This window comes from Hesperophylax consimilis, chromosome 4 (genome assembly GCF_061612785.1).
Source record: "Hesperophylax consimilis isolate HC1 chromosome 4, BYU_Hcon_1.0, whole genome shotgun sequence".
Classification (NCBI taxonomy): domain Eukaryota; kingdom Metazoa; phylum Arthropoda; class Insecta; order Trichoptera; family Limnephilidae; genus Hesperophylax; species Hesperophylax consimilis.
This window is the reverse complement of record NC_142839.1, coordinates 12,719,376-13,296,091: the sequence shown is the minus strand read 5'-3', so window position 1 is coordinate 13,296,091 and position 576,716 is coordinate 12,719,376. Positions and strand designations below refer to the sequence as shown.

The 576,716-nt window shown below is 33.9% G+C and overlaps 1 protein-coding gene across 1 annotated transcript; it reads left to right on the top strand.

Annotated features, from left to right (window-relative positions):
• Positions 1–213,262: 213,262 nt before the first annotated feature.
• On the top strand, positions 213,263–575,818 carry LOC149424218 (LIM domain transcription factor LMO4). Its single transcript, XM_089631226.1, has 5 exons — positions 213,263–213,649; positions 278,663–279,134; positions 388,130–388,318; positions 391,582–391,831; positions 573,143–575,818. Exons 2-4 carry the CDS (start codon positions 278,746–278,748, stop codon positions 391,724–391,726), a joined length of 723 nt encoding a protein of 240 aa, XP_089487352.1. The 5' UTR covers positions 213,263–213,649; positions 278,663–278,745; the 3' UTR covers positions 391,727–391,831; positions 573,143–575,818.
• Positions 575,819–576,716: the final 898 nt, after the last annotated feature.

Here is a 576,716-nt window from a genome sequence, read left to right as displayed (position 1 = left end):
TTTTTTTGTATTACCGGTACTCACAATCTATGTAAACTGTCAAAGTGTATAAACTAAGAATATAATAGAAATAAATATACATCAAAATAATATAAAATTCATTAAAATATGTACAAAAGAGATAATTTTATCACATTGTTGTCTAGAATCTTATCAATGCATTTTCCGGGTATTCAAATAAATAATTATTAAATCTTTCTCGTTCTAGTCGACTTGCAGTTTACTGTTCATGTTTATGGCTTAACGGCTCGCGGTGTTCTTTGGAGATGTTTTCATGATCTGGCCAAAGTGGACTGCTTGTGGCGATGTTCCTCACGTTCCCCGCAATCTCCGCCATCAGCCATGGATGTTTGAACCCTGAAGACTGTCCGTGACTGCGGCTTTTCTTGAACTTTACAATCCGCGACACGTCAGTTAGAGACCGTAATAATTTGATCCGCTGATGTCTAACATTATAACATATTGTACATTTTGTACAAATTGTACCTACCCGAGTTTTTTAAATAATTTTTTTGTCACATTTTACAGCACGTATTATCCTAATGTATGCAATTGTATTTGCATCTCATTACATTTTTTGTACTTATTTGTTTATTTTATCAGTTTATATACGTGTAGTAAAGCCAAAATAAAGCTAATTATGGATATCGTCCTCCTGACTTTACCTTTAATAAGATTACATAATAAAAATAATATAAAAGCAACAAAAAAAATACGAAAAGTAAGCAATACAATTATTTTGTTGTGCTTATTCTGGTGTAATTGAAGATGTCATATGACGACAAAGTATCATGGTATAGTAATGTAAGACATAATATAACATTAAGTTACAAAATATATTTTACTTTTGAAGATAATATCTATACATTTGTTATGCCGAAACGTTAATTATATGAAATTCCATTGATAGAAAAAAATCGCAAAGTAAGCTCCGAAAATTATTTAAAACACGATTTGTTCTGTTATATAAGATGTTATAGGCATGAAAATTCTCAGTGTATCTTTGAATACAACCAAAGCATTTATCGAGAGATTTTGCTTTATTTCTTATAATATTATTATTATTTATTTATTTTAATATCAACGGTATTAAATATACCATATACAGTAAATTATAAACAGAAATATATCAGAAAATATACAATTAACAGAAACTCTAGATGGATATAAAAAGTTAGAGATACAAGTACATGCAAAAATTATAGGTAGACTAGGTTAGATAAGTATTGATTGAAATATGTGATAGTATAGATACATGATAAAATATATTACAATAGCTAAAATGTATGCATTTATTTTCAAGTTTTGGTTGAAAGTAGGTACGTGCCAATCAAGCTGTTGGTTCACCTTATTGACCCAAGTTTCCTCATTGCCCCAGGCAGTTCATTTTATTTACATATTTATTTGACTTTTTACGTAAGTATGAGTAGACTTATATTTTATTGGTCATGATTGAAAAGATATGATATTAAAGCCTTTTTGTACCTAGCTTCTGTGCAGTTAAACAGATCCGCTACATCTGCGTACCTATTACTAATTTCATGTAATCTAGGTACAAACGAGTGTTTGAAATGTTCAGTCTTAGAATTGTTACAATTAAAGAGGGTTTTAGAACGAGTAGCTCTTGTAGGTATATGAAATTCAATGAGGTTAATTAAATCAAGGCTGTATACACTACCATTTACAATTTTGAACATAAATATTAAATCGGATGTAATTCTTTGATTTGAGAGTTTTAATAAATTTAATTTTTTATACTGAGTAATTATAGTTTATACTTTCAATGGGAATACCGAGTTTAAAGTTAATGTGTCTTAGGAATTTGTGTTGAATTTTTTCTATTGAATCTGAATGTAATTTATAATGTGGGGACCAGATCTAGGAGTTATATTCGACTTTACTTCGAACTAAAGATGTATACAAAATTTTCAAGGTTGAAATATTTCTGAAGCCTCTGGAGTTTCGAAGAAATTTTTTATGAGTCCCAACTGCTTCCACTCATCGGGAGCCAGTGAGACTATGGCGTCCCCAATTGGGGTATGTTGTGAGGCCGAAGGTAGTGGGGAGAGGGAGGAGATGGGGAAGAGGAAGGTGGGGAAGTACTGTGCTGTTCATATGTGGTCACCAAACACGGCTAAAGCCATTTCAAGTAACGTTTATATTCTGAATGGTAGTCTTAATAATTTATATGTAATTTACTTGCGCACGCCGGGATTTAAATCAGCGACATCCAGCTTGCTAGTCGAGAGCTTTACCCCTAGACCACGGAGGCGTCTGCAAATATTAAATATATTAATTTACGTTTACGATTAATACGATTAAAGGCTATAAAAATCTATGAGTTTATCTCACCTCATAATATTATAAGCCTAGTATTCACGTACGGACATGTCCGGCCGAGCATGACGTCACAGGAGCATTTCTGTACTTCTTGAGGATGGATCTGTCCGGCAGACTTGTATATTTCATACAGAAATGCTTGTCGCTCGACCTATGTCGAAAAGCATTAGGTATGTAGGCTAGAAATGGTCCGAAATAAACTTGTAAACGCCATAGAACTACAACTAAAGTCGCTACTGCGTACGAATATCTCTTCAAAACTTGTTCCACTATTAGAACGCGATAAGCGGTGCGCGTAGACCGGATTCGGATTCAGTTGGAGGTAAAAAGGGGAACCTTTTTTTTGCTTCATGTCTCATCTAAATATAATATATCAATGGTAAACGCATTAATTACACACTTTCATCAATCGGTTTTAGTAAATGTTTGGATTAACTAGTTAGGGCTTTTCAGAGTTTTCATGTTCCCGCGTGAATGAATTGTTATGTAAAATCCGTTTTTTCTTAAAAAGTGAAAGGTGATAGTGGTTTTATTAGATATATACGAGATATGCCTATATTCAAGGGTCGAGACGCGATATCGTTAAAGAAATTATGTTACCTACTCATTTATTTCGGCGTGTACGTAATAAGCATATTGCACTGCTTTCTCACAACATGCAATGCTTGCAGTACTTTCTGTTTCAGTAATATTTTATTACACAATATACAAAGTCTTTAGACCACACAGTGCAAAGTATTAACGTAACCCACTCAACGAGAGCAGTGGCGGCTCGTAAATTGTACCACGACAGAAAAATACCATTTTATTGTAGCTGAAATAGATTTTTTTTTCTCTGGAGATTTTCATAATTCTTTCAGTTAGGTAGAACTGAAAAATCATATAAAAACTCAAAACTTTCAACATTCAACTACAACAATCAATGAAGTCTTATTTTTCAAGCTTCGCAATTTAGCTCACTTAAAAGTCACGAGCCGCCACTGAGAGAGAATATTTGAGGGGGACCGAGAGCGTGAATGTAGTTTACGCCCTCGTCTCGTCTCGGCTTTAGTTCAATATCGCTCTTCTGTTACTGAGTCAATTTCAAGTGGTGGATACTTTCAATATTACCCTGGTAAATGACCACCATTCAGAATCGAAACGTAGCCTTGCGTGAAACGGCTTTCGCCGTGTTTTCAGATCAGAATTGAATATCCAGGAAATTTCAAACCTTCCTATTCCCATCTTCTTCCCCTCTCTAATCCCTTCAACCTGATGGCATATCCCTACACTGGGAATGTCATTGTTCAACTGGCTCCGAGCAGTTATAGCAAAAATATACAGGGTGTATCGGCACGTACCCGACAAACTTTAACCAGCTTTTCCTTAGCACATTTGGAGTAAAAAATGTTATGGGCACTTTGCTGTCCGGTAACATTTTTTTTCAATTAAAAACAAAAAATGATAAAAAAATCCACACTCCGTCACTGTCATTGGCATTGTTTCTCGTGTTCAACAGCTGTTATTAGCAAGTGTGTCAAAAAGTGTGTTCGCTCTTTCATACACACTAAATAATAATAGCTAAAAATGAGACGAATGGTGCCATGCCATTTCGTTGTGATCGTAAAAGCGCGCTAATGTAGGTACGTACGTATATTATTCAACGAAACTCGAATAAAATATTGCCAGGTGGGTTTTCAAACTTTGACAAAGGATAAAACAGTGGTGACATGTGGTGAAAATATGAATAGTAAATTTTTTATTAAAAAAAATGTTACCGGACAGCAAAGTGACCATAACATTTTTTACTCAAAATGTGCTAAGGAATAGCTGGTTAAAGTTTGTCGGGTACGTGCTGATACATCCCGTATACGAGTACGAAAGCAAGGAGGTAGGCTCTCTCAGCTCTACAGGATACTTAGCAACTTACTGTCGTGGGCGAGACATCTTTCCGAGTTTATAGAGCAGGCAGAACAATTAATTATTCAAAACTTTTGTACGATATACCTGTACTTACCTATTGATATGTATAAAACTTTTAGTCAGGAGAGAACCATCCGTTAAATGCTAACCGTTTTTATCATTTTGAAAATACAGTGAACATTGTACTGTATTTATCGAGCAGAAAGAGATTTACAACATTCTCGCACATGACATCTTGGAAAGCCGTTAATATAATTATTTATCTAAGACGTGCGTGCTGACTAATATACTAATATTTCCATGTAGGTACACATTTTAAAAGTAAACAGGCAGATTAGTGGTACGGGTCGCAATGCACTAATGTGCAACGGAGATGGCTCGGGTGTACGTGCAACTGCTTTGAAGGGATTAATGCATCTGCAGTCCCCGGTCTCCAACAAATACCTCAGGCCAACAGATTTCTCGGTAAATCCAGAGCGGGAGATCATCTTCTCTGCTTTAATAGTTCTTTCAAAGAATCATGAAATATCTTGGGATGCGACGATCGTTTAGTATTGTAGTTTATCGAGTTTTCTGATCTTGATAAAATATCAATATAACATTCTGGTATGCTAGTATCTGTGTTGATGGTTCCATGATAAATCAACACATCAACAATTCAACACATATTTAAAAAATGATAGAAAGTCATTAGAAACGATGAAAAAAAATTTAAACCTAACCGAATCTACTTAACCCAGTTAAAAAAGTTTTTGTTTCATCACTTTCCATGACTTTATATAACTTTTTAAAGATGTGATGAATTATCATTTTGATGATTTATCCGGTCACCTGTGTTGATATATGCATATTTTGTAACTCGATTGATGGTCTTGTTTAAACTGAATCTGATATCTTAGATGATCTGGTTTGAAAATCATTATGTTTATTACTTAATATTGAGTATAATGAGTGCCGCTGATAGCTCCATTGAAACTATATTTTTTAATATGAAAACCACACAAGAGTCCCAACTGCACCCAAACATCTGGAGCCAGTGAGACTATGGTATCCCCACATTTTTTTTTTTTTTTTTTATTTTTTTATTAAGGAGAAAAAACAGATACAGATATCAATTGACAAAAATATATACGAAACATCAACTAGAGAATTCACCTGCATCCAAACTATTTCTCACGAATTAACTTAAACAGCAGAAAACATTTACAAATATTTTCACTTATAAATAGGGGAAAAATATATACATAAGAATATTATTTTACAAATAGAGATATGAAAGAAATGCGCAATATCCTTTTAAAAATTTACAAATTATTTTTGAAAAAATTTAGAGGGTAAAACAAAAAAAATATATACATATAAATAGATAAACAATGTTAAACAGAAAGTAAAAAATATATAAATATATTTAAACGAAGTATGTCTAAGTTGTTTACTTTGAACTTTGTAGGAAAACAGTCTTTATTTTCTTACTAAAAGTAGTGCGTGTATCAAAAAATAAGTCAGAGTCCTTGAGGTTTTGATTCTGATTAAGTGATTCGCACATTCTTCTGATTGGATCTCTGACACCAGCATTTGTACGCGTCCTGCTAATGTGGAATAAGTCGTTAAGCCTTGTTACTCTGGGTGGTACTTTGAAGTTTATCAATTTCAGTAAGTCGGGACAGTCAATAACGTTGTTACAGATTTTATACAGAGTCATGAGATCAAGGTATGTTCGCCGGTTAGATAGAGTGGAGACGTTATAACTCGAGAGCATATTTATGTACCCACGTTTGGATGCGCTCATTGGGTATGTTGTGAGGTTTAAGGTAGTGGGGAGGGGAATGAGATGGAGAAGAGGATGGTGGGAAGTACCTGGTTATTCAGATCTAGTCACCAAACACGGCCAAAGCCATTTTAAGTAAGTTTCAATTCTGAATGGTGGTCTCCCACCAGGGCGATACTGAGAGTATCTTCCACACTTTACACTTAAATGTGTAAATTGTGAAATATCACAAAAATTTACTTGCTCATGGCGGTATTTGAATCCACGACCTCTGGTTTGATAGTCGAGAGCCTTGCCACTCGACCACGGATGCCATAAAATAATATAATAATTAAGAAAACTAAAAGTGCCTTCCATACAAATTTAAATGAAAACAAATGTTCCATTTAGCCCAATAGCCCAGCGCTCTATCACACTTATCCCCGCCAGACATCGTACATCTTCATCCCATCCAAATTCCGTAAACATAGTTTTGTATTGGAAATTTAAGACTTGATTAGGAAAATATCACGAAACGCACCCACAAGGGAGTGTTATTATTTATTCTATGGCTATAACCTATTCCCATTTATGATGAACTGCGCATGTAACAGAAAGAGATGTTACAATTTTTCCGTCGTAGATAGTCGTAGATACCTACTCGTATTGTAGTATTGCCCAGATGAGAAATCACGTTTGATATGATAAATGATAAAGCAAATTTTCTGGTTGCAGCAGACTCATTTTCAGCGCTCCTGTGTGTTTACTCTTTTTAAGTGGTTTTTCTTGCAAAGAGATTGCTGAAAAGTATTCAAAATAGATGTTATATACTGTGCTTACCTTCCTATTTCGAAATGTGCGTAGTTATCATCGTTTAGCCATAATTTACAATTGTTAATATGTTTTAAACCGATTAAAAATTGAATAGTGAAGCACACGAACAAATATATTCCCATTGCAGCCAGATTGCATATACGGCCTCTTAAGTGTCAAGTGCCATTAGTTCGAAAAATTTATGGGACCTCTTCAACCAGGTCATCATTCCATCGATAAACAGATAAGCTATCCTTTTTTTTTAAATATTTATGCTTTTGTTTCAGATAAATCACGAATTACATATTCAGATGATGATTTGTATATATAACAAATATTTAAGCGTCTAAGGAAGGGGTACACAATCGGTGGATTGCTAGACGATAGATTCAAAGAGTTCATGTCCATTTCAGCGTGGTTCGTTCATACATGATATGTTTCGGTCATTTGGCTAAATTGCTTTGTCTGGGATAGTTTGTGGAGCGGGTGGGCGAAGAGGTAAGTGTACGAGTACATGACTCGGAAGTTAATGGAAGCGGTGTCTCCAAACGCCCAAGAGAGACATGGCATGATCGGTTACATCGGGTGCTTGAGCCAGGAGCCGTGTGTGAATGAGAGTGAAGAAAGGTGTGAGTGGTGTAGTGGTCTTTCCCACTGCGTGAGGATTACAAAGATTCTAGATGAGTCTAGAAGAGCCAAGGAGAAGCCATAAAATGCATAATCCGGAGCGTGCCAAGAAGAACCAAGAAGAGGCGAAAAAATACAAGAGTGAGAAGACCCAAAAAGTGGCGAGCAGATGCAACAAGCGTCAAGGTGGACCAATAAGAGCCAAGGAGGGCAAGAAAATGCAAAAAGAGCCGAGGCGAATCAAAATGAGCCAAGAAGAGTCAAAAAGAGCCAAGACGAGCAAAAAAAAACAAGCAGAGACAAGAAGATCCAAGAAGAACGATAAGATGCAAGAAGAGCCACGACAAGCAAAGTCGATCCGAGAAGAGTCAAAAAGAGAGAAGAACAGCCAATAAGAACCCAGAAGAAACAAAAAGAACCAGGAAAAATCATGAATAAACCCAGGCAAGAAGAAGAAAGATATAAAGAAAAAATAAAATCAAATTCATAATTTCTGCCCCTACTAAATTCCAATATTTGCTCATTAGGTTGCCATGTATAGCGGCCGATTGAACTCCAACCTCCATCCCATCCTCAGAGTATGTGTTCCAAGTCCTAACAAAAGAGTGCCTTCTGGGATAGGAGTGCTCCTGTTGGTATAACCGTATCGTATCATATCGTATCTCACCTAAAACATTAATTCGGTGAATAATTTAATGTTTGCAGAACCATCAAATGAAAGGCTTTTCTTTTGCAACAAATTTCTTACAAATTCTTCAAAGTAAGAAAGGTAGGTACTCAATGTCAATATGAATGTTTAAACGACAGTTGTGGTTCCATTTTCACAAAATTTAATGATTCCCATTAGTTTAATGTACGCTGATTGAGCTTTCAATACACAATATTGACTTCAATTTGTTGTAGTTGGAGTGGTTACAACATACCAGAATGCCTCCACGGCGCGCGGCGGCTCCGAATATCTGGAATTCCTCGCGTGAATAAACCAGCGGAGTTCGATCCAACTTCGTCAATTCTCCGCCGTATATTCTCACGATATACCTGACCATTGTTAATTGGCCTGGTATTATTGGAGTAATTTTCAGGTAAAGCGGGTAATGTTTCAGGGGTAGATGGTAAATGCAAGGTGCGGAATGTTCCTTGGCGAATCTGTCTACATACTTACATTATAGCAGTTGAATTCCTACGCGATGGGGAATTTCTCCCGAATTGTGCTCAGATTCGGTTCGGTTTTGGGCCTTATTATGCGGAATCATTGCACAAGTATGTTCTGTGTTCTGATCGTTGCGCTTAATTTTACAGTTAAGGCATTATTAGCGTCGTTACTGTTCCCCATTTAAGTTACGGCCGTCTACGTTGATTTTATATATTGCGAAATGTCGATGGTAAGGGAAACATAAAATACCATAGAAGGTATGGTTTAAATTCATATAGGTATTACTAGTTTTCCGGCTTCGCCTTTAATTTGGATTCTTATATTGGTACCTACATTAATTTCACATTCCATTCTACTTCACCGTTAAACTTTTAAATTCTATAATAATACTTGATGTTATTTTTTTATAGATACATTCATATTTGAAAACTCCACAGGTTAACTCCATTAATTAATAACGATGCTAACTGAAAATAGTTTTTATTTATTTTTTGCAATAACTTGAAGAGTAAAACCTCAGATTGTAATATTTAATTATTGAAGACAATATTGTTTTTGTATATAATAAACTATTTTCAATTATTGAAAAATAGTTAAATATATAGTTGAAAAAAAATGTACCTATTAGTATTACTATAGTGTCACAGTTTTACAAAAAATGGCTTCCTAAAAAAAGTATGAAGGTATTATAAAAATAGAAACATTAATTTATCTGCATTTATCCTAAAGTTTTCACCGCAGTCTATAGCCAACAAAATCATATTAAAACATATTAATTTGGGTTGTCTGTGATGTGAAACATTACTAAGTGACGAACTCAAGTTTGCAAAATTGGAACTGATGATTGTGTGAATTCCGACAAGCTATAAAGTAGATACCTACCTATAATCAGAAAATCGTTTAATTTTTATTTAATTAATAATTCTATATTTAAAATACGTATATATTTTGTTTAAATTTTTTACAGATGTTTTTCTAAGTTTACTAACGGTGTTCATTCGAAAGGTATATTTCTGATATCTCTCTAATTAGTCAACAAAAAATGTAATTTTTTTAAAAAGAAAATATAATATAAATTCTACAATAATTATGAATTGTATCAACAATATCAAGACTGGGTTATTTAAATACTCGCTTGTAACTAGATTGCATACAGTGGGCAGTACTTTCTCAGAAATAGTACATCAAGTTTTCAATATTCTTTTTAACAATGTGTTCCATTTTATAATTTCTTTAAATTTTTTACTTCTACTAATTTACTATACGTATCACATGTTTGCAAAAGCCCGTATGGGCGTGTAATATAAATAAATAATGTCATTTATTTTCAAAAACAATGTGATCCTGAGGCAAATATTTTATAATTACTTTCAACTTCACAAATCCTACAATTATAATTTCCCGTGACTTTTCACTGGTCTGCGATAGTACCATTATAATATCTAACGTTTAACTATTTGTGTCGTTGTATATTATACATTACATATTACGTACATATCTAAATATAACCTTGCATTTTTTGTAAAGATTCTCAAATTAAATATCGTAGGGGAAAGAAGAAATGTGATAATCACTCCAGCATCTATTAATACCGAAGTCCCCGAGATCTGAATTCTGAATATGCATCAAAGAGAATCTCTGTTCTAAAATAAATATTCATGGAGGAATTTGAGAAATTTCAGATAAATGAACGGAACGCTTTACCGAAGTTGAGGCAAGCCCTCTTTTAACCTTAGCGCTTCCAAAGGGCACATCGCTTCCGGTTCGGGATAGGGAAACAGCATTCTTGCTGAAACTTTGTATTTTTAGATACAAAGAATAATGTACATTGTGCATTATGCAGTTATTTTTTTTTACACAGTGGTCGTATACAACATATGTAATATGCATTACTTTTTATCAGCCTTTAAATACTACCCATATGTTATAGGTAGGTAGGGTAGATTGGGGACGATTGAAATAATTTTACTTTAACTGTGTGTAGTGGAGCATCTTTTGTATTTAAATGAAGGACGATAACACTAGATGAATTATAATCTATCTAGTTCCCAAATAAAATTTATTGTGTGGCGACAACTCGAACAGGTAAGTTTCAATAACCACATAAAGAAGATGGGAAAGTCTGGTTCAATTGACCCCATAGTGTGGACAATTGAAACAATATTTTGGGTTAATTGAAACATTCAAACTATCTTTAGAATAATTGGAGTAATTTGAATCAGTGTTAAGCTTTTCATTACTATAACAACACTCAAATTATGAATAGTGATTAAACATACCAATACTGAAAAAGTCAGAACTAGACTTCGGTAATCTAGGTAATTATCGACCCTTTACCTTTCATTTCAACGAACTACTTCGTATTCTGTCAGACATAACTCTTGCCGTAGAGTCAGGAAAGTTAGCACTCATTCCTAGATACGAGTGCAGCGTTTGACACGATTGATCACGACTTCCTCATTAAGAGATTAGAGGAAACATTTGGTTTGCATTTCGATATCAAAAATTGGCTGGCATCCTATCTATCCAATCGCTTACAAGCCGTGAAGGTTAAAAAAACTGTCTAACTTCACAATACTTTCGTCTGGGGTACCTCAGGGATCCGCTTTATGTCCGCTTCTCTTCTTCCTTTTTAAAAATAATGTCGCCAAAATAATCGAGTCATTTTGTCTCTTGTCTCTCAGCTACGCTGACGATCAGCAAGTTATTTTTTACTGCGCTCCAAACGAAATCAATAGTATCAAAATCCGTATAACTGAATGTTTAGAAGCAATAACTCGTTGGATATCCTCAAAAGACTGAGTTTCTCTGGGCAACCACAAACAAACGTCAACATTTCATAGACGATTCACCTATTTCTATTTCCGGCAGCGATATCATCCCAAAAACAACAGTCAATCTTCTCGGTGTCAATTTAGAATTTAGAAACAGACTTTAAAAGTTTAAAAGTCAAATAAAAAGGACTGTAAGCACCGGTTTTTTTTACATAAGACAACTCAAGTCTGTCCAAAAAAACCTTCCTACAGAGGCAACAAAACTACTTAATAACTCTTACGTAGTCTCACATCTCTATTACTGCAACGCCATTTATGCCAGCCTTCCAAAATATTTTTTTTTTTTTTTTTTCTTTTATTTATTGAAACATATAAACAAGATTTACAATTTTATAACGATATAAACACAAATATTTCAATCACTCTCCTAATAAAGCAGCTGCTTGTGTTTAGGAGAGGACAACAAAAATATTTTAACATTTGTTTAAATTAAACAAAAAATATTAGTAATAAAACAAAAAATAACAATAAAAGTATAAACTGACAAACATCAATCAGTATTTAATGCAGCAGCGTGGCTCATAACCGGGTTCTCTAAATATTCAACCATTTCAGAACACCTTCGAACCTTCACTGGCACAAGCGCCCTGAAAAAATCTAGTACAAATTGTGCTGGATGGTGTTTAACCCTAGAATGCTAAACATCGCCTGAGAGGCGAAGCAATTTTTTTTTGGAGTGATATCTCCTGATCGCTCACTCGTATCAAAGCATGCGCTCGCGCCAACTCAGTTGAGTGTTGTACGAGCTAGCGCACAGACGTTTTTTGGATTTGCTCGGCTGCGTTGTTGAGATACAGACACGTGTGGCGCCTGTGAGGCGAAGTTTAGCATTAAAGGTAATTTTTTTGTACATATATGTTTGTGGTTTTTTTTTTGATTTTTTGCTAAAAATTAAAGTTTGAGTATAATTTTTATAGTTTTATGAAATGGCAACGTCTGAAGCGCAGCTACTTAAATGGCTGGAGGAAATATCGGTAGATGGAAGTGAAGAGGACGACGATTTAGGAGCGGATTTTGATTCAGATGACAGTGTGGATGACCCCAATTACGTCACTGAGTTAGACGATGACTTGCAGAATATTCATGTATCAAATCAAATTCATGTCGATGTACAATCCACACCGACTCATGTTCAGGAAGCTTTAGCCACGGCGCAAAATAGGGAGCAGCCGGCTTGTGAGAATCGGATAATTACGCCATCGGCATCGATTATGAGGGGAAAGAACAAATATATTTGGTCCTCAGAACCTTCTTCGTCACAACAAAAATCGAACAGAACTCCTTCGAGAAACATAGTCCATATTGTGCCAGGCCCAAAAGAAGGCGCCAAGGGCATTGTTGATCCCATGAAATGTTTTGAACTGTTTTTTACTTCGGAGTTGATGGACGAAGTACTTTTGCGGACTAATGAATATATTATACAAACAGCTACCAAGTATAAAATTCAGAATACTACTACATCACAGGTCAGAATAGAAGAGCTTCGTGCGCTTCTTGGCATATTTATCTTGAGCGGAGCGTTGAAAAATAATCACTTGACAACAAATGAGCTGTTTGATCCTACGATTTGTGGATCCCAAAATTTAGCTGCAATGAGCTGTGAACGGTTTGAGTTCCTTGTAAAGTGTCTGCGTTTCGATGATCGTAACACTCGAGACGACAGAAAAAAAACTGATAAGTTTGCGCCTATCCGAAATATTTGGGAAATTTTTATCAAGCAATGTAGAGATCTGTATAAACCAAGCTCATACGTGACAATAGATGAACAACTTTTGGCATTCAGGGGACGATGTCCATTCCGTATGTATATTCCTAATAAGCCGGCCAAATACGGAATAAAGATTGTTTTAGTGTGCGATGTTAGATCAAAATATATGTTTGATGCCTCACCGTATTTGGGAAAAAAACCTCGGTACAGCTATAAACGAACCATTAGGCTCTTACTATTGTAAGCTGCTTACAAAGACTATACATGGCACAAATCGTAATTTAACTGCCGATAACTGGTTTACTTCTATACCGCTAGCTGAGCAATTGCTTCGACCACCATACAACCTTACTCTTATTGGAACAATTCGAAATAATAAGCAAGAAATTCCACCAGAGTTCAAACATAATTCATCACGCCCTGTTGGGACATCTCTTTTTGGATTCCACGAAAAGCTCACTCTTGTTAGCTACAAGCCAAAACCTCAAAAGACCGTTCTTTTGCTCTCTACGATGCACGACAAGCCTTCTGTTGACTCCGTTTCCGGTAAGCCGACAATAATTCATTCTTATAACGAAACAAAAGGTGCTGTGGATACTTTTGACCAGATGTGTGGTCACTCAAGCTGTAGCCGTAAAACTAGGCGTTGGCCACTTTGCATGTTCTATGGAATGTTGAATATGGCTCTACTCAATAGCTTTGTAATTTATGTATCCAATTGCGAAGCTTTGAAAATAAAGCCAATGTCAAGAAGAGAATTTCTCAAGATATTAAGCAAGAACCTATGCAGCGACTGGTGCGCCATCCGTTTGGAAGAAAGGCCACGTATGCAGAAAAGAGTCCGTTCTGCAATTCATGACGTGGTTGGTCATAATACTGACACTGATTCAGATGAACCATGCATAAAAAAGGGAAAAAGATCAATGTGTGACTTCTGCCCCCCGAAATTGAGGCGTATGAGTATTTATTTCTGCGCAAAATGCAAGTTAACATACTGCTTAGAACACCGGTCTCCAAACTGTTGCAAATGCGACAAAAAAAAGTAGGTGGAAAAAACCGAAACTTTATTTTGGTCTCAATGAATATTTTTAAGTTGTAAGCTGTGAAATATATTTTTATAGACTTAGTACATCTCAGGTCTATAAGACCCAGAAGTTTTTTTTTATTTCCAATTGTGAATTTTTTTGATTTTTTTTTTTTTGTAAAAGATCTCTGTATACCACGAAACAAAATATATGATCTTAAAATAAGCTTTTAATATATTTAATGTATTTAAAAAATGAATTGTGTTATTTTTTTTTGTTACCCAATATGTAATAAAAGTGTTTTTGTTTTTGTTTTAATATGTTGTATTTTTTTTAAGTAAAATATGTTTTTTTTTTATAAAAGTCGCCTCACAGGCGAAGTTTAGCATTAATGGGCTAAAAAATATGTTTAGTATTCTAGGGTTAAATCCATCAATGAAATGGCTCTACCACACATCTCTGAACTATGCGTCCAGGAAAACACTGGTCTGAGGCAGTCAACTCTTAGATCAGCAACATCATCGCCGTTTTTGTGCAAAATCACCTCAAGGGCGCTGTACAAATATATAATATATTTCTATAATGATCCATGTTATTACTAACTTTATATGCAGATAATAAATAGTGCCGTACTGGTGGGTCACTTGAGAACCTTTGTGTAGAGAATGGCAAATATAAAATTCAACTCATTCAGTTAAACTCTTAAAACTTACTATATTTTACATCTTTATAAAACTAACTGAATCAAGGCACAACAATAATAATTAGTGAGATTCACATTCATGACAAGTATATTGTAATTCTTGGTTCATGAGCCTAAAGCTTACATATAATTTAGTGTACCCAAATTTCACCTGGCGTGCTAGAATTATATTCTTCACCACATACTAAACAATTACCATTATTATCAGATCTCAAAGAGTTATTCATAATTATTTCTATTGTTTTAGTCTTCTTTTCCTTCTTCTTTTGTCGTGCTAGAATTTTTATTCTTTCTTTTTTATTGGTTTCTGTTCTTATATTTTCCTTTTCCGGAGTATTTGTGAATAGGTGAACTTCCTCTTCTCTTAAAATCTCACAGTTTTTTGCCTGGAAATGGTCGCAAGCTTTTTGGCATAATTTTTTACTTGCCAAGCACAATTTGTAATATTAATATCGGGCATAAAAACGACAGGTAATTCATATACATAATCTTGTAACAATGATTTTAATGGGTCGGTCATGTTTATGTCAAAGGATCAGAAGCTGTAGGTAAAGGCAGTACATTATTCGTTAAACTCACCAAACTTCTCGACCAATGCATAGTAAATGTTATTGGTCTAATACTTAAATTTGGTTATGTAGTCATTGAACCTCTCTGAGTAGACGGAACAACTGTTTCAGATTCTTCAGCAAAAAATGGCTGCTAAATTACCGAGCTTGTCAATGTAGATGGAACAGATGCTTTAAGTCGGCTAGAGATCTTTTGAGGACAGTCCCAACAGATCTGACGGAGTTTTGAGTATTGAGTCATACTCTTAGGTATCATAGATATCTACATTCGAGTAAATTGAGATCTGTCTAACGTCCCCAGTCTACCCTATTTACATATATTTTTTAAATCCAATACTGAATTACATCATATTTTTTTTACCTATCTACAGTCAATTATGTTTTTACTCGATTTTGATATAACACGGTCAACAAAGCGTATGTTAATATTGTTCAATATTAGAATCAATACAATATTAATGGAAATTTTATGATTAATAAATTTGCGTTTCTATAACTAATACCCACGCACTGGCCTTGTCTATATGGGATTTTTTTTTGTTATGCACATATTTAACATTGGTAAATTTATTAATGTACGTTTTATGTTTTTCTCTTTTAAATATAGAAATGCATACATACATAAAAAACTAAATACTGAAAACAAAAGAAAAAAGTATTTTTACATACAGGGTGTTAAGGGACGAACTTGACTTACTTTAACCAGTGATTCCTAAAATTATTTGGAATAAAAATTTAAGTGAAATTTTAGTCTAGGTAGACATTTTCGATGTTTGTTCTTCAAAAACAATTCTAAAAAATATCTTTCACATGGCGCCACTGGTTACTCAGCTTAGTAATCGCCCAACTCCTCACATTGACCATAGCAGTCCAATACCTAATGATATTCTGTGTGTGTGTGTTTAAGTTTGTTATACGAGTAGTTAAGCGCATTTGAAGTGAAATGACACTAAACTGCGCTATATAAATTCCATGTTATTATTATTATTATTATATGTTTTTAGTGAAGTAACTAACAACTTCGTCTCATAAGTCCCCTAAAAACTTATATTATTTATTTTTTTTTAAATACAATTTTCTCTTATTCTTTTTTTTTCTTTCTGCTTAAATGGAGATGGCTTTTATAATTTATAAATAATAATAAATTTCAAATTTCAAATTAAAAAAATAATAATAATAGTGTAGGAAGAAAAAATATGTGTTTTAATTTTTTGACAATCTAGACACACATAAAATCTTTATCCAATTTCATTTACAGTATGTATCTATTATATTGTAACATTTTTACACGGTTTTCTGTGGAATATATCACCCATGTTAAAAAGGATTTAAGTGTATGTACCTACTCGTAATCGTATATATTTTATTGAGACTTAATTGAATTACCAAGAAGAAAAGATACAGGAAGGTTTGGAAGTTCCTACCTGTTCTGATTTTTTTACACTAACCCCACACAAGAAGTTCTGGGAAGGAAAAAGGTGAACGGTGGGTAGGAATCTAGGGATCAGTGTATCCAGGAGTGGCGGACGAATGATCTATGCCTCCCTGCTTTCGCCAGGTTATCCAATAAATGGTCCCGGGTTTCGAACTGTGGGATCTGAGCAGTTTCATTATCAAATTTACAAAAAATTGTTTATTATAAAACAAGTTCTGCTGTATAATTATAATTACGCGTGACAGCTGTTTCGCCCTCTAAAGGCATTATCAAACTGTTTAATAATGCCTTCAGAGGGCGATATTTTTCTTCACATAAAAATGATTTACAAAAAAAAAGATAATTTTCAAACAAAGCATGAAGTAAAACAAAAAGCTTTTGGATATTCAATGACATCGTGGGTATTTCGGAATGTCGGGATGTTTGTGCAATCCCGTACAAATCAATTAAGCATAATATATACAATAATATATTAACAGGCTCAGCCTAGTGAGGTGGATTATACAAAAAAAATGTATGTTAATTTATTGGTTAATAAATAATTAAAAAAAATAAATAATAATAATTAATCTTTATATATACAATAATAAAGAAATATACAATAATAAGAACAACAAAAAAAGACGTTAAGCGTTAGACGGGGCCGAAAACTTTCTTCAGTGATCCTGGCGGGATTCCACAATAAGGACATTTTTGAATTTGAAATATGTACAAAGGGAATTGTTTGGTTTAGATTACGAATAAGACAGAATCAGAAGCCATCGTTTCAATAATGACGCTGTTTAACTGTACAGAGAAGGCAGTCGTTTGAAGTAAATTGTGCAACGGTAAGTGGCGTATCTACTGAATCCAGTATCCACATTCCAACGGTGATAGTCATTATCGTGGAGATACGCGGCTTGTGGCAATATCTGGACTCGCGATCTGCTTATTATAAATTAACGCCATCTCTGCGGGGAACAGGGGTTGGTAGCTTGTGCCGGTGTTCGAAGTATATTATAATAGTCGTGTGTCTTGTCCCGAACAATAATGAAGTCTGCACGTAGTCTAACAAAAAATAACGCCCACGGGAAGAATTCTCTAATGAGACAGTTCTCTGAGGCGCGCTTCAACTCTCCAGGGAATAAATATTCCGCCGTTGGATGAAGGGCCTTGTTTTTATTACCGAAACGTCGGATGCCCTTAAATCTGATGCTCCTTACATGTGAAAATGAAACAGTAACAAATCGCACACACACATAAAAAAGTTAATTTTCGCTTGAAAAACGATGAAAACGCAATCGAAGATTTTGACATTTTTAATGAGTGTCTTATACTGGGTGTCTTTGACTGTTTGTTGGCAGTGGATTAACTAATGCACGTCTCATAATCACTGTAGCAAGTGAGTAACAGATTTAGTCATTTGCTCCTCGGGATATTTTTGTGAGCACATTCATGTTTTATTCCTGTCGCGTTATTCAATTTAGCTCCAGGAATTAACTGCGTCGGAAACTGTATTTAGTGGGCCATTAATTAGGATTTAAATTAGTTACTAGGGACTACTCGAAATAAGCGCAATGAAACTTATTTAAATTGCCAAGGAATTTTTGGTTTATTAACAAATGATAATAAATAAATTATCGTTGTTGACAGCAGTATATTTAGTAGCCAGGTTACCAGTACTTCGTAGCATTACTTTTCCTTTTCCCCTTATTCTCACTCCTCCCACTTCAGCCTCGTCATTCCCTGAATGTGGATAACATAGTTCCACTGGCTCTGGGTAGGAGTCTCTCTTAAAAAATAATGTGAAAATTGACGTTAAGTCAACTACTATAATACAAACTCATAAGCTTGTAATTATTAATAAAGAGGAGGGACCTTCTCAGACTCGGAAAATATCAGTTATTACGTAACCCGGAAATGATTGTTAACATCTATGCACGATCAGATTAAAAAAAAACTGTCTTTTTATTGATCCCTGGTAGAGTTTATAAAGATTTAGTATGTCTTATAATAATAATATTAACTAGACGCACGGAAATGATTTATGTAAAATGTAGGTGAAACTTCACTATCTTTTAGAATACATATTTGCTTAAAGCCAAACCATTACTCATATTCTTTGGCTCGATCACAGAGTCACGATGAAAGGAAAAGTGAATTGGGCCACTCACTTTGGCTGAAGCAGCGCTGCTTACCCTTCCGACGCGACGCCAGTACGTGCCACGTGACGGAATGTATACAGCCGCCGATGTGAAACACGCACCCGGGGGTGGAATTTCCCCCTACATCCCCCATTAGTAAATTCTCCCATTCGCGTTAAAAATACACGCAGACAATCGGTTAAGCTCTCAGATTTACCCCGCGACTCGCGTTACTTGAATTTATAATGACCGTTTTGACAGGCGCTATTTGTGATTTGGGCTTACTTGGGCCTACAAAAAGTTAGAACGTGATATTCGCTGACATATGTTCAATTGGAGATCAAATGCGTGCCTCGCCAAGACTTGCAGCTTGCTGCATTCTGACGATCAGAACATATCATCTAATAGTCATGAACCATCAGGGAGCGGATCTAAAGTTACTATTAAAAACCATATATTTCGTTGTGTAATATTTTATCCTTTTTTCAGAAATGTTGTTTTGTACCGAGGATTAGTACTTGAAATGGACTGAATTTTTAACGAGAATAAAAGTTCAAGCGATCGAGTTTATTTGTCACTAAGAGTGCGGAAAGGAAACCTTTACATGTTGACTATGGTTGTTTCTTTTGGAGTTCTGTTGGTTTCTGGAAGATTCTGTGAGCGTAGATGTTAACGTTAGAGACTTCCACAACACTAAATTTATTTGCAATCACCATACGACAATAATATATATAAAACTTTTAGATGATAATTTGTACTATTTTACGGAATTTCCACGAGATTAATTGTTATGAGAAACGAAATAATCGTAAAGACTACTACGACGAAAATTCGAACATGAAACAAAATGACGCCGGCCTTGATTTTCTTTTTTCAAATCTTCTTTCCGCCAAGGTAAGGGTTTTAGAAACGGAACAAAAAACAAGGGAATAGGCGATTTGAGTAGGAACTGCGATTTGGAGTAATCATAAAACTGTTTCAATATCAAACAGATGTTTACCTGCTAGCGAGTAGTGGCAGCAGTACAAGAAGTGAATTAGAGAAATCATTAAATAAATATCTCTAATTATAATAATTATAATCACAGCAGACCGCAGAATTCCTCAAAGCAATAAATCCAATCAATTTATTATCTCGAAGGCAACGTCTTTAACATTTACAAAACTTTTTGCATTAAACAAAATATTTGTAAATAGTTTGGTGATATCTTTAAGTTACACACAATAAATAATAAAATCACCAATATTCAATCAATGCGATAAATTTAAATGTTGATTAAAAATTCAGGAAACTTGTAGCCCTGGATTTGGACACCGATCTCTGTATGTTTTACCTGGAGATTTTTGCTCCCATATCATCGGAGGGACGGTAGTATGAATTCACAATTGGTCTGGTTTTGCATCGTAGCTTTTTGCAGAAAGCTCTAGGAATCGAGTACTAGAAAGGCTCAGAGCTACGTTCTGAAATAAAATATAAATCCGCCGAACAATGGGCAGTTTGCGGACTGTAAAAACTTTCTGGACGAGAAATTGTGGAGTAAAATACGATGTATTTTGTTGGTAAGATTGTTTTATTAGGCGCTCCTTGTTGTATCGCTATGCATTGGGGTGCAAACATACAATATGAATGCATTTCGAATGACTGCTAAAGTTTTTTTTTATTATTGGAGAGAAAAATATAACAGGAAGATAAACAAATTCCGAAAAAACAAAACCTTGGAATTAAAAAGTTTTACCTATGATTTTTTTGCATCGTCTAATTTAAAATCAAATCAGAAAATAGTAATTAATGCTATTGTTGTATTAATAAATATAATTTTATATTTTTGCAATGGTTTTTTATTACCAAAATATGGCCATCCAGTCCTGACTTGTCAGCCAAATTGAATACAGTACTGTCTTGAAAAATTAAATTGGTCATAAAACAAAAGAAAGCTCACTTAATTGCCGTCGACTTTCAGAAAACTCGGCCAACATATTAATTCTACGACGTAAATTTTAAATTGAATTATTGCTTACACGTTATTATTATGTCTCGACATTGCGGCGGATCGTAAAGCATTCATCGTGTATACTTGTACACGGTACGTGGATACTAGTAGTACAAGCTGAAAGCTTTTAATTTAGCTTTAAGTCAAATAAAAAAATCGTTTGCTATGGGTTTAATGTCAGCTGTATAATTATTTTTAAAATGTGTCGAAGTTGCCTTAAAAATAGGAAAAAATCGTAATACTCAGATCGATTGTTTTTGGGTTCTCTATGTGATGTCGATTTGCAAGTTTATCGCTTGTACTACGAGTTTCCAGACACCTTTTGCTGTCGTATTAACGAGAAAGATGTCTGAAAATGTATGATTTGTGTTTTTTTTTATTTGCCATAATTTCCAATAAAATATCATTTTAACGCATAATATTAGTAATAAATTTGAAGTAAAATATACGTAGTTAGTATGGTAGTAGGTGCTTGAATATTTGTGAACATAAATTTGTCATATACCAAGAATGTGACTTTAAATACACCTTCCTATTTAAAAGTTCTTGCATTCTCATCCATCGGAAAAGAAGAAATAAGAACATAAGTTGAGGGAACTATTTCTGTTTTGGGGCAGATAGCGCGGGGACAGGGCTTAAACACATAATAAATGGGAGTCGAGGATTTTTTGCTCTGACGGTTAGATTTTCAAATGTGTTTAGAATCTTTGTTGTTTCTTTATAGACATATTTAAAAAAAATGCAAGAAAAAATGACAAAGCTTAAAACTGGAAGGTTAAAACAGAGTTTCGGTGCTTATGTTGATATTTTAGAATAATGCAATTCTCCTTGATGAAAGCATGCTCGACATATATCGGATACTCTCAGTATCGCCCTTGTGAGAGACCAACGTTAAGAATAGAAACATTATTTAAAATAGGGTTAGCCGTGTTTGGTGTCAAGATCTGAACAGCCAGGTACTTCCCAACCTTCCTCTCCCCATGTCCTTCCCTTCCCCATTATCTACAGCTTCACAACGTAAACCTGATTGGGGATGCCATGTTCTCAATGGCGTCTGACGGTTGGGAGCAGATGGAAGATCTTATTCGGATAAAAAATACAGATAACATTTTAAAATAGCTAAGGACGTGTTGTTTCAGAGAATTTGAAATTTTTTTCAAGTTTCAAATTAATTTTCAAGTTCTGTTATTATATCAAAATGGGCCAGTTACTTCACAGAATTGAAATAATAATAAAACTTTCACAGTCCTTGAAAATTAGCTGTGAAATTTGATGAATCGTTCAAATTCTCTGAAACAACCCGTCCCAAGAGAACAATTTTATTTTTCATAATTTTTTACTGTCCAATGTAAACTATGTCTTAAATAATTAAAATATTTACTTAAATTATTAAATTTAAAAAAATTCAAGGGACAATATACTAGGTTACGCACATGTTTGTCCTTGGTAACCGGACGAAACAGAACAATGACGAAGACTTTTGAAAAGTAAATAAAAAAAATACTAGGTTAACTAAGTTAGGTTAGAATATTTTTTCATCACTTCTCATGACACTACATCACATTTTAAAAGTGTTCTGTTTTAGTCATGGAACACTTCTTCTCTATGCAACTCAAATATCTTATTTCTGAAAGGTTTTTCAAGATACTCCAGGAAATGGTTGTAAGCTCGTAAAATGCACATGAAAGCAAGATTAAGTAGGAACGAATAAACTAGGGGTGAATAACTGCCCTCACCTCATTTCGGCGTTATCTTTTAGCGTCCTAACGGGCTCGAGGAAAAGATAAAGGCGGTATCTCACGGGGCAGATTAGGAATGCTTCACACCGCGTCTGTCACCTCACCGCGAGACTCTCATCCCCAATCCACGGTCATGGGCGAACCAGCAATTCCAATATATCCCGGAATATTTTGAATCTTGATCTTTTAACCGGTTATTTTGATGTTTAACTCGCTTTAAACTAATCACTTTTTTGTAGGTACTCACTTAATGAGGGGTTTCAATCAACGCTTTTTATTTAAATTTACACAACTGAAAAACAACCATGTACGTATCGTAAACTACTGTTTGTCAGTTATGTAAAATTTAAAACATGTTTATTACAATTTATACTGAGATATTTAGGTACCTTCAAACTTCTAAGAGCGGTTACTCATCGCTAAATTGAACGCCCGCGTTCGTGTATTTTCTGTATTTTGCTTTAAAGTTCAAGCATTTAAAAATAAATAGAAGATGGTTTGAAAGCGAGATATGTAAATTTGTTAGAGGGAGCGCGCTAATATAAAAAAACGATAAGAAATTCTTCACGACCCGTTTAGAATAGGCCGAAATCTCTCGATTTGTATCTTTAAATGCCTAAGTTGCATTTAAAGATACGCTGTTTATTTCTTCACACATACATTAAGTTAAAAAACAGAACAAAATATGTTTTTAATAATATAATTTTAATCATATAATTCACATTTCGGCCCTACAAATGTACAGATATTATCTTAAAAAACAACATGCAATTTTTAGGCACTTAAAAATTTAACAGCTGTTGCTAACTATGGTTGGTGCGGTAAAGCCGGTCTTGAGCCTGGTTTAAGACCATTTTAACCAAACAAACGCCATGGTAATGATAAAATCAATTTTCACTGACCTTACGCGCCGCGTAATATTTACACCACGTTTTTAGTAAGGCTAAATGTGTTCAAGGGAAATATGTCATAAATCGGTATTTACCGACTTCTAGTCGGAATGTATCTTATTGTAATAGAATCATTCTTAAATTGATCATCAGTAGAAATTTTTTCGATAAGTACAAATAGGTATTACCATGGGACCTACAAATGAGCTTGGTTGATATCAATTTAGGTGAATTTGTGACCAACTCGTAGCATTTTAATAAATATATATTTTAAACTTTCCCCCCTTGAGTCCACCCCTGTATTATTCAAACCACTACCGTTTCATCGACAGAAATAACTGAGCCGCTGTCTGACTGTCGTCTGAGCCCTTGCTCCTTACGCGCTTAATTGATCGCCAAAATCTTTCGCCAAACCGTTAATTATCTGCCATCCCAAATCCCTGATGCGGAATGTGTTAATGCGCACGCAAGACGTACGGCTGCATTAAGGTTCAAATACAGTTCATGCATTTGATTTGAGAACCAATTTACTTATGTATATGATTTACTGATGAAACGCAAAGCTATAAAATGCCAATATAATATCGATTTTTTTAGCAAACATTCAAGAATTGCTAACACTACATAACACAACATAGTCTTTATTGATATGATTGCCTTTCGAATGGGTTCATTAAATTATTTTGCTCCGAAACATTATCGTGTAAAAAAAACAAAGAATTTCAGAATCTCTCTTATTTCTTATGTATGATTTTAGAACTTGACTACAACTGCAAATTGTAAACTTATAATAGCCACAGAGAGCAGAATCTTTATTGATTTTTTTTATAGTTACATTCACATTTTTTTGCGTACTTTTTGAAAATTATTTACATATAAACTATTTACTGAAAAATTTACTTTTAAATTTACAAAAAAATTGATATCATGCAGAGAAAATGAAAAATATAGTCACGGAAGAAGCATATGTTTAGTAAATTAATAATCTTGAAAAATTATATTTCATTTTAATTTATTATCGTGTAGAGTAAATAAAACAAGATCGTTTGGTCTATAATGTAAATAATTGTCACCTAAAGCAATATGAGTTATAGTCGGATGAATAAATCATTCCAGTCGCTCTCATTGGGGTGGGCGAGCTGGGAGCTGAGACTGGGTCCATAGCCTACACGCCACCCCACGCACCACTACTAACCACCTCAGGTAGACTGTAGACTGCCAACTTAAAAGGAATATTTTATGAATCTCTTCTTCTCCCTGCATTTCCTGCGCCCCTGTCCCGCGGAGTCACTAAACGTCATATTCCGCAAAATTCCCCTCCCGACTAATAAATATCGCATTCGGGACTAAGTTGTCTTATACGCTCGCCTTTTTAGAGGAACCGCTTACTCGACGTGAGTGTGGATTGTACAAGCACAAGGCCTCCGATGTCATTGGGTTTTAATAACGTGAAGTTATAATTAAACGTTCTTTCGTCGGAAAGCGGCGCCTCCGGAGGAAGGGGTTGATATGGAAGACTTTATTATAATACACCTCGAAAAGCTGATTTTATACGGAAAGCTCAAATTATTGCAGTTTTGCCCACATACTATTTGAAGAGAGAACATGAATATTAATTATACAGCAGATTCGCATATTAATTATTTTTAGTGATGTTGCGCATTATACGCTCCAGTTTAATTGCAGATTGAATATTTCAGATCAAAGAAAACTTTTAAAATTGAAGTCATTTCGCACACACGCAAATATCCTGCCTTAAGGCGATGCACTACGTCGTGTAATATTTTAAATTGAGCCGCTATCAATAACAACCCTTACTTAGATGGCGATAAGGTTAAAATTCCCGCTTAACAAATCCGCATGTTTTGATTTATTCAAGAAAAAAACATGGCCAAAAAGTGCCTTTTATTTTATTTTGTGGATGTTCAGGGATTAATATTCAATTTTTTTCGATCATTTTATAAATAACTTAATTTGCCACATTATACAATAAAATCATAACCGAAAATGGGTTCGTAAGTAGGAGATTTTGAACATTAAAGCAGTTTTCATGGGCCTTTACATTATTTTCTTCTGGGCTTATAAAAAGATTTATCTAAAAAATACTCGATCATTTCAAAGGCCAAGATGTATTCGTGTTATTTATTATTTTGCATTACTACGTATGGCATCGCCTTAAGTCCAAATATGTCAAATTGAAATTTTAGATGTTGCAGTTTTCTCTATCTATATGGATATAGTATTTAATGTGTACAAGGTGGCGAAAAATTCATCACCCTATAGGAAAATGCTCTCAAATGGCGTCTTATATCATCACGAATTTGACATTTGTGAATTAAACAGAATTTATGTTGACGAACCGTGGACCGCTATATTCCTCAAGAAGGCGGAATAGTAATTGCGTTATATGCACTTTATTTTTATATCTGCCTTAAGAATTCGAGTGAGGAACTTTTGCGCCATCTCGTATGAATGAATCAACGTTTTTTTCAGAATGTGTATTATAATTTGAACATCGGGGTATTATGACTATTTTGAAGAATTCTAACAAACACAAAATTCGTCTAAAAATACTTAAGTGTGATTATTGTAGCAAGTATTTTGGTTTTAGTTTTGACATTATCGCTGAATCTAAACCATATTTTATGGCAGCGTCCTTGTGATTTGTTAGTATATAATAGAAAACCAAATTCCCGTCTCAATATTGACGTTTAACGCTATATTTATTAGAGTTTCAAAAGAAAATCCACCAACTGAACATCCTGTAATAAACCACATTTACGTTAATGTCCCACTATTTGAATACGAGTGCAACAAGTAGATGAGTAGGTTTCCAAGCCACGGCAGAGCAGTTCAGCATACCATTCCCACTCAGTTCCGGAATGGTCTAACAAATAATAAAAGATGAAACACAAAGGAGAGCGTATCCAAATATTTACATTAAATCTTCCGGTTTATTTGGCTAAATAAAACAAGAACTTTACAGATGGCTCCTCTTCTTTGTCGTTCCGTTTGATGGATGATGGATTCGAAGATGTTACAAATAGATTAGACAGGAAACGGTGGCAGTTAGCTTTTTTTATCTTTGATTATCCACGTTTTTATCAAGAAAAACTCTATTGGTAAATTAATCAGATTTTTGTTTATCGTAGTTGAAAAGTAGTAAAACAAAAATCTATTGTTTAAAGCATTTTGGAAAATCGTAAGAATAAATAATAATACTATATTATTAGAAATATTTAAATAATAGCTACATTACATGTAGCGTATTCTCCTTTACAAGCATTAATTTTACCCTTTCTGCATATATTTTTTTACTAGTTTCTCATATTCCTCAAGGTTCGATCTAGAAATTATTTACACGATACAAAGCATACCGTGGGTATGTATTTAATTGAAAATATTCAGTGAAATGAAAAGTTTTAATTTCGGCAAAAGGAAAAGATCGGGAAAAGTTCATCCATTTAAACTCCTTAAAGAGTAATACTAGGTAATAGTTCCGTGAATGTAATTTAGCCTAGAAATACATCAGTCTAACCCACAAACTGATTCGCAATTATTTCATAAAGTCTTAAACGTTTATTCGAGTCTTATTTTACTGGTTTTATTTCTGCTGGCGCACAGTGCACCGTCCAGAAAAAGCCAGCTTGACAAAAATATTTTATTGTCTTTTATGCGATATCAAATGATAATTTATGGAGTGTCAAAATTTAAAAAAAAATTCACGCCAGTTTTTTTAATGACATTTTAAAATTTTTATTTAATCACAATTTTAAAATCTTGCGCCAAAAAATATCAAATTACATAAAGTCATATATGAAATAACATGCAAACGCACTAATTTACTTCAGTTGTAACGATATTGAACTGAAATATTCAAGAATAATTTATCTTTATTTCACTTACACATAAATGGTATTATTGGCACATCATTTGGAACTACTTAAAACATAAAACAGAGATAATAAGAGAATTTCAAATACTTAAGAAATTAAATTGCACTTTGTTTATGAAAATTGAAAAAAGTTGTACTCGAGTACATTCGGGTGCAATTTACGGTATATGAACTATAGTTAACAATAACATATTATTTCATTTGAACACAAAATTCAGCTGGGATCTACTGAAATAAATATAGTAAATGTCTATTTTATTCAGAAAGTTTTATAAATAATCACGATAAATACCACCGTCTCTTAAAAAATTTAATATTTTAATAACTAATTAAATTTTAGTAACAAAATTATTCTTAAATAGTAGATAACCGTTGTAATAATATCCATAACAAAATGTTAATCCACAGCACTGCACACGAAACATATGTTGTCGATTGACGATCGAACTAAAATGTAGTCCGAAATAGGAATATCTCATTACCTCTACTTTGATGACTCGCCGTTCCTCCTGGTTATTATTTAATACTTTAAAAAACTATCCAACTATCCTACATCTTAACGTGTTCGAATAATCGATTTGTTAAAGTCGTGTATGACTTTTGTCCAGCTGGCTTGTTCTACACTGTGTTCTGTGTTGCGGTTTCATTTCGGACAAGCGTCAATCTCGCCGAACAAAGACGCTTTTTCCGAGCCGAATGCGCCGGTCCGTTTGGGCCAAGTTGAGCCTGTGCGGCCCGGGCAAGAGGCACCCGATTGGCCGTGCGACCAAAGTGGTCCTGTGCTTTACAAACTGCCGCTTTTATTGTTTTATCTCGCGGTGTTGTGTAAACTAGCCTTTATTTGAAGTGTGATATGTTGGCTGAAGGTAAATATTTAGAGAGTTTGATTGTGCATTAAAGTGATCATTTTGTTTTTAATATTTTAAGCTGGTAAATGATTATTGATAGTTCTTACTGACGTCATAACGTAGAGACAAACAATTAGAGGCGCTATTGCATATTATTATCTTGTCGGAACATGTTCCACATACAAGTGAGTAGCGGTGAGCGGGGACCGGCTACAGTAGTCTCCAGTCCTTCACAGTTGTAGCGTGTGAGGAAAATTAGAGGTCAGAAATTAGAACAACTAAATATAATACATCAATGCGACAGAATAACAGAAGAGTATGTATGAGACGATGTATCAATGTGAATGAAGTTTGGAGTGTGAACAAAAACAAAATTTTACATAACTTATAAACAATCACTGAACCTTCATTAATAATTGTTTATCAGTTATGTAAAATTTGAAAACTTGTTTATTAGTAAGGCCCTAGATTATATAAAAATTAAAATTTAATAAAATATAGAAAATTATAAATGAATTTCCCAGCACGGGATATCCCAGTGGGGAAAACATTATAAAATTTAAAAATAAAATAATGTGTGGATATAATTTTCTTAGCTACAAGAAAAATCGAAATACTTTTGAAAAGTGATATTATAAAGTCATTAAATGTGATTAAAAAATTAAAACCCATCCAATTTTTTTTTCATCACTTTTCATGATTTTATGTCACCTTTTAAAAGTGTTCTGATTTGTCCACCGTTCGGATTTATTCGGTTACCGATTTTTGAATGCCTTTGCCTCTAAAGCGAGACGACCACTTGGAATCTACTGCAGCTTTTATAGGGTGTTGTCGCTTTCATCGACTCTCGATTGCATCCCAGCTGACGCGTTAAAATTGTAACAAAGGCCTTTTTCCTCCTCTTAGATCTTATTTAAATATCTCCCTCTGCGACAGGTATAGTTAACTGTTTGGTCGCGACCGTAATAACCAATTAAACAAAAACTTCAAAGAAACAAACACTATTTATTTATTCATTTTCGGGAAATCGACAGATTAGATTTAATCAGTTTGTACATAAGTATTATATAGTAAAATAAAACCAATTATGGATTTCTTCCTTGTGACTTTAACTGAGACAGCATAATATGGAATAAGTTATTTAAATTTGTGAGAAAGGAATATGAATTAAAAAATTTATACAAAACAAAAGATTACATAAAAAGAAAAATTTACAAAACAATACATTTATAGCCACGGAGAGAGGTTGTAGACATAAATCAAATCATAATAGAGATAGGTATAAACAATAGAGACATAAACATTATTCACAAACCATCAGAGAAATATTATTTTATGGAACTCTTGTATTTAGTAAGTTCGCAACTGAAAATATCAATGTTGGATAATACGCTATTGTAATTATTACATAGTCTGTTCAGGCAGGAATTCTGCTTAAAGTTCGTTTTTCTTTGATCAACCCTGAACAAGACACGAGAGCGTGTTGAACGCGCAGATACATTGAATGAAATCTTGTTTGTTTTATTATAAAGAACAAGACCACTTACTAAATAATGATTCGGCATGAATCAGACTCGGAAGCTTTGAAGAATTAATACCATCGTCGGTGTGGCTAAAAATGTAATTAGTGGAAGTTTTATTAAGGTTCAGACTTATTGGGCCAATATGCATATAATGCAATTTGTTGGAGCTGTACTTATTTGTTCATAAGATACATATTTAAGCGCGTTGGAGTATGCCCATTGAAATTTAACTGCCACACTTTAATTATGTCTGTATTGTTTTTCTTCAAAATAATTGATATGTCGATTTCAGATTTAGTCAGCCTCCGTGGTCTAGGGGAAAGGCTCTCAAATACAGATAATGGATGTTTCCGCTGTTTGCGTCAATTTAGAAAGGTGTGTAACCCCTGTCATAGCATGCGAGAATTGGTTAATGGCAATTTTAATTACATGCCTTTATATCGGAATAATATCTCTCGCGTGGTGCTCGCTACCGGCTTTGCAGTATGCAGTACTGTGCAGGGAGATCTGCGACCTGCAGGAAGATTGAGGTCTACTTAAGGTATTATACTCGGCGTCTACTGCAGTTCTACAGCGGGTCTGCAGCCAGGTGGAGCTGGCAGTGTGCGAGGTAGCGCTCGAAGGATAATTAGGAGAAAATGAGAAAACCCTGCCGCGGCAGAGATATTTTGTTTATCTCTCGGGTGCCAATTAAAAGGGCAGGACTACCGCGACCAGTTCGCACATCATTACCGGGGAAATCTATGTTGGCGCAGGGTGGGACCAGGTAAATTAGTTATAGTTGTACACTTTATTATTACCTATGCGTAAGCTTAATATGTATGATACAATATACTTAACTTGTTCTGCAATGTGTCACGTGATTTTCAATAAAAACGTAAAGAAAATCGTTAAAGGCTCAAATTCAAGACACCCACAGAAAATTCATATAAACGTATGCATATATTTCATGTTCCCTAAAATAATGAAAGATTTAATTTTTTTTCTTCTTTTACTTTATTTGTAAAAATCTATTTGAATACAGTTTTTTACATGCTTTTCGACTACCACACTAGATAAAAATTCCACAAAATAAATTAAATTACTACACACTAAATTATAATATAATTTTGGTTTCATGGTAGCCACCTACTACAATTGATTACAAATACCGACTGCAATTGATTTTTATTGAAAGACGTGAAAAGGAAATTAAAAGAAAAAAAAGTTTTTATATTTTTTATGATAATGCAATTTTTTTATTAATACATACACAAATAAATATAACAATTATTAATGAAAAATTCATCATCGTGTAGAATTTTTTACATTAACCCCACAATCATCATATTTGGGGATGGTGTGCGAAGGATCCTTTTAAGGAAATGAAAGAGAAGAAGTTCTGTGATGAAAAAAAGGTATGAGGGGTGGGTAGGAATCTAGGGATTAGTGTGTCCAGGAGTGACGGATGAATAATCTATCCCTACCGCTGCAACGCAAGGCGATGGGTCAAGAGAGACCAGTGTGAGAGGTCAAAGGGTCTCTCTAAACCAGCCTCTCCCGATCCGGCACACTACACATCTGGTGGGCAGGGGTATCCTGAACAAACCTCACTCGATGAACCCGGGCACCCCTGCTAATTCACCAAACGTAGCGAAAAACTTGGTGTGACCTATGGCAGAGGTGTTGGTTTTCGAATAAATGGTTCCCGGGGCGGCGGTACTCAAACCCGCCTCCCAAATTGAGAATAGATACATTGAAAATTTTGTGAGAATAGAAGAAAACGTACCGACGAGTCACGAGGCTGACCGAATGAAACTTGCTAAGCAAGAGTCGGTTTTACCCATAGTGTAAGATTGTTATTAGAGGCGCTATTACCTCGAAACGTATAAGCGATGCGAGTAGACCGGATTCGGTAATTTTAGTTAGAGCGTTAGAAGCGTTGGAGGTCAAAAAGTGGAACCTCTTTTTTCGTTTCATGTCTCATCACAAAGTAAAGATGTTTCACAAAATAAAATCCACAAAAAAAATTTCGCCCAATACGACCCCTGCAACGCGCCCTTTGCATTATTGTAAACAGTCGCGCTAGTTACGTCCCGTGACTCCCCCTCCCCCCACTCTACCCACACCCGTCCCCCTCCTCAACAGCCACCGGTAGCCAATCTCATATTGTGTCCCGGCGGACTTTAATTGGTTCACGTGCATACCTTTTTGCATTTTGGAGAGGCCAAAATGAGCAACAAGAAACGGTGACGCTTGATTCGGTCCAAGACGATAATCCGGCCGCGTGAGAAACGGGCATAATAGCCGGTAAATGAATGCCGATTGTGAATCGGCCTTATTAAACTAATTAAGTATCGTTCTCGAAATTTTTCTGTTTTTCTGAAATGAAATCGAGCGGGCTATAAAAATTCTCTGATATACCAGACGTTGCAAATATTATCGATGCTGGCAGAAATTTTGCTAAAAATGTTTTAATTTTTATTTGCATACACACCGTGATGTGAAGCTTTGCCACCTGATTTCGCCAGAATTTCAAAACTATTTTCAAAATTTATACAAAAAATGATAATTTGTTAAATTATTTGACAGTTACATGGATATTTCGAAGATTCATAGCTCATGATAGGAAATAACTATTTGATCATGAAATAGTGCCGATTTAGTAATATCGGACAGATATAGCCATGCAAATTTTTTTGAATAATGATTAATGATTAGCTATGGTTCAAATATTGTTACAATATACTGTCAAATTACCCATCTGGTAACACATCTTATACTCATTTATTCTTTAATTTTGAAATATTTTGTGTTTGTATGTAGAATTACTTTATGTTTGTGATACTGAACCGGAGTTCGAACAATTAAATACAATCATTTAGTTTTTTAAAGGAATAACCTCTCTTTTATATTTTTAAGGTTATACCGTCATACCATTAATTATTAATTATTAAGTAATTTATTGGACAATTTGTATAGCGCCGCTTTTGTGAGATATCACCTCAAGGGCGCTTTACAGTTGATGCGGTTTTACAAAAAATATAAATATTACAAACATAAAGTGAAGTTAAGTTGAGTAAAATGGAGAACAGGAACAGGTGATACGAAGGAGGAGACTCTGCAGCAAGAATCCTAGGTGGTTAAGAAACTAAAACAGCTGCAGCAGCGAGAGAGTCCACCAACAGTGCCATCACAAGGTTCGTCATCCGTCCAGGTATGTATCTGCTGCTAATAAAGCGCTGACATAATATCCTTACATAGATTCCAGACCTTGACAGCACCGCTGTGACGTTTGACGTAGTAAATTATTGAAGAAGATAATAATACTAATATATACATCTAAATGAAACATAAAACAGACAGAAAAAATGATTTATCCGAGACACTATCTAGGTTACAAACAAATTCTTTAGAATATTGTAACCATTCAAAAACATTTTTGATAATATTGTTAATTCTGAATTTGAAATAAGAAGTGGACGAAAATTACAATAACATAATTAGGTCCCAATGATTAGAGTCGGTACCCCGGTAAGACAGGGATCCTGGGTATGATTTCCAGTTCACCTTTTCATTTTTATGTGTCTTGTTTTATTTCTTGTTTTGTTTAAATTTATTAGTATTAAGCTCTTCGTATTAACTTTCCATCACATTGATGGAAAAAAAGTGTAAAAAAAATTAAATAAAATAATTTCTTTTGTAATTAATTATTTCATAACAACATATAATATATTAAATTTATGACGCCGTTCTCACAATATTTGGTGGTGTAATGGTCTCCGAAGTTGCCTTCAAGCGGTTTATCGGGTTCGATTCTCGGCCGTGGCAATTTCTTAAAACTTAAATTAACTATTTTAACTTTAATTTTTTTTAAATTTTATATCCAATATCGTGGGGTTACTGCCAAAAGTTGGTAACTAAATTTTCCGTATTTTGAATTAGCGATGATTTTCATGTTTATGTATTAAAATATATGACTGTGACAAATTTGGATCCCCTTTATGTCGTTAAGTAGGTATTAGCTACTGCTTTTTTATAAAACTTTGTAACTTCATTTTATTATAATCAATAGACAAAAAAATATTGTAAAAACACTTGAAAAATAAGCATGTTTATTTAAAAATAAAATTCTAATGAGTTTTTAAAAATTAACACTGACATTATTATCCCGACTTTATAATGAAGATCAAACTTTAAAATTATATTTACTACAAAACAATACATGTTTTTGTAATTTACCAACTTTTGGCAACATATACAAGAAGTTATAGGTGAAGAACATTTGTGTAACCTCTTCCTGACCACCGGTGTAAACTTAATTATGTTAGTACCTTCAAAAGTAACCTTTAACATCACAACATAACACCCAGACCTGACATTGTCAAAATATACAATGGCAAACATAATATTTATACTACATATTTTTAGTTTATTTTTGGACGGCACGGTCACCAAACTTGCGCTTCGCAGAGCACTATGCTACAAAGGTTGTCGATTACTGAGTTCGCTCCCTAGAGTCATGTGGGGTAAACGTACGCGATGGGAAAGTGTACGCGGCGATGTTTGCGACAAATTCGTGCACGATTCACTTGCGTTTATTTCTCAATTCTGTAGTGCTTTAGGTCCAGTCTTAATCCGGTCGTATGTACAGCGAACCCTCTATAGAAAATAACAAATTACAAAAAAATATTTTTTATCATGGTTTTCTTATTTATTTCACCCCTGTTACCGACGGGTGCTATTGTGGAACCAATTGTTTCAGAACGGTGTGATCCTTGACATTTTTTTGTAAAATAGTGTTAGTTTCACCACATATCCATTTATCTGTTTTTTTAAGTTCATTTTATTGTTGTTTTATGGAGTAAGTGTGCGGAGGTAAGAGTTCACAATTTAGTGAGTGCGTACATTTCCCACTATACTTGATATGAGTTTAAAAATTTGCCTACGTATTTCACTACGTGTTTAATTCTAACGTGAAATATGCCGCAAAAGAAAGCAGAAACTTTCCGGAAAGGTCATTTTGCACCCAAGAGTAGGTTTAAAGCTGAGGGCGAACACTTACACTACGGTATGCGTATGCTTACGCTGCCTATGGGTCAAGTGTACGCAAGCATGTGAACTTTTTGACTTATGATCCTTATGGGGTTTTTTATTAACTCGAGATACTTTAACATTCAATCACATTGTAAATTAAAAATAAATAAATTTGATATTTAATCATAACATAATATTTCTTGTGGCAATTACACAAAAAAAACAATAATAATTATCGACTTAATCTATTAACTGTTTTACTAAATGCAACGAATATTTATGCTTAAATATAGAAGGTAATGGAGAATTGGTGAAAGCCAATAAATAGCCAGGCTGTTTTCCACTTTGCCACCGGACGACTCATTGTAAAGGAATAAATTAAACCTGAGAGGCATACATAATCTGTAGCATTAATTCGCTACTCAGCGCGGCTAGAGCGCTTTTCTATTAAAAGGATACCACTATATTGCCCTTTAGTAGGGCAGCACAACCAGTGGTACGCGAACGCAAAAAAAATAATGCGTCAGCTTTCTACTTTTAAACGTTACACAATATTTTCGAAAGCCTTTTGGAAAATTGTTTACAATCCTTCTCCAAAGGTGTCAAAAAATTTCATTAATTTTATTTATGAAGTTTGCTATTTTATCTATTGAGAGTACAAATATAAGCCGAGCGTTCAATAAAATTTGTTTATTTTTTAATATGGCACCTTACAAGATATTCACAGTCACTGTCAGTACTATGTACCACGTAGGTACCTACCACAAGTATGTTGATAACCGGTTGAGTGACGTAGTAAAGCGAATTAAGGACGAGATTTGCCATGAAAAATAAACTATAAACGAAGTGCTGGCGGACGATAAACCTCACGTTTAAGAAATAAACGATTTTTAGAAGGGGATGAGAGTTAATTGATTATTTTTAAATAGGCGTCAACCGTTCATTTAAATAGAGTTTATATTCGATTTTTTTCAGGGTGTAAGTTTTAAAAAAAGTTCACGACGTATGGACTACAGATATACAATGCGAGTCTTACACATAGAGACAGAGTTATAGAGCGGTGGCTATTAATGCATCATTTAGCATTCCGCCAAATGGAGCGGGCAAATATGGGACTACGCCACCGAGGATAGACAGAGAGAGAGAAAGAGAGAGACGTTTTTATTTGTTTCTGTTGAAAATCTCTAAGTGGTTCACTAAGTGCTCCGCGAGTGACTGCCACGAGGGTAAACAGGGAAGTAAACAAGTGGATCTGGTGGGGGCACTGGGTTGGGGAGGGGAATGAGGTGGGATTAGCTTTCGTGCCACGAGAGAAAACTGATTGAAAGATTAGAGGAAGCCAATGGACTTGGACAGTTGTTCAAACTGAAAGCAGCAAATTTTAAGTAAACCACAAATCATTCAACTTGTTCAACTACTTACTACCGAATATATAATTATAATATTTATTTAATTCTTGGAGATAAATACTGCATATTATGCAATATTACATATTATGTTGGTGAAATAGAAAAATGAAAACACATTATTTTTTATCATTAATTTTGTTCATAAATAATTTCAGTCACTTTACGAAATTCCTCAATAACTTAGGCCCGGTATATAAGTTGATTTTAAGGTCGGCTTTGTTGTAATGTTGAGCTTAGCGCGGCTCGGAATATAATCAGTAAATAGGTCGTAAGCCTAGATATCAGAAATATTATACGTATTGTCAATGATTTTAATATAGTAGTGTGTTTTTTTTCTTAAACCAAACTACTATCTATGTGAGAAGTATATCTATGCCATGTAATGTCATCGCGAGATCGCGGATTTCTCAAATGTTTTAAGCGGGTTTAATTTACGAGTTGATTTTTTGATAAATTTCCCCACTTCAATCAGCGTTTTGCGGTATGCGAGGATACTAATTTTATATAGTATTTGGTTTGCTGATTTGATATTATAATAATTTGTGTTTATTTTAATATCTTACTAGACTATTTGTCTATTTTAGATTCATTATCAATTAATAACAACAACATCCTTCATCGCTCGATGAAAACAATTGACCCATAAGCAGACGCGGCCCGTGACTGTAATTACCAGCAGTGCATTTCACTTTTAAAATGTACCTAGTCTGTAATTTAGGTCTAGCAAATTAAGAATGGGAACACCTACTGCAATTCATTCTATCTTCTAAGTTATATTTGTAAAATAACTGATTAAATAATACAAAATTATCTTGAAAATAAAGGACACTCATTCATCGTTTAAAATATAGCGAAACCGTTTGATTTCACCGCGAACGAGTTCCAATGTGTTAATGTTGTTGCGTTAACATTGAACATTAGTATTTCTAAGCGAATCCATTCCAAACGCATTGGATTACGCATGATCAAAGTGATGCAAAATTCACTCGCCGTCAAAGCACTTCGATAATGCACGGATGGGTTATGTATCTGCACTGCTCTAACACGTAATTTGACGTTAAGAGTGTAAACTGTCTCGCTCATGTCACCGTTTCGGCTACTTCGGGCTGTCTCGATACCGCCCGATGCTGTTTTAGTAGTATGGTAAAAGTTGGTTTTGTGCATATCGGGGTATGCACGACCGTTTGCTTTTGCGCGGGATTTTTTAACTAGAAGATAGCTCAAATAATGACCTGACGGGAATTACGAATTTCTTACATCGATCACTGGGGCACAGATGTCGTTGTAATTTGTTATGTGGAGATTGAAGACAAGCAGTGCAATGCACAAATGCACGTACCAAGGAACCGCCTCTGCCCATAAGAGCTACTCGTTCTAAAACCCTGTTTAATTGTGACAATTCCAAGACTGAGTATTTCAAACATTCGCTTGTACCTAGATTACATGAAGTTAGTTATAGGTACGCAGATGTAGCAGATCTGTTTAACTGCACAAAAGCAAGGTACAAAAAGGCTATAACTATCATATCTTTTAAATAATTATTAATTAAACCTAAGTCTATTCGAACTTGTTTATAATATTTTGTATGTACTCGTATCTCCTTCTAAAACATGTCTTAATTTTACATTTTCTGTCGTCATTTTATGATCATATTTCACAGTTAATTGTTATTCTGTGCCATGTAATTATTTTGCATGGTATATTTATTACGAAAACTATTATGTGGTTTATCGAGGATTGAGCGGCTAATTTACCTCGCTTAAATTTGAGCGAGGAATGTCACACTTAGCAAGGATACGGACCATCTGATATTCCGGGCCTTATTGGTCTTAATCATGGAACCAAGAATAACAAAAGAAGTGCCTTGTGGGCGTGTTTCGTGATCCAAATATTTGCCTGATCGAGGCTTATATTTCCATTTCAAAACTGTGTTTTCAAAAAATTCAAAGGGATCTACGATGTCAGGCGAGTGTAAGTGACACAGAGCGCTGGATTATTGGGTAAATGAAACATTTGTTTCCATTTATATTTGTCTGGAAGGCACTTTCAGTATTATCTTTTATTATTTGGTCTCAGTAGATTGTTAAAATTAGTTAAAAAGATGTGTGATAATATTTAATTATGATAATCGAAAATAATAATAATCACATTAAAATGAAAAGGGCAGACAAGTATGGCGCTATAAACTTTCTGCTTAAAATAACTAACTATGTAATGAACTGGTAACATTATTATAAAACTATACTAGGAACCACTCGGCCTTGTAAGCCGTTACGTCGAATGAGTTCCTAAAGTACAAAGTTACGAGTCTTAACATATTTTATTTATTTTATTATAACTGACATGGGTTCGTCTGCTCCTAAGGTAGCGTTGTCGTTATCAGCGTAACGGTCAATTTTCCCTGTAAAAACATGTTCTTTTAATTAATAATTCGATCCAATGGCTTCTACTTGATAATATTTATGATAATTTGATTATCGTAATTTATAGCTGTTTACTTTAACTGCTGTTTAAATTTGTTTTCATTAGTTTCGGTTCAGTAGTGGGATAAAATAATTGAATTCCTTTATTGAAACTAGTTTTAACACGAAATGTCGTTAATATTAAATTGTGGATAAATTTTAAAATAGACATCGGATTTAGTTCGATCTCATTACTGATGGAACCTTCTCCAGTAAGAATGTTCTCTTATCATCGTTATTATTCTTCAAAAGATCATCACTAGATATGTCAAAGATGTCTTTCTTTCTCGATCATTGAACTTTTCATTACTTATTTATTTTATTAAAAAAGAATATAACACTAATAAATCGAAACGAAATTTGAAATAGAACAATACACAGATAAATTAAAATTAACGGTTACAATTGGGAATCGAACCCAGGATCTCTTGTCACGCCGGGACAGTATTCATTTAGACTTTTAAGGCTGGCCGCATACATACGTTTTTCGTATTCGATTTCCGAATTCGTTTTCCGTATTCGGACATCCGAATGCACGGAATAAGTAGAAAATACATTAACTGCCGCACACGTTCGTTTTAGTTCCGAACGGAACAAATTCCTTACGCACGTTCCGAATGCGAGCCGGCGCGTTCGGAGAAACCGAATGGAAAAAACCTAATGACGTCATGTGGAACGCAGCTATTGCATACAGTTTGTTTGTGCCGACGCAAACGTACGGAAATTTCCGTTCGTAATTCAGTGTTGCCAACGGATCTTGACCTAATATCGCCGTTTCTCATACATAAGGTAGCGTAAAGTAGCCGAATTTGCTGTTAGGTGGGACATGTTTAAAATTGATGTTTTTTCGTGGGGGGGGGGGGTGGCTATAGAATTTCAAAAAAATAAAATTTATCCCTAGAAAATAAAAAAAATTCATGGGGAGGGTGGCTAGAGAATTTCGGGACATGTTTAAAATTGATGTTTTTGAAGTAGCTTAATTGGCGACCAGTCGCCTTTTAGATTTTTTCGGCGCCGATTCTCGCTCTGAGTAGCCTAAATGGCGATATATCGCCCTTGTTGGCAACACTGGTACTGACGTTTATACATTCCGAATGAAGAAAAACGAACGTTTGCGCTAGTCTCACGGAATTCGGAATACGGAAAACGAATTCGGAAATCGAATACGGAAAACGTATGTATGCGGCCAGCCTAAACAAAGTTAATAGGTATAACATATAAATAAAAATCGGATATGTTTATCCGAGACACTATCTAGGTTACAAACCAATTTCATCAATTTGTAATTATTTGAAAAGGGTAGCTGCCAAAAATATGGGAAAAATTAGTTGCAAGGTGGTATTGTGAAACCTGAATTTGAAATATGCTATCGACATGGAGATTTGGGGTTCGATTCTTAGCTGTGACCGTTATCTTTAGTTATTTTTCTGTGTCTTGTTCTATTCCATGTTTCATAAAGTTTATTAGTATTATCGTGTACCTTCAAAATATTTTTTTTAAAATTGGTTCCAATTTATTTATTTATTTTCCGGAAATCGACAGTTCACTTTTTATCAGTTTGTAGATAATATGTAGTATAGCCAAAATAAAACCAATTATGAATTTCCTCCTTGCGACTGTAACTCTAATAAGACATTTTACAAAATAAATAAATTTATAAGAAAATTATACAAAAACAAAGAATTGCTTGTGAAAAGTAAGGAAACATTTATTTTATGAAGCTAATATTTATGACTTTGATAGGGTTTTCACTATAATTTAGAGAATTTCTTCTGAAAAGTTTACATATAAAATACGTGCATATTATATTTATAGAAAGTAGAGAAAAGACAATTTTTTATAATAAATTCGTAAAAATATGTTTTCATGCACTACATTGCTAACGCTGTCTAAATCTTATGAGATACATCAAAATGGTGTACTACGGAATTGTATATTTTAAAAAGTCCTAGAGAAAAGTTGGTCACGGTATATGTTTATCTTCTAATGATAACTCCCAACAACGCCAGATACACGTCAACTAGTATTATAATCAATAAAATATAGGATATAAAATTAATTAAGTTCAATACAGAATTTTATAAAACAACAGAAACTCACTCACGGTAATAAGAGTTCAGCAAAACACATTTTTTTCAGTAAGTATAGTCACGGTTGTCATTTATTGGTAACAATATATATATATAGGTTTAATTACGGTTGTCATTTATTGGTAACAATATATATAGGTTTAATTACGGTTGTCATTTATTGGTAACAATATATATTATATAGGTTTAATTACGGTTATCATTTATTGGTAACAATATATGTATAGGTATAATTACGGTTGTCATTTATTGGTAACAATATATGTATAGGTATAATTACGGTTGTCATTTATTGGTAGCAATATATATAGGTTTAATTACGGTTGTCATTTATTGGTAACAATATATACAGGTTTAATTACGGTTGTCATTTATTGGTAACAATATATATAGGTTTAATTACGGTTGTCATTTATTGGTAACAATATATATAGGTATAATTACGGTTATCATTTATTGGTAACAATATATATAAGTATAATTACGGTCGTCATTTATTAGTAACAATATATATAGGTGTAATTACGGTTGTCATTTATTAGTAACAATATATATAGGTATAATTACGGTTGTCATTTATTGGTAACAATATATGTATAGGTATAATTACGATTGTCATTTATTAGTAACAATATATATAGGTATAATTACGGTTGTCATTTATTAGTAACAATATATATAGGTATAATTACGGTTGACATTTATTGGTAACAGTATATATAGAGAGCGTGTTTAACATAAAATGGAAATCTTACACTGTTTACCAAAAATTTAAGATTTTGTTATATTTTAAAAATTAAATACAAATTAAAAATACATTTAAGGCGATGCCATACGTAGTAATGCAAAATCATGTGTTTTTGGTTTGAAAAATTAGTGGCCTAGAAATGTTTCAGATGCCTTAATTAAATACTGCGAGTAGAATACATCTTGGCCTTTGAAATAATCGAGTATTTTTTAGATATATCTTTTTATAAGCCCAGAAAAAAATAATGTATAAGTCCTATGAAAACTGCTTTAAAATTCAAAATCTCCTATTTACGAACACATTTTCGGTTATGATTTTATTGTATAATGTGGCAAATTAAGTTATCTATAAAATCATCGAAATAAAATTTTTTTGATCCCTGAACATCCACAAAATAGAATAAAAGGCACTTTTTGGCCATGTTTTTTTCTTGCATAAATCAAAAGAGGCGGATGATGTTAAGCAGGAATTTAAACCTTATCGCCAACTACGTAAGGGTTGTTATTGATAGCAGCTCAATTTAAAATATTACACGACATAGTGCATCGCCTTAAGACTCAACATCATGAACACAAAAATAACAATCTAAAATATAAAAATAGCTACCACCAAACTAGTAAATAAAACATAATTAAAATAAATAATGTGCATAGCAAGCAAATGAAAAAAAACGATAGTTTTTTAGTTAGGATAGAGATGAGAAATTCTTGGATTTATTTTTAAATATACACCCGATATCAAAGGGTTATTAAATGGTTCCGGACATTATTTTGAGTAAAATATGTAAATAAAATTTTGGTGTCTGGTGACGTTTTTGATTATTTGTGTTCAACTAAAAACATTAATCAGTAATTGTTGGACAGTCAGGATCGGGAGAGGGGTTGGAAAATTAGACGGCTGAGTGACCGGTGGCGACACGTGAAAGATTTTTTTCGTCTGTTTGTTTTTGAAAAACAGAATAAAAAAATCATCATAAGAGACGTCCCCTAATACCCCGCATATAAAAAAAATTAACTGTGGACGATATTACAATGTAACCGTCATCTGAAAGTGTTAAAATAACAATAATGCATCGACTCTTTCGAGAAAATATCTTAATGTTGTATATATTTAATGATTACAATAAAATTTATTACTTAACTTGATATTTCGCAGACAGATAAGCTCAATTGGCAGAGCAGTTTACTCGGAGAGAAAAAAATCCGGATTTTATAATGAACACATTTATACCATTATAATATGATATCGTTTCTACGAATTAACAGAATTCTAATTGACAAAAAACTGAAATGCAAAAAAAAAACACTAATGTTTCCTTAATTGGTTAAGGTTGTCAAAACTAGTTTTAATTGGAAAATCCACGCTAATAATATGACAGATTGACCGCCATACTAGTTTTTAAATATATAATTAATTTGTAATTATAATGTCGGTGGCTTCTGCGTATTGACACGTCACCATTAAAAAGTCGGCGCACACGAGCCCCGCGTCCGTACGCTCAATTAAGCGGCGATGACAGTTGCAAATAGGTGACACGGAGTTTATAGAGTTTACTTCTGGTGGGAGGGTTGAGAGCTTCAAATAACTATGAATAATTATGTTACAAGGTACAGACGACTCCCCGTTAACATGGTCCAGATTCACGGAGTGATTCTTACGAACTCTTGGTAAAGGCTTGCTCGAATATCCGACGTTGAATAAAAGTAATTTTGTCTAATTTTTGGTTAATGTTTTAGTATTTTTATTAGTAGTATTAGTACAAGCAGCTAATAATCCAGAGTTAATGAGGGTTTTCGCTCTAGAGCCTGAAGGCATTAGTGTGATGGTAGTAGGAGAAAGATACTCTCATACTCTCGAAGATAATTTTTCAGGTGAAAGACCAACATTAAAAAAAAACGTCGTCAATGGTTTAGCCATGTTTGGTGAACAGATATAAATAACCAGATACTTCCTCACCTACTTCTTCTCCATCTCGTTCTTCTCCTCACTACCTTAAGCCTCACAACACAACATACCCCAAGTGGGGTGCCATAGACCCACTGACTTCAGACGTTGAGACTCTAGTGGTCTTCACATATAAACAAAATATTATTATAAGCACCAAAAGTTGATTAACTATTTTTTACGCATAACAGCTGTTTCACATTCTAAATGCACCTCAAATAGTTGCCAGTGTAAATTCTAAATATCTCAGAACATAAAAATCGTGTTTCGTTTATATATCATAAAACTTACTTCTTTCGGTTATCTGGGATGATTCCTGCGTAAGTTAATGCGTTTAATGATCCACGTTCAATGTACTTATATCAAATTTTTAAATTGAAACTGATTGTGGAAAGCAAGCTTATTATTTTACCAACATTATTTTATTTTAATAATAATTCCATATTTGAAATGTGTATTTATTTTGTTTAATTTTTTGACAGATCAAAATATGTCAAAAATGAACAGATCTATATCTGGATCGTTAATGACTTTTAAAGAGTAGGTACCAACGGTTTTTATTCGACAGATAAATTTTTGATGGTTTCGCTATTTTTTTTTAGTATTTATATTATAAAATTTGTTGGTTTGGTAAAACCCTTCAAGTCAAAAAATGAAAACTTTACAGGAGACGATAAAAACGAATATATACTATTCGTAAAACTAATTAAAAATCCTGAAGTTTATTCGAAAGTGGTTCATTTTTTTTAATGAAATGATATAACCAAAAAAAAATTACAGATTAATTTAGTTTTTAGTATTAAAAATACCCTAACTAGACAATGTTACTTTACCATGTTGTACTTCAAAAACTATTCTACATGAAACCACTGAAAAGCAGTGGCGGCTCGTGATTTTTGGGTGTTCTAGAGTGCTAATATTACAAAACATGGCATTATCGATTTTGTTAAAAAATAATTTTCAGCTACAAAAACATTAATAATGTCATTTTTTTAATATTTGCACTCTAGAACACACAAAAGTCACGAGAACACTAAAAAAATGTGATTTTCAGGGTTTTGATTCTACAAAAACACAGTTGAAAAACTTTCAAGTTCACAAAACCTACAACTTACAATGAATATTCTATAATAATAATTATTAAAAACACAAATAATATAACGCGAGCAAACCATAATCTCCACAAATTTATTGAAATTAAGATTATTTTCATTTACCTCAACACAGGTTCTCCTAGTGAGGTGTTCACGTAACATACAATATCACCCACACACCTATTTTTATTTTATAGTGAATACCTCACAAGAGTCCCAACTGCTCCCGTCTGGAGCCAGTGAGACTATGGCATCCCCAATTGGGGGATGTTGTGAGGCTGAAGGTAAGTGGAGAAGGGAAAGAGGAAGGTGGGGAAGTACCTGGCTATTCAGATCTAGTCACTAAACACGGCTTAAGCCATTTGGAGCAACGTTTCAATTCTGAATGGTGGTCTTACACCAGGGCGATACTGGTAGTATCTTCCACTCTGAAAACACCTAGTTCTACTAAATGAATAAAAAATATCTAAACCGATCATAATAAATTAGGTTTTACGTAATTTATAATATTAAATACATTTTTATTTTATAACACTTATATCTCATCCAGCTGTTGATATATTATTTCGTGTTGTATATTCTAAGATTAATAAATTGTGATAATTGGGCTCGCTACCGGTGTCCCACGTATCTCGTAAAATAAAATATAATATTACCGTAATTCACGAGCTCGTGATGGAATATTATTTCACGCGCTTTAAATTAATGTAGTAAGAAAATACTTTGTAACACCATTTCATATTATGAAGTCATAATGAGTTAGGTGAAATTTACGTTCAATTAAAAACTAATTGAATGGCATTTATAGAATGCTCCTTACACATTTTTGGAAATTACTCATAATTTATATATTATATTTTTAATTATGATGTTTTTATTCAAAATCAACGATAGTTTAATTTTCTGTAATTATTAGTCTTACTATCCGGTCCGAGTTTCAACAAGTAGTTTTGTAACATTTTCTTTGGTTTATTTGGTAAAGATAATTAATTTCGGTTATTCGAAAAACGAATGATAATTTTATTGTTGTTTTGTTTTCTGCCTTTTCTTTAAACAATCGTTCGACTTGCAACATGATTGTTTTAATAGTCCAATAAAAATAGTCTAAAATCAGTAAGATATTATTTGAAGTGTCAAGAAGTTGATCTGTTGTTATAATTGGCAACTTATTGATAAACTTCGAGCCGGATATTCAACCTCATGAGAAATCAAGAACAATAAGAAATAATTCACAAGAACCAGTCCCAACCGAAAATTTCATACAAAAATTGAAGAATGATCTTTTCTGATAGGGTGTATAGTGTATATATATTTCATTTTTCTTTTTGAACAATCAAATTGACAAGTACGATACAAGCGATATTTTATAGGATGTCGTTTGGTATAATATTTTAAGTTACGTAGCAGATGATATTAACCAACTAACCATTGCGCCGTTTCCCGCAGGAGTAGGCAGAGAGGACAGACTGCAAAATAACTCCATCTTGGCACACACTCCTTGCTTCATTCACAATCATACACACCCTTCTGTAATTCTTAAGAATTTAATTCACTTAATCATGCCATGTCTTTCTCAGGCGTCCTCGATTTCTTCTATCATTCATATTGGCGTCATATATATTTTCCTTATGCTCCTTTCTTCGAACAATCGCTCTGCAAGCTCAAACGAGCTGAGTGTCTCTTTCTTAGTTTTACACATTACGCTTTCACGAGCCTTCATCCACGATTTTACACGGTTTACCACACATACGCCTCAGTGATCCCACGATGGTGGAAATAGTTAACTGATATATAGGATTGTCAAACAAATTGCATATAATTGCACTGACCAAGAAAATTCTGTGCGAATTTCATGACGCCAGTTCTCAGTTTCACTAGTCGAGAGTTTTTGCTACTTTATTTCAAATAAATAATGAGATATTCTTCTATAGATCTTCAATGAACTGAAAAAAAAATCTTTTTTGGTCCAGCATTTGATATATTTTCCTCAAAGTCTGATCAAATTCAACAAAACATCATAAAACCGTCCTAATAATATTGAATTATTTGAAAACTCGTTAGCGATTTATTTATTGAAATTATTATGCGTAGACACTGCAAAGACTGTTTATTTTCTTATATAATACAGGGTTTTCCAAAAAGAGGTGTTATTTTGATATTCAATCGTAAAAGATCAATGGTTTCGTTGCTTGTGTGGCACGTAGCGCCGTCTCGTTGAAATTAAACGTTCTTCAGATCAATATTATCCAATTCCGGCCATTAAAAATCATTAATCATCTCTCGATAGCACAATCCATTCACCGTAACTGTTGCTCCAGCTTCATATTCGAAAAAGTAAGGTCCAATGACTCCGCCGGACCATAAAGTGCACCAGTCACACGTTGAGGATAGAGAGGCTTTTCAACAATATCTCTTAGGTTTTCCGAGCCCCAGATGCGACAATTTTGCTTGTTGATGAAGCCACCGAGGTGGAAATGGGCCTTATCACTCAACATGATTTGCATTTGATTCACTCAAGTGAATTTTAATAATTTCAATGTGTTGTTGAAGCGTGTTTCGTTCCATTTTTATTAATGGTGTAGTTTCTATATACAGTATATACTACATAGTAAAATCTATTGAAATAGCGGGCTATTCAAAATAACACCTCTTATTGGAGTTATATAAACGTTATGTTTTATGTTAGGAGTGTTCTAATTAAGTGCACAGTATCGGGAAAATGATTTGTTTCGTTAGCACCTAATTGGATGGCACGCAGAAGCGTCGGAAATATCACATTTACTTGTTTACGCGTTCATATTTCTGGTATTCAGGAATGGTCGCGTTTGGACAAATAATCACCCCGAGATGAGTGATGACGTATGATTTACAAGGAATTATTGACTTTGCTTAATTAACGTGCCTGTTCGCCTTTCACGAATGTCTCGTTATTTTTTATATTCCGGTAAATAACGACCACCGAAGTGGTGTGATATCTGGACTTGCTACTTGCAGCCCGCTCTCCGCGACGCACAGTGGGCCAGAAAACCAATTTTGACATATATAATTAATAACATTAGAAGTGATCTATAACGGTTGATGTAAATGTTTTCTGCTTAATCACTCCACAATCGAACAGAAAAATACTCGAATACATCGAATAAATATTTTAACGGACAACGAAAACTGTTTTAGTTTTATAGAAACATTTCTAATTTGGTCGAAATTACGCGATGACTTAAAATTAGAAAGTATTTCTAAAATAATGTACACTTATTGTGAATTCCAAAGTAATGTAATGAATTCATATCAAATGTACATAATACAAGTATGTTTCAAATATTGTTTATTATAGCATAAAAAAACATTTTGTGGGATTTCCACTGCAGAAACATTTGGAAATGGCCATTATATTGTCATCTTACGCTGATTGCTATGTTCAAATTAATAAATGAGCTCATAAGTTCCTTACTTATTTGAACAAAACATTTTTTTTTCTGTGATTGGTTTATATTAGGGTAGGAACAGTTTTGATTATTTACGGAATGCACGCGACTAATTATAAAAGAGAAAAAATCTGCCTTCTATTACCAAAGTAAGTTCAAAGGTAGTATTTTTATATAAGTACCCATTTTCTTGTTCAATAATAATATTATCAAAGAAAAAACTGAAGTAGTTCGGTTTTTTCATTTAAGTCTAAATCAATAAATATGGAATATTGTGCTCCTAATATATCGATCTACCCACTGTGCGGCGCACCCAGTAACAGTTCCCGGTTCCCGCTCCCCGTTCCCAGTTCCAGTGACACGAATAAATGAGCCGAATTATTATTATGATGGATGGTTTCTTGCACACACTCTTGCTTAACATAAATATATTTCGCTTTGGAGGGCGCAAGAACATACGTCGTGCTCGTTAATTATTTACATTAGTAAACACATTTATTATCACCACTCATTTTTTTCATGGTATTATGCAAAATCATATTTCATGTCTCGATTTCGCAGAAATAGACTATTACGTTTTCAATAAAACAGCGAAGATTTGGCAAGCGCTTTCATACAAATTTTACGGGAAAGTCCTGCAACAAAATAATTTGTTCGGTACCTAATTTGTAAGGCAACTGATTTCATAAAATTAATTTAAGATTCAGGCAGTTTTTAATATTTTTGCTTAAGCTTATCCCAACTATGGCATTTATTCTTAAGCCTGGAATTTTCTAGGTTAACGTCACTAGCCCTGTGGATTTCAAAGATGCCTATATTTAGCTTTAGCATAGGAACGCATTGTTACTTGTCCATTTTATTTTAGAGAATTTAATAAGAAAATTGTTTACCGGGCGAAGCCAGGTAGTAACAGCTACATAGTTAAAATTGTTTTAGTTCATTTTTAATAATGGTGAATTGCCTAATACAAAAAAAAATAATGGTATCGCGTGCAACGCATAGTTTGTGTTTTACAAAATTCAGGAAACAGAACTTGCTCGAATACATTGTATTAGAAACGTTAGTATTCATTTCAGTACTAGTTAATATTTGTAAATTTCTGACTATCACTTGTACAACGTGTACCTCTTTCCGTGCTCCTGCTGTCTTCCTCCTTTTTTTTCAAGTCTTTCGAAGTAAAATAATATAAAAACATTTTCCATAAAAAAAATGGTCGACGAACATCCATCAACTCGGTATGTCCATTTTTCATGAGATATTTAGTTTCGTGCGCGGATGCTTCGTAAATGACTAATATCATAGACGAATAAAAAAAAGCTAGCAATCGTCATGACAGTTGGCGCATTAATTTCCTTAAAATCATCTTAATCTGCGTCGCGGCATACCTACGCGATGTTTTCTTCGTTGATCCTTAAATACACATGAAGGGGGTAACTTTATAAAACAATTTTGTAAATGGGAGCGTGAAAATCTGTTTGGAAAATAGCAGACTGCTAAAAAGCGAATTTTTATTGTAACACTAGCTGTACTCCACCACGTGTTGCTGTGCCTCAGACTTCCTGTGGATATAGAGAAACAATAGCGCGTTTTGAAAAGGAAAATTTTTATATATACAGATAAATTTAATTTACATGTTACATATATTATTACAGTTAAGGGCGTACTTGGTGACGCATACCCTATCAGAAAAGATAATTTATAAATTTTGGTTAGGAATATTTGGTTGGGTTACTTGCCTTTACGGAGTCTCATTTGTTGTTGTTCTTGATATCACATGCGGTTAAAAATATCCGGCTCGAAGTTCTTCAATAAGTTACCAATTATAACAAAAGATCAACTTCTTAACACTTCAAACAAAACCTTACTGATTTTAAACAATTTTTTATTGGTCTATTAAAACACTCATGTTGCAAGTCGAATGATTGTTTGAAGAAAAGGCAGAAAACAAAACAACAATAAAATTATAACATTCGTTTTTCGAATAACCAAAATTAATTATGTTTAGCACATAAACCAAAGACAATGGTACCAAACTAATCCATGTTTTCTAACATATTAATTCATATCTCTTTTTAACATGAGTTTTCAAAATAATATATTTACACTTTTTAACGACTTTATCGTAATGTGTAATTATCATTCTACAAAGTGATATGATTGAAATAGTTTTTTCGTGATAAGATGGATTTTTCGGCGATACTTGTGATTTGTGTTGTGACTGTACTGTTGGATTAACCAGAATGAAGCTGACACACTTGCGCTATACTCTAATGTCGTGTCCCATTTCAGTATATCGCACGCTATACATTTCCAATGGGAATATATGGCGAGCGATATGCTGAAATAGGTCAAACCACGAAAATGTAGCGTGATCTGTCATAGGCATAGTCATAATAAAACGGAAAATACCTTTTATCATCGGAAAACCCTCAGAGTCCAAACTGTATTTTAGTAAAATGGCTTATTGTTAATATTTTTTGTAAATTTTATGCATATGATTTCGTACCCAGATTATCATCAAATTTCGGAATCCTTGTTTAACTAAGGGCCAGTTTTTCAGTATACCTACATTCTCAGGAGTGTTCTGCGTCGAATTAAGGTGTCTGGAAATCTACCTAATAGCAACACGAAAACACATATGAAATACCGGCCGCTTCTGATTTTATATAAGAACAATTAAGTTTTTTTTTCTAGGTTGACAGCGGACAACCGACGTGTAAGATTAGTTCATCACCTTGGGATAAATGCTTTTTTTGTAAAATCAAGATAAAAAAGTCATAAAATGATCGTATCACGTGTAAATCATCAAACTTTCATATGCTTTGATAGGTTTGTTTTTAGTATATCAACGGGATATCTATATTATAACAATATTCGATGATTTCATCAATATAATTATACTGTTAAATTTTCGGCTACAATTACAAAGTTGTCATCTTGGAACGACCAAATCCATGGACGTCAATCCTATGAACGAAGAAAGGTTTAGTAGGTAATTGGGCTATGTGTTTAAGGGCTATATTAATTTTATTTATTTATTTCATTTAAACGCCCATAGGGATTTTACATATAATCCCAGAAAATAGCAATAGAAATAGAAAATAGCTCCCAGAAAATATTAAAGTGAGTCAAACACAGAAAGACTTAAAAAAAATGTAAATATTTGGATTTATTCAAATGATCGAGCCTATACTGGTGCCCTCACCCAAACGCCTTATCATTGACAGTTATTGCAGTAGGTTTGTACGGTGCTAAAACTTACTATATTTATTTAGTATTGTGTAAATGCAAACAATAATGAAACCTAACCAAATGCCTTGTCACTGTTAGTTATTATAGTATGTATTGTGCTTAAACTTGCTGTATTTGTATTTTCAACATGTAAACAATAATGTAACCTAAAATAATGGATTGTTGAATGGGAACCCATATTAAACATTTATAAGCAAACCATAGACAAAATTGAGAAATAATTAACTAAAAAATCTGCCTCAATACAGGTTCGCCTAGTGATGCAGGTTATGCACAACCTAAAATATAGTATATTGTGCCATTTCTATATAACACTCTTATATTCATATCTACTTTTTTCTTATATTAGAAACTGCTGTATTATTGTAACATTATTCTTTCAGCAATTTCATTGTTTCTAACTGACATATAACTATACAACTTACTAATGATATATTATATATTCTGTAATTTTTTTATGAAATAAATAAATTTAAAAAAAAAATACAATTTTTGTTTTAAATAAAACAAAAATAAAGAGTTTACATAATATTTAAGAATATACAGATAACATAAAATTTAAGATTTAACAATGCATAGGTTAACAAAATATAAATAAAATAAAACATAAGGGTTTACGAAACGTAGGTAACATTGAGTAAGTGAGATAAAAATAGATGATCTGCCATGCAATATCTTCCAAATCAATTGGATAAAAAGTATTAAATTGTTGTTCACATTAGCCTTTAAACTATTTAACTTTAGGTTACAATCTCTATTACGCTAGATTAGGATCGACAGAATCGACAAAATCTTTTAGAAAAACATTTATATCTAATGTAAACATTCCATTAAACTGAGTTTAAAGTTTGACACTGATTGGCAGCGGTAAACTTCGATTGAACTATACTTATTACCAAGTCTGTGTAATCTTTGAATAGGCCTGTTTACAAAATAATTGTTAGCAGATTTTTAATGTTCATTACGTAAAAATGCCAATAGATCCAAGTTAAGCTGATATCCCAATTGGTGATGAAAAACCGCGCCTTAATAGATCTCTTCCGTGCGGCCCAAGTTTGCCGGGAAACTTATTAGTTACAGCCGCGGCTGAAGTATACGTAATATGCAAATAGACGAGGGCCACTCCGCTTATTTTTTTGGCCGGCAATAACACGATGTCTGGCTGTTACGTGAACACGGGAGAAGCTAGCGGCTTCCACTCCGTTAGTTAAGACGCTGGACCGGTGCCAAAAACACAAATCTATAAATTAGCTTTGACCGCATCAGTCCGGCTGAGACGGAGCATTAAACCACTAGTAATGATGCTCGGCCTCAGACGTTTGACAGTCCGTCTTCGGTCTCTGGACCGGGCAATCAATGAGGAGCACAATGTCGTTTGACGGCGATCCAGTCACCAGTGTTTATGCGGGCCTTTAATGCCAAATTCACCGAAACAACGCGAAACGGCTCGTCGCTCGCCAAATTCAAACGTAACAGTGTTTTGGTAGCCAGAATCCATTTTTTGTGGCGGAGCAGTGATATCCTTGGCTTATGTTACAAAAGTCACGTGATAGAATCCCTGGAAGCAAAAATAAGTGTTCAATTAACTTATAAGGCCTCTTCCACATACACGGAGAGAAATCGATTTTTGGCCTCACGATAAATTAACAGGCCTTATTAATAAAAGATCGAAGAAGAATAAAGAATCAAAAGAATATTTTGTCGATTTACCTTGATATGAATAATAATAATAATAATAATGATTTATTGTCTTCTTTTCTTAGTAACATATAGAGATAATGATATCATCACTGGGATCTCCCGTGCTGAGGAATTAATATTACAACAAAGTAACATATGAATTTAATTATAAACATATATCATGTAGTATAATTTTTTTTAAATAATATTATAAAAATAAATTAAAAATAAGTAAGATAGTGTTTTTTTGTAAAGTTCAGTTTAGTAGATTCTGTTTTAGTCTTTATTTGATATCAGTATATTTTCTATTTCAGATCTCCCTATATTAAGTATCCAGCTTTTTATTTGAGATTTAAATGTTATAATGTTGAGGTTTTTGAGTGAGAGTGGTATTTTATTGTAGAGTTTAATACTATGATATAAGAAGCTTTTTTGCCCAAAAGTTATATTGGTAGTTATTTGTTGGATAAGTTTTTGACCATGAGATCTAGTGTTTGAATGTTTAATTTTTTTTAAATATTTTTTTGAATGCAGACATGTTTGAATTTTAATGAACATGAGTTCCGGCTGATAATAGTAATTTAGTAAAAATTTATTAAGAAAACTGTTAATTCATTCGTAAGGCCTACAATCCCGTTTTTAACCGGAATTTCCAATAATTTGAAGAGACTCTTAATAAATTAGCAATACTCATTTTTTTCCGGGTAACAGAAAATCAATTTCAGTAAAACGTCAAACGTTAACACCTTTTTTCGAGTACGTATAAGGTATCGCCCTTTTCACCCCGTTGAGCGACCAATATTCCAGATTGAACCTTAGGTTGTATTAAACATTGTTGTGTTTCGTTGCCAGGTACTTGCTAACCTTCCTTTGTCCTAACACCTTCTCTTCTGCGAATGTTTAGCCTCACAACATCCTCTCTAGAGGGGATGCAATTGTTTCAATGGCTCTGGAGGTCCTACAAGAGTTCAAACCAACTACATGGGTAGCACGAACTTATAGTAAAAATTCACTTAAAATAGTAACATGTTAAAGACTGAAATATTCTGTAATACTTCCTATAATGCTACTCATGCTATAATGTGGAATTATATTGAGTGTTGTCATTCACTGAATAACTTGCCCGTGTAGTCAGTTTGAACTCTTGTTGGACTCCAGAGCAATTGTGACCGCCTCCGCTTTTGACGACTTCCATGGTCGAGGTTCAAATTCCGACGTGCGCAAGTAAACTTTATTTTAATATATTGAAACGTTGCTTGAAATGACTTTAGCCTTGTTTGGTGACCAGATCTAAATAGCCAGGTTATTCCCTACCTTCCTTTTCCCAATCGCCTTCGCCTCCCAACTACCTTCAACCTCATAACATACCCCAATTGAGGATGCCATAGTCTCACTGGCTCCAGACGGTTGGGAGCAGTCGGGACTCTTGTGCACATAAAAAAATAGCTATCGTCACCCAGCGATTTTTCGACTGATTGCTGCTGTAAAGAAAAATATCTAATTATAAAAATATATTATTATTAAGCAATGCAAAATCGTGTGTTTTTGGTTTGAAAATTTGGTCGCCTAGAAATGTTTCAGATGCTTTAATTAAATACTGCGAGTAGAATACATCTCGACCTTTGAAATAATCGAGTATTTTTTATATAAGTCTTTTTATAAGCCCAGAAAAAAATAATGTATAGGCCTATGAAAACTGCTTTAAAGTTCAAAATCTCCCACTTACGAACCCATTTTCAGTTATGATTTTATTGTATAATGTGTCAAATTAAGTTATTTATAAATGATCGTAAAAAAAAAAATATTTATGCCTGAACATCCACAAAATAAAATAAAAGGCACTTTTTGGTCATGTTTTTTTCTTGCATAAATCAAAACAGGCGGATGGTGTTAAGCGGGAATTTAAACCTTATCGCCATCTACGTAAGGGTTGTTATTGATAGCGGCTAAATTTAAAATATAACATGACGTAGTGCATCGCCTTAAATAAGCCCTTTTTGTTTTGTAAATCAAAAAGTTGTATCCGCTTATTAGACATATAATAGTAGAATAAAGTTTATGTGCAAAAATATTATGTTCGATGTTCACTGGGTAGGAACGGTATAAAGTGTGAGTAATAATAAAACCTGCATTAAACATAACTTTAACCAACACGAATAAATTAGGTTCACCAAACATTTATTTAAGCCCTTATAGGTTGCTGGCTGGTATTCTTGCCACTTGTCTATGAAATTCATATATTTTTTTTATTTTTTACACAGGGGACCCTAAAGAAAATAATTTCCCTCAGGGTCTATGTCGTCTTTGGGGATGCTGTGTGAAGGGTATTTTTAAGGAAAGAACGGAGATGAAGTTCTGTAAGCCCCATGGTTTCCCCAAACCAGTCTCTCCCGATCTGGCACTCCACGCACCTGGTGGGCAAGAGCATCCTCAACACACCTCAACCGATGAACCCGGGCACCCCTGCTAAAGTAACGTGACGAACCACTTAGGATGACCTACGGCAGAGGTGTTGGTTATCCATTAAATGGTTCCCGGGGCGGCGGTAATATAAGGATCCCACAAAGAATAATACGTAAGTCGTGATGACTTTGAAATAGGTAAATTTTTGTATGAGATACCCAACTATATAAATTCTTCGGTAAAAATGTCCATATTAAATTATGCCATGAATGTGTTGAAAAACTTACTATTATTTTCAGTTATTATTAACATTGACATTAAATTTATCGCTCAATGAAATGACAAAATTCTAACCTGGTAAATTAATTTTTATTATTTTTAGTTTTATCTTAAGATTTGTGGGTAAAGTTTTCGTACAACATAGGAAATATTTCATCTTCAGTCTGTGTTTGTACCGCGTTTAAAGTTTAAATGTCTCATGTTCGTGTATTAGGATGATCCCGCCGATTCTAAATTTACCGCATTCCAACATAACGTACACAAATGTTTTACGACAAAGCGAGTGAAATATTCCGACTAAAATAAATGTTGCAACATGAAAGAAAAAATAATGCGGAATGCAACTTTAACATTTTTATATAAAATCGATTAACAGATGTAAAATTTAATTATCGAAATGCTACGCAAAGAATTTAATATGATGGGTTGGCGCAATAAGTTCGTTTAATATTTTTTTATTGAGATACAGCGTAGCTTTGAAAATGCGTTTTTGTGACATGGTAATTCGATTTCGCTTTAATTCCACGATATTATGGTTTATTGAATACGTCTTTAATTCCCAATTTTGTATCAAGTACAAAAACTAGCCTCACTGAAGCATTTAAGTTAAAACAAGGATTTAAGGTATCATTCGTGCCATTTACGGGATCCTAGTATTATAAAAGCGGTTGTTTAACCCCTAAAGCCTCTTGCATATTATTTACTATTAATATTTTTTTTCAGACTTTATGTCCGGGTTAAATCTTCCCTACAGGAAAAACTAAACCCTTTCACACACTTTTCCACAAATGATCATCTAGTCAATCCACATTATGTAAGTGCATTATTTAAGCAAAATAAATACAAAACAATACAAGAACAACACGTCAACGTCAAATGGGAAAATGATTCACCGACTCCAGATATTTTCATATCAGAAGGTTCGGCTCGGTAGAACTCCTAACAGTGCCTATAAATCCTACTGATCCCTCAACATAAATATTTAAAGAATATTTCGTTATCCTACATGTATTTAAAATGACTGATTTTTGCATTTTTATATATAAATTTTTGATAGATCTAATATTATTATTTCTATTGTTTTTAAAGGTGATGACTCTCAAATTGTATTATTCGAAATAAACATATAATTTTTAAAATACTATAATTTTTAATAATTAAAATTACTCTCTTCAATTTTTTCAAATGTCATGACATACGTTTTATTAGACAAATATATTATAAACGTTGCTGTCACCTTACTTTATCGTTTCGTACAAGTAATTAATAAAAAATCACATATTTTTTTCTCAAATTGCGGTAGAAATCTTCGGTTTCATGGAGGTGTACATTTTAATTCATCCTTGGTTAACTTATAGATTCGAACATAAATCGTGGTGTTTTCTCTTTCTAACACAATTTAGATCATATTTCTCAACATGACAGTAAGAGAGATAACGATTTCTATGAGACCATTGAATCGTTGCCAAAAGTGAACAAATCAACCTGAGATTCTGGAGATTTATGAAATATCTGCCGAATCTCCCGATTTCGCAAAGATAATAAGATAATAAGATATTTTCTGCACTGTATTCAACATTGAGGTGAAATATCATAAAACTGCGCTGTGGAAAGTTATTTAATGACGACACTGTTCTTGTTTTTAAGGTAGGCGACACATCTTATATTTTATTTTATTATTTATTACATTACATTAGATACATGAATATAGCAAAAATGACAACATAATAATATTGCAAATAACTGTAAAGTATAAAAAATAAGTACAAGTGTTATCATGAATTGCAGGTCGATATTTATTAGTTCCTAGCTAGGCAGATTGCCCGTTCGAAGAAACCAAATGCAGTTAAAATTGTTAAAAAATTATTCTATAAAATTAAAGTGACATTATTTAATAGTTTTTCAGACTGCACCCTCCCCAAGCTAATCAACCATTTAGTTATTATTGAACCGATGAAGGACATTTTGCATATTTTAATATTTAATTCTTGGGGGATTTTAATTTCGGTTGCAGATATTTTTTGTTTTATTTATTTATAAGCACATATTACATGATTAATACATTTATTTAGAGAAGATACATAAGATCACCATACTAGGCAGCTGCCTGTTTCATGGTTCCCGATGAAGGAATGGTTAGTTTGAACTTAAGTCTAGTATAAACATATTTTGGTATAATTATAAAAAAAAATTGAAAATTGGTATAAATTTTTTTAATAACTCACAAAAATTGCCAAAGTTTTCTATAAAATAAACAAAAATGTATAAAGTAGTACACATATGTACCTACATACGTATACATGCACACGCAAATATATATACATACATACATGCATATATCCGTATACATACATACGTACAACATACATGTACCTACATACATGTATCTTCTTCCTCACACGTGTAAACAATATATACACCTCTATCTGAGTACGATAAGCAGGTTACCGACACTATCCCACTCACTCATCAAGAAATCCACAAGCGCCTTCCTGAAACTGTCGTATTTGGCAATTGACTTTATTTCTATTGGTAAATTGTTGAAGATTTTAGGAGCAAGAAAATTAAATTGTGACTGCGCCATTGAGGTTCTTGTTGCTGGAATAGTGTAGTTGGATTGATTGGAATATCTTGTGTTATAGGTTGATTCAAAAATGTTTTTTTTTCGTATGTTTGAATTTGTAGTAGGAGGATAAGTGTTTGATGTATAGGGATTTTATATTGCGTACTTTGAAGTCCTTAAATAAGTCCTTTGTGGGGTCCGCGTAATCAATTTTTGAGCTTTAATTAATGTAGATATCTAATATAGTTTTAGAGCATCCTCCCCAGACTACTATACCGTAAGATATAATTGATTGACATAGATAAAAGTATACCGTTTTTAGTGTGTGTTTTATTTAGAATATTTCGTAATGATCTGAAGATATACGCCAATTTCCGTATACGGTTTGTAACATTGATTACGCGATCTTCCCACCGGAGTTTATTGTCAATTAAAATTCATATATTTAATGGAATCTACTCGTTCAATTAAATTCATATATTTAATGGAATCTACTCGTTCCAGTGGGTTGCATTGACAACTAGAGATATCTCTACAAGAATGTATTTTTAGAATATGATTGGTTGAAGGTTGACCTTGAAGATCAAGACTCTAGGTTAGATATTTCGTTTTGGTTATGTTTAATGTTAGTAGATTATTATCCAACCATTGTTTGATAATTTGAAATGTTAGATTGGCTCTATGAAATTTTTCTTCCCATGTTTTACTTTTTATTACTAGGGCCGTATTATCAGCGAAAGTGATTATGTTGCCATCAATAGATACTCTATATAAGTCATTAATATAAATGAGGAAAAGTGTGGGACCGAGTACACTGCCCTGTGGTACACCAAAATTGATGCTGGTGTGATGAGATGGTTTAAGTGATGGTAAATTTGTTTGCTTTCATTGCTTTCTATCTATTAGGTATAATTTGAACCAATCAAGTGCCGTATTCTTTATTCCAATTTTATAGAGCTCAGCCAGAAGGATTTGATTAGAGACTGTCAAATGCCTTAGCTAAATCTAGAAATATTGCCAAACATTTATCACCTTTGTCGAGTGTTTTTGTTTTATGTGATGTATATTCTAGAATAGCTGAATCTGTATTTAGCCCTTCTCTGAAGCCATACTGGTTTGACGAGAGAATATTGTATTTTGTAAGATAGTCGATAAGTCTTTTTTTACTATTTTTTCAATAATTTTTGATAGTGACGACACTATAGAAATAGGTATGTAGTTTGTTATGTCAGTTGGGGTTCCGGTCTTAAAAATTGGTTGAACTAGTGCAAGTTTGAGTTTGTTAGGAAATATACCTTTAATAAGACTGAGGTTAATGATATGTACTAATGGTTGGATTAAAGGTTTGGACTAAAGGTTCAACTGTTTTTAGTATATTTGAGGATGTTTTGTCGTGATTGCATTAACGGGAGGGCTTTAATTGTTTGATAGTTTGTGAAATTTCTGCACAGTTAGTTGGGTCTAGTGTGAGAATATTATCTATTTCACTGGTATTCATTATGTCGGCAAGAGCATTTTCTTCGGTTGATGCCTTATTTGAAATTTATGATGCTAGTTTTTTGCCGATATTACAAAAGTATTGGTTTATGTGATTGGTTACAATGTCTGGATGATCGTTTAGAGAGATGTCCTGGCCGTTGTTATTTAATTTATTGAGTGGTTGTGCAGGGTGATCGGAATTAGATATTTCTTTGATAAAATGCCAGATTTTTTTTTATTATTACTGGCTCTGTACAGATTTTCTTTGTAGGAGTTTAATTTTGTGGTTTTAGAGATTATTACATATATTTGTGTATTTTTAAAAAAATATTTTGGCTTGAGTGACCGGATTATTGAGTAGGGTTTTGTGGAGCTTGTCCCGTTTTTTAATACAAAAAATTAGGCCATCCGTGATCCATGGTTTCAGTTTTTTATTTTTTGAATTATTCAAACGGAATTCTTCGGTGACATCCTCAATATTTTGCAAGAGGATATTAGAAAAGGTATTAAAAGAAACGTCTACATCGTTGGAATTTAGAGTGAGGTGCCCATTTTTTTATTTTTTTAGAAGTTAGTTTCTCGAAATTAACTTTTTTAATTTTTATATTATTACGTGACGTTCCGGTAGTGGGTTTATTGTACATAAAGCCAATTGCTATGTATACGATTTTTGATACTTTGCATTATTACTTCCTGGGTTTACGAGATCCTTTCGGGTGTGACTTCTTGTGATATATTTACGATCAATTTTATCAAGATTTTCTAGATTTTTGCGTACTTTTTTATGTAATTTTGACGAACATCAAGTTCATTAAATTTTATGCAGAGCTGATTGCTAGAGTACCTATAGGGTTTATGTATCATGGTTTGGCCTATTTCAGCATATCGCTCGCTATACACTACCAATTGTCATTGCCATTGGTAGTGTATGGCGAGCGATATGCTGAAATATGCCAAGCCACGATAATATAGCACGCATATAGCGTGGTCTTTTTGATAATTTCCAAACGATTAATTTTTTTCTGGAAATAGGAAAACATCAGCAAAGCACAATAATTAACATTTTTTGTTGAATTTAATTTATTTTAAGGTTCCTGAACTAGCTTTTGTCGGTTTTTTAATTAATAAAAAAAAATCTAATTTATGTTATACCGACATGCTGTTATAATACGTAATAAACTAATTTAAAAACTTTACCCTACTAATGAAATCATGCCTTGGACATTATATCCACAATTAATGTATACGGGATTAGAGTTAACGTATCAAAATGGTGTAAAAACTTGCATAAATTAACAAAAATGTTTTGCAAGTATGCATATAATTATTTCTACAACCCATTGTGTGAATTTAGAGTACCACAGACAATGCATTTTAAATTTTTTTATAACTTAATTTCCTCAACAAAGTCTCATTAAAATAAACAATTTAAGTCTACTGGATTTGTTCACCTACTGAGTCGAACATGTACCCTTCAAATAAGCCAGCACAACCACGAACAAAAAAATACTTTCATTTCGTAAAGACACCCCAAAAATTACCTTGGTGGAATGTTCATTTTTATTAAGGGATTATTTTCACCTGCTAATATAGTTAGTTAGTCTCCTCTTCGGGATCGAGGGAATTACAGTGTGACGGTAAAGTTGACTGACCAACGAGATTACAATTTCCAAAGGATGATAAACCTATTTTTAATGCGAACAGCCGACCGTGATAATTAAATAGTGTTTACGGAGGCACAATGCAAAACCGCTCACACATAAAGAACATGGCGCTAATGATATGGACATCAGAAATTAGTTCTTTGTGAGATTGCTCCGCTATAAATAATGAGAAAAATAATTATCATAGATCTATAAAAACATCAGTATCCGTGCAATATAATACGCCGAAAGATAAACTAGTGCAAGTATCTCTAGTTGCATAATTAATTAAGACAGAAGTCAAACGACGTGGTCTAGGGGAAAGGCTCTCGACTAGCAAACCAAAGATCTCGGATTCAAATCCCGGCAGGCGCAAGTAAATTTTATTTGATTCATTCCTATTATTTCAGAATTTACTAAGTTAAAATAATATATAGTATACTATGATACTTTGAATATCACCCTGGTGTAAGACTATAATTCAGAATTAAAACATTGCTTGAAATGGCTTTGGCCGTGTTTGGTGACCAGATCTGAATAGCAAGTTGCTCGCCCACCTTCTTCTTTTCCCATCTCCTTCCTGTCGCCACTACGCTTCAGCCTCCCAACATACCCCATCGGAGGATGCCAGTCTCTCTAGCTCCAGACAGTTGTGATCAGTTGGGACTCTTGTGCGGTATTCATATAAAACATAATGTATTTAAAGATTGCGTAAATAAAGTTAATGGATATTTTAGTTAATAATTTTTGTTGACCAGTGTATTGCCGTCATAAGCAAAAAATCAATTTGCGAATGTCACATTCTGATATGTTTTTTTATTATAATGAAAGGTGTCGTATATCAGAATGTAATCTTTACAATTTCTCAGCTGCCTTTTGCATATGACGGCAGTGTATGGCCTAGTGATGGGTTGGTACAGAGACAGTCCCATTTGCATTGCGGGTCCACTATCGCTTTCCTTTACCACATCTCCCGTCAATTGGTTTATGAGTTTATGGTTTATCAGTTGGGTAAGTCTCATTTTTGTACAGTTTCTATTTTTTTATGCATTCGAGTAGGACCCTCAGTTTCATAGTCGCACTATCTATTTAGGATGTTAAGCATGGTTCACAATTATCAAAATTCTATCAATGTCCTTGTTACCATGTCAAAGAGAAGAATAAAAAAAACATTACGATTAAACACGATATCACTTCTACATATATAAACATACAATCTACAAATCTGCCCTATTGGTGGATACTGTGACGCTGTTCAAAATTTTGGATAAAGAAGGAGGTAGCGCAACACGGCATAATAACCCAAAAAAGACATTAAGACAATATTCAAAAAAAAGAGAAAAAGCAGTTAAATAGGAAAAAAAAAGATTTATCGGTAAAAAAACCGAAAAGCTTAACTTCAAAAATAGTATTTCATAATGACGTCTGCTCTTTATTTTTTATGAGATGCTTCGCCGAGGTATTTGTCAGACTTTTGCGAAGCGATAAAGCGCGAGTGTTGAGAGAGTTGCTTGGATAGTTTATGTTTTGTAGTGTGTGCGAACTACTAAATTAATTAATCACTTATTACCCCAAACCATAAGCGCCTTCATTGTGATGGTTTTCCTTGGTTCCTTTAAGGCCTCTTAGTAAGCGATCAAAAATGGTTTGAAAAGGAGATATTTAATTAATACGAATTGCTAATATTAAAAACGAGCCGCTAATATAAAAAAAACGATAATAATCAAAATGGTGTAAATACTTAATAAAACACGACTCATTTGAAAGAGAGCAAAAATCTCTAGACAAATGGTTTAGTTGCATTTAAAGATATACTCTGATTTTTTCTTGCGTATAACATATTATAACAGAACGGAGCTTAATTTACGAATTTTTTCTATCGATGGATTTTTTACATAATTAACGTTTCGGCATAACAAATGTATAGATTTTATCTTCAAAAATTTTATGTAACTTGATGTAAATCGGTAGTAATTAAGTATGCGGGGGGAGAGGCTTAGGACGAAGCGCAAACGAGGCTTCGCGGGCTGGTGTGTCAACTACGTTCTCACTCTCAGGTTCGGGTAGTCTCGCCGAGTGTGAAGGTCAAACTGTTGAATCAGTCATGTTGATTGCGATGATCGCAGAAATATTCCTGCTCAATTTCACTCCATCCCACGGCAGTAAAAAAAATTATGTTTGAGAAATTGGTATTATAGGAGATAAATTACGGCGCGCTTTATATTTCCTATAGTCGTTTCCTGTCCATTATGTGGCATTGCACCTGCGATAATAAAATAATTATGAAAGCAACAATACAGGCCTAGTTGCTATTTACATATTATTATGTAGTGGTTGAACGGACTGATTGTAGGTACTAGTATTAATGATGAGCGGCAACTAACTATTCATGAGAACTTCCTGTCGTGTTATTCTTGTAAGCCAATCATCGAACAAATACCCATGCATTTCAGTATGGATAATGGTGTTATTTTTTTTAAATTCATTTTGTTAATTTAAGATTAAAATATCAACCACATATTCCTTCAAATGGGAAGGTTTTTGTACGGGTTTATACCATAAGGGAAGATGTCAATGTAATGTATTCATAATTAAATAAACGAATGTTGATGTTTTGCGACGATGTGTGTTGAAAACTCATTAATAAATGCAGTATTTAAAAAAAATTATAATCATGATCATGTAGTTGATCGAACTTAGTATTTTAAATAACGAATAATCTACCTATATAATCTGATGGGGTTGACTTTAATAAGCTCTGCCACACGTAATAATAATATGATTAAATATGTGAAAAAAAAACAATTCAACTACTGACTTATTTTTCTGATTTGGAAACACATTGATTAAACATTATACTTCCGAATGTGAAATATGAAGAACGATACTCACAAATCCATTGCATTAAATCTGCAATAGGAATGCAAGATAAGCACTATAAGCAGCATCGGTTCTTTCTGAAGATATTTAAAATGACTCGCATTAATTCCAGGCACGTCGTGCGGTATAAAGCATACATTATTCAGTTAACCGACCACCGCGATAGACAATAGCCGCATCCTCTGCCAAATACATATTGCATTGGAAAAACACACAACACAGAACACAAAATCCTCCCAAAGACGGATTTCAACTTATTTTGAGAGTTTGAATAAACTCGAAGTAAATCTTTGCTAGCGTCCAATGTACTCCAAATAAATCACATATTTTTTTTACACTAACCCCACACAATTTTTTTCCCTAAGGGCCTATGTCATATTTTGAGATGCTGTGTTTTGGGAAGTTAAAAGGATTCCATGATAACTCAACACAGTGACAATTCAACACTAAAAGTGCTATAAAGTCATTAGAAACGATAAAAAAAATTTAAACCTAACCTAACCTAATCTAACCTAACCTACTTAACCCAGTTAATAAAGTTTTTGTTTCATCACTTTCCATGACTTTATATAACTTTTTAAAGATGTGATGAATTATCATTTTGATGAGTTATCCGGTCACCATATATCCCATATTATCTGTTAGATAAAAGTCCAATTTTATTTGAATGGCCACAAACCGCAGGATTTGTTTTTACAGGATATTCAGGAAGGAGTACAAGTATACTTGTGAGATAAGGACATCTTATCTTGTTGTGTTCCTTTAGAGTTTACGTTGGTTAGGTAGGTAATAATACTAATAATAGTATAGTGGTTAACCATACTCCTAGCTTCTTCAGACATGCGGTGGCTCCAAGAATACTTATCATTGTGTGAAAACTGCTCCAATATACGTACTTACTGTGTAAAATAGAAAATAAAATAATGTACTCTAAAGACCGGTGCTATATGGGGGATCTTTGGAAGAACGCAAGTGTATGTGTTTTATTTTATTTACGAGTTTTTACTTCGATCAAAAGGAAAGGCAGTCAAAAAACCAAATACTCAGAATAATTTAATCCGTACAGTGGCTAGTTTTTTGTGTACAATAATATAATTATTAAATTTATTTAAAAACAATATATTTGTAAACAAGTTAAGCTGTATTATTATTACGTGTGACATCTGTTTCGCCTTCCGGAGGCGTTAGCTATTCGGAAAATTATCGGAAATTTACCGATTAAAAATCGGATTGGCATTAATTATTATTTTTTGATAAATTAATGTTTTTAAGACAAGATTTTATTTATGCATAGCACAAAGGATAACAATTATTTTTATAAGCAATAATAGTTCGCCTGAATCACTCATCCACATTGAAAAATCTCCTGATAAAAAATACATGACGCCAACGGGACTCGAACCCGTGTCCATTCGATTTCCGGTCGAAAGCTCTGACCACTGAGCTATGGAGGCTTATTTCTTACCCGCGAAATTATTCAATATATGCTAGTGTTTCATTCAACAATTACTGCTAATTATTGATAATAAAAATAAAAACCATTTTGATTTTCATTGTAAGTAACTAAGTAAAAGTAATATAAATAATAATTATTATTACTATACACCAGAACTTCATTATACATAAACTCTTGTTATATAATTTAATCTCATTTTATAATTGAAAATTTAAAATTAAAATGGATAACTACAAACGAAACATCATTACTATAAATATTCACTGGTATCAGGAGATCTTTATAATCTTTCAAAGATAAGAAAATATTGTGCGAGGCGTGGTCATAATAATTGATTATGAGGTTTGCAAACCATTTTTACATTAAAGTCAAGTACAAGAAGAAACGGAGCGATACCATTTTTTTCTAAGAATGACATTCATGGAAGTCGAATTCATGAATAAAATAACACCAAAAGAATTAAAATACTACTTTGTAACTATTGTAGCGCTCACCAAAAGATATACAACATAAGATCTATTGAGCTTTAAAATATGGTTTGAACCACAAACGAATGTACTTTACCATTTATGTAAAGCAGTTCAGCATAAGTGTGTGGCCACCTTTGCTGTAATTAGCTCAAGTCTTCTACAGAATCATTAATTAGAAAATTACAATGCACAGTGCTGATACCAATTGTAAACTACTGTATACTTATATGGGCGGATACACATTCATTGTGCGCTTAATGTACGAGGATGTGAAGATACCAGGAGAAAAGGGTGGAGAAGGGATATCCTGAGATAAGAACCCGACACTCCAAAGCCAGCCAACCAACAACGTCTTCCTCGTGCGATATGACTATCTTGTTAGGGTGCTTAAATAACTCGGAAACAGGAAGCTCGCTGAAGTACCTACAATACATGGCATTTTGTAAATAATTTATGGGGGGCAAGTAGGAGAGATCAATGCACACAAAATAAGAAACCTGTTTGAAAAAGTGTTAGCATTCATTTATGATAATGATTTAACAGGGTTTTTTCTACGTTAGAATTTTTTAAATAATCATTTTTATATTAACATAAAATTTGCGAGCAATACAGTTGTGAATGATGAATACTTGGAGCATGTGGATGAGTTTGTGTTTTGGGAAGTATGTTTACGAGAGCTGGAAAGGCTCATAAAGTTAGCTGAGAGAAGGGTAAATGTAGGAAATTAATGGAGGACTGAACACAATAGGCGTTAAAAATAATAAGCAAAACTAGCAGTCTACAATGGGGTGATGGTACATACCCTGATTTATGACAGTGAGACATAGAACTGGCAGAAAAGGATAAAAGTAGACTATATGCTGAAGAAATGAGATCCCCAAGGCGTATGTGTAGTAGAAGCATGTATGTTCGTCTGAGAAATGTAGAAATTCACAAAAATGCTGATGTGAATAGCGCAATGCGCAATGAGCGCAATGAATAACATTGAGAAAGGGACGCTCAGATGGTTTGGGCGTGTTGGACGAGTAAAGGAGTGTGAGGAGAATATGTGACGCGAATGTGAATGGTAGAAGAAAAACACAACACGATCAAGTCAACCAAATAATACTTGAGTCGGGCCATGTCAATAGTCGGAATAGCGGAAGGGTATGTATGAGGCTATGTATGAATGTGAGTGAGGCAAGCAGTGTGTTTCAAGACCGAGGTGCTAGCGGGCCGTCCTCATTTCCTTACCTTACGGGGAAATGGCGTTTGGTTAATTACTTAGTTAAAATTTGTTTTACCATACTCAAAAGACTAACGAATATAATTATTTCTGTAATTCCAAGGAGAAGACAATATGTTGCTAGTTCTCAACAAAGCTAGAGAAAATAATTCCAGCTGTCAGACTGTGAAATTGGTCAAAAGGTCAAGGTCACCGAAATACACCAAGATTGGGACGCCTGCGGCCATGTCACAGTAATGAGCCCCTGACCCGTCTTGGTAAATAATGTTTGATCATCTTACTATAAAGCTAAGACTTGCAAATAGTGAGCGCTTTATGCAATTTGAACAGCTCTTTGACTGGAATTTATAATTTTGAATGAAATATGGGGCTTTGAAATGTAATTTTGACCGTAAACAAGTTAGATCATCATAATGCTTGAAACTTTTTTTCACAAGTTTATTATATATTGTTTAGTTTATAAATATATTGTGTTTAAAGCATGGCCGATGATACGTAGTAACTACTGGGTAGGTAGGTATTTACGTTAATTAGATTGGGAATAGTCAAAACGAATAAAACTTATGAATTTTAAATGGGCTTAATGTTTTTTTTGGAATTCAGTTTGGACCAAACTGACACACTAAGGCGTTACTTGTGGACAAATTAAATCAAATCAATCAGAACACGTCAATAAAGTTTTTATTTTCAGGTCACTCCAATTTAGCGCAATGTTTAAAGATAACATTTCGGTGAAGCGTTATTTGCGGTTATTTCTTACTATGGCGATAATCCGAACACGTTTTCACACTTCCGGAGACCACGATTACGTTATCACCCACATTATGTATGTACACGAGTACACGAGCCGGTGGTACTTGAACAACAACTCACCACTGATAGCTCCGTTGGATCCTCTCCCTCCTTCTCGTAAAAACACATTCGATTGAAAGAGCAAGTTACGACGGAGCTCTCAGCGGCAGGACCACAAAACCAGATACGCGAGATATGTGCTTGACGCGAGAAATACATTCAATTAATTTTCCTGCAAAGTAAACTTTTCATTTAACCACCACAAGTCTGACTTGAAGATACTGCCTTATCGTTGAAAGCACGAAAAGGAATAATCCACTTTTCTTATTTTGTTTTTCTACCAAGATCGATATATTTTTAATATTTATTTAGCACAGAAAAGCGTTAAAACCTACCTATCACAATTTACACTATTACAACAAAGAGAAGTTTTGGCTATCCAGGTATTTCCTCATGAAGGCAGCCATGTAAACATTTTTAGTACTTGAAGTAGATATTTAGGTTTGTGATGTGTATTTTCATGATTTTAAAAAGATATTTATTTAGGACTAAAGCAAAAAAAAATCTTTGTGACCATAATTTGTGTGCTCTCATTTCTCTCTTAAGTAGAAAAAAACTATTTTAAACTACAAATAAAATTATAAAAATTGTCTTTGGTAGGTTTTGGTTATAAGTGGTAGATACTATCTTTATTGTTTTATTATTATTGACATTGTTTGTGAGAATATAATTTTTCTAGTGTATAAATTTGGCTTTCATCAATACTCGAATCTCCTCAAATAATTCAGTTTTGGGGAACCTACATAATTTTTTTAATGATTATTAATAAGTACTTACCTAGCTAAAGACTTCTGTTTCTAACAATTCTTTAATAAATCTCCGGGATCAAACAAAATACTGTTCAATTTTTATTGAGATGTAATAGTTGAGTTTACGCCAGTGTCTGATTTCTGTATTATCGACAGCTCTATCTTAATACTACAAGTACCATCTGTGAATAGCACTTCAAACTAATATTTAAGACACAGACTTACAGATTTCAAATCTTTGACTCATAGGATACTTCCCACTGTCAATAAACACACATATTATAAATATGCATTAGTCTGACCTTCCTTCGTGTTGTTTTGTTGGAATTCACTTTTGAGTTTACGCGGGTGAAATAATAAGATCACGATTGAATTCGTATTGCTAAGATGATGCCAAAATAATCCTCGCGCATGTTGCCAGACTAGTGGAAAGTGGGTAGGATCTGCCACCCCGATGCGGGTGGGTGGAAACCACCCCCGAGTGGGCAACCGATAATACGGCTACCGAATCTGGCAACTATGATATAATTTAGTGCCCAGTTGCTGCTCTAGAGTAATATTGGTAGGTTGAGGACAGGGTCGGTTCAGATGCTGTAACACCCGGGCGCCGGTTGATTGAGATAAAATAATTCCATTTTTTCGGAACGTATATTCAGAACTTTTTGATATTTTCTCATTCTACTCCCACCATTTATTTGTGGGTAACGAGTAATTCAAATATTGCTTGTTGTGCAAAGTGTATTCTAACCTGATACATTCTCATCAAAAGAACCTGGTAGATTTTATTTTATTTTTTATTTATTTTATTTATTTTTTTTTTTTTTTAACGAAAGACTTGTGTTGTGATGGAGGACTTAGCCAGCCGAGGAATTGAACACACTACGCCCGGGTGGGATCCAAACGCGATGTCAACTCAGCCACCGACCAGTCAGACATCATGCAAATCAAATAATTAGATAGATGGAAATCAAATTAGGGTTCTTACTAAAAACTGACGAATGACTCTAGTGTCATAAAGCTTGCGTATACCCCTTTATCTGGATTTTATAGTTCAACGCACCTGTTTTCAGCTCACTATGTCATTTCCAATGCTTGTATCACGATTTGTTGTGCACATGAATATTTCAAAATTAAGATACACTTTGATCCAGATTTTATAATTTGTTTATTTTGTTAAAAAAATAATTTCTTCCACAAGATGTTGAAACTCTGGTGGGTAAAATTTCCAACTCATATTGTACCAAAGGTATACTTAGGACAGGCTCACACGGATGACTTTTGCCACAGCAACAGTTTCGTCACTATTTCAAAATCCATGAAGTCACCCCAATATTATGTCGCTACGTGCGCGCCCGTCCAAACACTGCAATGCATTTAAAAACAGTGACGAAACTGTTACCAAACGTCATGCGTGTACGCCGGGCCTACATTATCTAAGGAATTTCATATATTTATCTTGCAACGACTCTGGGCCTGCTCTGGTAGGTAGATACTGCTACTCTTGGTTGGTAGGTATCAGATATAAATGCTCACGGAACGATGGCCTTGTAAGTTATTGCGTCTGGAAACGGCCGGATATTCCCCGAATGCTTAATATAATAGTCCAAATATGTGAAATAATCATACAATTACATTCCAGTGGCGGCTCGCGGCCGGCATCGGGAACTATTTAATTTGAGGCTTCGATCGCGCGGCGGACTTGCCAAATGCTCGCAGCGCTGCCAACACCAAGATTTACAGCCGCCCTTAATTTACCGCCCTCGGATTATTAAATTCCGTATCACTTAGCTGCTCCACAATCCGGTATGTGCGGTGCGGTGTTGTTGTGGATATATCTAATTATTTAACACTATTGTAAGCATCTTGTTACTACCTCGCCATTGTTTATCGCCTCGATATTACCATTAATACGAATTAAATTATAGCCATAGACGATACTCCATTACAGACAGAAACAAGTCCAAATAAGTGAATTTGAGATATTATCGTTTTAACTCGTCAAGCTAATTTGTTCGGTTTTAGGAACAAACCGCTAGTACCCGGTAGAGTCAGTTTTTTCACTTTTTTGAACAACTCATAAGGTCTTCAAATCTATGTCCCCCTTAACGTCCTCGTTAGAAATATGAACTAAACTATGTTATGAAGAGAAAACACCAAGCTTTGTATTCAAATATCATCAAACCAAAGGTTCCGACGACAATTTGAGAACAAAAATTGAAAAGATTTGTTATTTATTATTATTATATGAAATGAAAAATCGTGAGGTGGTGTTAATGTTTAAAATACATTTTTATATTAAAATATGTGTTTTTTTGATATCGGTGATTTTAGTTCAGTTTTTAGGTGAAAAAACTAAGGCGAACTAATAAAAAAATGTTTGCTTTCACTTTTCTAAATTTCATAAAGTTATGTTTATTTCTCATAATAAAATTTCCACTTGTATTGAAACCTTTCAAAACCATTTTTTTTAGTTTTCGGATACGTTCGAAAAATTCCATTTATTAGGATTTTATTGAGAAGCTGAAATATACATAAATGCTTCGACGTTCTGACAGCTTCTTTATAAAGTACAACGGTCAATATGTTAAAGGCATGAAGGTTTAAAGTATTGAAGAGAGTGAAAAGGGGTAAAAATACACAATAAAGCGTTTTGTGTATTTTAAATTATCAATGATTTCATTAAAAATATGTGAACTTAATTTTTTTAATTTAAACAATGTTTGGCCCTTTTTTAATAAGCATCTGTCGTAATGGTAACTAACAATTCCATATATAAAATACTACAATAGTGTTGCAGTGGCGGTTCGTGACTTTTGGGTGTTCTAGGGTGCTAATATTACAAAAAATGGCATTATTGGTGTAGTATTTTTTTTGTATGAAGAATTTCAGGAAATTTGTGCGGCGCACGGCCTTACTGAAATTTCCTGATAATCTTCATACAAAAAATCGAATTTTAGAAAAAAAATAAGAAATCGTTTTCAGCTACAGCAACATCAGTAATGCCATTTTTGTAATATTAACATTCTAAAACACCAAAAGTCACGAGCCGCCAGTGGTTTTCAATAATACTTACTGTATCTAGACGTATTCAACGAAGGTAATAACTCGAAAAGTCATTTTTCGGACTTGTCTCTGTCTTTAACTAGTGTATCGATATTATCTTACTGGTTTCAGCGATTCCCGCCGCATATGATCAGGTTAATTTGATATTAACACGGGCTTTTGTAATAACCATCGCAATCAAACCGTAATTATGAGCCATGGGTAATTGAATAATTTGTCAAAGCCTCCGTTAACTCCACGGCAGTAATTCGCTTAAATGACATCGACAAATTGCGCCTATAAATATTTACCATTATCCGTTTACACCTACACTCATTAAAGATATATTGCAATATTACAGAGTTCAGTGATTTGTACGGTTGTACGCATTACTTTAATAGTTATACTAAACCGAATCGGAAATGTACGGATCTAGACAAATAAATTTACCTGAAAAGGCAATAAATTTATCGGGAAAAGCGAATGTAGGTACTCAACGAATAACACCGAATAACGATACGCACCTTATCATTTGAAATATTGGTGCAAATGAGGTCTCTTAGAGAAAGATTTTTTCTTAAAATTTACATAAAACAAACACAAGTCAGCACTGTGTGTTTCGGAATAAACAACATTTGTTCTTATTAGATTATCGATTTTTTTCATCATTAATGACATGTACGCCGCTGATTATCATTTTACTTAGAGTATTATTGTTTTTACATCTATTTTTCCGAAGTTATTTACAATTGTTAACCCCATTTCATGTAATTGACCACGCACTATCTTCTGCTTGTAAGGATAGTAATATATGGCCCCAGGTATGTTTGTGTTTTTGCTGGTCGTTATCAGAGTTTGTTATCTAGGCAATATTTGCCCATTAACGTACTAACGAAGTGATGCTAGCCACAATGATATGAGACTGGGTAGGAGATTCTTTATCACAAGCCGCATTGGATTCGTGCAGAATTTTCCATTGCAATTGTTGTAATTTCATATCTGATCGCGAAGTCCATTCTTTCCCAGGGTTAATTACTGTAAATATAAGAAGAAATTCCTTTAATGAGAACTGTGTTCGTTGAAACTAAAACTTTTGTTTTCTCCAAAGATCTTGAATTTGTTGGATGCTGACGAATTCTTTAGCGGGGAATCCGATAATTGGGTTTCCGATGCAGCGTTTTCAATAAACACCTCCAAATATCGTCCCACACATTTGACATTCACTTGCTGGAATATTTTTATGTCTTTTTGTCAGGGTTGTTGCAGGGGAGTTCAGCAGTCACAATTTAATCAAGAACTTTTCGAAACTTTGCTCCTCCCTTTTAAATTTTAGTCAGCACTGGCATTGGTAGCCAAAAAAAACTATTGTCACTGAATTAAATCGGGTAATCCATTTGATAGATACTAGTACTTTAAAGGAAGTTGTCCCGAAGAACTAACATGCTTTTTTGATCTTTTCACCACTTGACCGTAGAATATTGTTGTGAAATAGGTACATAGTGGACGATTCATTCTCGTCCTTGGCTCGGCTGTTGAAAAGATTGTCAGTCATACACGATTCAACAGTTTCCTGCTTGTGCTACTAGTTTCCAGACACCGTGAATAAAGTACAGTTCGGTTCAAGATCCAGGTTGTTACAGAATCCTCAAAGATGACATTGCCCCTGAGACTCCAAAACCTCAATGCAGGAATATATAAAGTAGTAAACATCGGCTTCCAAATGAAGTTATCATGGATGAACATATTAATGTTAGACCTATATAAAAAGTGAACGAACTGCAGTGCTTTCCTAAGCACATTATGTTGCGCTAATAATAACGTTACAAATATCTTCCTTTTGTTCAATAAAATGGCCAAGTTGTAAGTAGGGCTTTAACATTGTATGCATGCTGGGATGTGGGCTGAACTTTTGCATCAGTTAGCAGGAGATTTACGGATCATAAAACACACCAGAATTGTATTATGTTTGCACTGGCTTATTTCACTTCTTGGAATGGCTGGTCCCCGCAAACTGAACGAATTGTGAATATTTTAAATAAAACACTACCACCGAATAGAAATTCTTAAAAATGTCTCATTTGAAATTCTTTGTTGTAACCTTTAAATTTGCCCTTTTATTGATGTTTTAGAGTGTTGAAAGGTTTGCGGATCAGGTCAGTTTTCAGAGTAAAAAAGTCTGTAGCGAATCTTCAGACTTACAGCTGCTCTGGTACATGCACCAAAAGGCAATAAAAGCGAAGAATTCCCAGTATGAGTATTTCGAATCAATTATTCTGGGACTTGTACGGATCATTTCACACTCGTGGTTCGTTTCAAAACTTGCAAAACGTTTCCGAATACAATGTACGGCCTTAAAAAAACACAAATTAAAAATGTGTACCGAAAATAATATGTTGTGAAATCTAAGCTGTAAAGCTGAAAATCTGTGTTTTGAAGAAGCGAAAGTTCTGAGTGAGTTCTGGTTTATCTGAAATTTCTAGGTCAATGTAACTATTTTCAGCTAGCAACTTAATTTTCATTACGAGCTTTGAAACATCTAGTTACCTGTCATTAATTAATTAATTTATTTATTGAATCTCAAAAATCAACCTCACTAGGACTAAGCCTGTATCGAGGTTAACAATTTACATTTGAGTGAAATAAACATAAGAGTAATCACAAACACAAAGTAATTCTACATACAAACACAAAATTAAAGAAAAAATATGTATTAGATGTGTTACCAGATGGGTAATTTGACAGTATATCTTAAGTGTTTAAAATATGACACAACAAGAAATAAGATTGCCGAAAAGAGCAAATGGCCTGGTGTCATCAAAATCATTTTGTTCCCGTGAAAACGATGAGTTATTGCATACGTCCCTAACGGAGGTCGGCTATCATCAGGGAATTCTTCACCTTGCAGGCTGCAGCCGGATAACAACTGCAACAACTCAGCATAGAACTGAAATTGTATTAATTACTAGTGGTGTACAAGAAGAAGTCTGGTTTAAAGTACCTATAGACACTAGAATGATATAACACCAAATTTATTTATCATCAACCTAGGCGTGTTCGTTTGTATAGTGTAATAAACAGCACCATATATTAACTCCTTAATCTGTTAAGTTTGAAGGAATCGCAACTGTTGGCGCGTTGTTTGATAGCTATCTTAAATTTTATCGCATCCATTAATTAAAACATTCCGTCAAAAATATCTCTCCATCTGATTCCCGCCTCGTCTTGGCTACTTAAAATATTTCCCCGAGTAAAAATAGCGCATACTCCACCAACACCGCCGTAAATCTGTCTAATTAACAGAATAATAAAAATATTCCAGTTCATATCTCGGGTAATTTAATTATATCGATGAGTTTGACGTACACGGTGCCTAGTACCTATTGGGAGCCGCCGTTAAATATTTTACAGCCCAAATAATTGCGGGATGTATAGAGGGGGCTCTAAGGGAGGCAACGTATCCCGCCATAGGTAGGTACTCACTTACGGATGTCAGGTACTACACACAAAACAAGGTACAAATCAATCAAGTTTTCACATAATTAAATGTAGATTCACAAGAAGTTAATTCTCCATAAATTAAACACATTATAATCATCCAAAAACACTGAATGTCTTTGGTGAGGTAGACGAGGTTTTTCTATTTGGGAGGCGGGTTTGGGTATTACCACCCAGGGGTTTGGGTATTGTTTGGTGATTTAGCAGGGGTGTCCGGTTCATTGGGTGAGGTGTGTTCAGGATGTACCTGCCCACCATCTGCGTGGCGTGCCAGTTCGGGAGAGATAGGTATTGGGAGACCCTTTGGCCTCTCCAACTGGTCTCTCGACCCATCGCCTTGCGCCGCAGTGAGAGGGATATATTCATACGTCTTTCACTCCTGTACACACTGATCCCTAGATTCCTACCCAACCCTGATACCCTTTCCCCCTTACTTTCCTTAAAAAAGACCCTCCACACAGTATCCAAAGAGAAATTATTTTCCTCAGGGATTCCTGTGGGGCTTAAAGTAAAATTAAAAAAATACATTCTACGAAATGCTCATTACTGGTGACCTCGCCTACAAATGGTCAATTACAAATACAGTGTAATTGCTTTTATTAGGTATGTAACTATTAGGTACACAATTTTTAGGATTATACAAGGTGTATCGGCAAGTACCCGACAAACTTTAACCAGCTATTCCTCAGCACATTTAAGGAGTAAAAAATGTTATGGGCGATTTGCTGTCCGTTAACATTTTTTTTCCATTAAAAACAAAAAATAAATAAAAAATCCACACTCCGTCACTGTCATTTGCATTGTTTCTCGTGTTCAACAGCTATTATTAGCAAGTGTGTCAAGAAGTGTCCTCGCTCTTTCGTACACACTAAATAATAATAGTTAAAAATGAGACGAATGGTGCCGTGCCATTTCGTTGTGATTGTAAAAGCGCGCCAACGTAGAGACGTACGTACATTATTCAACGAAACTCGAACAAAATATTGCCAGACGGGTTTTCAAACTTTGACAAAGGATAAAACATTGGTGACATGTTGTGAAAATATGAATACTAATTTTTTTATTAAAAAAAATGTTACCGGACAGCAAAGTGCCCATAACATTTTTTTACTCCAAATGTGCTAAGGAATAGCTGGTTAAAGTTTGTCGGGTACGTGCCGATACAACCTGTATATTAGTATTGCTAACTGGCACGTGTTATTTTGTGAAGAACATTTTCCATTTGCACGAAAAAATCACCATAAAAATTATTATTCCGCAGCTACATTTAAAAAACATATATTTTTTACAATCTTAGAAATGGGTAAGATTATACTCTGTATAATATGGTAGATTGAGCTATTTGCTTTACGTGCTTATATGTCACATTAATTGCCAGTTAGCCTTTATATGTATAATACTATCTAAAGTGGCTGTCACTCTCCCAGGAATAGAAAATTACTTCTTTAAAACGTAGCAATACATTGATTCGATTTTTATTATTCAGTTGAGTCACTGTGATTTTAAATTAGATAATCGTTCAGTAAATATTCAAATCTTTTTTAATTAGCTGATAAAAATCACTAACAAAATTTGTCATCGTAATTTTGACATTCGGAAAATTAAAATAAGAGCAAAAATTATCACACATCAAATTGTATTCTGGATTACCTAGTTGAGATAATAGATTTTCATATTTCTCTAATACGAAAAGGCATGCAGTTAAAAATATCTTAAATATAATAATAATAAGATCAACGAAAAATTGTTACATAAAAATACCCAGCAATAGGTAGTAAATAAATAAGTAATGATATTAAGTATTGTTTTTGTGATAAATTTCCATTCGCCACTGCGCAAGACAAAGGTGTGGGTAATATTTAAATATCAAGAATGAGGTGAAATTGACGTTTGGTGGGAAGTGGTTTATTGTATCCCCTTTTAGTGATAAGTTACAGTTTAAATAAATTAACTAGTAAAGAGCCCTCAGAGAAAACGGTGCTATTTAAATAATCCAATAATTTATTATTTTTATAAATTATTTGACTCTAAGACTCTCTATTTGCAGTTACAAAATTAAACATTTCGCTTATAAGTATAGTAATATAAATCTTCGTTTAACTGTCGCCAGATGATGAATCTAAATTGAAAGAATTTCTGGCAACGGAAAGCTAAATCTCGTTAATATTTGCTGGCATTACTAATTACTAAAATTCACATAAAAATTGAATTTCGGTTATAAAGCTTTATTCGAAATGAAGTATTTTATGAATGGAAATGGGTTATTGTATACCTAAATTGAAATCAGTGTGAAAATTCATATTCCATTTTGATTTAATTTTTAAATTTCCTAATTAAAAATATCAATTGAACCAGAATTTTCAATTGTTTCATCAAATAATACTTTTTTGCCAGCAAACAGAATTTTTTTCAAGAAAATATTCCCCAACGAAGGACGTTTGGTAAGTAGGTGTCCTACACACTCCAGTATTGCCAGTGTATATTAAAAGTCGTAAAAAGGGTTATTTGATCTATCCCCAAAACAATTTACATATTCTTCCCCCCAAAACCCACACACTGGGGGCACTGGAGGCACCGGGGCCATCACCCCCTCTCCCCTATCGTCCAGAAGGTCTGTTAAATTATTTAATTAAAAGCGGCACAAGTTTTTATTATTTTTGGGGGAACGCGGGGCTTTATGTAGCGAGAAGTGCGAGAGGGTGATTTAGAAAGTCAGGTGCGAAACGGAAAACTTGAAGCATTTCGGAAAAACACCCATGGTTTTATTTAGGCCTTAATTACAAAAATTAAGGTCGAGCTCACTCGTAGATTTTTTCCGTTTTCTTTAATTGAGTGATGATTGATGATTGATCCGTGATAAATGGAATCCTTTAAAAGTTTCTTTTGGTGCTTTGGGGTAATTATAATTAAACTGACCTCACTACCCAGATTCTCTTGTATTGTATTATTTTTACTTTGTAAAAATGGTATGTCATGCAACATATCTCATGATGGAAATCATGCTGTTAGCTAAATACGTTACGTTCACCTACAGTATCTAGACATTCAAAACTCTACACAAGGTATTGTGCCAAATTCGTGGGGCCAAAGCAACAGCGAGCAGAGATACCACCGTTCAAAACTATGTAAGACATTTTCATGGGGTTATTTTCTTATTGTTAAGATGATATGTATATTTATTAGAAATTATCAACCATGAAAGTACCTATATGTACCTTCATGAAAACAACATTAAAAATCTTAAATTTTAAATTAATTCAACAAGTTTTTATTCCAATATTTTGCGAATGTACATTCAATTCTGCGTAGGCCCTGCCATAACACCGAGGAGGCAATAAAATTCTACAGTCTCGTTATTTAATAAAAGAATAAAGGAGAGAGGGGTAGAGCACACATCGCGGCCGATTAAAAGTCGTGGACTTCTTTACCCAATCCCTGCCCCCACCCCGATATCCCCTTCTTTATTAATTTCGGGAATTCTTTAAGGGAATTTACGACGCCACAAGTAGCCACCGCTCCAAGGATTGGCGCACTGTTTAATTGCGTCCCGGATAATGGAACGGTGCACCGTATTATTTCATTTTATTTTCCAGCTTGCCACCGTAAAATGGTGATAAACTTCTGTACGTTAAGCTCACAAAATTGTGAGTTGTTATTCCTACCATTTTGAATAAATTGACCACAGTAAAATTTCTAGTGGCTGGAAAGGTACCTATACAGTAGAATTTATACAACACCGATAAAAACTAAAATTAATGTGGGTTTTGTATAAATTGTACGTATTTTTTTTGTTCTTATGTTAATACGCCTGCGTTTTTAAATTAATATTGTCAATGACATAAGGACTACAAATATGTGTTTTTCCCGGTTCACATTTTTAATGGTTTTGCAAAGGATATTATACATATACGAAATCTGTTTTGGGAAAAATATATCGTCATAAATATAAATTGAATTTATATTAACCATAAAAGCTATTGTTTTGAATGTTTGTTAGATGGGCCTTAAAAAAAATTACATTGCTACTGAATTATGAATGAATATAAACTGTCTATATAAGTCCACGTCATCCTACCACCTTGTTCTTAAATAATCTTAAAGTAACAGCAAACATTTTTATGTATTAAGAGCCACTTGGTTATAAATATTATTAGTTTTAAGTCACTGTTATGAATCTTAGTTTTAAGTAACTAGCTATAATTCTTAGATGTAAGTCACTAGTTATAAGTCTCAGTAATTAGTTGCTCGTTATAGTCGGTCTCCGTTGTAAGTCACTAGTTATAAATCTTAGTCGTAAGTCGCTAGTAATAAATCTTAGCTTTAAGTTATTAGTTATAACTTTTAGTGTTAAGTTACTGGTTAAATAAATTAAGTAGTAAAGAGCCCTTGAAATTATTTTCCCACAAAAACGGTGCTGAGAAATGCCCTTCTAGTGCACGAGCCCACTAAGAGTGAGCCTGGATTCTCACTGCCACGTAAACTCTGGTCATCCATCAATAGAATGAGGCCCTCCCACGGCTGCTGTGCTCATATGATGCATAGGTGGGGCCTTAAAGAGTTGGCGATGTAAGAATGCGGTGCGGTGCAGATCACCGAACATATGGTCAAAAAATTCCCGCTGCATTCATTCCCCGGCGGGATTGATTACCTAGATGTTCCCCTCTGACCCTTCTACCATAAGAAAGAAGAAGAAGTGACTACAGTAGGTAAATCAAACATAAGATTGTTGGTTTATTCAATTAGATCGGTGATTACGTATCTCTGCAAGTTGATAAATCCCACAACGTTACGGCAACGTCACTAATGTCGGTTCTATGCACTTACGACACACTATGCTAAAGCTGATCCAATATAGGTATTGTCTTTTCTCGTGAACATTTAAACTTTAAAGTGCTCGCACTTTCATTATATGTATTGCACACCACACTCTGCACGGGATAGCGTTCCTGAAGCTGTGATAGATAACTATAAACTGCTTTCAATTCATCCCGATTGACAATCAACATTATCATTATATATCAACTACTATATTATTAAGTTTTGTAAAATTGTAACATTTCGTGCAGTTTTTTTCGGTTTGCATAGGCAGGTAAACAGAAATCTTTAAAAGATCTACCTGGTCCGTCCGGAACATTAAAAGCAGTTAAAGTTACGTATAATATGGTATTTTCATTTTTTATTGTAGAAAAAGTTCGAAAATAATGACTTTTTCAGTTTGTCGGTGAATAGATTTACCGCCAAAACGATATTTTTGTGCGGAGGGCTTTTGTGACGTCACACCGGCCAAAGTTTGTAGTGGTAGTCCCGTGTCCCGGTGACAACTTTATTAGCAGCCACAGTTACCTACGTCACAAGAGAATTTGAACCGTTTAGGAATTTAAAATCGATACGGTTTTTAAAATCAATACGATTAGACGATCAGAACCAGAAAAAACTTTTAATACATACCTCACGTTTTTAATAATATTCCTCATTTTTGAAAATACACAATGTGATTTTGATAAATTTAGGTGTAATTTCGCACAGTTTGGGAACCCCTCCTCGAAGTGTGAGAACGGGCAGTGTTAGCCCATTGCACTGACTTGCGTGTTCGATTTAGATATCGCATCGGTTCAATGCAATAAATACGTACGCAGATGGGCAACATGCATGCTTATTTCCATTTTTTAAACAATTATATATATATATTACCTGTAACGGACGTAGTTGACCACATTATTCAATTTTATAAAATTTGTTTTACTTTTATAAAATGTGCCTACCCCACGCCACTGGCGAAATCACCACTCCCCGCCACTGGTCATTTTGTCCAATTTTCGGCCCAGGCGGCTTGAAAACTTTGACCCCGAATGGCATCGATACCGTACCGCCCGCTTACCTGCCGCGTGGATCGATGTTCAACATTTTTTCTATGTAAAATTTACTAGGAAAAATCAATTTTTAAATATTGCAAATGTTTATATTTTACTTGTTCATCCCCTCGGCGGTAGTCAAATAAACACTATTTCCGATATACTACCGCTGAGGAGATATTAAAAAAGCTGTTTTTCACACATATGTACAACCAATTTTGAACAATATTTTTTACCTTTTTTGCGTGTACAAAAATCCAGGAACCTCGTAGCATAGTGAATCTTATCTCTTTCTGAGCGCTATGTTACGGGGGACCTGGGAAAAATACTAACTTAACATGTTTTACAAATTTGATCGCTTTGAGATCATATTTACACATTTATTTACAAACTTTTCTTATTTTTTGTCGTATCTTGGCAAACAAAAAATCTAGTTGTCAAGATACACATTCTCATAACTACTATGCATTTAAACTATGTAATTGTCATTCATGTAAGCGTTCAAAATCTTTTCTAACTCGCAAATTTAAGCGACTACTTTCACCAGTGCTGCCGACAAAATGAATATGCAACATTTTGCCGGGGCCTATAAACTCATTGTTGGCGCGGGTACAATCCCCCACCACTTTGGGCTCCCAGCCCAATGTCGGGCGCGAGTCAGGCTAATCAAATATAAGCAGCCACATAATTGAAAATAAATTAGTTCATCTTTACCACCGAAACCAAGCGTTTTATTTATCTACAAGTGACTCCTGCCCAACATCTGCCTCACCTCGCCAAGTCTTCTGCTCCAAGATCTTCTGGTGTTACCTCCTCAAGACAAGCCGGCCCTCCTCTGGACAACCGCCAACGCCAGAAGCGAGCAGAGACGACAGCACACCCAGTGCCCAACATTCACCAAGCCTGGGTGCGGGAGGCAAATTTCATCATCAAATATTACTACTATCATCATCATCGGCCGTAAAGGAGCATTCTCATCGGTTGAAAACACGGTTTGGACCCGGCGCCTAAATCTACAGTCTTGTGCGGACTCCCGTCCAGTACATTACCAATTATCTGATCAGTTAAATTAAAAATTTAAATTAATATGTTTACCTTCGCAAGCATAATTATTTCGATTGAATAAGTATTTATATATATTTGGTGATGTACGGATGGTTTAAAAAACCGTATTTATCAGAAGGCTACTTACTACATACGAATCAACATGTACCTAAACGAACAACTAGACAAACCTTAACATTCTACGTATGTATATATACCTCATTTGACAACAATTTGAACTTGGTATACTTCAAATGCCGGATGAGCGAACTATTTCTACTTGATTTTTATATAATTTTTTTTTATTGAATAAATAGTTAATACATATCAACAAACAAGTCCTGCTAAGCCAATTGAATTGGCTTGTCAAAAGGTGCTTAAAGTTTAGTTACATATACAGTTTTATAAGTTATAATTTACATCTTATATCTACAGAATCAACAATTTTTTCATATAATTTTTCATACATATTAAAGTTTTTTTTTTTCCGCTAGCTTATTTTTCACCATATAGTTAACTTTATTCATAGACTTACATTGCTTTCAGAGATGTGCAAAATGGGTACCCAAAACCATTTGAAATGCAAAATGGAAATGGGTCAAAACTTTTCCATTTGAAAATGCAAAATGCAAAATGGTTTTTTAAAAAGTATTTGAAATGCAAAATGCAAAATACCTATTTTCAAAATGCATTGAAAATGCAAAATGGTTTATCAGGTCAAACAATTAAAATAATTATAGAATTTTTAAACAATTTTGTCATTTAATAATGGATATCAATGTAGAACAAACATATTACATGATGGTAAATCCAAAAACACCACTACTACAGATTATGAAACCACAAAAAATTTGCGCGGGACTAATGTTGCCAACGTAAAAACATAGAAACTGCTATCTAACATTTAATATTAGAGCGTCATGGCCCCATGTTCAGTATTTGAATAAGTATTTTTTGTAATGGTATCACTCAATTGCCAGGGCTCCTACCAGGGAGCAACTTGACAAATGTAAATTATCTCTCATAGCGAGGTTGAGGACCGACTGATATTTGGGGCTTATGAAAAAAAGATGAGTGGAGATAGTAGGAAGAATGTTGCAAAAAGCATTTAAAATGGAAAATGCATTGAGAAAAGCATTTAAAATGCAAAATGGTTTTTAGAAAAGCATTTAAAATGCAAAATGGAAAATACCCATTTTGCATTTCCATTTGAAATGGATTTATTTTAAATAAAGCACATCTCTGATTGCTTTATAGTATCAGGTAATAAATTAAATATCTTCGGTATGTTGTATTCAAACGTTCTCTGCCCGTATTTATTATTAAATTTCGGAACTATTAACCCTTCATTGCGCGTGAATCTAGTACTGTATTTATGTTCTAATTTTTCTTTATGCTGCTGGGTAAATATATACAGAATTATGATTTTTTTCCATAGAATAGCCTTAACAGGTAAAATTTTGGCACTCTGAAACAGCAACGGTGTGTTATGTCTCTGTTTAAATATGTTAGGGACGACTAGTAATTTTACAATTGCGTTTTGTAAAACTTGGACTTGTTTCAGATTGGTTATAGTAGTATTTCTCCATATGGTTAATCCATATCTTTTAATACATTCTGCCATTGACATATAAATTCTTTTAAGTGTTTCAATTGATAGGAAAAAAATTAATGTGTACATTCTGCCAGCAATTGATCTGAGTCTTTTACAGGTTTTTTAAATATGTTTGTTCCATTTGAAAAAGCAATCTACTGTAACACCAAGATAGACATATTCCGTAACTAATTCTAAGCTTTCACATTTACAATTAGTCGGGATATTTTTATGGATGCAATTAAAATTATGAGAAATAATATTAGGATTAAATAGAAATCTGGCATTAGGTGATCTTATATGTATAAAATTTGGTTTTTTAGCATTTATTAATAGTCCTACATCATGTGACCATGTACAAAGTTGATTAAAATCAATTTGCATGAGTTCAATTGCAATTTTTAGGTCTTTATGTGATATAACCAATGCCGTATCATCTGCAAATACAAAATGTTTAACAAAAGAGAAAAGTTTTTTCATTATAGTTACATAAATTATATATAGTGTAGGTCCCAATATGGAACCTTGTGGAACTCCTGCAGATACATTTTTTGTTTTACTAAAAGTATTATTTATTTTGGTACATATTTTTCTATTTCTAAGATAATCTTTAAATAAATTTAACACATTTCCTCTTATTCCAATTTTTCTAAGGTTTCCAGCAGTTTTTTAGAGTTAATTGTGTCGAAAGCTTTAGAGTTATCGATAAATAACACAATAACATGTAATTTATTATTTAATTGATTATTTATGTGATTGGAAAAATCTTGCAGTAGTTTTTCAGTATTTTTTGTCTTTGAAAGCCATATTAATTTGTATCTATGATAGCGAATTTTTCAATGTAATTATTTATTTTACGAGGATAAAAAATTTTCGAGAATTTTTTCTAATCCAGGTAGTATACTAATAGGCCTATAATTTCCCAGTTCAATGTATTTTCCACCTTTAAATATTGGTCTAGTAATGCTACATTTGAATTCTTGTGGAATTTTTGCTTGCTTTATTATCTTATTGATTAAATTAGTAATTATTGGCCCAAGAGTTTTTATATTTCTTTTTAAATCAAACATCTTATATTGTCAATACCTTATTAGATATATTATTGTCAACAACATATATTTTTAATTTACATTATCGTTGACCTGGAGGATATTATCTTTTTTATAACATATACCTTCTATTTACTGTATTTTGTTAACTCTTGTGATTTTTTTTATTTTTATCGTCATAGTAATTTTCAAAAAAGTGTACTACATAATATATTAAATACAAGTACTACATTCTTAAAAATATCTACTACATTCATAAAAATATGCACTACATTAATAAAAAAACGTACTACATTAATAAAAAAATATGTAATACATTAATAAAAATACGTACTACATTCATAAAAAATTGTAGTACATTCATAAAAATATGTACTACATTCATAAAAATATATACTACATTAGTAAAAAATACGTACTACATTTACAAAAATATGTACTACAGTCATAAAAAGATGTACTACATTAGTAAAAATACGTACTACATTAATAAAAATATGTACCAATGCATAAAAATATGTACTATATTCGCAAAAATATGTACTATATTCATAAAAATATATACTACATTCATAAAAATAATAAAACTTCGGTAAATTATATAACCGTTTTAAAAAAAGTTATTGAAAAAAGTAAAAATACCTGTAACAGCACTCTGGGCGTATAAATAAAAAATAAACGATAAAACACAAAAAAATACTACTGAAATCACTTTCATAACTGAGATTTAACCGAGTTTAGTATTTAATGTTGCGGATTTAGTATTTCCGTTGATTAAAAATAAGCAATAAAAATAACAAATTTATCGAGGAAAAAGAACTGTATTAAAAAAAAATCTCACGACCATTCGTTTTAGCTGTGTTTTTTTATCAAGTTTTCTAAATAAGAGTAACAAAGCTAAAAAAAATCCTAATATTTTTTCGCCAATCTTATACAGGATGCAGAAAATAAAACAGTTCAGTTTCGAAGGGCCGGTACAGCCCTTGGTGGGGTAAGAACCTGGGAGGGGTTTCATTGTGTTTAGAGGGTCGTGCCGTTTTCAGTCGTTACGATGGTTTGGTCAGGACAGCATCGGGGCTTCGCCGTCCGCACGTTTCTTGAAAATGGCCGTTCTTTCGTCGCCACCCAGGGGGCCTTCCGACTGAAATTTACAAGTTCTTCCTGTTTGGCTACCTGAAAAAAAATGTTTTTGAACATCTGCTTAACACCTGAGAAGAACTCGGGAGGAAGTCACCGCTATACCCGTCGAGATCAAGATCGTCTTCATCAATATATTGCCGCTGGGAAACATCATCTTTCTGATTCCATATTCAGGAATTGATGCATAAAACGAGTACATACGAGTAAACGCGTATAAGCATGATGTACCGAACAAAATAAAATAAAACCCATTCCTGGGAATTGCGTTGTTTTTTTTACTAGCCACTTAAAACTGTTTTTGTACTGTCTGCTTTGCGGCACCCTGTATCTCAGTGTGATCCCCATAGTAAGAATACGAAATCCCCGCGTCCTCCCCCCACAGATGTGGAGAAGAGGGGAATTTGGATGGTGTAGGGGAAGGTCGGATTACAACATGATTGAGGGGGCTTGGGGTGGGCGAACATTGTAATCAATTTAGATAATGCTGTAAAATTTTGTATGACAAACATATTTGTGATAGATATAAATACTTTAGAAAAAAACTAACATTTCCACAATCTCTGATTAGAAAAAGGTTTATGAAAATGTAGGCTTCTAGATATAAAATCATATCCGTCTTACTTTCATCATCATACTAGAAACACAAGATAAAAATAATGTAAACATTTTTTGATTATATTGTGTGCCTACCCAACACTGGAAAAATTAAAATCTTCGTTTTATCTACATACCCCATTTATCAATAAACGTGTTTTAAATTTAACACACCTAATAAAAGAAAATTTATGTATACTAAACGGTTGTTTATCAGTTGCGTAAAATTTAAAACTCGTTTATCAGTAAGGACCATAATGTTTAGCATAATATTCACAACGGTTTTATTTCAATTGCCATGAAAAAGGTGGTTACTAATAGTAATAGTAATTTACTATGATAATCATTTCATTGCGTTTATTTTCAGGATCATTTTTCAACGCTCCTAGTTTTGAAATATAAAGAAAATTAATTCAATTCAATTAGACTAAATGGATTCGATGGTCTGATGAGACACCGGGTCACTGGAGCCAGGATGCGGCTAATGGCCTCCGTCAACACGTTGGTGACCGCAGCCTGCCAGCGCCAAGCGCCACTCCTGAGTGAGCGCTGGGCCCAATCTCACTCAAGACCACGCCTTACATAGTTGTCTTTAATTACTAATTTTTTTTATCTATTTTTGAATTTTCACATATATTATTATTATTGTATCAATCATCACTGTTCTCATAAATATGACCACTAATCCGAAATACGTAGCGACATAAATCCAGATTCGTATGAATGCAAACTATGCACAAACTCCTTTCATAAAAGGTTATAACGGTATTACTGCAAGAGATACGATCTCCACTCTCAACCTTTATTTAGTTACCCTCGAGGTTCACCCCGTGGACGGCAGGGTAGGGAGAGCACTCGGTGTCAAGTGAGGGCTGAGCACTCCCCCCTCTCCCCTCCCCTTTCCCTCCGCATTCTACATTAGAAAATCCTACCCCCCTCCACCAAACCCCAGACCAAGGCACCTCTCCATCCTCCACCCCCCTCCCCCCAAGGCATCCACAGGTGGGAAAAAATTTTCTACCCTATGAAGTCTTCCGCATCGATTCGTTTAGCATCCCGTAAAGGAATGTTTCTCTCCTTACCATATTTTGACACTGGTGATTCTTGCATTGAATGTAAGATCTTTCATTAAATTGCATTATCTTTTAAAACATGCTTGTTTTCTCGTCGATTTTTGAAATTTTAATTTTCAATTCAATTCTTACAAAATTAACATTTTGTAAGATGTAGGCAACTTCTAACAACATTCCAAATGGATTCATTTAAAACAGAAACAAAAATATCCGTAAAAGATATATTTTTTGTGTACATATTAGGCTTGTTTTTTGAATTTTAATATGCTCAGCATTCTCCGCTAATTAGTCACAGAAAATCGGCTCTAATATCTATTCATTTTCAACTCAAATGTTTGCATCTTTGCGTTGGTGTTTTGTTTTTTCCAGTGTTTTGTTTATGTCATTCTTTTGCAGTCGTAAGCAAGTGTTATTTATAGAATGGCTTAAGTTTGCATACATGCAACATCTCAAACACCCCCCGAGTCGATATCTTCCCCAGTTCGCTCAGCATCCCGTACACTAATCGCAGCCAAGATTGCGGCGAGCAATAATGATAGAGTACGTAAGTAAGTCCGTAAGTTCGAACACAATGCAATCCATAAGTATCCGTGTAATGTTCGGACACGATCTTATAATAATAGAGTCGTGAAGAGATTGGTTAAGCGACTGACAAGGCATAAGTCAAAAGGGCCCGTCAGTAACCTGCTATCTGCTGATAATGCCACCAGACAGTATTGAGTGAGACCATTATTGTTATTTTTTGCTCCTCTGCGCGTTAATTAATCATAATATATTTTCTCTGTGATTATATCGGCATCATGCACCTGCTTACAAAGCTCAAAGGTGAATGTATAACCGCCGTGAGTTAGTGTTTGCAACTACATGAGTTCGTTTATGAAATTCTTATTTGTTGAAAGTGTATGTATTTAAGGCGATGCCATAAGTAGTAATGCAAAATCATGGGTTTTTGTTTTTAAAATTTGGTCACCTAGAAATGTTTCAGATGCTCTAATTAAATACTGCGAGTAGAATACATCTTGAACTTTGAAATAATCGAGTATTTTTTATAAGCCCAGAAAAAAATAATGTATAGGCCTATGAAAACTGCTTTAAAGTTCAAAATCTCCTACTTACGAACCCATTTTCGGTTATGATTTTATTGTATAATGTGGAAAATTAAGTTATTTATAAAATAATCGTAAAAAAATTAAATATTTATGCCTGAACATCCACAAAATAAAATAAAAGGCAATTTTTGGCCATGTTTTTTTCTTGCATAAATCAAAACAGGCGGATGGTGTTAAGCGGGAATTTAAACCTTATCGCCATCTACGTAAGGGTTGTTATTGATAGCGGCTCAATTTAAAATGTTACACGACGTAGTGCATCGCCTTAAATTATTATAAATGTTTAAATTTGTAGTATAATAGAAATAGTATCTCAGCGATGATCAACCCGTATACCTAGTAAAAGTGGTGTATGTATATACATGATATCTCCACAAAAATAGATCTTAGCCAAAAATTGTATCTTTTGAAGTTTCTTATATACGTTCATACAATTCTAAGAATTTGTTTGTAGTTTACACTAATAATTTTTGTAAAGTAATTGACAATCTTATTTTGATTCTACTCAAACGAAACGATCGGAAAAGCTTCAATTTATCCAAAGCATATATTACTATAAGCAACGATTAATCTGAAATAGTGATTTCACGTTTCGCCAATAATTTTAACGTATTCATTATTATGATAGGTAACCAGCACTTAGTAGCTACTATTATGCCAACTGTCGTATTATTCCGGTTCATACATACTCGGGTCTATCAAGATAATTGTGCCCGCAATTTTTTTCCACTTAAAACAAAGCTCGCATCTCGTTAACCTTTCGCCGGTCAATGACTTCGCAATACAAACAGGCCGCCGTCAGTTCAGTCAGGATGTATATTCTAAGATTACAATTGCCAACTAAAACGCCGCGGTGTTTGCCGCTGGAGAGAGAGATTGACCGATTTAATAAGACATTCCATAATGACTCCTGACATGAGCCCTCTCGTCTTGTGTTATCTCGGCGGGCCCGACAGCTGGGCAGGGGTCTGCGGGCGGCCCACGGCCCGAGGATTTTGAAAACCTTCGCGCTACAAATCATCATTAAATTACTTAAGAATTTTGTCGATTTGCCTTGATAATATATCACGATGATACAGAGAATCGTTATAATGAAAACATATTCGGATTTTCATAAACATGTGTTCCGGCATTAAAATATATTCGTAATTTATTCAGTTTTTCAGGAATCCTGTTAATTCATTCGTAAGGCCTGCAATCCCGTTTTTAAGCAGAATTACCAATAATACGAATAATCTTAATACATTAGTAATAGTAATTTTTTTATTTAGGAAATACAGTGTTGAGAAGTTGTTAAGTATATAAAAGGATAACAGAACTTTTAGAATATACTTATATGGTAAAAATACAAACTCTTTTGCATGACGATACTATAAATAAGATTTTATGTTTTTAATATTTTTGTTTTTAATTATTTGTGATTTATACACGTTTCACTTACATCGAATATACCTTCCATTATGGTAGGTATATGTTTGTGCTGTATATAAAGCTACGTATACATACGCGAGCCGAACTGCCGAACTGAACCTCAACTTATGGGAATGGAACAAAACAACCGCAAAGCGAAACGCCTCTTCAGTTGCTTAGTTCCTTTCCCGTATTCGTGGATCGGTTCGCTTGTCGGTTCGCAAATGTATACGTACCAATAGGTACTTCAATAATTTCTATTCAATTAGTCACAAATCTTGACGGCTTCCGTGGTCGAGGGGTAAAGCTTTCGACTAGCAAGCCGAAGGACGCAGATTATTTCCCGGTGCGCGCAAGTTAATTTCATTTGTGTTATTTCACAATTTATTTTTTTAGTGAAAGATACTCTCAGTATCGCCCTGGTGTAAGACCATCATTCAGAATTGAGACATTGCTTGAAATGGCTTTAGCCTTGTCTGGTGACCAGAAATGAATAGCCACGTACTCCCCACCATCCTCTTCCCCATATCCTTCCCCTCCCTACAATTGGATTGGAGATACCATAGTCTCACTAACTCCAAGCGCTTAGGAGCATTCGGACTCTCTTGCGGTATTCATCTAAAAATATTAAAAAAGTAAGGTGCTTTAGTAAATAAAAAAAATATGTATTGTTAAGTTTTGCGGGCAACCGCTAAATTCGCAAAAGATTTTGCGAGAAGGTTAAGTTGATTCTTTGAAAAGGAATATGGAAAGTTTCGGGTTTCGTAGTAGATTGATGTTGATTTTGAATGTGGCCAAGACGGAAGATTCTACATGGTTATTTACAATTTTTAAAATAAAAAGTTTCAGTATTTAATATGTTATGGTTTCCGACACCTGCAAATATAAATATGATTAAATGACCATAAAGAGCTCGTGCGGCATTACGGCATTATTCAAATATCCTGGCAGTCTGGCAATAGTGTTATCTGGCAACCATCTCCTGATCTCGTTCCTTCAAGATCAGATCTGTCCAAAGCAATGGGAGATTCCTGACTGATGGAGATAAAGCATGGAGCAATGGAATGACCGTGGCCAACATGATCGCTGAGAAAATAATGACTTCATTGTAAAATAACATCAATAATCATTATTATTACCGTATCGATTATTAAGATGATACATTTATGAACGCCATGACCTTAAAATTGTGACCGGATAACTACAGGGTTTTCCAATAAGAGGTGTTATTTTGATATTCAATCGTATAAGATCAATGGTTTCGTTACTTGTGTGGCACGTAGCGTCGTCTTCTTGAAAGAAAACGTTGTCTAGATTAATATTATCCAATTCCGGTCATAAAAAATCAATAATCATCTCTCGATAGCGCAATCCATCCACCGTAACTGTTGTTCCAGCCTCATTTTCAAAAAAGTAAGGTCCAATGACTCCGCCGGACCACAAACTGCACCAAACAGTCACACGTTGAGAACAAATAAATTTTTCAACAATAACTCTTGGGTTTTCCGAGCCCCAGATGCTACAATTTTGCTTATTGAAGAAGCTACCGAGGTGGAAATGGGCCTCATCACTCAAAATGATTTGCATTTGATTCACTCAAGTGAATTTTAATAATTTCAATGCGTTGTTGAAGCTTGTATCGTTCCATTTTTATTAATGGCGTAGTTTTTACTTGTCAAATGTTAAAAAATGACAGCTTCAAAAGTAACATCTACCGAAATAGCGGGCTATTCAAAATAACACCTCTTATTGGAAAACCCTGTATTTCCCAATAAAATATTAGTCATTCAGAATATTTGTGAATACGTGTTCACGAGATGTTAAAATATTATTTTTTTAAGAACACGTGCTCAGAACATATATTCGTGCTTTTTTAAGCTTTTAAGTATTCACCGTGTCCTAAGTGATGCATTTAGTGTTTTTTAAATATTTAATATTTTTTTACCAGGAAACCACACAATTTCGTCTAAATTATGTTTGATAATTTAAAAAAAATCAATTTTCTAAGCTTAAAAAAATGATCACGCGTGTAAAATGGATAGATGAACGTACCTAGATAGATTTGGTATCATTGTACTTAATATGTACGTGGCAAATTTAGATATTTGAATTCTGAACTGCAGTTTTGTAGTCTGAGTAGTTCAAAGTCTGTATTTTCACTTTTAACACCGATATATATTTTATACTTAGGGCCTTACTAATAAACGTGTTTTAAGTTTAATACAACTGATAAACAACCATTAGTAAATTTTAAAAGCACGTTGATTGGCAAGGTAACAATCCACATTTTTCAAATATTTTTTCTGAACTATTGAAAATTATGAAAAAAAACTATAAAACTTTAGGTCATTTTTAAGTTTTTAATTTTTTTGAGTTGATAATTTATTACAAGACTCCAAAGCTCATGTTGTTAGTAAATACGTGTGTATTCGAATGTATAATAAAATTAATGACTGTGTGCCTACTTTAAAATACTATTTTTTTAAGCTTAAATAATGTATGTTACTTATGAATGTAAATTGGCAAACGTATGGGATTTGATTTTTTCGATTTTATGTCCGGGTTAAATCTTCCACATAAGAAAAACTAAACCCTTCCACACACTTTTCTCAAATGATCATCTAGTCAATCAACACTATGCAAGTGCACTATATAAGGAAAATAAATACAAAACAATACAAGAACAACGCGTCAACTCACCAGAGATCAAATGGGAAAATAATTTACCGACTCCAGTTATTTTCATATCAGAGGCTTCGGCTCGGTAGAACTCCTAACAGGGCCTATAAATCCTACTGATCCCTAAACATAAATATTTAACAAATCTTTCATTATCCTACATGTATGTATTTAAAATGACTGTTTTTTGCATTTTTATGTATAATTTTTTTGATAGATCTAATACGCCTAAATTTTTAATGAGAGAGGGTATAATGCCAGTAGCCGAAATAACGAAAGGTAATATTTTTATAGTCTTAGAATGCCAAATTCTTTTAATCTCATTTCCTAAATCTGTGTATTTTCTTATTTTTTCATTAACAGATTTTTGAATATTACAGGAATTTGGAATAGCGACATCAATGATATAAGTTCTTTTTTTTAATTTTGTCATGTAAAACTATATCGGGTCTATTATGACTAATCTTTCGGTCTGTTAGTATAGTTTTATCATAATATATTTTATAAAATTCGTTTTCTAAAAATGAATTTGGTTCGTATTCATAATATGGTATTATATTACGGCAGTCAGTTCTATATTAGCACCGTCCGAGTATACATTTAGGCACAATCAAGTTTATAAATAATTCAACAAAGTTTGGAAATTAAACATAACTTGTGTTCATAAGTTATGTTTAATTTCCAAACTTTGTTGAATTATTTTTAAAACTTGATTGTGCCTAAATGTATACTCGGACGGTGCTAATATAGAACTTCCCGATATAATATGTTCTATAGTTTTCGGAAAAGCCAAAAATTTTCTACATAAATCATCAATTTGATTTGTATCTTTGATTATATGCTTCCTATAATTTTTAGTATTAAAGACTCTTGGTAATTTAATTATTTTAGGTGAAATAATTATTAAATGGCTTTATAATTTAAAATCAAATCATATAGATTTTCTCGTGATGCATTATCAGTATATTTAACTGTGCCAATCGTTATTTATAGCACATAACGTTGTAATTAAATTACGGACCTTGTCTTAGAAATGACCTATAATCTAACGCCGCATCTGTATAGCGGACTATAAATACTTCACTGTTACCAACAACCAATTTGCAAACCTGCTAATTAAAATAGAGACTCGTATATCACATTACGATTGGAAATGTCAGATAACCGCATTACGAAATTTATCCTAATTATTTAGTTCTAGAAACTGTATCTCCTCTGGCTGGGTATGGCAATGGAAATAGAGCATTTCTATTACTGTTTAAATCAGTTCAAAGTAATTAGTTTAATTTTAAATATAGCTGCAAAAATAATGTCTTAATTGAAATAGAAATAGATTACGGAATTTGGGAGAAGATAGATATTCTGAGACGGTGGAAAGGTGCCCCAGTTGTGAATGATTACTTTTATCGTTCGAGATTTGTTAAGTCAGCAGAAAAACCATGACAAAAAAAACGCTTCAATAGTAGGGTCATGATTTAGTAGTTATTATTGAAATTAGTTGTGGTTTTGCGATATGTAGGTACTTTTATAAATACAACGTGTCCCAAAATTCGACGTCAACCTTTGAAGGGGGTAATAGGCCAGCTCACGACTAATTAGAATATCTGAAAATGACCTCAGTAAAAAGTTGCTAGTTTTTGACATATTCGCACTTTTACGAATTTAGGAAAAATCTACACCTTTGGTCAGATTTTTTAATGCCACAGCTACAAATCTCCATATTTTACAATTCTAATTTCTGTTCTGAAATACTGAATAATGCAGCTATTAACTAACTAACTAACTATTAACTATTAACTAACTAACTAACCACAGTCCAAAAATAAATTAGATGCACTTTACGCATTGAAAAACAAAACATTTTTGAAAAAGACATAATGAAAAGAAAGAAATATAATTTTGACTATCCAACTAAACGCTTCATTTTTTGCATATTACAAGCCAATTACTCTACAAACTATATAATTTCCATGTTTTTTCGACTGCAGGTAGGGTAGGCAATGCTTATCTGCCTATGTACTTGAGTATAAGTAACAGAAATTAAACAAAAATGCATGAAATTACTTTGTAAAATAACTATTGATGAAGTTTTTCTAAATTTCATTGCAGAGTTAAAATATCTGAAAACCTTTAAAAACACATGAATAATTTTTAGCCTCAAATAAAAATATGATGAAAGCGTTTTGTTTGAAAGAAAGGCACAATAATATATAGACTAATATAATTAGTAAAAAACTAAAAAGACTCACTAACACGCAAACAATCATCTTAGATCCACCGTTTGCGTCGTACATTCATCAGAGACATACGTTCACTACTATTCCATAAATCTCCAACCTACGTTCAATACAAAAAAAATATTTACACATTTTTTTAAAAACTCAAAAAAATAGTCATCTGCCGTCACTGAGCACCTTTTGAAGTGGTCATCTTTCGAGTCATCAAATGTATTACTGTAACTTACAATTACTATTCTTATTAGACGTATCATTACTAAGCTTAATTCAAAGATCAATCTTCCACGGACCCACGCAACAAATGGTTGCATTCGAATTCATTATTTCTTATTACGTTATTAAGAAATTAAAATAGCTGTCACATTTGTTTGGTGACGTTAATTAATCTCAATGAAGTGCTCTGTATAGTTCGGCTACTGCTGCATGAATATTTTGGATAGGTAACATAAATTACAATAATGAGGCTCTTGCATGGGTTTTTAAATTGGCTAAGAAAAATTATACAAACGGATTTTTCTGCTCAGAAAATGGATTGTATGCTACAAAAAGGATAATATTTAAATTAAGCAAATACTGTGAGCTCGTGACGTCAACACAACAAAATTATTTGTCATATATACTTCAAAAAGAACCATTGCTTACAATTCGATGTCCTATTTCCATGTGGAACACACACATATCCAAAAAACAGTTTCTTTAATAAATATTTTCCAAAAAAAGTCTTTCATCTTAATTACGAAAACTGAAAGCTGCAACTATTTTATAAGTGTACATATCAACAAATAACGCTTTGATGTTTGAAAAAGTATTTAAATTTCAAAAGGTCTTGTAATAAAAATAATCACTGCTGCTTTAAAAACACGATAAAAAGTTTTATTTTTTAAATACTGAATGCTTTAGAATTTTTTTTAAAGGTGCTTTGTTGAACCGTCAATATTGACATTATGCTACGTCACAAGAATGAGTTGAATAGGTTGTCCAAAGCCGATATTAAGGCGACACAAGACTCTTTATTAATTCTTAATTTAACAAACTGTTTTAAAAATTTTATAAGACGTTTTCAACTATAAAATTAGCGGTGAGCACCAGATTTTATTTTTCTAGACGATGAATTAGTAACTTCTCGAGGGATCCCTCAAGAAACATATAAAAGATTTAATTAATACGTTAATCAGAAATAATTAACATAAACTACATGGAAAGATCAATTTTCTAGGCCTGCTACAGCAAAGTCGACAATAGGTCTGTCCATTACGCCGGGCCGCGGGCCACATATATCGAATATTTCTACTTTATTTTATAAATTTGCTGGGGCATATTCAACCGTAGGTCTGTCCAATACACCAGGGCCGCGCGTTGCATATTTGTGTACATGCCTTCTTCACTTACGCCATTAAGATTTAACGGCTTTTTTAAGGGTATCATCTCGTCTTAATATTACATCATATAATAATGTGTCAGTAACTATGCTTCGATCTCAATTGATTAATTTTTTATCATCATGTAAGTGGCTCATTATAATTATTCATAATCCGTTTAAGTTTGTTCTATGCCACGGATTGACGGAATGTTCACTCATATTCGTCGCTTCCGATGCTCCATCAATTACAGCAAGTTGACAGAATTAATTACCCGAATTTGGTTAGTCCCGAAAGTCACCCGGCTCGTCAAGTGGCCGGCTACGGAACGGCCAGGGCTGTCCGGGGTTTGAGTGACGTAACAAAACGCCGCGGGGAACGGGTCGGCTTTAAAATCGTGCCCGTCATACTCTTCCAGAGTAGTTACCTGTCTATAGACAGTACACTCTCGATTGTCGGGATGAATGGCGAAAAATCCCGGTGAAAAAAACAACAACCAAAAACATTCAACATGACAATATTTGAACTCCACTAACTACCATAATTTGTAAGTGAAAAACGTTTATCCTGCAATGATGGTAGACTTGTATGAAGAGGATTGAAACCGCGATGCTTGTTATGATTTTCGTAAATCTAATCCGGCATATAGATACCTTTTAATTTCGTTTCGTTTTATTTTTGTACTTAATTTTATTGACTTATTGTACTCATTTTTATTAGACTTGCATAATTAAGCTACGAAAATTGCAATCATCAACGAGCAAATTCGAAAAAACCTTTGGAATCCGAGTAATAAATTATGCGATGTAAATTTAAATCTGGCATTCAAACGCGAGTTTACCTACCCACATAAAAATATATCAAATACTTTTTTTTCTATTCAGTTATTACATCAACCTACTGTAGACCCAATATAGTCGTGGGGTTTGGGTTTGAACTATATTTTACCTATATATTTTAGAGAGATTAGGGTTCTAAATTCGGAAGGATTAAAGTATTTATGTTATGCCCAAAAAAGTCGCTTCCCGGAAATTCTAAACCGTTAATCGAGGTTTGCAGTGCTCCTCCATACCCCCGTCCCCTACCTGGCACAAGCTGCGTTTAGGGGACTTACGGGACAGGGCGCGGTATTACACGTGTTTATAGCGGTGAATTTAGGCACACTAATTCGTCCTGCACGAAGTGTCCCCTGCAGGACCGCTCGCAGGGATTTTTCACATCTATTGATCGGGCCAGTTATAGCACGTCATGATCGTTAAAGGTTAACCGACGAATGAGTAATATTTTACTATATTATTTTTTCATAAATATTTCGACTGATATTAAGCAATTCGGCTGAGAATAACAATATAATAATATGAAGATAATGTTGGTGGCTCAGAGTCAAAGTTAAAATACAGTTAAAATGACATAAGTTAATAAGGTCAAATTAGTTCAGTTGTCAGATCAGTTCCCTGGTAAGGAAGAAGTCTTTGGTTCAATTCATTGATGCGACTGAATCTTTTTTCCATCTTTTTTTTTAAATTTATCGTATGAGAGTCGTTAGTATTATCTTCAGTGATAAAACCATCATAATATATGTTAAGGATTCCGACACCTCCAATTTTAGATAAGGCTTGATAGAAGAGAAGATTCGTGACGCTCGAGAGATATAAACAAATTGGACATTCAGCTATCGTAAAGAATTTTGATAAATAAATTATGAAGTTATTGCAAATTCACATTTTTGCGTTATTTAATGAAAATTAATCACTTGTATGCACCACATATTTTGCATACATTCTTTGTTATTTAGAATTCTTAGTTAGTTACTGTTAGGTAAATTTATAAAATTAATAAAATAATTTATAATATATTTCTTGTGTACCTAAATTCAATAATTAATTATTTTATTTATTTGATGCATATTTTTTTAATCATAATAACTAATTAATCACCGCTCATTGGAATATTTTTTGCCAAAAGATACTTATTTGTGTATTCTTATGTTTATTAATTTTCATTATACGTTTATCCTAACGAAAAAACCATTGATTTTGACACGTTTAATTAATTAGTATAAATAGAGTAATATGTTTTCACTAATTTAAAATTAAAATAAAATAAAGATAATATAATGAAGAAATAAAAGCATATTGCAAAATCGCTTTACCTTTCATTTTATTTTTTTGATAATTTGTTTTAAACACAAAAGTGCCCAGCTAAAATTTTTTTCATTAAAAAGAATATTAGAATAGTTTTTTGCTTCGCTCATTTCCCAAACATAATAAAGTTGGGGGATGCGCTTACAATTGTTGTGTCACCCATCAAGGGTCTAATCGTTATGAATCCATCTTGAATCGTCTATATCTTTACAAACCATACTCCTGTCCGTTGTGGGCGCTGGTAAAATATTTAGCTTATTTCATATTTTCTTTATGGTTTACAAATCCGCTCCTGCTCCACCGTAACAGCGCGAGCTTGAGTCTAAAAGCAGATAACAAATTCCTCGCTTGGACAGACCCCAATATGATAATGAAATAACAATGTAGGTGGGGAGGACCGACATTGTTGTATTTCCCATGTAAATGGAGGCGATTGAGAAAGGCTGACGGATCTCGCTGCCAGTTGATTTTGACAGGGAACAACTGTTCTGAGGGAGACTCCTTGTCTTAGAAACATACCTCCGACTCAATTATTATCGTTCATCTGACAATGATTATATTATCTAATTTGATCAGCGGTTTGAAGCGCGGTTGGTACTTCTTTGTCAAAATTTTTTCAACTTATTTTAGGAAGATGAATATTATTTTTTTTTCATATTTTTCAAACTGTTAGGTGAAATGTGTACTATTACTACGGGTTTTCCAATAAGAGTAATAAGATCAATACCATCCAATTCCGGCCATAAAAAATCATTAATCATCTCTCGATATCGCAATCCATTCACCGTAACTGTTGCTCCAGCCTCATTTTCGAAAAAGTAAGGTCCAATGACTCCGCTGGACCATAAACCGTACCAAACAGTCACACGTTGAGGATATAGAGGCTTTTCAACAATAACTCTTGGGTTTTCCGAGCCCCAGATGCGACAATTTTGCTTGTTGACGAAGGTGGAGGAAGGCTTGTTTTCCACTGAGGTGGAAATGGGCCTCATTACTCAAGATGATTTTTCGATGGAATTCTAATAATTAATAATAGTGAATTTTAATAATTTCAATGCATTGTTGAAGCGTTTATCGTTCCATTTTTATTAATGGCGTAGTTTTTACTTGTCAAATGTCAAAAAATGACAGCTTCAAAAGTAACATCTACCGAAATAGCGGGCTATTCAAAATAACACCTCTTATTGGAAACCCCTGTACAACAATGTTATGCTGAATCAGGTTGATACAAAGTAATTATCTCCAGAGTAAAATATTATAAAAAAAATTTGAAAACTGACTTCCTTTAAATAATGGCCTACATAATATTTTTATTTAAAAGTTACAGGATTGTCTCTGAAAGTTGCTGGATTGTTTCCCGCATTTTTTAAGAAGTACAAAGTACATTTAGCCATTATTTTGAATTGTTATTATCAGTATTGGTGTTGAACTATTGATTGATTGTTGAATTAATGGAATTTACAAAAGTGACTTTGCAGTTGTCCCAAGGAAAATTTATTATTTCTAGACTAAAATAAGCAAATAAAACTGTATAATAAAATATAAAGATAACGAAGAATCGAACCCAAGATCTTTCTTCCCGGGACAGGGTCTTTAGCCACTCGACCACTGAGACCTAATTATTAACCGTTATTTTTTTTATTTGCTGTATCTTGTACTATTTCATTGATCGATATGAACTTAAACATTTAAAGAAAAGTTGTCCAATAAAAATTAGGTAAAAGTGTGTTTGATAAGACTTGAAAATTTTACCTACGTATTGTAATACATCTTCTACGGTCGTGAAAGTGTAAAATGTACGACATGCCCTTAAAAGTCAAATATTTGTGTTTGCATTAGGCATGATTAGGGTTAAAGTTCAGTTGGGTTAAAGCATGTTTTGTCGTCGACTGGTGTGGAGTGATGGTGATGGTAAAATGATGATCCTGTGACGTCATTTGTCCCCGTCCCTCTTCAACAGCAATCTACATTCATTCTACGTCGGGTCAACTCGACTCGTGCCCTATCGCCCTTAGCCAAAACCAGTCGCAGCTCACAGTTCAGAATGAAGGCTAGCTTTCATTATATCATGTCTAGACGTGATCGGTCATCAGTCATCAGCTGTGACATAACTTCGAGAATGATGCATGTGAATTGACATGACAAAATATAAGCAGGCGTAGGTTTAAAATCAATATATCGAAACTATATCCTATCCTTGGCAATTATTGTCGCAATCCATAAAACAAAACTTAATAATTAAGAAGTAATGGTAAATTATTCGAAAGAGCGAATTTAATAAATTTTGCTGTTCTAATATCTCGTTGATACGTGAAAACGTTGACTGAAGTATATAAACCTTTTATCGAGATTGTATGTAAGAAATTAGCTTTATTTTTAAAAATATTCTTGTTTTTTTCGTAAATAATTTTTGGACATTCCTACTACCTACGTAATTGTAATCGAAATTAAATGACATAATTCACACGAACATGCCAACCGGTTTCTGTAATATTAGTTTAGATTTAGATAGTTCTTATGTCTGTCTTGTGCCTTACCTAAACACCTGTTTGCAATTCTACAATGATGTGATTATCTACTTTAACTAAGTGACGGTTGTATTGAAACCGGTTGCCGAGTTTATATAAGTTTCTTGTAAACGCAGAAAAGTTAGTGTTTACTTAACTTGCAGGTAAAATCCGCTGACGCGACATTTTTGCTGCAGGCTGCTTTTTTATAAAATTTCTTACCAATGCAGAATTTTCACCAAATGTAATATTTTATGAAAACTTTAACAGTTCTCTTTGAAGATTACAGATGGCAACACTTTGTAGAGCGAGTGAATACCAAAGACGTTAACGTATTTACTATAGATTAACTAATTTTCAATTTAAAAAAAATTATATTGCTTATTTATTAAAAATTTCTCTAAATTATTAAATGGGATTGCAGGCTATTTCCTGATAAACTTTTAGTAAATTCATAATATTTCAGAACACGTTTTCAAGCACGTGCATTTGTCTTGTTAATATATAATGATGAAATGCGAAAATATTAGGATTTTCATGAACACGTATCCTTCTAGTGATAATATATTCGTATTTTACTAAAAATGAATCAGAAAACCTATTAATCGATTCGTTAAGGGCCTGCAATCTCGTTTCTAGTCGGATTACCAATAATACGAAGAGATTCTTAATAAATTTCATTTGCCATTTTTCTCCGTGTAGGAAATACAGTGTTAAGAAAGGTAGGTATATAAAAAGATAACAGATGTTTAATAATATATTTATATGGTAACAATATAAACACTTTTGCAAGAGATTCTTAATAAATTAGCAATATTCATTTTTCTCCGTGCGATTTGGGGGTTTGGGAAGTTTTTACTCACCACTTACCCCTGTTTACAACTCGATGACAGAAATAATAATCGATATTCAATTGTCGCAAAGCATATTAAAAAAAGTCTTTAATGGAGAATGAGGCAGATACCTACCTTGTCATGTATTATTTTTTCCTGCGACCATGGTGTATGTACTTCACAAGCGGCGACATCGTTAAAATAGTTTGCCTAAGTGGAGCTGACTAGATATTTATTACTTGCCAAATTGATTTCCTGCCTTGTTCGACTTGCTTATTATATTGGGATCTCGCTAATTGAGTGTGAAATCGCGTATTGATTTATTGTGCTAAAGAAAATCTTCGATCTGCAGAAGTCTGTATTATTTACGGTTGCTATTGACGAGGCTTTTCACATGGTATAATTAATAATAAAAATATTTTGATTTATTTTTATAGCGCCGTTTTTGTGAAAAATCGCATCAACGGTGTATTAAACATTATTTATTTAACAGAATAAACTGACAATACCATAATAATAATTTAGAACTTTAATACTTTCCATTGAAATATTTCTTACTTAATAAATACCTTTTTCGTTTTGTGTAATTATCTTTGTGTATTAATCTTATTTAATAAACAAAAAATCGAAATTTCCTCTGGAATTACAAGATTGTCAGTAGGTACTTAGATATATTTTAATCCTTAGAAGAAGACGGGTAGTATTTTGTAAACATCTTAAAGCCAAATATAACATTGAAAATTATATTTGAAACAATTGACATGCATCTACAATGTCAACGTTTTACTTAGGAATTCTCATGGATAGTATTGAAATGCGTTAAAAACTTCTAGAACTTAGCTATACACACTGCACATTGCAGTGAACCTGAAGGTAGTTGATTTCACTGAACTACTATTGTAGTTGGTCGCATCCTAAGGGTTAAGTAACATTCTTTTTTTTCAAAAAAATGTCAACATCTCAGTGACAATCCTTTTTTATGCTTAACTTTAACTTAACTTTATGCAGGCATGCAGGTAGGTACCATTGTATTGAAATAATCCGAATAAGAAAGTTCAAATAAACAGGACAATTTCACGTTTAGTAAAAAAAAATACTTTACTTAATTAATAAAATGGACACCATCTTGAACCGGAAACGGAGTGTATAAACAAATTTAAAGACAGATGAAATGCAAAACGGTCGAGTTAAACGGGATTTCGCTACGCTCAGTCTATTTGGATTCTTTAATTTATTATTTGCTTTGAAATCCTTGGTGTTAAGGCATCGACACATTGATTTGTTGTTTGTTTAAGATTTGAGATATTATCTTCACACAAAGTTTCCTAAATACACCAACTGGATCACTCTAAATATACCACCTCATCGATAACCACGTGGAAAGCAGTTTTTGTCGATCAACTGGTTTCATCAGTTTCTCATTGCTATAGCTGCAGCCCGGCTGCCGTTATTTTTCACTTAACTACTCAGGCGCCCCCGGATGGAGGGGCATAATCGTCCACTTTGGGAATCACAGTTATAATATTTACATGTGGGAGCTAAGTTAATCCATGCGTTAATTAATTTATTTATATTCTTCAGATAAGCTAGTGCTATCGCGAAGCACAGCATGCTTTACGACACCATATCCAGATTTTCGCTACCAATTAAAAAGGCCCATAATCAAATAATTCAAGCCTAGCTAAATTATGGACACCAATTTGTCAGCATTCCTCCGGGCTCTGCGTTCTACCAATAAAATAAACTAATTCACATTCCGCCTCGCTCGCTGGCCACTGCGCTGCCACATAGGTGGACCGGTTCCATTTTTCAGGGGTGACAGCACCAGAGCTGCGAGCGATTCATCATTGCTTGTCAATTATTGGTGTTACACGGCGTGGCTCGCTTTACTTGCGCAATAACCAGCCGGAAATTATCATATTCAAATCAGCGAGCTTCTTCTGCAGGCGAGGTATGCAAATCTCCCACCGCGCGTCTGCGGCTCTGCTGCGTTCGGCTTATTCAATAAATAATTAAGCTACGCCAATTTCACAAACCGCGAGTCAGCATGCATGTTTTTTTCTAAAAGCATGCATGAACGTATATTACGTATGCATATGCGGAATATTCTACAAACCCTGGTTGGCACCCAATTATTGAATCCTAACCTTAACATTGTACAATGTCTTATCGACTGTAAACCATTTATTGGATAACCAAGATCTCTGCCATTGGTCGCTCTAAATGGTTCGCTACGTTTGGGGATATAGCAGGGGCGACCGGGTTCACCAGATGAGGTGTGTTCAGGAAGCGCCTGCTCAACACCTGCTTGGCATGTCAGATCGGGAGAGGCTGGTTTGGGGAGACCTTGACGTCTCCAACTGGTCTCTCGAGGGAGGAATATATTTATACGTCACTCCTAGATACACTGATCCCTAGATTCATACCCACCCCTCATACCTTTTTCCTTCCCAGAAATTCCTTTCCTTCTGCTCCTTAAAAAGTCCCTCCACACACCATATTTATAGTATATACTCGTACTCCTTCATTACTTGCTTTACAGAATGGTAAATTTAATGATAATCTCTTATTCGATTACGCAAATGTATTCCTCGTTACAAGTTGGTTGGGAAAAGAGAGCACGACGATGTCTTCAATGCCAATATATAACATGCCAAACTGTTTCCACCATCCCACACTAAAATGATGTGTACATCCCCACACCCACAAATTAAATTATCACCTATAATCATAATTTTTACATAAACTTGAAACGCTGACTACTCAACTAAAACTCCAATATTCCATAATTTTACATCATGTTGACACCAAGTCTGTCTTTATATAATCCTCGAAGTCTGTAAAAATATGAGCTTTTATAAAGGTGTAGGTATATTCTAACGGATACATCAGATTTGTCGTCAACCTATCTGACCTTTCTTTCCACAACCTGATCTTCAATCACAAACACATTACAATTCAAACTATATTTTGCTGTTATTTTATCTGTTGCTCAGTACCCAAAGACCAGAATCCAGAGTTCCTCGCTTTACCATTCCTTTGCTTCATTAGCCACAATGAAAGATTCCTGTGCAAGATTCATCTCTTAATGTTAATGTTTGCCAACACGCAGCAGCACTTTCACGACTTGGAAGAGTACTGGTCCACCGGCGCTGGAGAGCCTATACTCATGCGTCAGAGATGACTATCACTCTTGGAGGATTTTAATTGAAATCTGCCTACACCCTTGCCAAGCAGAAGTGCCTCTGCTGAATATGCGTGTCGCTGATTGGGTGATGCAGGAAGGAAAATATATTATGTTAATAGGTACATTTTATTCAGCTTAAATAGTTGGCCATTGCTTTAAATGCACTAGGTGAATGCAATGGGTTTATAATTAATGATTTTTATCAGAAAAGTACATCCTTCTTTGAAGCTTTAAGGCACTTCTGCATGTGGTTTAGATGCTTGCATAAAATTGATTATCTTACGTTCAATTCATTTTCTCCTAAGGGTACACAGAGAAAACTTACTGATGTGAAATATATTAAAACTCTGGTCAAATTTTTCGTTTTCCAGTAAATAATGGGACTGGAGAAGGACTATAACGAATGGTTTGACAAAGTTCATTCACTAATCCATCAATTCAACACTACCAGAAAAGCACGAATATGTTATGAGGAAGTTGGAACACGTGTTCTTCAAAACAATAATAGTTTCGCATTTCGTCCATTATATTTATTTGGACAAGGGCACCTGTGTGAAAATTTATTCAGATATATTCTGAATGACTAATATTTTACTGGGAAATTATTATGTTATTATGTATACATTTTTAACAGTATATATTTCATACGTATTCATACATGTCATATTCTTCTGTAATTACGATTTCCGACAAGACATGAGATTCAAGTATTTGAGTAACTTCAATATAATATGTCTTCTTCTTGCAACCACTTCCTGGACCAATAAACCCCTAAATCCCAATCCCTAAAACCAATAGACGCCTAGGTAGGTTATCACTGTAATCGATATTATTTGGATGATTTTTATTTTTGTGTAGCGCGGTTTTTATGAAAAATAATCTTAAGTGCGATGTGTTAGGTTGGGTGTTCAGCGCATTGGCGCCTAGGAAATACGGTGTCTGGAGCTGACTGCTCCAATTGCGCCACGTAGGTCCGACCCTGACCTTGGTTCATTTTATATTTTGTTTTCCTGCGAAACAGTTTTTGCATTTCCTACTGCACTTGGACAGATCAATAATAAGTATTCGTTCATATCAATAAATAACTAAAAAAAACATGACGGTCACAACCGGAATACTGCATCGGTTCATTTCAGTTAAGAAGAAACAGAGAAAAATCCACGATCACAACATGAAATTGCATTAAAACCTGAAAACGAACTTATTTGACAATAGTTATTATTATCGTTTTCGACAAAGGAACCCAACTAAGCAATTACAAAACTTCTAAACATGTTGTATTATAAATGATATTCTGTTCCATAATTGGTGATGAAATATAATAAATTTTAAAGGCACACACTCTCTGCCGATATATTAGTCGATTAATAAGTCAGAATAGATTAGTTCCATCAATTAACAGGCTTGTGAAAGTTGGTACCTACTCGGGATGTATCAGGTCTTAAAAGCCTCCAATTCCAACGAGCTTCGGCCAAGAGAACATATCTGTATGAAGTGTGATGACTAATGTACAGGGTGATTCAGCAAAACAGAATAATAAAAGCCTTAATCGCAGATTGTTACGCAAACAAAATTAATTTTCCTTTAACATTATTATATTTATTATTATTTGAAATCTCAGCTTTCTGAAATATTTTTTTGCAAATGTCTTTTTATTATTACCGGCTTCGCCGATAGTCGATAACTTTAATATCTCAACGTTTTATTAAAACCAATAGAATAGAATGATGAAGGAAATAATTAAAATAACTTAACATGCAATCCATGTCTTTTTCTGTCTTCTCAATTAAGATTTCATGGCCTTTGCTAAAATATCTCCTCAGAAATAACATTTCTACATCATTCAGTTCACTTTCAACCTTCCTCAATCAGTTTAGAATAGTAGATACTTTCAGTAACGCCGTGGTGAAAGACGACCATTCAGAACCGAAACATTGCGTGAAATAGCTTTAGCAGTATTTGGTAACCCTGAATAGCCAAGTAACTCCCCATCTTTCTCTTCCCATTTCCCTCCACCCCCTACTACCTTTAGACGCACAGCATACCCAAATCGGGCATGCAATAAACCCAGTGGCTTTGGACAGTTTGGACTATTGTGCGGTATTCACAAAGGCGTTTAATTTCTAGCCTATTTTCGCTCCTTTTCGGCCAGTTCCAAAACTACATTATGGACTTTAACCTCACTTACCCTGATATTTTTGATATTTATTATTTTTTTTTATTATTATTTTAATATAGATCATAGTTACATTAATACATACATATTTTGCAATATATCATATTTAGGTACATAGTTGGTCATGTATACCTTATCAGAAAAGAGGAGCTCTTGTGCCTGATAAGGGAGCCACGATTCTTACTTAGATTCAATGTTATGTGTAAAATATAAATATAATATATATATATATATATACAGATATGTACCTATGTTTTTATTTGTGAACAAATTATCCGAATATTATTATTTTTACTGGCACACACCCGTGAAACATTACGAAATAGTCTGAATTCGGGATAAATCAGTTCCAATTTCGAAAACACAAATTAATATTTTTTTCATAAAACATTATAATATGGGTACCTAGTTTATCGCTTGTCTGAATTTTTCATCCAACTGATTCCTATTTTGAAAATGACATTTAGTGCTCCGTAGTAAGCTTTTAAAAAGAAGGTTCATGGTTTGAAAGGGTGATAGTACATATGAATGTTAGAGGGAGCGCGCTAATATTAAAAAAAAACGATAATAATTAAGCGAAAATTGTGTAAATATTTAATAAAACATGACTCGTTTAAAATCGAGCAAAAATCTCTCTGTACATTTTTGAGAACAGAACAAAATGTTATTTTTTTTTTTCTTAGCACACTTTTGCGATTTAGGGAATACTTTGCGATCAAGGGAATTTCATATAATTACCGTTATATGAATATATAGATTACTTAAAAAATAAAATATATATTTTTTTAACTTAAAAACTTAAGGTTTTCAAGAGAAATTCAGAATTTCAGTTGAAGTTCAATGAGTTCAATGAACCAGATTTCACGTAGTGCTAACATTTAAAGAAAATTAGTATTTTTGATTATCCTGTATTATAGGCCCTGTATACGAAAACTTCGCATGTATCAATAAGAGCGAAGAGTGAAGACTTGTAATGGTGTGCGTCGGCGGACCTTAAATCAGTTAATGAACCAGTTTAACACTATTTGCCCTGGTCATTAACACGCGAGGAGCGGTCGCTAGTCACTGGTCATCTGGCCCGGGCGCAGGCCTTGGGCGCGGAGGCAGGGCCGCCAAGGTGTTAATTCAATTTAAAATAATCAACCCTTAGTTTTAACCGTCTTTTATTGTTAAAAAAAACAACTGACATATTTTTTATTGCAATGCCAACTTCTTCTGGGAAAATAGTGCCACAGAATAAGTAATATTTAAATGGCTGAGTGATAAAACAACAGTAACGAAACAAAACATTAAAAAACGAACCTAACCTAACTTATTATTATATTGTGTTCCGTTTTATCACTGTTCTGTTTATTCGGTTACATTTTTTTTTACTATAGCTACTGTTTAAACGTACATAAAAAATATAATAGTGAATATGTGGCAACGAAAGCACATATAGTCAATGAATGCACATGTGGTCAACGAATGCCCGCTCCATTCATTCCCCGGCGGGATTGATGAGGTCCACATGGCGAAGCCTGATGCCCTAGACTGGCGCGTAGACCTAGATGTCATCCTCTGACCCCCCACCAAACGAAAGAAGAAGAAATGAATATATGTATGGTTAATTGTATTTCTTAGTCCTCTTCACTAGGGTGACCTGTGCTGAGGCGGACTAAAGATATACATTTATGTTTTATTCGTTTTCTATGTAGATTTTAATGTTTTTCATTAATCTCTTTCAGCCAATAAACAAATGTATTCGGCACTGGTACCTGCATCCATAAAATCAAGACAGTTATCTCAAGTTTTCAATCGTGTTTTCAGCAGTGTGTAAATGGTATGAAGGCCAGTGTTTTTACGTGAAAGAATCCTTAGCACTGTAGGTAAGAACAAAAATTCGGAATTTTATTCAATTGCGAACGGCAAATTATTCAATGGATCCTTTTAATCGTGCTTATTTTTTTAGTGCTGTATATTATTTGGGATTACAAAATATTATATGTGAAACCAAATAAAGGTTTTCCTTTATATTTTGTAAATATAGTTACAAATCACTTACTATGATATTATGTTTGGATGGATTTGCATTGTGAGGAGGGGAGGGGGAGTGATGGTCTTATTCTATGTCTATTGTGAATAGTAGATAAATGTAAATATATATATTAACGATAATAGTAACTACTGGAGATAAAAAAAAAATAAAAAAATAAAATTTAAAAAAAAAACAAAACAAAAAACGCCTCTTATCATATATTAATATCGAATAATCTGTGTCGCAACTCAACTTTCGTCATATTTTTTGACTCCCTGTCGTTTTACAAGAAAAACATTAGGTACTTGTAACTTAATCAATGCGCACTCGCAACGCTCCATTACTAACACAATTCAGACATTTTTTTTTTTAAAATATTTTTATTTATTTTATAAAATACAGTATAATGTTTAAATTTACATAGTAAGAACATATTTCAATAAAAATTAACATGTTTACCTTTACAAGAGTCTAAAACTCGTGTGTAAAGGGTTAAGGTAAGGTACATATAGGTACACTTACCGGTTTACATACACACACACATCCACTTACACACCACCTGCATTTTTTTATGTATCATTTATATCTTTACATCAAATCGTGTCCTAGCATATTCTAACCCTGCCCGATAAAATGCATTTTAATCACTCATATAACATATATTTCATGGAAATGTGTTCATCGCTAACGATCCTTGTAATAATTTTTAAACCCTTGTAAACTGTTTACCGCCTATTTTATGTACGTACTGTTTGTTTCTAAAATAATTTAAAAAATGTAGTATTTTAAAAATTTTAAATTCTAAATCAAATAAATAAATAGGAAAATTTAAAATGCCGTCTCTTCTCTCGGCCGCCCGTGTGCACGACACCTAATACACATAAAGTTGGGCGGACCTGTGCATGGTAGGTGCAGAAACAGGTACCTACAGGGCGCACCACAGAGATGTTGCATGCCTTGTACCAAATTAAAAAAGTGCTCTACTCGACGCAAATGGGTTCATAAAACAATTAACGTTTGAACGCGAAGAAATTTATCAATTTCTAAGACACGTTTAAAAAAGTATATACCACGCACCTTAATTAAATAGCTAGGTACTTATTATGCAAGCACTTGAGCATTGTACTTCCTGCTGTTAATTTTTAAGATTTTTAGTTATTTTCGAAGTAATCCGTAACAATTTTTTTTTAAATTTTTTAATAGTTATTTATTGAAGAGTACCTATTACTTGTATTATGATACAATATAATTATTACGCGATTCAATTTTTGAAAAATTAGACAAGGATAGGAGATAGTTTTGTCTTTGTAGTTGTAGTTACTATTGTTACTAACTCATTTTTCTGAAGCAAATTCTTCTCCCTTTCGCTTAGACGGCCTCCGTGTTTGAGTGGTTATGAGTCTTCGAATCCGGAAGTCGCGGATGCAAATACCGACGTGCGAAATCAAATTTTTATTTGATTAATTCATGTTATTTTCACGATTCGGTAGATACTCTCAGTATCGCCCTATTTTAAGGCCACCATTCAGAATTGAAACGTTACTTGAAGTGGCTTTAGACTTATTTGGTGGCCAGATCTGAATAGCCAGGAACTTCCCTTAATTCTTCCCAACTACCTTCAGTCTTACAACATACCCCGATTGGGGGTGCCTTAGTAGCACTAGCTTCAGATAGTTGGAAGCTGCTACGAATCTTGTGCGATACTCACAAAAAATAAGAAGTAACCTAAAACAGAAATCCTATTATATAATTTTAAACAAATAGTGATTTTCAGAATCTTTTGAATAAATCTCCTGGCTCCCTCTCCTATAGGAGGATGCCAATCATCAAATCAATGATCTTCCTTCGTACTGCAGCCAGAAACTATCCGAATTGTACTCGGACCAATGTTTGCGTCCAAAGATAACACGCGTCATAGAAATTTATTCAATTCATTAAATATTGATCGTTTTTTAAACCCAACTAAATACAATAAGTGCATGACAGCAGTGGCGGCTCGTGACTTTTGGGTGTACTAGAGTGCTAATATTATAAAAAATGGCATTTCTGATGTTGTTATAGCTGAAAATGATTTTTTATTTTTTTTTCGAAAATCGATTTTTTGTATGAAGATTTTCAGGAAATTTCAGTATAGCCGTGCGCCGCACGGAATTCCTGAAAATCTTCATACAAAAAATCAATTTTCGAAAAAAAAAAAAAAATCGTTTTCAGCTACAACAACATCAATTAAGCCATTTTTTGTAATATTAGCACTCTAGTAACCCAAAAGTCACGAGCCGCCACTGCATGACAGTGGGTTAAGTACTAAAGTAGCCATTACTAGTATTGAGTACCTCATATGAGATGCATTGGAAATGTCCCATAAAAAAATGTTAAATGTCCTGCCATGTCACTAAATATATTTGTTTAACTCTTTTCTTTGTGCTACACAAGTTTTAGTATATTTTTTGTAACAAATAGATCTATCGATATGCTCACTGGGATCTCCCCTGCTGAGGATTTCATTCACATATGATGAAAATTTATTAGTATGGATCATATAAAGTGGGTCATATAAATATATTGAATAGTGTTTAATTGAAAATTAATTATTCGTTTATAGTATTTTAAGTAGGTTCATAGTAATCTATATCCTAATACAATCAATGATCGTAATAAGTTTAAATTTGTTTACGTTTTCATATACACGAAAATATTCACTATTCCGTGCATTAACGACTTTTGACTCTGTTTTTTTTTTTCTGATGTGGAGTCTTATTTCATTTACGTTCCTCGTTTCACATGTGTGTTTGTGCTGCAGGTTTACAATGTTTCTTAGAAATTCTATTGATTTGTGGCCATTAATTATTTTGTAGATTTATTACTAAAATATTTTGAGCTGGTAAGGTGTTTGTGAATATATATTATATACTTTAGCTGCACAAGATTTTGGGTCTTTTTTGGCTCTTTCACACCTCAAGTGAGGTGGGACACCTTAACAACTCATCTTAGGTGAGACACCTTAACTCCTCATCTGAGGTGGGACACCTTAGAACCTCATTTGAGGTGGGACACCTTAACATCTCATTTAAGTATTTAAGTACCTCATACAAACTCATTTTGCTTCATTTCATTACCCAATACTAGCCATTGAACACTTTATCTTAATAATATAATGTATACGAGACACACATTAATCCCGTGAGTACGATACGGTTAAAATTAATAAGAACTCCGCTCTCAAATAAATTTAGTTTCCGCAAGAAAACGGTTCGAGGGAGGTTGCCAGATATAAAATTAAAAACACATCAAAATTTATTAAAATTTTCACACGACTGAGAAAATCCACAGAGGAAGATTAATGTTTTTGTTTTATCTGTATTATGAACATGTACAATATTTATGAAGGTGGCTTCTCAATTAAAAATGTACGCCCGGCGGAATTCATGTCCTTAATTAGCGATTAAAGAACTTTATGAGCGTTTTATGCGTTTAGTTAACTACACAAGGTATTTAAATTATTACACGTTGTAGTATTTTATATGCAGTATTACTCAGCTAAGATTATCATTGTTGTCTTAAAATTAAACATGAAAATAATCAGGAACAACTTTTTTCCTTTTAACTTATTTTGAAGGTTATACCCATCAAGAAGTTAATGGAGTTCTGGTACCTACCCTTATGTATGGAAGTGAGGCATGCAACTGGCAGAGTATGGATGAAAGTATATTGAATGCTGTTGCTGAATAAGATCCCTGAGGCGTATGTGTAGTAAAACCATGTATGATCGTGTAAGAAATGTGGAGATCCGTAAAGAGTGCAAGGCTTATGTAAGCGTAATGAGAAAGATTAAGAAAGGGACGCTTAGATGGTTTGGGCATGTAGAGCGAATGAGCGAAGAAAGGAGTGTAAGGAGGATATATGACCGGTCGGTGGCCGAGTTGACAGCGCGTTTGGGTCCCACCCAGGCGGAGTGTGTTCAATTCCTCGGCTGGATAAGTCCTCCATCACAATACAAGCAACTTTTTTAGCTAACTGTGGCGGTAGTAGGAGATTTTCAAATATTGTCAGGTTATTCGTAACCCGGGAATGTTTGTCTTTCTTTTAAAGCAGTCAGGGACGCCCGAGGAAGACATGGCACGATCAAGTAAATCAGATAGTCGAGTCGGGCCATGTCAAGAGTCAGAATAATAGAAGAGACAGATATGAGACGATGTATGAATGTGAATGAGGTAAGAAGTGTGCCAAGACCGAATTGTTTGGCGATCCGTCCTCTCTGCCTACCCCTGCGGAGAAACAGCGTGGTGGTTAGTTAGTTTTTTTAGTTTTTGTTTTTGATAATGTATATTATTGAATACCAAAATAATACTAATAAATGTAAACTGATTTTCTATAAATATAGGCTAAAATTAATTGCAAGATGATATTTTTAATTCTGAATTTGAAATATGTGGTCGACTAAAATTACTTTTCATAAATATGCGTGTATGTGATTGCCACCAAAAGTAGACAGAATGCATTATCATCGACAACGAGTCTATCCGTCGAGTGTCAGCTCGATGGGATGTCGGTAAGAGGATTTATTTCCGCTTCTAAGATTTGTATTCATACATTAACAAACAATAAAACGAAAACAAAAAAGAAAATCAAATAGTTTTATTTAAAAATGACGTTTGCACGAACCGTGATATTTCACTGTTACTAACAACCATTGTCCGTCCACGTCCATTGTACTTAACGAAATTTACAAACAATCAGTAAGAAAGTTTTGTGAATATCCAGCTTTGCTAACTAAGAAACAAAGCTATAAATAGGTTTCTTTGAACTGGTCGTGTAGAGCAGAGTACGAATATGGGAGTACGTAGGTATAGAGTCGTGCAGAATGTAAAGGCTGTTGCAAGTTGTGTTCGAGGTGTTGGACACATCCGCCAATAAGAATTTGTTGCCCACTTCACTATTGTTCAACTCTGACGCATACATCCTACGGCACACTTTTATTTGCCTGGGGAGTTTATAAATGTTATAATTCCACCACTTCTGCCTCAACAAGTAAGAAATAGAATGCTATAAACAACATCTTCTGTGCACTCCATTGTTTTAATTTCAGATCAAGTGATACTTATCTTCAACATTTAATAAACGATTTTTTTTTAAATTTAATTAAAATCAAATTTAAATAGTATAATTATTAAGTTCTGCAAGTATTTTTTGGTTTTTTGTTATTGTTACAGCTGTATCGGCTTTCAAGGCCATTTTCAAACTGTGGTTTTAACCACGTTTAGACGACTTATTTATATGATTCTATTTTATCCCCTCAGAAAATACCCCCACAGAACTTGATTTCTATTGTCACAATTATTTTGTTATCAAATCGGTTTAACCGGTAATAAATCATTTTAAATCAGAAAAAGATTCGGTCGCATTTCGAGAGATTTACTCTACAATTATTCGGTTAATTCGAGCCAATTCGATCTTATCCCCTGCATCACGCTTCAACTGAGATCGACCATTATTATCTTCATTTTCTTAACGCATACTGTTATTGGCTGCTATCTTAATGTATGTTTTTTTTCCTTCGTGTCTTAGATTTAGATAAATAAATCCATTTTTTTATGTGCGACATCTATTGACGTTTCTATTATTTGAGAGTCGCTAATTTTGTCTTCAATAATTACATGCATAAAAACATTGTTTTAAATACAAACTTCATTAGAAACCTTTATGAAAAGTGCTAATATTTGTAGATTCCTGACACTAATAATAGATAATATATTAAGCTTTGCTACGAAATGATTTTTATCATTAATTTGCCAAATTTTTTTTGGACGGAATTTTCAACGTTCATATTTGGGTTCTGTGAAAGTCCTATTCAAGTTCTGTTATTTTTTTTATATTAACTCCACACAAGATGCCCTGAAGAAAATAATTTCCCTCAGGGCCTATGTCATCTTTGGGGATGCTGTGTGGAGGGTCTTTTTGTGGAGAGGAAGGAGTGAACATGGGTCTTGAAGAGTCCCATGTTGTAGGAGGGAGGAAACACAGAGGCCGGCAGTTCGTTCCACAGCCGAGCTGTTGAACTTAAGAACGAATCGTAGAAGCGACCCGTTCTCATGTGACAAATGTCAACCGTGTACAAATGTTGGGCGCTCGTTTGGCGTGTATCCCGACTACGCACCGGTGCCGAAGGGATCAATGACGCTAGTTCCTCAGAGCATCTTCCATTGTAATACCGATAGAACAAGGACAGCATATCTACCTGACGCCTGTGCTCTAAATATTGCAGTCCGTAATCTATCAAATGGACCGCCCGTTTCTGCACAGAGTCAAGGGTTCTTTTCAGGTATTTTGGGGCTCCGGACCAGAGATGGCTGCCAAATTCGACAGTAGGGCGCACTTGCGATTTGTACAGGGTCAGCAGTTGTGTACTATTAAAGTATCTGCGGGCCCTGTACAGTACGCCCAGCTTCTGAGAGGCCAACTTTACTCTGGCTTCGATGGAGCCCCCGTACCTGAGCTGGTCACTTATAGTTACACCAAGCATATCAATGGAAGGCCTGTTCGGAAGATTGCTTCAGTTGAAGGAGACTAAATTATCATTTGGATCCCTTTTAGACGTAACCAGACAGGATTGGGTCTTTGAAACATTAAATTCGACGAGATTATTTTTACTCCAGGAGAAAATACTCTCGAGATAACCGTCCATTCTCTGCTGCAAAGCCCTCCAAGCCGTTGGAGTTTGTGTGCCCTTTGGGGGCTTGTCAAACAAAAAGCTATCATGAACTACTGTACTGTGTTATTATATCATTATAGGGTAGTTACTTAACAAAACTCAAATAATAACAGAACTTGAAAAAATCTTTCACAGAACTTAAAAATTAACTTCGAAATGTGAAGAATTATTCAAATTCTCCGAAACAAACCGTCCTTAGTCTCAAAAGCAGTTGTGAGATTATGCGACGAGTGAAGGGAGGAGATGGGAAATATGAAGAAAGTGTAATTCCTTTGGTTGGTTTTAAGATCGATATATAATCTTTCTTCTTTACTCTATTTTCCCTCCTTGAGATATGAACCCACTGCCTCGGAGCCTCAAACAAGAATCTTAAATCATGGAGGCCATTAAAAATCTGCAACATAATTAATATTCCTTTCTCTTTTATTATCCAGAACAACAGTGCCAGAGTTTTACCGCCTCGCAATTAAAACATATTTAATATTGTGCAACATAAATGTAGATGTAGGTTGGCATATTATTTATACTAATAAAAATAGTAATGGAATGTGTTTCAAATATGTCAATGTGGATATTCTTATTTTCAATTATATAATGAGGTTATGATACATCACGTTTTTTTTATAATTACAATTGCGAAATGCATTATGGAAAGTACCGGTAATACGACAGGGCTATTTATAACAAAGAATATCAATTTCATGTTCACAGATTCCTAACTAATCATGCTGTTTCTCCGCTAGGGTAGGCAGAGAGGACAGAGCGCCAAGCAAATCGGTCATGGCTTACACTCCTTGCCTCATTCACATTCATACATACTCTTCTGTTATTCTGACACGGCCTGACTCTGAAGAAGTTCTCACATACCACACATACGCCTCAGGAATCTCAATTCCACAGCATTCAGTCTACTTTCATCCTCTGCTCATTCCATGCCTCACTGCCATATATCAAGGTAGGTATCAGTGTGGACGGCTAGCTTCGCTACTTTGGATAATTTTTTGTTGTCGCCAACTGCGTTCATTCAATTTGGGTGACGGGTTTGGGTCACCCCAAGTGGTTTGCTACGTTTGGTGACAAAGCAGGGGTGCCCGGGTTCATGGGGCGACGTTTTTTCACGTCTTGGCGGCGAATGCGTCTGCCCACCCACTGTTTGACCTCTCCAACAGGACTCATTCGACCCATTGACTTGCACCGCAATGGGAGAAAAGGATTCATATATCACTGCACAGGCTGACCCCCGATTTCTACCCACCCCTCATACCCGTTTCCTTCCCAGAACTTCCTCTTCTTTATTTTATAAAAAATAACATCTACACTTCATCCCCATTATTTTTCTCGGGGCATCACCTATGCCATTATTTTCCTCAGGGCCTCCTGTGTAGAGCTAATAAGCTATAATGGAGTTACCTGCATTTACCCTTCTTTCAATATCTCTGTACCCTCCTTTCCATCTATCGTAAACAAACTTCCCAAATACACAAACTCATGCACTTGTCCGTAGTATTATTCAAAACTATATTGAACACTGTTTTTGTACTCTCTATCTCAAACAACATGGCTTTAGACTAAAACAATAATTAATGGTTTGCATGTGCGTTATTTCGCAAGATTTTAATTTCCTAAAAAAAGGTTTATGTCGGTTAACTACAAGTATACCTAAATAAATTATCAAATGCATTACTTTGGAATCATTAGCGGCAAAAATCCTCGGGCTATATTTAAACTTCACGGAATCCACGACGTTTTTTGTAAGAAAAAAACATTATCATTAGCAGGGTCGGAACAGATATAAATTAAATTAGCAGGGATTTATTTGGTAAGGTATTGAGTTCCTAATATATCTATTAACACCACTTGTAGGAATGCAGGATCCTCGAATGCAGTTATTATTAAGGATACTCGTACTTACCATGGTATTTCCAAAAGGCATAAAAATATTTTTAACAAAGAACAATATATAAAAAAATATAAAAATTCCGGTGCCCTCTCATATCGATTTTTGGCTGTCTTAATGGCAATCTTCATGTTCGGCCCTACTACCGCACAACATTAAACTGAACAAAAAAAATCATTAAAATCGTTAAATGTCAATATACTTTCTCAAATTACGAACTAACCTTTCTTGGCCATATTCGATAAAAAAAATATTTTGACATTTAAATTTGTGGTGGCGGGTTTGGGTACCGCCGCCCCAGGAAACATTTATCCAATAACCAACACCTCTGCCATAGGTCACCTCAAGTGGTTCGCTACGTTTGATGATTTAGTAGGGTTCATCGGGTGAGGTTTGTTAAGGATGCGCCTGCCCATCAGCTGAGTGGCGTTCCAGATCGGAGGAGGCTGGTTCGGGGAGACCTTTTGACCTCTCCAACTGGTCTCTCGACCCATCACCTTGCGTCACAGTGGGAGGGATATATTAATATGTCCGTCACTCACTGAACACACTTATGACTAGATTCCTATCCAACCCTCATACCTTTTACCTCCCCAGAACTTTCTCTCCTTCCTCCCCTGAAAAAAAATCTTCTACACAGCATTCCAAAAGAAAACTTTGAAATTATTTTCCTCAGGGCCTCCTATGCGGGGTTAATGTTAAAAAAATCTTAATTAGCTTCGCGATATTTTTCCGTAGGATTATATTTCTTTTACAGTAGGTATCAAAAAAAAAGTTTGAAAAAAAAAAAAAAAGTGTCCTTTATCTGAAATATTTTTAGAAAATTTATTACAAAAATATTGACTCAAAAACACTAAAAAATTCTTCGATTATTTTGTCTTCTAATTAGCTGTTTAGTAGAAGGCATTTACCAATTTTTGGCAATCCTCTCCTGACAAAAAATGCCCCAGTCGTTGATGGCCCGACAGGCACGCCAGTACAAAACCTATCTCGTTTATAAACAATCTCTCGGATTACGATAATAATTAGGTCGTGGTATGAGGAAAGGCTCATTAAACTTATTAGCAAATAATCCCAGGCCAAATGCCAAAGCGGTAATGAGGCAAATAAAACAGCGGGGTCGGGTAACGCAGCTCGCTATAGTCTATAGTTGCTTATGCAAAGATGCTATCAATAAATGAACAATCGAAAGATATTCGCCAGGCCCGCTGCATAAAGCAATCATCGTTTGAACTCACCTGCGGACACTAACAATGGTAAATAATACCTAGATATTGCTTTGTTGTGCTTTCTGCCACTTGATCATTACAACTGTTTGCATATCGATGGCTTAAAGACAAGATATACCTATACCACGAACCATCATTTCAAGATAAACGAAATAATTTTTTTTAATCTAATGGTAAATTTGATTTAAACGCGTTGAAATAATATGTAGGTAGGTACCTAATTATTTTTTGGAATGGTGTGAGCAAGAGATGTCATATTTTCAAACATTCTTTGAGCTTTGTATATATTCAGCTTTGTGGAGTTTATTTGTAGTGTCTATGGTAAAAAAAGTGTCGATCTTTCAACAAATTGTATTGGCTTTCAGCCATCGATTTATAAGCCATTTCAAATATGGGTTAATTCATCTTAAAAAGTAACTAACTTTAATAATACATAGTTAAAAGTATAATTATATCGGCGTGTTTGCTTGAAGAAAATTTCAAATTGAAGCCCCAGGTCTTGAGATTTGGGCATTAGTCATTTTTTCTGTCTGTAATTACTTGGTCAGTTAATGTTGAAATTTCTTTTATAAGCAGTGGAGTTGGAGAAAAATCTATTTAACCATATCGACATAATTAGTTGATTATTCTTCACTAACTTGACATAAGAAAAATCTGTTTAACCGCATCGACAATGATTAGGCGCCTTATTGATTCTCTTATTGATTCTCCTATGTCATTTAAAAAATATATTTAACCGTATCAACAAAGATTAGGCGCCATATTGATTCTTTTTCGCTTGTCATAATAAAATCTATTTAACCGTATCGATGCCATAATGATACTTCTTCACTTTTAATAATAAAATCTATTTAACCGTATCGACAATGTTGCACCATATCGATTTTTCTTCATCTGTCATAAGAAAAAAAGATGTTGAAATCTACGGAGAAAATTTTATATTCCCCAGCAGTAAGACTATTTTTTTAAATTTTTTATTTATTTATTTAATATTTGTATGTTTTTTACAATAAATATACAATTTATACATATTCTACAGTGTTATAAAGGTAAATAATAATAGCTTTTCCTCACCATAAAGAGACGAGGCTCTTGTGTTTGGTGAGTGAATCCTAGCTCAATTATATGGAATCATGTAAGTAAGTAAATAATATATTTGCAAAACCAAAGAGATAAGTAAGAAATAGGCAAGATTTATCAATAATACAGTTTCAAGATTTGAATGAAATAATAATAATAGTAACTTTTATAGTAGTTTTAGGTAATTTTTTAATTTAATTTTAAATTCCTGAATATCTTCAATATTTTTTAGATATTTATTTATTTATTTATTTATTTAACGCCCAGAGGGCTTTTACATGTGGGTGGTACAAATTTAATGACAGTATTGAAACATAAGAAAGAAAAGAAAGAAATAATAAAAATAAAATTACATAAGTATATGCGAGAAACAAAATTAAAAATATCAAGAACATAAATTAAAAAATACAGCGATTTGACTGGTTTACAAAAATATAACTTCCATTTAGGAATAGTATTGAAATAGGTCTTTTACATAATCCACAAAATTCGCAAAGTTAATGTTAAATATATCGACATCACCTAAGTATTGGTTTCCCATAGTGTGAAACCGTTGTATTGGGGAGTTCGCAATGTAATTTCGCTTATGTGTGTTGCAGTAGAATAGTGTATTTTGTCGTGTTGTTATTGTAGGTATTCGTAAGTTTATGAGTTGCAGAAGTTCGCAACAGTCGAATTTAGAGTTTAGAATCTTGAATAAAAAAGTTAAATCGTTTATTTTACGCCTGTCTTCCAGTGTGTGTATTTTTAGAGTGTTTAATAAGAAATGATATTGTAAGTCTTCTAGTGGGATATTTAATTTAAAATTTATAAAACGCAGAAATTTTTTTTGTATTCGCTCAATGTTATTAATGTGAATTTTGTAAGAGGGAGACCAAACTACTGAGTTGTATTCAATTATGCTTCTAACTAGAGATATGTATAACAGTTTAATGGCTTGTATGGAGTTAAAGTTTTTAGTTGTTCTTAATACGAAGCCTAGTGTTTTCATGCCTTTGTTTACAATTTGGTGGATATGATTGGCGAAACTTAGTTTTTCATCCAAAATAATTCCGAGATCTCTCATTTCCGTGACTCTTTCTAAAGCTGTATTGTTAATGGAATATTCAAATAAAACAGGATTTTTATTTCTGCAGAAAGTCAGGGTTTTGCATTTGTCTACATTTAAAAACAGATTATTTTGTACGCACCAATCTTTAAACTTATCAATATTTGATTGTAGTATTTGGCAATGATTTACATCAGTTATTTTTTTGTATAGCTTGATGTCATCAGCAAAGAGCAATACCTCGACATCGTCGAAGCAATTTGTTATATCGTTAATGAAAATGAGAAACAAAACGGGACCAAGGTGACTACCTTGCGGTAGGCCACTGGTCGCACAGAAAGCTTTCGATAGCAAAGATTTTATTTTAACAAATAGTTTACGATTAGTTAAATAGCTAGTGGACCATTTTAGCATGTTGTCTCTTACTCCTAGGGCAAATAGTTTTCGGGTTAGTAGTTTATGGGATACTTTGTCGAATGCTTTTGAAAAGTTTGTATATATGCAGTCGACTTGTTTATTTTTTGCAAAAGATTCTAATATAAAGTTTTGAAATATTGTTACGTTAGTTGCGGTTGATCTACCTTTGATAAAACCGTGTTGTTTTTGGTCGATTAGTTTTATTAATTTGGGATAGATTTCATCAAGGACCATTGATTCAAAAAGCTTAGAAAGTACTGACTGTATACAAATGGGGCGATAATTGGTTATGTCAGTGTCGTCTCCTTTTTTGAGGATAGGTGTAATGAAGCTCGATTTCCAGCGGCTTGGAAAATATCCAAGGAACAAGAGGCGGTTGAATAGTACTGTAAGCGGTTTAGATAATGCATTGGAGCATTTTTTAAGGAATATTGGTGGAATGTTGTCTGGGCCAGCAGATTTTTCAGTGTCTAAGGAAAGTAATTTCTGTTCGCAAGATTTTTGTGTGATATGGCAATTTGTTAAGTGTGTAGTATTACTAAATTTGTATTCGGGTATTTTATCATCGGGGGTTTCGTCATCGTATACGTTTTTGAAGAAATCTGAAAAAAGGTTTACAATGTCTTGTGTATTGTTTGCACTGATTCCATTCATTTGCATTATTGGTGGGTAATCCGTGTTTTCATTGTTTATTTTTTTTAGAAATTTCCAGAGATTTTTGGATTTAAAAACATTATTCTCGATGGTAGTTATGTACATTTTGTAGCAATGTTTAGAAAGATCTTTACATTTTTTCCTAGTTACCCTAAAGTTTATATAATCAGCTATGGATTTGCTTTGTTTGAATTTTTTGTGTTGTCTTTTTTTTTGCTGAAGAGAGGCAGTTAGCTCCGATGAGAACCAAACTGGGTAAGTATACTTTTTCGGCGTGTAAAAAGGTACATAGGATTTAATAGTGTTAGAAAATGTAAAATAAAGTATGTCTAAAGATTTATCAATATTTTCATCACACAAAAAAGACCAGTCTATATTTGAGAGATGGCAGTTAATTGAGTCAAAGTCTGCTCGTTTAAAGTTCAGAGTTTTTTGTTCAGGTTTGGCATCGTTATCACGGGGTATGTTTAATTTCGTGTATAGGGGAGGATGGTGATTGTCGGCAGGTAGGAGCGGATCATTAGACAGTTCTACAGATATTTTAGGGATGTTTGATAGTACCAAGTCTAGTAAGCGATCGTTATTATTATAGATGAAATTGTGCTGGTACAGGTTTAAAAAATTTGCTGTGTCCAAGATTTCTCGTGCCCTGTCATTTTCGCTTTCGTTTGTGATGTAGCCGCTGTCGTTGGATTCCCATTTTAGATTTGGAAGGTTGTAGTCTCCAAGAATAACAAGTTTTGAGTTTGGATATTTTGACAACAGATGTTCAACGTCTTCACAATGGTTTCTGTATGTTTGAATATCGGAGAGTGGTGGTAGGTAGGGGGTTCCAATAATAATTTTTTCCATTCCAGTAGAGATTTGCACAAATAAATGTTCAATGTTGTTGTTTTTCGTCGGTAACTTCCTAGATGAGTACTTTCGTTTAATTGCTATTAAAACACCTCCACCTCTTGACTTTGAACTTGATCTGGCATTTCTGTCACAACGAAAAATTTTGTAGTTAGCAAGTCCAAGTTCAGATGATTTTATTGCAGAGTCAAGCCAGGTTTCCGTAAGTGCATATACGTCATGATGATGGGACGGAAGAGCTGCGTGTAGATCGTCTAGTTTTGTTCGTAGTCCACGGATGTTTTGGTAGTATATTTTCAGTTTAGTTATACTCGGTTTTTTGGATGGATGTTGACTATTTTAGGTGACGAATTTATATACTTTATAGTTATGTCCGTTTCTCCATTGGCTTTACGTTTTTCAAGTTCTGTCCGTAAGTCCATTAGGTGCTTTTGCTGTGCTGGGGTCGAGTCAGAGTAAATGCGTACATTATTCTTTAAGAGATGTTTTTTTCCTTGTAGTATTCTAGCTGTCTGGGAGTCTTCAAACTGGATTTTAATTGGTCTTGGCTTGTTATTATTATTATTACCAAATCGGTAAACTTTAATAATTTTATTTTTTGCAGGTATATCTATATTGGAAATTATTTCCGTTACTGCAGTTTGGTCATCCAAGATTTTGTCAGTAGCTGTTACCTTTGCACTTTCAGGTACATTGCACAAAATTATATTTTTCGACCTCTCCGTAATTTCGTTCATTTCGTGGATTACCTCACAGATATTAATATTGTTTTGAGATGGAATAATTTTTTGAATATCTTTGTATGCCCGCAGTTCTCCTTCCAAGGCACCAGTTTTGGAGGCTACCGCTGCCGACATGCTGCCAATTGCTGCTAAGATTTCGCATGCTATGGGTGTAATTTTAGCGATTTGGTCCTTGTTGAACTTATTTCCAGGGTCAAGAAGCACTTTGTTTATGGCGTTGACTGCCCTTTCTGCATTTGAGATATATGATTGGACATCCATTGTATATTATTATTTTTTATTATATAAATAATTGAACTCCGTTTCAGGACCACTGGTTTAACTACACTGACGCAAGGTAGAGTGATATGTATTTAGTATAGGCGTATTTAATTTCCGTTTTTGAACTTTTGGCACTGGGACACTAAAAAAACTGCAGTTTTAACACTTTATTTTAATAAAGTTAGCACTTATTATTAATATTATGTGTTGTTTTTGTGTTCAGATTTACTGTAAGAACGTTATTTTTATTATTTAGACTGGAGAGGAATTGTTGACGTTTGCACTGTCAAATAGTATTGTTGTATTATGAGATATAATGGAAGGATGTTAAAATATGTTATACCTAGATAGAGATAGGTATTTTGTGTGTGCTTTGTATTGAGTTTTGGGATTTTGATAGTTTTTTGATATCTTGCTGATGAATTGAATTGTAAGTTATTTAACTGTATTTCTTTATAAATTTGTAGAATTGAATATTTTTTTATATATATTGTCTATTGTGGGTACATTGAATATTAAAAAGAGAATCTCAGTAGAAAATTTGGATGGTTTTTTCAATATTACTTTAATTATCAATCTTTGAACTATTTTAAGTGGATTTAATATATTCTTATAAGTTCCTCCCCAGCCAATAATACCATATTGTAATATAGATTGTACAATTGCATAGTACACTCTTTTTAGGTTTTCTAGTCTAAGAATATTTCTAAGTCTTATAAATATATAAATACATTTTCTAATTCTTTTGACAAGTTCACAAATTTGTTTTTTCCATTTAAAATGTTGATCTATATATATACCAAGATATTTAATTTCAGAAGTTAGACTAAGTATAGAACATTCTTGATTGCAATTAGTTCTGTTACATTTAAGTTGATGTATTATAATTTTTAATTCTGGTATTGATTTAAATTTGTTGATAGAGAATGGGATACATTTTGTTTTTTCAGTATTTAATGAGAGGAGGTTTTTATCGAACCAATTTTTCAGTATATTAATATCAGTATTTGTTAAGTTATTAACATTATTCTAATCAGTACCTTCAATTATTATGACAGTGTCATCAGCATAAGATATTATTTTTCCATTTAATCTTTGATTGAATATGTCATTTACATAAATGATAAACAGTAACGGGCCCAGGACTGTACCTTGAGGTATGCCGAAGTCACTTGTTTTTTGTTGACTAAGTACATCGTTGATTTTTACGACTTGAGGGCGTTTGAAAAGGTAGCTTTTTATCCATTCTATAGCTGTACCACTTAATCCAATGTTTCTTAATTTACTTATAAGTTTGTCGTGTGATATGCTATCAAAAGCTTTTTTAAGATCTATGAAAATTCCAATGCATTTTAATGATTTATCTAATGAATTATGAACAAGACTAGTTAATTTTACAATTGCATCCTGAGTGCTTCTACCTTCCATAAAACCGAACTGATTTTCATTAATTAATTTATTACATTTTACAAATTGATTTATCCTTTTTTTAACTATCTTTTCAAAAATTTTTGCTATGTTCGAGATTACTGATATGGGTCGGTAATTGCTAACTTCTTCTGGGTTACCAGATTTAAATATTGGAGTAATGGTAGTTTGTTTGTTGATTGATGGGAATACTCCGCTTTGAAAACTTGTTTTTATTATATGCATTAATGGTTTGGAAATTAGTTTTTTAATGTTTTTTAAAATATCAACTGTAATTGCATCAAAGCCCGGAGCAGAACCTCATTTCATTTCAGTTATAATAGAAACTATTTCGTCCTCTGTGGTGATTTCAAATGTTGCCATTTTTTTCTGCATCAATATTACTGTCTGGAGATGTTATATTTGGGTCAATATGTATAAGATTGGCTAGATTTTTCCCTACATTTGCAAAATATGTGTTAAATATATTTGCAGCTTTTGATGGGTTTTCTTTACAACATGTTTTCGAGTTATCATGATTAATAGCACTGATTTCACTATTCCTGTATTTTTTTTTGTCAATTATTTCATTTATCACCGTCCATACTCTTTTACTATCATTTTCAGCCTGATCCAACTTATGTGTATAATAACTTTCTTTTGTATGTTTTATAATATAAGAAAGTTTGTTTTTATATGCTTTAAAATGATTGAGTAATTTTTTATTATTTGGTTGTTTAGTAGTCAATTTGTATAGAGCTTGCTTATGTCGTACAGATACTATTAAACCGTGAGTAATCCATAGTTTTATAGGTTTAAATTTAGATAGTTTGGATTTGGGTATTATATTATTTGATGAGTCATTTATGTATTTGGAAATTTTTTCTTCAAATATTTTACAGCAAACATTGACATCATTACATTGAAACAATTCTATCCAATTTTCCGATTCTAATTTATTTTTTAATGTATCCATATCGAGTACTTTTTTTGAGGTATTATTTTTTTTAAATGATGGCAATATTGGATTGCTAAATTTATGGATAAACATACATGAGTAATGATCTGTAATATTAGTATGAATGACAGCTGATTTTATATTGTGGATATCAGGAATATTTGTAAAAATATGATCTAAACATGAAGGTCGTTGACCTGGAACGTTCCTAGTATATGAATTTACGCACGATAAATAGTTGAGTTCCGCTAACATATTGAGGTACTTATCTTTATCCATACTAGAGTAGCCGTTTGCGATATTTAAATTGATATCCCCAACAATAACATTATTTTTGTTTCTAAAATTGAATAAAATATTTTTTAATTCATCTATAAATTGTGATATTATCGACATATGCGTACGATAAATAGCAATAATGTTATAATGTTTATTTATATCCTTAAATTCAATATTTAAAATGTTAACATTTCTAACACTGGTAAGGTGCTGCCACACGCAAAACTCACATCAACAGATAATATAAAGCACAATAGCGCTCGCCATACAATCCCATACAGACCCGACACACGTAAAAAGATAACGCGCTATAAGTGTGGTTCTGAACTTCGCTAACCGAATTTATTTTACGTAACCGCTCCCGACGCGATATTTGAAAAGTTATGCGTCCCCCTCTCCGTCGTAAAAAGGAGAGGGGGTCATTTTAATTACGGAGCTACCAACTAAGTTCCGTGTTCCCTTTGACAGCCATGACATAAGCAGCCTAATAATGCATTTCTTATTTATTATGTTAGCTCATATCGTCATGTGTGCTAGTAAATTTAGAAACACAAAAAAAACCTTATTTGGCAAACATACTTAACATATATTTAAAATATAAATATAATCAATATTTGAATTTGAAGTAAACAAATTTTCGCCCTTTCAAAATTAATCATATTTTTAACTCAGTATGTTTATATGGTAATATCATTCGTTTTTTTGATAAAGTTGGACGGCCTGATACCTACATAGAGAAGCTTCTAGTTTGTTCGTTTGTTGATGGTTTTCAATTGTTTTCCTGGGTAATCTGGTTTGCTCTCGTCAGCTCTCGTGCTCTCTTCTCGTTCCCTGCCCTGGTGTTGGTCCTTGCCGACTTTGCCTTCGACATTTTTGGAAATCGACGTGAGCTTATTTTACAATAATTTATTATATGTCGCTTTCGTCGATCGGCGTGCGAACTGCGAATTTCCTGATTCGACGGAGAGGTTATGTCAGGTTATGTGAAAATGCGCTATTTACGCGCAGATTGTTTAAAATCTAAAAAGTTTATAAATAGCATTTATAATTATATAGTTGGCGGCATCATCATCTGAGGATGAGCTGGCCAACAGATCCAGCAATAGGCGACAAGTATCATCCATTTCGAAAACGTGCTCAAGCTGTCAGTAAGTAAAGTTGTCACTTTGACAGATGAAATTATGTTCCTCGGCCGCTCTCGAATTCAACTGACCCCCTCTCCTACCATAGGGAGAAATATTTGATAGCGTCGTGTGTCGGTAGAAAAGATGATGCGCTGTACATTAACTTTTGATGTGAGCTTTGCGTGTGGCAGCAGCTTTAATCTCTTTAATATTGAGTACATTGTACTGGTTGGATATGAATATTCCGACACCAGAGTTTTTGTTTAATTTTGTTATTGTTGTATAATATGAATACCCCGGAATAGTATAATTCAATTCCTCAGCTGAATGCGTTTCTGTTAACACTATGCATCCCTATTCAATTATAAATTTTTTACTACATTATCTTCCAATCACTGGGAGATTGATCGCAGTAAAATCAGGAACCACAGTTAATTTAATTCATACAACAACAACAACAAAAGTAATTTAACATAATATAAATATGTAATTCGGGATTTTTGATTTCACATTGGGCATTGGGCGGTGGAGGCACTTTTCGGTTCACTTTTCGAATTAATTGAATTTCGACGCAGTTGTTAAATACAACATTCGAAAGTGTGCCCCATATTAGAGTGCATAGTATATTGATTCTTCGCTTTAGAGAGCCTGTTATATTATGTCAAAATATTATATCTCTTTCTGTTTATTATACAGTTAAGTTAATGCAATTATTTTTGTCTAATCTTTTATTGATATACGAGGTATACGAGTAATCGTCTAATTGTCTAAAGAGTTTTGTCTAATCTTTATTGATATAAGCAGTATTTTTTTAAAAACTTTATTTGGTAATGTGAGCAGCTCTGGGTGCTTGGCCCCCATTTTACAATTTTAAGATGCAATAGATGTATGTAATTAAATGTACTATATTTCTATATTTTAATTAAGTAAAATTATTAACATATACTAATATGATAGTGAAATATAAATAAAAATACAAAAAATAAAAGCAGTTATAAAGAAATTGCCAAATATGTGTAATTATGCAATTGTGAATAATAAGTGTACTATATATATATTTTTTATTCGTTTACGATAAAAAAATTATAATATTATAATTATTATATGCAAGTTCAATTAATAAATGTGTCATTAGAATAATATTTAAATTTAATTAAAAATATTTATAAAATGTGTATAATATTATTTATGTGGGTGAAGTAAGAATGATATGTAGATACTGTAAATGATTTATAAATTGTCTTTGTGTTTCATAAACACATATCTAGGAGAACCTGTAAAAAGAGTACTTTTTATTTATAATGCCGCACTATTGTATAAAATCAGACTTGTTTGAAAAAGTTTTAACCAGAACAAGTGCATACCTACTAAAAAAGAACTGATATATTTTTTAGAACTTATTTATTAAATTATTTTATTATTTCCTCAATGCTCCAGCTGTCCCATTCGTATCCCAGAAATGCATTGAAATTCACAATAAAGTGATAAGTCAACATTTTTATTCGTTATTACCAGCAAACATGAAAATTAAGCTGCATACCAAAATTTTTGTCCCGACATACAACAGTTTATTGTGTAAAACCGTTTTCTGACAGAACTTAAAATTCCGTCGACAATACTTATATACGAAAATTAAATTGTGCACCTACTAACATTGCATTGGAATAATTGATGATGTCACAATGGGTTTGGTAAGTGAAAAACAATGCAATCAGGGGTGTACAGTACACATTAATTGAAAAGCTTATATTTAAAGAGCTGCATAATAAATAATGCACCGAAAAGTGTTTTAAAGGGTAATATTAGCAGCTTGTCGCTGTTGAAAATTATTGAATATTTAGAGAATTAAAAAAATCAGTTTTTATACAAAACTTTTTATTTTTCCAATCCAATGTTAGAATCAAACTACTGCCAACTGCCGTAAATATAAAAATGTAGTAAACAGTCAAGAAAACATACATATGCATTCATGAAAAAGGCGTATTAAAAATGGTTCTAGGAACATTCACCGTATACCTTTCACGGCGGAAAGTTCACCGTACATAATTAATAAAATAATTAAATTACTGGGCTCTTATTGGTATGTAAATAATAGTATGTAATATATGATAAATATTTTTCCCGGCCGTGAATTGTGTACGATGAATGTTCCCCGCTGTGAATTTTCCGCAGTGAATCCTGTAGGCGGTGAATTTTCCGTATCCCACTAAAAATATCACCACATGCCCCTGGCAGTAACATTGCATTGTATCGACACTACACGATATCCTCATTAAATCTACCGATGAAGTTACTCGCTGTTAGTTGACGAAGCTCTTTTTCAATATAATCATTAAATTGAATTATCCGTTTTCTGTCAAATTGATCAGAGCACACTGACGTGAGAATATGCCTGTCACCAGTTACCTGCGGCCATTAACTTTTTTGCCCCTCCGTAAAAGTCAATAATGAGGCATCTTGCGCACTCTGCTGCAATAAGGAAGCCATAACGCTGGATTCTGGAGCCATGTTGGAACACTTGTCTCATTACTTGCTGGACCAGCACTGCTTGTGCTTCTTTCTTACCTGATTATTCTTCTTACCACTCGCGGCACAAAGGTGACAATCACAGTTTTAGATGGCCAAAAGTAGGCGTCACAATGGTTCAATATTAATTTTGATGGAAGGGTAGTCAAATATCAAAATAAGCATGTATTAGAAAAAGAAATCCAAAATTGGCAGCATCACAAACATGCCACTTCATCTGTCTCTGCGATCATTTGTGCATCTGAAACAAACATTTGCGCATTTGGCTTGATTAGTGGTGTAACTTTTTTGTGATGATCAGTCATTCGTTTTGATGATTTTTTCTCCTTTTTTGAGTTATTCGCGTTACGAACATTTATATTTATTTCGAACAGAAGACAATGTAATATTTCGTTCATTATAATTTGTTTTTTTATTAATCAAAAATCCTTTTGTTATATTAATAAACTATTAGATGGTCCAATATGATTTAAGATTTTCACGGCCAAAAGTATTTTTGTTATTTGTTTTTGGGGTGTTATCCGTGTTGCGCTAACTCCTTCTTTAGCCAAAAATAAAGCTAAAGAAGGAGTTAGCGCAACACGGCATAACACCCAAAAAAAAATAACAAAAATATTAGATCGATTTTTAAATGTCAATATAATAGCTCCTTGTGATTTTTTTTTAACGTTTTCAGACCCAACCCTTTTTCCAAAACGAATTTAGAACCATGAGATCTGGGTAGTAACCAAAATAAAATGTCTTTCCTCGCAGAAATGGTACACATTTCTTAATATTTCCATGCAAAAAGAAGCAAAAAAACCTTATCATGAAAAAAAAATACGACCCGGTGAAAAAGGTGTGGCAGATAATATCAAAGGTTCGTTGTATAACTGTTGTTGAAATCCAGATTTATTTCACTATATCAAAACATATCATAATTATTGTAAGTATCTTAATTTTTTTCAGTGATATTTTTGGTCAGATCACTTTCGAATTGGATCATTGTGCGCTGGTCACAAGTATTGTCAGCAAATAAACCCCTCCGGCCAATTATCACCGTCGGGATAAATAATATACCGCAGATGGAGCGATATACATTTTATAAAGAAAAGGTCTGGGAAAATAATATGAATTTATTATAGTCATAACATGTACGCGATCGTGTTATGGCTTCATTTTTATGAAACCACAACATTAAAGAAAACTTTTATTGAGAGTTGAAATGGGTCCAATTCAAATGCACCAACTTATGGTCACAGGTAATGATAATCTACTACTTTGAAATACATAAAATTTAGGCCGGATCAAGTTTGTTCGGAGATTTAAAAATCTTTATAAGTAGTGCTTATCTAAAACCGTTTTTATTTTATTATCATACCGACAGTCCGTATTTCAATGGTCATCGATTATTGCACGATAAACGTGATTGTACGAGATAAATACTTTCATTAAAATTTCATTAGAATCAGATTAAAATCGTAATGTTTATTGTTTGACAGGTAATTCGACTTTGTCAAGTCATTTTTATATGAAATCAATGAGACGATAAGCAACAACTATTTTGATCATTTTACAATTCATCCTATACGAATCATCATATTTTATTGATCTGTTGAACTTTAAAGCGTTTACGTTCTTTAAACTTTACGTTCGTGATTACCGACTAGATCATCATGTGGTGACAAATAATGTAATTTAATAATTGGCTAATGAATTTTACAGCCGCAGTTGTCAGCTTGTCGAAATGTGCCGTTCTAGATCCAGAATTATGGACAACTAACCACCACAGGGCAATAAGAATATTATTACTTTTATCAAATTCACGTTATTTCGTTATCATCGCAAAAATATAATTCAGCTATGGAGTTTACCCGCACGATAATCTCAGTATGGCGATACTTTAACATCGTGTATTATACACGTGCATTATAAGGAGGCTGCAGGACTACATCGTGAGATGTCCAAACACTAGATTACATTCTCTTGTTCCTGCATTTGCTCTACGTGCAACTGCCGGCACCTCCCCGCCCCTGTCTACTCCTGCTGCTTGCTCCCTCACCAGTTCATTCCGAGAACTATAGCGAAGATTGTGACACTTATACACGATAGGAAACAGCATAAAAGTTTTTTTTAATGTGATTACCGAGCAAGATTCCCAACTGCTTCCAGTCAGTGGTACTATTGGGCTTTTTACACGATTATGTTTTATGTGAAACATCTTTTGGCGCGCCTAGGGGGTAAAACTGACTCTTTTCTGACGACGCTCTTGCACGGAAACGGGACGACGATTTCGGCCAGCCTCATGACTCGCCGGCTCTTTCTGCCCGGCCGCCAAAACTCTGTGCGGTATATTTGCTTCTATTCTCACTGAAATTGGCAATAGATCTTTTCTAAATGATGGCGAGTATTTAATTTGTAATGTGTTTCATTGCGTATATTTTAATATAGATAAAATAAATGTTTTATTTAAAAAAAAGTAAACGCTTGTTTACTTTTATTTTCACTTGCTTCAATAAAAATCAATTTTGATGTTTCGCATCTGCCAGTAATCCCGTGACGGCCATTGATTTTTTATCATACCAATCCCCATATGAAAACTGTATCGCGACCCAAATGAATAATCGTTGCGTTACACGATCATTATTTCCACACTAACGATTTTATCCATATAGAGAAGAAAATAATATTTTGTCACAGTACTAAATCGTCAAAAAATGGTAACACCTTGAACATAACCAGAAAATATATGAAAGCATTTATAATTTAATAATTTTTTATTATCAATATTATAAATATTAAAAGAAACATAACCATGAAAATTTTACAAACCTCAAATTATTGAGGAAGAATATTTGAGCTTTCCCTATGAATAAAAAATGTATCTAAAATAATACGTTATACATGGTAATGGTAAACTTGAAATTTTAGAGCTCTCAAGCCAATTTCGTGAAAAATTGCGATCAGGGGGGAGAAACTCGAATTATATGTCCAAATTCACCATTTCAGTGGCGTTCTTTGGTTTCTTGATTTCTGATTGTCAGTAAAATTCTTAGTTAATTGAAGTTTTTTACTTAGTAGAAATTAGTTTTCATTCGTTCCGTGAATTTCAAACAAATGAAGTTATATGACACACATAATCGTATATTACGTAGGCATTCACATTTTTTTATAGGAATATGTACCTTTCTGATTCTATTAATTGTGCATACAAAGGGGCAAAACTCTACTACCGGGCAACTTTATTAAATTGGTCCAAGCCCATCAGAAACCGCCTGCGGGGCCTATCAGTAAAAACCCACGGAAGGGGGCTTTTATCTGCTATTTTTTGATAAATACTTTCAGCTTCATAAATCCAACAATAATTATAATATCCCGCGATTTTTCACTGGTCTGCGCTAGTATCTAATAAATCGTAGCCAAAGTAACATCGAGCAATATTTTTACCCTAAAAGTTCTTAAAAATAGTGAAAAAATACAAAAATAATTAGTGCAAATTGCACCCCTACGAAAGTTATTGTTCATGATCACTTGACATGTCATTTTCGGAATGTTGGTTTAAACACTTTAAATAATTGATGTATTATTATTAATACAATATGTGTTAACAATCTTTTCTTTAGGTAGGAACATTATAAGAAAATATTTTTCAAATCAAAAATCTTTTTATTATCCGTTAAAATAATTTGCTGGAATTGCTAATTCCAATAATAAGGTCTGCACTCCCAAGTCGCGTTACGCAATCGGGCACTAATAATAGGTAGGTAACTTTGCTGGATCCTGTATCTCAAAGGACAACCAAATTAGTATGCACAATGCAAATGTAAGGTCGTGTATACAATGTAGCCGTTTGAATCAATACCAGACAAACAATGCCGAATGCAATAATTATTTCCAACTTCTCATTAGGTACGATTTTTCAACAGCGATGCCGAGGGAAAGGAAAAGCCTTCGAATTAGGATCAGGCAATGGATAAATGAAGTCAAGAAAATGCTACAAATAAATATTTAATATCGATTTGTTTATATACTCTATTTCTCCAGATAATATTGTTGAGATAGTTATCCATGATGCGTGCTTTATAAAAATCAAGTGGTAACCATTAGGGCAAGTTTTCCCAATCGGTCAATCGCGGAACAAAAATAGGTCGATCTATTACAATTGTGAATTAAAAAATAATATCATATTTTAAATTTACAAAATTTACTGTTTGGATTATTGATACTGCTTAGACTTCCCAGGCACTGCAGTGCTTACTCTATTTTCGCGGAAGGGTGAGTTTCTGGATTTGCAGCCTTAATGAGAATAAGGGTTGCAGGAATGAGGGAATATATCAACAACTCCACAAATGTCCTCATCGCGAAATCCCCCCACAATTTTTTTACTCCGACGGATCAATGACGATAGGGAAAAATTAATTATTAATAATTTTAATTGAAGACAACATGAGCGACACAAATATTGAAACAAAAAATCAGAAAAAGATTCGGTTTCATCTAGTAATCCTAGATACATTTTTAGATAGGACCGAAACCTATCCTGATTTTTCTGTTTCAAATTTTGTTTAACGTCGGTAATATTTTCTTCAATGATTAAATATTACAATTCAAGATTTTAATTTTACTAAAAAAATTAAAAAATACAAAGTTAAATTGTTATTTTTCTTATCACACTAATATTTTTTTTGCAATTTATTTTTTCGTTTTAAATTCTATTAAATTTGTGTTATTACCATTTAGGTATATATATCGTATTTGGATTCTCTATGTTTGGTATCAACCTCCCCACATTCAGGAATAAATAATAAGAATTATTATTATTTAACTAATGTTTTCTTATGTACATGTTGGAAACTGTTACTATTCCTCCATTACTAATTTACTCACCGAAATTCAAAATGCACAGTGTTCCAGGCACAACTACACGATGCATAATACTGGCTATATTGTTTCAGTCTTGTCTATATACCCACCATACCCAATACTCGTGCGAGGGGAATACCGGAGAGGTCACGCGTTGTTAATACGTGTTCGTTTCGTATTTCACGATTTGTTAAATCTAATTGAATGCACCTCTCGCAATGCCTGTTAATAATAATTATTACTTGTATTCTCTTCCTTCTGTTCTACTGCTCCTTGTTAAAACTTGGGACTGTTCGTGTAGCTTTGTATTCCTTCTTTGTATTACTAGTTACTAGTTAGGTACTATTTAGTATTCAGGTCTTCTAATGATATTTAAAAATAGTACAAACCTACCTAGTAGGAAATAGATATAAAAACTTAAAACTTACTTTTTTTACAGCTGCCGTCAAACTTATATGTCACAATATCACCCAGGTGAAAGATCACACGGAGAAAATTTACTAAAGAAATATTGTTAATTTATTAAAAAATCTGGTCAAATTATTCATTTTCCTGTTAAAAATGGGACTGGAGGCCTACAACGAACGATTTGACAATAACAAATTATCAATAAAGCACTAATATGTTATAGGGAATTCAGAACTCGTATTCACCAAAATAGTAATAGTTTCGCATTACATTTATAAATTTATTTGGACAAGGGCACCTGTTTGAACACGTGTTTATACATATATATTCTGAATGACTAATGTTTTATTGTGAATTGATCATGCTGTCACATTTTAACAGTATCTTCATTAAAAGTGGTAGGTACTCATTTTTCTCCGTACACTATTCAGAATAGAAACGTTATTTTAAATGGTTTTAGCCGTGTTTTGTGATCAGTTCTGACTATCCAGATACTTCCAAACCTTCGATTTGCCATAGTCCCATTGACTCCAGAATTAAGATTTCCTGTATCGAATGTATAAGGGCGAATTAGCTAACTAAATTTCAATAGGCAATATCATTGTAGGCGTAGTAATGCAATATAACCCGTTGTTGAGTTTTCTTTGAAAGTATAAAATTAAAGACCAACGGTGGTTTCGAAGTCAGTATTTCAAATAAATATTATATTCTTAATAAAATAATGGTTTACTAAATGATTTTTTTTATAATCGACAACAACAAAGTATTAGGTGAATACAATAGGAAAACTATTTACTTTTAAAAATTAAAATAAACACACAATTCTCTTCGTGCGTTATCTAGGGATGAAAATTTATATTAAGATTTTTTTAAATATTTTTAATTGGAAATTTTTCCATTAATTATTTTTATCTACTTCGGACTAGTGACCAGATATCATCAATATTAACAAAAGAAAACATTTTTTGTATAAACCACAACAACAAACTAATCAACACTTTTCACACTCCTACCATATTATTTCTTGCGAAGAATTCTGCTTTTCGTAACAAGTTGTATGACCTATTATAGACTTAGTACCGACACCTATTATATAAGACTGACTCGAAGAGTGAAAAGCCGCCCTTACACGGTCGGAATCAGTGCGATATATCCAGTATATATTATAAATGTATAGAAAACAACACAACTACGGATTTTTGCCAATCATAATTTATCTGTTTAAATAATATTTCAAGCAGAAAACAGTTTCTTTAAACGTAAATATTAAAGTTACTATTTTCAGCTCACAATTTCTTACGTTCATTATTATACGCTCATTAGCTACGTAGTTTATAAATATAATTAAACTTTCGAAATCTTTTAAACAACGTATTATTACTTATTCCGTATTTAAGTTCAACTGTTCAATGGGAAGAAAGGTTCCCAAAAAATAGTGTTTCATTTTGATAGGACGGGAAAGACTTGGTTACGTTTTTTTTTTATTTATAAATTTAACAAAAAAATATCCAAATTAAACTAATATTGTAATAAATTTAATAATTATTTTAAACAGTCGTTTTTTCCGAATAGTCTCCTCTAGGCAAAGTACGTACTAATTGGAATCCCAACGGTCGGTGGCAAGAAGCTTGATAAGCTATGCTAAGTAATAATAATCAACTCAATATAAAAATGCAATAAAAAAATGTCATAATATTCACCATTAACGTCCCATAACTCAAAGTAGAATAACATCTATCATAATGTGGCTGGATTGTCACCGGATAAATTAGCATTGGCCCAGCGGTGTCGCGTCGTTGGGGTGTCGCGGTCGTGGTGTCGAGGTGTTTCGGTGTCCGGGTGCCTCGATGTCCGTAGGAGAGCTAATGATTTCTCGCGTCTGTATATTACAATCAGATAAAGATTACTCTAACAATAAATAAGTTTTTTATTCACTCTCTGTCGAAAGGACACTGTCTTTGTTAGGGTGACTATGCTTCCCAATAACGTGGGAAGAAGTTTAAAAAGTTATGATAAGAATGAAATATTATTTTTCCGTACAGGTCACCTTCATGGTGTACTGATTCTACTTATTGATGACCCAATACATTCGTGGAGGTCACGGGTCCGATTCCTACTGAGAAGAAAAAAAACAAATAATCTAATGCTTAATAATAATTATAATCGATTGTTTTTTATTGTTCTGATATTGAAATTTAATTGTTGGACTTGGTAAACCCTTCAAAAATTAAAATAATTCCTAAATGACAATATTTATCACATTGCTAGAAAAGTATTTGACTAATGATACTACTTACATAATAATATATTATCTAGTTTTTTCCAAGAGACACGAAGAGAGACAGAAGTGATACATAATATAATTAGCTCAACATATTTTTTGCAATTACAGAACATTTTTTCAGAATCCGTTTAAATTACCCACAGAAAATGTCTACTTCAGCACACTCTATTTTATTATATAATCGACATATTTGGCTTAAAATAGGAGGTATTATTTTTAAATGTATTCAAGTGAAACATGCTATGTCGTATTAAACAATTGGAATTGGGAACATTTATTTCAAAGTTGATAAGACATAATGTAGTTTCAAGATAACCGTAAATTATTTTATGTAAACGAGTTCCCGGTGCGTAGTCGGGATACACGCCAAACGCGCGCCCAACATTTGTACACAGTTGACATTTGTCACATGAGAACGGGTCGCTTCTACGATTCGTTCTTAAGTTCAACAGCTCGGCTGTGGAACGAACTGCCGGCCTCTGTGTTTCCTCCCTCCTACAACATGGGACTCTTCAAGACCCATGTTCACTCCTTCCTCTCCACAAAAAGACCCTCCACACAGCATCCCCAAAGATGACATAGGCCCAGAGGGAAATTATTTTCTTCAGGGCCTCCTGTGTGGAGTTAATATAAAAAAAAATAAGTTAATTTTTGGCCTTCTAATTATAATTGTATCATGTATGGACCAAAGAAATATGACGGTTTTAGCATTTTTTTTAAACCAAATCTTATAGTATTGCAATTTTAATGTTTTCATAATTTGTCGATCTTGTATTCATACGTATGTAGGTATATCTACATTGTATCCATCTTGATTTAGAATCTAGAATATACAAATTGTATCCACCACGCATCCGTAACTGCATATTTTAGATAAATCGGTCTCCCTTTATGTCATCCTTGTATTGGAATCTACGATTTTTTTTACGTTGCACTCCTACCACATATTTAGTCGACGTTTCTCTCGTATCTACCGTTGAACTCGCATCACCATATTTTATCCAAATTGCACTTATAATTTATATTTAGTCTACGTTTCTCTCGTATCTACCGTTGAACTCGCTTCACCATATTTTATCCAAATTGCACTTATACTTTATATTTAGTCTACGTTTCTCTCGTATCTACGGTTCCACTCGCACCAACATATTTTATCCAAATTGCACTTATACTTTATATTTATTATTATTATTTATTGGATGATTTATATAGCGCCGCTTTTGTGAGATATCACCTCAGGGGCGCTTTACAGTTAATGCAGATATTACAAAAAAAATATAAATATTACAAATTGAAATTGAAATTAAGTTAAATAAAATGAAGTACAGAAACAGGTGACACGAAGATGGAGAATCTGCTGCAAGAATCCTATGTGGTGAGGAAACTGGACCAGCTGCTGCAGCAAGAAAGTGCACCGCGTCCACCAACAGTGCCAGCACGAGGTTCGTCATCCATCCAGGTATGTGTCTGCTGCTAATAGAGCGCTGACACAATGTCCTCTCATGGATTCCAGACCTTGGCAGCACCGCTGTGACATTCGACGAAGGTAGAGGATGGAGACTCTGCAGCAAGAATCCTTGGTGGTGAGGAAACTGGACCAGCTGCTGCAGCGAAAGAGTACACCGTGCCCACCAACAGTGCCAGCACGAGGTTCGTCATCCGTCCAGGTATGTGTCTGCTGCTAATAGAGCGCTGACACAATGTCCTCTCATGGATTCCAGACCTTGGCAGCACCGCTGTGACATTCGACGAAGGTAGAGGATGGAGACTCTGCAGCAAGAATCCTTGGTGGTGAGGAAACTGGACCAGCTGCTGCAGCGAAAGAGTACACCGTGCCCACCAATAGTGCCAGCACGAGGTTCGTCATCCGTCCAGGTATGTGTCTGCTGCTAATAGAGCGCTGACACAATATCCTCACATAGATAACAAACCTTAGCCGCACATCTGTGACGTTCGGCAAGTCCATCTCCTTGTACACTTGTTCCTGGTGATTATGTTAGTGGTGCATTGTCATAATAAATTACCCTGGGCACTTGTTAGGGCTTCCAAGAATTCCATTGAAAACATCTGGCGTACCTACAGTTACCGATTCTCGTCCCAAGTTCAACTTCATCGAATTTAGAATATTTTTTAGCACAATTTTCGATTATTCATTTTTAACACACTGCACTCTAATCACATTACTATAAAGTTCTGATTACTAATTGGTAAGTTAATTTTAAATGTTGATTGACTGATTTTTAAAATAATTTCAAAGGGATGTTGCCTCGTTTCCCTTGAAAATACTAAAAAAAAACACAAAGCGGTTGGAAGACGGCATGACGCGTCCAGCTGCCACAAAGGGCGCTAACTAACTACGTTTCTAAATCTACTTTCTTTTAATCTACGTTTCTCTCGTATCTACCGTTCCACTCGCACCAACATATTTTATCTGCGTTGCACTCCTAGATTCATATTTTGACTCCATCTCTCCAACTATTATTCTCAGTTTATTGATTCCCACATTAGTACCGCACCCCATGGTCACTGTCTCTTAGACACACGGCTAGCTGTTAACAACGACGTTAGAGTTAAATTTATTTAACACTTTTTGACAATTTATCGTCCGGCGACTGGCTAGGGCTGGTTGTGGGAATCTCCTCTCCTTGCACTACTGACTATAGCAGAAGTACTCAATGGATACTCGATACCAGTCCTCGGCTCCTTAGACTGCTTTAGTGTGAACCTTAAGGTATGAAGACAATCGTTTGACCATCGTGTAATACGTGAGTCCACTAGCGTTAATCACAAATTATTACACGTACCAATATTTATATTAGCTTGACGTAAAGGAATTAATTCTTTAATTGACAGAAATTATTTTTTTGGTGTAATATTAAATATTTATTGTAGTGATCTTCCGTGCCGATCACCCAGATTACTTATTAATAAAATGCATTTTGGGTACTCCGTACTATTTGGTTTTATGTAGGTTGCTATAAGTATTGATACAAATGGACAGTATTAGAGTTGTTATTAAAATGTGGACGAGTTATAACACACATGCCTTTTTATACGTCTCGGTCATGCTGTCTCACTCAGATATGCCTGTCTCTTTCATACCGACAGACATACGTTCACCACATTTATTGGGTTGATGTTATATACTAATTTCCGAATAAAAAATACCCCAAGATCAGAGTTTTCAAAAACTTCGGTACATTTTAACTGAATTCGGTAGGTTTTCAAAAATTTCTGTTGATTTTCACTAATTCACAAATTTGATTCATTTTTTTATGAATATCGATAGATTTTTTCCGAAATCGGTAGACCCACTAAAATTTCGGTAGAAAGAGCATCACTGCTAACACAAGTAAACAATAAAAACAGTTGGTCAAAATGTGTACGATTTTTCGATTGATTCAGAATATAGCCTCTCACTCTTGATATTGTATTACGGCATTAAATCAAAACCCCCATAGAGAGTCCGAGGTCTGATAAAAAGAGAGTTCTCATTTAAAAAAATATAATATAAATGTGATAAATGTAAGAGTACGATATTATTTTGTATGATCTCCAAAATCCAAAACGTAGAAAGCTGAAAAAAACTTCAATAATGCCTTGGGTTGGTCATGCCTGCTCTAGAGTATACGTCATATTATTTAAATATTTGCTTGAGATATATTTTTATGGTGACATCTACCCACGCACGTGATTTAATTTCATGTAACTATTAGATTATACCTACAGTTCTGCATATTTAAATTTTTAAGGTGCGGTTTTTCGATTCACAGTTGCCACGAAAAAAATTTATGGTTTTGATTTTATCTCGAATATATGGAATGTGGATTAATGAAAAGATCGAAATTTATCTCCTGTTTGCAATCAAAACCTTATAATATTTTTTAATATATTATCTTCATGCCAGTTTTAACAGCCTTTGCAGGTCATTGAAAAATGCTCGTAAAATAACATGGTTTTTATTATGTATATTATTTAGTTATGTTTATTGATAGATAATTTTTGTTTTTAATGTGTTATGCCGTTTTGAATCGATCAATTAGGCATATCTATAACTTAAGCGGCGCATACAATCCCACGCTAAAATAAAGCTAATTATAAACCTATAAGTGTGTGTTTATTTAAATGAAGATTTGATTTTTAATCTACAATTTAACAGGAAAGGAAAATATGTATGCAATAAAAAATGCTCACTCTATCCATAAAAAATACATGAATATGTGTTACTTATGAAACGGTAAAAACGCTGTTGTATCTCTCGTACTGTAGTTTGTCATTATACACAGTATATTGTCATTATAATACACAACATTTTGTCAATATTCAGAACATATTATCATTGTATAATAATATTTATAATGTCATTATATAACAAACGACATATTGTGATTAAATAATGTACAATACCGCCTCAGAAAAATATCCGATACGGTTTCGGCAACGAATGACCTGATAAATAAACTGAAAACAAGCGTATACAATGGAAATTATACTACAGCAATCCTCGTAGACCTCCGAAAAGCGTTCAAAAGCGGGAGTCTAAAAAAATAAAAATTACTAAAAAAATAGGTGTAACTGATCCTGCTCACCAACTCCTTAAATCGTATCTAAACAACAGAATGCAATATGTCTGCTTAGATAAGAAAAACAGTCAACACAATAGCATAAGCTGTGGAGTTCCTCAAGCATCCATTTTAGAGCCACTCTAATTTCAAATATATATGAATGTTATCTGCAAATTAAACCTCAATGGCGAAATATTCTTATATGCAGATGATACTGCTATATTCTACTTTATTTTAAATAAATCACGACTGGATCTTAACGTGTTAACAAAAAAAATATTGTATTTTTTAATGTTTACTTAAGTTAAGAAAGTGAAAAATGCATATTTTTTTAATCTTTTGGATAGGATATCTAAATACACAACGAATTGTCAAAAATGCTACTGCAAATCGCAGTTACGCACAGCGATACCCGCCTTTGTTTCTACCTATATACCAACAATATTTTTATTGACTCCGCAGCTTTGATATTTTGTGGAGTATGGTCGTAGCTCGGCTTATATATATATATATATACGCGTTTTATACAGCGAATAATTTTCCAACCAGTATCTGCACGATTGGAGGTACGAAGAGAGTAATACAAGGCCAAGGGTACAAAGCAATAAAACATTAAAAAAGATATATATATATATAGCTGATATTGTGAACATGAAGTAATTAATTACGTATTATTTGCGTTTTGATCTGCAAAACATCTAATTGATATTTTAGTCTTCCTCTTTCTTGTCGGTGCTTTCAACCGATTTGACATGTCTGAAATTATTTCAATATCTCTGTAAATATTCTAAACACTCATTTAATAATTAAAATATTTAATACAACTAGTGGGCTCGGGCAGACGTTGTCCTGCCACAGAACGCCTTCTATGTATTGACATTTGTATTATGCATGTGGAGAATATGCCACACAAACATCCATATCTTCGGGGAAGAAACGATATTTGAGTGTGGTATATTCTCTATATGCGTAATACAGATGTCAATTGATTTGTTTACACCGCCATCTGTTGAAAACATAGACTAAATACATCAATGGTTGAAAGCCTACAAAACTTAAAAATGAATTACGTCCTTTTTTCCTCCAAAAAATCTTTAAAATCGCATTAAAAAATATTGACGGGAAGTTAAAATTTGTAATTGTATGTATTTTTGGATGAGAAACCTAAAAAAAATAGATATCGACAACAGCGCCACCTATCGGGTCCAAAACTATCATTGAAATCGGTCGGGCGATTTCGGAGATTAGCTTTTACGAATACAGTGACACGTGATTTTTATATATTAAGATGACGCGACGTATAAGTATTTATCGAACGCGGCAGAAAAAAAAGGTTTATAGAAAAAACGGGAAAAATCTTTAATACATACATACGTTTGCGTGTGTTGATAACTTGCCGAGTGGTGTCGTAGTGAGCGAGAGGGGTACGGGGTTTCGGTGACCGTGCCATGCATGACGCGTGGTTGACAGTTTGTCAGTAGCAACCGGCGGTCTGCCGGCAGTATCGGCTATAACGGGCGTATCATGCGTTTTATATTTGTCCGATTGTGTTTCCTTGTTTCTAAAATGATTTTCATGATAAGTAAAGAATGTTAACTATTCATTTTTATCCAACGAGTAAAAATGACAAAATTACAAATGTGAATCTTTCGTACTGAGTATAAAGCACCGTAAGTTCAAAAATATTAGTTATCGTATGATAATCGTTTTCATCACTTCGATTATTTATTTTTTGTTTAATTATATGAAAGCTTTGGTATAGAATTAGTTCAATTTCTTCAGACTTGTTGAAGTTATTATATACTTGTTGATTTCTTAATTTGTCGCAGAAACTGTTTCCTGTAGGCTAACTAGTTTCATGTAAGAAAACGATATCAATGCCACAGCCTTCTTCCGGAGACAACGTAACTGTCGCGTAAACAATAAAAGGTTATTTATATTTATTTCACACGCATATTTACAGAAAATTTCGTATACTCGTACTACATAATAATAAAACAAATATACACGTGCATTGCATACTATAAATTTATAAATCCATCTGTGTGTTACCGTAATACGTAGGTACTTAAAATTGTGTCAAATGTCTCGATGGATGGTCAAGATTTTGAAGGCTCACTTTTAACCCTCGAAAAAACAATATATTTTTTAAAAATTTTTTAAAAGTTTTGTAGAAGACCACCACAGATAATCAAAACGTTGCGTTGCTTCAAATGGTTCAGTCGAATTTAGTGATCAGCTGTAAATGTCCTCATACTTCCCGACCTTCCTCTACCCTGTCTCATTCTCCCCCTGTATCTATTCAGTATCCACACATGATACGGAATTCCCACTGGTTCTAAGCATTTTTGACTCCTGTGCAGAATTCACATTAAAAAAATATTTTTAGTTACATGATTACAGACAGTGTGCAATATAGTTGTGAATGATGATTACTTGGAGCAGGTGGATGAGTTTGTAGGTATAGATATTGAAAGAAGTACAAATGAAGGAATTCCACAGGCACAAGTGCCAACAAAAAGAATGACCAAAGAAGCGAAGCTAGCAGTCCACAATGGAGTGCTGGTACCTACCCTGACGTATGGCAGTGAGGCATGGAACTGACAAAGGAAGGATGAAATAGTACTCTCCCTATTATAAAACCATGTATGATCGTGTGGGAAATGTGGAGATCCGCAAGGAAATCAAGGCTGATGAAAGCATGATGAGTTTTAGTTTTAGAGAGATTAGAACGGGATGCTTAGATATTTTGGGTATGTAGAGCGAACGGGCGAAGAAAGGAGTGTAAGAAGAATATGTGACGCAAATGTGAATGTACGGTAGGAGAAAACGGGGACGCCCGAGTCAGACGAGGCACGATCAAGTGAACCAGATACTTGAGTCGAGCTGTGTCAGGAGTCAGAATAAAAAAATTATGGAGTTACGAATAAAATAATATTTATCTTAAAACATCTCAGATTCACTAGTCATAAATCCCTAAGAGCCTAAAAGCCTAGTGAGCAATTTACAAACACACACTAATATACATCTTAAGACATCTCAGATTCAGTAGTCATAAATCCATAAGAGCCTAAAAGCCTATTGAGCAATTTACAAACACACACTAATATATATCTTAAGACATCTCAGATTCAGTAGTCATAAATCCATAAGAGCCTAAAAGCCTATTGAGCAATTTACAAACACACACTAATATATATCTTAAGACATCTCAGATTCAGTAGTCATAAATCCATAAGAGCCTAAAAGCCTATTGAGCAATTTACAAACACACACTAATATATATCTTAAGACATCTCAGATTCAGTAGTCATAAAACCATAAGAGCCTAAAAACCTAGTGAGCAATTTACAAACACACACTAATATATATCTTAAGACATCTCAGATTCAGTAGTCATAAATCCATAAGAGCCTAAAAGCCTATTGAGCAATTTACAAACACACACTAATATATATCTTAAGACATCTCAGATTCAGTAGTCATAAAACCATAAGAGCCTAAAAACCTAGTGAGCAATTTACAAACACACACTAATATATATCTTAAGACATCTCAGATTCAGTAGTCATAAATCCATAAGAGCCTAAAAGCCTATTGAGCAATTTACAAACACACACTAATATATATCTTAAGACATCTCAGATTCAGTAGTCATAAATCCATAAGAGCCTAAAAGCCTATTGAGCAATTTACAAACACACACTAATATATATCTTAAGACATCTCAGATTCAGTAGTCATAAAACCATAAGAGCCTAAAAACCTAGTGAGCAATTTACAAACACACACTAATATATATCTTAAGACATCTCAGATTCAGTAGTCATAAATCCATAAGAGCCTAAAAGCCTATTGAGCAATTTACAAACACACACTAATATATATCTTAAGACATCTCAGATTCAGTAGTCATAAATCCATAAGAGCCTAAAAGCCTATTGAGCAATTTACAAACACACACTAATATATATCTTAAGACATCTCAGATTCAGTAGTCATAAAACCATAAGAGCCTAAAAACCTAGTGAGCAATTTACAAACACACACTAATATATATCTTAAGACATCTCAGATTCAGTAGTCATAAATCCATAAGAGCCTAAAAGCCTATTGAGCAATTTACAAACACACACTAATATATATCTTAAGACATCTCAGATTCAGTAGTCATAAAACCATAAGAGCCTAAAAACCTAGTGAGCAATTTACAAACACACACTAATATATATCTTAGGACATCTCAGATTCAGTAGTCATAACTCCCTAAGAGCCTAAAAGCCTAGTGAGCAACTTTAAAACTCACACTTATATTTCCATAGTTATTTCAAGTACTAGGATTTATTACCTGGTTTCACATTAACAATTCAATGTGCACCTAATGGAATGACAATATCCAATTAAGGCATAAATTAATTAAAATAACCACAAACATTTAATGCCTGAGATAAAAATAATTTGTGCAAAATGAGATAAATAAATAACTCTCAAACCATCTCGTTTGTTCAAGACAAAACAATATGACTTCATTCAAAAGCAATTAATTAAGAAAACAACATTTCACTCGTAATAAGTTATAGAATGTGTTAAAAAATTGGTGTGAATTATGCTTTAGAACAATGGACCATTGTAACACGTGTTTAATATGGGTGCGCTCTAAAAAAATACTTGTTTTGATTTAACTAATTTATGCTGATATAATATTTTATTTCTAATAACTCTAAAAACAAATAATTATTGTGTAAAGTTAGTTTTTTAGGATTTGACTTGTTTTGCAAGGTATGTACCTAGTTAGCACTAGTATTTAGTATACGTTTTAGAAGTACCATTAAAAAATATATTTACATTTGCTGCTTTTTAAGGAGTTAACATGAGTATTGAAGAGACCAGTGTTGTAGGAGGGAGGAAACACAGAGACCTCAAATCGTTCCACAGTTGAGCTGTCAAACTCAAGAACGAGTCGTAGAAACGACCCGTTCTCGTGCGACAAATGTCAACTGTGTACAAATGTTGGGCGTGCTTTTTGGCGTGTTTTCCGACTATGCACCGGTGCCGAAGGGATCAAGTTACTCGCTAGTTACTCGGAGCTCCTTCCATTGAAAACATTCGTTCTACCGTATAAAAAATTAGGAATAACGTAAAACTGATGAACTAGAAAGTAATGATGAACTAGTGTCGAAGTGAGGAGACTATATGACGCGGAAGTGGATGAAATAATAAGTCAGGGAAGCACCCAAGAAGACCAGTGTAGTAGATTGTTTTAATATCACCCTTATGGAATTCCATCTTCCAGAATCGAAATGTTTCTCGTTTTGGCTTTAGCCGTGATTCGTGACCAGATCTGATAAGCCACATAGTTCCTACCCCTCCTCCCTTATCCTTATAGCCCCCATTCCCTTTAGACTAACAACATTACCCAATTGGGGATTTACGTAAAAAATGAATACATGGAACGAGCAAGTAAATCCAATACTTGAGAGCCGGAATAACAGAATAGTATATATGATACGATGCAAGAAATTGATTTTGCGCGAAGACAGATAGTTTCGTTAGCAAGTAACACATTTTCAATAAATCTTTCGCCATCGGTTACTACTAGAATAATTCTAGAAGTTATTACCCGAACAAAATAATAACACAGGAGTTAATTGCATTGTTTCATTACGTATATTTTAATCGTTTTAATTTATTTGAATGACAGGCAGTAAGAATCGGGATGAATTCATCAGATTAAAGTCGGTTTGACGGCCGTGCGGTCAGCGCGCATGCAAGCCTAATTGTGGTCATGGTTCGAAAACTCCCATTCTTTACTTACACCATGTCTGCATTCTCGCACAGGGAGGGGGAATCTTTGGGTCTATGAGAAAAGAGAAATGAAATAACTATGTTAACCTAACCGTTGACCTAACTCAGGGGTCGGCAAACTTCCAAATGAGAAGAGCCAAGTTATCAAGGAAACAGGATTACAAATGTATCAAAGAAGATGGGGTGGCTAGAGTCAGTTAACCGGTTCCTCAGAATATTTTAGTTTCCTGGGGAGCACGCCCCCTCCCCAGTTAGAGAAAATATGTGATTAAAAAAAAGTTCAACACAGAACTAAACGATTCCTCAAACAAAAAGCTTTTAAACTATCATTTTGCGTTAATGAGATCTAGAGATCATAGAGAAAATAGAGAGCTAGAATTTTTGTTGTTTGTTTTTGGGGTGTTATGCCGTGTTGCGCTAACTCCTTCTTTAGCCGACGTTTCGGACAGCGTTGCAGTGTCCATCATCAGGGCAGATCCGGTAGATCCGAAGAGCTAGAATATTTGAAAAATATTTATTAGTTTTAGTTGACATGGCGGCTCCATCTCATAAGCTGGTTGAGTTGTAGTCAAATTGGAATTGATGTCAGAAGAGCTATTAACGCCTATGCAAAGAGCCAGATGCGACTCGTGAGCCACGGTATACTGACCCCTGACTTAACCTAACCTAAACAAACCTAACACAACCAATTATTTTATCACGTTCTGTAACTGTTCTGTTTGGTACCAATATGAGGGTATCAAAACGTAGAAAATATATCAATTTAATCAGTAATTATCACGGAGGAATAAATAACTCAACAGTAAGTAGGTAAACAAACCAAATGGACAACTTTTTAAATACACACACTTTTTTGTTAAAATAAAGAACCTGTCTTAAGTACTACACGGAGAAAAATTGCTAATTCATTAAGAATCTCTTAAAATTCACAATCGGTTAAAATCGGGATTGCAGGCCTTTAACGTTTTCGAACACGTGTTCTGACATCGTGATAAAATATACGTGAGAAATTTACAAAAAGATTATCGGGAAACCTGTAAATTCATTTGTTAAAGGCCTGCTATCCCGTTTTCAACCAGATTACAAACACTGAAGCGATTCTTAATAAATTAGCAATACTCGTTTTTCTTAGTAGGTGTGGATTAATAAGCTTTATGAAAATTTTAATCATATTTACTATTATTCAATATAATGACTGTCCTTCAAGTTTAACTTGAAAATAATTAATAATCAACATTCCAAATCGTGAACTGCCCGCCTGACGACCGACTTTTTTTAAATATCCCCAATATAATCACAACAATTACGAAAACATCTCTAAAACTCAGCTATTGTCTTATTAACTATTAATTTAACTTATAATGATTTATATATGCATATTTATATTTCCATAATTGTCATGTCCCACGAAGAAAACTTACTGAAATATTGTTAATTTATTGAAAATCTGATCAAATTATTTGTTCTCCTGATAAAAACGGGACTGGAGGTCAATAACAAATGATTTGACAAAATTCATAACTAACTTTCAGTAAAGCACTAACATTTTATGAGAAAGTATGTACACGTTTTCTTCAAAGTAATATTATGCTAAACATTTTTCCATTATATTTATTCGTACAAGGCCTCCTGCGTTGAACACGTGTTCAGATATATTCTGATTGACTTATATTTTATTAGGAAATGTCACATTTTTACATAAATATCTTTGAGTCAATATTTTTTAAGACATTATCAGAAAGTATCTAAAATATAAATAACAACAAAGATTTTAAAATTCAGGTTAAAAACACACTGAAAATATAAACTCAATACTTTGGCGTATACATACAAATATAACGAACTAAATTACACTTCCCCCATACTCACAAGCCTAGCTTTATTATGGTGGTACATTTTCTGTATAAAATTAGGTGAAATAATTACTATATCCTCTGTAAATTATGCAACTTTTTTTTTTTATCGAACAAACATTTTTTTTAAATCAATTTGTAACGAAATACTTTAAAAGATATTAGTAATTATTTTTTAATTTTATTTTTGGAATAAAAAAGTGTAGGTACGGGAATAATTTACAAAAAATGTTAAGATATTTATCCTTGGTTCAGTTACAGATATTCACTTTTGTTGAAAATTATTTTGTAATCTTGTCTTCTCGTCATCTGAACCTAACTGTGAGTAATCCTAAATACTCCGTCGGACAAAGAAGTACATTTTTGTAATATCGTAAGCTGTATTTTATTCATCGAATTGATAATAATATTAATATAACACACTGAACTTCCTTCTCTTCTTTGAACTTGGCTTTTGAAATTACAGTAATTAACTTTACATACACAGTTTAAAGACCTGCATTTTCTAATAAAAATATCCGTAAAATATAAACGCTTACATTATTATTTCAAAAGAAATAGGCGGTGTGGGCTGGGACAATGAAAAAACCCCATAAAAAGGCCATTAACTTAGAAGAAATACAATGCGTACGAGTCACATTATGTTAATTTCCACCTCCGCGATAAATAAAGTAAAAGATCTAGTAAGCACAAACAAACGAATTACTGTTCTGATTTTATTGAAGCCTAAAATACGACCCGCCTTTTCTTACAAGTCGTATAAAAAATGACCTCATGACATGACTCGCCTTATGGCACTGAAGTAAATAAAAACAGTCTATATTCCTTGGAAAATCAGTGTAACATGTTGTTCCCTTGCGGGAAGTAGTAAGGGGGTGTGGCGGCTGTCGATTGCACCCGAATCCTACCGATCGTAAGCGAACTCAACGAACGGTAACCGTCCGGAACATTTGGGTTACCCGCGAGCCAACATCAAGCGCTCCTTGAGTTATTTTAACATTTAAAGACAATTTACAAGACTGCTGATTATGGTAAAACTCTATTTACCGATGAAATATTATGCATACCATTGCTTCCCTATATTTTTCAGTAGGTACGACCTGTACAATATCTGCCTGTCGGCATTTTGAAGTTATCGCCTAAGACCTGTGACTGAAGCCCATGGTATCTCACAGCGGACAATGAACCGATGTAAGTGACACATACTTCGAACGCCAATATTGGCTCTATGTATATACCTCAATGTATTATGGCTGCTTTTGGGTCACTTGTCTTGCGCTTTGCGGCTTGTGGCTTATGGACTCAAGTTAAACAAGTTTCAAGGAATCAGCTGGTCTGTCCTAGCCCAGATAACCGACTTCTTTCTGAGGTGAAATAGCTTTCACTGTTCGTTTGCATTTCTTGAACTAGATGCGTTGTAACGAGGCATGCAGTCTTACTACAACCACACAAGAAATATGGATTAATGGAATTTAAAAAGCAAGGAAACATCACGGTCGCCATTTCTGTGAAGAGTACCTTTCATTAAAATCTTATTAAAGTTTTAGTAGTTACCTTTGCACGCTAATAAATACATATATAATGTTTGTATGTTTTCATAATTATTAATTATAACTATTTTTCTGAAGCCATTGACACCATGGCATCCCCGATTAGGGTATGTTGTGAGGCTGGAGATAGCGGGGAGGAGAAAGAGATGGGAAAGAGGAAGGTGGGGGAGTAACTGGCTATTCATATCTGGTTACCAAAAACGGCTAAATTCATTTCCAGCAAAGTTTCAATTCTGAATGGTGCACATAGAAAAATGAGTGCGGCTTTTTTTATCAAGATACTGTTAAAAATGTGACTGCATGATCATATCTCATTCAAATATTAGTCATTCAGAATATATTTTAACACGAGTTCACGCAGGTACCCTTGTACGAATGAGTGAATAAATGGACGAGATGAGAAACTATTATTATTTTGATGAACACGTGTTCCGTCTCCCTCATAACATGCTTTTACCCGTTTACATCCCCCGTGCTTTTACCTCCAGTGTATCATTTTGAGCGATTTATTTTAAACATCTTGTAGTTCAAAATGTTTTTTTTTTCAAAAATAATTTGGGTATACTTTTTTTACTTCTTCAATAATATCGTAAATTCACTTCGTAGCATCATTTTAAAATAAATAAAACTGAACTGAATTTGAAACATGTTGATATTCTTTTATTAAATAGTGCTTTAAACAAAGTTTATTAGAAAAATTTAAAAATTTTAACTGAACTTTTTTTTAATATCAATGGTACAAGTATAAAATATAACTAATTTACTAAAATGATTAAAATACAGACCAAAACTGAACAAGTAGTATTTTTTTAAATTAGTTCCACACAGGAGACCCTGAGGAAAACCAAATCCCTCAGGGCGTATGTCATCTTTAAGGATGCTGTGTGAAGGGTTTTTTAAAGGAAAGGAAGGAGAGGAAGTTCAGGGTAGGAAATAATGTAAAAATGAGGGGTGGGTAGGAATCTGGGGGTCAATATGTCCTAATATAATACGAATGAATCCATAACTCCCACTGCGGTGCAAGACGGAGGGTCGATAGAATGCGGCTGGAGAGGTGAAAAGGTCTCCCTCAACCAACGTTTCCTAAAGAAAAAAGGCCTAAAAAAACCTTACCCCATGAATCCGGGCACCCCTGCTAAGTCACCAAACGTAGCGAACAACTTCGGTCGACCTATGACAAGGGTGTTGGTAATCCAATAAATGCTTACCCGCATATTAAATAAGATATTATGTACTAACTTGTGTTTTTTTTCAGGTAAGAACTTTCTCCTTATCATTCCTGACGAAATAATTATCAAAGAATCGTAAGTTTTCTTAAATATTTCTCGATTAATTATTTTTCTTCATTTGTGTTTGTTTGTAATGCCTACATATTGTTAATATTACCACCGTAAAATTTTATTAGTAATTTTTTACGTTAGGTTAGGTTAGGTTATTTAAAACCCAAAATTGGTAATTTTTTCTATTGTTTTCCAGTAAATACTAACATTTTATGAAATGGTAGTTCAAAAGCCCGAAATGGAAGCGTATACAATTTTACCACCTCTCTTTGTAAATGCTTGGAACCTAACCTAACCTAGTCTTTAGTTTCAATACTTGCCTTTACACTGACATTCCGGTAAATTTTACCGGTGAAACCTAAAATAAACCAGTTTTCAGGCTTTTGTATAGAAATACAACTAGCTGATATGCACCCGGCGTTGCTCTACGTTTCTCTACTTTCTATAAATATAAAAACCTTAAAAACCATAAATCATCTAGTTTTCGGATTTTTACAGTAACATATCAAAAATGTTATTGAAACTCTCCTGATAAGAAAAATAAAGTGATTATGATTCACTTTACAATGCCTAATATACAAGATATCAGCCAGATAAACAATAAACAACGTATCGTATAGAATCCCAACACATAGAGACACCATTAAGCACCATTGTGTAAAACGGCTAACAAAACTACAATCACCATGCGAACACTGATTCATCTCAACGTTTTGTGTTTACAATATATAAATCATTTTATTTCACACAGTATAGGTACTTAAACTTCGAAAATAATAAAATTCGACCGTCGGCATCGAGTCGTATTTTTTTTGCGAAGAAGTACCTACACGATGGAATTGACTTTGCGAGAGATGAAAATTCCAGACAAATAAATATGTGCGAATTCCGTGACGCCCAAGCTCGCTGTTCGTGGGTTTTTTTACTTAATTTTATTGTGTTATCATTGTGTACCTAACTTCAACTTATGATAATAGATAGATACCTACTAATAAAGTTCAGTTGGTAGGTACGCATTTACACGATTTTGTACTTGGGACTACTTGTGAAGATAATATTATTCCTCCAAGTACAAAATTATATAGGAATAATATTATAAGAGTTTGTACTTGAAGGAATAATATTATTCCTGTAAGATTTTGTACTTGGAGGAATAACATTATCCTCACAAGATTTTGTACTTGGAGGAATAATATTATTACTATAAGATTTTGTACTTTTGGTGAGCCACTAAACATATAATGTGTGAGAGAATTTGAAGTAAAAATGGAATTAAATACGATTAAATTTTAAAGTAACTGTAAATAAAAGTATCTTTTAATTATTGTATTCCTGCCATAATTGATTAAAATATCCACTTTTGTGTGAAATAAATCTCACGACTTTCATTGAAGCCTGTGACGGTAATCTATACAGGCCATGCTACAAGACCACGGTTAATTGCATCCGTAAGCAGCTTAATGCTTAATCTCGGTGGTTTTTTCTTGTCTTTTTGAGACGATTTGAAAATTCCAAAACTCTTTCAGCGTAAATATTTGATCTGATACTCTGATGTCCGAAACTAACACATTCATGACTTCCGTTACAGATGACTAAAAGTCTTCGAAACCCAATTTAGTGGTACCTACTTCGTAAAGGGGCTCATTCTACTTCATTTTCTAAGGATATTTAATATTAGCAGTTGAACACGGAAAACTTACTAATATGAAATATTTTTAATTTATCAAAAATCTGGTAAAATTATTTGTTTTCCTGTTAAAAATGGGACTGGAGAATGATTTCACGAAATGCACGAATATGTCATGAGGAAGTCGGAACACGTGTTCTTTAAAATAATAATAGTTTCGCATCCCATCTATTATATTTATTTGGACAAGGGATCCTATACGTGTTCAGAAATATATTCTGAATGACTAATATTTTATTGGAAAACTATCATTCAGTTACATTTTTAACAGTATCTTAAATATACCATTCCTAAGGGAAAGCCCAGTTATATTAAAATTTTCAATTAAGTCCTAAATCCTGTATCTAAATTTCGCCAATAAACAATTAGCTAATGTTAATTAAGTGTTAATCTCTAGTGACCTACCAGGTAAGTATTTTACTGTATATTTTCTACATAAATAGTTAAGTAATAACATAGATCACTGTATAAATATATTATAAGTTTGTACAGCGCCCTTGAGGTGATTTTGCACAAAAACGGCGCTATACAAGTCATCCAATTATTATTATTATTTATTATTTTGATAAAAAAAGCCGTACTCATTTTTTCTCCGTGCAGTTATTTCATAATACTTAACTTAACAGTCATAATATCTTGGATTTTTGTATTTTGGAAATGTAGGTACATATATGTACATAACCGAGAAGCCATTTATTAGATCTTAAATAAATAAATAAATGAATATTATGGAAGAAATTTGACAACATGTAAGTTTTAAACTATCATGTTCGGGACGGATCGTAATCTCATATTCTAATTATTAAAATTTGTTTTTAAATCGATATTGCAACCAAAAGTTTTAGTGAAATGTTTATTAAATTTCTAAACTTTCTTGATGGACTGAACCTATTCCCTGGAACCTAAAGATACAGGAATCCTATACAGAGAGATGCCCGTTGATAACCGCATAAGGGAGGCACGGATATTAAGTGATTTGCTCTCCGTAATAATTATTACGGAGGGCAAACCTTTTCCGCCATAATAATTATTGATAGGTAATTAGCCACAGAGAGCGAGAAGTCTGGCAAACGAATGAGGAGAAAGAGACGAAAGGTGTAATAAAAATGTTTCGCATTTTGAGGTAACCCGTCCGTCATGGAGAAAAATACAAGGAGAGTTGGAACCGGTTAATTTTATAGCCTAGTTGTGAAACTCGACAAATGCTCGTCGCTTCAACTGCATTAGGGACTGCCACACGTACACTTCGGAGTGGCGGTACCACGCGCCGCTCCAGGCCGCCGCGTAGAAAAGCCTCACAATGGACTGCGCTGTAAACCCTTACCTTACTTTCGGATTCTGAAGTGTACTTGAGGCAGAGCCTACTATACAGCCTACCCTCTATTGAAGATTCTAGATTTCAAACAGCACAAAATTAATGTTCTTTTACATTCTTACCACGGGATCAAAGGATATTATATATATTATAATTGTAGGATTGTCTGAATTTACACAATCCTCAGTTCCAATTTTGAAAAAGTTGATTGAAAGTGAATAATTTAACGCACAATATTTCACATATTTATATATTTTTTTACTGTTTTTGTGTTTAATTCGTAGAACTCCATTTGATTTTTTTAAATTAAAATCAAATTTAATAATATAATTATTAAGTTCTGCAAGTATTTTTTGGTTTTTGTTATTGTTACAGCTGTTTTTGTGGTTTTTACCACGTTTAGACGACTTATCTAAACGAGGTTAAAACCACAGTTTGAAAATGGCCTTGAAAGTCGAAACAGCTGTAACAATAACAAAAACCAAAAAAATGCTTGCAGAACTAAATAGTTATATTATTAAATTTAATTGGAATTAAATTTCAAAAATATATGTTTAAATATATATTACATAACAAAATAAACAAAATTAGTATGTTTGATGTGACTCTGTGAGTTTGATCTCGAGAACTAGCCAACCTAGTTAATTCTAGCGATTTGCCTCTCTGTGTGTTGAGTCAATTTATATTATTTGTTAGTGAATACCACTACAGAGATAAACCGATAAATATGTATTATGGGCTTGTTAATGTGTCCGTGAAATGTGCTCAATTTTTCCTTATTTATTTGCAATTAATCACTTTTCAAAATCGTAATTTTTCATGAACCTTCATTGGAGCCTAGGAGATGAGATCTTAGTTAAATTGACGAAAACAGTTTTTTTTCAGTGTTGAGCGCTATAACTAAATTTCTTACTCAATGACACAAAAATACACGTAGTTACACAACACAAAAATTATAATACCTAATACACTATCCAAAACAAAAACACAATAATATGAATTAAACCTGAAATTTTTTTTAAAATTTATAAATGTCTGTGAAAGTGAAAACTCTTACTAGTATTACATTACTATGTTTTCGGAACAAATTAAATAAAAATAAAAAACTAAAGAATAATTTAAAAAAAATACTTTGAAGGTTAAACCCATCAATGTAATATATTGAAGAATAAGATAATACTAATTAATCTTAACGAAACATGAAACAGAACAAGAAACATAAAAATAAAAGATATCTGTCACAACTAGGAATCGAACCAAGGATCTCTCGTCTTACTGGGATAGGCGTTTAAAACCACTAGACCATTGGGACCAATTTATTGAGTGCCATATTTTTCGATCTCATATTTCAAATTAAGAATAAACATTATCATCTTGCAATTATCTAGAAAGGTCGTATCCTACGTTCCCTCTATTTTTTATTGTATGTGCGGCACATCTGTACACCTCAATTTATCTGTACAAGTATTAAAGGAAGTACTAGACTAGTGTGCAAATACGTACATGAGTAATCAAGTGAATGTACCACGGAATAATAAATTAGATTTCTTGAATATTTATATTATTAAAAAAAGCTTTTTTCCTACCCGAAAATATTCCTTTATACTGGAGTCCAATAGGTTAATAAAATTGGTGACCCTTTGGTTCTAGTTAACAACGATTATCTGTGTAGCCGCTATTAAATAATATATATTGTATTTATTCCGGTTTATGTCGATTCCTTCCCGGCTCATAAGAGAAGGGGTAAGGCTAACAAACTTAAACCTGACGATTTTTTTTAATTGTGTATCGCCTCAGAAGCATATTCATTGTTTCGCGGTACACAACGATGAAACATTCAGAGTGAAAATAAAACGTTTGTTCAAAATACTTAACATGTGGTGCGAACCCTGATAACACATCACAAAATATCGGTTATTTTTTGTGTGTACTTGTGCAAAATAAAAATCTGGTTAAACAGTTTTTCAATGTCAGAATCATCACCATAGAAATGATACAAACTTTCCCTTATTCCTGTGCCTTACGGTGTAAAATTAAGCGTGAGCGTACCCGGCGTATTAGAATTATTATTAGTATCGGTGCGAAAGTCTTTTTTTTTTATTTTTTTTTTATTAAGGAGAAAAAACAGATACAGATATCAATTGACAAAAATATATACGAAACATAAACTAGAGAATTCACCTGCATCCAAACTATTTCTCACGAATTAACTTAAACAGCAGAAAACATTTACAAATATTTTCACTTATAAATAGGGGAAAAATATATACATAAGAATATTATTTTACAAATAGAAATATGAAAGAAATGCGCAATATCCTTTTAAGAATTTACAAATTATTTTTGAAAAAATTTAGAGGGTAAAACAAAAAAATATATATATATATAAATAGATAAACAATGTTAGACAGAAAGTAAAAAATATATAAATATATTTAAACAAAGTATGTCTAAGTTGTTTACTTTGAACTTTGTAGGAAAACAGTCTTCATTTTTCTACTAAAAGTAGTGCGTGTATCAAAAAATAAGTCAGAGTCCTTGAGGTTTTGATTCTGATTAAGTGATTCGCACATTCTTCTGATTGGATCCCTGACACCAGCATTTGTACGCGTCCTGCTAATGTGGAATAAGTCTTGTTACTCTGGGTGGTACTTTGAAGTTTATCAATTTCAGTAAGTCGGGACAGTCAATAACGTTGTTACAGATTTTATACAGAGTCATGAGATCAAGGTATGTTCGCCGGTTAGATAGAGTGGAGACGTTATAACTCGAGAGCATATTTATGTACCCACGTTTGGGTGCGCTCATTCTGTAATTGAGGCATCGCAGAAATTTCTTTTGAATATTTTCAATATTTTCTTTATAGATATCGTAAAGTGGATTCCATATGGAGGTGCAGTATTCAAGTTGAGAACGGACCAGAGTGTGGTAAAGAAGAAGATATGTTTCAGGTTTTCGAAATTCACGGCTGTTTCTGATGACAAATCCTAGCATGCTGTAAGCTTTATTCACAATATTATCTATGTGCGCATCGAAGTGCAGTTTGGAATCAAAAAGTACGCCTAGATCTCTTATACAGTAAACGCGCTCGAGTAAATAATTACCAATACAATAATTGTGTTTGATAGCGTTGTGATTTTTAGTAAAACTTATTTGTTTACATTTATTGTAACTTAGGTAAATTTTGTTTTCATTGCAAAACGTTTCGAACCTTACTAAGTCGCTTTGTATGAGAAGACAATCGTTTAAATTCCGAACAATGGCAAATATTTTTATGTCGTCAGCGTACAAAAGATATAAACAATGCCTTTTACAAACCCGTGTTGTTGTTCAGTAATTTTGGCAGCAAGCTGGGGATATATATTGTCATGGACAAGTCTTTCCAATAGTTTAGGGATCGCCGAGAGAATGGATATTGGCCTATAGTTTTCCACTCTTTGACGCGAGTCACCCTTGTGGACCGGTATAATATAGGCCAACTTCCACCTATCAGGGAAAACCCCATCACTCAGGCATTTATTAAATATTATGGTAAGCGGCACACACAGTGACGACGCAGCAGATCTAAGGAAAAACGCCGGTATTCCATCGTGACCCGCACCCTTGTTTATGTCTATCGATTTTAAACTCGATTGCACTTCTTTTTCCGTTAGTTTAATTGTGTGAATGTGCGCAAGTCCAGAGTCCTGAACTTCCTCGAGTTGGTCAATGTTAATAATTGGGTCATTGATAGAGGAAGGTTCAAATGTTGACTTAAAGAATTCAGAGAACATATCACAAATTTCCTGGGCATCGTTAGATTTGCGCCCTTCGAAGGACATTGCAGCAGGGTATCCATCAGACGATTTTAATGAGGATATGTATGACCAAAAGCTTTTGATATTATTTTGCAATGAACTTTCGATGTTGTCAAAAAATAACCTTCGGGTTTCATAAGTCAATTTTTTGTATGTAGCACGTAAGAAGGAAAATTCACGATAGTCAGAAAGACCTTTATATGTCTTCCATTTGAGCCAGACTTTATCTTTTTTCCTTGATAACCTAATAAGTTCTGGAGTAAACCATATGGGGAATTTGTCATTTCGTCGTGCCAATACTGGAATAAGATTATCAATTACATTGTTTATTTTTAAATAGAATCGATCTACTGCTTTTTCGGCTGATAAATTTGCGATTTCAGATAACCAATCAATACAATTAATGTCCTCATTAATCTGAGCATAATTAGCTTTCCTGAAATTGCGCCTACGCTGTATTTTGTTTTTGATTTTTGGTTGAATTACGAAGGATATATCAAATTCAAGGGCTGGGTGGTGTCTATCTTCTGAGAGGAGAGGGTTGTTGCTACGTTTAACATTTGTTTCGCGACTGTAGAATACGAGGTCTAAGTATTTTTCACTATGGTTTGGTATACAGTTATATTGGAGTAAGTCCATCAATGACATTGCTTGAAGCAAAGTTTTCGATGCAGCCGTATTTGAGGAGGCGAGACCTTGACTGCTGTCTTCGGAAAATGACCAAGTCAGAGTTGGTAGATTCATATCTCCTAGTACACAAAAAGTATTATTTGGTTGTGATGAATATACAGATTCCAGGTTTTCGGAGAACGTATCATAGACCGTAGGTTGTGAGGCAGGAGGTATGTATACTGCACATATGATGAGATTGAAAGATCTTACCGGAATAGAAATGAAGATTTGTTCGATTTGACCATTTTCCCAGTTATCGAGCCGGGAAGATGCAAGCTCCTTGCGCACTGCTACCAACACACCGCCTCCGTCCATTTTACCAGTGAGTATACGGTCCCTATCACGTCGGAACACCGTGTAACGCGAATCTATGAATTCAGCCGTATTTATACTTGCTACAAGCCATGTTTCAACTAGAACTATAACGTCGTAGTTATTCGATAATACATTAATTAGTAGCTCCTGGGTTTTGGTCCTAATACCACCACAGTTCTGGTAATAAACGGATATAGATGATGATGAGATCATTTTACCAGAGTAGGAGTGCCGTTTGACATATTCCACAATCGCACGAGTGATACATTATGCAGGGCATATGAGGCTTCGAAATTACATAAAAAACATAGACTACTTATTAGATCAAGTAATGTGAAATATGTTGACATTTTAGAATGTGAATGAATATGTGAGAAACATGGTATTGGTTTAAAGTTATAGGAATATTGCGCGGTAAACAAAAATATAAAGTAGCTTTGAAAGAAACAAATTACAGGATACAGAATACTTTGAGAACGCGGATACCGAAGACAGCAGTAACATGTTTGTAGTCACATGTTTTGCTGATCATGTGTGATTATCTTTTGAAGGTCTCCTTCACGGCGAATGGTGAAAACCCGAGAGAGATCGTTCCTCTTCGCCAGAATACTGCCGTTCCGCACCCATATGTATTTAAAGCCGTTAGCTTTTCCGGCGGCTCGTGTTTTGGCAAATAGGATTTTATTTTTCAATGTAAGGTGCTCGTTTATATAAAAATTGGTGGTGGGAGCACCAAATCCTAATTGTTCCGTGGTAAGGCCGCGGCGAGTCCTTGCTGCAGCGATGACATCATCACGAAGTCGCTTTGTGGAGAGCTGGACGACTATATTGCGTGGACGGTTGGAGGCCGAGGAGTGGCCGCGAGCGACGCGATGCGCAGAAACCACACAGCTACTTGGAAGCGGGACGTTAATGTTGGATCCTATTTTCTCTATTAATGTCATCAAATTTTCGCCCTTTGCTTCGGGAATCCCATGGATGTCTACATTGCATATTCTTCTGCGCTGCTCCATCTCGTCGTTCATCGAAAAAAGTCGTGTCCCTTTTAAAATTCCCACAAAAAGTTGACGAGCAACCAATTTATGAAGGTCTTCGTCGTAAATTAACAAAATTCTGGTTATTTCTATGGAATTAATATAGTATTCCACACAAAAAATCACACTTTAGGTTAAATATCATAAAATATGCTAAATATTTTTTGTTTTCATTTTCATGTTGTTTGACTTTTGGATTATTGAGTTGAATGGATCCTCTGCCTTCTTACTGTGGCAATATTTGGGACAGTCTTGTAGTGTCCATCCTCAGAGTAGATCTGAAGTCTAGAAAATTTGAGTTCATTTGTGTAGCAGTTTGTTACTGCATCACAAATGGTCAAATCTTAAATTATGCATACTTATATCACTCGTCTTTACTCTTACCAATACCTTAGTTTGAAATATGATAGATGATGGTCGGAGCGAGGAGGTTCTTTCGATCTTTCGCCACCATCTTTAAAAAAATCACATAATTCTTGAATCTAATGTTTTCACACCGGGCACTGGATCATGTTCAAACATATCGGCTTTGAGTGTGCTATTATCATTTCACATTTCCTAAGATGCATTGGTTGATACACACACGTTCTATGTGAACAAACCATCCACTGACATGGCTGATCCAAACAGTAAGCGCGCTAAGACTTCCTTAGGTAATGCAATAATTAATAATCATAGTTTTAAATCAGCTAAAAAGTACCGCCGCATTAGCATAACCAATTTTGCCACATTCGAGAAATTGTGCATCCTCGTAAAAGGCCGTTTTGCCATTTACCTTCGGACAGGCCGGCAACACCTGTCACACGGCCGCGAGCCGCGACTATACGCACTCCATACGCCTGACGCGGTCATTTGTCAGCGGGCCGGTCATTAACTTGATGGGCCGTCGGACTGTCTTACCATCGGGCTGTCCTGCATCGACCATCAGCGGCGGCTTATCGGGCATCCAAAGACAAAGCCGCGCACTCGCCTCAACCTAGGAGGTTATTGTTAGGAAGATGGGAGGCTTATAAGGATGATACCAGGAAGACATTATTATGAACAAAGGGTTCCCAACATGGGCAGCATGGCACACTCAACTCCATGCGTTATACCTCTGATTGTATAGCCTCTTGTCTGGATAAAACTTCCGGAAATGACAACCTTGATATTCAACGGGAAGATTTTCTCCGACAATCTCTAGCGACGATTTTGTGATTCAAACACCCTGCTTGCAATAAATACATGTAGGTAATCAATTCTGAATGGTGGTCTTACACGATGGGCCATACTTAGAGTATCTTCCACTCTGGAACGTGCCGCAAGTATACTATATATTATTTTAATTGAATAAATTGTGAAATAACACAAATTAACAAAAAAATAATTATAACGTACACCTCGATCAAAGAGGCCGTTAAATGTTAGAATATATTTTCAATATAATATTTTGAAACACGCTTTATTGACTGAGACTTCTCTCACGACGCATTAACTTCGATAGCAAATCAGTTAGTCAAACTGTGAATAGTGAATACAGAAAGTTTATTGCACATGCCTTATGCGGTATAGGGAGGAATAGCGGTATAAGGTCTAACAAATACAATTACGCCAATAACATTATATTCATATTTAAGTATCTCTTCCATAGTGTTACTTTTGTGCAAGATGTGCGTAATCATTAAATCAAGCAAATCAAACAAACATACCCATGGAATATTAAATGCAACTCTTCTTCCAACACATTAACCGCGGAAGTTGCATGTTGCACGAGTGCTTGGGTCCTGGCCAGTTTATTCCAAAGAAATAAAATAAATAATAGAACCTCCATAGATTATATAGGCATCTACCTTGCCTATATAGGTAGATAGGTTGTCTTATAGATAATACCTACGATAAATAAACATGCACACAAACAATTATATGCACTAAACAATCTATATTAATTATGTTTATATTTTAATCTTAATGTTTAATATTTTTAATTTTTATTTGTATCTTTTTAAATATACATATACTTTTTTTTTTTTTTTCAGTTTACTATTAATTTTAATATATTTGTTTTTAGTTTTATTTCATGTATGATTCATACTTGCATACTTATGTTTCTATAAAATAGTATTTTTTAGTTCTTTTAAGTTATTTTTATTATTATTTCATGTATGATTCATACTTGCATACTTATGTTTCTATAAAATAGTATTTTTTAGTTCTTTTATGTTATTTTTATTATTATTTCATGTATAATTACCACAACACGGGCATTAGCCTAGTATGGTAGTTAAAAAATTGTCAAGAAATGTAACATGTAAACATTTATTAAATAATAATTTTTTTTTTAAAATAGTAGTCATCAAATTGCAGGAACTTATCTCAGCTGCTAATATCACAAATAGAGTATGGATCTCAATAATTATATATATTTTGCTGATAGGAATGATGATGCAGGTGTCATGAAATGGAAGGGGAATCCTTATTGATTTGGAAGCGTACCTATAATTGAGTGACGAATAAATGAGTCCCAGTTGAGTTTTATGACACACTATAAATAGAGGAAAAATGTGTCGGGGGAGCAGGGCCGGCCATATACAAAAATTTTGTCGCGCCAAGCGCCGTTTGGCTCAGAGCCGACCCTGCGGGGGACATCCTAGGAAGACAACGTAGAAATGAAAGTACGAATAAGTACTGTCAGGCCTTGTCAAAGATCCTAATAATTAAACCAAAGGAGTTTTGGGATGTTTCGTCATATTTGATTACCTGCGTAAAAAAATAATAGCTTATTTCAGAGCTAATATTAGCACGAGAAATCTTCTTAAAGAAGTTGCGAAAACAGTCTTCCGCGTCGTTTCTTGACAGTTCATATGAAAACCGTTTTGCAAATATGCAACATTATTTTTTATTTATTCACTATACGTTAACAGCGTATTTTTAAAGAAAATAAACAATAGTGACTGATATTTTACAAAAATGGTGCCATAAAAACAGCATTTTACTTATCATCATAGTGGCTTATAAGACTAACTTTGCATAGTATTATTATTTAACTTGTACAAACGGAAACGGTTATTGCTATCAAAGGCATAATATCTTTTTAGTATCAGAATATTATGAGAATGCAAATAAAGCCTTTGTAAGAGAGTGAACATGTTCCAATGCACTTACTACATATGTAGGTGCAGACGTATGCTGCACATATTCATTACTCCTATATTGCAGCCTGCATGTTGTTGTTATTTGACACGGACCGTAAATTTGCTGCGTTACTCTTTCGAGATTGAACTAATGAATAAAGGAAAGTTCAGTTCAAGTTCAGGTACATATTTTATTGTGTTTAATTAATATCTAGAATTTCGGTCAAATTTCTTGTAAAAAAAAGTAATTGTGGACAATCCTAAGTTTAACCTTTAGTAACCGAACATAACCTAACCTAAACTAATGCAAAATGACCGAAGCTATTTTTTGCTGTTGTTAAGGATGAGTTTGTTAAAACTCTACGTGAAATTATTTGTAACAAAATATTTTTTTATCGATAAAACATTTTCCTGGCCGCTTAGTTAAATAAGACAGATACTTTGGATATAATAATGACTTATAATAAATATGGATGCCCCTTTACCACCAAGTTTTATGTTAAAACAGCTTCCCCTTGCTTTAAACTTTTCATCTCTCTTTAGTTAAATTCTATGGCAATTTTTCAATTACAAAATGTATTAAATACTTTTACAATATATTTTTTCGCATTTTAATCGAATTATAATCGTGGTAATTTTTTTTAAAATAATTATAAAATAACGCAAACGTTAAAAATGAGAATATCTGGAATATCCACAAAATCCTTTATTTTTGTAAATAGTGAATCCACAGTAACGTACATTAAATACTATATTTTTTTTACTTAATAGTTTTTCTTTAATTAATGTTTTTCTTACACAATTTTTTTTTCATTACGGTATTTGAGGTAAATAAAATTTAATCCTACATTGCAATGTAGATCGTATACAAAATATATCCGTCATAAATAAGTTGACAGTCATGCCATCATTGCCATTATTGAATTCCATGTGCCGACTAGTTATAAAAGACAAAATATAACATTATTCTGCAATACATACACAACCAACTATCAGACACACTCACTAACCAATGGGATGCATGATCTGGGCAACTAGTTTGGGTTTAGGTACTATTGGTATATTTATTGACTCCATTTATAGAACCAAGCGTAATCTATTTTTTTAATCCTACAAATTAGAGTATCGTTGGTAATGTAGTTTTAGTGATTTTTCTTATATATAGTATTGCTATATATAAGAAAATTTATATATTGTTTTATGTTACTGTTACATGTTTTATATTCAGTTTATCGGTTTGCTTTAAAAAAAATCTATAATTTTCAATAGCTATCACTCACTAGGTTATATTCTATTTTTAAAATCCATGGAAAAGCCCGGCTGGGCTTAAACCAAATACTTGTTAGGTACGTTTAAAAAATAGACGTAACACTTAGGTGTTCCTACCTGCTTCAAAAACTTTATTGTATACTAAAAAAAACTAATGTGTTTATGTATTTAATCAAATTGTAGTACCTAGACCATTTACAAGGCTAGCAGTTACGCAGTTGGATATCTTGTTACTATCGTAAAAGCCGTATGAGCACATACAGAAAGTTACAAAGTTTCTGTATTGAATAATGTATCGATTGGTTTGACACGTATACAGAAGGTGCTACGGAGAAATCGTATAAACCAACCAACGCCAACATTCTTGTATTTCTGCTTTTTTCCTTTATATTAATTCACTACTTAACTCACTTGTGAGTCAATTTTTTTAAGGCATCTAGTGACCATAGGGAGATGGAAGCAGCGGCGCGCGGCGCGTCGTTACTTTTTTCCAATTTTTGCAATTTACCAGCTTTCGGATAGTTTTTACAGCCAAAATGAAGTTACATATTCTACAATAATAGGAAAAATATGGAATGGGCAGTAAAAGAAGACTCTGAAAAAAAATCATTTCGGTCCATAGACATCTTCGGTCACATGAAAATTTCTAAAATGAGAAGAGAAGTCACATCAAGTCTTATTGTTTCTTTTGTCTTTCCATGTTTAAAATCATGGATTTTGGATAAAACCATCGAATTTTTTGGAACAGGGATTATACCCACAAAGATACATTAAAAATCTGAATCCGTTTTTCGTAAGTATTTGCCTCAAAACGCATTTTATTAAATCGATTACATATATGTGTGTATATACAGTACATGCGACAAACTTAAAATTCCTCGATGGTAAAAAAAGTCCAATACGTGTACCTTGCGGCATTCCCATTCCTCGGTTTCTTGGACTTCGGGGGAGATCTGAATCACTGAATGGGCCGGTAATGCGAACGGACAAATGATTTTATTAAATGGAATATTGATGTAGAATGTCCAGCGTCCAGTGACCGGTTTGTTGGCGCAGTCGTGGCTTGTTCCGTCACAAGACTAGTCGTGTATATATTATACAATACACCGAGTATTTATACAGTACCGAGCTTTGCAGAACCTACTTACTGAATTGCTGGCCAGCTGAACTGATGAACATTGAACGGTGGAGAAATTTCATTTCCAGCGGACAAATATGTAATAAATTATTGTTATTCTGATCTCAATATTTAGTGTTGTGTACGTTTAGAATCGAAAGCTTTAGACCCAGTATTTTCATCCCTTGTAATTTTAACTATCATAACTTTCATCCAAAGCTAAGATACCAGAGAATTTTGCATACATATCTTCTCATTCTTAAGGAAAAAACAATAATTATTTTATTATGCGCTAATGTAGGGTATTCCAGGCATCGTGCATTTTGCATTTGATCCCGACAATTTACGTTCGGATAGAAAATTATACAAATATGAGCTGACATTTCTCAATATTTACATCAATCGTTTAGCATTACCGACGCTGAAGAATATGATACTCGACTATTATGCCTTTTTACACTCAAAATTAAACTCAAATCTTACCGAGCTTTTTCTTCATTTAAAGGTTGGGGTCACTGAGGATAATTAATTTTTACATCCAAGAGTTCTACATTTTCTCAATCTACGATATTCTACGTTATTATCGAAACCATGGTATGTATGATAATCCTTAATTGTATGCGTATTTAGAATCAAAAGCTTAATACTATAGAAAAATTTTATTCTAAATGTTGAGATGCTGGGCATTAAGCATTGAGTTGTCGATGTGAACCACGTAACGACTAATTGCCTCGCACCGTCGATCATACGCGACCAGCGTCCGTTTCTTTCCCCCGTGTGCGATTGCCGCCCGCGCGCCAGAGCAGGACGTCTTCTGAACTTTCTCGGTGAATTCTGCGAAATGTCGCCTAAGCTTAAGCGTTTGTTAAAGTGGCTTATCGACGTTGATAACGTCGAAAAAAAGTTATAAGTTTTTTCGCGTTGTAAAAGTAGTATCCTCTCGTATTGGCGTTTGTGAAAGAATATCTACGTAAACCTTCAATCAAAGATAGATGCAGTTCGCGTAATAACGCAATTATATGTATTGTGAAGCCATTTTGGCCATTTTTAGGATTTTATTAATGGCATCCAGTATAAATATTTAAGAAAAACTGAAAAGAATAAATATTTTTCTTTCTAATGCAAAAAAATTAATTATTCCCACGTGATAAAAATACTTTTATAAAATATGGACTCCCGGTCATATATGACCCTTAAACGCTAGAGGGGTTAAAAAGATTTTTATTTTTATTCGTTAAGTATTTTGGCATGAAATCCAAATTTAAGTGTTGTGTGAAAAAAGCCGCACAGCCATTCCTCATAAGCAACTTCTTAATAATATCAATAAATCATAATTTCACAATAAAATATGCGCAAATAATGATGGCATAAATATTGAAACTGGGACTATTAATTACTTCCAAGATGTTTATTGAGGCCGCATTTGTGGGAAATGTTTATTAGTGATCTGCTGGACTTAAAACATCATTATTTCTTTACACAGATTTAATTAATCTCTTTTTTTCATTCTGCAGGTGACAATTAAAAATATATGTGACGGGTGAAAGTTAATAAAGGAAACATTATTCATATTGGAATGGAGTTTTGATTGCTCAAAACTCTGTGGTACCTTATAAATTATATCGAATCTAAATTATGTTTATGGTATAAATATTATCATTATTATTTTTTGCTTAATGATAAACTAATATTTATAAGACAAGTTTTATGCATAGCACAAAGGATAACAAATTATTCCCGTCGGCGGCATTTATTTTTACTTGGAAGGTATGTTCAATTTGTATTGATATTTCAGGCGACTAATTATTGCTTCTAATAATTATTATCATTATTAAGATGTCGTAAAAATAGAGTTTTATAAGAGAATTACTTTTCATTGACTGCATTACGTTTGTCTGTTAGATGATGACGGTTTTGACGGTTCGGTTGACCTTTTTTTTTTTTTTTTAAACGTCTATTTTGTTTATTTTCACTTCCTTATTCGCATTTTTCAATATTAAGGTACCTACCTGCCCTTGACGTGATTTTGCACAAAAACGAGGCTATACAAATATTATTACTATTACCTGGCTGAAGAAAGTTTAAAAAATAAAATTGTCATTTATTGAACTTTCTGTTGACAAATTGAATTCATTATTTGAAATAAAAAAAATGTTTCATGAAACATGTGGGTAGGTATTCAATTACCTACATATAAATCGCATGTTTTCAGAGCAAATTTTCGTTTTAACTATCCCGCAGCCAAGTGGGGGAGTAGGCAGTACCCAAAATTATTATCCTCCTTATATTAGCATAAAAACTTGACATTTTAGTATTTTACGTATTTCTGCGCAAATACATAAGTTACCGTTAATAATTGACTGAATAATTGGGATTTCTATAGTTTTAAAGCCCATAAGACAGATAAATGCACGGGGTCGTCGGAAGACCCACTTGGTTACAGACGTTTTGTTTGGCATCTTGGCCTTTAATGAGTTAAATAAGAAAAAAACATGCTTCTTTGGATGCAAGGTCTACTCTTCACAGAACTACTAATTTTGAATTAATATGTGTTAATTGAAAATATTTGTGAAAAAATGATGTAAATAAGTTACTTATTATGCCGGTCTCTTATTGTCTCCTAGCTTCACCAAAAGTCGCCATATTGGCCTCCACACCGGTCATTTGTCTACATTTAGGTCCCCTAACACCCCTCGTTCTATAGAATTAATGTAAAGAACCTTACAAGAGTCCCAACTGCTCCCAAACGCCTGGAGTCAGTGAGACTATGGCATCTCCAATTGGGGTATGTTGTAAGGCTGAAAGTAGCTGGGAGGGGTAGGAGATGGGGAAGAAGTAGGTGGGGAAGTACCTGCTATTCAGATCTGGTCACCAAACAAGGCCAAAGCTATTTTAAGCAACGTTTCAATTCTGAATGGTGGTCTTACACCAGGGCGATACTGGGAGTGTCTTCCACTCTGGAAAGTGCCGCAAATATACTAGGTATAAATTATTTAAAATATGTAAATTGTGAAATAACACAAATTAATCAAATAAAATTTACGATTTGTATTTTTTTAGGCCGGGATTTGAACCCGCGACCTCCACCTTGCTAGTCGAGAACCTTACTCCTCTACCGCGGAGGCCGTCTTAACAGTTAACTTACACAGTTAACTCGTAACAGTTCTTAGCATCTTCATCTCAAAAATATTCAACGGTTCTTGAAGGATGACTTTCATCGGGTTAATTTTTTAACCTGCAGTATGCAACCCTTCACTTAGATTTCGAAGACATAAATAGCGGCGTCTACTAAGTCTTCCATCAAATCCGACTGCTTTTATTTGCCTTTTGTCCAGCATTCTGAACCAAAGCTTAACAAAGCTTTATACACCGATGTAGTTTTATAATGATTGGATTTGATTTGTCTCGATTAGTACATTTCTTGCTACTTAGCGTTATTGATACTACTTATATGCGTACATAATCATTAATTATTCTAAAATACGATCCAGTTGAGAGGTTACGTGAGGAGTATTTTTGCAAAATTGACTGATTTCAATTTGTACCAAATTTTAACTGTGAAAAATAACTTACTTTAAAAATACTTTTTTTTGTCTTAGTGCACCCAATTTTAATATCAAAACAGGCTTATTCTATTTCAGCCAATAGAAACAGAGCATTTAGTCACATGACAAAATGGTCACCATTCATTTGTATGCAAGTTGCTGTCAAATGTGTTAGATGGCGTTTTAAAATCAGCTTATTCCCAGAACATTGGTTACAAAGGTTGAAAACAAGATATTCCAAATTCGTCATGCAAAACAGACTTACTCCGAACGTAAATTATGAATATCTCATTACTTTTCAATATTTGTTTATAATTTATATCGTATATAATCAAAGTAATCTACTACCATATCTAGTAAATCACATATTTGAAAATAATCAATATAAATATTGTTTATTTCAATTCTTTTATATATCGAGACACAAATAGACATCTATAATTATAATATATATATATATATATATATTTTATTTTGAATATCTATTTATGTGAGACTTCTTATCATTTTTACTAATGTATCTTATTTTATTATATGCTTTTGTTGTCACATTTAATATTTTTTCTTTTGAAGTGAAACTTCTTTACGCGCGTCATGCAATTTCGAGGACCGGAGTAAAACCGACTCATGACCGAAACGAAAATGCGGGTACCCCCACCACCGATTAAAGTTCATTTGATCTAGTCAAAGTTTTGAAGTAACATATAAATGCTTCTTAGCTCATCCCGACAACTGGCGTTGGTGGTGTAATGGTCAGCATAGTTGCCTTCCAAGCAGTTGATCCGAGTTCGATTCTCGGCCATCGCACATTATTTTTTTGTTTTTAACGCCTTTTTCATTCAATATCTTATTTTTTAGTAGGTCAGAACATTTTTTAAAAGAAAATAATATTGCAAAATAATAAAAACACTTATCTCACTGTGATAAAACATTACTCCGCTAGAGCGCGCTTTGCGTTATTGTGTTGGATTAAAATTATTATCTAATCCGTATATTATGATAATTGTATTACATTTATTTAATTAATTTATTTATTTTGATAATATGTAATAATTTACAGAAAAAAAAATTAAAACTATCTCCCTCTGATAAAATATCCGTTCGCTAGAGCGCACTACGCGATCTTGTGTGGGATTCTATTTCTGTACATTGTACATTATTTTTAAAAATATATTATATTTTGGGTGTGATGTAGGTAACATTATAAAACATAACAAGCTCTCATATTTTCAGAACCTACATAATATAATCAATTTATGCGGCTTTGCTTACAGTTGGTGCTCAGCGTGGTTGGCTTTCAATCAGTTAAGCGAGGTTCGATTCTCGGCTGTGGCATTTTTGAAGTGAAACCTTGTTGAGGTGGGGGAGCCGCTCACGAACGTTCTCTCTCTTCTCTTCTTTCCTCTCTCTCAGACACCAGCGAACTGCGCCACGCCAAGCATCAGCTGAAACTAGAAGTTTCACTTCTGTCTTGCGTAGGCTTGACACACCCACTTTTTTTTTCGTTGTATTATGTTTCCTTTATTGTTTTAATTTTGTAGAATTTATAATAACTGTGATACTTAACTATTAAACTTTGTAGTGTGTAAAAGCCCATTAATAAATAAATAATATTTGGCAACTTAACCAGATTTTTGCGTTTTCCCAATAAAACGTTCAGGTGGAATAAGTCAGTTTTGCAAAAATACTGCTCTTTTCATGTAATAGATTTAGGACGGGTTGTTTCACAGAATTTTAACAATTCAAATTGAACTGTAAAAGTTTTGTTCAAGTTATGTTATTATTTCAGTTTTGTGAAACAAATGACCAATAATTATATAATAACAGAACTTTCACAGATCTTGAAAATCAACTTTGAAATTTGATGAATTTTTCTAATTCTGTGAAACAACCCGTCCTTAATCTTAAGCTAGGTACGCAATTACTATTGTGTGGTCCAACGTGATTCTTCGGTTATTTTTTGGCAACCTCTTTAATGTCTGACACATATAATCGAATATTCGTTCGCCAAATCTTACCATAACAAGTTTTAAGGTGGCATATAAAAAAATCTCAATCAAAACACCCTTTCATAAAATTACGTACGACATTTTTGACCTCTGAGAGCTTTTATAGCTCACAATGGGCGAGTTACCACGTTTCCTTCTCATACTATCATACACGAGTCCCAGCACTCATGCCTTGACCGAAGGATTTAAGGCAGAGTAATTTTGCTTACATCGTAGCTCATACAAGGTGTTTCAATTTCTACGTGAAATAAATCGTTATCTTGTTTTTTTTATTTTTTTTTATTTAATTGCCTTATAAGGAAGTACCCTTTGTTAAAAACGGCGTAAAAACAATTTTTAAAATAAAATAATCAAACAACACAAACTAAAATTTGACCAAAATCTGACGGTCCAAGAATCGGTGGCGAACGTGTTGCAAATATCAAAAAATTAAAAATGGCATTGATTTGATGACAATTTTAAATGTGTCAGTGACGAACAACTGGAAAAATATAATTATCATTAACTTATTATTGAATTTTCACGCTCATTGTGATAATAATAATTATTTAAATCTATCACAGACCCGTGGGAAATCACGGAATATTATAATAATTGTAGGATTTGTGAAGCTGAAATAATTTTAAAAAAATATTTGCCTCAGGATCATTGCCTTTTAAAAGCAAACGTTGTCAATTTTAGAGACGATCAAAAATTTACCTTCCGAATGAATACAGATAGTAAACTTGAAAAATAACGACAAATTTCAAAAATGTATACAAAAGAAATAAACATTTCTAACATAGAATTATTAATTTGTTAGTTGAAATAAAATAATTTTGGTACCTACTTTATCGCTGGTCTGAATTTTTTGCACGATCAGTTCCGAGTTTGAAAACAAATTCAAAGAAAATCGAAATTTTAGAGTTCATTGCCGTATTACACAGCCGAAATTAGTATTTTTAATTTTCTCAATTATTTTGGGGGCCGGTATGGGTACCGCCGCCCCGGGAACCATTTAAACAACACGATAACCAACACACCTGCCATAGATCACCCCAAGTGGTTCGCTACGTTCGGTGACTTAGTAGGGGATACCCGGGTTCATAGGGTGAGGTTTGTCTAGATCTGGGGCTGGCCGGTTATGGAGAGACTGGTAGAGGTAAATCTATTTACCTCTACAGCAGGACTCTCGATCCATAACCTTGTACTGCAGTGGAAGAGATGGACTCAAACGTCTGTCAATCCTGGACATACTTACCCCCAGATACCCTCACCCACCCGTCATAGTTTTTTTCTTCCTAAATCGTCCGTTCCTTAAAAAAGTCTCCACACAGCATCCCCCAAGATGATAAAGGCCCTGAGAGAATTTTTTTTCCTTAGGGCCTCCTGGTGGAGCTAATGTAAAAAAAATCTCTGACGAAAATATGAAACGAGAGAGAGAAAATTAAAAAATAATAATAATAAAAGAAACTCGGTGTTCTGAATTTGAAGTACCTATCTATCTAGAAATTGTGAAATATGAATTTTAATTAGCTATATTTGAAAAGTGGTTTGACGGATGCTTTGAAATCGGTGCAAAAACAGATAAACAATTATTATTATTACTTTTATAGAATTTATTGGCTGAAAAGCATAGAAAAAAGAAGAACAGCTAAAAGTAAAGTCAGTTCTGAGATTCAGGACACTCTGTAAACTAGTAACTTATTATCCATAGTCTATTGGGCACGCGATCTTTTATAATGCCATACATATTACAATGAAAGCAACCAATCGGTGTGAGTTTCATAAAAGGTGCTTACATCTCATGACTCGACACTTTGGTGAGTTTGATTTATTGTCCGTCCATATGGTCCCCGCGGGCCAAAGACCGAATTATGCCACAATGAAAATATAATTTCAACAAAAAACTATGTATGCAAGAGGCATCAAATGCTGTTATATAAGGAACTTGATATTAAAATTATTTTCAGGCCCCACTTAGAAACAGCTCTACATCACTATGGTTTTCTTTAATGCCTCGGGTATCAAATTTTATTTTTGCTCAACTCAAAGTACCTTGAATAGTAATTATTTTTTACATTACGTTATTAGCTATCGATTTTTTCATGACAAATTGTATTCATTATTGAATTATTAATCAATATCATTAACGAAGGCAAATGGTAAAAATCACTTATCCTTAATTTTCACCAAGAAAAATGTTTCTACGCTACGCGACTTCAAGCATTTTTTTAACAATAATTTTGAAAGACAGAACAGGATTTTGTTTCAATAGTTGAGAATATTTTACAAATTCTTGTCTCTGCCTTTTATTCGAGACTTTTACAAATTTGAGTGTATGTCCTGCGTAACTCTGGTTCAATGAACTCTAGAACTCGGGTTTGCTTTGAATTAATGTGACAAATTCAAAATTATAACTGTTTGTGTAAAGAATTCCGATAAGCGATAAAGTTTCCACCCATGGTATATTACTTTTAACAATTTTTTTTTTTTAAATGTTAGTTTTTTATTCTTAATTTATGATTTTTCACGGGTCGGCGCTAGTCTAAATATTATTCTTAAAGAGATTTTACATGGTATATTTGTACACACTCGTGGCTTTTGCTTTCACCACTTTCAGTCTTTACTGTATTCGTTTATAATTTTTCCTTTTAAAGAAAGACAAACATTTCCGGGTTACGAATAACCTGACAATATTTGAAAATCAATACTACCACCACAGTAAGTGGAAAATGTCGCTTATTTTGTGATGGCGGACTTAGCCATCCGAGGAATTAAACACACTACGCCTGGGTAGGACCCAGCCATGTCAACTCAGCCACCAACCGGTATTTATTATGTTGTCTTGTGTAAAGTTCTTGTACTTGTGGCGTTAGTTTAATTTTAATACGTTGAAATTTGTAACATTCTATTTAACGAAATATGAAGTCCTCATTATGTGATATTGTTTAATTATATCTCCATCGGGTCCTGTTGGTGGATCCAGTTGGGGAGAGAGTAAAGCCTCTCCATAAAAGGATATGACCCAGTAACATTGCGGCGAGTCACTCCGCCTGTATTTGTAGTAAAGCCTCTAATTAAACTGAGAAAAGTGCTCAACAAATTCAGTTTATGCCTTTTCGCTAATGAAAACTATTCTACAACACTTTCCTTGGAGTTGCGCTTACATTGACTACACGAGAGTATAATACCTAATTAGTTACGAAGCTGCGACTCTGCTCTAAAATTAATTTCAAAATTCCAACTTCGACGTGTTTTTAGATAATTATTCCAGAGCTTTTATTTATAAAACTAGCTTTACTGCCTAGTTTTAAACATTTATTTTTATTTTAATAATAGAAGATAGAATATAATAAAATAATACATAACAATCTTAATTAACTAATTGCAATTCCCGGTTAGTGGAGATTTATTCTCGAGTAACGTAGTTAGTCAAATTACAATTTTCATTTTTTATTATTATTAATTCTTATTATTTTTTAATGTTCTCCCATAATAAGCAATTGCTTGTGTGTATGGGATGAGGTATTATTTGTTTATTTTTTGTAGATTTATTTATTTTAATTTTTGTTTTTTTTTTATATATTTATTCAATTGTTTTATTTTTAGTTAAGGTGATCAGTATATTTTTGTAATTTTGTTTTGAATTCTTTGAATCTGTCATTAAGTGATCTTGTATTTTCTGGCAATTCATTAAAGAAATTTGTTCCTAGGTATTTGTAGTTTTGTTGACCCAAAGATTTTTTACAAATCGGAATTGGTAACATGTATTTTTGCCTGAGATTTGCTGTGTTTTTGAATGGTACGGTTTTATTTAGGATATCCTCTTTGTAAACTTGTAAAGTTGAGTGATACAGGAATAGAGCATTTAATTTTCTGACTGTAAATTATTTTAATATGAGTTCAGATGAATATAAAAATGATTTCTTTAATATTATTTTAATTGGTAGTTTTTGCGCAATATAAAGAGGTTATGTAAACATGACTATATAATACGCAACGTTCTATAACCTTTTAATTTGTATGTAAAAAGTTCTTTACAATTTACTGCCAACTTACTTTAGAGACAAACTGCATTACAATAAAGACTTCCACAAACATTATACAAGACGGAAAGAAAACATTAGACTAAAAAGATTCAACAAATTCCAAACACAGAATCGTTCACTGTATAAAGGCATCCTAATGTATGACTTAGTTCCTAGTGAAATCAAAAGTGTACCCAAATTAAGTATATTTAACGAAAAATATTTAAAAAATGCACGTAATAAGTGTACTTTTTCATATTTTTAATGGATGGTCATTATGTTAATTACTTTATGACTTAAAATTGGGTTTTCTTGTAAAATTCATAAAATTCATTCATCATGATGATAAAGCTCACCATTCGTGATTTACTGCTTTCCCCCTTACTTATAAACGAGGCGCGTAACATTAGAACAGTGAAAAAGTTAACTAATTACCATGGCGTTTTTTGGTTAAAACGGTCTTAAACCAGGCTCAAGGCCGGCTTTCCGTACCAATATTGAACGGGCGTGTAAGAATCTAATTGGTGAGGTTAAGCGCAGTGGTCTGCGCACAAGGTTGCGGATTCGATTTATGGGTGGTGCCAGGTCAGAGTGAAGTCATTAATTTTTATGAACGTTTAAACTGGCCATGTCATAAAATCTAATCTTTTTTGTTGTAGTTTATGTTTTATTTACATATTTTCAGCGTTCCTAAAAAACGTGGTATAAATAACAGTGAGAAACTCGCATACACAAATTCTACCGATTTATAACAAATTTCTTGCTAACTCCTTTAGATAACATCTATACATTTGTTATGCCAAATAAATTATAAATTATGGAAAATAAATTACATGAAATTACTTCAATAGAAAAAAATCGCAAAGTAAGCAACGAAAATTATTAAAATACGTTTTGTTCGGTTATTCACTGTGTATCTTTAAATGTAACTGAAGCATTTTTCGTGAGATTTTTGCTCTATTTCAAACGAGTCGTGTTTTATTAAATATTTTCACCATTTTCGTTTAATTATTATCGCTTTTAAATATTAGCGCGCTCCCTCTAACATTCGTATTTATATATCTCCTTTTCAAACCATTTTTGAACGATTACTACGGGGCCTTAAACCAGGATCGAGGCTGGCTTTATCACACCAACGTTGAACGGGCTTGTAAGAATCTAATTAGTAAGACGGTTTATATTTTAATTTATTGATATTGTTTTGTTCGGCCGATGCAAACATTATTTAGAAATAACAACAAACACGTACAATAGAAACACTAGATCTCATGATCAAAAACTAATCCAACAAATAATTACTAATACAACTTTTGGGCAAACAAGCTTCTTATATCATAGTATTAAACTCTACAACAAAATACCACTCACACTCAAAAACCTCAACACTTTAACATTTAAATCTGAAATAAAAAGCTGGATACTTAACATAGGAAGATCTGAAATAGAAAATTTACTGAAATCAAACACAGACTAAAACAGAATCAACTGAACTATACCAAAAAACATTTCATATATATAACTATACCAAAAAACACTTCATATATTAATATATATAAAAAACATCTTACTTATTTTAAAATTATTTTAAAAAATATATATATATATATTTCATGATATTTGTTCATAATTAAATTTATTTGTAACTTTGATGTAATATTAATTTTCTTATAATTAAATTATACATAAGTAAATGAAATCCTCAGCACGGGAGATCCCAGTGAGGATATCATTATATCTATTTGTTACACAAAAAAGATAATAAAACACTTATTATTATATTATATTATATTATTATTTAATATTTTATTACCATATTACAAAACAGGGTATCGATTCTCCAATCCAGGCCGCTCGCAATCAAAGTAAATACATTGGTCGACATTCTTATTCTTGAGTCTCGTTGAAGGTGCATAATTACATACGCCAAATATCAACAGTCATTCCACTCGAACAACAAGTGGGTCGAACCACGTGTTGTTTGTGTGGAATGACTTCGTCGAGAATCGAGGCCCAGAATATCAATATTAAAATAATTACCTCAATCTGGTCTAATTCTAATAACATTGGAAATGTATGGTAGGTAAGGTAGGTCTGAATTCTTAGCACATCAGTTCCAATTTTGAAAGTAACAATTAAAATAATTTTCTTTCAAATATAATATTACTTGAGTAAATGACGCTTACATTCAAAACTAATCCGAGTTCATTAAACCAGTGATAGGAGACAACCGTAGTATTTTCTAATATATTATACATTTTGGTCACCCTCATTCATACAGAATTGTTTTCATTAATTTTAGAACCCATTTTATTGTTCGAACCACTGATCCTGTAGTTACAATTAATTTATAGTCTTGTGTTTGTTTTTTTTAAACCAGCATCAGCATAGGAATCACTTTGATTTTGTGTGGGTATTATTTTCATACACCAAAAACCAGCAGTAGACCAAAAGGCTAATAAAAATCCATTCACCTCCGCAGGAGATCAGAAATATTCAGAAATTACGGCCATTTAAATGTTTAACGGGAGCGTATTGATATATGGCTGTTAGAAATACTTTGAACTTTGTATGTTGTTTCTGGAGAAAAATACATTTCGTTTTATGTTGCTCGAGCGTGTATAAAAAATATTTCGGCGTTGAAACTCTGCTATTTGTATCTAATAACGACGATATCTTTGAGCAAGATATTGTTTAATATTTATTCCTGCATAAGCTAGCAATTAAGAAAACATAATTTGAAATTAAGCCGGGTATTACAAAAATTAATAATTTCTTAAGGCGATTGACTTCGAATGTGAAAAATTCCTCGGTTAATTTTGATACAATTTTCAATATTCTTGGTAAAGTTTACCGTTGTTTCTAATTTGGAGGAAACTTTTTAATTTACGACATTATCCTCCCTAATTATATTTCCGTTTTTTTCGGGAGATAATTCATCTCTCGCTGACAGGGAGGGGCGCGGTGGGCGGTAAAAGGGGCGGGCGGGGGGAGGAGAGCTGTTTATTCAAGTATCACAGCATTTAGCGATCGCTTCAATCTCTAACGAGCCGGCACTCTTTATACCGAGGAGACCCTCGTTACAGCGGGAACAACTAAGCCCCAATTAGACTTAGTCCTAATTAAGAGATGCCAATAAATTACGCCTCCGTCACTCTCACACGCTCCGGGCCGCCCTAGCCAGCAAGCCCGGCTCGACTCGGGCGTCCCGGCGGCGTGCGGCGTGCGGCGTGGTAGCGACCAGCGACTAGCGACTAGCGACCCACTCCCCCGCCCGAGCCGGGGGCGGAGGACACCCACCCCCACAAATGTATTCAGCCACCACGATCGGAGAATGAATTATTTCGACGTGAAATTTTATAAGATGGATAATAAACCTGTAAAGGCATTGTTAGCGCAGAGGCCGGATTACGTCCGTTGATTTATGTTTGAGAGATCGTACTAATTTGAATGAGAGTGGCGAGAGGGATAACCGTATATCTTCCTTGCGCCCGCCACGGACAGATCCCTTCCGGTTCACCCAAATGAAAACAGCCCGAACCAATTATTCACCTTCAATAACACGCGTATATTTAACGTGTGAATCGTCGTGCTTTGGGAGTTAGCCAGTTAGCAGTTAGCCGGGGAGATATGTACCGTCACTACCCGTGTGTGTCCACGCGGGCCGTTGTTGCTGGCCCACCCAGTACCCGGTGGTTCTACTGGCCTCACTCTCCTCACACCTTCCTCCCCTTGGGACCGCCATCAACTTAATGACTTAATAAAGTCGCATTTAAAATACGAATATGTATATTATCATTATATTGTGTTCTCTGCGTTAGAAAATAATTGCTTAATTAATGAACGGTATGCAGCTATGTCTTAAATTACATGCTGTGCTTTTTACGGCAACTTACGTTAGAGGATGTAGTGTTTTATATTTTAAACTATTTAATGTGGTACTCCAAGCGTACATAACCCCGGTTACGATTTTCCTAGACGAATTTGTAAACGGAACTAATCGCGTTTTGTATGTTTAATTGTATCACAGGGCATTGTATATGTAATAATACGCTGTGATTAGACCATACAACTTGAACGTTATTAACTAGTCGTAACTATACTTTCTTCGTACTTTTAAAGCTTCAGTAATTAGTACTTGCATGGCAATAAAAACCTAAAGTCATTACTTTAATATAAACTATAGGACTTCTAATTAGAAAATTTTAGTTGAGCGTTTATCTCCAGTTACTTTAATGGGTATATCAAGCAATAAAAAAATAACAATTGCAATATTTGCAATTATTAATTTATTTATTATTTATCCCCCCTTTGTGGCAGCCGGACGCGTCCTCCGACCGCTTTGTGTTTTTTTAGTATTTTAGTGGGAAATGAGGCAACATCTCTTTGAAATTATTTTTAAAATCAATCAATCAACATTTTAAATAAACTTAACAACCAGTAATCAGAACTTTATAGTAATATATTAAAAGTGAATAATCAAAAATTTTGATAAAAAATATTCGATGAACTTGGGATGAGGATCGGTAACTGTACGCCAGATGTTTTCAACGGAATTCTCGGAAACTCTGAAGGCCCTAGAAAGTGTTTCGCTAAGCCCAGGGTAATTCATTATCCCGACCGTCGCTTTTTATTGCGGGCACAATACACCAATAACTAACACAATCACCAGGAACAAGATCATATGCAGATGAATGATGGACTCGCCGAACTTCACAGCGGTGCTGCCAAGGTCTGTTTTCTATGTGAGGATGTTGTGTCAGCGCTTAATTAGCAGCTGACACATACGCTGGCACTGTTGGTGGACTCTTTCGCTGAGTCTCCATCTTTTATCTTACTCAACTTAACTGTATTTTTTTAATATTTATATAATTTTTGTAATACCTGCATCAACTGTAAAGCGCCCCTGAGGTGAAATCTCTCAAAAGCAGCGCTATACAAATTGTTCAATAAATAAAAAAAAAAAAATAATAATAACTAAGAGAAGCGGCTGGGCGGCCTTTTTCATACGACACCAAAATTTGGATATAAGTCCAAAATTCCCAACCATATTGACAAATTATTTTTTAATCAAAAGATATAGCTAGTACGTATATGTTCTACTTTATTTATTTATATTTTTAATTATAAAATATAGGACATTAAAGAATTCAAGTTTTCATTATTTAATTTATTGGCAGTTAGATTTAGATATAATAATAATAAAATAAAAACTTAATTACTATATGAAGAATTATTGTGGGCGTAAATTTAAATTACGTGCGATTTATATTAAAAGATTTGCGATGGAACACAAATTTGTGGTACATAAATTAAAATTTCTAGCACTAAAAAAAGCCTTTTGACGATGTTTTATTTTATTTTTCTTTATATAAACATAGAAAATAGGGCAAGATTATTTTTTTTTTATAATTACTAACAATTAAAAATACCAAAGTTGCCTTAAATTCTGAATTCTTTAATAGTATGTATATCATAATTTAAAATACGCTGAAGTATCCTGAAAGTATCAGTATAATTTTGATCGATCTTGTTTAAAGCCATCAACTCCTGTCGCCCTATACATCTGAATTATTGAAAATACAGGCAGTCAACTCTTAGATCAGCGACATCATCAAGTTGAAAGAACCTTAGCGATGACAGAGTTTATCAGGGCCGGTCCTGTGCAGGCGGAATTGGAGCAGTCCGCTCCGGGCGCCAACTTGCAAAGACGCCAAGGAGCCAAGGATCCTAGGAACTGATAATACCTAATGACTAATACAGAGACGGCTTTTGACAACCTCCGTGGAAGAGGGGTAAGGCTCTCCACTAGAAGGCTGAAGGTCGCGGGTTTGAATCCCGGGGTGCGCAAGTAAATTTTATTTCATTAATTTATTTATTTAAAATAATATATAGTATATTTACATATCCGATTAGCCACGTAGTTCCCCTTCTTTCCCCTTCCAGCTACCATCAGCCTCACAACGTACTCCAATTAGGGATGCCATAGTTTCATTGGCTCCGGACGGTCGGGTTATGTTAGGTTAGGACTCTTGTGTGGTATTCACATAAAAATTAGCTAAAAGCTTGGAATTAACTTCCTATGGAATTGAGGGTTCCATGACAACTAACATATATTATGTATTTGTAAAGCGCCCTTGAGGTTATTTTTCACGAAAACGGCGCTGTACAAATATTACTATCATTATTAATGCCAAATCAACACACTTTTCAAAAGTGGTTATTGAAATTGTTGAAAAACAATTGCCCATAATCCTAACCTAACCTAACCTATTTATCCTAGTTTTTTCATCACTTTTCATAACTGCTTATTATTTTTCAAAAGTGTGTTGAATTTTCACTGCCCTTTGTTGTCCGGTTACCGGAATTGAGATGCATAGCCATCAAAACAACCTAACGGAATTTAGATCCATAGTAAAAACTCATTACAGCGCCTTTGGGGTGATTTTTCACAAAAATGGCGCTGAACAAATCAGTAAAATATTTTTATTATCATTATTATTAGTCTCCATTATCATGACGGCTACATCAAAACTAAACGCCGAAAATTGAATTAATTTTACTGAAATACAGGCATTATTAGGATTGACCCACGCAACACCGTATCGCTTCTACATACGTTTGCACACACTTCACCACAATCTGTACATCTACCCTGATGATGGACGCTGTAACGCTGTCCGTAACTTAAAATCTTAAAGTATAAACATATTGGAGCTTAATTGACAATATGAGGTTATGTGGTTTGGTCTTTTAGGTATGTCAGGCCGCAAAGCTCACGATTTAAATTAACCACAAACCCTAAAATACACAGCTTTCTTGAAACAAATATGTTGCGGCTTTAAAAAAATGGTCAAAGCTTGACTAAAAAAAAGGATCCCTCGTCACCAAATTTTTTAGAGGATATATTTCTGAGAATCGGGATTCATAACGCTGTGCGCCCGACCGAAATGGATGTTTGATCCTTCACGATTTGACATTTTCCCATTAGTTTTTTTACGCCGACGCAATTTCTACAAGATGTACAAGCATGGGGAATTTTAAATTAAATATTGTTTTGAAAGCTTACATGTGTTCATCTTGTGTTTTGCGTCTATCAATGGCAGGTGAAATGAAAGCGAAGACCGCTAAGGCAATAAGTGCACGGCTTTTGAAGATTTAATCCAGCGTAATCTTAAAACCCTACAATATTTTGATCTTTGTCTACAAGTCATCAGTGCTCTCTGTTGTTATAAATAATAATAATGGCTGATGGTAGTCGTTTGGTAAATGACAAATAAGAGAAGTTAATACTAAATCTCTTCAAAATCTGAACAAGATTTTAGTCAAATATTTATGAAAGACAACGTTATAGACTTACGAATTATATAATACGTTGAATTACTGTTGTTGTTAGTGTTGTAATGAGAGCAGTATTCAAATTAAATAGTTTCACATTTTTCCAAAACTCTATAGTTTAAATAATCTTCCAAATCGATGCTTCCATTGAAAAGCTGTTCACTGATGCTATTTTTTGGGAAAGTATGAACATTCTATTTCTCTTCCGTGTGGGTGGGCATTTCGCCGAAATTTGTACATTGCGTTTTTGTCATGTCCACGATTTTGATTGGTGTTTTTCGCAGTTACAATTCAAAGTTCGTATATTATAGGATATTGGATATTATAGTTCCCACTTCTAGACCGCAGAATGTACAATCTGATGAATGAAGCACGTGCATTTTAAAAAGGTGAGAAGGAACGGTACAACGTCCAGTCCTCATTCGAATGAGTAAGGAAATTTATTTTTCGGATAAATGGGGGAATTATTGAAACCACGGTTTTGGTGGGATAGTCCTTTGTAATGAGACATAGCAGACTCCCTTGCATTAAGCATCAATATGGCAATACTCTGACCAAACATTGCGGGTTCTATATTTGAGGATGGGAGAAGAATATAGTGGAATGCGGTTTATGGGAGAAACAATAGAATTGGATGCTCCTTGTTTTGCCAAGGGATTACTGATTAGTAATATCCAAGAATTCAAATCAGAGTTACAATTTTACGAGAGCTTTGAATAGAAGCTATCAGCACTCAAATAAGGCATGAGTTATCATCAGAATGAAGAAGAGGACAGGATAGGTATAAGTTTTTGTAGGGAACTGAGAGAATCAGAGAGAAAAAGGGAAGTGCAAAATTATTTTTGAATATACATATATCTATGTATAGTTGGAAGATTCAATTATTGCCCTTGAGGTGATTTTTATAATTATAAATTTATTATTATTATTATTGCAATTTACTCAGCTGAAAATTGGTTTTAAAATGAATGAAATATTCTGTCATCAGAATTATTGTGGTAAACGTTAATACCTTTACCACAATTAGGAAAGTCTGGAGATTTGGAGCCACCAGTAAATAAAAGAGAGTAGTTGGGCCATTTATATGAAATAATTTCAATGAACATATTATTGACAGTACGGACCAGGAGATTGGAATGGCTTGTATGGCTGCCGATCCGTTCTAAAATTGTTGGGGATAGGGTTACGTGACTATATTTTAGTTTGTATAAGGGAAGAAAATTATTTTGGATAATTTGAAGAGATAGGCTGAAAAATTTTACAGACGGCAGGAAGAGGTTTAGTTCTAGCTATATATATTATATATTATTATATATTACGAGTAAGTCGATAATTAAGTGATAAATTGAAGATATCCATTCAATCAACATAATTATTACCCTAAATTTTTATATACAAGAGGAGTACTTTATTATGGTAGATCTAGAATTTCTGCACTGAAAAAAAATGCATTCTAGTAATCAAGTATTAGTAAAACGTAAAAGTAACAAAAACAGACTGCATAAAATTTTTGAAAAAAAACATCTACAAACTTTGGTGAAAATGCCCAGGTAGGTTCCGAATGCTTAATGTATGCCCAATCCATTCACATCATGATAATATTTTAATTATTTTCAGTAAAAATATAAATTTCTGTTTTTATTTTCGTATATCTTCATCCGGAAATCACAAAAAAAAGTCCACAAACCAACTGAGTTGGCTGGAAGAATTTTGAAAATATTATTCGGAAAGCACCAATTAAAATATGCTATAATTTTAATGTAGTCTAATTTAATCCAATCATCAAATTCCAAAACTTAAATAATAATCAGAACGTATTCACAGCGTCCGATCTCAGCACGTTTCGGGAAGAATAATACAGGTAGTACGGACAGTGCGTTAGGGTGGGGTCCGAGCCCCCGCTGGCGAGGTGGACACATTAATTATGCGGGGACCCCAGCGCTGCGGGGGCACCTCTTAACCTCATAAGTGCGGCCCACGATTGCGTTTGGGAAGCTGATAAGATTCTGTAATATCACGAGATAAAATAAGGCGCGTTTTGATTAGAGTAAAGGATTTAATTACAAGGGGAATATAATTTCTTAAATGAAACTATTTCAATTTAAACATAGCTTAGCATATCTTTATTTACAGTTAAATTAATGCGAATATAATAAAGGTTAAATTAATTGCATTTTATTATAGAGCAATAATTGATAGATACATAAATTATTAGATACATAAATTGGTAGATACATATATCGACAAATACATAAATTCTAAATAGAATGTGTTTAATATTTAAGTAGTACTAATTTCAAGTAAGAATGAATTATTTATACAATAAAAGATATAAATTTGTTTTACACCACTTTAATTTATATCTTTTATTGTAAATTATGACGAGCCACAAAGTAAATGCTTATTACAAATATGAATTATTTATACAATATGTATAGTGTTTTGTGAACACCTCGTATCTGTTTTTTTTTTAAATATAGTATTGATGTGATTTGATTATATGATCATAATAATATCAAATATTATAAAGAAAAAAATATAGATAATAATTACAAAAAATATTAATGTTTTTGTGTTTTGTGATGAGTTATGTAAAAATTATATACCTTTTGTTTTTATCCAGACTGAAACATTTTTTATGTTATGTTTGATTATTTGTACTCGTGTGTTATGGGTAGATTATTTCAATAATGTTCGCATTTGATTATAGAGTTTGAGTGCGCAGTATTGAAAATTTATTTGTCCGTGGGCGGGATATTTTAATGGGATATTAAGAATGTAGTTTGTTGAGGATCTGTTTACTATTGTTTATTGGGACTGTAAAGCAAAGTGGAAGTTGGATTTGAAGACACGTCTTTTTAACGAGATATTCAAATTTGATGAAATGGAGATTTAAATTACATTTAGTTTGATGGATTTTTACCACTTTTATTCGAAATCCTGTTGAGATTTTTTACATTGTATGGGAGTTACCAATGGGTTAATTTTATTTGGAACAGATGGGCTGAATCTTACTAATGTTTCCTGTACTAAACGTGATTTAAGAAATCCGAGCACGTTTATAAGATATTATATTTTAAAATAGTTTAACTCATTTCGTAGATACGCCTGGTTACTACCGGGCTTCAGTTTTATTTATTTTTTAAATCAATTTTTGCAGGCATCTTTCCAATAGACAATAATCTGCTGACACTAAATATAGATAAAACTAAGTACATGACATTTAGCATAGATCCCAGACGACAACCAAGACTCGATGAAAACTTAATCATTCATGACTGCACATCTAAAAATAACTGCCTATGCAACCCATTAACACGAACCCAGGTAATTAAATACCTAGGCATTTACATTGACAACTATTTTAGATGGACAGAACAAATAAATAAAACAGCGGGTAAAGTTAGAAAACTGATATATTTCTTTAAGAACATACGAAACATAATGCAAACGAAGACTCTAAAAACAATATATTACGCACTAGCCCAATCAATTATCACTCACGGTATGATTGGTTGGGGTGGTGCTGCTAAAACTAATATGGACCCTCTTGTCAAAGCGCAAAAAGCCTTAATTAAAGTTATCACAAAAAAACCTTACAGATTCTCGACAATACAGTTATTTAAGGACTTCACCGTACTGAACATACAGCAACTATACATAAAAATTATAACTCTATATTACCAAAAAGACAAACTTAACCATCATACTATACAACACAATTACGAAACAAGAAACAGACATCAACACATGACCCCGAAGATAAATACCACCTATGGACAAAGACATTTTCATAATCTGGCCCCAACAATTTTCAACTTAATGGAAAAAGATATTAAAGACCTGGCAACAAGTGTAAATATAAGACACAAAATCCACACATGGATAGTCAACAAAGGCATTGTATACTGCGGACAGATAACATCTACAATACCATAAATTATAGCACACTCCACGCCTGAATTTTTCTATTTGTTCTCATTCATTTATTTGTATCTGCATTATTTCTTATGTTTTATTTTTAATTTTTTCTATCTAATTATTTATCTTTTTTTATTTATCTTTTCTGTATATCTTTTTTATATCTGTGATTCTATATAAATTCGCATTATCTAAAATTAGATCAAACTCCCGCCACCTCGGAACAGGCTCAGCCTAGTGAGGTGGATTATACCAAAAAAAATGTATGTTAATTTATTGGTTAATAAATAATTAAAAAAAAAAAATAATTAAATCTTTTACCTCAACGCTGACGGATTTTCATTTTATTATTAATGATTATTCAGCTTATAATGGTCAAAAAACAACCAACAAATGTCAAAAACAATTTTTAAAATCGGTTTTGTCAATGTAATACTATAATATTTACATAATATAAAACGCGTCTGTATTGCCATCGTAAGATTCGTCTGGCAATTTTCATAATAAGAAATCATTTTGAGGTTTGACATGTTATTATTAAATGAAGCAAAAACAATATTTTATTCTACGTAATAATTTCTTTAAATTTACCAACAGGGTAATTGCTTAAACTAAATAAAAATACACATATTATGTAAGGTGAAGTGTGGAGATGACAGAAATCTGTCTCCGTCTTTACGTAAATAATAATTTTATACCTACTCTATTTGTTTTTGCTTAGTTTAAATTACTACCCTGGTGAAGCTTAAGCGAAGCAAAACCGGTTGGTAAATTTAAAGTTTAAATTAGTGGTTAAAAACGTGTTTTTTCATTTAACATTCATTTATCGATTGTTGTTCAAGCTTCATTGATAAATAAGTTTGGATTGCTTCCTTATAGATGTGGTCATGCTAGCGCTCTAGATATTCTACTGAAATGATTCTTTGATCACTCGAGCGATAGTTATCCAAATTTAGGTAGGTGATTTTTATAAATTAAAAAGAATTATAAATTTTTATAAAACTTGTAAATCTGTGATAGCCGGTGAAATCTACTTTAATTTATTGGCCTAACCGCAGTAAGCAGTTCATAACATGTTATGTTTTCGTATTAATATTTGAAGGTATGATATTAATTAAATCGAGTGGCCAAATTAAAAACTGACCACCTGGGAATCTCCATCGCTCGAGTGGAAATCTCTAACCAGCCTCATCAACCTGCTGTTGAAATCATCTAACATTTGGGTTTGAACTCAAACCTAAAACACTAATAAACAATATTCTTCCATTTTGTTTGTGTAATATAAGGCCGGCAACCTGTACGAGTATTTATTGTGGGTAAAGAAATAGCTTCTGGTATTCATTGCACAGCGCCGAGTCATAAATTACGATCTTTGACGTGTGTTTTATTTACCACAAAGGAGATCTGGGTCTTTATTGAGCATGGAAATGGTTTTGTAATTCATCTGAGGCAGTGTGAAAAAGCCAAGTCCATTATGGAAATAGATGGATTACTAGCTTTGACAGGTATTGAAAATTTGAGTCGATATTGTGAAGAAGCAGGCATTGACTCAACCACCGTGTGAGTGATTGCTCCTGCCTTCAAATATAAAGAATGCGCTTTCAATGAAACCTCAAGATGAAAGAGGCATTATTGGCTTTTGTCTCTGAATGGATACTATCTCAAATAGCAAGTTAGCCTCTAAGGTCCACAATAAACAGTTATGTGTGAATGTATGACATAGATCTAATCCACAGATGGTTTAAAAAATGTAATATCTTATTAAACTTATTACGTAAAGCTATTATAATTAGGATTGTTAGACAATTTGTCTATTAATAATATATTTGTATATCTCACCAATGAGATCAGGTTTATGGTAATTTCACGTTCGATGCTTTGAGGTTAGTAAAGGTTTTTTTTAATATTTCAAGAATATTCTACGAAAGTAAAATGCCTACTGATGGGACAATAATTATTGAATCGTTGAAGACACTGGAGGTTATCCTCCGCTTACCCGCCCTGGTATAAGTTACAGATGGTTACTCCTCCAGGGATCCCCCAAGGAATTTTTTGTTAATAAACGGCTCAAATTTACGAATTTATTTTATAACGAATCTATACCTCCAATGTCCCTGCATAGTTGTATGTATCATACTTACATTCACATTAAATATGACGGAAGGGGATAGGGTCAGATTAGCTCAGTGATAGAACAAAGTCGCTAATATTGTCTTCAAATATAAAATATTATAATTTGAAGTTTTCTTCATTAAGTTATTTAAATAAATAAAAATAAATAATTAATATTTTTTAGAGCTTCTAAATCAGTTAGAGCAAATTAATAGTAACGTCAATTATTAAAAATAATTATAATATTAAATGTAAGTGTAACAGCAAAACTAACAGACAATTAGGTCTGGCGTCGCGTAATTTTTGCATAGCTTTTCGCTCTAAATTGTATAGTTCTTGACTATTTTAAGATCGTCATCGCGATTTATCACGAACTACAAAGATTTGACACAATGCTATAATACCGTTTCCGAATAAAAAGTAGTATTAATAATTGCTTGTATTAACTAAAGAATTTTAAAGCCATTTTTACTGAGCTTCGCGAAGACTTATTTCAAATCAACCGCTTTTTTATTATTTTTTATTATAGCGACTATTTAAACATAGTGCATACAAAACATGATGTTAAATATATGTATGGTAAGTTGCGTTTCTTAGTCCTCCTCACTAGGATGACCTGTGCTGAGGCGGACTTAAGTTATTCATTTAGTTTTCTATGTCGTTTTTAATGATTTGTTCAGAGTTTTTTCATTAATCTCTTTCACTCAGATTTTTATTCTTGATTTGTAGTCATTCAAATTTTCTATTTGCTTCATATCAGGGCGAAGGATATTGTGTAGTTTCGCCGCAAAATATATATAATTTCTTTGCCAAAATGTGGTTTTATGACTTTTTGTGCTTTGCACTTCGTCTGCCTGTAAATTTGTTTGTATGTTCCAGGTCCGGTAAATCGCCATGTATGATAGGACCTTTTTATTCCGCCAGAGCGCGATTATACGTCTACTCTTTTTTTACATTATTAGCTCCACACAGGAGGCTATGAAGAGAAAAATTCACTCTGGGCATATGACATATTTTCGAATGCTGTGTGGAGGGTTTTTTTAGGGAAAGGAAGGGGAGAAAGTTCTGTGAAGGAAATGTTATGAGGGGTGGGTAGGAATCTGGAGGTTTATGACAATGTAAAGAGTGACGGACGGATGAATCCACCATCTGCGGTGCAAGGCGATGGGTAGACAGAGATTCTGGCTGGATAGGTCAAAAATTTTCCTTCAACCAGTCTTTTCCTATCCGACCCGCCACGGAGCAGGTGAGCTGACGAATCCGCCGCCAGGACCAAGAAAACCTCACCCCATGATGCCGGGGACCCCTGCTAAGACACCAGATGTAGCGAACCACTTGGGGACAGCTACGCTAGGGGTGTTGGTTATTCAATAAATGGTTGCCGGGGCAGCGGTACCCATTCCTCTTAAATCGGAATTCTCAATATTACGCGAAGTCTATTGTTCACTCAATTGATTAATAAGTTCTTACTCAACTACAATAATTTAAAGCCTTTGTTAAATAAAGGCACTTTTGGGGTGTAAATCCCGTTTATTAACCACTTCCTTCCTTTTATTATATATATTAACAACACAAGAACGCGTATGTTAGAAACTGTCGTTCATTCAGTGAAAATTTGAAGAGAAAAAATAATCTCAGAAAACAAAAGAACAGTGATCACTGTGTTATAGCTATAATTAGGGGTGCCACTGAGTACAAATATCTCGTCAAAACTTGTTCCACTACTAGAACGTGATAAGCAGTGCGCCTAGACCGTATTCGGTAGTTTTAGTTAGAGCTTTGAGAGATTTGGAGGTCAGTTGGAGGTCAAAACGCGTAAACTATTTTTTTGCTTCATGTCTTATCTAAATATAATACATCAATTAGTAAAACGGGAATCTACAAAATTGACAAATAAAATAATCTGGTTGCTATGGTAATAGAGGAATCTACTATTATTATTCAATTGATAAACAAAAAATCTATTGACAATATTAGTCGATATCAGTTATTATTTTGACCATTCAAAATTATACAGCCTGTAACCGCCCATTGAAAATGGAAACCACCATATTATTCGTGTTGTGTTGGAGGCTTCAGGTCTCCACAAGATGCAAATCGAACAATAATAATAATTAGTACTGTGATGCGGGTACCACGTGTAAAGGTGTAAACGTGTAAAGGCACTAATGGACCTGCCATTGAACCGTAGTTTGTTGCCAGTTACCTACAGACTAAAGGTAAGGCTTCTGCCATTCCGCATAATATAATGTTGTTGAGTTTATTCTCTTCAGTCAGAGAATGACAATCACCCGCACAAAAAGTAAAGGCGTCATCCTTATCTGCAGGGAAAGGTGATAAATATTAATTTTTGTAAGTAGTCATTGTTGTACAGTGTTACTATATTATTATGTATTGGCTACTACCAAGAGAAGTTGTATTAGTAGTAGTTGTTAGGAAGACCATAGGGAAAAACAAGGAATGTTAATTCCAAACAAATTTGCAAAAGTTGAATTTTGACACTGAATGCTTTTTTCCTCCAACCAAATCCATGATTTTTGTCCATTTGCTCATAATTCTTGACTGTCATAAATAACCAAATAAACCGCAATAGATTTTGATAGCGACTTTTGCAAAGTGAAAGATGGCATAATTACTTCAATTTGAGATTTTAACTGACATTCTATGTAAAAAAATTCTATGTTTTGTGAAAAATTACCTGAGGTTTTCTTTACAGTTAATGAAAATTATATTAAAGGTCTGCTAGACCATATTAAGGTAAGCATTACTAACTATCAACAAAACATCTACCTATTTGACAATGTAATAACTTAATTTTAAATTCTATTATATTTCAAACTTTAGATATATTCTTTCAAATTATTTTAATGTACTTCGCATAAACATTAATTGTAATAACTAAAAAAAACACTGAATAAAGAATATTCAAATAAAAAAAAAATTAAAAAATTAAAAAAACTCTTACTTATTAATTTGGAGAAAACAAATCTTACTTATTCCATTGTCTCGTCTGCCATAATTGTTCTATTTACTATTACTGCGGTGTAGTTTTTCTAGACTTAGACTACTCATTGGGGCGGCATGCGGCATTTATTTTTGTTAATATTTTCACGTGTAAAAATAAACTCTTGAATTTACTTAAAATCGCGAAAATTGTTTTTTACACTCAATGATCGTTATTTGTATTACTTTATAACATTCTTGATCATGGATAATCAATAAAGTAATGGTATTCAATAAATTTCAATTTAAAGTGGATTAGAGTTTCAGGATGTCGAGGCACGGGCGTCTTTTCCTCCGGGGTAAATAGTGGAAGGACCCCCGCGAGGAGGAATTAATTTATTATTAAATACCAGACTGCCCGCCTCCAGTTATCTAAACATTACGTAATATATTGCATAGATTGCTTCGAAGGCTACATACACCATGAAAAATATATATCGTAATAGGCACTGCACTCATGCCTTCATGTCAATGAGTATAATCGAATTTAAATCACATTTCGTGTACGTAAGCACATTTTTTTATTTACAATTTTTGATACTAATCTACTTAAAGCAAATGCGTTGCCAATAATTTAAGCTTTAACTCGATGTGTTTTTAACTGACCAGCTAAAATATCAGGAAAATGATATTTTACCAATATTACTCTGAACGATATGTTCAGCTACAAATTTTTAGTTTAGGTAGCTAATTACCTAAGTATAGTACCTAATTAAATATTTTTATCAATTTCAAATTTTCAGAAAGAACACAACAAAGCCGTGCAACTACATTGAATTTTGTGACGGTACATACTAAAACTTATTTTTGTCAAAGAAACTATTTATATCAGGCACCACTTACGTTTAAATATTCTACCAATTCCTAAGTAAAATTTTAAAAGTAAGTTAAGATGTTTGTATTGACAGACGATTGTCTAAGGACGGGTTGTTTCGGAGAATTTGAACAATTCATCAAATTTCAAGGTTCATTTTTGGGTTCTGTGAAAGTCCTATTCAAGTTCTGTTATTATATCATTGTAGGCTAGTTGCTTGACAAAACTGAAATAAAAACAGAACTTGAAAAAATCTTTCACAGAACTTGAAAATGAACGTTGAAATTTGATGAATTGTTCAAATTCTCCGAAACAACCCGTCCTTAATATTTTTTCATCCTTGTCCTTTCTTAAATAATCAGATTTTATAGTAGTCCCATTTGTTAAGAACTGAATGTCACCCTAGCTGTCTTTATTATCCACTTTGTTTCTTCTTGGGAATAATGTCTTATGATTAGTTATGGTTTAAATATTGTTACAATATACTGTCAAATATCTGGTAACTCATCTAATACAAATTTTTTCATTGTTTTTTAAATTGTTTGTGTTTTTATGTTGTATTACTTTATGTTTGTGATTTATCTGTGTTTGCTTCACTTAAATGTAAATTGTTAACCTCGATAAAGGCTTAGTCCTAGTGAGGTTGATTTTTATGAGAAAAACATGATTTATGTTTAGTGAGATGCAACAATTAAATAATAATAATAAGTGTTTCATTACCTTTTATGTTGTAACAAATAGATATAATGATATCCTCACTGATATGGAGGATTAAATTTACATATTAATACAATTTAGAAGTACGGATAGTAAAAAGTAATTATAAATAATGTATTTTCTGAAATAATTATAGATATACAGGGTTTTCCAATAAGAGGTGTTATTGTAAGTAGCCCGCTATTTCGGTAGATGTTGAGTAATGTGGCCTATTTCCACCTCGGTGGCTTCGCCAACAAGCAAAATTGTCGCATCTGGGGCTCGGAAAACCCAAGAGTTATTGTTGAAAAGGGTCTTGTATCAGACGTAATCGTGTGACACACAAGACTGTAGATGGGCCGGTGATCCCAATCTGTGGAGGCGGGAGATGTCGTCCTTCAGTGGCGTGGAGGGGTAGAACGGGGCCGTCTCTGAAGCCGCTGTAGAGCTGGTCCGATAGCTTGTCGCTTGTTCTTGAGCTGATTCCGAGTCTGGTCTGAAGGAGTAGGCAAGTCCGTGGTCCAGAGTGAGGCGGGGGTCAGAGTGAAAGAAGGCGAGTAGAAGCAGAAGTTGGAGCGAGGTAGAGGGCAGAGCAGAGAGAGAGTTGTAGAGCTGGTGGTGGTTTCTGGAGATCTGACGTTTTGAGGGCCTGTTGCCCGTTTTATAGCCGCCAGCGGGCGCACGACGCGCACACGGGCTCACTTTCTCTTTGATTCCTGGAATCCGTGAGCCGTGTTTGCGACGCTATCGCGGCGCCCCGCCGCTCGGCCGGTAGTTTCGGGCCGTGGCCGAACGTGACCACGGCCTTCCTTTGTTTGGGCACGATCCTCAGAACCGTGCCCGTGGGCCGTAATGACGGCGTACCACCGGTCATTTGTGACGCTATGACGGCGCATGGCGCACGAAACGGCTTCCCACTATGTTTTGGCACGGTTCTAACAATCGTGCCCGAATTAAAATATGATTATGATTTTACCAGCTCTCACACTACTTCTCTGCCCGTATACCTCTAGCCAAGCTCCGACGTTTCATTTATTGTATTGACATTACATATTGACATTAAATATACATTTTTACATAATTTTTCATACATTTACAGGCAGTTTATTCAATTTAAGGACAGGCAAAGTTGAGGTAAATAGCAGATTTTAATATGTGGCGACCGCGTCTGATCCCGGAGCAGTACGTCCGTTACAGGTCTCTTTCCTCAATGTGTGACTGTTTGGTGCGGTTTATGGTCCGGCAGAGTCATTGGACCTTACTTTTTCGAAAATGAGGCTGGAGCAATAGTCACGGTGAATGGATTGCGCTACCGAGAGATGATTAATGATTTTTTATGACCGGAATTGGATGGTATTGATTTGGACAACGTTTACTTTCAACAAAACGGCGCTACGTGCCACACAAGCAACGAAACCATTGATCTTTTACGATTGAATATCAAAATAACACCTCTTATTGGAAAACCCTGTATTACGTGGGTTTTTTTTTTCTTCAGTTGAGAGGTTTCAGTTTCAGTCTGTATTTGGTGTCAGTATAATTATCTATTTCTGATCTCCTTATGTTTTGTACCCAGCTTTTTATTTTAAATTTAAATATTAAAATATTGTTGTGAGTAAAAGTTGTAAATGAGAGTGGAATTTTATTGTAGAGAAAAAATCTTCCTATACCATGGTACTAAAGTACCATGGTATAGGAAGATTTTTTGCCCAAATTTTGTATTTGTAGTTCCATGTTGGATGTGTTTTTGACCCTGAGATCTATTGTTTATAATATATGTGTTAGTTGTTATTTCGGTAATTATTTATTGTGTTTTATATTTATGAATGTAATGGCGCGTCGTTTTAGAAAAGAGTTGTTTAAGTGACATGATGTTGAGTTTGTTGAAGATTTCGTCCGTGCTAGTTCTTACAGAGACTTTCAGAATAATTTTCATAATGGCATTTTTGGGTTTTAATTAGTGATTTTGGGATATTGTCATTTACACTTCCCCATCCGATAGTACCGTACTAAGAGCAATTGACAAAGAGCCATGTGGATCTTTATTAAGGACGGGTTGTTTCAGAGAATTTGGACAATTCATCAATTTCGAAGTTATTTTTTAATGATTCTGAAAGTTTTATTATTATTTCAGTTCTGTGAAGCAACTGGCCCATCTTGATATAATAACAGAACTTCGATAAAACTTTCACAGAACTTGTAAATTAACTTTAAAATTTGATGAATTTCTGAAACAAAACCCGTCCCAAGATTTCTTTACTGAAGCATTTCTGATAGTTTTGAAGAAATAACTTAGTTTTTGAATTTTATTATTTAAATAGTTACTATGCTAATTCATTTTTACATTTTGATCAATTTTTACACCTAGATAAGTGACAAGGTCAATGATTTCCAATTAGGGACAATTATTACAACATCCAATGGGAGCAATGGATTTTTAAGTTCAGGTTCCTTTCGAGTTTTTTTTATTCTTTATTCAAGTGACAATGTAGATATCAATAATATCATTGAGTTTATATAGAAAACAACAATAAATGATTATCAAATATGCGTAGTTTATTTTTTTACCGATCACTAAACAGATAATTATTTGAATTAAGTATAATCTATCGACTGTGTTTTGATAAAACTCTTCAAGCCACGTTTTTGGGTTAAGTGGTTTCGTGTAGAATAGTCTTCAAAGTACGACATGGAAAAGTAAGTTTTCCTTATTAAGGTATATTTAATACTAAGAACTAAATTTATGCAAAAAAATAAGCTATTTCGAGAAAACCGTCGATGAAATTACTCAATCCTCAAATATAAATTAAATTATTGCAATTATTTACGTCAAAATTATGTAAAACATATAACCAGGCTTACGAATTTGTAAATATTCGCTTTTGTCGTCTGCTGTAAAGTTTTCACTTTGTGGATTGAAGGGTTTTACAAAACCACATTCAATATTATGATAAGACCTTTTGACTCCCGGGCCCCATACAGACTAAAGAAATTCGACTGTTCATGAAAGAACTTTGATGTTTGACAAATTCCAGCAGAAGTAACAAAAAATTATCTTTCTTTGCCCACAACACATTTCTAACGGTTTTTCTTCAGAGGTACAGAATGTATAGATTATAGATAGTATTCATAATATAATAAATAAGTGCAAAATATATAAGAAGTTTGATGATATTTTTATACAATTTTGGCTTTGAGAGTCCAACAATTGATTATAATTCGAAGATGCCAACCGAAGACTTTTGGAGACAGGCTTTTTACGAAAACCTTATTAACAGTAAATAAATATACCTGCTTGTATGGAGGTGTAACGTACCTCTATACTGCAGTTACTCGACATTCGACCTTGCATCCTCGCGGTTTGACAATGAACGGGAGTCATATCGAAAGCTATCAAACCCCTGATTGAACCCGACATCTAGTGCCATAAACACGAAGCTGCAGTTTATCGCATTCATAATTCCGTGAATTTTACCGTATTCAAAATTTTATGATCTTTCCGCATTCAGATTCCACATTCAGGTAAATGTGTTGGGGTCTCATTATGGTAATGTGAGATTATCATCTTAAATCAAAAATTTAATAAAGCAATAAAGTTTACGTAGCGCCAGATCAAAAGAATATTTTTAAAATTTAAATTTTTACACCTGTACAGTACCTACAGTTTACCAAGATATTTAGTAATACACAAATATGGGAAATACACTGATGTTCAAGGCTGGACCATCAAGCATCGTACCTTTTGAATTCCTACGTCGGGGGTCTCAAAAGTTGAACATTCGAATACAAATGGCGTTATGTATGCATTTAAAAATTTTTCTCTGATTTAATATTTAATATATTGTTAACAAACACGGAAAGATTAAACTGCCCTTATGACATTTATGCAAAGTGTCCTCCTCAAACAACACACATCTTGAATAAGCTCTGTCTTATAACATGTACACAAAGTTTCCTCCTCAAGCAACACACAAATTGAATAAGCTCTGTCTTATAACATGTACACAAAGTTTCCTCCTTAAGCAACACACAAATTGAATAAGCTCTGTCTTATAACATGTACACAAAGTTTCCTCCTCAAGCAACACACAAATTGAATAAGCTCTGTCTTATAACATGTACAAAAAATTTCATCCTCAAGCAACACACGATTTGACTAACATCTGTCTTATAACATTTTTTTTATTTTAATGTAAGGAATATAGATACATAAATATTTAACAATATTGCATTTTATATCATCACTGGTTACATTATACCTTATCAGAAAAGAGGAGTTCTTCTGACTGATAAGGGAGCCAAAATTCTTACATGGGTTTTATGTTGTACCTAATAATATTTTTGTATAGAATAAATATTTTTCTTTTATTAAAAAGTTTAATTTAAGTTTTTAAAAAAAAAAAAATTATTAATTTATTTGTACCGATTGGTTGACAATACAGCGCAGTTCAGAACGGAGATTATGTATGCAAAGTGTCGTCCTCAAGCAAAACAAATTGAATTCTTATTGTCTTATTTAACTGAATAGTGAAACAAAGTATTATATTTTGGAAACAAGCCCGAAATTTTGTTTATCCGATTTGATTTAAGTTTTTTACGCAGCCAGTAATTCGTATGCCACTGTAAAAAGAACTAGAAATTCGTAAGAACATTTTATTTTCGAGGACCGAAAGGTAACTTTACAATGTGAATTGCCTGTATACTGTAACCGAAAGTGGGACGGTCACGCCGCCTCACGCAGTCCACGCAGTTGTTTTATTCCGCTTTTCCTGATTGGCTCATCTATTAAATTGAATATTTGTGGTGAAAACTATTCCATTAGTCTTCCCCAAAATCACGTTCATGTCAATGATATTAATATTATTTATATACTTCGAAATATTATCAATAATTAATAAATTTAATTATTTTTTATAATATTTTTTCTTTATCTTTTTGTACCTTTGGATTTATAATACTTTTTAGTTATTTTAAACTTTTCACATTTGTATACTCATACTTAGGTTAATGACACATGTTATGCCACGTGTATTAAAATAAATGAATATGGAGAAACAATTATGAGGTTTTAATTTAAATAGTCATAGGAACTTTTCACTTAAAAGTTCTCCCAGTGTTATATAATTTTTTTAGATCCCTTGGGGAACCATTAACTAAAAAAAAACTTCATACATACAAACATTAAAACGTGCTCGCTAAAACTTGGCGAGACACAAAAAATAATTTGTATCAAAATACCACCAATTGTTACACTGATTTGGGTTCGCGGTTGGTGCAAATTGCACAGGCAGTCCCAGATTTGTCTGTGCGTAGTTGCCTCTGACACCTAACCATAAACACTTATCTTTATTCGCCATTCGAATATATGGAAAGGTCCGTACCCGCCTCGTGAGTGCGTGATAAAATCTTAACAATATATTACTCATTAATAATAACATTTTACACAAACATCGGGGGTCGCGTTATGGGACGTTAGTTATGGCCTTTCGCAGCCGGACGAGACTACGCGCGGCATTGTCATTAAAATGAGCCTAAGATTTACGGTATCTTTGGAGGTATAAAAAAATTGTATAAACAAAACGTAGGCCACATTTAAATATTGAATGATTTATAAATACCTCTCGCTATGGGAGATAGAGATTTTTAACGTGTTTTGACAACACAATTATTATTATTATCAAATAGATTGTATGGAATTAAGAAAAAAAATTGTTTTTCTAACAAAAAATTTAAATAATTGAAAATACTAATTTCGGGTGTCGGTACATGGGTGAGTGATTTGAAATTTTATTCATGTAAAAAATAATATTGTTTTGGGGTAAAGTTTTAAGTTTGTGAGGCCTTTTTAGGATATACAATTTTGTAGTACATTATTTTGATGTATCTCATAAGGTTCAGCCCGCTTTAGCAATGAAGCGACTTAAAATAACTTTTTTACGACTTGTTTGCAAAACATGTATTATATAATATATAAACCTTCCGGAAGAAATTTAGTAAATTATAGTGAAAAGCCTATCAAAATCCGTTGGGTAGTTTAGAAGAACTAAGCGCAAAAACAGACAGACGCGGAGAGCCACTTTGTTTTATACTATTTAGAGATATAAATAAATCATATATATCAGACAAGGAATGTAGGAACCAAATAATTTTAATAATTATTAACAAGTGTTTTTTTTTAAATATGTTTTGTTGACATTTTTGACAGATTCTTTTGAAAGGCAATTTTTGTTTGGCAAATATATATATTTTTATGAATAATTATAGTATCCCGTGATTTTTACGGGTCTGCGCTAGTAATATAATAAATGTTTAACATGATAATAATAATTGTGTTGTATATTGTTTGTAAATCACTTCAAGGGCGCTGTATAAATATGATTTCATAGGCTCTATCTAATTATTATGTACAAACAGATGGAGAAAATATATCTACCTGACAAGTCACTTCTAATTGCACACTATGTGTTGACACTTTTAAACACTGTACATTGTATGTTTTTACAGTTCCTACATTATTCTCCTTCGCTATCGATTATATTACATTAAACATACAAAATTAGAGTGACATTTATTATAAATCCACGTATTTTTATTATTTCATTTCAGGACTGGAGATTTTTTCATAAAATGTCCTTGAAAGGCTTAAAAATTCTACTTTAAATTCTACTTAGACTGTGAAAGGTTGTGGCTTTTTTATAACAATAACTCTACACATTTGCGAAATAGTGCATGGAATAATTTACATTTTCTATAAGTGACTTTAGGTAAGTATTATGTACCATCCAGCTAGCGTTAGTACCATTTTTATGGTTTTCTGAAAATATGAGTTTAGCAATGAATTCTATCGAGTCTGTGATCATTCTTAAATTCTAAATAACCATAAAGCTGACAATTTGTTTTTCGGAAGCAACGAATCACACGGTGAGCTTTGGCATCATGAAATTTGCAGACATTTTCTGTATTGATTTTCTCGTTACTATCGTGTTTGCTGTATATATATCCTGGGTGTCTGGGTTTAAAGTGCGCTAACTTCGGGAATGATTGTACATGATGGTAGAAGTAAAAAAGATAGTAAGTTTTTCCGAATTTCCAATGTTTATTTTCCCACACAAAAATAGAAAATACTTTCTATAGAAGAATATTTTTTTCCCATACAACCGATTCACTGTTTTTTACCTAAAAACTACCGTAAAAGGTTGGAATTTCGAAAAGAAATTGTTTTTCGTTTTTACTTGTACTATCATGTGGAATCACCGGCCAATGTATATGTGTATATAGTACTGTAACTCAGAATAGCGACAAAATCAACACACTTTTGAAACCTATTTAACTAAATATTTTTTCACTATTAATGACTTTATATCACTTTCCAGAGTGTGTTGAGTTGTCACAATACTGAGTTGACCGGTTACCATATTTTCAATTGGGCCATATATTTTTTAGAAAAACTGAATTGAAAGTATTTTATAGTAAATATATCCTCAGATTGAGACTCAAGCTCAGACTCGTTAGAGATTACCGTACCTACTCATAATTTTATAGTAAATTTATTCTCAGATTTAGACTCAGACTCAGACTCAAACTCACTAGAGATTGCCGTACTCATAATTTCTCACTTCATTAAAGTTTTACGTTAGCTTTTAGCTTACAATCAATTGATCACAGGTTCAATTCATAGGTGAAGATGCCCGGGGAAAGCGACTTATTAGCATTAAATCGTAGATATTATCTGATCAGCACTCTCTTTCCCATTTAAAAATATACGAGTCTGATCAGAGAAATCAATTATCATCCATCTGCCCGTGTGTAGTTCGGAGAGTGATTTGTTCCAAGCGACGAGAGCTATCATTAAAGGCTTCTACTAACTGGTGCCCGATCTCGATTGCCCACTTAGTGGCGATGACTCGGCACAAGAGAACAGAGAACAGATAACTGACAGTGAGGCTCCACTACCCAGGCTTAAGCTAGCTTTACATGACACTTATTTTCATACCGATCCCCTTATGGAAAACATATCAGAACTCGCGTAGAAATTATTTGCTATACTCGATCACTTGTTCTTTTAACAAGGACCTATCTTTTTCACTTTTTGTGACCCAAAATAATTACTTACCCGAACGCTGGAACATGCGGCAAATATACTAGATAATATATTTTATTAATATTATTTAAGGCTCCGTTATAACCATTTAAAAGAAGCATAAAGATTATTGAAGATGGTTTGAAAGGGAGGTATTATAAAATGCGAGTAATAGAGGGAGTGCGCTAATATTTAAACACAAAGTTTATAAATAAATAGGCGTAGTGAGAAAATATTTAATAAAACATGACTTATTTAAAATAGTGCGAAAATCTCTCGACATCTGAGTTTAGTAGCATTTAAAGAAGCGCTGTGAATATTTTCATACCTATACGTCTAATAAGCCATATTCTTAAACTTCCGGTAATTGTTTGGTTTCGATTGTCTCCTTATTGTACCTTTTTAAAATGTCTGCTCAGAAATTTCTCATTTATGAGCACAAACTGCTTCCTGTTTTATATTATGTTTTATTTTTAATATTATTGTTTTGTTTTGTCCTGCTGTTATTGTTATTCTAAGTTTTTTCATCACTTTGCTAAACAGTATATTTAGTGATATAATATTAGATCTGTATTGGGTAAGGCACACTGTAGGAATAATTTTAAGAACATGACCACTAATACTAAATTGTTTTTAAGTTTGTTATAGTAAAGCGCACTTGAAGTGAAATGACACTAAACGGCTCTATATAAATGCCATGTTATAATAATAATTATTATTATTAAATAACAGAATCAGATGTGTTATTTTAATCTTCGGAGTGTGCTTTGCGATTTTTTCCTATCGAGGGAATATCAAATAATTACTTTTTTAACTCGGCATCGGAATAGAGACTATCGTTAATATTCATTAATAAATCACACGTTCTCAATCAGTAGAATACATTGTTACATGTCTTACCTATACGCCCTTACTAATAAAGGTGAACTAATTTTTACACAACTGATAAACAATCATTTTAGATACTAAATTATTTATTCTTAATTTACGAAAATATGTTATTGATTTATACCATATATATTTATAACATATATTTTAAAATAATTTATCCTTATAAGAAATGTATTAGGATATAGCTAACTAGGCATCTACTTAAAAACTCAAATCAAAAAATAAATTATTTGCGTAAAATATACAAAGAATTTTTTTTTTTTAATTTTTTTAATGCATCTTTATTTGTGTATGGGATTTTTACATTTTGTACAAATGGTTTCATTTTAAGGATTAGTAGTAAACAATGGTTTTACATGGTTTACGATTGGATAAATTGGCATATTGATACAATTGGCCTTAGTATTTTAAAAAATATCTTTGGATGAACTAATGAAATAAATGCACACTATTTCCAAATAATGTTGTTTTGTAATGGCAGATGGCAAATAATGCCCGTCATTAAACCTGGTGAAAATCAGTATCAAAATCGGGATAGTCTTATATTCCACATCGAAACCATATAGAAAGATGGTCTGTAATTTTTTTATGTAAAAATCGCCCGAAACTGCAACTGCTCCCAATTGTTGTAAGGTTAAAGAGAAAGGTGGGGAAGTGGTTATTTATAAATCATCGCTAAAATTTAACATTTTTTTCAATATATCACGTCTAAATCCATTTCAAGCAATGTTTTGATTCTGAGTGGTGGTCCATCACCAAGGTGATACTGAGAGTATCTTTCACTCTGTAACGGAATCTGTATTAAAAATGGCGTCGTCTAAAGCGTCCGTTAGTATTCTGCCTTCAGTATTCTGTCTTCTGGCCACGCGGGTGGCACCCTCCACTAAACCAACAGTATTAAAATATTGTAATACAATTCTAAACAGTATAGGTGATTATTACTAAATACCATTGATTCCCTCTTCACTCTTGAGACATAAAGGTGTTCGTAGCTTGTCAGAGCAAATTGCCATGTTGGACCGTCATCACGTTATGAGAGCTTTTATATTTGGTGATGATATTTTTTTGGAACACAATGTAAGAATTTAAATAAGCTGTTGCCTTAGTAATAATAATAAAACATACTTGGTTATTTTGGATAGCGCCATTTTTGTTAAAAATCACCTCAGCTGTATAAATCGTAAATTCTGTCTTATTATGACTAACTATAGTCTAGACAATCTATTAAAATAACTTATGGCTAACAGATTGCATCCACCGGTTCGTCGATCAATAACACAAAACTATATATACGAGTACATTGTACAATGCGTTTGGCCAATGAACGTGATGCTGCGTTAAAATGTACATATTATTTATTCATATTATGTACTGGCAGATAATATACAGGACCATATTTACCTGGCAGGTAACTTGAGGTTAACAATGTTTATTGTTTATTGGGGAAATTTAGATACGGTTAGGACACGGAGCAAAGGTACAAAGGTACCTAAGGCACGTTGGGGATGAAGCAGGGCAAATTAGGAACAATCATTAATTCTCAGACCAAAAATATAGTTTTGGAAAAAGTCAATATACCTAATGATTTTTGTGAATGCCAGTTGAAATTCATCGGAAATGTTTAATCAATTTTTTTTTGTTTAAAGCAGCCTGCGTTTAAAACTTCGGAATACATTTATAGTCAAATGAGATCAGATGAATTGATTTGTATTAATGATAATATATTGGATTTTCAAGAAAAAATTTAAAAACAATTTCACTTGCGAAGAAAAAAATTTGTCGCGGTCACAAGTTTCAACTTCATGGTTTCGAAATATTTACATATTATACACATTGTGACGTCATGTCTTATTTTAGATGGCTAAATTTAAATTCCAAACTAAATAGAGCTCACGATTGAAATGACATAGCGAGCTTAACACTGGTATTTAGCTAAAAAAATGTACTACGAAAAATTGTGATCTAACATCAACTTACAGTTTGAGAAGTTAAATCTTAATGTTATTTCAAACAAACAATTTTTTAGATAACTGTTTGTTAAATTGTGATCTAACATGATCTTACAGTTTGAGAAGTTAAACCTTAATGTTGCTTTAAATAAACAGATTTTTAGATAACTGTTAAAAAAATTTAAAAAGGAGTTGTACGAATTGAACACAAAAACATTTATTAATGAATAATATTATCCAATTCGAAAAAAATATATGTCTCGCTAACTTGCACGAGGTTTAAAAACACAGTTCGGCCCTGCTTGCCACCGTTCATTGGGTCCCAATTTATTCTAGTGTAAAAGAGGTCTTCTAATGAATTGGATTTTAATGTAATTACTTCGCATTGTTCGAGTTCAGGTGAATAGGACACGGGCAGAGCAGAGTATAGGCAGAATATAGACAGAGTATAGACTGGTTGGGGAGGCTGAATTGGATTGCAAAAATATCATTGTAGGTAATTACTTTAATTAATTCGAGTGGCTTTGTGATTTTGTTAAAATTTAACTGTTAAAGCATTTGATTAAATAAATGTATAAACTAAGTGGATGATGGAGTTTTATGGGAATACCGCTGAAGAGGAGAAGCGTCTACAGCCAGTTGGACCATGGCATCCTGAATTGGGGTAGAAACTAGGTATGTTGTGAGGTTGAAGGGGAAAGAGGTGTTAATAATATAATATTAATTAGGTTCTGAATTATACATATTATCATAGACAAGTTTAAAACGTTAGAGACAAGTACATAAAGACGTGATATTTTGAGTATATTATAACAAGAGCCATTTAGGAATTTTACATTGTATGGCTTTCACATCTGGATACCAAACAAGGCTTAAGCCATTTCCAGCAACATTAAGATTCCGAGTGATGGGCTTTCACCAGGAAGGTACTGAGAGTATCTTCCTCTCTGGTGATAAGTTATTTGCTTTTATGAATATAAACAATTAATCTTAATTTTTTATTTTCTGTAACAGAATCGCGTAAGTACTGAAAAACTGATAAGGCTCTTTTAGGGGAATAAAATTTGATTTTTTTTTTAAATATGAACGAGAAGAGTAAATTAATTTTTGTTTTGATCGATGAACCTTGTAACACTTACTAAATACCTGCAAGTGCTTTAAAATAGTGTTTATCTTTAAATAATTTATGAGAATATCATCGACAGCGTTTTTTTTTGTAAATTGCATCAAAAAATGATTTTTTAATACATTTCAGTCACTGTTGTAATGTACTCCCGGCTACAATTACATCTTTAGAATCTTAAAAAATTACAACGTTCTTGAAGAAAATTTTCACAAAAACGGCGCTATCCAAATCATCCAAATATGATTATAATTTAAGAGATTTAAATATTTTATTCCACCTAAACAACGAATTAATAACAAGCACAAAAATGTGTAATATTATTTAGTGCTTATCTCAGCAATAAATAACACACCATACTAAGTTAATTTACTTTTGTTATTATTACTTGAATGTCTGTCTGGGATAACCACTGCCCCCGCCCATCCTCTTGCTCATCCCCCCCTCCACAACCTCCCACCGTACCTCCCTCTACCGCGCAGAGGTCCTGCGCGACTAATTGCCGGCTATTGTGCCCGACACTTTAATGTAGATGTGAATAGGTTTTGATTTGTCGGCTACCTTTCCTTTGCCACGTTACATGATGAGCTTTGAAGCTTTGAATCAGGAGAGATTTTCAATTACAAAAAAGAAATTTAAACGAAAGAAATACAAATTCGCTACAAAAGGCGAAGTTATTAATTCACCATTTTCAATAATATTTGGCCTTCAACCACTGTCAAATATCATATTTGAAAAAAATACTTTCAACTTCTCTAAATGCCTGACCCTTTTTACACTTTTTACTGTTTTTTTCCAGAAAAAAGTACGTACCTGTTTAAAGAAAAATAATTTTTTTCTTAAACCTTCCTAAGAAAAACATTTCCTAAGGATGGGTTGTTTCAGAGAATTTGAACAATTCATCGAATTTCTAACTTGTTTTTCAAGTTCCGTGAAGGTTATATTCAAGTTCTGTTATTATATAATTATTGGCCAGCTGTTTCACAAAACTTAAATAATAACAGAAATCGATTAGAACTTTCACAGAACTTGAAAATCAACTTTGAATTTTCATGAATTTGACAAGTTCAAATTCTCTGAAACAACCCATCCTTAAAGTTTGTGCTGAAAAACTGAAACCGCATTTTCAGGCTTAAGATTTTTATCATGCAATTTTTACAATGATATTACATTATGAACTTTAGAAAAAAAAAAACCTTCAGATTGTCATTTTTTTTTAAATTTATATATATATAGTGGCATTGCCACTATATACATAAATTTTATTATGAATACAGAAAGCTATCGTTTTAAAAACAATTTTGATATAATATCAATCCGCACAGAATTTAAAAAATATCCTTCCATTTTAATTTCTTCGAGCTTATCATGTGATACCGCCTTCATACACCTATATGTGCGAAGGGGTGGGGTAGCTCTATCGTCTCCCTCCCTCCAGATCACCTCTTCGTACAATTGGGCGCCAAATGAACGCAAAAATACGGCGTTTACACAAAAGGTTTGTCCACAACGCATCGAGCATCCTAAATAATTTATAAAAGACCCCAACTGTCGATTGTATGAAAGCTCACCAAATGGAATTGGTTTATCCTTTTTAACGGAAATGCAAAATTTATTAGGTGAATTCGTATTTATTTTTTATAAAAATATTTATGTCACAATCGGGTCATCTAACATTATTTGCTGACTTGTAACACAATATTTGGAACAGCTGTTGTATACAATGGTGGATTTGTACTACTTTGTGTATTGTGCACATGTGATATTTTAATTGAGGCTCTTGTATTACACCTCTTATGCACAATTAGTCCGCTATTTGTGGCGTCATTAGAGACTGCAGCAGAGGGAAGGGAATTAACTTATCATTTGTTGCTTGCGAGTTTCCTAAAAGCTTTTGTCCTGATCTTGTATGCGCTGTAAAGCATAAAGGTACATAAGAAAATGTTGTGGTTTTGCATACGGCTGAAGAAAATAATTTTGAGTCGCATCGATATTTTTGTCAGTTTTGACAATAACTTAATTAATATAACCTATAATATGTTTAAAATTAATGAACAGTAGATAATGAATTGGTAACCATGTATCGAAAAAATAAACGTGTATAAATGTGCAAGAAATGCGTTAAACATTTCAGTTTTTTTTAATGTTGTTTCCAGAAAATTAAAAGCAAGTTCAAAATTGTTTTATACTTTTTTTAATCTTGATTTTTTATGTTTTAATCTAATTGAATTCTACTAGCTTTTTTTTAAACTTCTTTCAATAAAAAAATCTAATTGGTAATATTATCTAGTTTTTAAAATGGTAGGTATTTGTCTTCGCGACATCTTCAAAATCAAGAAAAATATAATTTAAGATTTTCAAGGCCAAAAGTATTTTTGTTATTTGTTTTTGGGGTGTTATGCCGTGTTTCGCTAACTCATAACACCCCAAAAACAAATAACAAAAAAGAGATATATAGAACATTTAAAACACTAAAATTCGATGAAAAATTATTATTTTTTGAAGTTTATAAACAATCCCTTGTGACTGGATAAGCAAAGTATAGATCTTTTGTATCTTTCCATAAACCATTTTATGTCAGTTTCTATCTAAAATTTCATTTATTAAGGTTTCCACATACACGGTCGTTTATCAATTGAATAAAAGTTTCACCACGTTTTTAGTAAGTCTTTTCATGGAAAAATGGAACTGAAGAAAACTTAAATTGATTGAATTGATTAAACTTTGAAATAAATAAATTTAGATATAATTGAAGCCGGTGTAAATAATTGGTCCTTGAAACAAAACTCACTCTGTCACGGAGAGAACAATGTTATTAGTATTGGAGTGTAATAACTTTGTAAATGAGCACTATGAGAACGATTGCAGAATGCTGTAGTGGTTGGTAGGTTGGTTGGGATAGGGCAGGGTAGATTGTTGTGAGGGGAGGGAGGGAGGGGGCTAGGGGCGAACCTGATTGACCCCATTCACCCCTAATGAGATATTGTCCGCGCAGGGCTGGACTTGGGATCGTGAAAGTCTAAGCGAGTGTCGTGAATATTTAAAAAACAGTAGTATTTTATGACGTGAATACCGTTTAATTAGCAATTAAGACAAATATTTTATCATTAAAGCGGGAAAACAATAAAAAAAATACGCAAAATGTAACCTTCTAAATAAATGAGTTTATACCGAAAAAATTAATAGATCCTTTTAAGGCTACGTTATAAGCGTTTAAAAGGAATAATATTCCTTTTAAATTAAGATTTTAATTCAGATTTTAAAGGGTGATATGTAAATATGTAATGAAAGAGAGAATTATATGTCCAATACTCACTCTATTGTATAATATAAACAACATCAATCTTTAATTAATAAAAGATCTGGTCGTCGTTTTCGTTGATAAGATGACATTCGCTACCCACAATGATTTATTTACAAATAAAGTATGTACTTAAATGTGTCGGTTTTCTGTTAAGATCGAATATATAAATATTAATATACTCAAAACGCTGTACAAAACACTAGTTAGAAGCGCTTTTCATTATAAGTCACCTTTATATAACATACATTCATATTCAAATTTAAATAATACATCATAAATTTAAGGCAAAAAACTATAAATTTAATATTCCAATTGATAATATAAATTATATAGAGTTAATGCCATTACTCCATTATGACAAGCTTCCTGCATAGTCAGAGCGAGGATAATTTGTGATGTTATATTTTTATTCGAACATTTAGGATGGGTTGTTTCACAAAATTTGAACAATTCATCAAATTTCAAAGTTAATATTCAAGTTCTGTGAAGGTATTTTTCAATTCTGTTTTTATTTCAGCTTTGTGAAACAACTGACCTATAATGATATAATAACAGAACTAACTTTGAAATTTGATCAATTGTTCAAATTCTGTGAAACATCCCGTCCTTGGCTAGCCCTGACCAGGTATGTATGATTAATTATCGTGTACCGGATAAATAAAATAAAAACACACTAGAATGCTCCATTTAATGGAGTTGCTTCTCGCACTAATTTTATGTCTTTTTCTTGTTCTCAGAGATTGCATCGTGTGGTGAATAAAACTTGCTCCATCGACATATTTAACTTTAAGAACATTCTATATTCAAATATAAACGCAGATTTGCAAAAATCATAACTGTATCAATTGTTATGATGATTGAAAGATTATTGTGCAGGTACTTGTGTTATTTATACAAACTAGTAAAATCACAATGGGTATTTAAATGAATAAATATTTAAAAAAAAAACATTATAATATGTTAGAGACCACACGTCTTAAACATCATAAAAATAAAATAGGAAAATGGGAAGTAAAATCATGTAAATAAGTCATCTTTGATTGGCAAAACCAAAGTTTGATAGTGTTTGTAATCGCCGAAACAGCTGACAAAATAATAAAAACTAAAATATTTTCAAAATTTTATAACATTTGTATTTGATTTATTTAAAAATCTAAAATAAAATAAAATTGAATTAAACATGATAATAACAATACACGTACATAATATTTAGTAAAAATAGCCTAATCCCTGGTACCGGCCCTAGGCGCGACTCAATGTTCATCATTTGCGTTCCGCCCGCCGGGTTACATTTGTCATTTGCCTGCATTGTCCGCCGGGGGGGGGGGGTTCATAGAGGGGGGGACGCCGGTAAGTCGGGAGGGGGGAGCTGATTGCTGATTCTTCGACAATATCCTGTGATTGCCCTCAAATATCCCACTGCCAAGCAACCGAGCAACTCCGGGACAAGACGGGGCTACAGGCCAACAGGGCGCAATTATCATTTTGAATTGTTTAAATGTATCACTTATCACGTGTTGTTTAACAGTCCGTAACGGAATTAGGGTATCAACCCTGATATGTGGTATTGTATGTATGAAGCAAAGAGTGTGTGCCATGAAATAGTTGGGAGGAGATATGCAAATACGAATGTTAGAGAGAGCGCGCTAATATTAAAAATACGATAATAATTAAATGGTGAAAATATTTAATAAAACACGACTCGTTTGAAATAGAGCAGAAATCTCTTTAATTTGTCTTTTTAATCTGACAAATGCTTTAGTTGGATTTAATGATACACTGAGAATTATAATGCCTATAACATATTTAATAATAGAACAAAATATTTTTTAATAATTTTTGGAACTTGCTTGATGATTTTTTTTCTATCGAGAGAATTTCGTATAATTAACGTTTCGACATAACAAATGTATAGATATTAGCTTAAATTTTTTTTTTGGAACTTAAAAACTTAAAGAGTTAACGAAAAACTTGTTATAAATCGGTAAAAATTGGGTATGCGGGAGCTTATAATGTAGTTATTTTGTTACTTAACATAGTTAAATATTTGACATTGCTGCAAATAAAAATTCCTTACCTTCAGTGTTGGTTGACAATACCACGAAGAAAGTAGGGGGATTTAAGCAATAAACATTCAACGATGAAGAAAACTTATAATTATCATCCAATTCGGCAATTAGCACGTTCTGAAAATAAATCTTGAAATAAGTTCTGAAGCCCTTGCAAGCGGGTGATTGCAGACAATTAAAGTTTTTTTATTTAACATTCAATTAGGGTAATCCATCACATTAAAAATGAGATTATTCGTCAAAAATCATCCAATTAAAAGTTGTCCCGAGCTGATACGTTTAGCGTTTAGCACTCGGTGTAATTGACTGTCGATCGGTTAATAGCCGTGATATTAGGCTGATGGCTCCTACATTGTCAATTTTTTTAACAATCAATCGGAGTTTTCGTCCTTCCCCTTTCTACCCCTCCCCCCACCTCCCTCCCACACACCACGGCCAGGATTAATTAATTCCCGGCGCAATAGCCGCCCGGCCGATGTGTCCGCTGAGAACTTTTCATTAATACCCCCTCTCACCTCTGCGCACCAAATTACCAGACTGCGCCAAAACATAAAAGCTCATCCATAAATTAAGAGATAGGAGAGCGTAGGGTACAAAATTAATCAAATAATCTACATAACACAAGAGGAGGGGGGAGGTGCCCCACGGAGCCCCCGTCCCCCTCGCGGTTCGCCCCCACCGCCGCACATGGCTGTGTTGACGGGGTGCCGCGCCGCTCTCGCTCCGCTCCGCTCTCCCCGCCGCGCACCGTCTCCGCTCCGTACCTTGCTCAGTCGCGTCCCGTCCGTTCCGCGGGAAACGTCTGTCGGCTGCCGCTACTTTTCGCTACGCGTTCGCGATTTCTCCGCGTCATCGTTACGCATTCTGCATCGCACACGTGTCTTTGCAATAAGTTATTTTTCTGTTCAATTTGTGTTTATTTTGTTGGAAGAATATACCTATAGTGTCGCGAGAGTAGTGCACTTCAACATTGATTCGTAACTGTTTGTGTTTTTTCTACAACAGTCATCACTCCCGGTGTATTCGAGGACGTTTTGAGTTTATTTTGTGTTATTTAATTTTTTATTTGTTGGTTTGTTTATGTTTTGTTGAGTGCTCCCACCCCGACCTTCTCGGAGGAGGTTTTATGGGCCAGAGGCAGCACCGGCGGCAAGGATATTCCACCTTGACAATCGGTAAATATTGCCAACTTTTTACCGTCCGGAGATCCCCACTTGGTCGTAAAGGTCGCTTGTTTCATTAGAAGCGTGTGACAAGCCTCAGCGGGGCTGTAACCGACCTGGCCCCAATCCCAATCACTGCCTGGCCGGCTATACCCCATTACACCCGTACCCCCATTGCCCCATAGCCCCATAGCCCCACCATACCCCGGCCGGTCAGTTATAGCCCGCACTTTCATTTAACGATATTCAATATCGATAAAAATGATTAAATTATACACAGTAAAAAACATTTTATGGTCTCGCGGCTCCGGGAAATCTCTGAATATATATTTCTCATCTGTGTTTTTATTATTACTTGTACTTATTTGGCAAATAAATAAATCTGTCGGCAATAAACATGTTGATCCATAAAGTGTTCATCCGAGAAGTGCTGCTGGTGCCCATATGTTTACCTGGCCCAGGAACGGGCTAGTAAAGGCGCCGGTTACACATACCACTTGCCAGAATATTCCGATAATAACAAACTTTTTTGCGAGTCCGTAATGGCTTATTGTTTTCTAAACCAACCTACCTACATACCAAGCAAATTTTTAATCTATTTATTCAATAATATACAATTATCGTTTACTACTTCAAATTCTCAATTATGATGATATATAATACATTATATACTTCCTTATCCAAAACAAATTTGAAAACATAACCTAACATTTTAAACTTTTCGTAGGTACTTGCTAATGGGTGAGAATTACTTTTCAGGTTATGCGAATCGCCATCCATTATTAAGTCGAGAGTATGTACCTATCTACTTACAAACTATACCACAAGAAATCATAGATGTTTTTAACTTTGCAACAAATTAAACTACTGATCTCAAATAATTAAGTATTCTCTAACGTAAACGTTTCTCATTTGTAATTCTAGGAACCCAATATACCAACGATGTAGATGATACTAAAAGCCATCCAAGAATATCATCCGACATTCTTATCTAATTAAAATCCTTCTATTTATACGTACGGGTACCTACCCAGAAACAAGAGGCCATCTTGTCTTGCCTAATTAGGGGTAAGCCGCATAACTCAAATACAAACATTTATTCCTAATTGAAAATTATGTAATCGTCCAAACATTCATTGACAAAGCGTTATTGTGTTCGAACCGGAATATCTGTTAAAAAAATTGAAATGTCGGAATGAGCCGTTCATTAGTAAAATTTCCATATGAATGAATAATTCTTGGTACACGTCGCCATTGGATAGGTATCATTCTGCTAACAGCGGGAAGCCAGAATGCCAAAGCCCTGTCTCTTACTTAATCAAATTAATGTCATCTGTATAAAGTTGAAAACTAGTTTGTAAATGGCCGGGCTCAGAATAGATTCCAATCTCGGTGATTGAACAAACAATAAAAATATGTATTATGTAGATTATTTGGCGAAAGACGAATGGCCAACGAAAGCACATTCGTCATTTCGGTGACTGAATGAATTATTTTAATACATTTATAGTTTGCTTTCAGATTTCCGGTGCCTGCTTTATAACTTATCTGAGAATTTAATAAATATGAAAGTAGGTACTATAATATTATAACAGAGTCTGACGTCATTGTCAACACGGCGCTACTCCCAGGGTGGGATTTAGCCTCTTCCACAAATTAATGTTCTCTACCAACTTGTCCTTCCCCTAATACTCCAACCCTCTACCGCGCAGTCAATCCACCTCTTCCTGGGTTCGCCCCTGTGTCGCTCCAATCACTATCTAAGTATAATTTTTAATGATGGCTGATGGCTGCTACAAATGATTTTATTATATTATCAGGAACACGCAGAGCTCTGAAAAATCACGGGATATTATGATTTTCAATTTTCAAAATGACACTTATTAAAATAAGTTCTGTTCAAATATTATATTGTGGGTAGATACCTGCTTTGTCGTTTTTCTGTATCCTTCAAACCAATAGTTTCAATTTTGAAAATTAAACTTAAATTCAAATCAAATTTGAGTTAATTGAACTAGGTTACACGCAAGACCAACGCACACCACAGATAACATTAATTAGTATTTTTGAAGGTATTTTATATATTATATAAGCGCCCTTCAGGTGATTTTCAACAAAAATGGCGCTATGTAAATCACCCATATATTTAATATTATTAAGGCAATACAACGTTTCATTTCTGAATCGTGGTCTTTCACCAGGGCGATTCTGAGTGTTTCTACCATTCTTTTTAAAACGACGATACAAACAAATGCCTTGCACTATGAAGAACAAACACCCCTTCCTTTCGACTTCGTGAAATCTATTGGCCAGGTGCATAAATTTACCCTATTATCTTTCAACAGTGCAAGCAACCTAGAAATTCTGAACAGATTCGGTTATAAGTCGTGTACAAAATATTAAAATTATTTTTTTGTGAGTAATACTGGACTCCAAACTGACTTTTTCTCAAAATACAAAGCAAATTTTAAAAAAATGACAGCAAATTTCTCTATTGGGAAGAATAAATAGATTCGTACACACTTTCCATTAAAAATGTATACAAGCCAATCATTCTACCATACGTTAATTACTGTAGGAGCATTCCATTATTTGCTGACGAGGGATATACGAAACATGTGACAAATACTACAAAATAGAGCTATGAGCATTATAATGAAGAAAAATACTGCGAAAGTCAAGGAAAAGTTGAAGAAGTTAAATATTTTGTCTTTTAATGTAATGATTTACTTCAATATCTTATTTTTCATACACTACTGTGATCAATATACAACTTGATTTCCTGAAAAATTTAAAACCTGAATCACAAAAACACTAATTAATTTAAATAAAAATTACAAAAATACGGATTAATTTACACATTTATTTTTTTATATTCGGATTGTATTAGGATTTATGTTACTATGTGCCTATTTAAAACTATAAATAAATGTATACATTTATCGTAATCAAGTTTAATTTGTAGAACTCCATTTTTATTTAAGGTTTTTCTTTTATAATATATTCAATACTACTATTATTCAATTTAAAATATATATACATAATAATGTTCTGCACTGTAATTACTATTACGCGTGACGGAACTTTACAAATGATCTTCAGAACTTAATTATAAGTGTAATTTTCAAAATTAGAACTGATTGTGGGAACAATTCAGACAATCTATAAAGTACGTAACGATATTATTTTATTTTATTAATTAATAATTCTGTGTTTGAAACGTGTATTTATTTTCTTAAAATTTTTGGCAAATGATCTTGAGTCAAATATTGTTTTCCTAAATATTATCAGCTTCATAAAATTATAATAGTCAATGATTTTTCACGGGTCTTCGCTAGTCACAATAAATGTATCACATTCTGTAGATAGTGTCGAGTGAATTAAATAATTAGTTCGTTTTCAATCACCCACTCTTTGTTTGTCATGTACTAATATTATCCTGAAAATATGTAATTAAAATCTAAGCTTCAACAGAATTATTGCGTTCAACTTTTAATATTATTAAAGTAAAAATAAAATTATTCCTAATAACAAAAATTGCATTGAAATGTGGCTGATAAACGTTTGTAGGTATTTTTATTAGATTCTAATGCCATTTCATGAAAGTTGAATTTTGTTCATTTGTAACTAGTAATTTTATAAAGTTATCGTGCACCTACTTAAAATCTAACATAGATAACTTACTATCTCTAATAAATTCATAGTTAGTCGTAATTAAATTGTGATTATTAATTAGTATTCGTATTTATGGAGTGATTATTAAATGATAAGTTGTTCGATTCTACTAATTACAAATGCTCACTAGTTATCAGACGCCGCTAAAGGAAACTCATCCAATCACCCACTAATCGATTATTTTATCTGGATTAGGTACATTAAGGCATGATATATTGGCTGGATTATAATACTAGGTCGGTTCCATAGTAACAATTATACTATTGACATGTTTTTAATAGATTATTGCTAACAAAGCGTAAATAATAGGTCAATTTAAAATACGCACTTACGAGTATAATATTGCTAGCTGAGGTGTACATGGCATTGTTTGACTTTTCTCTACTTTCTATAAATACAATATGCATGTATTAAATATGTAAACCTTCCGGAAGAAATTCTCTAAATGATAGTGAATTCCTTTTCAAAATCCGTTGCATAGTTTAGAAGAACTAATCGCACCAAAGATATTAGAAGAACGAGATATGCTATGTTGGCCGCCGGACCGTAGCCGGAGTACTACCTAATTAGGGTACTTTGAACCGTATCGGGACGTGTACGCACAGAAATCTGTTCTATGTATTAGTGCGGATACCTTAGCGCAAGCGAAGGTGTGCAGTAGTATTGGTGAACAAAACCGGCGACACTCGGCAAAACAATTCCACTCAGTACGAACTGCTCATAGCACATCTCGTTCTTCTAATATCTTTGAATCGCACGAACAGACAGACGCGGATAACGACATTGTTTTATACTACAGGGTTTTCCAATAAGAGGTGTTATTTTGAATAGCCCGCTATTTCGGTAGATGTTACTTTTGAAGCTGTCATTTTTTGATATTTGACAAGTAAAAACTACGCCATTAATAAAAATGGAACGATACACGCTTCAACCACGCATTTAAATTATTAAAATTCACTTGAGTGAATCAAATGCAAATCATCTTGAGTGATGAGGCCCATTTCCACCTCGGTGGCTTCGTCAACAAGCAAAATTGTCGCATCTATAAGAGTTATTGTTGAAAAGCCTCTCTATCCTCAACGTGTGACTGTTTGGTGCGGTTTATGGTGCAACAGTTACGGTGAATGGATTGCGCTATCGAGAGATGATTAATGATTTTTTATAGCCGGAATTGGATGGTATTGATCTGGACAACGTTTACTTTCAACAAGACGGCGCTACGTGCCACACAAGCAACGAAACCATTGATCTTTTACGATTGAATATCAAAATAACACCTCTTATTGGAAAATCCTGTATTTAGATTAGATATTAGAGATAATAAAAACCTCGCTGAACCTACATAAGTAGAAATACAGAGTGTTTATTATGTATTTTAAATATAAATATTTTTTAATTCTTTTGTAGGATTTTAAAACACGCTTGCGGTGATATTTCACAAAAATGACGCTTTATTAATGAACTAAGTACATATTTATCGTAAAATTTACGATAATTATTTATACGAAGATACTATTAGTTAACAAAGAGTCTTTAGGAATATGTGTACGTAGTAAGTTTACAAAATATTGCTTCAACGAAAGATACTAAATTACTTGGGCAGGTTTCTGATTTAATTAATTAATTTTATAATTGTGCTCTTAAATAAAATTTCCCCATAATCCGGTCCTGGCGGCATCCAATTAAGACGGAACCACCCCTTAATTATTTCAATTTGTTGAACACTCTTCCATACCCTATCAATCCTCGGAAACTCAGCTTTTTATATTGTTATTAAGGCAGAGCGGGGTTGCCACATTTACCTTATTAGTATTAATGGTAAGTCTGGCAATGCAGCCAGCGGGCAAGTCTGGCCAGGGGGACCATTGTGCCCCGCTATACCTGAGCGGGACGGCTGGGCCTCGACTCGCTCCCCTTGGGTATCTACCTAGTACCTACCCACCTAACTAACTGTGGGATATTATGTTAGGTAGGTACTGGGTAGTGTTTAGTGGAATCTACCGAATCACATCCCTACGCTTTCAAATAAATGCTAAGATTTTTGTAATAATTATTTTGATTGCATAGATTTTTTACTGTAATTTGCTGCCAACCAGTGAACATTCAAATGGCGTGGCGGTTACGTACCTATTCGTTATCTATGAATGTTAGTAAATTGTGTTTATCGGTTCAATCTTCTATAATTTAATTTTAAATATTCAAAATAACTGATGTTAAATAAAGAAATAACCGGACAAATCGGAATACTTTTCAAATGTGATATAAAATCATGAAAGATGATGAAAATAACGTGGTTAGTTTTTTGAGGCTAGTTTTTCATCAGTGTTGTAATTTGTCTTGGAACTGTGTTATCGCTGTAACAAAAATAAAACCTACTTACATTTTAACCTTTATCAAATATGAGAATTTAATGTTTGTGAAAAGACAAAAAAATTATAACGAAAAATGGAGGGGTGTAATTATTACAAGTGAATATTATTATCAAACAAAACATCGAACACAATATTATGCAGGTGCTTACAGATGTTCTTTTTAATAACTTAATCTCTGTATATAAAGCTAACTTTAAAATATTCAACACAATGCTTTAGCAAAATAGTAGAAAATAAAAATAAAAAGTTTGAAACTACTAAAAATTAATCGATAACCGATTAAATACCTACTTCAAATTTATTATTGTGAGTTTCTTGAATCCTCTAGAAATTAAATTGCTTCCCTTACTGTGCACAATACCAATGCAATAATAATATACAACATAATAACAAGAGGAGGTATTTTTACCTGAATTTGGCATTCATTCAGGTTAATCTCCTTTATATTCAAAGGTAGAAATTCAGTTTCTTACTTATTTATGTCTACGAATCTCTTACTCGTCTTATAAAAATCACTTGTATGGAGGTTTCAGTTGATATAGGAACAGCGGGTTGACGTGATATATTGAAAACGATTAATCGACGGTTGTATTTAGCCTAACTAAAATAGAAATTAAACTGGTTAGCAGCTCGGCTATTTGATCAGGTTTAACGTCTCATATGGATGCGATATTGATTAAACTATATTTATGTATTACTGTTATTGGCTATTATTTTTAACCTGGATAATCTAAAACCATATTTTTTATAAAAACATATGGTTTTAGATTATCCGGGCCTCCTAAAATGGATCAAATCATTTCTCAATCAGTTAGAGATAAAGGTAGGTTTCTCCTCGCGTTTTTATAATATACCATCAGGAATTTCACAAGGATCTCTTCTCGGACCTCTGTTGTTTAATTTGTATATCCGTGAAATAGGTACTTAAAATTCATTTAAAAACTTTAAATTCCAATGTTTTGCTGAATACACAAAAATTTACAAAGAGTCTGTTTTTCTATTTTATCATTTACATTTTCTATGTTTTTGTAAAATAATATTATGAGCTGAAACTTCACTAGTTAAACAACCATGTTCGTCACAATGTGTAGACAACTGTAAGTTTTCCCAAATAAAATAAAATAAAAACGATATGCAATTATAATGTATTATGCAATTATTTTCATTTAAAAATAATTTGTTGTACTAATTTTTTATTTTTTTTTTTAAAAGAAAGAAAAACATTCCCAGGTTACGAATAACCCAACAATGTTTGAAAATCTCCTACTACCACCACAGAAAGCCGAAAATGTTGCTTGTGTTGTGATGGAGGACTTAGCCAGCCGAGGAATCGAACACGCGACGCTCGGGTGAGACCCAAGCGCTATGCCCACTCAACCACTGACCGGTCATTATTATGACCGGTATTATATCTATTTGGGATCGGAACGGTTTCATCCTGCTACATTTTCAGAAGACCAGTTTTAAATATTTGGTTTGAAATAAAGACGAAGTAAAAAATTTAAAAGCAGATGTACAAATTAAGATTCGAAATTTTGTATATGATATATGAGATTGAGAACATCTTCGGAAGACCGGTCAGAAGTTGCCCGAGGTGAGGTGAAACCAAATAATGAAAATTACTTGTGAAGATTTTAATATATTATTTTTTAAATATTTTATTAATAATAAAAAACCTTTGGACTGTAATGGTGAACCTTTTATAATTAATTAAATCTATTTATTATTAATCCACGGATTATTCCGCAAAATAAATGGTACCTTGCTAAAAACATAGTTAGCAATTTCCATTAATCTCAGTATTAATTTGTTTCGTATCTTTGAAATTGCTTTCTCAAAAATTCATGGTAACAAGTTTCCCAATTAGGAATATTGCTGTGATCACAGTTAATTAACTAATACGTCAACAGTTCGGAATATTGTAAATTGATTTTCTTATGTGAAACTTGGTTAATTGAGTTGGTTGTTTAACGGAAATTGCGACTTAGCCTTTCTAATCGTAAAGCAACGCACACTACTGTTTAGTCTGTTGATATTGTGATGTGTATCCATCAACACAGGCAACTTTACTATATTTGTACAATATTATAACATGTTAAATTATTTGTATTATTAATTATTTCGTGATTGATTTTTGTAATAAATTACAACAAAAAACATGGTCACAAGTTTTAACTTGTTTATTAAATAACTTTTTATCATTAAATTTCTTTTCATACCCACACTTACAATTCCTTGAAACATTTTCTTCTGAAAGTCATATCCATAAATAGATAACCTTTAGTAGGTAGGTATATAATTTTATAGCGTAGGTAATATTATATTTTTGCATCAGGCAAATATCAATCTTCCGTGACTCTTAAATATTTTAACTCTTCAAAGATCCTCACACAGCATTGAATCTTTTCCCCTCGCGAAATCTGTAAAAAAAGATTTCGTAATGTGGTGTTTAATAGAATTATAAATAAATAACTAATTAAATTAGTGACTAAATATTTTACTACAAATTAAGGTTATTTTATAGATTTTAACCCCTTTTCCACAACTTTCTTAATACATAGTTTATTATCTACCCGTATACTTTATTTTCTTTATTAATAATAATAATTGTATGACTTGTAAATGTAATTGGGCGCTGTAAAAATTTATAAAACATTTCTACAGTGATCCATGTTATTACTAACTATTTATGGAGATAATATACAGTACAATACTTACCTGGTAGGTCACTTGAGATTAACACTTAATTAACATTATATAATTGTTTATTAGCGAAATTTAGATACAGGACTTGGGTCATAATTGGAAAATTGAAAATAACTGACTTTCTCTTAGGAATGGTATATTTAATTAAAGGGTATGACAGCTTAAAAAAGTAAGTTTTTAGTTTAGAGCTGAATTCTGTTGGACTTGTTATGGACTAGTTCTGGAGGGAGTTTATTCCAAGCCTTCGGCCCAGATACTCCGAAAGCGCGATTACCAAACTTAGTAATAATAACTTTAATAAGTGTCGCATTATATCATTTTTATTTTCGTTCTTTATTTAGAACATTTAACAGAGTTATAACAAAAAAATACATACTCGATAAAAGAAAGATCATCGAACCATTTACAAAATGTTCTCACAATGTGTTGAGTATTAAAATGTTTATTTTTGTTATGCTTTAGCTATGCTTAATTCAAGGATCAAAATATATAATCCTGGCAATTTTACATCAAATAAGTTAATCACTGAGTAACGAAACCTGCTTTAAAGTGGGAACGTGGTAAATGCATATCAAGTTATGCATTGTACGGTGTGGGTATGTGTTAGGTTAGTATTCGGTCATTCTTGGTGCGTAGGTGGGAGATTCTACTTCAGATGCACTTAACGATATTAATGTCACAGGAGATAAATTTCCTCTTAGATAACGAGAATGTAAATAACGCTTGAACGACGATTTACTGCACATATTCATCGCCGTTCGTTAAATAACACTGAAAAGGTATTACGTATCGATGAAGACACTACTATTCCTGAATTTATGACATTTATAAAGGAATAATCACGCGTTCCTGAATATTAATGAGAATTTTTACTGTATTTCGAACTTCATGAAGAAATTAATCATGTTATGGACTTTATTTGAAAACTTAAAATTCACAAATAATTAGAAAATAAAGTATTCCATATAAGACCCAATTATATACCCCATTAAGGCTCGGTAAAGGTGGTTTGAAAGGGAGATGTTATGTAATGAACGGTAATAACTAAGTGAAAATAGTGAAAATATTTAATAAAATGCGACTAGTTGGAAATAGAGCCAAAAGTTGCATTTAAAGATACACTGAGAATTTTTCATATCTATAATAAATAGCAGAAAAAAAGTGTTAATTATTTAATTATTTTTTGTAGTTTACTTTGCGATTTTTTTTCAATAGAGGGAATTTTATATAAATACTGTTTCGGCTTTACAAATGTATATATATTATCTTCAAAAATAATATTTTTTTAGGAACTTAAAAATTGTTAAAGAGAAATATATTATAAATCGGTAGAAATTCGAAATTCGGGGGTATTATGTATTTTAATCTTCTTTTAATGCATTTTATGTAGAGAGTCGTTTATTAGTTTTTATTTATTTATTTCATCTGTCACAGAAGGTTCAGAAGAACCAAAACCCATCCCAGAAACCTACTTAGATTGCGCTTTAAAAAAATAGTTTGTATATTAAAAATTACACTTTAGATTTATTTGAAATTATTCGACCGTAATAATTACAGGTAATTATTTAAGAGCGTTAGGATGATTTTAAACTAAAACACTGCTTCCAAAAATGATCTAATTATCATACTTTATAATTTATAATTATACTCACATCCGATAAAATTCAACGAAAGCTAGTGAGATTTACAAACATACCCTCCATAATTTGTGAGGAATGTTTGTACATCCAGGATTTCCTGATCCCAGTGAGACACAACACAAACATAGCCTGCATGGATACTTGCGTCAGTTTTCACGATCATAGTTTTTAAATGTATTTTTTTATTCTTTTATCACGCGATATTCTGCGTCGAAACAAATTATAAAGTGGTTCCCGTTAGTCGAGGTAGATTGGGGCGAATATGGCCGCGGGGCACAATGCCTTGGTGAATAATAAATGCAATAATAATGTGAACAGGACATCTGGCCCGCGGGGCGGCAGGTGAGACGGCGACAATCTGTTACCCCCGACCCCTACTCGCCCCTACACCCTGCAGTACGCCGTACGTATTACACGCTGTGGAATTGGCCTTTAACAATTTGAAAGACAGCTCTTTTTGATAACAGAGCCTCCTTCACCCCATTTTATGATTGATTGAATGTTTACTAGGAAATAGATTTATTCGTGTTTGTAGTTGCTGTCAAATTAGTTTTAGAAGGATTTATATTCTGTTTTACAATAGAATTTGTAAATTAAAAATCTTGCGGCTTGTTCAAACTCGGGTGCGGGCATTTAGGTGAATCGGTAATAAAAGTAGGAACGTCGGATTTTTTAATTTTAATTGAATTTCATGAAAGGGGTTGGTTACCTACACAAGGCGCCAAAGTTCCCAGGAAGGTGAAAATAAATTCCCCCGATTGCTGTCGGCGGCAGCACTGGCGGCTCTCGGCTCTCGGCTCTCATGGCTGAGGCGTTCTTCCTGTTAGCAAACTTTAGCACTAGATTACTCCGCGACAAAGGACTAAAGTTATTTCAAAAGCTCCGGCTCCTGTTTATTGTTGATACAAAGCCAGCGCAGGCCTCGGACCGAGGGCGCTCGTAAATTACGGCCCCGCTTTGCGTTTTCATTTTGGATCCTTTAATACGTCGCCACTAAATACGGCGCGGAGCTGGTGATTAATTAGTGGCGGACAAACTTATCCCTTCATCAATCACTGATTAGTCCATTCTGTTTTGTCGATCATGCGCGCACCGTGGCGTCAATTAAAGCGACATTCTTGCTGTACAAAATCTTCTCCCCCGTTGTTCCTCCTGCCTCCCCGGAAGTAGCTGTATACTCCTTATTTCTTGCCATTCCATCCAAACTCTTCTTAAGTAAACGCGGGTAGAATGTGGCCGTTTTCGCGAACGAGGAATTTCGCTAGCCATTATAACTGAATGTGACATCGTCACCACCGGAATTACGACAGTAACACTCGTCGGCCGGAGGAGACCGGATAATGGTTATGCAGATAATTTAATGATGCGGCAGGTAATTTATCAAACCGCCAAAGTTGGACGTGCTAGATGCTGAAATACTAAAGGCCCGCGTTACACGCCTCGTATACCAATCTCCACATAACTCAACCTAGCTGAACCAGTTATTTACATTACACAAGTATTGTCTTAAATCTAATTGGTGTAGAATTTTCCAATGATATGATCATTAATCTACAGAATTATTACGGGAAAAGTCATAACGTCACTTTGCAGGACTTGTACATCGTGGGATGGGATGTTGGGCTATCGGGAGTCAGGGGAGCAGAAGATGGCGTCGGTACATTGCATACAAGTACCCGCAGTACCTGAGAGGAAGGTGGTCAGTCGCCCCACACTCGCGACACGAATATCCCATTTGCAAATTGAAAAGTAGATTAATATTCCGCTGCCATTTTTACAACCCATTAAGTGACAGCGGATTCTTTTTGCCCCGGTGCGACGAAGGTCTATCGAGTAGCGATGTGTCGCTTATGAAAGAGCCGTATTCGGACGACTCCCGGTAAACCGTACCACGACTCAATTGAAGTGTTACTCTTTTTGTGAGGAGGTATTTTAGAAAAATAGCGCCATTAAAATTATCCAAGTATTAATTGTTATTATATACTCGGAGACGTGAACGGCGTCTGATAATCCGACATCTTAACATGTGTACCTACACCTACCAACTACCTAGCTTCTTATTTTTCTCGAGGTACGAGCGGCATACTGGTACCAAGAGTCGTACAACAATACAGACACTTACGCAGGGAGCTGGGAGCCGTGTAGCGGAAGACCCGTACCGGGGAAACCATATCAGCAAGTCGTATCGGGCGAGCACAGTATCCTCATTGCTCATACGCTCTGAGCTCACGGCTCCCGTTCGATTGAGGCGTCGTTCAATTGAGTCAACTCTTTCAGCCGTGTGAAAATATTGAGCTGGTACCGTGGCTCCCGCTCTTAATAAAATGAGTCATGACCCATCGCTACTATCCATAGGGATTTATTTTTCATTATTTTGCTCACCTCGCCTGAGAATCTCGCTACATCCCTTGTAGGCTCGACAGCACTACTAGGTAGGAACTAACGTGTCATCTGAAATCATTTTTAAAAGTGTATTTCAGTTACTTACCTATTATTTGAGATAATTTTGAAAACCTAACCTAATCTCTTGATTTTGCATAATATGTAGGTACCAACGGAGTGGTAGATACTGTCAATATCGTCTTGGTGAAAGACAACCGGTTGGAATCTAAACAGTGCTTGAAAAAGCTTTATCCGTGTTTAATGACCAGATCAGAGTAACCAGGTTCTTTCCAAGCTTTCTCTCTCCATATCCTCCCCTCCCACTCCCTTTCACATTTAAAAATATATCGATGGCCTAGCGCAAACAAGTGCAATTTGAAATGTTAATTTATAAGAATACTCCATGTTAGTTATAAGATGTAAAGTAACAAAATCAATGTGAATATATGTTTTTTATCCATTCAAGGTAATGTAAACTTCCCACAAAACATTTATTTACAAAGTAAGTTATCTTGATAATTGCTTCACAAAACACGCAATTGTTTTTACTTATAACTGCACTCATGCAGTCATCGATATCATAATTGTGGATACCATTGACTCTCGTACATTTTTTGTTTGTTTTATGCGATATACATTACAATAACGTATCGTTTTTATTGAGTGCAATATTGAATAGTGCAATTAATATAACTCAGTATGAATTCTTGATGTTATAATTCACGACTTTAACCACTATTGGCTTGACGCAGCACCATAATGTTATTTAATTCACCAAGTCAAGCACGTTATTATAATGCCACAAGGAATAAGTGCCAACTAATGATAAATGATTCAGCATATTTGAGTACAAAACCCTTAATTTATAACAGGCATTTATTAATTATCATTGCAAATATTAATGCGTTGAACCTTGGCATCGTTTATCGCTCCGATATTACAATAAACACTACAAGTCTGTTGATGTTATTAATTTTATAAATCAATAAATTATTATAGAATAAGAAGATAATACTAATAAATCTAAATAAAACATGAAATAGAACAAGACACAGATAACAGTCACAACTAGAAATCGAACCCAGGATCACTCTTACCGGGACAGTGTCTTAACCAATCGAAAAATTCTGATTTTGAAATATGAGATCGATAAATTTGACATTTAATAATAGGTTCCAATGGTCAGGTACCGTTTAGCGAAACCGGTTGGCGCTTTGTTAAAAAATATTGATGATTTTTCACAAGGATACAGTGTTTCTTTTATTTATATTAAACGATTTATTGTAGTCTAAAAAACAGTAACACAATAAACTACCTGATTCCATAAAGTCCCGTTAAATCTTAGTTGACTGAGTGTAGTGAAGTCCTGTTTTAACTTGAGCGTTTTGTTCATTTTGTTATGATAGCCGTATTGGATAGTACATTTTTACTCCGCCAGAGTTCGCATGAGCGTTACGAGCTGTCAAATCTGAATAATTAAAATTATGCGAGGTTCTACTGTTCACAAAACTACTAATAGTCTATTTCACAACCTCTCAGTAAGCTTTTCATTAGCGCTAAACATATAATAAAATTTACGTCACTCTACATAGCGCTTATGAAAAACTGAATGGGAGTATATAATAAAATATATTTATTTTTTGGAATAACTTTATTGAGTAAAACCTCCAATTGTAATATTTAATTATTGAAGAAAATATTAGCGATTTCTAAACGAAACTCTGAAACTGAAAAATCAGATAAGGATACGGTTACATCTAGGAACTCAGGACCCTTGCCTTGCCGGGGCAAAAAATGTGCGGTGAAAAAATAGACAATGTTGGAAGTTCTTATTCGAAGTATGATACAGTTAAATGTGACCGAAGAGGATAGGGTCCCATTAGCTCAGTGGTAAAGAGCGGTGCCCCGGCAAGGCAAGGGTCCTGGGTTCGAGTCCTAGATGTGACCGTATCCTTTTATGATTTTTCTGTTTCAGAGTTTCGTTTAGAAATCGCTAATATTGTCTTCAATAATTTAATAAAATATACTTTGTTCTACGAGCTATTGAACAGTTTACCGAAAGGTTGTAAAATAGCCCCCGAATATTTCTACTTTTAACTAAAGTTTTATGATGTTTTTCGGCCTTGTTGAGCGAAATTGCAATATTCCACAAAAATAATGCCATAAAAATCAGATAAACATTATTATGATTAATAATAATGTAAGCTGGCCAATTATTTCGCAAAGCCAGTTTTTAGATTGATATCGTTTGATATTGGATCAGGAGTACATACAGTGTACGGAGGTCTTGCTAATATGATTTCTTAAGCCTACAGCTAAAAGGAACATTATCTAGTTAGGAACAAGAACGTCAAGCAACTTGTACAGTTTCTATCTGTCAATTTAGGCCGCCTCAAGTCAGTATTCAGACACGTTTAGTATCAGCGAAGTTTAGACTTCTCGGAACGGTATCCGCCCACTAAAATATTGCTTTCTATTGCTATTTATATTCGCCATTCGGTTATGCTTGTCCGTTGAACTTTGTGCTGTGCATGGATCGCTATTTTACACGAGAGGGCAAAAAATTGTCAAAGTCTTATTATCATCTTATGAATACTCCTTTAGATAAACACGGCGCGTGCCGTGGTTAGATTTTTAACTTCACGACTAAAAAAGTTACATTTTACTAATTTGATCTCTGGTTTCGGGGGATATTGTGATGCTGAAAAAATAAGGCTAGAGAGGGGGGAGGGGAAGGTTGATAAGTGCCAGTCTATTCACTCAAATACTTTGTGCCAGCAACCATTTTAATTGCATCCTCAATCTAGTCTAGAGGAATGTTGTAGAGTCTGATGTTACGCAAATGATTTACAATTATTGTTAGGTTAGGTTAGGTTAGGTTACAATTATTGTTAGGTACCTGTATATTCAGATCTGATCACTAAGCATAGATGTACCCATTTCAAGCCGCGTTTTATATTTGAATGGTGGTGTTTCACCAGAATGATACCAAGGGCCAGTTGTTTCACAGAATTTGAACAATAATTTATCGAATTCGAAAATTAATTTTCATGTTCTGCGAAATTTCTATTCTAGATCTTTTATTATTTTAGTTCTGTTAAGCAACTGGCCCAAAGTGATATAATAACAGAACTTGAAAATGAACTTCGAATTGACGATTTAAAAAAAAAACTATGAATTTAAGAGTAGGTACTTATCTAACAATCTCGAACGTGTTTTAAATATAATTAATACTTTAATTTTTTTTAACACGCTGAACGCCATGTAGGTCACCGGTGACCTCATAACGAAAATCGTCATTTTTATCCCATAGTGCCATGACGGTCACCGGTGACCGCAGTTAATTTTCTTGATTTTCATGGAAAATTTAGGTAAAAAAAAGGAATACGTTTTGATGGTCGCCGATGCAGTATTTATTTTTCAAATTCAAAATGGTTATTTTTCTTCATTTTCACAATGGCGTTCAACGTGAACGTTGGTCCAGAGCTAAAGAACTAACCATCTGCCACAGAGGTCCTCAAATATACCTTCAATTCCCAGCAGTATTTTCATCCAAATAATTTAATGTAATAGCAGATTATAGTCATTAATAACTATAGGTAAGCACCTAATTGGTTGTTTCTTATATCGTTTTTTTTCATTAGAGCCGCCACTATTGCTTACATGTCAATCCACTTGTATGCTGATTATGAATGCGTGTAATAATCGTTTAAGCATATTAGCCTAGTGTTTAATGAAAGCGCATTGGTCCATTCAGTAAGCCAATTACAAAATAATATCGTAGATTAAAAATCGCTGTAAATCCCTGTACGACGTGCCTCCGATACTGTTTGATTGATGGTAATAATAATAAATTATTAGGACAGATAGGAATCGCAGTAGCCCATGTAAATATTTCCTTCACCTAATTCTATCTGTCAATATTGCTGAAAGTATAATAAGGAAAGTTCTCATTCTTCTCCTTCTGTGTATTTTGATTTCTGTCATCACCTACTGTCGTTTTCCTGGCAATATAGTGAAACAAGGAAAAAATTACTTCTTATCTTAGGAATAAAACCCTCCCTTTAATGCATCCAAGGAAAATTCTCATCTTGTCCTTCAACATGCTTTGTGTCAACGAGGCAACAACTGCTCTCGTTTATTGGTAAAAGTTAAGTAAGGAAAATTCTGGTTTAGTTCCTTATCATGTTTGTGCCTTTTGAATAGAAACACAAGGCAACAACTGCTATCGTTTACCCGTGAATGCAAGAAAAATATTAATTTTGTTTCCTACTATGTTTTGTGTCTAATAAAGTCACGAGGCGGCAACAAATGTTGTCGTTAAAAAAAATCGCGAAAGAAAAAATAATGTTGTCAAATGTCGAATGTCGAATCAGTGGAATTCATCTGCTGTTGTTTTCCTTGCATTGTTTTATAAAGTAAAACAAGGTAATTCTCACTCTGTTTCTAAAAGTGTTCTGTATTTTTGGAACCAAATCACGAGACATGTACACAATAACTGCTATCGTTGACCTAACAATTTTATTAGAGAAAGTATGACAATAAATTTTCGTAATGCGTTATGTCTTTGAATTAAAATCATCAGTTTGCAGTGTCAACTACTGTCAAACCACCCCATAGCTTTGCTATATGTAATTTGCTGTGTACATGCAAACCTGTCACCCACCCTTGTCAAATTCTTGTATTGAACATAAATACCCTGCACCATAGATATATAAATACTTGTGTCGATGTCCTGCAGCGATTTCCTATTCAAATACTACAAAATATTTTCTTATTAGGTCCATTTTATATGATAAGGTCCAATCTAGATGCAGTGGATCATTTCCTATCAGTTTATATGCATTTCATCCCGCCGGGTTTGATCAGTTCCGATCTGACCCGCTTCGTTCCGATCCCAACTCCCGCAATCTCAATCCTTTGGACAATGTCGAGTAGGCCATGAATGTCAAGCCGCGTTATTGATCGCGTCGTAAATCGGCCGGTAGTTGTTATCGGTCATACTCGTTGCAGATGGACAGGGAGGTATTTATCGGCCACTTAGGGCGGTGAGTGAGATATCAGAGGCCACCAGATAATCACGGATCGCATATTGATCATCGGCTCGTTAAATCGCAACATATATGCCGGCTGTGTCCCCTCATCCGGCCGGATGATAATTATAACGGAAAATGATAATATTTGCAGATTTAATGCCGTATTTGAAACATCACTTGTTTTTTTTATTTAAAAAATACGAGGTAGGCCCGATTGTCTCACTCATGGTATGGCTAAATTTGTGATGCCCTTAAAATTTTAAAATAATATACACATTCACAACTATCCATAGTTTCGAATCTCAGAATGGAGTTTAAAATATGAATTTGGCTTAATCGGGGCTTTAGCTGTACTCCAATTGAAACAACCAATCCTTCGAAAATTATTTGAAAAATAGGTTATTGTCAAAACGAATGTACGAATAGTGTATTAGTAATTAGCAATATTGCTTTAATGTTTGGGTATCATCAGACCCAATATATTTATGATGAGTTATAAACTTTTCCATAAACTTATCAATTTTGACACTAACCTAAATACATAATTTTATTTAGGACGCCCTGGTTAGGATAGGTAAGGTAATGTCCATCGTTCAGCCGATTTATTCTAATTATTATTAATAAAACTAGCTGTTCCTAGGGTTGCCATATGTCCGGTTTTGGACCGGACAGTACGGCTTTTTGAACGGCTGTCCGGTCTAGAAAATTAAAAAAAAAACGGACAATAGAATGTCCGGTTTTTTGAAAGTACACGACATATATACCTCACTTACGAGATAATTTACAGAGCAAAAGCCGTGAACGATTCTGGCGGGTGGTAGCAAGACTTACAATTTCAAGCAATAAACGATTATTTAAAGCAGTAGCATCTAGTGCCAAATATGTTAAAAAGTGATTTTTTGCTTACCAACAGTGATAATAAATATAAGTTTAAATGTTTACTAAGTGTTTCACTGTGTTCACCTCAGAATTTTTCGGTAATTTTCACTGTTTTGGCCAAAATCAAAGGGGTTTATGATTATCAAAGGACCCTTTGATTTTCGACAAATTGTACCAAAAAAATGACCTTTGATAAAAACTGTTCGGTTTTTTATCTGGACCATCTGGCAACCCTAGCTATACCCCGCAACGTGTTGCTGTGGCTCAGTCTGTCTGTGCAGATAAAGAATCAATTGCGCGTGTTGATTTTACGTCCAACAGATGGCGCTGTTTTAAAAATGCATAATCACAGAAGACTTCTATAGTATATAATATAGGCAAATAAAAACACACGCATATGGGAATGCAACGTTGTGTCAACATTTCAAAGCAATCAGTGAAGAACTTTAGGAGATTTAAGATTTTGAACAAACGAACATTTACATTTTTTTTATTTATATAGATAGATAGTTTCTTTTAATCATCCTCATTTAAAGTCTCTTTAGTTTCAATGAAAAGGGATTTATTTACAGTGTCACTGTCAAACGTCGATATTCGGCCAAATTATTAATCGACTGGTCTGCGTTTGGTGACGGCCGGCGTGTGAAACGCATTCACGCGACGTGCACTGTGCAAGAGTGCGCATTGTCCTATAGGGTGGGCCATCAATGTATGAACTTATATATATTTTCTCGGAGTTTTCAAAAGTTGCGTGTAACTATTTGAATCGTAATCTTATGTTTAATTTTCAGATTCAATACTACTTTTGGCCCTACTAAGAGTATAAAAACGATATGTTTCCCAATTTTTTCCACGGTTCTGATCGAAAACTTTAATCGTCGGCTGCTATTAAATGTCGCTTTTAAAAATGCGTCCTTATATACCTATATACGAGAAAATACAAAAACTTCTGCCAGATAACACGACTTATAAAAAATAGTTTACTTAAATACGTTTCTAAATTTTGGCAGAAAACAACTGTTCTTGGTGTAGGTACTTACCAAGCGTTACTGACTTACCTCGCACATATTTTACAGAGTTTGTAAGTATGGAGCGCTATATTGTATCCAATGGCAACGTAAGATGGAAAAATTGTTGTTGTTAGTTAAAAATATATGTCACCAAGTAATAAACTGGAATCGGGGTAAGTCTCTCGGGTACACCTTGTGCATTATGTCCATCAGTTTTAAAAATGTCCTGCATCACGAAAATTTTAAAAAATATATTTTTTTTGTTTTATCAGTATACGAATGCGAAATTTTTGATATCTCTGATGTATAAAAAAATGCACTAACGCTCCACCCGAATGTGGAAGTTTGCAATATGTAGGTGTGAACTGTGCAGGCCAGTGTCCAGTCAGTGCGGCCATCTGTTGTCGCTGATTATGTCCGGCGGCCATTTAGCACCGCGGTGGATATGCGCCCAAATCTCAACCGAAATATGCACCGACACGATTGCACTTCATTGCATTGTTTCCCGGCGCTCAATGAAAATAATCATTTGATTTATTACAGGCTGCCCTTTAACGCCAATCATATCTAGAGCATTTTTAATGATGAGCGTTTATGTTATCTATTTTGCCTGCCATCCATCTTTAAGTCTCTCCACAAACAATCGAAATCAAAAATCAAAAGAACTTTTCTATTTCATATTTCTCTCACATTTTTCCGTTGTATACCTACCATCTAAAAATCCTTATATGATACTTGTAATATGAACAAGATTCTTGTCTGCTTACATCGGACCAAGCATTTTTCCTCTTGTTCTCGCATTTTTGTACCACTTACGCCTCAAAGATCTAATTTTAATTTCATGTTTGTTATCGGGAATGAATGCAAATTTTGGAAGCGGAAATTAACAAACTCACCGACATCCGATCGAGCTGAAACTCGGCAGATAGAATTGTTGACGATGGCAATGTATTTTATCAACTTAGTGGCAATCACGCACACGCGGATATATAAACATTTTTTCTGAAATCTGATGACATTACAGCAGTTAATATATGAAATAATTGTCAGTCATTTGGCGAGGCTGATAGAGTTGTCGACTCGAGTAGAAAGGTTCAACACTCTGTCAAACCAGAAACAAAGACATTTTTAAATCGATGTTTTGTTTGTCATTCCATCTCCTCTTGTCCTTTCTCTCCCAGTTACGCACATCTCACCTACATGGAAGTATGAAAACTCCTATTACGAATACTGTATTATATCAGTACTCTATTAACTGCACTTCCTGCATTCACTACCGCCGATGTCTGTCCTTGCTTTATAAAGTACATATTAATTGTCATCTGATAATCGTGTATGTTATGTACCTAACATCATTATTTGCAACAATAATCATACGAGAAGGTCAGAGGAAAAAATATATTAATAAATAGTTTGATTAGCTAATTAGTTTAATTAAAAATCTCATTGTCACGACTTAATTTTTTTGTAATTTCTCGGAAAGGTCTGCTAATAATTTACACTATTAAATTAATATCTCGTGGCAATATTACGTATCGTTCGCTACGTCATTATTTCAGTGAAAGCATTCTTGGACTCTGACGGAAACGATGATAATTAAATAATTAGGAAATGCAGCGGGTACCTGTCCCCCGGGCCCTCGAGCGCCATTGTTCCCGCGCTTTGTCCCGGACCACCGTGGCATGTACCTAACTTCACTCGCGTCAGAAGATGTCAATCCGTACGAGTTTCATGTGTGTCACAACCAAATACCTATTGTAGCATCATTTTTAATTTTTATATCGAAAATTTATTTATCGTTAATATTGCCTTGGTTTTTTGACTACCTCCATAGCAAAGCAGCTCTGTATTCAGAGATCACGGTTTAAATTTATATTAATTTTAATTTATCTTGACAAAAATATTCTTATGTTGGATTGTTAGATAGCACAGAATTTGAACTACAGGGTTTTCCAATAAGAGGTGTTATTTTGAATAGCCCGCTATTTCGGTAGATGTTACTTTTGAAGCTGTCATTTTTTGACATTTGACAAGTAGAAACTACGCCATTAATAAAAATGGAACGATACACGCTTCAACAGCGCATTGAAATTATTAAAATTCACTTGACTGAATCAAATGCAAATAATCTTGAGTGATTAGGCCCATTTCCACCTAGGTGACTTCGTCAACAAGCAAAATTTTCGCATCTTAGGCTCGGAAAACCCAAGAGTTATTGTTGAAGCCTCTCTATCCTCAACGTGTGACTGTTTGGTGCTGTGTATGCAACTGTGTATGCAACTGTGAGCAACAGTTACGGTGAATGGATTGCGCTTTCGAGAGATGATTAATGATTTTTTATGGCCGGAATTGGATAGTATTGATCTGGACAACGTTTACTTTCAACAAGACGGCGCTACGTGCCACACAAGCAACGAAACCATTGATCTTTTACGATTGAATATCAAAATAACACCTCTTATTGGAAAACCCTATATTAATCAAAAGTTAATATTTAAGTTATGTTACTATACAATTATTATGAAACAACCGGCCAATTATCTGCTAATGCTCGGGAACCATTTATTGGATAACCCACATCTCTGCCATAGGTCGCCCCAAGTGGTTCGCTACGTTTGGTGGTTTAGCAGGGGTGCCCGGATTCATCGGGTGAGGTGTGTTCGGGATGATCCTGCCCACCAGTTGCTTGGCGTCTCAGATGCGGAGAGGCTGGTTTGGGGAGACCCTTTGACCTCTTCAACTGGTCTCTCGACTCATCGCCTTGCGCTGCAGTGGGAGGGATAGATCATTCATCTGTTTATCCTGGAAACACTGATCCCTAGATTCCTACCCATCCATCATACCCTTTTTCTTCCCAGAACTTCCTCTCCTTTCTTCAAAGATGCCAGACTCGAAGGGAAATCATTGCATAAAAGGGTCTCCTGGGTGAGGTTAATGTAAAAAAAATACCCATTTTCAATAGGAAAACGGAATTATTTTGACCAGATTTTTGATAAATTAATAGTGTTTCATGTCAGTAAGTTTTCTCCGTGCCATAATCCATAGTGTACCGCCTTTCTCTATTTCGTTTCACGAACCAAATTGGCCATTTACACATCAGTATTTAAATTTTATTTGTAATCTGCTGTACCAATTTAGAGCAAAACTTTGGTCGCCTTTGTTTATGATATATTCGCCTTATTATTATGACATTGCAAATTAATTACCTACTTTCACCGAACGATTTGTAACCTACTTTCAATACATTGTGATAATGAATAATGATTCATTCAATGTGAATCTGGATATACGCATATCGCACATTAATTCGATGAATAATACGAAAACAACACTTAACAACGTAGATTTTATTATAAGGTATTTCAATATGACAATTAGTGATCATTAGGTCTCATTATCAATGTAGTATATCATATAGGCGTTCATGCTCACCGGAGATAGCCGAGGGTTGTCGAACGTTTCCGACTCTGCTGGACAGCGGGCGGTCGGGCAACGCGGGAGCGCATTCTCGTAAATTCCTTCCTAGCAGTTAGACTGCACTGTACTTTATAAACAACTGAATTATTAATAAACTTAACTTCGTATAAAAGAACCTTAATTATTTTATACAGTAATGAACATTACAGTCAATGAGTTTTGAAACTTTGTGAAGGTTTGAAATGATCGCGTTCAACCAAAATCTCCTAGATCACAACGAGGTTTTGGTTCAACCCTGTAAACGATTAATTTTATTTTTATTTGGATAATAACAGAAAAATCATAAAAAGATACTGTCTCTAGGAAATGCACCCAGGACCCTCGCCTTGCCAGTCCTAGATGTGAACGTAGCTTTTTCTGTTCTGTCAGTATTTTTTTTTATTACTTCAAAATTTTCCCTTTCACACTTGTCCACTTTTCTGCAGATCGCGGTCCTGCAATATTCCTAAAATATCTGTTCTAGTACATTATTAGGGTAAAGGTCACCCCAAGTGGTTCGCTACGTTTGGTTACTTAGCAGTTGTGCCCGGGTTCATGCGGTGAAGCTTGTATATGTCTTGACGACGGATGCGTCAGCACATCTACTGGCCGGAATTTTGGACTGGTTGAGGAAGATCTTATCATGTTCCTACCCACCCCTCATACCTTTTCCTTCCCAAATCTTTCTCTCCTTCCTTTCTTAAAAAAAAACCTCCACACAGCATATCCAAAGATGACTGTAGATGCCAATGTAAAACAATGGTCGCGTATAATAAAGAATGAGAGGTTATACCACTATTGGTATTTTATTTTCTATGCTGTCTCATCTTACCTACTCGTATATTCCTGGTTTCTGTCCTTCAGTTGTGCAGCCCTGGTTGTCCCGTGGCCGCTCTCCCATTGTTATTGCCCGGACAATATTTTCAGCCGGACAATACCCGCCGAAATATTCATTTGCCTCCAATATGTCTACCGCATCAGATACGGACTGCTTTGTGCCCGTCTAGCTGCAGCGATAATACCAATACATGCTGTATGTATTACCTGTATACTCCGTCACACATCTGTAGGTATGTACACCTCCATACATGCATATACCATCTCCAAACTTCGAAGATATTCATTTGAAATTCAAATCAACGCAGAGCTTGCTGTGTTGCGAATCAACCTGCTTCTTCTAACTCTAACCATAAGTTACTATAACTGCATTTATATTCGCCAGATCTGAAATATAAGTCAGAGGGTACAGGTAGTCCTGTACAGCAAGCCGGTACACACCTGCCTATTTCTATTTGCGCAGTCCTAAATTGAAGGGTGTATCTACCTTTGCCTCGGATATAAATATTTTAGGACACATTCCGACTGAATCAATGCCCCTTTCTCCGCACTGAGATATTTTCATCCATCTGTCGGGAACATAAAAAAAAAACTTCTCTTAGCGTTCTCTCATATGCTGTATTGTGTACACATATTTTAATTGGAACCAATCTCTACAGCAATTAATTCCACAGAGCGTGTAAACTAGAGGAATCAGCGTTAAATGATTCGAGCAATAGTAAAAAACTGCCATTAAATTGGTGCTGCTGCATGTGCCGTTTCGCAACATGGATATTTTAATTTATCTTGGATTACTTTTTAATAGCTCTCTCAAAATTAATCAATGCACGTTAACTTTATTTAATATTATTTAAATTGCTTTATTCAAATTAATGATTCGCAGTGCGAGGATTGACATTGTTATTGTACTAGCGAGAAACAAGCCAGATACGTAACAAGGCAACTAAATATAATAAATTAGAATGGTTACGTCCTGACGCAAGGTCGTTCCATTCTTTAATCTGTGCTCGCTTAACTTTGAATTAGTATTTCAATATTTTAACATTTTATGTTTCAATTTAATTGGCTACGGCTTATTTAGTCCGGTTTGTCTGCTTGTGATTGTTCTCTGTTCCTCCTGCGCGTTCTTAGCTTCGAACTACAGACATTCGGATTAACTACTTGTAAAACATAATGGGTTAATTCGACCATTTTTGTATAACAGGCAATTAATTACAGCGCACGGACGTACGAGTATAAGCCGCAATTAATATCCACTAATGAATTAGTTTCCGTAAATTTGGTACCTGGCGAAGTGTGCCTACTCATTTAATTTGATTGTTATTTTATAAGATTCTCTGGTTAGAGTTAATTTAATGTAATTTTTGTTTGGATGTGATTTACGGTGTGAATTAATGTAATCTTTGTACCGACGTATCTCTCTCATACCCGGCCAACTTATAAAACATACGTGTATTTCATTAGCTTTTATCGTATGATGATGATCACAATATGTAAGGGCGGTTGGCACGGGTAACGGTACTATGATAGGTACGCGTGTACGAGTGTTTGCATTGAAAAATGCTGCAATGTTCGCCCTTTATGCTTCGAAGTGCAATATGCATGCAATTTTTGATTGATGTAATAAGTGACATGCACGATCCGAATAGGATGGTACTTTATACGCGTGATATCTGGAGAGCAAATAAATTCATCAATTCTACAAGTTGGCATTCGTTATGTATTTTTTAATTATATTGTTATCGTTCGTTTAAATGCGTACCAAACTGAATAATATGTGTAAATTCTCTCGATCGAAAGGAAGAACCTCCCCCGTATCTAAGAACATTAAATCTGCGAATATTGGAAAACGAGGGGGCTTATCTGAGCTATCTTCAAAATATGTAAACTGCGGCTCAATTTTAAGCTCGTTAAATTGTTTTACAATGAAAGCAGATAAAGCGCGGGGGTGCCACCGTCACCCCGTTACCGCGCTGCTACCCTGCACCCAACTACCCCTGCCTACTTCCTGCGCTCCGGTGCCTCCGCAGCCGAAGCACTTACTCCAGTCCAAGCTGACACGTTTCTCCCTCGGAAGGAAATCATATTCCGCTTTAGCTACTTAACATTCTATTCTCTTTCCAACCCGTGCAAAATTTGTCCTGTCGAAATATGAATACTGCGAATAGATTACAGTTTCGCCGCTGTTGGTCTCGGATACTCTTCGCTCTACCCCGGTGGCCGTTCCCCGTCCCCCGTTAGTGTTCCGCCTTTGACGAGAAAAGAATAAGGGAAACTTTTGAGTACAGTACCTTTTTAAAGTTACTCCAGAACTTTAGGAATATAAATATTATGTTCATTTCACAAACTGCATGCAGCCCAGTTAGTGCTTTTACATTAATACTTTCTTTTGGGGTATTCATTCACCCTTTCAGACTTTCCGAGGAGATTAATTCATGTTGAACCTTACTTTCTTCGTAATTTCGAGGTTTTTCTGTGAAACAGTTTTTATCCCATACCTTACTTGCTGGTTTATTATTAGCATATAAGTCACTTATCGTGAAAGCAGAGTATTTCACTGGTTAAATAATGTTTACATATATATAATTTATAATAATAAATATAAATAAATTGTCGTTTGAGAGTTGCTGATATTGTTTTTACTCATTAAGTTATTAAAAAAAAATCACCCTAGACTTTTAGAAAAATCAATAGATGTCGTGTATTAAAATAAAAAATGATTTATTTAGTTTGGGAAGAATCTTGCAATCATTCATAAAGATAGCAGCCAATAAATATATGCGTTAAGAAAATGATGTTGGTAGCTATTAATCAAAGTATGATACAGTTGAATATGACCGAAGGGAATAGGGTCGTATTAGGTCACTGGTAGAGCAAAGCTCCGGCAAAGACTGAGGTCCCGAGTTCAATTTCTAGATGCAAATATTTTTCTGATTTTTCCGTTTCAAATTTTCGTTTGAGAGTCTTCTTTAGAGTATTGTCTTCAATGATTAAATATTACATTTTAAGGTTTTATTCATCAAGTTATTCCAAAAAATTGTATTGCTCAACTTTTTATGTTGATCGCGAATCATGCGAATTTACAGTAACCTAATGTAAACTGCATATTTATCAGCAAAGCGGTATCGTAAACACTCATTTTGATGTTTAAACCGTTTTAATCAAAATTTGATTATACGTGTAATACGAGAGATAACATCGAGTGAATCATAGATTCAAATAATGTAGCGGAGATGAGATTAATGATAGGAGTTTAATAACTTTCTTCGGCAGATTACGCAAAAAAAGTAACTTTTCAGTTAATAATATTCCAGGCATTTGGAGCAGTAAAAGCCGGAAAGCAAAATGGATTAATAAGAGAGTTTTGTTGGCGAGACGGAATTAGCATACCGCCGTAACAGATGTTCGGGGATCTTTCTTTTAAACTTGGGCCGAGATGAGGCTGGTTAACGCGATACTCCATTTCTACATAAATTTAAAAACCAAAACCAAAGTCCCTGAATTTTCTTACAACTATTTAAAATTAAGTTAAGTCTATCAAGAACACAAAATCTTCTAGTATAATATTTATAAGTACTGTCAGCATTGAGGTATATAAATAGAGTCTATATTCCTTGCAAAATCAGTGTAAAATGTTGTTCCCGTGCGGGAAGTAGGAAGGGGGTGTGGCGGCTGTCAATGTTGCCCGAATCCTTCAGATCGCAAGCGAATTCAACGAAAGGAGTTGTAGGTGACCACCCGGAACACTTGGGTTACCGTCGCGCCAGCTTCAAGCGCTTCTTGATTTTTTTAACATTAAAAACCAATTTACACGACTAATGATTATAGAAGAGTTTTAGGTAACAAATTTTTCCCTACCAGCCAGGTACCATTTTAAACATCCATATGAAGTAAAAATTGTGAGGCGCATATCACTTCGTTCTATTTGTATTAACAACACTAGCTTTAAATTAAGGAAATTTAAATGATTCACCACTTAATGGCAAATAAGAATCTAAGCTATGAAACAAAAATTACTACATCATGGTAGGTACCAGCACTCCATTGTGAACTGCTAGCATCGCTTCTTTGGATAGTTTTTTTGTTAGCGCTAACCGCGTTCAGTCCTCCATTAATGGAGTTACCTGATTTTTGTTACCCTTATTTCAATATCTCTATCAGCCTTCCCATCTCTCGTAAACATACTTACGCAAACTCATCCATCCTACAAGTATCATTTACAACTATATTGTACACTGTTTGCATACTCTCTCTTTCAAACACCATGACTTTAGACTTACTTATATTCATCAGTAACGCATTCTTCAAATTTACTTCGTTCATCCTTAGACACGAGAGACTGTAGATCTTCCATACTGTTCGCAATCAGTATCGCATCAGGCAACAGGCAACATTTTTTTATTTTTTTTTATTATTTTAATATAGATCATAGTTACATTAATACATAAATTTTTTTGCAAAATATTATATTTAGGTACATAATTGGTCATGTATACCTTATCAGAAAAGAGGAGCTCTTGTGCCTGATAAGGGAGCCACGATTCTTACTTCAGTGATTCAATGTTATGTGTAAAATATAAATATAATATATCCATATACTAACATACGTAACGTACGTAACATACTTTTAGATTACTCACTTTCACGCCCAATGCCACCTATTTCAATTCTTGCTTACATTATTCATGTATAGAATGCAAAACCAACTGCATTTAATTACAAATTTTTATGTTTTATAAAGAATTAATTTATGTATTGTTTTTGTGTTTAATTCGTAGAACTCCATTTAATTTTTTTTAAATTTAATTAAAATAAAATTTAATTATTAAGTTCTGCAAGTATTTTTTGGTTTTTGTTATTGTTACAGCTGTTTCGGCTTTCAAGACCATTTTCAAATGATTTAAAGTGATAGAAATTATTATTTTTAAGGCGGTGCCATACGTAGTAATGCAAAATCATGTGTTTTTGGTTTGAAAATTTTGTCGCCTAGAAATGTTTCAGATGCTTTAATGCATCTTGGCCTTTGAAATAATCGAGTATTTTTTTAGATAAGTCTTCTTATAAACCCAGAAAAAAATAATGTAAAGGCCTATGAAAACTGCTTTATAGTTCAAAAATCTCCTACTTACTAACCAATTTTCGGTTATGATTTTACTGTATAATGTGGAAAATTAAATTATTTATAAAATGATCGAAAAAAAAAAAATATTTATGCCTGAACATCCACAAAATAAAATAAAAGGCACTTTTTAGCCATGTTTTTTTCTTGCATAAATCAAAACAGGCGGATGGTGTTAAGTGGGAATTTAAACCTTATCGCCATCTACGTAAGGGTTGTTATTGATAGCGGCTCAATTTAAAATATTACACGACGTAGTGCATCGCCTTAAGTAAAATTCGTTCCAATGTTTAAAATTACGCAGAAAATACATTTTTAATTTGGATGTAAGACAAAGTGAACTCCTGCAACTTATAAACATACATACACCCACAGTAACAACACGACAAAATACAATATTCTACAGCAGCACACATAAGCGTAACTACATTGCCCACTCTCCGATACAACGACTTCACACCATGGGAAATCATTACTTGGGTGAGGTTGAAATATTCAATACCAACTTGGCAAGTTTTGTGGATCATTTAAAACATTTATTTCAACAATACTCCTAAACACATCATGTAAACCAACAAATAGCTGTAATTTTCTGTTTTTGTTTCTTGTGTTTGTATGACTTGTTGCATAGCTTTTATCAAATGTAATTTTATTCTTATTTTTTATGTTTGAAAGTATTTGTCAAATTAAAATTATACTACCAACCATGTAAAAGCCCTCTGGGCGTTCAATAAATAAATAAATAAAGTGTTGGATGAACAGGCTCGGAATCTTGTTTAAATTGAGTCGACAAACTGCGTCTTGAAAACACATTAATTTTTTTTTTTTTGTGCTTTCTGAGAACAACTGCATACTTAACTTAATTTCGCCAAAAATGTTCTGTTGGACAAAAATGAACTAGAGCGACGTTAACTGTATACCACAATGTTACTGTTAAAAAACTACATTACATCGACTTGAATTCTACTCCGGTGGAGAGATATTGCGTTAAGTATTCTTCGGAGGTCCCCGACTTCTTCTATCATTCTACTGGCACTAATAAGAATAAACTTTGAAATTTTCAGCAATATCGGTCAACTACTTTCCGAGTTTTGCGAGCGCAATCATACGCAGGCTGATTTTTGACGTGTTATTTTACAGAATTTGAATGATTCTTCACGTATTTAAGATAATATTCAAGTCCTATTCAAGTTCCGTTACTATCCTAGTACTATGAAACAACTGGCCCAATGATGAAATAATACAAAAACTTGAATTTCAACTTTGTAATTTGATGCATTGTTCAAAATCTGAGAAACAACCCATTATTATTGAAACCGATTCATCGATGAATTATCAAATTTAAAATAATAATAATTTAAATGCAGATAAGCGATTAAGTAGGTACCTAATTTTAATACATTTTATTATAGTTTAATCTGGGAACCCAACTGATCTTTTCCATGTTCTATTTTTATAGAATCTATGAGAAATATTAGTTAGAACACGCTTTCTTTGCAATAGAAATCCAGAGTTGAATCTTTTTTCAACTTTCGTTTTATGAAATAGACCCTAGAATATATATGATGGGAACCCAACATTATTTTTGAATGCCGTTTGCAACTGTTCGAGTCGTATTCACTAGTAACAACTATTTATTAAATAATGTATGTAGTGCTTTTTCTTCGATTGATACCATATTATTCGTGGTAAGCTCACTTTGTCACATGAGCTGACAAAAATTACAATCCAAGAACAAGTCTGACCACTTTTTAGGTGAGATATATTTACTTCTTATTTTAATAACGCCCAAATTGAGATTATCACCACAACAGCCCGATCTGGTTGCACATCTTAATTTCAAAATTAATGCAATCAAATCCTTAAATAAATATCTCATTCCTCGTGACTCAAACAACTTTGAAAACAAGTATTGTTACTGGTTGATTTTGTGGTGGTAGAGAGGTAGATACTCCCAGTATCGCCCTGGTAAAAAACTCAATTCAGAATCGAAACTTTGCTTGAAATGTTTTTAGGCGTGTTTGATGGCCAGGTAATAATAATGTTTGTATGATTTATAAAGCGCCGTTCTTGTGCAAAATCACTTCAAGGGCGCTCTTCCCCACCTCCCTTTTCCCATTTCCTTCCCCTCCCCATACACTTCAGCCTCTCAACATACCCCAATTGGGGATTCTATAATCTCTCTGGCTCTGTGCCGTATTAAAAAAATCAGATGTTTGTTATAATCATGCCGCTGAGAACTCTGTTTTTAACTCTCTGTCTGATACATGCTCTTTATGGGAAAGAGGGAGAGGTAAAAACGTGTCTATCACCGCTCCGAATCCGAATTTCTACAGAAATATAACTACTTCCCTACAACATTTAAAAATTTTAAGCTTTTAAAAAATATATGTTATTTTTTAAGATAATCCCTATACATTTGCTGAGTTGAAAAATAATTATATGAAATTCCCTCAATAGAAAAAATCGCCAAATACGATCTGAATATTATGAAAAAAAACACTCGTTCTGTTATTTAAAATGTTATAAGTATAAAAAATTCAGCATTTCTCTGTTTGCTACTAAATAATTCTCTATTCAATAATTTCGCTTCCAACCAATAATTATATTCGTTTTTCTTTAATATTAGCTCACTCCTTCTAACATTCCTAATTACGTATCTCCCTTTTAAACCATCTTCTTCTTCTGTTTGAATGCTTGCTACGGAGCCTTAATAAGTGAAATCCCGCTAAGTCATCCAAACTTACTTATTTTCACCCTTAAAAACTTGCATTCGTTAAAAAGTATGTTTTTGGTACCACCGTAAATCATAATTCTTTGTTATGTATTAGTGCCCATTCATCAATTAGCGTTCAATAACACTCCAGGGCAGATATTGTGTAGTTTGCCTGCGGCGCATTGTAACAGTGACGTGAGAAAGGCGCCCCATCCCGTTCCATCCTCCTTCGCCTCGCAAATTTAATAAATAAATGTCCCACCCTAATCGCTGTGCAATAATGCAGCTATTACGAAATACGTGCGCAACACGATGCATGTGAAGGAGTGGAATACCTTTTCCAAATATCATTCTCCTTTTTTTAACATAATTGTTGTTTTGTTGATTATTCTTGATTGTTTAATAAAACATCGATTTGTGATCCTTGATAGCATCATGGATATTTATGTATATTTTAAACAGATACCTGCCCCATTTATTTGAATTTAAAAATACTGGTTTCTGACCCAAACGCGCTTTCTTCGGGTTGGTATAATACATTTAAAAAAGTACTTTTTTTATTAAGTACTTTTTTTATTAAAAGTACAAGGTAGTGTACTCGGGCCACAAGGTAGTGTACTCGGGCCAATATTATTTCTTATTTATATAAACGATTTATGCAGTCTAAAAATTCCAGGTAACATTGTTAGTTTTGCAGATGACACTGCCTTAATATTTGAGGGTAAAAATTGGAGTGAAACTTTTGAAAAATGTGATAAAGGTTTAGGAATAGTTAATAATTATCTGAGTAATAATATTTTAACTTTAAATACACAAAAAACCAAATACATCACTTTTAGCATTTCTTATAAAAGTCAGCCATCTACCTCTCATAATTTGATTATTCACAATTGTGTGCAAACGTGTAACTGCAACCCCTTGGAAAGTGTAGACAGCCTCAAATACCTGGGGGTAAAAATTGATAAATTTTTGAGGTGGAATGATCATGTCGAAATGTTAGTAAATAAAGTTAGGAGACTTATCTATATTTTTAAAGATCTCAGACATGTACTAGACAAGGAAAAATTAAAAACAGTGTATTTTGCTATAATTCAGTGCCTACTTTCATATAATATAGTGTGCTGGGGTTCCTGCCTGAAGACTGTAATAGAACCACTTAATATTGCCCAAAAACTGATTCTCAAAGTTATGTATAAGAAAAAATTTACATATCCTACACAGTTACTTTATAAGGAATGTAATATCATGAATTTAAAACAACTATTTATCCTACAAACGTTATGCAGATTTTTTAACAATCTTAGTTCTGCTAAAAGAACGCAACAAATTCGTACTACAAGAATTGGCTCTGGTCTGAACTTTGTGGCAATTCACCCTAAATCCTCATTTGGGCAGAGACATTATTTGTACCAGGCTCCACTTTTATTTAATAGCCTTCCAGATCACATTAAATCGTCAAATTCCTTGTGTACATTTAAAAAGAATGTTAAATTATTTCTGCCATCCGAGGATTTCCAACATATTCTTTCATCTTTGTCCTTTTAAATTGTGGCATAATATTTTGAATAAGTTAATTTTTTCATCCTTTTCTTTTTTTAATGTAAATGTTTTTTTTCTCTCTTTCTTTCTTCTCTGTTTAAAAAAAAAATAATAGTTTGTTACATTTTTATTGCAATTAAATATCTTGGTCACCCTACATGTTTACAGCATTATATTGTAATGAATAGGCTGATAGGTACCATGTAGGTATCCAATTCGCAGAAACGTCAATGTAACAATATTGTTATCTTAATATTTGAATTAATTTTTTTTTTAATATTTGTACTATTTTAAATCTCTTATAATCTTTGTACTATTTTTTTAATATTTTGTAAAATTATTAACCTCAACACAGGCTTGTCCTAGTGAGGTTAAAAATTATAACTTAAAAAAAAGATACAATGTAAAGAAACGATAAATAAATAAATAAAAATAAATTTATTTTTATTTATTTAGTACAGGTGATGATACAATGACACATATATACATAAAAAAAAATTTGACTTATAATATAATAACAAAAATCTCAACATTTATTATTGTATTAATAAAAACATGTTTGAAATAATATAGTGTGTGTATCAAAAAATAATAATTTTTCTATTTTATAATTAATATATAAGTTCGGGAAAAACACCCGTTCACAGTCCCCCCTTATCATGCAAATGCCAAAAGATACTGGGCGTTTAGCGAAATTTTTCATTTCGGTTTAAATTTAGACTCGCGATTCAATTCGACAATGTTCCAATGTTCTCCATAGAGAAGATACCCAAAGTGTATAATAACTTCTGAAATATTGTTATTAAATATGAAAAGAGAAGTGGGCCACAATTAGAGCCTTGGCGTACCCCTGATCTTTTATTAGGTAAAATGTCGTCATTAACAATTTCTTATGATATAGACTCGTATTAAAATAAGAAGCCCAGTATTGATTTTTGAAAATGGACTATTGGAACTTTAAAAAAAATAATAATTAATTAATGTTTTGTGGTTTACTCTTTTTGATGGTTGTCGCCACCTGGTCACTGAAATTATTTCGTGTGTAGTTCAATAAAATAACGTCTTACTCATTGAGCGTGGTGCAAGGGCGGGGGGAGCGTGTGAAGCCTGGATACCAAAATAATAAAGGTAAATAAATGATTATTTTTCGTCAATCCTGCTCCACTAGCAAATAACACTAAGGGAACAAAAAGTCGTTTAAATCTAATGATGCCATCAATGCCTGTGTAATAATAATAATTTGTGAGATCGCAATAAGGGGACCTACTTATTATGGTTTTTTTAATTGGGAGATTTCGCACGCCTTTATGCGAATTAATAAAATAATATTTATACTGTCAAATATTTGATTTTAAAATCCGGTTAGCAACTAATTTTAGTCTTAATAATTTCAAACAAAACAAACAAAAAATGTGACGAAACGTCAATTTATATTTATTTTTGTCGACTGTTGTTAATTAAGAAATCAATATATCAAAAATAGGGGGTGTTTATGCAGGAACGAAATCGGTTTGTAATTATTAGTATAGTATAGATTTTTGTGGGTGGCCAAGAGGAAAAAAACCGTAAAGAAATATATTTGTGAACTTTTTTACAGTCATATGTTTTTTGTTTAAATTTGCACGCAATCTGATAAATTTAATTTTTGTGTATCCAAGTATTGAAACGATCGTTAACATTTCCTAATGTCCCCCTCACTTGACACTGCCGAGTGCGTTATTCTCCTGCCCCTTCCTGCCACCCTTTTCAATAGTTCAGTAATTTAATTTGGTCGCGAAGGGCAGCGGGGAGCCCTAGGAAATGCCATAACAATAACAAAATCATATCCCTAATTAAAAAGGGTTTAGATTTGATTTTGGCGTAGAGCTTTCATATATATTTTTCAATCTCGGTGGGCAATAAATGAAGTAAATGTTTAAAAGCTTTACATTAGAGAAATCTAAATCTGTTTTTTTTTTCGCTAAATTCAATAAAACTCTTGCATTCCCATTCGAGAATGTTATCCGGCTGAAGGAAATGAAGGATGTGAAAGAAATAGTAGAGGAAGGTTGGTTAGTGCCTCTCCAGTACAGCTTCAGCCACATAACATGCCATAATTGGGGATGCCATAGTCTCACTGGCTCCAGACGGTTGAAAGCAGTTGGGACTCTTGCGGTACTTACGTAAAAAGATTTTTTATCATTTACTTGCAATAAGTGTTTACACACCATTTACTCTTTTATAAAAATTGTCTTGTTTTACAAATGAAGTAGTTACATATTATATTATATTATTTTAGAATTGATGTGTGTGCTTGCACAGGACACACACCAGCACTCGAGTACCGTGCGTGCATTGTGTTCCAATACGAGTGTACTTGCATGTACACATTTAATTTGTCCTTTTAAATACGAAAACGGCGAGGGGAGATCGTGGGGAGGGGGCCATTTATCATCGACGGCATCTGCTTTGCTTATTATTATTATTAAAATATCGCCGTAGAACGTACCTACATTATATCTGTATATCCAACCATTACATAACTGAGAGATGAAGCCTGAATTAGGTTGCACATACCATAACAGTTGCCATAAAGTAACCACACATTTTGCATTTCAAAATTGTTCATATAATAACTTTTTTTGTTTATATTTGCTGATTAATATGATGATTATGACAATTTTCTGTAACAATCCAAAATATCCCATTTATTGTAAATATTTTTATAAATGTTAAAATGATAATTTTGTGAAACATTTTCATGGTCATTTCGTATTTATTATTATTTATGTAGATCGGCTTAGTATTTTTAAGGTGATTTTTGATACATTTTTTACATCGGTACATCACTGCAATGTAACACAAACATCGTAGTTACAAATCCATATTAGCCATGATTACACCAAATTAATGTGTTTCAGCTGGTCATTTTTCATCTCAAAGCTATTTCTAAAATATTATATTATGAATTCACAAACGATAAAATTAGGATGTTTGTTTTCTAGGATATCCTTTGTGGTTCTTTAATCATTGCTACATCCTTGCTGAGGAATGCAAATTCATCAAGTAATATAAAGTGGCCCTTATTTAGGTACCGCCAACTTATTTGCTCCTTACGAAACGTTAGTCAAGGGATGTAATTTTGTATCCTCATATTCCGAGGAATGTAATAATCACTTTTGTTAGCAGAAACATTTTGTCATGCGTTTTTTGTAATGAAATAAAATTTGGTTACCCTCTCCAGTCATTCGTTATCCGCATTGTGTGAGAATTTAATATATTTTCTTTGAAATATTGAAGAAGAAAGTAACAAAAGTACAAAATAACAAGTTTCGATTTTGTGAAAATATATTTTGTAAAACTCACGTTTGAATCACTCACGAATATGCAAATAAAGCTTAATCAAGTTATCTAATTAAGTTTAAAGGCTGTACAAAGCCATAACTCAACGTCTTTTCTGAATTAATTTTTAAAAAGTCTTGAGTAATTCCTTCTATAAATTAATGTTTACGATGGACTGAAGAAATCGAATATTCCATACCGTTATAAAACAGTCACACTAACATAAGTGATTAATTAATGGTTCGAAGTGTCACAAATACCATTAGCCATAGCTGTTTTTTCGATAATTAAAAAAAATTTGGTAATCTCAAGTGTCACATCTCCCATGATTGGTATTCCATTATATTCAAGTTTTCTAAGGCCTTAATTTGGGAATGGCGTTTCTTGATGGGATTTTTTTTTTATTGCAGATGCATTCGACTTTGACATCGTGAAGCACCTCTAATTGAGCCCTCTAAATCAAGTTTATATTGGGATAACAGTGTGGCAGTGTCGTTTTAGTTATTTTTTATTTTTATATATTTTTTAAATTTGTACGTTATAAGCGTTAGTGCATACCTAGACTATTCATTATGGTGGCGTATGATGAAATAAAGAAATTTGATCAAAGATGAATATTTCCTTTTTTTAGCAACATAAGGGTTAGAAAAACGTGTGGAGCCGGGTCTATACTTTGACGCATTTCAAAACACATTAAACAGCTGATAGTAACCCCGTAACTACCTATTTTTTTCAAAACTTTTTAAACTTCGGACAAGATTTTCTCTAAAACGAAAGTTCAAATCATAAAAACTTATGCCACAAAATGGACTGTAAACATGATGTAGATTTACCAGTTTCCCGCTTGTATGTACTACGAGTTTCCAGACACCGTGTATAGTTATTAGATCCAATCAAGAACCATATTTTAATTATACTTTTTTTTTTAATCTATGCCATTTATAATTTTTAATGTATTTTTCTCTTGACTCAGTCAATGCAATTTTACACACTTCAAAGACACGCATAGTAGATAACATCTGCAGATGGTGCAGTTTACAAACAGATAAACAATGTAAAATGATAAATTGTAATTTGTCTGTTTACAGGAAACGAGAGTCGTATTACGATTTATTTTAGGGGATTTTTGATTTTGCCCATTTCCCATACGTTTTGTTGAAAAGATAAACACGCGGGGGAGAATGGGAAATTTCACAACACAATGATCGCGCTTAATGGAATCGCTACAATCTGACATATCTATTCGAAGTGACGAAACTCATTAAATAATGGCGACAGATCGAATCATTCATACCGTTTAGTGTTTGGTCCTATTGTGCCGCTGCTCCCCTAACCGCCCGGACGATATAAATTTATTTGGTACCTAGCCACTTATATCATTTTGCATTCTGTGCCTCCCCTCGTCGGGTAAATGAAATGTACCGCTGCACGCTATTCCCCACCTTCCCCTATTAAGGGAGAGTGGCAGGCGGGCGCAACCGGTGGTTCGAGAGCTGAGGTGTGCGGACTTTCACATCTCATTTATTAAACATCATATCTAAGGGTGCGTGTAAACATACGAGCCGAACTGCCGAGCTGAATCACGACTTATGGGAAAAGAACGAAGAAACCGAAGCAACCGCAAATGAGGCGAAACGCCGCTTACGTTTTTTCGTTCCTTATCCGTAACTCATGGCTCGGCTCGCGCGTTTTTTCTGTTTGTAGTCATGTCTACGCAGCATTATGTTTTCGTTAATTTCAACGAAAATACGCTTTATCATCTTATTCATTCAAATTTTATATTTCAGTTAATGTTCACTAAAATACACTTGTAGTCAAATACAAAGTCATTAAGACTCAGTAGTAAGCGTTCAAAAAGAAGAAGAAGATGGTTTGAAATGAGATAATAAATACGAATGTAAGGGGGAACGCACTACTATTAAAAAAACGATTATAATTATGCTTGACTTGATAAATTTAAAATAGAGCAAAAATCTCTCTACAAAAACCTTTTTCACACCTGGAACATGTTAAATAACAGAACAAGACATGTTTTTTTTATTTTATGGAGGGAATTTTCGGAACATACTTTGCGATTTATTTTATCGAGGGAATTTTCGGAACATACTTTTCGATTTATTTTGTCGAGGGAATTTCATGTAATTACTTTTCAACTCGGCAAATGTTAGAAGGTTATTTTCAAAAATAAGGTACTTTTTTAAGATCTTAAAACGATCATGTTCAACGGAAGTGTGTTATAAAAGCCGGCTATATCACAATCCGCCTTATTAACTTTTTACCTGTAAATAATTAACTGGTTTTTGCCCAGTGAGATTAGTTAACATAATATGAAACAATCAAAATGGGGTCTAATCGTTTTTTTTACAGTCACATTGAATTCTATTTCTCATGATATTAAAATAGTTGCGATTATCTATAAATTATCTTAGTGAAACGTGCAACCAGATTTTCTGTTTTGTAGTTAGCTAGTAGGTAACTACCAGGATTACCAAGCATGTATCGTTATTAATTGAAAAGTCTTCAAATAATTTATTTATAAGATTACCATCTTGACAAATGGCATAATATTTATTTCGTAATCGTTCTACAAAAACCCGATGTATCTTCTTAGAAGCGAACATAATAATTCATCTTATTTTGTAGTGGTTGTTCGTAGAATTTGTATTAACGTGGGATTATTAATAATTATTGTATTAAATTATAACCCAGAGTCGTAATCTTACTCATTTATATAAAATTTAATATGTGTGTTTTTTCCATATAATGGACCACACAAGAGTTCTGACAACTTAAAGCTATTTTAGGTAACAACGATTCTGAATAGTTACGGATTCATACACCGTTCCCAGAAGAACAAAAATCATTAATTTTTCTTTGTACTTCGTTGAGTTTTGAACCCGTGACGTCTTTGTCCAGAGTTTCAGAGTCAAAGCTCCTATCGATCTGACATGAAGCTCGTCAGAGAAACTGATGCTAAATACTATTAATAGCTTTAAAATAATATCTTTATATTAGGTATATTAAACATAGGTTGAGTTCCCCTGATCTCAAGGTGTGTGTATTTAACAATACATACACAGAATTCTATTGGCAAACTGTATATTGAGGTAAATTCACATTGTATTGCGCCCTCGAGTTTGTAATCAGAGTCTTCGGTGTATATTTTGTGTTTAATTAAAACATATTTTTTCAATACTCGTCTACGTAAAAAAAAAACTCAATAGTTTGAAAAGCAACCAGAAGATAATTTCGCATTACGAAACCATATACGGTTTTTATCCGGTAATGCAGTTTAAAAAATGTGGTGATGTAAAAGTTGATAATTATAATTAATTTTTCTAAGATTTAACCAGCTTAAATAACGTACCATCTAATCATAATTATAATATTATCACGGCCATCTTATATAATAACGTTAATAGAATGTTAGTTTGTATGTGTGTTAGTTTAAGTTGTTTTTTTTCCTTGGTATAATATATTTGGTAGCCAAGTATCGCTCATTAGCTATGCGTGCATCCTGCCCCAGCGTATTTTATGCAAAGTGTATATTTTATATACAAAAATGTGTGCCTAATAATTATGCCCCGGAGTTACAAACTTGTTAAAACTACCTGCTTTGATTATTATTTCTTAATTAAGAGTGCTTCTTTTATATTCACGCACATTTCCGGCGCATGCGCTATATAATTATATATAGAAACAAAAGAAAATACCTTAATTAAGGTGAATATTAATTTAAAAACCGTAGGTTTGTTCGCTTTATATGATGACTGATGAAACTGTGTGATGCTATTTTTCCCACAGAACAACTAGACGCCGGATTATAGAGTCACTATAATCAGTATTGCATCCGATTAATTTATAAATTAAACCCCCGCATACCCAATTTCTACTTATTTATAACAAATTTCTCGTTAACTTTTTAAGGATTTTGACGATAGTATTTATTTATTTATATTGTGTTTTTACAGACGATCTCACTTACGTGAGAACAATCGAGTTATAAAAACTCAGTTAACATACAAAGACACATTAATTCTCATATACCCAAATAAAGATTAAAATATAGAACAAATAAAAATAAAAATTCAAAAATAAATATGAAATACAAATATTACAGAAAAGTAAGAGACGCAAGTAATACATAAGATTAATCGGTGCAACTCATTATTTAACAATAACAGAATTTTTTTTCTGAATCCATACAAATTATCGACAAAAATATCTACATCAGTACACTCAATCTTATTGTACAGTCTACACATTTGGGTCAGAGGGCTAAAATAGGCGATATTATTTTTGAAAATATTCAGGTGAAAAATGCTATGGTGTCTTAAACAATGGGAATTGGGGATATTTATTTCAATATTGCTAAGACATAATGAGGTATCAAGATGGCCGTGGATAATTTTATGCAAACATATTAGGTCAATCAATTGCCTTCTTATTTTAAGTGTATCAATCTTAAAGTATTCACGACGTGCGTTGTACGATCTAAGATGGTCATGTAGTCCACATTTGAAAGATAATAGTCTAAGCATTTTTTTTTTAACCGATTCTATAATGTTTTCATATTTGCAATAATGTGGATAATTATCATTTGTTACGCCGAAACGTTTATTATATGAAATTCCCTCGATAGAAAAAAATCGCAAAGTAATCTTGAAAATTATTTAATGTGTTATTGGCATGAAAAAAATCACTGTTTATCTATTCTCTCTAAGATTCTTATTTACATATCTTCCTTTCAAACCATATAAGAACGCTTACTTTAATTACGTTCCCTACTTATTCGATTTTTATGCGCCTGTTTAGGATGCCTACGCCGCACAGTGTTTCGGTTCATACAAGCTATGCGGTAAAAATTCTATCACATCAATCTAGTGCTCGTAACACACTGATGGCGTGCCCTGCAATTGACCCTATCATATTTTTTATACGTAAAGACTAATCATTTATTAATTCTACTAACACTACTAACAGTCATCACAAAGAGCATGTTTTGTTAACGAAGATTTTACGTGTTATTTTATAACACAATCTTATAAAAATATTGTGTTATTAAAAATATATACAGGGGTAAAGTGCACAAACTTCGGATGGTGATTCCATACACATGATGGAAGAAATAATAAAAAAATAAAATTATTTTATATATTTCAATAGTTGATTGTTACATCAATTATTTTACTAGTGTAGCTATGTGATTTGTGCGCGGAGAAAACTACTGATATAAAATATTGCTAATTTATTAATAATTTCTTCAAATTATTCGTAATCCGTTTAAAAACGGGTTTGCAGGCCCTCTACGAATGAATTAACAGGTTTTCTGAAAATATAGGTGAATGCACACGTGTTCCTATATATTATGAATGTACAAAACGTTTATTAGGAAATGGCCTGCAATACCGTTTTTAACAGGATTTAAAAAAATCTGCAATCTTGTTTATATAATATAGTGTGTTTTCTCTGATCAGTCCATCAAAATCGTCATGAAAGATGATTGTAAAGTCTGATTATTGTTTGAGCACTTCATAACTTCATACAATATTACTTATTATATTATATTTTATATTATTACTATACACTTTGAATCCAGGCCCTTAAAGCCCTTGAGTTAATTGTTTATAGCGAGGCCAAACACTTCACTTAATTAAATAATCGAGTGCTTTATTGTGCTTTAAAGAGTTGAATAGGAAACGTTCGAGAATTCCTCAGCAATTTGAAAGCTCGTTTATGAAAGTGAAAACCATTCCACGTAATAGGATCAAGTCCATTAATTGCGTTTTATTGAGTTTGGGCTCATTAAAATAGCTCGATGCTGAGCCACAACCACAACACTCGGTTACCGGACTTACGGTTCTATGTTATCCGTCTTATTCGTTCTCATATCATTGACCCCGTAATAACACTACTAATTCTCTATTGTTATAGATACCTTATTTTCAGTTAATTTTTAAAAATCTAAATATTTATTTAACGTAAAAGCAATGCATAATGAGAATTGCCAATGTAAACCTTCTACACTTACAAGACATTCGATTAATTTGAAACGATATGTTGACACTCAACAACAATAGTTAAGGCGATGCACTACGTAGTGTAATATTTTAAATCAAGCCGCCATCAATAACACCCCTTATGTAGATGACGATAAGGTTTAAATTCCCGCTTAACACCATCCGCCTGTTTTGATTTATGCAAAAAAAAACATGGCCAAAAAGTGCCTTTTATTTTATTTTGTTGATGTTCAGGGATAAATATTTATTTTTTTTCAGATCATTTTATAAATAACTTAATTTGCAACATTATACAATAAAATCATAACCGAAAATGGGTTCGCAAGTAGGAGATTTTGAATTTTAAAGCAGTTTTCATAGGCCTTATACATTATTTTTTTCTGGGATTATAAAAAGACTTATCTAAAAAATACTCGATTATTTTAAAGGCCAAGATGTATTCTACTCGCAGTATTTAATTAAAGCATCTGAAACATTTCTAGGCGACCAAATTTTAAAACCAAAAACACATGATTTTGCATTACTACGTAGTTAATCGCCTTAATATATTATTTACATGAGTTTTTTTGATTGCCTTGTTACTGTGATTTTTCTTCATTATTTTGGAATGCTCGAGCAATTCTACCTGATTATCAAATATATCTGCCAATTAATCTCGTACCATCCGCCAATATAAAGGTATAATCAGATATAATCCCATATTATTAATCGTTGTTTTTTTTTAAAATATATCTTTAATTATTTAACCATATATTAGAGTCTACATCTCTAAAGATTACTTAAAAAAAACTATTCATTTATCACTTGAATAAGTACTGCCAAAAGTTTTATAAAAACACCCGGTACTGGATATTTTAATGTACAGTGTGTATCGGAATAGCCTTGCTCTGTGATCTTTAACATGACCAGTTTTGAGCTGAAGGTAATATAAAAGTTCTCACGTTAGGTCTCGATCGTGATGGTTATTTAAAGAGATTGAATTATAGGTAAGATCAAGAATGTAATTTTATAGACGCATTAATATCGGAAACACCATTTAGAGCCAAATTGAGATTCTTCTTTATCGAATTTCAATCCGTTTTTTTTACTCTCTGGTAGGATTTATTCTAAATATATATCTAATATCTATTTGTTATCTTTTTACTATTTTTATAATCAGAAAATATTTCATTCGTATCTCTATTGATTTATACGCCTTTCCTCTCAGAGATAACTAAACACAAGTTTTTTTTTTAAATTGGTTTTACCGTCTCGAAATCTTTCAGTGTTCTATATTAATTAATTATAAATTAAGATAACACTTTTAAAAACCTTAATTATTTTCTGTGATAGAAAATTAATTAAATTTGAAAATAAATCACGAGGTGTACTCGATTAGTTATCCGAGCACTTAGCTAATAAACCCGGCTAAATTTTTAATTAGTTCGAATTTATGAAAGAGTTAACTGATCCCACAATTTAATCGGTGCGCTTTATTAGATAGTGGTTCGGCCGTAGCGGGTATGATGAGGGGGGTGTGGGGGTGGGGGCTCCAATACACTACCCCCATCCCCCCTTTCCACCCTTCCTGCAGCCACCCACCCCACCCCCTTCCTGGATCAATCAAAAAGTTTCCATGCGAGAATTAATTGTGAAAGTTTAGCGGATTCACTGAGTTTTTATGTATACTTGTTTGTACTTAATAGATTGTATAGTTTTAATTAAAATCTTTGATATTGATCTTGGCTGTGTCGGAAATTAATTATGAACGGGTAGAAGTCTAATATTGATGTATGAAAATATCCACTCACCGGCGTTTCAAAATTTTGAATTTATTTTAATTAATGGATTCATTAATCCCCTTGAAATAAGCGAATGTTTATCCCTCGATGAGGGGATGTCTTGCACTTGTAAAAAATATCCTGGGGCTTGGATGGCGTTTACCAAAATGTGTACATTTTCTCTTGCACCAATTGTTGGGATTTATTGTGCCCAATTTAACAGTTGCTTGAACAAAACGGGGAGCTTTTTGTAACACGGCGTGATTAGCGGTCGGTAGGTATGGTACACGTTGTATGGTTCGGACCGCGATTTATTATAGGCGTGATTTTCCCTCAGTTTTAAATTGTTATCTCACGGCACTCGGAGTAGTAAGTCATAAAACTTGCTTGATATCCATATTTCACGCTTATCACGCTTAATTAAATTCTTGGCTGTTTCATATGAAATATGTGTGTTGCTTGCGTGCAATTAGGTACATCATAAACAGATACATATTTCATTTATTTAAATACAAAAAATGTATATTTCTACTTAAATCTCACTAGAAAAATCTACCCCGGTGTAGAAATGTGTTAATATTTTATCTTTTACATAACTATTATTAGTAAAATTATTAATTTTAAAATTAAAGTTAAAAATGATACTGCGGGCCTACGACGAATGCATAAAAAAGTTCCTAACAAAGTACTAGTCAAAATGCAAATGTTTTGAGAGGACGGCTAAACACGTATTCATACAATTCTGATATTGATACTGACATACTTATATTGTAGCATCCCGTCACGATATGTAGGAAAAAAACACGTGTTCCCCATATGTTCTGAATTACTAATATTTTATCACAAACGAAATCAGAAAAATTGCCAATAGTTATTAAATATGATTAATAAACCAAATATATATTTTGAAATAGCCATCTCTTAAGTTAATTTTCACATTGATATTTGTTGATTAAATTTATTTGTTTTTGTTATTTAGACTTCTTATAAAAACTCTTACTAAAACTGTTACTCTTTGATTCTGGTGTATTTATAATTTATGGAATTTTTTGATGTACCTCTACATAAATGTGTTTTCGTTATTAAAATTGTTTCTTAAATTGGTTCGCGAAAATTACCTACTTTATGATAATTTAATATAATTATAATTAATCACCGCTCATTGTCATATTTTTGTATATTGGTAATTTTATTAGCCTTTACTTATTTGTTTGTTCTTAAATTTGTTTATTTTCATTATACGTTTTTCCTGACGAAGAAACCACTGATTTTGAAACATGTCGATTATTTAGATTAAATAGTGATGTATACAAAGTTATCCATTTTACTAAAATTACATATTCTTCTAAGTTATTTTTTGTTTGACGTGAATTCATATTTAATTAAATGGTTCAAAGTATTATAAACACTCTTTTAACAAGTATGAGACCATGGCAAAGTCAATTGTCATTTACATATTTAGTAAAAGATTATCAATGCTTTTTGTATAATATTTTGATTATGTTAATTTCTTGATATTTTAATCTCTAGTTTTGTTCTTGTGATACTGGTGAGCGATGATTTTAATCTCTAAACATCCACGTGTGAATTATCGCCTCAATGCATAAATTTCTCTCGTAATATGGTAAGGTTTTGGACAGAAACGGCCCACGAAAAGCTGCCGAGGCTGCCATCAGCCGTGCCTAATGTTTGAATCAATCATATACTTAAAACATAAGAATAATTTAATAATAAATTTCTCTTAACTCTTTCAGCCCCAGGGTTAATTCAAATTAACATGAACTTTGTGTTTTTTTTTACTGTTTTTCTCTGTAGCGTATATTTTTTTCCTCAACAAAAACGGTAAATATTTTGACAGCTGCAGATGGTGCGTTCTATTGAATTTCTGCCATCATTTATTACTTAATTTAATGAGAAATATCAATATTTTCTACTCGAATTATATATATTTTAATGCATAAAGATGTGTTATATAATAATAACATCAGTTCAATTCACTTTTCACAGTTATTTGCCAGAATGAATTTCAATGTTCATTCAAATTAACACTCTCAATGACGCGGACATTTCGACAAGATTATTATCCTGGAATATTTTTTAATTTCTGAATGAATTTTGGAAAAAAAAATTATGTACTAAAGAATAACAAATAAGTTTCTAATCAAGCACTACATCTTTTATATATCTAGAAACAATAATGTGGGTGGGAAAGGGTTAAAACCAACTTCTTCATCCATAACATTCGTTAAACCTTGTCTTATAATCATAATCTAATTTAAATTTATCCATTCATTTAATTAAATAACTTGTGTACCAACTATTAGAGAGATTATCTTCAAAGTTCTGAAATATTTAAATTCAACGAATTATTAAAACCGTTTTAAGTTGAGAAATGAAAAATCTTAAGTAACTATTTAGTTTATTGGAATAACTTTTTAAGCTTCATCATCTCAATGTAAAATTTAATAATTATTAAGACAGATTCTCTGGGTTCAATTACCAACTGTTACCTTTTCATTTTCTGTTACATATTTTATTGACTTTTGTTAATTTTATTGACTTTTGTTAATTTTATTGAGTTTTGTTAATTCTATTGAGTTTTGTTAATTTTATTGCGTTTTGTTAATTTTATTGAGTTTTGTTAATTTTATTGAGTTTTGTTAATATTATCTTCTTCTATTGTTATTCAAATAAATTAAATAGTCATTGTGACTTGTGTAAAAGTTTTACTTGTTTTTTTATAGTTTTATAAAACAGTTTCTTTTCATAGTCACTGCTAATTAATATCAATCCAACAGTTGAAACATTCTAGGAAACATTACATTATAATTCCTTTACATTACGTTAATATTCTAAGAAGTTTATGAATAGCAGTGATTTTTAGTTTTTCTTTTATATATACAGTTCATTTATAAAAAAAAATGTTTATTTATGAACTGACCGTTTAATAATGCCTTCAGAAGGAGAAACAGCTGTCACGCGTAATAATAATTACAAAGCAGAACTTATTAATAAATAAATTGTTTGTTGTACATGAGAAAATAATATATTATTGAATACCTTAAAGAAAAACTTTAAATTGTAATGGATTTTTACAATTTAAGCTTTAGAACAATACATATATATATATTTTTTAAATACAGTATAATTCACCATATATTACACTAAACACTTATAACTTCACTATACACTATTGTAAACACTTTCTATACAAACCGCTTAGACAAATTGTAATCTTGCTTTTGATTTATATGCCCACAGTTTTTTTTCTTTCTAGGTACTATAATATAATTTATTTAACTATATTACCCACGCACAGGCTGCGCCTTAGTTGGTTCATATTATTCTTATTGATTTTTATAATATTGTATGTACTTAAAGTAAAAATTGTGAAAAATAAAAGTATTAAAAAAAACTAATTACTCTGATTCTGACAATGGAGTACTTATTTTTTATATGAATACTAGGAACTTTTTATCATAATATTTACACGGGATCTGAGAAAAAACGCGTGCAAAAAGTTATACGAGTATTTGATTGGACATTATTCGCGTAAATGTCTGCAAGATTAAAAATATATATATTATCAATGAATAAGATGGGTAATATTATTTATGTTCTAGTTTGAGAAGATGCATGATATTAATTATGTTATGCATGAGGTAACGTTTCTGATGGAAGTGTTTAAAAACTAAATCCTGTTGCAGCAATTATAAATTCCGTGTCTTTCGGTTCATCGCCGCACGAGGCGTGTTTTATAGCGAGATTTGGTGTCGTGTTGCGCCTCGGAGCGACTCAGAATAGTTTCTGTGTTTCCTAGTGTCATATTTACGATAGTTGTTTCTGTTTTTACGACCTGCCTTTGGATACGACGAGAACCACACGGTTCAAATCACTCGAGCGTTTGCTGACCAAAACTCGATGAACAATGCATTGCTTATAGTCCAGCTAAAAAGCTGATGTTAAGCATGTGATGTCTGAGGTGATTTTGTAAATCCAACCTAAAAGTATCAATACACTAAGCGTTTGTTAGAGGAAAACACAGTTCTTGGCACTCGAGAGTAAGAATATGCATTCAGGGATGCACCTTCTTACTTGATTGTAGTGATGTTCTTGACGTATAAATAATGGTTCGAAACATTACGACCCTGTAATATCTAATTGGTTAAAAATCATTCGAAATAATCGAATCTTAATATGGGGTATTGATTAATACACAATTATTGTCGTCGTTTATTGAGCATAAAATCGGCGTCTTGTCTTTTATTGGAACAAAATATGTATTTCAATCAAGTGATTATCAAAATTTCGAAAAGGTTTGATCGAAATTTTCGCTAACGCATCATCAGCAAGACAAGCGGCATTTGCTTTAACCTCTTCAGGCCTCTAGTGTATTGAAAGTTATATTTCTTAAAGATGCTGTCAGAAAGTCGTAGAATTTGTGTGAATTTCCTCTTCTCGATAAAATCAAATAAATGGAATATTTCGAAACGTATTCGAAAACTAAAAATCGTTTTTGAAAGGTGGTGAAATACGCTTTCAAATTTATTAATTAATAAACATAACATTTTTTGAATATTAAAATTTTGAAATCAAACATTAAAAAATACGTTTACTTCCTACGTTTTTTATCGTTTCAAATGAAAATAATTATTTAATAATTCACGATAATTCAAGTTTCTTACATTTTTCTCAAATTGTGGTCTGAACCTTTGGTTTCATAGATGTTCACATTGAATTATTCTGAGGTATTATTATATTTGAATATAAAGCTTGGTGTGTTCTCTTTCTTTCCTCATTTAGTTCATATTTGTAACTGTTACGGTAAGGGAGACAACGATTTCTATGAGATCTCATTGAGCTTATCCGAAAAAAAACAAAATGACCACGGGTAATAACTGTTTGTTCCCAAAAAAAATTCCCGAAAAATTAGCCTTAGTTAAACCATTTAACTATCCCTAGGGGTAACTCACCACTTTTGATAAATAATTCGTCAAGTAACATTGATCATAGGTTTAACATAGTTATAATAACAGACATTCATTTGACGGCTTTAATTACTCAGCGGTGGGGAAAAAGATACCGTAGGCTACTCGACGAATAATGCCAATCGTCAGTGATTAAATACTCCCTTAACAACTAACTACCTTTACGTGTTACCTGAATATCTATTGATTTATTTCAACCCGTGTATTGGTTTAGTTTAGGTGTTCCGTTAAAACGTAATAATAAAACGTAGTTTAAAGGTATTCTGCAATAAATAATATCAATTTCTGTTACTTTATTGAGGCGAGAAAAGGCCGAAAAATAGTCGGCCAACGTCGCTCGTGTATTCAAATTAAATGAGCTTTTTTATGGAAGAAACATTAAAAAGCTTTTTCATACATAAAGTACCTCTGTTAAATATCCAGGAGTTTGGTTTACGATGCATTGTATATTCGGTTTAACTGTGTGTCGTACACGGGAAAATATGAAATAAATTTAATGATGTGAACATAATAAAAACTGTCGAAATAAACTAGAGTGGAATTAGAATACTTGCCAACTTTTATTTTAGTTATAATTAACCAGGCGTGGAGTGGAGAATAAACATAGGATACGATTTCATTACTAATAAACATGATTTAAATTTTACACAACTGATAAACATCCATTTACCGTACTTAAACGGTTATTTATCAGTTGTGTATTATTTAAATATATTTATTGGAATGTAGGTTAGAATTTTTTTTACACGCAAATAAATCTAGGGCCTTATTAATAAACGTGTTTTATATTTTACACAACTGATAAAAAACCATTAAAGTATGGTGATAAGTTGTGCAAAATTTAAAACACGTTGATTGGTAAGGGATTTATTAAAGTAAATAATAATTATTATTATATATAAAACTCAATGTTTAAAAAATTGCTAGTAGTTAGAAAGTGTATAAGTTTGAGTTATAATTTTTTTTTCTTTTTGAGCAATGCTCCATAGCTGAAAAATGTTGCTTTACCTATAAATTCCGCATGTAAGCTGTGAAAATTTCACGAGTTTTTGTTTAGACAAACAGATCTTTTGTTGGATAGCCATCATGCAAAGATAGCCATCGTAAGTTTTATATATCATAAAACTGTCTTGCAAAACATTGTTTTAATTTGTCAAACGTTGTTTTACAATGTTTTCCACCAATAACTTTTTTATGCTATTTAAATCGTGTTGCGCATTTAATTCCTTTGTATTCTTTCATGCTCCGTGGCCCGATCGGCAAATAAATCATTGTCTAATTAATTGCCTGGGTACCTGTTTAGCGATGCCCATTACCTTTACGGCCATAAGTTTGCCGATGAGCATAGTTGAAGTCAGGTCAAACATTTGATTAACTGAGTTCCCAGAAAACTCTGGCATCTGAAACATACGATCCAAATGCTGAGAACTCCGCTGTAACCTCATGTTTTGTTACATGTATCGTTTATGAAAAAGAGAGAGAGGTCACAACAAAACTGTATGCGTTGGCGTAGTTACGATTTTTATACCTACAAGTATTTCGCCGATAGCTACTCGTATGTTATGATCGTCATTTTGATAATCAATACGCATGCGTCGTTTAAGAGAAAGAAAGAGAGGTTACAATAGATCTACAATAATAATCCGACTAAAAACGGTATCGCAAGCCATTAGCGAGTTTCCTGATAAACTTTCAAAATATCAAATTTCACCAGAATTTGACATGGAGACGCCCATTACACAATTTCATCTTCAATCATTAACGTGTTTAAGAGGAAGCTTTTTTTTTATTTTTATATTTACTCCACACAGGAGGCCCTGAAGAAAATAATTTCCCTCAGGGCCTATGTCATCTTTGGGGATGCTGTGTGGAGGGTCTTTTTGTGGAGAGGAAGGAGTGAACATGGGTCTTGAAGAGTCCCATGTTGTAGGAGGGAGGAAACACAGAGGCCGGCAGTTCGTTCCACAGCCGAGCTGTTGAACTTAAGAACGAATCGTAGAAGCGACCCGTTCTCATGTGACAAGTGTCAACTGTGTACAAATGTTGGGCGCGCGTTTGGCGTGTATCCCGACTACGCACCGGTGCCGAAGGGATCAATGACGCTAGTTCTTCAGAGCATCTTCCATTGTAATACCGATAGAACAAGGACAGCATACCTACCTGACGCCTGTGCTCTAAAGATTGCAGTCCGTTTGTTAAGATTGGGGAATCTATCAAACGGACCGCCCGTTTCTGCACAGAGTCAAGGGTTTTTTCAGGTATTTTGGGGCTCCAGACCAGAGATGGCTGCCAAATTCGACAGTAGGGCGCACTTGCGATTTGTACAGGGTGAGCAGTTGTGTACTATTAAAGTATCTGCGGGCCCTGTACAGTACGCCCAGCTTCTGAGAGGCCAATTTTACTCTAGCTTCGATGGGCTACAAGCCAAAAATGTGTATATTCTTGGTATACCTTATATTGTAGGTAATAGGCATTAAAATCGCATGACAAACGGAGTCTAGAAACGTTCGATTTCAAGCACAAAACTGGTTTTTATTTATTTTGTAAATAATTTTATAAGAAAGCAAAAAAGTTAGTCAAGTGAAACTATCACAGATAATCTTAGCTATAATACTGTATTTTTTAAAAGTTGTTTCCTTTACGCGTTCATACATTTCTATTGAAAAACTATTTTTTTAATTAGTTTACAATTATATTTTTTATGGACTTATTTATTTTTTTATTTGTATTCTACTCAAGCAAAACGATAGGAAAACCTTCAATTTATCTAAAGCATATTTTTTGGTATTTATAATATACACCAATTCGTTATAAAGATTAATCAAAATAGTGATTTAGTATTAATCTTCGCCTTAAGATTGTTTCCGTTGAAACTTAAGTTGTTACTTGTTACCTCTCTTTTTGTTATAATGCTGTATGCGTCATTTACGAGAGAGAAGAAGAGGTTTTAACAGGTTGGTATTATATACCTGTATAACAATCGCAATCATGTCAATGTCGGCGGCTAATCAAAGAAACTAAACGTACATTACCTTAGGACGTTCCTCGTTTAGCCGATCTCGTAACCTGTGCCGTTAATCGTTCGGCAATTAAACCCTCTTAATCGTCATTGTTGATTGCACAATAAAGTCTATTTGACGACTAGCTTGATTGATATTTTTTTCGGGCAAGGCTTTGAGTTTGTTTGTGTTCTCGGCAAACCGGTTTTGATAGGCCGGAGTTCTGTGGCTGATCAGCTTGCCCGAGAACGAGACTCGGTGTCCGTTGCCCGCAGCCCGTGCCCGATGCCCATGCCGCTACTTAATATTATTTCTTTCCCCTTATCGTTTTATATATGTTAAGTATTGAATAATGCGCGGGATAAGCGAACAAGTATTTTACGGTTCTATGACAAAACAGAACATTGAAGAAAGGTGAAGTAAGAGAACAAACAAACAAACCTAATCCAACCTATTATTTTATCTGTTCTGTTTTATCCGGTTTCTGTATTTGAAACAATAATCCATGGTTTACATTGCTGTTGAGTTTAGTTTGCGTGTGGATGAATTACTGTACACGTCGAAACACATTGTTATGTTGTACCTAGTGGAACTTTTACTATGGTGTTCCAGAGTCCATACACCAAGAAAAATGATCCCGTTAAAAAAGTGATAGCATGCCAATTTCATGACAAAATATTAGTCATTTAGATATATCAATAAAACATGTTCTTTTCCTATCAAATACCATGACGGAATGTGACAATATCAGTATTTGTATGAACACGTGTTTCGCCGTCCTCGTTCATTCGTTAAAGGCCTACAATCCCGTTTTAACCAGGAAAGTGAAGGATTTAACCAGATTTTTAATAAATTAACAGTATTTTAAATCAAGTTTTCTCTGTGTAATGTGTATTGAATATTGTATTTTTGTTAGCTTTTTATCACTATTTAAAACTTTTTAGCAAATCACGCAAATTCTCCTCAGTCCTAAGGCAGAGAGGATTAAGGGCTTTACTTTATATCTTGGCATACACTCATTTTTTCATTCATATTCATACATTATCTCTTACTTATTTGTTATTCCGACATGACTCGACTGAATTTAATACACTTCATCTTGCCTTCTCTTCCTGGGGCTTCCCGACGCCACACACTTACACCTCAACACTTTACGCCTCTTGCTTTCTCACAGTTCTTTCACGTCTAATTCTTAGCACATTATCCAAGTACTGTGAAATAACCGGCCCATGATGAAATAATAACAGAACTTGAATAGAACATTCAAAGAACATGAATGAAATATTATCATTCGCAATATGATGCTACGTGGTTTTCCGCACATACGCTGCAGGTACCTCTTTCATAGGGTACCTACCTAATATTATTGTTTTCAAAATTATGTCACCGTTTCAAAACAGAAACAAAAAAATTAAACGTAACTATTAGTGGTTTCACTAAATTATATTATTAGCTAAGTATTTTGTTCTTGTCTTGTTAACGTGATATAACATCATATATCAAAATTTCGGCGACGCCACTCGTTTAGCCGGGTTAAACATGCTCGGCAAGTTGGGTTTATTAATCTTCATTTAAATGAGAGCCGATATGTTGAACAATTATGAGTCCCCGCCCATTCCTGACCCTCTGCTCTCCGTGACTTGCATCCTTGGGAATCCCCCACTCTCCTTCCACCACCCCCCACCTTCCGCATATACTTCTTCTTCTCCGGTTTATCCACACCGTCGCATTTTTCTCATGCCATAGCTACGATCGCGCTTGTGTTGTTCTCATCTGTTGCATTTTCCTTTGTGGGAACTCACTTTGAAAGGCTGACGACAACTCAAAATAATGGTTCTGTTTATGTCAGCTTTATTTATTATTATTAATGTTTTAACTTTTAACAGCTCTCAGCCGTGGAAGACAATGCTACTTAGATTAAGTCGTGTGTTTTTATTTGTGGTTTTTTCCTTTTTATTATTGGTCTCACTTTAAACGTCTTGAACTTCGGAACCCGTCATAAGTGTCATGGATAGATGGACTGTATTAGGTTTAATTATCACATATTTTACTCTGTTCCGAGGAAATATATACCAAGGGCATACTAACGTGCGCTTTGCTAGAAAATTCGTTTAAAAATATTTATCAACGAAGAGCAATATAATTTTTTTAAGGTAATCCAACAAATTAATATCTGGAATAAACCGTATATCGTCTTGTCTTCATTTTAGAAAATTTTATAAACATTTAAAAAACTTCATAGCGCATTATGGAAATAACATTGCAAGCTGAAAAAAATGTGATTGGCATTTTCAAATACCAGATAGCGACCGAGATGGACAAATATTTTTTCTTTTTTTTTAGTCAAGATAACGGCTTTTTATCATGTGACTAATGACTTCCTACGATTGTGCTTGCTAAGATTTAGTTATTAATTAATGTAAAACGATTTCGTTTATAGTGTATCTACGTGTTTTAATGCCGAAATTACAGGTTTCATTCAAATAAATCTGTCTTAATAAAGTGCACCGATACGTGTAAAATTCACAAACGCCTCTGAAATCCTTTCTATTTTGCGGGTATAAAATTTAATAGAGCGTTTGAGCATATAAATTATACACATCAATGTCTGTATCGGAAACAAATGAATATTTGTATGAAGCCGTAATAAGCGGGTATGCGAAACGAGAACGGAGCCCTAAATAACAATAATAACACGCCATTCCGATTTCGTATAATGAGCCTCTTACATGTCGTATATTTTATTTTATTTTGTTGGGAAAACCAACAGTTTACAATATTTTATGAGGTATGGTAATATGTTATAGTAAGCGAATCAATAATAGGTTTTCACTGATGTTTCTTAATTATTAGTGAATATAGAAGAACTAAAAGTATTGCAAAGTATAATGGGGATTGTGAGAGGGAGGGGTAAGGAAATAATCTAGTAGAATAATATTTATTGTATGAATGTTATTTATTGATTTTAGGTGAGAACTTTGGAGGCGCTCAGTTGAATAATTGAAATTCAGTGTAAAACTATTAAAAATTTATGAAACGCCATGAAAAACTGGAAAAAAAATGTTAACGATTTCAAAGCCCGCAGCATTTTTTTTAATAACACGTTTTCAATTCTTTTAAAAAACTGTTCTTTTTCATATTTGATCTGCCATAACTTTTTGTTGGATACATTCTGCCAACATATGTATAATGATTGAAGATCAATACTAACCACTTTCAAAAGAAAAATGTGAAGCATGAAAGACAGAAACAGATTCAAATTCAGACAGAGGGAAAAACAAATCGTCTGAGATTGATCAATATCGTCTTCAATTTTTTAATCTTACAATTTGAGGTTTTACTCAATAAGTTATTTCATTATAAAATATTGTTTTCACTTATTCCCGACATACATTTTGCTCATTTTTCGTTGTATTTTACCGTTTCCAATGCTCAATTGGACACAATTGCTGTCTCTCATTATTATCATTTTTATAAACCGATGGTCATTTACTAACGGGCGGTCACCAACTGGTGTCGTAATCTTATTAATAGGTTAAAAAATATTTAATTTCCATATAGGTAGGTGACCATGATATTTTTTGCATCTCAGTATTCTCAGTTGAAAAATCTATTCACGGTTTTTATCCAGTTAAAAATACATGCAAGTTGCCCCTCCACACAGGCCGGTGGAATTGTTGACCGACACAAAAGAAACAGAAGATTAACATCTTCGTGATGCATTCTCTCTTTGTGCGGTTTACGCCTACGAATAGTCATACCCAATAATTATAAAGCCGGGCCCGCTTTGAACTGCCCTGGACCCCGGGACCGGGATTTAGCCAGAGGTCACCATAGATCATGGCTCATGGGCCCTAAATATAGGCTGGAAGGACCCATCTTCGTCAGACTGCTTTTATGTGATGTATTTGAGTTTTCTTTGCAGATGTTAACGACCTAACGAAGGTTAATGATTACAAACGTTAACTACTCATTCATAATTTATTTACAATTTTTGGACCAGTATTCCAACCTACGGTCATTTTAAAACTATTTTTATGTTTGTACTGCACAAGAGTTCCAACTGCTGCCAAACGTCTGGAGCCAATGATACTATGTTATCCTCAATTGGGTACATATTATTTTTTATTAATAATTTGTCAAATAATACAATTTAATTTGATTTGAACCCCCGACCTCCGGATTGCTATTCTAGAGCCTTACCCCTCGATCACGGAGAACGAATAGATAATTGGAACAACGGAGATGTGCTGTGAGTCGTTATTATAAGTATGAAACTGTGCGCATAAAAGTGTCGTCAACATAATAATAATAATAACAAATTTTATTAATTTTTTACACAATTACAAATTAGGATTTAATGCATATAAGAAATTAGGTTACATAATTTTTTTTACAAAAGATTGTTTTAAGTATTATATATACATAAAAAAAGAAATTTCAAGAAATGTGGAATTTCCAAAAAAATTTCAGGCAGCGGTGAAAGATCTCGTCAATGTGGAGAGACTCTTTCAAGAATCAGAAGAATTTCCCTTCTGAATCTCCCCTCACTGACGCCATCGTTTACCCATGTTGTGGTTCCATTGTTGGCAAATTAAAATTAAAAACTTAATATATGAAATTGCATTTTATTCTCGTTCGGATTGTTTCAAACTAAAGCTAAGGTTCACCAAAACATAATTTTTAAATTCTCTACGTTTCGCACCAGATTACCCAATAATGCAACTTGCAACGTTTCCGTCTTCATTGGGAGAATTGTTATCTTTCTGTTACCACGGGGAATCTCATAAAATAACGCCTTTCTCAACCAAGATCTAATAAATAATTCCCAATCATTCACATCGTAACATAACTAGCAATTTGAAGAACAAAAACTCACCAATTTAGTCGTACTCTGGAACGTAACCAACACGCATCGGCACAGCGGTACCGATGCCCGATGCCCGATGCCTGATGCCCGATGGTGGTGGGAGCTAATGGGGGGTTTGAACGTTGAATCCGCGATAATAACTGTTATTTATTCGCCAAATCATCTCTCTTATTCTATGTCCATTCTTTGAACATCGAGATTCAACGGGGAATGAAGAACGAAGACCATAAATAATCTAATACCTGCTTGTTTTATGGCCAGAATGCGATAAACTTTTTTCAATCCGTATGCTGTCGCTTAATTTGTGTAATTTAATTTCACAAAATTATTTCTTGTTTTTTAGAATTGGATCAATATTTAGCAATGACACACAACAGTGATATTTTTTACGATTTCCATGGATTTCCAGAAAAAAAATATTGACTTGGCCATTTTCAATACGTACTCCCGCAGACACGTGAAAAATCACGGGATAGTGTAATACCAATTTTTAAAAAATCTGTTAAAATATTATACTAAAGGTATGTGCTTTGTCGCTTGTCTGAATTTATTCAAACAAACAGTTCCAATTTTGAATATGCAATTTAACCGAATGTAACCGAAATTAATGATTTATTGTCTTCTTTTCTTAGTAACATATAGAGATAATGATATCCTCACTGGGATCTTCCGTGCTGAAGATTTCATTTACATATTATAATTTAATTATAAGAAATTAATATTACAACAAAGTAACATATAAATTTAATTATAAACATATATCATGTAGTATAATTTTTTTTTTAAATAATATTAAAATAAGTAAGATAGTGTTTTTTTTGTACAGTTCAGTTTAGTAGATTCGGTTTTAGTCTGTGTTTGATATCAGTATATTTTCTATTTCAGATCTCCTTATAGGTATTAAGTATCCAGCTTTTTATTTGAGATTTAAATGTTTTAATGTTGAGGTTTTTGAGTGAGAGTGGTATTTTATTGTAGAGTTTAATACTATGATATGAGAAGCTTTTTTGCCCAAAAGTTGTATTAATAGTTATTTGTTGGATAAGTTTTTGACCATGAGATCTAGTGTTTCTATTGTAAGTGTTTGTTGTTATTTCTTGGGTTTTGTACTTATGAATGTAAATGAGTATAGTTTTAGAATATAGTTGTTTAATTGACACGATGTTAAGATATGTTTTAATAATAATGCTGTGCGGAGAGAAAACAACAAACTAAGCGTTTTTTATATAATTACAATATGTTTGTAAATATATTTGAATTTATAAAAAAATAATAATAAAATTTATTAAAAGAAAAAAATCGAATAGTTAAACTTAGCGACCATAAAAAAATACATAAAAAGCCTTTTCTGTATAAAACCTTTCGTGAAATTAAACAACAAATTATTTTCTGAAATGGTCCTGTTGCTGTGATTTCCGTTGTAATCTTTCTTTCTGATAAATAATTTGTAAAATATGACGCTAGAAACTAGTAGTAAGAAGACTTACCGCATAATCTTATGTGAACCAACAAATTACACGAGCAATATTTCAATAATATTATGTTATGGCGGTTTGCTTTACGTCCAACATAAAAGTTATGTCAATGTTGTGGTTCGGCGAAAACAATAGCTCAAAACCGTGATAATGGCCGGTAGCCGCTCGTTCTACACGCAATAAACTTGAAACAATGTTGCCACCACCACAAATAGTTGGCCATAATGGAGATATAAACACAAACATCTCCACGGGTGTCAATGGCGAGATGGTTTTAGAAAACTCGCAAATAATACCACCACAAGGTTTAAAATCAAACATATTCGTTGATGCCTTGCAATGTGACTAAATATCTAAGTTTGTGAAAACACACGGAATTAATATTTTAAAATGAAAATAAATAATAATAATTTATTAAATTGTTTTTTTTTTTAAATAGTCATCGATGACAATCGAACCTGGATGTTGCTTCGAAGGCAACCAAGCTATGCTGGCCATTACATCACCAACCATTTTAATAATTTTTTTACCTCTTATATACCTTTTAAAAAATCAGTACATAAAATATATATTTTTTGTTAAATTCATTTTAATAACTTGGAGCGAATACAACAAAAATATACAACTTGTCATAAATTTTAAATTAATATAATATCCTACTAGAAAACACAAATTATATTTTATATTTAATACTCTACATTAAAAGACAGACGCAAAATAAATGATTTAACCTTCTTATTTAAAATAATAAAGTCTAAATTAGACTGTTCCTAACTGCTGCTACTTATAAACTTACACATACCCACAAAAACAACACGACACATTACTCTATCCCACCGTTGCATGTAGATGCACAACTACATTGCTAATTCTCCGATACAGCGGTTTCACACTATGATAAATCGATACGTAAGTGATATTGATATGTTTAAAGTTAACGTGGTGAATTTTGTGGATCATATTAAAAACCTATTCCAATCCTATTCTTCAACCTTTGGTTAACTATCGGATCACTGTATTTTTAAAATTTTCGTTTTTGTGTTTTTTATATCATGTATGTAGGTTTATCGTAATTTTGCTTTTATTATTTCTTTCTCAGATTCTAAATTATTCACCATGTCAAAATTATACTACATAATATACTTGTATAAAAACCTTACGGGCGTAAAATTAATGTAATAAAATATGTGTATATATAAATTTGATTGGTCGGTGGCCGAGTTGACATCGCGTTTGGGTCCCACCCAGGCGTAGTGTGTTCAATTCCTCGGCTGGCTAAGTCCTCCATCACAACACAATCAACATTTTCAGCTTACTGTGGTGGTAGTAGGAGATTTTCAAATATTTTCAGGTTATTCGTAACCCGGGAAAGTTTGTCTTTCTTTTAAAGTAAAAAAAAATAAAAATACATATATACCTATATGTATACACTTTTTTTTTAAATTTTGCATGTATTTTATGCTTTGGTACCACACAAACACATACATTTTACTTTGTGAATATTTCTTCTTTTCTCTTCCGATTCTTTCTCTTATCCTCTACCTGTTTCTTCGGTATATTTACACTTATATTAACATTAATACATTGTGTGTATTTTTTTCTTAATGTTTACTGGATTAACTGTAACAAATATAATTTACCTATAACTTTGTACATTATACTTTTATTTGTACAATAAAGGTTGCATTCAATTCAGAATTTAGAATAAATCAGAAACAAAATTGATAAGAGCACAATTTCATGACGCCAGAGCTTACCGTTCGGGCGTTTTACTGCTTCATTTTATTATAAGATTACTGCTCTACTTCAATTTACAGCCAACTAAAAGGGTAGAATTGAAAAAAAAATTACAAGGAAGTGGAATCGTTTTAATAATATTTTAATAGTTTATTGTTTTTCTTCCTTTTTACTTAGATTATCCCTGTAAATTAAATGATAATTGACTTGTCTTAAATCGGGAGCGTTCTAATTGCATACTAACAATGAAGTACAGTGTTTTTATTTAGGTTAATTTTCCAAAAACCCCTCGTTGCAGATAAAACACTGTCGTTTTAAGTTTGCGAAACGGCACCTTCTTCCCCATTCTAATTAGGCTCACATTCTCGTTTTGGCGTTTAATTCTGCCCGTGGTTACAATCTAATTACATTTTACACGTACAGCCGCTCGCCCGGGCATTTAGAATGGGCAAAACCGATACGAATATGGTGCAAAATTCTTGTGCTTCGTTCCCGCAGGATATTCATGTGGGAATTTTTTTCGCGTTTTGCAAATACACTCGAACACATCGCATTGTGTCTTTTGGAGACAGGGAGAAAGGAAACTGCACCACATTAATCTGTCTAGGTTATAAAATCTACAAAATGAATAATTCCATTAAATTATTACACATTTGTCTAAATAATATTTACCGACTAACCCGTCTTGCCTCTAAGTGGCGCCAAGGGATTGTGCATCAGATGACGTTACATGGTTTGTCAATCTCGTTCATGAAGACCTCTCTGACAGTTGTCTATGACAGATTCGAGACCCAGCGTTCATATTTGATAGTTATTTCATAATTTTTAGTAAAAATGTCCTTTTTTTAAATAAAAATTTATTGTAATACAAATTCAATAATTTCGTTAAGTTAAGCCAATATTTTAGTTTTTATAATTGTGACAGCTGTTTTGGCGTTCTATTTTTCAAACTGTCTGAAAAGACACTTGACGTTGAAACAGCTGTCACAATAATACTAATTAAAATACTTGCAGAACTTAATAATAACATTATAGTGCCCTCGACCCTATTATTAAAGCACAAAAATTAATTTTAAAAATAATTCTCAAACTTCCTCTTTCTACCAGCACTGATACTATCTTCAATACTATCAACGTTATGGACATAAAACAGCTCTTTGCATGATCTATCTTGATTAATTTACACCAAAACAGCAAAACACTATACAAACCAACTCAAACGATACACAATACCCGAGCCAAAAACAAAAAACTTCTCCAAACTCCTTTTGCTAAAACCACCTTTGGGCAAAGACATTTTAAATACATAGCTTGCAAACTATACAATATACTACCAGCCACTATTAGACGAACAGAGTCAATGACCAAATTCAAACATGACATAAAGAAATGGATAACAAGTATTGGGCGTCCCACTATAACAAACATATGTAAACCAAATTACACGTAAACAGTAACAATTCACATACAAAATAAAATAATATATTCAATAATTTTATAATAGCCCCTTTGTAAGTAATCGTTAAGTACCTGAATACGTCTGTCTCGACACAGGTGTACCCTAGTGAGACAGATGTCGAAAAATTTATGTAATAAAACTTTATATTGATGAATAATAAAAAAAAAAAAAAAAATTGATGTATTAGTTCTACGAATTAAGAAAAAACTATTATGCAATAATATGTATTTATATAAAGAAGAGGGAGTGGTGGGCGGGTAGATTTGTTTTATAAAAATACACAGTTTTATTCTGAGATTGATGAAAATTTGCACAGCAAACCACCCCACCCCTCAAATCAGAATCTTGATATTTTCATGAAATATTGCACACGTGACGTTCAAAATAAGAGGAAAATTACTATCCACATCTGATTTAGAAAAACTCTGCGTAAAGCCCGGGCAACGCCGGGGACTTCAGCTAGTAGGTAACTTATATTATTTTTTAGAATAAAAATTTTTGTTCGGTGTAATATGTACTTAGGTAACTATGTATATATTTTTGGAACATAAACATATTTTTTAAATTTGGTTTTACACCCAGCCAAGCTTTTACACGGATTTTAAGAATATAATATACCTAGTAAGATATCGAATATTATACACAAAGTTTTTAAAGCACGAATAACGATAAACTGATAAACTGAATATGAAACCATATTAGTAAAACATGTATCAGTAACATAAAATAATATGAAATCTAGAACAATTCTACATATAAGACGAATCACTAAAACTACATTACTACGTTTTATTTTTATTTTGATAAACTATTTTCACTTGAATTCCTCTTTATTACGTAGGTACCTACGTTCTTGTTGGTGTTTCATATCATAATTATTTCATGCTTATACAGGGTGTATCGGCACGTACCCGACAAACTTTAACTAGCTATTCCTTAGCACATTTGGAGTAAAAAATGTTATTGTCACTTTGCTGTCCGGTAACATTTTTTTTCAATTAAAAACAAAAAAATATAAAAAAATCCACACTCCGTCACTGTCATTGGCATTGTTTCTCGTGTTCAACAGCTGTTATTAGCAAGTGTGTCAAAAAGCGTCTTCGCTCTTTCATACACACTAAATAATAATAGTTAAAAATTAGACGAATGGTGCCATGCCATTTCGTTGTGATTGTAAAAGCGCGCCAATGTAGGTACGTACGTATATTATTCAACGAAACTCGAATAAAATATTGCCAGATGGGTTTTCAAACTGTGACAAAGGATAAAACAGTGGTGACATGTGGTGAAAATATGAATGGTAAATTTTTTATTAAAAAAAAATGTGACCGGACAGCAAAGTGCCCATAACATTTTTACTCCAAATGTGCTAAGAAATAGCTGGTTAAAGTTTGTCGGGTACTTGCCGATACACCCTGTATAGAGATTGAAGTTATATAACTATTAAATAACTTCCATCATTTTTTTTCCATACTTCTTACAATGAACTTAAATAAATTTTAAAAATAATGTTGTGTTTAGCTTACTGAGCCATATCATATCACTGAGTGGAGAATCTGTAATTATATACATATGACGCAGGAAATCAATATGTTTGCTTTGTGATTTAAAAAGGTTTAATCATCTCGCACAATGATCGAAGTGGTTTGGACCTCAATTTTCCCTATTGAATCAAAACGAACTATCTATGATAATAACTACCATTCTACTTATTATTGTTTGTAAAAAACGGTCGTGAATTCCGGGCCTTATGCTGCTTTTATACACGAGAAAAAACGCACGAGCCGAGTCACGAATTACGGGAAAAGAGCGAAGCAAACGGCTTTCCTTTCCCATAAGTCATGTTTCAGCTCGGCAGTTCGGCTCGCGTGTTCATACGCGCCCTTAGATATCATCTCTCAAATTAAGATGTTATTTTGAAATTAAACTGCACAATATTTCGCAACCTCAAAAATCCTCCATCCTAAAATAAGGACTAGCTTTAAACAATTTGTAAAACCGGCTAAATTAAATTACTCCGCGGCCAGGCCAACCTCCCGGACAATTCGGCTATTTATTAGTAAATAAAGTTGATTATTCTTTAATGAATACTTGTTTTAAGACGTTTAATTAAGTTTTATGGAGACAGTTCCGCTTCATTGCTGAAGGTTTGCAGATTAATTCGGGCTTGTTCGGCACCCGCTCGGTAATTGGAGGGAGAGGTAGCCCACCCTCTCTTTCCACTCTCCCACCCCATCCCCGCTGGTGGTGAGGTCCAGCCGAACCGTTGATTGCTCCTCTTCTCCCGATGGTACTGCACCCAGACTAGATATGGATTTGTTGGAGAAAAGTGCTATTGTGTACCTACGCTAGGAAACTTTCTGATTAAAAAAATACCTGTTTACGTATCGTCCTTTCCTACGAGAATTCGAGAGCTATTCTGCTCTAATTAGTGGGACTCACCTCGGCTTTACCACTTTTCTTCCTATTTTCCTGGTGCATTTTCCCATCGGGGTTGGCTATCATCAGGTCCACCTTAACTCTGCTCACATAGGTTCCGAAGCCATGTTTTAGAGCGCCATTTTCTATGAAGTCTTCCATCAATCTTTTACTGTGGCGCGATTCCAGTTCTACTTAAGGATAACGATTTTTTTGTCCTTAACCTAGTTTTTTCTTATTTCTTCAAAATTCGTCAAGGAATTGTTTGTTAACCGTAAAAATAATGACTTTTGAAATAGAAAAAAAAATAAACATTAGGTAAAAAGCGATATTATTCCTTCGATCTAGAATCGGAATCGCCCCTCACGATTGACTGTTGGGTTAACTTATGTGTATCGTTCCTCATAATATTACCAAGAAATTGAAGTTTTCTTCATTTTATAATAGTTGGAATAACTACACGATATTTTTCCATTCGATGAAGAAATTGCGACTTTCGTGATTACCATATCTGTCCATGACATTTTGAGAATGCTCCTGTATATATCCAGTTTTATTAACGCTGCTGCCATATCTGTCTTTGGCTAATAAAGTGGTTTATTTTGTTGCAGAGGTGGCGTGTGTTCTCATCGGCTGTGCGTGAGGCGTCCTCGCCGCTCCAGGCCTCAAGCTGGCAGCCGGAGCGTTAGCTGCCATGAACCCCCACTACCACCCCTACACGGAGCTGAGCTCTCCGCACCCGCCCAGCCCCGACAGCGGGGGCTACCCGCACTCGCACCCGCACCCGCACCACCATCACCACCCACACCCGCACCCGCACCACGCCATCAACAACGGCCACCACCACCACGGGCCGGATATGCAGCAGCCCTACAATAACAACAACAATAACAACGGGCCCGGAATGAAGCAGTGCGCCGGCTGTGGGGGCAAGATCGTGGAGCGGTTTTTGCTGCACGCGCTGGACCGCTATTGGCACAACGGCTGCCTCAAGTGCTCCTGTTGTGGGGCCATGCTGGCTGATATCGGTTCCTCCTGCTTCACCAAGGGCAACATGATCCTCTGCAAAACAGACTATACAAGGTGAGGCAACCACAATATTCTTTAAAATAACTAATCTAATCATATTTGTATCTGTGCCGTTTACTCATCTGCTGTCCTAATGACGAATTTAATGTGTGCAAATTTGTGACCTTGCATCAGAGCTATTTAAAGTTTCATTTGTGCATAATATTTAAAGTTTATTGTATAGAAATGTCGGGTGTGCAAAATTGTGACTTTGCAACAGAGCTGTTTAAAGACATACCCCTCGTATGATAATATTCAAACATTATATAATATGTACTTAGTTACACATACGGTAGAAAGAAAGTCAGAAGGACATAAAAGGAAGACTTACAATATAACAGAAACGGTGTATATCATGAATAGATGTAGTCAATTTAGACCAATCGAGTAAAATATATTATACATATTATTGAAGTTTTCAGTTTGAGGGTTAAACTGAAAATATCTGTTAGGTATGCGCATTTTAGATTTTTGGGCAAAAAATTCTGTATCTTTACGAGTGGGCATAGTAATTTACACAGCTGCAAATTGTAGCTGTCCTGTTATTCATTATTTAATCCGATTGTTGATTTCAATTATTAATAATCGAACATCATGCTTACTTATTTATATAATGACAACTCGCTGATTCTAACTGGATGTAAATTAAGATTTCAAGATATCTTAAAAATGTTTTTATATTTTCATTGATCGACAATTGATTTGCAATAATTTGATCAGAAGAAATTCCATGGGTCATTGCTCCCATGACTCATGGATAAAATTAATAGATTGCACTATATCTATCGGCCAACTGCATCGCCCATGTAATTCCATAAGGTGTCCATTAATAATCATAGTTGGAAGTTGTCCGGCTGGTTATGATATTTGCTTAGTGAGGTTATTATTGGCGGCGCGACATTCCTGTGCGTTACATTGTAACAGGGGTTTATTACACGCAGACCAGGCTGTAAACTGCAAAATATTATGTCCTTGCTGACTTGGTGCTCAAAGGTGATATATTATTGTACAATTTAATTGCTCCACGCCTCTTTCCTGATTAGAGTTTCTTTAGTTGCCTTTTATGTGTAACTAGCTGAATTTATAGTTTAATTTTAACAAATTGATGGCAAATACAAAATATATATATAATACATAAATGTAACTTCTTTGCACTTGCAACATTTAATCCAGCGGGTTTCCAGAAACATAAAGGTTTCCCGATTTTTTTATTGTTGGATGTCTTCATATCTATGCAAATTTTCGCTTGCCATCAATGTGTTTTAATTTTTTGTAATCGGAATTTTTAGAGGAAAGATAGACGCAAATTAATTGATTACGTGTTCCTTGCTGTTAATAAGGGAAAAATGTCATGATTGTTCAATGATTACTTGTGTACAAACCTGTGTTAAATGACGATTCAATATTGATTTCGGCAAAAATGTCTAGCTACGACAAAATAATGTTTGTTTATGGATGTATTCAGCATTAGCTGCATGCATGAAAAAAATGTTTTTTTTAACTACGATACACATAGGAATACATTTGTTTTGATGGAAACCCGTTGTTACGATGATGTACAGTATACCACTGTTTTTAGACTTCAACAAATCCTTTAATTGTTTGCATTAGAGGTGAGTAAAATACCGCTAAACTCTTTTTTCGTAACCGTTTTAGTTCTTAAACGGTTCTAATTATTTCGCGGGTTTTGCGATAGTCGTTTTAAAAAAAAACTGTACTTCGCCCGTGATAAACTAGCGCGAAACGATTCCAATAGAGCACAAGAGCACGAAGCATTTAAAACAGCTCCCACGACACTTTACCAAGCTGCTATAATAATACCCGTAAACTGTTTCTACAAAACGATTTCGCGCGTAACGCTCTCTCCCGAAACTTCGTCGCTATCGCCGCAATCGTTTTTTTTTTAAATTTTATAATGTTATTTTTAAACGGTTCCGATTAACCGTTTATTTCGAGAAACCAAAACGGTTTCGGTTATTTTGTAAAATAAACTGAAGCTCTCACCTCTAGTTTGCATATGTTCATGTTATACTAAACCTTTCCAACTCCAGTTGTTTCATTATAACAATAATTATGAATATTTTAATAGGTAACGGTATTTGGTGAAAAGATAATTATATTATGATGTTTCTCAGAAATTCCAAAACGTTGCATTAAAAGTAATGATAGCAATAGCATTTTTATACACACATGTTTTTACGTACGTTAAATATTATTTGCATCATAAACTTTATTATTTAATTACTGTGAAATTCCCCGCCTTGCGTCTTTCACCATTAAATTTGGCTACCCGTGTTGTTGGAGCCCTTCAGTGATACCGACCTACGGTGATTCAGTATTACAACTGAGGAGAGAAAGGTCTTTGATATTAAGTTGTGTCCATGTTAATTACGAGTCTTCTGATAAATCTCAAAAGTATTGTGCTATTTTTGTTGATTTTTAGAAAAACTTACCTCTATCACTCTAAACTAACTATAAGAATCTACTAAAGATTCTGCATGTTTGAAGTATAAAACACTCCAGATTTATGAGCTCTTGTCTTGAAATTTGCACAACTTCGTCTTTGTGAAATTCATAGATCACCGCACCTATTGTCAACTCGCTTCACCATCGCGCTTTGTACCTAATATCAATATAATGTATAACTTCTGTTAAGGCGATGCACTACGTCGTGTAATATTTTAAATTGAGCCGCTATCAATAACAACCCTTACGTAGATAGCGATAAGGTTTAAATTCCCGATTAACACCATTCGCCTGTTTTGATTTATGCGTGAAAAAAACATGGCCAAAAAGTGCCTTTTATTTTATTTTTTGGATGTTCAGACATAAATTTTTTTTTTTCGATCATTTTATAAATAATTTAATTTGCCACATTATACAATAAAATCACAACCGAAAATGGGTTCGTAAGTAGGAGATTTTGAACTTTAAAGCAGTTTTCATGGGCCTTATAGATACATTAGTTTTTTCTGGGCTTATAAAAAGATTTATTTAAAAAATACTCGATTGTTTCAAAGGCCAAGATGTATTCTACTCGCAGTATTTAATTAAAGCATCTGAAACATTTCTAGGCGACCAAATTTTCAAACCAAAAACACATGATTTTGCGTTACTACGTATGGCATCGCCTTAAGGCGAAGCTTCATGCTAAATCACTGTTTAGATTAATAATTATAACGAATTGGTGTACATTATGAATACCAAAAAATATGCTTGAGATAAATTGAAGGTTTTCCTATCGTTTCGCTTGAGTAGAATACAAATAAAGAAATAAATTACTCGATAAAAAATATAAATGTAAACTATTAAAAAATATATTATTTTCCAATAGAAATGTATGAACGCGTAAAGGAAACAACTTTAAAAAAAACAGCATAATAGCTAAGAGTATCTGTGACAGTTTCACTTAATTAATTTTTTTGCTTTCTTATAAAATTATTTACAAAATAAATAAAAACCAGTTTTGTGCTTAAACTCCGTTTGTCAAGCGATTTTAATGCCTATTACCTACAAATGAGGTATACCAAGCATATACACATATTGGCTTGTAGCTTCCTCTTAACAAGTAAGACTAACGTTAGTTTTATTTAAATTTTTCGTTCAGTGTGAAAAAAATATATTTAAACATAAAGCATATTCTAGTAATATAGTGATATATTTTATAAAATTCGAACTTGTGGATACTAAATAAGAAACTTTGATACATAATAATAATAATAATAATATTTGGATGATTTGTAAAGCGCCGTTTTTGTGCAAAATCACTTCAAGGGCGCTGTACAAATATATAATTAACATTTCTACAATGATCTATGTTATTACTAACTATATATGGAGATAATATACAGTACCATCATACTTACCTTGTAGGTAACTTATGATAAACACTAAATTAACATTAATTAATTGTTTATTAGTGAAATTTAGATACCGGATTTAGGACATAATTGGAAAATTTGATATAATTGGACTTTCTCTCAGGAATGGTATATATGATGAAACATCGAATACCAAAGTAGCTATACGAATACCTACGAACGTATTTTATTTATTTATTTAGAATTAACGGCACAAGTGGCATTTACATACATGATAGTTATTGAGTCATAGTAAAATAAGGAAAGAAGAAAGAAAAGAAAAAATATGGGATGATATAAAATAATGTACATTTAGAACAAAGAACATTAGTAGAAAGTTAGTGAAAGAAAGGAAGAAGAAACATCAAAATGAGACATTCCTCCCATCCTCCCTTTTTGTAAAATTAAATGTTATCAAAACTGAGATGCTGTCATTTAAAACATACATTTTATAAAAACCAATAAAATACGGAAAAGCATCAAAATGGTATAACATCTTACCATGCATTCAAATAGAATCTTCATCGTAACTCTTCCCTTTCGGTAACTTCCTACACAATTTGAGATGCCGTCATTCCAAAATCAAAAGATCACTAAAACACGCGAAAGCTTATAAATGGCTCAATAGTCGACTCAATAATAAAATGACATCTTCAATATAATTCATCCCTTTCTGCAACTTCACTTACCCGATCGCAGGGGTGATCGTTCGTAGTTTGGGACAATCGGTGTCAGGACGCGTCATCCACGCATCGCCAGTCATAAATGCCGTCCAGAGCACAATGGACCAAACATGATGCGCCGTAAATTATGCCGGCTTCCATCCATCCCTCTGTCACCCCGGGTAAACTTGACGGCATTTTTTACGCAGGTTTCTAATTTTTTTTCTACTGAAAAAAATATATGATCTCTAATACGGGTGGTCTCTCGACTATCGGAGCGGAAAAGACCTACTAATTTGATTGGATTTTAATAAATAGGTACATCATTTCTTTTCCGTTTATTTTCACGTGTGAGATAAATTTTAGGTTAATACTAGCAAAGACCCGTGAAAAATCACCCGATAGTATAAATTATCGACAAATCAGTTTTAATTTTGAAAACAATACAACTGAAATAATATTAGATTTGAGTTCATTGATTCAGATTTCACTAACTAACACACAGCACGGACGGCCAAAATTAGTACGTTGGATTTTATCTTAAGAGGAAGCTACAAGCCAAAAATGTGTATATTCTTGGTATACCTTATATTGTAGGTAATAGGCATTAAAATCCCTTGACAAACGGAGTTCAGAAACGTTCGATTTCAAGCAAATAACTGTTTTTTACTTATTTTGTAAATAATTTTATAAGAAAGCAAAAAATTTAATCAAGTGAAACTGTCAAAGATAATAAGCTATAAAACTGTATTTTTTTAAGTTATTTCCTTTATGCGTTCATACATTTCTATTGAAAAAATATTTTTTGTAGTACTTTGCATTTATATTTTTCATTGATTAATTTATTCTTTTATTTGTATTTTACTCAAGCGAAGCGATAGGAAAACCTTCAATTTAACTAAAGCATATTTTTTGGTTTTCATAATGTACTAAAGCATATTTTTTGGTTTTCATAATGTACACAATTCGTTATAAAGATTAATCAAAATAGTGATTTGGCATTAAGCGTCGCCTTAACGTCTTAAATTTTACCATCCCAGTAGAAAATGTATTTAATGTACGCTAACGGTACTTAATAGGACTTTCACAGAAGTTAAATATGAACTTTGACATTTGATGAATTGTTCAAATTCAGTGAAACAACCCGTCCTAAAAGTAGCCAAAGTAATTTTTATTCTAAATAATGTTTTCTCACAAGGGCATCTTCCACTCTTGTACCTACATTCTTCTCATTTCATCAATTTCTGGTAGTCAATAACATTTCGAAAACGAATAATCGTAAAAACGATACTATATACACCACAATACGTGAACCAACAAACATCCATTGTAATCAAAATCAGTAAAATTGATATCAGTTTTTATTGAAAGTTTGGTTTAGCAGCAGAAAACCATATCCCGCTATTAACTCCCGTGGGTTCATCCAGGGGCGTCCAAAGGGGCGGCCGCACAATCCCCGGTCGGCGTTTGGGCCGCTTTAATTTATCACCGGATTCAGTGCATGCGGCCCGCCACAGATATCGATCCCTGCCCCGGCCCTCGGCTGCCCTGCCGCGCTCGGGCTCGTCTGGGTTGCCAAGGTTAAATATTTTATAACACGAATTTGTTAAATCAATTTCGGATATATTGTATACGTTCGTGGATCTTCTGCACGGTTCGTTCAAAAGAAAGTTTTTTTCAACAGGAACCAACAGTGAATACAAAAAATTATTTACGTACCTCTTTATTTACGACACTTTCATATTTATACAATCATTTAATAGCGATTTTAATCTAATTACGATTTGGGTGATTGCTGTTTCTCCTTCCGAATGCATTTTCAAACTGTGAATAATGTATCTTAATATTTTTCTAACTTGTCGTTTCGTCACTTGCAAATATGTTTATTTTATCTGTTAAAAAGCGCGGGACAAAATGTAAAATTTTCGATTTTCGTAGAAGTACTGTATTTATGTAATCCTCGTATAACTTATTTTTATTGTGAAAATCGCTTATTTAACTGCAAAATATAACACATAAAACTTAAGAATATTTTCGTTGACTTTCCAAACTTGAAGTTGAGTTAATACGACATTTACGTTGGTTTTTGATTTTGTTTTATTTTACTGTACTGCCCATAGAAATGCAGGGTCAAAAACTACGATGATATACTGTTATTTTATTAAAAATGGTAAAATTATTCGTTTTCCTGTTAAAAACGGTAGTGCTGGCCTTAGCGAATGAATTGACAAAGCATGAGTCAAAGGCGAATGTTTTATTAGGACGGCGTAACACGTGTTCATACACATATTGTCGCATTCTGTCATGATATTTATTAGGAAAAGAACACTTGTTCTCGATATATTCTGAATGACTAATATTTTATGAGAAAAGTAGCATGCTATCACTTTTCTAAAAAGATCGTTTTTCTCCGTGTAGTTGGCTTTTAAACTGACATCTCAAATAAACTTATTTTTATAACGAAAACCACTGAAAATGCCTTGTTATCGTTGTCCAAGTTTTTCCAAGCGTGTCCTTTCTGTTTGGTCGAAAATTCTGTTTGTTCTTAATCAATCGTACCCAATGCAAGTATCAGATGGTTTGGTACATAAGCCAGAAATTTAAACCGTTTTTCTATTTTTCCAGTAAAAAAAAATTACTTAAGTTTCATTTAATAAAATATAGTTTACAAGAACTTATTGAGCTTTCAAGTATCCTGCAACGAATGTAAAAAGATCAACTGTATTTAAGAAATAAAGTGAAAGCCGAGTAAATCCGTCCCAGACTTAATCGCGTATCCAACATCTGTCTCACAGTTGGAGATTCGCAAACGGAGGAATTCAATCGTCACACTTCGAAAGGTTCAACATCCACATACAAACACCAATACAATAAACATTGAACGCTTCGTATTATGAAAGGCCATAAAATGGAACTTGTTCATGTGATTTTACTGTATATTAATTTTTAAAGTGTTATTTATTATCTTGTCTGTGTAATTTACACGGTTCACGAACCTTCCCAGTAATCTTAATACATCATTGATTATTGCGCATTAATCAATCGATGAAAATAATATTTCATATTTTAATATTCAAATTTTACCGCAGTGTAAGAAGAATTCAGATTTACGATTATGCACTAAATGTATTACTATGATCTCTCTCACGCGATTCAACAATTAATTCAACAACTATGCAAAAAAAAAACTTCTTTTTTTTTACTTTTTATGATCAACGAAATGAAAGCTAAATAGATAACGTAGTTGTTATGAAATATTAAGTAGTAACATAACCTTTTATAAATAATTGAATCCATTCTCACGAATCATTTTAATTTTCCTTTAAGCGTCGGTAGTCTGTTAAAGCTTTGAACTTTTAAGTAGTCCCTTAGGAATGCAACAACGTTTTATCTAGATTTTCTTACTAAAACAAAACTGCCAAGTTTTGGATATTGAAACAACCACATTATTGCAGAACTAGTCTAGATAAAGGTAAAAGTAACGTACGTTATAAGCTACGCGTTTATAGATGGCGTTAATTTAATTATTTTATGAAAATACGCCTTTTGCAAGTTTTGCTTTCAAATATGAAGACGAATTTTTTTTTGTGCCTGTACATATATTAAGATTATAACGTACATTACATTTACCGTTACGTTAATATTCTGTGTGTATAAATCGTACCTATTTAACTGCCTGATCAATAAAAAATTCTTAATTGAGCCATTACATTATCTTATTAATGTATACTATAAAGATAATTCTAATTGATACTTTTCCCTAAACGACCCAATTTCCATCTAGCTATCATAATTTATACATACGTATGTAAGAGTTAAACATGGTATACTCGTATGTATATATTTACTTCGTATACGATCTTAATTGCTGGATTAATAAAAAAATACTTAATCCAGCCTGAAATACGGCAATCAACAAATCATGCCTCCATAAAGTCGTATAAAGATAATTCTAATTAGTGCTCAACCATAATCGACCTAACTGCCATTGAATTATCATTATGTGCCCATATTTATTTACAGATAAACATTAATAAAATATAAATGTGGTGAGATTTATTTTTACAAATCAGTTATTTACATTTATACACTTCGCCATTCCTTTTACTCCTGTTTAAATAAGCGTAACATACCCGAAATCTATCCTGGGAATGAATACGTGGAAAAACCATCAAGGAATAAAACCATTTTATTATTATTATTTTTAATGATAATAAAATGTTTTTTTATGCATAGCACAAGAATATCATATTTTTAGGTATTAATTACTAGGCTGAAACACAATTGAGATATAAATTGAAAAAATCTTCCGAAAAAAAAATACATGCCGCCGACGGGAATTGAACCCGCAGCCTTCTGATTGTCGGTCAGGTGCTCTACAAATTGCCAAATTATTCAATAAGTACTGGTTATTATTATCGCCGTTATTTGTCATTCTACAAAAATTGCTTAGATTCCCTAAAGTGTTTTCCGAGACCATTTCGTAGATGGATTTAAACATCATCCAGCACAATTTGTATTGGACACTTTCAGGGCACTTGAGCCAGTGGAGGTTGCAAAGATGTTCTGAAATGAGCGAATATTTAGAAACCCCGGTTATGAACCGTACTACTGCAAAACACTGATTGAAGTTTTTCAATTTGATATTTTGTAAGGTTGGCATAAATGCCGTTGCAGTAATCGAGAAGTGAGACTACGTAAGAGTTGATAAGTAGTTTGGTTGCCTCTAGGAAGGTTTCTTCGGACAGACCTCTTAGTTGAAAAAAACTGGTGCTTAAAGTTCTATTTATTTGACTTGTGTATAAAGATTTCATATTATCATAAGCTGTCTCAATAAGTACGCAGAACATTCAATATATCATCACGCAAAGATTAAACGTAACATACCAAGAGAAAACCCCACTTCGAGAATATAACCCACGTGGAGAGTAATGGAACATTCGTATTATTAGAAACTGTTTTAATAAGCACGCGGAACATTCAATGTATCATCACGCAAACATTAAACGTAACATACTAAGAGAAAACCCCACCTCGAGAATATAACCCACGTGGAGAGTAATGGAACGTTCGTATTATTAGAAACTGTTTTAATAAGCACGCGGAACATTCAATGTATCATCGTGCAAACAATAAACGTGACATACCAAGAGAAAAACCCGCTTCGAGAGTATAACCGAAATGGAGAGTAATGGATCATTCGTATTATTTGAAACTGTTTTAATAAGCACGCGGAACATTCAATGTATCATCACGCAAACAATAAACGTAACATACCAAGAGAAAACCCCGCTTCGAGAGTATAACCCACATGGATAGTAATGGAACATTCGTATTATTTGAAACTGTTTTAATAAGCACGCGGAACATTCAATATTATATTATCACGCATAGCCTAAACGTAACATACCGATATTTGGATGGAGTAAACAATATTTTTAGAAACCTAAGTGGATAAACGGATTTTCAATAGGAAATAAAACGTTAATATCTTCAGAAATGGTTTAATAAGCACGCGGAACATTCTATGTATCATGGCACTATGTAATAATTCTCGTCCCCATTGGCCTCGCTTGACCCCAATAATAGTTGTTGAAGATGTGGATGAGATATTATTAGTCATTATCATTACAAGTAACGGGTCGTTCCGAATGATTCCATTAAAAAGGCATGCATTAAGGCGGGTCCACACGCGCGATTGTTGACGTCGCATTAGCGCCTATTGTCTCATGATTGAGGACAGTTTTGTCGAGAATCTCTCAACGTGATTTAACGCCTAGAGTATCTACTGTCATTATAGATGTTATATAGCAATGCCTAAAAATAAATAGTTGACTCTGATGTGATTCAAATTATCCACGAGAGTTGTTTGAATGTCCATTCTCCCAGTTCCCATGGTACGCCTTTTTTGCCCGGTATGATAACGAATCTAATGAATACGAATTCTCAATATCTCTATGAACCCACTAGCGACCATTTCCTTAAACAAAATACTTAAATATATATTTTTTAATAAAATAGAGTGCATTTTATTTTGCTCAAATATGTCTGAACTGAAAATGCGTTTATTTATAAAAATATTAATAAGGAGATCAACGTATCCCATAAAAATACTAAGTTAATTAGAATTCAGTCCAAAAGTTAGAGAGAATATAACGTTCAACAACCTAGTCTTGGCACAAATTCATTGCTTCATTCACATTCATCCATCGTATCATACGCAGGTGCATACGCGGAGAAAAAAATCCTGTTAAAAAAAGTGACTGCATGCGAACTTTCTGATAAAATATCAGTCTTTCAGAATATATCGAGAACACGTTTTATACTAACAGATCAATATCAGTATTTGTATGAACACGTATTCCACCGTTCTCACATATCACATAACACTTTCTTTCGATTTATACTTTGTTCTCTGGAACTCTTTCAATTCATTCGTTACAGGCCCGCAGTCCCATTTTTAACAAGAAAACGAATACTTTAACCCGATTTTTAAAAACAGTATTTAATACCGGTAAGTTTTCTCCGTGTTTGTACTCTTCTATTATCTCGACTCCTGACATAAACCCGACTCAAATATTTTATTCACTTCTGACGTTTTCCTGAAGCGTCTCCGAATTTTCCTTCTTTCCGCTTGCGAGTCATATAATCTTCTTACATTCCTTCCTCCGTCCAACCACTGTACTTGTACAAACCATCCTTAATTAGAATATACTCAAATTAAATCTAAGATTCAACATTTCAACGAGTATAAATAAATTATTTTGCTGTGAATGATAATTCGATCTTTCTCTGTGCATTCTTTTCCGACATCGTAAGCCACTAATCGCCAATAATAATTTCAATATCACTGATTATCGCCGTTTCTCCCAGCTTCCATGCGGGGAGGTGGGACGTGCAGAGATTATCAAGCTCTTTTCTTGTTTGCAGCTAGCTTTCTTGTTTCAATAACATCCCCGCATCGCTTCCGATCTCCGTAATTAATCTATATTCTATATACCCAATATACCCGGCACCCGCGGGGAGGGGGAGCCATTACAGCCAACCACACGAGTAAACCAATCAATAGCTGTTTTCGATACACAAAACCACTCCGGAACCATAGTAAGCAGATAACAAGAACGTTAATTACTACTTTTTAGTTAATTATAAAGCTTTCTATGGCATTAGCATCACAATCGCTAACCTGAAATGAGACTATAATGGGCACCTAGCACGACCAACAGATAAAATGTCTCTAGGAGTTCTTATATCGTTGAATTGGAGTCCTTGATTAGGCAAAGAAACAGAAGTATGTTTATCATTGAAGAAGAAGATAATACTAATAAATGTAAACGAAACGTGAACACAGAAAAAATAAAAAAATAACAGTAACTACTAGGAATCGAACTTAGGATCTCTTATCTTACCGGGACATGCGTCTTAACCAACTTGCGATTGGGACCTATTTATTGAACCTAGTTGTGACCAATTGTGGGTAAAAATAGTTGCAAGGTGATATGATCAACAAATATGACGTTTAATTAAAATCTCGTTGTAGTCCTCCTAATTATACATATAGGGTTTTAAGGGACGTACTTAATTAACCAGTGATTCCTGACATTATTTGGAGAACATACATATTAAATTTTTGTCTAAGGTGACATTTTTGATATATTTTTATATTTTTTCAAATTCAATAAAAAATTCTTTCCATATGCCGTCGCCAACATAAAAATGTCACCGGAACCATAATTTTGTTAACATTTTGTACTCCAAATGATATCAGGAATAACTGGTTAAAGTAAGTCAAGTACTCGTTACGTCTCTTAACACCTGTATTCATATATCTGTATAAAATATTTTTAAAAATCCATATTATTTTGTAACATTTACTTTATTTGTGTTACAATTTGTTTAAATTGCTATAGTATTTTAAAATTCATTTTGTTTATAACTATAATATTATATTTTAAGTATTCCTATGATCGGTCAGAAGCTGAGTTGGCATCGCATAGGCGTCGTGAGTCCTCCATCACGACACAAGCGGTATTTTCATCTTACTGTTGTGATAGTAGAAGATTTTCAAATATTGTCAGGTTATTCATAATCGTGTTTTGTAAAAAAAAATTAAAATCATCTTAACCATTCATATAAACTCAATAACTCAATCCTTACCTCTGTCGAAGAAATTAATGACCTGGGGATAACTTTTGACTCTAAATTAAACTTTATATCGCATATAAATAATATTAATAATAAAGGAATGAAAATGCTAGGCTTCATTCTTCGAAATTCCAGAGGTTTCAAGAATATTTCAACACTAAAAATTTTGTATACATCCCTGGTTCGTAGTCAAGTCGAATATAACTCCTCGATCTGGTCCCCCCACTACAAATTACATTCAGATTCAATCGAAAAAATTCAACATAAATTCCTAAGACACATTAATTTTAAACTCGGTATTCCCATTGAAAATATAAATTATAATTACTTGATGAAAAATCTAAATTTATTAAAACTCTCAGATCGAAGAATTATATCCGACTTAATATTTATGTTCAAAATTGTAAATGGTAGTATAGACAGTCCTGATTTAATTAACCTCATTGAATTTCATATACCCACGAGAGCTACTCGTTCTAAAATTTTGTTTAAATGCAACAATATCAGGACTGAGTATTCCAAACACTCGCTTGTACCTAGGTTGCATGAAGTTAGTAATAGATACGCAGATGTGGCAGATCTATTTAACTGCACGCAAGGTAGGTACAAGAGAGCTATGCTATCAAATCTTTTCAATCAATATTAATTTAATCTAACTCTACCTTATTTGCACTATAGAAACTTATGTACTTGTATCTCTTGTTTACTTACTTACTCTCTAATGTCATTTCACAATCAAATGCCACATATATTTGTAATTCTTTTTGAAAATATTTCTACGATTTTAACTGTGACATGTTATCATTGTTTATGGTATATGTATACCGTTGATATTAAATAAATAAATACAGTGAACATAACCTTGAAAAATGTCTTTCACAACACAGGAGAACTCCTAGAGTGAAGGAAGTTATACATTCTTCTGTATAATACAAAGATGTTTAGTTGAACTAAAAAATAAATATTAAATACATACTAATAAAAGATTTAAACAAAAAAGTACCGCCTCTTTGGTACATTTTATCTCTCAGATTTAGATTTTCAACTAATTACTAATTAAGAGAATTCTCCTCATCTGCCGGTGCTCGTTATTCGTGCATGTGCATTGCGTACTAGGGCGCCGGCACTGTAACGGTGGCCATGATAGAAGGTGGAAGCGGAATAATAAAGATGTAGTTAATTAGTGTTATGGTTTGATGTGAGGATCGCGTCCTTTTCACTTCTAATTGGCTCCCGGCGAGTTGCGACTACCGTACGGCGGAAATACATAGCCGCTCCCATAGCCGTCCTACAGGCTACAGATGTTTTCAGGTTGCTAAGCTACCAATAATACTACCTCACCGTGTGATGCAGATACCAATACACATACATATGAAATCTGACAAAAAATAATCATAATAACATGAATGTGAATCATGCATGTGGTGCCGAGGTACGAATGACGTCACGCGTACCCCGTCTTATTTCGATCGTTTTGGCGGGCTTTGAAAAAATTAAGTATTGGTATCTAAGTTAGATGGATAGCTTTCATAAGAAAAAATGACTGATATTCCTTATTGTGTGACCGTCCCACCTCCTATGCCTATCACTGCGCTATGCATATAGTAATGAAATAGTCAGTATCATCAGTGTCGTCGACAAAATTGCGTGATGGTTAGTTACATTTTCAGAAACAATTATACTTGCTAGCACGTAAACCCTGTGTGACGAGATGCTTCATATGAGGGGCCGGGAACTCTTGTGGGTATTTTTCTTAAAATATATGGACCTATAGTTAGAAAGGAAGAAATCAAGCACCCAGAAATCTCTGATGTACCAGACCGTCGAACTACGAACAAAATCCCGAATGAAATTATTTAAAAATTAAAAATATGATTCATTTTAAAATGTAATTAAGAAAGTATATCCACCTCAAATATTGATGTTTTTTAAATTTGTTTAAATTTAAAATAATTAAAGATAATAATAATAAAAATGAAATAAAATAATTTTTGTTTTAAAACCACGAGTTTTTAATATTTTTTTGAACCGACCGGTTTCGCTTTACTCAAGCATCTTCAGGGTACAAATTATTACTAGGAATGCTGAAGATGCTTGAGTAAAGCGAAACCGGTCGGTTCAACAAATTATTAAAAACTCGTGGTTTTAAAACAAAAATTATTTTAATTCATTTTAAATATGTCAAACCACAAAGTGATTGCTTTTTACAATAATATAATAATAATAATATTTGGATGATTTGTATTGCGCTGTTTTTGTGCAAAATTACCTCAAGGGCGCTGTACAAATATATAATACATTTCTACAAATGTACATATGTTATTATTATTATTTATTTATATTTTGCACAGGCAGATATTATATAGTACCATACTTCGTAATAGGTCACTTGAGATTAACACTGTTTATTTTTTATTAGAGAAATTTAGATACGGTTCGCACGCACATGACATAATTGGACTTTCCGGTATTTATTTTAATAATGTGTAATTATGTTCTAAAGATACATTATGTTTGACAGATAATGTTAATTTTTATATAAATATGTTTCTAAAATTATTAGCACACCACCGATGTGCTAACTTAAGATCAATACATTAAAAAATATTGTAAATAGCATTGATGTATAGTATTCCCTGTTCACCATAGTCAATGGTGAATAGCAATAATATTGAACCTTAACTAAAATTAAAAATACTGCTTTTAAAGTTGTGTATATTTTATTATTAGTTTAGTTAAGTATTTAAATCTTACCTTTTTAAGATACGTGCACGAGACCAGAATGGTAGTCGAGAGAATACAAATAAATCGTAACATGATTTTTTTATGTGCGTAGAGAAATGAGCATTTTATTTCAACATACTTAGTAGGTATATAAATTATATCGACTTGAATCAATTCGTATGAGGAATATAGTAGAAAATAAAAGTACACTAGTATTCATATTAAAAATCATATAAATATCTTTAAAACAAACATGCTTAAAATATAAGTAAATATAAAGGATGGGTGGAGCCCTACAATATAAAATTTAATAGTTATTATACCATTAAGTAAGTCTCACACGAGCGCTATACACTCAAATAAAATATAACATATAATATTTATTATATCATTAAGTAAGTCTCACACGAGCGCTATACACTCAAATAAAATATAATATATAATAGTTATTATACCATTAAGTAAGTCTCACACGAGCGCTATACACTCAAATGAAATATAACATATGTGGGCTTGGTCTATTTCACCACAAAGCTCGCCATATATTATCATTGAGAACGCCAAGACATATTATATTTTGAGAGTATAGCTCTAGTGTGAGTCTTGCATTGTAGGTAAATTAACCTAATTCCAAATTTTAATCATGTGATTGCTTTCATTTCGTTCATTCAAAACACATACCAGCATAATATTTTTTTTTTTTTTGGTAAACTAAGATTTTTCAATGTGGATGAGTGTTTCAGGCTAATAATTATTGCTTATAAAAATAATTGTTACCCTTTGTGCTATGCATAAAAAATCTTGTCTTAAACATTAGTTTACCAAAAAAAAAAAAAAAAATTATATTTGACAAGTTCAAGTATCTTCACCAAAAAATGTAGACAATTTGTCTCGACGCCATCTAGTGAGAGAGTTAGCACTTACAATGCCTTTCTCATATAAAAATAAAGTTGGTTGTTTTCAGGTGAAAAAATGTAATAAGCAGTAATTGTTGAATGAAACACTAGTATATATTGAATTATTTCGCGGATAAGAGATAAGCCGCCATAGCTCACTAGTCAGAGCTGTCGACCGGAAATCGAAAGGACACGGGTTCATGTCCCGTTGGCGTCATGTATCTTTTATCAGGAGATTTTTTAATTTGGATGAGTGTTTCAGGCTATGATAATATGCTGATTGCTTATAAAAATAATTGTTACATAATATATGTATGTATTTTTTTAGGTACCAGGTTGAAAGGTCAGGAACCTGCTTGATGTTTACGTTGAAATTTAAATTAAATTTGTTTATTTAGTATGCATTTTCTACATTTTACTAAGTCTATATGTATACATTGGCGTCTGAGTGGGAATTCATTTTCAATAATTATATTACAGCCTGATATGGTAATAATATTCAATAGCGGTTTTAAATTACACTTTATCAAGTCGCTTTGACTTAAACGTTCAATGGAACAAATCATAAAGTTGCAGGAAAATCATAATTTATTTTTCGGAATAACTTTATTGAGTAAAACCTCAAATTGTAATATTTAAATATTGAAGACAATATTAGTGATTTCTAAACAAAAATCTGAAACAGAAAAATCAGAAAAGGAAACGGTCACATCTGGGAAGACAATGTAAGAGGCGTATACATACAGCGCCATGCAAATTTACAAACCCGGCGACTCGCAGTGGCAAATTGGAATGCACGCTCAGTGAACAACAAGGTGGATGATGTTCACGATATTATTAGCCAGAAGAAACTGAACATCCTATCGATTACTGAGACGTGGCATGAAAACTATGACTCCACCTCCATAAAAAAGTTGCGAGCTCTTGGCTATACGGTCGTAGAACAGGCAAGACGAAAATCGCCGGACGACCCCAGAAACAATAACATCTCATTCGTGAATCATGGAGGGGTGGCAATCATCGGTCGTCAAGGACTGCGTATATCCAAAATCAATATCGGAGATTACCAAACTTTTGAATCTCTGGGATGTTGTATTTCTTCAATGGGGGCGTCTTTCACACTAATCACTATCTACCGACCGGGGTCGAGGATCATCACTGCGGATTTTTATAACGAATTTGCGCAACTTTTAGGGCGGGTTAATGCCCTACCTGGTGCCCTCATTATAACCGGGGACTTTAATATCAGAATAGATAGAAAAACTGACATTAACACAACAAAATTTTTTGATGTCTTAGAGTGCTACGGATGTAGGCAATGGGTAGATATTCCGACTCATGACGCAGGCGGAATACTTGATATTTTTGTATCTAGGAATACTGACCCACCGCTAATAACCGAAGTAATAGACGTGGGTCTCTCAGATCACAGGCTTGTGCGTACCGAGGTAGACTTTAATCCTTCCAAACCTGTCTACAAAACGAAGACGACCAGAGCGTGGCGAAAGTTTGACTTTGCCCTCTTTGAGGAAGAACTGAAGACTTCCATCCTTGCAAAATACGACATAAATAGTAATGTAAATTCGACATCTGGCCTAGTAGAAGTCTATAATGATATTTTAACTACACTAATAAACAAACATGCCCCCTTTTCGACCAAAACCTGTGCTGTCCGCAAGTCTGATTCCTGGTTTGACGCAGAATGCCGGGAAAAGAAGAGGGCTATGCGCCGACTTGAGAGGACATACAGGAGCGGAAAACTAGCCAGCCAAAGGGAAGCGTGGGTTAGTGTGCAAACTGAATATAGGGAAACAATTCGGAGAAAAAGAGCCGATTACTGGATTACGAAGATTGAGAGTGAAGATTCGGACCCCCAGCGACTTTGGAATTCGCTTAAAACTGTCAGAGGTGAGTCTGAAAACTCAACCACGGCAGCGCTCAGTCCGAAAGATTTTTCCGACTTTTTCCAAGAAAAAATCGACAATATTCGGGCCACAACAGCATCTGCACCTCCACCTACGTTCACAACCTACAACGGCGAATCCTTTACTAAGTTCACACACACTACATCGGAAGAAGTCACCAAAATTGTGTCCAGTCCACTAAACAAACAATGTGCTTTAGACCCAATCCCAACGTGGCTTCTGAAAAAGTGTCTGAAACATATAGTACCATTCCTAGTTTACTTATATAACAAAACTTTTGACTTAGGCGAGGTACCACAACTGCTTAAGAAGGCCCTTGTCTCACCAATTCTAAAGAAACCCCAACTAGATTCTGAGGATTTAAGTAATTATCGTCCTGTGTCAAATCTACCGTTCATCTCAAAAATCCTAGAAAAAATTGTGATCAGGCAGATAACCGCCCATCTGGCGAAAAATGAACTGCTGTCAAAGTACCAATCAGCTTATAGGAGGTACCATTCTACAGAGACTGGATTACTGCGCGTGTTGTCAGATTTGATGCTTGCAAATGAGTCAGGTAAGCTAGCTTTGCTATCACTATTAGATCTGAGTGCAGCATTTGACACCATCGACCACAATTTCTTGATCGACAGACTGGAAAAAACTTTTGGACTGGGTGGTGAAATTATTAAGTGGATAAAATCATACCTCTGTGGCCGAACCCAATCTGTACAAGCGGGCGTTAAAAACTCTCCCTACGTGACCCTGACTTCTGGAGTCCCCCAGGGTTCAGTCTTGGGGCCCCTACTTTTCATTCTGTTTATCAACGATGTTGCCAAAATTATAGATTCATTCGGACTTCTTTCCCATTGCTATGCTGACGATCAGCAAATCTATTTCTACTGTGCACCGAATGAGAAAGACAAATTAAAAGATATTACTGTTAAATGCATTGGTGCCATAACAGAGTGGATGTCTTCGAACAAACTTAGACTAAATCCATCCAAAACAGAATTTCTCTGGACAGCAACAAAAAAGCGCCAGTCAATGTTAGACAAAACTCCTCTCATTACTTCTGGCTGCAACATCATCCCTAAAAATGGCATTAAACTCCTAGGTGTTCATCTAGATGAAGATCTCTCACTCAAATCCCAAATTAACAAAACAGTAAGCGCAGGTTTCTTTCACCTGCGTCAAATCAAATCTATAAAAAGAAATATTCCGGCTAGCGCCACAAAGATGTTAGTAAACTCCTATGTTGTATCACGACTCGACTATTGCAATGGCATATACGCAAGTCTCCCTAAAATATACACTGACAGACTTCAGTCAGTTTTCAATGCTGCAGCAAGGCTGATAACTGGTGTTCCCAAATATTCCCACATCTCACAACATTTGCGGAACCTTCATTGGCTTAGGTGCCCTGAGAGAATCCAATTCAAACTCTGCTGGATGGTTTTTAAAGCCGTACATAATATGGCGCCACCCTACTTGTCGGAACTCTGCATTCCAAACGACGTTAATGTTAGGCAAGCAACGCTTCGATCAGCATCTTCAACAGCCATAGGTAGACTTTCAGTACCTATGCGCAATCACAATACCAATTTTGGAGACCGAGCTTTTGCAGTAGCAGGCCCAACAGCTTGGAACAAATTCCCTTCATATTTGCGAAAGATCGACAGCTCATCTGAGTTCAGAGCAAAACTAAAGACTCACCTTTTCAACTTGTCGTATCCAGAATGATGACCTTTTTTATTGTTTTATTCATCAGTAGTATTTCATTGCTCAGTCCAGGAGATTTTCTATTTGACTTTTTTTTTTTTTTACCGCTATTAACCGTTTATTACGCGTAAACAATTTTAAAAAAAATATTTTATAACTGACACCACACGCAGAAATCATAACAATCGGTATTTGTAAATATAAATTAAATATGTATGTTAGTCGTAAATCTCTAGTTTAAGCCGAAGTCGTAAGTCGTTTTGTAGCGGTATTGTGTAAAAATGCCCACTTGGTCATAAAAATATGTATAGCTTAAGTCATTAGTTAAAAGTCTTAGTTGTAAATCACTCGACATTAGTCTTAGTTATAAGTCTCTCTATATCTATGAAACTTAGTTATAAACCAAAAGTAACTAAGTCTAAGTGATTAATGCATAAATTAAGTTGTTAAGCGCCCTTGAGGTGATTTTCTCACGAAAACGGCGCTATATAAATAATCCAATCATTATTATTATTATTATTAGAGGTTCTTATTCGAAGTATGATACAGTTAAAAGTGACCAAGAGGAATAGGGTCCCATTAGCTCAGTCGGTAGAGCACTGTCCCGGAAAGTCTCGTGTCCCAGATGTGACCGTTTCCTTTTCTGATTTTTCTGTTTCAGATTTTCGTTTAGAAATCACTAATATTGTCTTCAATATTTAAAAATCATAATTTATGGCGAACATTACCATGCAGATTCATAATTTTGCTCAGTAAATAAACCCTTCTAAAAGTAGACCAAAGATACCTGAATGAATTGTTGAATCTTAATAATTCTTTGAAATGTTTGTTTATAAATGTAGGCATCTTAAGAACAAATATTTCGAGTTTCCAAAAATAGTGGCTGTATTTTACCCGAAACATCAAACTCATAAATTTAGTAAAAAAATCCCGACGTTTTTGGTAAATCACATCTATGTCAAACGTTGACTTTGCGCGAAGTGAAAAAATCTGTCACAAATATCGTCACTAATTATTATACGCCCAAGTTGGACCATGTGCTTCTTATTATGAAGAACAACATTAAATCCTGCCGGCTGCTGTGGTCCATATATCTGCACGGAAATAATGATTGTGACTTCTTGTCTGGTATTGATGTTAGAAGACCGCTTCATTAGTGCAATCATCAACCTCATTAATACCACACAGTTCCACGGACTTATGTAATGGACTCATCATTGTTAGTCATCAAATTATAACGTATGCTGTGATCTTTGTTGTGTGTGTTTGTTTCCACTGGTAGTCGCTCTTTAGTTCGGGTTTTCATTTCAGACAAAACTTATCATAACAATAATAATAGTTTATAATTTTTATCGCATCATTCTTGTGAAAAACAGTAGGGCGCTTTGCAAACTTAAAACCACTATTCAAGTTGCTTAATAAATGCTCAGACACCATTCTTACATTTAATGAGCCTACGTAGGTAGTCTTTGTGCTATGTATAGTGTATGTATGGGCTTTTAGTGTACGTGTAAAGCCAGTGACAGACCATGCTATACTCTCGCCTATTTCAGCATATCGCTCGTTATACATTCCCATAGGGATTGTTGAAATTGGCCAAGCCATGATGCGTATAGCGTAATCTGTAAGCCCCATAATACAAAACTCAGGCATAAGATTATTTAATTAAAGTATGTTTTTATTAAAATTAGTTTTAATAAAAATACCAAAAATATTTTCATTTTGAATCTAAGGAGCTTAACATTAGGTTTATGCCTTTTCATAAATCATTAGAATTAACTATTTGAATTGGTCCATTAATTTTAACGACGCACCGTGCATTGGGGACGGATACTAGTAAAAGGGAAAAAGGCGAATGAACCCGTTTGGCCATAATTAAATTCTTGGAAAATATGTTGCCGACAAACGACCACATTTTTTCACAGTGTTTGTGTACAAGTGTACAACAGCAAAGTGGGATAATAAGTAGGATATTGGACAAAGGGACTCTTAACCCAGAATCTCTACCTGAGAGGATGCTGCATTGTGTTGTATACCGTTAGATCCTTCATATTTCTGTCGAAGTACTCTATTTTCTCATTTAGGTGGGTATGAATTGGATATTCCCAGAGTTCACTGTTTTCTGAGAAACCCACAACTCGAAGTGGAAGATTGTACCGTGACTCACATAACCTTATCAGTATTCTTTAAACACATGTTCTGTATTCAGAATGCTTGCAACATGCATAATTCGACATAGTATACTGGATAACAAACATTGTTATAACATTTTTTTAAATTTTAATTCGTGGTGGACCAATTTCGCTTATCTTTATTCGGGTATAAACATCTTGCTAGTAATTTAAAATGTACCTGTCTGGTCCGAAACAAAGTATTCAAGTAGATCAAATCTATAATGTCTGTAGGTATTATCGTACACATGTCATCTGTAAACTAATGACAATTTATCTGCCTGCTGGATTTAAATTCCGTACCATCACTTCCCACAATCAAAACATCAGATAAAAGATAATCTAGTAGCTCGAAAACCGTCACACGAAATAAAAATGTAACATTTTCCATATTTCATCACAAAGTCGACACTAATCACAATACGTCCACATAGTTCATGATTCCGTATTGTGCTGATTCACAAAAATATCCCGGAGTCAGCTAATCAACTATTGTCAACGTCGACCCACATACAATTTATTTTACGAAACACAAAATAGATGTCAAAAATGATGAATCGTCTAGTTTCGAAATGGTCTATTGTTCGGGCGACCTTCGATCTTAAATTCCGTTTTGGACAGGACGCATATTTCTCCCGGTGTCAGATGTAATTATCAATATAATTAGATCCATGCCATCCATAAATATTAAATATTATTTACGATTCTAACTGGTGTCAGCAATCATTAGAGTTATTGGATAATTTATTCCGTGGTGTTGTGGAGGTCTATGAATCAGCTATCCGTATTACCAAAGGTGGTCTTAAAATAAGACAATACGTTAAGTGTTATTCACCGTAGTTGCACAGATGCTTATACTACAACTTACTGTTCACCACGATAAGTATTTCTCGCGTTTATTCATATCAGTCAATAATATTGTTTTCTTTCTTCACTGTGCAAATTTTGACCGTTTGTCTACCGTTCCGGCGGTTCGCTCCGGGAACCATTTATTGGATAACCAACACCTCTCCCATAGGTGATTCCAAATGGCTTTGACCTCTCCAACTAGTCTCTCGACCCATCGCCTTGGGAGGGATATATTCTTATGTCCGTCACTCCTGGAGACACTGATCCCTAGATTCCTACCCAATCCTAATACCTTTCACCTTCCCAAAACTTCCTCTCCTTAAAAAATACCCTCCACACAGTATCTCAAAAGATGACAAAGGCCCTCATTAAAAGTCGTTATTAAATTAGTATTATTATAATGCATTTAATTGCGTTGAGGGTCAGTTTAAACATAGCGTAACGTGATATTGATTATACAATACAATAAGTCTCTGAATACCATTGCCATCAAGCATCAATTTGATCACTGTCAAATCAAGAAAAGTCCGTGAACGTAACTGCATTCCTAGCGGGGACACGCTCGTGCAATCAGGGATTCAGTGCACCGTTGCCGTTCGCGTTCCCGCCACCACTCCCTGCAACCCTTCTTCCCCGGCGCTACCCCTCCTCGCCATACACAAATCAGCCCCGCCGCTGCCAATCAACTGCAGACGAACCCAGACCTAACATCTCGCCAATTTGGTTTTTCCGATGCCTTTTGTTTGGTATATTTCGGCGCTCGTTTAGGGAAAGTAGATCATCTCTTAGGGATGCATGTATGGCGTATAGGATAAACGGGAGGAATGCTACTCTGGCAGTCTTTTGTTCGCTGTCTTTAAAAACGAATATTTGTTTTAACATGAGAAAAGTTTCTTTCGTATTATGGTATACAATCTACATCTTAAATCTTATTCAGTATTAATGATTTCTATCATTCTTCTTGTTTTCATTGTTGAGCTAAGGATAAGCCAAACGTATATAGGCTGTTTGTTGATTTAAGGAAGATACGAGTACCTACATGTAAAATGAGACCGAGGAAACTGTGCTGTCTTAAGGATGTCTTCTTTAACATGCACGCTTTTCGAGGGCGGCCGCAAACAACAACAGTAACAAGCGGCCGCCGCAGACGTGATCCCTCGTGATTGCGGGCTCGGGCGGGATTGGAAGGGCGGGCGGGGGAGGGCGGCTGCCTAACGAGCGCCGCGACGTCTGTGACAGCCCACGTCCTTCGGGGGGCAAAATAATCTGGCGATATTAAGAGCCGTCATCCCCGCCGCCTCCCGCCCTGGTAATCTAATCGCGGCGCCCGCGCGATGTTTGCTGTCAAATTACTTCCCCGTTCGTCAAGCGGGCGGCGGGCGCGGGCGCGGGCGCGACGTGCGACGTGCCCACCGCGGCGGGAAAACTCTGATCCCGCGAAGAATTCCCGCCTTTCGCACGTGCCTCCCGCCCTGCCGCCCCCGCCGCCCGCCCTCAGCCACCACGTGAAGGAGCTTCGTTACCGGCTGGCCTCGCTTTAACTTTATCAATCGAGCCAATTGGGCCGGGTGAATCGGCAATCAGGCGACGTTATTCGGTCAACTCTCCGCCCCGCCCGTCTCGTCCGCTCTCGCCCGAGCTGCCGTGAATGGTGCCTTCGTTATCCTGCCGAATGACTAACCTTGTTTGACTGCCGACATTCATACGATGTTCCCGTGTGCGGTTAGACCCCGGACGGGGATAAACATGCACAGTTCATGGAATACTCCATATCTACAAAAGATCATTTCCTAAATCAAAAGTATGGTATTATTTTAGGTCTTCTTGAAATTTTCAATACCCTTTCCATTACTTTATTCCTGTTGTATAAATTTGCGGTTCGCTATATAAACTCGAATATCTCTTAAAAAAGACAAAAAAATTGTAAGGACTTATAAATGAACATCGCTACATGCCGGGTAGAATGTGTCTAGAGCTAGAGACTGAGTTCTGGAGTCCCGTCCCGTGTAGACTTGTGACAGTAGTAGACACAGAGATGGAGACCCGACCCGTGTGATTTGGCGGGAATCGGGTGGCGGAAGCGGGTTCCTCCATTACCGACCGTTGTCCCTTTTAAAAAAGCTCCCGCGGAAAATAAACAGTCGCGCCCAGAAAAGGCGACACGAATAAATAAATTAAGAGTCGTTTGAAGTTTGGTTCCCGCGTTTCAATAGGATCATTTGGTTATTTGGAGGTGCAGGCGAGGAGGGTTGGAGGTCGTGGGGAGAGCTGAATGCCGATGAATGGGCGAATTAGAGGCGGAATGCGATTGCGGTAAATGAGGTGGTACCGGGATCAAAGGACCCCCGAGACAATGTCGCCAGGCAAATGAGGCGAGCGGTTCGCGGCAGATGCAAATGGTCCCCGCCGCCGTCTCCGTGCCGCCTAGCCCGGACGTGCGCGGAAATCACTTCCGAGAGACGCGGCAAAGTGAAATGCCGTCGCCCATTCATAATTCCATAAAGCGATTTTTGTTCCACGACCGCACGGTTACAACCTTAACGCGTCCCCGTGGGTAAATATTCAACGACCGTCTTTTGTACTATTCGGTTATATTTTGCGCAAATAATTCCCGTTTACTTTCCGGAGCGTTTAACCGGGAGCTGCGTGCCCGCAATATTTAATTATTTTCCCCGTATTTGCAAACGATTTTATGTATTTTATAATCATCATTCAAAACGTTATTTCAAGAAACATTTCAATATTTATCCTTTGAATCGAACTGAGATTTACTGAAGTAAGCGTGTCATGACTTTCTTTACAATGAAGCTGTAGTTCTCAAAACAGGAAAATGTGCAGTACGGCGAGTAACTTAAATGTAATGTAAAAATGAATAGTTTATATATTTATTCCATAAACCGAATGCGACTGGGTCACAGTTGTCTTAGCCATCTTTCCAGGTTCCTCATAGTCAGTTCGCCTTACTGTGATTGTGGGTCAGAGGATACTCTGGACCATTTTTTTTGGGTGTCCTATCATTGACCAATTTCCAAACTTCTTGTATGAATTGGTAAAACTTTAAATTGAATTCCCTACCAAAATAAAATGTCTTCTTAGTCTCAACTCTCATAAAATTCACCATTCGTTGGAAAAATTTATTTGTAAAAACGGCCATAACATTTGCCCATTAATGACATTTCTCTCACTTACATATATATATATATATATATATATATATATATGTATTTTTATGTATTATATTTATTATATGTGTATTTTTTTTCTTTCACTACTAGTATCTCCGCCTAATATCAACTAAACCTTGTTTACGTATGCTGTGAACATTTTTAATTGGGGTGTTAATATCTGTGCACATTCCCACCCAAATAATATAAATGTAATAATTATTAACACTCTGTAAATGTTTCAAACAATAAATAAATAAATAAAAGGCATTTGTTCTTGCAATGATATTGTGTTCAGTTGTAGAAGTTCCGAGAAATTTTAAGGAATCTTTATTTTGTGATCACTAATCCCAATTCTGTCTGTTTATATTAAGAAACTATTCTATATTCACATTTCTCTACTCTCATTTGCTGTATTTGTTTATAAGTTGTCTATTTTATGTAACTGTAGTTTTGTTTAAACCAAGAAAAAGTTCTTTTATATAACTAACTGTAATTTTGTTTTAAAAAAAACTAGCTTCAGAAAAAATATAATCTTTGTATGGCCAAGATCACCCTTAATGGGTGAAAGCCAAAATAATTCATTTAAAAAAAGAGTTATTTTTACAACGCTAAGTAAATGACGCAGACATGTCGATTACATCTTACTATCTGTCGAGTTTTAGCTCGATCGAAGTGGTTTAATTTTCGTTTCCTCGATTTGCATTCATTACCGTAAACAAAAGTGTAATTTTAAATGACAATGTAATTTTAAATATTAAATAAATTTTACTAAATATGTTTACAATAAATTGGTCTGCAAGCTTGTTAGGAGAACCTTAATACACCTATAATAGTTGTACCTATATGGTATGTATTGTAAACACGCTGCACATACACGCAAGCAGTGTTATCAAATAATGCCCTCCTCGCAGCATCCGGAACTATGGCAGAGTAATCAGTGAACCCTCTCGTCTCTAGATTTAATGACGTCATAATCCGGCCAGGATAGCAATAAGGGGGAGAGAGGGGGCCGTATCACCAGTTTACATTTCCTGATAACAAACTAATATGAAACATTGCTTTTTGGGCCCACCCTATGGACCTACCCACGGGCTAGCAATTGCTGTATAAAACCACCCTAATTAATTGCTTATAATTTTTCTACATCGAAGACGAATATGTAAATCTGGAACGAAAGGTCAAACATTGTACATTTCAATTAACTCACCCGAAATGCATTTAATAGAAATTGTATTGCTCATTGTATAATAGATATCAAAATACCTTTTTTTATCTGTTGATATTTAAATTTATGATCAAAGCTACGTAGCTCATAGTGGATGTGCATTGACGTCGAAGTTCCTTACAGCAATAATATCTCTTCAATTTTCACGACACCAGAGTACAGATTTTTAAACGTTTCGTATGATTTGATTCCAAGAACCATCTAGTATCGAAGGTCAAGCAGTACCTACTTAGCTCTCTTCCTTATCGCAAAATGTTTGCCTTTTTACGTTATCAGAGTTAGCCGATAAGGCGAATTAGTATATCTTTCGACGCTTATCTGGACTGTTACGGTTCCCGACACAGAAAAAAACGGAAGCGAGGCAATGAAATAGCTTATCAGCCGGCTTATCGACACTATCACTAATAATTATTGAATTAGACATATTTTATCGACTTGGTAGCTATTATTGATATACATTAATATGTATTTTTATCCGAAAGAAACTCGACATGGAAATACTTTGAAGTTGGTACCGAACTGTGAATTTGATTAAGTTTTATTTTGTTTTTAGGATATGTAGTTTTGATGCACTAATATCTTTTTGTAATTTTCTTGGAAATATGCGTTTTCCAACCGTTTTTCTATCAGGGCAATAAGGCACCGTTCAGATGAAGCATTTTATGTAGCGCGTTTCCCAATGTACGCCTCCAATTAACGAGTTTTGTTCAGTTCCTATTTTTGTTAAAGCGCGTTGATCGTACTTTTAACTGTTTAACTGGGGCATTCCTCCTCTGTCCCATAAAATAAACCACCAAACATGTTCATCGTATTTAATATTAATAAATAAACAATTTTTTCATATCCTTATAAAATATATCATAATGGAATAAATCAACTAAGCCAGCAACACATTAAGAATCTGTTGCTCCAAAGGCAATAAATATCTTTAATCGAATGTGTTGAATGGCCACAGTTTCATCGAATCCAGTTTCTTTAATTGATGAATATTTTTTATAACGCCACTCTTAAGAAGTGTTACACATCTCGTTTATTACAATTTAAGTAAAACGAGATTTATGGCGGACGTTATATCATGTTCTCAAATAGTTGCCAAAGGCCAAGTCACCGTTCATAAATTCTCAAACGGGTTCCTCCGTTAAATTCGTAAATTAATTGCTCACTGTATTGGCGAAGTTTTTTTAAAAATTATGTGTAAGATAATATCCCTGTCATTTTGATAAGATGGAATCAAAACCACATTTATTGTCATTACTTATTTTTTGTATTATTATCGTGTTCTTAAATAGAAATGTACCAAACGAGGTCGCACACATGCATATCTCTAACGATTGTAGTTACCACATCGTTAGCTAATAAACGAGACGCGAGTGGTGCTACCTACTCCAATGTACCAAGTCTCCCCAATATCCCCTTCTCCTGAGAACACAATCCTCCCCCCGCTTCGCCGGTATCGGATCGGGGAAGGCGGGGTAAATGTGACATCCACACACAAGATTCTCCGTACGCGCGCGTTACTAAGCAACTTCTAATAGAAATAATTCGTTTGATGGCGCCTAATGACGTTAATTGGTGAACAAATTTTTAATACTTCCAAATTGGATAAGAATGTCAAAGAAGTTCCTCCGCCGTAAGTAGCCCGTCTTTTCCTGGAATAATTATTTGTATGGTATGCGATGGAAGCTTATTATTTATACTACATTTCTTGTGAACATACTTACGTTGTGTATCTATTTGTATATACCATCTTTACAAGTAATAAGTACGACAGACTTTAAATTAATATGTTTTTAGGATTTGTTCGGCATTCTTTTTTTGAATTTATTTCATCTCTGTTACTCAATTAAGAAACACCTTAATAAGATTAATCATTAAGATTGAGGTATTTCAAACCTCCATGACATTTGATAACCGTCAAATCGTCCAACTGCGCCATATTGAATTGAAATTTAAATGGTAAAGCACAAAGATTATGCTGTTGCGCAAAAGCTGAAACCGGCCGAATCATCGTCGATTTAATGTTTACCAAACCTGATGGAGTTTGAAGAAATTCCTCAGTCTAAGAAACACCAATGTGTGTTTTAACTTAATGTTATTAAAAACGTGGAAAAAGTGAATTGGTTTATCATTCCATTTCCTATGGAATCGGTAGCTTGCTTTCGAATTCCCAGTTGGCAGGCTGTATGGGGTAAGTACAGTTGCACCCCTATCCCAGTCTTCCCCGTGTAGGTGTGTAGATAGTACAGTTGGTATGTAGGATGTACGTCAGTGTTCTGCACTAACGAGATATTTAAGTTATCTGGTAAGTTTGCTTGCCGAGCCTCGTTACTCCACCCTCCCGTTACTCCCCTTTTCACCCTTTCTTCCCCGTAAAGGCCACCCACTATTTCGGGTTGCATGGTTATGTAGAGTAGAAAGCATTTGGCAATCCGTTGTTCTTGTAAATAAAACCAAATCCATGGATATTTATGGTTTAGTTTTCTCAATTATACAAACATGTAGGTTTATTTATTTAAATCTTTGTTAGAATTTGTTTTTCTTTGTCGGTGGATTCTCTCGTGGGGTGACAGTATTATCTATCATGTTATTAACTTTTACTTTCGATAAGAAACCAATTTTAGATGAAAAAAATGCTAATAATACGTCGGTAGGTAGGTACGGTTTCTCAAAATTTTGGAGAACGCTGTGAAGAAGAAGGAGAATTAGTGGAAAGTGTTAAGATAATTAAAGATAGTTAAGAGAAGATTTATTGTTAGTTAGTTAGTTGACTCCGCAGAATCTAGTTGCGTACGTAAGATAATTAGTCATTCCGAACAATTTTTCGTTTTCTGATCGTGGCGAGACATAGGATATTCTGGCCTTGGCGACACTAAAGATATTTTCTGATCGTGGCGAAACTAAAGACATTTTCTGATCGTGGTGACACTAAAGACATTTTCTGATCGTGGCGACACTACATATATTTTCTGATTTTAACGACACTAAAGATATTTTCTGATCTTGGCGACACTAAAGATATTTTCGGCTTTTCCTAATTTGTCCTTAAAATTTACAACGATTTACATTTACTCGAAAACGAAAGATCAAATAAAAAAAAGTGATAATACAAAATTCACTCCAAATGAGATGTAGATTTACCGGTTTCTCGCTTGTAGCACTAGTATATGGACACAGCTTGGGTATAATAGTAAAATCGGCAGAGCCAAGTTTTGATAAATTTTAAGATTTACTTCATTATAAAATAATTAATTAAGAGTGAAATGTTTCCGGCGCGTTGAGTCCGTATATGAAAGAGATCTGCGATCACAGCTTCCAGCAACCAACGCTAATTAACCGCAGTATTCGCCTCCACTCCTCCGTCCTCTTCGCTCCTATCCCATCCCATATTATCACAGGCACAAGTCCGAACAAAAGGCAGCATTTTTTTGTTCCTAATTTTTTTCTGAGGTTGCACTTATTGTAAGATATATTTTGCAATTAAATTATTGTTAAATATTTTTAAATTAATGTTTTTATTTTTGTTTTTTGCATATATTTTTTAATGTAATTTTATTTTTATTATTTCTTTCTTATGTTTCAAAATTGTCTGTCATCAAAATTGTACCACGTACATGTAAAAGCCCTCTGGGCGTTAAATAATAAATAAATAAAAATAAAAAAATTTATTAACCTTAAAAAATAACTTATTTATCTTTTCATCAAAAAAACCCTTCAAATGTCTAAGCTTGTCTTTAAGAAAATATATATTGGATCTGACAACAACGGAGAGTAAGGGGGCGGGGCATGGCTTAAATGGAGACATGTCGATCTTAAATGCAGACATGTCGATCTTATTTTCCGGTTTTTGAAAAATAAGCATGCATACTACTAAAATTTGCATTTTTCTGGTTATGTTATAGGAAATGGTTCAGTGATATTTAATATTTATTTATTTACGCCCTAATGGGCTTTTACAAAAGTAGTTAACAAGTAATACAGTTGTGTTACATAGTTATAAATTATGATTTTTGATTAAATTAAGGTAAATTCAAATTAATAGTGTGGATTACAGAAAGCTAAATATGTATTAAGGAACATAGGTATACATATAAAAACAAAAGTGTATTCACTACGGAGTTGTGAATTCATACATCTCAGTAAAATGATTAAAAAGATTTCGTTTTATAACTAATACGGAATCTTTAAGCATGTCTACAATATTCCCAAATTTATTGCCAAAATGATGTAGTCTATTTATAGGTGTATGAGCTTCATAGTTGGTTTTAAAATTGTCACAGAAAAATGTAGCACTTTGCCTCGTATTTCTAATTATCGTAATTTTATTTATTTATTTTATTTTATTTATTGTGATGGTAAAATGCTACTAGTAAGTCCGTCTCATTTTATTATTGTCCATGGTTGCACGATGTAAGGTTGGTTCCCGAAATCTGCAAGTGTGTTAAGCACTTACTAACTAACTAACTATCCATCACGCCGTTTCCCCGCGGGGATAGGCAGAGAGAACGGACCGCCAAACAACTCGGTCTTGGCACACACTCCTTGCCTCATTCACATTCATACATCGTCTCATACATAATCTTCTATTGTTCTGACTCTTGACATGGCCCGACTCAAGAATCTGATTCACTTGGTCGTGCCATGTCTTCCTCGGGCGTCCCCGACTTCTGCTACCATTCACATTTGCATCGTATATTCTCCTTACACTCCTATCTTCGCTCATTCGCTCTACATGCCCAAACCATCTAAGCGTCCCTTTCTTGATCTTACTCATTACGCTTATAACAGCCTTGCACTTTGCGGATCTCGTGAGTATTGCTAATTTATTAATAATCTTCAATTTTTAGTGTTACAGCTTTCTTCATTGATATATTAAGAATCAACCTTATTAATAAAACTTACAAATCAATGTACACCATAATATGTATTTATAGTTGTAATATGTAAAACTTTCCTAAATAAAGATATAATTAATATTTTGTGTAATCCGCACGGAGAAAAATAACTGATATAAAATATTGCTAAATTTAATAAAAATGTTGTCAAATTATTCTTATTCCTGTTAAAAAATGAATTAATTGACAGGTTTCCTAATAAAGTATCAGTAAAACGCAAATGTGTTACGAGGACGGCGGAACACGTGTTCAAAAAAATACTAATAATATATTTATCAGGATAAGCACACCTGCATGAACACGTGTTCCGATATATTCTGAATCGACTAATATTTTATTAGTAATTGGATTGCCATCAACAGGTTTTCAATAAATCAGTAATACTCATTTTTCTCCGTGCGGTTAAAAATACGATTGCAGGCCTGATTTAAGGCGAAGCTTAGTGCTAAATCACTATTTTGATTAATCTTTATAATGAATTGGTGTACTTTATGAATACCAAAAAATATGCTTTAGATAAATTGAAGGTTTTCCTGTCGTTTGGCTTGAGTAGAATACAAATAAAACAATAAATTACTCAATGAAAAATATAAATGTAAAATATTAAATTTTTTTTCGATAGAAATGTATGAACGCGTAAAGGAAACAACTTTTAAAAAATACAGTATTATAGCTAAGATTATTTGTAACAGTTTCACTTGATTAACATTTTTGCTTTCTTATAAAATAATTTACAAAATAAATAAATAAAAACCAGTTTTGTGCTTGAAATCAAACGTTTCTAGACTCCGTTTGTCAAGCGATTTTAATGCCTATTACCTACAATATACCTAAGGTATACCAAGAATATACACATTTTTGGCATGTAGCTCTTCCTCTTAACAGGTTTCCTGATAAACTTTGAGTGAATTACGAATATATTAAAACGATGTGGGAACACGTGTTAATGAAAATCTGAATATTTTCGCATGTCGTCATGATATATCATCAAGGTCCATCAATGCAGATGCAGTACGGTAACGGACGCAACTGGGATTGAAAGCCAGATCCTCTAGGCTTACCGGGACAGTTGAGACCCTTACCTTTTTATATTCTGTGACTGTTTGTTCAATATTTTCATTGAGAGTTGTTTATATTAACTTTATCAACGATTAAATAATTTTAATAATTGAAATTTGTTTTTCCCCGACACGTATTTTGGCGGCTTGTTTAGTGTTATGGATGTTGTGTTCGCCGAATGAAGTTGATTAATTAAAATATTTCGAAAAAAACTTTTAACCATCTTCATTAATAATAATCAAACGAGGTGGTCTTCATTATTTCTTTTGAAGATTTAAATTGCTCTAATGATTCTTGGGATTTGTTGCTTAACCACAGATTCGATCCATCGATAATTCCGTACATAAATATTCCACTAAGTAACAAAGTCCTTGAAAATCAACTTGATCTATAGTTCCACTTAACAATATCTTTGAACCTTTTTGCATTTGTAATCAATTTCCTTTCCACTTTCTTGCGTAACATAATATTATTTAATGAACCAGGATTTTGGTGGCCGAAGTCTAATCCATAAAACGTTGAGGTAAAATATTTGACTCGACTAAAGCTGGCCTAATGAAATTAAACTGCCTTAAGGTCGTAAGGGCGGGTAGTTTGTAAAAAGTACCTACGAACGTGGAGGTACTCGTATATTTACATGTGTGTAATTATGGATTTTTATAGCTTTTATGGCATCGCTTAACTAGTCTTAATTGGCTTTTAAGATACACAATTTGGTTATAATTCTCTTTGGGTTCTCCTAACGGTTGTGCTGGGGAATTTTTACTGCGTGAAATAAAGCGAAATGAAGTAAATCGGTGCATTCTTCGAATTAACTCCTTTGCCTTACACTGTAATCATCTGGGAAAAGGTCGTAAAGATATCAATCTACGTCATTAAAATAGGAACTCAAATGGGTCACTTAAAGCTTTATTTACATAAAATAAAAATACCCCTCAAACAAGTACAAACCATTAAGGCCTTTGTTATGCAGACACCAGCTTTGTTGAATAACTGCTTTCTCGTCATAACCTGGTTCTAAAGTGGAATAGTGAGAGAAATGAAATGCTGCATAAAATATATTTTGCTACGTCGAAAGACCATATCTGAATAACAAGACACTTCTTCCCAACTGTTCTCTATTTTCTTCTTACCCACGTTCACTTCTTTTAGTCTCACATTTTTCGCCAAATTAGATATGACATACTCCCACCGTCTCCAGATAATTTGGACTCTTGCACGGTGTAACATACTGACAAACAGAAAATATAATTTAAGAATCTCAATCGGCAATCAATTTAAATCAAACACATCAGCTCATATTTTCTTTCTACGATGTTTATCTAAACAAATTGCATAACAGCACAAATAGTTTTCATTTACACGCTTACTTTAAACTTCACAAAAACATGAAGCATGATATTGCAAGGCAGTAAGACATACATTTACAGTTATGAAGTAACTTAAGAACCGCCTACTCGCCCCCGGTCTGCTAGTCTCCTGCTAGGTGTAGATGACCCACACTTATGACTGGGGTGAGGGGTGAGGGTGTCTCATGTAGACCACGTTTCTTATTTAATTATCTAATCGCCGTGCGTGACGCGTCATGCGCCCCCGACCCGACTGCCATCTTACTGCGGGTGTGATCACTATCACGGTATTCCGCCACAGCTGGGAGGGTGTAAAACCCGGGCTATATTTTGTATTCTAAATTAAGATGTTTTGGACGTATCAAATTTATTAAAAAAATTAATGTTTTCATTCACGACTACATCATACCAAATGTATATAATAAAAATAAATATTCTAATATGGCTTGGGTCTCTCTTTATAATAATCACATTAAGTGAATTTTTTTATGAATACATATATATATTTGACCTGTTACTTACGAAATTTTAACACGAGCATTGATATACTCGCATCTTCTAGCTTCTTAAAAATATTGAAACCCTGTAATATTTCATGAAGTTATAAGTGTTATTTATAAATTTCAACAATAGCCCTACATATTAAAATTTGATGATCGTTTTGATCACTGACTTTTCGATGCTTCCCAAGATGCAGATATCCAAATGGAAGTTTCAACGAGTTGAGTAGCATCCTCATTTTGGGAACGTTCTGAGTTGTGAGGGTAAAATAAATTAGGATATGAAGAACTCGTGGAATGCTTAGAAATTACCTGAATATTAAGATCTCGATTTTCAGATCTGCGAGTATATCTTCCATAAACCGACAAAGAACAAATACATATTTTGACTATAATACAGGGTTTTCCAATAAGAGGTGTTATTTTGATATTCAATCGTAAAATATCAATGGTTTCGTTGCTTGTGTGGCACGTAGCGCCGTCTTGTTGAAAGAAAACGTTGCCCCGATCAATACCATCCAATTCCGGCCATAAAAAATCATTAATCATCTCTAGATAGCGCAATCCATTCACCGTAACTGTTGCTCCAGCCTCATTTTCGAAAAAGTAAGGTCCAATGACTCCGCCGGACCATAAACCGCACCAAACAGTCACACATTGAGGATAGAGAGGCTTTTCAACAATAACTCTTGGGTTTTCCGAGCCCCAGATGCGACAATTTTGTTTGTTGACGAAGCCACCGAGGTGGAAATGGGCCTCATCACTCAAGATGATTTGCATTTGATTCACTCAAGTGAATTTTAATAATTTCAATGCGTTGTTGAAGCATGTATCGTTCAATTTTTATTAATGGCGTAGTTTCTACTTGTCAAATGTCAAAAATGAAGCTCCAAAAGTAACATCTACCGAAATAAATACCAAAATAAAGCGGGCTATTCAAAATAACACCTCTTATTGGAAAACCCTATATTACTAATATTTTTTAATGCTCTTTTTTCCGGGATTTGACATAGAAACAATGATTTTTCCATGCTCTCACAAAGGTCTCCGTGTAGATGTTAAATTAACTTAATTATGTTTACAGTGTACGAAAATAATATATTTATGAATTAAATTCTGATTCATGAATCCAAGCTTATCTTGAAACATTTTTCTCTCACGATATTTTAAATTATTATTCCGATATATGAAGACCCCAAGGCAAGAAGTTGTTAACTTACATTGAAGGCATTCTGAGATATTTAGACTTTTGCGTTTTGACTTATAATTTTTTATTTGAATGTCATATACAATGTACTGATCCTTCATGGTATAGTAAACAAACCAAATTTACATTACATCTAGTAATATTAAGTAGTTTTGCAGTCTAAAAGTTAAAATAAACATGTTTTCTACAAAAAAATGTAGTTAACATGTTCATGCCATCTTCAGGGATAGGTGAGGAAGATACAGAATTGAAAGGCAAGAACATGTTAAATTCTTGTTGTTTTATTTAATCAAACAAATTAAACATTTTTTTGATATAAAGTAACTTAATAATAATTATTATTGAAAAGAAAAGGTAGCAGAGCAGGTGTCAATTTTTTTTGAGACTTAAAAAATCCACGAAAAACCTCATCCAGGTATGGTAACAATTTTTGGATATCGTTCCATTTGGCCGCATCGATTTCTTTGTTATCTCTCACTTTTGATGACATCATTGGCGGGGAAGATAATGTTTCACACCTTTTTTTTAAGATCCACTTCTTTCCAAGGCTCTTCTTCAGAGAGTGATTCGCGATATTTATAAATCCCGAATTCCTTCACTCTTATCCAGCGAATTCCTTTTTGAAAGTTAACCTTTTTTCCGATAGTGTTTTTTGTATTGTGTATAAAGTTCAATTGCTGCCCTAATTCTTTAATATTAACAAACTTATCAGCCATCATTGTCACGATGGGTATATTTTTTGTGTTAGCCGACATCATTAAATTTACATATTGGTCCACTGATTGAACGGACTGGCATCTATTAATTTTTTTCTCTACCAATGCAAAATCTCTATCAGAGTCCATATATGAGTGACCAACCTCAGGAAATTTATGGACAATTATTTTGAATTTTTTTGCTAGAATTAAATATTGCCAGAATATCATAAAATATATATTTTTGTTTTGACCGGCACAAGAGTCACTCCAAGCAATAAGGTGAGACTTGTTGCTCTGAAGTTGCATGGTGTTGACAAAGGCCATTAAACAACTGGCAATTTCCTCGCTCCCTCTGCCTCCTTCGTTTTCACTCCAAACATGGAAATATGCCCTATTTAACTCCTTTGTCACACAATGTAATCTCAAATTATAGAGCCACAGTTTTCTTAAATAGAAAGCCACGTTTGTGGATATCTTTGGGAGAGGTAGCGTCTTTTCCAAATCGAATGTGATGAAACAAGTTTCATCACATTCAGATGCCTTTTTCTTATCATGTTTTTGAATTTCAAATGCAGCTTTATAAATATTTACATGAATTTGGTCAGATTTTTTGCTATCGCAAGTCCCACAAGTGTCTGTCTTAGGCACACTAAACGACAAGTTGAAATCCTCTGTAAAGATCCTAGTGTAACGATTCAACGAAACAGGGGCATACTCTTTTTCTCCACAAAACATATTATAGAGCTCATACAGTTTTGGGATTGACAAATCGGATGCGAGGTACAATTTACTCAATACTTTAAATCAAACTCACCAGTTTGATTTAAAGTATTGAGTATCTCATCTTGTTGTACGTATTCCAAAATTATATCTCCTGTACCAGTGGTAGTAGCGATATACTCTAGACCAGTGTTCCGCAAACTTTTTATGTTCACGGTACACCAAACTAATCAAGAAATTTTAACGGTACACCAAAGAAAAAAAAAAACAAGGTAAATTTTGGATAGGATTGGCTAGGCTTATTACGAATAACGGCGAACTTTGAGGTTGAACTACGAAAGCTGCATGTCATCATAATTTAAAAAAAACATCCCAGGTTTTTTTTTATTTATTTTTTATTTATTTAGTTACTTTTTAATTAGGTACATTAATTAGGTACAATTAGGTACATTTTTGTATGGCACATGAAATAAAATATATATATAAAATTAAAACAGATCATTGAAGTCCTCCTCACTAGGAGATCCTGTGCTGAGGGGGACTATATATGTTAGTATACGTTTTCAGCAACTAAGATGATGTTTTAAATATATTAGTTAGTTCTTCTTCCGATATTTCCTTAAGCCAAGATTTGATGTCCTTAATGTAGTTATTTTTCGTTTTCCTTTGTTTGATGTTGAGAGGGAGTTTATTATATAATTTAATTGCTAAAAATTCATAGTTTCTTTGTCCAAAGGTAGAATTACATTTAGGAATATTTAGCATGTCTGTTTGCTTGGCTCTGGTTTTATGATCGTGAGAGATCGTAATTTTGAATGGTTTGTTTGGCAAAGCAGGGTTTGTCTAGCCGGGTTTGTGTAATTATGATTGATATTTATCACATAATAGTGACAGAATGACCGCGAACTGTCACCGAATCGGTTCGAGAAGTAAATTTTAATTTTACGCAATTGATAATTAAAATGCATCTTTTTCCGCCGCCAACAAGCCAAAAAGTTTCCTTTTATAGTAATTACGGCATATCTAAAGTTTTTTTTCCATTATATAAACGTAATATGGGATATTTTTTTGCGATTAAAAAAGTCATTTAAGTTTGCGACCACACAACCAAACACTAGCATTAACGAATGACTACTAAACAAGCGGGCGCAACGTCGCCGTCGTAATTCGTAATGTTATGTTGTCACGCGCATGCACCCCGATAGCTCGTGCGAAATCACGTGATTTATGCAATAGCACTCCACTTATGTAGTGTAGCACACGTGATAATGTAGCGTAGCGGCGTAGCACACGGCCACTTCGCAGCGATCGAGTCCCACCCAGGCCACCTCCGGCCGCCGCGACGCACAGAAAAGTAAAGACCGATTTACAGAGCACTAGAAGTGACGCGGGACTCGCGGCACACTTACAAATGGCCACGGCACACCAGTGTGCCGCGGAGCACACTTTGCGGAACACTGCTCTAGACTACTCTGATTATCTTCTGAAAATACAAAGTACAATAAAATAATCATTTTTAGTTCAATGTTCAAAAGAATTTAGTGTCACAATAAATTATTTTTAAGTTTACCTACCATTAACATGACATCATATTGAGATATTCCTAATAATATCCCAAACTCAACACCAGTCAAAGAGTCTTGAACACTTTCTGAAACGAAATATTGTAAAGCATTAATGAAGGAATTCAAAACATAAGAAAACATAAAAGAATATTCAGAGTCACAGAGTAAAACATTTTTTTGCATTTACCATCCATTAAAATTACATTATTTTGAGGTATTTCTAAATGCTTCTCAGGTTGTACTAAATTAGTGAACTCTTGAACACTTCCTGAAACAAATTAATAAGCATTACAATAAAAAATTGTTGACTTTTAGACAGAAAAACACCAAAACAAAAATGATTCACCCATTTTCAAACTACTTTAAGGATAAATTAAGATGAACGATAATGTTTTATACAGCTTACCTGATTCCCTGATCAATTTTTGACACATCTTCACCATTTTTTCACCACTGGAACCCATTTTCGATGATTTTTAAATAAAAAACACGCACTGCAAAACTTTTTAAAACCACCAAGGTAAACGTAAACGTTAAAGTGAGTGAATAACATGTTAACCATAGAAATCTAAACCAATGTAGATGGGAAGAAGTTGTTAATTACAGAATTACGGCAAGAACTTGCTAACTTAGTAGTTAACAAGTTCTTGCCCTGATTTTATCAACTTAATGTCACAGAAACACGTAGTTAACATGTTCATCACATTGATTTAAGCATGTTCTTGCCGTTTTTAAGCTCTGGCATGGTGTTCATTGGAAAGAGCGTATGCGAATTAGTTTAGAGAGCATTCTAACTCATTTTTTACGAAAATGTAAGTTAACAACTTCTTGCCTTGGGGTCTTCATATTATCTTTCTTTGGATAAAGCCGATATCTTGGTTATAATAACGATATTTACAGTGCAACCGTTTAATTCTTATCGCGCATTATTACCATTAACTGTTTACATTAATCTCCAACGAGTTCTATCAGGCAGATAACCAAACACCTTATTCATATTTTATCTGAATTAAAATCGCTGTGAGCCAGTATCGCAATACATACTACAAATTAAGTGCATAATAATAACTAGGTTGTTACCAAGTTCTTAGCTGTGAAAAATAACGTGATGTAACTTGACTTGCATAATTCCGCTTTTAAAAATAGTCTGCAATAAAACTTGTACGCACATTTCAAATATGGAATTAATAATGCTCAAATATATTGTAGGTACGTACCTATTTAATCGTTTGACTGGATATGAAAATAACCATTTTATTTCCTCAATACATCCATTTATTCTAATTTTGAAAAGTTGACACTCGTACTCACGAAGGAAAGTACTGCAGAATTATTTAAGCATACCTCTCATCATGTTTTTTTTTGTATTCATCAAAATAACCTACGACATGTGTTATTTCTGGATGAACTTACTTTAATTTACTTTTTCTAACTTAAAATGTGTGATACCCATTTAGGTTCAAAGTACTCTTCCATACACGTATAAGAAATAATATTTTACTAGCGATACTGATTATGCTACATACTCAGCGTTTTTAGATATTTTAACATTAAATTTAAAATGACGATATCGGTGGAATTTAAAAGAAAATTATTTAGGATTTTGAGATGCACGGATACAGAATGCGAAATACAAAATGCGTAAGGTTACCTACAAGGAGGTCGTTTTTTCACAATGGAGGGTATGAATTATAAAATCATAAATAGCATGAATAAATTATTTAAATTTTTTTGATGTGTAAATTATAATATGTATCATAAATAAAACAAATTTAGAAAGGGTAAAGGAAATGCGAGATCTTGGCATAATAATGGATGAGAAACTAGACTTTACGGCCCACATTCAACAAATTGTGAATAAGGGTATGAAAACATTAGGTTTTATATTAAGAGCAATTAAAAACTTTGAATCTTTACAAATCATAAAACTATTGTACATATCCCTTGTTAGAAGCCTGATAGAACATAACTCTATAGTTTGGTCGTCCTTCTAAAATGTACATATTCATAATGTTGAAAGAATTCAAAGAAAATTTCTACGCTTCGTCAATTTTAAACTTAACATCCCTTTAGAACACATAAATTACCTGTTATTATTGAATCTTTTAAATATTCCGACATTAGAAAACAGAAGAAAAATAAAATACCTAACCTTTTTATTAAAATTATTGAACTCTAAATTCGATTGTTGTGAACTCCTGCATTTAATAAATCTACACATACCTACACGATCAACTAGGCAAATATCAACATTTTACATACATACATCTCATTCCAACTATAGTTTTCACTCTCCAATACAACGTTTACACAGTCTTGGTAACAAATACTTAAACAATATAAATGTATTTGACAATAATTTGAACTTGGCAAACTTTAAACGGAGTATGTGCGAACTAATTTTACCTAATTTTTAAACTATTGTTACACTTTCTTATTATCATTATGGTTGATTTGGAGGATTTTGGCAGATTTTCTATTTTTCGTCTCACTTATTTGTACTCTATCCATACCTATATTTTTTAAACACCTATAGGTATTTTATGTAACATATTTTGTTAACTCTGATATTTTTTTATGTAACCTGTATTTTGTTAACACTGATTTTTTATAATCTGTATAACTAAAAAAATAAAGATGTACATTATTATAGGTAAAAGCCCTATGGGCGTTTAAATAAAATAAAATAAAAAATAAATAAAATGAAGTACGTAAAATTCGTATGTTAACAGATCTTTTTATAACGAGTTTCCAGTAGTCGCATAAAACACATTTAAAAAGTTTATAAGCGCGAAAAATAAACGTGATATGTCATCTTTAGGGAGAGGAAGTTTTGGAAAGGAAAAATGAATGAGAGGTACGTAGGAATCTGGGAGTCGATGTGTCTAGAAGTGACGGGCGTATGAATCCATCCCTCTCAAGGCGATGGGTCGAGAGTCCGGATGGAGAGATCAAAAGGTCACCTTCAATCGGCCTCTCCCGATCCGGCTTGACACGCAGTAGGTGAGCAATCGCATCTGCCGACAAGACCCAGACAAACTGCACCCGTGTACACGGGCATCCTTGCTATGTCACCAAACATAGCGAACCACTTTGGGTGACCTATGGCAGGGGTGTTTGTTATCCACTAAATAGTTCCCGGGCAGGCCGTACCCATATTCGCCTCTCAAATTGTAGACAATAAAATTAATGATTTAAGATACAATATGTACTTACTACTTATGTAGTTTACTAAATTATAAGTATAAATATCTCTTTCATTGATACATAGTTGTTCTGTTTTATGCAAGTGTGGCAGAATTTCACCGCCCGTACAAACTGACAGTACACAGCGAACATTGCACGCGCTTCAAATCCTTGGTCACCTGCAAAAGTTTTTTTATACAGCCGATCACCCGGTGCGGGAACAGGCGGGACGTGTCAATCAAAGACAATGGACAAATGACATGCCAGCCAGTGTGCAACTATTAATTAAAGCACATGCAAATATACACTATATAGACAAGACTGTACAAAAACAAAATCGACGATCCGCTCTGTCAAAGGAATTTTTAATAATGTTCCCGCTTTATTTTGAGAGCATTCAATATGGTGTAGGTATAGACTATACGTGCACTGCACGGAATAGTCTACGTATAACAGTAAATGTTTCCGTTTTTCTGTAATATCTGATATTAATTGCACGCCACTGTGTGGATGAGTGACGTATTTCAGTAAAACGTTCATTTATTGCAATTTAATTTCCCTCTTTTAGCCCTAATTATCATTTTGATTACTCGTTTATTGCGAAATTGTTTGCTAGATTTTTTCGATAAGTATATAGCTCTTCTTAATTAGCAAAATGGTTATAATGGGGCACTGCTTTGATTTTTTCCAAACGATTCATTATTTGTGCAAATTTAGTATACAATCGAAATAGTAGCTTAATTGATCAGATAATTTCTTCGTTGCAGTGCTCCAATTAAAACATCCCCGTCTGTGCTCTGAGCTCTGCGCGGCACTCGGAACTTTTCCCTGTACGGGATTAATTTATTTTATCAATGGATCGGGCGTTTTCACAATAATTACGAATTGCGTCACGTGATTGATTGTTGAGATAAAAAGTGGAAAGCTGTGCGGCCGTGTAAAATAAAAACGGAAAATCCAGTGACGTTGTCTGAATAACGTAATATTACGTAATGGGCTCGTTATCTAGTTGATTGGGTCGGTGGCGCACGGGGAATGTGCGCCCTGTGCATTGCAGTGCAGTGGCGTACCCCCGACTTCCTGGTGGAGGCTGTCCACACAATTTGTTTCTGCTAAATTGCACGTGCATGGCTTTTTATGAGTGCGCTTTTTTGTGTGTCATTTAATTTAGTGTTGTCCCTGCATTCTGTGTGTTTTACGAAGTTTGGGACATAAATATTGAATAAAATCCGGTAGTCGTCCTCAATTTGTTCTTTTAATCCTCGGGTTTAGTTGCCGACCCGCTCGTAAAATCTAGCGTTTTTTTCATGTTTGACTCCCGGCTTTCTGATGCGGTAGATATGAGAAAACACTAAAACGACAATTTTGCTCTGGTTTCTCTGTTTGCTTGATTTTCATTCGGTTTGAAAACCCTTCAAAATCTAATTTAAAAAGCGAACACATTTAAAACATTCCAAAATCATTCGAGTGAACCGTTTAATGTAAAGTTTCCCAGAACTACGTGTAAACCGTTTTCCTGCATTTGCACGGGACGAGGACCGCCCTATCGACCCCGTACCTATTTAGTATGTACGCCTTATTACCATCCCATTCGGCTCAGCCGATATGTAAATTAGGCACTTCGTTAATGTCCCATTTCAAGGCGATAATTATGTATACGTTCACGGCGTCGTGGTTCCGAGTTTTTGGGGGGCGGACACGGCTCGGACGGGGTTGGTTGTTACGAATTACCGGTTGTACCTAACGCCTGTAAAGTGGAAACTTTCAACACCTTGTTGCGGATGCGATTAACGCTAATTGAAGTGTCGCTCAAGGTGTCAAGTGTCTCAATTAATGAGAACTTTTATTGAATTCGCAATATTCTTACACCTTTTACATATATATGAGAAATATCTTTTAAGTAACTTAATGAGCTTTGTAAGATTTAGTACAATAATATCATTTATTGTACTTGTCTCGTATTATTTTTTAATGAATGTATAATTTTTTTTTTTTTTTTTTTTAATATTTTACTGTTGTGTTATTATTAAAGTAGTTGAGTTGACTTGAGTTTAACAAATAAGTATTTGTACGACTTAGGAAGTTTTTAGTGTGTCCATCCGTATTAGCATAGCTGCAAAAAATGCAAAAGAAAAAGGTTACAAAAATACAAAATAATTTAAAAATTCATGATGATGATTAGTACTAAACGAGTAAAAGAAAACTTTTTTAAATTGTAGAAAATTTACTGAGAAAGTTTCCTCTGGATGTGACTTAATATGAATACGTACCGGATACACATTGCGTTCAGTCGGAAGTAACCTTCTGAATGTCTCCCAATAACATCTTATTAGCGTCCATTCAGCCAACTTTCTTCTCCCGCTTCTGTATTCCTGGGAAAGTCGTGGGAGGGACGTCAGACGGGGTGGCGACAGCGCTAACTGCTCGCACACCCTCCCCCCTCCCCCTCCCCCATCCCACCCCAATGCACAACACCACCTTCGGGGAGGCTAATTGCCGAGATCTTCCCATTGTCGTCAAATTGACGTCATATGAGATTGCCGGTAAGTTTCGAAAACGGCAACGTGCGCAGTTGCATCGAGTTCTGCTTCCATTTTTCAAACGAGCTTGGGGTACGTAGGTTCGTCCTGATAATATTACAGTACCTACTCTTTCCTATTATAATACTTTAAACTTTTAACGGTCGATTCTAAACTTTCTTGGCGTAAGGATGAGTGATTTATCCACGGACTCTTAAACTGCAGGTTTCATATTCGATTCCTTACGAAGTTAAAAAAGTTTACTTTAAAAACATTAAATAAATTATATACAATTTTAAAATATCTAAAACGATCAAGCTGAGAATTGCAAGTAACACACCAACACAGAAATAACTATAAATATAAAAACACAGCATCTTCTTTGAGATTATCAAGGAGGATATGTGGTTCCACTCATGACGGCTAAATAACTAACCATCACGCCGTTTCCCCGCAGGGGTAGGCAGATAGGACGGACCGCTAAACAACTCGGTCTTGGCACACAGTTCTTGCCTCATTCACAGTCATACATCGTCTCATACATACTCTTCTATTATTCTGACTCTTGACATGGCCCGACTCGAGTATCTGATTCACTTGATCGTGCCATGTCTTCCTCGGGCGTCCCCGACTTCTGCTACCATTCGCATTTGCATCATATATCCTCCTTACACTCCTATCTTCGCTCATTCGCTCTACATGCCCAAACCATCTAAGCGTCCCTTTCTTAATCTTACTCATTACGGCAGTATTGTAAATTAGGTTAGTAGCCGTTTACATCTCAAGAAAAGAAAACCATTGAAGTGAACTTAATGAAGTAATTAAGAGGAAAAGAGAATAAAACAAACAAAAAGTACATGATAATAAATGCCAGTATTAAAAAACATTACCAAGTAATTACACTAAGGATAGGTTTTGAAAATAATGTGTTTCTTTTAATTTTTATCCAGTCTGTTTTTTTTTGTTTTTTTTTTTTTTAAATTTTTTGTTTAGTTTTCGTATTTATTTATTTATATATACGCCTAAAAAGGCTTTTACATAAAAGTGATACACGATGCAGTGTACAACACAGGAGAATATCTGTATTATACAGGAGATACTGACAGTAAATAGATGTAATCCATTGTAAAGTAGGTACAAACTACACAATTGTAAAATTGTGATTACAAGTATAATGAGAAGATATTGAGAAATAATTTAAAAAAAAAAATTAATTATTAAGCAATATTAGTAAAACGTAAGAGTAACACAAAGTAAAAAAGAAATTAAAACAACACTACATATAAGACAAAATATCAAAACTAATTTACCATTGCTACTCTAATTTGTAGGATTCGACAAAGTGTTGATAGGGTATGATATATTGGTGTTATCAGCAGATTGTTTAAATTGGCGTATTGACAAATTGGCGTATTGCAAATACGTTTTATTTTAGGTTGGTGTAAGTAACTTAACCGTTGTCATCCTAAATAGTGCAATTAATTAATTAATTGGTTTAATTATTAATGTTAAAAAAACAAAATGTATGTATGTAAAATCACCAAGCCTGGGAATATGGAATATACCCAAAATAATTGCTCATAATTCTGAATGTATTCATAGAAAAATTGAAAATATTTGCCACTGTGAAACAATTGACTTTACTAACGAATATACTTATCTGTGACTAATAGTAGACATTAAATTTAAATGGGATAAACAAGTGGCTAAAATCTGTAACCAGCTCCGATCTTTTGCAAGTAATTTTTATAAACTGAAATTTGTTTTGCCTCATTGTACTCTTAAAATAATTTATTTTTCTATGGTCGAATCCATACTCAGATATGGCATACGAACTTGGGGGCACTCAAGCAATATTTATATTAAATATATACAAAACTTACAAATTGCTATAATAAAAAAAATTGTACCACCGAATATTTACAGACAAAGAAGTAATCTAAAACTACTGTATGGTTCTGAGGGCCTACTTCCAATAAAGGGTCTTCTTTGGTACATTATTATAATGGATAATGAGGGAGATAGCAAATATAAAAAGCAACCGGTGCATAATCACACAACAAGATTCACTGAAAATAAGGGCCTCATTATTCCAAGAGTAACAAATAAGTATGGAAGCCGAACGCTTAAATATTTAATACCAGAGATTTTCAATAAATTTAATAATTCTTTTAAACCTCAGAATAATGAGAGACCCTGCCCCAAAAACACTAAGCGTTGGCTAATAAGCGACGAATCAATGTATCTCTGAACTTTATTATTGATGTATTCCTGAACATCTCAACGTACCTGCCTAAATAATTTGTATATATGTAGGTACTTTGAGATATATTATTTTGTGATATTGTTTATTGTATAATTTTGTGTCATACATGTATTAAAAATTAAAAATGTTTATATATATTATTTGTAGAACCTACAGACAAGCCGTCATGTGTGACAGCTTTGTGGGACTGCATAAAACCTGTATCTTTAAAATTTTATAATAAATAAAAAAATAAAAAATAAAAATAAAAAAATAAAAAAAAATTTAAAAAAAATAGATAATACACAGAGAAAACTTAGTGATATTTAATTTGCTTTTAAAAACGGGACTGCAGACCTTTAACGAATAAATTGAGAGACTTCCTAAAATCTGATCTTTAATCTGTTCCAATCTCAGAGTTTCTAAAATAATCAGTTAAAAGCGAATGTTTTATGAGAACAGCGGAATATGTGTTCATACAAATACTGATATTTTCGCATTCCTTCGTGATATTTACTAGGAAAATAACACGTGTTCGATGTATTCTGAATGACTAATATTTTATCAGGAAATTGGCATCACTTTTTTTAACACGATCATTTTTCTCCGTATACATATATAGAATAATGGTTTTTGAATCGTTAAATCAAAAAGGAAAAATGTTTTGTTCAAATCAAATTAATAGAATGCTAACAAATTAAAATTACTGTCTTCAGAACTTCGCAGTATTTGAAGTAGCGCATTGATGTCTCTACAACAATCAAGATCGAAATGAAGCATCTGCCATCGATTCAACGGTGCGTGGGCCATTATAGTCCATACTCCATACCACCACAGTCTATAGTGTTCTCCAGTCAGAGCTATCTCCCATAATGGTCCTCCGAGAGACTGACAAGGTCTGACATCACCAGCAAAACCTTTTAAGTAGAACGATTAGAGTAATTTATTCTTTTCAGCAGTCGGCCCCGAGGTGGCTGCCGCGATATCAATCAGATAGTACATTACCTGACTGCTTATTTGCCTGTTGTGTAAAAAAATGAAAACATTTAAACTAATTTGAATGGAATGATGGATCTGGTTAAATGTTTAACAAATTCAATAATAAGTCATATTAATCTAGACATTAAATGATTGTTTACTGTGAGTTCTGGAGTCTTGAAATTTGCAGTTTTTATGCTTGAATTTTCAAGATCACCCCAGCGATTTTCATATCCCAATATCATTTCTATTATGATATACCTATGGAGCTTCGAATAGTGCATTTGTATATTAAACTATATGACAAAAGGCAACATTGTTTGTTCAATAATACATAATATAGTCAATTTTTATTTATTTATTTATAATATTATACGGCCTTAAGGGAATTTTACATGCTAACCCATGTGATGCACAAATTGCGCGTAATCACCGTGTATTCTCATACAGAAAGATTGGAAAATATTTTGAATTTTTCTAGTAATTCTGTGTATTTTTGCTGGTACGGGGCCTAAACGGCAGAAGCTTATTCTAGTTTTGATCGTATTATTCAGTTGGCAACTTTCGCACAAGAAGCAGCGAGGAGTTACCTACATGTCACATCATCAAACCAGTTGTATTATTTATTTGCATCAACTAATAAATACATTAAATTATTCATACAATTTCGCTCCTATCGGCTTTCTCCAACGGGCCCACTAACTATTTAACATTTATGATTATTTGCGATTTGTAAATATATTAAACTCACTGGGTGTCCATGTGTCCAACTCAAAGTTCCATATGTGTATGAAGATGTAAATATATTAAACTCAGTGGGTGTCCATTTGTCCAACGCAAAGTTCCATATGTGTATGAAGATGTAAATATATTAAACTCACTGGGTGTCCATGTGTCCAACGCAAAGTTCCATATGTGTATGAAGATGTAAATATATTAAACTCACTGGGTGTCCATGTGTCCAACGCAAAGTTCCATATGTGTATGAAGATGTAAATATATTAAACTCACTGGGTGTCCATGTGTCCAACGCAAAGTTCCATATGTGTATGAAGATGTAAATATATTAAACTCACTGGGTGTCCATGTGTCCAACGCAAAGTTCCATATGTGTATGAAGATGTAAATATATTAAACTCACTGGGTGTCCATGTGTCCAACGCAAAGTTCCATATGTGTATGAAGATGTAAATATATTAAACTCACTGGGTGTCCATGTGTCCAACGCAAAGTTCCATATGTGTATGAAAATGTAAATATATTAAACTCACTGGGTGTCCATGTGTCCAACGCAAAATTCCATGTGTGTATGAAAATGTAAACATATTAAACTCACTGGGTGTCCATTTGTCCAACGCAAAGTTCCATATGTGTATGAAGATGGCACAGCTCCCACGTGCTTAGTGGCTTTTGTGTTTCCGATATTATCTGCAAAAATAAGAAATACAACCGTACAGTTCAAACCGTGAAGGTATTTCGAATTTAAAACCAATTGTGTATTTTTCTCTAAGTTTTTCTCAACTTCCCCGAAGTAATGTTTATAATGTTAACTGTAAAATTACTGAATGAAATAACGGAAACTCAGACAAAAATCTACATTATACTGTCCAGAAATGTATATACGACCTAAAACGTGTTTCGCTTAGTTCTACTTATTAAAGTTTGTTCGTTTTATAATCATTTTCATCCTAAAATATTTAAAAATGGTACTGCACCACGATTTAACCGTTTTAAAATATGTATCTTTGTTTAAACCACTACTTTAATAAAAAATAATTATTTATTTATATATTTATCATTAACGCCCTGATGAGTTTTTAGATGATATACTTTTTACAAAATTTACTGCATAATACAATGACAACAGATGTTTTTTAATGTCTAAATAACAACAAAAAAAAAAAAAAAAAAAAATTAACATAATACGTGGTACATATGATTTTACATTTAAATGTACATAACATTAGAAAAGAAAAAAAGAAGAGAAAAAAATAATAAACCAGTTTTAAAAGTGCGGATGACAATAATAGTTCAGGTTGATAATACATAATTTACAAGTGAATACAAGTATTTTACAAGTAATTTACAAGTGAATACAAGTAATTTACAAGTAATTTACAAGTGAATACAAGTAATTTACAAGTGAATACAAGTAATTTACAAGTGAATACAAGTAATTTACAAGTGAATACAAGTAATTTAAAATTAGAATAGTATAAAAGAATCTAATAGCTCCTACGCGATGCTCATATAATAATATAATGCTACATAAAAATATTATTCAGGTGAGTCTTATATAATGGTAAACTTATATTAAATATGTCGATATTTGAGGTGAATTTATTTCCAAGAGTATGAAGGCGAGAAATAGGATTTTAATTGTTAAATGAGAATATAGTTTTATTGATTATTTATTCTTAAAAACTACTGCGGTAGGATAATTCTGGTTGTGTATTAATCATCTGTACTTTAATCGTATTCATTATTTAAAAAAAATATGTTACAGTTATTTAAAGATTTCCATGACAGTAACATATCACGCCTCTGGATACTGACTGGGTAGGTCATTTAATTGAGCTTATTATATAGGGCTGTTAAGGTGAATTGGGGTGTGGGAGTCGTATTAGAATTGCGCCTCATTAAAACTTTGTCCGGGCCGATCCGCCTAACAGCGGCGGAGACATTTCCCAGTACATTCTAACATCACAACCAGGCCGATCTTCTAAAGCAAGGCTGCCCAACCTTTTTAGCAGTTGGGCGAAATTGACGATTTTGAATCACTGGCGGGCCACTGAATACCTGACGGTTCCTATTTCCATGGGGGGGGGGTTGTTAGAGAATTTCTATAAAACATAATTCCCCACAAAAAAAATCTAAATGAGTGCTCCCCACAAAATATTTGAAATCCATGGGGGGGGGGTTGTTACGGAACTTCGCTGAGAAAAAATTCCGCACACCCAAAAACATCATATGTGATTCGCCACAAAAAATTTTCGAATTCCATGGGGGGGGGGGGGGGGTGGCTACAAGATTCCATTTCGGACGCGAAAAATATTATATCAAAAACCGGTGTATTTTTGTTTAAAAAGTAAGTTCAACAGGTTGGATTTTTTCGTCGCTGATTCTCGTTCTGAGTAGCCTAAATAGCGATAAATCGCCGTCGTTGGCAACACTGGTGACCGCGCGCAAGCTGCATTGTTTGTTTTACCGCGGGCCCGCGACACTTTTTCAAATTGGCGGATTGGCGGGTTTTTTGAAAATGGTTCACGCGGTTATTATTAAATTTCTCATTGTTATTAAACTGAAACAAAGTGTTTTTAAAATAACTTGTGCGTATTAATCGCATTACTTTTAGTATGTAACATAATTTACCTGTATAATCAAAGCGTATTAAGCCCAAATTTCCGAATCCCAATGAACTTTACCAAGGTTTATTGGCGTTGATAAACTCAAAAATTTAAAAAATACGTTTACTTTGCTCATGATTATTTTGGCTTGATTTACGTAATGTGTTTATCGTTGAAAATATTTCGCGATTTGAAAAAAAGCACCCTATCATTCAGTTCAGTTTGTTTATTCACATTTTAAATTATTGTTCAAAATTAAATATTTTTACCTGTATTTTATAAATCTAATTTTTGATTGATAAGTTTCCACGTTGTTTTAGAAAAACTTTAAGCATTTAAAATAGTGATAATTTTTTTCTCTGATACATACAACCCATCATTTTCTTTCACAAAAGGTTTATGCATATGTAAATTGCTCATTAGAAATCTGTTTTTATGAACGCCGCACACCTACCATAAGTTATTAGTTAGAAAACTTATTACAACAATTTATATTTAATTAACAACTAATAACAAATTTACAACTTAGAAAACAATATTACCTACCGTTACAATTATAAACCGCGCTCAAAATCAAGTTCTTAAAAAGCTTCTTTTTTTTTAAAGAAAAACAATTATATATACGGACGATAATTTCAAAATCTACTACCACCACCATAGTATCGGGCCACTTATAATTCGTTCGCGGGCCACATTGTGGCCCGCGAACGAATTATAAGTGACCCGCGTGAACCATTTTCAAAAAACCCGCCAATCCGACATTGCAGCTTGCGCGCGGTCACCAGTGTTGCCAACGAAGGCGATTTATCGCTATTTAGGCTACCCAGAACGAGAATCAGCGACGAAAAAATCCAACCTGTTGAACTTACTTTTTAAACAAAAATACACCGGTTTTCGATATAATATTTTTCGCGTCCGAAATGGAATCTTGTAGCCACCCCCCCCCCCCCCATGGAATTCGAAAAATTTTTGTGGCGAATCACATATGATGTTTTTGGGTGCGCGGAATATTTTTTCTCAGTGAAGTTCCGTAACAACCCCCCCCCCATGGATTTCAAATATTTTGTGGGGAGCACTCATTTTTGTGGGGAATTATGTTTTATAGAAATTCTCTAACAACCCCCCCCCCCTCCATGGAAATAGGAACCGTCAGGTATTCAGTGGCCCGCCAGTGATTCAAAATCGTCAATTTGGCCCAACTGTTAAAAAGGTTGGGCAGCCTTGTTCTAAAGGAACACGCAGCGACGCTGACTGGGAGTAAGTCTGTGACAGTCATTATTATATTGTAAATTATCATTGTTACTATGATTCGAATTTAATAAAATTGTAAGCACTATCTTTAGGTACATATAAACGTATTTTACACATTTACCGCAACACTTCAGGGGGTGATAATAATTAATCATAATAACTGAACAGTCTTATAAGAACAATCCTAAGATGTATATTTAATTTACTTTTTTCATATTTTTTTTTCAATCTTTTTTTACAATTGTCTTTGTACAATTGTATCACAAAACAGGGTAGTATTCAGTTTGACTATAAGAAATCTCCAATTTTTACAAGAATTACTTGATTATTTATTAGAAAATTAGATGTATTTCTAGCAACTAGAATTTTAAACATATGTACGATATAATCCAATTTAAATCATCACCAAAATATTCCCTTTAAACCACAGGTTCTTAACCTTATTTTGCCCACCGCCCGCTTTAAGAATATTTTATGTCGAGAATCTGAAACAGCTATTACCACGATTATATTTAAACGTGTAATTCGACTTTCATATCATCCAATTTAATGTAGATCTAAATGTGATGGAATCTTCAGTTCAATTTGCATTCACTCCCGAACTACCGAAGTATGTGAATTTTCACACACGCGATACAAATAATTACAATAAATACAATAACATTTTTTTAGTTTTTTTAAAACTATATTTTTTACTTGCCCACGCCCTCACTGTGTCACCTCAACACCCCTAATTTTCTCTGGGTATTCTACTGCCCCCCTGAGAAAGTCTCAACCGCCCACAAGGGGGCGATATCGCCCACGTTGAGAAATATGCTTTAAACAAATGTCACCACACCTTAAACGAAACTTTACATGAATTAAATGCATCTGTTTGTATATTTAAACACTAATATTATAATATGAACTCTACTTCTTTCGAATTGGGTTAGCTGTAAGAAATTGAATATAAGCCATACCATTTTCACTTCTGTATAACTGCAGAATAGATAATACAAACTAAAAATTTCTTCCATACAGATTTGAATGCAAACTAATGTCGCCACTGACTTAATACCTTTTTGATTCTTGCCCGTTTAGCTCGCGGACTCTCTCTCTTACACTTGCTTGACATCGTATATCTCCCTCCCATTTGATCGAAATGAAAATTTCACAATCAAGATCAAACGCATACGAAATTTAAGCAAATATCGGTCAGACTTTTGTATCACGTAACACACCCACATCGCATTTCTCGAGTTCATATTTTTTATGATAAAATTTTGGTTAAATTAATTTTATTTAAAAGTTTTAGTTAAAAAATTGGTAATGGTTTTAATCATTGCTTATAATGTCGAAAAACCAATTTAATTTTTGAACCTCGATCAAGTTTGTCTTTATTTTACGCACAAAATCAGCCAAATATCATTCTTATTATTTTCTATTTTTATAATTATCTTACAATATATTCCATTCAATATTTGTATTTTAATATATTCATTAATTTCTTCATTTTTGTTACAGGTAAGAGAAAGGCAGGTTTCTACCACATTGGTAAGTCAGGAAAGATGTTTTTAATTTTTATTTATGTCATTTATTTTAATTACTATCACACCTACATAAATATACATATTTACCTACATATTTGTAATAAGCATTAACTTTGTGGCTTGTCATAATTTACAATAAAAATATACAAATTTGTTTTAGACCAGTTTCGGAAGCACCCTTCCTTCGTGGGGGGAGAATATTAAAACTAACCTATGATACAAAATATTGACAGATACATACAAAAACAAAATGTCAATATTTTGTATCATAGGTTAGTTTTAATATTCTCCCGACGAAGGAAGGGTGCATCAGAAATCGGTAGAATGTAATTAAAATTAAAGTGGTCTAAAACAAATTTAGGTATATATTTTTATTGTATAAATATTATAAATTTTGTCTAGTAAAAAAATAATCATTTGAAAGTTTTGTTTCTGAATGCGTTGGAATCTGCTTATCTCCTTTGATACCTTTCAAACAAGTAATTCAACTAAAAATTTTGAACACAAATTTATCGTTATGGAATATAATGAACAGTAGCCCGGCATGAATTAAAAAATCCCCGGTAGTCTGGAGGTTAAATCACTCGAGATAATATCCAAACTCCGCACGGTAGTATGGAAAGATAAGTAATGCCTGCCCGAATGCTATGAATGGAGCGGGCCCCATTGATTAAAGCGGCACACCCATTGCAACTTTATCGTAAGAAGATACGTTAAAGACGTTATTTTATTTTCCTAGACGATGAATTAGTATCTTCCCGAGGGATCCCTCTAAAAAAAATTTGAGATTTTATTAATAAGTTCAGAAGAAATAATTCAAATTAACAACATGGAAAGATTGATTTTCTAGACCTGCTAGGGCAAAGTCGATCGTAGGTCCGTCCATTACGCCAGGCCCTGCGCCAAATATTTTTTTAGACAGCGAAAAAAAATACCTTGGCTTACATATTGATAAACATCTGACATTTAAACAACACGTAGAAAAATTAAAAGCAAAAATCATCCCACTAATTGGTGTATTTGGTAGAATTTCCCATCTCCTACCAACAGAGGTAAAGGGGGGCTTATACTTTAGTTTAATCCAGTCCCATCTAAATTATTTAATAGAAATATGGGGAAACACATACATTACATACCTAAATGATTTACAAACAATACAGAACAAAGTTATTAAAAAAACTCTTCAATTATAACCCGGACACTCCCACAAAAAAAGTATATCAAGAAATGAAACTCTTGAAAATAAGAAAATTGTACGAATACAACATATGCCTCCTAATCTACAAAATCCAAAATGGACTTATACACACAAACACAACATTAATCAAACGTCACAAGTACACGAACATTATACTAGGCAATATAACAAATTGTACACAAATACTGTAAGGACTGAAAGTGGCAAAAGAGGCATTGGCCACGAGGGTGTACAAATATACAATTTCCTTCCAGATAACCTTAAATCGGCGAGTATAAATGTATTTAAAAAGAAAATAATCTTAAGTTATCAGAACAAAATTAGAAAACTACTTATTTAATGTTGTATGTACTTATTTAAGTTAAGAAAGTGAAATATAAAATTTCTTTTAACTTAATAAATAAATTTAAAAAAAACCCGGATACGACTTCATAACCAAGAATCATAATTAAGATTCCCATTTTATTTTATAGATTTGATAGGGCAACTTCAACCGCACGTCTGTACAATACACAGGACCACGCATCGCATATTTTTGTGCACGGCTGCTTCACTTACGTCGTTAAGATTCTGGCTTTATACTAGGATATTGTCCCGTCTTTGGTCGATCTGCGGGCGGTCGCGGGTCGTGGCGATCGACGTAAATCTGCCACTTTATGATTATTTCTTCTCTACATTTATTCCTACGAGGATATCGTATGCGCATGGCACATGTGACATTCATTATTATTATACCTCATGCCGCGGGTACAATTATTTCGATCGTTTGGAGCTAAATTATGCGATGCTAATTTGAATTCGATTGTTTCGGGCCGTACCGTGAGCCAATTAAATCACTTTTAGAAGAACTTTTATAGCTGATACTTTAAATTCACGATTGGCATTTTTTATTTATTTTATTCCTGTCAAATTTTAAATTTGAACCCAAGGCGGTAAGCTTCTTGAACTTGATAACAGTCTACTTTACATGGGCTTAGATTGTATAACTATGATAATATAATATAGTTAAACATTGCTCTATAACTTTTTAAAATGTCAATCAGCACAAGAGTCCCAAATGCTCCCAACCGTCTGGAGTCAGTGAGACTATGACATCCTATGAGAACGTAGGGGAGCAGGGAAAGAGATGAGAAAGAGGAAGGTGGGGAAGTACCTGGCTATTCAGATCTGGTCACCAAACACGGCCAGAGCCATTTCAAGCAACGTTTCAATTCTGAGTAGTGGTCTTTTTCCTGGGCGATCCTGGGAGTATCTTCCACTCTGGAAAGTACCGCAAAATACTAGATATTATTTTTTTATTTCTAAATTGTGAAATAACACAAAGTAATCACTAGAATTTACTTGCGCACGCCGGAATTTGAACCCGCGACCTCCAGCTTGCTAGTTAAGAGCCTTACCATTCGACCACGGAGTTACCGTATGTAGTACGTATTTTGTGCTATTTTTTTATTTACTATTATTAATTTCCTTTGTACAACCGAACTCTCTATGATTATTAATAAATAATAATATTTAGATGATTTGTATAGCGCCGTTTTTTGTGCAAAATCACCTCAAGGGCGCTGTACAAATATATAATACATTTCTTCAATGATCTCTGTTATTACTAACTATATATATAGATATAATATACAGTATCATACTTACCTGGTAGGTCATTTGAGATTAACACTTAATTAACATTAACTAATTGTTTATTAGCGAAATTTAGAACCAGGATTTAGGACATAATTGGAAAATTGAATATAATTGGACTTTCTCTCAGGAATGGTATATTTAATGTAAGGGTATGACAGCTTAAATGATAAGTTTTTAGTTTAGACCTGAATTCTGTAGGACTAGTTATGGATTTTTAATTCCGGAGGTACTGGAGTTGTACTTGCTTATTTCGTTCATACTCAGTTTATACTTATATATTAAAACTTATTATTTTACTCCTGATCAACTAACATAACATAACAAAATACATCTAAAAGGCTTCAGGGCATGAATGCATAAATACATAAACAATCAATAGCAAACAATTTACGCATTTCTTCATTGTATATTTCCAGGACAAGCGCAGGTGCATGAACACGTGTTCCGATATGTTACGAATCTACTTAAAGTTTATTGGAAAACGACCTGCAATTTTGTTTTTAACAGCATTTTAATAAATCAGCAAATTTTTTTTCTCCGTGTAGGTGAAATTTCCTGATGAGAGACTCCTAAACCTTCCTCTTACACTTCTCCTTGCCCTTCCACGATTGTTCAGCTTCACAACATTCTCCAAATGAATAAGTCTAATAAACACTGGTCTGAGGAAGTCAACTCTTAGATCAGCAACATCATCAGCTGTAGGCAGAATGATAGAACCTAAGCGCAAGCCAAATACTAAGTTTGGTGATCGCGCTTTCGGAGTATCTGGGCCGAAGTCTTGGAATAAACTCCCTCCAGAACTAAGATCCATAACAAGTCCAACAGAATTCAGGTCTAAACTAAAAACTTACTTTTTTAAGCTGTCATACCCTTAAATTAAATATACCATTCCTGAAAGAAAGTCCAGTTATATTCAATTTTCCAATTATGTCCTAAATCCTGTATCTAAATTTCGCTAATAAACAATTAGATAATGTTAATTATGTGTTAATCTCAAGTGACCTACCAGGTAAGTATTGTACTGTATATTATCTCCACAAATATTTAGTAATAACATAGATCACTGTAGAAATGTATTATAAATTTGTACAGCGCCCTTGAGGTGATTTTGCACAAAAACGGCGCTATACAAGTCATCCAATTATTATTATTATTATTAAGTACACTTCTTTACTAGTTCTAGGCCTTTTGAATTCTTGTGCGTTACCACGAATACATTTCAAGTTTCGCTTAAAACATTATCCCTGTTAAAAAACCGACCGATTGATGACAAGTTGATACTGCCCGCATACAATCGCCGCTCGCAGTATGGTGGCATTAACCCGTTATTTATTGAATTGCGGATATAATATTGTTATTGGCACAAAACAACGGGCTCTATCTCCATGTGTTGGTGACACGGAGTGGACATGGTAATTCTGTAATATCTTTTATTGAGTTTGTGTTCGGAATCTCTGCCTACCCACGCACGCAGCGAGTATTAACGTTTAATTAAATCCCCTCCCGGGAGCGAGCCCGGACCCTCAACTGGTCAAGCGGGTTTCTCCGCTATTGAAACGAAAGAATATTGTTTAACGGCATCATATCCACTTTTATTCTACATCAAATCGTATCGTAAAATACAATCCGAGCTTAAACTGTCTCTGAATTTCATCACTTGGCTTATTCTATCTCCGCAATCGATGTGAAATTAGCTTAAAAACCCTTGTTTTGGATCCCTTTTATTATGCGGCTTTAATTCGGTTGTGCAAAAACTAAAGTAAATAGGGCATATTTTTAGATTTTCACCGTACAGCAATTTATCCACAATTTCTGAACATTCGATATGAAATAGTGAAGTGGTTTCTTTTCTTCCTAACCTGTTTAATATATCTAAATAATAACCTAACCTTACCTAACCTGCTTAATATACCTATATATTATATTTTAATATCTTGTAAATTAGAGTAGTTACACACTCGAAAAATTATAAACCTCTTTTAAGGGCTAAAAGAAACCATGATCATGCTAAAACCGGAACCGGAACGTAAAAAACAAATTTACAGATGGATGAAATCCAAAGTTGTCGAGATAAATAAAAGATACTTCTTATCATTTTTACTAATGTATCTTATTTTATTATATGCTTTTGTTGTAACATTTAATATTTTTTCTTTTTTCGTTGTATTATGTTTCCTTTATTGTTTTAATTTTGTAGAATCTATAATAACTGTGATACTCTACTATTAAACTTTGTAGTGTGTAAAAGCCCATTAGGGCGTGTAAGAATAATAATAAATAAATAAATAAATAAAGCAGGATTACGCTACGCGCACTCAAAAGTGCATCTTTATATGTCGTGGTTTGTGAATTCAATAAACCAACAAAATCTTCATAAACGTTTCCTAATTTCTACATGATAGTGTAAAAATAAGATGCAGAACTAAAGTATGTATCTGATAGTATTATTATCAAAATGACTGTTCAGTTTATGATTGGTGTAAATGGAAGTGGCGCCCTCTGTTATTTTCAAAAACGACCGTTGAAGTTTTCAAACCGCGACAGCGGGTTTTATCTGATATTTCACAGTAATACAGCAGTGATAATGCCTCGCTGCATGAACAGTAAAACGGTATTTCATGGATGTTAAAAATAAGTTTACAATTTTTATCAAACATAAATCTCGAATAAAAATTTTGAAAATAATGCGCCAACATAACAATAAAAAAAATCTTAATTGATCTCTACCCACACACGTTCTCGCATATTGTAACTACTTAGCTTAAATTAATTACGAGCCTTTCAACGGCAACTTGACGGCTGTCAATCAGCTAAGAAGTCATTGTTTAGCTTTGAAGCTTGTCTTACAAATCTCGTCAATATCCGCGGGTTGTAAGCACGACTCAAGTTAGTTTCATTGCCAACATTTTCATAGAATTCGAATAAAAACCTATTCATGGATGGGCTATTCCGTACACCAACCTGCAATAAGAATTCATTTGTCCTCTTTTGGGAACAGCTTTATGAAACTTTGTGATTTTTTATGAAACGACAAAAAAGTGAGGTGACAATAACGTTTATAATACACCTGTCTATGCATAAAATACGTGTGTTTTTTTTTTCATTTTTATCAGTGTGTTAATCACTTTTGTATGCGCATTAAAAATTTGATATTTAAAATAATATGTTTTTTTGTTCTAATAATAACGTTTAAAAGCGTATATCATTACCTTTCTAAAACAGTTTTTAGTTTTAACAAAAACTCAGAAATCTTCCATTTATTTGTATTTTAACCTAATAAAATAAGCCGGAGGTCTGAGGGGTTAAAGGGTCCCGAACCATCATGTATATGTTGAATGTTTAATCTTCTTAAAGTCTGGCGGGTCCTGAATCATCATGCATATGGTGCATTTAAACACGTTGAATGTCTAATCTTCTTAAAGTCTGACGGGTCCTGAATCATCATGTATATGGTGAATTTAAACACGTTAAATGTCTAATCTTCTTAAAGTCTGTCGGGTCCTGAATCATCATGCATATGGTGCATTTAAACACGTTGAATGTTTAATCTTCTTAAAGTCTGTCGGGTCCTGAATCATCATGCATATGGTGCATTTAAACACGTTGAATGTTTAATCTTCTTAAAGTCTGTCGGGTCCTGAATCATCGTGCATATGGTGCATTTAAACACGTTGAATGTTTAATCTTCTTAAAGTCTGGCGGGTCCTGAATCATCATGCATATGGTGCATTTAAACACGTTGAATGTTTAATCTTCTTAAAGTCTGTCGGGTCCTGAATCATCATGCATATGGTGCATTTAAACACGTTGAATGTTTAATCTTCTTAAAGTCTGGCGGGTCCCGAATCATCATGCATATGGTGCATTCAAACACGTTTAATGTTTAATCTTCTTAAAGTCTGTCGGGTCCTGAATCATCATGCATATGGTGCATTTAAACACGTTGAATGTTTAATCTTCTTAAAGTCTGGCGGGTCCTGAATCATCATGCATATGGTGCATTTAAACACGTTGAATGTTTAATCTTCTTAAAGTATGTCGGGTCCTGAATCATCATGCATATGGTGCATTTAAACACGTTGAATGTCTAATCTTCTTAAAGTCTGTCGGGTCCTGAATCATCATGTATATGGTGCATTTAAACACGTTGAATGTCTAATCTTCTTAAATTCTGTCGGGTCCTGAATCATCATGCATATGGTGCATTTAAACACGTTGAATGTCTAATCTTCTTAAAGTCTGTCGGGTCCTGAATCATCATGTATATGGTGCATTTAAACACGTTGAATGTCTAATTTTCTTAAAGTCTGTCGGGTCCTGAATCATCATGTATATGGTGCATTTAAACACGTTGAATGTTTAATCTTCTTAAAGTCTGTCGGGTCCTGAATCATCATGTATATGGTGCATTTAAACACGTTGAATGTTTAATCTTCTTAAAGTCTGTCGGGTCCTGAATCATCATGCATATGGTGCATTCAAACACGTTGAATGTTCATCTTCTTAACTGTTCAAGCTAAAGTAATTTTTAGTTTTTTCCGCCGAGTTTGCTTTAATGCGTTTATTTTAATTGACGATCTTCGAATTTAGGACTTTAATGATGGTAATAAAAATTCTACCTGATTTAGTGTTGTGTAAAGTACGTACATACGAAATCCGCTAATGGGTTCAATAGATTGACACTTATCTTCAGAATGATCGGGAGATTTTATGAACGTGGAAAAATGTTTGTTAAAAATAAAAAAGCACTTTCAAATCTCTACCATTTAAAGGCACTTCTCCAATTTGTGAAGATTTTTTCCCAAATTCAAAACAAATTCTTTCTTAATATATTATAATAAAACAAATAAAAAACTTTATTCCACTTAATTTTATTTTGACCGTAACCGGTTTCAGCTCGTCAAAGCCATCTTCAGACTGGGAAAGACCATCCCAGTCTGAAGATGGTTTCAGCTCGCCAAAGCCATCTTCAGACAGAAATTCTTTCTTATTTGAGAGCCTTCTGGCGCGGCGTGGCTGTTTTTGGTGACTCTCGCCAATACCTACTCAGAATTCCATACTCCATGGGTTCTACGACAAAACAGAACGATGAGAAACCAGAATACTTTCAGTCTGTTTGCGTTTCAAACATATTTAAATTCCGAACATTTTTGTTTTCTTTAAACTCTGTACTCGATATTATATCAATTTTCCCGTCAATCACCTTCCATTTCGGTTAACCCTTCCTAAGCCCACTAAGCCGAATGTTAAATGGACGTCCAAAATTAACCAATTGCGCCTTCACGAGATATACAATTATCATAGACACATGATTGATATAATAATTGTGAACACTGAACACCTAAAAATCTGGTATACCGCCCCGTCAAATTAAATATCTTGTATTCCACGGTTCTATGATAAAACAGAACAGATTAGAAAAATTAAGGTAAACAATTACCTAACCTAACCTATTATTTCATTATGTTCAGTTTTGTCACTGTTCTGTTTAACCTGTTAGCATACCCCACTGCTTATAATTCAGCTACGCAATACAAAATATCACCATTCATCACAATATATTATGTATCACTCTCCAATCCAAGCGGATCACTTTTTACTAAGTGTATTTTTTATTAGAACTCTCTAACGCACTTCGATCAGCATTTCAATGTATTTTCAGTGTGTTTTATTCTTTACTAGTGCACCTGAATGTTTCGCTATTTCTAATATCTTTCTCGGGAATCTACGACCACTTCCACCATTCACTACTGTACACCACAATGTTTCTGTTAAGGCGATGCTATACGTAATAATGCAAAATCATGTGTTTTTGGTTTGAAAATTTGGTCGCCTAGAAATGTTTCAGATACTTTAATTAAATACTGCGAGTAGAATACATCTTGGCCTTTAAAATAATCCAGTATTTATTAGATAAGTCTTTTTAGCAGCCCAGAAAAAAATAATGTATAAGGCCTATGAAAACTGCTTTATAGTTCAAAATCTCCTACTTACGAACCCATTTTCGGTTATGATTTTATTGTATAATGTGGCAAATTAAGTTATTTATAAAATGATCGGAAAAAAATTAAATATTTATGCCTGAACATCCACAAAATAAAATTAAAGTCACTTTTTGGCTATGTTTTTTTCTTGCCTAAATCATAACAGGCGGAAGGTGTTAAGCGGGAATTTAAACCTTATCGCCATCTACGTAAGGGGTGTTATTGATAGCGACTCGATTTAAAATATTACACGACGTAGTGCATCGCCTTAAAAAACTAAATTACATCGACTTCAATTCGACTCCGTGTCTCATTCCGGTGCAGAGATATTGTGTTGAGAACTTTGAAATTTTCAGCGATATCGGTCGACTACTTTCGAGTCTTGCGAGCATAAACATACGCAGGCTGATTTTTGATGGATTAAGAAGATGAGTTGAGTCTACTGATTTTCTAATATTTTTAAAATATTTAACTTACTCATAATGTATGTAGGTACCTACTCCTATTTTGCCTTATTATTTGTACGAAATTTATTGTTGTAAAAGCCCTGCGTGAGTGCGATCAATAGATGAAAAATAACCTTGTATAAAGTCGATTAAAGTAGATAATATTATTATTATTATTTTTTTTTGTATTAGGCAATTCACCCTAAAGAGAGTGCTATGTGCCGTTATTTATTTATTTAGTACAGGATGTAATAACAGAGTTCAGGGTCAGAATTTTAATTATTTTATTCAAGTTTGTGCTAAACATTATTTCTTATAACTATTGTAAGTAGTTTCCGACATGGAGTAATATTTTTATTTCATAATTAGAGTTTTATTTTAAATCTTCAGGAACGATGGATGGATTACGCCCCTGGTACATATAATTAAATGCCCAGGGCCCAACTTATAATATTGGCTGCCAATTGTCTATCAGTCCCTCCATATTTGGCGCCCAATCTTGCGCCTATTGTGCTCCTGTGATGCACGATGAAATTATTTATCCGTCAGTATTTTTTTCATCACCGGCCTTTTCGGATTTAATTAATAAAATATTTGGTCTCATGGCGGTTGATTAGCACCGCCATTGATACATTCAGCATCCAGCATCCAGCTGACACACCGCTCTTTCGCTAGAATCGCTCTTAATTGGACCCCATAAAGACTTATTGATTCCCAATTGATATAATCACCCCGGTCGCCTAATTGACATGATATACGATAAGAGTTATGTAGAGCTTTATAATTGGGGCTTGCTTGTTGACACATGAAACGCCGATTGAATAGTTCTTGCACTGATACACTTATTACGTACTATTACATCTATCCTATTACAACACCCATAATCACTCTAATACCCTTATTCAACACACGACTCAATAGAAAACTTTTTTCACTTAATAATAACAACGTTTATTTTGTGAAATTTATTTATTAATTGTTATTTATTGATTTTCGGGAAATCAGCAGAATACATTTAATCAGTTTGTACGTAAGTATTATATAGCCAAACTAAAACAAATTATGGATTTCCTCCTTGTGACTTTCCCTCTACTGAGACAGCATAATATGGAACAAGTAAATTAAATTTGTAAGAAAGGAATATGAATAAAAAAATTTACGAAACAATACATTTTTAGCCATGGAGAGAGGTTGTAGATATAAATAAAATCATAATAGAGATATAAACAATAGAGACATAAACATTATTCACAAACCATCAGAGAAATATTATTTAATGGACATCTTGTATTTGGTAAGTTCGCAACTGAAAATATCAACCTTGGATAATACGCTATTGTAATTATTGCATAGTCTGTTCAGGCAAGAATTGTGCTTAGAGTCCGTTTTGCATTGATCCACCCTGAACAGGACAGATGAGCGTATTGGACGTGCAGGTACATTTATTTGAATCTTATTTAGCAACTCTGGGCATTGAATATTATTGTTAACTTCTTTAAATTGTCTAATTTTCTTTCAAATAAATAAATAGAAAATTTTTAAATTTTTATTGTATTGTATTTATTGTCAAATTTTCTTTGAAATAAATAAATCGAATTTAAATTTAACAGTGATAGACACATTTTGTACATCGAAGAACCCCAGACCTCACAATTCGAGAATATTTGCTGCTTCAGATAAACGCACAGATGTTTTGTTTAGTAATAAGTTAGTAACAGGCTTATCTTCTGGTTGTTAGTTTTTCATTCAGGAATCTACATCACTTCATCGCTGCTTTCTTTAATATGCTATTTGTGTAAAACTAGACAATTCATCGTAAAAAAATATGTTTAATAAACATGGTTTTATTCAAACCATATAGAAGAATTTTAAGGTGACCACTTTTCCGACCCTTCACATGTCATGGGAGTCCCCTATTAAATTAATTTATTTAAAAATATATTTATACTCTATTGACTCATTACCAACTATTACATTATTCGAAATCTGTCTTTTACCGAGGGACGAATCACATTTATTAAATTGAATTCTGATCAAAACCTTGTACTGTAGTACCGACCTGCATAAAATTTACTTTTCCTTTCCTAAACACGCTTATTAAGTGCAAGTATGTCCAATTTCCCAATTATGTCCTAAATCCTATATCTAAATTTCGCTAATAAACAATTAGTTAATGTTAATTGAGTGTTAAACTGAAGTGACCTACCGGGTAAGTATGGTACTGTATATTACCTCCATATATAGTTAGTAATAACATAGATCTTCTTAGAAATGTATTATATATTTGAACAGCGCCCTTGAGGTGATTTTGCACAAAAACGGCGCTGTACAAATCATCCAAATATTATAATTATTATTAGAAGTTTAGTTTACCACATTTTTATTTATGCACGTTCATTAATTTCTTATAAGTAAAACGTGTAGTTTTTGCAAGGTGTTTTCTATTAAGGGTGTGGGGGGGGGGAATACTAGCATCCTTCCTAGCCTCCCAGCCTGCAGGTATGCAAGTCATCTCACAACGCGCGCAATTTGTGGCCATTTATTCATGTAACTGGATCAAGATGCAAATGGGAGATAGCGGCGGGTAGGCGGATGGAGATAATCTTTTCAATGGCATAATTATATGCACCCAGAAAGGTGGTCGCGCAACCTCGCTATCTCTACTTTATCTCGCCAGATCGGCAGGAACCCCGTTTAATGGGTATCAGGCATTTGTATTTTGATTTTTGCATCGTGATCCTCTACTCTTTAGTGTCACTGGACCCTTATTTGCAGATGCATCAGCTTACTTCTGGGGATGTTGTGACCAAGTTTTCCAGCTTTGGGTTTAAGATACAAATTACCTACCATACATTTCATGATATTTTAATAATGTATTTTGTTTTGTAAAATCTAATTAATTTATATGTATATTTCATCTCACTATACATAAATAGTTTTTTTCTCATAAAGCCTGTATCGAGGTTAACAATTTACATGTGAGTGAAGCAAACATAGAATAATTACAAATATAAAGTTGGTAATACTACATGCAAATACAAAATATTTCAAAAAGACAGAAACAATATGTATTGGATGAGTTACCAGGTGAATAATTTGACAGAATATTGTAACAATATTTGAACCATAACTAATCATTATTCCCAATAAGGAACAAATTAGAAAATAAAGACTCCTAGGGTGACATTCAATTTTTAGCTAATGGGAATAAAATATTATTATTTAAGAAAGGACAAGGATGAAAAAATCTTAAAACAACCGTTTGTCAATACAAACATCTTAAATAATAAATGGAAGGTTTCATATATTATTATCGACTGCACCCATTGTAACTCTTTTTAGGTATTATATGTGTTATTACTCTTTCAATTATGAATATGCATATCATAACCCTTTCTATTCTACCAACTCCTACATCTGATTGGAGTTTCTTTTGCTGTTAATACGCAGGCATCCAATATGCTGATTTAAAAACCAAACCATAAATATGCAGCCACACGTAAAAATACAAATTAGCCTACAATTGTATTACCAATAGTCACAATTACTATACAGAGTAAGGTTGACAGCATTCGTACGTGTAGTAACAATTCATCCGTGACATCCCAGAGAGTAGTTTAAGAGGTTTTTCTTAGATGGCACTGGAAACAATAAAGCTGTCGATAATATAGGTATTGAGACTTAGATAAATACTGTAAGCCCATGGTCGAGACCCAGAATCACACCTGGAGTTACAACAGCGCCTAATTGACAAATTTACAGGGGTATCTGCATACAATATAAATTAGAAGTAATGCAAGTGATAGACACCTCCTTGTAAATAAAATAAGTCATAATTAATGTACTTCTAAATACTTTATCGATGACTAACGCAAATTTATTAAATTATTCAAGCCATTCTTTCTGCGTTTTAATATTGCTTTATTTGTAAAAATTCAACTTCAAAAATCGTTTATTCATCTCAGACTAAATATCGATAATAATGTAAATCAATAGTTTAATCTCTGACAAATAAGTATATTTAATTTGTTGTTAATCAAATCGACAAATTCTCGAATAGCCGTTAACAATGGACGATATAACCCACAATTAAACGGGACAGAATTCCATCATGCTTGTCTATTCTAACTGTCAGTCCGTATTTGTTTTTCACTGATGGCCAGTATGAGATAATAAATCTCCATTTACTTTTTCCAAATGATTGTATTTCAGTTCGGTCTCTGATTTGATTTTAAAAAAGTGTTCCGGTGTCGTTGATTGGAATAGTTAGAATTTACACTTTTTGTGGGCCAGTTTGAAGCATATTTGTATAGGTGTTAAAAGTTAAAGGCGATGGCAATTAACTTATCGGAATCGAGAGGTAAAAACTCATAACTAAGCAGAACCAGTTCTTACAAACTTGGCCTCTTAATTTAAATACAAGCAATCAAACTGTAAAAGATTTGTGATTTATTTTTGGGGTATTTTGCCGTGTCGCGTTTCTTCCTTCTTTAGACAACGTTTCGGTTCACATCTGCCCCGATGGAAACCGTAACCCTCTCACTATAGTATCTAAATCATAAATCACGATAATCGGAATCTAATTAATTTAATTGATTGCGTTTAGTGTGTCAGAAATTATTCTTTTTTTTACACTTTGCTAAAAAAGTATTTCGTATGTTACGATAAAGCACAAAATGGTAAAAATTACGGTTTACAGGTAAATTCTAGCACTAAAATCCTTATAAACGCCATTTCGATCGATGTTGATCTGTAAATTTTAGAACTTTAACAATTTTATGTCTTTTATAATAATTAATGTACGCATTTTGCAAAGTTACTGTAAATATAATATAGTGCCCACGAAGTTAAAATACATTTTAATATGATCATTATTCGTATCAAATTATGAATTCTCTTGCAAACACCCACAAAGACTGTGCAATAAATCAGAACGGTTTCAACCAAGTTGTATGTCATAATAATTGGTTCTCGTTACGTTAGCTGCTGATATGTGCCGTGCTCCGTGGCCGATATAATTGATTGGTGAGCCCTGGGGCTGCTACCCCTTGCAGGGGAAGAGAACCAAGGGTCTTCCGGCCTATTTTGATCGATGTAATGATTTTTCGATAACGACTCTGTTATTTAATCAAAGTTTTCTATTATATTTTCTCTCTTAAATCATGAAACTGTAGTAATAGAGCTGTTGAAAATAAATGCCTCTGTACGAGGTTTAGCTTTAAACTATTTTATTAAAAATATACTATCTTCCTGTAACCACTGTATTTTCATTCCTTGCTAAATTATTTACTTTTCTCAATTTCAACATTGCAAATGAAGATTAGCATGAATTCAATACAGCATTTTTTTTCTTCGGATTGGTAATGAAGAGAAATATTGGTCTGTAATAAATTGTATGTAGAAAAAAATTTATTGGTCCATTTTTATAAAATGTCACCTCAAAGGCTATAAATAAGATGATTAAAAAATTACACCTGTATTAACATTTCACTAAGAACGGGTTGTTTCGGAGAATTTGAATAATTCTTCAAAATTCAATGTTAATTTTCAAGTTCTGTGAAAGATTTTTTCAATTCTGTCATTATTTCAGTTCTGTTAAGCAACTAGCCTATAATAATATAATAACATAACTTGAATTGTTCAAATTCTCCGAAACAACCCGTCCTTAGATTTAACAAGACTTAATCAAATAAACTTCTTCTCCAATCGAAGTTTGGCTATTACCAGGGAATTCGTCGGCCTGCATGCTGCAGCTCTAAAAATGTATACCAGTGGAACTACCCTCGCACCAGTCACTTAACTTTCGAAAATATGTATGATTCATCAATATTATTTGGAATTTACATTGTGTAAAGATATGAAAAGAAAATAAAAGATCCGAATTTGCGCATTAGTGAAATTATTTTTTTTATCGAATTTTTGTCTCCTCACATTATCATCCTCCAACCTCAATTAACTTTAGTGATAGGTACCTAATTTTTTTGTGTAATTCTCTCTTCATTATGAAGAAAGCCCATTCATTAATTGAAACACAGCGAGCATTGTGGAAAAATATAAAAGACGTCACACATGCTACACTTACAGTACTGCGCCTCTGCAGTTCGACCAACAGCAGTGCCAATTAAACGCGTTTTACATACGGCAGGGCGATACGGGTTCCGATAGCGGGTGATCGATGCCTCTCGCGGGCCGGGCTTTATCGCGGACTGTCAACTCCGCTACAGACATCTGTGTGGGACGCCGGACTCTGGGGCAACTGCTTTGCCGCGTCTCCACATCGCTGTAATTAAATTAGTGTCATCTCAGCATCCTGTGAATAATGCCAGAATAGTTGACCGGATCGCACGCCATCATGTGACGGAACAACCTTTGACTTTATTGCCGTTTAATGATGTATTTTTCAAGCTCAGTTGTGACAGATCGTTTTAGTGTGATCGTGGTTTCTTAATAAATTAGTGGCGTAATACGACGGAATAGTTTAATTTCGTTTTGGTAGTGTTGGTCGTATCAATTATATTCAGAATAAAATAGGTCGAAATGAAAAGTCGTACCAGAGCATCTTTATAAGTGTTTTCCAGAAGCAGCTAAATCTGTCATAGAATTTGCATATCTTTTGGTGTTTAGCCATTTATAGCTCAACGCAGCCATTTTTAGCTCTCAGCGTCTTTTCCGTCTCGAGCTATGAAGTTTAGAAAAATCCTTTTTACTGTCAAAAACAAATGCCTCGTTTTTTCTTGTGCCTATTATCGACAAGAGAAATACGTCCAGGAGTATGAAAAGTATTTTCCTTCATGCGTAATAAGTCTGTCATCTAGTTTATTCAATGGTAGCTGAGATTAATTCATAACGTCTTTCTCAATTCATCACAGAAGGCAATCAGCGATCCGCTGCATTTCCCATCAATTGCGACGATCAACCCTGATGATGCACGTGTTGGCGGTTTATAGGCGAAGGATGAGGTGGATTTGAACAGAATATCCCTATTTGCGTTGCGCCACGAGAGGTGATTACGGCACCGCGGAGCATGGAGTCATCCCGCCTGATGAGACATAGGAACTATAGTCAGTGATGGAAGAATCATGGAGATTTTATACAATTAGCAAATTTATAGAATTTTCGATTATCTTTGAAGCTCTTTGGTTTTAACTTGGGTCATCTTTCTGCGGAAAGCAAAAGCAATTTCATACACTAAGGTTATCGCATACATATCAGCTCGGCATCTGATTGACACCGTCTCGCTTCATTTCACTAGCTTGTCCAAGGCGATGCCGTTACGATACTGATTACTGTACATTGCAGTATGGAGTTTTGTACAAAGAATTCTGAACGGCTAGAGCTAAGGCAACGCTGATCTGATGCCGGGTGATATGTTTGCGATAACCTCAAGGCCAGTCGTCTCATGAATCGAAATAAATCAAGTAAGGCCCTTCGCATAAAGTGCTCTGAAGTAAGTCTGGTGCGCAGTCTGAGATTTTTCTGCGCAGGGTCTTACAGCACTCGGTTTATGTCAATTCCTTACTGACCCACGAGACGACACTATGTGAAAAACATGTCAAATATCCACTGCTTGCATTTTTCTCATTCAGACATGTAGGGTTATTTCACAAGGGCACTCGGACATGTGCCCTACTTATTGATTGATGTATATCTAATTTTCCCTTAAATGCGAACTATATGATAACAATTTAATATTATTAATGTAAGTGTGACATAATTTCAAACGAAAAGTTTTGCATTTCTCCCCGTATTTCGATCATCAGCGCATGTGCACTTTCACTTTTATCAATATTCCCTACAATTTTTTTTCATCCTTATAGGGTAGATTTGTTTTGTTTTTTGTTGGATTCGGACCGTAGGCCGACACTGCAAGCAGATATTTTAGTAATTCCTTAGAAAAGGGTACAAAAGTATGGAGTAGAATCGTTAAAAACAAAAGTCTAATATGATTCCTGAAGGGCAGCCATTGATTTACCTTTTTAGCTACACAATTCCATCATCGCGCTGCATCCCGCAGCTTCAATATCCCAGGTTGATGGTCCTTTTAACAACTCTTGATGATTAACGACGACCTAACAAGGAGTGACGGCTTAACACCATGACTATCGGATTTCTTCATAACAGACAATCGCCTAATTATCGCCGCGGTGAACTATAACAATGGCCGTTTTTTAGCCGCCGCTGAGCGGGCCATCGTCGTTTGCTGTTCGATGTTCGCTACATTCAGTTATCATTTACCCTGACCTCAGAGCGGTCATTTTCAAGGTGCTAATTTATAGCAGGAACGCTTCATAATCAGGATCAGCACATCTTCCTTTGTATTAATTTGACGTATTTGTATTTGCATCTCTATAATAATATCGAGATTTTTTCCATTCAAAGTATAAGGCGATGCCAAACGTAGTTATGCAAAACCATGTTTTTTTTGTTTGAAAATTTGGTCGCCTAGAAATGTTTCAGATGCTTTAATTAAATACTGCGAGTATAATACATCTTGGCCTTTGAAATAATCGAGTATTTTTTAGATAAGTCTTTTTATAAGCCCAGAAAAAAATAATGTAAAGGCCTATGAAAACTGCTTTAAAGTTCAAAATCTCTTACTTACGAACCCATTTTCGGTTATGATTTTATTGTATAATGTGGCAAATTAAGTTATTTATAAAATGATCGAAAAAAAAATTAAATATTTCTGCCTGAGCATCCACAAAATAAAAAAGTTACTTTTTGTCCATGTTTTTTTCTTGCATCAATCAAAACAGGCGGATGGTGTTAAGCGGGAATTTAAACCTTATCGCCATCTACGTGAGGGTTGTTATTACTAGCAAGTCGAAGGTCGCACGTTTAAATCACGGCGTGCGCAAGTAATTTTTTTTATTAATTTGTGTTATTTCACAATTTATTCAATTACAAATAATATATAGTATACTTGCGGCACGTTATAGACTAGAAGATACTCTCAATATTGCCCTGGTGTAAGACCACCATTCAGAATTGAAACATTGTTTGAAATGGCTTTTTCCGTTTTGATGACCAGATTTGAATAGCTAGGTACTCCCCCATCTTCCTCTTTCCCATATCCTTCCCCTCCCAACAACCTTCAGTCTCAACACTAATTTGGGATGCCATAGTCTCACTATATCCAGACGGTTGGGAGCATTTGGGACTCTTGTGCAGTATTCAGATAAAAATATTTTTTCATTTCTTTTATTTCGGTTCTGTTTGAAATTATTTAAAGCTATATTATTAAGGGATCTTATATATTTATTGTTTTTGTGTTTAATTCGTAGAACTCCATTTAATTTTTTTTATAAATTTAATTTAGATTAAATTTGATAATATTATTATTAATTTCTGCAATAATTAATCTCCCGCATAACTGTAAATTCATTTCTCTAGACGTAAAATCCCTATTTACCAACATCCCCATTAAAGAATGCCTAATAATAATTGAAAATATCTTGGAAAAATGTAATATCAATCCGGTAATAAGAAAAGAGTTATTCCAGCTCATAAAAATCTGCGTAGATACAAATTATTTCCTTTTCAATGATATATATTACCAACAACATGATGGTCTCCCCATGGGGTCACCATTAAGTCCACTTCTAGCGGAGATATTTATGGATTATATTGAAAATATAATTCTTACATCTCCCCTAACTAAACATATAGTATATTATGTCCGATACGTAGACGACATCCTTATATGTTGGAATGGTACCAACCGACAGTTAGATATCTTTACTAATTGGGCCAACACCGTTAATAATAAAATCTGCTTCACAGTTGAACATGAGATTGAAGGTAAAATAAACTTTTTAGATCTGACAATTGGTAAAAGTAATAATAAACATACCTTTGAAATATTTAGAAAACCAACTTTTACAGATACAACAATAAATTCAAATTCAAATCATCCTTGGTCTCATAAATTATCAGCGTACCATTCAATGGTACATAGACTCATTAACATTCCCTTAGACAATAAAGCTTATGTAAAAGAAAAGGAAACGATAAAAACGATCGCGATTAATAACGGCTATGAGGCAAATAACATTGAAAAAATAATAAAAAATAAGAAATATAAAAATAAAATCAATTTAATATATCCGGTAAATAACAAAAATATAGAAAAATTTGCATGTCTCGAATTCCTCGGCCCAATATCTGAAAAAATTGCAAAAGAAATTAAAAAATGTGGTTTAAATATAGCTTTTCGAACAAACAATAATTTAGGAACAAGCCTTAAAAACTCTAAAAGTAAAATCCCTATACTCAATAACAGTGGCATATATGAATTAAAATGTGACCACGCCGATTGTAACGCCACTTACATCGGACAAACGGGGAGGGCATTCTCAACTAGATTCAACAACGATTCAATACGATGTTATAATAATAAAAACACATCCTCAAAATTCGCAGAACATCTCTTGGTGAATAATCATACCCCACTTAACAACAAGGGTCCTAAACCATTGCATATAGAAAAAAGGGCATTAGATTAAATTTACTTGAACAATTAGAAATCAATAAACGAACGAATGACCCAAATTTAACACTAATTAATAAAGTACGGAAAATAATTTACTCACCACTTCTCAGTATTTTCACAAAACCCAAGCAGTATAATGCACCCAAATAATTCATAGCAATAAAGTCATTAGTAAATAATTAAGAACCCATTACCATTTACTGAGGGGAAAACATAGATTGGTTTAACCAACAATAGATCATGTCATCGGTGTAACCAGTAATAAATCAATGTATGCACCTTCAAAATTTACATTTGAAATAGTATAAAAACGTCGTCTCAATGTGGACTAACCACAGTTTGAAAATGGCCTTGTAAGCCGAAACAGCTGTCACAATAATAAAAAACTAAAACACTTGCAGAAATTAATAATAATATTATCAAATTTAATCTAAATTAAATTTATAAAAAAAAAAAAAAAAAGGGATCTTATGTTTTCTGGAAATTTATTTCAGAATTTAGCTAGGTATTTGTAGTTCTGTTATCATTTAGTTATATCATAGTGTAAATAGTATTGATAAGTTCTCTACCTGATGTAGTGATTACACCCTGTATGCAGTAGGTGCTTAGTTTTTTTTTACTGTACTTCTCATTGTTTCGCGATAGTAATTTATACGAGGACAAATGCGGTGTAATTTTGCAATATCCGGTCAGATTTTGATCTAAAATCATCTTTCATTATCATAAGTTACATTTAATTAAAGGTTATATTTAATCAGTGAAAATTATTTATCTTTGCAAAAATATACTCGGCGGTAAGATTTTGAATTGAATAATTATTATTCTTTTCAACGAGAAAATGGGTTTTGCGCTGAACAAAGCTAAAACTTCATCTGCCAATACTTTAAACTTTATTACGTACAAACATCACAAATACACCAACTAGTTTTACCTTATAACACAGTGTTATTTTTTGTTAAAAAAACAACGTGTACGTATTTTAATTATTGTGTTTTGAACTCTATCGTTTTCACTCCATAAAAAAGCTTTAGGTAAATAAATATAATTTCTGTAAGCTGTTTTAATTTTGTAGAACATTTCTAAAAGTCTATTCAATTTTAAAGTTTACCAAGGTAAATATTTAATGGATATAATTTCGTGTATATTTAACGTATCCACTAGATTTATTTATCATGCAATGAAGTGTTTAACCCCTGGCGTGCTAAAAATCCACTGTGTATTTGCTAGTAGCTCGCCGTGCTTGCCTCGATTTTATGGTATTTGAACCTTAAAAAACGCTCGTAGCATACGGAAGTATACTTTATTCGCTTGGCAAGGAAATAATGTATATTTATATTATCCTAGCTTGTCGTTTCGTCACTTGCAAATATATTTATTTTATTTGCGAAGAAGCGCTTAACAAAACTTCATGTCTAATGTCCTAATTCCGATTCTCAAAAGTACTGTATTTAGTTACAGGATTTCCTCATAAAATTTATTTTTATTGTGAATAATGCTTCTTTAGCTCTAAAATATAAGAAAACTATTTGCATTTTTTTTATAAAATTCTAACGTTATAAAAAAAAATAGATCTAGAAAAGAAAAAAAATATATTTCTCTGAATATAAGTAGCTTGTTATATTCTCTTTCTAAGTAGTAATGTAACTATCTTTATAATTTATTTTTGTGGCAAATTCTTCGTGTTATTTTTATTTTCAGAAGAAAATATTGTTTTTCTAGAGCAGGTAACAAATTACAACATATTAATAATGTTTTCATGTAATCATTGATTTATCGTAGGTACACCCAATATCATCGTCCAGGCTCCAAAACGAATGAATTTTCTTCTCATACTCTGCCGTACATTCATTATTATTTGTGCATGTTTTCAATATAACGTAATTAGATTTTCCGTGCTATTTAGACGAGACGACGCTGGCTTAATTTTGTTCCTAATTAACCTCTTGCCTGGTGTGTTACAAAACCTACCAATTAGACATTTTGTTTTCCTCCATTAACCCTGCCAAGAGCCAGAGAGCTGGAGAGAGGGCCGGAGCTAGAAGCCTCGTGAAACAAAACCGACTCAAGCCAGGCCAGGAAACTGAATCAAATCAGCCTTTTTATTTCTATAAGATCCTCCTATATATTATATCCTCGTTTAAATCTAGCAGCCTGCTGAACCAAAACTGCTTCACGTCAAACTAGGGCATTGATTAAAATCGGCCTCTTATTTCTATAAGATCTTTCTATGTATTATACACTCATTTAGAGCTAGCAGCCTCCTGAACGAAAACCACCTCACGTCAAGCCATGGCATTGAATTAAATCTCCCTCTTATTACTATAAGATCTTCTAATACACCTACCTAGATTAGTTTATTTTTCCTTTTAAAAAATGAACTCCCATAATATTATCGACAAAAGGTAATATCCTTATTTCAAACCATATTTATATTTTTAATGTTACATATCCGTATAAGATATATTATTGTACACTCTATTGTAAGGGGTGTCTGAAGGTAAAGTCCACTAACTTTGGGAGGAGATTCTACTTAATGGTAAAAAAAACTAAATAAGTAAATAACTTTGAATTTTTTTCCCCTAACTAAAATATTTTTCCATTCAAGAATAATTATTTTCCTATAAAAAAAATTCAACCTTTTTCCTAAAAACTACCTTAAAATGTTGGAATTTCTAAAAAAGGTTTTTAAACTTTTCCATTTCATCATCACCCCCCGAAGTTAGCGCACTTTATCCCCGGATACCCAGTATTATCTTTAACTCCTACACCAAACACTAGAGGTAGTTCTCTTTATTGGCGTAGAAATACTTTAAAAAATATTATGTTTATTAAGGCAACAATGTAATTATTTGAATAATATTATTTTTACATTTATAATTATTTAAATGTTGTGAAGTAGTAATACAAGTTGGAATGGCTTATGACATACGAGTAATTATACAGGAGGACCTAGACGAAATAAGAGGCTAACTTGATTCATTGTTCTGGCCTGGCTTGAGGTCGTTTTGCTTGCACCCAGCGTATTTATCTACTTGTTCAATTTTTCAATTCACTAGGTAACTATAATTTCATCTATGTATAATCGAAAAAAATATGTATAATATCTTAAGCTTCAAAAATTCTAGAACATTAAATTCTAGCGTGGAGAAATTTTCATATCTACATAAATGCAACCTAAAATAAAACATTCATAAAATAATATTTTATTTGCCAATTACATTTTTTTTAAATTTTAGATCAATTTTTTTCATTTATTTTATACCAGTCAACGCAACTTTTAACTTTAATCTTAATGCACACCTCATATCATATGAGAATGTTCTATCTATATAAGTACTTAATTTATCATATCTGTCTGTTGGTAAATGAACGTAAGTAATTGATTAATGATCACAGCCTTTATCCGCTGATCGCTCCCAGCATATTCCGGGTCCAAACAACGGTTGTATGGAACAGGATCTTCCTACGTTGTAAACAGGGTGTTCCATTAGTAGTAGGAGGTGTAATCCTAGTATAAATGCTCGGGCCCAATTAGCGATACCCTGCGAATCAATAACTCAGCCTCATTTATGCCTTGTTACTTTAATTAGAATCCCCCTTTAGTCTGTAGCCAGCTTGCGCGTATAACCAAGATTCAGAAAGAAAATTAAAACATTTAATTAAGGACTAACAAACAACAAGAGTCAGATAGCGTAATAGTTAAATTCTAGCTCTGAACTCGGAGAAACTATTAAAATTATTTTAATCGCTAGTGTAACAACTTGTCTTGCCAAGAGATGAATCTTGAGAAATTTGTTTCTATACAATCGAAATTATTACACATTTCAAAAATAAGTATCCAATCGGTAGGTACTTTATCTCTTGTCTGAATTGGAAAATATAGATTTTTATTTTAAATAAATGGTACAAAAGGATTACATATTGCATAACATCCTTAATTAAATAATTTAATTTCCCAGTTAATAGAGAAACGTTCTCGGTTCTGACAGGGTCGATTTACTAATAATTAAAAATATTAAAAGTACAATTAAATCACGCATTTGGTCTCGTCATTTTAACTCTCATTGCTCACAAATTGAAAAAAATCAAAATAAGTTTTATTAATTTCAAAATATGTATTCCTACAAATTAAATCGTGTAAATTTACGAAGTAAACTCAATTTATATAAATTAACAAAAAAGCGAAAAATATTTTATATCCTTTTACTGTAAAAAAAATATTAATTCAATGTTTGACTGCCCTGACGCTATAGGTTTGTTGTTACTTCATGTACCTCCCAAACATACTAAGTGGAATATTTTATTTCACAACAATAACTTCGTATTCAATTCTGTTATGGAGAGGATACATAGGCTGGCAATGCCTTTATGGATGTCGCTGATATTTTCTTTCTAAATCTAGACACATACAAATCCAAGTTAGTTCAGCTTATTTAAATTTAAAAATTTACTTGCGCACGCCGGGATTTCAACCCGCGACCTCCAGTTTGCTAGTCAAGAGCCTTACCCTTCGACCACGGAGGCAATATAATTAGATAATTTAGGTCAGTAGGTACGCACAAGGGCATCATATCGGTTATTTTTGGGTTTTTACGAATCTTTTGTTATCTATCAAACGCTTAAAACTGAATATTAGGGGGATATTTCAACACTGAGTAATTTTTTGTGTAACTCCCAATCTATATCTTTAAGCTTGGGATTAACATGGCTGTAAAACAGACATTCTTGACGGGTAGAGTAACACAGCGGTGGCGAAACAGATGATTTATTCTACTTGACGAGTAGCCCTAATCGATAGTTTACTCTGAGTTTTACTGTAAAAAGAACTAGGCGAGAGTTCAGATTTCTACATACCACTTAATTAATTCCTAATTGGATATTGCTGTATCAAATCGTAAATACGACTTAAAATTGTTTTGTTTATACTGCTCTAATTATTATTACTGTATTTGCGTTCATAAAGTGGCTCATTGTCTCATAATACCAGCATTGCCAACCTCTAATTAGACTGTATTGAATTTCATAATCAATTAACTGCTAATGATCGAGATAAGAATTCAAAGGGAAGTACAGTTTTTTGCAGTTCGATTCAGGAAATAATTGGTCTTCAGAAAACGACAAAACTAAATACTTTTTAATTGGCAGGTCCACAGTACAGATTTAGAATTTAAACGCCTTTATTGTGCGGTATTCATTGTAGGAATAACGAAATATGCGAATAAATTCATCTGATTAGATTTGGCAACATCAACTTGAACCAGAGTTGTCAAATCAAAAAGAGTATCATTGATCGTCAACTTCCTTAAGGCATAATTAATTTATTTTTAATAAAACAATTTATCTCAGAGCTGTGAGGGGGATCTTTTTGAGGAGAGGGGGGAGTGAACATCAAGGTTCAATAAAAAAACTAGTCGTAGAAACGACCCGTTCTCATGTGACAAATGTCAACCGTATACATATGTTAGGCGGATAACTTATCAAAGTGACAATTCAACACACCTGTAAAAAGTGTTATAAAGTTATGAAAAGTGATTTAACCTAGTTTTTGTTTCATCACGTTTCATGACTTTATATCACTTTTTGGAGGTATGTTGAATTATCATTTTGATGGAATAACAGGTAACAAAATTTTCAATTTGTTTGTTAGGATAGGGGAATCCATCAAACGGACTGTCGTTTCTGCACAGTCAAGCGTTTTTCAAGTATTTTGGATATTCATTCATTAGATTCACTGACTTTGATGTTCCTCGCAGTTGTTCGGAGCTCGGCGACAATTAGCACGCTTCCACGCCATTTATCTATCTATGGTTAAAATATCTACAACATTTTTTGAGAGAATTTTATTTTATTTTTAGGTCTGGTTGTTCAATCCTTGGTATATCCAAAGCGGAGAATGAAATCACTTCACTCTGATAATGATTCGTTCACCGATATATCCACCGTTACGTTTTTCCAGCTGCATTCATTCCGCCTGAGCTCTCGGTGCGGCGTCACATGGTGCGGGTTTATTAATGAGTGTTTTTGCAAGTCTCACGATTGTTTTCCGTTTAATATAACACATAAATCTCGTATAATTGAACGCTTTGCGCGAGTAAGCGGCCTAAGTCCGCTTACCAACAACAGATTTAATTAATGTAATGAACATTGAAAAAGGATTGAACGATTTCCGTGCCGTTTTCGTATGAATTCGTTCTAATGAGGCCCGCACCCAATACCGCACGCATTATATTCAATGAAGGCTAGGGTACTGTATTAAACTCTGCAGACCTGATGACTTCAGCACATGAGTCTGATGTCTTATTCTCGTGACTAATTATTATCTATAGGTAGCTTCAGTAGGCGGCATTTCATGGGAAAACACTTGATTGTTTAAATTAGAAATCGTTAGGCCTTTGTCAACTACATACATACGCTCAATACGCCGTGTGTACGTAAAATTAAATCTTTCTTCCATATATACCATTCACCAACGTCCAGAATGGCCAGACTTGTCAACTCAAGCCAGGACCTTGAATTTTTTGATGTAAGCCTAAATAATTTTTGTCTGTCATTATGCAAGTAATATTTTGTATTGATATGGTATAAGCCGTGAACTCTATCAAAACCTAGTTCCTGTCTTCACTTGACATTATCTCTATTGTTTTTGTGTCCTATTTTTGTCATGGCATATTTTACTATAACGTTTCTCCTTGTATTAACTTCGTGTAATATCTAATGTGTTAATTGTACTTAGTAAATAAGTATATAAATAATACTCTGTTATGCATTGGTAATTATCTTAATGGCTGTACAGTTTGGTATTGTTGTAAACGGAAGTGGCGCCCTCTGCAATATATGTATATCGTTTCGCTTTTCTTCCTAATGCTTCTCAATTTGAGAGCAGTAGTAGCTTAAAACCGGTTGATGATTTTTGGATAGATTTTAAATTTGGTTCTTATCAAAAGATGTTTAGATTTAATAGGACGTTATATTATTTATTTTTAATTTCACGCCCAGGTGGGTTTTACATGTTTTTTTAACATACAGAACATCTAAATCAGTATAACATCAGAGAAACAAAATATTCTGCAATGTAAGATAGAAAAATAGTGGATCAGTAACGTTGCAATAAATAAATTAAATTAGTCGAAGCAGGGCTAGGCAGTTTGGTTAGTCAGATTTTAGTTGTTCTTGCCGATATAAATTCTACTAAGACCTGTCTATATTTAGTGATTAATGCGTTAAAAATGTCAACAACATCCTTTACATCAATGGGATTATGCAATTGTGATTCCGTATTGGAGTTGTCGCAATAATACGGTCGATATTGGTTTACGAGGTATGTGAAAAGAAATCAAGTACAATAGTTCAGGGCTGTCCATTATTGAATTTATTATTTTATATAAAGCTAAGTCATTGACAGTTCTGCATTCGGATAATTTTTATTAATTTATTTGACTCATTTATTTATTATGTTAGATAACACGATTTCTTTGGAAGATTAATTCGTTCATTACTACTAAAACGCATTTACATAAAAAATGAACTGCAAAGTGTGCACCATTAAAAGAGTGCTCATATTTTTAATGCAAGATTTCTACATAATATTATAAATCCTTAATTCCAGTTTCCCTCATAGTTGCGTACACCTGCACCTGGGCCCTCTCCGCTCCCACCCCTTCACAACCCTTCCCAACCCTCAACTCCATCGTCCATTATACTGTATTTCGCCCGAGGCAGTTTAATTCCTTGATTAACGAATCCAATTAAAGCCACGTTGTAATAAGGAAAATTATAAGTTTCCATCTTAATTAGATTACTTATGGACGGGTGTGAGGAGGGGTGAAGTCTTCTCTTTAGACGTTTTCTCCGGTCTTGTTTTCAATTTTTAGCTTTAGCCTTTGTGATGATGAACGGGGCTTTGGAAGTGGTTTATGGTCTTTATTTGAATCAACGTTTCGGCCACCGCAGTTCTCTGAACTCCTGTTAGATTATGCCTGCCTCGAACTGGTACCCGGCGCTGCTGATCGTAAATAACTCTACGTGACTTCATAATTCTCTATTGGTGGCTTGTAAATAATAATAAACAGAAGCCATAGCATTTTGATATGCTATAGCTCAACTTTACTAATTAATGAATGCTAGATATTCTTGGTCAATTAAAATTTCTCCACATCTAAGTATGTACCTACATCGAAAAACGAAACCGTGCATAATAATCTTAAATAATTATATAACAGTTCTATAAGTTTTTAAAGTTCCTGTGTACATACTGCTTTATTTATTCCTCAATAATTTAAAATGTAATTATTTGCTAACATATCAGCACTATATATAAATGGGTAATATCTTACAATAATATCAAGGTATCTAGATCTTGATTATTTGGTTAAATGGAAATCCTTGTATTGTATGACAATAATACTGGATAGTTACGACCACAGATCAAAAGCGTTTACGGCGTAATAATATTTATTGCCACTCATTCTAGTTGAATGTTTACTCGCATTCTGTCACCTGTACAGAACACCACACTTACCGGCGATAAGCAATGCAATATCGGATAGCATTTAATAAAGTTAAGTGATATTTCGCTCGGCGCCTTTAAATATCGTGCGTCCATTTTTGTAGATTAAAATGACTTTGCAGGCTCCATCGGGATCTGGTTCAGTTTTGATGATACTTTGATTCGGGTACCAGGATACGCCGCCAGGCGGGGGTGTATTGGTTATCCCCGACAGCCGCGCATGTGTGCGTGCAATGCTCTTAATTTATTACACATAATGGACAACTACCCCGGCCCTCCCCCGATCCTCCCCTGGTTCCTGTCCCACCCCCGATCCACCGTGTAGTGTGTTGTATTTGTGTACTAACCACTCACTTCGCTCCTCCATGGAAATGAATTTCACTCATCCTGATTACACGGGAGCTTTGTATGTGTGTTTGCCGTGAGAAGAAAACGTAACCATGTGAGAGTTTAGTATATTGCTACTACGACCAGAAACAATCTGCCGGGAAACTCCTGCCCATTCAACAAAAGGTTCGCTTCTCTCACGGTTGTATTTCAAAAATCCTGCAATTTGAAGTCCCTTTTTCTTAATCTGAACCTGCTGGTCCAGCGCAGTGATTGCATGGATTTCTACCTCCCCATGCTATTAGGAGAGCAAGTAAATTAATGGATAATATTGAACCTTGTTGGCAATCCGTTCTGATATGTGCCTCTGCTAATGTCACTGTAAGGTAATCCAATTAAATTTGTTTAATTGATTTACTGCCGACACATTAATTATCATCATAATTCAATGCTGTGGCAATAACACAGATAATGTTATACGAACATGCGTTTACATTTTCTTTAAATTCATCATCATAAGTTTCCTTATTAACGAAGAAAGCCATTAAAATGTTTATTAAATGTACATATTTATGTACAGAAATAGCATCGTGCTTTAATTAGCCGAGTTTATAGATACAGTTAATAACACACGCGTTTATTTAATGTTTCCCCATTAAGATATCGAGAATTTTAATTATGCAAATTGCGTATCAGGCTGATGCAAATATTTGCATATTGGAGATGTTTACACTTACCGGTGAGCAGAAAACGAATATCGTGATTAATCCCAGGCGGCTTTGCTTTCCGCAATAAGCAAATGAAAATCCCGTCCTCTAACATGTCTCTACCTATTTAACCTTTCTCGTACATTTTTTTTAATAACGTTAGTTAACATTACTATGGGAGGATAAAATAATGTTTTGCTTGTAGTATGTAAGCATCTACATTTTTCTATAAATACAGGGTTTTTCAATAAGAGGTGTTATTTTGATATCCAATCGTAAAAGATCAATGGTTTCGTTGCTTGTGTGGCACGTAGCGCCGTCTTGTTGAAAGTAAACGTTGTCCAGGTCAATACCATCCAATTCCGGCCATAAAAAAATCATTAATCATCTCTCGATAGCGATCCATTCACAGTAACTGTTGCTCCAGTCTCATTTTCGAAAAAGTAAGGTCCAATGACTCCGCCGGACCATAAACCGCACCAAACAGTCACATGTTGAGGATAGAGAGGATTTTCAACAATAACTCTTGGGTTTTCCGAGCCTCAGATGCGACAATTTTGATTGTTGACGAATCCACCGAGATGGAAATGGGCCTCATCACTCAAGATGATTTGCATTTGATTCACTCAAGTGAATTTTAATCATTTCAATGCGTTGTTGAAGCGTGTATCGTTCCATCTTTATTAATGGCGTAGTTTTTACTTGTCAATTGCAAAAAATGACAGCTTTAAAAGTAACATCTACCGAAATAGCGGGCTATTCAAAATAACACCTCTTATTGGAAAACCCTTTACAAGTAACAAAACATCATAATAATAGGATAATTTGTGTAACGCCGTTTTTGTGAAAAATCACCTCAAAGGCGCTGTACAATTTATTATGAGTTTCTAAGCTCAATCTTTTTTTATTATTACAAACAGCTACAACCTGGCAGGTGACTTCAGATAAATATTATTTTTGGGGTATTATGCCTTGTTGGGCATCTCCTTTAGCCAAAGTTTTTGGCACACTTCTGCCCTGATGATAGACATTGTAATGCTGTCCGAAACGTTGGCTAAAGGAGGATGTAGCAAACTACTGGAAGACATAAAAATAAAGTTCTGTGAAAAATATACAACGAAGATCCCGGATAAAAAATTCCCATCAATAAAAATCGTTGCACAGAGCGATGCTATATTCTCGGGCTCTTTCCGCCCGGCTGCCAAAACTCTATGCGGGGAAGGCCTGGAGCTAATTTAAATTATTTATAGCAGTAATTGAATTCTTTAAAATTTGAAATATGTTACTATGGGCCGTAAAATTTTAAATCATTTCTTATTGTTAAGTTTATTTTGGCAAAATGGCATGGTTGCAATTTTTTTTGGTTTCAGTGTTAATTTTAAGGTTCACACGCCCTGTATAGATAATAATCGGTACTATTTTCTTAGGAGGTATATATATAGCTCCAAAATAATATTCGGCCTACTTCTCAAAAATGTCCAGTTAACTATTTTGTAGTGATTTTCGTTGATACTTCTTTAAATATCTCCCATATATTATCAAAACAATATTTGTATCTCAGATATGTAATAAATTATTAAGTAGGTACCTAATGTTTCTTGAAAAATATTGATTCGTTCGTTTCTGAGTGATATTATTTTACAGTGTACCCTACTTAATTTAGAAAGCAATTACAATGAGCAGCTTTGGGGTTATCTTAATAAACAATAAAATCAGTTGGCGTTTCATTAGTGCTCCAATTACCGTTAGATTTTAATGCGCAATCGTAATTTAACATCAGTGGCGAGCTACTCGTAGTTCCCGCCGTCACGATATCACTTATCGAATTCGCTATAATTATCATTGTTTCCCTTTCGCTAAACCGTCTGGTGACAGTACTTGCTCTAAATGCCCTTTACGGCGTGCTCCTACTTGCGCAATTACTATAGGGAGGCAACACCTTTTTAAGATATTACATCGAAATTACATTAATTGGATTATTATTGTTTTATTTTTTTTAATTGCCGGCAACCCGGGCGTTTATTGCAATAACATAATCAAAATTACAAACATGATAGTAACCCGCCTCACTAGAAGATTTCTGTTCTAAGGCGGGTACATATGTATGCTTACACATACACATACATTTATACGAATATATATATATATATATATATATATACAAATCAATATATACATGGAACATTCCATATATAGTTACATAAAAACAGGAATTAGGAACTTTAAATTTACATAAATGGTAGCGTCTAAATCTCATAATAATAACATATCAAAAAATAGTTTAAACAACAGTATTAGGTATTGTTAAACTAGGCATGCGTAAAACATAAGCAGTTTTAATAAGAAAACGTAAATCTCTATAGATGTAAATAACAAAGATATTAGAAGAACGAGATGTGCTATGCGCAGTTCGTACTGAGTGGAATTGTTTTGCCGAGTGTCGCCGGTTTTGTTCACCAATACTACTGCACACCTTCGCTTGCGCTAAGGTATCCGCACTAATACATAGAACAGATTTCTATGCGTACACGTCCCGATACCGTTCAAAGTACCCTAATTAGGTAGTACTCCGGCTACGGTCCGGCGGCCAACATAGCATATCTCGTTCTTCTAATATCTTTGGTAAATAAGGAATGAGAATTAAACTTGCAGATGCATGCCCTTTTTTGTGTAGTAACCATGTGTTGAAATGTTTAAGTATGTTTATCCTTTGACTCTTTTCAATCCTTCCAAAAAACATCCACGTTATAATCCAACTGCTCAATTTTGATTGGAGTGGCATCAATTTGGCAGGCGGGTTTGGGTACCGCCGCCTGGGAACCATTTATTGGACAACACTTCTGCCATAGGTCACCCCAAATAGTTTTCTACGTTTGTTGATTTGGCAGGGGTGCCCGGGTTCGTGGGGTGAGGAGTGTTCATGATGCGTCTGCCCACCAGCTGGTGGTCCAACTGGTCTTGCAGTGGGAGAGACATATTCATATTTCTGTCACTCCTGGACACACTGATCTCATTCACCCTTCACACAGCATCCCAAAATATAACATAGTCGGCCTCCAGTGTGGGATTAATATAAAGAAAAATAAAAATACACGTCTCAAAAGATTGGACTATAATATTAAAGAATCCTGTTAATAACCACGCATTCAAATTTTACCAAATTAGTATTTGCCCTTTTAACTCTTTTGAAATAATCCAATTTTTATGTTTTTATGGCGAGATAGTTCTCACACGGATTAATATTGATATTGATCTCGGATTAAATTTTTATTTTATTTTCGTGGACTAGGCATAATTAATAATTCCTATAAATATCTCATCTAGAGGATGATTTAGGAATTTTGTCACAATTTATGCATATCTTTTTGTTATTCACTGTAAATTTTTAAATTAGCTTTTAAAGATACTTGTTTTAGTTGTGATCTTACTGATCACCATAATTCATAGAATTCTTATACCTGACTAAAACGCTCTTCTTTGCAACTTTACTCGCTCATTAGGGACAACATGGTTCAATCTAAAATTTTGACCAAAATTGACTTTTTGCCCCAAGTTTCTTAGAATTAGAATTAGAATTAGTTTTTTTCTCTTTAAAACCTTATTTAATATATGTCCAACTTCTATATAAGTTTGCAGATAATTATGCGACAAAGATCTATTTAAATTACTTTACATTTATTTTTTAACACGGTCCATAAAATTTAAAAGCAATATCGTACTATTTAAAACAAACTTTTTTTTTTTTTTTGAAACGACCTGGTTCCATTGGTAAATTTTATGGGCAACTTAAATACATTATGTTTGAAGAATCATGTTTCTATTTGCATTGTGTTTAAGCTCATTTGCTTGGTTCCGCCCGTCAATTGTGTGAAATTGAGAAAATAAATTAAAACTGATATTTATGAAAAAGTAAATATTATGCAGAATGAATTATTATTAAATTATATGTAGGTTTAAAAAAATTAATTCAAATAATCGGCTAGAACCTTGTTGCTCTGAGTTAATACGAGATTCTGTCTGTGTTTTTTTTACATAGATGTTTGACTAAATGTTAACTTTTTTGCTTAGAATGTTAAATACAAAGATAATTCAATTAGAATACGTTCTGCATATCCTCTTTTTCATAAATTCTAACGACGCCGACGGGTTGTTTTACAGAATTTAAACAATTCATCAAATTTCAAAGTTGATTTTCAAGTTCTGTGAAGGTTCTATTCAAGTTCTGTTATTATATCATTATTCAAATTCTGTGGAACACGCCTTCCTTAGTGTTAGTATTTTGTATGGGATTCAAACTTTGAACCTCGATTTCTCAGTTTCATACCAATAGCAAAATCTTTTTTTCCGAGGGAACGAACTGCTATCGACCTCGTGGCCTATCATACCCTTCAATGATGGCAGTTTTCCCAATAAAATCAATTTATGTTTTGATGACTCTCTTCATCATGTTAAACTAGTATGATTTACTTTCCAAAAAGCAAGATATGATAATACAACATTTCAACGATCACTGCTGCAATTACTTTTGATGTTACTTGGTACTATTGTATTTCTATGATATGACGTCCTTTGATTGGACCCTTTACAATGATGTACAATGTTTACAGTGGTCTGAAGATTCGGTTTTAGGAGCACCCCGATATTATGTTTCCCTAACAAAAAAATCTTAACTAGTATTGGAAACTTATCATTAATTATTTTGATTAAAAAAAACCGGGGATATTCGTGACTCACCCTGTAAATAAATAACTTAATCTTATTATAGACTTAAATTTAGTATTAATCTGTTATCTGTGAATAACTCAATTCGCAATAAGCGGTCAGCGATTTCCCATGTTCGAAAATTGAGCGTGTTCAAGTATCAGTATTCAGTGCGTAGTAGGTAGAGAAGAGAGTTTGCAAATAGGTAAGCAGAGTGTTGTTATTTTAGCACTTGGTGTATCTTCAACGGAAACGCGCCGGAAAATCCTTACTACAACTGTAGCCACTATCTACAGCTCTAGACTATATCCCAGTGGACGCAAACCTTTGAGAATATACTATTTTAATTTAATTTATTTTTAATTAAGAAATTGTAAATTAAAAGCTCGAATATTCGATCACAGCGAAGGGTACTCACCGTTTTTAAGGACCCCATGAGTTTGTCTACTAGTTCTCACGTACTTGCTTTTTTTATTGAACAATCTTACATATTCCTAGGATTCAAATAGTCAGGGACTCGGGACCTGCACAACGTTAAATAATAGTGACCTCTTCTTTCAGTATGAAAATGACTCCTTTGATGATGTCTTAAAATATGCGCCGCAGGTAGAAATTTTTATTTCTTTTTTATTATTAAAATCAAATTTAATAATATAATTTTTAAGTTCTGCAAAACTTTATAATTATAATTATATAAATAATAGCTTTCGAAAATGCTGTAACAATAAAAAATAAATAAATAAAAAAACTAAAAATACTTGCAGAATTATATTATTAAATTTGATTTAAATTAAATTTAAAACAAAATTAAATGTAGTTCTATGAATTAAAAACAAAAACAATAAATAAAGAAATTATTGGAACTGTTTTTTGTTTGTTTCATGATTTATTTTTTTACGTATGAATTCGTCTACTAGTTCTCACGTATTTATTTATTTTTTATTTATTTAATACATGTTACATTATTTTGAAATTTACATAAAGTAGATATAATGAATCACCATACTAGGCGGCTGCCTGTTTCATGGTGACCAATTGAGTGTAATTACTTTGTATGAAATATGAAATCTAGTGTAAACATATGAAATTAGTAACTATAGATGAAGCTAAAATTTTGGAAAAATTGTTATAAAAAGTAGAAGATAGAAATTAGAAAGGAGAAAGAAGTAAATTAGCATTAGATTGTAAAAATGTACACAATTATATATGTAAAAATGTATACAATTAAAAATGTACATACTATATTTACTTTTTTTATTAAACAATCTAACTTTTCCTTGGATTCCAATAGTTATGGACTCGGGACCTGCACAACGTACGAATACGTAAAATAATTTTGCACTAGCGGTTACTTTGACTATCGCTGTTGTTCATTTAAATAGCACGGTCAGGATAATATTTGTATTCTAAACACTCTGATCGCATTCCCATTATTATCTTGATTCAATTTAACGCTTTGCGATGTTGCTAAATTGACCGAGTGCATATTGTTTGTAAACACGTCAAATCTAAAGGAAACTAGGCGGAACTTATCGTTTCCATTTCAAAGAAGTACAAATATACATAGTGGAATAGGTAACTAACTAATGCAAAAATAGAAAAAAATACAACTATAAAACTTACTAAATACAAATAATTATTTATTTATTTTCCCTTTTAATCTGCCTTATATTTTTTGAGATATTCAATCAAAACCGAATCCACTTATTCATTCAAAAGATTTTACAAGCTAACTCAATCGATAATAGTCAACATCGAAGTAACTTTCTAATTTACAGACAATTATTTCAAAGCACGAACCAAAATAATCAAATGAATAATCGATTGATTGATTATGATTTAAATTGTAGGCAATTCCACATACGTACCTACATAATTATCGTTTAGGGCTAGTGATGATTTTAATTAGATTATTTACAGAGATTGGTTGCCTTGTATGTTATAATTTAATAAGTTTGTTGACGATTTTTGTTTTGTTTATCTAGCTTTTCATTTAAATATTCAACAATCCGCATCTGTGTTATAATTATGTAAGGCTTTTTATGGTGGTAAAAAACAAAAGAATCCTTTTGTTGTTGAATGTTGGGATTTTATTCCGAATTAAAACTGAAAGATAAGAATCTGCAGCCTATTACCTCGTGTCCAAAGTTCATGATCAACGGGAAGCTCGAATACCAGTCGGATTAAAGACGTCACCGTTGTACAATTATTTAAATGTCAAAGCAATTAGCTAGTGCATTGCCAGCCGAATAAAATTCACCGAGATAAGTCTTCCATTCTTATCCCAGCCAGTGGCGGACCGTTGTTCCTCCCAGCCTCTCAATACCAATGTCTAGCCCAGTGACCAACGGCCGCGGTCCCGCTAAGAAATTCTTTCCACTCACACTGCGAATTATTACACTGGGTAAATTGTACCCTTTAATTAAGTGGTAGTCTGAAGGGTTTAATTTATTTGAGGTACGAAGGGGCAAGAATGTAAGCGTTTGGATGTTTTGTTGTAATATTTTTAGTCTTATTTCAAACTTTCAGTTTAACTTTTTTCTCTAATTTGTATTTATATTTGCTGAGAATAACCACTACACTAAACGCGTAACTTTATACACACGTGAATATGTTATTAATACTCGCATGCTTTTGTCGTACGCTTATTAAAGTAGTTATTCGTGCACTCGCTAATAATGCTTAAATTACGAGTTTGTATCTCAGTCTCCGTGGTAAGTCAATTAGGGGTGAATCTTATTTTGTTTTGTTTCGCATTCAACAGCATAAGTGCATTAGAAACCACTTTGATGCACGACCGCAGTTGTGAATTTTGTTTTGTGATTCGACCCTTTCGGCCAGCTTTCTCCGACTTTGTCTCCGTCTTTCTCGTCTCGGCGCTCATCTGGCCTCTCGTCTTTCCCTCTCGTCATTCTTGATTTACTGCCAGCAGCGAGGATAGTTGGCCTTTTTCAATGTTGCCGTCAGCGACTCGGTGCGTTAATTAGACCTGTCCCCGTTAATTAATATTAACACTTGCGAGCTAGATTTGCACAAAGGTTTTAATTAATCCGGCGCGCGTGACTAGCTCTCGTATCTCTCATAGATGATGTATGTAATTATTTATTATTATTTGATACGCTATAAAGGAACATGACTGTCTTTTAAAATCGATGAAATAAGGCTGAATTTGTGTTTTAAGATTGCATGTTCTGGTTCGCAGCTTGTAATGGAGAAGCACACACCAGTGATAAAGCTTTTTATAGACTCGTGATAGGTCCCTTTTAAGTGTCCTTCTATTGAATTGAAACAGTGTTTTTTTCGAAATCCAATTTTCGTGATAGATTTCTTAGAATTGAATTTCAACGACCGCCAGAACCAAAATACACACTAAAGATATTATGTTATACTCACTACTCTGATGGATTGCAAATACGTACCTAGGCACATTGACTTTGAAAATATCGTGAGATAGAATGCAATGTAGATAAAATTCCTAAGAATCAATTATTTTTAGCATTTTTTAATTTTCTTGAATCGCTTTGATCCTTTCCGATTTTTTCGTGGCGATCGTAATTCAAAAAATAATTGAAAAGTCCATTGGCGCGGGAATCCGCCCGATAGAGTGGTTCTTTTTTCTTACCGCCCACAACCCTCAAGGGCGAGAATAAGGGTGAATAAGGGTACCTCACCTGCCTTCTCTTGTTGCGAGGGTTCTTTATGCGATACACCAACATTGCTTTGTGGCTTTATTTTCCCCAAATTCTGTAAATACCTTCACTAAACAATGCCCGCATATAACTTTTCAAATTTTTACATCATTTTGCAAATCTGATATTCAAGTCGAAAACTATAACCTTTTTTAAAATAAAGATTACTGTCCTGAGTGAAGCCGTGTCCGACAAAAATGTTTCGAATCGGCACTAATGAAAACCACCAACACAGTCTCTAGCGATGCAGTACTATTACGAAACCGGAGATTTTAATTAGGAACTTCAGTGAAAAAAACTCGTGTGCTATCACTACTTCGGTACGTAAATTATTTAAAAAGTATTGAATTACTAAAAAGTTTTTTTTTTAAATTGCTATTTATTTTGAGATTTACTGTTTTCATACCGACCCGTGTGGGAATTGCCTTACTATTAACCAACAAAACCGTGGTACGTGTGACGTCACGCGTACCTCGCCAAATTTCGATCGTTTTAACAGGCTCAAAAATGACTAGAATGAGGTATAGCTTCCATAACTCAAGTAGTTAATAACCTAGTACTATTTCAATCAGTAATTAACGGTATAACTGTATTAGTGAGACTACCCCGACTGCGACTGTCCCGCAGACAGAGATAGTGGGCGGCACATGATGCAATTAATATCTTGATTACTTTTCACGGCTCCCTCCAAGCTGTTATTTTGTAATTTCCTATTATCTCTTTTGGCAAAGGAGACTCCATCTGCAGGTAAGAGTGGGAAGCAAAACCTACCCGCCTAATTTGTTTTTGGCTAAACACCAATCGAAAGGGAGCTTGTTATTTTAAACGGAGAACGAATTTCGTTCTTTTATTTATCTGCCGTAAAGTGACTGTTTTAATTTACGTTAATTTTAATGACAGATCTACCATCCGTTAAATGAGTTTACGTTCAACAGTTTTCCTTCCATTTTTAAAGCTTTTTCTTGAAAAACCAATTTATGATACAGATCCCTTCTTTGTAAAGAAACTGATTATTTAATAAGGGACCCTGCAAGAATCTTATTAGTTTTAATTACGATTACGAACGTAGTAGAACTATCACAAAACTAATAGACATTATAAATATGTATAACATATAAGTATATCATTTATTTTCACTCTGAACCAGACAGATTGAAGATGTTCACTGTAAGAATAAGATATTTGAGAGACAGACTATTTCAAATGACGGTGTTTGGTAACCTATCCTAACCTAAGATTTCAAGCCTTTTGCTGCAGTAAATCTAAAAATCTATACAGATATTCTGGCGTGATTGTAATTTTTAATTTATTTATCATTATGTATACATGTTCACTCCTTCCTCTCCACAAAAAGACCCTCCTCACAGCATCCCCAAAGATGACATAGGCCCTGAGGGAAATTATTTTCTTCAGGGCCTCTTGTGTGGAGTTAATATAAAAAAATAAAAATAAATAAAATATGACATTAAAATGGATTGTTCTGTGCATGTCTCACTGGGAAATTCCTGTGTCGAGACGGTTTGCAAATCCCGCACCGTTTTCAAATCCCGCGGGATTGCGGGATAGAATTTATTAATACTTTGAGATTGGCGGATTTTTTTTACAAAGGGGTTTAAATTAAAAGAAAACAAATATTTCAAAAAATGTTTTTTTTTATTATTATTTGGTACCATTAATATTAAAAGAATACTTTTAAGAGGTACATTATGAGTAAATTTGATAAAAAATAAAATCTTAAAAAATATAGAAGAGTTTGAGAGTTTTTGTGTTGTCACCCATTCGCGAACTGATGTTGAATTTGTTCTCCAAAGCCTAACAGCGAAAACGCTTTCACACTAGTTGGTGAAACTGTCATCAAGAAGCTGTGAGGTATCTGACGGTAACTCTCTCCGTTCTCAAAAAGGGACATCTGTTTCTCAAAATAGGTTCTAGATCTTGATGTTTTTGAGCTTGAGATGCGGTTCCATGCAATTCTTAGCATAAAGATATGTTCCTTATTCATTGTCAAACTTTGAACCTGCTAATATTGCTAATCGCAAGCGAGAGCAAATCAAAACATCATGTTTGATTGTTTTTTCATCCCGCAACCCTGCAAATGAAATCATTTTTATTATTTTTGAAAAAGTGCTTAATTGTAGTTTATTATCCCATTTAACTACAACTAAGCACTTTTTCAAATACAGCAAGTTTCCTAAACAATAAAAAAGTGGTTAAAACTAAGTGATTATTTATTTTGAATACAATTAACTAGTTGGTCAACAGGATGTACATGTTAAATTAAAATGTAAATATGTACATATAATATTGCATAAACTATTGCTGAAATCCCGCGGGATTGGGGGATTCAGCGCCCTTGAGGTGATTTTTGTCAAAAGCGGTGCTATATAAATCATCCAAATATTATTACTATTATTGTAAACTCTAGTCGGGACAGACATATGAGGTACATAAATTATATAATAAGGTAAAGTGTATTAATACGTATTTTCTTTTTAAATGTCCAATGAACTCGACGACGACACGTGGTTATTTTTAACATAATATATTTGTATATGATTCAATCTCAAGCATATTATGTAAGTCCACCTGTAAAACTTAACGCGTGGAACTTCCATAAATAAGAACACCAGGACACGAAAGCAATTCTTGCCTGTCCGAGGTTATAATCCGCAACACATCCGTGTGATATCTCGTCATACAAAAGTGTAATTATGCAGCCTGACGAATTTGATTCCGAGATTCCATAATATTCAATTAGAGTCAGCCCCCTGCCGGGAAGAGTTGTTGTTTATACGATTCCTCGGTGCGAGAGGTGCTTCATCAGGCACACCATAACTTCCCATTGCCCATGTTTGCTGTTAAACAAAAACTCTTATTATTTGAAATATTCATCGTGTAGGTACTAGCTGGATGATTCGTAATCCTGTTTTATATCTAGAAATAACTGAAAATGGTCACGAATGTACACATAGTAAATGTACAGAATTATTCTTTTTTTAATGTGAATACCGCCCTAGAGTACCAACTGCTCCCCCCGTCTAGAGCCAGGGAGACTATGGCATCCCCAATTGAGGTATGTTGTGATGCTGAAGGTAGAAGGGAGGGGAAGAATAAGGTGTTAGAGTACCTGGCTATGCAGATCTAGTCACCAAACACGGCTAAAGCCATTTCAAGCAACGTTTTTATAATGAATGGTGGTCTCACACCAGGGCATTAATGAGATTATCTTCCACTCGGGAACGTGCCCTAAGTATACTATATATTATTATTTTTAATGAATAAATTGTGATATAACACAAATTCATCAAATTAAAATTACGTGCGCACGCCGATATTTGAACCCACGAACTTCAAATTGCTAGTCGAAAGCATTACCCCTCGACCGGCAGGCCGTCAAAATTTCCATATTATTGACAGATTTATTGTCAGTAGTATATTTATTCAATAGTGTTAAATGAAAATTATTAATTTGTTTCGGAATATTTCTTTCTTGAAAGCATTATTTTGAGTTAAATATAGAATATTATTGTTATATACAGACTTGGTGGTACTGTAGGATCTCAATAATAGAACGCGTGTTCGGATATAATGTTTATTAACAATTTAGTACGGATTGACTACTTCTATCTTCTGAGCTGTCGGTTGGGAAAAGAGAGCGAGCAGATGCATCCGTCATCTTTTATACCTCTATCTGTCATCTCGCTCTTACACATTCAAAAAGCAGGCGTACCACCTAAAACCTTTCTTACAATTATATTAAAATCATATAATAGCCGGGGAGGTTAGGGTCATGACTAGAGACACCCATTCATAGCATTAACGATATTTTCGTGATAAATGGTGTTTTTTAAATATTTTCGCGATAAATGGTGTTTTTAAATATTTTCGCGATAAATGGGGTTTTTAAATATTTTCGCGATAAATGGTGTTTTTAAATATTTTCGCGGTAAATGGTGTTTTTCCTGTGAATAGTGTTGACGCAGAAAGATTTTTTAGTCGCCATAATCCTGTATTGACAGATCGTAGAACGAACATGACACACTCTACTGAAGAAACATGTGCCATGTTGAGTTTCAATCAATAATACAGGGTTTTCCAATAAGAGGTGTTATTTTGATATCCAATCGTAAAAGATCAATGGTTTCGTTGCTTGTGTGGCACGTAGCGCCGTCTTGTTGAAAGTAAACGTTGTCCAAATCAATACCATCTAATTCCGGCCATAAAAAATCATAAATCTCGATAGCGCGATCCATTCACCGTAACTGTTGCTCCAGCCTCATTTTCGAAAAAGTAAGGTCCAATGACTCCCCCGGACCATAAACCGCACCAAACCGTCACACTTTGAGGAAAGAGAGGCTTTTCAACAATAACTCTTGGGTTTTCCGATCCCCAGATGCGACAATTTTGCTTGTTGACGAAGCCACCGAGGTGGAAATGGGCCTCATCACTCAAGATGATTTGCATTTGATTCACTCAAGTGAATTTTAATAATTTCAATGCGTTGTTGAAGCGTGTATCGTTTCATTTTTATTAATGGCGTAGTTTCTACTTGTTAAATGTCAAAAAATGACAGCTTCAATAGTAACATCTACCGAAATAGCGGGCTATTCAAAATAACACCTCTTATTGGAAAACCCTGTACAATAAACATGTTTCAAGTGATTTTGCTAATTTAATTGTTTTTCCCCTCTTGCCGACACCCATTCTTTGACGTTATCCTATTTAGCTATAAACGCTATGAAAATGCAAAATTAAAGCTATAAGAGCTATTTTTTCAACAATTAATTCTACATTTCTTAAAAATTAAAGCTATGAATGGGTGTCTCTAGTCATGACCCATAAACGGTAAAAATTCAAAAAGTAATTCCTCCAGTCAAAACATCAGCTGAATCGAAGGAACATCCTAGTACTTGCATAGAGTTACCCATAAGGCGCAGTACCCAATTTACTTCCCACACGAGAATGCACGTGCAGTATACACCCATTCTAGTGTTCAAGTTTTCAATGTGTGCAAGTATGTATGTGTGCTATAGGGAATGTGCTAGTGTGCAGTGCACCGCTAATTAATTTTATGCAACGCCACACTTGAACGACTTCCGTAATGAATAACTTGCGCAAAGTTCTGCCCGGAAGATCAGATTTGGGATCTCGTAGATTTTTACAACGTTTTGCAGAACCACCTCCTGCGGGGATACCGTAAATCAAATGAAAAATCCCACTTTGACAACAAAACACGCTTTTGTTGTGTGGATTATAATTACTCTTGAAATTAATTAGTGGCTACAACTCGTAGATAATATGTTACCTAGCTTTATTTCTTCTCTTCTTTTGTATCTATTTTTTTACGGTTCTTGCTACAATAATAATAATAATAGTTCATTTATGTAGCGCAGTTTTGTGAAGGTTCAAATCGTCTTAGCTGTACACTAAGAATAGCCTAACATAATGAGTTAATAATAAAATATGAAAAAGGTCACCTGGCAACTAATGCACTTTAAAAAGGTAACCTGGCAATTCAACACACTTTTGAAAAGTGATGAAAATATAGTAAAACTGGTTAAATAGGTTTCGTTAGGTTAGGTATACAGACTTTTTTTTCATCATTTTTAATAACTTTATATCACTCTTCAGTGTGTTGAATTCTCACTACCCGGAGTTGCCATGGGACCTATTAAAACTATGATTTCATATTCACGAGTAGCAGATTCACTTACATTAATTATTTTATAATAAATATTAGTAGTAATATCCATAATATATCGTAAGTAAGTGTGCGATATTTACATCGTTTTATACATGTAACTTGTCCTCAAATCAGACATGTATGTAGAAAAAAAGTTGCTGAATACTTAATAACCAAATAAATGTTGCACAATCCTCAATCCCTTCAAAAATTTACAGGAGACGATAAAAACGAATATTTACTAATTTTGTAACTAATTTAAAATCTTGGAAGTTCGTGAATTATGAGAGAATTATGAGAGAGTTTTGAGAGTAATTTCTTCTGTGGTTTTCTTGAAATAACGTTAACGCGTAAATTTAGTTTTTAGTTTTTAAAATGTCTACTTAATCAGCATAAATTACTGCATCATCATTACTACTAACAGTAATTTCACTTCAATCGGGCTTAAAGGGTTTTACCAAAACACAGTCGATATTGGTTTCTACATTCTACCGGCCTCTGTGTTTCCTCCCTCCTACAACATGGGACTCTTCAAGACCCATGTTCACTCCTTCCTCTCCACAAAAAGACCCTCCACACAGCATCCCCAAAGGTGACATAGGCCCTGAGGGAAATTATTTTCTTCAGGGCCTCCTGTGTGGAGTTAATATAAAAAAAAAAATATTTAAAAAAATTACATTGTTTTCTTCGACCCAGTTTGAAGTAATTAATTGCCCGATTTAGTAGCGTGTCATTTAACGAAAGTCAGATTATCAAGCTTGTGTTATTTTTGTTTTTTATTAGAATATGTACCCCTTAAAAATAAAAATAATAAATAAAAAAATAAAATTGAAATTTTTTTGGATAATGAAATCTTTTGCAATCTGGCTTGGTCTTGCCACTGAGTCTCCATTTTACATATCTTTCTAGTAATAATAATAAATTGATTTTTTGTATTGCTCCATTTTCGTGGGACAATCTCCTCAGGCGCAACTAAATACGTCGTTTACGAGAAAGAGAGAGAGGTTTAAACGGATATAAATAGTTTCAAGGACTGAATCTTTTTACGACCGTCCAGTTTAATCGTTAAAATGTCATTTCGCTCATTAAAACTTAAAGACTACAGTTGTTTCAGTAATGAACTCAGATTTTGCTCGTTATCAAAATTAAGTATAAATACAATGCCTTTGCTTCAGCTAGCCATAAGTTCCCTATACGTTCTACTATTCTTTGCTTATGCAACATTCGCTGATTCGATTGGAATTTCCAGAACATTAGCGCCGCGCGCTTAATTAGCCTAAATAATTAATTAATTACTGCATCATGAAATATTATTTACCGAAATATAACGTTGCTGAAAATTTTAAATCTATCAGTTCTATTTCAGTTGAATTTAATAAATGATTTTAAAATTATGTAACAACCTTAGATTTATAAATTAAATATTATTTATCTGTTTCATACAGCGTTCAATTTGATGTAAAAAAATGTTCAAGTTATGCATATTATTTTTATCATTGATTTCTGCTTTGAAAAATAAAATTAAATATATAAAATTAAAGGAAGACCCCACGCCTCTTTTTCTTTTTTTAAATCACAATTCTGACAAATCAGGGTTGAAAGCAAGCAAACTATAAATTATGTTAAAATATAATTAACAATAATTATTAATTCGGTTTGTACTATGGTCAATTTTACAATCTTAATTACGAAGTTTTTGGCCATCGCTCCCATAAAGACAAAGACTGACTAATTTACTTTGTTAACTAATTATATTAAGTATTGTTTAATCCCTTAATATATTATGTGTCGTAATTAATCAAATAAACTCTCGCAACTTACCCTCTTAATACGTATGTTTATTTAATGAACATGGGTCTCTATATTTAACCTTTCGCTCGCTACGTGGTGTGGGTGGGTGTACCGGGTACCGCCGGCGTGGAACATCTCCTTGGTGTTAGCTCAGGTACTCATAACAGGGTCATTATCCATTTATTTGATTAGGTTTCTCAATTTGAGTGGCGTCCCAAAGTTGGGCCCAGCGGGCGGTTCTATCAAACCGTGCGCGGGGCTCGTTTTTCAACAGGGGTTGTTGTTGTAAACAAATACCTAGTTATCTTTTTAATAATTTTGTGTACCAGTGATTTCAATGGTAAAAATATTACAAAAAACATCAATGAGTGAGTCTTCTTCTTCTGGTGCTGTTTCTTATCGGAGGTTGGGTGTCATTATGGCAGCCTGTTAACTGCAGCTTAATCTTACTCTTTACGACGTCTTCCATCAAATCTCCCCTGAATTATCAGTAGGGTAATTTTGTGTTTTGTTTATTGCCACCCATGCTGGGAGCAATGATTCGTTTTTCTTCTTCTTTGTTGTTCTTCTTTTTTGTTCTTATTTTGTGTCTAGTATAATTTTCTAATTTTCAAACATGCAATGAATAAACTCTACAATATTCAAGGCATTTTATACAATCGCTTATAGATTCACATTTTAAAAGCTTACATTTTCCGTGTTTTTGGTTTAGTGCCCAAGTTTCCGAGGGTTTCAATGGCAGAAAAAATACATACAATACGTTTTATTTTTAATAATCAAAATAAAATCATTTTTACAGTAAAATTAGGATTTTGATTATAGAACATAATATTACACAAATTTCATATAAAAAAAAAATGCATTTCAAAACTGACCTACAAAACATATAGTACACAAGATACATAATGATATATTGCATAATTTTTATTACCGCCTTTATTATTTATTGTGTATTTTATAAAACTTTAAAACATCAGCACGCATAAAACATCCAGTGAGTCCTACATTATCAAATAATGTTCTGAAATTAAATTCCTGGTATTTTTAATCTATTTAATATTACGTTATTATTATTAATTGTGTTTTACTGGTTAACAAAAATATTATTTTCATAGAACGTAGGTAAATTTTTGGCTCGTGTAATAAGTTAGTGAAACTTGATAACATGAAAGTGTTATCTTGGAAGCAACAGCTCTCGAAAATTTGTGTAAAAGTGTCGAGTTACACTAAATACCGTGATGCCAGTAGCGCGTATTCATCAACTTAATGTTCAACTAATAACTGGTACCTACAACCCCGGTGTATGTTTGGGGTGGTTGGGTTGAGGAGGGGTGGGTGGGGGTCTCAATGGGGGTTTAAATGATTTAAGTAACTCGCGGAAGCGGACCCACGTTCCACTTCATTTTAAATTAATTAATTCGACGATAGAGTTGTGTACCAACACAAAGGTATGTATGTAAAGCATTCCACGGAAAACCCAATCATAGTGAAGTTATACTTGTCAAGAGTATGCGTGTAATTATGTGTTATATGACTCAATCTTAAATGTAGCTAAATCTGTAACAGTATTTAAATTACGTGTTAAACTGAAATTTATTACTTAATTTTTTGCTCATATTCTGTCTAGGCATCACTTAGAAAATTGTTTATACCTCATTTTACCAACTTGCCGTTAAATTGTAATTTCTTTTAAACCATATATTATATTTTTTTTTTTTATTCATCCTTCTTTGGCAACACTTATTTGTTTAATTGTGTTGATACTACCGTGCAAAATCATCAGGTGCATGTTAAGCTCAAAGTGCAGCAATAAGTTTACGTCATCTTAAAAACATCCTTAGAATTAAAAAAAAACTACAAAAATATATATATACTTCCAGACGATCCAAAGAAAATGTGGATTACCATAAAACCTGTAATAAAAAAATATGCTAATGAAATAGATTATACAATTTCCTCCTGAAATAGACGGTCCCCATCTCGCCAGTAATTTTACTTATATCAAATACTTTTTAACGAGTGTGGAAAAAATTAATGAGATTATTCCACATATAAATTAACTAGATATTGATATATTCAAACAAATTTAAAACTTTTTTTTACTTATAAAATTTTAAATATGCTTCAACAATAATGGAATTACACCACGAATTGTCAGTATCAATAACAGTAATATTAACTAGATATTATTGGAAATATGGAGTTGGACTTTCAATTAACAGAAATAATCGAATTGCATCTTCAAAAAAACTATTAAAAACTATAAAGCTATATCCAGCAATTTGCACTTGCAATATTATATAAGAATCGGCTTATTATTAAGGAGTATTCCATCAATCACGGAAAACACCGACCGTAATATCATTTTCCAAAATAAGGAACACAAACATTGTTAAGAATTTAGACCCATTAATATGTTACCTAAATAATTACAAATACTGGAAATTGCTGCAAAAGAGCAATTAACTAAATAAAAAGGAAACAAAAATGATATATCGTATGATGGACAATCTGGATTTAGGAGTAGAAATTCTTATGAAACTGCATTAAACTGTATCATACATGAATTGAAAGAGGAAATGAACGAAAATAAATATATAATAGCTCTTTTTCAGATTTCTTAAAATATTAAAAAAGTTAACCAAAAATAAACTAAAGGTAATTGGAGTTAGAGGAATGGCACCAATATGGTTTGATTGCTACATATGTAAGTAATAGGCTACAAGTCACAAAAGTTAACATGCGTACATCAGAAAATTTAATAAATTAACTGGGAGTGCCACAGGGGTCCGTACTAGGACCACATTTATTCATAATTTACATTAATGATATTATTAGAGTCGTAAAAGAGTTCACGATAAAATTATTTGAGGATTATTTATACCACAGTAAGGATTGTGAAAGTATAACTGATAAAATCAATGCTGAACTTAACAATGTGTCCAAATGGTTTAAGCCATTTAATAAAACTACCAACATAAGAGACATAATTTATAATAAAGTCTTTCACACATACCATGCAAGACAGAAATAAAACATTATGCAAAAAAGATTGAACAATTAAAACAAAAAAACACAGAATTCTTTACTGTATAAAGGCATGAAAAGATTAATTTCTGGTGATATAAAAAATGTACCTAGATTAAGCATATTTAAAGGAAAAAGTGAAAATAATGTTTGTAATAAGTATTGAGTATAGAAAGAAGTAAAGTTTAAATTTACCTATGTTTATATCGGACCACATGAAGTGGATCTATTTCAAGTTTAATAAAAAACAACCTCAGGATCATTATCGTTTTCAATTATTGCTGAACATCTCTTAAAATAACAATAAGGATTTTTTTTTAAATAAATTGAACATATAGGTATAGGCCACAAAATGTTCTAAAACCATATAAATAAGTTTTAATAACAAGGTAAACGGTTAAATAAAATATATGAATTATTTGTAGCTCGATTTGGTTCTATGAAATTCTGACTATTCTAATGTTAACCAAATTGGCTTATGGCTTCACATAGCTTTAACTATTCAGGCGTATGTTCGTTTTACAAAGTTGAAGATAAAACGTTTTGTTACAAAGTATTGTTAAACGTAGATTCCTTAGCAGTGCAAACGTTACGCAAATGCGGATGAATGTGTGTGAATAATGAGGTGGGCACCCACACCACCTTACCTGACTTTGTCGACAAAAATAAGTATGTTTATGATTTTCCCATTTAATTAGTTAAGAGTCTACTTTTGATGAGTTTCAGGCATAAGTCCTGTTTTTTGATATGTTTAATTAAGCCATGCGCGGGAAGGCTCTAATTATTAATTAAATTTCTTTGATATTTGTTTACAAGATCAGCTATTTGGTTTATCAATAGGTATGTGGGCTCATATTGAGACGCAAATGAGAAAATTCTACTCAAACATTTATTCAGGTTTGGTTAAGCCAATTAAAATATCGTTAGGTAACTGATTCATTTACCATTGATATAATAATATTATATGGAATTTGACTTTGCATGTCAATATTTTCTGTTTTTATTTTCGAACCTATTATTATTTTGTATTGCGAATCTATTTAAAAACGGGATTACGAATCGTTTCCTAAAAATCTTTTAGTAAATTCCTAATAAATCGGAACAAGTGTTCATGCGTGTGCATTTGCCTTGATTATACATAATGACGAAATGCGAAAATAATACGATTTTCATAAACACGAACTCCAACATCGTGATAATACTCGTAATTTTTACCAAAAGTTCACCAGGAAATCTATTAATTCGTTCAAGATAAGTCCTAAAATACTGTTTTTATCCGGATTACGATTAATTTGAAGGGATTCTTAATAAATTAGCAATAAATAGGTAATAACGAAATTTTCACATTTTATTGAGAATTATGTATTTTCCACAATATTTTTCCAGATTAATAACGGTTCAATTTAATTAGTTTGCTTAAAACGTTCTCATTTTCAACTAAGGAATATTTAATAGTAATTTCGCTTGCTTTTAATATTCTCTCTGTTTCGTTTGGGATATACAAGTCTTCGTTAGCACTAAACGACGTAAACGTATCCTTACTCCAAAGCCGGGCTTTGCCAAGTTAATTGTATTCAGTTTAATCTAAAAGCTTACATTTTCTGCGGGGACATGTTTAAAACTTATTAGGATATCGTGGGGGTAAATTGGTAAGGAAGCTGAAATGTATCTCCCAATAGACACACATCCTTTTAATTATTATAGTCTTCATTAGGTTTGATAGCTTTCATAATTGCTTTACGGTGTAAAGCACATCTTCCCGAATTAATTTATACCGTATATTTTATAAGTATATCTCCTAAAAGAACGATTAGTAAAACTAATAAGCAAATATATAATAAGATGCATGAATTCATTGGGCCAACTTACTGGTGTTATTTCTCAACCACGTTCTTATTAATAACCAGCAGAAGTGTACCCGGCGTTGATCGGGGACTTATAAATTGTTTGGAGTAAAGTTTTGATTTTGTGATACTTTCAAATATTTAGTACGTTATTTTGATATAAGGAAAGTACGCGCTCGAAAATATTTTTTTACGACTTGATGACACGTATTATACAGGCCGATCAGTAGCCGAGTTGGCATCGCGTTTGGGTCCCACCCAGGCTTTATGTGTTCAATTCCTCGGCTGGCTAAGCCCTCCATCACAACACGAGCAACATTTTCCGCTTACTGTGGTGGTAGTAGGAGATTTTCGAATGTTATCAAGTTATTCGTAATCCGGGAATGTTTTTTTTTTCTTTTTAAAATTAAAAAATATGTATATAAACCATCCGGAAGAAATTTTCTAAATGATAGTGAAAATCCGTTGCGTTGTTTAGAAGAAATACCAGAAATAGACAGACGGGAATAACGACTTTGTTATAATATTTAGAGAAACAAATCTGTGCTAATTTTTGTTTAATTTCATATTACCTTATAAGTTAGTTAGTTAAGGGTATGGTTGAATTTAATATGTTACCTATCATCTCAAAAAGTATCCGTTCAGACCCCTTACAACATAATGGCACCAGAATACCCTACGCTTGTTCAGTGAATCCCTTCCTTACGCTATTGAATAACTGATTTAATCTAATGGTATCCATTAAGCTCGCAAACTATAATCACTTGTGGATAATCTACGATTGAGAATCTCGGGAAGAGAAGAGAGCTACCCAACCTCCCTGTCTACCTACCCTGCCTCCTATCTACGCAATCCATGAAAGGTGCTTCGGGTAATTTGTCCCACGAGATTTCGGTAATTGAAATTAATAAGTAAAGTTACAAGCCGCTCATTCAGTCGGTCTTGTTTTACTCTTGCGGGACGGAATGAGATCTCGGGGTACGAGAAAAAGGAGGCAACTAGTAGAACATACAAAGCGAAGGAAGGAGAAATTTTATCCTCTGTTTTCATTATGAATAGTTGCTGTCGAGATTTCAATCATCTTAAGTATTCAATCGAGCTTTCTTTCAACAAGAAAAAAAAAACTATTCAAAGAAAGACATTTTCAATCTGTTGATGTAAACCGGTTATTCGTGTTGTATAATTCGTTAACTCATCGCAATAAATTGAACATGATTTGATACCCCAACTGGAGCTTGTACCCCAGATTACTTACTACGGACAGATGGGGGTAAACACGTAATTAAGGTGTATAAGCAAGAACCCCTTTGAGTCCCTTAAAACCCCCTCCGAGGCACAGGTACCAGGAACCAGGGTAGCAGGAAGGTAGCGAGGTGAGGGAACCGCCCAAGTTGCCTGGATGAAGGACTCATGACGGGAAAGAGCCCTGGGCTGCCAACATTACAAAAGTTGGATCAATCAGGCACAGAACTCTCATTAACAAGTATGTGTTTTATCGAATTTAGTTTACTGGAAGCCTCGTGAGTTGAAGATGATGTTATTACGGGTAGGTTCTGATTTGAGTAAATATTCTCATTTAAATCTGTTGGTAGAAATTTCATGAACTAAATTTCAAACTGATGTGTTATAAGAAGTTTGTTATTATTTTTATACTAACTGAAAGGCATCGCATTGAATTTTTTAAATAACTTTTTGCTAAATTCGTGAATATAGCGACTGTTTATTTTAAATTTAAACATTTGGCTCTTTGACCGTGTACTAAAATAACGACTCACAATCTATTTAGGAGGAGCACTCTAACTCTGCAATAATTAATCCCCGACAGAAGAAGAAGGGACCGTGCGCAAACTGTGCTCCCCGATCACGACAAGATAGCCCCTTGTAGGACTAAAGGTGTACCAGCCGCTAGCACTAGCCTGTATCCCTGCCTCTCACCGACAACACTACAAGCTTACACCCTTTAACCTCGCCGACCTGAGTCCTGCCTTCTGGCTCTGCAGTCTCCTACCCTTCATGTTGCCCCCTTCCCTACGCCGACCGATAATCTAGTTTATTGCCGATTCGGCCTATCTTTGCGGCAATTAAGCGCCATGGATAATAAGTGCTTTATGTTGTTTCATACTGAGACCGCGTCGTGGTTTATGGATAATAAATAAGTGCTACACCTGGAGCATTATTTGCTTAATTAGACGATATTTATGATACCCTTGTTTAATTGCCTTTTCATTTTGTGTACATCGCCCGAGGACGGGGCTTCAGTACGCGTGTTTCCTTTTTTACTGCCTTCGGATGTTGCTCGTATACCAGAACTTGCTAGGGATTTGTTAAATGAAGGTTTAATAGCTACTTTGGTTCAACGAGGTTTTTCATTAGATCTGAATCAATTTATTGGTAAAACTGGTTTCTCATATGGCGAAAACCTTTATACCGTACGCGTACACTAATAAATAAGATGTTGCATTTAATTAAAGCGAAGGTTTTGCCCATTATTGAATAATGCATGGGGTTGGTTTAAGTAAAGATTTCTAGTAACTGTCATTAATACACCGTTATTTATTTATTTATCTACTTGATATAAAAACAATTTCATTAGACGACCATCTACTTTATAGCGTTGTGATATAGCGGTAGGAAGGAAGACTTATGCATCCTTAGGAAGAACGGCTGCGCGGTCTTTTTCATACGGAAATAATTATAAGCAAAAATTAGTCTCCTGAAATATCAATGATAATATCTCCCGAGTAAAAATAAAAGCCGCGAATAATTATTTGCTATCCTTTATGCTATGCATAAAACCTTGTCTTATAAACATTAGTTAATCATTAAAAAAATTTCAAACAACTTAAATACGGATTTGCCAAAATACCCAACCTAATTGAATAATTATTCTTTATTTCTTATCTTTATATTACATAATTATATAAGCCATTGAAGAATTCAATTATTATTATTTTAGAACCACCCCAGGAATCATTTATTGCATAACCAACACCTCTGCCATAGGTAATCCCAAGTGGTTCGTTACGTTTGGTGATTTAGCAGGGGTGCGCGGGTTCATCGGGTGAGGTGTGGATGTGTACAGGATGCGCGTGCCCACCAGCTGCGTGGTGTGCCAGATCGAGAGAGGCTAGTTTGGGGAGACCCTTTGACCTCTCCAACTGGTCTCTCGACCCATCGCCTTGCGCCGAGGGATATATTTATAAATCAATCTTTAAAAAAATCTTACTCTACCTGGAGTTAATATACATAATTAGAAATAAAGTATACAATAAAACATCATAAAAAAGGCAATTTTATTGGGTTGAAATTTTAATTTATATTCCAACGTTAATCAGTCGTGTATGATTTAAAGATACGCGCATCGAATTTCTTTTTTTATTTATTTATATTTTATATTTAATCCTTTTTGTATAGTAAATTACGCAATATTATTTTAAACATAACTGTCATTAATTTCCAAAGTTAAATTTAAAATCATGATAATTTTTTAATATCCTATATTTTATAATTTAAAACATAAATAAATAAAGTAGCAAATGTCCGTACTAGATATTTGCTGTAAATTTTAGTTAAAAAAATAATTATTCAGTTTGGTTGGGTATTTTGGCCTCGAGTCAAAATTTAAGTTTCGTATGAAAAAGGCTACGCAACCGTTCCGGTGCCTGTTGCCACTGTCGAACACTTGACGGAATATTATAATATGTATTCCTTTTTGGAGATCTGGTGAGGAGGCACGGAATGAAAGATGTTGTGAAGGTCAGAGTGTTTATTTTGTGAGTCAGGGCCGTGATGAGAGTGGGCGTAGGACAGATGTTGTATTCTCCGGATGCAGGCGGTGATGGCAGGTCAAGCGCGGGTCTGTGAGTCGACGCCGGGCGCTGGTGACCGGACTCGTTGTCTGTCAGGCACTGGCGATCTTGGCAATCAGTACTCCAGTGCTGACGAGAATGCCGAAGGTGCGGTGGACCTTGTATGCGGTTGAGCGGGAGCTGGTAGACCAGTGAGGATGCTGCGTGTCCTCGTGGTGGTCATGGTGAGTGGATGAAGCGCTGGTCAGAGACGCTGGAACCAAGGCGCTGTAATCCACGTAGCGTTGGCCAGGAACGGCGATCTGGTCAAAGCGCTATGATGATGTCCCGATGGAGTCCATGCGCAGAGCCGGGAAGAATGTCCTTCGCGCAAGTGAGGTGCGCGGATTATCACTCGTTGAGCACCTTGTTAACTGATGGCAGATTGATGACTGACTGACTTCTTCATGCTGTCGATTTTAAAAGGTGAAGAAGCTTCTGGAACAATTTGGTTGCTATGTAGAATTTTCCAAACAAATAAATAAAAGAACATCCAAGAAGTTTGTTTGGAACAATCGAGACTTCTAGAATTTCGTTCGAATGAAGTAGTTGCGTACCACTACACCTTCAAGGACGAAGACATCAGCTGGGATGTGATAGAGACCCGAAAAAAGTATTACCGCTTCGGAGGTTTTGAAAAGAAGGAGCTGTTTTTTGTGCCCTGTCTTAATCAATGTTGTGCTTTCTTCATCAATGTTTATCATTTGCCACATTATCAATACATTTGTTTAATTCAATATTTTATCCCAATTGTTCCAGAATGTTCGGCAGCTCTGGCGCGTGCGCGGCGTGCGGGCAGACCATCCCCGCCAGTGAGTTCGTGATGCGAACGGGGGGGCCACAGGGGGCGCCAGGTGCTCCGCCCGCCGCGCCCCCGCAGCACCATGTATTCCACCTCAAGTGCTTTGCGTGCTCCAAGTGTGGGTCGCACCTCGTGCCCGGAGACAGGTGAACAAACACAATTTTTTCTACTTCAATTTACCAACCAAGTATTACGAATGTGTTGGTAGCGACATGAAAAATCAATCTATAATTTTCCTCAAAACTTAGTTCATATTAAATTTGAATAATGTTCAAGCAATTTGATGCCAATTTGGGTTTCATACCTGAAATGATACCAATATTAGGATCAAATTCTACAATAATAATAAAGGGCAAGTAAAATTAATTTAAAAAAATCTACATGATTTAAAAGCAAATATATATTGTCGTTGTTTTTGGTCTCCTTTATTTTATTTATTTATTTAGTGTTCCTTACGTTATTTTAATTCTGTAACAGCAAATAATTTCTACACATTGCCATGTAATGTGTAGAATTTGTATATATGCCATAACAATATTATTATACCAGTTTTACAAAATAAAAGAATTCGTTCTTCGTAAGATCTTCACGGATGGAACACTGCAAATGACAATATCCCGAAGTCACTAATTAAAACCCAAAAAGCAATAATGAACATTATTCTGAAAGTCCCTGGAAGAACTAGCATTGACGAAATCTTCAACAATCTTAACGTCATGTCAATTCAATTATATGTAATAACAATTCTATTCATAAATACAAAACAAAAGAAAGTATGTTAGAACCATTAGATCTCAGGGTCAAAATCATTTCCAACAAGTAACTAAAAAAAAAAAAAACAATTTTGGCAAAAATGCTTTCTATACTACGATATTAAGTTCTACAACCAAATCCCACTTTCATTCAAAACTCATAAAAATATAACATTTAAATCTCAAATAAAAAGCTGGATACATTACGTCGAGATCGGAAATAGAAAATATAGGTACTGACAACAAATACAACTGAACAAAAACCAACATCGTATTATATTTACAATTATTTCAGAAAAAATTTTACGTAATAATATCTAAAAGATATCCTCAGCACGGGAGATCCCAGTGCGTTATCATTATCTTTAATTGTTATAAAAAAAGGAAGATAATAAACCGTTTATTATTATATCATCACAAAGAACTTATTGAAATAATGGAGATTATAACACAGAGTTATTTCTTATAATCATCTATCTCATGTTGGATAAATTCCCGCAATTCCCTTACTTGTTTTACAATTTGATATTTATTTGATAAGTTTATCGTGAATTTGCCATTAGCTCCCCTAGCCGACGCGACGGGGTCCTGTTCCAAGCGATTTCTCCTCACCAGAGGGGGTGGCCGCAACCCCATAGGTTAGAATTATTGCCCCTGACTCGTACCTAGACTTGCACTATAGCTGCAATTCTGAATTAGAATTACCCTACACTAAAATTGCCCTCTAATTTGTAAAGAGTCCATACATGGAATTCTTCTCAGTTTTTGTGTTCAAATTTACTGGTGCCCCGGGGTACAGTGCATTTACTTCAGGGGTGATTCTACATGAAACTACTAGTAAAAAACGTACAATAAAAGATATAAATTTGTTTTAGAACACTTTAATTTTAATTGCACTCTACCGGTTTCGGAAGCACACTGTCTTCGTCAGGAGAATATTATAAATATTATTTATAAATAACTTAATTTGCCACATTATACAATAAAATCATAACCGAAAATGGGTTCGTAAGTAGGAGATTTTGAACTTTAAAGCAGTTTTAATAGGCCTTTACATTATTTTTTTCTGGGCTTATAAAAAGACTTATCTAAAAAATACTCGATTATTTCAAAGGCCAAAATGTATTCTACTCGCAGTATTTAATGAAAGCATCTGAAACATTTCTTGGCGACCAAATTTTCAAACCAAAAACACATGATTTTGCATTACTACAGATGGCATCGCCTTAAGGTAGAAATTGTATTCTGATTTTTCACGTGCAATCTCCCCTGAAATTAATTAACGCACCCCAGGACACCTTTCCTTGTATTATAATTGATTTATTTTTAAAGTTCCTGCATTCTTATTTAGTCTAGTCTAAACTAAAGACCTCTTCATTTCATTGCAAGACAGTTAATCCGTTTGTTCAACATAAATTACCGATCAAGAGTAAATTAGAAGATTATTGAAGATCTCTTTTCGAAATGTCTAATAGATACGTAACGCCTATATTATCAATGCCTGCCGTTCTGTTGCAGAATAACATTCCCATTATTATGAAAAAACATTGGACTCATAAAGGACATAAAGTGTTGTGCTTTTTAAAGGAAAGCAATCTTGCTGTTGAATAGAATCAATTCAGATATCGTTATTTATTGTTATTTATCGTCATTTTAGCATCAATGACGCTGCCTTTTAAATGCAAGCTCTGTTATTACTATTATAATTGATATACCCACTGTCTATATTTATCTAAGAATTTTTCTCAACAAATGTATTTTGACAATGCATTAAAATTAACAATTTTCTAATGTTTTTAAAATTAATAAATTGAATTGATGCGTGACAGTGACCATTCTTCTATAATTGACAGGACCTTTAAGCATGTGACAAACCACACTATATTTTCGTTGTTTGGCCTATTTCAGCGTATCGCTCGCAATTCATTCCCATTGGTAGTGTATGGCGAGCGATATGCTGAAATAGACAAAGCCATGAAGCATATAGCGTACCTAATATGTGGCATACCTTACAATATAATATATTTATATTAATACCACATTATCAATAAGTACCTACATCAATGATTCGAATAAATTTTGTATGATAAATCAACAGCTCGGCTATGGAAAGATTTGTCGGCCTCTGTGTTTCCTCCCTCCTAAAACATGGGTCTCTTTAAGACCCATCCACAACATCCCCAAAGATGACTTATGCCATAAGGTAAATTGTTTTCTTTAAGGCCCCTTGTCTGGAGTTAATGGAAAAAAACATTTATGAACGCACAACGAGTGATGCTGAAATTATTCACCCACACTCCAAACAGCATCAACCCACAGCGGCGCCCCGCCTTTGTTTCTACCTACGCCAAACCCACAACTTTCATTGGTTCCGCCATTTTAATAATCCGTAGCTCGGTGACAATCGGCACGCTTCCATCCGTATGTTTCTATTTATTTTTGAGAATCACCGTTATTACTAATGTGATTTGAGATTTTCACGGCCAAAAGTTATTAAGTTAGTTGTTGTAGTGATTTACTTTTGGGCAATTATACTGTGTTGCTCTACCTCCTCCTTCGTACGAAGCGTTGGCTAAAGAAAATAAATCATACTATGATCTGATTATCGACATTGACAAAAATAAGCTTTTTAAAAACATCTTCTTATCCTTCCTTAGATACTACATGCTGGCCGGCAGTTTGGTGTGCGAGCAGGACTGGCACAAGCTGCTGAAGGCTTCAGGGGGTGCTGGTGCGGCGGGGGGCGCCGCGGGGGCGGTGCGCAAGGGCAAGGTGGGACGCCCGCGACGCTCGCGCGACTGAGCCCCGCCCGTCCGCGCGCGCCCCCGCGCCGCGCCCGTGCAGCCCCCGCCCGCACGGGGGCCCGCACCCAGCGACGCGGAGGACACTCAGCCGGACTTTGAACAGGTAAAATCCTTTTGAAGAATGTAATCATTACTAGGGAAAACATTTGAAACTACATCCCCTGTATCGTCCCCTTTCAGACAAGTCATAAACCCTAGTTGAATGCAGTTTTGAAATGTCGAAATTTCAATATACCAGAGCTGTTCGGAGCCAAATTGAGTATGACCATAGACATCCAGATTAATAGACTTGCTTTACTATCACTTAGTTTCTATTACAGAAAAATTTTCAAGATCTATAATAATAAACTGAATACTCCAATTGGAAATGTGAACTATAAGTATCTAATGAAAAATATGACAAAAGATATCTGATGTCTCTCGAACTAAAAATATATTTCACGGCAACAATCTCAATACCAATTCGTTCTACACTCCCTTGTACCACGCATACACGGCTTAGGTAACCACAAGAAGAAAACTTCCTAATATAAAATACTGTTAATTTATTAAAATATAGTCGTCAAACGGAATTGGAGGCATTGACATAGTTCACAACATCAGTTAAAAGCTAATGTTTTATTAGGACGGCGAAACACTTGTCTATACGAATACTGATATTGACATTCCGCTGTGATATTTATTAAGAAAAGAACACGTGTTCTCGATATATTCTGAATGACTAATATTTTATCTGGAAATTGGCATGCTTTCACTTTTTAACGGGATCATTTTTCTCCGTGCAATACGCAGAAGTAGCAGATATTTTTAATAGCACTGGAAAAACTAACCAAAAAAGCATTTCACATTTTTTGTTTAAACAGTTGTTAGAGTACATTTTTTTCCGGATTGTAAATTTTAGTTCATTTAAGTCGGAATTTCTTCATCCTCATAATACGACGTTCAGCTATCTTTTGGGGCTTTCCACTTCCAAAACCTGCATATTATGCAGTCCTTAGGTGGCAATGATTAATAGTTTAATAATTTTATATAAATAACTTATGTATACCTTATTTTAACCAATTCAGTTAATAGCTGCTCGAATTCGCCAATATCTTTAATCAGACTTTCTTATCTTACAGATTAAAATGAACGAATTTTGAACCCAAAACGTGACAAACTTTGTATGAATTAAAACACGTGATTTCAAAAATATTAATTTCTTTCCGATGATATTTATCTTCATTGCTGGCCCAGTTCTTTATCGAGGACACAGTTTATCTTATCTCAGTAAGTAATTGTAACTTCTTTATCTGTTTACTTTTCTCGCCATTATCGAGCCAAATAAAACGCTAAACATGTTATTTACTGTGCTACTGTACACGGTTTTTATTTGTTTGCGGATGGATTCAACAACACCTTAATTTTTGATGACTTGCGCCTGTAAAAATCGTAAGGCGGATATGTAAAATATGTTTTTATATCTGTTTTGGTATGCACTAGAACGCCATTTGCCCGCAGGGATGTGTATACTTTGCATTTTATTACCGTCGCGAGTTTTAGCGGTCTTACATTATAAATGTTTTTTATTGTCAAAATAATAAAACGTGTGAGGTCAATTTTACCTGTAACGGTCGGTGTTCGTCTTCGGTATAGCCCTTGGGCGCTCTGTCCTGTTTACGTTAAGTTTTAGTATGCTGTGCCGGTGGCATCACCCCAAAGGTAGCGTTTTATGCCCACCGTTATGATTGATACAATAAATGAATATTTTTATTTCCGAAATCCTGAAATAAGATGGTTGAAAGTATTGAAGCGATTTCACTAATCTAAAGGCTGTATTTCGTTATAGTCTTAATCTTGGATCATCAACAGGTCGTCAGTGTGATAGTAAATGGGTCTGGTAGATACTTTAGGGAGACTTAAGCCGGTCCAGTGGACAATATCGTGTTAGAACTTCGTTAACAGTCCTCATAAAGGTGAAGATGGGTCGCGCAGCATGTTCTTAATTGTCGTCACTAATGGTCGGGCGACGAAGTCAAACAGTAAAAAAAGTATGGTTCCATAACAAAGTGGCTACCATTATCGTTACAAGCGTTTGAAAACAAAGGAATTCCGATACACCTTTTTACTTGCGTTCGCATATTGTCGGTATGGTTTTCCAAGTGTACGACGAAGTCGGCAAGGACCTGCCTTGACTTTCCCGCCCACGGGTTAAGACAATTCCGCCCCTATTGTGTATATCGTTGGTTTTTAGTGTTTTTTTACGTTTTTTGTTTCTGCGTGTATAAATATTTTCACACTTTTAATGGTCATTCTAAATTTTTTCTTTGAAAATCAGAAAATTGAACCATAACAGATACCTACATATCTACTTTCTATTTATTACACGCAAACTTCCCCCTAAGTATTTACCTAGGGTGGAATTTTTTTTTTTAATAATTATTTCGTAAAAATTCTAAATACTTGCAAAAATAATTTTCAAAAATTTCATAACAGCATTATATTACCTACATTTAAAAATAAAACGTTAAGCTTCATATAGTTATAAAATCGTAGGTATCTAAAGCATATTACTTGAAAATTGCACACTTTGGTTCGGATGCAAAAAAAGCCTTAAAAGACATCCTGTTTTTGTATCCTAAATACAAAGCAAACACTTTTACAACATTCAATTAATCCAAAAACCCAAAATTTCCATTGCCTTTGACCGGCGCGGTTCCGTGTTCCATGGGCGGGCCGCCTGTGCGGTACAGGGGCGGCCCGTGTACCCAGGGCGGCTGCAAATTGGTTTAGCCAGCATTTATTTACAAAGCCCTCCTGGTCACGGCACCCGGCACCGCGGCGTCACTGCCAGAAGAAGGGAGGTTAGCAGCGCTGCCTTGAGCGAAGGCCCGAACAAACCTTTTCATTACAACCCCCACAGGGCTGCCGTGTTAGCACCCTTATTTTTTAAGTGTTAAGCAGCTAAGGGTTTTGGGAAATTTAATTTAATGCCCACATATGTATAAATGTTTACGGACCATTGAGATTAGGTTAGATTATTTACAGGGTACAAACAGTTAAAAACACGGTACAAAGTTCATAACGTTATTCTTGTTCGTAAAACGTGGTTTCAAAAATAATGTTTCACGTCAGAACAGTTTAGACACTCCAGTTAAAATTAAAAGATGACATAATCGCAAAATATTTCCCGCAGTGCCTCCTATAATCGTGAATTAGTGGAATTAATATTAATGATTTTTTTTTCTTTTCTAAATTTTCAAAAATAGTTTTAATTGGTTTATTTGATTTGGTGGACCTTTGTTTACATTTTTGTACGAAATAGAGTTATGATATTTATATCATTCGAATGATGACACAAATTTTAATTAATTTAGAAAATTATCATTCTTACACTTGTCAAATATTGACCATAGATACTAGATCATCTGAGATATCTTTAAATCACATTCTCAAACAATAATTAAGTAATATTATGTACGTATCCTGTGTTTCTTTTTAAATTGATTTAAAAAGAAACGCAGAAACTGCTTTACCTTGAACTCTACGAAAAATTTGACTCAGTGAGTAAACGGGTGCCAGCATGTAAACGTAACATCGGTGCCTTCGTATTTATAAGGTCGAGGGTTAATTTCCAACACGCCATTAGTATGAAATAATCAATATTCATAGTCCGCTGAACTTAATGAATATAACAGCTTAATGTTGGGTGTCTACAAAGTATGAAAGCTCTGTAATGTTCACAGCATACTATTAACTTTTGAGAAAGGAGTATCAGAAGATTGTATGACACGCAAGAGAATAAAGGGAAAAGTCACTGAGGGGTAGCAACAGCAACGGAGCTTTTAGTAGCAGGACCACAAATAGAATATTTCAAATTAGTTCTATTCCAAAAACGAATTATTGGTATCTTACTTCATTTTGAACGTAACATGTACGTATGTACGCTAGTATTATTCGTGAATATTTTCGATGCTCGTTCGAGGTAGAACTTGTGATATAAATCTCCAACTGATTTTTTCCCATTTCGAGAACATACCGATTGTTTGGGCAGATATTGTCGATGCCGATGCCGATACAAAGCATCTTGCTTGTATGGTCAGGCAATCCTCACTCTGTTCCATCATCAAGTACATCGGTGTGGGCGCCCGCGGCCATTGTTAGCCCCCCAGCAGCCTGCTAAAACCGCTTTGATGTTCAGCTCTAAGAGATAATTAACCCAGCCCGATGTATCTGACTTTGTACGCCAACTCACCCAACACTTCCCACTTCCCCCGATCTGCCCTTACCCACCCCTTGCACCCCCATCCCACCCCCACCGGCCATAACATAAATTTCTCTCCCAACTAATAATTCCAGTATGGAAGCTAAATACTCGTGAGATTGTGGAGTAATTAGTGTTCAGAGCAATTATTTCGTCTGCAATACATTCTAAACGTAAGTCTCTCCATGGCCTGTCCAATTAATACACACCAATATTGTACTTGACGGTTAGATGTTCCTACCGAATTTTGCTTTTGACTGTGTATCCGTTTGGCGTAATACAATATTGAATCCAATGAGTATTTACACTATATTTCATAGGTACTTGACTCCACAAAATATCATCGAAAATGACGTGCAAAATACGTTAGAAGATAAAATTGGCTATCGACATGCTCACGGTCTAAGTGTGTATGCCTCACCTAACCTAACCTAACCCAACAGATAGATCGTAAGTGGGGATCACAATAAATTGGGCAATAAAAGGAAGAGAAACGCATTTGAGTTAGGTTAAGAGGAGCACATGTAATGCGAACATGAACATATGTCTTTTTTGTTTGTATAGTTTTTTAAATTGAGGTCAAAACATTAAATCTCCAATTTTTTCAAGTTAACTACTGAAACACAGCCTACCAAAGACAACCTTTTTTAGGTTCAAATATTGCAACTCCTAAACCTATCGCCCCAAAGATATAAACGTGAACATATTGTAAATATATTATAATATTTATATATATTGTAAATCTTCCAGGCAATGTTCATAAGCCTTTTACATGTATGTATAACAGCTGTGTACATTGCACAAAATACTGTACATACCATAGTTTATTAGGCAAAGTCTTGCTTTTCAAATACGTCTACATTTTCCAAGTCGACTTGCATAATAGCAATAATTATAAATAATCACTTTCGATTCGCTAATTTCAAGGAAACAACACATTTTCTCATTGAGAAATTATTGGAAAATTGCTGTCATTACAATTAAAATACCTTTCCCTTGGAGTTCGTAACAACGACCAATTACCTGCGTACTGTATACTGTATTGTAATTAAGTTAATTATAAAAATGTTCCCGTATGGTTGCGTATCAGAAACAATCTCTCGCATTCCTCAGTCAATGATGCGCCGATATCCTCCGGATCATTGATCATGAAGATTACGCAAATAAGCTCTCTGACCTGCCTTGATCTTTTGATGAACCTATACAATATGAACTACATAGCAGAAATCTGTTAGATGAAAGCAGCAAACTCTCTCGAACTGTGAGCGTTGAAATTCGCACGTAAGAATTTCTAGGGTATTTTCAGTTCGCTATGCTGTTTCCATCATGAGCTTTAGGGCTATGAAATTACTCTTTAACTGTTAAAAAAGAAGGCAAAATGCAGTATTGTTTGTCCTATTAGAAGAGCTTTTACAAGCATTACTTCTAACACCATTTTAAATACTTCTTTTTGAATTTCGATTCTGTTTTTGTGAATTAATGAATTATTGCCAATCTTGCAAGTGGAAATTAACCCGGCGTGCGCAAGTAAATTTTATTGGATGATTTTTTTATTTCCCATTTTCTTTATTAAAAATAATATATAATATCAATTTATTTATTAAAAATAATATATAGTATGCCTACTTGCGGCACGTTTCAGAGTGGAAGATACTCTAAGTATTTAAAATTGAAACGTTTGTTGAAATGGCTTCAACCGTGTTTGGTGACCAGATCTGAATAGCCAGGTACTCCCCCACCTTCCTCTTCTCATCTCCTTCCACTCCTCCACTACCTTCAGTCTCACAACATACTTCAATTGCGGATGCCATAGTTTCACTGGTTCTAGACGGTGGGGAGCAGTTGGGACTTTTGTGCGGTATTCACAACAAAAAAAAACCACTTCCCGGCATCCGATCGAGCTGAAACTCGAAGACAGACTCGTTGTGGATCATTTCTCTGAAATTTGATGATATTACAGCAGCTAATCTACTTAATAAATATCGGTCCTACCCGATTGGCATTTGGCGAGATTAGTATTGTCGACTCCAGTTCCTGGGTAGGAGGGTTCAATTTTCAGTCAATCATTTTTATATATTTTAAAATAAATGTATAATAGTAAAAAAACTTTTTCGATAATTGCAAAATTACTTTGTGACATATTTTTAATGAAATACTTTGTATGCACCACATTTAATCAATAATAATCCACATGTTGCAAAGCTAATCGCTTCTTCGTCAGGTTAGTGAAAATTATAGAATTTAAAAATATACAAATAAGTACATATATTTTAGAAAAATATATTTATAAAAATGAGAGACTTTTAATTAGTTATTTTTATAAAATATAAATTATAAAAATTAAAATTTCATTAAATATTAATTTTTATAATTTTATTTTTATTTTTATAATAAATGAGTTTTTTAGCGATAATAATTTACTGTAGGTAGTATATGGTGTAGGTCTTAATGATGTTCATTTTATATACTAGATCTTTTATACATTTGCAGATCGCTTACAAGATTTTATAAGATAGTGCTTCGAATAGCTGAGAGCAGAACGTTACCAAGATATAATAATTAAAACATGTAATTGAAAATTCCTTGTAGATGAAATTGAGGGATAAACCCACTGCGATAGTTTCCCAAGGTCAGGTCAAGGATGTAATATCTAATTCAATTGAAGGGACACGATACCCCCGTATACCTTCAGTTTAACATCAGCCAGGAATCCTGTTAATTAACGAGATAGCAAGTGAACCCTCCTGCCCATAGACCTGCCTACCTAATAGGCCCACTGATATTTATCTAAGACTTGGCAAACATATCGGCTGAAGAGATATGGCGCAACCCTTGTTGCGTCATCTGTTTACAAGTCCGATTCTTTATTAATTAATTAATATTACTACCAATTTTTTAATATTATTATTTTTAAACTATTTGATCGACCAAAAATCTAACTCGGAACCTTTCGCTTTCCAAGTGCACGCTTTACCATTGTGCTAACCTAACCTAATACAACCCTTTTTCATTCTGTCGGCTTTTAATTTATTACATTTTTTAAGCAAGGATACAGAAATTCGTTAAAATGGGTACTCTATAAATATTTTGTAAACCTATATTCAGTTGTACCAGGTTTTTTATTATTTAGGAATCACTTTGTTTGATAAATACATTCTGTAAAATTTATTGCTCCCACATGTCATATAAAAAATGTAAATAAGTCATCACTGAAAAGGGATCGAACGTATAATTTCATCAGGACAGATATATCGGTGTACAAGTTTGCGGTACCGTTTCCTAAAATGAAAAAAATGATCCTCCGGAAGAGAGGATATAAATAATTTTGTTTGAAACTGTTAATTTATTAATCCCACAGCAGAGCTAACGAAAAGCAGATAAATCCAAGCCTTTCCTTTCGCGTTTGATACAGTGGAGGAATAATACAACCGCTCCCGCCATCTCCATTCTCAATGGAAACAATACTTTTTTATTCCCGTTTTAATGAAAAAAGGCAACAATAAATCACAATTATCGTTTCCTCCGTTTACGCTCCACGGCCCGCCGACGGGGGCCATAAATAATTAGCGAAATATTTACGCGAAATAAAAAAAGCAATAATAATAATGCGAAACGAGTCATAAGACGCGACAAGGGAACAACAGTATAGCGAACAATCAATCCCGGAATAAAAGAGAAAGGGCCTTCGCAGAACTAATAAAACGAATCGTTTTCCGACATGAAAAGCCACTGCGGAGGGGTTGCCTTAACCCCCTTCAGATTCCCGCCCAACGACGGAGAAAGAAAGCTGTGACGACTGAGTACTGAACACTAGCACTAGCACTGAGCACCCGTTATGCTGCAATAACAGCGGCACTAACAGATAATGGGGTGGCGGGTGGCGATGACGGGTACCACCCCTTCGAACTGCGCTATCAGTATATCCCAATATCACAGAGTACTGAATGAATTACGTTCTCCTGACCTTGACTATTTCATAAAAATTATAGCTTGTGGCACGTTATCGTAGTTATGTACGTTTTAGCAAAGGCCATGTGTCCATTCTTCCTTTTGTTTGATCTTTATTGCTTTCACAAATCGAGTGCAGTTAACTACTCCTTCGTTATGCTACGGATAGATTGCGGAGCTATTCGAATTGTTTATGAAAATTACACCCATCCGATATTCGGATGTGACGGTGTCGTACTGTACATAAGAAACGCCAATATGTCGTTAATGGTGTGATTATTACGCCCACTAAATGTTTTTATTATGAAAATTTAACGCGCCAGGAATATGTTAGGCTTTAAAAATAACAGGCAATTCAAAACGAATATAGCGGCTGCACGTCCTGCCCACTTGGCGAGGCATAAAATATTTAAGTACGCACTTAACAAACTATTTTATTTGTCGCGGTTCTCATAAGGGTATCATATCCTAAGTGCACCTTCAATATTATCCAGCGTCACATAGAACCTTCACTCGAGGCATGTATTATCTAACTAGCTGACGTGTACCCGGCATTCCTCGGGGATTTATAAATGGTTTGGGGTAAAGTTTTTAGGTTGTAAGGTCTCTTTTTACTAACGTATGTATCTCATAACGTTTAGCCAGCGTTATCAATGTAAGCGCCACTTTTCTCTACTTCCTATAAATATAGTATGCATGTATTATGTATATATATAAATATGTAAACATTTCGGAAGAAATTTTATACATGATAGTGAAGACCCTCTTAAAATCCGTTGCGTAGTTTAGAAGAACTAAGTACACAAACAGACAGTCGCGGATCAAGTTCTAGCCTCTCGTAATTTAACCCTTAAACGGCTTAGAAAATAATAATCGTGTTTTATCGTGCGGACGAAAAATATAATGAACGACGTTCTTTGAGAGATATTCACAGTCGTACTATTTTTTCCAAATATCAGTTAATTTTACAAGATTGTGCGAGTATTATCAAGTGGCCTTGATTGGCTGGCTACTAGAAATCATTAAAAATCTATTTTATTACATGGTTGATGGGTGATGAGGTGTCTGCAATACGCGATCTCTCTCTCTTTCTCATAAAGCAAACAGCAACAGAAAGAGAGGTTACAAAAGCGCTCTCAGTGGCAGGACCATAACATCTGCCATTTTCTAATATTATAATAAAAAAAAAAAATTTTCTGCGAGTTTTCCCATGTATGCCTAAGCGTACGTTATTCGAGGTGACATTTGGAAATGTGTCACATAATTAAAAATCCTTTCAGAACAACTTTTTAAAATGTTTTAATTATTTCTCACGTTTTTTTCAAATTACTCGTTTCGATGACCTGTAGAGCGCTACATTGAAACCATAAAGGTAAAACATGTGCCGGGCCATCAAAGCAATTGCAATATGCGCCCACCCTGAACTGACCGCGTCGTACGCCCCTGCGCTTGGCCTGGGAACAAAGCGCGCCCACGAGAATTTGTTCTCAACTGCAAACAGATGATCTCCAGTGGCGTACCTAACACATATCATAATATTCATAATATATACTAGAAGTTTGGCAAGTCGCCATCTGATTATCATATCGAAGAGATCTCTTTTGATTTTATTCGTGCCATTACCAACGACAGTGGCACTTTATTATATCACGCACACGCTGCATTCCCGCTGAAATAAATAACAAACTCTATGGAGAAATATATATTTATTACACTCGCTCTAATATCAACAGCCGTTATTTATTTTGAATTCAATTACATAAATATTAACAAAGCAATAAAAATCTTTATAATTGAATTATTTTCTTTTACGAGCGTCAGCCGTTTTAATGGAGAGTATTTTACTCAGATGTCATTTCTGCCAAGAAATGTATAAGTGTTTTTAGTAAACTTTATGGCTTAATAAATCGTCATTTATTGATTTAGTTCATCGGACGGTTTCAATTAATAAAATGCATATAAAAACGTTCACGAAACTTAGATAAAAAAAATTGGAGAAATCTTTGATTCCGTTACAGTATTAAATATTCAATTAGTTTATGGCGTGTGCAAGAAACTATAAAAGTCGTAAATGCGGAGTTTTCTTTTAATTTTGAGTCACTTTCGTGAATATGTTAAGGTTTCTCAGACCGATAAATCTCAATGCATCGTTTCTTGTAATATGAAAGTGAATAAATATGCATTTTACTGAATACAAAGATAATACTAATAAATCTAAACGAAACATGAAGCAGAACAAGACACAGAAAACTAAAAAAAGGTAACGGTCTCTACTGGGAATCGAAGCAAAGATCTCTGTTTTTTATTTATTTTTTTCTTTAATAATATAATATCTTTATTGTGACAAATTTTCAAACATTAACTATAGAAATACATGAAAGACTGCTTTGTGTACATTGGTTTATAAATTAGACGAGTATATAATTTTATCAACGGAAAGTAATATATAAACAGTAGGTAAAATAAATGTAAATAATAGAAATGTTAATGTAGTTATGTGTTAAGGTTTATCATAGCCCGCCTCACTAGGCTTAGCGTGTGTTGAGGCAGCTATCTACCAAGTTTATTTATAGTACTATAACGTACCTACAATTATATAAAAATACGAACACTCAATAGTTAGGTAGCATCAATATCAATACATCATTTCCAAGTTCGTTTATACCTACAATTATATGAAAATACATACAATAATTAGGTTGCATCAATAACTGCGAATTTGGATGAGTGCACCGGTAAAGTCCCTTTACTTTTGATCGAAATTTTACGCTATCCTTGAAATTTTTTTGTGAATGACATTTTTTTATTTTATCAGGAAGAATGTTGTAAAGTCTTGTCGCAAGATATCTAAAGTTTCGTTGACCAAAAGTAGTGTGCGTTACAGGAATTTAAAGTAAGTCTTTGTTATTGCTTCGAGTACAGCGAGTATTAGATCTTTTTTCGTAGTATTTATGTATATTTGTGTATAGGTGAGTGAGTATTGTTTTTGCGTATGTCTGCCGAGCATCAAACACATTCATAATATTCATAATAGTTCGAGTCAGTAATTAGAGGAAGCCTATGAATTATTTTTATAATAGTTTTCTGTGCCTTTATGATTGGGTCTAGTGCAGTCTAGTATAGTTTACAAGGTAACGCCTGTAACCACTCTGCTATTGGGACCAAATTGTTTTATGTCTATTTTATCGATCTCATATTTCAAATTCAGAATTACCAATATTATCTTCAACTAATTTCTCCCAAAATTTTTGGCTGCTCTCTTTTTTTAATGATTACAAAGTTCTGGAGAATTTGTTATTAACCTAAATAATATATCCATTTTTTATTTACATGTGAACTTGCTTATTGAAATATGTTTTCAACGTAAACACAGTTTTTTTAATAATATTTCAAACATAGGAATGATATATTTTTTTGGTGACATTCAGTGCCACGTGATCAGTCTGTTATCGCTTAGCATTATATTAATAACATTTTAAAAAATGGATTTAAAAAAATTAAACACATCAACAATAAAACAATACATTAAATAAATAGTACAAAATCAAAATGGCTACATAAAATATACAAAGACTACAGGCCGCCTCAGAACAGGAAACTCTAGTGAGGAGGACTGTGAAAAAAAATGAATTTGTGAAAATGAAAAATGTACAAAATTTGCAATTGCAACTAATAAAAAAAAATTAAAAAGCGATTTTCTTTGAAACGTCCCAACCTTAGTGTCGTGACGAGAGGCAGCCCTATCCAAATCCTACACAATTCTCACTCAGAAATGTCGAGGCGAGTTTTTCATGCCGTGCAGTAGCCGCTGGCGAGCAAAAAGTAAATTTGTCCATAGCTGTCAACTTAGTGTATGAGTTAATTATCCGTCCCCGGCTCGATTCCCCAACCGGCCGACCTTTATCGCATCTCGCACCGCCGCGACTGCAGTCACGATCGGTACCGTCCGAAAGACGGGGAACAAGTCAAAAAGAAAAGAAAAGTTCGTGTGGAAAAATCACTTATTTGCCTCAAGAATTTGGTTTTCTTAACTGGTCGCAGCAATTAGATTAGATGCGAGTTTGGAAGCATGTTATTATTGTTTTTCTTAACTGCGAACATCTTTTTGTAATTTCCACTGAAAATCCAAACTTAAAAAGCTTTTAGCTATGATAGCGTCATCAATTTTTGTGTCTGTGAGATTTATAAGTCAGCAAAACTATTTTTATATTTTTACCTCATTGTCGTTATGACCTTCGAGGTTTCATGACAACTCAACACAGTGATAATTCAATACACCTTTAACCATTCTTTTTTTTTAAATTTGAAGTAAACTCTTAAGGCGATGCCATACGTAGTAATGCAAAATTATGTGTTTTTGGTTTGAAAATTTGGTCGCCTAGAAATGTTTAAGATGCTTTAATTAAATACTGCGAGTAGAATACATCTTGGCCTTTGAAATAATCGAGTATTTTTTAGATAAGTCTTTTTATAAGCCCAGAAAAAAATAATGTAAAGACCTATGAAAACTACTTTAAAGTTCAAAATCTCCTACTTACGAACCCATTTTAGGTTATGATTTTATTGTATAATGTGGCAAGTTAAGTTATTTATAAAATGATCGAAAAAAATTAAATATTTATGCCTGAACATTCACAAAATAAAATAAAAGGCACTTTTTTGCCATGTTTTTTTCTTGCATAAATCAAAACAGCCGGATGGTGTTAAGCGGGAATTTAAACCTTATCGCTATCTACTTAAAGGTTGTTATTAATAGCGGCTCAATTTAGAATATAACACGACGTAGTGCATCGCCTTAAGAGATGAGTATTGCTTATGAAACATGTCGGTTGTGCCTAACCAATAAACGTGGTTAAAACTAAGGACAGGTTGCTTCATAGAATTTGAACAATTCGTAAAATTTCAAAGTTAAATTTATTCATACAAAGTTATGCTATTATCCAAATACCGTGAAACAACCCATTCTTAGTGTTTTTTTTACATTTTTATTTGTCCTTCTTAAATTGGTCAATCAATGGGAAAGGAAGACGTCACATTATATTTTTATATGAATACTGTTCAAGGATTATAGTGACTTAATTTTGGAGTATTACGCCGTGTTACGCTACCTCCTTCTTTAGAAGTCGTTAAATTATTATTATTATTTTTAATCAATTTTTTTTACTCGGTTTTTTTCTAAATTCTGCCTCCATCCTTTGGACTCATTGAAATATGAAAACTGATTTAACATCTGGTGTTAAAGCCGTCCGATTGGAAATTTCAACGCGGTCGTAAAATAGTTTGAAATATCGAGGCTGTAAAATGTTGAAAAGTGTTTCTCAACAAAGTGGAATTGCTGAGTAACACTTTGGACATTGGCGCAGCCTCATTTAACTGCAAATTCCCAGGAACAGGAAATCCTAATAGAAGAGCCATCAAACATCTACAATTTCTAATCTAGGATTTTTTTTGATATAGCCTTTTTTTGTTAAATACTTCCTCAAGGACGCTGTAGAAATCAGTTAATTTATTTTCTAATGTAATGTAAGTTAGTAACTTCAAAATTTTTACAGGTATTAAATTTTTATGGAAGTAAGTTTTTTTGTTAACGTTAGAGTGCGATGTGCATTTTGTTTACGTTCAGCGTAGGTGTACTCGTTCTCCACTTAATTTATACATATGTTTATAGTACTACCCGTGTTTTAGTGCGTCGTGTTACTCTTTCCTTGCACAATTTGCAGTGAGGATGCACATGTAGATTATTTGAGTGGCAGTATTGATTTATTGCGACCAAGCCGTTTAAATTCATTTCCCAGTACAACTACAAAGCGAAAATACTCATAATATCTAATATCTTACGTGGGAAAATGAAATGGCAAGAAAATAGGTTAATTACTTTTTTAAATTCAAGTGAAGGCACTAAATAGGAAATATTTATATTTTTATAGTATTTTATGTGTTTTTTATGCTAGGTTTATCCTTTTCTACTTGGGGGCGCGTTTTGTTATCCTTGTTCTCTCTGGTCGCCTCCTTACATTGTGTATTGGTGTGTGACCACAGATTGGCAATGCGAGAGTGTATTGGTGGTTTATGTGTGCGGCTGTGTGTATGTATACTTGTGTATGTGTGTGTGTATGTCCGGAGTAGTGTTCTAATTAGCCCAGACATTTATCCCATAAATTTCAAACCGGGAACCAACCAATTTATGCGCTGCGTCGTTGACGAAAAAACATTAAATACTACGGGGTCTTTGTTCACGGGTGACGTCATGGCGTTTTTAAATTTAGAACTCTTACGAGTGTCGCCATTGATTTTTGTAGTTTTTTCCTGAAACTTTAGGTTTTTACAGACAGAGCTTTTAGTACAAATGTCAGTCAAATTATTAATTTGTAATTATTTAATAGAAATTAATATAAATAATGAACCTACATAGTTACCTACAGAGTTATTAATTTCTGGATAAGTAGCTACCAAAATCAAAAACAAAATCTAAGGAAAGAATAAGTTAAAGGGAAAAGTTGGAAAGTACCCCGACTAAGGGCAGTGCTTAAAACTTTGACCGTGAGATCTTAGAATCATCGGCCCTTAACGAAGTGTACTTTTCTTTGTATTTTCACTTCTTTTCGCTTATCACGAGCGTATTTATATTGTGTGTTTATGTGAAAAGCTGCATAGCTCACAATGCAGTGATGAAATCCCAGTTCAAATAATTGTACACCTAAGTCTCTTGGAAGTTGGAAGAACGAATAAACTTTGATGTAATTAGCTACAATACAAATTAGTTCGGAATTATATACTTTAAAAATTATCACAGTTATAAATTCAATCCAATGGGCCAAGTAATTAAGATATCTCCGGATACATTACGGAGTTAGTAACCTGTATAATTAATGCCTAAAGATTTCCAGTTTTGTTACCAAATTTACCCCATTAGAAAATTCTTACTAAAAAGTTGAGTTTGCGTAACAGTAATCAAGTCTCAAAGTACAACCACAGGGGCGGCCCCGGTGGGCGGCTGATTACATTTTTTAATTAAACATTTAAAAATCCAAAAAAAAATTCTGCTTTTAAATTAATAATTATAATAAATTAACAACATATATTTTTAATTCATTTCAGGTATGTATCTACATCTGCGTTTTCAGTGCAATTTGAATCAATGTCTCATATTCGGTAAGTGATCCTAACTATCTAACTTAACCACCACACCTTTTCTCCTCAGGGGTAGGCCGAGAAAATAGAACTAATTGCTTTATTCATAGATGTACAATAATAATTATTATTGACTATATTGATACATTTGTGTTATCCTATGATTGACATGACATGCCTAGGGTATGTGATTAACTTGACTATACGATATCTCCCTGGAGTATCTCTCACTTCCATTCCATTGCGCTTAACAATAATAATATTTTGATGATTTGCATAGGGCCGTTTTGTGCAAAATTACCTCAAGGGCGCTACACACAAATATATTTATTTTTTTTACCTCTTTCTACGTTCATCCGCTTTACATGCTCAAAACTTCCATTATTCCGACTCTTGACATGACTTGACAGTTGGTAATCATGACACTGTTTAAATATTTATTTATTCAATTATGACCTGTAGTAAAAAATCCAGTTCATCAAAGTGAATAACAATTTTAGAGCTTCTTACCTAATAGTTTGTGAAAGTTGAAAAATGTTTAATATTAATATTTAAATAATCACGTTATAGTGACGAAATTGTTGGGAAGAATTTAAGCTCTCCGCTGTAAAATACCTGAAATATTTATTTTTGTGAGCGAAACCTTTAATCCTGAATAATTAAAGAAAATTCGGAATAATCCAAGTTACCCCGCCTTACCCTACCCTCGCTACACCATTAAACTGTGTCCGGGATTTAATAAGACAAGACCCCTTTCCCCCTTTCTTGAACAACCCTACTTACCAAATTCTCACCCGCAACTGCATCCGTCCCTCTCGCCCAGGCTATTCCGTCTCTATCCCCACCCCCTCCCCAACTCCCCCCTGAGAGCAAGTCTCACAAATTATAAGCAAAGTTTTCAAATTTATTTATAACATTCTTGTTTAATTAACGAACATTTCCTGTTTAATTAACGTAAACAAGCGTGGTGGGGGTGTTTAGTATTACAAAAATTCGCGTACTCATACGGTTACGTTTATCACGTTTACGTATCGACACACTCAACTTTATAGTCAAAGACGTCCCCACTGTTGATATTCGGGATAGCTGTGCAAAAGGACAATTAATCAATATGATTATCAGCTAATATCATTAATATATTTTTTTAAATTTTAATTTTTAAAATACTGTAACAACTAACTAACAAACCATCAATTAATTAAAAATAATTTATTCTTATTATGAGTAGGTAATTATTTATAGCGAAGTTGGTATAATATGTATCGCAACAAGGGTTGCCGCAAAAACAATACTCACACAGATGCATTGCTTGAACATGTTTCAAACTTTTGATTTGACTCGATGGAAAAGGTTAATCTTTCTTTTAATAAGGAGAAAACATTCGATGATCGTATTATCGTATTCCCACGCTTTTTGTCCAGCTCTCGCTAATATCAATGAGTAGGCGTAAGAAAGGCAAAATACAATTTGCATCAGTAACGTTTCGTAAAGACAACTCTGCTTTTGAAATTTGTATGTAGCTTATGTATATAATTTTATGCACTGTGGAGGTGTTGTCGGTCGGATCGAATTTTTTAATATTTTTTATTTTTCGAAGAAGAAAAAACATATCGTTTTTAATTTCTCTTTTGGCCGCCTGCACAGTTAACCATGTCAAAGGTTTACGGGTGTAGTTTATGTAGCGTATTGCCTCTAGGTTGTATGCACTGTGGAGATGTGGTCGGCCGAAGCGAACTTGATGCCTTAAGTCCACAATTTATGGCCCGGTTTTCCAATTTGAAATTAATTTTCTCCCGGCGAATCGGCTCCTAGTGTGCTCCTCGAACAGTGTGTGCCTATTGATAACAACCCAATTCTTAAACCCAAAAATGTTGTTTTTCTTATTAATTTATATCACGTACTATTTGCGACACTGATATAGGCTAGCTAATTTTCCATAGTTTTGGTAATTACTGCATAAGAGTCCCTGCTTAACTCCCTGTTCAACCTGTTCGGAGTAAGTGGAACTATGACATCCCCAATTTAAAGCTAGATATAAATGATCTGGTTATTAACGGGATCATCTGCGGTATGCCTTTAAAACCATTTCCAGTGAGGTTTTGTTTATGAATGGTGGTGATATATCTCCAGGGCGATACTGAGATTAAATTTCGCTCTGAGATGGGGAGAACTATACTTCAATGTCTGGATCTCGACAGAGGAATCCTCCCATTGTGACAGACAACAAGATAATAGACAGCAATTTCATAGATTATTCTATGTTATGACCAGAAGGACCAACCTGCCAACAATTTTCCCAATGGAGTACGAGTATATCGCTCTTGACCCAATTCTCTTCCGATGTATATCGATGCATTTTGCGTCAGTGAGGAGAGATTTAAAAGGAAATTCCATTGATTCTTAAAAGAATCTCTCCTTATTAACGTGATATTCACTACTGCCTGAAATTTATTAAATGTATTCAATTTAATGCTTGTGCTGGTCAAGAAATTGAATGTTTTTGTTGTTGCAAAAATACCCTTACACCTTGCCTTCTCAGGGATTTGAATCTTCTATTAAGTTAACCGCTCAGCCACGGAGGCAGTCTAATAACCATTGCAATAGTTCTTTACCACGTGACACGATCAATGGCTGCGATATAGGGGCATATCTCCGAGCAGATTTATTTCGCCATCCCCAAGTTTTAATTACATCAATTATCCTGCATTAACCCCGGCAATGGCAATAGATGCCACACAGCGATAAGACTATGGAGTTTTCCAATCTAGAGTTTGTTTACAATCCGAGAGTTCTACACATTTCACTGGCATAATTGGATAACTTGTTTTACTGCTTTTTTATAGACATTTTTCCGCCCGCGTAAAATAACAAAAATCACTTACGTTTTTTCTGGATTTTCTCTCTGTCGCGTATAAGGAAATTGGCATAGTAAAATTTACTTTGGAACACTTTGCTAACTATTTCTAACCTACCTGTGTTATTTTAATACATATATCTGTATAATAATATAAGCTTCCTAAAATAGTTAGTAAGCATTTATATCACAATATTACAGAATAGCACATAAATATAATACTAAAACATAATATGTAATGTAAAGCGTGTCATACAAAAGAACTGACATAATTATCAATTCAATTGAAAAAGCGTGTTCAAAAAATAGAACGTTACACGTGTGTTAACAATGAGAAACAAAAAATACGTTATCAATCCCGATCTAAACTAATTATTTTATATATCTAGAGTCACAATAAATCGCATTATTATTATAAGTATATACAAAAATACTCATTTCGGTTGTTACTCTATCTGTAACTCCGGTTCAATGAACTCTAGAACTTGGATTTGCTTTGAATTTATGTGTCATTTTCGAAATTGGTTTTGTGGTGATAATAGACTAGCGGTAAAGTAGTTGAATTTTTTACTTTTTTTTAGTTAATACAAATATTACTTTCGGTTGTGAATATCTATAATTCCAGTTTAATGAACTATTTGATTTGCTTTGAATTAAAGTGTCATAATGTTCTACATTGGACGTGTGTGTTTGCTTGGAGAATTCAGACAAGCGATAAAGTACCAACCCGTAATAAAAAATTTCGTAATATATTATTTTATAGTCATTTTCAAAATTGGAACTGATATGTTGAGAATTCCTACCCCTGATTTTCGCGGGCCTTGATAGTTATTATTTATGCTTTTGTAAGTATGCGTGTCATTAAATTATTACTTGCTAATTAGTAGTTTGCCAATAGCAATTTGGGAGGCGGGTTTGGGTACCGCCGCCCCGGGACCATCCTTTGACCTCTCCAACTGATCTCTCTTGACCCATTGCCTTGCGCCGCAGTGGAAAGGATAGATCATACGTCCGTGACTCCTGAACACACTGATATTCCTACCCATTCCTCATACATTTTTCCTTCCCAGAAGTTCCTCTCCTTCCTTTCCTTAAAAAAACCCTTCCTGTTCGGGATTAGTGTAAAAAAAACAATTATTACCTGATTAATTGTAATATATTATAGACTAATTAACCCCTTCAGTAATCATTTAAAAATGGACTAAAACACCTTTTTTATAGTTTTTTTTTATCAATGAATTTTATTTACTCAAAATATATATCCTCATATAAAAGCCATTTCGGGCCCAAAATGGGACTGAATATTGATGTTGTGGTGCATAGTATGAAAAAATAATTAAAATTTTTCTTTAGTATGAATTCCGAATTCTGGCCGCCCGAGTATACTCGGGCGTGGTCCTTAAGAGGTTAACAGATATTAGAATAAAAATATACGATGTTTTATTATTCTTAATTTTTTATTTAGTTGAGTGAACACATGATTAGTAATTGTGTTGCGGTGGTCGTGATTTGCGCATTAATATAACAAAAGTATAAACCAAGTAAATATAACTATATACCTAATTTGATACCATTTATCCAAAGCATGCATAATTTTCAACAATTCCACTCTAAAATAAATATTATTATAAGTGTAGTTCTAGGAACTTCGTAAGTATAAATGAAAAAAAAAAACAACTTCATACAAATTTCATTTATCGGTTCGTTAGGTCGCGTAAAAATCAGTTGATTAATTCGTATCACATCAGTTTTTTTTAAATTTTAAATTCAATTATTGCTGAAAAACTGTTTCGCTTTGGGGTGATATCGTTTGATTGGAAATTTTATACAAAGTAGTTAAAGAGGCGTAACATTGAGTTCCCCATTGTAATTAATTTACCCAAGTGTCGAGTTTTATTGAGTTAACTATTTATATTGATTAGTCTTAATGAAAAATCAAAAGAAGCTAAGCTATCAGCCTACAGTGGAGTTCTGATACAAGCCTTGGTGAATAGCAGTGAGACTTGATGAACGAAACTAAACTATGTGCACAAAGAAATACCTGAGGTATACGTGGTATGCCGTGTTAAAAGTCTGGAATAGTCTTACATGAATGCAAGATTGATGTAAGCGTAATAAGTATGATGAAGTAAAAGACTCATAGATGGTTTGGGTATATATAGCGGATGAACTAAGAAAGTAATGCAAGGAGAATATATAACATGATTGTGAAAGTCGGGGATGCTTGATGTAGACATGTCACGATTAAGTCAATCAAATACTGGATTCGGGCCTTGTAAACAGTCAGAATAATGGCAGGGTGTAGTGTGAATGTGAATGAAGCAATACTCTATCCTCTGCATACCCCTGCGAAGAAGCGACATGATGGTCACTTAGTTGGATCTCTGAAGATTCTCTCATTAGCGAGGATAGACTGTGTATCTTAATCGTAAAGCTATTCCCGGAGTTTGTTTTGTCAATAAAATCTAGCAGATGCGACTCGCAAAACCTGAATTAAAATTGATTATTTACCGGAGCTTTTTAAAAATATGCTCTATTGCTCAACTATCTATCTGTTGATGAGAAGACACAATAGTCTGCGTACCTTCAGTTTCATCAAAGCTTTTAAGAATTGTAAGATTTGAATTGAACCCGCGACCTGCATCTTGCTAGTTGAGAGCCAACCCCTCGGCCACGTAGGCCGTCAATGACATTCAAGAAATTTGAGCATTGGGGGTGAAAGTCATTGATTTTCCATTCATCACTTAGAAAAATTAGTATGTTTCGTTAACTGTGTAAAAGTGATTATATTTTTAAGTATTGTTAGCATGTTGATTATTTGCTGAGAAACGCTTTACGTAATAATTAAACGCATACAAATATTAAATTGAAATGTGAAACTACATCACAATTTATAACAAACTTTTAAAAGTAAAAAAATTAGAAATATTTGATTTAGCTGTAGTGTATGAACTAATTCACCAACATCTAATGTCGACTGAACTATGCATATTAAAAATGGAGCATGAAATATTGTTAATAGCAGAATCATGAATTATTCAATTCACCGTTTCACTAAGTGCCAAGTGAAAGATAGCCGGGAGATATTATAATACAGAATAGTATTATGATACTTAGTGACAGGTTAGGTATATATTAAATAATGTCTGCCGGTTGTAGTGTATATTGGTATATAGTATTCCTGCCCCTTAGTGACGCTACCACCAGCCGGCCTTTCTGCCCTAAAAGGGTTACCGGTGATATTAAAATGCCGAGAATGGATTAGTTTGACTAATGGCTGAATGGCTCGCTATGACGTTCAACAGGTTAATTGTATGTATGAATATTTAATTCAAATATTATTTACAAGACTTACAAGACGCAAACGAAGACCGTAATAGCCAGCGCTGCATCATGTTCTGTGCGCAGTTTACATGAAACAAGTTCGTAGGGGCGATATTGGCAAATCACCGTTTACAATCCTTAAAAACATACGTTTTTAACTATGCCAATGAATCTATTACCTTAATTATCTATTACGTATTTTATGTACATTTGTAAAAAAACACTATTTATGTAAATGCAATCCTAACCTCAAATGCGCATATTATGTACGTGGAATGTTACCTAATAAATTTTCTTTGGAATTAATAATAACAAATTTTGCACGGTTCTTAAAATTGCCTCGAGTCTGACTATAATGATAGTATAAATAAATAAAAAAAATAGATTGGTACGAAGTGGTATTCATTAGATATGTTATTAATTTTCATACAATTAAGGTTTGCAAATCCCGTACCCTTTTCAAATCCCGTGGGATTGCGGGATACAATTTAAAAATCCCGCGGAATCTTGCGGGATTTGCGAGATTTTGACTAGGGTATTAAGTTGAAAAAACACCAAAAAATCTATGATATCTTTCTTACCTTCTACACCAGTTGGTGGGAATTTCATCACAGTATTTTTTGGTGTAAATTTTTTTTTTCGATCCCGCAATCCCGCAAATGCCACACAAGAAAATCCACCGAATCAAATATTCCTGCTCGCGAGATTGCGGGATGCGGAATTGCAAACCCTACCCACAACCCACAAGAACACACATTCGCTAACTAAGATTGATTTATTTCCAAAGTGTTCCGTCGTATACAAATGACAAAGTGCCCTCTAACTGACGTGTTGTTTGATAGCCATTTTGCTGATAATCTATACATGAACATTAATTAAAGAGACTTTTTTATATTTATATGGACTGATAGCCAATCGATTCACTTAATCATCCTGTGTTATATTATAACTGTGCCTTTTACGCTTTATCTATGCAAATACAAAACTCATCAACACAGCATTTAAGTGTAACATTAGGACCACTTAATTTTTTCTGAAGCTTTTAATACACGATTACTTAAAGACATTTGGATGTCGGATATCATATTTAAAGCGCTATTACTTTAAAGCTCATAATGTGTAAAAGGTTTTCATCATAGCTTCTAAAGCCGTCTGATAACTTTTTTGTTCTACGACTTGATCCATAGAAAAGCTCTCGGTTTTTTTAACTGATTTAATAAAACATACATTATTTCTAAGTTGTCGTTCACTTAAGGATGTATGTATTTGAGTTAGTTTTTTTTTAAATAAATTACTTAAATAATACGATTAACATTTTAAAACTTTTTCAAAGATAACTTATAAAATATAATCGTATTCTTGAAAATTCCACGTGTATTTGACGGCCTCCATGGTCAAGGGGTAAGACTCTCGACTATCAATTCGAAGGTCGCGGGTTCAAATTCCGACGTGCACAAGTAAGTTTTATTTGATGTATTTGAGTTATTTCACAATTTATTAATTAAAAATAATACATGTAGTATACCTACTTGCAGCACGTTCCAGAGTGGAAAATACTCTCAATATCGCCCTGGTTTTAAAACACCATTCAGAATTAAAATGTTCGGTTAAAAACACCATTCAGAATTAAAATGACCGGTCAGTGGTTGAGTGGGCATAGCGCTTGGGTCTCACCCGAGCGTCGCGTGTTCGATTCCTCGGCTGGCTAAGTCCTCCATCACAACACAAGCAACATTTTCGGCTTTCTGTGGTGGTAGTAGGAGATTTTCAAACATTGTTGGGTTATTCGTAACCTGGGAATGTTTGTCTTTCTTTAAAAAAAAAAAAAAAAATGGCTTTAGCCGTATTTGGTGACCAGATCTTAATAGCCAGGTACGCCCCCACCTTCCTCTTATCCATCTCATTCCCCTCCCCACTACCTAAAATACCCCAATTATTGGGGATGCCATAGTCTCGCTGGCTCCAGACGGTTGGGAGCAGTTAGGACTCTTATGCGGTATTCACATTTAAAAAAATTTTGTGTACCAGTTTTTTCATGTATTTCTTATTTCCACCGCTCCAGCTTTACGAACAGAGATGAATTTTGTTTGAAAAAAGCGTTTGCTCGATGTATGTTTTAACAAGCCACGTGTCACATGCTGAATAGCTAAAAGGTGTTCAATTACAGTTAATTTAAAGCGAGTAACGAGTAACTTACCATTAATTCGTCGAGTTCATTAGCCGTTTTTGACAACTCATCGCCCACTCTCGGAGACTTGAATATCTCCCATGACTTTCATAACACTAGCTGAGTGGCCGCCGCACTGTTGAGTGTTTTAAACACTTTTATATGAGCATGTTTCATTAGCTAAGTGGTCGGCTTTTAGTGCGTCCCCTTGCGATCCCTCTCCCGCGAGTTCCCGAGTGCTTCTCTCGTGCTCCCCGGCCCTCTGTCCACTATACCTGTGTACTGTGTAGCTTCCCTTATAAGGGCGAAGATGTCGACGATGCCAGTCAAATCTCCTTCCATTATGATTTGCAACTTTTAAAGGTTTCCACTGCCTTACCTCTAGCTCCGCGGTAAAAGATTTGGTTAATTTCTAGAACAGCTGGCCACGCTTAATACGAATATTTTTTTATATAACATTTTGATTCATCGTAGTTACTATTTGCATCCGGTGGAATGGAAAATACTGCATTTCAAATTCCAAATAAGTGAACTGAATTTTTTTATATTAGACTATGGACTGTGTTATAAAAGTTCTCCAATGGTTTAAATTACTGCTACATACGAGTATGATACTATCGTTATTGTTATTACTTTAACGCTCGTTAATATGCTGTCTAAATTATAGTAACCTACTCTATGTTTGTGAAATATTCGTATTAATTAATTTGTATATTGTAAAATATTACCTCACGGGCGTTTTACAGAAATAAAATATAGATAGTTTTAAAATACAGCTGATATTTCGTTATAGAATATAGTCACTCTACTCAGATTTAATTTAAGAATAATAATTTTATTTAATAATAATACTAAAAAATTTAAAAAATATATAAATTCATTAATTATACTATATAAATTCTCACTGTATGGTACTTACTATTACACGTAATACCTATCATATTATTGATTACTTATAAATAACCAAAATAATGTACTGTGCACTAAGGTGGAGCGGTCTAGTATGGAGAATTTTTTTTTTCGTAACATAGAATTCGGCATACGCGGGATTGGTGCTCCGTTATGTACTTATCCTAAATAAAAAATATAAAAAATATTTATTTATAATTACGACATCGCCACCACTTTGAATTTTTGATAAAAACAATGAAAACACCAATGTTCTCCCGATTCTTAGAAATGCTTATAATTATGTTTAAAAAAAATTGAGTGTTTATTTATTACCTATGATATAATAACATTATTATTTTATAATATAATTATAAAGTAGGACTGTAGGAACAGTTAAACTATTCCCACAAAGCAACGAATCCTTCTACCCCAAACGCGTATCAAACAGAGTGAAGTGTATCGCGTATCATCTTGGCGAAGTTTCCGATCCGCTAGACATTATCTAGTAGATCGGGGTACTGACGCTATTCCTTCTTGTAGTTTAAACATTAAGCTCTCAAAAATGTGCTTCGTCTTCAATTCCTTAAGAAATAATGCAAAGTGAAGCACAACCAAATAATTCTCACCATGAGGTGAAAGACTTCCCTTTTGTGGCCAGAACATTTTACAAATATTCTATTTCAGATCGAGCAGGAGCTGCAATTGTTTCCGCTGTATTACAAGATGTTTGCTTAATTTCACAGAAAGATACATCTCGCGTTGTGGATAGGAGTAAAATTCGTCGAGCTCGAATGAAGAAAAGAACTGCCCTTACTAGTAAGCCGTTAGTAATCGATTCCAATCAATTTGGTTTATACTTCGACGGACGGAAGGTCAAAACTTTAAGCATGGAGGACAACCGGCGAAAAATAATAACTGAAGAACACGTTAGTTTAGTAAAAGAACCAGGTAGCGAGTACATGAGACACATTTCATTAAAAACTGGAAAATCTGAAGCAATAAGTAATGGCATTATTTCATTACTGTCTTCGGAAGATATTGCTTTGGAAAAAAATGTTGCAATTGGATGCGACGGAACTGCAGTTAATACGGAGTACAAAGGAGGTGTTATTCGGCGCCTTGAATCACATCTCAAACGGCCTTTACAGTGGATTGTCTGTCAATTACATGCAAACGAACTCATTTTACGACATCTCTCTGAAAACATCGACGGAACCACGACTGGACCGCAAAGTTTCACTGGAATTGTTGGTAAATCTTTAAATAAGTGTGAACAACTTCCTGTCGTGAAATTTAAAATCATTCAATGTTCATTACCAAGTATGACAAATACACAGGATTTAACTACAGATCAGCTGTATCTACTGAAAATGTGTAAAACTATTGACTCCGGATTCTGCAATGAAAATTTATCAAAAACAAATCCCGGTAAAATTGTAAAATCCAGGTGGCTCACTACAGCGAATCGGATTCTTCGGCTTTACATTTCTACCCTAAAACCATAAAAAATATAGTAACTTTAACGACATTTGTATTAACAGTTTACGCACCTATGTGGTTCAACATTAAGACCAAGCCATTATGTATTTCCGGTGCAATGCATTTAAACGAAACAATAGTGCTTTCACGGTATTTGCCCAGTGATTTAAAAGATATTATTGATCCAGTAATCCAGCGTAATGGCTTTTTTGGGCATCACGAAAATATATTGTTAGCCATGTTAAACGACAACTGAAAGTACGTAAGAGAGTTGGCGTTGAGAAGAATATTGAAAGCTCGGCAAATGAAAATGCAATCAGACTTTATTCGTACCTTCAAAGTGCCTGTTTATTTTTCAGCAGATGATTATATTGATGTTATAAAGTGGGAAAATATAACCAAGCCACCACTAACCAAATTTGTAAGTAACGAGACAATTTTACAAGCCATTACCGATCACACGATAATTGAGGATGTCATACTACCAATGGTAAAGAATTTTCCTTGCCACACTCAAGCTACAGAGAGATGTGTGAAAATTGTAACAGAAGCCTCAGCCGTTGTTTGTGGACCCTTGAGGCGAGATGGATTAATAAAAACAAGGTTAGAGTCACGACACCTTATGCCTATATTTAACACCAAAATGCAGTACCGTTCATAGTAACTTTTGTAATTTTCAAGTATTTCAATGCGGTAAATAATAAATGTACATTTTTTATTTCCACTATTTGTACCACTCTAACAATCTACGAATGTATTATCTGTAAAATAAATGGTAAAATACAAATTTTATCTGTGTTTTATTTGGCGTATATGAGCTATAAATACTTAGGTAAAATCGTGAAAATGATAAAATATAAAGCTTTGGCGATGTCTAGGTTTTGCGAATATATTTTTTTAATTATTTTTGTTGTAATTGTTAATATATGGAGCATCTTTCCCAACTATGCCGATTTCGAAATTCTCAAAAAAAAAATTCACTCCACCTTACTGTGCACTCCTCTTCCAAACACAAGCTAACGCTTCTATGGAAGAGAAGTATTCAAATCTCGTAATGTGTAAAAACCCAATGTAAATACGATTTTTTATGCATTTACTTTATTTCTTTAATATAAAAAAAATAAATATACTACTATTGTATAATTGATTGCTACGGGCTAGATCTAAAATATAAGGTTTTCAACTGCACTATCTATTTATAAATGTGACTTTCTGACGAGACGAAAGACCTGAGTATCTTTGGTTTCTTCGACATTCCGTTGCTGATGCAAGATCTGATAATGTTGTCAAGAATGCACATTTCGGATAAGTCTTGAAACGTCTTGAAAACCTTTTTTATTTCATCTCAAACTGTTGCTGAAAGTAAATATTAGATTTCCGTTCAGTCATAATTATACAATTATTTATCTTAACTCTGTTAGTAACGGTAAATTTTGAATCCGTAATATCCTGGCGATTAGTTAAAAGTCATAGTTATTTAATTCGAAAACTTTTATGAGTTTTTAATAGCTCACGGATCCTCTTATTCGTGAGAGCCTTTGATTTGGTGCAGTTACCTTATCAATTTATCAGGGCGATGTTTACAAACACATTAGCGGCGGTAAATTTCCGACATCATAACAATCGCAATAAACCTGGCCTGTTTGTTATTAGTTATTACGGAGTGCCGAATAGATATTCGTACGATTCAATCAGTATTGAGGAACGGTCTTAAAACTTGCCGAATATAATATTTTATAAAATATCTGTGACTCAATTAGTGTTGACATTTTAATAGCATGTTAGCTTTATACCCATTGATGTATACCCAGATTCAATTGTTCATTTTGCTAGTAAAATTAATATTTTAAATTTAAAGCAACATTCACAATAGTTTTTTTTAACATTAACCCCACGCAGGAGGCCCCGAGGAAAATGATTTCCGTCAGGGCCTATGTCATCTTTGGAGATGCTGTGTGGGGGTCTTTATAAGAAAAGGAAGGAGATGATGTTCCAGGAACGAAAAGCGTATGAGGGGTTGGTAGGAATCTATGGATCAGTGTGTCCAGGAGTGTCGGACTTATGGAAGTCCCTCCCGCTGCGGTGCAAGGAGATGGTTCTTGATGATTGAGGTCTCTTCAAATCAGCTTTTCCCGATCTTTTACGCCACGCAGCTGGTGGGCTGGCGCATCATGGACACACCTCACCCGATGAACCCGGTCAACCCACTAAATCACCTAAGATAGCAAACCACTTGGGTTAACCTATGTCAGAGGTGTTGGTTATCCAATAAATTGTTCCCGGGGCTGCGGTACCCAAAACCGCCTCCCAAATTGAAAATGGTTGCGTTGATTTACAAAGTTCAGACAGAAAAATATAAATAATTTCTTGATTGGGAGTTTTTACAGCTTCAAACAGATTTATCTTGGAACGTTATTTTGTCATCACATGACAAGTGCAAACGTCTTCATTTTCTGTTTAGTTTATCATCAGATCACGTGTTATGTACTCTCGTTCGATATAAATGTGAAAACTTTAAATTATAGCCCATAATTACTTCATCAATAATTACAAAATCACTTTGTATGCACCACTGTTTTACGTTTATCCTGGCGAAGAAACCACTGTTTTTAAACTTGTTGATTCTTTTTGATTAAGTAGTGGTGCATACAAGTTATTTGTTTTATTTAAATATAAATAAATAAATAAATTGTACAGCGCCCTTGAGGTGATTTTTCACAAAAACGGCGCTCTACAAATTATCCAATTATTATTATTATTATTATTATTATTATTATTATAACCCTTAAGCCCACCAAACTAAACAAACCATAGAAACCTGCATTTTTTTCGATTTACGGGTATAAAAATTGAAATTTATTGCATAGCGAAATATATAGATTTCAAATTGAGACGTCACGTTTGCACTTATAATAATTCCACATAATATTATGACGCATATAAGTATGGTTGTGTGCTTGAATAATATTTTGAATATTCACGGATGCTGAATGAGTTTGAATGTGTTGAATATGCCTCTGTGAGAATATTATGATAATATCGTATTGGCGCCAGTTCAGAAGTCCACTTTGGTCCGCTCATTAGCCGTGATAAATATCTCGCGGAAAGACAGCTGACTGTGAGGCTGGGTGGTTGACTCGGTAAGTTTTATTTTCTAATTTTATTAAGAATAAAAGTGTCCCGGAGACAGTGGGAAGTATTTATTCCCATGTCACTAGGAACCCAAGTTCGATACATCTTTCCGTGGGCCTATTATAACACTGACACAATTTCTTACTTTGCAATTAAGCCGAGTGTATTTATTTATTTTGTGTTCATTTTGTAGAACTATTTTTGTAGAATTCAATATTAAAAATTAATTTTTCTGGTTGATTCTGCAAGATATTGTTATTTTAAGTGTTCTCTTTTGTTTTCCATGTGCATTGTCAAACTCTTGTGACGGCACTGACAAACTGTCCTTTTTTTATAGAAAATCGGATGGTAAACAATTCGAAGGTCGCGGGTTCAAGCTCGGCGTGCGCAAGTAAATTTAAAAGATGACTTTGGATATTTTCACAATTTATTAATTTAAAATAAAGTATAGTATACTTGCGGCACGTTCCAGAGTGGAAGATACTCTCAGTATCGCCTTGATGTGAGACCACCATTCGGAATTGAAACGTTGCTTGAAATGGCTTTAACCGTGTTTGTAACAAGAAATAGGATGTAACCTATAAGCACTTTATACTCTTTTTGTGCAATAAATATTTTTTTGAATTTTGTGTTTTTGTTGTGACCAGATCTGATTATCCAGGTATCCCCCTCTATTTTCCTCTTCTCCTCCCCACTACCTTATGCCTAACAATATACTCCAATTGGGGATACCACAGTTTCACCGGCTCCAGACGGTTGTGAACAGACCCCATGTTCGATATTCATATAAAAAAATTGCAATGCCCTTCGCTCGGAAAATTGATTAATTATACTATGAACACAAAATTTTGATTTAAACAAAACTGATTAATATACTTGATTGTTAATTAGGGGTGTGATTTAGATGTGTTCAAGATAAATCACCTGTCTATTTTTTTCATCAGTCTTATGAACACTTCAAACAATTTCTTTTGTGTACAATATTGTGAGGGATTTTTAAAATGAGAGCTTGAATAAAAGTTTATGAAGCTTAGGACGGGTTGTTTCGGAGAATCTGAACAATTCATCAAATTTCAACATTCATTTTCAAGTTCTGTGAAAGATTTTTTCAAGTTCTGCCTTTATTTCAGTTTTGTCAAGCAACTAGCCTACAATGATATAAAAACAGAACTTGAATAAGTCTTTCACAGATTCCGAAAATAAATAGTTGAAATTTGATGAATTGTTCAAATTCTCCGAAACAACCCGTCCTTAATGTGTTTTCAGTGAATTTAATTAGTGGTCAGGCTACCATTGCCAAGTGGTGTCGTCACTTGGCAATAGTAGCTTGATCGGAAACAGTGAAGTTAAATGTATACATTGCTTAGGAACAATACTGCAAGTACTTTTGGTTTTCCCGGGTTACAATAATTGAATTGAAGAATTCCTTCGAAAGATTTTAAATTCAACATTTTTAACTCCGGTCAAATGTATTTAAAAATATAATTAAACCCGGCGCTAACATCATAAATAATTATAATACCTACCCTTCTTGCGATTAGCGCCAAATCTAAACCTTTTGTGAAGATACCAATAGACCGTGATGTATTTATAGGGAAAGGAACGAGAGAAAGTTTTAAGGAAGGAAAGGTATATTATGGTAATTTGGGGGTCAATATGTCTAGGAGGGATACACGTTCGAATCCATTCCTCCCACTGCGGTACAAGGCTATATGGGTCGAGAGATTCCGTCTAGAAAAGTCAAAAGGTCTCCCTCAACCAGTCTCACTGGCTTCAGACGGTTGGGAGCAGTTGGGACTCTTGTGCGGTATTCATTCAAAAAAATTCTCTCCCTATCCAGTGGGCAAATCAATCCTCCGCCAAGACCTAGACAAACCTCAGACTATTAGCATGGGCACCCCTGCTAAGTCACCAAACGTAGCAAACCACTTAAACTATAGGAAGAGTAGTGTTTATTATCCAATAAATGGTTCCCGGGGCGGCGGTACACCCGTACACACCTCTCAAATTGAATGTGCTCCCTTGAAGTGATGTTTCATTTAAACAGCGCATTGTTATTCAAAATCCTTCTCTTGATTACTTATGTATATTTTCTCACCTCCCTTTACAGGATTGCCAGGTGTTCTGATAATAAAGCCATCCCAATTTAACACGCTCCACTCGAGTTAGTGTGTACATAATAATATGTGGGCCCGATCTCAAGTGGGAGTTAAATTATTTATCACCTTCAAATCGTGTGCCGCAACATATAAATTCAAATTAACGCTGATAAAAATAAGCTCCTTCAAATGCAAATGCCCATGCACATTCATTCCATCGGACATGATGGTCTTAATTGACTTTATTAACATGAAATTATGATTCATTGTTTTTTTTCGTGAGCCTCTCCACGCGTGCCTTTAGTTTTTCCAATGTTGTGGGCTGACAAGTGTATAAATCACTGGTCTGTAACATGCACGTAGTTTGCCTTGTTTTGAGTTTATCGCAGTTTGCAATATTTATCGAATCCTATGTTCTTAGGTAGCAATAGACCAAACAAGGAGAATACGAGTAGGATAAACTGTGATAACTTACTCGGCGATAGTTTGTTAACTAACTATGGACGCGGTAGTCTCTCTCGCTGCAGCAGCTGGTCCAGTTTCTTCACCACCTAGGATTCTTGCTGCAGAGTCTCCATTTTCTATCTTCGTCGAACGTCATAGCGGTGCTGCCAAGGTCTGTTATCTATGTGAGGATATTGTGTCAGCTCTTTATTAGCAGCAGACACATACCTGGATGGATGACGAACCTCGTGTTGGCACTGTTGGTGGACTCTCTCGCTGCAGCAGCTGGTCCAGTTTCTTCACCACCTAGGATTCTTGCTTCAGAGTCTCCATTTTCTATCTTCATGTCACCTGTTCCTGTTCTTCATTCTATTTTACTTAACTTCACTTTATTTTGATAATATTTATATTTTTTGTAATACCTGCATCAACGGTAAAGCGCCCCTGAGGTGATAACTCACAAAAGCGGCGCTATAAAAATTGTCCAATTATTATTATTATTATTATTAACTAACTATGATAACTTACTTGGCGATAGTTTGTTAACAACTAACTAACCATCACGCAGTTTCCCGCAGGGTTAGGTAGAGAGGACACACCACCAAACAACTCGGTCTTGGCACACACTCATTGCCTCAATCACATTCATTCATCGTATCGTACATACTGTTATGTTATTCGGACTCTTTACATTGCTCGACTAAAGTACTCGGTTCACTCGATCGTGCCATGTCTTCCTCGGGCGTCCTCGACATATTCTACAATTAACATTCGCGTCATATATTCTCCTTACACTCCTTTCTTAGTTCATTCGTCCCTTTCTTAATCTTACTCATTATGCTTCCATCAGCCTTGAATTCTTGGCGAATCTCCGCATTTCTCACACAATCATACGGGGTTTTACCTCATATACGTCTTCGGGATCTTATTTCTCCAGCATTCAGTCTACATTCATCCTTCCTCTGCCAATTCCATGCCTCACTGCCATACATCGGGGTAGGTATCAGCATTCCATTGTGGACTGCTAGCTTCGCTTCTTTGAACATGTTTTTACTGGCGCCAACCGTGTTCAGTCCTCCAATGGAGTCACCTGTATTTATCCTTTCAAATCTGTATCAGCCTTTCTATCTTTCGTTATTTGTTATTAATACATTGTTTTTGTCTAAAAACGAGTAAAACTGTATTCCATTTTTCTTTCATATATTTATATTTATTTAAAAGGGGTAACAATTATTATGTCTCGATTAATATAAACCACAACCTCACTGAATTGCTTTAAGGCTAATAAACTTCCCTGCTTTACCGACATGAACCGATTTGGCACTACTCAGACGATGTCAGTAGGAATCCACGCATTCTTATTTTTATAGGAAATTCTTTAGAAATACGGTATTTTTTTGGTGCTAACATTATTTGGTATGAGTTTAATTTTTTTGTTTAACGAGTATTACGTATGTGAAAGTTTTGAAAAGTGGCCCATTTCTTTAGTGTAATAATTAACGCAATTGTTCACGTGTAAAATAGTACCACTTACATTAGACAAATTATCGTAAAATTTATGTTTAACTAGTATTACCTATGTGAAAACCTAGAAAAGTGCCCCATTCCTTTAGTGTAATAATTGACGCAATTGTTCACGTGTAAAGTAAGCACCAATTTATCATCAGGGAGGTAATGATTTTATTTTTATGTTTCGTATTTCCGTTATTATTTTTAGTACAATAACTCAAAGGATGCATAAATTACACAATTTTTCGTAATCTTTCCTGAAATAAAAATCGATCATTAAGTTACGGCTAGTCTATCACCAAGTTACCTAAGTTTCAATTTGCAAAACTTAACTAACCTGCAAAACACCCTGTGTCAAAACACAAAATTTTTGGAGTTTTTAATATATTTCAGAAAGAAAAATAATCGGCTTTAATACATTCTTTACACAAACAAAATTCGCTTATACTATTTTTTTACCTTAATTTTTCAACCCCCTTGAGGCGATTTTTAACAAAAGCGGCGTTATACAAATTGTCCAATTATTATTTTTATTAATATGTATCAAAAGCAAGTTACCTCATTTTTCCCTACTCATTTCGTTAAGGGTTTAATGAAAACAACTGTTTATTTACATCATTAATTTCTGTAATAGTAATTTTTATATATCCCTGTGTGGTTTTATCATTATTATATATTCCTTCATTTAATGTACGTTCTTTTGAAACTAGTAAGCATATAAAATATGTGGTGTATTATCACTTATATTATCTTTTTATTGAAAAATTACGCTCGTGTATTATTTACGCGTTATTAAAGGATAAACCTCAACAGTCTTACTTATAAAGATTCCACAATACGCCACTGCAGCGCTGGTATAGCTATACGGAGGGCCGTGTGCTGCTCGGGTTAAAATATTTACTCATAATAATATTCGTGCAAGATTTTTTTAATACTTTTCTACTTTGTTCCAATCCTCAAAAACACGGTCATTTTCGCATTTCACGTTTAGTTGATAACTTCACGTTTCTTCAAATGACACTTGCGATGTCGTTGACCTGCGTTGAACTGCTTGAATTACTTCGAAATTTGGCCAATTTGATGGTATTTCCTTTGGAAAATCGATATTACGATTTAAAATATTCCTCTGAGAGTGCTGCCAATGACCGATCGATATTTGTCAAATCGACCAGATTTTTAACAAAGTCCGTCTTAATACCATAGTAGTACGTCATTAATCCTGGGGGTCGGGCGGTTAAAAATCCGAGGAAAGATTGATTGTCCGCTTTAATTAGTACGGTGGCCTTTATATACCGTCGATAATTGGTCATTTTATTGTATTCCATCAGCCAGACGAGCTCTTAATTGGTAGAAACGTCCGTTAAACAAAGTCAAGAGTACTGCTCCATTCGGAACACATTATTCAGTACTCCGAAAGGGGACAATATTTGAATTTAAACTTTTACTGTTTTTAGACTGGCTTAAAACAAAGCTGGTTGAAAAGGGTTTATTTACATTCAGTTTGAATAATTGATACATATTATAGCTAACGAATTTAATATAAAAATTATCTTGCCTATTACTAAAAGTACCTATCCTGCCAAAGGTAGAATAGAAAAAGAACTCACCAAACAATATTGAATGTTTTGACATAAGTAAATGGCATTATGAATCTCAATTTCGGCGTGGTCGTCTTGTTGGCTTATATGAGGGGCTTCATGCTATTGGCAATAAAAGTACACACTTTAAAAAAATATATCGGAGTTATCAATTTTAGTGCTTTTAACAATAGGTGTAGCATTATTTTTGAAACCTCAGCCTTACCCGAATGAGGAAATTAATACGTCTTCAAGCCCCAGATATGCAATTAAATTTTATTAAAGATTAGTTTGTTATCGTTAAGACGAGACAATACCCTAAATTAGAGTCAGAATCTTAACGACGTAAGTGAAGCAGCCGTGCACAAAAATATGCGACGCGCGGCCCCGGTGTATTGGACAGACCTGCGGTTGAATTTGCTTCCATCAAATCTCTAAAATAAAGTGAGAATCCCAACGACATAAGTGATGCATTTGTGTAAAAACAATATTCGGCGCGCGGCCCCGCGCATGGACGGAACTACGGTTGACTTTGCCCTAGCAGGCCTAGAAAATCAATCTTTCCTTGGGGTTTAATTTAATTATTTCTGATGAACGTATTACTAAAATCTCAAATGTTTCTAGAGGCATCCCTCGGGAAGTTATTAATTCATCGTCTGGTAAAATTAAATTTGGTGCTTACCGCTAATTTTATAGTGGAAAAACGTTTTATGAAATTTTCAAAGCATTTTACATCAAATATTTTAATGGTATATCTTACATCCGTAGGGATCCCTCTAGAAACATTTAAGATTTTAGTAATACGTTCATCAGACATAATTAAAATGTGAGCGTCCAGCAAACACCCGTTATTAGACTTATATCGCCTTAATTATAATCTTTATTAACATATTCTCAAAAGTGTCAAATTGCAATCCGATTTTCAGTAATCTCCTTCCGTTTCGTTTTAAATAATCAGGACTCTAATTTCAATTCAGTCGTTATTAAGCTGAATATCAAAATATTCTCACGGGTGTATTCAATAAAGCAGCTCTAAATGCATTGATTTATATGCTAATGAGGGCAGGAAACAATGATTAGGAAAACTATCCAATCGTTTACATAGAAGTGTCGGTTACCTTCAATTACCTGTTAATTAATTAATTTATGAGTCGATCTATTTGAACTCATACCCATAAACACCATTAAATTTTACTCGATACTCATACGCCCTAATTATAGTACTTATTTACTATCATAGTGGATAGAACTTAATTTATGAATTTTTACGTCATTTTCATGACGTGACATGTGACAGTTTATCCGCTATTACAATTCATGCTACATGGTATGAAGTTATGAAAGCATCATCACTGAATAAAATGAAGTTTCGATGTAAAAAAATCACAGCTGTTTATTTGTGTTTTCTTTAAAAATAAACGACCTTTTCAGAAAATTAGCCATATTTTGAAAATATTTTATTCTTGATAGTTTTTATAATCCCGGAAATAGAAATAAACTTCTGTGTTATTTTAACCTCGGAACTTCTCATTTGATATTAATTGATAAATTTAGATTTCTACGTCGCAAAAATTTAACTTGATCTATATTTACCATTACTAAAATAAATTTGCAACAGTAGATTGAAGCAAAAAGGCTATAATAGAAGAAAAGCGGTGCTTACAGATTTGCAAAGCAACATCTCAATAATGTAACTGCAAACACAATTCAATCGGGTTACTTTTAAGGACGTAAGCATTGCTTCCTCATTTATTCATTTTTAAAATGCGTCCGAGGAAGCAGCATAAAATACCTGTACTTTTTATTTGGCTTTTTTAATACTGATTAGTCAATATAATACATACAAAAAAAACCTTAACATTTTCCGCCACCATTTCGACATTTTGCACTTAATTTGTTTAAAGTACTACATATGTTCTTATTCTTTATATATTCACACCACCTATGTAATAATGCGTTCCTAATAATTACATAGTTATTCACATAATAAGTTTAAAAAACTGAGAATTTGTCAGCTTTTAAGATCATTTTATCAAAATTCTCAAATTTATCATTGAAGGTAAAATAAACTTTTTAGATCTGACAATTGGTAAACGTAATAATAAACATACCTTTGAAATATTTAGAAAACCAACTTTTACAGATACAACAATAAATTCAAATTCAAATCATCCTTGGTCCCATAAATTATCAGCTTACCATTCAATGTTACATAGACTCATTAACATTCCCTTAGACAATAAAGCTTATGTAAAAGAAAACGAAACGATAAAAACGATCGCGATTAATAACGGCTATGAGGCAAATAACATTGAAAAAATAATAAAAAATAAGAAATATAAAAATAAAATCAATTTAATATATCCGGTAAATAACAAAAATATAGAAAAATTTGCATGTCTCGAATTCCTCGGCCCAATATCTGAAAAAATTGCAAAAGAAATTAAAAAATGTGGTTTAAATATAGCTTTTCGAACAAACAATAATTTAGGAACAAGCCTTAAAAACTCTAAAAGTAAAATCCCTATACTCAATAACAGTGGCATATATGAATTAAAATGTGACCACGCCGATTGTAACGCCACTTACATCGGAGGGCATTCTCAACTAGATTCAAAGAACATATACGATGTTATAATAATAAAAACACATCCTCAAAATTCGCAGAACATCTCTTGGTGAATAATCATACCCCACTTAACAACAAGGGTCCTAAACCATTGCATATAGAAAAAAAGGGCATTAGATTAAATTTACTTGAACAATTAGAAATCAATAAACGAACGAATGACCCAAATTTAACACTAATTAATAAAGTACGGAAAATAATTTACTCACCACTTCTCAGTATTTTCACAAAACCCAAGCAGTATAATGCACCCAAATAATTCATAGCAATAAAGTCATTAGTAAATAATTAAGAACTCATTACCATTTACTGAGGAGAAAACATAGATTGGTTTAACCAACAATAGATCATGTCATCGGTTTAACCAGTAATAAATCAATGTATGCACCTTCAAAATTTACATTTGAAATAGTATAAATACGTCGTCTCAATGTGGACTAACCACAGTTTGAAAATGGCCTTGTAAGCCGAAACAGCTGTCACAATAATAAAAAACTAAAACACTTGCAGAACTTAATAATAATATTATCAAATTTAATCTAAATTGAATATATAAAAAATTAAATGGAGTTCTACGAATTAAACACAAAAACAATAAATAAAATTCTCTAGTCTTTAAAATAAAGATAAATAAACATCACCTCTACTTTTGCCAAGAATCTTCTAATAAATGTAATATAAATAGTAATGGCGTGTAAAATATCAAATATAAATCATGTTATTGTTAATATCCAGTGACCTCTGCTTAAACTTTACGATTAATGTGTGTAACGTTAAGTGACCTAGCAGTTAAGTATGTTTTCTATATCTTTTTGTTAAGGCGATGCCATACGCAGTAATGCAAAATCATGTGTTTTTGGTTTGAAAATTTGGTCGCCTAGAAATGTTTCAGATGCTTTAATTGAATACTGCGAGTAGAATACATCCTTGCCTTTGAAATAATCGAGTATTTTTTATATAAGTCTTTTTATAAGCCCAGAAAAAAATAATGTGTAAGTCCTGTGAAATTTGCTTTGAAGTTCAAAATATCCTACTTGCGAACCCATTTTCGGTTATGATTTTATTGTATAATGTGCAAATTAAGTTATTTATTTAAAATTAAATATTTATGCCTGAACATCCACAAAATAAAATAAAAGGCACTTTTTGGTCATGTTTTTTTCTTGCATAAATCAAAACAGTCTGATGGTGTTAAGCGGGAATTTAAACCTTATCGCCATCTACGTAAGGGTTGTTATTGATAGCAGCTCAATTTAAAATATTACACGACGTAGTGCATCGCCTTAATAATAAAATTAGAGAAAGCCTAGGATCTCTAGGAATAATAAGTCGCACAGCGCCCTTGAGGTGATTTTTCACAATACGGCGCTATATAAATGATCTAATTATTATTAAGTATTTGTGACATGTCTAGAAAAAGCGAACTTACTTCAATTATCAGCTTCACTTTAATCATTGTAAACGTAGTCCTCTGTCTTTGTAGGCGATAAAATTTTCATAAATAGTTAATCGAGACTATGGATCGGGGACCTCTCGTTATTTAGTTTATTTTCGTGCCCTTGGAGTAGGGTAGACTGGTACTGGATTACCGTTTCATTAGACTGAGTGCCCCTCTTCAGAATGCACCACCTCTTCGATAGAGACGAGACGAATACACCGGGAGAAACGGGGGGAACAGAACAGTCGGAGAGAGGGGTGTGACTGATTTTTGTTATTCTACTCAACTCCTTACTTTGTATTTACACTGAAAGACAAATCTATGCACGTTATATAGCACGTAGCGTTTTCTTCATAAAGTGAACTAAGATTCAATCTATAGAAAAAAATACATTTTTTTTACTTGCTTTATATTTTTTAGACGATATTTAGAACCACGGTTTTTAGGCAGTACTAAATGTCATCAAACCATAAAACATCTATTTTGGTATTAATATGTAATTTAATGTATTATACAGGGTGTCCGGAAACTCGTAGTACAAGCGGGAAACTGGTGAATCTACATCACATTTGGAGTCGATTTTGTAGTATATTTTTTTTCATTTGAGCTTTCGTTATCGAGTAAATCGAGTTTGAAGTTGATTTTTTTTTTTTTTTTAATCAAATTCTTATAAATTATTACTGAAGATCAAAGTACCCAACTAATTAAAACTATTTGAAAGTAAAACAAATGAAGAAACTCGGATTTGAAGCATTATTTTGAAATCACCCTTCATTTAACCCGGTGTAATCATAAAATATTTCTGCTCTGCAGGGTTAAAACATCTGTTATTCAACCCTAAACACCAGAAAAAACTTTAACCCTAAAATAGCCGAAAAATATTTTTTTTGGTTTTTTTTTTTTTTTTGAAAATGCCCAAATCAAAAAACTTTATGTTTTTTTGGGTTCCCCATGTGGTGTAGATTCTCCAGTTTCCCGCTTGTACTACGAGTTTCCGGACACCGTGTATATTCCGGAATGCGAGGAGGTTATTGCAATCACACACATCTCGTACTCGTATCGTATCCAGGTACATGTGAACAAATAGTAGTGAAAAATTTACTTGAAGTTTTTTATTTACTGAAAATGGATTAAATTATTAACAGTAAGCAATAATTATGGAATAATACACATCACGCAAAACTGGATTATTTGGTTCCTTGGATCAGGCAATCTGCCTAGCTGGGAATTTGTCAAGACATAAAAGCACATTTCAAATATTTTCATTTATTTTAAATATTCTCCAGCGTTTTTTTTTATTATTATATTACATTATGTAGTTTCTTTTATACATTATAATAAAAAAATATTATCTATTAGGAAAACATTCGCCTTCAATTAATCCAGGTGGATAAAACTTAAAAATGTGTTAATTACAATACTTATAATGTTCGTCGGTATAGCTTAAGAGGAAGCTACAAACCAAAAATGTGTATTTTTGTTATTTCTTTTTGGGGTGTTATGCCGTGTTGCGCTAACTCCTTCTTTAGCCAACGTTTCGGGCAGCATTGCAGTGTCCATCATCAGGGCAGATGTCTTATTTGTCAAAATCAATGCCACACGGCATAACACCCCAAAAACAAATAACAAAAATACTTTTGGCCGTGAAAATCTTAAATCATATTTTTTCAAAAATGTGTATATTCTTCGTATACCTGTAGGTAAGCTGTAGATAATACACGTACGTAAGCTGTAGGTAAAATGCATTAAAATCGCTTGACAAACGGAGTCTATGTCTATTCGCTTGAAATCGGAGTCCTGCTTAGCAGAAAGAATGTCTTTTGTCCAATTCCTGTCGCGACAATAACATTATTTTTCGTAGTTTTTTTTGCATACGATTTAATGACTCATTTTCATATTTGTTTTTGGACTTCTTTGCTACTATAATACTGAAACTATTTTGTCATGCGTTTTTGTAATCATTATCATCATTGCTGTCAGATCAAGCATTCCCAATTTATACTGCTTTTTTAAAGCGAACAACAGTAATACTAATCCGAATTCCATAATACAAACGTTTATTTCCTAATTTATGTACAGTTGCCGTTGGGTTAACGACTGTTATTTACAATATGAAATTATGCACTGTGGCAATCACCAAATAAATAAAAAAATCCAGCAATGAACAAGTTTAGATCGAAAAAGTACTGTCATTTTGTTATTCTGTTCATTACGCAATAAATTCAGTACATGACCGCGTTCAATTCTCTTCACAAAGTTTGCTGATTTGATATCAGATTCAAAAATGTTTTCTGTGGCACGAAAATTGAACTTAAGCTGCAATTATAAGTGAAATAATTTAACACTTATTTCGAAGCTCCTAGTTAATTATTATTAATGTGTGATGGAAATCACATTATGGCCTAAAAATAGTAGCGTTACTAGAAAATACACTCAAGTAAATTTGTGCACAGTTTATGACCTCAGAACTCACCGTTGTTGTTTTTAATACTTATAAAGATGAAAATTTGGTGTGGTGAACATGAAATTTATTATTAATATTATTTTGTTCGGTTATAAAATCAATATTTGAAATCTGTGTAATTGAGAATTTATTTTATGCTAATCTGTGATTGCGTGTTACATTTTGAGTTTAATATCGTTTCTGTTGTCAATCGAGTTAATGGTATTTAAAAATGCAAATATCCATCCAATCCGCTTAATCCCTACATCCCCTGTTCCAATCCCGCTGAATGCTAATCCTGGTCTGTCTTACATTTCAGTACACGACCCCCCACCTCCTCCCACCGCCGATTCCCTCTTTTTCGTCTTGCTCCTCCCCCCCTTCCCACCCGAGTGCTAAAAGCTCTTGGCGATTTCTTCATCTGACAGATTGCTAGGCCTATTGTGTGTAAAAGCTTTTCTCACACGGCGGCGAAGTGGGAAATGATCTTAAGCGGATATGAGTGATCTCATCATTCATTCCTGAATAGATATTTCCATATGAGTAATAGATTGTTTGAAACATATGTATTAAAATTGACACGAAATTTTGTTTGTTTTAAAAGAAAACTTAAGACCCCGCATTCCGAATATCTACAGAAATATGACATACTTCCCTTAAAACCTTCAAGTTTTTAGGCTCTTGAAAAAATATGATCATTTTTTTTACTTACTTAAATAAGTGGAAATGGTTTAAAAATGAATCGATAAATCATTATAATTGAATTCCACAATGATTTGTCATTATGAACATTAGAAGTATCAAAAAATATATAATATTAACACAATGTTTGCGGGGGGTTTTTTAATCAATCTACGCCGTAAAGCGGGCAATTTTTATCACGTTCGCGCGCAAAATTCCGTTTCATGTAAAATAGCTATAACTTCTGAACTATTGATCAAATTTAAATAAAATTTTCAGTATTTTACCTTATTCGAAATCCTTTATTATGATCTTTTCACAAATTTTTATATTTTTGAAGAAACATTTATGATATATAAGTTTAAATTTTAAAAATTTGAAAAAACTGCACTTTTGTCGTATTGTCGATTTAGTCATTTTATGCACATTCAACATAGTATATATATTTTTTAAAATACATACCACTAAACACTAATATTGTTTGAAATTATGAAATCGTTGGAAACAATTCTCTTTATGTAAAGGTACATCATTGAATTTACACATGTACCGGGTTTCGCTAAGTATTTTGCGTACCGCGCACACACGACATCGCTTTCGCAGATTCTTATTTTTACCAGGGTCTTCAATCTTTTCCAGTATATGTTTTCGCATATCCATCGATAGTCTTCCTAGAGGATCAGATTTTGAAGATTTTTTTCGGATACCAGATGTTGATGGTGTTGGTTCCGGGTCTTGACTATTATCTGACGAAATCTGATCAGCCACCCAGTGCTCTGCGATTTCCTTAAAAAAATGTTTATATTTAATTTTCCTTTCTTTTACGGAGTTGTACACAACAAATGAGTTGAATAATGCACAATTTATTATATACATCGCTAGACTTTTTGTCCATTTAGTGGTTTTTCGTAAAATAGAATAATACGAAAGATATTGGTCTGCTCGGTCAACGCCTTTCATATATTTATTGTAATCGATTATCATTACCGTAGTCCATTTTTATAGGGTATTTTTTATGCAAAAATATCCCTTTATTATGTAACAAATAACTAACAAATATGTAACAAATAACTTTTCGAGCACAGCACACAAATACTTTGTACGAAATTTTTAAAGCGGAATGTAGGCAGAAAAGAAAATAGAGAACGTCTTGAACGAAGCAATATTGCTTTAACACTGAAGAAATGTAAAGATTTAAAAAAAAAACAAAACATTTATTTTACAGTTATTTTATTTCAAGTGTATGTTTTATGACCACAGCCGGCCGGCCACCCGACCCTAATTGTCAGGTACCTAGTACACGTGTCTCGAGAGCTGACGCATAATTTTTAATTCACAGCCTAACCAACATCATACGTTACTCGTAATATATTGTTACTCTAAGTGTACAACGCATTTTGGCGTCTCCCGCGCTTTACCAATAGTGTACAAATACGAAAAACGCTTTTAAGCGTCTCCCGCTCTCTACCAACAGTACGCAAAAGACGCTTTTAAGCGTCTCCCGCAAACAATGTGTTAATTATGATACAATGACAATTTAACACACATTTAAAAAGTGATATAAAGTTTTTAAAAGCTTTGAAAAAACTAACCCTTAAACCTAACCTATTTAACCTGTTTTTTTTCAATCACTTTTCATAACTTTACACCACATTTTATAGGTGTGTTGAATCGTCATTTTGATGAGTTATTCGGTGACCTATATTTTTATAGTATTGCCTAGTTTAGAAAGTAATTAATTATATTTAAAAAAACACAACTTGCTCAGGAAATTAAAGAAAACACACTTGGTTCTGTTATTTAACATATTACAGATACTAAAAAAATGCGCAGTATTTCTATAAATGCTACTTACGACATTTGTCGGGAGATTTTTGCTATCATTTAAATAAGTCACGCTTTATCAAATATTTGCTATTACGCCTATTCATTATAATCGTATTTTTTAATATTAGCGCGCTTCCTCTAACATTAATATTTACATAATATCTCCCTTACAAACCATTTTCTTCTTCTTTTCAAACTCTTACTGCAGATCCTTAATGGTTTGACTAGATACACGCACGTTTGACGAGTGTTCGCGAAAGAAAGCATGATTTATGGTCATAAACATATAATATTACAAATTAAGTCATTAAGCCCCCTTATAATTATAATAATGATGTTTGGATCACTTCTATGACGCAATTTTCGTGAGAAAATCACCCCAAGGGCGCTTCACAAATTAATTTATGAATATTATAAACTATCTATCACTAATAACTTATTAACGTATACTTTTGCCTTATGACTTAGATTAATAACTAGTGATTTACGACTAAGACTTATGACTAGTGATTAAAACTTTACATATTTTTGAACAAGTGAGTATTAATAAACAATACTGCTATAATATGACTTACAACTATGACTTAAAACTTACGACTAACATACTTATTTACATTTACAAATTCATGATTTATTACGTATACGTAATTTGTTATGATTACTTCCCGTGCTGTCGGGAGTAAGATAATAAAAGTTTAAGCTTAATAAATTGTTATATCCAACATTAAAGTAGGTAATCAAGGAGAAAGAAAAAAAAACCTTTAGTAATGAAACACCATTGAAGAAATGCGGTCGTTAATTCTGAATCAATTTGAGGCGATTTTCTCACGATAACGATGATATGGAAATAATCCAATTATCATTTATTATTATTATTTTGAGATTTAACGTTATTCAATTCAGATCAATAATGTTATATTGCTCACCCGCGCAGTAGTGCGTCTTAAATTATTACAATGTCCGTTATTTCTTTTTGACATAATGTGACTTATTGTGCATTATAGTTTGAGGAGGCGATATGATATCTAAGGTAACCACCCAGGAAAAGTTACAAATCAACACACCTTTGAAAAGTAATATAAAGTCGTGAAAAGTGATGAAAAAAAATTAAATAGGTTTATTAGGTTACGATAGATTAGGTTTAGATATAGGCTAGTTTTATTTCATTTTATTTAATTATTATATTTAATTTATTATATTTAATTTTAATGACTTAATATCACATCGTCTCCCATTTAGTAGGTACAAATCTGTGGTATAATAATAATATAATAATAATGCCCACATCTTATTTAGATTGCAGATGAAAGGTTTCCGAAAATAGGAGAAAACTTTTGATTTGTGTAGCAGATTTCTACTAAAAACACCTGCAGATATAAGTATATCGACCTGTGTTACACGTACGGCCGTATATCCTCTCTGCATACCCCTTCGGGGAAACTTAGCCATATTATAATACATTATGTAAGTAGATACAGCGTATTTCCCAAATAGAGTGCATATAAAAGTATTTCGTGTTTTGTTATTCGACCGTATGACCTCACTCTATACTCCTTCAGGACACGACATTATTGTTAACAAAAATATTTGAAACCGGATTTCCACTCAAGGCGCCTGCAGATATAAGTATATCGACTTTTGTTGTACGGTCGTATATCCTCTGCATTCTTTGCCAATGACGATGTACAGAAGAAATAAATATTTAGGCCTAGGGGATCAACTGTCCGAGAGATCAACTGGCAGAGGGATCAACTGACAAAGGGACCAACTCTCTGAGAGATTAACTGTCTGAGGGATCAACTGTCATGGATTTGGACAAAAAGTAGCATAACCTTTTCGTACTGGTCAAAAAATTCTCAGTCGGACTCTTCGCTTATGACTTTTGCCCACATTTGTTTCTCAGTGCTATTTTTATACGTATACGTTAAAAGCTCAAACAATTGAGCTTTTTCACTTTCTCTCCTCTTCAAGGCATTCATCCACCTTCACATAGTAATCTCTTATCTTAAGAGTGCCTTCTCCACTTCCCGGATGAATATTTATGTGAACGAACCAACAATCTACCTGCAAGTGCCTACGGTAAATTATCCTACCTCCCAACTCATTACATTAATTGGATCACTAAAATCATTAAATTTTTGCTACAAATTTATTGGGTTTTAATTGCTTGCTTAAACTAGGAAAATAATTGGTTTAATCAATACAATTTACGACTTTTCGTGGCTGAACTGTATGATAGCAGAAGTCGGGGACGCCCGAGAAAGACATGGCACGATCAAGTGAATCAGATACTCGAGTCGGGCCATGTCAAGAGTCAGAATAATAGAAGAGTATGTATGAGACGATGTATGAATGTGAATGAGGCAAGGAGTGTGTGCCAAGACCGAGTTGTTTGGCGGTCCGTCCTCTCTGCCTACCCCTGCGGAGAAACGGTGTGATGGTTAGTTAGTTAACTGTATGATCTTTGGCTGCGTAATCAAAGGTCGAATCCTTACAGGGACAAATAAAATGTTTTTTTCTTTATATGGTCTATTTTTCAATTATTTTAACAATGTAATGTAAGTTTCTTTGAACCTAGTTACAAAGTAGAAGTATTGCCGTGGAAAGAGGTTGCTTGTTTTGACTCTAATGTTTTTTTAACCTTCCTCTCGCTACTTATGGCCAGTCACTGAACAGGCTATACAGGATATACTCCTAGTGTCACCTTATTGAAAAACTTATATTCAGAATCTAAGCGTTGCCTGAAATGGTTTTAACAATGTTTTATAACCAGATCTGATTAGCCCGATACTTAAAAACTGCCTTCTACCCTTCCCACTTCCTTCAATCCCCTAAACTATCAAAAAATTGGCAATGCCAAAGTCTACGAAGCACAAGAAAAAAATATATAAATGCAATACTTTCAGTTGACTTATTTCGGAATCTTACCTTTTCCAATATACTTCGATAGTTCTCCATCGATGAAGTATATTCTTTAATAGTTCATTATGAGTAATAAAACAAGTAGTTCGTGCAATAGAAGCAATTTCCAACAAGAAACACATCACTGTATATCAGGCAGAGTAATAGATTACTCTAACGGCTTATCTTAGATCGATGCCTTAATTAAATATTCTATTTAATTAAACGAGGCTCTCCACTCCATTGTGTGGTTCCTTAATGAACAAAATGAGATTGGCCAAAGTAAGTTATAAACATGTTATTAATTGGTTTATCAGGCCTGTAAATGGTTCGGTTTAAACTCCTAATTAACAAATTAAATAATGTCTTGTTTATACGTGTCATATAAGATGCATTGATAATGATTTCTCAATCGTAATACTGTATCTGTAGATTGAATTATTATTTTTAACTTAAGGATATACACCAAAGAGAGTGTACATTGCTTACTACCTTATAAAAACTCTATATATTATAAAAACATGTTTTTCGAAAATACGTAATTAACAGTTGTATATATACTTTTCAGTAGATTAGTACATTTTAAATAATTTTTATTACGCCGTTTATCTGAAAAAAAAGCTAAATCAAATAACTCAAAATTACTATAAAATAAATTACCATGAAATGACTGAAATATTAGAAAAAATAAGTCTTCACAACTTTTAAGCGCCCTTGAGTTGTTTTTTTTTCTCCATAAACGGCGCTGTATAAATGATCAAAATATCACTGGTTGAAATTGCTTGGCAACGTCAACTTGCAAGTCTACGATGAACAAGATTTATTTTAATACTTCTTTTTTAAGACAATTTTTTACTCTTTTGATTTATTTATATTATTATTACCAAATAGTTCTTACTTGAAGCCCTGCATGTAACTATGTACTTACTTACTCTATGGGATGTGTGGGATTGCATTTACCTTCCCACATTCTGGAATAAATACCATTATAAAATACAATGCAGTAGTTGTTACACGAATAAAATAAAGCTAAGTTTTAATTAATACGATATATTTTTTCTTCGAGTCGTAATCTCGATCCATTGATAAGTTTAACGATATCTACACAATATTGATTAAGCTAATTTATTTTAATCGCATGATAAAGGGATGTGATACCAATTACGAGGATTTATTCTCTTCATAAATTCAATTAACAGCTGGCACACTGAATCATTAGCAGCCTCATTACTCCACTCTCTGTCATTTCTACCATTGACGCCGGTTCGGACTTACCCTGGAATCTCCTCTGCTTTATCAAAGATTATCTGGACCGATAACAAAATTCTTGCGAGTCTGATTTCATTAATTTGTGTATTTATTGCTGTAATGTATACATTTCCCTGCGAAATCCGACATCAAAGGTCCGGTTGCACAAAAATATTGAATATCGTCTCGGGGAAAACACAATTTCTTTGTGTTAAATTCTCCCTTGAACGCTGCATTTTTATGTTATTTATTACTTACTAACCAGCTTCTTAACCGAGTTTAAAATCTTCTTGATCAGTGTGGCTTCTTAAATCCGTAATTTACATAGTGGGTGCGAGTGCAGTTCCGTAGAGTTGTTTTGGTAATCTTTACCATGCCAGATGAAGGAGAATTGAACATTTAACAAATACAGTCTTATTTTTCATAATTAAATGTAAATTGAGGTACCTACAATGTTTTAGGTTTTATAATGCTACATATAATTATTTCATTGCGCCATAACTCTCTGTTCAATAGTTTTCCTCCGAGGTTCATAATTGAACAATAAAAATAATATATTTAAATAAATATCAACAATACTTTTGCCACTAATCTAATAAATGTAATAATGTCAATATATATCTTACGGTCTAAACCGGTTTTTTTCAGTTAGAACGCGTTTTCTCTAGTTAAAACTAGTTTGTACGGAATGTCTTTGTTACAACTAGAATTTCCTAGCTGTAACTAGAATTTACTGCTATAGATGTTTGAATTTTAAATAGAACTAGTCTGAATTCTAGTTAAACCCAGTTTCAAGGGATGCACTACGAAGTAACGCAAAATCATGGGTTTCCGGTTTGAATAATAATAATAATAAAAAAGACAAATAAAAAAATTTAAAACAAAATTGGAAATTATTTTAGACACTTTAATTAATTACTGCGAGCAGAATACATATATTTTAGTCTTTGAAATAATCGACCAATTTTGTGGTAAATCTTTCTATAAGCCCAGAAAAAAATATAGTATCAGTCCTATGAAAACTGCTTTATAGTTAAAAATCCTCTACTGACGAATTTTCCATTATGGCTTTATTGTAAAGTGTGGCAATTTAAGTTCTTTAGATAATAATCGTAAAATATTTGAATATTTGTTCCTGAACGTACGCAAAATAAAATAGAAGCCACTTTTTTGCGACGTTTTTTACTTGCATAAACAAAACAGGAGGATGGTGTCAAGCGGGAATTTAAACCTTATCGCCATTTACGTAAGGATTATTATTGTTAGCGGCTCGCTTCAAAATGTTACACTACGTAGTGCATCGCCTTAATATTTATTTATTTCACTGAGTTCTGCATGCGCCAGTGCAACAGGGTGGTGGGTGTTTTTCGCGAAAATTGTGGATCAAATTTAAAGATTGGATCAACGGCGGCAGAGTTTGCTCCTCCCAGGTTTAAATACCGAACTCGATAAAAGATTAACATGGTGCGTAGTAAATTGTTTAAAAAATAATTTTAAATAGTACATAATAATAATAATTTTAACTCGACACACCAACCTTTTTTACACAACTAGTAATAATACAAACGCTGCAGCCAATTCCCCTATTTCTCGCATCCTTCAAACATTCAACTCAATTCAAACAAGCACAAGTACCGATATATTTTTTGATTCTCTCCCTCTATTTAAGAAAAACTTTTTTAGCACACTAAATTCGCCAACATAACACATACAACCACACACAGACAAACACGCACACGTACACACACACAAACACTCACACACACCTCTCTCCTTCCCCAGCACACTAATTAACTTAACTTAACCGTAAATGTATAATATACCTCCTATGTATATATGTCAGCGACATGTCATTGGTACCAATTATTATTCTAACTTTTATAACTTTGTAACTATTGTCATCTATGTAATTATGTACTGTTTGTTTCTGCAATAAACAAAATAAAAATAAAATAATGTCTAGTGTCCCCTGCGTGCAAAGTCGTAACTTTCTAATCAAAGTGTATTTATCTGAAATGACCTGTCAGGTAAATGTTTTCTATATCTGTTATTTAGATAAAGTGCCTAGAAATTCACATTTGAATAGTGCCCGAACAATTTCTATACAGATTTACTCCAAGTTTCATGAAAAAATGCAGGTATATATAAAGCTGAGCTTTTAAAGTTTTAGGACATATCCGTAGATCTCGGCGATCAATGTCGGCCTCCTATTTCCTCCATCGCGCAACGAGCCGAAGGACGCTTTTAAGGTTTTATGCACATTGGTTTCATTACCAGTCGTGATGCAATAAATCCCCCGGTACCTCGTGTGAAATGGCGCTAAAAGCTTTTATCACATGGTGTTTACGATTTTTTAGAGATGCATTTACAAGAAACTCGCAGTAAATTTACTTACTAATATTAATTTTGAATGTTTATTCTACGGCCTCCAGGGCGGCAGGGCGGAAAGCTTCTTGACTCCGGACTCGGAACTCGGCGTGAATTTTTATTTTATTTTTACATGTTAACCACATAACACTTGATTCAAATTAGCACCTTTGCACCTCCTTCCAGAAAGGCAGATTATCTCAGCATCGCCCTTGTGGAAGACCATCATTCAGAATGAAAAAAATGCTTCAAATGGCTTTAGCCGTGTTCAGTGACAAGCGAGGTGCTTCCCAACCTTTTCTTTCCGATCTCCTTAAAATACAATTCTTTATAGTGCTTTATTTTTGGGGTTTTATACCGTGTTACGCCACCTCCTTCTTTAGCCAACGTTTCGGACAGCATTACAGTGTCCATCGTCAGGGCAGATGTGTGATGGACACTGTATACTACCCGAAACGTGGACTAAAGAAGGAGGTAGCGCAACATAGCATAAAACCCCAAAAATAAATCACTATAATGCTTTTGGCTGTGAAAATCTCAAATCAAATACAATCCTTTTTAAATTATCACTTACTTTATTTACCTTGAACAGTTTGTTTTACGTCAATACTGTTGTAATTAATAATTAATTTTGTACATAACATCTAGCAAGCAGAAGAGACTGACCGTCAAAGTTTATTAATGGGTAGAAGAACTGCTCATGAATATTTAGTATGCAAGTCGACTTATCTTCCAGAAAATCAAAGCAGTCAGTACCTCCCCCGGCTACCTGTAAAGTAAAATAGACAATTATAAAGTGTAGATCTCCAATTACCAGACATGGTAACGTTCCGACCTTGCAGGCAAGATAAAAAAAATCATTAATTGGCGTAATTGCCTCGGAAAACGTTCTCACATCGGAGCTTTTTAATTAGTTTAATTATTTTATGTTGTTTTATGGAATCCCAAAAGAATTTAAATGCCTAAAGGAGCTCGCAGCAGCGTTAATGAGATAACAGGCTGAGTCCCACCTCCCCCACCTACTCCCCCCACCACCCACCGACACACATTGAAATGAATAATAGATGTTCGCATAAGCTAATTGGCAACTCGAGATTTTTCCCTCTTTTATTGCCCATCTCCCTCTGCTGCCCCCCCCCCCTTCACCTACATTACTACACTCCTCATTATTACTATGTTTTTATTTTAATTGTAATTACTCTATAATTATTACGTTTTCGAGTCGAGTTTGTGCGAATTGTTACGGCAAACTGTCGGCTATAATCTTCTTCGAGTTATTCGACTCTATTATTTTATGTATTGTTTGATTGACAGGGCAAAAAACTGTCGAACTGTGCGCTCCAGCGTTAGCCATTAGCACAGCTTTTTCTGTTGGTAATTTCTTGGCTGAGGAGACTATTTTAAGCTTACAACATTATTTCCATCGTAATTTTTAAAGCTCAGTATTAAAGTTTATATTTTATAATAAATCTAATTTAAGCGTTGACATTGAAGGAATCGCATGCTAACTGTGTTAGTTTCATACATCTTATTTTACTTTCATAATAAATTCACGTTGAAAATTTTTCTTTTGAGTATTAGAAAATTTCTAGAATATTTCTATTATTTATTTTATGTATTTATTTTTATTTAAGTACATAAAACAGGCATGGTGCCTAAAAATTTACATACATGGATGTTTAAATACATAATACTAACAAAAATAGTAACAAAATGAATAAGCTAAATATGCAGAAGTAAATAACAAATAAGAATGGGTAAAAGGTAAATACAAATATGTTCATAAACGATTTTTTATTGTCACACCTGTACTGGTGAGATACTGATTAGGTAGGTACAATGTTGCTTCTCTTTAAATAAAGGGTTTCATCACAATATCAGCTTAATATGATTAAAGGTAATTCGTTTTTTTTTGAAGTGTTTAAATTGGTCATTAAAAATGTTTATTTCATTATTAGAGCCATGTATAATGTTATAATTTCTTAATGTTCGAGGTACAGGGGAAAAATATCCTGTATTTGTGTGGTAGGCTTTAATATAGAAAATGTCTTTCATCCTCCTTGTTGATTTTCTTGATGTTATATTGATGATAATTTGGAATAAAATGTTTGGTGTATCAACTATCAACTGATGCATGTATAATTTTGTGTAGAAGCAGTACGTCAGAAAATTTACGTCTGACCGTCAGTGAGTGTAGTTTATAGTGCAAAATTCGGTCATTATGTGTTCCAAATTGACCAGATAAACCTTCACGTTAAGCAATTACACGGGTTAGTTTCCTTTGTATGGATTCAATCCTATAATTATGAATCTCAAAATTAGGAGACCAAATTGTTGATGCGTATTCGAGAATACTTCGCACAATTGATTTATATAATGTTTAAGTTAATTCTGTACTTTTAAAACAATTTGTGATTCTTAGCGTTAATCCTAATACTTGTGATGCACTTTTTGAAATTATATCTACATGTTTATTGAAGCTAAGTGACGAGTCAAATGTCACGCCTAAGTCTTTGATTGAAGTTGTGTTTAGTAAAGGGATATTGTTAATGTGATATGTGTTTGAGAATTTATTAATGTTATTTGTGTATGAAATAGCGGCACATTGTTTTCATTAAAATATAAATCATTTAGTGTGCACCATTCATGAAGTGATGATAAGTCTTTTTGCAAATCGGTGCAATCTTCTAATGATGTAATTTTTTTGTACAACTTAAGGTCATGAATTCGCACACTATTATGAATTAATAGTGTGCAAATAATATGGCATCCCCATTTGGGGTATGTTGTGAGGCTGAAGGTAGTGGGGAGGGAAAGGAGGAAGGTGAGAAAGTACATGGCTATTCAGATCTCGTCATCAAACACGGCCAAAGCCATTTCAAGCAATGTTTCGATTCTGAATAGTGATCTTACACCAGGGCGATACTGAAAATACCTTTTCTACTCCGGAACGTGCCTCAAATATGCCATATATTATTATATATAATTTTTGAAATAACACAATTTAATCGAAAAAAATTACTTGTGCATGCTGGGATTTGAACCCGCGAACTCCAGCTTGCTAGCCAAAAGCGTTACCCCTTCACCACGGAGGCCAATATTGCAATATTCCTGAAAATTTACCATTATTTTCGACGTGTCCTCCCAACCTACGATCTTCGAATGTATCCCTCGCTCGCTGCGTTTTGTTTTCATCCCGTGGGATTTTTTAAGTAATGTTCGTGTTATTTTTAGTGTGTCTATTATTATTTCTCGTTCTTCGTATTCCTGCCCCGCCCTGTTCCTCCCCTGTGCTCGGTCAGATGAGAAAATAATTACACCGACAGAATTTTTATTTAGTCAAAAAAGTGTTCTTTAATGCAGTCGTCGTCTAGTCCACGTGAAATTCCATCACGATATTATGATGGTCATTTTTAACCCTTTTCCCCCGACTTTGTTTTCGGAGAATCTGGCTAATAACGCTCATCAGATATCGTCTCTCTTCTACGAATAAATGTGTCGGGTTTTTAATATTTTTACAGAAGTTAATTAAGATAGAATACAACATAACAATCCCGGATTGTGACTTATTTTATCCCTGCATTCAGTCCCTAGTTTGTAGATTTTTTCTTGTTTTATCACTAGTACAAGAATTACATATTTAAATTTTTTAATAAATTGATAACATAAAATAATAATTCCCATAAATAATTCCCGTAGTAAATACACTTATTTCAGTTATAACTAGTAGGTACCAATTTAAATTAAAAATATTTACGTCTTCCGTGGTAGTCGACGCATTCTGTTTTAAATTTATTTGTGTCGCTGGAGTTCATTGATATATGGTCATTTCAACTGTTGGAACCAAGTGTCCAGGTTTGTAAACTTGAAAAAATATTTGTCATTTTAGCAAAAACAATTTATTATTAATCATCTATGGTTTCAAATAACTAGATGAAAAGAATATTCGGATACCTGGGGAGTCCACGTTGTGGAACCAGATAATATGGTCAAACTCCCGATGACAACTCTCGTAAACTTGAAACTGGGCTACTAGCTCTGAATAAGATAAAATGTGGGAGAGAGCACGACGAAGATTTGAAAACTTCATATTGATAAATAAAAGTAAATAATGTAATGTTACTCGATAAATTCTACTATTGTTGATCAACATAGGCATCATGCTAGTAGCCTGTGGTACCCCCTGATTCCAAGGCCGCGCGCACCAGACCGCGGGGTATGATATTCTGATATAGTCATCATTATATTCTCTGTACCAATAATAATTAGTAGCGGACGTGTCCTGCTTGTTACCAACTAATTTATACCTGGAAACTGTCCCCACGATACTCCGACCACGCTACGCGACCAGACAGCTTTTTCGTATCGCGATCATCTGATGGTCATTCCGAGATAATAATTTATATCTTACCATCTTACCCCTGCGTGGTTGACACCAATTACTCCATCGATTGATTATCTTTAAGCCTCGCTCCATGCAGAGATATCAGCTCGAGTAATTCGTTCCTGCTTTGTGGGTTTTTAACTCCAAAACGTAGATATGATAATAAATTGAATTGGTTACGATTTTCGAATAGGTACACGAAATTTCTGAAATGAAACTTGCTTGAGGCTGTCAGTCTTTTACGTAGAGTGTTCGATTAGCAATATAGCACGTTTAATTCGTATCTAACAGCGGTTATCGACCTGCTCCCTGCTCAGAACTACTTAGTTATGCTTGGAAAAATGCTAAACAGGGTTGTTTCGGAGAATTTGAACAATTCTTCAAATTTCAAAGTTAATTTGCAAGTTCTGTGAAAGATTTTTTTCAGTTCTGTCAAGCAGCTAACTTATAATGATATAATAACAAAACTTGAATAAGACTTTCGACAGAAACAGAACCCGAAAATGAACGTTGAAATTTGATGAATTTTTCAAATTATGTGAAACAACCCATCCTAACTCCTACCATATGAATTTAATTTATTTCTTTTTTATACATTCGTAATCTTTTTGTTTAAATACCACGCCGGTCGCTTGCTTTACGATCACCGATCATTTCTCCGACAATAGCCTAACACTAACTTTGTCACGTGAGAACGGGTCGTTTCTACGACGTTATTTTGCCGGTCCCTTCAAGACCCAGGTTAACTCCTTATTTTCCTCAAAAAGACATAGGTCTCGAGGGAAATTGTTATCCTAAGGACTTCCCGTGTTAAAAAAGTCCCTTTCGCTTGTTGTTTACTCCTTAAACGTTAAAATATTATAAATTTCCTTCTAAATATTATATGTGTATCGTATTATCCGATTTATTAGGTCTTCCCATTCCTCCATCAGTACAATTCTAAAAAATTGTGAACATGAAAGATCTCTTGGTTATTAGGTAGGTGTATTCAGTATACTTCAAAATACAGAATTATTCTTGCACTTCCATTAACATTCAAAACACTCGTATCTCCAGAATCGTCAATGACTTGTGGAGGTTTACACATTTTCACATATCCAAAACGGAAGAGAAGAGTCTTATTAAAATTAATTGGCATTAAGTTGGCAGGCCATTGTAAGCAATTGCAGAGGAAAGGCTTCGTGTAAAGTCAATATTGTGAAGCAGCGTCCCTCATAATTAAAGCACTAACGCAGTTCCTAAGTAAACGGCAAACACTCTCAATTTCAAACTTGCATAATTAACTCAACGTTATCAACCTTTTTTAAAAAACTATTTTAGCCTTATCAATACGGCGATGTTTCAACTGCATAATTTTAATTATTATAAAAAATAACTAAATAATCTCAAAGTAAGTGCGCACGAATTTTTTTTCTTTTCTAAATAAATAGTTTTAAAAAAGATTTGTGCAATGCTTTAAATTTAAAGGCCTGTTGTAACTCTTTGATGATTCGAACATGTAGAGCAAACGGTTGGGGAAATAAAGTATAAAAAATTGATTCGTAAGTTTTGCGACTAATCTCACCACCCTGTTGCACTGGCGCAAGCAGAACTGAGTGAAATAAATTAAATTAATCAACAGCCTGTTTAAAGCGATGCACTACGTCGTGTAACATTTTGAGTCAAGCCGCTAACAATAACAGTCCTTACGTAAATGGCGATAAGGTTTAAATTCCCGCTTGACACCATCCGCCTGTTTGGATTTTTGCAAGTAAAAAACATCGCCAAAGAGTGGCTTTTAGTTTATTTTGCGAACGTTCAGGCACAAATATTTAAAACATATAAAGAACTTTATTTGCTACAATAAATAAAACCATAACTGAAAAATATAATTCATGGATTCGGAAAACAATCGATTATTTCAAATGTGTTCTACTCGCAGTATTTAATTATAGCATCTAAAACGTTTGTAAGCGATCAAATGATTTTGCGTTACTACTTAGTGCATTGCCTTAAGGAGGTTTCGTCCCGTGGCACGCCCGGCGGATCGGACGGATCCCGTACACGTACCGTCGCGGTCCGACCCCGACTCTGGTCTCTGGGTTCTGGCCTTTGGCTATGGCGCGTGATAAAGCGGCTAATTGCCCATTGTTCGCTGAGGTGAACCGCGCCGCGGCGACAAGATGGCCTCACCGGCTATAAGTCAAATGTCATCTCACTGTGCACTTGTTCTGTTATACATACTATTATTTTATACAGAAAACTTAAGGTTTTTTTGTAAAACAGTTTACAATCTACATAAACTTTGCGAAATATAATATACAGGGTGTCCGGTGGTAAAGTGCACTAACTTCGAGGGGGATTTTTCACGATTTTAGAAGTAAAAAAGATGAAAAACTTTTTTCGAAATTCCAACGATTTAAGGTAGTTTTAGATTAAAAAGTTGAATTGTTTGAATGGGAAAATAAATATTCTTCCATTAGAATTTCGAATAAAGTTATTTATACTTTTACCTCCATGTAGAATCAGTTCTCGAAGTTAGTGCACTTTTACCCCCGGACACCCTGTATACGATCAAAATTTAACCATTGATAGGTTTTTACTCAAGTGTCCGAAGAGGAAATTTTTGTTTGAGGCCAATATACCCAACTAAACAAAATAATTATAATCAAAAGGTACAGCAAAAATCTCGTAAGGATATGTGCTGATTTATTTATTTGTGTTTTAAACTATGTTGACGGCCGGCGTGGTCTAGTGGTATACGCTTTTGACTACAGATCCGAAGGTCGCGGGTTCGAACCCGGCGTGCGCAAATAAATTTTATTTGATTAATTTGTGTTATTTCACAATTAATTAATTTAAAATAATATATAGTATATTTGCGGCACGTTCCAGAGTGGAAGATACTCTCAGTATCGCCCTGGTGTAAGACCACCATTCAGAATTGAAACGTTGCTTGAAATGGCTTTAGCCGTGTTTGGTGACCAGATCTGAATAGCCAGGTACTTCACCACCTTCCTCTTCCCCATCTTCCCTCCCCTCCCCAATACCCTCAGCCTCACAACATACCCCAATTGGGGATGCCATAGTCTCACTGGCTCCAGACGGGAGCAGTTGGGACTCTTGTGCGGTATTACTGTAAAAAAAAAAAAAAAAAAATGTATATATATATGATATATAGGCCTTTTAAGCCTGTCAAAAAGCTTTTTAAATCATTTTTTTTTCATTAGATTTTGGGGCAATTTTTTTTCTTATTTTTATGATAATAATAATAATTATTTTATTTATTATTGTTTTAAAATTTTATTATTTCAAGAAGTTCAGAATAATCTATCACAGAGGTGTTTATTTTATGTAAAAACAGTACATCTGCAGAACTTCTACGGTTTTCCAGTGACGATATCCAGAAAAAACGCGACTCCTTATGACCCCGTTACGATAGATAACAAAAGTTTGTTTATCAGTATGTGCGAATTGCATTAGAATGAAACTAGCACGATATTGACTTGAAAGGGTGAAATGGCTGTCACTCAAAAAATATGAATTTCAAAATTGCTTTTTGAAAATATGTACTGCGATAGCATGATGTGAAAGTTTTCGAAGAATATTTCTTTGCAATAGATATTATTTAAAAAAAAAATTATCAAAACATATTAAATCATACTGGGTTTGATATTTTTCTCTTGTCGGGGGTTGGCTGACATCGGGGAAAACATCAACCTGTAGACTGTAACCTGTAATAAATGGGAAGGCGTCTTCCATCAAACTCGAAAATCAACCAATTTACCTAAATAAATTTAAAAACTTTTTTATTAGCTATTTTATCTCGTCTTGATCTCAAAAGTCAAGTCTGAATGTTTTTCAAGTAACACATTTTTCACACGGTAACCGCAAAGCTGTTTTGTTTATTTTGGAGACTTATGCAAATCGGTGCGAAAATATGTGAAAAATATACAAACACTCGCTGTATATTTGTCCGCCGGCTGTCCGTTATGCAAAGAGCTCGTTGGCATTTTAAGTGTTTGTCCCGCGAGGAGACCCCCCTCCCTTTTGTCCTCCCCGCGGCGTCTCTGATCCCGCCTGTCCCACAATACACGGAATATCCATGTCAACATTTCTGCTCTCGATTAACTCAAATTGAGTTAGCCACGTCACCGAGAAGAAAATGTACGCCGCAGTCGCTTAGCTCAGAGTATTTAGAGTACCCACATACCTACTCAGATGGCACTTAGACTGAAATTGCACCGCGATACATGAGCGATCTTTGTGAAAACGTTTTATCTGATTTATTACTATTTTTCAACCTATTATCGTTCCAACTTACGACATGTCGAGAATACTTTCTTATGTTATTTGACATTTGTGGTACTAAGCCGTGTTGCGCTTCTTCCTATTTGAGTCAACATTTCAGTTTCAAAATTTCAACCGTGGGAATCTGAAATCTACTGTAGCATACTCTCTCTCTTATTATCATAAATCAGCTTAAAATCTTGTCAACACCATTTTCTGAGAAGAATATGATCTTGGAATCAGGAATTTTGCAATTCTGTCAATATTATTTAACAGCATATATTATTCAGAATTTTTGGTAATACGTTTTAAAATTTAGATATCATAATATAATAATATAATGTTATATAAATCATGCGCCTGTAAAGCAGTGCTTATTCAAGCCATTTATTAACATAAAGCACTGCTTTCATAATCTTAATAAATTCATGGAATAATAGTAACTGTTTTCCTTCGAAATACCGCCAAGCTTTTATATACTCTCAGGAAGGTAGGCAATCGAAAAGCTCCATTGTAAAAAAAGTAATTTCTCTTTCCTACTGAATCCTTGTGTAAGCCACTGAGCACAATCTGAGAGAGTTGTTAGCAAGTACTTAAATGGCATTTTAGCTTTTAAACAAAATCTAAAAGCATTTTGTCGTCTACCCCTGCACCCCGACTCCCCTTACCTCTACAGGTGCTATGCCACTTCTAGGTACTCCAAACTTATCCGTTTCCTCGATATCTAGCTGTTAGCTGCTAGCTACTGCCTTCTACACAGTTACCTGGTACGGCACTCGTACGTCAATCCAGATTCTGACTCAGCGCAAGATTCTGCAATGGATCAACGCTGATCTAAGAAAAGTGTCCTATTTGTATATTTCGAGTTGATGGTGATCCGTCAACAGCCTTCTGTCAAGATAAATTACGGGTATCTATATCAATGACTGAGAATGCATGCAGAAAACGAATATAAAGATTCGTGTTTGAATTCTACACATTTATAACTAGCTGTACCCCGCCACGCTTTTCTGTGGCCCAGTCTATCTGTGTAGATAGATAAACAATAGCGCGTATTGCTTTTACGTCCAAGGCATGGCGCCGTTTTTTTTAAAGAAAGCCGGTTTTTACGTGTCACAGGTGACATCTATATAATATAGCTATATAAAAACACGTGCATATTTGAATTCAACGTTTTGTCAAAAGTTCAAAGTAATCAATCGGTGAAGAATTTTCGGTGATTTAAGATTTTGAATAAACGAACATTTTTGTTTATACAGATTATTTCCAAAACAAATAGGGAGGTTACATACTTACTGAATGAATGGCCAGAGATTTTGTTTTGAATACGAATATTCATTTGGTTGGAAAATTTTTGTTTTTATGAATTCGGATAGCTGGAAAAACCTAATATTTATCCTCAATATACCTATAACAATTTTTAAAAACAAATATGTGACATAATTTTCCAAAAATATGTTACAATGCATAAGAGTAATAATGTTATAATTATACATATAAATGATGTCCCCCATAATTAAGCTCAGCTTTTGTGTATGGGAGTGTGTTATTTTTTTACAGTTTTTATGATTTAGTACATTTAGATTATAATTTGAACTATTTATTGTTTTACCACAGTTCCGATTAGTATTCTCTCGATGCAGTTTCTGGTATCTTGGATCTAATACTTAGTTACCTATTCGCGTCGGCACCGATTCGTTTACGGGTCATCAGGTTCATTACGTGAAGTGCAAACACGGTTACTTAACAAAGTGGCACTCCGTAGTGAAGGGGTAGTTGTCGGGAGGGGGCGGGAGGTGACGGGGAGGGTGGCCAACTTCTCGCGGCAAGGCTTCGACGAGTACACAAGAAAGCATTTTAGCAAAAATAAAAGTTTGGCCACGGCGAGCCCGGACCCCGCTCCCCTCTCCCCGGGCGCACCTCCTTGGAGTTTTAAATGCACAATTGCTGTACCCTGTACGTAGAACTGAGTGTACCTACCGTACCTTCAACCTTCTTCCTACTTGTACTCTCAGAGCTACTAGTTACCCCCGCCTACGCACCTGCGGGAATATCGCCCGCACGAACAGCTGCTTGAATATAATCACACTCGTTCAAGACATTGGATAGTTTCCCATTTTGCTCGCTTTCTTGAAAAGATTGCGTTTAGATACTCGGTGAGAATATTTTCACGTCATGTTTACAGTGATCGGTTGACTCCCGGACTTATTTGGTGGTAAAATAATTAGATTGTCAAAAATATCACGATTTTAGCGGTCGCCTGCTAAAACAGCCAGGCATAGGTTTATAAAAAGTCGCGAAAGTCAGAAATTTTTCTTCGAATACGTTTCCAGATGAAAAATAAAAAATCCAATTTAGAAGCGGTCGGCATCTCCATTATTAAATTGTTTACCGTGGCAGTTCGTCTGTGGGAACCGGGGAAAAAACTCCAAGCATTTCACGCACTTTACAAATCACTTTTTTCCCCTTTGAATGGGGGAACGTTCAATACTGGTAAGTTCTTAATCGCTTTTTGCTTATTGTTGTGCCTTTTTTACCTGCGGACACTATTGTGGTATCGATCCGACCGCTTCCAAGTAACACTTAATTAGTTCTTCGACCTGAAGGCGATTAAAATGCCGTCAAATTAGTATCGTGTTACAACCCCTCCAACTAGGGTCACCAATTCGATGGCCTTCTTCTATACGGAGATAAGGAGATAAGTCAAAAAATTCAGATTTTGAGTTAGTGGTGTAATTTCGCTTTGAATCTTTCTCTGCTCCTGTTCCAATAGGGAAACAACTCAAATATTGTCTACTTTTTCATGGAGAGGGACGCTTAGTTGGCTTGGGCACGTAGAGCGAATGATCGAAAAAAGCAGTGTAAGGAGAATACATGATGCGAATGCGAATAGTAGCAGAAGTCGGGGATGCCCGAGTCAAGTGAATCAGATACTCGAGTCGGGCCATGTCAAGAGTATGTATGAGACGATCTATGAATGTGAATGAGGCAAGAAGTGTGTGCCAAGACTGAGCTGTTTGGCGGTCCGTCCTCTCTGCCTACCCTTGCGAGGAAGCGGCGTGATGGTTAGTCTTTTAAATATTTCTCAAATATTTTTGAAAGATTTTCAATTCTATGAAATAATGCTCTTGTGATTTGGTAATTGAAGACGCATTGTGTCATGATCTTTGTAATATTAAGGAGGCGTTTTTTCACAGAATTTGAACAATTCATGAAATTTCAAAGTTAAAATTCTCTTATTATTTCCACTATGGGTCGATTGTTTCACAGTAGGTACGTAGGACAGTAACAGAACTTGAATATTAACTTTTAAATTATATGAATATTCAAATTCTGTGAAACAATCCGTATTAAATAATATTACTATCAAGTTCCGAACTGTAAATACTATCAGTAGCGTACTTGTTAAAGACCAACATTAAGATTTGAAACTTTTCTTGAAATGGCTTTAACCGTGTTTAGAGACCAGATCTGAATAGCCAGGTACCTCGCGACCTTCCTCTAATTCTAACCCATCTCCTTCGAATCCCCACCTCCTGTTAGCTTCACAAAATACCCCAAATTGGAGATTCCATAGTACAACTGGCTCCAAGCCGATGAGACTCTAATTCTCTAGTAAAATAAAATAAAAAAATTACCTGGTCTTTAAGTTTATTATTTTTGAATGGTCACCCTACACTATCGAGGCTATCGTTCCCGGAGTTCTGAAGAACTGTTTCGTTACGATCGATTTATTTTATATTAGAAGGAAATTGCTTGTACTATTAAAGTCGAATCAATGAAATTCTTCGGTAAAGTCTCCATTCATGATACATTAGTAGTTGTCAATTGGTGCAACATAATGTTGTCCCTTGATTGTTACTGCGATTGCTTCATTAACATCAAATCATAGCTTCACCGAAATATTAACGACATCCAAAACACACAACATTCCTATTGCTTCAGTATTATTGTTCGACAGTAAAAATAATATTTCAAAGCTCCATAACTCACAATGGAAATTACGATTTGTGGGTTGAAAATAGTCGTTTTAACCTACATAAGCCCACCAAAATAAACTGCAAATTTCATAACGACAGAGAGTTCGAGAGTTTTTGTAGCTTCAGTACACATATTACTATTATTTATTTATTGGACAATTTGTATAGAGCCGCTTTTGTGCGATCATCTCAGGGGCGCTTTACAGTTCTTGTATTACAAAAAATATGAATTATACAAAAATAAAGTGAAGTTAAGTTAAGTAAAATGAAGTACAGGAACAGGTGATACGAAGATAAAAGATGGAGACTCTGCAGCAAGAATCCTAGGTGGTGAAGAAACTGGACCAGCTGCTGCAGCGAGAGGGTTCACCGCGTCCACCAACAGTGCCAGCACGAGGTTCGTCATCCGTCCAGGTATGTGTCAGCTGCTAATAAAGTGCTGACACAATATCCTCTCACAGATACCAGACCTTGGCAGCACCGCTGTGACGTTCGACTCAGATAGAAGATGATACCTATCTTATATTTAAGAAGATAGGTTCCGATTGTACCTATCTACTTAACAAATATCTGACATCTGTTCACGTAATTAAAGGGTTCTTCTTTTAGTCAAAATATGTGTTTTGTGGGAGAGGAGCCTAGATTATTGAAATTATTTTGTAAAAATTCGGAATACAAAAGACATTTTTGCTGTTAACCCTTTCCGGTCGAATGGTTGCGTTCCCGCACACTGAGTGAGCCTGTTTAAATACGCTTTCCAAGTACTCAGGAATAAATTTTCCTTTAATCACGATTAAAACAGGTATGCAAAATTCGCGTAATGCCAATCACCTAATATTAATAACTTTTTAAAAATACTTATTTCTCCAATATTATTTCAATCTCATATAATGTCCACTGTAAACTAGTAAGAGAATTATTAACCAGTCTGTACTTATCATTAGACGCGGTCCGTTTGTCTACCTGCTCGACCCGTTTGTACACAAGTACGGTGACCGTCTTTTTGGCGTTGATAATTTTTTTTAATATTCTTGTATTATCGCATTTTTATTATGAATCTCAATGCTTCATGAGTTTGTTTAGTGTATTTGATAATTTATCAGTCATTTTAAAAAAATATACAAACATGTAAATATGCAAAAATAAACCCTAAATAATTTCAAGTTACATGGTGAACCATAAGAAGTGGCGTGAAACTGCATAAGAAAACGTGTAATAATCGCCACAATTTAAAATTTTAGATTTCAAAAAAAATATTTCGACCTAACTAACAACACATGCTGCATAAATTACGATCCAAAGGGTTAAAGTTGTATGTTGCTTAACCCCACAAAATTGTTCATTTATTTGCACTACTCAACTGCATGCTTGCACAAATGCATAATACTTACCCCAGTTTAAATTCATACTTGAAATATTATGAGTTCTGCGATTCCCTTAAGATGAAGAATCAATAAGCGTGGGTTCACGTACCCACACAACCCGTCCTACTTATGATAGATAATACGAGGGGATAATAACGGGCCGTAATACTACTGCATTAGAAGTTGACAGATTTTTAAGGTATTATGATCGCAGTAAGACGGAGATCGCGAATTTGTTAACTAATTGCGCAATGAAAATCTAAAAACAAAGCAGTAATACCCATTCGCAGCACTATCGGAAGAATATTTCAAATCCATGTATCGATTTGCCAAAGCATAATCGAATTGGCCGAATTTCGGAGCAATTAAAAAACAGACCGAGTCAACATCGCAAATGTCATCTGAAGAAATGTGAAGTTAGCAACATAACGCGAAATGCGAAAGTGACCGTGTTTTTGAACACAGGAACAAAGTATTGTCAGTCTAAAAAAATGTTTCATATTATTATGAGTACAGATTTTAACCCGAGCAGTATACGGCCCTCTTCACCGTACAGATATACCGACGCTAGAATCTTTATAAGTAAAACTGATCGTGTTTATTGTAACCCTTTGGGTGAGGGAGTCGTATGAAGTCATTGCCCTCCCACTTCATTAGCAGCACAACCCTTATCTCCGCTCGCAAGGGCGACTGCTAACCGGTGGGGTGTATTTGGAACACAGATAAGGCGAAATGCACTCACTTGGCTCTATCAAAACAAATTAACAAAGATTACAACCGGTTAAAAATTGTCACAGACCAATTTTCTCTAAATGCCCTTTTTTCATTTTGGTAGCTAAATAACCATCACGCCGTTTCCCACACAAAGGCAAATATGACCGCCACACAACTCTGTCTTTGCACTAGCGATGAGTCGTTCATGAGCGAACCGCGAAATTATTGACCTAGCTCTTTTTGCTGAATCGTATTCGGATTCCCGGAAAACCGTACCACGGCTCAATTAAACGGTTACTCTTTTTATCAGGAGATGTCATAAAAAATAACGCCATTAAAATTATCCAAGTATTAATTGCTATTACTTACTCAGAGACGTGAACGGTGTCTGACATTCCGACATCTGGACTTGGACATCATATGTACCTACACTTACTAATTACCTAGCATCTTATGTTCGAAGCGGCTTACCGGTATCAAGAGTCGTACTACCATTCATACGCTGGGAGCTGAGAGCCGTATCGGGGGAGCCGTAGCGAGGGTCCGTACCGTAGTAGCTGTATCGGGCGAGCATAGTATACTCATTGCTCATACGCTCTGAGCTCACGGCTCCCGTCGTTCAATTGAGTCGACTCTTTGAGCGATACGAAAATATTTATTTATTTATTATTACACGCCCTAATGGGCTTTTACACACTACAAAGTAGAGTATCACAGTTATTATAAATTCTACAAAATTAAAACAATAAAGGAAACATAATACAACGAAAAAAGAAAAAATATTAAATGTTACAACAAAAGCATATAATAAAATAAGATACATTAGTAAAAATGATAAGAAGTCTCACATAAATAGATATTCAAAATAAAAATAAAAATATATATATTGCGGAAATTATAGATGTCTATTTGTGTCTCGATATATAAAAGAATTGAAATAAACAATATTTATATTGATTATTTTTAAGATGGAATATATCTCCAAGATCAGAGTATTTATTTCCGAGACTGTGAAATCTTGGAATCGGGGAATTTTGATAAGACAGTGTCCTGGTGTTATAAAAACAAAAGGGTAGTAAATTTCGGCAAGATCTTTTGGGTATGTGGATGCTGATTAATTGGAGTAACTCAGGACAGTCAATTTTGTAACGAAGTATTTAATTATTATTAAGCTGGTACCGTGGCTCCCACTCTTAATAAAATGAGTCATGAGTTTTTGATTCACTTGGTCCCCGAATTCTTCGTTCATCTGATGTCAGTTCATTATGAACTAATTTATATAATATGATGATTGTGTATTTATCCAAACCAATTGAATAGACACGACGCCGAAGTAAAGCATTTGACAATCAAACTGTAACAACAACATAGGTGCATATTTTACTTTAATTGCAAAACATAGTTAATAACCATCACTCCCTTTCGACGCAGGGGTAGGCAAAAAGGACCGCCAGACAACTCGATCCTGGCACACACTTATTGCTTTACTCACATGCATGCATCGTCCCATAAGTAGGTACTCTTCTGTCAACCTGACAAGTGTTATTTGTTTCACTCGATCGTTGTGTCTTCCTTGGGCGTCCCCGACTACATCTACCATTCACTCCTTATACATGGTTATATCACACATAGGTCTACGTAAATCGCACCTCATCTAGTTGTTAAACTCCTGTTCTTAAATTTTACCAACCAATTTTTTTACATATACGAGTATATGTGATAATTCAAGACAGTTGAAACCTAACAAATAATAACCATAGGAAGCACTTACGTGTATCGAATAAATTCCAAAGTTATATTTTCCTTAATACATAAAATGTTATAAATTCGAACCTGTTAGAAAATATAGTTTATTATTTCCAATAAATTTGAAACTAGCCCTACCCCTCAACCTTCCCCTAACCCCTCCTCGATAAGTCCCGCAATTGGGTTTATTACTGCCCGGCTGCGTCTGCGATAAGGCATGTTTTTCAGCATTAGCCCTCTCCTCCCCAATCTCCCCACAAGCCGCAATCACAACCACCCTGTTCAAATAATCGCCTTTTAAGGGCTTCTGTTTCACTGTTTATAGGTACGTTACTATTAATTTTTATTTATCGGGGCTTTAGCTTCATTTTAATGTTTCTTTTGTTTTGTTTCAGGTATATTTTGATACTTCTTGACCAGTACGGTAGCTTCACGTCACGTGGTGGTATGTTGTTCTAATTTTTTAATGACTTAGTTAGTTTATTATGTAGTTCTAGTTTTGAATGAAAAATTAATGACAGAAATATAACTGACCTTTCTGTACTTTTTAAGCAATGACATTTTTTTATGTGGATACCAGGCAAAAGTCCCAACTGTTTCCAATTGACTTGAGCCAGTGGGACTAAGTCATCCCTAATTGTGGTGTTGTTGGACTGCAGGTAGCGAGGAGGAGAATTTATTGGGGAAGAAGTCGGTGGTTTTTAAATTTTTGATTAAAAATCTTTATAAATTTCTCAACTCGCTTTTTTTTAAATGTGAAACCGCACAAGAGTCCCAACTGCTTCCAACCGTCTGGAGCCAGTGAAACTCTGGCATCCCCAATAAGGGTATGTTGTGAGGCTGAAGGTAATGGTGGGGGAAATAGAGAATACCTGGCTATTCAGAACCTGTCACCAAACACGGCTAAAACCATTTCAAGCAACCTTTCGATTCTGAATGGTGATCTTTCACCAAGGCGATACTAAAAGTATCTACCACTCTGGAACGTGCCTCAATTGTACGTATAAAATTATTTTTAGTCAATAAATTGTGAAAAGACACTAAATCAAATAAAATTTATTGCGCAAGCCACTCCGAGATTTGAACCCGCGACCTCCGAATTCGTAGCCGAGAACCGGGAAAAACAGTGAGACCCATATTATCAGATATATAACGTGAAAAATATAATGTGTTATTATATCAAATAATAATTAATATAAAAACATATATCTATATTCTTACTATTTCTATTGCCATTAAAAACGTACTAACAATGACGTACTAAAAGCATTGCTACATGCTAAAACATATACCCGTACACAATATACTTCTTTAAGGCTTTCAAACTTTCAGATTATCCTCAAACAGTTGATCAACAATATTTGAAACTCCTGTTAGTCTGAAAGCTTTCACTCGTCCCATTCCTTGACAAATTCTCATAATATTTCCCACAATGGCGGCTCGTAAAAATCAAATCGATGGAAATACTTTCTCCTTGAACGCACACGTCGGCAACCCTAGATTGGCTGATATGCAAATACAGGCCGCTGATTACCCACATAAGGGGGAACTCCCACTTCCACTTCGTTCCTTACTCCTTGGGCAGGCTTTTAAATTGGAGGTTCTATCTTTCAACTGATGTTCTGGTTTATTCCATTTATTAACAACTGTGTTCCAGCTGTATTCTATTTATTATCTGTGTTCCCGCTTTATTGCGTATATTTTCTACTGTTTTCCTGCGAACATTTACATTTCAATTTTTGTTCTTCCATATATTGCTGCTATATTCCTTTAATTGTGTTGTTTTTTTAAACTCCCCACTGGAGGCCCCTAGAAAAATAATGTCCGTATGCCATCTACGGGGATGCTGTGTGAAACGAACAAAAAAACATTGGCAAAAGCTCTTAAAAGCTATTTCCTCAGCAGTTTTATTAATGACTGACACATTCTTTCTTTGGAACTCCAAAATAACTTGTGCGTTATTTATTTTAATGAATCTATGTTGTCTTTCCCGAAATGAGTTTTGTAAACTCACTGGGAATAATACATTTTATAACTTATTATTTTGTAATAAATATATAAAAAATCATTAACTCAATTATTATCAATTGTAAAGATGAAGCTAAAATAGTAGTTTCTTGGAAGGGAGTTTTGTCAGAGTAGTAAGACTGGGAGTGTAAACCCGGCGCGGGGTGCTTACTGCCTAGTGCGGAGTGCCGAGTGCCGTCGCGGGCAACATACCGACCGCAGCGGCACACAAAATACGGCCTCCATTTATTACAAGTGTTTGGACTGGAGTTATTAATTAGCAATTTTCGTGCGTGCGCGGCCGTTCATTATACACGGCCTCTCCGGTGAACTATGAATTTGTTTTGTTGGTTTATTTTTTCCCCATTTAGCTTCCCCATTATTCACAGGAGCTGGCGATTTCTCGGCGATTCCTATCGGACATGTCGACCGCACGCACGAGGTTGACAGATTACCCGTCACATTGTTTATAATGAACAAATTTTTATCGCGCACCATTTTCCTTTCGGTTGTTTCTCTAATGTATGCAAAGATCGTAATCTTTTATTCAGTGTATTCTTTAATGAGACGTGCCGGTGCTCCCATTAATAATTCGGGGCTGATTGTAAGAAAACTGGTCGTTAGTCTCGTATAAAAACGTACCCGCGACTTTCTTTTGTGCCTAGAAATAAAAATTGATTAACCGTTCTCGGAGGCCCGAGGATTTATTTCACTCGTCAAATTTAATGTTGCATGATGCGATAACAATCGTGCTTTCCTGTTAAATCGTATTATTTAAATTTTCAATTAATCCAACAAACTGGCGAGATTAGGTATGAAATTAAGTTTTTTTCGTTCTCGAGCAATCACAGCGCCTGATAAATCTAATTTTGTTTGAACAACGTGCATTGTTTTAATTGCTAAACAAGTAGCTGCCATTACTTATTCCTGTATTTAGTGGCGTGCGTGTTTGAATTTGGAAAATCGTTATATCAAAAAAGCATTTTAGTCGAGTTGTTACATAGAAAACATGGCGTGGTGAGACGAAAACATGATAATCGAGATGTAAAGTAATAGTTGTTAAAATGATATCTGATTGCGGCCGCCCGTGCCCCATCTTGCCCTGAATTAGCTTGCTGCATCAGAAAAACGCCGTTCGTACTGCTCGTTGTACATTTCTATAACCCCTTGGCAACGCAAGTGAAGGGTGGTTGGTCGGGTGGGTCGTGAGAGGGTTAAACGCCCTACGGGGGCACATTAATTAGCCCGGCGGAGGGAGGAGAAGGGAGAGGAGGCTCATGAAAGTTTACCAGTTAATTAGGGACGCCCCCACTCCCCCCCCCACCCTACCCACTCCGCCATATCTATATAATTTGGACGCGGCATGTGTAAGGATTTGGAGCCTACTTGAGTTTTTAAGCCTCCCGAGTTATATTCAATTAAATTCAATGTCGTATCACTAATGAATACATGAAAATTACATTCACATTTGTATTAACAAGACCCTTACGAATATTACTTTGAATACAGTTTAATTAATGTAAGTAGTTGGATGGATGTTAAAATTCATATTTTGTAATATTAATGGCATACTCTATTTAAATGTCAATTTACTAATGAAGAGAGGCTGTATTGCTGTACTCTTATAGGAAAGTAAATAATAAATTCTTGTCCTGCATATCGAATCTTTTTAGATTTTGTTTTATACTATTGATAAACATTTGATAAATCACTGTTAAGTTATTAGATATGGTTGCCTGTGATACATTGCCGTAATAAAAAGAACAAGTAGACCAAACCAAAATGCTGTTTTAATGCGATTGATAAAACGCTTTGAACTACCAAGCGAATAATATTTTACAAAATCGATTAAGAAATACATTATATGAAATACGGTTTAATCAAGATGATTGATTTTTACAAATTCATTAGTATGGAGCAGTGGATCGGCCCCACATAAAATGAGATATAATTTATAATTGGACAGCACGACTGCCATTAGCGACCCAGGCCGGTCATTAATTATCGACAGGGTCTTAATTTTAATTAAACTTATTTAGCCGTCTATAATCAAGTAACTCGTAAACAGACGAAATAAATAATAAATCCTTGTCTCCCTGCAGTCGCACCCTGCTACCCGATTTGGATAACATTAATTAAAAAAATCTCACAATTTCAATCATTAATTTTCTATTCCTTGAAGATACTTTGTTCTTTTGTATAAATTTCCTTGATTTACTTTACAGAGGATTTTATAATTTTTTGCATCTTGTAAATCAGGTTTAACCCCAATCTTTCCAGAGACAGAATTGCCGTAAATTATGAAAATTTTGGAAAGAGTCAGTTTCTTTGCGAGTGCGTCGGATTTACGATGAATGGGGGCTTTTAGCATTTTTACTCGGAGGCTTTTCCATTAGTGGCTATTCATTAAACACTTCCGTCTGTGTCCTTAAGCCCGTTCTCCAATCCCGTTAAGTAATCCGCGGTACTTACTCCGTTAATTTCAAGATTGCTTTCTCGTCCGCCGGTGCTCGTACTGCTGTTGTTGCGGGATGAACAAATAACTTTCTTTTCAATTAATACTAGAGCATTTTTAATCGAGCGCGCGTTCTCCATTCTTCATGTAAAGGCGCTTACGAAAACCTTTGCGGGTTCAATGGGAAAACGGATTAAACAATATCTTTATTATTATTATTATGTAAATAAACACATAGATAATATGTGTGAAAATTCACATTGTAATATTTTTCACAGAACTCACTTAAATGAGGAAAATATACGACGCAAATGTGAATGGTAGCAGAAGTCGAAGACGCCCGAGGAATACATGACATGACCAAGTGAATCAAATACTTGAGTCGGGCCACGAGAATAATAGAAGAGTGTATGAATGTGAATGAGGCAAAAAGTGTGTGCCAAGACCGAGTTGTTTTTAGGTCCATCCTCTCCGTGTACTCCTGTGGAGAAACGGCGTGTTGGTTAGTTAGTTAGTTAACACACTTAGGACGGGTTGTTTCACAGAATTTGAACAATTCATCAAATTTCATTGATGATTTTCAAGTTCTGTGAAGATTTTATTCAAGTTCTGTTATTATGTCATTATTGGCTAGTTGATTCACAAAACTAAACAAATAACAGAACTTGAATATAACCTTCACACAACTTGCAAATCAACTTTGAAATTTGATGAATTGTTCAAATTTTGTGAAACAACCCGTCCTTAACTTACCTGTCTAATACTAATAATAATAAGAGTTTATTCCATAATGTATGCAGTGGTAGTACAATTCACTACATTTTATATTTTTAAATAACACAAATAATAAGAATACACTGATAGGCAATGCGGAATAGAAGTGAAAAATGTGTGCAAGCAGCCGTTTGTGGAAAATTTGAACATCTCCCTTCTCCAGAGGGCTAACAAGGGGGGTCCCATCCAGGCAACCATGACAGTGATGATTGTGTTATTTGATTGGCGTAGTCTGCGCCATAAGCTTCCCATGTGGTGGCGGAAAAGCGCTCTGAAAGAGTGCCTCGTATTTTCGTAGCGCTGCAGTATCTCGGTAGGCGGAATAGTTGAAGATAATCTGCTTGTCTGAATCATCTGTAGCCCTAAAAACTTTCGACGGTGGGCATTGGCGTCATGAGTTTTTCACTTTGTTATCTTATTGAAATTTAAAGTAACTATTTTAAGTGCATAACGTCATTTATGGAGCTTTGGAATATCTATTTGTGGATATCATCGTGTAACGGAATATTCTTGTGACCTACTATTAGAATACTTCCTTCCAAAATAAAGTTCTCCAAAACCCCATTGCGATGTTCCAGGGGAAAATTATTCAATTACTTTTATGGTATTGATATCATTCACATGGTGTTCAGATTTGCAATATTTTTAAATGTACAAATTTAAAATATCTATGAATAATTTAAGCGTAATTTAATTAGAATGTATTGTCTCTACGAATTTTATTCACTTATAAATAATAATTAATAATGTTAACGAATCCTTTCTCATAATGAAACGCGATAGTAGTTTTGTCATAAATAGACATCAAATTTGCCATTACGTTTCCATTTACCCTGCCGCCTTTACCGCCCCCAACCTACCCCCATTATTTCTCCCCATCCTAACCCCTTCCCCTCCCCCGCCCCGACCTTAGCGTAACTAATTATTTAATACTCCCTTATGCTCGTTCAGACGCCGACAGTGTTCAATTTAGCCGATACCATTTCATTAGCGTGCTTTTTCTTTTGCAGGTGTTTCATATGGCGTCCTTTATTTATTCCTTCTCTTTTTATGAAAAGCCTTATTAAACTCTATTAAATTACCGTCATTTAATTGAGTGCCGAGACTACGTTAAAGGAGACACTTCTTTAGAAGCTCACCCATTAACGCAGATACTTTAACATTATCCCTTTTTATTCATTCGTGTAATTGAATTTTTCTTTGTATTCGTTAAATTGTTATATCTGGACTATAATCGCTCGTCGCTTTTTGGGCTGTAGAATAAAAAGCTCTTCTCATTTGTACTCGATTACAAATATGCAGAAGCGAAAGCTCCAACACTCCGATGAAGTTTCCGTTTATTCAGCAAACAGCTTTCATGTCTTTAGCTGGGCGCGCGTAGTGGTAAAGGGAAGAATGTGATTACCCCATCGCCACGCCACCATTTTTGTATTTCATTTTTTACCAAGGGCACACGGCAACGTCTCAATCAAATAAATTAAATGTCAAAAATAACAAGCAATCACAGCGCAGCCCTATTTCGGAAAACAAATTAATGGATATGAATGTGCTGTCACAAGGGAGTGATTGCTGTTTCTCTAATTCCATTCGTTATGAAGCGGACGTTGTGAATTATTAAATCGATTTTGATTTCCTTAAAACCGTTTTTTAGTGAAATCCTTTTATCGGTATTGGATTATATATGGCATCCTCTAACCGACAAATGATAAAATTATTTTAAAATGTATAATACCAGATTATTAAATAAATCTGGTTTGAATTGAGTGACACTATACCCAATTTACCTAATTAATGAAACACAAGTAAAGTTCTTTTATTTTTATGCTTTCGCTGCTGGTTTTACAATAATTAAATTAGTGTAAATATCGTTAAAATTAATACGTTAAAACTCATTTCATTTTCTAGGGTTTGTACAATAAATGAAAATTCTTTAATTGTTTCCTTTCTACAATCCCCGGAATCGGTACGCTAATTAAGGCTCTCCCCTGCCGTCCCCTTGGCCCGCTCAACCCCGGGACCCGGGACCTTTCTTCTGCTATAGCAGAGTCCTGTAATTGTTCTTGTTCTTGCCAATTAATCAGGGGGTCATGTTCTGATGCTTCGGAAGCGGGCTTTGGCGGCCAGAGCGGATGGACTTGGATGGAAGGGTTAGACTTGTAGTCATTGTCGTCTGCACTAATACTGTACTATTCCCGTCCTCTCTTTCTCTCTTTTGTTATCGTTGTGTCATTCTTTCTCTCTCGGTATCTGTTTCGCTTTCTGTATCTCTCTTTCTCCTTCCGCCTGTCCTCTCATTTCGTCTAATGCCCAATTACCCTAATGGCTATTTGCATCCTATCGCGGGCTCTCGCCAGCTCTGTCCTCCCTCCCCCTCCCCCACCGCCACCTGCCGCCCCGCCCGCTACTCACCACCCACCACCCCCTAGCACACCCCCACCCCCTCCCATTCACACGAGTTGTCTGTCAATGTTTCGGGCGGAGCTTTTTGCCTAATGGTTGCTGATGTAACGTATTCAAAACGAGCTTCCAATTCTTCTCTGCGTGAATTCTCATTTTCAACTCTATTCAGGCCGTAGTTTATTTCGATTGAAGCATCTCCCTAATCAGCTGCTATTCTGTGTTTTCTTCTCAAACTTATACATTATTGAACTTACCTTCCCAACTCGTCAGGTAATTCCTATTTTTACGAGAAATACCTCATCATCTCCTTTTTTATTTTTTGTATTATTTAACACTGTATTCTTTACTCCTTTAACGTTACCACATATTTAAGTAGCTGTATTCAAAGCGGTAGCCAGACTATTAAAATAGTTTTTAATTCGTCGATAATTTCATAAAATTCATTATTGTCTCCGATTTTCAAATCTTCAATATTCTCGATGAACCTGTGTCTAAATATCCAAGGGAAAGGATCACAAAAAGCCTTATTTACGAGGAAACGATAGCCCTCGAGTGGTATTCTGACCGCCGGGTTTCTAGTCCCAAGTCCCAGCACATCTTCCTTCCACTCCGTTCATCAGCAACCCTTTTTCATCACATATCCTGTACCCGGCACACGGTGTCCCATCAACTTGCATTACCCGACACGTCGTATATTTTCGCCAAGTCAACCACGATAGTAGTGTAAGTATTCTTAGGGTACGATTTTCAAATGTGCCCTAACATTTGTCCACAATGTTTCACTAACATAATATGAACTTATATTTTATATTAATTTTAAAATTTTTATTTTTTAAATACCATCACACTGTTTCCCGCAGGCGTAGGCAAAGACGACATACCGCCAAACAACACTCCTTGCCTTATTCACATTCATGCATACATATTCTATTCTATTATTCTGATTCTCTACATGGCCCGACCTAAGTATCTGATTTACTTGATCGTGTCATATCTTCCTAGGGCTTCCCCTACTTCTTCTACCATCAACATTTGCGTCATATATTCTCATTACACTCCTTTCTTCGTTCATTCGCTCTACATGCCCAAACCATCAAAGCGTCCCTTTCTTAATCTTACTCATTACGCTTACATCAGCCTTACATTCTTTGCGGATAATTAGATTTTCCCACACAAATATAACTTTTATTTCCATGTTAAAGTATCTATATCTAATGTACGTACAATATTTTGGAGACTCTCGTTCAATTTGGAGTTTTTTTGTTCAACCTTGCTGGAGGATTTACAATATATTTTAATATGTTTATATCTTTGGGGCGATAGATTTAGGAGCATTTTTTGAACCCAATGATATAGGCCATATGGTTCCATGATAAATCAACACATTGACAATTCAACACACCTTTAAAAAGTGATATAAAGACATTAGAAACGATGAAAAAAATAAAAAATTAAACCTAACCTAACCTAACCTAGCCTACTTAACCCAGTTAGTAAAGTTTTTGTTTCATCACTTTCCATGACTTTATATGGTCAGTGACCGGTCAGTGGTTGAGTGGGCATAGCGCTTGGGTCTCACCCGAGCGTCGCGTGTTCGATTCCTCGGCTGACTAAGTCCTCCATAACAACACAAGCAACATTTTCGGCTTTCTGTGGTGGTAGTAGGAGATTTTCAAACATTGTTGGGTTATTCGTAACCTGGGAATGTTTGTCTTTCTTTAAAAAAAAAAAATAATAATAATAATATAAGTTTTTTAATGCGTGATGAATTATCATTTTGATGATTTATCCGGTCACCAGGCCATATTTACTACATTTCAGTACCTACTTAACTCATTTTTAACCAAAAAAGGAGATACAATTTCTTACCTCTAAGCTATCGAGTGTATTATTCTATTATTTTTGCTTTATGCTTGTGCTTGCTTTTTGTAACATCTTTTGTCAATATGCGATATATGGTAGCGATGAAAATTGACAAACTGTCCTCTAATCTCGACTATGTTTCACCTCCTCTCCCATCTGATATCTCTATTCTCTCTTCCCGCACATCCTCCTGTAGGATGCCCCTGAGTGCATACATCACTTATTTATATTTCGCCTCCGCTTACTTTCATTAATTGCCCTACAACTGTGAGAGCTTCTAGTTAGTCATCCCTCGTCTTACTGAGTTTCCTTTTCTAAGTACGTAAGTATCTGTATTACATTAAGGCTACGTAGTAAGCGCCCAAAAAGAAGAAGAAGATGGTTTGAATGAGAGATATATAAATACGAATGTTAGAAAAGTAAAACTCCCTCGACAAATGCTTAGGTTTCATTTAAAGATACATATTTTTTCATACCTATGAATGTTGAACAATAGAATAAAATTTGTTTTTAATAATTTTCGGAGCATATTTTGCGATTTGTTTCAATTGAGAAAATATCATGCAATTAACATTTCGCCATTTCAAATGTATAAATGTTATCTTCAAAAACAACATATATTTTTTTAAGAACTTAAAAGTGTTCAAGAAAAATATGTTATATATCGGTAGAAATTCGTAATGCGGGAATTAAAAAAATGTTTTATAATTTACTCGTACAGTTCGTAACTAACTAACTAACTACCCATCACGCTGTTCCCCCCAGGGGTAGGCAGAGAGGAAGGACCCCCAAACAACTCGCCATACACTCCTTGCCTCATTCACATTCATACTTCGTATCATATTCTTTTATTATTCTTACTCTTGACATGGCCCGATTCAAGTATCTGATTCACTTTATCATACCATGTCTTCGTCGGGCGTTCCCGACTTCTGCTACCATTTTTCTTTCTTCGTTCATTCGCTCTACATGCCCAAACCATCTAAGCGTACTTTTCTTGATCTTACTCAAACGATCATACATGGTTTTACCACACATGCGCCTCAGGGATCTCATTTCTACAGCATTCAGTCTCACCAATCTTTGAATCACAATTTTTTAATAGATAATTATGTCCATAAAAGGATATTCTGAGGTAATCCAGAGTTTCAAATAAATAGTTTAAATGAAAATTAATATTTTAAACGCATATTTAAAAAAAGCTCGTACGCTCAGGCGGAATAAAAAGGTACTATCAAACACGGTTACCGTCTTGACACGGAACCCCCCATATAAATTTACAGACAGACGAAATAAGACAAAACAAGACTTCGCTACGCTCTGTCAATAACAAATCCGAACATCAAATTACCTTAGAATATGTTATGTAATTATCTGTTTCGTAAAGTAGGTGCCACAAATTTCGAAACAACGTGTACCTACACATAATGTGTAAGATATGCACTTAAACCATTAAAGTTATGTCCTTTAACCTCTGGGTCATCTCTCTGTATGTGTTTGTCCATGTTGGGTAAATCAATGCAGAATGTACCTAGTTAGCGCATCTCGATTGGAAAGTAATTGAATATGCTTGCACCGGAGCAGCCAATGAACGAGTTGCATTAGCGGTGTTTAAAACTTTCAGCTTTTATGTTAAATCCAACATTTATGTGGCTCCCCTCCCCGCAACCCCCTTCGGCGCACAATACATCCCTGCTCATAATTAAATCACCTAATGATTCTTAACACTGTAAAACTTTTAATTAATTTGTATTGTACAAGTTTCTGACGCGGGGTAGGGGCGGGGTGGATTGGGGGGAGCTCCCCCCGACCTCCCTCGCCCGGCAGAGCCACCCCGCGGGCGTGTGAGAAACCCAAGATAAACAAATGGCAGTTTCGTGTTACTGTTTAAACTTCGTAATTCCACTTTTAATAGCGGCGCGAGTTTCGTTCGTACGTATCGTTGGGCAAAATCTCTATACCTACGGAGTTGCCTAATTGCTCTCTGAGAATTAAAATAATATCTATTAAGGTTATTTGTTGATTTAAAAATTGGCAATTAGCCGCCGCTCTAAATTATTTCGCCTTAATTGTATGTACTAAACTAATTTGCGATGTTTCCTTTTCTATCGACTGAAAAAGGAGTGATTAGATGCTTGAATTAGATACTTGACTTATTATTAAAAAAAAACCTTTTTCCCATACAAAATATTTTTTCATAAAAGAATATGTATTTTCCCATACAAATAATTCATCTTTTTTTACCTTAAAACGTAGGAATTTCGAAAAAAGTTATATAAGTGATGTTTACAAAGTTATTGTTTAATTTTAAATTATAATGTCACATCACAAAGTAACCGCTTCATATGAAGAAAAAAAAAAATAAAGTTATTATTTTTTTACTTTTACAATCATGCCGAATCACCTCCTGAAGTTAGCACACTTTACACCCGGAAACCCTGTATATTAACATGGTATTTTTTAGTACAGTTCAGTGGTTTCTGTTTCAGTTTTCAATATGTTTTGTATCCAGCTTTTTATTTCAGATTTAAATGTTTTATTATTTTTGTATAATATTATTATATTTAAATATTGCTTTTACAATGAAATAGGCATGTACAAATGTCTTATAATGAAAAAGTAGTCATAATATAACTTTTTTAAATTTAATAATTTTTACAAATGTTTAAAAGAATTTGACCTTACTGAAGTACCCCGTTCTAAGGTCACTTTGTACATGGTTTTATACGTGAATTATAAATTATTTAGTTTTTTTATGATGATTTTATTGACGATTTTATTGATTTTATTGACGGTCACGGAATATCTAATAATTTTCAACGGATTCCTCGATAAATCCGGAGAAAAAGCTTCTGCCTCTTACTTTTGAAATGGATAGCCATTAATTTAATCTGTAAATTTATGAAGGATCAATATGTATTGGTTACCACAGTATGGTTTACGATGCTGACTTGAACGTCGCTTTCCTCGATATAATAACTCAAAACCCTCCACCGATTGAAGATAATCCAATTTATTTAATACGGTTATATACTCGTCATCAAATATAATATAGAGCACCAGAATTGCGTGAATGTAGTTCGTATGCCAGCGGCGCACAGCGGCGGAAGTTTAAGAACTGGCGCAACTTTGTACCCTGGTCGGTAATATATATTTTTTTAACTATTAATTCAATTAAACCCTGTCATTCAAAATTTCACTTAAAATAAAAACAGGAACTTAATTTCTCTGTAATCAGTCGCAGAACAGAGATATTCGCGGTGCGCATTTACTTTGCTGTATTTAGGTATGATCGAATTTTTGCGAAATCCTGCTTTTTGTGTACTTATTATTAATTAAAAGTATTGATACTAGAAATATTCTTCATTGTACGTGATTTTAAAATAATAATATAAAAAATTATAAACTACAAGTTTGGTTCAAGTAAACTTTTTTTTAAAGCTTTTTTCCAATGTTTTGTCTTGGTTTATATATATAACAAACTTCATACGGTTGCATTTTATATTATTACCACTTAAAAACAACAATGAACCACAAAATGGTTGAACGCCGAGAGCGATGTCGCGCCAAATCATCAAAATCCGCCACTGTGCGTCGGCGGGCCACACTTGATAGTCTCTAGATTACTTAGCTTGATATCCCGTGTACATTACTGTATTTCAATGTTTGTATCTGATAAGTTGTCCATTTTACAGATGAATCAGTTTCCTTATTTTAAATTGGCTTTAATTTAAATTGTTTAAATTCAATATTGGACACGACTATCGTTGTTTCTGTAAAAATACTAGTTTCATCTCAAACGTCTTACGACTTTGACATCTTTTAAAAATTGTATAATTTTTCACATATTTATCAAATCTAAAGTGTGCACCTACTATTGTTGTTATAAAAGAGTATACGCTTATTTCAAACCGTTACCGGATAAAACAGTGCATGATAAATTAATCATTGGTTATTGTTCTTTCTTTTACCTCACTCTTCTTCGAGTTCGGTTTTGTCATGTTTCAAGCAAATTATCTTTTTTTAAATTTATTTAGTACAGGAAATGTTTTGACTGTCCAACTAGAAGGAATTCTTGTATTGGACAGTCAAAATTTAACAAACGCATTTTCCACAAAAAAGGAGAGAAAATAAAAAAAATAATGTAAAAAAGAGAAGAAGTAAATAAATTTAAAAAAAAAACATAAATAGACTTAAACATAAAGTTAACTGATGTTTGTTTTACCATACGTCTTAAAATAATAATAATCGGCACATATTATAAAGGATCAAAACATAAAGGTTTGCATCGCATATTAATTTATTTTTTTGATTTATATATCCTAATCCCACCTTTTAATATTCCAAGTATAAATTGCAACAAATTGTCTTACCTTTTTAAATTATTTTTTTTTACTAATTAAATATCTTTTGGTAATTTATCAAATATCTCTATAACTTCATACGCCAATGACTTTAGGCAACCCGTTACTTTTCACTAGTAGTACCGGCATCTGTTTTTCCTCCCTCCTATACTCCGAGCCTCTTCAAGGCCCGCATTAACAAATCCCTTCCTACAGCCCCTACCTTATTCCGCCTCACAACGCCGCCCAACCGGGTGGTGACATAGTTCCCCTGTTTGTACACTGCACAGGCAGGGACACTCTTGTGAGGTGTCACATAAAAATAAAAAGTAATTTAAAAGGTACTAGTGAATAAATATCTTGCCATTTTGCATATTTTCTTTACGATAGTGGCTATTTAGTTGTTATTTTATACTTAATTTGAACCGCACGTCACTGCCGCATGGCACATGTGTACATACACAGTTGTGCAGAAACACAATCATAAAACCCGAAAAACAATTTACTAAAACTGCTACCCCCCTTCACTATATCACCGCCCCACCCCTCACAACTGTAGCGGAATCAATTAAATAGACAGGGCTGTGGAGGCAGTGGGCGGGGGTGATGGGTGGTGCGGGCGGCGACACTATCACCATCTCGCGACTATTAGCCAAATAACCCACATCCTACGCAGTCCTACATTGTAAGAATAAGTGGAAATTATTAGAATTATGGTGAATTTTTTACAGTTTCAATCGTTTATCGTTTCTATTTTTAAAATTGATTTTTTGAACCAACTGTCATTTACATTTCTTTGAGCCCTTTTAAGTTAATTTCATATTTTATTCTGGTGCCCTTCCTATCGGAGGTTGGAAATCGTGACACAGCAGGCTGTAAGCCACTTATTATTATTATTTATTTGGTACATCTATAACAGAACAAATTAACTAAACATTTTCTTAAATACCTTAAGAATACATACACTTGAGGATCGGCGTAGGATACGCGACCTATACTTTTTTTTTTTTTTTTTTTTTTTTTTTAATTTTTGGGAAATCAACAGTTTATATTTTTACAGATTGTACATAAGTAAAGTAGCCAAAATAAAACCAATTACGGATTTCCTCCTTGTGACTTAACGTAAGACAGCATTAGAAGAAATAATTAAATTTATGAGAAATGTGAAGTTATAATTATATAAAATAAAAGAATTGTATAAAATAATAGAACAAAATAATACAACAAAAATAACAAAAATAAAGGGAAAAAAAAACTAAAATTTATATAAAATAAAAGATTATCGATACATTGGTTACCATAAGAATACAAACAATATTGTGCATATTAGTTGGTATGTAATTTATTTTAATATTGTTCAATATGTTGTAGAAGACGTCACTTGCGGATTGAGTATTCAGATGGTTCAGATTATGATCCCAATCAATTTCGTTTAGTTTTGTGTTTATCATTGAATAATCTGCTTTTCTAAATTGTAATACTTGCTTTGTGTTAGTTTTCAGGTTTTTATTTTTATTTTTAATAGGAATTGAAATTAGCAGTGTTTTATGATAAATATCTTCTGGTACTAATGAAATGTTATTGTGAGTTATTTTCAGTTGTATGTTACTTAGAGCTAAATCAAGAATGCGATTATTTATATTATTACTCTGAGAGTTATATTGTTGCAGATTATTAAATGATAAAAATTCTATAAAGTTAAAATGGGCGGGATTTAATGAATTGATGGGTTCAGTGTACATATAATCACAGTTGTCATTTATTGGTAACCAAAGTAAGTGAGGTAGGTTGTAGTCTCCCACTATAATGAAACTGTCATTATTGTTATCCGTCATAATCTGTGATACTTTGTTTATGTGAGAAGTACTATTTATAAGATGTATATTGTCAGGTGGGATGTACGAAGTAGATATGTGATTTTTTTTACCAGGAAGTGATATAGTTACCCATATGTCTTCCGCTTCAGAATCCCATTCTAGTTTTTGATCAGAAATTAATTTACTTTTGACTGCACTGATTTACTTTTGAATTTACTAAAAATTTAAAATTTTAATATTTTAAATTTTTAGTAAATTCAAATTATTTGGTTAATTCAAAATTTTAAAATTTAGTTAATTCAAAATTTTAAAATTTACTTTTGACTGACTTGACTACTTTTGACTTCTTTTAAAAATTTGTAATTTCAGAACTCGACTGTATCTACTGGACACACTAGGCATAAGGACATATTTCAATGTTATCATTCACAAACATTATTTAGCAAACTCGCCAATTTGTCGGCTACATGGTTTAGCAAATTAATATAACAATGTCATCGACATTTTTAAAATAACAAATTTGATGTTTGAAAAATTCTGAAAAGTTAAGATATTATTTCTGATAATTTTAGTTTATAATTACAATTTTCTTGTTGTATTTTTTCCAATTTAAACCTTTAATATAAGAAATTATTTTTTGTAACCATTGTTTATAACCCTTATGTATAAAATTGAAAACATTTCAATGCTCCCAATTTAAAGGCTCCATGGGCGTATAAAATAACAATGATGATATATAAACATATTTTTTACTCTGCCTGTCTCACTAGGAATATCCTGTACCGAGCCAGGATAGTTTATTTTTTTTAAACAAACATTAGAGATTTTTTTAATAAGTTGGAAGAAAAAATATTTGACAGAATTAAATCAGGTTCGTATCGGTAACAATAATGGGATTCGAGAACGTTTATACTTTTGAATTTAGCTATTTAAATTTGTGATGGTTATTCGCTATAAATAAATTAGACACTATTACTTTGTTTGAACTTCTGAATTTTTTTAAATAAACGCAGACCGGTTTCGGAACAACCCTCTCCACCCCCACTTCAACGCCTAATAATATATTTTCACAGAATATTTTGTAATGTAAAGTCGGCATATACTTTTGACGGCCTCCGTGGGTAAAGCTTTCGACTAGCAAGTCGAAGATCGCGGGTTCAAATCCCGGCGTGCTCAAGTAAATTTATTTGATTACTTGTGTTATTTCACAATTTATTCATTTAAAATAATATATAGTATACTAGCGGCACGTTCCAGAGTGGAAGATACTCTCAGTATAGCCCTGGTGTAAGACCACCATTGAGAATTAAAAAGTTGCTTGAAATGACTTTAGCCGTGTTTGGTGACCGGATCTGAAGAGCCAGGTACTTCTCCACCGTTCTCTTCCCCACCTACTTCCCCTCTCCGCTACCTCAGCCTCACAACATACCCCAATTGGGGATGCCGTAGTCTCACTGTCTCCAGACGTTTGGGAGCAGTTGGGACTCTTGGGCGGTATTCATATAAAAATACTTTACCCTCATGAATGGTGGTTTCGAAACCGATCGGCGTTAATATAAAAAAATGTATAGTGTTTCAAATTAAGTAATATTATTTTATTTATTAGAGAACTCTTAATTTAGATTTGGGTGAGTTGACTAATTATTGCACGACCTTTGTAGATGATCCGTTAGATTTAGTCATCGAAATGCCCGTTTAAAAGTATTGATTAAATAATTAATGTTCACTACATTCAGAACTTCTATAAGTACGGTGGGTATTTAGTAAAATCCTTGTGTAAATGATCGTACTTCTTCATTCCGTGTGGCCGTACTTACGTTACCAAATGTACCCTGTACCGAGCCAAGTATGTATCTACTAGTGCGCATTCAATTTGCCATTTATCCAGGAATGGATCTAAGTCATTACTTAGCGTCGGAACGGGGTTCGAATCACGGCCCATGGAGAGTGCCAGTGTAATACCATTACATGTACATTGTACATATGCAAACAGCGTTTTTACTATGAAATTTATTACTAATTGCTTTTTTCAAGTAGGTACATTAGCTACTATGATTGTTCTACGTTTGATAAAACACTAACAAGTATAATATATGGATTTTGTTTGGGTACACATCGTAGGTTTGCTTTTAAAAACCTTCTAATTTCAGATTTCAAAAAAAAAATCAGGATGCAATTACATACCAAAATTTTTAATTTTCGCCTAGACAATTTTTTTTCATAATGTATGATTCATCAAATTATTAACAGTTTATGTTTTGCCTGGCATTTTCTTATGTTTTCTCATTATTTTCTGACATTTAATAGTATTAAATAGGAATCTATGAAAACATTTAGGTGACAATATTGAATTCCCACATTTTGTATTTTCATATTTTTTTTATTGAAAATTTAACGCATTCTCCCATTTATCATTATTGTTGAACTTTTAATTTTTTTTTTAAACGAATAACTTACTAACAATACATTCCGGCTTCAAAAAATGCACCCACCTGCCCCACCCTCTCGACCTTGCCCCATTCCCCCCGACCCACCCTATTCGAGGGTGGCACTCTCAATCACAGGAAGTGCGCCCATCTCATTCCGGAAGTGGTTTATCCCCCCGAATTACCCCCACCCCTCCCCCGCCCTCTCGTCAGCTCCACTACTTGCTGCATGGAATAAGTATTCATAAAATATAAAGATAAATAGTCTGGTAGACCTCCGTTTGCTTCATTCGTGTGTTTACGACCCTCTTAGCAAAAACACACCATATAGCTACACAACACCCAACTATATATACCCTCTTTTACCTACCGTCATTAAAGTAAGGTTATATTGCATTTCATTTTATTTAATGTTATTCAACCGCTCATTAACATAAACTTATGCGCAGATTGTGCTGTTTTAATAATAATTCATTATATTTCTACAGTATATTAGTAGACTAATTAGCGTTCTTTTCGTCGCTAGTTTTATCTGCATCTCCATCTTTTTCGCATATTATAAAATGACTTAAGGGGAACGGCTGCGCGGCCCTTTTCATACAAAACTTTAATTTGGATTTGAAACCAAAATACTTACAACCAAAATGAATAATTATTTTTTTAATCATAATATGTAGCAAAAATCTAGTACGGATATGTACTACTTTCTTTATTTATGTTTTAAATTATAAAATATAGGTCATTATATAATTCAATTTTGTATCATTTTAGAGTTAATGCTATTGCTATATTTACTTTAATAATATGTTGAAATACAAAATTTAAAAAAAATAAAAACGATTTAAAAATGAATAGATATTGATGGGCATTCATTTTAAAATACTAATGACCGATTTACATGGAAACCCAAATTTGTCATAAGTAAATTAAAATTTCTTACGAAATAATACTCTTATTACAATGTATTATTTTTTATTTCATTTTTCATTACATTAGCACAGTAGACAAGGCAAGATTATGTTGTTATTAGAAACAATTAAATCAGAAAAAAATGCCAAAGTTGCCTCTAAAATCTGTAAAAGTGGCCTGTATATCATAATTTAAAAGATAAATAAATGAATTAGCACATATCCGTACTAGATATTTGCTATACCTTCAGATTACAAAATATTATTAAGTTTCGTTGGGAATTTCGGCCTCAGATCCAATTTTAAGTTTTGTATGAAAAAGGCCGCGCAGCCGTTCCTCTTAAATATAATAAATACATAAATTACACGAAACTGAATAATTTAATTAGGGAATATTTGAGATCTCGTATCTGCCTCAACCTGGCCACAATCCAAAGCCATGCATCACGCTAATCTACGACCGCTTTAATTTAAATGCAAGTAGTTCACACAGGACTTGATTCTGTGTTTATTTGCAGTTTGTGGTCCAATTATATGTACTTCTCATCTGACGCACAGTGCCGACTAGAGACATGTAATTAATTGGTCCTCTTCTGGGATGCTGGGAAATCCTAGTGTCGGTTTCGTTATTTACGCTTATCCGGGTTGTATCAGTTCTGTGCCCAGTTTTAATGTGAATCCGTTACGTGCACCGTTGACTCGTGGACCTTACATGCAATTGGTACGGAGGTGATGTTGCACTAAAAATATATACCTACATAACAAAAATAAGCCTCCGTTGTCCAGGGTAAAGCTCTCGACCAGCAAACTGCAGGTCGCGGGTTCAAATCCAAGCGTGCCCTAGTACATTTTATTTGATTATTTTGTGTTATTTCACAATTTATTCATTTAATTTGGGACTCTTGTATGGCATTCATATTTAAAAAGCAGTTTTTTAAGGTGCTCTAAATAAGTGTGAAACATTTTTTGCAACATTCATGACTTCTCAAAGTAATAAGTATTCACAATCAATAACATAAAAATTAAGTTTGTTTTATCTTTTGTTAAGTATTCACAATTAATAACATAAAAATTAAGTTTGTTTTATCTTTTGAAGTATTCACAATCAGTAACATAAAAATTAAGTTTGTTTTGTCTTTTGTTACAGGTTGGTGTCTAACATCTTACAAAATGCCGTGAGAGTGGGGGATATCCAATATCATTTTTAGGTAGGTGCGTGACTTGCAGTTTACAGTGTTATCTGTTATTTTTTATTGCGTTCGTTCTGAAAAACAGTAAGCATTTTGTGTTCAAAGATTTCATCAAATTGTTGAAAAAAAAATTTAAAAATTATTAATTCAATATCTAATAACTAAATTGAAATGTTTTTTATACGACTAACAGATTTTTTAAAAATTTAAACAAGCCGTGATAACAAAGCTTTTTTTACTATAATACATCTATTTTCAATTTTTTACCTATTTGTGCCATCTCTTGGGCGGGCAAGTAGCCAACTTCAAAGATTTTTTTTTTGGGATGACTGAGGATTGATTTTTCCACCCTATGGATTTAAGACAACCGCCCTTATAACTGCGCCAAATCGCGATTGGTTAGGACCGACATTTACTTCGTTTATTAACTGCTGTAATATCAACCAATTTTAGAGAAATGCGTACATATTCGCGTGCGTTTGCGTGATTATCACCAAAAGCTAATAGAATACATTTTCATCTACAACAAGTCTGAAATCTTCCGAGTTTCAGCTTGATCGTGAAATGAGTTAACTTTCACTAACAAGATTATTCATGATAACAAAACTGAAATTCATTTTTTTTTTAAATTTGGTCAAGTATCTCGAGGAAATAAATTTATGAATAAAAATAACAGTTATTTTGTTTACTCGTAAAACCACGATTTTTTATTAATTTAATGACCGACCGGTTTCGTTTAGCTCAAACATCATCAGGGTGCAAATGAATACTTTAGTTATTAGTATTAATTTGCACACTGATGATGGTTGAGCTAAACAAAACCGGTCGGTCAATAAATTAATAAAATATCGTGGTTTTAAACAAAATAACTTTTTTATTTTTATTAAAAATTTCAAACCACTAAGTGATTGCTTTCTACAATTCTATGAAGTTTGAGAAAAAAATGTATCGAGCTGAATTCATGTAAACATCTAAGTTGAAAATTGTATATGATTACCTGCTAGGAATGCTGAACCTTTATTAATCCTGTGACGGGTCACCAATAAAGTAGACAAGCAACCGGGAATAAATTCCCCAATAATGATCGAAGGTAACATTCTTTAACTGGCCGCTGGGTCGGAAGCTAACTAAGAATTTAATAATATGTCAAAGGGAAATATGACCGCAACGTTAACAATCTTTTCCTGGCATGTTTACCTTTGAGGCAAAGGAAATATTTCAGCATGAATATTTAGTTGGGCGATCGGTGATTCGCCTCTACCGAACTGGTCTGTATATCAAAAACGGACATTTTACCTTTGAGCAATTCAAAGGTATCGATGAACAGGCTACGAGCTACATACGGTTTCTTCATTTGATCGATGTAAAGCCGTTTCTCGGATTGATGCATTAGACTTTTGCTTGGGGAATGCTCAAGTAACTCCTTTAAAATCATCACTCTCAATTTTTTTTCCCAAGCTTTAACAGTTGATTGGTATATTCTGACGAATACATTACCACTCCAAGTCTAAAATTACAGTTTTTAGTTAGGTATAGGTACACCAAATGATTTTTAATAAAAAAGATGCAGCATATATATTATACAGTATTGCTCAAAAGTATTTTTTTTTCTTTTAAATTATAAAATATACACCATTTGTTTTTAAAGAATTTAAAAGCAACTTTGACAATTATTTCTGAGTTAGTTATATTATTTTCTTATCTTTTATGTAAATATTATGACGAAATATAAAATAAAAAATTGTTTAAACAAAATGATAGGCTTCCATGGAATACCAATGTGTATGTATATTATTTAATATATTGCATCGAAAAAAAACGCATTTTCTGAAGTTGTTTTATTATATGTCGCCATGTTTACATAGTACTAGGATATCTAGTGTTTTTTTTTTAAATAATTAGGTTCCATAAACTCGTAAAAATTAACCAAACTAGGTACGCTCAAATACCTGTAATTATAATACTGACAGCCTTACTAAAAACGTGGTGAAAATTTTATTTGCTTGATAAACGACTGTGTATATGAAAACATAACTAATTGACACTTAAAATAGAAACTGACATAAACTAGTTCATGGAAAGATATATACTCGTACATTGCTCATCCAACCAAATGGGGTTGTTCATCTATTGTATAAACTTAAAATAATAATAATTTCTCAACGAATTTCGGAAATTTTCCAAGGTATTTTAAATGTTCTATGTATTTCTTAATTTTGAAGATATCGTTAAAACAAATACCATTTTAGAAACTAGATAAAATTACCATTTAGATTTAAATTTCGAACTTGCTTTTAATTCCTACAAAACAATAAAAAAACTGTAGTTTTGAACGCTTTGCTTACATATCTTAAAACGTTTATTGTTCAATACTGTGAATTAGGCATTTATATGTTATTAAAAAAACATCACTTTAATGAAGTTCTTGTAAAATTTAGACCATACAATTCAAATTGAATGTTGGTAAAACAGTTTAACCCCACTTCTTACATAAAATGATAGTACATTTTATAACATGCAATTATTGTATAATTTCTTGACTAAAAGTGACGAAAAATAACCCAAGTAAGTTGTAAATGAATTGAATTATAGGAATAACATAGTAAATTGACAATTTAACAAACAAAAACACGGTTTATGAAGATGTTTGCTAGACGCAAAATGCGATGTTGCCGAATTAAAAAAAATATATATATTAGTACCGACACGCATCTAATCTTTTACAGTCTTTATACAACGTGTGGTATGAACTTATTTTATCTAGTTAGGTTGTTAGTAAATAGATTCTTTATGACTATTTATAAAAATATGCTGTAATATAATATTAGTAAGTATTTTAATAATGCAAGATAACATTGTTATTACACACATTATCATGTCGCACCATTTGAAATATTATTATAAATCATTGAAGATAATATTAATGACTTTCTAACGAAAAATATTAAACAGAAAAGATTCAGTCTTTTCTGGAACTGGAGGAAAAATGGATATATTTATCCAAGACACTATCTAGATCGCTTTTAGTTTACATATAATCTTGCAATCATGCATGAAGATAACAGCCAAAAATATATGCTTTAGTAAAATAAATATGTTGGTAGCTCTCCGTCGTAAAAAATGACGTTACTTGATAAGGTCGAATAAGCTCAGTAGTCAGAGCACTTCTCTGACATGTATAGGAAGAAATCTTGGGTTCGTTTCGGTTCGTTTTCGTTCGATGGGACTCAATATTTTTCTGTTCTGCTTCATGTTTTTCGTTTGAGATTATGATTTTCTCAAAACAACGTAATTTGGTGGCTTGTGTTGGTAAGATATTGATAAATTTGTTTGCTTGTCAAATTCTAATTCAGAAATGTGCTACTTCAGCCACCCAATTCGTTTTGATTACTCAGTAGAATGTAACTAAAATCTATCTGTGTACTGTGTACTTTAGCATCGTCCTGCACTTTGATGCAATATACCACAATATGTAGAAAGCCAGGAGAAGCGAGCAGCGTAGGTACAGCAGCATTTCGTCGAGGTCCGTTCGGTTTGTTCACACATCAAGAATGGCAGTGCAGAGTGCAGGCTGCAGGGTGATGATGCACTTGAAGGTTCGTTAGTTGTCAGTCTGCACTGGCTGCAATATCTAATAGCATTTCCTCAGTGGAGAGCGTAGGTCATAGACCAGTAAAGGGCGTGTGGTCAAAGCGAGCAAACAATTATGCTAAAGCGGGATGTTACGGTCGCGGTGATGAACTCATGCACTCCTGTATCCTGTACTCTCCTCACTCCTGTGCCCCTGGTACCGGAACATGTGAAATTGTGTTGCAAAGACGCAGAAAATACAAAATTTTAGAATTTCGTGTCGTGTTTTGCTAATTCATCAATTTTGTAAGTGTACGGATTTTTCTAACAAAAATTCAAAATATTTGAATACCTACCAATTTTTTTTAGGTTTAAAATTGCTGTATTTGTTATAAAATTATTTTGTATGATGTGGCCGTGACCGATAGAAAAAAAAACTGCCGGATATAATATTATTATTTTTTTAATCATAAATCAGAAAATCTGTAAATCCCACTAAAAACTCTCGAACGGTGGACTCATCGGTGTGCATTTTATTGTTTGGAATTCATAGGTCAACGCAATGTTATTTCCATAATGAGCTATCGAGCTTGAAATATCCATTTACCTCTCCATAAAAAAATTAAAAATACTGAGATCACCTGATAATTTTTTTAATTTTATTTAAACGTCTAGAAGTATTTTTTTTTTAAATATGAATACCGCACAAGAGTCCCAACTACTCAAAAATGCTCCTACGGCATCCCCAATTGGGGTATGTTGTGAGTCTGAAGGTTGTAGGGAGGGGAATAAGATGGGGACGAGGAAGATGGGGTAGTACCTGGCTATTCAAATCTGGTCACCAAACATGGCTAAAGCAATTTCAAGCAACGTTTCAATTCTGAATGGTGGTCTTACACTGGGGCGATACTGAGAGAATCTTCCATTCTGGAACGTCCCGCAAGTATACTATATATTATTTTTAATGAATAAATTGTGAAATAACACTAAACAATCGAATAAAATTTACTTGCACGGAATTTGAACCCGCGACCTTCGGCTTGCTAGTCGACCACGTCACCAAGTCACCTGGACCACGGAGACCGTCACGTAATAGTAAAGCCCATTTACGTAATAGTATTCATATCTTTTTGAGAAACTGTCAGAATTTTGACAGATATTATGACGTTGAGTTCGTACGTTTCGGTGGCTTCTGACGTACTAAATGGCTTACAGGTTTATTAGAATTATTCCCTGAATCAAAATATATTTTAAATGTGATATAACTGGCCTTTTATATAATATAAGTGGAAAAAGCTCCTTCTCCCTTTTGAAGTTTGATTTCAAATTATTGTCAAAAACACGAATATTTATTACCAAGTGTGTATATTGTAAATAAACGACATATTGAGGAATGCAAACCATAGAAATGCGACATATTAATAATAATATTTGGATAACTTGTATAGCACTGATTTTGTGCAAAATCACCCCAAGGGCGATATTTTATATGTTGTATGTTAATGTCTGGGTAGTCGTTCGTTTAGGTATGTTTCGACTTATGTGACATTTTTAAAGATATCCCTTTAAGAGGAAGCTACAGGCCAAAAATGTGTATATTCTTGGTATACCTTATATTGTAGGTAATAGGCATTAAAATCGCTTGACAAACGGAGTCTAGAAACTTTCGATTTCAAGCACAAAACTGGTTTTAATTTATTATGTAAATAATTTTATAAGAAAGAAAAAAGTTAATCAAGCGAAACTGTCACAGATAATCTTAGCTATAATACTGTAATTTTTTTAAAGTTGTTTCCTTTATGCGTTCGTACATTCATATTGAAATAATGATTTTTTTAGTAGTTTACATTTATTATTACATGTATTTTTTATTGAGTAATTTATTTTTTTTATTTGTATTCTACTCAAGCGAAGCGATAGTACAACCTTCAATTTAAATTTATCCAAAGCATATTTTTCGGTATTCATAATTGTACACCAATTCGTAACAAAGATTAATCAATTTTTTTCGTAAAAGCCCTCTGGGCGTTAAATAAATAAATAAATAAATAAAATAGTGATTTAGCATTAAGCTTCCCCTTAATAGTCATCGTCCAAGAATCTCAACAGTATAAATACCAAGTACATTGTATCGATGTGACCTCACGATTTGAGAATTATTTTTTTCTCCAGTCACTACTCACTGTCCCGCATACGTGCGTACTCTGTGAAAGGGTGTACATCGAAGGGTTCTTACTTTAAGAGTTCTCTCCCCCGCCAGGTTCGATATCGGCAAGTATTTTAGGAGATAATATATTCATTTGATTTTTATTCCTTAAAATGTCAATACTTGACGATGGTATTTACGTACAAGGGAATTTAATTTACAGCAACCTTTGATGTAATATTTACCTCTTTTATAACCTACTAAAACTGAGCTCTGGAGTCACGAAAATTGCTCAGATATTTTTGTCTGTAATTTCTAGTTTAACGCAACTTTTTTCAGCTCGCAACGTCACTTTTATAATGAGCTATGGAGCTTTGAAATTAAATTATTTAAAATAATCAACTGTTCAATTAGAATGAAAAGTTATTAAGCCTGATGCGAAATCGTACTCAATGAATAATGTAATTTCTTGTAACGGGCGCCCAACTGTAGACATCTCTTAGATGAGAACAGGTCGATTCTTCGACTCGTTCTTAAGTTCAACGGCTCGGTTGTGGAACGATTTGCTGGCCTCAGTGTTTCTGCCCTCCTACAACATGGGTTTCTTTAAAACCCATGTTCACTCCTTCCTCTCAAAAAGACTCCACACAGCATCCCCAAAAATGACATAGGCCCTCAGGGAAATTATTTTCCTAAGGGCCTTCTGTGTGAAGCTTATGTAAAAAAACACTTAATGCACAAGCTAATAATTTAAACGTTTATTTTTCGTCTGGTAAAACTGAACAGTGATTTTAAATCTCTTATCCTATAGTTTTATATGTGTGCGTTGGTGTCCAGCTGACAAACAACACAATACCCACACAATCCCCGTAATGTGTTTTTAGTGTTACTAAGTATGACGATATGGAAATACTGGTTTTGGGGACAAGCGGCACGTGAGATTACGTTTTACATTATTTTTTGTAAATTTTTATTGTGCAAGATTTTTTAGTACAAAGTGTACAACAATATTTGAAAAATATGGTCTGATTAAAAGTGACTGCGATTAAGAGGAACGAAGCGGCCTTTTTCATACCAACCTTTTTAGATTTTTGGCAAATATACAGGGTTTTCCAATAAGAGGTGTTATTTTAAATAGCCCGCTATTTCGGTAGATATTACTTTTGAAGCTGTCATTTTTTGACATTTGACAAATATAAACTACGCCATTAATAAAAATGGAACGATACACGCTTCAACAACGCATTGAAATTATTAAAATTCACTTGAGTGAATCAAATGCAAATCATCTTGAGTGATGAGGCCCTTTTCCACCACGATGGCTTCGTCAACAAGCAAAATTGTCGCATCTGGGGCTCGGAAAACCCAAGAGTTATTGTTGAAAAGCCTCTCTATCCTCAACGTGTGACTGTTTGGTGCGGTTTATGGTCCGGCGGAGTCATTAGACCTTACTTTTTCGAAAATGAGGCTGGAGCAACAGTTACGGTGAATGGATTGCGCTATCGAGAGATGATTAATGCTTTTTTATGGCTGGAATCGGATGGTATTAATCTGGACAACGTTTACTTTCAACAAGTCGGCGCTACGTGCCACAGAAGCAACGAAACCATTGATCTTTTACGATTGAATATCAAAATAACACCTCTTATTGGAAAACCCTGTACTTGGTCAAACAATATCTAGTACGGATATGTGCAACCTTATGAATTCATATTTTAAATTATATAATACTCGTATATGCCATATAATTCAATTCTTCATAATTTCAGAGGAAACTTTGACAATTTTTTAATAGTTAATAATAATTGATAATTGTGAAAATAATAATCTTGCTCAAACCTACTCGGAGAATACTTACTGATAAAATATTGCTACTTTATTAAGAATCTATTCAAATTATTCGGAATCCGGTTAAAACGGGATTATAGGCCCTTAAAAATGAGTTTATAGGTTTCCTGATAAACTTTTAGTAAAATATGAACGTAATATCACGATTACGGAACACGTGTTCATAAAAATCATAATATTTTCGCATTTCGTCATTATATATTATCAAGGCAAATGGAGGTGCTTTATAACGTATTCCGACATATTAGGAATGTACTAAACGTTGATAAGGAAACGGTCTGCAATCCCGTTTTTAACTGGAATAGGTACGCATAATTTGAAGACATTTTGAATAAATCAGTAATTGTCATTTTTCTCCGTGATACTACGTAAACATAATGAAATGTAAAATTACTTGCTTAGTAAATAACTAACTAACTAACCATCACGCCGTTTCCCACGGGTAGGCAGAGAGGACGGACCGCCAAACAACTCGGTCTCGGCACACACTCCTTGCCTTATTCGCATTCATACATCGTCTCATACATACTCTTCTATTATTCTGACTCTTGACGTGGCCCGATTCAAGTATCTGATTCACTAGATCATGCATCGTCATATATTCTACTTACACTCCTTTTTTCGCTCATTCGCTCTATATGCCCAAACCATCTAAGCGTACCTTTCTTGATCTTACTCATTACGATTACATCAGCCTTGCACTATTTGCGGATCTCCACATTTCTCACACGATCATACATGGTTTTACCGCACACATGCCTCAGGGATCTCATTTCTACAGTATTCACTCTACTTTCATCTTTTCTCTTCCAGTTTCACGCCTCACTTCCATACATCAAGGTTGGTACTGATACTCCATTGTGGACTAATGACTTCAATTATATTCATTACTAGTACATTATAATAGTCTGCTTATTTCGTTAAATAATTATTTAATAAGTTGTTTAATTTCACGAGCCTGCCATGTTGTGTCTGCTCGGGTCCGGTCAACATTAATAAGCTAAAGCGATATTTTGTGTCGGGAATTTCTTTTGATGATCAATCAAAAAACAGCAAAAAAAACTGCTCCGTGGGAAAGGCGGCGCGTGACGGCCGAGCCGGGCGGGTACCTATCGGGTGGCCAAATAATGGTATACCTTCATTTATATCTGATTTAAGATCTTTATCACTTTTTGTAACATATTCCTGTTTTAGTCTTGTGTTGTTTTTTTTCCGCTTATTTAATTCCCTTTTGAACCTTACGGGTGGCCAAATAATGATATACCTTTATTTATATCTGATTTAAGATCTTTATCACTTTTTGTTACATATATCTGTTTAGGTCTTGTATTGTTTTTTGTAGCTAATTTAATTCCCTTTTGATTTAAAGGGTGCCCAAATAATGATATACCTTCATTTATTACTGATTTAAGATCTTTATCACTTTTTGTTACATGTACCTGTTTTAGTCTTGTATTTTTTTTGTCGCTAATTTAATTCCCTTTTGAACCTAACGGGTGGCCATATAATGATATACCTTCGTTTATATCTGATTTAAGATCTGTATCACTATTTGTTACATATACCCGTTTTAGTCTTGTGTTGTTTTTTGTCGCTAATTTAATTCCCTTTTGAACCTAACGGGTGGCCAAATAATCATATACCTTCATTTATATCTGATTTATGGTCTTTATCACTTTTTGTTACATATACCTGCTTTAGTCTTGTGTTGTTTTTTTCGCTAACTTAATTCTCGTTTGAACCTAACGGGTGGCCAAAATTTTTTTTAACTTTAATATTTTCTTGTTAAAGATCTTTATCTGTTCTTTTTACATATACATTTTAACATTGCTTCCCTTTTATCACGAGTACCTAGTACTACTAAGGCCGTGCAACATCTAATTTATTATTTGGCATTAAAATTTTTTTGTTGTTTTTTGGTTCGTAGCTGACTAAGCAGCTGTCAGAAGGGTACCTATCGGTGGTCAATAAGTGTAAGCCTTCAGTTATACTTATTTTATTTAGGAACTATGTGCTTGTCTGTTATTGTTTCGCTTACCGTGCTTTTAGATGGTGTTATTTGTCTTTTCTTTCTAAGTTATACCTCTTTATCGTGGCTCTAAGTATTGCTTAAAGATTATTTTAACTTTGAATCATTGTTAAAGATTTATCGAAATATTTACATTGGGTTTTTATATATTAAGATATTTTAATACTACTCTTCCATATAAGCTTTAGCTTGTGTTTGGAAGAAGAGTACACAGTACATTATTGTAGTTATTTATAAGTAATTAATAATATGATAGGTATTGCGTGTTGTAGTAAGTACATTACAGTGAAAAAATAAATACATTATATGTTTGTAGATGTGATATAAGTGTAAGTAGTTAAAGTAGTTTAGTAATATACTTTATACAGAAAATTGGTATGGATATGTAATTAATAAACAAATAAAAGCTATATGAAATAAAAAAGTCCATCTCATTACACAAAAAAATATTCACTCTAATTTATTTATTCAAATACAACTGTACAACATATGCCATTAGCTTACGTAAGTAAAAATTTTATCAAGCGTAAAAATGTTTTTAATGTAGAATAAGTAAAAGGGTATAATATAAGTACAATAGGTAAGAAAATAATGTACCGTGTAGTATGACAATAATAATCACTAACAGAATTATTTGCTGATGATGCCAAACTTAAGAAACTAAATGACTATCAAAATTACTGTCAGAATAACTAGTTATTTGTGATGGTTCAAACTGTTACCACGTCATATTCTCGAGAAATGTTAATCAATTTCTGTTAAATGAAAACAAAATTGTAGCCAGCTTCAATGTGCGCAATCTTGGTGTGTGATTCTCGCTAGTAATCTACAATATAAATGTCACACTAATCAAATCACAAACAAAACAGCCAAAATGCTTGGATTAATCACAAGAAATACAAAAGACTTCACAGTGACATTATCAAACAACTGTACGTTGCATATGTACGGAGCCATTTGGAGTTTGCGTCGACTATGTGGTCTCCATTTACACATTCCCGTTCTAAATGTTTTTTTCTTCAATAGATAACATTAAACTAGCCTATCTATTATTATGAAATATCTATCACCTAAAGTTCCAGTTACGAATAATCAATAAATTATTTAATTATCGAAGAAAGCAAACACTTTGTGGCTTGACATTATACAAAATGAAACAAACACTTAGTTTTAAACCACTTTATTTCGAGTTATATTCGTCGACCGGTTTCGATTGGACTCAATCTTCTTCAGGACCATAAAATATAATACTAAATTATAATACAGAGTAAGGTATAAGGTAAACATAAAAGAAAGATAAAGTATGTAGTAGAGGGAGAGAACATCAGAGACTGGTTGTGGAGGGGGAGGGGTAGGGGTTGGGGGAGGACCAAAGGAAGGGTGGGGGTTACAGGTTAGGTTGGAGCAAGGAAACAACTTTAAAATCGGGCTGTTGGTTAGTTCTATCTGTTTATTTAAAATTTGGGAATTATTTTTCGTTGATTTAGAAATTTCCAAAGCTTCTAAGTTATTCAGGCGTATTCCTATTTTATTTTTATGAATTATTTGGACTCCCGTATTTTTATTAAATGTGTGGTTAGTATTGATTAAATGTTCGGCAAATTCTGAGAAGCCTGTGTTTGTTAAGCACCTGATATGTTCTTTAACTCTAATATTTATATTTCGCGCGGTTTTATAGGTTGCTGGGCAATCGTTGTAATTTAGTCTATAGATGCCAGAGTGGCTTAATTGATCCTCTTTGTCTTTAGAATTAATTAAAATTTTTGCTAAGTTATTGTTAGTATAGAAGGCCGGCCTTATTTCTGAAGGAAGTTTAGATATGCAAAGGGAAGACAATTTACTTATATACAAAATTCTACGCCATTGGGTGGCAGCATTATTATTATTAATAGTTGGGAGGGCATTATAAAGGAATTTATTTGTTGTGATAAACATATTTGTTGTGATAAACACAACATTGATTTGTTGTGATAAACACAACAATATAACTCGAAATAAAGTGGTTTAAAACTAAGTGTTTGTTTCATTTTGTAATAAATTATTTATCAAACTTGCGTTGTTAGATAAAAATTACACCAATAAATATTTATGGCGTGATGACAGATGATGCTAACACCTGCTTGTTGACCCCAAACCAAATCTGTATTTGATCTTCGCAATACATACAAATTTAGCCTGCGTATTTTGCCCGCTTGCAAAACTCGAATAGTAGTCGAACGATATCGCAAAAAAATTGTTATAAAATCTTATAGTGGTTTGAATGGTAGAAAATATCGGTAGAATATCGGTAATGGTAGAATGAGATACGGAGTCGAATTAAAATCAAGGTAATGTAGTTTTTTTAATAATAACATTGTGGTATACAGTAGTGAATGGTGGAAGAAGTCAGAGACGCCCGAGAAAGACATTATCATAGCGAAGTATTGCGGTTTCCACTAGTACTTTATATTTATTTAATAACTTTTATACACGTTTTCTGCCAATCCGTCCAATATTTATTAATACCATTTATTTACCCGTTTTCTTATAACAATGCTATTGAATTAAGTAAAAATCTTACTTAAGGCGAAGCTTAATGCCAAATCACTATTTTGATTAATCTTTATAACGAATTGGTGTACATTATGAATACCAAAAATATGTTTTATATAAATTGAAGGTTTTCCTATCGTTTCGCTTGAGTAGAATACAAATTAATAAATAAATAACTCAATAAAAAATATAAATGTAAACTACAAAAAAAAATATTTTCTCAATAGAAATGTATGAACGCATGAAGGAAACAACTTTAAAAAAATACAGTATAGCTAATATTATCTGTGACAGTTTCACTTGATTAACTTTTTTGCTTTCTTATAAAATTATTTACAAAATAAATAAAAACCAGTTTTTTGCTTGAAATCAAACGTTTCTAGACTCCGTTTGTCAAGCGATTTTAATGCCTATTACCTACAATATAAGGTATACCAAGAATATACACATTTTTGGCTTGTAAGCTTCCTCTTAAATGATCGCCCTATCGTATTGATGCGTCTCGGATCATCCTAGGAAAATTCAAAGAATTTATTTAATGAAATGTTTTATGTTGTATTTCGTGATATATAATATAACAAGCTTTGTAGTTAAACTACGATAAAAAATATGGAATGTCGTGTTTAACTGCATACTATACGTGTTTATCGCAACAAAGTCCTTTTTCCTAATGACCCCTCTCGGCGTCACTGGCCGATCTTGATCCAATTAGGGCGGCGGCTTAGAAGCCTCTCAAGAGTCGCGCCACTGGAAGGGTTTCCTGCTTAGCGATTTTAAATCGATAATTGGCCAGTGGCGTCCCTCTGCTTTCGTGGTCCCCCTAATTGTGTGTGGACGGTGCCCGTGGACACTTTTGCTCCAGAATGGTAAAGCAGGGATGCAACTCACAAATAATAGGTATTATAAATATACTACTCGGAAATACAAAACGTTTATCAAAAGCTTTTGCCAAATTACTTAAATAAGGTTGCTTATTTTTATTTATATGTGAAACCGCACAAGAGGTCCAACTGCCCCCAACCACTTGGAGCCAAATAATATATATTAAAATTTAATGAAAAAAAAATACATCAACTGCGAAAATGCACAAACAAAGTCGACATTACCCTAACTGTTATATATGGAAATTAATAATTGGGGTCGCGAAACTGCTACTTACTTTTTTAATTTGAAACCGCACAAGAGTTCCATCTGCTCCCAACCGTACCTTAACTACCTTCACGGATATGTTATATATTATTAAGGGAGGAAGGAGATGGGGAAGTACCTGGTTATTCAGATCTGGTCACCAAACACAGCCAAAGCCATTCCAAGTAACATTTCAATTCTGAATGGTGGTATACCCCAAGGCGATACTGAGAGTATCTTTCACTCTATAAAGTGCCGCAAATATCCCATCCATTATTTGGAAAATAAAACTAATTAATACAATTAAATAGTGCACGCCAGAATTTGAACCTGCGACTTCCAGCTTGCTAGTCCAGGGCCTTACCTCTCAACCACGGAGGACTTCATATGCTATTATATTTTTAATTAACACGTTTTGGATGGTGTGGGAAAATTACTCAATATACGCGATAATCTCCCCGGATTAGCAAAAAGCATTATAATATTTGTATAAAAAAGATATAACAAAGTTTTTTTTTTAAATCTGTCGATTGAAATTAAAAGGAAACTGAAAAAAGGATAGAAGAACTTATTTTGTTATTTTGCCAAAAGGAAGGACCCTCCTCACAGCATCTCCAAAGATGAGATAGGCCCTAAGAGAAAATATTGTGGACTAATGTAAAAAAAAAAAATATTTTCCGTTTGTATAATAATTGACAAATATAAGCAATCTCCCCTTTATCGTATCACGTATTATGTCCGCCAACATGTTTGCATTATTTGCAATTTTTTAGACCCTTATTTGGTAAAGTTTAGAACCAAGTCTCGTTAGTTGGCTGCAAAAGAAATATCCCAAAAAGGAAGATGGAAACCCATGGCCGCCACCGTCCCACTGTTCACTGTTAACAGCTATATAATACGTTGCATCGATTTCATGGTTTTTATATATTTTCCCCTGGGATTTGATTGATAGTTGATAAGTTTCCACAGTGGATATTCCTGGATTCTAACGTCTTAGATTCGTTATATATTTACGTTTATCTATATATGCATTTATGCAAGACCCAGACAAACCTCGCCCCATGAACCTAGGCACCCCTGTCAGTCACCAAATCTCGCAAACCACTGTTATCCAATAAATGGTTCCCGGGGGATGGTACCTATACCCGCCTGCTAGATTGTATGAATAAAAGTTTAGAGTTTTAACCTTTGATTATGCTCACAATGATACTGCAATACATATATGGTTAGATAGCAATTTCAATGTTATTGCCTGTTATGTTCTTATATTTTTATATGCGTTAATTAATACTCGTAGTGTACATAACATTTGACCAAGTAAATTGTGGAGACCCGAGTGTGGGAGTATTTATACGTAAAAATAGGACCCCAGAATTATTTTATGCAAGTACATATGTACACTGGGAATACTGGGATAGTCATAAATTACCTAAAGAACGTTCGACAATAAAGTAGGTACCTATTTACACGTAAATGAAGTCGTTATCCATGTCTGTCTACTTGTGCAGAAGTTCTGCTAAACAACGCAACGGATTTTGATAGGGTTTTCACTATCAATTAGATAATTTCGTCCGAAAGGTTTATATATATATTTTTTTATTTTTTATTTTTTTTTATTAGGTTCAATATTTTGTACAGTTCAAGTTCTCCAGTAATGTAGGCCTCACTGGGTGGCTTGCCCGTGCTGAGGCCTTCATTTTATAATATGAAATATAAACTACATAATACATTTAATGAGAAAAATTATACATTTAAAATTAAAAATACATAATTATATATTTAAAATTAAAAAAAATAGTATATTGAAAATAATCTTGTGTGTTTGTGAGTGATGTGTGTTTATATTGGTTTTGTGTGTTACGTGAAGGTTTTATTTATTCTATTTTTTGTTCTTTAATCCATTTTGTAATTTTGTGTGTGAATTTATTTTTATTTTCCTCAATTTTAATTTCAAGTTTAAACTGTTGAAAGCTTTTATTGCATGGTATTGGTAGTGTCTTTGTCCAAAGCTTGAATTTACTGTCGGAGTTTTTTATGTTTTCTTTGTACGTTTGTTTATATACTTTGTATATATAATAAATGCATCTATAGAAAGTCGAGAAGAGTCTCCGAGGAACGCCGGTTACCCGTCAGATAGTTAGTAATAAGATAGAACATTATAGAAATATGTTATATATTTGTACAGCGCCCTTGAGGTGATTTTTTACAAAAGCGGCGCTATACAAATCATCCCAATATTATTATTCACGTATAAATTCTTTATTTATAACTGAATCGGAAATGGTTCGACGCTGTTTTTTGTTGTGCTATTTCACTTTAACTGACCAATTTATTTGGTTAAATTGATTCAATAAGTTAATTTTACACGCCCATATATATATTTGGTTCAGATCACTGAATAGAAAATACACACTAGAAATGCGAGGTAGATTTTAATGGAAACTAATTCCGCTATTTACTTCGTACTTTTTGGTTATAGCCCATTTAGCACGCATGTATCTCATACACTTACCCGACATCTTCAAATGAAAATAAACCTATGAAATTTAAGCAAAAAATGAAACTCTTTATTTTAGGGGTAAATGTAACTATATCTAAACAGGTGTATGTACGATCACCGTCTAGCTAGACTAGAGATTAGACTGCCTGGTAAGATCGTGAATATTTGTATTGTAGATACACCTTATTTGTAGTACCTACCTTCAAGTCCTAAACTAATCTACCTGAAGCTAATATGGCTTTGGCGAAAAATATTATGCATACTGAAAACAAATTAGTTTAATTCCAAAGTTTTACAGTATAAAATCACTTATTTACTTGTCCTCATTATGTGATGTTCTCGCAATCCAGGGATTCTATAGTAGTTCTAGAAAGAGGTTATAATTAGGTCATCGACGATTGTCCTCTTCCTTCTTACTCGTCTAGTATGAAAACGAAAATCACATTAGATACTAGTACAATGATGCCATGTAAGATCTCTCTCTGAAACTACTTTAGAATCAAAAGCTATAATAACTGACGCATTTTATTTAACTAGCGCAGTCCCGTTAAATATCACGGGATATTATTATTGTAAGATTTGTGAAGCTGAAAATATTTGCTTCATGTTATCATAAAAATAATTAGACTCATCATTACTTAGATTTAAATCTGTCAAAAATGTAAAAAAATAAATACGCATTCAAACATTATTATTATAATTTATTAAGAAAATAATTATTTTTGTGCCTGCTTTATCGCTTGTCTGATATGATTTAAAACAACCAATTTTTTTAAAATTGAAAGTTTGTAGATCTTGAATAGTTTTACGCATTTCGCGGGAACACCGAGGAATATTTCATGTACATTATATACTCGTATATCACCCATGCACCGACAACTGAAATTAGCATACGAAACTTTAATTGTAACTGTGGCTCGTTATCCCAAAAGTCTGGGAAGGTACTCATATTTGTAAGGAAGTTTATGTTTTGCTAAGCACAAAATATTAAAGATGCTACAATAAATCATCTGTTTTTCAAATGTGAAGGCCAGACATTCTTACATTTTATTGCGATCAAGCAAAAATCACTCTGGATTCACTTTTTCAATACGTCTGCGTTGCATTCACTGTTGCTGGTCGACGTAACAAGGACTTTTAGCTACACGTGTAACAATAATACGGATTCGCGTATAATATATTATAATGTATCTTACTTCCTCGGTCCGACAATGCTTTGTCCGTATATACTTGTAGATACGTACGAACTAAATCTCCTGATGAACGTTCCTCAAGATAAGGTATTTTAATTAAATCGTTTGCGGTCAGGTGTTGAACAGCCACTACGCCGTTTTAATAATACGATCACTCAGGTATGAAGGGGAAATGCTAATTTATATTTAATTGGTTTTTTGTTCAAATTTTTCATTCGTTCCTTTGTTTGGCATTCTCCTGCGATGTATTGAGAACGAGCCCAGTATATTCGTCTATTTTCTTTAATTAACCAAAACGGAGTTTACTTTGAAGAAGTACTGGAAATTTAATTAAATTTCTGCTTTAGTCTAATGTGATTAAGGATATTAGTTATTTGTTCCTTCGGTGAATGGGTAATTAAAATTGGGATTTGTTCAGCCGAGAAATAATCAATTAATTAAAACAGGTTTTCAAATGTATAACTACATTTTTTTTGTTTGTTTTGCCAGAATCTATATTTATATTCTTATACTATAAAATTATTATATTTTGATACACGCAGAAAAATGAGTATTACTGATTTATTAAAATCTTGTCAAATACGGGATTGCAGGCCGCTTCCTAATAAACTTTTAGTACATTCATAATATATCGGATCGTTTGTCCTGATAACACACAATGACGAAATTCGAAAATATAAGATTTTTTATGAACACGCAATAACACAGTAGTGGATTACTGAAAGTTTTTAGGAAACATATCAATTCATTCGTTAAAGGTCTGCAATCCCATTTTTAACCGGATTACGAATAATTTTAAGATATTCTTAATAAATCAGCAATATTTTATAGCTGTATGTTTTCTCCGTGTAACATGAAAGTTGAATTCTGTATCTATTAAAAATAATAATTGTACATATTTCCTTTTTTCGTTCAACCGTACTTGTTGTATTGTATTAGGTAATAGATTATTGCATTTACCACTTCACCTCGTGCTTTGATTTAAGTGTAAACATTATGTCTCCCTTGATTCGAGCAATCACAAATGTATCAATCATAACATACCGGTGAATCTGTGCAAGGGCTGACCTCTCGGAATAGTGATGGTTTTTTTACAATTCAATTGTCGGTTCCCCATTGCAGCGAACGCCAAAATATTGACATCTCCTGTCAGCGTCGTGAATTGAAATGAACATTTTATCATTCCTCCCATCCTCGGTCCAGAAATCATCTTAACGAATTCGAGAGGGTTCTCGCATGGCTGACATTTATGTCGGTATGAATTATTTATTTGACAGCTAATGCGACTTTAGGATCGATGTGAATAAAAACCAATCTTCTCACTCCTGCACCTGCATTCTAAGCGCATCTTTATATTTTAAAACGTCCGCCGCATTTTTATTTTTACAATTGAAATTTCATTAAAAATATATATATATATTGTAACGCTGACCCGTTTTCGAGCTCCAAAAGTGATTGTAAATTTAAACCCTCCCATTTTCTGAGATTTCAAGGGCGCAATAAATCAACATTACCTCTACTAACCGACTGCTTTCTGATGTTCAAATGAATGAAAGAAACAAACATGTAGAGATACACTTTAAAATACAAAAAGGCCTTTCAAAAAAAAAAACATTGATATATTTAATACAAAATGTTCAAACGTAATGAATTTTAAGTATCTTCTTCAACTCGTGTCCTCTCCTATCGGAGGTTGGCTACAATCATCAACCTTCAAGCTGCAGCCCGAATAATTCACCGAAACAGCCATGTAGGTATCGTTCTTCAGCGGCGTATTTCTCTACTCTGTTTTCCCCCCCAATATTTTCACGGATAAATCATTTGGTCAAATATTTTTTTTTTATATCATTGAAGGAAAAGATAATACTAATAAATTTAAACGAAACATTAAAAAGTACAAGACGCGGAAATTTTTTTAAAAAAAGGTAACGCTTGCAACTTGTATACCTTCAAAGTTATTCCAATAAAAAAATCTTTTTTTGGCGGGGTTTCCTGCGACCGTTCCACAAACAAGACCTCAAACATTACCACAAACATTAGCGCAAACATTTTTGTTTTCGTCCACATTCCGTCTCTTCTCTCTGTTGAAGCATTGGGCCGCGGACTTAGGCATTTTGTAATTTTATGTAGATGATAAGGAAGACATGTGTACTTTCAGTTTTTCAGTCAAGATGAGTTCTGACGAGGAAGACGTTCTTGCAGTTTTTGCAAAAAACAATGCTGCGAAATAACGTCTTTTCAGCAGAAATACGACTTCCTCACATTGCGATTTCTTGCAAGTGGGAATTCATACACACACCTGATATACCGCTTGAGAATCTCCAAATAGAACATGTCAAAAATGAGTGCACATAACCTCAAAACTGGTGCGATTTATGCTCCGTAACTGACCGCACCGCGCAGTGCTTGTCGAAAAGTGAAATAATCTCCACAAACATTGCGTTTTCGAACTAAAATGTGGACGGAACGCCCCCATTTCGAATTTTTGCGCTAATGTTTGTGGTTTTGTTTGAGATAATGTTTCAGGTAATGTTTGTGGAAATGGTCGCAAGATACGTAGACGCAGCTTAATATCCACATTTCGAAAGCTTTTTTGTTCCCCGTTGTGTTTATTAATTTACAATTAATTATATTAGTTAGTTGATAGTTGTTAATTTTATCTAACAAGTTTTGCGTACAATGAATAGACAATACAATACCACAGACAAAAATATTTCTAGTAATTGTTTTATCTGCAAGTATAAACCGAGAAGGTGTAAATTTGCCGGAGCTCAACTTTCCGCAGAGAGTCTTTGTGTGGTCGCGCCTAATCGAGGGAATCCCACCGCGCTAATGTGTGATCTATCATGGCTTAATTATTTCCTCGCAGGTCGGTGGGTCGGCGTGTATTGCAGCCGGCAGTACTGGCAAGAATGTGGCGAGTGAATACGCACACCTTTACCTTTAGATTATTATTATTTGGAACAGGTAAGACTGTTGGAATTCACAAAATAATGTTACGTTAAATATTTGATAAAAATATAAGTTGGGTAATTTGGACCAGCACATTATTTCCAAACCTACGCACTTTTTCGACGCAAAAATGTACAAAGACTGCATGCGAAAACTTGTCCTCAGTTAACCGGAGTAGCCACGCAGGCCGAAATGTTCTGTTATCAATAGTTGTTTGGGAGGCGGGTATGAGTACCGCTGCCCCGAGAACCATTTATTGGATAGCGAACACCCTTGCCATAGATCATCCCAAGTGGTTCGCTACGTTTGCTTACTTAGAAGGGGTGCCCTTGTTCGTGGGGTGAGGTTTTTGTAGGTCTTTGCGGCGGGTGCGTTTGCCCACCCATTGCATGGTCTGTCGGATCGGGAGAGACTGGTTGAGGGATATATTTTGAGCTTTCCAGCTGAACTCTCTCGACCCATCGCCTTGGACCGCAGTGAAAGGGATGGTTTCATACGTCCATCACTCTTGGACACGTTGACACCCAGATTCCTACCCACCTCTCTACCTTTATCTAAAAAGACCACCCGCACAGCAGCTTCAAAGATGACATAAGCTTTAGGTAAACTATCATTTAAGTTTCAGTAAAGTATATCTAGGTACCAAATATCGGTAGAGAATCTCGCTGATTTTCGCAGCGGTTTGCTGGGTTTGTTATTGTTTTTTCCAACTGTTGTCATTTTAACTGTGTCATTATTAATCTAGATTCTATTGCATTTTTATAAGCAGCTTCCTGAATGCACTCTTGCCCGAATGATAAATGAATACCCATGGATTGTAACTTACATCCCACCTCCAGCGACACCTGCATTAATGAAGTCACACCTTTTAATGCACCTTTTCATTTTATGGCACCATATTCATTTTTTATATATCAGATATCAGTGACAGGAAGTCCGTCCAATTGAAATTTATAGCTTTTTTAAGGGCAAGGAACCAATCATTTTGTTTATGACTTAATTTACAACGTATTAACCTATTTAATACGGTATAAATCTTGGGTAATGCATGTTTATATTCAGAAAAAATATTTGGTAAATGATATTAAGAAACGGATACCTTACAGCTGTTGTAAGCTGTTGGCACGTTCTAGAGTGTAAGATACTCTCAGTATCACGCTGGTGTAAGACCTCCATTCAGAATTGAAACGTTGTTTGAAATGGCTTTGGCCGTGTTTGGTGACCAGATCTGAATCGCCAGATACTTCCCAACCTTCCCCTTCCCATCTCGTTCCCATTCCCACTACCTTCAGCCTCACAACATTCTCCAATTAGGGATGCCATAGTCACTGGCTCCAGACGGTTGGGAGCAGTAGGGACTCTTTTGCGGTTTCACATTACAAAAAAACTCAGTCTACCCCATAAGTCCAACGCTCTGTCTCACTTACACATCGTAGACGTCCCGTTTGAATTTTGTAACCACAGTATTGTATTGAAAATTCTAGGCCTGATTGCACAAATATTTGGATCACGAAACACTTCAACAAGTTTGTTGTTTTCTTCTTTAATATTAAATAATAATAATATTTGGATGATTTGTATAGCGCCGTTTTTGTGCAAAATCTCCTCAAGGGCGCATTACTAGGTTTGAATAGTGGGGTTTTAGCGACTTCCGTGGTTCAGTTCACTTCAGGGCTTGGGTAATTTTTCACAAACTTCTATAACGATATTTTTTAAGTACTACCTAGTTATCTTTTCCGATAATTCCTTGAGCCCCCAGCATTACCAATTTATACCGATTTCCCCTTTAACTCTTTACGTTCTTAAGTTGCAAAAAATATATTATAATAATTATAAATATATTAAATTGTTATTTTTGAAGATAATATCTATACATCCACTACCTATGTGGTTTTTAATATTTCTATTTTTGATACTGATAATTCGTGGTAGAATTCCATTATAATGATATATTGAAAAAATGTAAAACTTTTGAAATTGAAAATAAAATAAGTAGAAAAAAGAATAAGTTTAAATTTTCAATAAATCACTACCTACGTGGTTTAAGGTACCATGTATAAGACCTCGTAGTTTTGTTACATTCATGCTTCATTTTAGTGCAATATTCAGTCGCACACTCTTGGATTAAATATCAGTGTTTTTATTTATATACATATACCATTTGAGGTTCGGGTCCAGAGTGGCAAGTCGTGAATCATGCTAAATGGCCCCCGGCGGCCGTTACGCACCAATTATAGCTGACTCCTCCAAATGGTCTAAATGAATAGCGCCGGCCCTGCCCGCCGGACCTCCTCAAATAAAAAATAATTGGCCGCATTAAACATACATATTCAATTATTATCAATTCAGCTTCCCTTTGCACCTTTCATACGGCGTGTGGAGTGTGGGAAGGTAGTCATTGTATTAACGAAGCCAGAAATCAGTATGTAGGTGTATGTAATACTTTGAGAGTATGTTTGCTTTATTTTGAATCATACATTTAGACATATCACAATAAAGTTATGCTAACCAACCCTGATGAGTGACAATTAGGAATAAAACTGGCAGACGAAAGAAGTAGACTGAATGTAGTAAAATGATGTCCTTTATTTGTATATGTTGTAAAACCTCGTAATACGAATGTAGACATCCCGAGGAGGGGGAGGATGGGGAAGAGGAAACTAGAGAAGTAACTAGCTATTCTTTGTCGATATAAGAGTAAGAAAGTGAACCTTAGAGACGGGAGAATATAATTATTGGATACTACAGAAAGTAGTGGCACGATCAAGAGGGTCAAAAATTATATTAGGTCATGTCAAGAGGTGGAATAAGAAAAGAGGTGGAATAAGAAAAGTGTACGAATGAGAAAAATTGCAAACATGAAGTAATGTTTGCAAATACAGTTTTATTGAAGTTTCATCTGCCTTCCTCTACGGAAAATATATGTTAAGTTAGTTTGTAGTTAAATCTTACACATTATGAATGTTCCAATGCAGTATCAAACGTTGCTCTTCTAATGAGCGGTCTTCTCTTCTTAAAGTATTTTTTGTCTTGCTTTCTTCAGCTTAAGGGAGTACTTAAATAATTTAATTGTCCCTCAACCTCCTCCAAGTAACGCGGAGATAGTTAGCAAAAAAAATAATTTTACATATCCTTTTCTTCTAAGTGTAGGGAGGGGTTGGTGGCGGGGGGGGGGAATAAAGGGGGATAAAACTTTCTCCGATAATAATTCTCCCGAAGTGAGTCCAATTAAAGGGAGTGGGGGCCGCTTGGACCGCCACTCGAGCCAAATGAACCCGGGCCCTTGTTAGAGAACCCTAACTCCTTTTGTGCCGGTTCGCATGAGGCGATTCAACAGTCGGGATTGATCAACGGAATCTTGATCCTTGTGTTGAATAACGTCAAGATTTTTTTATGCTACAAGAAATATATTATTTTTACTCGTGTAAATGTTGTTTCGCAATTAAATTGCTTATTCAAGGATGCAGAACCTACCGGATACTAAAATGTTGCTAAATTAGAAATAAATAATTTTATCACTAATAATAATTGTTCCTTTATCGATAAAAATTAAACAACAAACTAAAAAGGACTTAGAAGAGGTCGAAGAAAGTAAGTAAGAGGTAACAGAAAGGAAAAATGTAGGTTTGAAAAGTATTTGACTATTCTGATCTGGTTACTCAACATTACTAAAGCCATTTCAACGTTTCATTTTTAAGCAGGCTTTTTAATTTTACTATTTCAGGAAAGGTTAATGAGCACTAAGCCCTGAAAAACATTATGAAACTGTTGAGTGACATAGATAATCTATTTTGACGAGTACCTACTTTTACAAAAATCTCACTTTACATAATACTTTAATAAATAAAATTTTAAAAAACCTTTTTGGGTATTTTGTTACCTGACTTATCTAGGTTGGTTTTTTTTTTATTTAAGTAGGTTATTCACGAAAGCGCTGTGGTGTTTGATTGAACACTGGATGAAGAAACATTGTTATTTGGGAAGAAATCCACTTACCAGCCATAGAAAATAGTTAAACACATAAAACCCCCTCAACAAGAAAAAGGAAGTAATGGATAATGGTAAACTATGAACCAATATGAAGTACAAATGCTTTGGACACATGGCGGGGCAGGGAGGATCTAGTCATTGTAGACTGGAACTTTTCTCCCGGTGGGGATCCGGCAGTAAGTACCGGAAAGCAAGAAGCAGGAAACAAGTAGCAGCCAGAAACGTTAAGTGAGAAGCAACTGGAAGCAGGTAGGAAGAAGCAGGAAGTGAGGAGCAGGAAACAAGAAGCAGTGGGAGTGGACAACGGGAAGCGGGAAGTGAGAAGCAAATGGAAGCTGGAAACGCTAAATGGTAAGCAGCTAGCAAGAAGCAGGAAGTAACAAGCAGCGTGAAGCGAAAAGCTAAAAACCAAGAATCATTGGAAGCCGAAAGCATGAAGCAACGGAAAACGGGAAGGAAAAGGCAGGGGGAACCTGGAAGCATGTTACGGAAAGAGCGAAAAATAAGCGAAAAGCGGGAAACAAAAACCAAAGCTGTATCTTGAAATATATTTGTAGAGCGCCCTAGAGGTGATTTTTCACGAAAACGGAGATATATAAATTAGCCAAAAAATAATAATAATTATTATTATTATCTATTCTTTTATTCTTGCCAATCCTAAATTTCAATGTTCGCTTATTAGGTTTAAATGCAGCCTCCTTTCCATCCTTAGAGCACGTGTTCCTAATCCTTACAAATCAGTGCCCCCGTGTGTACCGGTCTCACCGGTACAGGAATGCTCCTGGCTGGGGTGTTACTAATCGTATAGTATCGTATTATGTCTTTTAAACAGCATGACCTAATTTTGCGTAACAAACTTGCCCAAAGTGATGTTTTTAACCTTTTGGAATAACAAAAACAAATTAAATTCAGAAGAAGAATTCGTCGTTCGCCTACAAAATATCAACGCGTGCGAAGAAAGAGCTTTCTCGACCGGCCAGGCCCCGTCTTTCGCCCTAAACCCAAAAAGTTTTCCTCCCAAGAACAAGGCTGCGGTGAGGAGGACCTCATTAATTTTCATGCGTCATTATTTTTTTCCTTTTTATCACAACAGTCTGTCTCATTAATTTGGGACTCACTTCACTTTGTGCCTCGAGTGGAGCCGTTTGAATGGTTGTCAGCGGTCTCAGGAATCTGGCCCAAAAGTCTAAAGTCCTCCTGGGGCTCCCTAAGGATATTTAGCTCAGACACTCGCTTTGTATTACTTTGTTATTGTAATTGCTGAACACTGCTGTATATTGTAATTGCTGAATACCGCTGTTATTGTTGTCGTTGTTGCGGCTATCTTCGTTAAGAGTGATCGTCGCTGCGTACTAATTCAATTACTTCTCCGAGGCGACGATGGATCAGGCTTATTTTGTGTCAACCATAAGTAATAGAAACAGAAGAGATGGGTTATAAACCATTATTGATGTACATGACATTCAAACGTACATACTTATCATAACATTGCACATTTTGCACAACCTAATAAACCATACTTTGCCCGATAAGATAACTGAAAATAGTATTATACATTCTTCGTCTTCTCCAACCTAAACGATGTTATATTAAGCATGTCAGGACCGCTAGACAACTCCGTATTGGATACACACTTCTTGCTTCATTCCAATTCGTATATATTCTTCTGTTATTCTGTCTATCGATAGGGCCCGACTCAGTATCTTAAATTGAGTGTTATATAATAATCACTAATCACGTAGTTCAAAATTTAATTTGACATGTATTTCAATCTTTTTTCTTACACGCTTACTCAATTTACTTACACGCTTTATTCATTCCACGTCCCGCCATACAAATTTGCGTGACATTAACAAAGACATTTATTTCCATATAAATTCGACAGCCCGGAGCACAGAAGAAGGCAAGAGAGTCCGCAGTCCATTCTTTAATATGAAAAAATAGCCTGCGTGGCAGAGTCTAGAGTCCAGAAGGTACGGGAAAATTAGATTAGTTTCGGGAAGTCTTTCACAGGAGCCGCTTCACCTGATCTATTTGACTAATTGCTTTGGGGTCAGGACGGTTGTGTCCGTAATGATGTTACAGAGGGCACGTTTAAAATTAATTATTTCCGGCTTTACCCGCCGGTGATTGATTATGGGAATAATTGGAGGCCGGTGGAGGGTTGCCATTGGCCGGGCCCGCTTGAAGGAGCGCCCTGATTGGCGGGGAAGAGCGATCTGGAACTCCAGACATGTGTTTGTTATTATCGTAATGAGTTATCAAAGACGTTTTCGGATGTCTTACCGGACGAAGTTAACGCGAGAACTAATTAGGTACCTACGGCTTCAAGTTCGATGGGTCTCCGACCCGAACGGGACAAGAGGAATAAGTTTGTTTGACGCCACATTTCATCATAACGACAACGTCATTTTCCAGAGGACTATTAAATTTTCAACAGTGGAATACAATCTTAAATATTATAAATTTGGATATGTTTACGTTTTACAAAAATGGGTGTTCGCTGATCTACCGCCAGAGTGCAGTTGCACTGCTTTTACCACCGGCGGTAAAAAATCGACCCGTTAGAAACAATTTCTTTTACAATAATGCATGTATATTTAAAAAAATAGTTTGACTGAAGATTAAATCGCTAAAAACTGAGCCAAATCCCAATTGGGTAGGACTAACATTATTTATGTCTTATATGAACTGCTGTAATGTCATCCAATTTCCGCGTATATGTCCCCATGTGTATGCGTGATTGCAACCAAAATTTTTTTTTTTTTTTCAAATTTAGTCATTGTATAAAACATTTGATTATTATCAAACTTAATTGGAAAAAAATGTTAGTTAGCCACTATCGTTCTTAACCTACTACGTATTTTGTTTAGAATTTGTAAAGGTGTGGAATAATATTGTGAAAAGTATTTAAAAATATATTTTTAGCGATTGTTTTTTTCACAATAGTTAAGATTTTTATTAATTGTAAGCAATAGTTCTTTAAATATTATTTATAAGTTTTTCGCTATTTTGTTTTTGTGTGTTGTATGTTTTTGTTATTTATTGATATTCTCATGTAAAAATTATACGGAATTAATGGCTTGAATATAAGCAAGGACTGAACTATAGGGTGATTGATTGTCTAATATTTTCATTGAGCACAAACAGTTCCGTTTGAGTAATTCTTGATAGAATGTATTGTCATCGACAACGGGGCTATCCGCCGAGTTTCAGCTCGAGCGGATGTCGCGAAGTGGGTTAATTTCCAATGCCAAGATTCCACTGCATTTACATATTCATTAAAAAAAATTCAAATAGATTTAATCCGCAAAGTCCCGTCAATTTGCTAGATAGCAGTTTGTCAAATGGTTTATATATAATACACAATTATGTTTTTTTTACGACTGTTTTTAGTAATACCTTTATTTCGATAGTCATTGTGTTTTTTGCAACGGTTAACTTCGTGAGCAGTGAATTCGTGTCAACCTTATTCGGTACCAGTATATAAGATGACACGATTTTCTACGCGTGTCAAACTGCTTACGTGAGGTGCGTACTAAGTCACCCCACCCCATCCGGACATGCCCCCTATCCTAAACTACCCCCCCCATGTTAACATACCTCCAATTCGAATCAACCCCACCACCTCTCGTAGCAACCTTATTGGTGCATCCGTCATATCCTGTAAAAGGGTATCGATGAATACGAATTTAATCATCTTCATTGATATTTTTTGTACCCACTATGGTGTTGTGGTAAAATTACATATTTTAGTTATTCATTTGCACATTGACCACAAACTCAAAAACATCCTTTTTTGTAGTACCTACAGAATTTTTGTAGTAAAGTTGCAGAGTCTAGTAATTCATTCGCACGCTTCCCTCAAACTCTACGGCATGTTGTCTCTACATTATGTTCGCTGTTTATATGAATACTAACGCAGACCCGTGAACATCACGGGATATTATAATTCCAATTTTGTAAATGACACTTAAATTCAAAGCAAATCTGAGTTCTAAAGTTCGTCGACCCAGAGATACAACAGACACACAACCGGAATTATTATTTTTGATAAATAAATTACTCAAGATAAATAATTTCGTCCAGGTAAATTTCTTAACTAACTAACTAACTAACTAACTAACCATCACGCCGTTTCCCCGCAGGGGTAGGCAGAGAGGACGGACCGCCAAACAACTCGGTCTTGGCACACACTCCTTGCCTCATTCACATTCATACATCGTCTCATACATACTCTTCTATTATTCTGACTCTTGACATGGCCCGACTCGAGTATCTGATTCACTTGATCGTGCCATGTCTTCCTCGGGCGTCCCCGACTTCTCTTTTTTTCTTAACTACATTTCTTAACTACATTTTCGGGAATCAAAGAAGTCAAGTATTTTTTTCTGCTTAAAATGGGTAAGATTGTTTATTTTTCTAAATCTCTAAAACTTTTGAAAAGCACAATTAAAAATTACTGTACTCGTAAATCAAGACTACTTGTCATGCCAAACAATGCTTTAGGGTGTAGGAATAATTCTAAGAATTTTCTGTTCACTGTTTCATTACAGTTTTAAATGAGATGAGTGCGTTTTAATTGGACGTCGACAAGACGTCATTAAAGTTCTCAATTATTGTAAGGTGCGAATACTTCGTAATAAGATGCACTACTTTTGCTTTAGATTTTTTGTTTTTAGATTTCGACATCGCGTATATGTGGGAGTGGCCAGTAATTGACATGTCAAGGATTAAAAAGCGTATTCGACCGTGTCATGAAATATCTATAGAGGATATGTTATGGGAAATATGGAAAGGCTTCGGGTGCAATATAACAACACTTACCGATTGATGATCGGACTCCCCAGGCACTGCAGTGCCTCCTCAATGTTTACAGAAGGGCGAGTTCCAGGATTTACAGCTCTGTTAAGAACTAGGATTGCAGGACTGAGGGGAAGGATAAACCATTCCAGAAACATTCTTATCATAGAATCCCGTCTGACTTCAGGATCGAGCATTGAAGACCATTGGAGAAAGATATTTCCTCCAACAATTTTAGATCCGATGGATTCCCGTGCTTCTCTGCTTTAATTTCATTTTTAATTTTTAATCTCTTTTTATTTATTTTACTATATGTAAATACTATCTGTACTTATACCCTATATGGGATGTGTGGGACTGCACTAACCTCCCCACATCCTGGAATAAAGAATTTATTATTATTATTATAAATAATGTTTCGAAAACTTGTTTTGTATAGTCCGGTGTATAAATTAAATCGAATCGCTTAAAATGAATATAGATACCTACTCTCAGTAACGCCTTGATGATGGATCACCATTCAGCGCGGACACTTGCTATGGATTTAGCCGTATTTTATGACCAGATCTGAAAAAATAGTTACCTTCCAAACTTTCACTTAATAATTTCTCACTGCCTTCAACCTCACAACATACTCCAATTCGGCATACCATCGTGTCACTGACACTGGCAGTTGGGACTCTTGTGCAGTATTTATATTCAAAAGAAGTGTTATATATTTTACACATGTCCGTCTTACGATTTTATAGCCTTAGAGCGAATTTATTTAATTTTATCGAAGAAAGCAAACACTTTGTGGCTTGACATTATACAAAATGAAACAAACACTTAGTTTTAAACCACTTTATTTTGAGGTATATTCGTCGACCGCTTTCGATTGGACTCAATCTTCTTCAGGACAATAAAATATAATACTAAATTATAATACAGAGCAAGGTATAAGGTAAACATAAAAGAAAGAGAAAGTAGGTAGTAGAGGGAGAGAACATCAGAGACTGGTTGGTGGAGGGGGAGGGGAGGGGGAGGGAGAGGGGTTGGGAGAGGACCAAAGGAAGGGTGGGGGTTACGGGTTAGGTTGGAGCAAGGAAACAACTTTAAAATGGGGCTGTTGGTTTTAATCTGTTTATTTAAAATTTGGGAATTATTTTTCGTTGATTTAGAAATTTCCAAAACTTCCAAGTTATTCAGGCGTAGCTATTCCTATTTTATTTTTATGAATTATTTGGACTCCCGTATTTTTATGTTCTTTAACTCTAATATTTATATTTCCTTATAGGTTGCTGGGCAATCGTTGCAATTTAGTCTATAGATGCCATAGTGGTATAATTCATCCTCTTTGTCCTTTGGTCCTCCCCCAACCCCTCTCCCTACCTCTCCCCCTCCAAAAACCAGTCTCTGATGTTCTCTCCCTCTACTACCTAATTTCTCTTTCTTTTATATACCTTGCTCTGTATTATAATTTAGTATTATATTTTATTGTCCTGAAGAAGATTGAGTCCAATCGAAACCGGTCGACGAATATACCTCAAAGTAAAGTCGTTTAAAACTAAGTGTTTGTTTCATTTTATTTAATTTTGTTTATTAGAAAAAAATATGTGTTATATATTAACATTCATCATGATTTGTATTCTCAACACTTCTTAAATCTATGAATTGCAGTGGCGCCCGGCGATGATATGTGTGGGGCCATAAATCCAAGACGCTCAGTGGCGCGCCAGGTGCCCGGGAGATAAACTGCGATACATGGAATTAGGATTGGGCCAATTTATCGGCGATTCCCTTTCCCGCCCGCCCCCTCTGCGCGCCACTGGTCTAGACCAGTCACCCCCCTACATTATTGCTTACTGAATCTAGTATTAAAAAGATTCGAGTGAATTTAAATCAGATCATAGGGTTAAGAAACGAAGAAAGAATTGTTATTTTTTTACCGAATATGTTACGTTTTAGTTTTGGTTTTCATGAAATCCAATGGTTTCAATCTTCTTTGTCATCATTTTTTGGTGCCGTTTCTTATCGGAGGCTGTCTAATATCAGAGAAAACTCCTCCCTGCAGACTGCAGCCCGGAATAACTCAACTGAGTACAATTTTGCAATTTTTGACCACTATACATATACAGTGTCCGGAAACTCTAGTCCAAGCGGGAAACTGGTTTATTAAAAGTTAATTAAGGTTTTTGTATTGACAGATGATTATCTTAATATTTTTTCATCCTTGTCCTTTCTTAAATAATAAGATTTTATAGTCCCATTTGCTAAAAACTGAATGTCACCCTATCTGTCTTTATTATCTACTTTGCTTCTTCTTTTGAATAATGATTAGTTATGGTTCAAATATTGTTACAATATAATGTCAAATTACCCACTGGTAACTCATCTAATACTTGTTTTTTCTTTAATTTTGAAATATTTTGTGTTTTTATGTTGATTACTCTTATGTTTGCTTCACTTAAATGTAAATTGTTAACCTCGATACAGGCTTATTCCTAGTGAGGTTGATTTTTATGTGAAAAAAAGTGTTTTATGTATAGTGAGATGCAATAAATAAATAAATTAAATAAATCGAGTCATTGGAATTTTCTAGGTCAATTCTGAAAAAAATCGGTCGCTAGGAAGTAAATATGAGCTGTTGATGTTGATGTTATCTTAAGTGCATCAAAATGTAGATTTATTTTTATTTTTATAGTGAATACCTCACAAGCGCGACCTTCGGAATGGCAGTCCAATGCGTTACCACTGGACTATGCCGGCCGTCAGATTTAAAAGTATATTCCATTACATTGTTTAGTTTAGTTTCCAGGTTTTCGTGTAATATATAAACATAGAGAAAACATGACTACGAACCATCTGATTCTTATATTTCATATTGGATCACGGTTAAAAAATAATAATTGATTACCATCAGGTTGATAATAACACCCAAATTCGTTTACAATAACATGGCGGATGAATAATACGCTAAAAACCCACACCAATATAAACATTTCACTCGCGTAAAGAATTATTCAAATTAAATCTAAATAAAATCTTATGAAAATGAAGCACTTCGTAGACACCACTTTTAATTAATAGTAATCTAAATGTTTTTTTCATATATTTTAAATGACGCCACAAAGTAATGTTCCAACTATTAAAGAAACTTAATTAATTAATTAATTCGATTGAATTTTGATTTCATTTCATGTTCCTAATAGAGTCACAAAAACTAAAAATAACTTTCACTGCAACAATAATTTCAATACCAATTGACATTATATTACAATATTCGTTTATATATTTATTAATTTACAATGTTCGTCAATATATTTATTATATTACAATATTCGTATATATATTTACGAAATTACAATATTCATAAATATATTTATTAAATTACAATATTAATATATTTATTTATTAAATTACAATATTCGTATATTTTTTATATCACAGTATTCATATATATATTTACTATATTACAATATTCGTTTAAAAACTCCCTTATACCACGCATACACAGCTTAGGTAACTGATATGCAAAAGTAGCAGATATTTTTAATTGCACCGAAATAACTTACCAAAAAGCATTTAACTTATTTTTGATTGATTGTAAATTTGAATCATATTAGTTTTTTCACATAATTGTTTTGTAAACTTTTTTTTAAAATTTATCATTCTGTGAGGTATTTAAATAAATTTGAAAACTGACAAAGCCTTTTGGTTTTGAGGCTCTTTCTAATGATGAAGTTGTTTTGCCGCTTAAGATCAAGAATAAAAAGATAGTTAACACTCGGCTTGCACAAAACCTGAATATTCCTAGGGGTCTTCCTCCCTTCTTCGTGGAGGCAGCAACCTAATATGTTTCAGCAATAACCGTAAACAAGAGATAACCGCGTCGGAAATAAATCGACGGCCGGTGTAATCAATAAGGCCCGACCCGAGAGCCGCTGCGGCCCTCACTTGAGGGTACCTACCTACCGGTACATCACATTCTATACACTAGTATCCTCCGGTTCGTACAGACTACACGTCCACCGGTTCATGTACTATCGATGTGAGAAAGGAGAAAAATTTTAAGGAATTTTTGGTGAGCTCCATGGGAAGTAATATGTAACAGATCTGTGTAGAAGGCGGTTTGAGGCTGTTTATCAGGGAGTTTGAGATTATTACTATGTTTCAGTAGCGTGTTTTATATTTCGATCCTTTTTTCAAGTAGGTGATCAGTGCTGCACATTATTTTTAACCTTTTTATTTTTAATTGACATTTATTGGTGTATAATTAAGGGTTAGTCTCAGAAAAGACAGTTGCAGTTGCAAATAAAAAAGGTAAATTAAAGAACTTCATTAACATTGATAAAATTTTAAAAGGGACGGATCTGCAAGATATCAGTGCTGGTTTTTGGTTTATCAATTTACAATTTAATTTATCACTAGCATCGACCAATTATCGGTAAGCACTTCACAGCTTGTTCAAAACTATTTTTTAGTATTTTTTTCTCATTGAAAAATATATTAAAAAAGCAATGATAATTTTTGACAGCTAAATGGATAATAATTAATAATAATAATTGGATGACTTGTATGGGGCCGTTTTTGTGCAAAATCACCTCAAGGGCGCTGTACAAATTTATAATACATTTCTACAGTGATCTATGTTATTACTAACTATTTATGGAGATAATATACAGTACAATACTTACCTGATAGGTCACTTGAGATTAACACTTAATTAACATTATCTAATTGTTTATTAGCGAAATTTAGATACAGGATTTAGGACATAATTGGAAATTTTAATATAACTGGACTTTTATGGAAATGAGGTTGCTAGCTATAAACCGTTGCATTTACATAGGAATCAATGACAGTAAAAAGCTATGCAAACTTCACGGTGCTGGAGATCACCGCATGATACTTTTTTTGAAATTTTATATTGAACACAGATTTTAAGCTTTATATATAAGATCAAGGTAGATTCGTATAAAATAAGGTAGATGCCAACGTGCCATAGACGTCACTTTAATAATAAATTCATGAAACAACCTCTTCACTCCAAGTTGGCATTATCGTAAAGTGACGTGAAGGTATTGTTCAAAGAAATGAAAAATAGTTCTTGGCTCGAACTAAACCAAAAAACGGAACCGCCAGCCAATATTTTTCCCTCGTTCTCGGCCAATCTCTTTACGAGTTCGGGAGTGAAATACTCTCAGTATTTTATTTATTTCTCTCGGTGGTATTAAATCTTCTGATATATTTATTTAATAACTAAAGATGTTAGATTAATAAATACACCGAGATCTTGTTTTTGTAATATAAATAATGCAATCCAACTTACAGTGATCTTACGATGCTTTTCTTTCCAATAATGAAAAGTTAAAATCAACGCACTGAAGTTAACATTTTTCAGGTTATATCAATATCAAGACAGTTCTAACTTCTTAAAAGAAAGGCAAGCATAGTTTGGTTAGGAATAACCTGACAATATTTGAATTCTTCCAAATGCCATCATCATATTAAAATGTAGCTTTTATTCAGCAGATCAGCAAAGGGGTCTCTCTTTTTAAAAATATGTATAATTTTGGTAAAAATCAGAAATCAGAGACAATAAAGTAACGGTTGGCAGAATTAGTTTATGTCAGAAATAACATTTACGTTTTGTTGGCAGCCGCCATGAATAACCCCCCTTTGCATAGAAACCTTTTTATACGGTTGGTAGTACCTATCTCATTAAAGTTAAGCAGTATAAATCAATCGGGGTGACGTGCTGTTGGCGAATTAGCAGCAAAACCGCCACAAACCACGAACCTTAACCTTCCCCACCCCCTCTCTCTCAGTTACTCCACCGCTCGCCACCCCATGCAACCCCCTTCCCGGGAGAGACAAATAAGATGTTAGCACGGAATCTTGGCCTAGAATTACACAACTTGATTAGCCCCTAACTTCTTTCTTCTTTCACTTACTTTATTCACAATGATTTAAATCTCTTTGCACTGTTAGGCAAAATTATTCATATAAAACACTATTGTAGCAATAATACTTGTTTACTAAGCAACATATTATACCAATTCGTATTTCAACATTTCAAAAGCTGCTTCTGATTTAAAGCTCGGAAACGACAACTGTCAACAGCGAAAATTGTTATTATGTAACGAATTGAAGAAAAAAGTGTTTTATAATCGATAATATTTTTTTTTCTTTAAATATTATTTTTAATGTTATGGTAATGTTTTACCATAATATTAATTTCTCAACAATTCACCATTTTGAAATAACGGGGGGCCGAATTGACTCGATAATCTTTCTTTATAAAATGGTTTTCTGAATCATTTAAGTCATATATAGATAAAAGTGGGATTTTGTAATTGGCGCCACACAACACTTATGTCCTCCGCATGTAAATACTTACCTATACATTTATGATGGAGATAAAAAATCCGCCATTTACGAGTTCATTCCATTACCATAATACACTATAAGAGCGGACGTCCCCCGCCCTCTGAAAAGGGGTGGTTTACCCTCCCCCTGATGGGGTGAATTCTCACCCCGCCCACACCAGACCGCTGTGGGCGCTGAATAATTCATCCTGCATTAGATCTGATGCAGTTCTCACGTGTTCCTTGCCCTGTCCTTCTGAAGAACATTTCAAACGTCTTGGATGGATAATGCTGTCTTACAAATCCATTAATAAACTTGAATATGTACTGAGAGCTTTGAATATTACAGTACACCACTTAGACTTAGCCCTACTCCTTTGCAGACCATAGAATAAAACATTCATAAATTTTAGTTATAAACGAAAAAGGTGAACATTATCACTTTTAAATCTATTGAAAAAATCAAGTAGATACATATGTAATAAAATTGTGCTAACATGAATTGAACCAAAAAATAAAAACAAGTACACTTTCGTTTCTATTTTTTCAGACCTGAATTAAAACTAGCAGTGGTAGAACATATTTGGTGCATGATGACAAACTTACTTTACAAAAAAATCGTGAATAAAGTTCGGTCGAGATTGAACACGAAAATGAACTTTCAAAATATAATAATGGGTACCACCTAAATTATTAGTCAAAACTCAATAAAAAAATTGCGAGCAAAACCAGGTTATACCAGCAATTAAAAATTAAAAATGCTAATTTTTATTCGCTCTAGACAGGGACGAAAAAAAATCAAATCAATATAATTTCAAATATACCCACATCACGAGTATAAAACTTTGTTTTTTCTCCAAAAAAGTATTTAAAATCTTTTAATGTTTTTATTGTCATAAATTTGAACACATCACCCAAGTTCTCACAAAACGGACCCATCATTACCTAAAGTCCACAAAAATGTGCGTTACCCATTAGTTTTAATGTGCGTAATATGATCATGGGCATTCTTCTAAAGTCTGTATTACACTGGTTATTTTGCCATTTTCCAACATTAAAACAAAATCCCGAATGAAATTATTGAGATTGAAAATATGATTCATTTTAAAAAGGAATTATGAAAGACGTCCACCTCAAATATGGATGTTTTGTTTGTGTTTTTTAATACGTTTAAATTAAAAATATTTAAAGATATATTATGTTTGCCAAATAATGTTAATTTTTATATAAATATGTTACTAAAATTATTAGCACGCACAGCGATGTGAGCTTAAGGTGAATAAATAAATTTATACGGAAAGGCGATCACTTGTACACCCGATAGTTCTTCTGATAACTACTCACCGATAAAATAAGTATGAAGTAAGTGTAAGTGAGACCGGAGTTCTCGTAGATATCCCCTCACTGAGAGGTTCTATTCCCTTGTACTTGTGCGCTCTACCTCTGTATCTGCAGTTCCGGGCAAGTTTAATCTCAGTGCAACAGGGGTTACTGCGATGAACTTTACTGCTATTAGCTCAGAGAAGAAGGATATGATTACTATGTGCAATAAATAGTACAAGCCGTGTTCACTGGCTTCTCCGAGATTAATTCCAATTTCGTGATGTTCTGATTAAGTTCGTGACGACGCGTTTCCAATCGATATTGCTTGCGGACGTTTTTTGTCGCCGGTTAATTTTAAGCTCTAAATTAATGAGTTGCTCACTGATATATTGCCTTACGTCACTTTTGCTGGAATTATCGCTGATTATCGAATGCAGAATGCGGTTTTATAAGTATCGACTGTTGTGAATTTCATAAGCTAATAATAATCTAATTATTTTGTTGTTTAAAATATACCTTCCATGAAATTCTGCCGCCGTTTCTGTCGGAGCGTTGGTAACAGCGAGTTGTATTAGAGCTCCAAGTACAGTACATGAAAGCAAAAATGACACAGATATTTTCAACATAATACAATACATTAATAATTTTTACCCAAATTTTTCCATTTGGTTTGAGCCTTTATGAATTTATCATCAACTGTCTAGTTAGTTAGACTGAGGACTAAGTTAAGCTCAACCCCAAATAACTGAAACAATATAATCGTTTTAAATCAGTGTCTCAGGTGGTTTCCAATTATGCTTCCAAAGTAGGCTCTCCCTTTCGCTACAATGTTTTTTAATTAACCATTTATTTTGAAGGCAGATTCCGATTATGTTACCTGTAATTAAAGAATACTTGCAAAACCTAGAAATTGTCTTAAGATTTATGTTTAAGCGATGCTTTCTTCCAGGGGAGTTTACAGTATTTGTGATATTGGATAATAGTCAAATATACGCATAAGTTCTAGGAAAACATAGGATTTCGAGACAAAGTCTTGTACATATTATTTTAAACGTATTCTGACGTAATGTCGAGCAGACGTAAAACTTTAGGAATCCCAGACTTCACATCCTACCACCGAAGTTGTGGAAAGAACTGGACACACGATTGACAATTTCACCCACCGATGGATCGGTCGAAATCCATTGTCAAGTCAGATTTCTCCCACTAGAGCATAACATGCCTTATGAGTAAGAAAAATATGTTTATTTGTTTTTAAATCTTAATGCTATTAAATAATAAGCAGCAGGGTTAATTCCCACACCATGAACACAGAGATAGATAGATTGCGTTTAATTTCCCTAACGAAATGTACTATCTCGAAACAACAACACCATATTGTAGTTAGCATTGTATTTACTGGCTTATTTGAATCAAATTTAAATAAAACATCCCTTTACTTCGTTGGAAATAAAAAAAAACAAATCGCGCCCTTGGAACAACAACTATCTGACATTTAGGCAAAAATTAGCTCTTTTTGCAACAAGTTTCCCATAGTTTTTTTCTCTTTAAAACCCTGTCTAATGTATGTCCAACTTCAAGTCCGCAAATAATGATTTATTTTATTTTAGGGATTTTTAACAGTTTATACATGTGCAATTTACTTAACTGAAAAACCAGTCATAGATTTACTATGCAACAAAGTTCTGATTAAAATATTGTATATATTTATTTTTTAGAACAACAAGGTTCCTTTTACAATTTAAGAACAACATAGTTCTATTTAGAAAACTTTATTTTTGGAACAACAATGTTCCATTTGCAAATGTTGTCTGATTATCTGTCACGGATAAAATATTTTTAGATTAATGTGGTTCATTCGCTTGGGAACACAAGGTTCTATCTACAACTGAGAAAATAAATGAAAAAATACGTAAATGAAAAGTGAAAACGCAGAACGTATTGCTTTAAAATTATATTTAGGTTTAAGACCATTCTAGGCAAATAACATGGCATATAGGTAATTAAAATCATCAGATGTAATCTTGTTGCTCTGTGTTAGACTCAATGCTACGTATTTTTTTGCTTTTAATATTCTTTAACGTAATTTAATAACTATACATTCTGCATATTCACTTTTTCGTGAGTTTAATTTGTTGGTATATTATTCGAGATTCAAACTTTGAACCTCAATATCTCAGTTTCAAACCAAGAGCAGATAGAACCTTATTGTTCCGAGGGAACGAAAGTCGCCCGCTTCCAGCCAATCAGCACTGACCACGCGCCAGATCCAAAATAAGGAAACTAATCATGACAAATAATACGAAGTTGAAACGGTACCTACTTAACGTGGCCTAGCAACTTGCTGGTCTGGAGTGGCCGGCCCAATCACGACTTTAATTACTCACCCTCATTATTTGATCAATCAACTGATAGCAGCATCCAGCCTGTACCCTTACATCATTGATTCAATCCCGGGGGTTTCTGTTTGTGATATTATCATTTTATGAAATAGAGATTGTCTCAGACTCGGACTAAGGTGGATGGTCCGTCAAGGTCTTTGTTTTTAATAATTTGAATTATTGTGTTCACCCTTCTACATATTATCGCAGGTTCAAATCCCGGCGTGCGCAAGTAATTTAAAAAAAAAAAAATTATAGTAATATTTTATATTGATGTGGCAAAAGTCATTGTATCTTTATTGTTTACGTGCCCTATTTTTGCCATAGCCGTAATTTTTTAACAATCCTGTATTGTAACTTTTCTCCTTGTATTAACTTCGTGTAGTATGTAACGTCTTGAAATTGGACATGGTCCGTTAGTAAATAAATAAATAATAAATAAATTTTATTTATTTACATTATAAATAGTCTTTATTCATATTTAGGAATTTTCATGTCATTGACCAATAAAATAACGACATTAAAAATTTAAGACAGAAATAAAGATATAAATTAGTAACTTTGTAATATTAACAGTTCTGATGGCGTGCGTTTTATATTTTCATTTTTTTTTTCAATTTAAACGCTGAATTGATATTAATAATAACAATAAAAGGTGGATTTACATTATTCGAAATCTGTCTTATACCGAGGGAAGAATCACACTTTGTAAAGTGAATTCTCATCAAAATCTTGTACTGTTGTACCGCCAAGCATAAAATTTTCTTTCCTTTCCTAAACACGCTCATTAAGGAACATAAATATATATTCATTATTAAAATAAATACTGGACAATCCAATTATGTCCTAAATCCTGTATCTAAATTTCGCTAATAGACAATTAGTTAATGTTAATAAAGTGTTAATCTCAAGTGACCTACCAGGTGAGTTTGGTACTGTATATTATCTCCATATATAGTTAGTAATAACATAGATCATTGTAGAAATGTATTATATATTTGTACAGCGCCCTTGAGGTGATTTTGCACAAAACGGCGCTATACAAATCATCCAAATATTATTATTATTATATGATGTTATTCAATTCAAACTACTGAGAGCAAAAAAGGTGTTATATCACTACAATTTATTCATAAAAAGTATTATTCTAGAGCGGTAGATCCTCTCAACTTACCATTCAGAATCGACACGTTTGCTTGAAATTGTTTTAGCCGTATATTGTGACTACATAATATATAATAGAATAGAATAGTTACTTTACCACCCTTCCCCTCCACATTGACATCAGCCTCACAATATATCCCAATTGGGGATACAATAGTCTCAATGCTTTCAGGCGGTTGTGAGCAGTTGGGACTCTTCTGCGGTACGCACATAAAAAAAACTAGCTTAAATACCCAGCTTCACAAAAAATTAGGTTGAAAAATATGTAGATGTTAAACAATATTCACAGCGTCTTTTGTTAATTTTTGACACTAATAATGTAATTCTAAAGCTCCACAGCTCATTATGGAATCATTCAACGCAGAAAAGCTGGGATATTTTCTAAACGCCAGAGCTCACCGTTCAAAAGTTTTTGCTGCTTCAGACAAACAAATCCTCTAACTTGTTAGTTGAGATTTGTACAGTTTACAAATGCATTTATTTGAATTTCGAATTTGTTTTCTGGAATGAATAAAATAATTAATGAAATAGAATCTTGGAAGTGGAAACTAACCCACTTCCCGACATCCGATCGATCTGAAACTCAACAGATAGACTCGTTGTCGGTGACAATGTATTCTATCAATTTTGGTGGCACTCACGCACGCATTCCTCAGAAATTGGATGATATTATAAAAATTTACAGCAATTAATATTCATAAATACGAAATAAATTTTCTTTTCACTTAATTTTTTTTTTTTTAATTTTTTTTATTATTGATACATTTTTTTTACAATATTTTATATTTCAATTTAGTAATGTTGGCCTCACTGGGTTGTTTACCCGTGCTGAGGCCCCCATGTTATAATTTAAGAATTTATACATTTAAAAAAAATAAAAGAAAAGAAAAACAACATTAAAATAAAGATAAATTTAAAATAAAAAATAAAGATTAAAAATTAAAATATAATTATAACACTAAAAGAAAAATATCAAAAGAGAATGTAAATCGGCATTTATAATGATATATGTGTTTGTGTGTGTTGTGTGTTTTATATTTTTTTTTGTGTTGCGTGTATATGTTTTATTCTTTTATGTTATAGTATTTTGGTAATAATGTCTTTTTGTTCTTTAATCCATTTTTTTATTTTGTGTTTGAATTTATTTTTATTTTCCTCAATTTTTGTTTCAAGTGGAAGACTGTTGAATGCTTTAATAGCGTGGTATTTATGGTGTCTTTGTCCAAAGGTAGTGTTTACCGTCGGAGTTTTTATGTTTTCTTTGTACGCTTGTCTGACCGGTCTATTAGTGATATTTTGTGTTTGTTGGGGTTTGTTTTTTTGGTCGAAAATGTAGTTTAGTAGTGTTTTAACATATAATTGGCGTATATCAAGTACGTCACAGCTTTTAAATATTTGGTCTGTGTCGGTTAGTTTATGTTTTTTGAGTATTACCTTTAATATCGTTTTCTGTGCAATTTCTATTTGAGCGATAGCTGCGTTTGTCGCTCCTCCCCAAGCAATTATTCCATATTCTATTATTGATTGGCATAGTGCATAATATATTGTTTTCAATTGTTTTATTTTATATATGTTTCTTATGTTTAGGAAAATGTGTATTGTTCTGAGGAGTCTATTTGTGATTTGTTTGATGTGATGTGTCCATCTAAGATTATGGTCAATTAGGATTCCTAGATACTTTATTTGTTCTGTTTTTTCTAGAGGGGGGCAATCGCAGATGTTGGTGTTTATGCATTCGTGTATTTTTATGGTGTTTGTATTGTTTTTTGGCTGTCCTGTGTTAGTTATGCTGTACGTTGTGAATTTTGTTTTCGATATGTTTAGTGTGAGTGTATTTGAGTCCAACCATTTTTTCACTTGCGTGATTCCTAGATTCGCTATGTTATAAACCTTATTCCAATCCTTAGATTTAAATAATAAAACTGTGTCGTCTGCGTAACTAATTATTTCTCCATCTATTTCCATGCTGCAAAGTTCATTTATGTAAATTATGAAAAGAACGGGCCCTAGTATGCTTCCTTGTGGAACTCCGTGTGTAATCGGCAGTGGTTTGCTAGTATAGTTATTAATTTTGACTTGTTGTGTTCTGTCGCTCATGTAGCTTTTTAATAGTTGTAGTTCTTTGTCTTTGATACCCATATTTTCTAATTTTTTAAAAAGTGTTTTGTGGGATATTGAATAAAAGGCTTTAGCCAAATCTAAATATATCGCTATGCATTTAAACCCTTGATCTAAGTTGCTATGTATATAATCTATTGTACTTGCTAAAGCTTCTTTTGTGCTTCTTTTTTCTCTAAATCCATATTGTTTGTCCGAGATTAATTTGTTTTCTTCCAGGTATTTTATTATTTGGTTTTTTAATAGTCTTTCGAAAATCTTTGATAGAGAGTTTAACAAAGTAATTGGTCTATAGTTAGTTATTTCCATTTTATCTCCGGATTTATACATAGGGATTACCAGTCCTTTTTTAAGAGTATTAGGAAAGCAGGCATGTGTTATGCTAAGGTTGATTAGGTGTGTTATAGGTTTTAATATTTCATTTTTTATTATTTTAATGCAATCCGTTGTTATCTCATCTAATCCAGGAGCAATCTGGTTTTTTAATGTATTTATTATTTTGTTAATTTCCATTTCCGAACTTGTTTTTAATATAAATCTGTGTTGTGTTGGTTGGGTATCGATGTTTGATCTGTTTGTTTGTGTTAGTGTGTTTGTGCTGTGTTTTTTACGATTCGCTAAAACTTTCCCTATAGTTGCAAAAAAGTTATTTGCGTGGTTTGCCATCATTTCTATATTTGTTTTGGCATCTATTTTTTTCGAGTTAATATTTAGATGTTCGATAGTATTTTTTTGTTTGTATTTTTGTGTGTATGTAACTTCCTTTAATATTTTCCATATTTCCTTTGGGTAATTGTTTGCTTTTTTAAGTTTTTCTTTGTAGTACATCTCCTTAGCTACTCTAATAATTTTCGTGCATATGTTTCTATATCTTTTATAGTAATTAAGTTGTTCCATGTCATACGGTGTTTGTTTAGTTTGTTTGTGAATTTTGTCTCGTTTACGAATACAGTTTAATATTCCTTGTGTTATCCATAGTTTAATTTTTTTTGCTTTGTGTGTAAGTTTTATATGTTTTACTGTAGTGTAATTATTTATTTCTTGCGTTAGCGTATTTGTAAATGTATTCCAGGCTTCCTCGACATTATCTATTTGGTATAATGTATTCCAGTTTATTTTTTGGAGTTTTTCTTTTAAGTTTGAGTAGTCAATTATTTTTTTTGTAAATATTTTATGTTGTTTCGAAGTAGTGTTTTCGGTGTCTATTGCTATCATATTCATGTAGTGATCAGTGATTGTGCTTTCAAGTACTACTGTTTTGGTTTTTAGTTTTGTCTTGATCATTATATGGTCTATGCAGCTTTTAGTGTTTTGTGTGACCCGTGTTGGGACCTTTATTATTGGCTCCAGTCCGTGTTGTGCTAGTATTGCTAGGTATTCTATGTTTTGTGGGTGTCCGTTTTGTAGAGTGTTTATATTAAGATCTCCTATGATGATGATATTTTTGTATTTGTTGAGATCATTTAATGTATTGTTAAGATCAGTTAAGAAATTTGTGATGTTGTTTTTGGATGGAGATCTGTACATAGCTAGGATACATGTTTCTTTTCTATATGTAATTTGTATGCAGTTGGAGTCGATTATGTTTATTTCTTGAATGGTTGTGTTATTTTTATCACTGACGTATATAACTATACCATCATTTTGGTTTTTGTGTATTTTTGTATGGTGTGTATTATAGTTTTTGATTGTTTTTGGTATGTAGTTGTCATTCAACCAGCATTCTGTCAGTACAATGACATCAAAATTATTTTCAAGCTGTTGGAGGTATATAAAAAATTCATCAAAATTTTTATTGATCGATCTAATGTTTTGGTGTAATATATTGATTCTATGTTTTTCTTTTGTGAATTTGGTCCAGAGGTTAATATCATTTGTACTTTCACAGTAGTGTTGATTGTCCGAATCTATATATTCCATGTAATCTGCCATGTTGGTGTGTATTTGTGTAAGTATGTGATGTGAGGTTGTGTTAGATGTAAAGTCGTGTTTATGTCAGTTTATTAGATATATCGTTTAGGTGTTTTATTTCCATAACCTTTGAGTCTTTGGATTTTCTGACGAGAATTTTTCCTGATTTTACCCAAACATATTTGTAGTCTTTTTCTTGGGCTCTTTTTCTGGTGTTCCAGTGCAGATTTTTGTAATATTGGGTTAATGCCGCATTAAGATAAACATATTTGGCTCCTTCTCCGTTGAATTTTTTTATCGGGTCACTGTGTTTGGATGCTAACATGGTTTGTGCTTTTGTGGTATCCTTAAAATTAATTGTTATTTTTGTTTGATCATTTGTTTTGTTTGTTGTGACTTTGTATGTATCCTCTGGGGACATCGTAACGCCTGCGAGTTCGGCGATCCGTGTAACAGCGTGGACTGGGGATATGTTGTCCTGTAATTTTAGGCCGTTTATCTCTATGGAGTTCAGCAGGGCTGCTTGTTCTATATCCGCCAGGTGGATTTCTACCGTAGATAATCTGATTTCTTTATCCGCTAGTTCCTCCTTGATTTTGTTGACGGTGTTTGGAATGTCCATGATTTGTTGAAGTTTTTGTAAAATGTCATCATATTTGTCATTGATGAAGTTCGTGAAGTTTTTTATTTCTTGCAGCTCTGTTTCAATTTTATTGAGCATTACTGTCTTCATTTCCTCGAATTTCGTATTGATGAATTCAAATATTGATTCACTGTCTATATTAATCATAGATTGATGTGTCGCCGACGGTGAGTCCATAGTGCTAGTTTGTGGTGAAGATGTGGTTTTCTTCGCGCTGGAGAATTTACTGCGAGATTTAGACATGTTGTGTTGTCCTTTTTTTTTTTTAGGATTGCTCCTGTTGGTGGGCAAAAACAATGGCACTCTCTAGCGCCTAAAGGTAGGCAAAATCAATTACACCGGTTATGTATTTTGAGGGTTGCGCCTGTTGGTAGGCAAACACACTGGCACACTCTCTAGCGCCTATAGGCAGGCAAAACCAGTTACACAGGTTGTGTTTTGGTTTGAATCCGTGATGGTAGCTGATTGTGAAGCTGTTTTTAAAATCATGTCTAATTAAAAAAAATTATGTCTATGTAATGTTATGACTTACGACGCAACAACTATTAACCTATTATGTATACAATTCGGCCGCTATTGATGGAACCACAGTATCCTCCTTAAGTATTTCAAGGACGATGATGATTGTTTTAACTTATGAGGACATAATAATACTTTCCTAAAACGTGCGAACAGCTCAGCACAGGTTCTCTTAGTGAGGTATTCACAAAACACTCCTACTAACCCATACAGATACTGAATTTTAATATCCTTGTATAAGGCGATGCCATACGTAGTAATGCAAAATCATGTGTTTTTGGTTTGAAAATTTGTTCGCCTTGAAATGTTTCAGATGCTTTGATTGAATAATGTGAGTTGAATACATCTTGGCCTTTGAAATAATCGAGAATTTTTTAGATAAGTCTTTTTATAAGCTCAGAAAAAAATAATGTATAAGGCCTATGAAAACTGCGTTAAAGTTCAAAATCTCCTACTTACGAACCCATTTTCGGTTATGATTTTATTGTATAATGTGGCAAATTAAGTTATTTATAAAATGATAAAAAAAATTTATGCCTGAACATCAACACAATAAAATAAAAGGCACTTTTTGGCCATGTTTTTTTCTTGCATAAATCAAAACAGGCGGATGGTGTTAAGCGAGAATTTAAACCTTATCGCCATCTACGTAAGGGTTGTTATTGATATCGGCTCAATTTAAAATATTACACGACGTAGTGCATCGCCTTAATTGTGTATACTGTAAGTAAATTAATAAATAAATAAAAATCTCGGTATCATCCAATCAGGATTTGGATTATGTGTTTCACTCCTTTTATTGGGTCCCTGGGGTAGAAGGTTCAATCCTCAAACCAAAAAATATCTATATCTTATATTATTAAAAAGGAGCTTTCAAAAGTTTATTTCATAATCCTGTTTTTGCCAAAGCCGCACGTGCCCGTTACCGTCGAAAACTTTTAAAGCTTTATACAAAAAAATGGTGTACAAAATATTTCCTAATGTTTGACGCGGTCATTTCCCAAATTAAGCCCATCAAAGAGGGACGATAACTTCGTTTATTTCCAAACGGCTCAGTACCCTGGAAATTAATTAAGCCCTCACGTTTACCTGTTGGAAAAACCAGGAAGGCCGTGGATGTTCATAAATATTCCGTTCAAAGAGACCCCACTTTCTATGGTATCAAAAACACTCGTTGGGGTCTAACGATCGAACGATTAAGCATCTCTCCATCTACAGAGTGACCATAATATTTGTAGATACAAAAAAATTCAGTAGTACTCATTTGCCGCTATATAATTAATATAACGTGGGTTTAGTGCCAAAAGTTGGTAACTTACAAAAACATGTTTTATCAATTTTAAAATTTTATCTTCACTATAAAATCAGGGTTTTGAGAAATAATATTATAATTTTAAAAGTATATTTTTAGTGTCGTTTATTAAAAAAACATGCTTATTTTAGTGGCAACAGTGTGTTTGTTAAGTGTTTTTATTAAATAAATTCTACGACTTTTGCATCAACTTTTTTTCGTTGATTCTATAATGTTCCTTCTTCCTATATTCAAACACATTCGCATTTCTTTATATTCAAACAGACGTGCTGTAAAAAATATAACCGATTTTAAAAAGACAATTATTCAGTAGTGCAATTTCTTTACCACCCTGTACTTCCCGATAAAGGATTTTCACCCCCTCCCTTCTCTCACTTCCGACTACCTCTCGACATGGCGTTTAACCAACAAATTGTTTTACACAAAGCATTATATTGTTATTTTTCGGGTCCACGATCTTTCTCAACGGGACAGTGTTAATTTCTCACCTTAACACGTTGCAGTACTAACCTACTTCTACAATATTCAAACAGTCTCACTTATAAAGACTCCCTCGTACAGAGCTATACGGTGAGAAGGGGCGTATACTGCTCAGGTTAAAATATTTACTGATAAAAATATTCATGCAAGATTTTTTGCTCTGGCAACTGGCACTACTTTGTTCCAATCGTCAAAAACACGGTCATTTTTGCTTTTCCGGTTCAGTTGCTAACTTCACGTTTCTCCATATGACATTTGCGATATCATTGACCCGGTCTGCATTGAATTGCTTCGAAATTTGACCAATTTGATTATGCGTTACGTATTTGCTTTGGTAAATCGATTTAAAATATTATCTGATACTGCTGCCAATGGTTATAACTGCATTTTTTTACATTTTCACTGCGCGACCGATCGATATTTGCCAAATCAACAAGATTTTTAACAAAATACGCGATCTACGGTAGTAATACCTAACCCTAGGGGTCGGGCAGTTTAATAATCTGTCGGCCACTAACACTGCGTCATTACGGCCGGTATACGCAGTACGCAACGTTTTCTTCCAACCTGTTCTTATTCCTCTGTGTTGTCTATTATAAGTAAGACGGAACAGTCTGGGTGGGAATATGTGGTTTTCATACAACAAAATCATTTATCATCGATTTACCTGCACTGAATTGAAAAAACTGGCATTCATTTGGTGTTTTCGGACTTTTTTCGGAAATCGTGAACCATAAGTTTTATTTAAAAAAAATTACAGACCCAAAGTAAATTTTGGGACTTATTGTTGCGTGCAAAACAATTTATAATTTAAATCATTGGTGCCGTGTACGTTTTCGTCTCACTTCATATCTATGTGTTTCGCTACAAATTTCTTATCATCAGGAGATGTGTCTCAGGAATTTTAAATATGAGCATTTTTTTCACAGATTTACTTTATTAAGATAAAATAACACATTAGTTATTTAATTATTAATTAAATCTCATTAATTTACAATTGGAATTATTTTTCCGAAACTCATAAATATTTTTTTATTTTATTTTTAGTGTGTGGATGTAACGTACCCGTGTGGTTAACATTAATCAACATTAATTAATTACATTTTCCGTCATAATAAAGGATTGACACCAGACGGTTGACACCCGCCGTATCTCCTGATTCCCATGTTAATAATATGAACATATCTACTCTTCAGAAAAATTAGAAAAATTCTACCTTCTCAACAGTCACTATTTAAATTGTTTCCAGTTCCAAATGTCAATGACATATTTAAGCAAGCTTCCATTTTTAAAATGTGCAAAGAAAAAAATAACAAAGAATACCAAGAATTTTACAAACTAATGAGAAATAGGGTTCCATGATAACCAGGGGGGTATAACTCCGAGAAAAAAGTGGGTCAGAAAAAAAAGACACGGTAATCTCTATGGGTGACTTGTGACGTATATTTTCCACAAACCAATACGAACTTCATGCATGTTTATAGGCCGCTGTCATTGGCCGATTTTAGGCTAGCCAATGGGTTGGCTCCGAATGAGAATTATATTGTCTATGGTTACGCCTTTTTTATAGTTTCTATCCTAGTCGATGGTGAGTATGTGTAGTAGTGACGTATATTTTTCAGTTACTGACTTTTATCTATGGCAAACATTAGGACCCATGGGCTCAGTACTGAAAACCCGAAGATATTGATCTAGTGAGTGGTTCATTTATGATGATAACTCAACACAATGACAATTCACCACACTTTTAAAAAGTGATATAAAGTCATTAGTTACGATGAAAAAAATTCTTTTTTTAACCTAACCTAACCTAACCTACCACAGTTAATAAAGTTTTTGTTTTATCACTTTCCATGACTTTATATAACTTTTTAAAGATATGATGAATTATCATTGTGATGATTTATCCGGTCACCGAGAAATAGAAATCAATTTATTACACCAAATTTTAAAACAACACAAACGCAAAACCATTATATTTACCAAGCCATAAAAAACTACAATAATCTCCCTTCTGAACTGCGCTGTATTGTGAACCAATCAGAACAAATAAGTGAATGACAAATAAAATAAATAAAGAAAAACAAATAAATGAAATAATTTTTTTTTTCTCAAAAAATTTAAATTAAACATTACATTGAAAAATCTATATTCTACACAAATTTTATTACAACATAAAACCTATGTAAGAATCGTGGCTCCCTTATCAGACACAAGAACTCATCTTTTCTGATAAGGTATACATAACCAATGATGATCTAAAATGTAATATTTTTAAATATTTATGTATCTATATTCCTTATATTACAATAAAAAAAAAATAAAAAAAATATTTTTTTACGGTTAAATGTTCAGAAGTCGGGGATTCCCCAGAAAGACACGAACCAAATACTTGAGTCAGGCCATGTCATGAGTCAGAATAACAAAAGAGTATTTATTAGACGATTTATGAATGTGAATGAGACTAGGAGTGTACTGAATACCGAGTTGTTTGGCAGTCCTTCGTCTCTGCCTACAACTGCGTGAAACGGCGTGATTGATAGTTAGTTACATCCTTTTGCATATTTCGTCCAATTATTATTTGGACTGATCTTTGGTACCTACCCCGTAGTTGAGGTTTATTTTTCACAAGCTTTTACCCGCGGGTTTGCTCGCGTTGTATTAGGGATAAATTAATGTCCAAAAATTTCCGAACTGAAAAGTAGTTTAATCTCTTTCCAGTCACATTGGTCACAAGGACAAACAAACAAACATTGTATACTTTTTTCAGAGAAATCAGCGTCAAGTGCTTACTGTTTTCAAGCTACTGTTGTATAGATAATAAAAGATAATAGGAGGGAACCGAACTAAGTTAACCAACTCCATCATTTGAGATAGTGCAACCTAATAATTTTTTCTTTTTCATCAAATACTTGGAGCCCATGTGCTCATACATAGTGCTAAAATTGTGAAAATGTATGTTATTAAAATAGTTTTGTGGGTTTTAAAATACCGAAATGTATATTCATATAATGAAAATATTGGATAAAAAAAATTATTTTTGGACTTGTACCATTTTGGAATTGAAACACCAATTCTCAATTGGTAAATTTATCTAAATTAAATATAAACATCTATTCGCCACACGTGATTACTATGGTGACTTCTGTCGTCACAGATTATTACTACAATGACTTTTGATAAGTGAATTAGTTATCACTTATCGCTGTTGGCTTTCATGAAATTATTTTGACTTAACTATGGTACATAAAATAAACTACAAGCATGTATGTAGGAATACGTACAGGCCAACACACGCGTGCGTTGTACATGAATATGAGATAGTAGATGCCGGTGTAAGAGCATACAAAGTCTCTCATACATCCTAACTCTCGCATTCAATTACTCCTTCAATTATCTTGATGTTCACTCTAGTTTATTGTTTCTTCTCTAAGTAATCATGCTACTCGTTTATAAGTGAAACTCGACACGTGAGGGGTCGGAAAGGGGGTGGGCTTTTAATGTTACGTTAATGTTTCCCGTTCATTTTTGATATCCCGAAAGAAAATGGAAATTGAATCTAATCACAAGAGACTTGCGAAGATTGTGTTTGTTTTAAATGTACTCATTCCGTCCTGATCTGGTAATGAGAAAATCTGGAATTTCAATTAAATGTTCCAACTTGTTAAGTGAATTCGCTTGTACGTGGAATTTTCTACCGAAAAACTTTATACAAATTAATGTGTTTCCGTGGATTTTCTGAAACAACGTAGTTTCAATGATCGTCTTAACAAAACTTATAAGATATCGAAATATGCGTAGTATGTATTGAAGAAATGTTTTTTTATCGATTCGTATCAATATCCGGATAACCGCGGGGCTGCCTATTTCAGGAAATTGTAATTATTATCTGGAGTGATCATTAATTCGCCAGAGCCGGACACGAAGAGCACCCCCTTCACAGCTTCGTTGTCGGGGGCGGGGGGAAGCCCCGCGCCCTTAAACAGGAAACCCTGATCCGGCCCGACCACCACCCGATGAATGACAATTAGGGAGTTCCGTAGCCTTCGGCCAAATACAACATTTTCCCCTCAGAATATCAGCGATTTAATAATAATCTTAACGCTTACTGATCAATAGTGATCAACAATACACTCACGATTTATTTTGCACGGAAAACTTAACACTATCGCACATTATGTATTAATTCGTAATGCTACATTGTTCTGGTATTCAAACACCGTAAACACTCTCCTAACACGACTACTTTGTTTTATGTAGGACGCGGCTTAGGCACAATATCTACATCTGGGATAATTGGATTGTATAACTTGTCAAGTGTACCTCTAATCCAGATTACGTCTGTACCATATCATGGTATGAAACGAACTATTAACTTCATTATAGTCAAACAATATTGGAACATCTATTCGGAACTGTAGACAAAGACGTTGGTCTATGGGATTAGTCCGGAACTATTCACGGCATCCAGAATATCGCAGTACAATACACTCTTCAGCGTTGTATTCAGATATCAGGTAGGTAGTGGTCCAGGTAACGGCCGTACCTGTCTGTAACATTCCTGCCAATTGTAATGGCCGCATTTCTCTCGGAGTAACAATATTTGATTTGCAGCGGATTTCTAACGTAATTAGCAGACCCACTCGTCCTCCTTTGACTGTGGGCCATCGTCTTTGACTAACCATTCGACTTAAATGATTGATATAATTGTACGGTGTAGTGCTTATGAGATTTCTGCCAAATCCCGGCTAAGGAATGTGGCCGCTTACACAAAGTTGAGTCTTCCTCTCGACTCTCCAGTTAATTGGATTGTGTGTTATCGGATGTTCACTAATTAAAATACATGTACAGATCTAATTTACATAGCTGACCAAGATTGTTATACCGAGTAATCCTCATTCTAAGGAAATTCAATTTATGCTACTACCTACCTAATAAAGTTCGCTTTATGTAATCTGAATACAGATACCTCCCTTTGATAATAAACCATTCGGGAAACGCCATTATTCAAGTAGATACTTAAGAAGTGGTTGGATTAATTTTCTTCGATATATTATTAATTTATTCTGCCAACTTATGTTTATTTTACTAATTTTTGTTTCCGTTTGTTGCAGGTAGGCATTAATTCGACATCAGCCATTCATAAATAAGGCTTCGAAGATCTTAAGATTCGTAAGTTATTTATATAATATTTTATTTATATTTTAATGCTGTAGAAATGAGATCCCTGAGGCGTAGTAAAACCATGAATGATCGTGGGAGAAGTGTGGTAATCCGCAATGAATGCAAGGCTGATGTAAGCGCAATGAGTAAGATAAAGAAGGGGACGCTCAGATGGTTTAGGCATGTAGAGCGAATGAATGAAGAAAGGAGTGTGTTAGAAGAAGTCGGGGACGTCCGAGGAAGATATGACACGATCAAGTGGGCCACGTCAAAAGTCGGAGATGTAGAAGAGTATGAATGAGGCAGATGTGGAGTGTGAGATATGAGGCAGAAAAGGAGCGTGTGCCAAGACCGAGTTGTTTGGCGGTCCGTCCTCTTTGCCTACCCCTTCGGAGAAACGGCGTGTTGGTTAGTTAGTTATATTTCAATTTTTATTAGTACACGTTTATTGGTGTAATTGTGTGTTTATTTTGACATGACATCTGCAAATCCTACCGAATACCATTCAGGAATCAATCTGTACTCTCCCCACCCTCCCAGCGTGCACCGTGCGATAATTCCACAACCTACAAGACTGTACCAATCACACGCTATCCATTGCACATGCAAGTTCACGAATCGGATTCGGGATTCTAAAGCTTCCTGGCATCGGGTGCATCTCACAGATGATTGCACTAAACACTAAGGACGGGTTGTTTCGGAGAATCTGAACAATTCATCAAATTTCAACGTTCATTTTCAAGTTCTGTGAAAGATTTTTTCAAGTTCTGTTTTTATTTCAGTTTTGTCGAGCAACTAGCCTACAATGATATAAAAACAGAACTTGAAAAAGTCTTTCACAGAACCCGAAAATGAACGTTGAAATTTGATGAATTGTTCAAATTCTCCGAAACAACCCGTCCTTACAGATCTTAAAATCTAACGATAATAATAATTTTGAAAGTAGCTATTATAACTTTGTGGTTATCCATTTACAAATAAATGAAAAAGATAAAAAATTATTACAAGCAATAATAATTACCTGAAACACAAAAATATAAATATAATAAATATCTTCCAAGAAAAAATAAATGCCGCCGATGGGAATTGAATCCGCACCTTCTGACTGCCGGTCAGGTGCACGGAACCACTGTCCTACGTCGGCTTATTTTTTTAACAAAAAAATATTTTTAACTTTAATAAGAAACAAGATAATTTTGTTTAAACCATAATATAAAATATATTGAAGAAGGAACGGTTGTTCCGAAACCGGTCGGCGTTCATCGAAAAATAAATATATAGTGGTTCAAACAAAGTTATCTTATTTCATTTATTGATAACAATAATATCGGATATTTCAAATATTTTGTTTCGTTAATACAGAGTGGTGCAAAAGTAATCACACGATGTTCTTTTGCTGTAATTTTTTTTATGATAAACTTTTGTACTACTTGTCGATTTGATTTCTACACAAATGTCAAAACCGAATTGACATTTAGCGCTATTTGCAAAAGTTATATAGGGTGATTACTTTTGCCCCACCCTGTATTATAATAATTTGTATTAATAATTGGTAATATTTACGTTTATTTTTACTAAAGGTATGTATACTTTACTCTTTCTTTCAGTGTTATTTTTTACTATATGCACATATGCAGGTTTTAATTTTTTTCTTTGAATTTTTGTACTTCCGTTTTCATTTTGATATTCTATTATTTACCATAGTGCCAAAATAGATAAATTTGATATCATATCCCATTCATGTAGATGGAAATTCTATTATTATTTTTATTATATTATTTTTAATGCACTACTGTTATTTACGTAAGTCTTGTTTGTGTAAATGCGCTAAAAGAGTAAATAAATAATTTTTTTTTTTTTTTATAGCGCCGTTTTTGTGAAAAATCATCTCAAGAGCCCTGTACAAAAATGTTTTCCTAAGCTAATGCGTTACATACTTACTTACCTTATTTAATACATATATTTGTACATCGCCCTTGAGGTGATTTTTCACGAAAATGGCGCTACATAAATTAGCCAAATATTATTATTATTATAACCTGGCGGGTGGTCGCTTCAGATAAACAGTTTTTTTTTTTAGAAATTTCAAACTTTGTTAAGATTCCATTTTTGCACGCAGGGGACTTGATATTTAAAACACTGTACATTGTAAGATTTTACAGTTACCAATTTATTGTAGATTATAGAAAAAGTTCTGGGAAGCTAAAAGGTATGAGGGTTAGGTAGGACTCTTGGGATCCGTGTGTCCAGGAGTGACAGTCGTGGCACTAGTTGGAGAGGTCAACAGGTCTCCCTAAACCAGCCTCTCCCGATCTGGCACACCACGCAACTGGTGGACTGGTGCATCCTGCACCTCACACTTCACCCCATGTACCCGGACACTCCTGGAAAATCACCAAGCTTAGCGAACCACTTGGGGTGATCTATGGCAGAGGTATTGATTATTCAATAATCCCGCCTACCAAATTTAGAATACCTAAAAGTAAGCATATACGAATAACTAGAATTCCATTTGGAAAATAATTCGATCCTTACAATAAATCTATGCCGCGGATCTTATGTGGCTAGCTAAAATATAAAGGAAAGTACTTGCTTTCAAAATGTTAATTTTTTCCGTATATTGTAATAAATAAAATGTTATTAAATAGTTGAAACTTTTGCATTGTCAGATAGGATCCAGGTTTCCTTTTGTAACCTTTCATAGTATTACGTATTTATTTCGGCACACTTTTCTGCAAGAAAGTTTTGATTACGTGACTTGAAGAACATCAGTTAGAAACACGTGAAAAGTCCTACGTAACCTCAACAACATCCATTCAGAAACATCGCAATTTATCAAACCGCAGGACATTAAAACCTTTGGATTTTAACAATAAAAATGCTTCAATGATGAAAAATTGTTATGAAAAAGCCGTGGAAGCTTTAAAACGGGCACTAATTAACAAAATTGTTTATTTTCTCGAGCAATATATCTCATAATCAATTTATGAGATTTATTCATTCCGTTCTGTGGGAAAAGTTTGCTCCCTGTAGAATACTGTCGAACGCCACATACTCCCGACTTTTTATTGTTTTACATTGAAATAAAAATAATTGACCAATCCCTTGGTCCATAAAACTCATCAGTGAAATAAAAGCAGGCTGGAACAAAGGTGTTCGTTGAATGTGAAATAAGTATAATAGCAGATATTTATACCAGGAATTGAGGAAATTCTTCAGAATGTCCATGTTTCTGTACACGGAGAAAAATGTTATCGCATTACCATTTCCTAATAAAATATTAGTCATTCAGAATATATCTGAACACGTGTTCAATAAATACAGTGGACGAGATGCGAAAATACATATTATATTTTTGAAGAACACGTATTCTGACTTCCTCATAACGCATTCATGCTTTACTGACAGTTTGTTATTAAATGTGTCAAATCATTCGCTACAGGCCTCTAGTCCCTTTTTTAACAGGAAATCGAATAATTTGACCAGATTTTTAATAAATGAACAATATTGTATGTCAATTATTTTTCCTCCGTGTACTGATTAGTGCTTTACTGCTAGTAGTATAATAGAAGTAAATAATAACGATCAGTGCGAAAGTAACAAGAAACTAAACGAGGAGGCACAATAATTGGTTACGCAATAAATACATCCAACAAGTTGGTTGGCTGGACGGCAAATAAGCGCGGAGAGCGATCCATTAGACAAGGCTAATGGGACTTTTCATTAAGACCCTCCAACCCTTTAGCACCGCGCGCAAAGTTTTCCTATTTTCAGTTGGGTCCACTCAGTGTCCACTGTCCATGCATCGCCCCGGGGCCATTCCCCATAGCGGATCTAGCCTCTCCCCACCGCTCGCCGCTCGCCGCTCGCCGACAAGCTCGCACGTTAATAATGGAAATACCCTAACACTCCTCTTTACTTCTAAATTAGTGGCAGCAAGTGTAATTGTTTTATTCTCAGTGCTGTTGCCGAGGGAACTCTGTTAATTTTCGCGTCGGAATTAGAGTTTTAAGTGTACCTCTGGGAGGGCCACGAGTCCCGCTCTGGAGGCGTTTAGCCGCGATGATTTACAAGAAACGTGACCTAGCTTAATAGCTTTTGTTAAAATGGCCATTACCGACCAACTTGTTCGATCGCAATATCGAGGCTAATAGTAATGTCGAAAAAATAATTGGCATTTAAAGCTGCGCGCGAAAGTTCTCCTTCATAGCACGACTGTAGCAATTATGGCTTTAATTCTCAGTGTTTATGTGAGTCCATACTCACTTATCAGATCGATACAAACATCTATGAGTGCAATCGACTGATTATCATAGAGCCTTTTATTGTTTCAACCATTATATATTAATTATTTCTTCGCCATAAAGGGTTACAAACGAGTATTTAGTCTTCGTTCAATATTTTGTGGGACCAAATATTCATGTTTTTACCCTTTTAACCAACACATTAAGTTTTATCCCGACTCTGCCGACGCTGCACTTAAATTGGCTTTATTACCCTTCATAATCAAATAATTAATACGAAAATGGCTGGCATTAATTAGTTATAATAGGGATCGTGACGTCATAAGGCCTCTCGCAAATCCGGCGGGTCGTGAATGGCCTCCGACACTCCACCTCCCCTCCTCACGCCCTATCCACAACCTTTATTCCTAAAAGTCCCGTGTATACTTCGGCCCTTCTCGGAAACTATATAAAAATATATTTTTATGATTTCTCTTAGGTTTTAAATTAAAATCACTGACTGATAATACTTGAGTTCTCTTGAAATTTATTAAACGTGTCGTGAATGCAATAAGTGTGATTGTGAAATTTTTATGAAGGTCCTGAGTTTATCATTTTAATAATTTATTTATTAATGGTTGTTCATTATCATGTATCTCAACAATCGCCGAGGGAGATCACCGAAGCTTTATAACCAAATCCCCAAATCAAAATTCACCAGTTCTGACCGCCAGTCCATTTACAACATTTCCCCGTAGTTATAAGCTCCATTAACTCAACGCTGGGGTAAATTTGATCTGTGTTTACTGCAACACCTGTCTGCGGTGGATATCCGTTTCGAGTCCGAGCAGATACCCGAGCCCAGAACACTGAGATCGTGATGAGAAGGCCGGCCGAAGAAATTAATATCTGGGGTCAAAGCAGTTCGCGAACCCTGGCCATGCCGTACCCAACACCACCTCCTACCTCCGTTCCATCCTACCTGAACCTCTGCTTTTCTTCCTCACCTTTACACTTGTAAAGGTACAGGCCTAGCCTAGCCAGCAATTATGGAACATTTCACACCGGTCAAAGAAAACAGAATGGAATGTAGCATAATCTCAACAGATACATAACAAATTATTATAAAAGGAGCAACACGATTACTGCACAAATCTTCAACTGACTACTAATAATATTTAATAATAAAAGAAATTTAATATTTATATTTTTGATTATCTATTCGTGGTGGAATTCCATTATAAAGATATAATGATGTTTTGAAAAAAAATTATAATTTTTTCACTTATTTTATTTTTTGACCGTTACCGGTTTCAGCTGTAGCCATATTCAAACTGGTCCAATTATTACTTAAACTATGACTTATACACACAATATTTGTAGGAGGGGTAGGTGTTTACAGCGTATGTAATGAATTTATTAAAATATTTATAATTGTAAATTTTTTTTTAATATAATTTAAAATCCATATAATTGTGATAATTTTTTTTTATCACAATTATATGGATTTTAAATAAATAAAATAAAATCATAGTATACCATCCCTGTTAACCCCCACCACTTCCCCAAAATGTTCTGTAATAAACCACCGTTTAAGGAATAATTGTACCACCCAGAAGATTGCTATAATAAGCTGAAACCGGTAATGGTTAAAAACTAAAATAAGTGGAAAAAAGTTTTTAATTATTTCAAAATACCAATAGAAATTCAATAGATATTAGATTAAAAAAAAGTTTTTTTCCCGCGACCAGAATTTGAACTCGTGACCTTCCACTATCAGAACAACTGCTGTAGCTCAGGTGTTAACCTTAAAAATCCACCACATGGTGATTTTTTGGCAATTATTAATATTTTTGTCCACCTCTATTTAATCCGAGCTAGGAAATTTTATCACGAAATCGTCTCGAAGTGATGTTAAACAATTTCTTTCCGCTTCGTTGGAGACTAAATGACTTATTTTTAAATATTTTTGTAAACGCATTCGACAATATTAACTATTGAAACAAAATCTTTGGTCGGGTCACAATTTTACGAAAGAAAAATTGGTTGGTATACATATGGTTAACCGGATAAAACATAACACTGACAAATCAGAACACCATTACCTACTAATAGTGTTCTGTTGTTTGGTTGTGGTTGGGTTTATTGTTTGTTTGTTCCTTTACTCATTTTACTTCAATGACTAGAACCTGTACATATTGTTGAGTAAGATTTTCGGCTATTTAAAAAATATTGTAGCTATCAATAATCGATTACTGATTATTTTAAGGTGTGCCAATAAGAATGCCACAATAAACAAGTTCGAGGTTCAAGTGTTAGCCCTTTGTGTCCGATATCTGTGCGGGTCGGACGTAGACGATCTCGAAACGCCGAGAAATTTTTACTGGATTAATATACAGTGTTTTCCAATAAGAGGTGTTATTTTGAATAGCCCGCTATTTCGGTAGATGTTACTTTTGAAGCTGTCATTTTTTGACATTTGACAAGTAGAAACTACGCCATTAATAAAAATGGAATGGATACACGCTTCAACAACGAATTGAAATTATTAAAATTCACTTGAGTGAATCAAATGCAAATCATCTTGAGTTTGAGGCCCATTTCCACCACGGTGGCTTCGTCAATAAGCGAAATTGTCGCTTCTGGGGCTCGGAAAACCCAAGAGTTATTGTTGAAAAGCCTCTCTATCCTCAACGTGTGACTGTTTGGTGCGGTTTATGGTCCGGCGGAATCATTGGACCTTACTTTTTTGAAAATGAGGCTGGATAAACAGTCACGGTGAATGGATTGCGCTATCGAGAGATGATTAGTGATTTTTTATGGCCGGAATTGGATGGTATTGATCTGGACAACGTTTACTTTCAACAAGACGGCGCTACATGCCACACAAGTGACGAGACCATTGATCTTTTACTTTTGAATATCAAAATAACACCTCTTATTGGAAAACCCTGTATTTTCAATGAGATAAAATATGAGACAAAAATACCGCACGATTTGGACGATTCTCGTTAATTCAAGAACATATCGCTGTGTGACCAACACAAGTCAACATTTTACATTTTTAAAATAAATTATTGTAGGTAAGTCTTACCTGCTCTGGAATTGCACTATCAAAACAGTTGAAAATTAAAATACAAACACTAGAAAAATAATGTAAACAATTTTTTTCGTAATACACATTTGAAACCCTTTAAACTTGAAAAAGAGATAAATCCTTAAAAAAATAATTTATTGCGTTAATTAAAAGCTCTTGCTTTCTCAACTAAATAATATGTTGAATTATGTTGGTCATGAATCCACGCGATAAAACACGCACAATTATTTATTCTAGAAACCTAGTGAACACATTCTTTATGAATGGAATAAGAAATAGGAGACGCCCGAGGTGGGTATGGCATGATTAATAGAATAAAATACTTGAGTCGGGCCATGTCAAGATTCGGTACATTATTTGAATAAAAATGAATCGGTAAGAGCTGTGTAGCAGTCTAATCTATCCGCCTACTCCGACGGAAAATGGCGTGATGGTGTTAGTTAGTTAGACACAATCATAAATTTGGTATATTTTTGCCAGGGGATCCGTTTAAAAGTGCCATCATTTACTGCATCATTCTAAACATTATGAAAGCGGGTGGTAGTCTATGACGTTTCGTAACTGGTACAAATTAAAATGCATGACTCTATGCAACATTCCGTTTACTCAGAACTAGGAAATTTTACGAGACTTTTCCATCCAACCCGAAAACAGAACTTACGTCAAGTATCGCTAAGGATTATTTCGCGATATCATCGCAAATGAAGTTATGAATTTTGGAGGGCAACTTCTGCATTCGAACCGGCCTCGACATGCGATGCATTTAAAACTATAATTAATTTAATGTCACACATTACAATGTGACTCGTTCTGAATTATTCCTGCATTAGTTGAACACGAAACACTAAAAACGATCACTCAACAATATGATATGAATCGGTTTGTTATATTATTAGTTAACTTTACATGCAATTATTACACGGGTTTGTACAATATATGACCATACAAATTACAATTTACTAAGGATTTTCAAAGAATTCTTTAAGAGTTTCGAATTTAAAAAATTACTCTTTCTCACGCTGCCGACATCAACTGTGAACAGGAATTCCACTCATTCTCACAAAAAATCTTGTTACATAACTCAAAAATTTTATTAAATGTTTTATATTATATGAAATATGATTCCAAGTCGTGTCCAGTTACTTCGCTTTTACAGTTTTTTTCCACAATAAAAGTGATAAGTCAACTTATTCTATTTATACAAGGTGATAGAAAAGGTATGGTTTCGGCTCAATGGGTAGCTGTGGTTTACGGATGGTGTGATCTTATTCAATGATACAATGATGCAATCAAAACCTCCGTGTATTTTCTATTCCATTAGTTGCGCAACATCTGTTTTTACATTAAATTGTATTAATGTTTTATTTAGTATTTCAAAACTGATATTTTTTGTAAGTTTTTATGGCATCAATTTTTATTATTGATTAAGATTTTTAAACTATATTTTGGTTATTAAATTTCTACGAGTTTCAATTCGCTTGGTTCGTGTTTTCCCTAACAATGAATTATTACGGATTACGACAAACCCATGAAATATCGTTTACGTCATAAATCCAGTAATATTCAATTACCCCAGAGTATTTCATATAAATAATGTTTCCCTAATTGTCGGTGAAATCTTTTCAACAAATTATAACTTTGCTAGTTTAAATAACTTTAAATCGTGAAATGTTAATATTTTTACCTTCGTTAAATTTAATCAGCTTTGTTGGAATGGCCCCACCCCACCCTACTCCTCGCGAAGTAGAATTGGATCCAAACCCCTCCACCCTATAACGGTGTGTTGAAGTTTCCTTTAGTAAGCAACTCGCGTGTACGTAAATTGAAAATTTAAGTATTTCGCTAATTGTTCGGTCCGTAGGTACAATTCACGCTCCGTTAGGCTCTAATACGCTTTCATTGGAATTATTTTCATTAAAACAAACATTATTGTTAATAAGAATCCCCTACTTGATTAAAGCCGCTTTGCGTAAGCGTATATATATTCCTTTCAGCCTGTTTTCGGAATTAACCTAACCTTTGCTTTCATATGAAAGACTTACTGCGAATTCTATTTAATAAAAAATTCTACTGATTAATTAAATTGTAGGAAGATAATTAAAATACTACAGCTACTTTAATTGAATACGAATTTAGATATTTCGTGTGCGTACTTTGCAATCAGTTATTTCATAATAACGCCTCTGTAACTAAATAAAGAAAGAAAAAAAGTTGTGTTTTTATAAAGACTGTTCAAGATTCGTTCGATAGTTAATAATCTTATTTGTTTAGTATGAAAAAAAAATGATACCACAGAATGCTATACCTTTTTTGGAAAAACACCAATACTTTATCACATTATTTTTACTTTTAAAATGATTCCTATATGCCAGCATAATGCTCCGCTTTTACGCTCAAGAAAGTGATATCTTATATAAATAATCATCATCAGATTTATTGCCTCAATCAACGGCGATGATAACAGTTAGTGGAGGATTAGGATTATCGCAGTATAGGTTGTACGTGTTCCACCTGCGAAGGGAGGGCTCTTCCCCCCACCACCTTTCTCCAGCTCCACTAAGAGTTCCTTTGCTTTACTAAATTGGACCCTTAATTATTTTCGTCAAGTATCCCTCGGTGTGTTGTGTACCGAATGGGTACAACCTATCCTGGGGCTTCTAACAGTACTAACTGGTAACACAGCCCCGAGGAATTGCGTTACTTCATGTAATATACTATAATCACTATTCATACTGAGAATTGCTAGCAATTTCAGTTTTACATTTTTCAGTTAGATTTTTACACTTACAGCAATAAAATCATTATCATTTTTGATGTCCTCCGCTACGTTAATACGAGATGGTCATCACGGAACACACATCAATTTTTTTTAATTACGTAGATAACTTTAAAAGTATTAAACCTTAGGTTTTGAAACATATGAATATTCTATTAAATAGTCGTTTAAATAAAGTTGCTTTTCATTTTATTAAAATGATGCCACGAAGAGAATCTTGCAATTATTGTTATATGTCAGTCCATTATTATTATGTAATGTGAAGAGTGCGAAATCTTACATGCAATTATTGCCATTCAATAGCTATGTTTAGTGACTAGATGCTAATAACCAAGTTTTACGATTTTCCTTCCACTTTCTCCATTTTCCTCGCATTCACGGTAGCGTGTATGTACTAGTTACGGGCAGTGAAACTCTTCTGCGAAGTTCACATAAAAATAATAATCTTCTTAACGCTACTCAACGTAAATGAATTTGAGGTGTGGGTAGACCATAATATAATTATATATGTAATATGTAAGTGTACGTTGTTTATAATATAATAATTCTGACGAACAAAGCAGGCTGGCTGTAAGCAGGAGGGCGTTTATCGCCACCCCATGTGTCAGGTCCCTAGTACTAATTCACCCATCAAGTCATTAAGGTCTGTTCCACCCCCACGGTGGAAATTTAAGGTCTTTATTTTATAATTATCCTATAAACAATTAGTAACTCTTTCACGGGGATGTAATTTAAGAAGGTTACGGGATGCCGTATGTGCTTTGAATTTCACGTTAGCTGCCAGCGAAAATCATTCGTGTTGTTGTTGTTGTTAGTGAATTAATTATGGGCTTTATTGTCTGAAATTTTCATTGTTGTTACTCATAATAACATCTCTGTTAGCGAATTATTATCTCAACTTCTAATTAAGTCTAATAACTTGGTTCTTTTTTGTTTGCAAAAATATTAACTTTTCAAAAGTAATATATACGTGTATTAACATCATAATTAAAACATTTTATCTTTTGAAGAAATCGGTTTTAGGTTTTGTTGGTGAATACGTGACTTGAATAGCGAAGCAATTATCGATATCGCAGTTTGTTTCGACATTTGTAAGGTTCTCAAACATACTGTGTTTGCTGTCTGAAACGTACCGAGACAAATGTTTTTTTTTGCAGTCTTCAAACGTCACGCGTCGTTCATATTAGTCAAAAGGTCGTTTGGTCCATCGGTTGTGTGTGAGAGAGTGCGCTCTACAAGCAGCGAGCATGGAGCATGGAGCATGGAGCTTGGAGCATGGCAGCAGAATGGTATATTGGCTTGTCTTGTCGGCACAAAGAGGAGGATGAAGAACATCCGTTTCCGCGATAATTCATATTATGCTAATAAAAGTTGAGGTTCTTCACATTACCAGCCTTTATTTCTCTCGCCGGAGACTCGAATTAATTCATCCGCTCGTAAAACGGTCTCCTTTGTCCCTTTGCCCCGGCAGCGAACAATGGAAACAACTGGAATGTTTGTTTTGGGCAAACAAAAAATTAAATTTGTATGAATTTGTGTTCTTGTGGCGTGGATCGATCCGATTGTTTTTAATTTCATTTTGTCGGTCGACAAATCCGTGAATCGCGATCTGTTGTTCGACAATACTTACTGGCTTTATTGGTTTAGTTTTCAAAGTGAGTTTGCACCTCTGAATGTATATGTAAGATGTTAACACCTTTTCTTATAGCTAATTTCTTTAATAATAATTCTATAATATTCATAAAAACTGCGCAGTGTTATAACCCACGTACGTACCTACTGACGTGAGCTTTGGATTTCTCTTGTTTTGTCTTGTGTTCCCATGTAGGTAAATAAATCACGCCAGTTTATGTGATTTATTGTCTTTTCAATTGAAAATTCTCGTGTGCAGTTGAATAGCAATTATTATAATAAGAGGTTGGTGAAATAACTGGTTTAAGTGCGGGAATAATTATATGTTTATTATTACCTAGATCACACCATTGCTGATGTATTATTTATAGTATGGAAATTACCATCCATATAAAAAATTCCAAGTCTTCATTAAAAATGTGAAAAAACCCTCAACAACTATAAACGAAGAAACCCGGAATGAGTAAGAATTCGTCTTTGTACCGTAAAATAAAAATAAAACCACAAATATAATATACTCATTATATTCGAAATGTTTTCATTGCCCCGCTTGAATCGCCCGAATGTACCCACTCATTTATTCATTATCCGACCCAATTACACCCGCTTTACTCTACCTACTCATATTTAGGGGTGAACCTCCCCCTCGGGCTCCCGCCGCCCGCCGCCCACCGCCCTCTGCCTCCCCATCCGTCTGACATACCCTCGGGCCGAGGAAGGGGATAAAGGGTATAACCCCCTTAATGAGTCATTTCTCCTGCCCCTTACAGCGTTAACCTGTCTGGAACAACAAAAAGCGAGTTTTTCGATGATTCCACTTTATTACAATTTTATTGCGTTGTCTCTATTGTATTTCTTGTGTTTGTTCTATGAATAAATTAAAACTTTTATATTATCGTTCTTTTCATGAAATCCGCCTCATTATAATAATTACTTTACTCGAATTAATTTAGTCTAATTTTAGTCCTCCGCCACGTTAAACATTACTTATTATTTCAACTCTTTACTTGGAATAATTAGATGAGAAATTAAGATTAATATTTTTGTTTATGTTCTTTTTTTTGTTAATACAAAATAATACAGTACTTATTCAGGTAGGTAAGATTGCATATGTGTGTGTTAGTACACACACAATATGAGAGTTTTATACTCTTATTTGCATCTAAAGTACACATTGATAAAAAATTTGATTGTGGTGGTTGTGCAATACGGTGTATCCTCAGTTCTCGATTGCACTGTAAGTAATACCAAATTTGCATTGAATGCATTAGAAGGTACCAAACAATACAATAAGACCACAAGGCAATTGTTCTTCTTACGCCAGCAAATAGTCACAAGGTAATAGTCACAGCAAGTACGCACAAGGCAACGTAACTGTATCTTTTATTGAGTACCTAAAGGGATATTTCAACAGAACTTGCACGTTTAACTATGGTCAACTCGTGTACTTCGATAATAAAAAATACTATTTAAGCTTATGATTTTATCATCGGCTTTATACTTATTATCTGATGTTTGAAATAGTATACAGTTACCCCTTTCTCGTCATCGAGTATAGCTTTTGGTCTAATTTGTAATTATAGTGATTACGTTTATTTTATGGAAATATTCCATTGCTCTCGTGTAAAAGGTTTGTAATTCCTATATTAACCACGACAATAAGACACCACTTAAGGCCCCATAGTAAGCATTCAAAAAGAAGGTTTGAAAGGGAGATATTTAAATATGTTACGGGGAGCGCGCTAATAATTAATTGTGTATATTTTTTTTAAATAAAACATCATTTGTTTAAAATAGAGCACAAACAAGTGTTCATAATAGTTATATGTTAATATCTTAGTTTACGGACACCTGCAGTCCAGTTTTTAACAGGAATACGAATTATTTGAACAGATCTATAATAAATTAACAATATTTTATATCGGTTTTCCTGCCTACTTAGATTACTACATCTTTTCGCTTGACAATTTTCAATAATAAAACACGCATCGAGGTTTGTTTGCCTGTTCCCTTGGAATCAATCCTTTGTTAAAATGCATTCAATTAGTATGATATTTAAACAGGTATTGAAACCGTCGCATTCACCGTTAAATCCTTACTATTCATTAAAATAACCCGTTAGATAATCTCCTCGAACACTCCGGTAGATTTGAGTGTAGATCTAAGCCAACAACGGCGATCCTGGGTTGCGGGATATTTAAATAATGTAAGTTGATGCAAATGAAAGTGTTTGTTTCCAAACATATTAGGGACGGCGGGGCACTAATGGCCGGAGCACACGGCACTGTTTACCTGCCTACCCCGCCGGCCGATCGGGAGAGCAGAGGTGGAACGGAGGTATTCAGAGTTACCATTGAAAATTGCGATATAACATTCAATTCTAACATATGTATACCAAGCACAGACTCAGGAATTTATAATTATAATTTGTGAATCTAAAAAAATTTAAAAAAATATATTACGTCTGGCAGATGTGAAACATCGAAATTCTTTTTTTATCGAAGGAACTCAAAACGAAAGTAAAGAAGTCTTCGTATTTTTGATAATAAAACAATTATTTTATTAATATTGATCGAATTCAAATCGATCCGTTGCCAATTTTAGTGAGAACAGAAGCAAATATACCGCACAGAGTTTTAGCGGCCGCGTGGAAATAGCCAACGAGTCACAAAACTGGCCGAATGATGCTTCGTTCCGTGCAATAATTGATAAATTAATTTTGGTACCTACTTTATCGCTTATCTGAATCGTTCCCACAAACAGTTCTAATTTTGGAATTCAAAGCAAATTTTATAATACATTGAACTAGAGTTACATAGAGATTATTTTGGCTCTAACAAGAATGTGCACTATTTAATGTATTTATTTCCGTTTCATTCACGCTCATACCGCGGATTTTCTGGGACTGAATACTATTTATAATAATACCTCTTTAATTTTTAAATGAAAGTAATTTTTTTAACCAGATTATTCATTTTTTATTATTGTAAAACTGTATTAGAAAGGTTATATTACAGTAGTTGTTTAGGTTACACGCCTCAATGTTATTAGCATGTGTTTTTATGGCAATTGTGTTTATTCACCGCCAGATGAAATATTATCCTTTACTTGAATACTTAATTTCGAACTAGTCAATTTTATTACTGTAATGTGGGGCGACTTTAATCATCCCAGATATCTGCACAATTCTCGCTACCACTCAGAAATGACTCGCCTATCTGTAATGCTTTTTTTCGGCAACGTATATATAAATATCGCTACGTAAATTAGTTAGTTTCTACTTATATTCGAACATATTTATGGTTGAATTGTAAAGATGTTTTTTTAGACAATTATCGTACAGGGAAAAATTGTAAATAGATTTTATGAATTCCTAAACGATTTTAATAGTTTTGTGTTAGTTTATCACTGTTGCCCCACTCCAAAAGGTGAATTTCATCACGTGTTTTTTAACTCTAACTAACTAACCAACTTACCATGACGCCGTTTCCCCAACAAAGTTTTTCGACACGAATGATTTTATAAAAAAAAGTTATTTGGTTTCAAAACTGAAAATAGTCGTAGTCACCCCATTTTGAACTAGTTCTAGAAAATCCCTACCGATTTTAAAGCACATTAAAAGTTAAAACAAAGCCTAATTAATATGATGATTTTTCTTTATGATTTATTGTCCCTTGAATGCACTAGTTCGCCCGCCTTGTCTCAACTCAAAGCGTCTATTTATCTCCAGTTATAATCAAAGATACCGACATCCTTTGCGTCGCGGCGGGTCATGCCGTCTTCTCATCATATACCATCATACATCTTCATACACAATCATACATCGTCATACACCAACATACTTAGCTATATCATATCCTCATACATACATACGCCAGCATTTACTTATCATATTATTGTATATATTATATGAATATTGGACTGGGGACATCTAAGATTATTGAATTTTAGAGATTGCAGAATAATGGGTTGTTTTAATACCATGGTCAAGATTTCTGCATTGCAACATATTAGAACAAAATGTTTTGTTTGTTATTTTATGCTGAAAAAATGTAATTGAAATCTGAAAAAAAAACATAGTGAGGTCTTTCAAGTGTGAATTTTGTTCAGATTTCAATTACGAAAACTATTTTTTTTTCTAAAAACATACAATTCTTTTCGGTAATAAAAATAACAATCTTCAAAAATCAAAATTAAACCATACGCTACTGAAACATTACGTAAGAAAAGCAGCTTCAAATTAACTTTTTTTTTTAATAAGTTCTTTTACTGATGTCTCCAAGGTAGAGAATTTATCTGATGGTTTTTACGATTTTATTATTTTCAACACATTCTTCGAAAATTTCATCACTGGTAATTTAACCACATCCTCAATCGTTCTTTCTTCGATCAGTATTCATCGTTGTTTAATGATACGTATACATTTGCAAACCGAAACGCGAACCGAGCTACAAATTACAGGAAAGGAACGAAGTAAGTGCATGCGGCGTTCCGCGCCATTTGCGGTTGTTTCGTTCCTTTCCCATAAGTTGAGGTTCATCTCGGTAGTTCGGCTGGCGTATGTATACGTAACATTATGTATCCACACATAATGATATAATACTGCGATGACAAAGTTTTGCACAAAATGTTGCAAGTCAAACAATGCAAAGAGATGTCCTTACAACAACATGCACTGATCAAACAGGGCTACATGTTGCTGTTTGGAAGCGCCGCACGGTGTCTTCACCCCATATAACCCAGCGGACATCGTGAATTTTGACGATATAATGAAATTAACACTTTTCATGATTGAGAATATGTTTTTGACGATTATCTTAATGTGATAAGAATGCAATTTTATGTGCAATTTACATAAATTTTAATGGTTTTTAGTTGATTTCGAAGGTTTACATCGTTATTATTGTTGATTTTAAATGTAATACTTATTTTGGTTTTTATTCCATATATTTTTTCTGCATTTCTATTTGATGATGTATTTTAAACATTTTAATGTTTTTGTAGTCTTTGTTTCTTTGTTTGAGAGAGATGTGTCCGTTTTAAGTTATTACCTACACCTTATTTGTATGTACTTATTTTTACCTATGCTTCTCAATCTAAACATAATGTGTCATCAAATTATAAAATATAATATATAAAAACAATTAAATTTAACGTTTTTCGGAAATTAAGAAATTTTTTCAGTGTTTACCATAAATTTATAAAAAAACAATTGTGTTACAGTAATCTCAAACGTTAATAAAAAGGATGAAAAACCTATAAAAATAACACAATTTCCGTGTTTTAGAAATTTTCTCTGTGCCTTAACCTTCATTTCAGGAATCCTTAACAGTTTTTCTTAATACTACATTTATCTTGATTCTAGATTCTAGAAGGATTGTAAAAATACCAAACAATGTCCGCAAAAACAGCTTTTCGCGACACCGTGCACCGCCTTACTTTGTCGCAGTGTCCGGGAATCAATCTTACTACGTTGGAGTAAAGAGCCGATAAAGGCGATATTACATAGAGACAAATGATAGGAGATTGGCAGATCTGTGTTCGTGTTGACGAGTATTATTTCCGAATTCTCGTTGTTACGTTCCGTTTGTATTAAACGCCGGAACAAAGATTTGATTGTAGTTCTCAGTATTAATAAACAGTTAATAAATGAATTGAACGTTACATAAAACACTTTCAATTCAAATAGCATAAATGTATTGAACGTTCCATAAAACACTTTTAATTCAAATAGCATAAATGTATTGAACGTTACATAAAACACTTTTAATTCAAATAGCATTAATGTATTGAACGTTACATAAAACACTTTTAATTCAAATAGCATAAATGTATTGAACGTTCCATAAAACACTTTTAATTCAAATAGCATAAATGTATTGAAAATTACATAAAACACTTTTAATTCAAATATCTTAAATGTATCGAACGTTACATAAAACACTTTTAATTCAAATAGCGTAAATGTATTGAACGTTACACAAAAAACTTCTATTTCAAATAGTATAAATGTATTGAACGTTACATAAAAAAATAACTTTACAACCAAGAAAACGCTACATTGAAGTATTTTAAATATTATTAGTGGAACGCAAATATTAATATATCGTTATAATGGAATCCCACTACGATTTGTCAGTATCAAACATATAAATATTGAAAACCAAAATAACCTTTTATTATACGGCTTATGAAGAAAAAGAATATGTTCACATTAGTTAGAACCTAAAACTAAATGTTTTTTAACTGTAATAAAATGTACATAAATATTTTATGTATTATCCATCTGTTCAGATTTTTTGATATGAATCTAATTTTTTTGTATTATTATAGTGAAGCGGAAACGAAGGATTTAATGTGTTTGTTTTAATAAAATTTCAATGGACAATGAATACTTTGATATGAAAAAAAAAGTTTAACCGAGTTTCTCATTATTTTCCAAACTTTTGTGTTTTCTCTTTATTATTGGAGTCTGAAATTTGAGCGCTTCTGAATTTCGGCACATTTTTTGCATTTCAATCAAATAGTGGATATATTGGATGTACCGGCGGAATAAAAGAAGACCGTGATACTGTAGACTGGGTTGAACAGGGTGAACAGGGGCAGATCGCGTAGGGTGGGCGGCGCGCGGTGGCCCTGTCAAAACAATGATACCATAGGAACCATGAATATTATATCCTGCCCTCAGCTGCCGAACAGGGTTGTTTGAACTAGAGAAGCACCGGGTGATATGTTGATATTAAAAGTCGACTTTATAATAATTATGATTTTTATCAATTTTTAATTTTACGTCTTACGAAAGCATTATCCATTAAGCGTAATACATCATTAAGCCGTTTTATTAAGTTAAAAATCCTTATTTTTTATATCTCAAAATCATGAAGGCAAATTATATTTTGAATTTACATCGATATTCGTAACCGCATTGAAGGCCATTAAGAATTTAGGCCACACTGAGAAAAATTAGTATTGCTAATTTATTAAGAATCTCGTCAAATTATTTTAGTAAACTGCATATGTATTATCACGATGTCGGAACAAGTATTCGACATTTACAATTTTTTTTATCAGGAAACATGTTAATTCATTCGTTAAAGGTCTGAAATCCTGTTTTTATGTTATTATCAATAATCTGAAGAGATTGTTAATAAATTTGCAATACTCATGTTTTCCGCGCAGGGTTAATCCTACTACCAGATAAACCAATTAAAAGTTTTATAATCACTTTAGATAGGTACTATTTGGAACGATTTTTTAAAATCATACCGTTTTCCCATAACATCCTAAAGTTAGCTTTTCACTAAACCGATTTTCCCGTAACATCTTAGGTGTTGCATTTCACAAAACCGATTTTCCCGTAACATCTTAGAGTTCGCATTTCACAAATCCGATTTTCCCGTAACATCTTAGGTGTCACATTTCACAAAACCGATTTTCCCGTAACACCTTATTTGTCGCATTTCACAAAACTAATTTTCCCGTAACATCTTAGGGGTCGCATTTCACAAAACGCACCAAAATATTTAAATAGGTGGTAATTAAGGAGCCACTATCAATAACGATTTCTGAAGGAGTTTTGGCCAAGCCACTGTCCGCCATGAAACTCGAGGAACTCATTGAAAATAGAAGATGGGAGGATATTGAAAATGGCCAACTGTAAAAACACGTTGACCGATTCGGTTCACATTAGTTTGGCCAAGTAAAATACGTTTTTTACGCCGTTCGTTCACATTTATGGCGGAATTTTGTAATAGTTTTCAATTATGATTATCTTATTGAGATTGGTTTGTTAATTTTTTTCATAAGATAGGTACATTATCTTGTCTAGTTCTGGTTTAGTTACGTTATCAATGATTATTTTCGTGAATTTGACTAAAAAAATCTTCACCAACAAATATTTTTATGTTTTATCAAAGGTGTGAAATGGACAGGTAAAAGTTAATGTCAAATCCTATAATATTAATAATTATAATTAAGTAAAATAAAATTAAAACAAGGAAATGTTCTTCTTCTTTAAGAATAACACAAACATTCCCGGGATATGAATAACCTGGCAATAAACGCAAGAAATACTTGTGCGGTGATGGAGGAACTAGCAGAAAATTATACCCGAAATGCCTAGGTGGGACGCATTCAAATACTCGACTATTATACAGTTTCTAATCAGCATCGTTTATATTATTTTTTAAACGTAATGAGTAATATGCGAGACAAAGTAAAATTCGACGGATATGTAGAAATCATAAATATAAAACAAATAGTGCTTGCGTACAAAGTACTTATTTAACAAATACATATTTTTAACTCCTCGAGCTTCTGCCATATTTTGACAGAAGGTCGGAGTATTTCCGCTTATAATTAAATTAAATTGGCACACTTAACGTTTTTTGTAATTAAAATTATTCACAGTAAAAAATTATATAAAACACACGCATTTTATTAGACACCTTATTTTTTTTGTCGTTTCAAATTTTAAAAAAAATCAAGTAGTGTCAATTTTTTTTTTCAAATCATTCGGAATTTTTTGTTTCATAGACGTGTACTTTTTAATTATTCTGTGGTTAACTTCTAGATTTACACATATATATATTTATATTACCGTTTAGATCATATTTCGTGAGACCATGTGAGTTATTCCCAAAAGCGAACAAATTAGCCTGAAGGGTTAAAGTCACGCCGAAAAGTTTATTTCATAGAAAATCTCACACACGAAATGTATATTACATGGAAAAACTCACAGACGAAAAGTATGTTACATGGAAAATCTCACACATGAAAAGTATATTGTATGGAAAATCTCACACAAAAGGATGGAATAATGACACAATGCCATAGACATATGAATATTAGTAGACCTGCCCTAAGTGATTAAAAGCGTATTATCCCCACTCCCCATACCGGTTCCATTGGAGCCGGCTGGGCTCGCGTATGGCCTCAAGTGAAATTTGAAAACGTGACGTCATCATTCTTGTGCGAACTATGGGCGAGGCATCATCGGTTCATTTTACGAAATAACACGGCAAAATGTTGACTTGTGATATGAAAACTTGTAAAAATAGATGTGAAAAAGAGAATAAACCCAATTGTCGTATTACATTCCATAAGTAAGCATTATTTTACTTTATTTTAAGCTTATTCACACCCTATTATATGGATCAGTTTTAGAAACATATACTATCACATCACAATGTAGCGATTCTCAAGTGTGCTCATCGTTGTTTACTGGGGTAAGTAAATTATGAAACATTTGTAAAAGTGTCTTAACTAAATACTCTGAAACTAACTACGACTCTGCAAACAGAAGAAATTTACTTTGTCGAATTTGGACTTCGCAAATTAGTTCATAACGTGGCGAGTAATTTGCGCTCCCATGTAAAAATGTCTATTCATTCAAAAGCAGATTTCACTTTTAAGAACTAAATGGTGATATTATAATGCGAGATGCCTATTTACTGTCAGATTGATTTATTGACGAATCACAGTCAGCTTAACCCCCTTCGTTCTTCAACAGTTGATTTTACCCCTCGCCATTATCTTCTCGTTTATTAATTCCTATGTCTGTGCACAATGCATTATTTGTATATTTAGTTACTTAGGTACGTGATATTTGCATGAATAACACTTGCAGAGTTCTAACACGGTAAATATCCCCGCTTCACACGTCTGGCATTGTTTTTCCTCCATTGTTATTAATTTAATAATATGAAAATGACCTCATTATCCAGCAGCGGTGGGTAGGTGGTCCGGGACGAGAAGATGATAAATGAATATACGTATAAATGCAAACACACACAGCCAACACCAACACCCGCGATACAATCTTTACTCCATTGTTCACATTTACAAATTCCCGCAGCCATAGTTCCTACTGGCTACCGAGACCACTAGCTGTTTCAAAAATTGCTACATGTTAGCCAAATCCTAACCTAAATTTAAAGCAAAAAATTCCACTTCTTTTTCTATCTGACATTTCTAGGTTGTCTCACTTATTTCCAGTTCGCAACTCCATTCCGGTGACGGTACTATCGAAGGTTCTTGGAATATACTATGCTATCCATTTGTGACACAAAACAAATCTTTGAGATGGTTACATTCAACTATTAACTATACATAATTATTTTCTGTGAATAACTACAAATAGTTATTGATTATTACATAAAATTATTTCCTGTAAATATATATGGTATTATGTACTCATAATACCGTACCTAAATTGACTCCGTCTAGCTGTAGCTAATTTGCATATTAATTTTAAATTTCTAACAAAACAAATAATGTTAATTAACAGCCATTATAATAAAAAGTTTTGTGTCACAAAGTAAGTTAAGTGTTTTATTGTATTATTTTTCTGACGGTGAATAGAAATTTGGTTACGCTACATTAACGTTAAATTGTTTATTTTTTAAATATGATTTAAGATTTTTATTTTTTGTTTTTTATTTCATTTTTTAATAGCTGACTTAAATCTCAGTAAAACATGACAATGAGGTATCGTGGTATGGTATAGCATGACATTGAAATTGCCTATTTACTTGCCCTGAACTGTATACTTAGGTAATATTTTATTTTCTAATTCGTGTTTGGTACCTCTTGTAGCAATCAATCATACCGGAATAAGTCTAATGAGCGCCGGCAGTAGTCCAACATTTGTGTACTTATTATCGTTCTCGTTAAAATCTGGAGAGTTCCTTACCGTTCCTAATTTACTTTCCGACGGATTCCGGGAAACGCCGGCCTTCATGAAATCTCTTAGGATAACTATTCTTACGATCCCTAGCTCCCCCTCACCACCCCCTTTCCCGGCACTCACCCCTCTCAGCCACCTTGCTGCGGGTCCTCCAGGAAATGGTATAACTTTGTGAATAATGTTTCTTTTCCTTTTGTCGAGGAAATAATGATTCCGTGTAATCGCCATAAAGCTCTCCGAACCTAATGATTTTAAATTGTATACATGTTTTTTTTATACGCGAAAAATGCCTTTTTCAATTAATAATACTTACCTACCTATCCCCATTTCAAAGATCACGTGCATACAGTTTGGCGGTAGTTGGGATGATTTTTAGGATTTAATAATTTCAAAACCATTCCACTTACCTTTTCGAAATTTTACACACATACCTATTTATTATACCTATTCAAAATTCAAAGTTCAAAAAAATATTTACTGAGCAAAATTACAGAGTACAAAGGGTATAGCTTATAGGTTTATTCCTATTTCATCCAAAAATAAAAATTTATAACTTCTTTTTTTGACGCTTTATGGTTTCGAATATTTGAATACAACGGTGCGCAAAAAACACGCCTTATTTGCAACCAGTCTTCCAGAAGTTTTAGCCTGAAAAAAATAACCATTTATATTCTCAATTTTTTATGAGTTTTGTGATCGTTGGTAGCAAATACTACAACACATTTATTTTTTTCACAAACTACGGCATGCTTAAATTTTTTTCCGATTTTCCTCCATTTTTTAATTTTATCCAAGTCATTAAAGAAGTAAAAATGGTATTTAGTCAATTCTGCTACCAGTAGTGTAAAACAGTTTACCAAAGTTTTTAATTTTTCTATTTTTTACAGTTTAAATTTCTGTGTGATTTTTAAGGTGAAATTTAAAATCTTCTATATAGTTATATACATTTCTTAATCTTTGTGGTGATGAATTAATAATATTTATGTTTGAATTGAATATTTTTGATAAAATTTTATTAATGATTGTTTTTAGAACCATTATCTTCCATAAATATATCTCTCTGGCAACTTACAATCTCAATGTCAACGACGATATAACAAGAGTAGAAACAAATTTATATAAAAAAACAGTTAGAGAGAAAAAATAAGCTCGGTAAATGGTACATATACCGTAACACCATCAATTTACTGGAATATAATAAAATTTGCTAAGGCTTACCATAAAACGAAAGCAGTTATCCGGGCGTGATGGGAGGATGGGGGTGGGTGGCACCCCATTGTCCCGATCTCCCTCCTCTCTTCCAGAGCAGGTCCCGTATGCCACTGTTTGCGCAGGACCTCACAAAGTAATCTAAATTAATGTGCGTATGCAGTTTAGGGTACTTGTGGATGTAGGCCTGCCCGGGGTTCCCCGAGTACCCCGGTACCCGGCGCCGCCCGGGACCATCGGGCTGAGCGAGCTAAGCGGGTTCGTGTGTTGACCGAAGCGTAATTGTCGCATTGTTACCTTCGCCGGCCGAAACGATCTTATAATGCAATTCTGTATTGGTACTGAGAACGAACTGAACATTTTTTTAAATATTTGAACCATAAGAAGTACAAAATACAGGTTTAAATCAGCATGATATTTGTTTTCGTATGTCAAGTATCTACCCTTATTCTAATAACACATTTTATCTTAGTAATGGTTTTCAGTGTGGAGATATCATACAACTTTAATATATTCTTCACTCATCCGTATTCCTTATGACAGGTGTAAAGCCATTTACGTAAGGTCCATAAAATGTAAGATTAGAAGAAATTGAGATGAAAAGAACTCTTCAGACTTACAATAGACATAACGCATTTTAAAACGTGTCTTAAATAGACTAAAGAAAATTGGTTTCCAATATGACAGTTGATTCCTCCCCCACCCACCAATCAAAAGATTGAATAAAAGGTGTCAAAACGCTTTATCAAAAATTGTGAGCAAAATGAAAATGCCTAGATATTCGAAGGTATAAAGAATTTTTTCGCAGTATTTTTTTTTTGAATTATTTACGATTTATAGTACTGAGGAGAGTAAGTGTTATAACCGGTCAACTCAGAACAGTGACAATTCAATACACTTCAACACAACCTTCAAAAGTCATATAAAAAATACATAAAAATACCTGTAAACCTAATCTATTTAACGTAATTTTTTTCATCACTTTTAAAGACTTTAACAAACTTTTCGAAAGTGTGTTAAATTGACGCTGTCCTGAGTTACAATGAAACAATTAGGTGTAGACCATGACAAGCTATTCAACTGAAATATTTTAAAATTAAACTTTAAGGCGATGCCATACGTAGTAATGCAAAATCATGTGTTTTTGGTTTGAAAATTTGGTCGCCTAGAAATGTTTCAGATGCTTTAATTAAATACTGCGAGTAGAATACATCTTGGCCTTTGAAATAATCGAGTATTTTTTAGATAAATTTTTTTATAAGCCCAGAAAAAAATAATGTAAAGGCCTATGAAAACTGCTTTAAAGTTCAAAATCTCCTACTTACGAACCCATTTTCGGTTATGATTTTATTGTATAATGTGGCAAATTAAGTTATTTATATAATGATCGAAAATTTTTTTAATATTTACACCTGAACATCCACAAAATAAAATAAAAGGCACTTTTAGGCCATGTTTTTTTCTTGCATAAATCAAAACAGGCGGACGGTGTTAAGCTGGAAATTAAACCTTATTGCCATCTACGCAAGGGCTGTTATTGATAGCGGCTCAATATTAAATATTACACGACGTAGTGCATCGCCTTAATTCAGCAATTTTAATAATGAATTCGGCCAAGAAAGCTTAGTCAACTGCACGTCCAGATAAAGCTGTGTTTACGAGGCCGCAGAAACTGCAGGAAACGTGCAGAGTAGAGTGTAAAGAGTTATACGCATAGATTTCCCGCTTTCCCGGCACAAAGGCTGCGCCTGTGAACCCACACAGCGAAAGGGTTCCCTCATATCGCTATCGACACTTCAGGCCGTAATGGAAAGTAAACACCATTTTCAATGCAATTTGTCGAAATCGGTACTCCATTATTATGGCAGTACTAAGCTGCGTCGGTGTACATGCGCTGATAGTGTACCCGCGCTATTTCTGAAGCCTGCACTGTTAAATTGACCGATTCGTACTCATTTATGTCCTGCCGCCAACTGAGCTTTGATTCCATAGCTTTTTTCACGCACGTGAATGTTTTTTTTTACTATATATAAGTTGAAACAAATATTATTAATTTTATTATTTGGCTCTATAGTGAGCGTTCAAAAAGAAGAATAAGATTTATTTATTTTTTATCCATCTATTGAACTCCCGTAGGGCTCTTACAGACATAATAAAGCAGAAATTTAATACCTAAGTTCATAAAATAAATATCATTTGATCATTAGATACAATAAATCGATCAACTACATTTTGCACATCCAGAGACTAAACTATGCTTGGTTTATAATAGTTTACATTTCACCAAATAAAAGATCAACATCATTTTGCACATCCAGAGACTTAATGTGCAAAACTATGCTTGGTTTATAATAGTTTACATTTCACCAAATAAATCGATCAACTACATTTTGCACATCCAGAGACTTAACTATGCTTGGTTTATAATGGTTTACATTTCACCAAATAAAACGGTTCTATGTTAAGTCATAAAATGTATTTAAGAAGAAGATCGTTTGAAATTGAGATATGTATACGAAAAATTAAGAAGAAGGAAGTCATAAAGAAGAAACAATAACGCTCAATCAATTCCTTTATTCCTGCACATCCTAAACTCAAATATTAGCTTATTAGGTGTCCATGTATACCGGTCGATTAAACTCCAACCTCCTTCCAATCCTCAGAGCACGTGTTCCAAACCTAACAAAAGTGTGCCCCCTATTGTACCGATCTCACCGGGACAGGAGTGCTCCTGGCTGTGGTGGTAAAATCGTATCGTATCGTAAGGCTCCGTAGTTAGTGTTCAAAAATAAGAATAAGATGATTTGAAAGTGAGATAAAAATAATGTATAAAATAAGAAGGAGAACGCTAATATTAAAAAAAAACGATAATAATCAATAGGAGTTAGTGAAAATACTTAGTAAAGCATTTCTTATTTCAAATCTCGCGATATATATTATGTCTGAAGTTGCATTTAAAGAAACACTTTTTTTTTTTGGTTACACGATACCTCAACACAATAACAGTTCAACACACCTTAACATATATAAACCTAACCTACGTAACCTATTTAACGTATTTTTTATTTTATCACTTTTTATGACTTTATATAACTTTTTAAAGTTGTGTTTTTGATTGTATAGCTGTTTTTTTGTTGTATAACTCTATAACGTGTTAAATAACTGAACCAGATATTTGTTCATAATTTTCGGAGCATATCGATATTTATGAACTTGGCAAATGAATAGAGATTTTATTAAAAAATATCTCAATATTTTTTAAGAGTAATCAAGGGATATGGTATGTTGTAAATCGGTAGAAATTTGGAATGCGGGGTCTTAAAAATGGCAATTCTGGTTACAAATTAATTATTAATATAAAATTAGATACCTTGTCTTATTGATTGCTAAAATATTGGATCCTCGGCTGCTATTACAAACAAATAAGCTCCCTAGATGTGACATTTCACAAAAATGGTGGTTTGAAAATTAGCCAGTATGATTTTTAGTTATTATTATTATTCGGTGCCAAATTAACACGATGATTTATGAGGGCCAAGTTAACACACAGGAAAATTCCGTCTTCCAGATTCCAACATTTACTCAACATATTGTCTTAGATGAATTATTGCACAATGTATATATGCAATAATATTCCCCAATAACGAAGTTAGAAGTAATTTAACGAAGTCAACGAATTTCGAAATCTGGAAGCAGTTAATGCCCAAATCTTTTTTTCAGGTCTTTTAATAATAATATTGTGAACATTGTCCACAATTTTACATCTAACTTATTATAATGTTTGAGGTGATATTTTGATACGTAAAATTTTTTTTTCTCGCGCATTACTCGTATTGTAAAGGGAGGAAGTAGGAAGGGAGGAAGTCCTACCCACCGGGCTATCGACCTCAATATGTGAACTTGCCGTATGGAATCAGTGATGGTGCCCCCCACACATCTCTGTATGACCAACGCATATTTAGGATAATCAAGAAAGACACTCGAATTTGAGTTAGGTGTTTTGTCCATAATTTACAAAACTCAATTATTCTCGCTCGATCTCTCAGTCCTTGGTTGCCTATCACCTCCCGTTGAAGCCCCGTCCTACGGTAAAAACTTGAAGCGCTATGCCCTCAACTCGATGGTCCAATTTGGCCACAAAAGCTTTGCGGGTCGCCTCCGGCCAGCGGCTAACGTCCCTCACAATGAAATTATACCTAAACCGTTAGGTTCAGTTTATTTTAGGCGCAAGCTTTAGCGAGCTCTACATGCAATCTGGCGGCCAGTCAAAGGCTTTCGGAGGCCAGTTGCAGAGCTGATATCTTTTGTTCAGGAGGTTTACTCTATCACTTGTTGGCTGAATTTTAGCATACGTGTGATATGTTTACGTTGCGTAGTGCATTGTCAATAATTGTTTTTTTTCTAATTAACATTTTAAGATGAAACAAGGTAGTATATACCTCCCTCATTTTGTTTATAAGAATAAACCAAGAGATTTCGGAACTACCGTATCTGCGTCATTGTCACTTTTGTCTTAGGGTTTTTCTGCAGTAAAGTATATTTAAACAAAATAAACTTTTTGTAGATTATGTATTAGAACATCCCGACCGGTTTCGTAACAAAAATGCCTTCTTTGGACAGGTTTATAAGCGTGCCGCTGATAGTTCCATAGTAAACTCTCCTTTTCTAATTAATAAAGTGAAATCAAGAGAGTTTACAAGCGCAGAACTACTAAAAATTGCATACGTCCCGATAAATCTGCGCCAAAACCGGTTATTAATTTCTTGTTTAAAAAAATTAGATATACACTATGTTACGATTTTTCCAAAACACGGGTTGTGTTAACTATGTTTGAATTGCGTTTATATCATTTTCTATTATTTTTTCATTTATATACAACTATGCTGCGATGGAAACCAAATACCACTGTATGTTAAAAAATATTTGTACACGTTATATTCGAAAATCATTTGAGTAAAAAGATTTTCTCTGGCATTTTTTTTTATTCCAAACATTCTGGACTCGAATTAATTGGAAGATATTCCTTACCAATTGGTTCGTACGGATTTTCCAACGCGCTAATTCCGTAGAAAATATTCATCCCCGCTCTTGAGTTTCGAGTAGGATCATTGTGTTGCTTATTGTACCTGTCCGGCAGAAACCTCCACCAACCGCGATTGTTCCGAGCGTTTTATTCCCAATAATACAATATCTATATTTGACGCTGAACAACCACTGAAACTCGCCTGACGGATTCCGGCAAGTGGAGGTTTTTAAATTTACCACGAAATTTGTAGCTGGAGTTGGATTGGGAAGTCAAAAATATATTATACTAATTCTGTTTTAAAATGCATCGGAAAGATGTAGCCTTCACAAAACCTAATTCAAACGAATTAAATATTGTATGGGATTTTCGAATATCGAATTTAACGATATCAAATGTGCAATTTTTATGTCTTTTTAAGCTCGAATGTTTATCTATTTTTCTACATAATCGCCATTTCGGTTCCGCATTCCTGTAAGCGCTGAGGCATTTTTAGTATACCGTGTCAAAATTAGATGACGAGATAACGTTTAAAATATCGGAAGGTGTGCGCAAGATGGGTAGTGTTGCAATAAAATGGCATTATTGATGTTGTTGTAGCCGAAAACGTCATTTTTAGATAATTCGATATTGTATGAAGATTTTCAGGAAATCTGTGCGTATCTTCATACAATTATATTTTTCAAAAAATAAAATCGTTTTGTACTACACAACATTAATAATAAAATAGATAAATTTTCAAACTTTAAAAGTTGTACAAATTACTGTTCCTTTGTACACGGAGTAATATGTACAAATGAGTATTGCAGATTTGTTAAAATACTGTTAAAAACGTGATGGCATGCCATTTCCCACTAAAGTATTAGTACTTTCAGAATATATCGGATCGTGATGAATGACGAAATGCCAAAATATTCGAATTTTTATAAAGACATGTTCCGACATCCTCACAACGGTTCCATGATAACTCAACACAGTGACAATTCAACACACTTTTAAAAAGTGATATAAAGTCATTAGAAACGATGAAAAAAAAAAATTTTTAACCTAACCTAACCTACTTAACCCAGTTAATAAAGTTTTTGTTCCATCACTTTCCATGACTTTATATAACTTTTTAAAGATGTGATAATTTATCCGGTCACCCCTCACAAAACATTCGTGTTTTACTGATAGTTTGTTATGAAATCTGTCAATTCATTCGTTAAAGGCCCGCAATTCCGTTTTTAACAGGAATACGAATAATTTGTCAAGATTTTTAATAAATTAGCAATATTTTATATCGGTAAGATTTCTCGGTGTATTTTATAAAAAAATATACCTTACTTTTGGGATAACCCTCGTATGTGGAAGATGACGTTCCACCACCAGTTCCAGGGTAGAAAATATCGCCCCGGTTAGAGATCATGATTATCCAGGTGAGACAAGTTGCTAGAAATCATAGCATAAAGAAGAACACAATATTTAGTGATCCAAAAGTCTGGCCAATCGGGCCTTAAAACTCCTTAAAATTGCTCCAATGAAATGTTCGTTTCGTTCAATTTAGTTTAATAGAAGACTATTTATACCCTAAGTAAGAGATCATTATAAAGAATTGAAAAGTATTAAAAAGTGCCCAAAATGTTGCCATGTAAATAAAAAATTGTAAATTCCCAAATAGATTCAGATATATGCTGAAAATATGGCTCATAAGTAGAAATACTTTATACTTGTCATCACTATCAATCAATAGTTATTATTTATTAGCTCGTAGATTTAGTGTTATTTTAAATTATGTCTGCCAATAATAATAATCTAAAGTAGTAACAATATTATGTATAGATATCTACATTGTAATTGTTATTGTAATTGTACTAGGCTTCGTATTAAGAACAACTAAAAACTTTAATTCTTTACAAGCCATTAAACTATTATACGTATCTCTAGTGAGAAGTCTAATTGAATATAACTCAGTAGTTTGGTCTCCATCTTACAAAATTCACATTATTGAGCGAATATAAAAAAAATTTCTACGTTTTATAAATTTTAAATTAAATATCCCTGTCGAAGACTTAAAATACAATTTCTTATTAAATACTCTAAAAATACATACATTAGAAGATAGACGTAAAATAAACGATTTAACGTTCTTATTCAAAATACTTAACTCTAAATTCGACTGTTGTGAACTCCTGCAACTTATAAACATACATACACCCACAGTAACAACACGACAAAATACAATATTCTACAGCAGCACACATAAGCGTAACTACATTTCCCACTCTCCGATACAACGACTTCACACCAAAAAAGAAATCATTACTTGGGTGATGTTGACATATTCAATACCAACTTGGCAAGTTTTGTGGATCATTTAAAACATTTATTTCAACAATACTCCTAAACACATCATATAAACCTACAAATAGCTGTTTTTGTTTCTTGTGTTTGTATGACTTGTTGCATAGCTTTTATCAAATGTAATTTTATTCTTATTTTTTTATGTTTCAAAGTATCTGTCAAATTAAAATTATACTACCAACCATGTAAAAGCCCTCTGAGCGTTAAATAAATAAATAAATTGAACATGTACATCCTGTTGACAAATTGCTCAATTGTAGTTTATTGGGATAATACTTTAAAGAACAATATTTTTTTATGTATTTGGCTTTGTTATGTGACCAGATCTAAATAGCCGGGTACTTCCCTCCTCCACTTCCTTGACCAAGCAGTTGGGACTCAACAAATTTAAACGCTCTACTAGGTCCTTTCTCACAATAAAATTAGCACGACTGAATTTTCCGTATGCAATATTTAAGGCGATGCACTACGTTGTGTAATCTTTTTAATTGAGCCGCTATCAATAACAACCCTTACGTAGATGGCGATAAGGTTTAAATTCCCACTTAACACCGTCCGCCTGTTTTGATTTATGCAAGAAAAAAAGTGCCTTTTATTTTATTTTGTGGATGTTCAGGCATAAATGTTTTTTTTTCGATCATTTTATAAATAACTTAATTTGCCACATTATACAATATAATCAAAACCGGGCTCGGGTAAAAATGGGCTCGTAAGTAGGAGATTTTTAACTTTAAAGCATTTTTCATAGGCCTTTACATTATTTTTTCTGGGCTTTTAAAAAGACTTATCTAAAAAATACTCGATCATTTCAAAGGCCAAGATGTATTCTACTCGCAGTATTTAATTAAAGCATCTGAAACATTTCTAGGCGACCAAATTTTCAAACCAAAAACACATGATTTTGCATTACTACAGATGGCATCGCCTTAAAACTATTACTGTTGCTCTACTACATCGTAACATGCTCGTGTGTAGGTGTGAGTGTGTGTGTATGTGCGTGTGTATGTACGTGTGTATGTGCTCGGTTCTGTCAATATTTTGCGAAAGCAAGTTAACGAAGTGACCGCTGGGACCCTACCCACCAAATTGAATATCATTCATGCGATTCGGGAAAATGTATTTTTTTGCATTGAATGAAACTCGTTTCGCAATTTATTGCAAACATGTCAAAAACTTCAATATTCAACAGTTTCAGAATTGCCGGTCGATTGTTAGATTCATTTGGGTATTTTCTCTACCAATTACGTCTTTTGTGTTTTTTCATTCGTTTTGTCATTCCATTCTATCCGTGCTCACTAAATATGTAGATACCTATCTAATCAACAGCCTGTCGAAGAGTTAATTTGAATTTTTATCAAATGATAATCCAACCCCCATCAATTATTAATAATTTGATCATTTGTATAGTGGCGTTTGATGATGTTATTGATGCGCCAGAATTAAACAACATCCCCCCCTTTAAAATTGTTGTAAATTTTAGTTGTTAAAAATCCGTTTTAATTTTAAGTTTTTTTTTGTATATTCAATAATATCAATTTACAAAAAAAACACAAATCAAACTATCGGATAATGCTTTCAGAAAGCGAAACAGCTGTCACGCGTAGTTATAATTATTATTACACAGCATAACTTGTTTATAAATAAATAGAATTTTTGTAAATTGAAAATTAATATTATTAAATATGTATAGGAAACACAAAAATTTTGCAAAATGCCATTGTAAATAATCAAATCGTTCATTTACTGGAACAGAAAAACTAAAATTTATCAGTTAACCTAATCTTAAAATAACGTACATACCACTTTTTAATTAATTATGTAATTATATTTTTGTATATATAACGAAGCAATATAGCATAACTTCACAATAGATTAATCAAATTTCAGATTGATTCATAAAATCTCTAAGAATACGCACCATTAATTATGTATATAAAAAAGGATATTATTAGTAATAACAACTATTTAAACTGCAAAATGGTGATAAAGCACACAATGAGGTCACATTATCAAATACTGCAATTTTTTTTTATCAAATAAAATAAAATTATGGTTTGATATTCCATTCGAAATGCAAAACGGCTGTCACGCGTGCACGTGATAAACAAAGTATATAATAATTTTAAAAATATCAAATAAATAAGTAAAATTGTTCACATTTCTATCGTTATACCGCTTTATTTGCCACCAATTCTCGGTACAACGTAAGACGTAGCCGCAGCACTTGTGCCATGATTGATGACCCACAAGTGCTGTCCGAGAAAACCTCTCTAATAAACTCATTTACACCAAGTAATATTCTCCTGTTATTATTTGTTTCGCGTAGTTTATTTCTCGTTCCTCCCTCACCCTAACTGCGCTGCATCGGGCGCTGGACTGTGGGGAATCAATTTCAGATTAGATATACCAACAAACCGTATCAACGCTTCAAGCTTTGGTAATCAAAAATGTTTCCTTAATTTAAAAAAACATTTTTATAATTTTTTTTTTCATTATTAACACTTCTTAATACCTGTTCATATTATATATACATTTTTTTTATATTTCACACACTTTACAAATATAAGTCAAAAAAGTCCTGATAAACTGCTTTTTAGCAGTTTGTCTAATGGGTTCTTTACATTATAAATCTTATTATAGTGAGTTTACAGTAACATTTTTACAATAATATGTATGAAACGAATAATTAAAAAAATTACAGAAATGAGGAAAAAGAAAATTATGAAAAACATAAATAACAATTTTAAAATTCTTTAGAATAATATGTCATTGTAAGCTAATACAAATTAATTCTTTCAGTAAGCCAAGTCTTCAGTAAGTTCAACAATTGTTTGTTTTGGGCACAGTTTTTAATTTCAGCAGGTAACATATTATATGATAATACATCGACGGCGAGTTTATTGCCATGTGGAAACTTCTTCCAAACAATCTAACAACTTTTACTTAACATTAATAATTTTTTAAATTCGGACTTAATTCATGTTATGACTTATAACTAAATAATATAGGCTGGAGAAAGAAGTGGTTACTCTGTATGGATTCTAAACGTAATGACGTTGTCATGGCTCAAAAATTCAAATGAAATTCAGATAGTATGTGTTATTGCAAAATTACCAATTTTCTTTCATATTTATTTTAGTTTCTTATGGCATGTCCAGATTTTCAAACAATGAATTGCAAGCCTCAACTGTTGTAGCCACTTTGTAATGCAATGATTATGAATGTGTATAGTAATAAATTCCTCTCTGGAACGAGATTTTCAGATATTAGTTTTAAATTCGTGAAAATTTGAACCAGGGGACTTTGAGCACTGCGCAATGAACCTCTCCGCCTGATTAATGTTGTAGGTTTATATCTCCATTAGCAGCATCACGTTCATTGATCAAATGCATTGTACATATAGTTTTGTATTAGTGATCGACAAACCGGTGGATGCAATCCGTTAGCCATAAGTTGATAATAGTTTGTCTAGTCTGTGGTTAGTTAATAGCATAGATCATTGTAGAAATATATTATACATTTATACAGCGCCCTTGAGGTGACTTTTCACAAAAACGGCGCTATACAAATCATCCAAATATTTTTATTATTTATCTCATAATAATGTTTAGATTAGTTTAAAATTAGGATGGGAATTTTCCAGACCAACGATAGATTTTTATCAACCTGATTTCATATATTTTTAACATTTGATTAGAGTTCGGTCATTACCAGTATTGAGTCCCTATTTAGTTTGTATAGTTGCAGTTAAAAATAATGTAAAAACCAGGCTCCACTGAAAACTAAAACATTGTATTTTAGATTTGATCACATTCGTATTCGTGTTTTTCTCGGTGAATAAAAAGCGCCTAGGCACAATGGGAAAACATATCGTCATGCAATGAATGGTTAATGATCGACGATTAAATCGTGTTTGCGTCCGTCATTTTGTGAAACGTCAGATTCCTCGAATAGTGTGTGTTTGCGAGGAATGAATGATGGTTACATCGGCCATGCAGGAAGTCATTATGGGCGAGTGACCTCTCCAAGGCTCGATGGCCACCGCTGCAAACAAATTGTGGACCGAGTTATGAAGGACGCAGATGCCTATACCCTCCAAACAATCCGCACCATGGTGATGTGTTTACCCGCCTGGTAATGGAATTTGAATACACTAGTCGTCACTCTTATTTGTTTCTTACGCGCCGGTTCAGCGTTGGTATATTTAAGCCGGAATCAATCCCGGTTTAATACCAAGCTTTTTACTATTCCGACCTTACGCTCTGCGTAGTATTTAAACCGCGATCATAAGGAAGGGGAAAAGAATACACGGAGATAAATGAGTATCGCTAATTTATTAAGAATCTCTTCAAATCGTTGGTAATTCAGTTAAAAATGGTATTAACAGCCCTTAAAGAATCAATTTATAGGTTTCCAAATAAACTTTTAGTAAAATACGAATATATTATCACGACGTCGGAACACGTGTTCATAAAAATCTTCGCGTTTCGTCATTATATATTATCAAGGCAATCGGAGATTACCTCGATAGCTCAGTCAGAAAATTGGGAAGATCCCGAAGTTTATAATTAATTTACTGCGACTCACTATTAAAATGTAATTGGGTGTGAGACCACAATTTCTTGAAATGGCTTAAAATGTGACCAGCTTTTATTTGCGTGTGCCTCCCAACCTTCATCTTTCCGATCTCAATTCCTTTACCAATTCATTCCCTTTACACCAAATTGGATAGGCCATATAAATATTGGCTTCGGGCAGTCGAGACTTGTGCGGTTACAACATAAAGGCATTACAAATCTTATCCTTGGGTCATTATTTTGTTTAAAAAACAATTTAATTATTTGTTTACTAAATGCAAATTCATTTTAATTAAATTAAGAACAAACTTTTCAAACGTGTTTCAAAACCGAAGGTTTTTTTCATTCAGTTACAAGTGTACTGGAGATTAAGATATATATAAATAGATAAAAGTATTACGATTAGCGGAGGGAGAAGGTATTTAATTAGTTATAATAGTAAGAATAATTATATATAATAATTGTTTTAATTTGTTATTGTATTTTCAACAAAAACTACAAAATAAATAAGTTTAAAAAATTATAGCGAACAAAATATGTCCGAAGGAAATGGGATTAGCTTAGTTGGTAGAGCAGCTCCCCGGCAAGGCGAAGGCACTAGATTTAAGTCTTAGATGCGACCGTATCTTTTTCTGTCAGATATTCGTTTGAGAATCACTAATATCATCTTCAATAATTAAATAAGTTTTTACTTAAATAATTTATGTTTTTGCAATCTGCGATGTTTTATTTGTAATTGAATTTTTTTGTAATGTAATTATGTACATTTCTTAAGGAATAATATTAACTACCCCTGTCAATTTGTCTGTCCTGTAACGGGAAACTTTCCTAGTTGGACAGGCAAAGCTTCCTAATATGTAATTTGTTCTTTCTTTTGTATCTATCTTTAAATAAATAATTGATGAATTTCGGAAGTATTTTAGTTTTTCATATTTGAATTAAATGTCCAAAACGTTTCCACACAAAAGTTTTGTTTTCAAGGAACACAACTTTAAGAACCAATATGTGGTATTGAAATGATAAATAATTTGAATAAACAAAGCGCCCTTTTTAAAAACGAAAGATAGAATGCCAAAATGATGGCAATGGATTAAAAATTATGCATAGAAGATATTGGTTTTTCCTTGTTTAAAATAAGTAGCTAGAACATTCTTTAAAGAAATTAATTTCATCTCTAAACTTAAAAAAATCCCGAATACTAGTCAACTGTTAGGCAAGATAGAGTATTAACTGTTAGGCAAGGGTGTCTCCTAAAAAAATCTCATAAGTAAATCTCACTAGTAAACTGTTAGGCAAGATAGAGTATTAACTGTTAGGCAAGGGTGTCTCCTAAAAAAATCTCATTGATTGAACTTATTCACCAGTCTGCATGGCGTCTAGATTCAGCAGGGGACATTGGTTAAATAATGCAGATAAGCTCGCGGTTCACGTGTCAATGGGGTGTTAATGAGAGATAGCGGGTAATTTTGCCTGGTGGAGGCTGTACAACTGTACACCCCACGTGAACAAGCTAAATAATATTACACTGAATCAGCAGAGCCTCACGGTGTTAAGATAGAGTACCAATGCTTCATTGAAAAAGTGATTTAGTTTTTTTTTAATTTTATTTTATATGAGTACCACATAATTGGGGTATGTATGCTTGATGGTGATTAATTAAATAAAATATATTTTTTCGCGCCGGGATGTTAACCCACTACCTCCGGATTAGCCACTCATCACCGAGGCAGCTAAAATAATATTTAATTATTGAAGACAATATTAGCGATTCCTGAAAATAAAATTGAAACAGAAAAATCAAAAAAAGTTACGGTCACATCTAGGACTTGAACCCAGGGCCCTTGCCTTGCCCGGGGATACGCTCTACCAACTGAGCTACTGAGAACCTACATCCTTCGGTCATAATTAACTGTATCATACTTCGAATAAGAACTACCAACATTTTCTTCATTTTCTCAACGCACCTTTTTGTTTGCAGCTATCTTTGTGTATGATCGCAAGATTCAATTCGAACTAAAGGCAATCTTGACAGTGTCTTAGATAAATATATCTTATTTTTATTTCAATGTGTGACATCTATTGACTTTTTCTGCAAGTCTAGGATGAATATTTATTTTTTTTATTTTTTGGAATAACATGAGTAAAACCTCAGAACAGTGACCAGAATTATAAAAATAATCTTCAAATCTTCCGCACGGTTTTAAAGGTTTGTGATTTTTTTTGTGAAAATACCCCATTTACTATCAAATGTAATACTACAACTTTGTGTACCCTAACGTGCATGAACTTTATTTTGATAAATGTCATTCGGAATCAAAACTTTGCTTGAAATGACTTAAGCCGTGTTTAGTTACACGATCTGAATACCCCGATTCGGAGATGAACACTTGCTCCAGGCTCTTGTAACTCTTAAAATCATATAAAATGGTATCTATCAATATTAATGAAATCATTATAATTTGTCACATTATGTAACATAAACCTGTTATTATTTTAATTAAAATGTTTCGTTACGTAAAATATTAAATAATCTGGATTCTTCTATCATTTTTTATTGTATAAGTAATAAGATTACTCAACTTCCGAAAGCTTCCGGAGCAATCCATCAGAAACGCTTTATTGATCAAATCAAACACAATCACTACCGCGACATTACATTTATTATTTCCAACTGTTTCCAGCCATTAAAAAGTTGTGTTCTAAAACCCTGAAAGTTTTTCTTACACAAGCGAGAGCGTCATCCGCTCGGAGAGGAAGGGGGTTTGTATTTTTCCTTTGGAAATAGAACGCACGGGCGGGTAGGTACCCACTACAATAGGTACCCCAATATTTTTCCATTTCCGCGTAGGTACTTAAAGAATTCATCTGGGTAAGTAACAAGTGTCCGGGGGCGGTGTGGAGGGGGGCGGCTACCAGCCCTCTGGTGTATATTGGCCATTAGCATGATTAGAGCAATCTCTCAGTAGTGCTCGCAGATGTCTTACTTTGAAATGAGAAGGTTCACCTGTAGCCGCAGCTTCTTTCACCAATATCGGAATGAGAACTGGAGTTTTTTTTTAATTTACTGTGCCTCCATCACGGAAATTGCTTTTTCGATAGATTTGCAACATTATCAAAGATTTGAAAACGAAGAACAATAACAACTACCTCAAATTTAGACCGTATTGTGCTGAAAACTTCTAGCACATTTATAATAATTAAGAGTATATACAACATAATATTTAAGTCAACAACACGGTATAATTGACACAAAAGAGTACAATAATCTACCGAGGTAAATTTTATATTAATTTTGTTATTTTGACGTTATTGTTTTTTTGTGATATTGCACAAGAGTAGAACCAACTTAAAATGATTCCCATTTCCGATTACCAATAAATGCGAGTTTTTATCTCACAGAATTGTGATTGCACGCCGGAGCTTGGTGCAGAGTGCACATGTTGTACGCGTTGTCAGTAACACGCAAATCACGTAATCGTTCAAAAACCTCGATAAAAATCCAGAGCAAACACCACAAAAATAAATTACTTATCTACATTGCTACTGTTTAATCCGTTAAAAATATTTTTTGTTGTCAAAACTTGAATTACGCTTGCCGGATGACTACAATTCAATTCGTTCGGTCGTCCATCTTGCTCTGGCGGCGGTGGATTTGTTCTCACCAATAAATAGTTTATCGCACTAAATCGGTTAACTCGGAATTGCTTTTTTTGGTCGTGATTTGGCAATCAATTTTACGAAATCGCCTCGTAATGGAGCAAACATTGTTTTATAAATGATACGTGACTGCAACACCGCGTCGTAAATTCTTAACCGAACACAAAAAATATGAGACCGGATCTCGTCATTCATGAATTATTGTTATAGTAGGTGTAATAATTCTGCGTTTTATTTGTTTTCTGATCTTTTTTTACTTATTTTAAGAACTCCGCCATATACATAAAGTTTTCTCTTTACCTCTCTTAGTTCTAGCTCTTTTTTCTCTTTAGCTCTTTTCTGATAAAGATAATATATTATATCGTCTGATAGGACAGCAGGCCTGAGGAAAATAATTTTCCTCATGGCATATGTCAGCTTTGGGGATGCTGTGTGATGAGTCTTTTTAAGAAAAGGAACGAGATGAAGTTCTTGGAAGGAAAAGGGTTTGAGAGGTGGGAAGGAATCTATTGCAAGACGGTGATTGAGAGAGGTCAAAGGGTATCCTCAAACCGGCCTTTCCCGATCCGGCCCGCCACACTGCTGGTAGGCAGGCGCATTCGCCGCCAACACCTGTAGATACCTCACCTAATAAATCACCAAAAGTAGTGAACTACTTGGGGTAACCTATGCCAGAGGTGTTGGTTCCCGGGGAGGCGGTATCCATACCCGCCTCCCAAATTGTTTTGTCATATAATAAAATGTTTCTTTCTTCATTTATGTTCATTTCTAAATAGATTATCAAAAAAATTACATTACTTCACTGAGAATGGCTGGCTAAAATATCATTGGTAAACACGCAAAAATAATTTGAATATTTTTTTAATGCTTTTTTTCGTGGTGTAAATATATAATACTTAGTTGGTTTCCTTAAAAACGAATCATGAAATCACTTTTCATTAAATATTTTCTTTATTTAAACGCCTATTGGGATTTTACATACAATACATTTTTTTGTAAAACACACAGATACATAATAGTAAAATAATCTTATAATAACTGATACAATTAAGTATTATTACATATCTCTACGTTTATTTGCTTTTTAAATAAGCAATGTTTTTAAAGTAAAATATGTTGCAGAGCGACATTCCCCGCACGACGCAATCTCTGAGATCAAGAATTGTACCTGAAATTAGTGCTAGAAGCAACCACATTAAATGGAGGATGGAATCTAGTGTGTTATTTATTCGATACACGATAATTGATGGTCCTCACCGGCCAGGCTGTCAAAACATCCGTTAATGATTTTAAATAAAATTAATAATACATTCCTTTTTTTTTCTTTGCGATGGAAATTCGTGTAGTTTAAGTAATTATATATATATATATATATATTTGTGTAACACATACTTTGGGCCACGTTATACAAAAAAAAATTGCGCCATTTTCTTAACACCTTAACTACCCCCTCACAGCTATATACGTTTATCATGTGCCGTTTTATGTATATATCGAAACATATATCTACCATGTAGTTTGAAGACATTTGGCTATGTATATATTTATATACTAATATATTTTTTTAATTTTAATCATCTAGTAAACATTAAATAAAATTTGCTGATCTATTAACAAATCCAGGAAAGTCTAATCCAACCCAGTGTTTACAAGCATTCACTTTATCCTAACAATTGAATGTGATTGCTATAAGCATGGATCGTGTATAGGTACATTTGAAATATTAATGAACTGATAAATCAGACGGCTCCGTAGTCAGCTTCGGTCGGACCATTATTTACTGAATTTACAAATGAATCTCTCAAATCGGGCATGAAACGAGGACACTCCAAATCCATTGTATTTTGTGAATTATTATTAGGATACAACCACAATGCAACCAGATAAACTTTCGAATCAATTCTTTTTACGATGACCGTTTTTTCAAAGACAAATTACTGATATAAAAACTGTCGATTTATTAAAAATCTGGTCAAATTATTCGGTTTACTGTTGAAAATGTGACTACAGGCCTTTAACGAATGAACATATAGTTACCGTAAATTAAAGCACTTGTCAGTCATTACGTAAGTAATATTTTGTATGATATAATTTTTCATGTTTTTCATCAATTGGTTTACAGCATAGTGGTTTTTTTAGACATTTCAACCACAGTAACTCATCGGCCACCACGCATGATCGAAGGCACCCGAGCTCATGAACTCTGTCAATTCATTCGTTAAAGGCCTGTAGTATATATTTTAGATTTTAAGAATATAAAATATATCTAGAATATATAGGAGATTGGAGAAATCGTGTTCTTTTATTAGGAAAAGTACACGATTTCTCGATTTATTTTGAATGACTCTAATATTTTATCAGGAAATGGGTATGCTATCACTTTTTTTTAACAGAATCAATTTTCTCCGTGTGCTGGATTTCTATCCATCTATTGATTTATTTTGCACAACAACCTTTGATAGTAATGTTTATCGGAGTGCATTCTACAAACAAGTACATTTAGCATTAGTGTATTTGTTTAAGCAATGTGGTACTAAATCGTATTTATCAAAGTGAATTAAACAGTCTGTTAAACTAAACATCGCTACAATCTGACACCGTTTGAGCGCGGTACACTCGCAGCCATCTTTGTGTCCAATAGCTGTTTGTTAGGGCAGACTCATATCTTGGTGTAGATTTACCCACTCAGTTCCAATCGAGTGCCGCCGACCATTTACCACCGCAACATTTCCGATGAGGATGTTATTCCCACGCTAACCCCCTCCTCCCCCTCGTCCAACCGCCTGCATTGGTGTATGGGTATTGCGACGTTTATTGGATTGCAAATTTATTGAATAGTGTCTCCGACGACAAGCTAGATGATAATAATGCCCGCAATCTGCGTGACGGAACAATGCGAGCCGCCATTACAGAGCGCATCGCTTGTCCCTGTCCTGTCCCTGTCTCCCTGCCTTCCCAGTTAGGTACCGTTCCCGTTCAGCCTGGCATGGCGTATTCCTGTAGCCGTAGATAGTCATCACTTCACTCGCTCACACCACGGACCACATTACCGACTGCAATTATTATACCGACGTCTCTATGGAAGTTTCTATCGCGGAGATCATGAGAGTTGAATAAGCATGTTATATCAATCAACTGATGTATCTTTCTTTTATTGTTTCAGATGATGGAATGCGCTTACTTGCCCGCCTACCCCGTAAGCAGGCCGCCCCCGCCTCCCGCCTGGTGGGCCCCGCGCCACTCCCCGCCGCCCAACTGAAGGCCGGATGCCGCATCATCTCTCTCTCTCAACGTGTCTTTCCTCACCGAGCCGACTAACCACCACACCAGACACCAGACATCAGACAACACCGTGTCCTCGCATCACGACTCACGACCAACAAACACATCATCAAACATCGAGTGCTCTGGAAGAACAATCGACCGTGAAGGAAACGTTACTAGTAACTAGTGTACACACAATTAGACACGGTGAAGAAGTGTTGACAAAATCACGAATTTATTAAATCGTTAGATAGAACAATGTGCTGATTCACGGGTACAAAAGGATAGTTAAATTTTTACCAATTAAGAAGACAATTTTAAAGTGATCGAGTTAAGTTTGCATCGTGGTGTTGAAGAATTTGTTAAGTAATTTGATTGACCCTGTTATGTTATTAAAGTGAGGAACTTCAACTAATGTTTGTTAAGGGATCCCCCTTTCCCTGTGTGATTTACTACCCGACTTAGTGATTTGCCATAATCAATAATGACACAAACGAGTAATGATTGTGTATGTGAGGGATATGAATCATAATCGTTGTAAATATTATATTTATATTTTTCCTTCACAATTGCGTTAAAAACAAACCATTCACCCATATTGTTTGAATTTATGTTTTGCGCAGTGTATGCTCTGTTCTGTTCGTCTGGAGATGTTTTACGAAAAAAATCACAATGATCAAATTATTACTTACTGTATCTATGTTTTCAAATGAACCACTGTAAAATAAATCTGAAATGTGCTACAACTTGTAAATATGTGTAAGGAATTATCTGAAATCCGAATTATGAATGTTTACTATGACCCGATGCTTTTTGGGATTCATTTATTAGCAATAGCAACAATATTCTTGTATTCCCGCTTCCGATTGATAATTCCACTCTAAGATTGTTTCCAACGAGTTTCTCTGGGAGCGGGATATTTTAATAACGTCAACTTTCCACTTTTTGAGTAGCTAACCCAAGTCAATTATATTTAAAAAAAAATATTTTAATAGGTTGATTTTCTTTCGATCGAAATACTTGCATGAAAGCATACATGATACATTGTTATTTGAACTTACAATAATTAATGGTGGCCTCTTTTTGTTTCGGCGTTCGAGCTATTTTATTAAACTACGCCAGTAGTACGATACATTAATGTTAATTAGATGTTAAGTATTCTATGGGTTGACAGAAAACACGTTGTGATCGAATATTGTAAATTATTGTAATTATTATTGTATAATTATTATTGGTAATTATAATAGAATATGTCATTTGAAGTTTTATCTATTTCTTGGTTCTTTCTTATTTCAATCGTTGATGTTCTTGTTGTTTGTTTGTAAGACGATCAATATTATTATTTCTTCCCTCGCGTGATAAGGCACATATTGTACAGATCAACATATGAATTTTTTTAAATGTATAGAAACCAATCGGCATGTTGTCAGTTGTCATTCATGTCCCGCACTGCTTTGTTAATGAAATGTTCAAATATACCTCAAATGTAAACAACAATAAAATACACCACAACTAACAAACGAATTTGTTTTTCGAAATAACATTATGTAAACGGAACATCCTTTGAAAAAATCAGAGAAACATTATGTACGTCCATTATTAGATGTTAATCAATGTTTTATGAATTATAATTTATATTCATCGATTCATCGGGATAACAGAAATGCTACCTGCTTCGTATAACATTCCGAGTTTTTACTCGAAATTTAACAAAATAATACGTTAATTGTTGTTCTAATTTATTTACTAAAATGTTGCTGATGCGCATCCTTTGCCAAACATTAAAATACAGTAGTATATTTTGCTTGCATTGTCAAATTGGTCCTCTTTTACTGTGGATTTGTATTCTTTATCCCGAATAGCCCGCTATTGGGGACGTTGGGGTTGTGGTGAAATGTCTCTCCATTATTACAATTCGGAACTGAAGCTATCGGACCGCCTCCCCATCAAAAAACAGTTCGTCAGCACTGATATAAATAACATTATCCGAATTGATTTCATCGAATTCAAATGGAAATCTCTACAAAAACAGGGACTTCCAGTAAAAAGTGTATTCCTTATGCTTGGGATAAATGCCGGAGCAATCTCGCGGTTCGGCCCGTTCCGTGTCTCGGTAGTTACCCGTTGCCAGTTGCCAGTCTCAGTAGAGATCTCCCTCCCGACTATAAAAAGACTGGAGGGTGAAATGCGCCGCACAGACAAACGGGGTTTACATCGATGATCAAGCCTCAAGGCTATTTTTCTCATGCAAAATCTCTGAATCAGATCATCGTAAAAATGAGGAGTACTTTATCCAGCTTGTGTTGATTTTATTTTGTCGCACTAAAAACAATACGTACAAGAATAGAGAATTGCTTTGTTATAATGTGCATACAAACAAGCACTTGTTTTTATTCAATAATGTCACATAATATCATCGGGTGTTCCGTATTCTTATAATCAAATCTGTTTTATCTCACCGCTCAATTGTACGCGTTGTCCAAATTACATTTTTCCCCATTCTGAATTACAAATCTCAAATGGCTAACAGCATCTCTACGTTGTTTCATTTACATAATATGAAATGTGGAAGGAAATAAACGAATTAAAAAATACAGAAACGAGTTTTATTAATGGTATTTTAGCCCTTCTTTCCTTTGTCTCTCACCCTAAGAAGAGTGTTTAATTTTAAATGTATTTATTTTTAGCATCCCACAGAGTGTTCTTCCGCTGAATCTGAAATTAAAACTTACAAACGAGACGTCCAATAATTAGTATTCAATAAAAATGAAAGGGGTCTCCACGCAAATGAGCCTGCAGTACCTCCTCCCCAACCCAACCCCTTCCCTTTATTCCCTCGAACCCTCCATCCGTTGTATTACATCTGAAACAGCCGAAGACAAACACAAAGCTTATTTTTGAATCGTAATGAAAAAAATAAAAATCCAAGCTTCTGGAAAGAATTTTAATTTTCCTTATTCGAGTCATACTCCCTATAATTAACTTTCACGGTGTTAGCAAACTCATTTACCAAATTGCTTAAAGGGGAATTTGTTCCGAAAGATGCGGGGAGGGAGGGGAGTGGCGGGAAGGCGGAAGGTTGAATATTACAGAGGCCTAAGTTCAGATTATTCAATTATTTGTTTATCTTATTACCCGGATTAATTCTCCACAGTACAGCGGCAAAGGCGGAATACATCCAACGAGGCTAAGAAACTATCAATCAAATATTGTTGCAAGATATTGATTTTATGGGTTTTATGATCACATATCAATGTCTTCGATTGGGTATCCAATCATGCATCACCCACAAAATCAATCAAATCAAATCAAAGATGAACCAGCCGACATCAAATACAGTGAGCACATAATTTATAACATGGATATTTTTACCAGGAGAAAGATCTTTCTGTTAATATCTAATATGTCTAACCGTAAGACGTATGATTAAAATACTTGATTTATGTGTTGACTCAAGTTCATAAGACATACCA

What these genes read in the sequence shown, in the direction of transcription:
- LOC149424218 (XM_089631226.1), top strand. Translation starts at nt 278,746, where the DNA reads ATGAACCCCCACTACCACCCCTACACGGAGCTGAGCTCTCCGCACCCG. An exon ending in TGCAAAACAGACTATACAAG is followed by an intron (nt 279,135 to 388,129) that starts GTGAGGCAACCA and finishes CAATTGTTCCAG; the next exon opens with AATGTTCGGCAGCTCTGGCG. An exon ending in CACCTCGTGCCCGGAGACAG is followed by an intron (nt 388,319 to 391,581) that starts GTGAACAAACAC and finishes ATCCTTCCTTAG; the next exon opens with ATACTACATGCTGGCCGGCA.